The sequence below is a fragment of the Saccopteryx bilineata genome, chromosome 1, assembly GCF_036850765.1.
Source record: "Saccopteryx bilineata isolate mSacBil1 chromosome 1, mSacBil1_pri_phased_curated, whole genome shotgun sequence".
Lineage (NCBI taxonomy): Eukaryota > Metazoa > Chordata > Mammalia > Chiroptera > Emballonuridae > Saccopteryx > Saccopteryx bilineata.
The window spans coordinates 20,045,675-20,576,146 of NC_089490.1; the positions used below are offsets into that span (position 1 = coordinate 20,045,675).

At 45.8% G+C, this 530,472-nt stretch overlaps 13 protein-coding genes, 6 non-coding genes and 1 pseudogene across 37 annotated transcripts; 13 read left to right on the plus strand and 7 right to left on the minus strand.

Annotated features, from left to right (window-relative positions):
* The first annotated feature begins 105,741 nt into the window (after window positions 1–105,741).
* Window positions 105,742–213,489, plus strand: UBR2 (ubiquitin protein ligase E3 component n-recognin 2). 4 transcript variants are annotated; one of them, XM_066248704.1, is made up of 47 exons: window positions 105,742–106,181; window positions 114,212–114,471; window positions 123,229–123,307; window positions 130,167–130,277; window positions 137,930–138,060; window positions 140,478–140,616; window positions 141,917–141,979; window positions 145,673–145,793; window positions 147,427–147,534; window positions 148,232–148,320; window positions 149,225–149,323; window positions 158,249–158,412; window positions 158,501–158,600; window positions 160,483–160,611; window positions 161,692–161,875; window positions 165,352–165,413; window positions 166,021–166,131; window positions 167,833–167,898; window positions 169,745–169,867; window positions 170,006–170,069; window positions 171,376–171,500; window positions 173,445–173,497; window positions 174,536–174,638; window positions 175,354–175,402; window positions 175,811–175,965; window positions 176,927–177,029; window positions 182,928–183,037; window positions 183,147–183,227; window positions 184,126–184,304; window positions 184,781–184,980; window positions 187,910–188,003; window positions 188,793–188,954; window positions 191,442–191,545; window positions 192,219–192,297; window positions 193,635–193,783; window positions 194,639–194,694; window positions 196,159–196,255; window positions 197,299–197,366; window positions 198,692–198,827; window positions 199,706–199,796; window positions 200,001–200,131; window positions 201,143–201,251; window positions 204,092–204,148; window positions 206,204–206,281; window positions 207,839–208,009; window positions 210,065–210,166; window positions 211,361–213,489. In XM_066248704.1, the coding sequence occupies exons 1-47, from the start codon at window positions 106,104–106,106 to the stop codon at window positions 211,500–211,502; spliced, it is 5,265 nt and encodes a 1,754-aa protein (XP_066104801.1). In that variant the 5' UTR covers window positions 105,742–106,103; the 3' UTR covers window positions 211,503–213,489. The 4 variants fall into 4 exon arrangements, with proteins under 4 accessions (XP_066104801.1, XP_066104709.1, XP_066104882.1 ...); XM_066248612.1 differs by lacking the exon at window positions 149,225–149,323 and adding an exon at window positions 149,395–149,493; XM_066248785.1 differs by lacking the exon at window positions 149,225–149,323 and adding an exon at window positions 149,395–149,493 and having other exon boundaries at window positions 191,445–191,545.
* On the plus strand, window positions 156,691–371,847 carry BICRAL (BICRA like chromatin remodeling complex associated protein). Of its 7 annotated transcripts, none has more exons than XM_066249010.1 (13): window positions 265,042–265,060; window positions 299,718–299,984; window positions 336,189–336,234; window positions 336,654–336,702; window positions 336,791–336,859; window positions 339,529–341,205; window positions 358,396–358,501; window positions 359,304–359,404; window positions 361,631–361,692; window positions 363,275–363,420; window positions 364,699–364,793; window positions 367,354–367,456; window positions 370,251–371,847. In XM_066249010.1, exons 3-13 carry the CDS (start codon window positions 336,194–336,196, stop codon window positions 371,036–371,038), a joined length of 3,237 nt encoding a protein of 1,078 aa, XP_066105107.1. In that variant the 5' UTR covers window positions 265,042–265,060; window positions 299,718–299,984; window positions 336,189–336,193; the 3' UTR covers window positions 371,039–371,847. The 7 variants fall into 7 exon arrangements, with proteins under 7 accessions (XP_066105527.1, XP_066105107.1, XP_066105611.1 ...); XM_066249105.1 differs by lacking the exon at window positions 265,042–265,060 and adding an exon at window positions 282,865–282,883; XM_066249430.1 differs by lacking the exons at window positions 265,042–265,060; window positions 299,718–299,984 and adding an exon at window positions 156,691–156,708.
* LOC136321322 (small nucleolar RNA SNORA79) lies at window positions 167,922–168,064 on the plus strand. Its single transcript, XR_010728585.1, has one exon. It is a non-coding gene; the product is annotated as a small nucleolar RNA SNORA79 (small nucleolar RNA).
* LOC136321415 (U1 spliceosomal RNA) lies at window positions 172,576–172,732 on the plus strand. The gene has a single exon (XR_010728667.1). It is a non-coding gene; the product is annotated as a U1 spliceosomal RNA (small nuclear RNA).
* Window positions 216,802–233,556, minus strand: PRPH2 (peripherin 2). The gene is made up of 3 exons (XM_066248592.1): window positions 232,719–233,556; window positions 221,814–222,060; window positions 216,802–218,481 (listed from the first exon to the last, which is right to left on the minus strand). Exons 1-3 carry the CDS (start codon window positions 233,297–233,299, stop codon window positions 218,269–218,271), a joined length of 1,041 nt encoding a protein of 346 aa, XP_066104689.1. The 5' UTR covers window positions 233,300–233,556; the 3' UTR covers window positions 216,802–218,268.
* On the plus strand, window positions 225,039–225,141 carry LOC136321720 (U6 spliceosomal RNA). Its single transcript, XR_010728842.1, has one exon. It is a non-coding gene; the product is annotated as a U6 spliceosomal RNA (small nuclear RNA).
* Window positions 245,668–245,743, plus strand: TRNAA-CGC (transfer RNA alanine (anticodon CGC)). The gene has a single exon. It is a non-coding gene; the product is annotated as a tRNA-Ala (tRNA).
* Window positions 252,318–253,039, minus strand: LOC136319814 (BOS complex subunit TMEM147 pseudogene; annotated as a pseudogene).
* On the minus strand, window positions 263,427–264,822 carry TBCC (tubulin folding cofactor C). The gene has a single exon (XM_066252948.1). It carries the CDS (start codon window positions 264,775–264,777, stop codon window positions 263,758–263,760), a length of 1,020 nt encoding a protein of 339 aa, XP_066109045.1. The 5' UTR covers window positions 264,778–264,822; the 3' UTR covers window positions 263,427–263,757.
* A 14,655-nt stretch (window positions 371,848–386,502) lies between the features above and the next one.
* Window positions 386,503–392,434, plus strand: RPL7L1 (ribosomal protein L7 like 1). The gene is made up of 7 exons (XM_066249636.1): window positions 386,503–386,789; window positions 387,402–387,510; window positions 388,402–388,565; window positions 389,569–389,706; window positions 390,372–390,481; window positions 390,668–390,882; window positions 392,034–392,434. Exons 1-6 carry the CDS (start codon window positions 386,776–386,778, stop codon window positions 390,874–390,876), a joined length of 744 nt encoding a protein of 247 aa, XP_066105733.1. The 5' UTR covers window positions 386,503–386,775; the 3' UTR covers window positions 390,877–390,882; window positions 392,034–392,434.
* A 27,167-nt stretch (window positions 392,435–419,601) lies between these two features.
* On the plus strand, window positions 419,602–425,557 carry PTCRA (pre T cell antigen receptor alpha). 2 transcript variants are annotated; one of them, XM_066252949.1, is made up of 5 exons: window positions 419,602–419,736; window positions 422,263–422,322; window positions 422,768–423,088; window positions 424,289–424,333; window positions 424,969–425,557. In XM_066252949.1, exons 1-5 carry the CDS (start codon window positions 419,679–419,681, stop codon window positions 425,382–425,384), a joined length of 900 nt encoding a protein of 299 aa, XP_066109046.1. In that variant the 5' UTR covers window positions 419,602–419,678; the 3' UTR covers window positions 425,385–425,557. The 2 variants fall into 2 exon arrangements, with proteins under 2 accessions (XP_066109046.1, XP_066109047.1); XM_066252950.1 differs by lacking the exon at window positions 422,263–422,322.
* A 3,032-nt stretch (window positions 425,558–428,589) lies between these two features.
* On the plus strand, window positions 428,590–440,278 carry CNPY3 (canopy FGF signaling regulator 3). Of its 2 annotated transcripts, none has more exons than XM_066250702.1 (6): window positions 428,590–428,932; window positions 433,715–433,838; window positions 434,881–434,938; window positions 438,754–438,876; window positions 439,115–439,232; window positions 439,574–440,278. In XM_066250702.1, exons 1-6 carry the CDS (start codon window positions 428,593–428,595, stop codon window positions 439,789–439,791), a joined length of 981 nt encoding a protein of 326 aa, XP_066106799.1. In that variant the 5' UTR covers window positions 428,590–428,592; the 3' UTR covers window positions 439,792–440,278. The 2 variants fall into 2 exon arrangements, with proteins under 2 accessions (XP_066106799.1, XP_066106777.1); XM_066250680.1 differs by lacking the exon at window positions 434,881–434,938 and adding an exon at window positions 435,042–435,138.
* Window positions 433,230–433,305, minus strand: TRNAA-GGC (transfer RNA alanine (anticodon GGC)). The gene has a single exon. It is a non-coding gene; the product is annotated as a tRNA-Ala (tRNA).
* LOC136321645 (U6 spliceosomal RNA) lies at window positions 434,125–434,231 on the plus strand. Its single transcript, XR_010728790.1, has one exon. It is a non-coding gene; the product is annotated as a U6 spliceosomal RNA (small nuclear RNA).
* Window positions 440,279–450,131: 9,853 nt separating the features above from the next.
* Window positions 450,132–452,338, minus strand: YJU2 (YJU2 splicing factor homolog). The gene is made up of 2 exons (XM_066249753.1): window positions 452,110–452,338; window positions 450,132–451,969 (listed from the first exon to the last, which is right to left on the minus strand). Exon 2 carries the CDS (start codon window positions 451,732–451,734, stop codon window positions 450,763–450,765), a length of 972 nt encoding a protein of 323 aa, XP_066105850.1. The 5' UTR covers window positions 451,735–451,969; window positions 452,110–452,338; the 3' UTR covers window positions 450,132–450,762.
* A 10,107-nt stretch (window positions 452,339–462,445) lies between these two features.
* Window positions 462,446–465,537, plus strand: GNMT (glycine N-methyltransferase). 2 transcript variants are annotated; one of them, XM_066250755.1, is made up of 6 exons: window positions 462,446–462,693; window positions 463,503–463,630; window positions 464,395–464,511; window positions 464,724–464,866; window positions 464,965–465,086; window positions 465,170–465,357. In XM_066250755.1, the coding sequence occupies exons 1-6, from the start codon at window positions 462,449–462,451 to the stop codon at window positions 465,216–465,218; spliced, it is 804 nt and encodes a 267-aa protein (XP_066106852.1). In that variant the 5' UTR covers window positions 462,446–462,448; the 3' UTR covers window positions 465,219–465,357. The 2 variants fall into 2 exon arrangements, with proteins under 2 accessions (XP_066106852.1, XP_066106841.1); XM_066250744.1 differs by having other exon boundaries at window positions 462,447–462,693; window positions 465,184–465,537.
* A 162-nt stretch (window positions 465,538–465,699) lies between these two features.
* On the minus strand, window positions 465,700–479,698 carry PEX6 (peroxisomal biogenesis factor 6). 2 transcript variants are annotated; one of them, XM_066249927.1, is made up of 17 exons: window positions 478,769–479,698; window positions 476,704–476,867; window positions 475,865–475,948; window positions 470,708–470,810; window positions 470,491–470,624; window positions 469,765–469,876; window positions 469,187–469,395; window positions 468,625–468,820; window positions 468,361–468,437; window positions 468,084–468,216; window positions 467,802–468,007; window positions 467,608–467,669; window positions 467,271–467,379; window positions 466,881–466,997; window positions 466,673–466,750; window positions 466,390–466,529; window positions 465,700–466,186 (listed from the first exon to the last, which is right to left on the minus strand). In XM_066249927.1, the coding sequence occupies exons 1-17, from the start codon at window positions 479,648–479,650 to the stop codon at window positions 466,050–466,052; spliced, it is 2,943 nt and encodes a 980-aa protein (XP_066106024.1). In that variant the 5' UTR covers window positions 479,651–479,698; the 3' UTR covers window positions 465,700–466,049. The 2 variants fall into 2 exon arrangements, with proteins under 2 accessions (XP_066106024.1, XP_066105971.1); XM_066249874.1 differs by having other exon boundaries at window positions 468,625–468,874.
* A 4,364-nt stretch (window positions 479,699–484,062) lies between these two features.
* On the plus strand, window positions 484,063–510,874 carry PPP2R5D (protein phosphatase 2 regulatory subunit B'delta). Its single transcript, XM_066250012.1, has 16 exons — window positions 484,063–484,226; window positions 489,594–489,674; window positions 505,368–505,584; window positions 505,814–506,013; window positions 506,097–506,207; window positions 506,307–506,399; window positions 506,803–506,933; window positions 507,068–507,127; window positions 507,450–507,558; window positions 507,706–507,759; window positions 508,016–508,186; window positions 508,268–508,395; window positions 509,037–509,138; window positions 509,236–509,308; window positions 509,451–509,567; window positions 509,684–510,874. The coding sequence occupies exons 1-16, from the start codon at window positions 484,200–484,202 to the stop codon at window positions 509,819–509,821; spliced, it is 1,812 nt and encodes a 603-aa protein (XP_066106109.1). The 5' UTR covers window positions 484,063–484,199; the 3' UTR covers window positions 509,822–510,874.
* Window positions 510,768–512,569, minus strand: MEA1 (male-enhanced antigen 1). 5 transcript variants are annotated; one of them, XM_066250509.1, is made up of 5 exons: window positions 512,431–512,569; window positions 511,651–511,931; window positions 511,462–511,564; window positions 511,118–511,152; window positions 510,768–511,021 (listed from the first exon to the last, which is right to left on the minus strand). In XM_066250509.1, exons 2-5 carry the CDS (start codon window positions 511,918–511,920, stop codon window positions 511,001–511,003), a joined length of 429 nt encoding a protein of 142 aa, XP_066106606.1. In that variant the 5' UTR covers window positions 511,921–511,931; window positions 512,431–512,569; the 3' UTR covers window positions 510,768–511,000. The 5 variants fall into 5 exon arrangements, with proteins under 5 accessions (XP_066106606.1, XP_066106404.1, XP_066106578.1 ...); XM_066250307.1 differs by having other exon boundaries at window positions 510,768–511,152; XM_066250481.1 differs by lacking the exon at window positions 512,431–512,569 and adding an exon at window positions 512,387–512,412 and having other exon boundaries at window positions 510,768–511,152.
* A 217-nt stretch (window positions 512,570–512,786) lies between these two features.
* On the plus strand, window positions 512,787–524,049 carry LOC136317412 (kelch domain-containing protein 3). 2 transcript variants are annotated; one of them, XM_066250209.1, is made up of 15 exons: window positions 512,787–512,922; window positions 515,034–515,246; window positions 515,424–515,600; window positions 515,738–515,853; window positions 516,041–516,112; window positions 516,236–516,449; window positions 516,530–516,616; window positions 516,768–516,876; window positions 517,002–517,075; window positions 521,081–521,228; window positions 521,561–521,627; window positions 522,021–522,125; window positions 522,466–522,540; window positions 522,639–522,756; window positions 523,533–524,049. In XM_066250209.1, exons 2-15 carry the CDS (start codon window positions 515,093–515,095, stop codon window positions 523,667–523,669), a joined length of 1,653 nt encoding a protein of 550 aa, XP_066106306.1. In that variant the 5' UTR covers window positions 512,787–512,922; window positions 515,034–515,092; the 3' UTR covers window positions 523,670–524,049. The 2 variants fall into 2 exon arrangements, with proteins under 2 accessions (XP_066106306.1, XP_066106227.1); XM_066250130.1 differs by lacking the exons at window positions 521,081–521,228; window positions 521,561–521,627; window positions 522,021–522,125; ... (1 more) ...; window positions 522,639–522,756; window positions 523,533–524,049 and adding exons at window positions 517,198–517,276; window positions 518,409–519,035.
* Window positions 524,050–530,472: the final 6,423 nt, after the last annotated feature.

The window sequence follows — 530,472 nt, forward strand, 5'->3', positions numbered from 1 at the left end:
GGTGGGACGAATAAATGTATCACATGACCAAGACAAGCGTCAAGAGTGAGTCTTATAGCGTGTGGAGGACCCGGGTTCGATTCCCAGCCAGGGCACACAGGAGAAGCGCCCATTTCCTTCTCCACCCCTCCGCCGCGCTTTCCCTCTCTGTCTCTCTCTTCCCTTCCCGCAGCCAAGGCTCCATTGGAGCAAAGATGGCCCGGGCGCTGGGGATGGCTCTGTGGCCTCTGCCCCAGGCGCTAGAGTGGCTCTGGTCGCAACATGGCGACGCCCAGGATGGGCAGAGCATCGCCCCCTGGTGGGCAGAGCGTCGCCCCTGGTGGGTGTGCCGGGTGGATCCTGGTCGGGCGCATGCGGGAGTCTGTCTGACTGTCTCTCCCTGTTTCCAGCTTCAGAAAAAAAAAAAAAAAAAAAAAGAGTGAGTCTTAGACGAATGTAACAAAGGGAATCTGGTCATTTTTTAAAAATAAAATATCGTTCAGACTTAAATATAAATAAACAGAAATAATGTAAGTTTTTGTTTTTTGTATTTTTCTGAAGCTGGAAACGGGGAGAGACAGTTAGACAGACTCCCGCATGCGCCCGAACGGGATCCACCCGGCACGCCCACCAGGGAGCGACGCTCTGCCCACCAGGGGGCGATGCTCTGCCCCTCCAGGGTGTCGCTTTGTTGCGACCAGAGCCACTCTAGCGCCTGGGGCAGAGGCCAAGGAGCCATCCCCAGCGCCTGGGCCATCTTTGCTCCACTGGAGCCTTGGCTGCGGGAGGGGAAGAGAGAGACAGAGAGGAAGGAGAGGGGGAGGGGTGGAGAAGCAGATGGGCGCTTCTCCTGTGTGCCCTGGCCGGGAATCGAACCCAGGACTTCTGCATGCCAGGCCGACGCTCTACCACTGAGCCAAACGGCCAGGGCCAATGTAAGTTATTTATTCTTTCTCTGCGGAACAGTACCAAATGGCCAACGGACCAGTACCGGTCCGCGGCCCGGGGGTTGGGGACCACTGCTCTAACCAACTGAGCTATCTGGCCAGGGTAGTGTAAGCTTTCTTTTAGTTCTTTTTAAAAGAGTTGGATAGGAGTGATGTCAGAGAAATGACACTGTAGGGAGTGATATCGATAAATTTCTCCAAAAATTCAACAAGATCTTCAACCAGAAACAGAAAAATCTATCCTTGGAGCCTCCAGAAGTTCCACACTAAACACGAAGGCAGAGGCAGCAGCAACCCCATAGCTGGATCATCAGGCTACTAATTCAGGAAGGAAAGACTAGGAGAGAGGTTCCGGGAACATGGACTCTCTCATTGGCGGAGCCTGCAAATGCTAATGAGCCTCGACTGCCAACAAGACTGAAGCCCAATATATGATATCGCCATAGAGACTTATCAACTGCAAACCTCTACATAAGTGTGCCACAGGGGCAGAACCTGGGGTACAGAGTCACCGACCAGGAAGAGGGGGAGAAAAGAAAAAGCAAGAAGGTAACCTCTCAAAATCAGGAATAATCCACAGACTTTATAACCTATCCCATTTTATTATATTTGTTTGTTTGTTTCTCTTATCTTCTTGTCTTGATTATTTTCTTCCTCTTCCAATTTGGTCGTTTAATTCTCTGCTGGTCTTACTCTCTCCTCTCCTTGAACTACACTACCCATAAGTGTTACATCTCCCATTATCTTTTCTTTCTTCTTCCTTTCTCTCTATGATGGTTGCACTATAAAACACTTAGCTCTCTCTCTCTCTCTCTCTCTCTCCTTTTATTCTTTTTTCTTCTCTTTGTGTTTTCCTCTTTCTTTTTTTTTTCTCCCTCTATATTAGTTTCTTCTTTTCTCCTTTAATTTTCCTCTCATTCAATCCTCAATCATGAACAAATTATTTTATCTGGGATTCAAATTTTTCTTTGTGGCGCTTTTGGGGTTTTTTACTTCGCTTTTTTAACTCACTAGCAGTGCTCCCAACCCTGGGTCTCCATTTTATCTAGTTCTTACTCCACTAAATACAATAATAATTTTTAAATTTTTTCCCCTTTTTCCTATTTCCCTCTTATTCCTCTCATCACATCTCTTAGTCAACCATCACCTAAAAGCAAATCATTTTATTCTTGACCCAAATTTTTTTCTTTTTTGCATTTTGTGGGTCCATACCCCCTTTTTCCCCCTTTATCACTTCTCCCCAACTCAGGCCCTCCATTATAGGTAGTTTTTGTTCTATTTAGCACAATATAATTCAGAGTTCACCACAAGATTTTCTCAAGAAGGAGGGGGGAGGAGAGGAGAGGAAAAAAACAAGGGAGGGTAATAATAATTTTTTTATTATTTTTTATTTTTATTTTTTTAACTTTTTATTCTTTATTAATTCTCATTAATACTATCAACAAAACCACCCTCAGATGCCATTAAGGAAAAGGAAGTCGAATATCATGGATACAAAAGACAGAGAGGTAGCACAGATAGATGAGGAAAAAATCTATGGAGAAAAAATTTAATATATTGGAAACCTTGGAGCTAAATGACAGAGAATTTAAAATAGAAATCCTAAAAATACTCAGAGATATATAAGAAAACACAGAAAGGCAATTTAGGGAGCTCAGAAAACAACTCAATGAACACAAAGAATATATTACCAAGGAAATTGAAACTATAAAAACAAATCAAACAGAGATGAAAAACTCAATTCACGAGCTGAAAAACGAGGTAAAAAGCTTAGCTAATAGAACAGGCCAGATAGAAGGTAGGATTAGTGAAATAGAAGACAAGGAACTTGAGGCACAACAAAGAGATGAAGAAAGAGATTCAAAATTTTAAAAAAATGAGAAAGCCCTACAGGAATTGTCTGACTCCATCAAAAAGAATAACATAAGAATAATAGGTATATCAGAGGGAGAAGAGAGAGAAAATGGAATGGAGAACATATTCAAACAAATAATAGATGAGAACTTCCCAAGCCTGTGGAAAGAACTAAAGCCTCAAATTCAAGAAGCAAACAGAACTCCGAGTTTTCTTAACTCCAACAAACCTACTCCAAGGCACATCATAATGAAATAGGCACAAACCAACGACAAAGAAAAAATTCTCAAGGCAATCAGGGAAAAGAAGAATACAACATATAAAGGAAGGCCCATTAGATTATCATCAGATTTCTCAACAGAAACTCTACAAGCTAGAAGAGAGTGGACCCCAATATTTAAAGTCCTGAAAGAGAGGAATTTTCAGCCACGAATACTATACCCATCAAAGCTATCCTTAAAAGGCCCTGGCCGGTTGGCTCAGTGGTAGAGCGTCGGCCTGGCATGCGGAGTCCCGGGTTCAATTCCCGGCCAGGGCACACAGGAGAGGCACCCATCTGCTTCTCCACCCCTCCCCCTCTCCTTCCTCTCTGTCTCTCTCTTCCCCTCCAGCAGAAAAGGCTCCATTGGAGCAAAAGATGGCCCAGGTGCTGGGGATGACTCCTTGGCCTCTGCCCCAGGCGCTAGAGTGGCTCTGGTCGTGGCAGAGCGACACCCGGGATGGGCAGAGTATCACCCCCTGGTGGGCGTGATACTCAGAAAAATACAAAAAAAAATAAAATAAAATAAAAAAAGAAAGCTATTCTTCAAATATGAAGGAGAAATAAAAACATTCACAGATATAGAAAAGATGAGGGAATTTACCATCAGAAAACCCCCACTCCAGGAATTACTAAAGGGGGTTTTCCAACCAGATAAAAAGAACAAAACAAAAGAAAACACAAGCAAAAGCTCCACCAAGAACACAATAAAACCAAATTTAAACTGGGACAACAAAAAAAAAAAAGGGAGGAGAGGATAGAGATTAACAGTAGCAAAGGACGATGGAGTGCAAAAGTACTCACAACATAGTGCACTACAATGAACAGGGTAGGAACCCTTTTTATTACTTAATGGTAACCACCATTGAAAAAACCACCACAGAAGCACATGATTTAAAAAAGATAGCAACAGAGGAAAGATGTATGGAATACAACCAAACAAAAACAAAAGATAGAAAAACGAAAGAGAAGAATCAAACAAGACACAAAACTAACAGAAAGCAATGTATAAAATGGCAATAGGGAACTCACAAGTGTCAATAATTACACTAAATGTAAATGGATTAAACTCACCAATAAAAAGGCACAGAGTAGCAGAATGGATTAAAAAAGAAAATCCAACTGTATGCTGCCTACAAGAAACTCATCTAAGCAACAAGGATAAAAACAAATTCAAAGTGAAAGGCTGGAAAACAATACTCCAAGCAAATAACATCCAAAAAAAGCAGGCGTAGCAATACTCATATCTGATAATGCTGACTACAAGACAGCAAAAGTAGTCAAAGACAAAAATGATCATTTCATAATGATTAAGGGGATGCTGAATCAAGAAGACATAACAATTCTTAATATATATGCACCAAACCGAGGAGCACCAAAATATACAAGACAGCTACTTATTGACCTAAAAACAAAAACTGACAAAAATACAATCATACTTGGAGACTTCAATACACCGCTGATGACTCTAGATTGTTCATCCAAACAGAGAATCAATAAAGATATATTGGCCCTAAACAAAACACTAAAGCACCTGGATATGATAGACATCTACAGGACATTTCATCCCATAGTGACAGAGTATACATTTTTCTCCAGTGTACATGGGTCATTCTCAAGAATTGACCATATGTTAGGCCACAAAAACAACATCAGCAAATTCAGAAAAATGGAAGTTGTACCAAGCATATTTTTTTATCATAAAGCCTTGAAACTAGAATTCAACTGCAAAAAAGAGGAAAAAACCCCACAAAAATGTGGAAACTAAACAACATACTTTTAAAAATGAATGGGTCAAAGAAGAAATAAGTGCAGAGATCAAAAGATATATACAGACAAATGAAAATGACAATACGACATATCAGAATCTATGGGATGCAGCAAAAGCAGTGATAAGAGGGAAGTTCATATTACTTCAGGCCTATATGAACTAACAAGAGAGAGCCCTTAAGGTGAGAAGTTCTTCACACCTTAAGGAACTGGAAAAAGAAGAACAAAGACAACCCAAAACCAGCTGAAGAAAGGAGATAATAAAAATCAGAGCAGAAATAAATGAAATAGAGAACAGAAAAACTATAAAAAAAATTAATAGAACAAGGAGCTGATTCTTTGAAAAGATCAACAAAATTGACAAACCCTTGGCAAGACTTACCAAGGAAAAAAGAGAAAGAACTCATATAAACAAAATCCAAAATGAAAGAGGAGAAATCACCACAGACATCATAGATATACAAAGAATTATTGTAGAATACTATGGAAAACTTTATGTCACTAAATTCAACAATCTAGAAGAAATGGATAAATTCCTAAAACAATACAACCTTCCTAGACTGAGTCAAGAAGAAGCAGAAAGCCTAAACAGACCAATTAGTAGGGAGGAAATAGAAAAAACTATTAAAAACCTCCCCAAAAATAAAAGTCCAGGCCCAGATGGTTATACTAGTGAATTCTATCAAACATTCAAAGAAGACTTGGTTCCTATTCTACTCAAAGTCTTCCAAAAAATTGAAGAAGAAGCAATACTTCCAAACACATTTTATGAGGCCAACATAACCCTCATACCGAAACCGGACAAGGACAGCACAAAAAAAGAAAACTACAGACCAATATCTCTAATGAATACAGATGCTAAAATACTAAACAAAATACTAGCAAATCGAATACAACAACATATTAAAAAAATAATACATCATGATCAAGTGGGATTCATCCCAGAATCTCAAGGATGGTTCAACATACGTAAAACAGTTAACGTAATACACCATATCAACAAAACAAAGAACAAAAACCACATGATCTTATCAATAGATGCAGAAAAAACTTTCGATAAAATACAACACAATTTTATGTTTAAGACTCTCAACAAAATGGGTATAGAAGGAAAATATCTCAACATGATAAAGGCCATATATGATAAACCATCAGCTAACATCATATTAAATGGCACAAAACTGAAGGCTTTCCCCCTTAAATCAGGAACAAGACAGGGTTGTCCACTCTCTCCACTCTTATTTAATGTGGTGCTAGAGGTTCTAGCCAGAGCAATCAGACAAGACAAAGAAATAAAAGACATCCATATCGGAAAAGAAGAAGTAAAGATATCACTTTTTGCAGATGATATGATCCTATACATCGAAAATCCCAAAGAATCTGCAAAAAGACTACTAGAAACAATAAGCCAATACAGTAAGGTCGCAGGATACAAAATTAACATACAAAAGTCCATAGCCTTTCTATATGCCAACAATGAAACATTTGAGAACGAACTCAAAAAAATAATCCCCTTCACGATTGCAACAAAGAAAATAAAATACCTAGGAATAAACATAACAAAGAACGTAAAGGATTTATATAATGAAAACTACAAACCATTGTTAAGGGAAAACGAAAAAGATACAATGAGATGGAAGAATATTCCTTGCTCTTGGATAGGAAGAATAAATATAATCAAGATGGCCATATTACCCAAAGCAATATACAAATTTTTTTTAATTAATTAATTTATTTTTTACAGAGACAGAGAGTGAGTCAGAGAGAGGGATAGACAGGGACAGACAGACAGGAACGGAGAGAGACGAGACGCATCAATAATCAGTTTTTCATTGCAACACCTTAGTTGTTCATTGATTGCTTTCTCATATGTGCCTTGACCTCAGGCCTTCAGCAGACCGAGTAACCCCTTGCTGGAGCCAGCGACCTTGGGTTCAAGCTGGTGGGCTTTTCTTCAAACCAGATGAGCCCGCACTCAAGCTGGCGACCATGGGGTCTCGAACCTGGGGTCCTCTGCATCCCAATCCGATGCTCCATCCACTGTGCCACTGCCTGGTCAGGCAGTAATATACAAATTTAATGCAATTCCCATAAAAATTCCAATGACATTTTTTAAAGAAATGGAACAAAAAATCATCAGATTTATATGGAAGTATAAAAAAACCCCGAATAGCCAAAGCAATCCTAAAGAAAAAGAACAAAGCTGGGGGCATTACAATACCTGACTTCAAACTATATTATAGAGCCACGACAATCAAAACAGCATGGTATTGGCAGAAAAATAGACATTTAGACCAATGGAACAGAATAGAAAGTCCAGAAAGAAAACCACATATATATGGTCAAATAATTTTTGATAAAGGGGCCAACAACACACAATGGAGAAAAGAAAGCCTCTTCAACAAATGGGCTGGGAAAAATGGAAAGCCACATGCAAAAGAATGAAATTCGACTACAGTTTGTCCCCTTGTACTAAAATTAATTCAAAATGGATCAAAGACCTAAATATAAGACCTGAAACAATAAAGTACACAGAAGAAGACATAGGTTCTAAACTCATGGACCTTGGTTTTAAAGAGCATTTTATGAATTTCACTCCAAAGGCAAGGGAAGTGAAGGCAAAAATAAATGAATGGGACTACATCAGACTAAGAAGTTTTTGCTCAGCAAGAGAAACTGACAACAAAATAAACAGACAGCCAACTAAATGGGAAATGATATTTTCAAACAACAGCTCAGATAAGGGCCTAATATCCAAAATATACAAAGAACTCATAAAACTCAACAACAAAAAAATAAACAATCCAATAAAAAAATGGGAAGAGGACATGAACAGACACTTCTCTCAGGAAGAAATACAAATGGCCAACAGATATATGAAAAGATGCTCATCTTCATTAGTTATTAGAGAAATGCAAATCAAAACTGCAATGAGCCCTGGCCGGATGGCTCAGTGGTAGAGCGTCGGCCTGGCGTGCGGGGGACCCGGGTTCGATTCCCAGCCAGGGCACATAGGAGAAGCGCCCATTTGCTTCTCCACCCCCCCTTCCTCTCTGTCTCTCTCTTCCCCTCCTGCAGCTGAGGCTCCATTGGAGCAAAGATGGCCCGGGCGCTGGGGATGGCTCCTTGGCCTCTGCCCCAGGCACTAGAGTGGCTCTGGTCACGGCAGAGCGAGGCCCCGGAGGGGCAGAGCATTGCCCCCTGGTGGGCAGAGCGTCGCCCCTGCTGGGCGTGCAGGGTGGATCCCGGTCGGGCGCATGCGGGAGTCTATCTGTCTCTCCCCGTTTCCAGCTTCAGAAATTAAAAAAAAAAAGAACTGCAATGAGATACCACCTCACACCTGTTAGATTAGCTATTATTAACAAGACAGGTCATAGCAAATGTTGGAGAGGCTGTGGAGAAAAAGGAACCCTCATTCACTGTTAGTAGGAATGTAAAGTAGTACAACCATTATGGAAGAAAGTATGGTGGTTCCTCAAAAAACTGAAAATAGAACTACCTTATGACCCAGCAATCCTTCTACTGGGTATATACCCCCAAAACTCAGAAATATTGATACATAAAGACACATGCAGCCCCATGTTCATTGCAGCATTGTTCACAGTGGCCAAGACATGGAAACAACCAAAAAGCCCTTCATTAGAAGACTGGATAAAGAAGATATGGCACATATACACTATGGAATACTACTCAGCCATAAGAAATGATGACATCGGATCATTTACAACAAAATGGTGGGATCTTGATAACATTATACAAAGTGAAATAAGTAAATCAGAAAAATCCAAGAACTGCATTATTCCATACGTAGATGGGACATAAAAACGAGACTAAGAGTCATTGATAAGAGTGTGGTGGTTACGGTGGGGCGGGAGGAAAAGGGGGATGGGGAGGGGCACAAAGAAAACTAGATAGAAGGTGACAGAGGACAATCTGACTTTGGGTGATGGGTATGCAACATAATTGATTGACAAGATAACCTGGACAAATTTTCTTTGAACATATGTACCCTGATTTATTGATGTCACCCTAGTAAAATAAAAAAATAAAAAAATAATAAAAGAGTTGGATAAAGAAGAAGTGGTACATCTATACAATGGAATACTACTCAGCAATTAGAAATGATGATATATTGCCATTTACGACAACATGGATGGACCTTGAGGACATTACACTATGTGAAATAAGTAAATCAGAAAAAGCTAAGAATTGTATGATTTCAAACATAGGTGGGATATAAAACTGAGACTCAAGGGCATAGATAAAATTGAAGTGGTTACCAGGGGGAGGTAGGAGGGGAAGCAAAGGGACTTATGTGGGATATAAAACTGAGACTCAGCCTGACCTGTGGTGACACAGTGGATAGAGTGTCAACCTGGGATGCTGAGGTCCCGGGTTCGAAACCCCAAAGTTGCCACCTTGAGCACAGGCTCGTCAACATGATCTCATGGTCTCTGGCTTGGGCCCAAAATCTCTGGCTTGAGCAAGAGGTCACTGGCTCCACTGGAGTCCCCCCCCATCAAGGCACATATGAGAAGCAATCAATGAACAACTAAAGTGCCACAACTATGAGCTGATGATTTTCAGCTCTTTCCCTTCCTGTTTCTCTCTCTCTCTCTCTCTAGCTAAAAAAATTAAAAAATTAAGAAAAATTAAAATAAATAACAAAAAAGGCTCTGGCTGGTAGGCTTAGTTCATAGAGCGTCAGCCTAATGTATGGACATCTCAGGTTCAATCTCCAGTCAGGGCACATATGAAGCAACCATCTGCTTCTCTCCCTCTTCCTCTCACCCTACTCTCCCTTTTCCCCTCCCACAGTCAGTGGCTCCATTGGTTTGAGCATCAGCCCGGGCACTGAAGATAGCTTGCGGGTCTGAGTGTCAGCCTCAGGTGCTAAAAATAGCTTGGTTGATTGGAGCATTGCCCCAGATGGCGATTGCCAGATGGATTCCAGTCGGGGCACATGCAGGAGTCTGGGTTTGGTTTTTTTTCATGATATATAATTCCATATACATAGAGTTTAATTATTGCTCTTGATTCTTTTTAAAAATTAATTTTAATGGGGTGACATTGATAAATTAGGGTATATATATTCAGAGAAAACATCTCTAGGTTATTTTGACATTTGATTATGCTGCATTCCCATCACCCAAAGTCCAATTGTCTTATGTCACCTTCTATCTGGTTTTCTTTGTGCCCCTCCCCTCAGGAGTCTGTTTTATGATCTTTCCTCCTCTCATTGAAAATAAATAAATAAATAAATAAATAAATAAATAAATAAAACTGAGACTCATGGCCATAGATAAAAGTGAAGTGATCACCAGGGGAAGGCGGGAGGGGGAAGAGAAGTAAGAGGAACAAATAAATATACAGTGATGGAAAATGATTTGACTTTGGTTGATAGGCACACAATACAATCAACAGTTCAAATGCTATAAAAATGTTCATCTGAAACCTATGTACTATTACTGATCAATGTCACCCCATTAAATTTAATTTCTAAATGAAAAATTAATATTTAAAAAGATAAATAAAAATTACAAAAAATTAGAAGTAGGAACAAAAAAGAAAAAATTAACATATAATATAATTGACAGGTGTGTATGTGTGTACAGTTCTATGTATAAACATCATCCAATCAAGATACAGTTCTTTTACCCACTCCCAAATCCCTTGTGCTGTCCCTTTAAAGTCACATTCTTCTCCCATCTCTGACTCCTAGCAACCGTTGGTCTGTTCTCCATCACTCCTTTCATTTGCCTTTTTTCTGAATGTCATCTAAATAGAACCGTACAGTATATAATCTTTTGAGATGCTTCTTCCACTTCACTCAAAGCCTTTGAGATGAACTCATGTTGCTGCATGTAATAATACTTCATCCCTTTTTATTGCTAAAGAATATTCATATTATACTAGTATATATTGTAAATAGTATTTTGCCTTGGCCCGATAACTCGGTTGGTTAGAGCATCGTCCTGAAGCACAGTGACTGCTGGTTCGATTCCCGGTCAGGGCACATACAGGAGCAGATCAATGTTCCTGTTTCTCACATGTGCGCCCTTCCTCTCTCTCTCAAATCAATAAAATAAACATTTAAAAAAATGAAGAGTATTTTAATACTAAATTGTAAGAATGTACCCACTTTATCTATTCACTCACCAAAGAACATTCGGGTTGTCTCCAGTGTTTGGCTATGATTACAAATAAAGCTGACATAAACATTCATGTGTAGATTTGGGGGAGAACAGAAGATTCATTCTCTAAAATAAACACTTAGGAAGAGGATTGCTGGGGGATATGGTAAGTATGTGTTTAGCTTTAAAAGAAACAGGCAAATTCTTTTTCTTAGTACTATTTTATATTGCCATCAGCAATGACCAAGAGTTCCAGTTGTGCCATCGGTAGGTACTGTCATGACTTTGTTGTTGTTTTTTATTTTAGTTGATGTGTAGTAGTATCTCTTCATGGTTTAAATTTGCGTTTACCTAATGGCCACTGAGGCCTCTTATTATGTGCTTGTTTTTCACATACATATCCACTTTGGTGAAGTGCCCAGTTCTTTGCCCCTCATCTTTTTTTTTTAACGACCTACATATTTCACCTATTTATTTTACTTATTGTCTGTCTCCCCTATGAAATGTAAGTTCCATGAAGACAGAGATTTTGGTCTGTCATTCATCAGCTATAACCTAAAAGCGTGTAACTTACAATATCCTACCACCTATAATAGTGCTTCACATCGTAGTTATTTGTTTGTTGAATGAATGAGCTTACATTTATTGAGTACTTAATATGCGTCAGGCATCATTCGAAAAGCACCAGATTTATTGTTTTTTTGTTGTCATGTAATTATTTTATCAAGAATTTTAATTTATTCTTTACAAGTCTTTAACTGTAAAACAAACACACTGAATGATTACTATGTGACAGTAACTATGCAATGGTTTCAAAATAAAGCAAAAGCTACCCCTAAGAGACATGCAGATTAATATTTAAGATAAAGAAGGTGCTGTGACAAGGTTATTATGCACAGAAATCCAGCAATGCACAGTGGAGGCACGCTGGAATCAGACTTAAGGGTCAAGTAAAGCTTTCTGGAAGAGCTGATCACTTGAATTAGGCTAAACTGAACAAAATGCTTAGCTTATACTTTTCCCATAATATGAAACAGAATTGACTTGTAGAGCTCAATAACCTCTGGTCTCATTTACAGTAATGTAAATTATCCAGGAAGCTCTTTATTTTTAAAAAGCATCGGAAATAGGCCTGACCTGTGGTGGCGCAGTGGATCAAGCATCGACCTGGAACACTGAGGTCGCTGGTTCAAAACCCTGGGCTTGCCTGGTCAAGGCACATATGGGAGTTGATGCTTCCTGCTCCTCCCCCCCCTTCTCTCTCTCTCTCTCATCTCTAAAATGAATAAATAAAAATAATTTAAAAAAAAAAAGCATCGGAAATAAACAAACAAAAATCATTGGTCATTGTTTCCTATCATGATAAGTATCTTTGTTTTAACAAAATGTTTTCCTCATTTTTATTGGGTTGTCTGTTTTCCTACTATGGAGTCTCAAGAGTTTTCCTCATACGAGTCTTTTATTGGATAGGTAATTTGGAAATATTTTCCTCTATTCTATAACTTTTCATTCTCATGGTGTCTTAGAAAAAGCAAGAAGTTTTCATTTCAATAAAATCCAATTAGTCATTTGTTTTCTTCTATGGGTTGTACTTTCAGCATCAAGTCTAAGAAAATTTTCCCTAATTCCAAGTCATAAATATCCTACTATCTTTTCTTACAGAAATTTTGTAGTTTTACCTTTTATTTTTACATCTATGATCCATTCTGAGTTACTTTTTAATAAAATGTAAGACTGAGGCCTTTTTTTTTTTTCACAGAAACAGAGAGAGAGTCAGAGAGAGGGACAGATAGAGACAGACAGACAGGAAGGGAGAGAGATGAGAAGCACCTTAGCTGTTCAGTGATTGCTTTCTCATATGTGCCTTAACTGGGGGGCTCCAGCAGAGCGAGTGACCCCCTGCTCACACCAGTGACCTTGGGCTTCAAGCCAGTGACTTTTGTGCTCAAACCAGCGACCATGGGGTCATGTCTATGACCCCACACTCAAGCCAGCAACCCCGCACCCAAGCTGGTGACCTAGAGCTCAAGCTGAATGAGCCCACGCTGAAGCCAACAACTGAAGCCATACTTTTTTTTTTTTTAATTATTTATTTATTCATTCATTTTTAGAGAGAACACAGAGAGAGAGAGAGCGAGAGACAGAGAGAGAGAGAGAAGGGGGGAGGAGCTGGAAGCATCAACTCCCATATGTGCCTTGACCAGTCAAGCCCAGGGTTTCGAACCAGCGACCTCAGCATTTCCAGGTCGACGTTTTATCCACTGTGCCACCACAGGTCAGGCCTGAAGCCATACTTTTTATTTTTACTTTTTTTGTGGGAAATTCTTGCATGTAGATAGTCAGTTGTTGCATATGGGTAGTCAGTTGTTGCAAAACCATATGTTGAAAAGATTATCCTTTCTCCATAAGTTGGCTTTGTACCTTTGTCAGCAATCCACATTTTGTAAATCAGTTTATGGACAATCCACTCTGCTCCATTGGTTGGTCTGTACCTGTATCCTCTATCAATACTATACTGTCCAGGTTATTGCTGCTTTATATTAAGTCTTGAAGTTAGGCAGACCCATTCCTTGTGGGGATTTTTTTGTTTTTTGGGGGGAGGGGTTGTTTGTTTGTTTTTTTGTTTTTGAGAAAGAGAGGAGCAGGGAGAGAGAGAGAGGAACATAGAGCTGCTCCTGTATGTGCCCTGACCAGGGAATCTAACCAGCAACCTCCAGCTCTGGGAGGACGCTCCAACCCACCAAGCTATCCAGCCAGATTTTCGTTTTGTTTTGTTTTTTTAAGAGCAACAGAGAGAGGAAGGGAGAGAGAGGGAAGGGGGAAGGGAAGCATTCATTTGTTGTGCCCCTCAGTCCTGCACTCACTGGCTGCTTCCCGTGTGTGCCCTGACTGGGGATCAAACCCACAACCTTGTTTCAGGAGGGTGCTCTTAACCGACTGAACTAACCAGCCAGGGTATCCTTCTTTTTCAAAAAAGTTCCCTTTGCCTATTGTTTCCTCTGCCTTTTCAAATAAATTTTAGAATCAGCTTATTTATATCAATAAAAATCCTAGTGGAATTTTTATTGCATTAAATCTGTAGATTTATTTGGAGAAAAACAACATGTCTAACTAAATTGAGTCTTATGACCCATGAATACGGTATGTCTCTCCATTTATTTATGTCCTTTGATTTTCTTATGGTTGTCGGCATATAGATCCTGTACAAGTTTGGTTAGATTTATACCTAAGTATTTCTATTTAAAAAATTTTAAATGACATTTAAAAACATTTCTGGTTTGCAAATTATTTACTGTAAGTATATAAAAAATATGATGCTTTTTTTAGTGTGAGTTGACCTTATTTATATTCTGTGGTTGTGCTAAACTCATTAATTTAGGGCATGCTTTTGTAGATGACAGGATTTTCTACATAGGAAACCATGTCATGGGCAAATAGGCACAGTATTCTTTCTTTCTCATCCGTATGCCTTTTACTTTCATTCTCTGCCTTATTGCTTTGACTAGGACTTCCTGTGCTAAACTGAGTAGGAATGATGAGGGAGGACCTCCTGGCTTTGTTCCCCATCTTACGGGAAAGCGTCAGTCCTTCACTATTAAACATGAGGTCAGGTATAGGTATTTGCAGATGCCCTTTATCAAGTCAAGGAAATTTGGTCTATTTCTAGATTGCTGAAAGTTTTTTATCATGAATGGATGCTAGATGTTTTCAAATGCTTTTCCTGTGTTATTTGCACTCATTATTTTTCCTCTTTAGTTTTTTTAATAGGGTGAATTAAATTGATTGAGTTTTTGAATTTGGAACCAGCGTTGCATTCCTAGGATAAATCCTACTTGGTCATGGACTATTATTCTTTTTTATATTGCTGGATTTGATTTCCTAATATTTTGATGAGGATTTTTGTATACTAGTTATGAGGGATATTGGTTGGTAGTTTTATTTCTTGCACTATTTTGGCCTTGTTTTGGTATCCACAGCCTTATAAAATAATTGGCAAGTATTCCCTTTTCTTCTATTTTCTGGAAGATATTGTGTAGAATTGGTGCTATTTGTTCTTTAAAAGTTTGATAGAATTCAGCAGTGAAAACATCTGGGCCTAGAATGATCTTATAATTGTTTTTAAAGGTTTTAACCTGTGGATTTAATTTATTTAATATATAGGTTGCTTATTTCTTTTTGGGTGAGTTTTAGAAGCTTGTGACTTTTAAGCTTGTGACTTTTAAGGAATTGATTCATTTCACCTGAGTTATTGAATTTATGTGTGTAGAGTTGCTACAAACATAACAACTTTTTAATATCTGTGGGGTTGGTAGGAATATTCCCTTCTCCATTACTGATATTAGCAATTTGCATCTCTTTTCTTATTTGTTAGTGTGACTAGAGTTTATTAATTTCATTGGTCTATTCATAGGATCAGCTATTGATTTCATTGATTTTTTTCTATTCTTTTGTTGTCAATGTCATTGAATTCCCCGAGGCTGTCTTCATTTTTTTTCTATCTTTTTTTCTCTCTATTGTTAAGATTGCATTATTTCTATTGATCGGTCTTTAACTTCATGGAGTTTTTTCTCTGTCATTGCCATTCTGCTACTCAGCTCACTCAGTGTGAATTTTTAAATTTTAGTTATTATATATGTATATATATAAAATATTTTTAAATTTTTTCCATTCAATTCGTTATAGCCTCTCATCTTCACTGAGACTTTTTATATTCTCATTTGTTTCAAAGGTGTTCATCCGTACTTCTTTGAGCATGGTTCTAATTTAGCTGTTCAAAGGTCTTTGTCTCCATTACATTTGTGTCTTCTTGAGATTGGTGTCTGTTGATTATCTTTTCCCTTATTAATTGAGATTTTCCAGATTTTCTTGTCTGGCAATTAATTTGGGATTATATCTTGGGCATTTCTAAGAGTAAAGAAAAAGGGGGCCTCAAAAATTAGAATTTGTAAGTAAGCTTTTCAAGTTTAGGTGAGTGCTGTAATATCATTACAAACCAGTGCAATATAAAAGGGGATTGGGCATCCTTTTTGAAAAAAAACATACACTGAATATGTACATAAAGGTTCTTGTTCAACTCTAGTGCTTTTTAGCAGATGAATAACTTGCACTGATCTGCAAGTTAAAATACTTGTTAAAATACTAAAATATTTTTGATAGCTGAGTCTCTAGTCCCTCAATCTCTTTCCACTAGGCCCCCATTACCTCAGCTTCTTCATCAGGAAACCCCAAACCTTCCTTTAATCTAGCAACTAAAGAGTTAATGTCTGGCCCAGCAGGGAATCCGCTGGAGCCCATTCAAGAACTGTGGTTGAATACTATTCTGATTGGTCAACACCAGTGCCTGCCCAGTCATTAAGATTTGGAATATAACGTCTGCCTGTACCTTTTATTTGTACCGTATTTTATAGTTTACAAAAAATATTTACATATACTGTCTTAGTTCAGCTTCATGCCAACTCTGTGACATCAGTAGGAACTATTATTGCCACCAGAAGACATTTTAATTGTAAAATTAACATATATAATGTGGAAAATGAATTATTATTGGGGAACTCCAGGCTTAGAAAGGTTATCACTTACTCAAGATCACATGGTTATAGGAATTTTTTTTAATGTTTATTTTATTGATTTTAGAGAGAGAGAGGAAGGAGCAAGAGAGACAAGAACATCAGTCTGTTCAATGTGCCCTGTCCCAGGAATGGAACCGGCAACCTCTGTGCTTCAGGACAATGCTCTAACCAACCAACCCATCCAGCCAGGGCTGGTTATAAGAATTTGAGTCTAAACTCCGAATAGGTTCAAGAATGAGACATATTTTATGAGCTAGGCTTGGGGAAGGAAGGTTTCACTCTGGACTGGATAGATCTGGGAAGGCACTGAGCCTGCACTGAGGGACTGATGGGGTCTGGAAGGCAGAGAGGAAGAGCAGGGATATTTTATTCAAAAGAGTGTGAAAGGTGGCTCAAATGTAGTAAAATACCCTATTTCCATGGCCATTTCAAAACCCCTTCTCTGAAGGTGTTGGAACTGAAAGCCCCAAGGCTTGGTCGCGGAGAGCACCTGGGGCACAGCTCTGGGGCACAGCTCTGGGGCACAGCTCTGGGGCACAGCTCTGGGGCAGAGCTCTGCTGCACTGTGTTGTTTGCTCATTTCTGGACTGCTCTTGAAGGAGCAGGAAATGAACACTCACGACCTGCTGAGAATGAATTGTACTTATTGGGCCATTTTTCTCCTTCACATCTTGGTAATCAATGAGCAACTAAGGTGCCGCAACTACGAGTTGTTGCTTCTCATCTCTCTCTCTCTCTCTTCCTGCCTGTCTGTCCCTGTCTGTCTGTCTCTCTCTCTCTAAAAAAAAATAGTTTAAAAAATATATATATATACTGTGAGACTATTTTTTAATGGTCCTTGTGCTTTCAGGCTGCCTTTTTTCCCTCCCCAGTACTTTTAAAACAGAGGAAAATATTAACAACCCAAACATAAAGAAGTAAAGAGATGCTCTCTCAGGGTAAGTATGGTTTTGAACAGAGAAACCAGAAGACCAATAATCCACAGGGAACTCCCCAATCTTAAGGGCAGGAGTGGAGAACTCACTTAAGAAGGGCATGCAGTGCAGAGGGGTCCTTTTTTATACACTCCTGGCGCATTTGGGGGGTGAGGTCATCAGTGCAGAAATCATGTGAAAGAAGAAGATGACAGACTTGTCTCCCATACTTGACTTGTCATAAACCCACCACGAAATTAATTTTGGTTTCTATTTTTGTGCCTTGTGTCTGCAGTCTGAGAAGGGTATGAGCCACTACTATGCTAAATGTGGACTTGGGCCCAAGTAAAGTTTCTCTATGAATTCAATAATTGTTCAATGCTTGACTTCATCAGTGGTGTTCCCTGAACACCTGCTGCGCTGTCACAGAAGCACAGAGGGTTTGCAGATGCTTGCACGTGCCCTCTGCTTGGGCACTGGCAGGTGCCAAGCTAGTTTTTGTTGTTGTTGTTTTTTTTTGTATTTTTCTGAAGCTGGAAACGAGGAGAGACAGTCAGACAGACTCCCACATCCGCCCGACCGGGATCCACCCGGCACGCCCACCAGGGGGCGATGCTCTGCCCACCAGGGGGCGATGTTCTGCCCACCAGGGGGCGATGCTCTGCCCACCAGGGGGCGATGTTCTGCCCCTCTGGGGCGTCGCTCTGCCATGACCAGAGCCACTCTAGCGCCTGGGGCAGAGACCAAGGAGCCATCCCCAGCGCCTGGGCCATCTTTGCTCCAATGGAGCCTTGGCTGCGGGAGGGGAAGAGAGAGACAGAGAGGAAGGAGGGGGGGGTGGAGAAGCAAATGGGCGCTTCTCCTATGTGTCCTGGCTGGGAATCGAACCCGGGTCCCCCGCACGCCAGGCCGACGCTCTACCGCTGAGCCAACCGGCCAGGGCCTACTATAATATTCTTACTGTATAATTAATACTTGTCCATTATGGAAATGTCTGTTATGGAAATGCTACATAATGCAGATTAGCAAAATGATTTTTAAATTACTCCTAATTTTACTAACCAGGAATAGCTACTGTTGATGTTATGTATAGGGTATACACCAAACAAGATGTGTGTTCGCCCCAAGGGAGCTAAAATTTTAATGGAATGAATTGAAATATACACAACCACAAATAGAAAGGGGCAAAAGGATGAAGTTAAATTTCTTGTGAAGTCAGGAGATTGTGTTTCTTGTGGCACAGGGTGGGCAGCATAAGAGTGCTTGCAGAGACTCGGCCAAGCGTGCCCTCCAGGAAAGAGTTCGCCCATCACTTCTCAGAATCCTTATAGCAGGAATGAACAGTGTCCTTTCACAGTAGTATTAATAGACCTCAGGAGAGGCCCTATCCCGGTAGCTCCTTCGCTTAGAGCGTTGTTGGATATGCCAAGGTTGTGGCTTCAACCCTCCGTCGGGGCACATACAAGAATCAGCCAATGAATACATATATAAGTAGAACAAAATGATGCTTCCCTCTCTCTCTTTCCCTTCTCTCTCTAAAATCAATAAAAATTAAAATTAAAAAACACAACAACACTTAAGAAGTGTAGTCCCGAACCGGCAACATCAGCATCATCTGGGAAATGCAAATTCTCCTGCCCTATCCTAGACCTCCACAATCAGAAACTCCGTGATGAGCCCAGCAGTTCGTGTTTTAAGAAGCCTTCCAGGTGATTTCATTGCACAACACAGTTTGAGAATCACTGTCTAAAGTTGGAATTGTATCTTGTTCATTGTTGAGTTCTCTGTCTCAACATCTTGGTGATGGGAGGTTGAAAAGAATTTGTTAAATTAAGAATACAAATACCCCTTAGAGATGCATCAATTTTAAAAAGTTTTTTGATTATGCTACATTTCTCATAGAAATACCTAAAAGACATGCTTGACTTGTGGTGGTGCAGTGGACAGTGTCAACCTGACATGCTGAGGTCCAGGTTCAAAACCCGGAGGTCAACAACTTGAGCGTGGGCTCCTCTGGCTTGAGTGTGGGTTCACCACCTTGAGTGTGAGGTCACCGTGGAATCAGCAACATGACCGCATGGTCACTGACTTGAGCCCAAAGGTCACTGGCTTGAAGCTCAAGGTCACTGGCTTGAGCCCAAGGTTGCTGGCTTGAGCAAGGGGTCACTGGCTTAGCTAGAGCTCCAGTTCCTGGGTCAAGGCACAGATGAGAAGCAATCAGTGAACAACTAAAGAACCATCAACTATAAGTTGATGCTTCTCATCTGTCTCCCTTCCTGTCTGTCTTTTCCTTTCTCGGGGAAAAAAATAATGTTGTGATACAACTGAAGGCTTTCTATGTATTCTTTTCTCAATCTCATTCTTCTTATTTTTTCTCCAGAAATAACCACAGTCATGAAGTTGGCATTAATCATTCTTGTATATGTTTTATGCCTATACTACATATTCATGTATCTATAAACAATGTTTGGTGCAGTTTTGCAGGTTCTTAAATGATTTAAATGGTGGTACACTCTATATACCCTACAATTAGCTTTTCTATATTGTTTCTAAGATTTATCATTATGCAGACACAGAGCTGTAATTCATCATTGTAATTGCTGCATAATATTCCCTTGTATGAATACATGATGATATATGAATCTGATCTTCTATTAATGATATTTAAATGGTTCCACTTGATTTCATTTTTCACTATTAAAAGTAAAATTTTTGCCCTGGCTGATTGGCTCAGCGGTAGAGTGTTGTCCCGGTGTGTGGGAGTCCTAGGTTCTATTCCCGGCCAGGGCACACAGGAGAAGTGCTCATCTGCTTCTCCACCCTTCCACCTCTCCTTTCTCTCTATCTCTCTCTTCCCCTTCCACAGCCAAAGTTCCATTAGAGCAAAGTTGGCCTGGGCGCTGAGGCTGGCTCCATGGTCCCCACCTCAGGCGCTAGAATGGCTCCAGTTGCAATGGAGCAATGCCCCAGATGGGCAGAGCATCGCCCCCTGGTGGGCATTCCAGGGTAGGTCCCGGTTGGTCTCATGTGGGAGTCTGTCTCTCTGCCTCCCTGCTTCTCACTTCGGAAAAATACAAAAAAAAAAAAAAAAAGTAAAATTTTCTAGGGGAACCAAATAAAGTTTGTCTAGGACAGTGGTAGTCAACCTAGTCCCTACTGCCCACTAGTAGGTGTTTCAGCTTTCATGGTGGGCGGTAGCGGAGCAACCAAAGTATAAATAAAATGATAGATTTAACTATAGTAAATTGTTTTATAAAGATTTATTCTGCCAAACTTAGCAAAAATCTGACATAAAGTACTTGGTAAGCAATTATTATTATATGCTTTAACTTGCTGTAACTCTGCTTTATAAATTTTATAAAGTAAAGTTACTTCCCTACTTTATAAATCACCATTACTGTGGAACCGGTGGGCAGTTAGAAAATTTTACTACTAATAGAGATACAAAAGTGGGTGGTAGGTATAAAAAGGTTAACTACCCCCTGATCTAGGGTATAGGACTAAGAGCAGATTTCCTGAAACGTAGGAATATAAACATTTCAAATCATCATATATAAAGTCAAATTACTCCCCAAAGTGGTTGTATCAATTTCTCTACCTTTTTCACAACATTTGGTATTGGTGAACTTTTAGATTTGTGCCAGTTTGATAAGTATGAAATAGTAATTCGTTGTCATAAATGTTTTACTACCTCAATTTCTAGCAAGGTGAGCCTTTTTTTTACATGCTCATAGGCCATTTAGATTTGAGAGATATAAAATTAACTAAGGTGACCAACTGTTTTACAATGTAAAGGAGGACAAAAATAAATTGAAGAAAACAATATCATAAATAAAAGAAACATTTTATTCATTGCAACAATAATACACTATAAAATGATAAATGCATAATAAAAACATTTGTAGTATTTTATATTGTAATTATGTTTACATGCCTATAATTTTTATTAATAATTGTAAGAAAAAGGTACAAATTTAGTAAAACTAAATATCAAACAAAACCACTAATTTGGAGTGATATTTGGGTGTATTTATCATTTTCTAATTTAAAAAAGTCTGTTTTATGCAACTGTTTAATCAAAATGCGGTATTAATAGATATGGTTTGAGGTTAGATTTCCACTTTAAAACTCGAATTTCAGGAAAATACTTGTAAATAAAATTATACGTATTTGGAAATTATTAAATAGATAATGAATTAATAAAACGTAAATTGTGCCTACCTGTCTATGATTGAATATTGACTGAGAAAGAAATAATTGTGAGTCTACAATGTTGTATGTGCCCTGTCGTGTTTCAGTATGAAGTACACAAAGCCATTTGTGCGCTGGTATATTGAGCACTCTCTCAAGGTCTCCCCTGTGGAGCACATGCATTTCATAGTCCCGTCTGGCTGCACTGTCCTGATCCTTGACGAATCGTCATGTCAAATACAAATATGTCACATCACACGCAATGGATCGACTCTACATCGATCACATACTGACATTTACAGATTAATCTTCCAATATCAAAAAGGAGGACAGGCCTGACCTGTGGTGGCACAGTGGATAAAGCGTCGACCTGGAATGCTGAGGTTGCTGGTTCAAAACCCTGGGCCTGCCCGGTCAAGGCACATATGGGAGTTAATGCTTCTTGCTCCTCCCCCCTTCTCTCTCTCTCTCTCTCTTCTCTAAAAAATTGAATAAATAAAAATTATTAAAAAAAAAAAAAGGAGGACATATAGGAGGATACTTTTCGAGGGAAGACAGAACTTACAAAAGGACTATCCTCCCTAAAGGAGGACGATTGGTCACCTTAAATTAACATATATTTACAACAAGATATAGATGCCTGAGATCAGCTCCACTTCTAAAAGAGTTTTCATAGGGAGAAAGCTCGAGAGGGAGGATGTAAGAAAGTGGCTGAGATTAAACTGCAGCCTTGAGACAAGCCTTTGGTGTGGACTTCGGAACACCCAGTCCTGCGGGGGCAGAACGCTGCCCTGGCAAGCACTGCTGTGATTGTTTCTAGGAAGCAGCTGGTCCCCATAGCCATTTTCCTGCATGCCTGGGCGGCATCGGTTGGTCATCTTTCTCTGCACCTGAATCCATCGTAGACTAATTTGGCCCAGGCTCTCCGCTAGTTTGCTTGATGAGCAAAGAGACCAATAAATACAATGAGACTGCAGAGATCTGGGCTCTCAGGCCTAGGGGCTGGGAGTTCCCTGTAACCGTCTTTTCTGTATGTTGTATCTCATGTGTGTTTTTTCTTAAGTCCTGCAGCGCCTTCCTCTCGTGCCCGCCCACTGCTGAGCTGGTCTCGGCAGGAGGAGAATGTGGACCAAGTCCTGTGGAGAAGGGAGGAGATGAAGTGAGAAGCTTGAGGGGCCATTTAACTTCTTCAAGTTCCTTTCCAGGGATGGCCCCGGACAATCGTCATGGAGCTCTGTTCCCTTCCCCCAGAGCTGGAGTTTTGAGCCCTAGGAGAGGCTGAGGTAAAAAGGAGGTTGTAGTAAAATCTTCACTGAGAAAGGGCTTTTCTGGTTTTGAGTTTTTCAGGCTTTTTTTGATTGAAGACTAGTTAACCCAGTAATGGTCAATGAGAGATGTATGTCTGCATTAGGGTGTGCTTTGGAAATCTGGGGGGATTTTTTGATTATCACAATGATTAGAGGATTGGTATTACTGGCATGCGTGGGGCAGTTCTACTAACAAAGAATTTTCATGACTGCCCCACACAACAGTCAAAAAGTCCTGCTGTGACTTCTGGTCAAGAAGCTAGTGTAGGTAAATGTAGTACTTGAATCCTCCCACAGCCACATCAAAATCACAACTGAACTACACAGAACAACCATCATTCAGAACTGCCTGAAATCTGGCTGAGTGGAAGTCCTACAAATAGGGAATTAAAGAAGCCACATCGAGACTGGTAGGAGGGGCAGAGACCAGGAATAGGCTGGTCTCACACCCACCTGTGACAGTTTAAAATCGGGAGTGATGTCTCAGCTGCAGAGGTCCGCACTGAGGGGGCAGTGATTCCAGCCCCACGTCAGGCCCCCAGCCCAAGGTTCCAGTGTCAGGAAAAGAAGTCCCCATAACTTTTTTCTTTTCTTTTTGTTTCTTTTCTCTTCTCTTTCCTTTTCTTCTTTCTTTTTTTCTCTCTTTCTCTCTTTTTTTAGAGAAAGGACAGGAAGTGAGAGAGAGAAAGGAGAAAGATAAGAGGCATCCACTCATAGTTACAGTACTTCTGTGCCTTGAGCAGGGGGCTCAAGCTGAGCCAGTATCCCCTCGTTCATGCCAGTGACCTTGGGGTCATGTCAGTGATCCCACACTCAAGCCAACAAGCCGGCATTCAAGCCGGCGACCTCCAAGTTCCAAACGGGGTCCTCAACATCTAGGTTGACGCTTTACCCGCTGCACCACCACTGGTCAGGCCCATGGCTTCTGGCTGTAAAACCCAGTGGAGATTGTGTCTGAGTGAGACAGAGAGCTGCAGGAGTCCCAGGCCAGTGCTTCTTATAGGGCCTGCACATGGATTCAACTGGGCTCACTCCCTCTGAGCTCGAGCACTGAGGCAGCAGCTTGAATGGAACAAGGGACATATGGGGAGGAACTGGTTTGTCAGGCATCAGGGAAAGATCTGGGGGGGGGGGGTAGCTTCCTGCCAGTTAAAAGTGCTGACAGAGGCCATTGTTCCTTTTCTGAGATGCCTTCCCCCTCTCCACACACACAGAGCCAGCAGGTGGGCGCCTCCTCTGAGTCTCCACTGACCTGGCTCACACTGTGTACCCCTCCTTCATGATTCCCTGAGGCCCCACCCCACTCAATTTTCAAGCCTAAGCTCTTTCCAATTGCTTTTCCATACAAATGGCCACACTTGCCTCATCTTTTGGAATTTCTTAAAATCTTTCAAACAAGCAGCATCTGGCCTCTGCATGCTCTGTATCTCTTGCTAGGTGGCCCCAGACTTGGCACTAGTGGCAGCCTGCTGTGGTGCACAGCTTGGCCTCTCCTGGGCAGCTCCAAGCCCAAGTATAAGTAGCAGTTATCTTACATTGCTCGGTGGCTCATGTGGGATGGCCCCAGTAGGGTACACTCAGTGGGCACCAAAGTCCCACTGAAGCAAGTCCTACTCCATGAGGTTGACTCCTGCACAGCAGCTCTTCCACTGCAGTCAGAGCCGGTCCTCACGGCGGGGGGCAGTACCTCCCAGTGACACCAACAGCCATCAAGGCTCAACGACAACAGGACAGTGCACACAGCCCACACAGGGACACACCTGGAGCACCCAGCTTAGGAAACTGGGAGGCTGCACCACTGGGCCGTAAGGACACTGACTACACAAGGCCACTCTCCCAAGTCTGGGGGATGTAGCAGCTCTACCTAATAAACACATAGAAACAAACATAGGGAAACAGCCAAAATGTGGAGACAAACATGTCCCAAATGAAAGAACAGGAAAAATCTCCAGAAAAAGAACTAAACAAAATGAAGGCAGTCAAATTATCAGATACAGAATTCAAAACAATGGTTATAAGGATGCTGAAGGAACTCAATGAGGATATAGAAACCATAAATAAGAAACAATAAAAAATGAAGGATATACTAACTGAAATGAAGAATAATTTACAGGGAATCAACAGTAGAGTAGATGAAGCCAAGAATCAAATCAGCAATTTGGACTATAAGGAAGCAAAAAACATCTAATTGGAACAGAAAAAAAAAATCAGCCTGGCCAGTGGTGGTGCAATGGATAGAGCATCAACCCTCATCACTGAGGTCACTAGTTCAAAACCCTGAGGTTGCTTGCTTGAGCACGAACTCATTGACTAAAGCACGGGGTCACTGGCTTGAGCATGGAATTATTGACCAATCCCAAAGGTCACTGGCTAGAGCCCAGAGGTCACTGGTTTGAGCAACAAGATTGCTGATTTAGCTTGAGCCTGAGGTCTGATCTCCAATCAAGGCATGTATGAGAAGCAATCAATGCACAACTAAAGTGAAGGAACTATGAGTTGATGCTTCTCACTCTCTCTCCCTCTTCTTTTTCTCTCCCTATCTGTCTATTTCTCTTAATTTCTCTCTACGTATATGATAAAAACAAATTCAAAAAGTGAGAATAGCGTAAGGAGCCTCCAGGACAACTTCAAGTGTACCAACATTCACATAATGGGGATGCCAGAAGGAGAAAAGAGAAAGCAAGAAATTGAAAACCTATTTGAAAAAATAATGACAGAAAACTTTCCTAACCTGAAGAAGGAAATAGACACACAAGTTCAGGAAGTTCAGAAAGTGCCAAACAAGATGAACCCAAAGAGGCCTACATCAAGACACATCATAATTAAAATGCCAAAAGTTAGACAAAGAGACAATCTTAAAAGCACCAAGAGAAAAACAGTTATACTTACCTAAAAGGGAGCTCCCATAAGGCTGTCAGCTGATTTCTCAACAGAAACTTTGCAGGCCAGAGGGATTGGCATGAAATATTCAAAGTGATGAAAAGCAAGGACCTACAACCAAGATTATTCTACCCAGCAAAGCTATCATTTAGAATCAAAGGTCATATAAAGAACTCCCCAGACAAGGAAAAGCTAAAGGTGTTCATCATCACCAAAGCAGTATTACATGAAATGTTAATAGGTCTTCTTGAAGAAGAAGGGAGGAGGAGGAAGAGAAAGAGAAGAGTTGGGAGGAGAAGAAGAAGAAAAAGAAGAAAGAGAGAAGAAGAAGAAGAAGATAAAAAATATGAACAATAAAATGGCAATAAATACATATCTATCAAATGAACTGAATAAAAAAAAATAAACAGAAAAGAAACAGACTCATAAATACAATAGAACATTTTGAGGGTTGCCAGATGGGAAGGGTTTAGGGGGCTTGGTGAAAAAGGTGAAGGGATTAGGTAGTATAAATTGGTTGTTACGGAATAGTCACGGGGTATAAAGTATGGCATAGGAAATGTATTGTAGTTAATAAGATTCCAATAACTATATATGGTGTCAGATGGGTAGGAGACTTTATCAGTATGATCACTTAGTACCGTATTTCCCCATGTATAAGATGATCCCATGTATAAGATGCACCTTAATTTGGGGGCCTGAAATTCGAACAAAAATGTATTATATAATGTTATTGAACTCAAGTTTTATTCATCATAAAATTCATACAACTCCTCATCACTGTCAAAACCCCCGTCCATTAGCTTGTCCTCATCTGTGTCTGATGACGGATCACTGACTTCAACAATGAGCGCAAAAACAAGTGCGAAAAAGCGGGAAATGCAAGTAAAAAAAATATCTACAATCACTGCATATGACAAACCCAGTTTTTAGACTCCAAATTTTTCAGAAAAAGTGCATCATATACATGAGGAAATAAGGTAAGTTATATAATGTTTAATCACTGGGTGGTACACCTGAAACTAATATAATATTGTATACTGACTGTAACTGAAAAACAAAAAAGGATTTAAAAATTACAATAAAGTATAAAAATGTGTTTAAAGTCCTGCTGGACACTTATATGGGAAAAAGCCTGTTCATAACTATCATCAAGCCTAACACACAACTCTGTTTTCCATGTAATCACAAAGAGTTTTAACATGGGTTTACACTAATTATTCCAGAAATGTAAACACTGCTTAAACAGAGAGAAGATTCTAACTTCATTTTGTTCAGATTTAAGAAGAAAAAAATCTTACACCTGACAATACTGATCATGGTATTTAAGTGACCAATACAAGCCACACAGTGGTCTGCAGTTCAAGTTCTCACCTTCACAGTGATTCTACAGATAGGCGGAGCATCTGACAACTACATTATGTTTTCAATTTTTTAAATTTATTTATTTTAGAGAGAGGAGAGAGAGAAAGCGAGAAAGTGAGGGAAGGAGAACAGGAAACATCAATTCGTAGTTGCTTCCTGTGTGTGCCTTGACCAGGCAAGCCCAGGGTTTCAAACCAGCGACCTCAGCGTTCCAGGCCAGCGCTTTACCCACTGCACCACCACAGGCCAGACCAGCATTATGTTTTCTGTTACAGTTAGGTCTCTGCATTTTATATAGTTTTATGATAAACTGCTCTCCTTTTATTTCTCCTTTATATTTGAGTATTATAATTATTTTTTAATTTCCTGTGTAGGGATGATCATATCACCTATGAATTTCATTCTGATACAGACAAAAAAGACATTACAAAATACTTACTGAGAACCAGTGAATTAGCCTGGCCTGTGGTGGCGCACTGGATAAAGCGTCGACCTGGAAATGCTGAGGTCGCTGGTTCAAAACCCTGTGCTTGCCTGGTCAAGGCACATATGGGAGTTGATGCTTCCAGCTCCTCCCTCCCTTCTCTCTCTCTGTCTCTCCTCTCTCTCTCTGTCTCTCCCTCTCCTCTCTAAAATGAATAAATAAAAAAAGAACTAGTGAATTAATAATTTCTTGCTAAGAAAATTTACACTAAGAGCACAAAAAAACAAAAAAACAAACCTCACTTACCCCAAAATGACACTGTTGGTAATTGAGAGAGGAAAGGTTTGTACTCATCACTGACTGATATAAAATCTAGATTCTTTCCATTAAGTCACTCTGCTTTCCAAAGCAATGGCCACCATCGAATAACAACGATAATAATATCTATAGTTTACACTAACCTGGCACATGCTACGCACCAGACACTGTCCCTAAGTGTTTTACATTCATTGACTCTCTGACCTCCACAATAACCCTCTAAGGTAGGTACCATTATGACCCTCATTGTACAGATGGGGAAGCCAGTGCACAGAGGGGTTAGGAGATCTGTCCAAAGGCACACAGCTAATGCTTAGCACAGCAAAGATAACAGCCGGCTCGCTGGTCCTTTACTACTTCCCTGTACAATGTCAAAGACAGGGTCAGGAAGCCAGGCATACCCGATGGAGGCATTGGCCTGCAGAAATGGCGGGCAATGGACACACCCAAGCAATATCATCGCTCAATTATTAGAATGTGCCAGGATGAGTTTCAGGGGTTATGTGGATCCCCTGAAATGATATGCAAATTATATATATCAGTGTGTGTATTTGCACATTTTTCTATGGAGCAAGTCCATGGTTCTCATTTCATTCTCAAAGGGCCCTGACCGCAGAAGAGTTGGAACTACTCATATGAAGGAATGTCAGCAGGACTTGATGAGCAGGAGGATGCAGGCACAGTGCTCCCCAATCCAACACTGGTGTGCGGGGACAGGCAAAGGCACGGGGGTAGAAAGTACCTTTGCCCTCTAGGTTACCGAACCTCTTTATTCTTCTTGGCATCCCTATTTAGGAGCATCCCCTTAATTTCTGCTCCCCTAAAAGTAAACCTTGAGGAAATCAATACACTGTACCAATAGGATCCTTTCTACGTGTTCAATTACATGCCAAAGATCAGAAGGCTCTGGCTGCGCACTTCAAGGTGGAGAAAGGACCGTGCTCTAGGAGCCTGAATGGGGTCTAACGGGCCACTCAGTATACAGATGAGTCTCAAGCTTTTTCTGCCCCAACATACCTAAGAAAGGCAGCGGCCATAGCGGGATATGGTGTGTGAGTTAGAGCTCCTGAGGGGGATGTGGCAGTGCCCCTGGGTGCTCCATCACCCCTCAGCCCACCCGGGAGGCCACCTGCAGCTTCGGTGGAAGTTTCCGTGCGCACCTGCAGCCTTTTATCCCGAGCACTGAGCCTTCCCTGGCCCCAACACCATGTCAGTCCACACTCCCAAGAACAATCCTTAGTCAGGGTGGGAGTTAGGAAACAAATACCTCAGGGCCCTCGCATTCGGTGGGACAAGCGTAAGGTGTGTTTTGTAGTCTTACAGAGATTCCCCGGGGAATCTGAGCCCCAGCCACCCGGAGCAGTGACCTCCTGCCCGTTGATGAATTCCTTACTGACATTTCCCCTTTCCTGGTCTCCATTTGCCCATCCCTTCACTGCACTTCTTGGGACCACCTCCAAAACAAACTATTTATATCCAAATTCTTGTCTAAACATCTGCTTTTAGGGGAACCCAAGCTATGACAGTATTCTTGGAGATCAATGTCAGTTGAGAACCCTGGTTGAACAGGCAAGGCCTCTGGCAGGCCTCGGTCCCTATTTTGTCTGATGCACCATGATCATGGCACTGTTTTTGGGGGGGGTGTTGGGTGGGAGGGGGCAGCTCATAGACCCTTGTAGGATGAATCTAAAGTGCTTCCAAAACTGGGGCAAAAAAACATGTGTCCAAATCCCTACATGGGAATTTCTATCACAGTGGATCTTCTCACTAAGAAGGCCACTTAGCATATCGTCAGGCCTGTCCTGGGATAGACTCAAGGAGAAACACTTCCGAGAATCAACTTATCAATAGGCCTTAAAAGAACAATCTTGTGCAACCGGGGCCTCTGCAGAAGGCTGTACAGTTGTGCCCTGGCTGAGGGGGCAAGGGAGCCGAGTTCCAGTCTGCATTCGCCTCACCAAGCTGCGTGCCCACCGGAAGGGTCTACCTTTTAAAATGTGCACCAAGGGATGGTCCTCACATATGGTCCCGTGTGGGTGCCACCATGGCTGTCCCTGCTGGCTCACTCTGAAAGACCCGCGAGGCTTCGTCTTCAAATTCAAACTACCATTGCTAGAAATATATTCTTTGTAACAATATTCCAGTGATCCAGAACAAAAGCAATTTGAGAGCCCCGGGCTGTTTGTTGTAATGGAATTTTCCTCGTATGAAACACTAAGTATTGCTTGTTGTATTATTAACGGAGTTTTATCCTCTTTTTTTCCCACTGACTTGACAGTTTTAGTATCATGTTGGTACGATTTATTCCACTACATGATTAGAATACTTCTCTGTCACATTTCTATCTTCCTTCGCTAAATTGGAAATGTTTGTATTCTCACTGCAAAGTCCGACATCTAATGAGATTTGAACTTGTTTGCTCTGTGTGGAATGGGATTAACCCCCCTGCCAGTGCCCACTCTCAAGTCTTTGTGTTGGGGAGGCCCCGGTTATGCGGGCAAATGGATGGTTATTCTCAGCAATAAAAAAGAGCAAATAACGTGAAAGCACCCATACTTCAAAAAGCAGAAGAGTGACCTCTGTTTGACCTTGAAGTCTGTGCACTGAAGAGAAAAGTTCCCTAACAGACAAAACAAGCTTCCAGCCAGAGAGAAAGAAGATTGCTTACTTTCTGATTACTTTGTTTAAACCAACCTCCTCTCTGGTTTATAATCCTTTATAGGAGCGCATCAGGAAGGCGCAGTTTAAGGTCTGTTTAGAGCAGAGAAGAATCATGAAATAAACGATTAATATTTAGGAAAGGGGCCCAGAACCATCTATTTGTAAGCCTTTTCTCCCCGATTTAATGAATAATAGCCTTGGGCTGTGGTCTTAGGCATCCCGTGTGTTTATTTTGCTTACCATTGTCATATGTTCACTTATCACACTCTTTCTGCTATTTGGGACAGTCCAAAATTAGGAGAACTCGTTGGAATAAATAATGTGATCATTTCTGCTGGCACGAGTCATGTATACAATATGTATAGGGGTATCAATTCAGTGACGGGAAAGCAAATTTGGTATTCACATTGTATCCTGGCAAAGTGGTCTGGAACCCTGTTGTCTTGGGTCATTTTTTAAAATCAGTCAGTATTCCTTCCCTTCCAGCCAAACACCCTATTACATCCCAGTTAACATCTGGTCCTTGTTGCTCCTGCCTAAGGCCGATCCGATCCACACTGTCCAGCTTCTAGGCTTCCACTGAGGTCGGCACCTCCCGCTGGGATGCCCTCCTCAGTCTTTGGTGCCTGTGGAATCCTTCCGTCCTCAAAGGGCAAGTCAAATCCCAGTTCTTCCAAAAAGCTTCCCTAGACTGCCTGACACCTTCCTTTCTCCTCCAAATTACAGCAACCCATGGCTCGGCCCTTCCCAATATACTATTAACTGTCTTTTCAAGCCTACCCTTTCCTATTTCCCCAGGAAAATTTTAACTTCCGTAGGCAGAAACTGTCAGTTGCCACCAATACCCATTCTCCCCCACCTTTTAGTATGAGAGGCCCTATTATTCAGGGTGGCAATCAACCCACATAGACATTACCCACTCCGGCCTCCCTTGCCAAATATGGTCATGCACCTACATTCTGATCAGTGAGCTCTAAGGAGACATGTTTTCCGGAACATGCAGGAAGACTTCTTTAGGAGAACAGATCTCGGTGGAAGGTTGGACCTTTTGTCCTTTCCTTCTTCTGCCTTCCTGCTGCCTGAGGTGAAGAGGGGATGGCTAGAGCTAAGAAAGCCACCTTGAATCTTGATGTGGCCTTCAGAATGGAAGCACTGCCTGAGGATAACGGACTAGAAAGAGAGACGTAGCCTGGTTTCCAGCGACGTTGAGAAACCGCTATTCCGTACCGGGATTATCTCCTCTAGACTTCTTTCCTGGAGAAGAATACACCTTTTTATGTTTAAGACGTTGCAGTTTCGTATAGTCAAGTCCACTTCCTGTCTAGTCCAGCGTCTTCACCGGCAGGTCAGCTTCTCAGCCATGGTATTGCCCGCAGGGCCTGGCACAGCACACGATAAATTCTGAAGACCTATTTGTTAAAGCTTGAAAGTATTTCCCTCCTGACCCATAGCAGTTCTCATTCTCATTAATATTAGAATCATTCCCTTTAAAATCATACCCACTGAGCCCTGGCCGGTTGGCACAGTGAATAGAGAGTCGGCCTGGCCTACAGTTGCCCGGGGTTCAATCCCCAGTCAGGGCATGCATGAGAAGTGACCATCTGCATATCTTCCCCTCCTTTTCCCCCTTCTCGCCCTCTTCTTCTCTTGCAGCCAGTGGCTCGAGTGGTTCAAGCATCAGCCTCAGGAGCTGAGGATAGCTTGGTTGATTTAAGCATCAGCCCCAGGTGGGAGTTGCCAGGTGGGTCCTTGTCTGGGCGCATGCAGGAGTGTGTCTCACTGTCTCCCTTCCTCTCACTTTAAAATAAAATAAATAAAATAAAATCATACCTATTCATCTTTTGCTCCAATTTCAAAAGTGAATATTGTTTTCATTGCGTAGTTTTTATCCTTACAGATGAAGCCATTATTTGAGAAATACTTTCCTGAGTCAGTGTGCAGGTTGCAGGCAACCTGAGCCATGGTCCCTGGATCTAGATGCTTCAAAGCCTTATCTAAATGTTTGGATCCCATGAAGTCCTACACACCCAGGTTCACCAGGAGATCTGGGTAGGAGTGGGGTTGATAGATTTCATCTTTTAGAAAATCAGGAGTGCTGATAAAGGAAGGAAAGCTTTGAACACTTCAAGTCCTGCACCTGCTTGTGGTCATCACTAAACAGCTGCACTGGGAATGCTGTCAGTTTGGATGTCAGTCTGGCTGAAATTTCAACAAGCTCTGTTACATGGGAACATGGAACATTGCTGGTTACTGTCAATGCGCCATTGTCTTCTTGGCATGAATAAATGTACCTGTAAGATGCAAAGAAAGGAAAAGAAGAGATAACAGGGAAAGAAGAGGAAGAAGGCCATTATTAGGTCACAGGTAGAATAAAGAGAGAAACTACCCTATGACTCAGAGATGCCCACCTGAGTCAGTATCTATGACCTATAATACCGAGCCCAGTCATCTAGCTACAGTCATCTAGCATGAAGAAGTCAGATTTGAACCGTGTGATCCAACATATCAGTCAGAGCTGGATCAAGAAACCAGAAAACACTCCAGATATTTTAAGAAATAAAGGATACTCTTTTTGAGAGTGTGGGGTTATGGTGACTTTTCTATCTTCCTACTGTCTTATATTTTCTACAACGATCATGTACTACTTTCATAATATGAGAAAGTAAAATTAATTATATATTGAAGAAAACACTTATTCCTAAAACTTAAGATGTTTCCATTCTCTTTGAGAGGAACGTATTAATCAGTGATTAAAATAAGAAAATGATCATCAAACTGTTTCTCGGGATCTGTAAGTTGACCTTTATTTAACAAATGATTTGACTTTGCTTTGCAGCCTTTTGTCTGTAACATCGTCACACGCGTGTGCCTGTTCTCTCACACAGACGTGGCTGGGATTAATGAGGTCACCATTTCTAACTACTCTTCAAGATTCTTCCACGGAGAAGTACTTTGCACAAAGAACACATGATTATTCCCTATTACTATTTCCTACAACAGCTATTGCTGCCAACCTTGAAAAGAGCCTTATTTAGAAAGAAACACTCTTCTCTATGCCTTTCTCTTGCATATAATAATTCTGAGAAATCAATGGGGGAAGAATTCTGTTCCAAAGATGTATAGAATCTGTGGAAAATCATAAGCTTTGTCATTTTTATGGAAAACAAGCTTAAATTAAAATTTATATTTTTCTATCCACTCACCATTTTCTTGCCATAAGTCAAACTTATGTACCTTGGGGGGGGGGGGGATGAAACTGGAAGCTTAAATTCTATTTGTCCCATTAAATTTTAAATATATAAACACCCACAACTAGAAAAGGACCTTGAAAGAATACTTGAGTGTGCCCTCTTCCTTCGGAGAGATGAACAGCTGAACCTCCAAGAATGAGTTTCAGCCTGTTCCATTCATAAAGGTCTCTAGGAACCAGGAAACCCATTGCTTTCCCAGAGAGTCTTGCCCAGCATTCTAAAATATTCTGTGTTTGACCAGCATATCTACATCTCAGCTCACAACTGCCCTAGTAAGCTAGTCCAGAAGAACATCACCAATACATGGAATCTTTTATCAGAAGCCCAGTTACATGTAGTGAAATGGCAGCCGTTGTGGGAGGAGAATTCCACAGGTCCAGTCTCTGATTTGTTATAATTTTTGATTGAACATAAATAGCCACATCTACACACAGGAGATGCAAATGGTAGTTTTAAAAAATCAAACCAATAGCTAGGCGGACAAGGAGTTATGCATGTCTTAAATAGAAAGCCTTCCCTCCATTGGCCAGGTCTTGAATTCAGTCCTGAAAACTCCTTTACAGAGGGTAGTGATGTTTCTGTTGAACAAAGAAATATTTTTTGGGAAAAATATATCTTAAAAAGAAATAAAGGTTGATGAAAAATTGGATTGAGAGCCAAGCTATATGAAACCCACATATAAAACTAGGTCATTAATCTTCTTTATGCCCAAATAATTATACCCTAATAATTATGACTCAACCCCTTAGCAGACTACTTGCAATTTACCACACACCTCCCCCAACGTGTCTGAGAAGCTCCTGCTTAGTCCACACCTGGTAACTCGACATTCTCCCAGACACAGCTCTCTTCGGCTGACTCATATTGTACATCTCTGCTCAGGGTCCAGGGGTTCTACTTTTCCTTCTCTTTGCCTCAAGCCTGAGCACCAGCTCTTTCCTAATTTCCCCAGCAGCACTGGGACTGAGCTATATGTTAATTAACATTAATTACACCTTCAGGAAGTTGAAAGTAATCAACAGGGTGTACTACTCAAGAACAACTTAAAATTACTTCCTAAGCTCAGATGAGCCCCTGGCCTTCTCCTGGCCTGCCTCCAAGCAGCTCACTCTCTACCATGGAAGTGGTCAAGTCATTCCTTTCTATGAAGAATGGATATTTCCACCATCAATCATTCTGTAAATAGGTTTCTTTTCAGTCACATAACATATAAGTGTAAGCAGACCCTTCAATGAGAGAGAAAAAAGGGAAATTTTATTTTTCTTCTGGAGATTAGAGATCAGGTCTTCCAAGACTCAGAAATGTGAAAAGAACTGGAATGACAGCCATCTTGATACCAAGTGAGGATGAAGCCAACCAATCATTGAGTTCAGGACCAAGAGAAGCGCAGGGAAACAGAGCTAGGGATCCTGGATTCGGTCAACCTTCACCTTGGCCTGCCTCTGCACGGTTACTGAGGACAGCCAATACACTTCCTCACAGCCCAAGTCAGATTTAAATAATGTTATTTTTGTTATTGGAGGAAAGCACCCCAACTAAGATATACTTTCATATTCTTAAACATGATTCTACTGCCATTTCTTGGTTTATCAGTATAAGACATTATTTATTTAATCTGTCATATGATAGATGAAAAAATCAGCTCATTTTTAACACTTCTTCTACTTCTAGTTCTTCTTTTAGTTAATCTATTGATTAACTTTATAATAATAAATAACATCTTAATTTTTGATCCATCAAGAATTTCTTTTCTTTTTATTTTTAAGTGAAAGAAGGGGAGATAGAGAGACGGACTCCCACATGTGCGCTGACAGAGATCCCTCTGGCAACCCCCATCTGGGGCCAACGCTCAGATCATCTGAGCTATCCTCAGTGTCTGAGGCCGATGCTTAGACCAATCGAGTCACTGGCAAGAAGGGAAAAGAGAGAGAAGGGGGAGAGGGAGGGGAAGAGAAGCAGATGGCTGTTTCTCATGTGTGCCCTGGCAGGGGACCAAACCCGGGACAACAGCACACCTGGCTGATGCTCTATTCACTGAGCAAACTGGCCAGGGCTCCATCAAGGATTTTTTAATGCTCTTCATAAAATTAAGATATTAGCTCCCAAATCATTCATCAACTCTACACTTCACTTTGTCCCTTCTGTCATCTATACTTGACTTTGCATTATCAAGGTTGATAACATTTGCATTATAACTAAGTCTTCTAAGTTTTATCTATAAGTCAGTTGTGAACACTTAAAACTCAATTAAAATTCTTTGCTACTGACAATGAATGTATCATGATTGCACAGCTAGACACTGTTCAATAGTAGCATCCATCTCTTCTTGTTTTAACTTTATGGAAGCCCTTGAAAATTTGACTTGCTATGTAGCTGAGATGTATATAGGTGATAGAGATATCAATAGACATAGATATAGATACAGAGAGAGAGAGAGAGAGAGAGAGAGAATCAGAGACAGGCAGACAACAGAGATAATATGACCATAAGAAACAAGGATATGACCTGACCAGGCGGTGGTGCAGTGGATAGAGAGTCGGACTGGGATGTGGAGGACCCAGGTTCGAAACCCCAAGGTCACCAGCTTGAGCGCAGGCTCATCTGGTTTGAGCAAAGCTCACCAGCTTGGACCCAAGGTCGCTGGCTCGAGCAAGGGGTTACTCGGTCTGCTGTAGCCCCATGGTCAAGGCACATGAGAAAGCAATCAATGAACAACTAAGGTGTTGCAATGAAAAACTGATGATTGATGCTTCTCATCTCTCTGTTCCTGTCTGTCTGTCCCTGTCTATCCCTCTCTCTCTGACTCTCTCTCTCTGTCTCTGTAAAAAAAAGAAAAAAAAAAGAAACAAGGATATGGTTTGCTTGGGAGTTATATTTCACACTGTAAATGGACAAAATTTTAGTATGGCAGGAATATTTGCAGGCATAAAATACTTGTGGAAATTAACAGACATACATATTCCAAAGTATTTATATACTTACACACATTCATGTACACTTGTGTAGAGGGACAGAGAAACAAAGCAAACACTTCACATTATTGTGGCTGTGAAATATTTCTCATGAGAGAATCAGTGATTATCAGAGCTACATTTCCTTTCTTACCCGGGATTCCTATCTGCCCTTACTTTCCTTCTGGACTAGTTATAAATTTTTATAAATAGTGTAAGAAGTTTTCCCCTATCACTATTTATATTTTTCTATAGTTATCTTTTATTCATTTGTATATTTGTGTGTGTGCATGTGTGTGTGTGTGTGTAAAGAGTTTTATTCTATGGTTTTGTTTTACATAAATGTTATAACATTGCACATAGTTCCGTTGACTTGCTTTTCTCACGTAACAATATATACTGGAGATTTTTTCATGTCAAATTTTAATTCTTCCCTAAGTACCAGTATGGTTGGATCACAGTTTTATTCATGTGTTCTTTTTTTTCTTTCTTTCTTTGTAGTAATCTTATGTTTTTATTCACACAAACACAATGTGCTCACAAGCTGTTTATTCGTTTTGATTACTGCGTAGCCTGGCGTTGGGTCGGTGACTCTGACGGCCGGCGGGGCTGCTCTTTGCCCAGTGGCTTTGTGCTTCTCTGAGGACACGTGTGAGCAGCGTCAGCACAGTGAGATCTGCTGCTCATCAGCAGCACCTCAAGCTCCTTGACGTTGTGAACCAGGAACTTCCGGAAGCCACTGGGCAGCTTGTGCTTTTCTTGTTGCTCCCATAACCAATGTTGGACGTCAAGATCTGGCCCTTGAATCTTCTGTGAACCCTATTCTCAAGGCCTCTGGGTTTCCACCGGCTGCGGTTAGTTTTGACATATCCGTCTGACTGCTGCCAGGTGAACTTCTTCGTCCTCTTGTTTACGAGCCTGGGTTTCACGAGTGGTCTGAGGGCGGAGTAGGAGACGGAAGCCCCCTCCACAGGCAGCGCCGAGGATGCTCTTGATAGTTGCTCTAATTGTGTTAGACCCCAGTTGTACAAATGGATTGACATGAGTTGATTATTCATACTCCTCATTTATAGCCAGTTTTCAATTTTATTCCTTTAACCCCATTCGTTTCCCTTCACCATAGGCATCTTTGTTTGCTATTGAATGTGTATCTTTCCAGCCCACTTGCCATATTTTTCTTTAAAAACATGCAGCATTATGGTATGTTGTGAATTAAAAAGTTTTACAGCAATGGTATCATGCTGTGTGTCTAATTCGCTTTTATAATGGAAATTATAAATATGATAAATATGTTTGTATTCATTTTAACTGTTACCTAATAATCTATCTTAGGATCAGACCACATTTTATCTCTTCCCCATCGTCCCTTAGCTTGTTTTGACTATTTGCTATTTTGAAGAGTGATGCAAAGAGCATTGTTGTACATGTATCCTTATTTACATGTACAATCTACAGATTATTTAACCATTTTACCATTGACACCTGGTTGGTTTTAAATAGTTATTATTATAGATCTTTTTGTCATATAAGCATATGTATTTCAAGTGTGTGTTGTGTAAGTAATATCCTTCCATAAAAGGATATGCATTTTTAGAATTTTGATATCACTAATTTATCTCCCAAAAAGATTATATCAACTTAAAATCTCAACAACTGAACATAAGTTATGAATTTTCTATATATTTGACTGCACTTGATATAATCAATATAAAATTCTTTTCTATATCACAGTTATGAATAGTTTCTTATTATTGTTAAGATTTACATGTCCCTGATTAATAAAAGATATCTTTTAATATTTTTATTAGCTTTTTGTTTTGCTTCTTTATAGCCTTTGATAATTTATTATTATTATTATTATTATTATTATTATTGTGTGACACAGAGAGACAGAGGGACAAATTGGGACAGACAGACAGGAAGGGAGAGAGATGAGAAGCATCAATTCTCTGTGCGACACTTAAGTTGTTCATTGATTGCTTTCTCATATGTTCCTTGACCAGGGGGCTACAGCAGACCGAGTGACCCCTTGCTCAAGCCAGCGACCTTGGGCTCAAGCTGGTGAGCCTTGCTCAAACCAGATGAGCCCATGTTCAAACTGGCGATCTCGGGGTTTCAAAACTGAGTTCTCCACGTCCCAGTCTAACACTCTATCCACTGTGCCACCACCTGGTCAGGCGCCTTTGATAATTTTTATTGAGGTGCTTTTTTTTACCTGCTGTCTAATATATGGAGATACTAATTTTTTATTACTGTATATATGATGCAAATCTTTTCTTCTAGCCTCTTGCTTTTTCTTTCAATTTGGTTTTGGTACATTTTATAAAAATAAAGTTTTATTTTGAGGATCAAATTAATCCATCTTTTCTGCAAAGCTTTTTGTATGCCTTGTTTTAGAGAATTTTTCCTATCCCATTGCTTATAAATATTTACCTATATTTTCCTGCATGACCGTGTGTGTGTGTGTCTGTGTGTGTGTGTATGTGTATTTGTGTTTAATTTAGGGGATCTCTTTAATATTGTCCTAAAGGTATTAACAAGTGCAGGTGCCCTCTCCCTCTTGGGAGCAGGCTTGTGCCTTCAGGGGCATCACCTCTGCCTTTCTCTCTCCTAGGCTCCAGGAGCCCTTTCTCTGCTTCTGTAACTTGTTTCCTGAGCCTACACAGCCCTGCTGGTTTACTTCTACTACTTCTATAATTTCCTAAGTAAACTTTCTCTTATAATTTTTTTTTTTTTTTCATTTTTTCTGAAGCTGGAAATGGGGAGAGACAGTCAGACAGACTCCCGCATGCGCCCGACCGGGATCCACCCGGCACGCCCACCAGGGGCGACGCTCTGCCCACCAGGGGGCGATAATCTGCCCATCCTGGGCGTCGCCATGTTGCGACCAGAGCCACTCTAGCGCCTGGGGCAGAGGCCACAGAGCCATCCCCAGCGCCCGGGCCATCTTTGCTCCAATGGAGCCTTGGCTGCGGGAGGGGAAGAGAGAGACAGAGAGGAAAGCGCGGCGGAGGGGTGGAGAAGCAAATGGGCGCTTCTCCTGTGTGCCCTGGCCGGGAATCGAACCCGGGTCCCCCGCACGCCAGGCCGACGCTCTACCGCTGAGCCAACCGGCCAGGGCCTCTCTTATAATTTGATTTTAAAAAAGATATTAAGCCTGACCAGGTGGTGGCACAGTGGATAAAGCGTCGGACTGGGATGCGGAAGGACCCAGGTTCGAGACCCCGAGGTCGCCAGCTTGAGCACGGGCTCATCTGGCTTGAGCAAAGAGCTCACCAGCTTAGATCCAAGGTCGCTGGCTCCAGCAGGGGGTTACTCGGTCTGCTGAAGGCCCGCAGTCAAGGCACATGTGAGAAAGCAATCAATGAACAACTAAGAAGTCGCAACGCGCAATGAGAAACTGATGATTGATGCTTCTCATCTCTCTCTCTCCGTTCCTGTCTGTCTGTCCCTGTCTATCTCTGCCTCTGTAAAAAAAAAAAAAAAAAAAAAAAAGATATTAACAAATAAATATAAATATAAAACAATACCAGTTAGAAAATACAGTGGGAAAAGAAGACCACATCTGAAATAGCAAAAACAACAACAAACAGATAAACTACTACAGAATAAATTTAACAAGAAATACACCATCTTTATGAGGAAAATTTAAAAACACTACTACTGTGTGACACAAAAGTCGAACTGAACAATGGAAATATATGCCTTGTTCTTTGGAAAGAAAATTCAACACGACAGAAAAGTGCAGTATCTATGAATCAATTTATACATATAATTGGATCTTAAAATTACCAATAGAGTTTTTCAGGAAATAGATAAGTTGTTTTTAAACTCATTCAAAATAAATAAATAAACAGGCCCTGGCCGGTTGGCTCAGTGGTAGAGTGTCGGCCTGGCGTGCAGGAGTCCCGGATTCGATTCCCAACCAGGGCACACAGGAGAAGCGCCCATCTGCTTCTCCACCCCTCCCCCTCTCCTTCCTCTCTGTCTCTCTCTTCCCCTCCCGCAGCCAAGGCTCCATTGGAGCAAAGTTGGCCCGGGCGCTGAGGATGGCTCTATGGCCTCTGCCTCAGGCACTAGAATGGCTCTGGTTGCAGCAGAGCAACACCCCAGATGGGCAGAACATCGCCCCCTGGTGGGAGTGCTGGGTGGATCCTGGTCGGGTGCATGCGGGAGTCTGTCTGACTGCCTTCCCGTTTCCGAATTCAGAAAAATACACACACACACAAAAAATAATAAAATAAATAAATAAATAAACAAACAATAAAGAGTAACCATAAAAACTCTGAAAAGGAAGAACGATGTGGTGGAACTATCTCAAGCATATATTAAAATATACTCATAGGTCCCAATAATTAATACAGTATAATAATGGCACATGACTAGACAAACTAAAGGGGGAGAATATAAAGTTCAGAAATAGAACCAAATACATCCAAAAATTTAGTATATGAAAAAGTGGCAACCCAAAATCAGAGAGGCAAGAAAGAATTTTAAATAAACAACTGGTAACCACTTGGAAAAAAAATTAAAGGTGAATTGATTCCTTTCATCATGTACTAGGAAAAAGGCAAATATCTTGAAAATCTTAAGTGTAAAAAATAAGACCATAAAACTATCAGAAGAAAACATAAGGGAATTTCTTTATGAGCTAACTATGACTCAAAATACAAAAGACACACAAAAAGATTAGTAATTTTGACTATGTTCAAAAATTTTTTTAAGTGCACAGAAAAAAATATGCCATAGCAATGTTGAGAGACAAATAAGAAACTGGGGAAATATATTTGCATCTTACCTCATAGATGAAGCACTGATTCTCCAAACATATAAAGAATTATAATAATCATACAAAAAGATCAATAAGCATCAATACTTTTTAAAAAATGAGCAAAGAGCAAGAAGAGAAAGTTCACAGAAAATGGTATATAAATGGCCCTTATGCATATAAAAAGAAAGTAAACTTCCTTTAACTCATAATTTTTTTAAAAAAAATGAAAAATGAAACTAAATTGAGATAACCATTAAATTAGGAAAAACCCAAAATTTGAACAGCAGTTTGTTAGCAAAGTTGTAGGGAATTAGGCCTTTTCATACCTGCCAGCGAAGGTGGAAAAAGACACAACCATAATAGGAGACAATTGGCAATAGTTCCCAAATTTACAATACATTTACCCTTTGACCTGACATTTTCACTTATGGAAATTTTATATGTTCCCCTTCACTTTGACAAAATGAAATATGTACAGTATAGAGCAATTCATCATTGCATCACTACTTACAATAGAAAAAAATCTGAAACAATTACGCGCCCATCAATAAGGAACTGGTTAAATAAACTTGTCTAGTCACACAGTGGAACACAATACAGCTGGAAAAGAAAAGAAAAGAAAAGAAAGAAAGAAAGAAAGAAAGAAAGAAAGAAAGAAAGAAAGAAAGAAAGGGAGAGAGAGAGAGAGAAAGAAAGAAAGAAAGAAAGAAAGAAAGAAAGAAAGAAAGAAAGAAAGGGAGAGAGAGAGAGAGAAAGAAAGAAAGAAAGAAAGAAAGAAAGAAAGAAAGAAAGAAAGAAAGAAAGAAAGAAAGAAAGAAAGAAAGAAAGGAGGGAGGGAGGGATGGGAGCAGGAAGGAAAGAAGGAAGGTTTTTTATGTACCGATATGAAATGTCTTCAGGGTCTATTTTAAGAAATAAAAGAAAGGTGCAAAATAGTCATATTTTGCCTTTTATGCAAGAAAAAGGATAAAATAATATATATTCTTATTTGCTTATATCTGCATAAAGAAATATTGGAAGTAGTCAAAGGAAACTAATGAAAGCATTTAACTCCAGAGGGAAGGAAGGAGTGTGGTAGCACATCAGTAGGAAAGGGAGAGACTGGGTTTATTGTTCAGGAGGTGGGTAAAGATGTTAACTTCAGGTTTTGTTAACTGGGTTCTGATAGGTTTGGCTATGTTGCAGCAACGAGCACAACATCTCAGTAATCTAACCACCAAGATTTCCTTTCTTTCTCCCAGGAAATGTCCATCATGAGCAGACCGGGAGCTCTATTTCATAAATCTGAGATGGGCAAATGACCTAGTTCTGGCCAATAAAAGGTGATGAAATATCCTGCACCACTTCTGGGAACTATTTCCTCACTTTTGAAAGGAATAAATCTCCCTTCTGCGTCACAGGTTTACATAGGATGCTTGGTAGTATGGGAGTCACCTTGTTGCCCTGGGAGGGGCAAGCTTGAGAGACAGGCAAATCTGACCTCCTGGGTATGTTAGAATTAAAACTAAAAAGAACCTGGGTCCTTAATGATGTCAGTGAACAACTGAATTAACCAATTCTGGAGACGTCCGACCTCAGGATTTCTTATTATATGAGATAATAAAATTTATTTATTGTATAAGTTATTTCAAATTAGATTTTTCTGATTGGGGATGAAAACATCCTTATTTATAGGTTTCTTTCTCATTTTTCTTGTTTTATTGCTTCGACTAGATCTCCCAGTTTAATGTTGTATGAAAGCAGACATCCTTGTCTTTTTCCTGGTTTAATAAGATTACCTCTAAAATCACCTCTAAGTATTATGATAGTTGAAGGTTTTGGGTACATCCTTTTATTAAGATAAAAAATTTCCCTTCTACAGGTAGCTGCTTAGAGGGTTTTGTTTGTTTTGTTTTTTATTGATTTTAGAGAGAGGAAGAGAAAGAAAGAGAGAGACAGAAACATCAATATTTTTCTGTATGTGCCCTGACCAGGGATCAAACTGGCAACCTTTGCCTATCGGGACAATGCTCCAACCAGCAGAACCATCTGGCTAGGCAGCCACTTTTAGAGTTTTTAAAAAACCATTTATAGCTGCTAAAATTTATCAATTTGTTTCAGCATTTATTGAAATAACCAAATGCTTTAACCTGTAAATGTAGGGAATTATATAAACTTTTCTAAGTTAAAATTAGATGGTTGAACTTCTGTAATTAACCTTCTTTTGTCATGATCTATTCCCTTGATATACTGTTGTATTTGATTTGCTGAAATTTAGACAGGATTTTTGTATTTATGTTCCATTGAGGCTGACATTTAGTTTAGGCATCACTGCCTTGTTGGCCTCACAGAATGAGCTGGTTACTTTACCAACACTAGAATAACGTATACAACTTAGAACTTCTCTCTTTGGAAAGTTTAGTAATACCCACCACAAAACTTCTTAACTTTAGTATCTTTTTAAAACTTAAAAAAAAAATTTTAGAAAATAATATGATAAACCCCCAGTCCTAACTCAGAATCAAAAATGACCCACTCGTAGCAATTATCATTTTGAAGCAACTACCTGACTTTACATTTCATTTGTATTTCAGCATGTATCTCTAAAATATAAGAACTCTTTTTTAAAACATTACCATAGTATTATTAAATATCCAGTCAGTGCTCAAAGTTTCTTGCACATCTCATAAACATTTTAACAGTGTATTTGTTTGTATTGAGATTCAATTAAGGTCCACATCTGCACTTGAGAGGTCTGCCTGCTGATCTCCTCCTACCCCAACTCCCACACCTTTCTTTTTTCCTTGGGATGTATTCGTTAAGAAACTGGATCATTTATTTGTTCCGTAGAATTTCCTACAGTTGGGATTTTGCTCATTATATCACTGCGGTATGGTTTAAAGTGTTTTTCTGTTACCTGTTTCTTGCAGAAAGTGACCAACAAAGATTGTGTGTGTCTGTGTGTCTGTGTGTGTGTGTGTGTGTGTGTGTGTGTGTGTGTGTGTGAGAGAGAGAGACAGACAGACAGACAGACAGGAAGGGAGAGACATGAGAAGCATCAACTCATAGTTGCGGCACCTTAGTTGTTCATTGATTGCTTTCTCATACTTGCCTTTATTGGGGTGTGAGGGAAGCTCCAGCTGAGCCAATGACCCCTTGCTCAAGCCAGTGACCTTAGTCTCAAGCCAGAGATCAGGGGTCATTATGATCCCATGCTCAAGCTGGTGAGCCCGCGCTCAAGCCGCCGACCTTAGGGTTTCGAACCTGGGTCCTCAGTGTCCCATACCGACACCCTATCCACTGCCACTGCCTGGTCAGGCAGTGTTCCTGGATATCACCAGCCTCCCCAAATGTTGCCTTGCCTGTTGTGCCCAAGGGTCTCTCCTCCGGTTCAGGGGACGATACCTCTACTAACCACTGCATGGCAAAGTGTGTAAAGTGACGAGGGACAGAACGATCTGTCTCCTCCTACTGGGTTGAGTAGTGTCCATATCAAATTCAGGTTTACTCAGAACCTTTAAATATGACATATTTGGAAATGGGTCTTTGCAGATGTAGTAAAGATAAAAGAAGGCCATACTGGATTGAGGTGAGCCCCAAATTTAATATGACTGATGTTCTTATAAGAAAAGGAAAATTTGGGCTCTGGCCAGTTGACTCAGTAGATAAAGCATCAGCCTGGCATGCGGACGTCTTGGGTTCAATCCCCAGTCAGGACACACACGAGAAGCGACTATTTGCTTCTCTTCCCCCGCCACCCCCTTCTCTCTTTTTTTCCCTCTCTCAGCCAGTAGCTCAGCTGATTCAAGTATCAGCCCCAGAAAAGGGGTTGCTGTATGGATCCCAGTCAGGGAGCACGCAGAAGTCTGTCTCACTATCTCCCCTCCTTTCACTTTAAAAAAAAAAAAAGAAAGATTGAAAAGGGGAATTTAGCCCCAAAGACCCAAACACATGGAGTAGGCCTATGAAGACAGAGGCCAAGGTCAGAGTGCCAAGGAGTAAGCCAAGGTGTATTAAAGATGGCCAGCATCCACCAGAAACTAGAAGAGGTAAGGGAGGATCCCTCTTTTATTTTATTTTATTTTTTTAATTCACTTTTGGCCTTTATTTATTTATTTATTTATTTTACAGAGACAGAGAAAGAGTCAGAGAGAGGGATAGATAGGGATAGACAGACAGGAACGAAGAGAGATGAGAAGCATCAATTACCAGTTTTTCGTTGTGACACCTTAGTTGTTCATTGATTGCTTTCTCATATGTGCCTTGACCGCAGGCCTTCAGCAGACTGAGTAACCCCTTACTCGAGCCAGCGACCTTGGGTCCAAGCTGGTGAGCTTTGCTCAAACCAGATGAGCCTGCGCTCAAGCTGGCGACCTCGTGGTCTCGAACCTGGTTCCTCTACATCCCAGTCCAACACTCTATCCACCGCGCCACCGCCTGGTCAGACAAGATCCCTCTTTTAGAACCTTCAGAGGGAGCGAGGCCCTGCTGACACCTTGATTTCAGGTTTTTAGCCTCCAAAACTGTGAGAGAATAAATGTCTGTTGTCTTGTTCCACCTGGCCTGTGGTGATCTGTTACGAGGCCCTAGGAAACTCACACACAACACAACCTCACCCTACTCTCCGACTTTCCAGCCTTTACCTGGAAGATTGTTGGTTCCATGACATACATCCTCTCCATCTCCCTTGTAGATGAAAACAACAGATTGACAGCACCCCAGCCCCATTCCTTCAGCCAAGAGAAAGAAATTTATCACACAAGATAGTCTTTCCTGCTTGGTGTCCCTGCAACTGAAAATCAATATGCCCTCCTAGATATCAGGTATAATGAATCACTTCTTCAAGTCTCGGTTTACTTATCTAGAAAATAGGAATAAAACACCTCCTACCCATTAGAGTTAGTATAAAGAGCAAAAAAGATAAGATTGATACAGAGGTTTTATGACCTGGGACATGATATTTTTCCCTATGCTTAGACAAGCAGATAAAATTAGCGATGAAGACACATATTTAAAGTAACACATGTTAGCCTGACCAGGCGGTGGCCCAGGGGATAGAGCGTCGGACTGGGACACAGAGGACCCAGGTTTGAAACCCCAAGGTTGCCAGCTTGAGCGCAGGCTCATCTGGTTTGAGTAAGTTTCACCAGCTTGAGCCCAAGGTTGCTGGCTTAAGCAAGAGATCACTCGGTGTGCTGTAGCCTCCCAGTCAAGGCGCATATGAGAAAGCAATCAATGAACAACTAAGGTGCCACAACAAATTGATGCTTCTCATCTCTCTCCCTTCCTGTCTGTCTGTCCCTATCTGTCCCTCTCTCTGTCTCTCTCTGTCTCTGTCGCACACACATAAAAAAAGTAACACATGTTATCCTAATAGTTAGACCCATAACCTTAATTCTGTGAATTTACCCCTCCAAAATAACAAACCACAGAACCATCTTTATGTTTGAAAACGTTCATCATAGTAATTCTTGTAAAAGCAAGACACTGGCAGACACCCAAATAGACAAAACAATGGGGGAATCATTACATAAATTTGCCTTTCCCTGTATATGCAGATATAGATATAAAGAATTTTTACTATATGAGTCTCTTTTGTCAACTCATATATAACCTAATAAAATTCATAGTATTTTTAAAAACCATTTTATAATTTTTACATTATTTTTATTTAACAAACATATAGAATGCTTAATATGTGCCTGGCATTGTTTTAAGCACTTCAGAAATATTTAAAACACTGTATTTATAAATACTAAATCATTGATATATGTTTTTAAATCTTTTATAAATTATTTACTTTTTAACAAAATAGTATTAAATTTGTATGATAGATTACTTTAATATAAGCTTCATTAATATCCATGTTAAGACAAAATTTAGCTTCCTATTAACATGTGACACATACTTTAAAATAATTACATAAGATAAAGTGTAATTTGTGATACACATTTGGAAATGAAATCATTTATTGTGTTTCATTTAGGGACAAAATCTATACCTAATATAGCTTGAAAAAACTACATTATGGCGCTAAAATTGGCAAAAATTATTTTCATTGCCTAATATTTAGAATTCTTGCATTTTAACTTAAAATATCAGCTGTTTTATTTTTATAAGTTTCATGTTTTACTTACCAAGGAAGAGACAAGAGAGCTTTCAGACTGTTTTTTGCAAATACTTCTCTACGAATACATTTGGGAATGGGAATTGGGTGTGGCTAATCATTATTCCCAGTAAATGAATTGCTCCCTCCCACTTTCAAAACCGATTTTAAGTATCAAAGAAGTTTTGAAGTTTGACTTCATGGTTTTAGAATTATAAAATAGATACATCTTACATATCTGGTAAGGACTAGTTGGAGGAAAAACCTTGGAATTTTAATTTTTTTATTGGGGTAAAATACACGTAATGTAAAACTTACCATTAACGACACTTAGTACGTTCACGATGTTGTGCAACCATCCCCACTTTCCAGCTCCAGAACGCTTTCATCACCCAAAGAGGAAACCTCATCACCATTAAGTAGTCACTCCCCATTCTCATCCCACCCCGCCCTGCCCCTGGCAACCACTAAGCTGCTTTCTGTCTCCATGGATTTGCCTGTTCTGGAAACCTCACACAAATGGAATCATACGGTATGTGCCCTTTGACGCCTGGCCTCTTTCATTTTGTCGTCAGGGTTTCTCCATGTTGGTGCGTCTCTGTACAGAATTGTAATTTGAATTCTTCTCATTAGCTTATTATATTTTAATGACAGTATTCCTTATTCTGTCTGTTGTTAGACTGTAATCCATGATGAGTGAAGATTTAATAAATGCAATGAAGAATAAAGACAACGTGCAGCGGCCTCAGGGCTGGTTCTGTGTGCCCACTGCGCTGTGTCAAGAGGGGGAAGGCCTGAGGGACTGGTTCAGGATCTCCACCAATCCCGGTTGCCCTGTTCCCTGGACACACACCCAGAGGTTCCCTCACTGCTCTGGCTTTCAAGGGGAAATACTTTAAATAACTAATTGAGCTACCCTTTCCTTTTTGAAATTCAAATGAATGCCATTGCTATTTTTGAATGTGGGATAATGTTCTGCATTCCTTGGGATTTTCTGGAATAATGTTTACAAATCTTGCAGAGGGTCACAGACCCTTTCTGGAACCCTCATGAGGTGGAATGTTTTGCAGCCATTCAACTTGGTGCTCACGAAGACGATATATTACATGAAAACTATTTCTGATATAAGGCCACAGGGGAAAAAAGCAGGACACAAGGTTGTAAGTATGCCATGGAAATGAGAGGAAGACCACTTAAAGCTCTGTAAAAAACACTTCTAGAAACAAGACAGAAAGGGAAGATACAAAATAATAACAGTAACATGCTGGATAGTAGACTTATTTCTTTCTTTCTTAAATTTTCTTATGACCTGTAATGTGTTTATATTACTCCCACAATTTGAACAATTATACATGAAGAAAGTAATAGCTCATGATCATTGACCTTAACAGCTCTCTGCTCCAGTCAACCTTGATTCAGGCCCTCATAAAAGGAAATGCTCACCCACATGTACGCTACAGATATCTTAGAGTCAAATGATTGGAAAATTACAGAGGAACTGCTTTCTAATGTTCGCTTTGGGAAGGTAACTGCCATTGTCTTGCCTTTCTTTTAGGGGACAGCTCCTTTATGAGGTGCTTTTTGTACCTCATTAATCCCCCCTGGATGGCCTTTAATGAGAACAAATTCTGCTTACTATCTACTTCTTAAAACAAAAACACAGCGCATTCATGTAATGTACCAAGCCACCTACTGTAATGTGCTGGGCAAGATACTGGCTTGGGTGTCAGGAGGACCGAGTTTGAGCCTCTTGGCTATAATAGCCTTGGGCAAGTCAAACTCTGTCTCTGAACTTCATCTTCCTCGTCTGCATCGGGGGCATGGGAGTCCTGACTTTTATGGAGCACTCAGTGACAAGGAAATTCTTCAATAATCTCTGACTTCTCATGAGTAAGGATACTCAAAAAAAGTGTCAATTCCTACCAAAGTCGAAACAGCTGTGTAGCAGGAAAGGCAAGAGTAATCAAAACAGGTACACTTGAAAATAACAAGGCAGGAGAGAGAGCACTGGAGGGTGAATCTCAGGAGACCTGAATTGTAGGCCCAGCTCTGCTACTGGCTGTGGTTGTGATCCTGAGTCAGTCATTTCCCTTCTGTAGGGCCCAGCTTCTTCCTCTGTGAACTGAGGTGACAGGTCTAAGGCCCCTTCCGGTTGCAACTTCTATTAATATGTAATTCTATGTCACAGGAGAGGGGTGCCTGTTTTAACTTCAGTTGGTTCTTACAGGGCCTCTTTATTATTCAAAGGGCTCATCACAACGTTGACTTTTTAATCTTTTAACTCATTCTCGTGTCAACTATGAAGTAAATCAGAAGAGAAAATCCAGATGGACATTCCCATGTAAGCCAGTTTCTTGGGGCTGATATTAACGAACAATAAACTGATGAATCATGAGTTGGCCTCGGAAAATATTAGACACTTAAATCTTCTCAACATTTTTCAGGAAATTGGCTGTAAATGGGGGAAGAAAAAAATGTAAATGTGTTCAAGAAGGGGAACTGTCTTTAAAAATAGCTACATTTTACTTTTAAATTTAAAATATTTTTCTCTTGAAAGAGTACTTGGGGTAGGAACAGGGCATCAGGGATTTTTCCTGATATTCCACCGCCAATTTTGGAAAATTTGCATCATGAATGCAGACCAGGCAAAGGGAATAGTTGAGATGGGTGACTCCTCCAGCCACTGTCTCAGTTACTTGGTTTTCCTGATGGTCAGTCATGTTCTGCCCCCAAACCAAGCTCATCATCATCAGGGGAAGGTGTGGGGTAAAAGTTTGAGGGTGGCAACATTTACCTCCTGACTCAGCATCTGGTCCTTCAGGTTAGTGGCAACTCTTCTCTAAAGGTGCCTTGTTACCTATAACCTTCCTTCCTTCCTTCCTTCCTTCCTTCCCTCCTTCCTTCCTTCCTTCCTTCCTTCCTTCCTTCCTTCCTTCCTTCCTTCCTTCCCTCCTTCCTTCCTTTCTTCCTTCCTTCCTTCCATCTTTCTTCCCTCCTTCTCCCTCCCTCCCTCTTTTTCTTTCTCCCTTCCTCTCTCCTTTCCTTCCTCCCTCCCTCCATTCCTTCCTTCCTTCCTTCCTTCCTTCCTTCCTTCCTTCCTTCCTTCCTTCCTTCCTTCCATCTTTCTTCCCTCCTTCTCCCTCCCTCCCTTTTTCTTTCTCCCTTCCTCTCTCCTTTCCTTCCTCCCTCCCTCCATTCCTTCCTTCCTTCCTTCCCTCCTTCCTTCCTTTCTTCCTTCCTTCCATCTTTCTTCCCTCCTTCTCCCTCCCTCCCTCTTTTTCTTTCTCCCTTCCTCTCTCCTTTCCTTCCTCCCTCCCTTCCTTCCTTCCTTCCTCCCTCCCTCCCTCCCTTCCTTCCTTCCTTCCTTCCTTCCTTCCTTCCTTCCTTCCTTCCTTCTTCCTTCCTCCCTCCCTCTCTCCCTCCCCTCCTTCCATTCCTTCCTTTCTTCCTCCTTTCTTCCTTCTTTCTTTCCTTCCTTTTCTCCACACATTCAAAATATTTTACCCAGAGAAATCTAAAATATTGTTCTGAGCTATAATTGTTGATAATATCCTACAGTGGGTTGTATATTCCTGGGTTGGTAAGCTTCTTTAAGATTCAAAGTCTCAAGCCAATGGAGAACATTTTGTAGCCAGCGGCCATAGTGGGAAGGTGGAGGTGTGAGAAGAAGGAGCGCTTGAATGTTCTATCACTCAGGGTCTGTCTGTAGATGTCCGAAACCACTTTGGCTAGTTTAAACAACCCTTTAATAAGGGAATTGGGTGCTTACAAAATTGACTGACGGGCTGTCAGAAGAGCTCTAGGGTAAGTTCCAAGAATGACTCCCCGGAACAAGATGGTAGAAGTGGCCCACAAAGGGAGCCAGGGCTCTGTCAACACTAGTAAATTGAGGAATCAGGAAGCTCCAGGATCACATTGCTCTTGATACCCACAAAGCTAAGAGCCAGACACTGGGACTCCTGCAACTGCTGTCACAGAAGAACCCAACCCATCTCTATCTGCCAGCCTACATGACAGAAAGCAGGAGTATGGCCTCCCCCTTGCTCCTGCTTTCCAAATCCCCAGGTGTGTTTCCTTGATGGACTCGGAACTCAAGCTGTCAAGGACTCTAGGGAACATATAGTCTTTCTCTTCTTTAGCTGAAGCATCTGGCAAGGCGTATTTCAAGGGAACTGGAATGGAGCTGAGCGAGCCCATTTGCGATATTTGGCATAGGAGGAAGGAAGGGGATCGACTCCATTTTCTGCAAGGCACTAGGAGGTTCGCTCTCATACATCAAGGCCAGCCGTGACCATATTGTGTATAGGAAGAAACCGTGCAAAGCATGGGGCCATCTGGTGGGGAAGACTCAGAGTGTGAGTGTAAATCACTCCTGGCTTTCTAGAGCTTACACTGTCTGTCTGAGAAATAGAAATACAGACTCAGATTGGCAGGCCAATTATATATAAAACAAACATTGAAAACAAAGGCCTTAGGGAATTATTATTTGCATTAAAAAAATCTACCTTAGGTGTCATCAGTATGTAGAGGTTAGAGATATGTCCATTCACAATATCTACTTGTTATGAGCCGATAGAATACCAAGGAATACTTTCATTATATGCTTCTCATTTAATCTTCATAACGTATGAATTCAGAACTCCTGAGGGATGTATATATACACATTTGTGTCACATATGTGTCATATGCACACATATATAGTGTCATATATACATATATAGCATCATATGTACATACACACATGTGTGTATGTATGTATATGTATATGGTATTTGCATGTGTGTTTTAAACTTCCCTGAGTGGACAAGGTGGGGAAGAAATTTGGTATCTTTATTTGAGAAAGTGAGAGTTGAAAGATTGGTGCAGCTATTTAGATGTCAGATTTCCAAAACCAGACAGTTTGAGGAAATTAAATATCTATCTAACCCTACGTGGCATTGGACTGCTGAAGGTACTTGTCACTTTATTTAATGGGTTACAAAAAAAAGTGTTACATGACCTTGGTGTTTCTTCCTAGTTGGGCACTGTGTGTGTGAGTGTGTGTGTGTGTGTGTGTGTGTGTGTGTGGAGTGGAGGGGTTCTGTTTCAGAAAACAGCAAAGAGAAAGCTTTTTTTCACTGAGGAGGGAACAGAAAATTACTAACCCATGGCCACAAGTCATTAAACACAGAACACAGAGCTAGCTGGTCAGAGGTTTCATATTATAAGGCAAATCTGCCACCACCTGCAGCCAGAGACTTAAGCCACAGCCTGGGTGGTGTAACTAGAGGAAGGTGTTTCAGAACCCTCTTGAGGAAATTAAAGACTTTTTGGCAATAAAGTGAGTAAGGGTCCTATAATCATAGGCAGAATATGTTTAATGTGAACAAAGGAGGACTTCTTGGTTTTAGGAGGTAGGTCTTGTCACCAAAAGGTACACACCATTTTCTTGCTTGTTCTTTTTAACTTCTTTAACTTTTTTTTTTTAATTTATTAATTTTAGAGAGAGCAGAAGAGAGAGAGAGCAAGCAAAAGATAGAAACACTGATCTATTTCTGTATGTGCCCTGACCGGGGATCGAACCGGCAACTTCTATGCTTTACAATGCTCTAACCAACCAAGCTATCCAGCCTGGGCACTTCTTTAACTTTCTACATTTACAGTAATACTAATAGTGGTATCTATTGCGTTCTTATCTATATATTTTGTGTCTCTTACCTCATTTAATAAAGTCTTATAATTCCCATTTTATAGATAGACAATGGAGGCGCAGAGATTTTACCAATGTCATACAAAAAAAGTAAGCATAGACTCTGGGATTTAAAACCAAGTCTGACCTCAGAGCCCAAGCCTTTGATAACCATTGAAGTCCCAGCATCAAGACTAAGTGAGCTGAGTTACTGTGGAGGTGGGCTCAGTTCTACCCCAGACACAGAGAAGATGCTGAATAAAATACAATCCAAACATATGTTTAAGTAAACAACTACCCTTGACAACAGTAAAGGGAAATCTCCAAAGGCTATGAAGGGAGAGAACCGTCAGAGGCAGAGCAACTAGGTGAGCTGGTGTCCCGGAAGCCCACAAGGATTTGGATCTGGAGTTAGGGTCAGGGGCTAATGCTCATGGCAGGTAGGGAGGCAGGCACTAAACTGTGACTGCATTATCTGCATATAATCCAAGACCTTGAAGAACGCTTCCCTCTGAACGGGGGCAGAAAAACTGCACGCAGGCCCTAGGAATTGGCCAGGAAGTCTACCATTTGTCTAGGTTCTTAGATATGGAGGGGAAATGTCACCCATGAGAAATTTAAACCCTAAGCCAATGCCATGTGCAGCAGTAAGGGATCTAAGTTAAGTTACCTGCCAAATTGGGCTGGGAGGACAGACACCGCTAAAGTCAGCTGCAAAGCCAGGTAGCAGCCATAAAATGTCACAATGACCCCTCCTTGCAGCGACAGCTGCTTCCCCTAACCAAATCGCCAGATTACTTTGCCATACCTTTCTGTTTCTGGGGCACCCAATCGCTAAATCACCTTTGGCTCGTGACCCGATCTCTAGCTAATCCCGCTTCTCTTAATCTCCCCTCAGTAACAACCCAGCATTGCTGTCCACTTCCCTTAGAACCCCCAGAATCCCTCGGCAGGGCCTGAGCCTACAGAAGGCGCTCTCCGCTTCCCCCTGTGGAGCCACATGCTGCCATTCTCCCCTCCCCCGGAGTCCTCCCATGCTGCAGGGACTCCCACAGGAAGACGCAACTTCTGCTGAGTCAGTTGAGTCAGTAGGCAACTGATTTTGGCCAGACTAGAAACTTGTTCTTACTGGCCTGTGGCTGATTAGGCTTTATCAGTAGAGGTTGTACATGCAAGAAATAGAAAAATTGGCACCTCCTCAAAAGTCAAAATGACATCAAATCTGAAAGATATTATAAATAATAAGTAGATACTAAGTATGATGAAAGTAATAGAGATAGCTAGCACATAACACTGCTCTAAGGGCTTTCACAGACTCTTAGGCCTCAGTGTTCACTGCATGCTTGTGAAGTAGCTACTACTACTTCCTCCAGTCTACAGATGAAATGTTAGGAGACTTGTCCATGGTCACACAGCTATTGAGCAGCAGAGCTGAGATTTGAACTTAAGCAGCCTAGTTCTGAGCACATGTTATCCATCACTATAAATGAAAAGCAATAAAATACTATGAAATAAATACAGACAGATCTGAAGAGAGAATGCAACCATAGTTCTAGAAATGAAAAATAGAGTCACCCGTTTATTCATTCACCATGTATTAAGAACACATTATGTGTCAAACACAGTTTAAGGCTCTGGAGATACAAAATAGACACACAAAAAAAAAGAAAAAAGAAAAAAAATCTTGTTCTAATCGAGTTCACATCCTGGCTGGATTGCTTGGTTGGTGAGAGCATCGTCCTGGAGTGCAGAGGCGGCTGGTTCGATCCTCAGTCAGGGCACACACAGGAGCAGATTGATGTTCCTCTCTCTCTCTCTCTCTCTCTCTCTCCCCCTTCCTCTCTCCCTAAAATCAGTTAAAAAATTAATAGCAGGCCCTGGCCGGTTGGCTCAGTGGTATAGCATCAGCCTGGCGTGCAGAGGTCCCGGGTTCGATTCCCGGCCAGGGCACACAGGAGAAGCGCCCATCTGCTTCTCCACCCCTCCCCCTCTCCTTCCTCTCTGTCTCTCTCTTCCCCTCCCGCAGCCAAGGCTCCATTGGAGCGAAGATGGCCCGGGCGCTGGGGATGGCTCCTTGGCCTCTGCCCCAGGCAGTAGAGTGGCTCTGGTCGCAAAATAGCGAAGCCCCAGAGGGGCAGAGCATCGCCCCCTGGTGGGCAGAGCATCGCCCCTGATGAGCGTGCCGGGTGGATCCCGGTCGGGCGCATGCAGGAGTCTGTCTGACTGTCTCTCCCCGTTTCCAGCTTCAGGGGAAAAAAAAAGAAAAAAAATTAAAATTAATAGCATTCACATTTTAATGATGAAGATGGATAATAAATATACTCTATAGCACATGAAGTGGTGTAAGTGCTAAGCAGAAAAAATAAAGTGGGGAAAAGGGATATGAAACAAGAGGAAGTAGTTGAAATTTTATTTTATTCTTTTAAGATTTTTAAAATTTATTTATTCATTTTAGAGAGAGGAGAGAGAGAGAGAAGAGGGGAAGGAGCAGGAAGCATCCACTCCCATATGTGCCTTGACCAGGCAAGCCCGGGGTTTTGAATCAGTGACCTCAACGTTCCAGGTTGACACTTTATCCACTGCGCCACCATAGGTCATGCCTGTAGTTGAAATTTTAGATAAGGTACCTGGAAAAACTCAACTGAGCGAATGACTTTTATTTAAGACCTGAAGAAGTGGGGGAACAAACCATATGGATGTGTAGGTTAGAATTTTCCAGGCGAAGGAAACAGCCAGAACAAAGGCCTCGAGTGGTGACATGCCTGGTATTTTTAACTAATAGCAAGGATCCTAGTGTGGGTGGGTGGGAATGGAGAGAGAGAGAGAGAGAGCACTAGAACGGGCAGTGGAAGATGAGCACAGCAGGTCACAGGGAGCTGACACACACAGGGACTTGTGAGCCACTATCATGACTTTGCTTTTACTCCAAGTGACAAAGGAAGTACTGGTGGGTTCTAGGCAGTGGGTAGTAAGGATTTCACCCCACATTTTAACAGGATCGCTCTGGCTATTATGTTGAGAATAAACTGCAGGCAGACTAGGAGGCTAGTGCAATAATCCAGGCAAGAAATCGTGGTGACTTGGACCAGGGGGCAGCAGTGAGGATTGTAAGAAGTGGTCAAATTCTGAATCCATTTTTAGGTAAAATCCATAGAATTTGTTGTATTTACTGTGTGACAAAGACAGGAGATAAAGATGACCCAAGGGTTTTAGCCTGAACATCTATATTAAGAGTTACCATTCCTGACCAGGCAGTGGCACAGTGGATAGAGTGTTGCACTGGGATTCAGAGGACCCAGGTTCGAAACCCCAAGGTCGCCAGCTTGAGCACGGGCTCATCCAGCTTGAGTGCAGGATCACTGGCTTGAGCGTGGGATCATAAACATGACCCCATGGTCTCTGGCTTGAGCCCAGAGGTCACTGACTTGAAGCCCAAGTTTGCTGGCTTGAGCAAGAGGTCACTCACTCTGCTGGAACCCTCCCTCCCCCTGGTCAATGCTCATATGAGAAGGCAATCAATGAACAACTAAGGTGCCGCAACAAAGAATTGATGCTTCTCGTCTCTCCTCCTTTCTGTCTGTCTCCCTGTATCTCCCTCTCTCTGTTACAGAAAAAGAAAAGTTACCATTAACTGAAATAGGAAAAACGGTAGGGTTTGGGAATGAGGGCCAGCAGCTTGATTCTGAAACTTCCAAGTGGAGATGTTGTTAGCCAGCTGGTCCAGAGTTTAAAGATGTATGAACTGGAGATAAAAATTTGGAAGATATCAGCATATTTTTGGTATCTGAAATACCAAGGTTGATGAGTTCATCTGGAAAGTGGTTTAGGTTGTGAAAAAGAGAAGAGGTCTGACAGCTGAGTCCTGGGGACTTCATCGCTGAGAAGTAGGGACAATGAAGAAGAACCAGCAAACAAAACTGAAGTAGAGCAACCAGAAATACAGGAAGAAAACCAGATGAAGATGTGTCTTCAAAGCCAAATGAAGGAAGTTATTAAAATGTAGAAGTCAATACATGGGTTATACAGCAAATTTGACCCATATGAAGATGAAATTAGCAAATTCAAAGAGAGAAAGATGGGCAGAGGGAAGAGTGATGAAGAGAGAATGGAGGATAGAATGAAGAAATTCAACATGCATTTAGTAAATATCCCTGAAGAAAAGAACAGAGAATGTGAAAGGCAATCTTTAAAAAAAAAAAAAATCTAAGAATTTTCTATACATAAATTTAGAAAGACGAGTGTTGAAGTGTGGGTTCCCCAGAGAATAGACTAGTGGGCAGGAGGCTTATTGTGGAGGCCTCTTTGGATCAATACCAGTAAAAGGATGGGAGCAGGACTGGGCAGAGCGAGGAGGTGAGCTGCAATGCAGTCTCTCTACAAAGACCTCAACCAGCTTCATGGGAAGGATGACCAATTGTTCCGGTTTGCCCAGGATTGAGGGGTTTCCCACAACACGAGACTGAGGGGTTTCAGAGATGCAAGACTCTGGCAATCCTGAATGAGCTAACCACCCCACCATGGGGAGCTAGGAAGCTAAGATGGCCCTTTAGAATTGTCCCACGTTGGAACAAGAAGGCTGGCTCTTGGAAACCTGGCATCGACCAATCATTGGATGCAAGCTGTCTTCAGGAAAGGGGTGTGACTTCGTGGCTAAAGCAACAGCACTACGCAGCTTCTGAGGGCAGTTCTTGCAGAGGGCTGACATCTGAGCATTGTCTGCTGGAAGCACCCCCAGCTGTCTACATCTGGGGGATTAGGTCCTTTAGTCCCTGAAGAAGGATCCAGGTAAGACAACACATTATCAGACAAAATGAGTCTTTTTAATTGAAGTAGCAAAGGGAGGCTTAGAATAAATAAAAACTCTTCCCAAGAAACATCATCACACCCGCAGAACAATACAGACAAAGATAAAGCTAACCAAATTGAAAAGACAGGTCATGTGCAAAAGAACAATCATTCCCAAGAACACACTCCTCATCAGAGATAACAAAGGCCAATAAAAGTGAAACAATACCCTCAATGTGCTGAGGAGAAGTAATTGTCAACCTGGAAATTTACATTCAGCTAAATCATGTTTCTAGACTGAGCACAGAATAAAAATGATGTTTTCAGACAAACAAAAGACTGAAAGGGTTCACTTCTCACTAACCCTCAGTGAAAGAACTCCTGAAGGATCTTCTTCAGTGAGATTGTTGAAGAAGTGGGATGCAAGATGCAACAGCAAACAAACAGGTAGGTTGAAAATCTAAACCCTGGCCCTGGCCACATAGCTCAGTAGGTTTAGGGCATCATCCCCATATGCAAAGGTTGCTGGTTCGATCCCCAGGCAGGGCACATACAGGAACAGACCGATGTTTCTGTCTCTCTTCCCCACTTCTCTCTCTCTTTCTCTCTCTAAAATCAATCAGTAAATATTTTTTAAAAGGCATTTAAAAAAAAAAAGAAAGAAAGAAAATCTAAACCCTAATGATCATTGACTATTAAAAGTTATTAATTTGTGTGGGAATATTTAAAAACAAGATGGAGCCCTGGCTGGGTAGCTCAGCTGGTTAGAAGTGTTGAGCCAATATGCCAAGGTTGCAGGCTTGATCCCTGGTCAGGGCACACACAGAATCAACCAATGATAGCATGAATAAGTGGAACAGCAAATAGAAGTTTCTCTCTCTCTGTGTTCCTCTGTCTAAAATAGAAATAATAAAAACACATTTTAGGTAACAGTAGCGTGGAATATGAGAGAGAGGAGAAAGGAATGAAATCCTTATAAGACCTTCTATTTTTTAACAGGATAGTGATACCAGTTAATTGTGTGCTTTCTTATGTCAAGAATGCATATTAAAATTCTAAGTGTAATTTCCCACCAAAATAAAATTAGAATACATAACTTTCAAACCTGTAGAAATAGAAGAGGGAGGGAATGAGCAAAACTTTACACTAGAAAGCAATAAAACAGAAAAAGTGTGATAGAGGAAAAGCACAAAAAAGAAAACAGAAATAAGTCCAAATAGATTACTGGTCCAAATAAAATTAAAAGATGAAATCCACCTGTCAAAGGACAAAGATTCTTATACTAGAAACTAAAACAAAACCCGACCATTATGTTCTGGAAAGAGAAACCTGAAATGTAAGGATAAAAGGGAGTTCAAAGTCAAAGGATGCCAGCACCAGGCAGATACTGATGGAAGAAAAGCTGGTACAACCGTATCACTATCAGACAAAAATAGGGGTTAAGGCAAAAAGCATTATTAGAAAGAAAGTAGACTTCGGCTTCCAGCCAAGATGGAATAACAGGGACCAATTTTACCCTCTTCCCTGCAACAACTAAAAAACTGAACAGAAAATCTGAAACAACGGTTTTTCACGCTTTGGACATCGGGCAGCACTCAGTGGTTCCTGAGAGAGGAAGTGAACGAGGTGAGGCCGGGGACTGTTCCAGTTTAGCACCTGCGGAGTCTCCAAGCCGTAGCATCCGGAGGGGGAAGCCAGGCCCACCTTTGTTCTCCTTGAGTCGTGGAAATAGAGCTGCGAGGCTGAGGGAGCCAGATTGCAGGCACAGTGCTGGGGAGGAGAGAGCTGCTCACAGAGAGAGATGACTCCAGACACGTGCGCAGGACCCCCCTTCTGTCTTGAGCTGAGCACTCCTCAGCGCAGGAGTGTGAGGCACCTACTCAAAGCCAGAGAAAGAAGGACCCAAGAGGAGCAGGGAGCCATCCAGGGAGATGACACAGACTAGGAACGGTTGGGCTCCCATCAGGCAGGCAGAGTGGAAAACATTGTAATTTAGCCATAGACTCTGAAGACGACTCGGGCCCCACCTCACAATGCTTAAAAATAGTGAAAGACTTAGAAGGCTCAAACTGTTTTCAAGTCATTTAACTGTGCCCCAGAACAAAGCTCCAGAATATTTACAGGAATCCAAAAACACTCAGCATTTAACAAGGTAAAATATACAATGTCCAGCAACCCATCAAAACTTACCAGGCCAAGAGGCAGGAAACTATGGCCCATAACAAAGAGAAAAAAACGAATCCATAGAAACACAGCCAGAAACAACACAGATGACAGAATTAGCAGACAAGAACATTAAAAGTTACTGTAAGTATAGTCCATAAATTCAAGAGGGTAGAGAGAAAAAATTAAGCATGTTAAGTAGAGACATGAAAAATAAAAAAGGCTTAAATTGTCTAGAGATAAAAACTACAATGTCGGCCCTGGCTGGTTGGCTCAGTGGTAGAGCGTCGTCCTGGCGTGTGGGAGTCCTGGGTTCGATTCCCAGCCAGGGCACACAGGAGAAGCACCCATCTGCTTCTCCACCCCTCCCCTTTCCCTTCCTCTCTGTCTCTCTCTTCCCCTCCCGCAGCCAAGGCTCCATTGGAGCAAAGTTGGCCCAGGCGCTGAGGATGGCTCCATGGCCTCTGCCTCAGGCGCTAGAATGGCTCTGATTGCGGCAGAGCGATGCCCCAGATGGGCAGAGCATCGCCCCCTGGTGGGCATGCTGGGTGGATCCCGGTTGGGCTCATGTGGGAGTCTGACTGCCTCCCCGTTTCCAACTTCAGAAAAATACAACAAACAAACAAACAAAACTATAATGTCTTGATGTCTGGGATAAAATTTCACTGGATGGTGTGAACAGCAGATTAGACACAGAAGGAGATAAAAGAAAATTATAAAAATCCTAACACTGTGCACCTAACAATGGAGTCTCAAAGTGTATTAAGCAAAACTTGGCAGGTTTTAAGATGAGATTTTAACATTCTTTTTTAAAAATAATGAAGTTTTAAATGAAATTATATATACTGTATATATAAATTGAAGATATAAATGTAAAGTAAATACAAACTGGCACTGAAGGTCTTATATCCTCATGCATTGAGACATTACTGAGACACTTTCATCTTCTGTGAGCTTCTCGAGAGCAGGAAGTGTGTCCTGATCAGGATTGCATCCTCAGAACCCTGACAAATTTTAGTTTATCAAAAAGCAATCGTGTGTGTTTTTACACTTGATCTTAACCCAAAGACTGAGGAGCAATGCATTTATTGTTTTAATTTTAAATGAAGTTGCTGAACATTTGTAAGACTACAGAGGACATAAATGCACAATTAACAAGCTTGAATTAAAGGATACTGATAGAACTAACTGTACCTAGCTACACATAGAGCAGATATTTAATTAAAAATAAAATAAAATAGCTATAAAAGTCAAGCATATAGCCCGACCTCTGGTGGCCAGTGGTTAGGGTGTCGACTTGGAATGCTGGCTGGGGTTGCCAGTTCGGGACCCCAGGCAAGCTTGCCGGGTCGAGGCACATATGACAGGCAACTACTACAAATTAGTGCTTCCAGCTCCTCCTCCCCATCTTTCTCTCTCTCTATCTTCTTTCTAGAATCAATAAATAAAATCTTTATTAAAAAAAATAAAGTTGCCCTGGCCGGTTGGCTCAGCAGTAGAGCGTCGGCCTAGCGTGCGGAGGACCCGGGTTCGATTCCCGGCCAGGGCACATAGGAGAAGCGCCCATTTGCTTCTCCACCCCTCCGCTGCGCCTTCCTCTCTGTCTCTCTCTTCCCCTCCCGCAGCCAAGGCTCCATTGGAGCAAAGATAGCCCAGGCGCTGGGGATGGCTCTGTGGCCTCTGCCCCAGGCGCTAGAGTGGCTCTGGTCGCAACATGGCGACACCCAGGAGGGTCGCAACATGGCGACGCCCAGGATGGGCAGAGCATCGCCCCTTGGTGGGCAGAGCGTCGCCCCCTGGTGGGCGTGCCGGGTGGATCCCGGTCGGGCACATGCGGGAGTCTGTCTGACTGTCTCTCCCTGTTTCCAGCTTCAGAAAAAAAAAATGCCAAAAAAAAAAATGCCAAAAAAAAAAAAGTCAACCATATAATTAGCATTAAACAATGACAAATGTGCTATCACACTGCAGTGGGGTAGTCAAACTGTAACTTATGTTTTCTTAGTGTGTAAGTATGAATTCAGATACCTTGGATGGTTCTTGCAAGTATTGTTGTGAACGTTGTTTTGTTTTCTGGGAAGTGGAGGAGGGGGCAATACTTCCTTCTTCCTCTTCCTCATGCTGACAAGCTAATATCACTTCATAATCAGAACACAGCAGGGCCCAAGAGGTGATTTAACAAACCTCACAGTCAGAAAATATAAGAATTCAGACTAAATCTCTGTACTGATCTTCGCCTTTCTGGTAGGACGAAGATAAGAGTATTAGCTATAATATTACACTATATTAACTGCATAATAAACGGACCATCAATTCTCATTTCATATGTTGTTTCCATAAACTCCCCCATCAAAAAGCCCATTCAAGAGTGGCTGTAGCTTTCTGGGTTGAGTTAGCCTTATCTCACTATAGATAGGAGTCTGGCACCCAAAATCGTCAAAACAAAATAGACATCTGTCTTATAGAATATTGCCTTTTAAAAAATACCTTTATTGGGATACAATTCACACACCACACCATTCACCTATGTAGAATATACAATTCAATGTTTTTACTATATTCACAGTTTGAAATCATCAACACAATCAATTCTAGAATTTATTTTATTTTTTATTTTTTATTTTTACAGAGGCAGAGATAGACAGGGACAGACAGACAGGAACGGGGAGAGATGAGAAGCATCAATCATCAGTTTCTCATTGTGCGTTGCGACTTCTTAGTTGTTCATTGATTGCTTTCTCACATGTGCCTTGACTGTGGGCCTTCAGCAGACCGAGTAACCCCCTGCTGGAGCCAGCGACCTTGGGTCCAAGCTGGTGAGCTCTTTGCTCAAGCAGATGAGCCTGCGCTCAAGCTGGCGACCTCAGGGTCTTGAACCTGGGTCCTTCCGCATCCCAGTCCGACGCTCTATCCACTGCGTCACCACTTGGTCAGGCAATTCTAGAATATTTTCATTACTCCCCCAAAAAAAATCCTGTACCTATTCGCAGTTACTCCCCATTGCTCTCCATCCTTAGACAAGCACTAATCTACTCTCAGTCTCTATAGATTTATTTATTCTAGACATTTCATATAAATAGAATCATGCACTATGTGGCTGTTTGTGGCTGGCTTCTTCATTTATAACATTTTCAATAGTCATTCATGTTGTAGCATATAGTACTTCATTCCCTTTTATTGCCAAATAATGTAGATAGTACCACGTTATTTATCTGTTCATCAGTTGATAGACATTTGTGTTGCTTCTGCTTTTCAGCTATTATGAATAATGTTGTTATAAACAATCTTGTACAAGTTTTTTGTGGGGACATATACTTGTATTGGGTGTACACTTAGTAGTAGAATTGCTGGGTTGAATGCTACCTCTCTGAGGAACTGCCAGACTGCTTTCTAAAACAGCTGCACCATGTTACGTTCCACCGGCAATGTATGAAGGTCCCAATTTCTCCACCTGCTTACCAATACTTGTTATTGCCTCTCTCTTTCTCTCTTTTATTATAACCATCCTAATGGGTGAGAAGCACTATCTCATTGTGGTCCTAATATTGCTTTACTAAGGTTTATTTCTGACTGGATGTTCTGCAAGATGAATGAATGTGTTTAATCACTTTGCTATCATATGCATTTTTTTAGAAGCTATAACTTTTAATGGTTAATTTTTGACATATCTTTTTCTAGACAATGGTACCAACTCATCATTTAAAAACACTGGAGCAATAAGAGAATAAAGAAAGTCTATTACATAGAATAGATGTTATTTTCACATTGGCCATTCATAAGAAGCATCCACTGTAGGCACCAATTCTTCTAGATGAAGAAAAATGGATGGTCACACGGGTACGCTTCCAGAAACAATAAAACCTATGAGGAAGAATTAATGAAACCAAAGAAACTTAAGAAGTTTGCGTTCTTCTTACTCCATCCCAATTTCTACCCAAACTGTCATGAATCCTTCAGAGAACTATAAGTCTAGTAAGTATATAAGTAATGAATAGAGGAGAGGTTATAGTGAATGTGGTCTGGATTTTGTTCAGGCTCTTTGTGTGGCTACCTTTGTCTTGAAAGTGGAGACTTTTGTTTGTAGCCATCGGTGCATTGATTCCACAGTGATAAAGTGATAGTTTCAGTTGAATGACTATAGCAATGGAGATGTACCAGTATTTAGGGGACAAGTAAGTGTGCCTAGAGGTATGCTCAACTCTGGTTTTAGAATCAAATTTAAGTCTAATCCAGGCTTTGTCCTATGTTCTTTTGACTAAGTTATTCACAAGATCTGAATTTTGACACTGTCTTCTCTTAAATAAAGTTAAGCAATTACATCTACCACAATGATTGAAGTAGTATACTGTTGTAGTTAAAAGCATCAGATCCAACCTCATAATAGTTTTATAACCTTGGTCAATCATATGCATTTTTATTAACTTAGTTTACTCATAAAAATAACAAGGTTTGATATATGAAAATGAAAATGTGTTTGGTTATTTATTACTATATAACAAACCATCTCACAACTTAGGGGCTTAAAATAACAACCATGTTATTATCTCTCACGAGTCCATAGGTTGACTAGGCTCAGTGGGATGGTTCTTCTGCTCTATGTGATATCAGCTGGGGCTGTGGTCACTGAGAGCTCTGCTGCAAAAGAACATCCAAGCTCGCTCATCTACATGTCTGGCACCTTCTCAGAGATGGCTGGAAGCCTGGGGTTCTTGGGCAATTGGGACCATCTTTCTCTCTCCACATAGTCCTAGGGTCTCCACCACATTCTTTTTTTTTTTTTTTTCTGAAGCTAGAAACGGGGAGAGACAGTCAGACAAACTCCCGCATGCACCCGACCGGGATCCACCCGGCACGCCCACCAGGGGGCGATGCTCTGCCCACCAGGGGGCGATGCTCTGCCCCTCAGGGGCGTCGCTCTGTTGCGACCAGAGCCACTCTAGCGCCTGGGGCAGAGGCCAAGGAGCCATCCCCAGCGCCCGGGCCATCCTTGCTCCAATGGAGCCTCGCTGCGGGAGGGGAAGAGAGAGACAGAGAGGAAGGAGAGGGGGAGGGGTGGAGAAGCAGATGGGCGCTTCTCCTGTGTGCCCTGGGCGGGAATCGAACCTGGGACTTCTGCACGCCAGGCCGACGCTCTACCACTGAGCCAACAGGCCAGGGCTCCACCACATTCTTTTGGTTTAAATCAATCTAGACCAGTCTAGATTCTGCATGAAGGAATCATACACAAGGACGTGAATCCTGGGAGGCATGGGCCCTTGGAGACCATCTTTGGAGACTAACTATACAAAAAGAATACTTTATTCAGGCAGTAATAATACGTTTTCTAATTTACTAACGTAAGTCTTAAATGCTTTCAATTTCTAAGGTCTCTATCATTCAGGACCTTTTGAAAAGCAGGAAAAAACTTGAGCTCACAAGAAAATATCCTCCCTACCTTCTGTATTTCTTGTTTGCCAAAGTGTAAAGAAGATACAAAAAAAAATCATTCTTACAAAAGAAGCTAAAGAAAAAAAGACCCTAATTGTCAGTTAATAAAGATTTGGTCATATACAGAAATTGTCAGGTTATTCTCATTTTTAAAACCCGTCTTATTTTTTTGAGAAAGAGAGAGAGATGAGAAGTATCAGCTTGTAGTTGCAGTACTTTAATTGTTCATTGATTGCTTGCCAGTGACCTTGGGCTTCAAGCCAGCAACCTTTGGGCTCAAGCCAGCGACCATGGGATCATTTCAATGATCCCATACTCAAGCTGGTGACCCAGCACTCATGCCGGTCAGACTGCGCTCAAGCCGGTGACCTCGGGGTTTCAAACCTAGGATCTCAACATTCCAGATTGACGCTCTATCTACTATACCACCACGGGCCAAAAAAAAACCCATCTCCTTCTAATACTTTTGGAAGATTGTCTTATCCACCATTCCACAGGTTAGATTATTCCTTGTTGTGCATGCTTTTATTTTCCAACACAGCCCACTCCCCCGTGTGCTCCACTTTGAAGAGGGAGCGCAGCAGAGGTTGCCATGAGGCAGAATTTCAGTCCTGAAGGTGTTCTGCATTTTACAACATTTAAAAGCATCTTGCCAACACCCAATCCTAAGATAAATTTGGTTTTATTATTTTAAAAGCACTCATTAAGTCCAACAATGGAACTAACCACTGGGGAGGTAGGAAGCTCCCGCCTTCAGAAGAGTTCAGACAGAACTGGGTCACCTGTCAAAGATGCTGCTATAAGGATTTGGGGAAGTTGGAAAAGCCCTAACACATTCTGGATCTTATTATTTTTAACCTTGTTAAATATAGACAAAGCACTGCCCACTAATGAGAGGCTCAGGTTCTGAAGTCACACAGATTCCGGTTTATAACCTGGCTTCCCCATTCACCGCCTGCATGACCTTGGACGGGTCATTTCAACTCTGCTGGCCTGTTTCCTCATCTGTACAGTGAGGATAATAAGATTACCTATATTTAAGGTAGGGCTTCTGCAGCTGAGCCAGAAAGTGTGCCGGTGTCCCATTCTCGGAACCAGGGTTTTTCATTTATGGGGTCACAGACTTCTCTGAGGATTTAATGAGAGCTTTGGGTTCTCCACGTTCTCAACCCAAGTAAGTGTAATGAAAATGTTGCTCAAGTTCATGGGGTTCACAGGCCCCCAGTTGTCTATCCGTGGTCATTCTAGGGTATTGCAAACCCTGGCTCTAGACTAAACACGACAGCAAGGAACTCACCAAGAAAAAGCAGCGATTTCCCGCTCGTGAAAACCATAGCAGCTCCGAGGGCAAACTCGCCCTTTGTCCCCTGACAGCCGCAGTCCATCTCTGCAGTCTGGAAGCATACTCTTCTGACAGTGAGCTGGATTGATAGAGACTTTCCTTACTCTGGATTTTAAGAAATATCTTGTGAAGAATGAAACTGAATAAACAACAAATGACCATGTTATCTTAAACATTTTAGTCACTTTCTATAATTTTCACTTTTTGAGGAGTTCACTGGGGAAACCTAATATTATTATTTTCAGAACCTCCTCCCCGCCACCACCAATTCTTCATTCTCATAGCCTTTGTTTTGTTTTTTTTTTTAAGATTTTATTGATTTTTATGGGAAGGGGCTGAAAAGCACCAACTCATGGTTGCTTCACTCTAGTTGTTCACTGATCGCTTGCTGTATGTGCCTTGACCGGGCAAGCCCAGGCCCTCGAACCGGTGACCTCAGTGTTCCAGGTCAACGCCCCATCCACTGCGCCCCCACAGGTCAGGCCCCCAGTCCTCACTTTCTGTTTTCCCACTTCAAGACCAGACGGCATGAATAGATGAACAAGCTGACTTTGGAAGCCAATTTTGTCATTGAAAAGGAGAAAGGGAACGTTGTTAATTGGGGATATCTTGATGAAGCTCTGCTCTGGCATATTACCTAGGGGCTTACAAACTCTGTGAGCATTTATTTGATGGTGTAGCAGTTGGAAACTCAGAGTGTCCACTGGGTAAGAAGATCTATCCTGTAGACGATGAGGAGAAATAGGTGAACCCATCTCAAAACAGCAGCTACTCTTCTAAGTCTATACCTTCCCACAGGTGGGCCAGAGGTCTCTTCATGGATGCAACATTATGATATCTTGTGAGCATATTTTTAATTCTTGATTTTTACCAAGAAACAAATGGATAACATCTCTTGTGCTTAAATAAGGAGTTTCTGTGTCCCTCACCTTGTACACTTCTCCTCTTGGGTTGTCTTAAGCCAGAGCTTTATTTTTAATAATTCAGTAATGAATCTTGTTCAATCTCTCTTAATCCTCTTGCTTAATTCTCTTCTACATTAAGGAATTAAACACAGAAAATAAGACGTGGCCAAATGATGACTCAGTCCTCTTTCGATGCTGATCCCCAAAGGCAGATAGACGGGAAGAAATGTCCCAGAAGTGAAAGAAACACACAAGTCTAAACTGAGAAATAAATCATCTGAGCCTCAGTCTCTCTAACTTCCCCTTTCATGGCACAGAAATTCATCTCAAAAGGTTTGCAAATGCTATTCACCATGGCACCTTCCACAAAACATTCTGCAATGAAGCCAACGTTACTAACTCACGGTCGCAGACTATTTGCTTTGAGCTCTTTCTCTAATAGTGGGGATGGGCCACACTGAGTCATGTACATTACACTCTTGCCAATCCCCTAAGGACCCAGGAGAGACATTTACTTGAAGATTACCGGAACTGGCAGTGCACGGACTATGGCTGTGCCGTGGGGGCCAGGGGCAGGTAGACTTTTGGGACCCATGGCAGTTATTAGGCGGAGGAAGCTGAAAGAAGAGACTGAGTGTCAGAGTGGTTGGAGAGAGCCTGATCAGGTCAACTTACTCTACAGAACCTAGAAATGATGCCTTCGTCACGTCCACAGGGCTCTGTGTCTCCCTCCCTTACTTCCTGTCTCTGCCCAAGCTGGTGAAGTGCATCGCGATGGGGTGGGTCTGGAAGGATCTCCGCTCTGGCTTGACCTGTGTTTTGCTCCTTCTGAATCAAACCTGGAAAACTCCCCTTTTCCCACCACATCCTTACAATCACCAGCTGCGGGGGTGGGTGGGTAGGGGGAATGAAGTAGGAGCTTCCTATGTGCCATGATTTGGGGGTGCCAGATTAAGCACCCCTTCCTGAGGAAACCTGCTACATGGCTTCACAGTCCTGCAGGACACTGTCCTTCGAGTCAAGGCCTCAAAAGTGGCTGTGACAGCACAAAGGAGGTTTGGGTGGTCTACGGATAAACCTCTGCTCTTCTATTAATACCTTATCAAATTAGTTTATCAGATTTGTCCACTGGGACATGGGAACTCTGAAAACAGCACCTTGGACTGGTTACTTTTACTGCAGCCTGGGGCCCAAATGGTCAAATTCAGATTCCTGCATAATTCTGTCCCTGATAATTCAAGCCACCACATTGAAACTTTGTCTCAAAATATGATGATGACAAACACAAAACAGTCCTCATTTTGCAGCCCTCCTCCTCCTCGGTTGGTTCAAAAGCTACATTCTTCATATTGTAAGAAAGCAAAAGCCAAATCAAGATCCCGGGAAATGTTTAAATACTGTGACCTCTCAATGATCCAAACCAGGAGGGGAAAGTGAGACGCACTGCAAAGAATTCCGAGTAGCAGATTATCCCGTTCAGAAGTTCGTGTCTTTGTTCATGCGCACTGCCCGCCCTGCCCCCACCCAGCAGGCCAGGCTTTCTGAACTCATTCTAGTTTGGGTCCGTGTTTGACAACCTGGTCTGGGGGTACAGGTATGTTCTGGTCTGTCCCGCCAGCCATGTTGAACAGGACAGCCCCTGTCCCTGCAGAGGTGCAGGATCGCACTTTGGAGGATAAATTCAGAACAGGAAAGTATTAGTAAGCCCATTGGACTTCACAACCACACCATGTCCTCTGATGTAGCTTTGTAATGAAGCCAACGTTTTAGTCTCCAAAAATATTTTTTTAATAAAATTAAAATAATAGCGAAGAAGAATCCAAATGGAAGAAGAGACCTACTCTTCCGTGTTGCCCCTCCCTGCGTCTAGAGTGACTTTCAGTTCCATTTACTAGCTTTTAGGAGGGCACCGCTGGGGGTTCGGGCGTTTGGGGAGAGTTTGTTTCTGACTCAGCCTTTACTAACAGCCTCACCTGTGCTTGGAGTGTGTGTGTGTGTGTGTGTGTGTGTGTGTGTGTGTGTGTGTGTGTGTGTATCCCTCCCCGGAACAGTTAATATACAAAGTCTTGACAACAATGAAACAAATGCTTCTGTGTTAGATACCAAGAAGGGTATTGAGTTACAAAAATGAAAGCAACCCATGAATTGTTTGGACGATCTCATAAACATCATGTCAATGACTATTACACCATATGCTAGAACATGGATACTTACAAGGGTTGTAGGCACACAGAGGAGGAAATGGGAAGGGAAGGCTTCAAAGACAATATATATAATTTGTAGCTGCAAATACTGGAATATGCAACTGCAGTGCCCTAAGAAGTACAGATATTTACTATCTCACATAACAAGAAGTAGGAAGGCAGGAAGTACAGGTTTGGTCTGGATGACAGTAAGAACTGGACTTCTAACCTGGCCAGGTAGCTCCATTGCTTAAAGCATGATCCCAAATTTCAATCCCCAGTCAGGGCACATACAAGAATCAACCAATGAATGCACAAATAAATGGAACAAATCGATGTTTCTTTCCCTTTCCCTTATTCTCTCTAAAATTAAAAAAAACAACAACAAAGAACCAGTTTCTTTCATCCCAGGCATGGGGAGAGAAGCCTTCATTTGACTTTAAATCTTCTCCACTATGGATTTAATATGAATATCTCATTTTTATATCCATAATTTCTGATCCATCAGTTCTGGATTTCTCCAGTGAATAAAATAAATTATAGTGTTTTATTTATATTATTTTTACTTTAATAACTCACTCAAGCCAAAAATGTTCCCTTTATTTATGCTACATGCATAAAGCAATGCCTTTCACTTCTGCAGGGGTGACTATATACCCTCTGGTTGCTCAAGGGTTGGGAATTGCGTCTTGAAAACAAGTGTTATAGGCCTGACCTGTGGTGGCACAGTGGATAAAGCATCGACCTGAAATGCTGAGGTCACCAGTTCAAAACTCCGGGCTTGCCTGGTCAAGGCACATACAGGAAGCAACTACTACAAGTTGATGCTTCCCATTTCTCCCCCCACCCCTTCTCTCTATCTAAAAATCAATAAATAAAATAAAACAATTGTTCTAGAGTACAGAGATAATTTTACTCTCATGCTAATAAAAACGCCAAAGTAGATCAACTTCAATTGTGCTTGAAAAGTTTTAGGAAGAAACAACAAGGTTGCAATTTTTTAAAACTGAATTTATTTGTTTGATTTCACCAGAGTAGCACACATGCATCTTAAAAGCTATGGGCATAAAGAAGTTTGTACAAGCTGGAGGTGTGAAGAGAGACAAAGGGGGCTCCCGGAGTTGTGCGGTGCACAATCTATGAGACCTTATGTGGCAACCTTACTCTGAACACAGAGCAAGAGGTGAAAAGACCCCCAGGGTTCGACCTCCCAGCAACAGCATTAACATTTTCCTAAGCTTCCTTCCAGTCTTTCTTCTAGGCATATTGTATTCTTAATGATATTATTATGTATACCAGGCATCCCCAAACTACGGCCCGCCCTCGCCCTCGGGGCCCCCGCAATGCGGCCCCCTGAGGCCATTTATCCAGCCCCTACTGCACTTCTGGAAGGGGCACCTCTTTCATTGGTGTTCAGTGAGAGGACCACTGTATTTGGCAGCCCTCCAATGGTCTGAGGGACAGAGAACTGGCCCCCTGTGTAAAAAGTTTGGAGACCCCTGATACCTGCTTTAAACCTCTTTTACTTAACAATTAATGATGAACATTTTAAATACATCATTAAACATCCTTGAAAACATCATTCTTGGTGACATTATATTTTATTTTTTCATTTGACAAACTCTTCTATAGTATTTTTTATGTGCCAGCCACTAGCCTAACGTTGTTAAAAATATTAACTCGCCTGACCTGTGGTGGCGCAGTGGATAAAGCGTCGACCTGGAAATGCTGAGGTCGCCGGTTCGAAACCCTGGGCTTGCCTGGTCAAGGCACATATGGGAGTTGATGCTTCCTGCTCCTCCCCCTCTTCTCTCTCTCTGTCTCTCCTCTCTCTCTCTCCCTCTGTCTCTTCCTCTCCTCTCTAAAATGAATAAATAAATAAATTTTTAAAAAATCCTTTAAAAAAAAAATATTAACTCATGGGCCCTGGCTGGTTGGCTCAGTGGTAGAGTGTCTGCCTAGTGTGCAGGAGTCCCGGGTTCGATTCCAGGCCAAGGCACACAGGAGAAGCACCCATCTGCTTCTCCACCCTTCCCCCTCTTCTTCCTCTCTGTCTCTCTCTTCCCCTTCCACAGCCAAGACTACATTGGAGCAAAGTTGGCCCGGGCACTGAGGATGGCTCCATGGCCTCTGCCTCAGGCGCTAGAATGGCTCTGGTTGCAACAGAGCAATGCCCCAGATGGGCAGAGCATTGCCCCCTGGTGGGCATGCCAGGTGGATCCCGGTCAGGCGTGCGCGGGAGTCTGTCTGACTGCCTTCCCGTTTCTAACTTCAGAAAAATACAAAAAAAAAAAAAAATTAACTCATGTAGTCCTGCACAGATATCCTGTTTGCCTCTCCAGACACCTGTCCCCTCTTCCAGCCTGCTCCGTGCCCCTGGACGCTGACCTGTGTGAGCTGCTCTAACAAGCGCCTGTGCCTTCCCTTCCCTTGGGCTTGGCCAATGACAAGTTGTGCTAGGTTGGACCATCATTCCCAACCGGACTCTCCCCACTCTCCCTGAGTTAGGATTTACCATGTGAGTTTGCCTTCTACCTCAGTATATGTAATAGAAATTTCTCTCTGTTATTTAGTTTAGGCTCAGTCACGTGACACACGTTGGCCAATGGAATGTTTGCAGACTTGGCATGAGTAGAGACCTGAAATGAACTTGCCTGTTTGATTTGGCCTCTTGGCTGGTGGTCCCAAAATAAGAGGCCCACAAAGCTGACCTAAAAGCCAACCAATTCAAAACCTAAAGCAGAACAGCCCAGTCAGCCTGGAAGTGAGAAAACCAAATGTTTGCAGGTGGTAGCCACTGAGATTTGGGGTGGTTTGTATGCACCATCATCACAACAGTAGGAGGCTAAGCACAGATGTTTCAGAAGGAGCCCGGAGAGTGAGGTCAAGGTATTTATGAAGGGTTGCTGGGTTTTCATCAAAGGGCATAGCTCCTCCTAGGAGCTCTGTCTCTGTCTCCAGGTTCCAATAACTGCCCCACTTCTCCCTATGACTTCCTGCCCCTACTCACTACCCTTGGTGGTCTCTCCCCACCCTGCTCACACCGCTGAATAAGTCCCGTTAGGGAGGGCTCGGGGGACTAGGTGAAAAGGTGAAGGGATTGAGAAGTACAGATTGGTAGTTACAGAATGAATAGTACAGTGTAGGAAATATAGTCAATAATACTATAATAACGGTGTACGTATAATGCCAGGTGGGTACTGGAAATATCTGATGATCTAACAACTATGCTGTACACCCGAAACTAATACAACATAATATTGAATGCAAACTGTCATTGAAAATAAATAAATAAATAAAAGAAATCTGCCTTTGCAAAACAAAAAAAAGTCCCTTTATTAAAGGCTTCTCAAAATACCCTATTTGAGTGTGTCACCTGTTTCCTGAATGGACTCTGACTTAAAAATTCTCAGAACCATTCTATGGTGTAGCTACTATTGTTATTCCCCATTTTACTAATGAGGGAATTGAAACTTAAAGAAGTAAAATAACTTGTGCAAGGTCACACAGCAGCGAGCAAGTGGCAGAGCTGCGATGCACCCGCGCAGGCTGGGCTCACGCTGACCTCACGAGGCTGCCGCCCGTCCACCCGACGGGCCTGCCATCATTTATCTAGCTCCCTGTAGTTGGACATTCAGATGGTCTCTCTACATCTGTTTGTTCTTCCATTATAAATAATGCTGTGATGAGCAATCTCTGTATAAATATTTGCTCATTTTCAGGGTGAAGAACATTTCTAAGAGTAAAATTGCTGGATTAAAGAGTATGAACTTCTCTGTCCCGCAACTTTTTCTTTTATTTTAAGAATTGTTTCCTTTGGATTATAAAAATGATCAGGTTCAATAAGTAAAATTTAAGCATTACATAGGTATATATCATAGGACATGAACACCCTTTAATTCCATACCTCAAAAAGCCATTGACTCAGGATCTAAGTGCTTTTTAATAACAATCAATAGTAATTATTAACTTTTCTTACTAGAAAATCAATGAGCATGTACCGTAGAAATGCAGAAAAGTAAAAAAGAAAAAGAAAAAAATCATCTGTAATGCACAACGCATGTTGCGTGTAAGATCATACTCTGAATACAGCCTGGTAGCATGCTTTCTTTTTTTAAAAAGAAACTCTTTTGGCCCTGGCTGGTTGGCTCAGCGGTAGAGCGTCGGCCTGGCGTGCAGGGGACCCGGGTTCGATTCCCAGCCAGGGCACATAGGGAAAGCGCCCATTTGCTTCTCCACCCCTCCTTCCTCTCTGTCTCTCTCTTCCCCTCCCGCAGCCAGGGCTCCATTGGAGCAAAGATGGCCCGGGAGCTGGGGATGGCTCCTTGGCCTCTGCCCCAGGCGCTAGGGTAGCTCTGGTCTTGGCAGAGCGACACCCCGGAGGGGCAGAGCATCGCCCCCTGGTGGGCGTGCCAGGTGGATCCCAATCGGGTGCATGCGGGAGTCTGTCTGACTGTCTCTCCCCGTTTCCAGCTTCGGAAAAAAAAAAAGCAAAGAAGAAAAAAAAGAAAAAATAAATAAAAAGAAACTCTTTTCATTGACTGATTTTAGAGAGACAAAGAACCAAGAAGAGAGGGAGAGAGAGAGGGAAGCATTCATTTGTTGTTCCAGTCGGTCATTCACTCATCAGTCGCTTCTTGTATGTGCCCTGACCGGGATCGAACCTGCAACCTTGGTGTTTCCAGATGACATTCTAACCAACTGAGCTGACTGGCCAGGGCTCATGCTTTCTTCACTTAGCAATATACATCATCATGAGGCCTGACCTGTGGTGGTGCAGTGGATAAAGCGTCGACCTGGAAATGCTGAGGTCGCTGGTTCGAAACCCTGGGCTTGCCTGGTCAAGGCACATATGGGAGTTGATGCTTCCAGCAACTCCCCCTCTTCTCTCTCTCTCTGTCTCTCTCTCTCCTCTCTAAAATAAATAAGTTAAAAAAATTAAAAATATATATATACATCGTCATGAATATATTTTTTTAAGCCATCTGCTGAATTTTCAGTATTTTACAGCAAAACTCCCACTAAACATAATTAAATGGCCTTTATATTCTTTTTTTTTTTTAACAGGGACAAAGAGAGTCAGAGAGAGGGACAGATAGGGACAGACAAACAGGAACAGAGAGAAATGAGAAGCATCAACTCTTCACTGCAACTCCTTAGTTGTTCACTGATTGCGCTCCCACACGTGCCCTGCCGGGGGGTGGGGGTGGGAACTACAGCAGGGCGAGTGACCCCTTGCTCAAGCCAGCGACCTTGGGTCCAAGCTGGTGAACCTTGCTCAAACCAGATGAGCCTGCGCTCAAGCCTGCGACCTCGGGATCTCGAACCTGGGTCCTCTGTGTCCCAGTCCGATGCTCCATGCACTGCGCCACCGCCTGGCCAGGCTGTCATGAATATTTTTCATGTTATTAAATATTCCTCCATAAGACTAACTGCATAGTATGTATATTTCTATAACTGCCTCATATTTTACTGAAGCAATATCCTATCAATTATGTAACCATCTACCAAGAACTAGACATTTGTTTCTTCCTTTTAACTATAATACATAAAATTCCCATGCATACAATCATCAGAGAATATTTGTGCATATTTCTGATTATTATTATTTTTTATTATTATTTTAAAATATATAATATAATAGAGATGTGGAATTGCTGGGTTAAAATGAACACACAGTGGGAAGGCCTTTTTTTTTTTTTTTTTTGACAGAGACGGGGAGTCAGAGAGAGGGACAGACAGGCTAGAAGGGAAAGAGGTGAGAAGCATCAATTCTTCCTTGTGGCACCTTAGTTGTTCATTGATTGCTTTCTCATATGCGGCTTGAGGTGAGGGGAGCTACAGCAGAGCGAGTGAACCCTTGCTCAAACCAGCAACTTTTGGTTCAAGCCAGTGACCTTGGACTTCAAGCCAGCAACCTTTGGGCTCAAGCCAGTGACCTCAGGGTTTCGAACCTGGGTCCTCTGTGTCGGAGTCCGACATTCTATCCACTGCTCCACTGCCTGGTCAGGCTGCTTGCTTGCTTGCTTGTTTGTTTGTTTGTTTGTTTGTTTGTTTGTTTGTTTAAGGCTTTTGATTTTTATTACCACTGCCTTACAGAAAGACTGCCAATTTATCCTCCCACCAGTAAATGTTATTATTGTTTAAATTTTTCCCCAATGTGCTCGCTTCGGCAGCACATATACTAAATTTTTCCCCAATGTAATTAAGTAAGAAAAAGGTGGAGGGAGGAAGATTTTTCGGTTTTGTATTTACTTTCATTTGCTTACTAAGTAGATAGAACTTTTAATAATTTTGTTGTCATTTTTACTTCTGTGGTAAACTGTGTACTTTGCTATTTCTGTATTTGTAGGATGTCTTTTTAAATGCTTTGTAAGACCTCTTTTAAATCGTTATATATGCAGAAAAGGTTTTTCCCACATTGTCATTTCTATTGTACTTTTTACAATGGATTTTCCCTGTAGTCAAATTTAACCTTTTTACCCTTTTGGTAACTGCATTTCGTTTTTATATTTGGAAAGGTTTTCTTCACTCAAAGATCACAGAAATTTTCACTAGTTCTTCTTCCGTTTCTTTGGTATCTTTATTTTTTCACCTTAAATGTTGTAAGCCCTCTGAATTTATTTTGGTATTTTGGGAGAGCTAGGGACCTAATTTTACTTGCATTCAAATAATCAGTCTATTTGCCCAACATCATTTCCTTTATAAACCATTACTCCCCAGCCGACCTGAACTGCCTTCATTCTATACCAAATTTCTTATGAGGTTGTCTTTCTGAACTTTTTAAACTTTTTGGATTGATTGATCAATTCAGTGCCAATGCCTCACTGTTTAAAGTATTGTGGTTTAATAACTTTTAATACCAATAGTACAATTCCCCCATCTTCATAATTATTCTTCTTCAAAAAATTTTTGGACTTCTTTTCAGTAGGTATTCAAGAAAGTGAAGAATTATTTTTGTCACCATCCAAGAAAAGTCTTATTAAGATTGTTGTCAAAACTGCATTCTGGCCCTGGCCAGTGGTTAGAGTCTTGACCTAGCATATGGACATCCAGGATTCGATTCCCCATCAGGGCACACAGGAGAAGCGACCATCTGCATCCCCCCCCCCCACATACCTTCTTCTCTCTCTCTTCCCTCCAGCAGCCAGTGGCTGGATTGGTTTGATTGTGGCCCTGGGCACTGAAGATAGCTCCATTGGAGCTCATCAGCCTCAGGCACTAAAAATAGCTTGGTACTGGAGCATTGGCCATAGATGGGGTTGCCAGGGCACATCCAGGAGCCTGCCTCACTATATCCTCTCCACTTATTTAAAAAAATAATAATACTGCATTCAATTTATTAACTAATTTAGGAGCCATAGTCTTTGCAATGTTGAATTGTTCCATTTAGAAATATGATATTCCATGTTCCATATATGCAAGCCTTTTGGATCTCAAAGTACAATTTATTTTTTCTTCACAAAACTTTAAATAATGGAAGGCATGACTTGAATTTCCATGGTGGATATATTCAAATTCCAGGGAGACCCAATTAGGAATTGAAAGACCTAACTCATAGTTTTGTTTAATTACTTAGTACCTGAAAAAAACTCACAAAACTCATCTCACCCTCAGTTTTCTTGACTGGACTAAAAAAACTCACAAAACTCATCTCACCCTCAGTTTTCTTGACTGGACTAATCTCTGCCTGTACCTTTTTTTCAGAGTTTGCTGAGGATTCTACAAGCACTGCATTAGAGAGAGCCATGTCAATACAAGGGGTTATTTGTGTCAATACATAGCTAAAAATGGGCATGTGCCCAGTAGGGAATTTACCATATAAAGCAATCCAACCAATTAAGGAATAATTAGTGAGAACCTATAAAGTCCCCAGCAATCTTGCCAGGACTCTGTGGCTTTTCCAGATGTGGGGCCTTCAGGACTAAAACCAAGGAAGTCCCCTACAAACTGAGATGCACTGGTTTTCCTAGCTGTCAGCCACTCCCTTCAAACTCGAAAACGCTGTAACTTCAGGGAGCCATACATAAGAGAGAACAGACCCATGTTCAAAGGCTGTTTCCAGTCTAGTAGTGCAGACATAGCGAATGCTTATGAAATGATGAGGGAATGTATATGTCCTGGTTGTTCCTTGAGGACCGGTGGCACAACAGGGCTTGCAAAAGGGGACGGTTGGTTTAACCAAAGACTCCTGCGGAGGTGCTTGAACTGGACTTAAGAACTAGAAGCACGTGAATAGGATAGGGTTCCAGATGTGGGGGCTGAGCAGAGGGTAAGAGTCAGAGTGCACCAGGGAGGTAATCAACACGAGTTCAGTCCAGTGCAATGCACTTGGTAACACAGAATTGGGTTATGCACAGAGCATCTCTTTGGGGTCGCACATGCTGAAGTTCACAAGTGTAAACAATTAGAAATGCAGACAATCACCTAAGAGGCTCTCTCCTAAAACGCCATATGAAATTTATACCACCGATATGTTTCTCTCTTCCCTTTAGCTGCCAGAGTCTTAGTGCTAAATTTGGTGCCCAGGACAACTTCAAGAACCAGTTCCCACTTACTTCTTCCACTTCCTTTAATCAGGCATTGTTCCTTCATATCCTGAAACATCTTAGTTTGCATTGCTTTATATATATAAAAAAAAATACTACTGAAAGATACATAATGGGCAAATTATAAAGAGAAATGTAAAGATGAAAGTGAAAATTCCTGCTATTCCCTCTAAATATAGCTACTGTGAATGTTTTAGAGTTCCCTCCCACACACATACACCCAAAGACTTTTCTTTCTGGGTATTGTACGTTTTTAACTAAATAATATTTCATGAAGTTTTCTCCCTTTCAATAAATTACTTTTACACCAGCATTCTTAGCTGTTAAATATTATTTCATTTTATGGTGATATACTAATTTATTTAACTAATCTCCTAAAAGAATAGGGGGCATTTAACCTATCCTGTGGTGGCGCAGTGGATAAAGCGTCGACCTAGAATGTTGAGGTTACTGGTTCAAAGCCCCATGCTTGCCTGGTCAAGGCACGGATGAGAAATAACTATGAGTTGGTGTTTCCTGCTCCTCCCCCTCTTTCTCTCTCTCTCTCGCCTCTCTCTAAAATCAATAGATAAAATCTTTAAAAATTATTTTATAAAAAGAATAAGGGGCATTGAGATTTTTCTAGGAATAGCTTTGCTCTTAATTATGCATTTGTCCAATTGCTTCCACGAGTAAAGTCCTGGAACTCAAAATCACTGAGCAAAGTCTCTTTTCTATGATACCATTTAAGGTTTAGAGGCAGGTTCTGGGGCCATAAAATATAAATCCTGTATTTTGCAGCCCTAAGGCCATGGATCTGTTCTTTAATCCCTCTGGCCCCTGTTGTTTTACTGAAATTAAGATAATAATAGTACCTGCTTCATAGATTGTTGTGAGGATTTAAATGAGATGATGCACGTGAAGCCCTTAGCACAGCGGCTGACAGAATGAGCACTCGACACATATTTTCTATAATTACATTGCTAAGTGATCTCCAAAAAGATCATGTCAATTGTCATTCATACAAAGGTCAAGTCCTTTGAAAGAGTTCATAGGACTTAAATCAAATAAGAGTTAAAAAAAAAAAGCAACGGGGCTGGTCCTTCACCCATCAGAATGACAGGGCCAATTTACCTCCACTTTGAGCTGTTTTCCCAATGACACAACCTTTCCATCCGCAAGTGTTTTCATCCGGTCCCCCTAGTGGCCAAGAGACTGAAATTTCAAGATAACTAACCCTGTGCTTTCCAGGTTAATTCATAAAAGGGAAATAAAACCACCCCAATTTAACAAAACAAATTATAATGACCCCGGTAGCACCCCTTAAGATAATCTTCAGCCTCTGATTTCTATAATAAAAGTTGCCCATTGGCAAATACAAATTCTCCAGATTCTGATTTAATGAGACAGTACTGTGTTTGAGCATCAGGATTTTAAAAAGCTCTCCAGGAAATTCTGACGTTCAGCTGAGGCTGAGAACCACTAGACTAAAGAAAGTTGGCAGGGATGCCTTCTAACTCATTTTAATGTCTTTCCAATCCAATTCTCTATCAGACAGGCTAGAGAGGAGCTGCTTCCTCTCTCACTGCTTCCTCTGTTCTTAGGAGGGTTCCAAAGAGAATAAACAACAAAGTTGAATAATTCCCCTGGATCTAACTCCTTGTTGCCTCTGTTCAGTTGGAAATAAAGTCGGAGCCACAAATTGCACCACATAAGTAATTTCTAGGAGCGCATTCAAAAAGGGAAAAAGAGGTGAATAATTTCAATGATATATTTTATTTAACCCAAATACATCCCAAACAATGTCATTTCGATGTGTAATTATTATGAAACATTATTAATGAACTAGTCTACATTTTTTTTCCACTAAGTCTTTGAAACCTGGTACATATTTTACACTCACGGCACATATCAATTCAGATCATTTTAAGCACTCAGTAACTATATGTGGCTAGTGGCTACCATATTGGAAGCCAAGGGTAGGGGTGAAGTGCAAATTAAGTAATTAGTTAATTAATTAAGGCCCAGTCTCCTCTCCCTTAAAATGGGGGTACAAGCCCTAGCCGATTGGCTCAGTGGTAGAGCGTCGGCCTGGTGTGCGGGGGACCTGGGTTCGATTCCCGGCCAGGGCACATAGGAGAAGCGCCCATTTGCTTCTCCACTCCCCCCCTCCTTCCTCTCTGTCTCTCTCTTCCCCTCCCGCAGCCAAGGCTCCATTGGAGCAAAGATGGCCCGGGCGCTGGGTATGGCTTCTTGGCCTCGGCCCCAGGCGCTAGAGTGGCTCTGGTCAAGGCTGAGCGACGCCCCGGAGGGGCAAAGTATCACCCCCTGGTGGGCAGAGCGTCGCCCCCTGGTGGGCGTGCCGGGTGGATCCCGGTCGGGCGCATGCGGGAGTCTGTCTGACTGTCTCTCCCCGTTTCCAGCTTCAGAAAAGTACAAAAAAAAAAAAAATGGGGGTACAGTAATGCTGTTCCTTGGCATTATTATAAGGGTCAATGAAATGCCTATTACAATTCTGAGTGGTTACTGAACTCTTAATAATATTCAGTTTCTTTTGTCTTTTTTTTTATTTTTTATTTTTTTATTTTTTTACAGAGACAGAGAGTGAGTCAGAGAGAGGGACAGACAGACAGGAATGGAGAGAGATGAGAAGCATCAATCATCAGTTTTTCATTGCGCGTTGCAACACCTCAGTTGTTCATTGATTGCTTTCTCATATGTGCCTTGACCGCAGGCCTTCAGCAGACCAAGTAACCCCTTACTCGAGCCAGCGACCTTGGGTCCAAGCTGGTGAGCTTCTGCTTAAACCAGATGAGTCCGTGCTCAAGCTGGCGAGCTCGGGGTCTCGAACCCGGGTCCTCCGCATCCCAAGCCGACGCTCTATCCACTGCACCACCGCCTGGTCAGGCTCTTTTGTCTTTTAAAAAAGATTTTATTATTGCCTGACCTGTGGTGGCGCAGTGGCTGAAGTGTTGACCTGGAACACTGAGATCGCCGGTTCAAAACCCCGGGCTTGCTGAGTCAAGGCACAGATAGGAAGCAACTACTATGAGCTGATGCTTCCCGTCCAGCTCTTTTTTTTTTCTCTCTCTCTCTCTCTCCTCTCTCTAAAAAAAAAAAAAAGATTTTATTGATTAATTTTAGAGCGAGAGAGAGAGAGAGGAAGGGAGAGAAAGAAACATCAACTTATTGTTCCGCTATTTATACATTCGTTGGTTGATTCTCATATGTGCCCTGATTGGGGATCGAACCCTCAACCTTGGCGTATCATGACAATGTTCTAGACAAGTGATCTACCTGAGCAGGGCTGGTTTCCTTTGTCTTAAGGGGAAGAGATGCACCAGGTCATATGGTAGACGGAATGACTCCTCCTTTCCCTCTGAAACAGGGGTTTTCAACACGTTTAATCCATGTTCCCTTTTGCGAAACATAAAAAACTCATGCTTTCTTTATGTATACTTTTTTTCTTTGTATTTTTCTGAATCTGGAAACGGGGAGAGACAGTCAGACAGACTCCCGCATGCGCCTGACAGGGATCCAACCGGCACGCCCACCAGGGGGCAAAGCTCTGCCCACCAGGGGGTGATGCTCTGCCCCTCCGGACGTCGCTCTGTTGCGACCAGAGCCACTCTAGCGCCTGGGGCAGAGGCCAAGGAGCCATCCCCAGCGCCCGGGCCATCTTTGCTCCAATGGAGCCTCGGCTGCGGGAGGGGAAGAGAGAGACAGAGAGGAAGGAGAGGGGGAGGGGTGGAGAAGCAGATGGGCGCTTCTCCTGTGTGCCCTGGGCGGGAATCGAACCCGGGACTTCTGCACTCCAGGCCGATCGATGCTCTACCACTGAGCCAACCGGCCAGGGCCTTTCTGTATACTTTTAACTCCAAACCACAATAAAAATTTTAATTTCATGACTGTAAATAAAATAAATAGCACAAAGATTATGTTGTTATTCCTCTCCCTCCCCCCACCTGGGGGCATGTGCCCCCCACTCCCCTTTCTATTGTGAGTCCCCCTCTAAAACATTTTCCTCACTTCAAGATTGCTCTCTAAACCTCAGATGAGCCTGGCATTCCTTTAAAGTCTGGGAGTGTAAAGCAACTTCTTTATCACTACAAAAACAACACATGCTTCCTCTAAAAATACCAGAAAATATAGTGAAGCAGAAAGAAAATCGGAACCACCAGATTCCCACAGTCCGCAGGTTGAACGGCAGCTGTTTCCAATGCTGGCTGCTCATTAGGGTCACCTGGGAGTTTAAAGCTAATGATGCCCAGCCTGCACCCCAGAGACGGTGATTAATAGGTCTGGGTGCCACCTGGTATCAAGATTTTTTTTTTAAATGCTCCCCAGGTGAATTCTAATGAACACCCAAGACAAGAACCGGTGTTTCAGAGCAGTGGGTCCCGGAGTGTAATGTGCACACCAGTCACGTGGCGACGCTGTCAAAGGGCAGACTCTAAGCCTGGAGCGAGGCCCCGGATTCCACGTCTCCATCACCCCGATGCTGACGCAGCAAGGCTGCCAGCCACGCTTGTAATATTCCAGATCCTCAGCTATTTATAGATATCTATAGGTACTTTTCTCTCAAAATATCCCTGCCATAGTCTTGTTTTCTAATCTTTTGTATTCAGTGCTCTATCATGACCTCCTTTGCATGTTAAAAAATATACCTCCACAAGGTCATTTTGATCGGCCACATGAGATTCCATTTTAAGGACGTACAACTGTAGGCCTCTTAGTGCAGTGCTTTTGGGGGCAGGGAGGCGCGGCTGGGGTGTCAATTTGTCTGGGAAATGCAACCTCTGCCTCCATCCTGGCGACACAGATCAAGGTTGGGGCTACCTAAGCAATTCATATATACGATCCCTCTCCCTTCTCACCGGACCTTGAGAGCCACTGTTTTAACAAGTTCCTATTTGGGGGGCATAAGATTTCCATCAAAAAATTTTGCAAAAAAAACCCAACCTGGGCCCTGGCCGGTTGGTTCAGCGGTAGAGCGTCGGCCTGGCGTGCGGGGGACCCGGGTTCGATTCCCGGCCAGGGCACATAGGAGAAGCGCCCATTTGCTTCTCCACCCCCCCCTTCCTCTCTGTCTCTCTCTTCCCCTCCCCCAGCCAAGGCTCCATTGGAGCAAAGATGGCCCGGGCGCTGGGGATGGCTCCTTGGCCTCTGGCCCAGGCACTAGAGTGGCTCTGGTCGCGGGCATCGCCCCTGGTGGGCAGAGCGTCGCCCCTGGTGGGCGTGCCGGGTGGATCCCGGTCGGGCGCATGCGGGAGTCTGTCTGACTGTCTCTCCCCGTTTCCAGCTTCAGAAAAATACAAAAAAAAAAAAAAAAAACAACCAACCTGGAAAGAAAAGAATAGGTCACATCAGTCTCATGAGGTGTTTTTACTGCCCCCATTTTATAGCTAAATGGCTCCTAGAAGTCCACATTTGTAAAAATTTGCCCACGAGATTCCACTAGTCACCTGGTTCAGAAATCATTGAAATTCCAATTTACCATATTTTTCACTCCATAAGATGCACTTTTTTCCCCCCAAAATGGAGGGGAAAATGCCCATGGCGTCTTACAGAGCGAATGTTCTTTTTTTTTTTTTTAGCTGCTGCGGTTTTCTGAACAACTAGAAGAGAATTTGAACATTAAAGTCTTTTCACACTTGTTAATAACAGTGCTAATGGTTGTTAATGCTGCTGTTGAGTTTACATTGTTGAAATCTTATTGTGGTGTATTTTGTTAAATATTTTAACACACCCACACCATTTGGTTCAGTTTTTTTTTTTTCTTATTTTCCTCCTTAAAACCCTAGGTGCATCTTATGGTCAGGTGTGTCTTATTGGAGCGAAAACTACGGTAAGCCTTTCATGCTTGCAGGAAGGATAACATGTTTCCTGGATAAAGCCAAGCTCAGAGCTCTGGGCACGCTCATGGCCCGCCATGGCCCTGGGATGAAGCACAAGCCCCAGACAAAGACACACATCTCCCATGGCCACGGATGAATGGACCAAGGGCGGGAAAACCACACAAGACTAGCCAGTGAATGGCCTAACCAGCTGTAAAAACTCTGGCTTCTCGGACAGGAGGCAGGAGGAGCCATAGAGGCCCAGGGTTCATGCTAAGCAGAGGTTTGGAGAGAGTGGGAGCCAGGAGGTGGAGGAAGAAAAGTGAGAGGTAGGTTGGCAGCAATAGAAGTGTGAGAAGCATAGGCAGGGGGGAGCTGTGTCACCGTCATGCTGAGGAGTGAGCAGTCTTCTGCCAAGCTCTGGGTCCCGGCCCCTCTCCTGGTTTCTGAGCTGTGTTCTAGTTCCAGTGACACCAGCTAGGAAGCCTCTTTAGGTGCTGATCTGGAGAACCCTGTTTATTACAAGAATAAAGCCCAACACACATACCAAGTAATCTGATTCATTCACTAAATCTTGTGAATAAAAGATATAAAATCTCGCCTGAGCAGGTGGTGGCACAGTGAATAGAGCATCGAACTGGGATGCAGAGGAGCCAGATTCAAAACCCCATGGTTGCTAGCTTGAGCCCAAAGGTCCTTGGCTTGAAGCCCAAAGTCGCTGGCTTGAGCAAGGGGTCACTCACTCTGCTGCAGCCCCCCAGTCAAGGCACATATGAGAAAGCAATCAATGAACAACTAAGACTAAGGAGCTGCAACAAAGAATTGATGCTTCTTACCTCTCTCCCTTCCTGTCTGTCTGTCCCTATCTGTCCCTCTCTCTGTCTCTATCACAAAAATAAACAAACAAATAAATAAGATATAAAATTTCATTTTAGTTGGAAGAAGAATAGAAACAGAGTGATTGGAGAAGATGGAGACTGGTTGGTCCCTGGGGAAGAGAAAGAGAAAACATTGCAGAGAGGATAAAGTTGGGGAGATAAGGGAACAGACGTCTCCATCGGTACCTGGTCTAAACTCTTTGTGGCGCCTGGACTGACTAGTCAGAAAGAGGACCCAGCTGGTGGCTGGAGTCAGAGGGAAGAAAGCCGAGCTGCACAGTGTTGTACAGAAGGCGCCGGAGGGGCGGTGTGATGCCCAGGGAAGGCGCAGATGGTGCCGAGAGAGGTGACTTCCCCAAGGTGCCCTTTGCTCTGTTGATGAGAGAGAGGGAGAGAAAGAGACAGAGAGAGAGAAAGGGGGAGGAGCTGGAAGCATCAACTCCCATATGTGCCTTGACCAGGCAAGCCCAGGGTTTCGAACCGGCGACCTCAGCATTTCCAGGTCGACGCGTTATCCACTGCGCCACCACAGGTCAGGCTATTCTTCTTATTATAGAATAATAATAATAAATATTATTCTCAGTATTATAAATATTATTCTTAGTATAGAATAATAATAAGATCAGTAACAATAGCTAATATGTGATATGTCCTTAATGTGGTCCAGACACCATGTCACAAGCCTTATACCAAATAGCCCATTTCCTTTTCACATCAGCCTTATGACATAGGTACTATGTCCCCACTTTTTAGATAAGCTGATGCTCAGAGAGGCCCAGTAATCTGACCAATGCCATAGAGCTAACTAGAGAAGAAACAGAATTTGTGTTATATCTGTCTGAATCCAGACTAGTCTATGCTCTTGGTCACTTGAGCTATACTGACTCTCATCAATTCTGACGGTTAAAAGTGATGGTAGAGCCTGACTAGGTGGTGGCGCAGTGGATAGAGCGTTGGACTGGGATGCCGAGGACCCAGGTTTGAGACCCCGAGGTCGCCAGCTTGAGTGCGGGCTCATCTGGCTTGAGCAAAAAAAAAAAAAAAAAAAAAAAAAAAAAGGCCCTGGCCGGTTGGCTCAGCGGTAGAGCGTCGGCCTGGGGTGCGGGGAACCCGGGTTCGATTCCCCGCCAGGGCACATAGGAGAAGCGCCCATTTGCTTCTCCACCCCCCCCCCTTCCTCTCTGTCTCTCTCTTCCCCTCCCCCAGCCAAGGCTCCATTGGAGCAAAAATGGCCCCAGGCGCTAGAGTGGCTCTGGTCACAACAGAGTGACGCCCCCGGAGGGGCAGAGCATCGCCCCCTGGAGGGCGTGCTGGGTGAATCCCGGTCGGGCGCATGCGGGAGTCTGTCTGACTGTCTCTCCCCATTTCCAGCTTCAGAAAAATACAAAAAAAAAAAAAAAATGCTCACCAGCTTAGACCCAAGGTCGCTTTCTCAAGCAAAGGGTTACTCGGTCTGCTGAAGGCCCGCGGTCAAGGCACATATGAGAAAGCAATCAATGAACAACTAAGGTGTCGTAAGGAAAAACTGATGATTGATGCTTCTCATCTCTCTTCATTCCTGTCTGTCTATCCCTCTCTCTGACTCTCTCTCTGTCCCTGTAAAATAAAATAAAATTTTTTTTTAAAAGTGACGGTAGAGATGATCTAGGTTCAAAGCCGCATCTAAAATATGAAGACATCTTCAAAATTTCCCTGCTTCATAGAGTAGTAGACTTGGAAAAGTAAGAGTCCCCCAGTCACCCTGCTCAGCCACCAAGGGTGAAGTCAAGCCCCTAGAGGCAGCAACTTCCACTTGCAACACAGCCAGAAGCTTATAACACGCTAAACTCTTTCTGGAACCTTCCACCTCTGTGCTTCTCCAAGTGGTAGATAAACTTTGAAAAGCCATCAGGTCTTGAATTAGACAGCCAAATCAAAGCTGGCACGATGAATCGAACACCATCTTTCACCAGAGAAAGCGATCAGCGAGTCACTGCGCCAACACAGGGCTTTGCTGTTTGCCAGCAAGGGACAACCCCAGGACTCGTTCCCATGGCACAGAGAGGGCCTCAGAGATTTCCTCTGGAGAAGTTTCTATGAGGCCACTTGTGCTACCACGGGAGGCTGGGGCCAAGTCTGAGGACTGTGGACACAGGAGTAACAGAACTTGCTTTTACTTTGCCCTGTTTTATCAAGCCTGCTAAGGAGGAACATGGTCTGTTGAACTAAATTCTTATCCAAACAATACAATCAACTTCCTCCTCCTCCTTTTCCTTTTCCTTCTCCTCCTTTTCCGGCTCCCTGAAGCTTCCAGAAAGTAAATTTTTCATCTTTCATTCAATATTACCTCTGTGCCTGCTGAGACTCCAGTGTATATCTGTGCTTAGAGGCGGGTATCAGCCTCCAAACTGTGATGTGATTTGAAGAATGGTGGAGGGCCAATTCTACCCAAGCACTGGACACTATAATTTTAAAAAATTACTCACCAGATAGTTCCAATGTTATTAAACTATATTAAAGTGTAAGAGAGAAAGACGGCCTTCAGACTCATTTTTACAAACCCAGTATTATATGGAGACCAAAGCCTGAAAAATATAGCAGCTGAAGAAACTACAGACAAATTTCACTCATGAATATGGATTTTAAAAATTAGAAAGACTCCGCATTCATTTCTGATAAAATCTCTTAATTAAAAAGAGAAATATTTCCTTAACATAATAAATATATGCGGTCAAACCAAAAGCAGTATCACATGTAATGGTGAAATACTAAAAAGACACCCAGTAAATCTAAGAGAAGGACAAAGATGGCCGCATCACCACTACTCTGTCCCATTCTACTGAAGGTATAAGCCAATGCAATAATAGAAGGGAAAGACATAGGAAGTAAAAAAAATATTAGTAAACAAGATTTTCATTAATTGTAGATATTATGATTACATACTTTGAAAACTTAAGAGTAAGACAATTGAGTCCTGGCCGGGTAGCACAGCGGGTTAGAGCATCGTCCCAATACACCAAGGTTGAAGGTTCAATCCTCGGTCAGAGCATGTACATGTGGAATAACAAATCGATGTTTTATCTCTCCCTCTCCCTTCCTCTCTCTAAAATCAACTTTTTAAATTTAAAATTATAAAGACGAGTAAGACAATTGCAAAATGAATATATGAAAGTGAACAGCTGTCCTATAAATGACTCAGATCTGAGAAAACAGAATTCTAAGATGGCAATGGGAAAGATAAGAATCAAACTCATTTCTACTGTAGAATCCAATGCTAAGAATTGGGGGAACCAATGACCTTTGAAAGTGAAGGAGGGATAAACAAAAAGAACTAAATGAAACACTGTTTAAAAAGGCAGTTGGAAGCCCTGGCCAGCTAGCTCAGCAGTAGAGCTTCACTATTTATTTATTTATTTATTTATTTATTTATTTATTTATTTAAGAGAAGAGAGAGAAAGGAAGGAGGAACAGGAAGCATCAACTCCCATATGTGCCTTGACCAGGCAAGCCCAGGGTTTCCGAACTGGCAACCTCAGTGTTCCAGGTTGATGCCTCATCCACTGCACCACCACAGGTCAGGCAGCAGTAGAGCTTCAGCCTGGCATGTAGAAGTCCCAGGTTCGATTCACAGCCAGGGCACACAGGAGAAGCACCCATCTGCTTCACCCTTCACCCTCTCCTTTCTCTCTATCTCTCTCTTCCCCTCCCACAGCCAAGGCTCCATTGGAGCAAAGTTGGGCCGGGCACTGAGGACAGCTCCATGGCCTCTGCCTCAGGCACTAGAATGGCTCCTGCCACAAAGGAACAACAGCCCAGATGGGCAGAGCATCACCCCCTGGTGGGCATGCTATGTGGATCCCAGTCGGGCACATGCAAGAGTCTATCTCTCTGCCTCCCTGCTTCTCACTTCAGGGAAAAAAAAAAAGGCAGTTGGAGCCCTAAATACCCTCCCTACTCCCTGTGCCACAACAGCAAAAGACTGAAGGTTTATTCTCTGGAAAGGGAAAACTTAGAGAGACTCTGGTCTGGAGGACACCGGGCACACTTGAGGGCAAAGGAACAGATGAAAACATCTGTGAGTATTAGACGCTGAAGCTTCTGCCCTCCTCTGCCTCTGCTTCTAAAAGATGGCAGCCTGGCTTTTACCCTTCCAGAAGGAGACTGGAAAAGATTTATCCGGGGAATCTGACCAGCTCACAAGGAAAGACATAAAGATAGAGACACCAAGGTTTCTCCCAATGATACCATCTAGGCAGAATGCCCCACAAACCCTTCCCTAGGCAGTCAAAGCTTCCAGTCAGCTTAAATGGGAGCAGATGACCCAAGATCACCAGGCATCTGAGGAAAACTTCTAACATGAAACACAGAAACTAAAATGTGCAAACAGAAAAAGGAACTCAGAGGAAGTGGATTAAGAAAGCAGAGAAGAAAGCAACAACAAAACCAAAAAAGCTATAACTGATATCCTTAGCAAAATGAAAAGATATTGTTGATATTGCCTCCGTAAAATAAGAATAGAATCCTATAAAGAAAAAATACTCAGAGAAAAAGAGTGGGAGAGATATGTTCAAATTTAAAGGAATGACATCAGAGATTTGTTTTTAACTTACAGAAGATTTGTAAGATGAAGTTGAGAAAATCTCCCAGAGTTAGAGCACAAGGAGATGGAAATTAGGAGAAAAAAAGTGAAGAAAATTAGCCCTGGCTGGGTAGGTCAATTGGTTAGAGCATTGTCCCGATATACCAAGGTCGCAGGTTCGATCCCTAGTAGGGCACATACAAGAATCAACCAATGACATAGACAACAGTGTGGTGATTGCTGGGAGCGCTAGGGTGGTGGAAGCAGCTATAGGGGAATAAATAAATAAATGATGATGGATGAAGACTTGACTTGGGGTGGGTGAACACACAATACGGTGTACCAAGCTGTGTTGTAGAACACACCTTGAAACCTGTATAATTATATTAACTAGTGTCACCCCAATAGAGTTCAACTAAAAAGTAATAAAACAAAACAAAAAAAGAATCAACCAATAAATGGAACAATAAATCAATGTTTCTCTCTCTGTATGTCTCTAAAAATTAAAAAACAAACAAACAAACAGATTTAATGAGGAAAGGAGCGGGCAGTCTACTGTATATGAGTGTGGGCCTGTGTTCCATGAATGGGAGCCCACGCCTCGAGGGGCTCCCTTCTCTTAGGGCAAGCACGAGGACCACTTTTTTCATTTTTTTTTATTCATTTTTTAGAGATGAGAGAGAGAGAGACAGAGAGAGAGAGAGGAGAGACAGAGAGAGAAGGGGGGAGGAGCTGGAAGCATCAACTCCCATATGTGCCTTGACCAGGCAAGCCCAGGTTTTCAAACCGGCAACCTCAGCATTTCCAGGTAGACACTTTATCCACTGCGCCACCACAGGTCAGGCCACGAAGACCACTTTTTCAGCGAAACACAGCTTGGACATTTGGGCCATCTGGACAAGGTGGCAGCCAGAGTTTAGACACAATGTGCAGCAAACAAGGCACTCATCTCTGTGCAAAACTTAAGAAAGCACCAAAACCTCGGTAATCAAGATAAATTACATTTTAATGTAATATTTTAAAATAAAAATTAATGTATAATTCAATATGATTTCTCATGGTGCAGTTACTGAGCCTATCTTAGTTTTAAATTTTGATTTTTTGTTCATCATAGATTTTTTTGCATTAATTTTGATTTTTTTAAAAATATGGTATGGTATTAAATTTTATTTTACTTGATTATTGAAATTTAAATGCCCTCTTTTTTTTTTCTTTAATTTAATTTTATTTATTTATTCTTTGTATTTTTCCAAAGTTAGAAGCAGGGAGGCAGTCAGACAGACACCTGCATGCGCCCAACCGGGATCCATCCAGCATGCCCACCAGGGGGCAGTGTTCTGCCTATCTGGGGCATTGCTCCACTGCAACCAGAGCCATTCTAGCACCTGAGTCGGAGGCCATGGAGCCATCCTCAGCATCCGGGGCCAACTTTTGCTCCTGTGGAGCCTTGGCTGCAGGAGACAAAGAGAGAGATAAAGAGAAGGGAGAGGGAGAAGGGTGGAGAAGCAGATAGGCGCTTCTCCAGCATGTCCTGGCTGGGAATCGAACCCGTAACTTCCACCCGCCGGGCCGAGGACCTATCGCTGAGCCAACCAGCCAGGGCCTTAAGTGCCCTCTTAACTCAGCCCTTTCACCTAATTTACTGTGTCATCTGGGAAAGCCAGATGCCAGTGCCTGAATGGGGGACCCCCTACCCCACCCCCACCTTGTTCTACCGACAACCAGTGCAGTTGCAGCCCTGCCCACTGGGAGAAGTAGACTAAACTAGCCAGAATGAGCACTTTTGGACAATTATACCACAAAGATGTTCACTGAAGCAGTCATCAGATAGAAAAGAGTTGAAATAACCTAAATGACCATCAGTATCAACTAGTAAAACTTTTAAAAAGAATTTCTATGAACCTGTAAAAAAGAATAAGCAAGACATAAAAGGTGGAGGGACAGGCAAGGTACCAAAGAAATCATATAGAATCTGTCCATTTCAATACTGAAGACATAGTATATAATATTAATAATATTAGTGCAGCGCCTTCTATGTGCCAGACTCATTTAACCCCCACCAGCACCCTGTGCGGCAGATACTATTGCTATCCCCATTTACAAACAGGAAACTTAGATCCAGAGAAATTAGGCAACCCTTCCCAGGTCACCCAGCTAGCAACCCGAAGAGCCAGGACTTGAACACACAGATAAATATTTGTGTATGTCTAAATGTAACCCAAACCCTTAATGGTGGTATCTCTTTACAGTGAGATTGAGAGCCTAGGGTCTTTTAGATAGTTTGAATTTTCTTTTTGACAGTTAGGGTTGCCAGATAAAATATGGGATACCTACCCACTTACATTTGAATTTCCAAGACAGAACAAATTAATTGTTAGTATAAGTACATTCCTTGTCATAGTTGGGGGAAAATTGCTGCTTCTCTGAGATTCAAATTTAATTGGGTGTCTCGCATTTGTATTTGCTAAACCTGGCAACCTACTTATTATAATGAGCTTTCATTTACAAAGCCGGCAACTCCCTTGGTCCTGCACAATGAAATGTCAATTCTCCAGGAATGTGCCCATAATCTGATAAGGGCACACTTCAACAGGTGACACTGCTGACATTGCTATATTCGATTTCCACATATTAATTAGAGGTGATTCAGGGCGCCTGAAGCTCTATCTTCCCTTGATTTTTCTGACTGAAAAGGAGTAAGTTATCAACAAGGAGAAAACTCAGGATCCTCCAATATACAGTTTGGCTCTGTCTCCGGCACCTGGAGGACTCACCCTGGACCAGACAGGGGCTTTTGTTCCTCAAGCGCCCTACCGCTAAAGAGTAGGCAAGTGGGCATAGGTATGGATGGCCATGTAGACCCCTGGAACAGGAACTCCACAGCTGGGTGCTGCATTAGAATTTGCACAGGGTCTGAACCACAGGCCTCGCAAGCCTTGCAGGCAGCTGTAGGTGCTGCCCTTGCTCTGAGTCCACATCACAGTAGAATAGGTGTCTCCTTGCGCCAGGGTGGCTAGAGTCTCTTTGGGATTCCTAAGGGAGGGGAAGAAATTGGCTTCAGACTTCCGGTTGTGAGGATGCCGAACACCATAGTTCATTTGGAATGTCAACTACTTACTGCTTACTGAATCCTCAACAGCAAAGGGACATCAAGCACTTCGGCGTCCCAGCGGGACTCAGTCGTGTCCAAACAAATACAAGCTCCATTGTTACAGAAGAGGAACCCCAGGGATAAGAGAAGCGGCTCTCCACCCCGCGCGACCGAGGCCAACCTTGGGCAAGCGCGCCCCCTGCAGGCACGCAGCATCATTGCCCAGGAGGCGCCCTCTTATTCAGAGCCATGTCGTTAAGGTGACCAACTCTTTTACAATAAAAAGGACAAAAAAAAATTGAAGAAAACAATATCGTAAATAAAAGAAACATTTTATTCATTGCAAAAATAATACATTATAATATGATAAATGCATAATAAAAACATTTGTAATATTTTATATTGTAATTATGCTTACATGCCTATTAATTTTTATCAATAATTGTAAGAAAAAAGTATTCATTTAGTAAAACTAAATATCAAACAAAACCACTAATTTGGAGTGATATTTGGGTGTATTTATCATTTTCTAATTAAAAAATGTCTGTTTTAATGCAACTGTTTAATCAAAATGCATTATTCATAGATATGGTTAGATTTCCACTTTAAAACTCGAATTTTTAGAAAATACTTGTAAATAAAATTATATGTATTTAAAAATTATTAAATAGATAATAAATTAATAAAATGTGAATTGTGCTTACTTGTTTATGATTGAATATTCACTAAGAAAGAAATAATCGTGAGTCTACAATGTCGTATATGCCCTGTCATGTTTCAGTAAGAAGTACACACCCCATTAAAATTAATTTAAAAAATATTATAATAAATATGTATGCTGCTAGGTGGGTACTAGACTTATTGGCAGATCACTTTGTAAGTTATTTAAATGTCTAACTACTATGCAGTACACCTGAAACTAATGTAATATTGAATGTTAACTGTATTTGAAAAATTTAAAAAAAATTTAAAAACCTAAAACAAATAAAATAAAATAAAAAGAAGTACACAAAGCCATTTGCACGCTCGGTATATCGCGCACTCTCTCAAGGTCTCCCATGCGGAGCGCGTGTGTCTCATAATCCCATCTCGCCGCACTGTTCTGATCCTTGACGAATCGTCATGTCAAATACAAATATGTCACATCACCCACAATGGATCAACTCTACATCAATTGCATATGGATTAGCCTTCCATTATTAAAAAGGAGGACACTTTTCAAGGGAGGATGGAACTTATAAAAGGACTGTCCTCCCTAAAGGAGGATGACTGGTCACCTTCTCACCCACCCTGATTTCTATCAATACAACCGCCCTGGGTGGCAGGCGGTATTCTTACACCTCGTCTGGTGGGGGCTCCTTTGAGAGGAGAATGAAGGGTCTTGTCCCAGGGGGCAGATTAAATGCAGCTCTTATGATATGAACCTGGACTCTAGAGAGAAAACAAGACATTCTCTCATGAAGTAAAATGTCTGGCCTGGGATTAATATGTAGGCCACTGGCTTGGCTGCTTGATTCAACTGTGGGGAAAATCTGACAAAATTAAGCTCCTGGTTCCTCATGTGGAGGCCACCACATCCCTTCTGAGGGGTCCCTTTGGAATGAAGCCTACCCCTTGATGTTCTGACAAGATAAGGGAGGAGAGCAAGGGGACACATGACACCCAGGTGGGGCCAGGGCTCCAAACATTTAACAGCCAATATGCTATCTTCAGCAGCCTGTGAGGTTGGCCTTTCCTCACCTGCCTGGAGGTAACACCACACCCATTGCTGAAAGCTGCATTATATCTCCCTGCCAGCCAGGCCATCACGGACAAAGGCATGTTCACAATGATTTATGCTTAATTAGGTAAAAACAGCCATTATGGAATCAACTCTTAGCTTCCTTAGAAAGCTGTGTAGAAATATGGCATTCTTGATTCCTCACCATCTAGTTTAGAAACACAATTTTAGGCCCTGCTGGTTGGCTCAGTGGTAGAGCATCGGCCTGGTGTGTGGAAGTCCTGGGTTCAATTCCCAGCCAGGGCACACAGGAGAAGCACCCATCTGCTTCTCCACCCTTCCCCCTCTCCTTTCTCTCTATCTCTCTCTTCCCCTCTCGCAGCCAAGGCTCCATTGGAACAAAGTTGGCCCAGGCCTGAGAATGGCTCCATGGCCTCCACCTCAGGCGCTAGAATGGCCCCAGCCTCAACAAAGTAATGCCCCAGATGGGCGGGGCATTGCCCCGTGATTAGCATGCCAAGTGGATCCCGGTCAGGGCACATGCAGGAGTCTCTCTCTACCTCTTTTCCCCTCTCTGAAATTAAAAAAAAAGAAAAGAAAAAGAAAAAGAAAAAACAACAGCCGCATACTCTAATTAACAACATTCAAATTATACAGTATTTGCAGATCAAAGCCCAGATAGGTATAAGCTCAACCACTGAAGGATTCAACTATTGACAAAAATAAGCATTGGGCGGAAGTAAATGCCAATAGTAATTGTCATGTGCAGATCTTAGATCACTGGAAATGATTTTTCAAAAAAAGTATAATAGTGTCCTCTTAGCAGTGAAAAATGAACACATTCATCCTTTCTAATCTACATTGAGTTTAAGTGCTTCACCTTCAACTATTCCTGCAGGTTCTGACTGTGGGTGCCATATTGAACTACTCCCCTGAAAATGGGAAAAGATAAAACTATTTACCATCCAGGCTAAAGACTAGAATCTCCTGTGAGAAATAGGACAAGACTAAGAGGAGAGACCTGTGGATTTTGCTCTCAGAGACTTCTCAACAAAACGTCCCAGACAGACCATCCTAAAGCAGATTTCACCACCAATATGCCCTACCCATGCTTTCAGAACATCTCATCTACCACTCCTGAAATATCTTCTACTCTTGAAAATGAGCCTACAACTACCCTCTAATATGAAAAACAAAGATCAAACTAACTGAAAAAAAGAAATCAGATAAAACTGAAAATATCCAAGAGGGAAGAAAACTTCAACAACAAAACAAAAACCCATACCTGCCTGACCAGGAGGTGGCACAGTGAATATAATGTCAGACTGGCATGCAGAGGACCCAGGTTTGAAACTCTGAGGTCGCCAGCTTGAGCACAGGGTTCCTGGCTTGAGCCCAAAAGTCACTGGCTTGAGCCCAAGGTTGCTGGCTTGAGCAAGGGGTCACTCGCTCTGCTGGAGCCCCCTGGTCAAGACACATACAAGAAAGCAATCAATGAAGAACTAAGGTGCTGCAACGAAGAATTGATGCTTCTTCTCTCTCTCCCTTCCTGTCTGTCTGTCCCTCTCTCTGTCTCTGTTACACACACACACACACACACCTATATTGAAATCCTTAGAGACAAGCTATTAAAACCATGAAATAAGAACAAGATATTATTTTTAAGAGTGGTCAATGAACAAAATTGAGTTCCTGTACATTAAAAATTCACTAAAAGGATTGAAGATAAAGTTCAGAAAATCTCCCAGAAAGAAAAACAAAGAGACAAATTAATGGAAGTGGGAGAGAAAAGATAAGAGAAATAGACTAGCCCAGCAGTTCCAGGAGAAAAAAAGAGAGAAAAATAAGAGAGAATATTATTTTTAAAAACTAATTCTTTAAAATCTCCAAGACCTTAAGGACATGAGTTTTCATATTGAAAAGACCAACTTAGTGCTCAGCACCAAGACTGACCCACATTAAATAACATCATTGTGAAATTTCAGAACAATAGGGATAAAAAAAAATAGATCCTTTAGGTTTCCAGAGATAGAAAAACATATCAGAAATAAAGAATCAGAAGTCAGAATGGCTTTAGATTTCTCAGTAGAAATATCGGAAGATAGAAGACAACTGGGAACTACCTTCAAAATTCTGGAGGGAAATTATTTCCAACATAGAATTGTATACTAAGACAATCTATTAATCAAGTGGAAAAGTAAAATAAAAATTATTTCATATGCAAATCAAAACTACAATGAGATACCACCTCACCCCTGTTAGATTAGCTATTATCAACAAGACGGGTAATAGCAAATGTTGGAGAGGCTGTGGAGAAAAAGGAACCCTCATTCACTGTTGGTGGGACTGTAAAGTAGTACAACCATTATGGAGGAAAGTATGGTGGTTCCTCAAAAAACTGCAAATAGAACTACCTTATGACCCAGCAATCCCTCTACTGGGTATATACCCCAAAACCTCAGAAACATTGATACGTGAAGACACATGTAGCCCCATGTTCATTGCAGCACTGTTCACAGTGGCCAAGACATGGAAACAACCAAAAAGCCCTTCAATAGAAGACTGGATAAAGAAGATGTGGCACATATACACTATGGAATACTACTCAGCCATAAGAAATGATGACATCAGATCATTTACAACAAAATGGTGGGATCTTGATAACATTATAATGAGTGAAATAAGTAAATCAGAAAAAAACAAGAACTACATGATTCCATACATTGGTGGAACATAAAAATGAGACTAAGAGACATGGACAAGAGTGTGGTGGTTACCAGGGGTGGGGGGAGGGAGGACATGGGAGGGAGGGAGGGAGAGAGTTAGGGGGAGGGGGAGGGGCACAGAGAATTAGATAGAGGGTGGCGGAGGACAATCTGACTTTGGGCGAGGGGTACGCAACATAATTTAATGACAAAATAACCTAGACATGTTTTCTTTGAATATATGTACCCTGATTTATTAATGTCATCCCATTACCATTAATAAAAATTTATTTTTTTAAAAAAATAAAAAAATAAAAAAATAATTATTTCATAATTTCAAGGCCTCAAAAATTAATTTTTCATGCGACCTTTCTTAGGTAGCTACTTGAATATATGCTTCACCATAATGAGGTAAAAATTTTAAGTGAAGGCTGTACACTTGTTTTGATCATTTCTTCATATGACAATAATTTTGTAATATTTTTCTACAGTTAGGAAGATAATTCAGTCTTTTCTTGAGCATAGTTAATAAAAATTTGTTTTTATTTTTGAAAGTAGAGATTTATAAAACAATTTCAAGCCTTGGCCGGTGGCTCAGTGGATAAAGCATCAGCCTGGTGTATGGATGTTCTGGGTTCGATTCCTCGTCAGGGCACATAGGAGAAGTGACCATCTGCTTCACCCCACTCCCTTTTCTCTTTCTCTTCCTCTTCGCCTCCCATAGCCAGTGGCTCCATTAGTTTGGATATGGCCCAAGGGAGTGAGGATAGCTCTGTTGGACAGCATCAGCCTCAGGCACTAAAAATAGCTCAGTACTTGAGCATCCACCCTAGATGGGGTTGCTAGGTAGATTCCAGTGGGGCACATGTGGGAGTCAGCTTCACTATCTCCTCTCCTCTCACCTGAAAAAAAAATTTTTTTTAAGTAAAAAATCCAACTTCACATATACATAGTACTGATGTAATAAACACAGGTTAAAACAGAATTCTGATAAATTCTATTTATGTGTTTCCCACTGAAAAATAAAAATTGTACAGTGCATTTATAATTGTATGTGTTGCATTATTCAGCATATTTCTGCTAATAGAAAACTGAATTGCTGAGACCAAATCCATCAGTTGTAATTTCTTACATCTGATGAATGGACAAAAAATTCTACTGACTAGCTTCTGGCTCCATTACATTCAGACTTTGTTTTTCCGTTCCTTCTCATCTACTTCTGCTGCCAGGGACCACAGGACATGTTCATATCCTCCGACCCTGCACCTTTAGGTTACAACACAGGGTGAATTAGCACAATTGAAGGGAGGAATATTCCTGGGGCAATTCCTACAGGGTTGACTGGCACTGATTTAACTTTATACAGATGTGATGCAAACTGCAAAAAATAAATCCAACTAAACCTAAACTAAATGGATCTCCAACTTACTTTCCCTTGGTTGTACCCCAGAACTTGAATGTGAAAGAATTGTGACAGACAGAAAATTGGATAGGAAAGAGTGAATTGAGTAAGTCACAATTCAAATACCCTACGTTGCCAATTTTACAAAACTCATGATCATGTGAATACATTGCTGAGGAAATGAGGCCTCCTGAAGCATAAGTTTCACTAGCTTCACAGGAAATCTACTGTTGGCTAACAGGGCAACCAGTGCATTCAAAGTAGGTCAGAAAACTCCAGGAGAAGTTTCTAAAAAATAAGATTTATAGGCCTGACCTGTGGTGGCGCAGTAGATAAAGCGTTGACCTGGAAGGCTGAGGTCACCGGTTCAAAACCCTGGGCTTGCCTGGTCAAGGCACATATGGGAGTGGATGCTTGCTGCTCCCCCTTCTCTCTCTCTCTCCTTTACAAAAAAATGAATAAATATAAAATATTTTTTTTAAATGTTAAAAAAAAAGAGATAAGATTTATAGACAACTGGATATGTCTCAGTATAATGAGAGATTTAGCAATTGGTGGAGAGGGCTTGAATATTCTGGTGTGTTCAAAGAAAACTATAAAAATGAAAACTAAGACAATTATTAACTCCATGAAAAACAGAAAGTTGATCTGTGGGGGAGTCGTTATAAATTACTGCATGACTCAGCTATAAATAACTTTTATCAGCGTGGTAATATAAATGGAAAATTCACCCATCTACATCACAATGTTACCAGACTGGGAGGAGGAGGAATGGGAAGAGTGGTGTATGGTGGGGACAAGGACTGAAAGAGAGTGATCTTTTGTAGCAGACAATGCATAAATAATGTCTAAAATGGAAAAAAATCAAGGAGCAATATAAGAAAGCTATTTTGAGAAAATGGAAGAACAATGTAACTCTTGAAATTTGCACTCATGTGAGTATATCTGTGGGACTGATAAAATCTTAGAGCTAGACCCCTGGATTACAGGACAGGATATGTGTTGTTGTTGTTTTTATGATGGAATTTGTTTATTTATTTATTTTTAATTGCTTTGAGAGCAGAAAAGAGAGAGCAAGACAGGAAGGGAGACAGAGAGTGAAGGAGGAGAGAGAATGAGAACCATCAACTCATAGTTGTTTCATTTTAGTTGTTTATTGATTTCTTCTCATACGTGCCTTGACCAGGGAGCTCAAGCTGAGCCAGTGACCTCTTGCCCAAGCCAGCGGCCTTTGGGCCCAAGACAGCGACCTTGGGCTTCAAGCCAGCAAACTTTGGGTTCAAGCCAACAACCTTGCGATCATGCTGATGATTCCATGCTCATGCCAGTGACCTCAGGGTTACAAACTGGGGTCCTCAGCATCCTGGGGTGATGTTCTACCCACTGCACCACCATGGTCAAGCTCGATTAACAAACTTTTTAAAAGGATAGCCAAAGGCTCAATTCTTATTAGGGAGTTTATTAGGTCAGAAGGAATAATATAAATGGTGAAAAGGCTAAAGGAGCAAAGTTAGGCTCAGAGTGGATAGGACTATGGAAAAGGCCCATTTGAGTGGCCACTTATCACACCCAGGCACGTAGGGCCAATCAATTACTTAGAACTTCTCAAGGAAATTATTCTATACATGAACTTGATTATTTTAATTACAAAAAGAATAAAAAATTAGTTTTCCTTGAAATTAGGACATAGCGGGAACAACATGACCTAGAAGGAATATGAGCCTTAGACTTAGAGAAAGCTTAGTCCAAATGCCAGCTCTGCTTCTAATCTAACCATGTTACTGAATTGACTAGCCATTTATGCATATGACACCACCTCTAAATTTACCTCTAAAACATTTAGTTCACAATCCTGCAGGTCAGCAATTCAGGCCAGTTCTTCTGGTCTCCCTGGATTCCCTTTGGTGCCTACAGCTACCCAGGGGTCAGCTCAGTGGCTCTGCTTCCAGGAATCAGCAAGCTGCTTGTTAACTTGTGTATCTCCGTTCTCCGTGTGGTTTCTCATTCTCCAGCAGGCTAGCCCGAACTTGTTCTCATGGAAAAAACAAGGTTCAAGAAAGAAGGTGGAAGTGTACAAGACCTAGGGACATAGGTGGTACACTGTCACGTCTGCCTGCATTCTGTTCTCTGAAGCAAGTCACAAAGACCAGAGTCAGAGGATGGGAGGAAAACAGAGTTCACTCAGACTGGCAGAGTGATACTGCAAAGACAGTGGCTACAGGGAGGCTGTTAATTAAGGCCATAAAACTGCAGTCAATTTACCACAGCGACTTTGGGCAAGTTATTTTCATAAGCCTCAGTTTCATCATGTCTTAACTGAAAGTAACACCTATCTGAAAGGGTTTTAATAAAGAATAGGAATAATATGCCTGTTCCTGTTACTAGTGAGCATCACATTTATTACTTTATCTGAAAACTTTCTGCCATAAAGCCATAGCTTTCTTCTTGTTCTTAATTCTTTGCAATCTGTTTCAGCCTCAGGGCCTTTGAAACTGTTTCCTTTGTCTAAAATGCTCTTGTCAGCCTGACCTGTGGTGGCGCAGTGGATAAAGCGTCACCCTGGAATGCTGAGGTCACCAGCCCAGAAACTCTGGGCTTACCTGGTCAAGACACATATGGGAGTTGATGCTTCCTGCTCCTTCCCCTGCTTCTCTCTCCCTCTCACCCTTCTCTAAAATGAATAAATAAAAATCTTTAGAACATTCTTGTCCCAGATATTCATGTGACTAACTCTTTGCACTCAGGGCTCAGTTCAATTCTCCCATCCTCAGCTCTGCCTCCCTGACCGAAATATCCAATGCTCCCACTCCCCATCACCACCTTCCATAAATTTTCTATTGATTTCCCTTTAACATCTGTCAATATCTAAAAATCATAATATATTCATTTGCTTATTTTTCACTGCCCATTTCTTCTACTAAAATACAAGCCTGCCTGACCCGTGGTGGCGCAGTGGATAAAGCAACAACCTGGAATGCTGAGGTTGCCAGTTTGAAACCCTGGGCTTGCCTGGTCGAGGCACATACAAGAAATAATCAACGAACAACTAAAGTGAAGCAATTATGAGTTGCTACTTCTCTTCCCCTCCTCTCCATCCACTCTCTGTAAAATCAATAAATAAAATCATTCTAGAAAAATACAAGTTCATTGAAAGCAGTAATCCTGCCTGTTTGTAATTTATTTCTCCAATTAGTAAGACTCAGCTGGCACTTGGAACTCAATAAAATATTTGTTTAATTAGTTACCTAACTAACTGTCCATTGAACAGATAAAAATGGCACTAGGTCAGGTTCTGAAGGAATGGCACTTACGTTGAGAACTTTTTCTGAGGTGCTAGGACTGACCTCCAGGGGATGAGGCCAAGAGACCCAAGAAAGAGGCTGACAACTCCAGAGTTTTAAAAAAAAGTTTATTAAGGAAACTTACCAACAGAATCAGAGCGTTGGGCAGCGGCAAGGCTATGGATCTCCGCACCCCAGAGGGAATGGGTGGCTTGATATATATTATACAGGCACTAGGAACACAGGTGGCTTATAACCAAATGGCATATGCTTTTTTTTTTTTTGCCATCTGTTTTCATGACTCAACAAGCTTAATTTTTGCAATTTAGCTTTCTGACTCAGTGCTTGTGCCTTCAATAACTTCGCAACTTTCTGCTCCTCAATGAGGAAAGCACGCCTGATCCTGTCACGGGCACATTTAGCACACATGGATCCACCTAGGCCCTGCTGACATGTGCCTTCATTTTGGACAACCTCATTAGGACTTCAGGTCCCACAGCACCGACACCACGAAGCCCCCCTGGGCACACGCCACCTGCAGAGTTTGGTGCTTAACCAACCTTCTTGGTATAAAGGTAAACAGTTCTATTACCAGGTTCCAGACAGCCTAGTTTTGTTAGAGGCTGTATTGTAGGTCAGCCTCTGATGGTATGTCACATGCTGCACCGTTGGGAATGCCTTACACCATCCCCAGAAGAGTGGCATTTGCTTTTTAAGAGATGCATTTTCCAAAGCAGTGAATAACTTAAAAAAAACAACAACTTCTTTTTCTTCTTTTCCAAGTGAGATGAGGGGTTATAGAGAGACAGACTCCTGTATGCACCCCCACCAGAAACCACCCCACAACCCCGTCTGAGGCTGATGCTCTGCCCATGTTGCAACTGAGCTATTTTTTAGCACCTGAGTCAGAGGCTCCACAGAGCCATCCTCAGCGCTGGGATCCTATGTGCTGGAACCAATCGAGCCATGGCTGTGGGAGAGGCAGAAAGAGGGAGAGCAAGAGAAAGAGAGGGAGAGGAGAAGGAGAGGTAGGAGTGGAGAAGCAGATGATCGCTTCTCCTGTGTGCCCTGACCAGGAATCAAACCTGGGACATCCACATGCCGGGCCAACACTCTACCACTGAGCTAACCAGCCAGGGCCAGTAAATAACTTAATGGACCTACTTCTCTATGTAAGAACATTCTTTTCAGCTGATATGGGCCCCACCCCCCCGGGGTGACCTAGTTATCTCTGAGAGCAACATGCTACTTCCTCTTCTTCTTCTTCTTTTTTTTTTTTTTTTTTAAGATTTTTATTTATCCATTCTAGAAAGAGGAGAGAAAAGAAACAGAAAAGCGAGGGAAAGAGCGAGAAGCATCAAATAGCAGTAGTTGCTTCTGATATGTCCCTTGACCGGACAAGCTCAGGGTTTCAAAACAGTGACCTTAGCGTTCCAGGTCGATGCTCCGCCCACTGCGCCACCACAGGCCAGGCACGACGTGCTTCTTAAGATGGTGTCATGGTTATGACAAGCACTAAAACCCATTTTGCCTAACAACATGGATTAGTTACTTTTGTAGAAGGAGAAATATGAAATTAAGTGAAGATTTAGGATCATGTCTGGGCCCAGTAAGAAGCCACAGTGAGAAGCCGGGAACAGAGAGAATACCCGGGGTATTTGGAAATGATAGGTGGCCACCCAAGGGGGCCTTTCTCACATCCCTGTCCATGCCAAGCCCCACTTTGCTCCTTTGGCCCTTTCACCGGTCACATTATTCTTTCTGACCTAGTAAACTTCCTTCTAGAAATTTATCCTCTGGCTATGCTCAAAAAGAGTTTGCCCATCTATATAAATAGGGAATTTCACTCAATATTACTTTAACACAAAACCCTGGAAAGAGCCAGTGAGTTCATCAATAAGGTTGAATACATTATGATGCATTTATAGCGTGGAATACTATGTAGCCGTGAAAATGATGAAGTATTATTAGGTTAAAAATTAATATGGACTCCTGGTTTATTCGTTAATTTAATAAATATGTAACCTGACCAGTGGTGGTACAGTGGACAGTGTGTGGACCCAGAATGCTGAGGTCACCAGTTGGAAACCCTGAGGTCTCTGCCTAAACATGGTCTTGTTGGCTTGAGTGCGGGCTCACCAGCTTGAGCGCAGGGTCGCTTGATTGAGCGTGGGATCATAGACATGACCCCATGGTCGCTGGCTTGAGCCCAAGGTCGCTGGCTTGAGCAAGGAATCTTTCACTCTGCTGTAGCCTGCAGGTCAAGGCACATATGAGAAAGCAATCAATGAACAACTGAGGAGCCGCAACGAAGAATTGATGCTTCTCATCTCTCTTCCTTCCAGTCTGTCTGTCCCTATCTGTCCCTCTCTCTGTCTCTCTCTCACACACACAAAAAAAAAGAAAGAAAGAAAGAAAGAAAGAAAAAAAAGCTTTGTTAATAATACTGTTAACAACAATAACATGTCCCAGCCTGACCAGGCGGTGGCGCAGTGGATAGAGCATCGGACTGGGATGCAGAAGATTCAGGTTTGAGACGCCAAAGCCGCCAGCTTGAGCGCGGGCTCATCTGATTTGAGCAAAAGCTCACCAGCTTGAGCCCAAGGCCGCTGGCTCGAGCAAGGGGTTATTCGGTCTGCTGAAGGCCCATGGTCGAGGCACATATGAGAAAGCAAACAATGAACAACTAAGGTGTTGCAATGCGCAACGAAAAACTGATTGATGCTTCTCATCTCTTCATTCCTGTCTGTCTGTCCCTATCTATCTCTCTCTCTGATTCTCTCTCTGTCTCTGAAAAAAAATGTCCCAAACCTGGACTGGGTCAGAATTTTTTTTATTTTTTAGCCAAATATAATTCACGATCTCCTTCTGAAAATAAATTAGCATGCCTGATGAACTGTGTAAGCAATTTCCTGATAAACTCTAAGAGAATTGAAGACTTGTTCTAGGAAACTCATTCATTCCAACTGTCAGTCAAGTGTCCAATTATCTCTAACCAAATATAATTTTATGTTGTGTCTAATCTAACAATTATCTATTTCTGTAAAACATCCCCATCAAGAGTAAACTTTGAATTGTCTTGGTAGACTTATTTTCTTTTGCAGTAAACTTGTAATAAATTTTTATAAGTAGTCATAACTAACTTGCTTGGAAATATTTTCTTCAATAGCAGTTAAACATGTAAAACCTTTAAAAACCTGGATGATGTTCACCTTCGTTACTAAAGGATGAGGGGATGATAAACGACCGGTTGTAGAACTACAGGAATAGAATGTAATTTGTTCATTTATAAGACAAGTATTTGAGCGCCTACCATATCCGAGGCTTTGAAAAATACTTGAGTATCTACAACGTTCCTGACACTGTTCTATAACCTGCGGATACAAAATTGAACAGATGGGATTGGGAGAGTAAAACTACAATTCCCACAATATCTTGCTCTTCCGCCTCTTCCCAGGTGGGCGCTTCTTTCCAGTTATTCTTTTCCCATGATTCTACTTGTGCAGAAAAGCCCCGCCTACTTAAATGCCTTATGCTCAGTCTCTCGTTAGGAGATGGACTACAACTCCCACAATGCCCATGGGCGTACCCTATAAGGGCTTGACTTCTTCCCGGCTGTGCCTAGCACGACTACGGTTCCCAGGATGCTTTGCTTCCTCTCTTGGGTGTTATTGCCCCTTTCCCGGTGCGGGACACGGTAGAAGCGAGGGAGAATGCCAGAAAAGGGGTGTCTTGTGTCCTTCCCCGGAGCAGGGACGAGGCAGTGACTTGACTCTTGGGCGCTGAGCCCGGGAGGGAACCCAGGAGGCCGCCGTCCCTTCTGACTTGCTCTACTTGCTCTCTCCACGCTACTTTTCGTCTTCTACACCCGCCGCCGGCTGGACGGCTCCGGACAGACTGTCTGGGGCAGAGGTGGCGATCTCGGCCACCGGGGCTGTGGCCAGGCCGCGGCCCTTGGGGCGGCGGTAGCGGCGTCAGCGCTGGGGAGGAGGACGAGAGAAGATGGCGTCGGAGCTGGAGCCGGAGGTGCCGGCCTTCGACCAGAGTCTGCCGGAATGTTCGGCTGAGAAGACCGCGGGGGTGAGTGCCGGGACCCGGGTGGGGACGTCCGGCCCTTGCAAGCCGAACCCCGTGGGAGGACTGACTCCTGGAAATGCCGGAGCGGCCGGGCCTTGACTTGGTGTAACCACCGCGTCCGGCTCTCCGGCCTCCCCTAGTGGGGAGCTGTCGGGGGAGGCCACCGATCCTGCCCCTTTCCTTCGCTCTTTATCCTCAAATAGCCCCCGGAGCTGCTCTGTGCACCAGCCGCCTTTCCAGTCCCTTTCTGCCCGGGAGAACAAGCAGCTTTTCATTATTCCTCTTTTCCCCACGCTCCCAATAAGTCCTCAGCACATTATGCCAGGTCCTGCAAGACGGGAGGAGAAGATTTCCTGGTGTTTTGGGTATAATCGCCCTACTTTCTCTGCCTGATTCCTTTTCCTGAGATCAAGAGGAGCGTTGGCTCCTCCACCGAAAAATGCCACCTTTCAACGAGTCCCTACTTTGTTTCTGGGACAGCCCTGAGCACCAAAGGATGCAAACGACGCTGTTCTTCCTCTTTCCCCTCTTCCGTGCGTTTTTACACGGGTTTGGTCAGTCAACAGCGTTGATGAGTGTGCGGAAAGCAGTGTTTCGCCACACTTGCGGAGTGTGAGAAAGACGTAGTGGGCGCTGGGAGATCAAAAAACTAATTTTTCTAGGAGTTTTGGGGGTAGTTGAGTGGAGAACAAACATTACATTAAACTTTGAAAGACCAGCCTTCGATAAACAGAAGTTGAATAATGTGAGGTTTGGTCACAGCATAGTGGGAACAAGTTATGCCCCAAACTAAAACCATTCAAACCCGGTGTTGCACTTGATGTAGTAAGAATATGCTCGTGTAAATAAGTAGCAGGGTTGTAAGATGATTACTTTAATAATCTCGATGGCATCTTTCTTCAAAGACAGGGAACACCCATTAGAACAGATTGTCCAAAATTATTATGAATGGACCAAAACAGCTCAGGCCTCATCGCTAAGGCCTTCTGTTTAAAAAGCTACTAGGAAGGGAGTGAACTTGGATCCACAATGTAATGAACAAAAATTTTGCGGGTCGCTGTAGGGATGCTGGTCAGTGAGGAGTTATTTTGGGTGAATTGATGAGGACACGAAAGTCAGAGAGGATGGAACAAATGACAGGAGTAGAGGTGAAAAGTTTAAAGAAATACATAGTTGAATGATAAGCACTTGCTTTTTTTTTTTAACCGACTTGTTTAATCTAGGTCAATTTTCATTTATAGTACTTTCTGCTTAATATTACAACCACCCAAGGATTTCCAGCCCCCAGGGGCCTTTCATTTAGCAAAGAGATTTAAAAAAGAAAAAGTGTTACAAGTAAACAGTAAAATGGCAATCATGGTTCTCTGTCTCCATGTCATCCCGTTAATATCCATATTGATAACTATTCTGGTATTTTCTTCAAAGTAATATTTTCTTTTACTCCCACCGAATTTCTCGTGTCTGTTGGCCCAGTGATACAGGCTATGTACTCTTGTTTTCAAAATCCTGCAAGTGCAACTACTAATTAGATCAGAACTTCAACTTGGTGAGGTTCCTGAGGAAACCAGTTGGAAAACCAGTGCCAGAGACCTGTGCACCTAGGTCTGGTTTAGTGCAATTCTGAAGCAGGTGCAACAGAGAAAATGGAGGGAAACGCAATCAGAATTTATTGATTTGGACTTAATTCTGCTTCTCTCCCCTTTTCTCCCTCTTCCCTTTCACTGGTTCCAGCTAGGGCCCAGGTGCTGAGGATAGCTCCGTTTGTCAGAGCTAGTCTACCTCAGGTGCTAAGAATAGCTCTATTCAAGCATGGCCCCAGACACGGTTTCCAGGTGGATCCCAATTGGGGCGCATGTGGGAGTCTGTCTCACGATCTCCCCTCCTCTCACCCAGCCAAGCTATCCTCAGTGCCTGGGGAGGATGTGCAAACCAATCAAGCCACCGGCTGCGGAAGTGGGAGAGAGGGGCAGAGAGAAGCAGATGGTCACTTCTCCTGTGTTCCCTGACCGGGAATCGAACCTGGGACATCCATACGCCAGGCTGGCGCGCTCTGTCCGCTGAGCCACTAGCCAGGGCCTGTGAAGGGTTTATTGTGTGTATTCAACTTAAGTTCCAGCATAGCTCTTTATCACATATTGAAATGAATCAAGTTTTCTCAGGTTAGAAGTCAGTTTGGGGAGGGTAAGCACTTAAAGGAAGTAGCTATTGCAGCCTTTGGACCTCTGATACTGTGGCTTGTTGGGATCACATCCATTTGAAATTACTTAGTAAGCACTAGTGTCCTGGGAACCATTTTATTTACACATGGCTTCTCTTCTATTATGAGGAGGAAGGACTCGCCTAACTAGTATGCCTCACAAATAAAAGCATGTAGCACTCTCAATACTTTTAAGTTTAGGATATTAAAGAGAACCTCCCTTCTCAGTCTTCTGTTTTTCTTGGTGGAACTGATTCCACAGGTACGACTTTTCTGACACTTTTTGAGTCTATGTTGGGTGCTCTACGGATTTGATTATAATATGTTCCAATGGATGAGTATGATTTAAGAAGTAATGTTATTTTCCCCCAAGTATAAAAGAAATACATATTATTATAGAAGTTTTATGCCTTGGTTATTTTTTTGCTTAAAATTTTTTAACAGTTTTATATAGTATTCAAATACACAGTTTAATTCTGTGGTTTTTACTATATTTACAGAGTTGTGCAAACATCACCACAGTCAATTTTAGAACATTTTTATCACCCCCAAACAATAATCCTATACCCATTAGCAGTCAATCCTCTCCTTTTTTTTTTTTAAGAGGGTCAGAGAGAGAGAGAGAGGGAGGAACATGGAGCTGCTCCTGTACGTGCCCTGACCGGGGAATCAAATCTGCAACCTCTACGCTCCAGGACAATGCTCCAGCCAACCATGCTCTGGCCAGGGCTTAACCTTTATTGATATATTTTTTAAAGGTTTTATTTATTCATTTTTTAGAAAGAGAGAGAGAGAGAGAGAGAGAAGGGAGGAGGAGCAGGAAGCATCAACTCCCATATGTGCCTTGACCAGGCAAGCCTGGGATTTCGAACCAGCGACCTCAGGGTTCCAGGTCAGCGTTTTATCCACTGCACTTCCACAGGCCAGGCACAACCTTTATCGATCTTGAGAGAGACAGAGAGAAGAAGAGAGAAGGGAAGCATTTTTTGTTCCACTCAGTCATGCATTTTTGTTGTTGCTTCCTGACCAGGGATCGAACCTGCAACCTTGTTGTTTCAGAATGACATTCTTAACCGACTGAGCTAACCAGCCAGGGCCAGCAGTCAATCCTCTTTATTACCTAAACTTCCAAACTTTAGGCTACTACTAATCTGTTTTTGGACTCCGTTGATTTTCCCATTCTAGAAATTTTATATAAATAGAATGGTACAGTATGCTGTCTTTTGTGTTTGGGTTTTTCATTTATACTCCATTCCTTTTTATTGCAAAGTAATATTCCATTGTTATGCATATCCCATACTTTATTTGTTCATCAGTTGGTGAATATTTGGGTTGTTTCCACTTTTCAGATATTGTGAATCATGCTGCTATGCATATTTGTATACAGTATTTTTGTGGGTACATATGTTTTTATTTCTTTGGGCTTATACTCAGGAGAGATATTGCTAGGTCAAATGGTAATTCTATTTTTAACGTCTTTGAGGAACCCCTAAATTGTTTCCCCTGAAGTGTCTATATCATTTTACATTCCCACCAACAGAGTATGAAGGATGTGGCTTTCTTCACATCCTTGTCAACACTTGTTACTGTTTTTTTTTATTATAGCCATTCTATTGGTTGTGAAGTAGTACATATATGCTTGTACAGCTATTGATCCACTTACGACCATTCGACTTTACGACCACAATCGCTAGCCATGACTGCTCCGCGTCTGGCAGCGCAAGCGTTGCCCAGCTGGGCGTACGGCAGTGCTGGCCAATAAAATATTTCCTACGTGTTTCTATATTTTGATATGTTTTGCAATTGGGAAAATGTTTCCTATGGTATTTTTTATTTTTTATGTTTTGCAAATATTAAACCAGTTGTACTGGTAATGCAGTGTTTTACTTAAACCTGACGAATGTAAAAATAAGAAACAAAATGGTATAGAGATGATACAAATGGCATAAAATGAACAAAAAAAATTATGATATATAACAATAATGAGAGAAAATTATGATAAAATATGACTTAAAGGTTTTTATAACATCATTTCACAGTACTGTACATATAACCTACTCAACTTATGACCAAATCGTACCTATGACCAGTCTGTCGGAACCAATATCGTGGTCTTAAGTTGAGCACTGGTTGTAATTTTGGTTTGTATTTCCCTATGACTTGTGACGTTGAACTTTTTTTTCCCCATTGATTTGAGAGAGAGAGAGAGAAAAGCATCAACTCATTCAGTTTAGTTTTGTGCTCATTCATTGCTTCTTGTACGTGCCTTGACCAGGAATGGAACCCACAACCTCTGTGCTGGCACAATGCTTATCCACTGAGCCACTCAGGGCGATGTTGAGTGAGCATCCTTTCATGAGTTTTTGGCTATTTATATATCTTCTTTTTGGAAGTTTCAATTCCTATCTTTGGCCTGTTTTTAAATAAGATTTTTTTTGTCTTTTATTATTGAGTTTGTATATTATTTTGACTTGTGAATGCTTTTATTCCTTTTTTAGAAATCATAATGTGATTTAAGTATTTCCTTATAATATATAGTCCTGAAAACTCCATTTCTGCAGTAGCAATTGTTGTTTTACAATTAACTTACATGTTGATTATCCTTGTTGGAAAGCAAATCAGACGTGGTAAAGAGGATATAATTTTAATTGGGTGTAGAATAATTCGGTAATGTAAAAAAGCTAACCTCTAGGGAATCTTCGTTTTTGTGTTTATTGTAGTTGCACCCCATCCCCAGGCTTCGATTTAGCATTCAAAAAAAGGAACGCTCCCAGAAACATTGTCATAACATGTTTACTTTAGTGAAATGAGTTGACAGTTTCTTCACTTCCCTGTCAAGGACTTCCAGTGCTGCAGTGTTTATTATTCTGCTGTGTACATTGGTGTGACAGCCACAGGTGTCTGAAATAAGGACAAATTAACCAAATTAGAAATCTCAATAGTTTTTCATGTTAAACACACTAGAAGCTTATGTTGGTGGGAACTAATGTGAAAAGCCGGAGATTTCACTCTTGAGAAATACATGAGGAGTTCTGAAAGGCAGCCAAAGACTTTATCTTCCTGCTCACTTTCTCTTCATAACTTTTCCCCTTTTAATTTATGCTGTTGCAAGTTAGTCATTCAGTATCTCTGGTATAGAATTTTCATATAAAGATACTTAATTTTATATATTATTTAAATTTAGTGACACTAAAATGCCTGTAAAAAATCCCAAATCTATCACATGTTTGAATTTGGAATATATGCCTGCCTTTCTTGAACCAGATTTTAATATCTTGTTAATAATTTATAATAACATGTGATAAGTAATATTTAGAATGAAATGCTTGTTTATTAATAATATATTTTATATAAGTTAGCTGATTTTTTTTCCCATAACCGAAAGCTGATAATAGTTTCTGAATTTTTTGTATAAGAAATGTTTGAACAGATTTGACTTGTCAGTGTTGTTGGAATTGCAAAACAACATGATTTCTTTTAGAAAGCATTAAAATTCTGCAAGTGAAGTTTTAAGAGAAATGGGAACGTAAAAATAAAAACAAAAGTTGCTTTTAAAAGTAAACTTTTAAAATTACCTGAAGCATAATTTTCCAGGATCATGGAGGTGAATTCTTTGAGTCTATTTTTCAGTTACAGTTGATATTCAATATTATTTGATAAATTTCAGTGTACAGTGTAATGGTTAGACAATATGATTTATGAAGTGATGCCCCAATAATTCTAGTACCCACCTGGGAATTCTTTGAATCTTTTTTTTTTTTTGAGAGAGAGAGAGAGAGAGAGAGACAGGAACATGGAGCTGCTCCCGTACGGGCCCTGACCGGGGAATCGATCTGGCATCCTCTGGGCTCTGAAACAATGTTCCAACCAACCGAGCTATCCAGCCAGGGCAGTTTTTTGAATCTTAATATTTAATTTTTCTTTCATAAACAGTAAATTGCTTAGGATAATTTGACTCTATTTTCATTCATATTTTAAATAGGGTTTGCTGAGAATGGGTGAAACACTGGACATTTACCCTTGAATGTAACCCAAAAGTGTTTTGTTTGTTGTTTTTTTAGTTCAAAGAATTAGATTCTAGTTTCCTTGTTGGTTGATGACTCTTTGACTTTTATTGTTGACTACTATATTTTTTCTCATTCTTTTATAATTACTGAACTCTGCGTGTGTGTGCCTGGGTGTACTTGTATGTGTGATTTAGATTTAGAGCCGCTGCTCTAAAGGGAGAAAAAAACAAAGTTGTGGGATTGTCTCCCAAAAAGAGCTGTCTTTTTAAGAGTAATTTAGCCTCTTTTCTTCTTACATAAAACTTCCATCAAGCCCTTTAACTTATGAACAAGTTTTTTTACATTTTAATAAAAGTTCTCTGAAATGTGCAATTGACTAGAAAGTTAATATATGCCACCTCATGAATATTTAAAGTCTCTTTATATGCTATTTTTATTTTTTTTAGATTTGTAACTTTTTTTTTTTAGATTTTATTATTCATTATGGGGGGGGGAGAGAGAGAGAGAGAGAAAGGGGGAGGAGCAGGAAGCATCAACTCCCATATGTGCCTCGACCATGCGAGTCCAGGGTTTTGAACCGGCAACCTCAGCGTTTCCAGGTTGACGCTTTATCCACTGTGCCACCACAGGTCAGTATATATGCTCTTTTTAGACGGAAGGAAGTGGTTGAAAGCTTGTACAAGTAAGAGTTAAAATGAAGCTCTTACTCTGTTGTCTTGTGCTGTTAGACATCATTTGAACATGAACTCTTTTGTTGAGGTTGTAATTTGGAATTTAAAAAGTCATAGGTAAACGCTGGATCTGTGTCACTAATTCAGTTAACTGCATTTTTGTAGAAGTGAGTTATTTTATATTTTTTATTTTTTTTTATTTTTCATTGATTTTAGACAGAAAGAGGAAGAGAAAGAAGCATATTTTTTAATTTTTATTTTTAGCACACGCAAGAGAGATAGATAGAGACTGAGAGACAGGAAGGGAGAGATGAGAAGCATCAAGTCGTAGTTGTGGCACCTTAGTTGTTCATTAATTGCTTTCTCATATGTGTCTTGACTGGGGGGGGTGCTCCAGCTGAGCCTGTGACCCCTTGTTCAAGCCAGCAACCATGGGGTCATGTCTATGATCCCACGCTCAAGCTGGCAACTTCGGGGTTTCGAATCTGGGTCTTCAGATCCCAGGTCAATGCTCTATCCACTACAGTCAGGCAAGAAACATTCTTCTGTTGTTCCACTAAATGTTCATTCCTTGATTGCTTCCCATATGTTTAGAAACTGCAGGCCTGGGATCTGCTTTATTTCTGCTTTCAATAAAACCACAGCCTGGCCTATGGTGGCGCAGTGGATAAAGCATTGACCTGAAATGCTGAGGTTGCCGGTTCAAAACCCTGGGCTTGCCTGGTCAAGGCACATATGAGAAGCAACTGCTATGAATTGATGCTTACCCCCCACTCCTTCTCCCTCCCTCTGTCTCTCTTTAAAAAAAAAAAAAAAAAAAGGTCAAACGGACTCGATGGCGAGTGAGTTATATAATGCCTTATTGTGGTCCTAGTCCTGTACTGCCTACAGAAGGTTGCTCCTCGAGTTGAGAGTTGAGAAGAGGGGCTCATTTCACTTTAATTTTACTTTCCCTTTAAGTAGGATTCTAAAATAATTTGTAATTTAATAGAGTTATAAATCTTGTCCTTTTTGGAAAGAAGACATACAGTGATGAATGTTGTCAATAAAATTATTTATAAGACTCTTATCATTATTAAACCTAAAGAAAATAGATTTGTTCAAATTAGTTTATTGACATTCTTTACAACTCTTTTTTCTTTTTATCTTTCTTTAAAGAAATGGCTGCAAGCAACTGATCTTACTAGAGAAGTGTACCAGCATTTAGCCCACTATGTCCCCAAAATCTACTGCAGGGGCCCCAACCCTGTTCCGCAGAAAGAAGACACACTGGCCCAGCATGTCCTGTTGGGGCCGATGGAGTGGTACCTTTGCGGGGAAGATCCTGCGTTTGGATTTTCAAAACTTGAACAAGCGAACAAACCTTCTCATCTTTGTGGTCGTGTTTTTAAAGTAGGAGAGCCTACATACTCTTGCAGGTAAAATATTGCAGTTCTCTTTCTAAAAAACACTTGTTTGTACTTGACTTTTTTTTCACCTGAAACTTTAAATCTTTGATTTCAAATTATGAAGGATAATATAAAGAGAAAAAAGAGTACATAGCAAGTATTTATATATGCAGTGTAATAAGTAATTATAAAACATTCATGTGATTATTTTCCAGATCAAGAAATAGGATATCACCAGCATTCCAGAAACGCACTCTGTGGTTTCTGCCTACCCCACAATTAATTGCTACCTTGACTCTTGTCATAATCGCTTCCTTGGTTTTCTTGATAGTTTTTAAGTTACAGTGATTGTTGATGTTCACATTATCCCATATTTGGCCTGTGGGAGCCGTGTCACACTAGCTGCTTTATCCTTTGCACAGGCCTTCAGTAGTGTTGGAGTGCTGCTTTGCTCTCTGGCTCAAGACGTCCACAGCTCATTTTTTACTTACTCTGACCCACCTAGGATCATGTTACCAGACCGAACCAGGTCCGAGTGCTCAGTAGTTGCCAGCTAAAAGATGATTTTCTGAGAAGAATTTTTATTGTGAGCCAGCAGGCCAGGACAAACACCCAATCCTTCTGTTTATGAGGGGAATCATGCACAAACATCAGGGTAGACTGTGCCATTGCATGTATGGGTGGGGACTTGCCAGCGCTCGCGCAGTCGGAAACATGCTTAGACATATATCATGTTCAAAACTATGATCTGGGTGGAGGTTTTAGTGTTCGAATGAGGGTATAGTGAGGAAAGTTCAGGAGGAGGTCACTGGAGGGTTCTTCAGCTGCTCCAGACTGTCTCAGGACCCCCACCCCCACCCCCGGTCCTGCAAAATACCCTGGGCTTGTTCCCGAAAAACAGTGTAGCAGTCATCAGCATCAGGGATGGTAGGGTAGTACACACACGAGTCTGACCAAGTCTTGGTCTTTCTGTGAAACTTGAAGCAAACTTTCAAGATAGCATTACACAAACCTTACAAATTGTAGACTTATCTGAGTGAGTTATAGATTCCTCGAGACAGAGTTATAAAGTCTAAAGGAAGGGTAGTTATGCTCGGTTACTTGCTAGGCTACATGTGTAGGTTAGGTTATAATCAGCCATTTCTGCAAGAAGTTTTCTTTTGGTTGGGAGTGACAGTTCGGAACTGTGATCTGAGTGTTGTAGAAGTACTGCTATTTTTATTTATTTATTTTAACGTCTTATGGAGAATTGAGTATACTAGAGTAGAAGATGGGAAAATACTCATCTCCTTTATGACTTTCTTTTCCTATTTCTCAGAACTAGTCGTTAACATTTTCTTACGTATCTTTTCAGAAGTTTTATATGCATATGCAGGCCTATATATAAAATTCTCTTAAACACACATGTGCAAACAGACATAAGAAAGAGAGTATGTTATCTATGTTCTCTATACTGGAATAAATTTTTCTTTCACTGTTTAACAAAATTTTGACATCTGGTCTTATCAGTTAATATAACTAGATAATCTGTTCTGTGGGTGTACTGTTTCTTTTATTTTTATTTTTTTAAGTGAGAGGATGAGAGACAGTGAGACAGACTCCCGTATGTGTTCTGGCCAGGACCTAACCAACAACCTCCTTCTGGGGCCATGCTCAAATCAACAGCTATTTTTAGCACCTGAGGCTGACATGCTCAGACCAACCAAGCTTACTTCAGGGTTGACACTCAAACCAATCCAGCCACTGACTGCAAGAAAGGAATAGGGAGAGAAACAAATGGTCTCTTCTCCTGTGTGCCCTGACCAGGAATTGAACCCTGAACATCCACACACTAGGCCAACACTCTATCCACTGAGCTAACTGGCCAGGGCCTGGATATACTATTAATTGAGGCATTGTATAACATATTTTTCCATAAGACTTTTTCTTGTAATTTTTGGGAAAACCTCTGAGTATCAATGGTCACCTTTATCAGCATGGTTACAATACTGATATATATACGTGTGTGTGTGTATTTTTTTTTTTTTTTTTTTTTTTTTTGAGAAAGATATAGGCAGGGAGACAGATGAGAATCATCAACTAATAGTTGTGTCACTTTAGTTGTTCATTGGTTGGTTCTCATATGTGCCTTGACTGGGGGGCTCAAGCCGAGCCAGTGCCCCCTTGCTCAAGCCAGTGGCCTTGGGCTCATGAGCCTTGTGCTTCATTCAAGCTGGTGAGCCTGTACTCAAGCTGTATGAGCCCACGCTCAATCTGGCAGCCTTGCGATTTTGACCCTGGGACCTCAGTGTCCCAGGTCAACGCTCTGTCCACTGCACTCCCACGGGTCAGGTCCAGTAGAATTTTTTTTTTCTTGTATTTTTCTGAAGAGAAGCAGGGAGGCAGTGAAACAGACTCCGTCATGTGCCTGACCGGGATCCACCCAGCATGCCCACCAGGAGGCGATGCTCTGCCCATCTGGGGCATTGCTCCGTTACAACCAGAGCCATTCTAGCACCTGAGGCAGAGGCCATGGAGCTGTCCTCAGTGCCCAGGGCCAATTTTGTTCCAATGGAGCCTTGGCTGCGGGAGGGGAAGAGAAAGAGAGAAAGGAAAGGGGGAGGGGTGGAGAAGCAGATGGGCGCTTCCTGTGTGCCCTGGCTGGAAATCGAACCCGAGACTTCCACACACCGGGCCAACGCTCTACCACTGAGCCAGCCAGCCAAGGCCCAATAGAATATTTTTATATACTTATTAAAAGACTATTAGATCTAGTTTTTTGTCGGTCTTTACAAGTACTTCTCTGAATCCTTAATTGATACAGTATTGGAGTTGTAGATCTAGCTTTCCCTCATGGTATATAGATGAGGAACTGGGGTTCAGTTGTTCCAGTAATGCCTTTTGTAGCCAAAGGAACCAGTTTCAAAGCATGCTTTTGTATGGCGTGGCTTTTAATTTTCAGTCTCTGGAGCATTTCCTCAGTTTTTCTTTTGACTTTCATGATCTTGACACTTGACGATTTCAGGCCAGTTATTTTTTATGTGTTTTTCAATTTGGCTTTGTCTGATACACTTCACGATTCGAGTTTATATCTTTCAGAGAAATATCACAGAAATCACCTATTCTCATTGTACCTTATCAAGTAGCATATGATTTTGATTTGTTTGATAACTGGTGATGTTAACTTAGATCACTTGATTAAGGGACTGAAAGACTTCACTGGAAGATTACTTTTTTCCCTCTGTAGTCAGTATTTTGTGATGAAGGATTTTGAGACCATTAAATAGCCTGTTTCTTATCAAATATTCAGTTTATTCATTTATATATATTAGTATGTATTCATCGAGTTCCATTATTCTTGCACTCGCATTGACCTGTGAGAGGCCCCTCAAAACTGTCTTTGCTCTTTTTCATGTCCCTGTCATTCTTTGAGCATTTTCTTTTTCTTTCTGACACAAGATATGTGAGGCACATCTTGGACTTTTCCCTTCCCCAGCCCTGTAGTCAACCATTTCTCCAAGGAGCCTGGGTCCTTTTTAGTGTTAGAAATAAGATACTAGGTGTGCTTGCTGCTGTGGGTACGTCACTAATCCTAGGCCCTCTCTGTGGGTCTTTATCTATAGCTCCATATTGAAAGAGTTACTGAGAACCAGGCATGTCTAGTGATCTCTGCAGTTCCAATCCGACACCACCGGCTTCTTGCACATTTTTCCCCTTTATGTATTTGAAACCCCCTTCTGACAACCCTGGTTTCCATCCTAAAAAGTATTTACTAATTTGATCATCACTGTTTGTAACTGCCCTCTTGGCCCCTGCCACCAGCTCTATATGGCTGCTCTCCGTTACCCCATTTGGGCTTCACACTCAGTGCCGGGCCTTCCTCCCAATCCTGAATAGGGCACATATGAAGTAAGTCTTACTTTAAAGTGCATGGTCCTTAACTGAAATCATGGCTTTTCTGGTATCTCAGCGGGAGTCTAGCTTGACTAGAATTCCAGAGTCCTCTTGCTAGACTTCGTGTATCTCATGGCACTCAGTTCCATAGCGGCCACTCTCCAGTAAACTAGTGTCGCCCAGGACGTGTGCAGCCCAACCCTCGGCCCAGAGCTCATTCACTGGTGACTCTCACGTGGACTTTTGCCCCTCCCTGGCTCCTCCCATCCTGTACACATTCCACCTTCTGGTGCCCTGACCCTGGGCTATTTCAGTTGTCCCAAACTCTGATCTAGTCTCAGCTCAACAGAACCTTCCTGCTCTGTTTAGACTCTAGTTCATTGTGCCGCAGGCGGGAATTTCACCCCTCCGTGAGAGGCGGGACCATCAGGGGGCTCAGCTCACGAATTTCCCTTCTCTTAGTCATTGCGTCCTAGTGCTGCCTGTTCAGTGCCTGGAAATGTGCTCATCTAGGGCTGTGGCTGTGGGCAGTGGGAGGGTTAGTTCAGTACCAATTAAACTCTGTCATAACCAGTCCCACACTGTATTTTTACAATGAAAGTTGCTTATGTTTGTGGAGTACCAACCAATTTAATGCTAAGCATTTTGTATATAATCACCTTTAAGCCGCCTGTAAACTTCTTAGGAAACAGGCTCAGAGTGGTTTAAGGGACTTACCTTCAGTCATAAAAATTGAAACCAGGCCCTGGCCGGTTGGCTCAGTGGATAGAACATCAGCCTGGCATACGGATGTCCCGGGTTTGATCTCCAGTCAGGGCACACATGAGAAGCGACCATATGTCTCTTTCCCTCTCACAGCTATGGCTCAGTTAGTTCAAGCGTCCGCCCCAGGTGCTGAGGATAGCTCAGTTGATTCAAGTAACAGCCCCAGATAGGGTGCCGGGTGGAATCCTGGTCAGGGCACATGCAAGAGTCTGTTTTTCTATCTCCCCTCTTCTCACTTAAAAAAAAAAAAAATTGAAACCAGGGCTCTTTGACTCTAAAGTCCTTTTATTTTTTTCATTTTACCTTTTTATTCTCATACATTGGTCTTATGAATTGTTCACTCATTCTCAGTAAAACGAGAAAAAAACTGGGGAAAATGTACTGTTTTTCTTGCAACTAAATTTGTTTAGTTCCTAAATTCTAAGATATATTCTTTATTGTTAAAACATTAGTATATAAGATGAAGGCAGCCTGACCAGGAGTTGGCGCAGGGGATAGAGTGTCAGACTGGGACTCAGAGGACTCAGGTTTGAAACCCCAAGGTTGCTGGCTTGAGCGTGGGTTCATCTGGTTTGAGCAAGGCTCACCAGCTTGAGCAAGGGGTTACTCAGTCTGCTATAGCCCCACGGTCAAGGCACATATGAGAAAGCAGTCAATGAACAAATGAGGCATCGCAATGAAGATCTTCTCATCTCTTTCCCTTCCTGTCTCTCTGTCCCTCTCTCTGTCTCTATCTCTGTCAGAAATAAAAAAATATGGAAGCAATGAATTAGGTAGTTTCGTTTTGTTTTGAAATGTTCTTACCAAAAAAAAGGTCTTTTTGGGGGTCATTCCGCTGGTGCCTGAAACTCTGAAATATGGGAACTACTCCACAGTCGCACTCTGACCCCTAACTGGAAAATAAAGGTGTATTGCAGTACTGTTTTCTGCACCACCAAGTCCATGTAAGGAATATTAAATAAAAATCATAATTAGGCTGGAGAAAGGGCTTCTGGTGACAGAATTGTGGACTTGGCCTGCACCTCTCTCTCCCTCATCTCCTGAGACCACTCTTTAAGCTGCTCTCTCCCATTTGCAGGTGTTTGGCATATATAATTGTGCCTTGTGTGCATTAGGTGCTCAGCACGTTTTTGTTGAGCAAACATCTGTTACATTGTTCAAAGCACAGAACAGTTTTAATGATGTTATTTCGTTGTTTCTACTTTAATTAACTTGTTGTCATGTTCCTATTTGTTGAACATTTCCATACTTGTTTAGTAGAAATATCATATTCATTGTAAACCAGTTATTTTCTAGGATTTACTCATGGTTATTTATATACAGGAAAATTTTCCATTCTGAATTTGTAAGACTATTTTAGACCAAATACTTAGTCTTCAGATAAGATTCTGAGACTTGAGTAATGTCAGAGGGGGTACGGATAGCTTCTCCGTCTGGAAATAAAAAGCTCTAATATGGAAGAACTACTTAGTTCCAGTAAGAAGAGTTGTTTATTCAGTTTGTTTCTTTAAAAAACCTAGAGACTTGATCTTTTTTTTTTTTAAGCAGAGTTTAATTTTAAGACTTTTTGAGTTTATTAGGGTGACAGTAGTTAACAAAATTATACAGGTTTCAGGTGCACAGTTCTACAACACATTTTCTGTACACCATATCATATGTTCACTGCCCACAATTCAGATATACACATACAAAATGAACGGCTCATGTTACAGAAATGAAAAAGTATAGAATGGGATATATAACAGGAAGATTTGGATGCGTTAAAAGTACATACACTTGCCTGTCCTTAAGCTCAGTCAGTTAAGAGGGTTGTCCTGAGCCTGACCATGCAGTGGCGCAGTAGATAGAGCATCAGCTGGGATGCGGAAGACCCAGATTTGAAACGCCAAGGTTGCCGCCTTGAGTACAGGCTCATCCAACTTGAGCACAGGCTCACCAGCTTGAGTGTGGGATCATAGTCATGACCCTGTGGTCGCTGACTTGAGCCCAAAGGTCGCTGGCTTGAGCAAGGGGTCACTTGCTCTACTGTAGCCCCTGGTCAAGGCACATATGAGAAAGCAATCAATGAACAACTAAAGTGCCACAACGAAGAATTGATGCTTCTCATCTCCCTGCCTGTCTGTCCCTGTCTGTCCCTCTCTCTGGCTCTCTCTCTGTCTCTGTCAAAAAAATAAATAAATAAAGAGGGTTGTCCCAAAACAACAAGGTTGCAGTTCAATCTCTGGTTAGGGTACACACTGAAAGTAATCAATGAATGTATGCCTGGGTGAAACAAATAAATGCTTCCTTTAGGACTGAGTAAAACAAATGAATGTCTCCCATACCTCTCCTCTCTCTCTCTGCCCCCCCTCCTTCTTTCTTCCTTCCTCTGTCTCTCAAAAAAAAAAAAAAAGCCCTAGCGGGATAGCTTGGTTGGTTGGATCATCATCCAGGAGCATGGAGGTTGCCAGTTCAATTCCCTGGTCAGGGCACCTACAGGAGCAGCTTGAAGTTTCTTTCTCTCTCTCTCTCTCTCTCTCTCTCTCTCCCCCCCCCCCCCATCTCCCCCTCTCCAAAAAAAAAAAATACATGCACTCAAAAACATTTTGCAAGAACATATATAAATAAAAAGACACATGATAAGCACATTAGAGTGGTTGCCTATGAGAATAGAGGAACCATAATAAGGAAAATTTAAAGATACACATAACTCTTCATCTCATTTTATGAAATTACAGAGATTCTCTTATTTAAAATTCTATCTGTAGCCTGGTGGTGCAGTGGATATAGCGTTGACCTGAGTCGCTGAGATTGCAGGTTCCAAACCCTGATCATCCAGCTTGAGCATGGGCTCACCGGCTTGAGTGTGGGATCATCGACATGACCCCATGGTCGCTGGCTTGAAGCCCAAGGTCGCTGCCTTCAGCAAGGGGTCACTGGCTCGGCTGGGGCCCCCTGGTCAAGGCACATATGAGGAGCAATCAATGAACAAATAAAGTGACACAATTTACAAGTTGATACTTCTCATCTCTCTCCCTTCCTCCCTTTCCCTCTCCTCCCTCCCATCCCCACGCACGCTTATAGAAAAAAGGTATGATCTGTAAATGTATCTAACTGGCAGTATGACAAAAGCAAATGAAATAACTGAGAACCCCACTGTCGACCCATCCACCTTGTGGAATTCTTCCTTTCCTGTCAAGATATCTTATGAACCATAAACCACATGTGTTGTATGATCAAGTGAGGAGACTCATGTCAGTCTGTATATTGATCACTTAGAATATTTCATTTTCCTTTTATTTATTTATTTTTTCTTTCCTTTTTTTTTTTTTTTTTTTTTGTATTTTTCTTAAGTTGGAAACGGGGATGCAGTCAGACAGACTCCCGCATGCACCCGACTGGGATCCACCCAGCACGCCACCAGGGGGCGATGCTCTGCCGCAATCAGAGCCATTCTAATGCCTGAGGCAGAGGCCACAGAGCCATCCTTAGCGCCTGGGCAAACTTTGCTCCAATGGAGCCTCGGCTGCGGGAGGGGAAGAGAGAGACGGAGAGGAAAGAGAGGGGGGAGGGGTGGAGAAGCAGATGGGTGCTTCTCCTGTGTGCCCTGGCCGGGAATTGAACCTGGGACTCCAACACGCCAGGCCGACGCTCTACCATTGAGCCAACCAGCCAGGGCCTCATTTTCCTTTTAAATTAAATTTAAATAGAAATATAAGTTGTAATATTTTCTTGCAGCCTAGTTAGACCTCTTGCCTTTTGGGGGGTGTATACATACCACCTTGGAGACCATTGGTCTGAAACACCTGTTTGGAGGAAGTTATTTTAAATCTCAAGATACTTCTTAAGAATTCATTAAACTTAAATTTTATTTCATAACATCTGTGTTTACGGTGAAATGTGATTTCCCCAACTCTTTGGGGGGGAACTTACCTTCCTAATAATATGTGCCTTCAGAGATTTGCTAGTACACATCCAGTAGGAGAAGCAGGTTCTTAGACTGACTTCATTAATCAAACATCTGAGAGGTCTTTGGAAGCAGTATTTTCTTTCTTTTAACACCAAGGCACTTCACTGTTACTGCTTTTCTCTGATGGATTCCAGTTGAAATAGAATGTTGCAAAATATAGTTATTTTATGACCCTAATTTTTTTTTCTTTAACTTTACAGAGACTGTGCAGTTGATCCAACTTGTGTTTTATGCATGGAGTGCTTTCTTGGAAGTATTCACAGAGACCATCGATACAGGGTTAGTAATGTCCAGATAATAACCACCCCCAGTATTGAATTTGATACTACACATCTTTTCTGCTTTTTTGAAATTCCAAGATTTAACACTAAACCGGAAGAGTGGTTTGAGAAATGTTTTAAACACCATTAAACAGATGACAGCAGTGTAGAAATGAATCCAGACTTCTTGGAACACATGGTCTAAGAAAGACAACATAGATATCAGGTCCTCCATATTGGTGTTTAGCTAGTTTATTTTGTTGTTTTTTTGTTTATTATCTTCAGAACTCTTAAGTTGATAAAGGGAGGTGGTATCCAAAATCAGGATACAGTGGTACCTTGAGATATGAGTTTAATTTGTTCTGTAACCGAGCTCGTAAGTCAGTCAACTCGTCTATCAAACAAATTTCTCCCATTTAAAATAACTGAAATAGATTTAATCCGTTCCAGCCCTGTGAAACATCCCCAAACCATCCTACATTATGAAAAAAGACATGTTTTAAAAAAAAAAAAAAAAAAAAAAAAGACATGTTTTTAATTAAGAAACACACATGTATACTTTTACCAATGATAACAAAATATATGAAATAAAAGAAAAAAGTGTTATTTAGTACTGTATTCTTACCTTGGAGACAGACGAGTGCAGCTAACGGAGGTGAATGTCGGAGGAGGAGGGAGGGAGGAAGGGATGCAGGCACTGTAGACACGGAAACTAAAACTGCACTTTCTTAACACTAAGTGTAAACTAAAACTGCATTTTCTTTACTTTAAAACTGCACTTCCTTTACTTAAAATGAAATCACAAAAACTTAATTGTAAAAAAATGCACTTCCTTAACTTTAAACTTAACCTAAGCTTAACATTACGTATTTTTCATTTAATCATCACCTGTTTTTGCCTTTTTGGCTGCACTTTCAGCACTTTCACTTGCAGGACTTTTGAACAAAAAGTCTATCCAAAGAGGTTTGCTTTTTTCTGCCTTTTAAAATGTTACGGAAATTTGACAAACAAATGTTATTAAAAAGTGCTGAAGCACTACCAGTTGAAACTTTTCTGGGTGTTTCTTTTCAATGAAACTTGAAAGCTTCTCCCACATTGCCAGCATGTCTTTAATTTCACTTGTAGAAATCACTTCCTCCGACTGTACCTCGTCCTCACTACTAATCTCTTGCAGAAGCTCCGTATGTTGCATCATCTGTAGCTCCTTCAACTCCTCAACTCCTCAGTTGAGAGTTCTTCCTCATGTTCCTCTACGAGCTCGTTTATGTCACCCTCATCTACCTCCAGACCCATCAACTTTCCGACAGACACAATCTCCTTCAAAGCTTCTACCTCGGTTTCAGTCTCTGGTTCAAATCCTTTGAAGTCCCTGTCTGCTACAACATCAGGCCATAACTTTTCCATGCCGAGTTCAAGGTTCTTGTAACCTCTTGCCGTGCCAACTCAATAATGCATAAACATATCACGATATTGTAGTGATCTTTCCAAAACTCTCGAAGGGTTAGAATTGTATTCTCAGTCACCTCAAAGCAGTAGCGGAACAAGTGCTTTGTGTAAAGCTTTTTAAAGTTGGAAATGACCTGCTGATCCATAGGTTGTAAGATTGAAGTCATGTTGGGTGGGAGGTAGAGGACTTACATGAATTTGAACTCATCAAGAATGTCATCTTCAAGACCAGGTGGGTGGGCTGGAGCATTTTCAAGGATTAGTAATGCTTTCATCAGGAGTTTCTTTTCTTGAAGATATTTCTTCACTGCAGGACCAAAGACGAGATTTACCCATTCAATAAAAAACTGCCTTGTAACCCATGCCCTAGCATTGGCACGCCACATCACCTGCAGTTTTTCTTTAAGAATCTTGTGAGTCTTAAAGGCTCAAGGGTTTTGGGAATGATACACTAGCAGTGGCTTTACTTTATAGTCACCGCTAGCATTTGCACACAATGCAAGGGTCAGAGGGTCCTTCACGGGTTTATGGCCTGGCAGCTTCTTCTCCTCTGCGGTGACGAAAGTCCTCCGGGGCATTTTTTTCCAAAACAATCCTGTTTTGTCACAGTTGAACACTTCTTGGGGGATGTAACCTTCCTTTGCAATAAGCACAGCAAAGCGTGCAATGTACTCTTCATCTGCCTTAACGTCAGCACTCGCAGCTTCACCATGCCTCACCACCCAGTGGATGCCAGATCTCTTGAAATTTTCAAACCAGCCGTGACTTGCTTTAAATGTATCTTCTGCTGCCTCTTTTGAGGTTGATGGTTCTTTCTTCTTCAAGTCGCCATAAATAATATGTGCCTTTTCGCATATTACAGTCTCTGTCACTGTATCTCCTGCCAGCTCTTTCTCTTTCACCCACACCAGCAGAAGCTTCTCCATTTCTTCATGGATATTTGTCCTTAATTGGGACAGAATTGTAGTTCTTTTCGCTGGATTTGCGCTTTTGATGGCATCCTTTTGTTTAAGGACGGTACAAATTTTAGATGTATTATGGTCATACAGCCTTGCCAGTTCAATCACTCGTACACCACGCTCATATTTTTCTATTATTTCTTGCTTTACTTCTATCGACATCATTCTCTTCTTCTCACCACTGTCCTTTACACTCACTTTCTTCAGCCCCATGATAGCACACAAAAAAAGTTGGTAAATGATGCGAGAACGAGTACAGCGCATGAGATTACACTTGATTCTGCGGGTAACACGTGAGAAAGAACGAGATGCTGGTGTTGTGCTGCCGATAAGGGACCGTGCGCCAAATAGCGGCAGCTTCCTGAATCACAAATCACGACTCGTATCTCGGAATTTCGCTCAGATCTTGAACAAAAATCGGATTGAGTCGCAGCTCATATCTTAAAAATTCATATGTTGGTCTGCTCATATCTCAAGGTGCCACTGTAAATGTGAGAATTAAAAATATGAAAGGGAGGTTCCTAGAGGGAGATTTATGCGACAAGGAGTGAGGAAAAGTGACAGGATTATACATTTAAGAAATATTCTTTTGATTGGTCATCTTCTACAGATTTGTCATTCTTAATAATAAAGAAGCATCTACTGCGCTGACCGGATAGTTCAGCATCGTTCTGATATGCAGAGGTTGAGGGTTTGATCCCTGGTCAGGGCACATACAGGATCAGATTGAAGTTCCTGCCTCTTGTTCTCTCTCTCCCTTCCTCTCTCTCAAATCAATCAAGAAATAAAAATTTTAAAGAAGCACCTACTACAGTGTAGAAGAAGGCCCAACTCCAGAACATAAGACCCACCAATTCTATTCTTTTTTCCCCCTCTATAATATAGCCATTACTTTTCCAAAAATCAGGCATGTCTGCCCTTAAGTCAGAGTACAAAGGCTGAATATTGCTCAGCCTGTCTTGGTTTCTCTACTAGAAGTTGAAAACAGCATGAACGTTGAAAAATTAGGAAACGTTCGTAGCTGGAACTTTTTTCATCCTATCTGAAATAAAATGGTAGAGAGGAATATAGCAACCTTACTTAGGAGCCCTGTTGGCTCAGGACTTATCCTCCTGTTTGTTTTATACGCAGGATTGATCATAGTGAACTATAAACTGCTCTAAAATTGAACTTGTATTATTGTGTTCTCTTTAATTTTATAAATCGGTAAGAGAATCCCAGTTTCCTTTAAGCTGCTCTGCCCATCTTCAGTAATGAAACTGTAGGGCGAGTTTATCCCTTTCCAAATATCTGCCTTCCTATGTTTCTTGAAATACATCTTTATAGCCCCTAAGAATAACTGTCTTTTGTGAGTTTACATTAATTATTTTTTAAATATTTATTTATTTATTTTAAAGACTTTATTCATTTGAGAGAGAGAGAGAAAGAGAAGGGGGGCAGATGCAGGAAGCATCAACTCCCATATATGCCAAAGCCTGGGTGTTTGAACCAGGGACCTCAGCGTTCCAGGTCGACACTCTATCCACTGCCCCACCACAGCTCTCACTAATTATTTATTATATAAACAGGTACTTTCTTTGGGCAGAATATATTAGGGCTCTTCTAAAACTTGCATTTAATAACCATTTCTAAACTCACAGGATCTTTTAAAAAGCAGACTTTTCAGTCTATCAATAATTAATAAGTTCTATAATGTCATATTCCTTGAGTCATTATATTTTTAGGAAATTTGAATAATTCTTGAACCCTGCAAGTGGTAATGAAAAATTTCCTTTTTTTTTTTTTTAGAGAGAGAGAGAGAGAGGGTGGGAGGAGAGAGATGAGAAGCACCCACTGATAGTTGTGTCACTTTAGTTCATTGATTGCTTCTCGTGTGCTTTGCCAGGAGGCAGGGGCAGGATAGTGCTCAAGCTGAGCCAGTGGCCCCTTGCTCAAGACAGCCACCTTGGGCTCCAGGCCAGCGACCTTGGGATCATGTTAATGATCCTCTGCTAAAGCCAGCAAACTTGCTTGCTCAAGCCAATGAGCTCACACTCAAGCTGGCAACCTTAGGGTTTCAAACCTGGAACTTCAGCGTTCCAGGTCGACACCAGCGTTCCAGCACCACCACAGGTCAGGTCAGGCAGTCTACTTTTTTTGTTGGTTTTTGTTTACTTGTTTGTTTTGTTTAAACAGAGGTAGGGAGAGAGAGAGACAGGAACATCTATCTGGGGATAGAACCGGCAACCTCTTTGCTTCCGGGTGACACTCCAACGAACTGAGCTTTCCAGCCAGGGCTTAATTTTTTATTGATTGATTTATTATTATTATTATCATTTATTATTATTATTTTTTTTTGTATTTTTCTGAAGCTGGAAACGGGGAGAGACAGTCAGACAGACTCCCGCATGCGCCCGACCGGGATCCACCCGGCACGCCCACCAGGGGCGAAGCTCTGCCCACCAGGGGGCGATGCTCTGCCCCTCTGGGGCATCGCTCTGTCGCGACCAGAGCCACTCTAGTGCCTGGGGCAGAGGCCGAGGAGCCATCCCCAGCGCCCGGGCCATCTTTGCTCCAATGGAGCCTTGGCTGCGGGAGGGGAAGAGAGAGACAGAGAGGAAGGGGGGTGGGGTAGAGAAGCAAATGGGCGCTTCTCCTGTATGCCCTGGCCGGGAATCGAACCCGGGACTTCTGCACGCCAGGCCGATGCTCTACCACTGAGCCAACCCGCCAGGGCCTATTACTATTTTTTTTTAGAGAGAGAGAGAGGGGAGAGATAAAGGAAGCATTTATTTGTTGCTCCACACAGTCATGCACTCTTTGGTTGCTTCCATTGTGTGCCCTGCTGGGGATTAAACCCAGAACAGTGTCGTTTGGGGACTACGCTCTAACACAGTGGTCTCAAACTTTCTGAAGTCGGGGCACATTTAAAATCCTACAAATAATTATAGGCGCACTATACTATATACAAATTTCTGAGAAATGTTATAATAATTAAGTCAAATATTAAAGAAAAAAAAGTCTAAGCGTGCTTTTATGGTAATTAAACAAAATAAATACGACAAAATTAAATTTATTCTGACATTAAAAAACATTTTTATGTTACATTTTTTGAGTTATACTTTTTAGAATTCGTAAAAAAGAGGGGTTAAAAAGTAAAAAAATGACAAAAAAAGTTATCTTTTTATATATATAGATACCGTCTTAGTAAGATTTAAAGTAAATTTGGCAGGTCCTGGCGCAAATGTGTTAAGTTTTTTCATTCTTGTGTTTATGAGAAACATGAGCCTGATGTGTCCTAGCAATTTCTTCAATGTTTGGGCATATATTTGAAAGGCAAACTCTCATTTCCTTGTCGATACATTGAAGAATTCCTCTCTTTTTAACTCTTGTGATTCCACTCTTTTTACTCTTGTGCTGAGGGTAGAAAATCCTAATTCACATAAATAGGATGTTGAAAAATGTAGTAAAATGTTCAAAGCTTTTTTAGATATTGCTACATATTCTTCTTTTATAGAAATCCAAAAGACTTCAAGAGACAATTCCTTATGCTTAATCATCAATCCAAAACCCCCACCACACATATCATCTTAACTTTACACCAAAAAAAGGATAGAAGAAACTTGCCTCCAGTCTTTCCGGGTAACATGGGGGGTAGTGTAAACGATCCAGCACCACAGCTTAACAGCCTTTTGCAACCTAATCAGGCAAGTGAGGTGGGGGGTTGCGCAGACTGTCAGCTTACAGCCAATTCACCACACCTCTGTCCCCCAAAAATCTAAACTCCAAAAACCCTGTTGGTTTTTTGGTCCCCAAAGGCACATATTTCTCTGGAATACCATAGGGCGCGCCTGGAAATCTTCTAGGGTGCACCAGTGCGCCCTGGCGCACACTTTGAGAACCACTGCTCTAATCAATGGAGCTAACTGGCCAGGGCCAACTTTTGTATTTCCTGAGTTTCCTTTCCTTTCAAAGAATGCTATTGTCTTTAGGAAATGTGAGAGAAGAAAATTAAACTGATTTTAGTTTTTGTTACTCACTTTCTCTGATGCAAATGCAGTCCTCCTGTTGGACTCTTGTAAGGGGACAGCAGCTGGAGGAATCTTTGTAACTTGAATCTGGTATATTACATCGTAGCACTAACCCTGCGGCCTAGAGGCCAGCATTGGACCAGTTTAGCTCAAATCCAGCCCTCAAAAGCAGCCTCGTTCTCCTAATTAAGGAAGTTATGTAGGTGGGCATATTTTACCTCTTTAAAGTATCCGTAGTTTACTAGTATACTAAAAAGTAGCTTATTTATTTTGAAATCTCTTAAATTAGCTTCTAGGCTTATTTAAAATAAGCTTTAAAACATTGAGCAGTGTGGCATTTTATTTAACTTGTATCGTTCAGAGTAATTTAAGCGCTTTAACAATGTTATTTCCTTAGTACTTATTTATAATCTGATAGCCCTCAGTAAGTATTTGACAAGATGCTTTACAATTTTTTCTCAAGATGACGACATCGGGAGGCGGAGGTTTCTGTGACTGTGGTGATACCGAGGCGTGGAAAGAGGGCCCTTACTGTGAAAAACATGAACTTAACACCTCTGAAATCGAGGAAGAGGTAAAAACATTTTCAGTTTTTAAGGAAATGTTGTTTTAACCATGAGTTATAATGAGAAATAGGTGAGCAAAATAGGCCTGTCACTATTAACAGTGACCAGGTATTCTTTAAAAGTTGCACTTTATGGATGCCATACCATTGTTAGTAGTACACATTTGAAATTCTAGAAATGTAGTTTAACTTGGACTTTTTATATGTTTGAGGTTTTGTTTCGTGTTAACCACTTATCAGGGTATTTTAAGTTCTTCTTTATTATTGAAGGGCTTAGTTTTCCGATGTGTGTAGACCACACACATTTGTGTATTTTTGTGTTATAACTAAGACGCGGTAGGCCAGGTACCTTTATTTTCTGTCACCATACTTGTCAGCCAGACCTGGTTGTAATCTGGTATATCAGTGACATTGGGTATGTTATGTACCAAGTATAGAGATGACAGCTCTAAATATATGCTTTTTTCATTGCTGTTGATCCTGCTTTATTTTTCTCTAAGTGATACTTATAATGATGTTTTCATAAGTAAATAAATATTTGAATCTGTGCTGTTACTTGTGACAATTTGATGTTTGATCCTTATTTCACTATGTTTTTTGTAGTTTTTATTTTTTTAGCAAAAGAGAGAGGGTGCGGGACACAGAAAGGGACAGACAGACGGGAAGGGAGAGAGATGAGAAACATCAACTCATAGTTGTGGCACCGTAGATGTTCATTGATTGCTTTTCATGGGTGCCTTGACTGGGGTGGGAGTAGCTCCAGCCAAGCCAGTGGCGTTGGGCACAAGCCAGCAACCATGGGGTCATGTCTGTGATCCCATGCTCAAGCCAGCGACCTCAGGGTTTCAAATCTGGGTCCTCAGTGTCCCATGCTGATGCTCTATCCACTGCACCATGCCTGGTCAGGCTCAGATTATGTTTTAAATGACAGACAGGTGGGTACCTTCGCAGTACTTCTGCATTATTAGTAGGTCTGACATAGATTGGGGTAAGTGGGCATTAATAATTCTTCCTACTGCTCATACCTTGCAGGACTCAAATATTTTAACAGAATGATCAAAACTTTATGGTGTAAGACAATGTCTTCTATTGTTCCACTATGTTTTGGACAAATAAATTTGCCCAGAATTGTTCAGTGCTATAGAAAATATGTATCTTGTGTCTTATTTTGTCCAGGTATTCTAGCATTTGCAACAGAAAGACAATATGTGATCAGGATTTCAGATTTCTTCACTCCTATTATAGCAGCCTCATTTTGCCTCATTTTATCAGATTGGAGTTCTATACATAAAAATACAAACAAAACAAAAGAAGATATATTTGAAAAAAACAGTTTTGCATTTAAAAAAATTGAAAACTAGTGTATGACATAAGGACTATGGTAGAAAATTTTTGCAAACTCATATCTGATAAGGATATAATATCCAGACTGTCTTACAACAACAAAAAGACAAAACAACTCAGTTAAAAATGGGCAATAGACATTACTCTGCAGGAGATACAATACAAATAATGAGCAGACACGTGAAAATATGCTCAGTATCATTAGACACTAAGGAAATGAAAATCAAAACCACAGTGAGTTACCCTAAGATGGATGTAATAAAAGAAAAATGGACAATAAGTGTTGGTAAAAAATTGGAACTTTTTGTACATTACTAATGGTAATGCAAAATTATTTCAGCCCTGTGAAAAATAGTTTGGCTCTATCTCAAAATGTTAAGCGTAGAACTGTCATATAAGCCTGGAATTTCATTTCACAACTAGCTATATATTCAAAAGAATTAAAAACAAATACTGAAATAAGTACATGTACACGCATGTTTGTAGCAGCATTCTTCACCATAGCCAAAAGGTAGAAACAGCTGAAAATCTGTCGATGAATGGATAAACAAATTGTATATACCTACAGTGTAATGTTACTTGGCCATAACAATGAAAAAATACCAGTACGTTCTAAAACATGAATGAAACTCCACAACATTATGCTAAGTAGAATACACCAGACACAGAGTCACATACTGTCTGGTTCTATTTCTGTGAAATATCCAGAATACATAATGCAGTATTGTAGAGACAGGACAAAGACTAGGGGCTGCCAGGGGCTGGGGAAAGGGAGAAAGGGGGGACACTGCTCAATGGGTAAAGGCTTTTACTTTGAAGAGATAATAAAAATGTTTTGGAATTAGATAGAGGTGGCAGTGGCACAAATTAGGAATATACTAAATACCACTAAGTGTTCACTTTAAAATGGTTTTATTTTATATCCTGTGAATTTCATCTCAATACATTATTTAAAAGTAGTAACTTTAGGATTTCTGTTGCCTTTTTATCTTTGTTTTTAAAAAGTAGACTTAAAGTAGTTTTCTAAGAAAAATTACGAATCTGCCTGCAGTAAATCTGGTTGCTTTCTCTTCATATGTTAATAAGGAGCTATCAAACAGTGCAGACTTTGGTTAATTTTCTGAATTTTAAGAACAGGCCAACAAGATCACTTGCCCGGCTGAGACTTCAAGGCCCTGCCTGGAGAATCTGTACTCCAGAGCTTGACAAATAAAACCTCTGGACCCGGTCATCTAATTCCTGTTTAAGAATTCAATTAAGAGAAATGAGGTCAGCCGAGATAAGACTGTAAAATAAGATAAAAAGATAGCATTGTGTTGAGACTACCTGGTTCCCACTTACTAAATTCATATACGTATATAACTAGGTTTTTTATTTTATGCTTGAAATAGAAGAAAGCTGTATATTTTTTTAAGTCTGTCATAGAGTTTTTATTGAACTTTTGTTATTGTTGTTATACCTTCAGCCTGCCTCTTAAGAAAAAGTTGAAAAAATCTCGGTAATAGACTTCCGTATGGATAATGCTCAACTCTTGGCAGTTGGGGCGGGGCACTTCTTCACTGTGTAGGCCAGGGAGCTGCAGAATAAGCTGCAGTCTTGTTTGCAGCCAGTTTCCGGCGCCACCCGAAGCTAATGGTGGTGTCTATAATTTAAATAGTTGGGAAAAAATCAATAAGATAGTATTTTGTGGCATGTGAAAATTATATAAAATTCGAATTTCAGTGTCCATAAGTGAAATTTTATTACCACATAGCCTCAATTATGGATGTATAGTCTACAGCTGCTTTTTTGCTACAAAAGTACTTAGTATCTGTCTCTTTACAGAAAAGGCTTTCTGATCCCAGGTATACACTATGAGAAGCATTTTTTTTTTTTATTCAGTGAGAGGAGGGGAGGCAGAGAGACAGACTCCCTCATGCTCCCGGACCAGGATCCACCCAGCAAGTTTCCTAGGGGGTAATACTAAGCCCATTTGGAGTGTTGTTCCGTTGCTCAGCAACTGAGCTCTTCTTAGCACCTGAGTTGGAGGCCATAGAGCCATTCTCAGCGCCTGAGGCCAACTCACTCCAATTGAGCCATTGCTGCAGGTGGGGAGAAGGAGAGAGAGAGAAGCAAGAATGGGAGGGGTGGAGAAGTAGATGGGTGCTCCTCCTGTGTGCCCTGACCGGAAATTGAACCTGGGACATCCATAGACATGGCTGATGCTCTACCACTGAGCCAACCTGCCAGGGCTGCATTTTGTTTATTGTACCTGATTCCCACTCATTAAATGACATCTCCTACCCCGTAACAACAATAAATAGAAACTAGGTTTCCAAATGGGCCCTTGGGTGTGGTGGTAAGTAGGGAGGTTAGTGGAATGGTGCCTCTTTCTAGTTGAGACCCATCACATAGTGTCTCTTTTGTTGATCATCATAAGAACCATAACAAATTTCTCTTAGTTCTCTGCAATTGGAAATGTTATTTTTCTCTTGGTATGAGCCTGGTAACTGATTGTTTTTACTTTGGTGGAGGCTTCTGGAAAACAGAGCCAAATGTTTGGAAATAAAACCTATCTATAGTAGCTGTATGGAAATTTATGATCTGAATTTATAAATAGATATTAACTTGACTTCAGTTTATTTTCCTGCTTTTATTTTCATTTTACCTGCTTTGTGTATCTATTTTTATTTAAAAAAATTTTTTTTTATTAATTTTGAGAGAGGAGAGAGAGTGAGTGAGAGAGAGAGAGAGAAGGGAGAGGGAGGAGCAGGAAGCATCAACTCCCTTATGTGCCTTGACCAGGCAAGCCCAGGGTTTTGAACCGGCGACCTCAGCGTTTCCAGGTCGACGCTTTATCCACTGCGCCACCACAGGTCAGGCCTGTGTATCTATTTTTAAATTCTATTTTATTATACTGTATATTCTTCAGTTGCGGTGAATCCTTTTTGGAACAAAATTTAATTCAGTAACAAATATTAACTGAAAAACCTCAGTGAATATTTTTTAACCTAAAATTTTTACTTATCAGCGCTGTTTTTATCTTGTTTGAATACAGATTAGCGTTATTAATAATTAAATATTATGTGAAGTACTATACTTAGTTTATCTCATTTAGTTCTTAGAACGTCCCTATAAGGTAAATATTACAGGTACCAATATTTTATAGCTGCAGAAGCTTGAGTTTTAGATAAAGAAACTTGCCCAAAGGATCCCATGCAGTAAGTGCGGATGCAGTGCTTTAAACCTAAGTAGTCTAGACTCGGTAATGGAATTCTTGGACAGTACCTTATACTGGTTGTAGCAGTGGAATTGTTATTTTAAATAGGAGTCTAATTTAAAAGTCCCAATAATAAAACACATAAAAATGATATTAGTAATGAACTCATTTTTTTATAAATTGAAATATATGTTATTTACTTGTTAGGAAAACAATTTATGAAATAAAGGAGGCTCTTTTGATGACTTCAGTTTCTAGTTTATTTCTGGTTTTAGTTGGGTAATATGGAGACAATCCTCATTCATGGTTTACTTGCATATGAAAACAGTTAAAATCTTTATTGTAATACATGTTACATTTAAAATATTCAAACATTATAGAAGTGTAACACATAAAAGATTAAAGTTCTCCATAATTTCCATTGCTCTCTGAGATAACCACGGATAATTTTTTTAACAATATGCCTTGCACTCTTGTAATTTGAAAGAAGAGTAAATCAAAGGCTTGTGTTCTCTAACATAATATAGTCAAAGAGCTATAATTATTAGTCATAACTGATAATACAACATAGGATAAAATGGCCATTTATTTACTCATTCCAGCTGACTCATGCTGTGGTAAGAGCACTTTGAGCAGAAGTCCTTCCTAGCCTTTAGTTTGCCATTATACTAATGAGTAGATTTGCATAGCCTAGCTTCTTTTGACTGCAGAAATAGTTCTTATTCAATGACCATTTTAAAAACAGTTAATGTGCATACAAAGATAGCACAGGAATCTATTCCTAGGCCGGCCCCAAACTAGGTTAAAGGTAGCAGCAAAATTACCAGTTGGTGATTCCTTAACACATTTGAGAGTGTATTTTTATATTACCATTTTAAAAGCATAATTATGTGTTTTTAAATTGATGTGTAATTCAAATAGGAAATAGCCCTCCCAGGCCCTGGGATTTTGCAGAACAGAGTTGGAACACTGCTGGGTTGGACACTAAAAAATTGGCAGATGTAGCCGGACCAGTCGGTGGCGGAGTGGATAGAGCATTGGACTAGGATGCTGAGGACCCAGGTTCGAGACCCTGAGTTCGCCAGTTTGAGCGCGGGCTCCTCTGGCTTGAGCAAAATGCTCACCAGCTTGGACCCAAGGTCGCTGGCTTGAGCAAGGGGTTACTCGGTCTGCTGAAGGCCCATGGTCAAGGCAAATATGAGAAAGCAATGAACAACTAAGATGTTGCAACGAAAAACTGATGATTGATAGATACTTCTCATCTCTGTCTGTCCCTGTCTATCCCTCTCTCTGACTCTCTCACTCTCCCTGTAAAAAAAAAAAGTAGATGTTTCTGTCCAGGACCATTTAATTCTTAAATCCTGTTTACTGTAATTCTTCAGTCTTCTGAATGTCTTGTATTATGGGACATAATTTTAAGAAATGGAGTGACTGTACAGAGAGATAATATTTTCAGGGTTCTACTTTCTATGTTGGTGTGGTGTGAGGTTCATGTTGTTATCTGCTCTTAGGAATCCCCAGGAGGTCCCAGTTCTTGTTCCTTCTCTGTACAGGTGGTTCACTGTTAACAGCTTCTGAAATTTATAAGTAGTAGGAAACCTTACTAAGTAGTAGGTTTTAATAAAAATTGTGTGTGTGTGAGACATATAAAGCAGCCTGTGAGCCCTGGCTGGGTAGCTCAGTTGGTTAGAGCATGGTCCCGATATGCCAAGGTTGCAGGTTTGATCCCTGGTCAGGGCACGTACAAGAAACAACCAATGAATGCATACGTAAGTGGTATAAATGGATGTTTCTTTCTATCCCCCTCCCTCCCTCTCTTTCTAAAATCAATAAATAAAAAAATTTTTAAACCCAACAAAATAAGACTGAATAAGTAAGACTTCAAAAAAATCTTTTTTCTTCTTAAACTTTTTCTTACATTTTCAATTCCTAGGTTCATCTCCTTTAGGAATCTTTTTCCTTTGTGCATTCTTTTTATTCCTTTTCTCCAATTGTTTTGTATCAGTGCCCCTAGGCATATCTTTGTGTAGCCATATGTATATTTGCCAGAATGTGCTCATTGTTATTCTGTGATGTTGGAACAAACTGATCTTCTCATTTGAGAAATGACAATAACACTGTTTAGCCATTAAGCTAAAGAAGGTGTGCAGATTTTTTTAAGAGGAGGGGAGATGGACTCCCACATGTTCCGTGACAGAGATCCACCCGGCAACCCCCATCTGGGACCAAATGCTCTGATCAACCGAGCTATTTTTAGCACCTAAGGCTGATGCACCGGGACCAGAGCTATCCTCAGTGCCCAGGGCCAATGCTGGAAAGTGGCTGCAGAAGGAGAAGAGAGAGAAGGGGGAAAGGGAGGGCAAGAGACGCAGATGGTTGCTTCTCCTGTGTGCCCTGACTAAGATTAAACCCAGGACATCCACATACCGGGCCAACACTGTCCACTGAACCAACCAGCCAGGGCCTCGATTTAGGATAAAACATTAAGATTAAAAGCATTTTGTCAACCTTAACTGAAAGATACCATAATAAACTTGGTGTATGTTTATAGTAATATTTTTTACATTATCCTAGAAATTTAGTAACTCACTGTTAAATCTAAAGTAGGAAGTTTCCTGATACATGCGTACATAACCTGTGATACTTGTAACATCAAGGAGCAGTTTTCTGACCTTATTGACATCTCCCCTTTATAATCCTGAACATCAGGCTCTCCTTTATACCTATAAAACGAAATATTGGTGGTCTGTCCTTAGATAACATTCCTTTGTTTATTCTGGAAATTGGGGATTTGTAGGATATGAAGCTATAAAGATGGTTTGATGGTAGGTTTTAAAGATCCGGGACTGTCATTCTAAAGTTTCTAGATTTATTCATTAGACATTGGAGTGCCATTGAATATTTTAGTTCAGTTGATTTCCGGAATTGGGATTGTAATGAACAGAACGTTGTAGGAAGCTTGACTTGGTTGGGTGGATGTATATGTAGGATCAAAGTGAAGAGAAGCTGAAGCAGAAACAGCCTTTTACTGTAGTAGTTTGAGGGATGGGGCAGAATGGGGAAGAGGAGAATTAATGTGCAGTTAATTGTTTTTTTGTTTTGTTTTGTTTTGTTTCAGGATCCTCTTGTTCATTTACCAGAAGATGTGATCGGAAGAACTTACAACATTTTTGCTATTATGTTTCATTATGCAGTAGAGATATTAACCTGGGAAAAAGAAAGCGAATTGCCAGCGGATTTAGAGATGGTGTAAGCACACCCATGTATTTTCTTGTATTTGTATGTGCTCACACTCAGCTTTAACCATTTTCATTCTAATTCCTTGTCTTAAATGCAGCTAGAATAGAACATAATTCTTAGCAGAATAATAACCTTGATTTCATACTTTTAAAATGTGTTCAATCCACTTAATTAGTAGTTTTCTCCCTATTGGATGGTTTAGTTAGGTTAGTTGGTTTATAGCCATATTTAAGCCACATCAAGGCTCTACCAGTGATTTCAGTCACAGGCAATTTTCTCTTTGTGTGATAAAACTGATCAGAAAGTTTTCTTGTTTGACTAAATGCTCAAACTCAGTTTTAACCATTTGATTCTAAAATTTTATAAAATAGCCTGGCCTGTGGTGGCACAGTGGATAAGGCGTCGACCTGGAATGCTGAGGTTGCTGGTTTGAAACTCTGGGCTTGTCTGGTCAAGGCACATATGGGAGTTGATGCTTCCTGCTCCTCCCCCCCTTCTCTCTCCCTTTTCTCTCTCTCCTCTCTAAACTGAATAAATAAAATCTTTTAAAAAAATTATTAAAAAAAGTAATAATAAAAGAAAAGCAAAATTTTATGAAATATATTCCACACTTGGAGCTTCCTTTAGTGTATCTCTGACATATTAACCGTGTGTACTGAGGTTATTGATGAGTCGCAGACTTGTCAGCAGAGACTGGACTCGGCCATAGCTCCGTTAAGATTAAGGGCTGACTTTCCCTTGTGACTGCTCACCTGAAGGAGTCCTCTCTTTTCATTCTCACCAGGCTTGTTGGAATTGTTTTCGTAGTTCAGGTTGAATACAAGTTGAAGTGAGAATCTGAAGGACATCGGTAGTGTTTCTTTTTTGCTTTCTCAACAGTGTTTCAGAAAATTAGTTGTGGGTTACGTGTTTTAATAAAATGAGGTATTACATACCTTTTTGGAAATGTTGAAAATGACTTAGTACCTCATGACTCTATGTACTTTAAGTTGGGAACCGTTGATCTGAGATCTCAATTTGGACTGCAGAGAATAGAAGCTATTTATTTATTTATTTATTTATTTTGCTTCATTTGTAGGGTCAGGGTACCGGTATAGAAAAGAGTTGAACTTGCTTCTCTTGTATTATTGTTTTCACATCTTAGTAAATGGCATTCTGGTACCCAGACACCTGACTCGGCCATATCCATTTAGATTTCAAGTCCAGCTGCTTCACTTCCTATCAAATTGTTCTACTTCTGTTCCTCTATCCTTGTCTAAATTACATTAATTTCGCTTTTGGGCAATATGGTCTTCCTGATTAGACTTCCATATCCACTCTTGTCCCTCATAATTAATTCTCCACACTGTAAGGCAAAGTGACCATGTCTCCTATTCAGATCCTTGATTGCCTTTAGGATGGCGTAGTCAGAATTCATTATAAGGTCTTTTGGATTTCTGCCTCTTCCCAGACAAATCTCCCCCTTTCTCCCTGAGCCCCAGTTCCTAACATTTACCTTTGCCACCTCAGGGCTTTGTTTTCACCTTCCCCTAGCCCACGGTTTCTCAGTCTTGGCGCTGCTGGCCTTTTTTGCCAGATAAATTATCATCAGACTGTCCAGTGGATTGTAGGGTAATTAGCATCCTTGCCCCTTACGCACTAGAAACCAGTGGCACTAGTCACGGCAACCAAAATTGTCTCCAGACCTTGTCAAATGGTCAGCTGTGGGATGCAGAGGAGAACCACTGACAGCCAGTTCTGGCTTTAGGCCTCAGAGTACTTATCTGGTGGTTCCTCTCTGAACTCCTAGACCGTCTCTGCCCTGCTCTAGCATCTACTCTTTTTTTTTTTTTTTTTTTGTATTTTTCTGAAGCTGGAAATGGGGAGAGACAGTCAGACAGACTCCCGCATGCGCCCGACTGGGATCCACCCAGCATGCCCACCAGGGGTGATGCTCTGCCCACCAGGGGGCGATGCTCTGCCCCTCCGGGTCGTCGCTCTGCCGCTACCAGAGCCACTCTAGCGCCTGGGGCAGAGGCCAAGGAGCCATCCCCAGCGCCCAGGCCATCTTTGCTCCAATGGAGCCCCGGCTGCGGGAGGGGAAGAGAGAGACAGAGAGGAAGGAGGGGGGGGTGGAGAAGCAAATGGGCGCTTCTCCTATATGCCCTGGCCGGGAATCGAACCCGGGTCCCCGGGACGCCAGGCCGACGCTCTACCGCTGAGCTAACCGGCCAGGGCCTCTAGCATCTACTCTTGATAAAAGCCAGTCACATAGAATTATATGTCCAGTGTCTTATCTTTTCCACCAGACAATAATGTCGTAGAGCATGGGGACCATGGATAACTTTGTTATACTTAGTACATCGCACATTCCCTATAACAAAGTAAATCAGCCTAGAGCAAGATAATATGCAAATAGATAATATATCCTTGATTTTACTCCACAGTGAGAAGAGTGACACCTACTATTGCATGCTGTTTAATGATGAGGTTCATACCTATGAACAAGTTATTTATACTCTTCAGAAAGCTGTTAACTGTACACAGAAAGAAGCCATTGGCTTTGCAACCACAGTAGATCGAGATGTAAGTAATTTTATTATATTGATGTCACATAATAAATTGAACTTTTATTACACATAAATGACTCTAGAATATAGAAGTAGAGTTACATATGTCTAGGCTATTTTTTCAATTTCATTTGAATATTAGCCCAAATATATATTGGGTATGATTGTAAGTTATTGTCAGCTAGAAAGTTTAGGAGAAAAGGTAGATACAGTTGCCCTCATCTTACCCAGTGATTAGAAGTATTCAGTTATGAAAATGGAAATCATAGCAGCCTCTGAATACTATGCTGTATCCCCAGAGAGAAACAGTCACAATATTTGCCCCCATGATTCTAAATAAACTTTTTTCAAATCTGGTTAAAAAGAAAGAAAGAAAGAAATTCTAGCAGCCTAAAAGAATAAATGTTATGTTATTCAAGAAAATACATTTATTGGGGAACCACAGGCTTTAGTGCAAATATGGCCACGTCCAAGAATCACACCACCTACAGCCAGTCCTGAAAATGGCACAGAAACAACAAGAAATCCCAGTCACAAAGAGAAGACTCTCCTAAGGGGATAGAGCCCAAGTTCCTAGGGAGCTCGCGCATTCTGAAGACCCACAACAAGGGTCTGAAGAAGAGGCAGGCTGGTAGCACTAAGGCCATGAGCACGCGTGCTGAGGCTCTCCAGGCCCCCCCTAGAGCCCAGGGAAGTCAAGCCCAAGATCTCAGGGCGACCACAGGCTCAGTCGACTTGCCTGCGTCCTCACCGCAAGGTTGGGGAACGTGCTCATGGCTGCATCACAGCCGTCTCAGGCTCTGCCAAGCAGAGGCCGAGGCTCAAACCAAGCCCCAGGCTGCAGCGGCAGCGCTGGCTCAGGTTCTCAAAGGTGCCCAGTGCCCATGACGGCTCCATAGTGGAGGCCTCTGTCTGCTAATATGAGGACAGAATGACTGGTGTGACCCTTTTCTGCATCGAGCTGGTGTCCTATGCTGTTTGTACAAATACACCTAAGGCACTAAGGCAGGATCTAGCGAAAGAAAAGGAGAAGAGAGGAGGGAGAGAAGGAAGAAAGGAAGGAATAAAGGAGGAGGGAGGGAGGGAAGGAAGGAAGGAAAATACATTTGAAAATGTTGGGGTAGCTTTGAAGAAAAAGACTTAAAAAAAAAAGGAAGGAAAATACTTTCATTTACTTTTCATAAATAAATAGAATGTTGCAAATATTAAAAACTGACTAGAGTTGTTTATGCTCAAATATGTTTATTTATATACTGGTTAAAAGTTATTGATACCGAATGTTTTTACAGGTTAATTTTAAATATCTTTGTTTACAGGGACGTAGGTCTGTTCGATATGGAGACTTCCAGTATTGTGAACAAGCAAAGTCAGTAATTGTGGTGAGTAATTTTAAAACATGTCCACACTATTATTTTCTTTATTAGTTTAAAACTAGTTCCATATTTTGGCATTTATGAAAACATTGTTCTGCCTTCATGAATGTAAAGCCAACATCAGCCAAAAATCATGTTTAACGATGTTTCTTGAGCATTGCATTTTAGCTTTATCTGGTTTCTTACGCTGTATGAGATTAATACAGAAAGTGAATGTTTAAATAACATACATATATTTTCTGCCTTTGTATTTCTCCATCAGAGACATCTTAGAAAGCTTTGCTTTTGTCTTGTTGTGTTTTTGATAGGGTTTCACGGTACTTTTTTGAGAGTTAAACTGGCCTTTAGCACCAAGAGTAGAATTGAGGGAAGTTGTTACTTGATACCTTATAGCAAGATGTGCTGTATCTTTTTGTGTGTGTGTGTGTGTGTGTGTGTGTGTGTGTGTGTGTGTGTGTGTATTTTTCTGAAGTTGGAAACGAGGGTGGCGGTCAGACAGACTCTTGCATGCGCCCAACCGGGATCCACCCCGCATGCCCACCAGGGGGCGATGATTTGCCCATCCAGGGCGTCACTCTGTTGCGACCAGAGCCATTCTAGTGCCTGAGGCAGAGGCTATGGAGCCATCCCCAGCGCCCGGGCCATCTTTGCTCCAATGGAGCCTCGGCTGCGGAAGGGGAAGAGAGAGACAGAGAGGAAGGAGAAGGGGAGGGGTAGAGAAGCAGATGGGCGCCTCTCCTGTGTGCCCTGGCCAGGAATCGAACCCAGGACTTCCGCACGCCAGGCCGATGCTCTACCACTGAGCAAACCGGCCAGGGCCTCTTTTTTCTTTTTTTTTACAGGGACAGAGAGAGAGTCAGAGAGAGGGATAGATAGGGACAGACAGACAGGAACAGAGAGAGATGAGAAGCATCAATCATCAGTTTTTCATTGTGACACCTTAGTTGTTCATTGATTGCTTTCTCATATGTGCCTTGACCGCAGGCCTTCAGCAGACCGAGTAACCCCTTGCTCAAGCCAGCGACCTTGGGTCCAAGCTGGTGAGCTTTTTTGCTCAAGCCAGATGAGCCCACGCTCAAGCTGGCGACCTTGGGGTCTCGAATCTGGGTCCTCCGCATCCCAGTGTGACGCTCTATCCACTGCGCCACCGCCTGGTCAGGCTGTGCTGTATATCTTAACAGCAGCTACTATACGTGTTATTTCTCTAGAAGGAAACTTCCTTACGCTTCAGTTTGTTTTTAAAAGTTAGCGTTTGTTATTTTTATTCCATGTAACTGCTTTTTTATTTAAAAGTCTTTTATTGAATGTATTGGGGTCACGTTGGTTAATAAAATTTTACAGGTTTCAGGTGTACAGTTCTATATAGTACATCATCTGTATGTTGTCTTGTGTGCTCACCACCCCAAGTCAAGTCTCCTCCATCACCATCTATCCCCTGTTTGCACTCTAATACCTCCTTCCACCCCCTTTTCCTCACCGTGCTGCTGTTTGTGTCTGTGAATGTTTTTGTTTGGTTGGTTGGTTGGTTTTTACTTAATCCCTTCACCTATATTCTTTTTAAAAAATAATTCTGTATATTGTGAAATGTTTTTAATATACTGTTAAAATTGAGATAACAATGAATACCTGTGTGCCCACATTATACATTTTTTTTCATATTTTTAAATAAATAAAATAGTATAGAGGCCCCTGTACTATCCCTTAATCCTATGTCACTTCCCCCTTCGCTAGAGATAACTACTTTCATTAATTCATTTTCTCATTCTCATGTATACGGTTATACTTCATCTATTAAATATCTGTAAACATTTTTTATATTGATTGGAAGCCTTTAAACATTATATAACAAGATTCATACGGAATGTATTGCAACTTGCCTTTCATTTCCGTGTTGTTTCTAGTTTCTAGATCTGTGTTGATACATGATGACTATACCGTGCTTTCTCCATTCTCTTGTTGATGGACAGTCAGGGTATTTCCAGTGTTTCGCTCTGACTCTGAGTCCTGCTGTGGACATTATTTTGTCCTCTTGTTCCAAAGATGCAAAGGTTTCTCTAGGCTTTATACCCCAAAACTGGAATTTCTGAGTATATGAGTATTTTCAGCTTTATTACATTTTGCCAGATTAGCCTCCCAAATAGTAATAACAATATATATCTCCATCAGTATATGAAAGTTCCCATTTCTGCACAGTTTTGTCAAGACTATATTGTTAAAATGTTAAAATTTTTGCCAACCTGATGATGTGTACGAATGGCAACTTGTGAGTGAAATTTGCACTGCCTTCATTATAAAGTATCTTATTTCGTATTTATTGTATTGATCATTTAAGTTCCCTATGAATTTCCTGTTCATACCCTTACTCATGTTTTTCTGCTGGGTTATTTATTTGTCATTTTAAAAACTTATTTATGAGATAATATAAATTTTGATTTTTTTTGTTGCCAATTTCTTTTCCCAATATATGACTTATTTTAAGTTTGTTTCTGGTGCTTCTCACTGAGCAAAAGCTTTAAATTTTAATGTAGCAAATTATATCTCTCTCTGAATTATACATTTTATGTATTATTTAAGAAATTCTTCCTTGTTATTGGGACATATTTAATTGAGTAATGCATCAGAAACTATACTGTGATTATGTTAAAGAACATTTCCGTCCTTAGGAACTGTTTCCTAAAGTATTTAGGGAGAAGGAGACTTGATGCATGATGCGTATATCTTAGCCTCAGTGGTTTGGCTTATTTTTAAAAAATGCATATGTCTGTGTGTGGAGAAAGATAATGTGCAAAGGACATGGCACTTGGAATAAAATGTTTCCAATACATGAATCTGGGTAAAGGGAAGGGTTTTTTCCCCCTTTTCATTGTTACCTCATAACTTATATGTTTAGTAGTATCATTAAAATTTTTCCTTTTTAAAAAAATTAGTGCTTGTAATCTTTGGTGGCGTTTGCATAGATGTGTTCATAATATATAATACAAAGACCAGAGGTCAGTACTAGTCTGAGGGAAATCTTGAAAACAATCTGTGCGTTTGAAGGGAGGAGGAGAACTTCTTAACCAAGATTAGGACCGAAGGAGTTAGAAAAGAAACATTTTTTGACTATGTAAAAAAATTGCATAGCAAAATACTCTGTAAACAAGGTCAATAAACAAAATAGATTTAGAAAAATTATTTCTAACATATAGGGTAGACAGTTAATGTTTATGATATTTATAGATTATGAAGTGGGGAACAGGTAACAAAATAGAAAAAGGGTCGTAAGATTAAAAAAAGAAATCACAGCAGAGAAAATGTAGGTGGTCGATATGAATGAAACGAGACTCAAACTTACCAGTAATCAGTGAAATGACAGAGATTTCATACCTGTCAAAATGGAGGTGAGATCAAATGGGAGCATAGAAAGATGATTAAAAAAACAATGGGGAGGACCTGTTAAATAAGAAGATTTGGTAGACTAAATAGATACTTCTTTAAAGAAGATATGCAAATTGCCAATAAACAATGCAAGTATTGCTAATCATTGCTAATGATCAATCATTGGGGAAACGCAAATAAAATCACAATGAGATACCATCTCATACCCATGAGGATGGTTATTATAAACAAAATAAAAATCATAACAGTTTGTAGATATATGAAATAAAAATACTTTTTTCCAAAAAAAATTTGTTTTTCATCCTGCCATTTCTTTTTAAGAGAAATACCAGTAGACAGACAAAGCCACTTAAAGTTCAAGTTATGCATTCATCTATTGTCGCACATCAGAATTTTGGTTTGAAACTTTTGTCTTGGCTGGGAAGCATTATTGGATATTCAGGTAGGTTAATAAAAGCTTGTGCTACTTGACTTACAGATACGCTTATATGTCCTTGCAAAACTGTTTTGGAAAAAATGTCAGTGGAACTAATTTTTGCTTTAATGTCACATTTTAAAATACCATCTCAGAAAAACTTGTGCACAGAAAACCTGTTTTCCAGTATTGATCCACAAGATTTTTTTTTATATGCATACAGAGGATTTTGTGTTCAAATAAATGCAGGATACACTGGGTTTTAACCATTGTGACTTTAATATATATGCCAGTGAAATCTAAATCTCACAAACTTGTATATAACATTTTTTTAAAAATAGAGCATCTGTGAAACTGTTTATTTAGCAAGCTGGAAAGTACTACTGTAAATAAAACCTAAATGGTTCATGGTTAAAGAATAAAACACTAATGTTGATATCTTTCTTTGTTTTGACTCCTGTAACTTTTGGTTACCAATAATTTGCAACTCTGAAAATTTGCAGATTTGAAGTACTGATTTAGTTTTTTGTTTTTCTACAATATACAAATTAGATAATTTTTAAAATATAAGGGTATCAGAATTAGAATCCTCATGTCCAAACAGAATTAGAATCCTCATGTCCAATGCCAAAATTACAAGTTTGGTGTATAACACCAAAGAGTAAAACAGGAATAGATTGAAACTGTCTGTCATATATTGTTCTTCGGGTAAGAGAGGCAGTGTGGATAAGTGACATTCTAACATTTAAGTAAAGGAAATTTCTAAAGTATGTGTTGAAAGGCTATTACAAAGAGCATTGTCACACTGAACCACCACATAAAAATAAGGTGTAGAGACTTAGGAGAACATATTTGCTTACCTTATAAATGTCTTTCCAATTATTTTTCTTATTCTTATTTTTTTAAGGTTTGATGTTTTTCTTTAGATAACCTATATGCCATGTATGTGCTATAGTAAAAATTACTGTTGTTTTTTCTGATTATTTTACATACTTGTAGAAGTCTAAACAGTGATTTTAAATATAAACTATGAGCAAAAAAGCATTAAAGTTTTGGTTATATTAATGCTTATATCAATATTTGAGCAACTTTAAAAAAATTTAATATTGAGAGAATGTAAGAATTTGTTTTCTGTGCCTCTCACATAGTAGGTTCACCTAGATAGATACACAGTAAAATTTTATTTAAAGATGAAGGAAATTTTGCGTGTCATTGATAAAAAGGACTGACTGGTACATATTACGGCACCGAGGTCATGCCTTTTTTGTTTTAAATATAGCACAATTTTATGTAATACCTATATAATTTTGCTATAATACGATTTAATTAGCATTGGTGTTTGAAAAATTATGTTTATTTCAGCGGTTTTTATCTGCTTTGCTCTTTAATTCTGTACAGCACCACAGGTAATGCCTTTCTGATAGACAAATATTTTGATGTTCTGGAATAAGAGTTGGTAAAGAATGCAAGATTTGGAATTGTTCTCCTTTTTATGAAAATATTAATAAAAGAGTTAATATGTTTACTTTTTTTTAATAAATTTGACTTTTAATAAAACAAGTAAAACTCCATAGATCCATTTGAACATTTCTACTAAAATGCCATTTTACTTTAATATTGGAAATTACTATTTCATGTCTACTTTCCCTCCTGTTTTAAGATGGTCTTCGTCGAATATTATGTCAAGTTGGTTTACAAGAAGGGCCAGATGGTGAAAACTCATCTCTCGTGGATAGATTGATGCTTAATGATTCCAAATTGTGGAAAGGTGAATCTTTTAACTACTTTCAAGCTATAAGGGAACCTACATAGGTAGTTTAGATAGGTAGCTAGGATAGATGTTAAAGTGTTCCTTCTTTTTTTTATTCTCCTCATTTGGGAAGGTATTTAATAAGTATGGTTTATAGAATTAGCACATGCAGTCTTATTCTTTGGGGAAGGGGAAAAGATTTTGGAATCCATGACCTAAATTAAATAACCTTTAAATTTTGTTAGAAACTGTATTTATAAAAACTGATTTTTTATTTTTTATTTTTTTTGAGAAAGAGGAGAAAGACACAAAGGGAGAGAGATGAGAAGCATCAACTCATAGTTACATCACTTGAGTTGTTCATTGCTTCTCATATGTGCCTTGATGGTGGGGGGGGGGGGCTCAAGCCACGCCAGTGACCTTGGGCTTCAAGCCGATGACCCCCACACAAACTGGCAAGTCTGTACTCAAGGCGGATGAGCCCCCGCTAAAGCCAGGGACCTCGAGGTTTTGAACCTGGGATTTCAGCGTTCCAAGTCGATGCTCTATCTACTGTGCCACCAACAGGCAAAAATGGATTTTTTTTTTTTAAGAAGTAGGTTATAAATATTTTATACATGTAGAGTTTTGCTTTTGAGATTTAAAATATAGTTGAGCATATAAAAACTTCAAGAATGTATATCCTTATCTTATATATCTGCTCTTTTTGTTAAAGGTGCTAGGAGTGTGTACCATCAGTTGTTCATGAGCAGTCTACTTATGGATTTGAAATACAAGAAACTGTTTGCAATTCGGTTTGCAAAGGTAAGTCATTTCTCAGATTTGAAGATTAACAAAATAGTTGCCCGTGGTTATAGCCAGGCTTTGTAAAATTAGCAGCTAATAGTAATACATCAGTGTGTTGATTTTAAATTCTAAGAAACTTCATAAATGATCTTTTTGTCTTTTGTCAATTGAATAAAATTCAGGGAGACTTTTCTTATTACTCATCTGCCATGATAATATGACTATTCATGTATATGATATGAAACAATAAATGAATTTAAACCTACCCATTATGAATTATGGTATTCTATTATGCAAGAGATCATCTTAGTTGAAACAGTAAGAATATATGGATATGATTCAAGAATCACGAAGTCTAGTTTGTTGATATTGTTGAATTATGTTCTCCCTTTTAGCAGCATGTGATTAAGCTAACTGAGGGGTTTCTTTTGTTTGTTTGTTTGTTTTTTAACTCACCTAAATTAGGAGTTCTTAACCAAGGAAGTATGTTAGAATCATCTGGGATTTCTTGCAAAATACATGTGTTTGTGTTCTATTTCCAAACCTACTGAAGCGGATTCATCAGCAGTGGGGCCCAAGCACGCGTATTTTGCAAGAGCCATCAGGTGACTGATGTGTATCCAGAAGTAGTGCAGTCTGGTTCTGTCAGTGACAGTGTAGAGTGCTGTGGTCCAGCCCAGCAGTACACAGGGGTGGCCAGGAGCCTCGTGGCTGTTACTCCTTTCAGCTTATAAACTGCCGTTTGTGTTTGCACAGATTATTTAGTGAATCAGTATTTATACTCAGTTTATTTGATAGAAATCATTCCAGTTATCATTCGTATAGTGTTATCTCGTTGACTCCTCCAGCACTGATTTGTCATTATAATCCTTAAGCCTTTGGTCAATGTGGATTAGAGGTGAATCTCCCCCTTGTTGTTTAGAATTACCAGCAGTTGCAGAGAGATTTTATGGAGGATGATCACGAGCGAGCAGTGTCCGTGACTGCTCTGTCTGTCCAGTTCTTCACCGCACCTACTCTGGTGAGTAGTGCTTGTCCTTTCTTAGTAACTGAGAGCTGGCACTCCTTGCCTTTTTTTTGCCTTCTTAATAGAACTATGAGCGTTTGCAGAGTGATTATGTGACAGATGACCACGACAGAGAGTTTTCGGTCGCAGACCTCTCGGTTCAGATATTCACAGTCCCTTCACTTGTAAGTACTGAAAGACTAAGAACTTTTTTGTTTTTCATTACCCAGAAGTAAAACGTTGAAATAAGATAACCAAGATCTGTGTATTCCCAAATAGAATATTTTCTTAATGGGCAATCAGACTTCAGACACTTGCAACTGTGCTAGAACATATCCTCTAACATGTAGTCTGGGCGGGCAAAGTGGTTTACCTTAATCTATCTGTGCTATCCCATAGTGCTTCCCCAAGGTTTTAAACTGACCAGTTAAACTGATTGGTTTAACAAATTTACCCATTAGAAACAATATATTGTATATAATGTTACAGTTTGAGAAGTCCCTTCCCCCTTAAGAGGGGAAGGGGTAGCGAAGACACTAGAATTGAGAGGATTAGTTGGTCTTGTTCTGAGTGTCACTAATTGCTCCGGAGGGCATCACTGCTTTAGTAATTAAAATTCATTTAGTTCAGTAATTAAAATTCATTTAACTTATTTAACAAGAATGTATTGAGTACCTATTATTTATTGGGTACAGTTCTAGGCTTTGGGAATGAACTGGTGAACAAAAGCAGATGTGGACCTTGCCCTTATGGAACTTAACAGTAGAGGGAAAGACTCACATGCATGGTTGATTAAAATGATATGGAAATTGAAGCTTTAGGCTCTTTTGCAAGATCTGACCTTTTCCCACAGTTCACAAGGGGACTCTGAGGGGCCTTTGTGCAGGTTCACAAAGGGAAGTCCATGAGAGGGACTAGCACTTAGGAAAGCCCTGAAGTAGAAAAGTTCCCAACAGGGAGCACAAAGCCAGTATGGTTCTGGATCCTTGAGCGTGGAATGAAACGAGACCAGAATCATAGGAAAGGTCCAAATTGTACAGATTTAAGAGGATTCTGTAGTGATTTTACCAACCAGGTATATTTTCTATTCATTTAATGACTTTTTCCCCCGAATAACTTCTGTGTTCAAGGGTATATTCTAGTGCATTTGAAGCTGTTGAAGTCTATTTCCCCATTAATAAAATATTATTATGGACTAATTAAGAATTTTGGTTTTTATCTAAGAGCACGGAAAGGCATTTTAAGAATTTTAATTGACACTTAACTATCACATGTGGTTTTTAAAAGATCACACTGTTTGGAGAACAAATTGGTGGGGCAAGAATGAGTGTGGGAACGTAATTGGAATCCAGTGCAGTGACCCAAACAGGAACTGATGGTAACTTGACCTGGGATTGTTGCGGAGGGTTTAAGAGTTCTGGGAGATACTTAGGTAGAACCTAGTATGTAGATAGAACCGGCCAGATGTTGGGTTTGAGGGACACTCGGATTGGTGAATGATTGGTTGTTGGTTGAAGGAGAAGTGCAAAGATGAACCCCAGGTTTCTGATTTGGCATCCAAGTGGGTGTTGTGCCGGCTGCCTGGGGCGTTTCGGAGGATGAAGGAGGAGGACTTGTGCAGATAAGGGAGGTGCTTTAGGTCTAGCCAGGGATAAGCCTGAGACGCCTCAGATAATCCCATGGGTACTTAAATCTGCGTCTCTCTTCACTTATCTTTTTGTCCATTTTCATGCCAGTACCCAGTTTTAATAATTTTAGTTTAATAAGCCATTTTTAGAACTTACAGCAGCGATTTTCAACAATTGTGCCACAAGGATTTTTAAAACATGCAATACCTATTTAGTCAGGGACATTGACTTCTTTTCCCATAGATTGTCAATTAAAAAGTGACAATAGCCTGATCAGGCAGTGGCGCAGTGGATAGAGTGTCGGACTGGGATGCCGAGGACCCAGGTTCAAGACCCCAGGGTCGCCAGCTTGAGCGCGAGCTCATCTGGTTTGAGCAAAGCTCACCAGCTTGGACCCAAGGTTGCTGGCTCGAGCAAGGGGTTACTTGGTCTGCTGAAGGCCCACGGTCAAGGCACATATGAGAAAGCAATCAATGAACAACTAAGGTGTCACAATGAAAAACTGATGATTGATGCTTCTCATCTCTCTCCGTTCCTGTCTGTCTGTCCCTATCTATCCCTCTCTCTGACTCTCTATCTGTAAAAAAAAACAAAAGGTGACAATAGGCAGCACAGGAATAATTATCTAGTATGAATGAATTTACCTATATTTTTGTCAGATTGGCAAAATTTTATTAAAATATTGCTGTAGAATTTTATTAATTAGTATATGTGTGCCATGACAGGAAAAAGGTTGAAAATCTCTGACTTAGATAGCTAAATTTCATTTTGTTACTCTTTCCCAAATTTTTCTTAATTATTCTTAGGCCTTTTTATCTTTAAAGATGAACTAAAATGAGTTTGTCCATTTCAAAAACACTAGAATTTTCACTGAAAAGTTACTGTACTTATAGATAATTTGGGAAGAACTGGTGTCTTTGCAATATTGAGTATTTCCATCTAGGAACATAAAATGTTTTCATTTATTCGTGTTGTTTTATGTTCAGTAAAAGCTTCGTAGCTCTGTTGTTTTGGGTCTTAGTTTAAAAATGAGTATATGTTTTATATTTTTGATGTACTAAATTATTTACATTTTAAATCTGGCTATGGCTAGGTAAGCAGGAATCTGATTTTAACATTTCTTCTAGTATTTTGTGTTGATTCCTTCTAAGTTCTAATTGCACATAATTTTAGTTTTCTTCTAATATTTCAGTGTTTTGTTTCTTGTCTGACTCCTTTAGTAGCACTAGAAAAATAATATATGTATTTATTCAAAACCTATTTAGCACTTTTATTAACTAGGCTCTATTTGGGGCTCTGGGGATAAATGCAGCAGCAAACAAAACAGACAAGAGGTCCTGTTCGTGTGGGATTTATAGTCTAATTGGGGAAAAGTACAAAAAATAGCATACTCTTTATTATAAGCCAAGTATTGATAAGTTCTATGAAGTAGGAAAGCAGAGCAGGTTAAGGGGAGTATCAGTGAAGGAGTTATATTTTATACAAGCCTGACCTGTGGTGGCGCAGTGGATAAAGCGTCAACCTGGAATGCTGAGGTCCCTGGTTCAAAACCCTGGGCTTGCCTGATCAAGGCACATATGGAAGTTGATGCTTCCTGCTCCTCCCCCCTTTTCTCTCTCTCTCTCCTGTCTCTATAAAAATTAATAAAAATATCTAAAAAATATATATATATATATATTTTATACAAGGTTAGCAGGAAGGCCCCTCAGAGAAGTGTTGGAACAGAGACCTGAAGGAATGAGACAGTGAGTGCTGTGACTAACTGGTAGAGCGACTCCTAAGTGGCAGGAACAGCAAGTACTCAAGTTCTGACATGAATATGCACGTGGTGTTTTGGAAGAAAGCACCAGAACAAGCTAGTGTTGCTAAAGTGAGGGGGGAATGGTCCGCGAGTTTGAGGACGGGTGCCGGTAGGAGACGGCAGTGCTAGACTTTGAAGGCCGTTGTAACAACGTACGACGTCTTTTGTCTAAAGAAAGTGAAAAGGGGAAATAATAAAGCGCAGGAAATACTAAGGAGCAGAAATTAAATAATAAAACAAAGTAAATGTACAGAAGAGAAAAATCAACAAAAAAACTTGGTACTTTGAAAAAGCCATAAGAAAAGCAGAAAAATTTAAATTGAAACAAAACTATAGATCTTGCAGATATTAAATAGAAAATAAAACATTACTAAGGCTCTGGCCAGATGGCTTAGTTGGCTACAGAATTGTCCCAACATGCCAAGGTGGCAGGTTCGATCCCAGTCAAGGCACATAATCAACCAATGACTGCATAAATAAGTAGAGCAACAAGTTAATGTTTCTCTCACTTCTTTCTCTCTCTCTCCCCCCTCTTTCTAAAATCAAATAAAAATTTTAAAAATGAATTTAAAAGGAAGAAATTTTTTAAAAAAGACAATGAGGACCAACTTTGTGAAATCTGAATGAAATGAAAAGAAATTCCTAAGAAAAAATAAAAATTATTAAAAGAGAAACAAGAAATAGAATATTTTTTAAGACAGAGCGAAGGTCAGCGGAGGAGTGGGAAGCATCAACTCAGGAATTGCTTCCCGGATGTGCCTTGACCAGGCAAGCCCAGGGTTTCGAACTGGTGACCTCAGCATTCCAGGTCAACACTTTTTTTTTTTTTTTTTTAATTTATTTATTTATTACAGAGACAGAGAGTGAGTCAGAGAGAGGGATAGACAGGGACGAAGAGAGATGAGAAGCATCAATCATTAGTTTTTCATTGTGCGTTGCAACACCTTAGTTGTTCATTGACTGCCCTCTCATATGTGCCTTGACCGTGGGCCTTCAGCAGACCGAGTAACCCTTTGCTGGAGCCAGCGACCTTGGGTTCAAGCTGGTGGGCTTTTTGCTCAAACCAGATGAGCCCACGCTCAAGCTGGCGACCTCGGGGTCTCGAACCTGGGTCCTTCCGCATCCCAGTCCGACGCTCTATCCACTGCGCCACCGCCTGGTCAGGCCAGGTCAACACTTTATCTATTGCGCCACCACAGGCCAGGGGAAAATTTTAATTAGTTTTAAAATCTTCTCATAAATCACCAGGCCCAAGTGGCTGCACTTGGGAATTCTTCTAAATATTTAAGAAAGAAATAACTTCTGTGTTATGTAAGATTTTCTGGAAGACAGAGACAGAGAATGTCCATGCCAATTTAATTGAGTTCTCTGTCATCTTGATACCAAAACCCAGCTAAGCAATTACAAGAAAAGAAAATTACCACAAATGAGGTTACACAATTCGAATCAAGTTATATAAAAAAAGAGAGAATATATCACAATTAAGTTCGGTTTATTTCCTTAATCCAAGAGCAGTATAACGTTTGGAGAAGCTCAACTGGCATAATTCACCTTAACAGGCAGAAGAATGGGAAAGTCATATCTAATGCTTTCTCTGAAGTAATTAAAATTAAAAACTTAACTCATGAATTAAGACAAAGTATATATACCTCATTGCCTGGCCTGTGGTGGCACAGTGAATAATAGTGTCAACCGGGAATGCTGAGGCCTTTGGTTCAAAACCTTGGGCTTGTCTGGTCAAGGCACATACGACAAGCAACCAATGAACAGCTAAAGTGAAGCAGTGATGAGTTGATACTTCTCGCTCCACCCCCCTTTACCTTCAGGTAAAATTAATAAAGAAAATCTTTAAAAAAAACAAAAACAAAAGCCTTATAGCAAACTAGGAATGAAAAAGAACTTTAATCTGATACAGCACCTAAAACCAAAACAAAAAACAAAAATGCAAAGCAAACATTATACATAATAGTGAAATAATAAGTTTTCCCCTGCAATCAAGAATGAGAAAATGTTTTTATTTTATTCACCTCATGATGACCGCCTTTCTTTCCTGGTGAGTGCGTTTAAGGCTTAATTCCCATCTAAACAATATTATAGCTGCAGCCTACTTTATGTCATGTTTTTATTATTCAGTTCATGAAACTAAGTTTCTTTGTGATTTCTTCTTTAACCCATTTTTTCTTTTTCCTTTTTTTTACTTCTTAGAGGTATGTTGCTAACTTACTAAGAATAACTTACATCAAAAAAGAGTAATCAAGCCCTGGCCAGTTGGCTCAGTGGTAGAGCGTCGGCCTGGCGTGCAGAAGTCCCGGGTTCGATTCCCGGCCAGGGCACACAGGAGAAGCGCCCATCTGCTTCTCCACCCCTCCCCCTCTCTTTCCTTTCTGTTTCTCTCTTCCCCTCCAGCAGCCAAGGCTCCATTGGAGCAAAGATGGCCCAGGCGCTGGGGATGGCTCTGTGGCCTCTGCCTCAGGCGCTAGAGTGGTTCTGGTCGCGACAGAGCGATGCCCCAGATGGGCAGAGCGTCGCCCCCTGGTGGGCAGAGCGTCGCCCCCTGGTGGGCGTGCCGGGTGGATCCCGGTCGGGCGCATGCGGGAGTCTGTCTGACTGTCTCTCCCCTTTCCAGCTTCAAAAAAATGCAAAAAAAAAAAAAGAGTGATCAGCCCTGGCCAAGTAGCTCATTTGGTTAAAGTAGGAATCCCCAAACTACGCATGTGGCCCCCTGAGGCCGTTTATCCTGCCCCCACTGCACTTCTGGAAGGGGCACCTCTTTCATTGATGGTCAGTGAGAGGAGCATAGTTCCCATTGAAATACTGGTCAGTTTGTTGATTTAAATTTACTTGTTGTTTATTTTAAATATTGTATTTGTTCCTGTTTTGTTTTTTTACTTTAAAATAAGATATGTGCAGTGTGCATAGGGGTTTGTTCATAGTTTTTTTTATAGTCCAGCCATCCAACGGTCTGAGGGACAGTGAACTGGCCCCTGTGTAAAAAGTTTGGGGACTCCTGGGTTAAAGCATCAGCCTGATATGCCAAGGTTGCAGGTTTGATCCCCAGTTAGGGCACGTACAAGAATCAACCAGTGACACAGACAAGTGGAGCAAGTCAGTGTTTCTCTCTCTCTCTCTTTCTATCCCGTTTCTCTCTCTCTAAAATCAATCAATAGAGAATGTGCTGTTAGATATGTAAGAGCCTTGAACCACAAAACTGAATATGAATTACATAAAATAAAAACTTAGAGGGTAAATAGTGGAAATATTTCTTTTAAAGTAAAGTGAATTGTAAGCATAAAAATCAAGTATAGTATTTTTTAGGGTAAGTGATAAGAAGTGCTAGAATTATATATATAATGTTGGATATTTAATGTTGAAAATTACCTGGAGCCCTGGCCAGATAGCTTGGTTGGTTAGAGCATCATCCTGAAATGCAAAGGTTGCAGGTCAGATTCATGTTTCTATCTGTCTCTCTCTCCCTTCCTCTCTCTCTAAAATAAAATTTTTTTAAAAAAAGGAAAAAACTACGTTGAAAGGTTAACAACAGTCTAGCCAAGTGGTAATAAAGCCAAGCACTTGGTTTTTCATTTTTCTTTTCTGATGTAACCTTGGAAAATATATGCCTCCTTTAGTTATCTTTTTAGACGTAGAAATGCCTGAATAATTTCCTACTTTAATGGGACAGTACTAATTAATAGTCCACCCTACAGATTTTTTTTATTTGGCACCCAGTAAAGACAGTTAGAATCTAATTCAAAACCACATAGTGGATGAACCCTCCCTTTTTTTTTTTTTTAAAGATTTTATTTATTTATTAAAGAGAGGGAAGACAGAGAGAGAGAGTGAGTGAGAGAGAGAGAGAAGAGGAGGAGCAGGAAGCATCAACTCTCGTATGTGCCTTGACCCAGGAAGCCAGGGTTTTGAACCAGCAACCTCAGCATTTCCAGGTTGATGCTTTATCCACTGCGCCACCACAGGTCAGGCTGAACCCTCCCTTTTAACATTCATCTAAAACTAAGATATTTCTGGTGAGTGCCTTGGTTGGCGAGATCTACAGTCCATCAACATTAAGTTGTCACTCCTCCAAACTTCCTTAACTACCGCCTGTTGGAAGGCTTGTAAGCAGGCTGTATGGAGCTTCTCCTTAGCTCAGTGCTATTGCATTATACTCACTTCTTCCTCAGAATCAACTAAGATAGCACACAGAAAACAAAAAGGATTAAAACCCTCAGAATGGTAGAGTGAAAACTTTGAAATTGCATTGCTTTACTGAGGGCATAAGGGGAAAAGACACACTCTGTACATGGATGTATAAATTGGTAAACTTCTTTGAGGGGAAGGTTTGATGATATCAGTCAAAATCTATAATGTACATGTACTTTAACCCAGTAATTCCACTCTGAGGAAGTTATAATTATGCTTCCAGATATATAGATACTTGTTGAAGCATCTTTTGTAATAAATAACATAAAACTGGGGGAAAAAACAAATGTTTCACCAGAAAGGGCCTAAGTAAGATAGAAACTAGCGATAGTTAAAAAGAAGGAGGTAATTTATATGAGTGGAAAACACGTGAAAAAATAAAATGCAGAACCGTGTTTAAAACATGCTGTTCTTTGGGTGGGAAAAGAGATATACGTACCCACATTTTTATCTACTTAATAAAACTTAATCCATGTATTATAAAAGTGTGTATGTATGTTTATCATTATATACACATACACCAACTCCGGAAGAATATGCAGGAAAATTGCCAACATGTGGCCTTTGCAAGGGTGACCTCAGGAACTAGGAGACTGATTTTTCTACCGTTTTTTGTATCATTTAAATGTATTTGCTTATTCAAAAATATACAGATATCTATATTTATACTTAGAAACAAAAAATAAATCTCCACTAAGGTGATTAAGAGGAAATACAGTTTTATATTGAGTTCTACAGAATCTGTGAGATAAACCTCTGGATCCTAGAGTAATTATACCATAACATAGGTGTCTAAATGTCTCGGTTAAGGAAAATTTGCAGCCTGGTTCAGACCTCCCTACCCTGAGTTGTCTTGAATAATGAGCCTTGGATCTGTCTCCTAACATTCTGGCATCTTTCTTCCTGATATAATTGTTGCTTCATACAAGTGGCAGTTGGAGTAAGTAATTGTTATTTAGAAATACACAGTAGCCTGACCTGTGGTGGCGCAGTGGATAAAGTGTCGACCTGGAAATGCTGAGGTCGCCGGTTCGAAACCCTGGGCTTGCCTGGTCAAGTTATATATGGGAGTTGATGCTTCCAGCTCTCCCCCCTTCTCTCTCTCCTCTCTCTCCCTCTCTGTCTCTCTCCTCTCTAAAAATGAATAAAGAAAGAAAGAAAGAAAAAGAAATACGCAGTAATGCATTTATGAGATTGCTCTATAGGTGTGTTGAAAAGGCTTAAACTGAAAGTTCTAAGCAATGTTGGTGACTTTGGTTAGCTTCCTAGCAAGTAGGTTTTGATTGCCATGTATTCTGATACACTTTGTTCTAGGCTCGGATGCTTATCACGGAGGAAAACCTGCTGACCATCATCATTAAGACTTTCATGGATCATTTGAGACACCGAGATGCTCAGGGCAGATTTCAGTTTGAACGATACACTGCTTTGCAAGCCTTCAAATTTAGGAGAGTTCAGAGTCTTATTTTGGACCTCAAGTAAGCTTTTGTTTAATTATCAAACCAGTGGCAACTTGTAAAATGTCAGCGTTTATCCATATATTCATTGCTATTTTGTCTTGTTAAGGTATATGTTGATTAGCAAACCAACTGAATGGTCAGATGATCTGAGGCAGAAGTTCCTAGAAGGATTTGATGCCTTTTTGGAATTACTCAAATGTATGCAGGTGTGTATAAACCAACACTTTCCCTTCCTCCCTCCCTTCCTCCCTTTCCTCCCTCCCTCCTCCCTTCCTCCCTCCCTCCCTCCCTTCCTCCCTCCCTCCCTCTCTCTCTCCCTCCCTCCCTCCCTTCCTCCCTTTCCTCCCTTCCTCCCTCCCCCCCTCCCTCCCTTCTTCCCTCCCTTCCTTCCTTCCTTCATTTATTTTTGTTCCTTGGACTGAACACCTTTCTGTCTATGTGTTTATTTCATTTTGGACACATTTCCAAAGGAATGATTTAGATGGCTACAGTTTGGACCAAGAAGCTGCTCTGGAACTAGAAACTCTTAGAAAGGTGTAAAGTGAAGGCATCCACACGAAGGTCCTGGCATCGACTGTCCCTTTGTATTAGGCTTTCTTGGTCACCATTAATATTGTCTTTGGGAATTGCAAGTTGACTTATATTTTTCATATGCTTACTAGAAGTACTGTCAGTTATTTAAGAAACTAGAATGTTTGGGTTTTTTCTTCTTTTTGCCATTTCCATATTTCTTTTTTCTTAATGTGATATTTATATAATATAGTATATACTATATGTTCACTATATAGTATTCACTATATAAAGGTCACAGGATAGACCTTTTCCCCTCTGTTTATTACCGTGATTCTCTCTCGGAAATACCCCATATACAAAATAGAAACTGGAAGCAGAAACCAACCAGCATATTTAACCAGCTTTAACTAAAAGCTGGTTAAGGCACATATGAGAAAGCAATCAATGAACAACTATGGTGTCACAATGAGAAACTGATGATTAGTGCTTCTCGTCTCTCACCGTTCCTGTCTGTCCCTATCTGTCCCTCTCTTTGACTCTCTGTCCCTGTAAAAAAACTAAAATGAAAACTAAAATAAGAATTTTAAAATATATTTATAAATTCAATTATATATAATTTTTTATTTTTAGCAAAGGAAAGGGTGGTACAGACAGGGACAGGCAGACAGAAAGGGAGAGAGATGAGAAGTATCAACTCGTAGTTGTGGGACTTGAGTTGTTCATTGATTGCTTTTTCACATGTGCCTTGACCATGGGGCTCAAGCAAAGCCAGTGACCCCTTGCTCAAGCCAGTGGCCTTGGGCTCAAGCCAGCGACCATGGGGTCATATCTATGATCCCACACTCAAGCCAGCGACCCTGCACGCAAGCTGGTGAGCCCGTGCTCAGCTGGCAACCTTGGGGTTTTGAACCTGGGACCTCAGGGTCTTAGGTTGACACTGTATCCACTGCACCACCACCTGGTCAGGCAAATAATATATATTTTTAATGATTTTATTAATTGATTTTACAGAGGAGGGGAATTAGAAGTGTGTCAACTCATAGTTGCTTCAGTATTTTAAAAGCCTGTCAGATATCTTTGAATAATTTTCCTATAGATGACAGATCTAAAATAGAAGTGGGATTTTAAATTACATTTTAGACAATGTTATATAAATATGTAATTTAAGAAGTTGGTCTGGCCTAGCCTATGGTGGCACAGTGGATAAAGCATTGACCTGGAATGCTGAGATCACCAGTTTGAAACCCTGGACTTGCCTGGTCAAGATACATACGACAGGTGATCAATGAACAACTGAAGTAAAGCAGTTATGAGTTGTACTTTTCTCTCCTTTTCCTGTAAAATCAATAAAAAAAGTCTTTAATAAAAGAAGAAGTTGGATCGAGGCTGATTAGCTCAGTTGGTAGAGCATCATCCCGACATGCCAAGGTTGCAGGTTTGATTCCGGGTCAGGGCACGTACAAGAAGCAGCCAGTGATGACATGAATAAGTGGAACAACAAACAGATGTTTAAGTTTCCATGTAGGAGAACAAGTATAATTTTAATTCGTTTAAAATCTCTTCACTTTCTTTAAGGGAATGGACCCAATTACGCGCCAAGTAGGACAGCATATTGAAATGGAGCCGGAGTGGGAAGCAGCCTTCACGCTGCAGATGAAACTGACACACGTCATCTCCATGATGCAGGACTGGTGTGCTTCAGACGTGAGTTTCTTCCGGGGCTCGGAGACGGGTGCAGCAGGGGGGAAACAGACTTTTAAGTCAATTTTGAGGGGTTTTGGAAAGGGTAGTGGTAATACCTAGCTCATAAAACAGCATATTTTCCTCTTTTACCTATAAATTTGGTAAAAGTGAAAATTCTAAAGGCTTAAAAAGAAAAACTTGGAAAATCTATGAAGGAGGAAATAAGCAATACTCTCTTTGTCTTATATTATTATCTTTGTTTTTCCATAATCCCATCTAGATTTTGAGCATTTAAAAAGAAAAGTTTCTAAATTTATTCAAAAATAAAGTTTAATTATTGGTACATTTGTCCTGTGCCTTAAAATTACTTTGTCCTTGTTTTGGCTGTACAGCCTAGATGGGAGCCTGTTTAACATGTGGGGAGGTCAGGGTTCTGTCAGATCCGAGTGGTGTTTCCCGGTTACCTGAGGAAAGGTCAAGAATATTCCTGGCGGGGGGACAGGTGAACCCTGCCCTGATGAGTGTGGTTGTCGGGGGACGTGAGAGGCTCTGGTTGGAACACAGAGGTTGAAGGGAGAGAGGTGCACATGGTCTGACTTCAGGACCGTGGAGGCCGTGGAAGGAAGTTCGGGTTTTACTCTTACTGAAAAGGGACTCCACTAGAGACTACAAAGCAGAAAGGTGATATCATCCAATTGACACATTTTCAAAAATTCCTCTGCATGAAGAATGGATGGTGAGGGAGCGAGAGCAGAAGCAGGGACTTTAGTAGAAGGTGGCCGGCTTCCCTTTGAGTTACTGGACTTCATCAGGTGCAGGATTGAGAGAAACTTAGAAAACGGGATTGATAGTCCGCCAGTAGACCGGACAGTAGGATGAGGGAGACGAGGATGTTGGAATAATGTCTAGATTTCCCCAGTGTACCGAGATGTCATTCACGGAGATGGGGCACTTGGAAGAAGGACCAGGTTGGGCAGGGAGATTGGGTTGATTTTGCCTGTCATTAGTATTTGAGGTACTTACTCATCGAATTTGATGTGCTTATTCATGTTGTAGAAACCCAACCTTTTGAGGAACTAACAGAAAACCCTCTTTTTGTAGGAAAAAGTGTTAATTGAAGCTTACAAGAAATGCCTTGCTGTACTGATGCGGTGTCATGGTGGTTTTACTGATGATGAACAGCCGATCACATTGAGCATTTGTGGACATTCAGTGGATACTATCAGATACTGTGTTTCTCAAGAAAAAGTTAGCATTCACCTCCCAGTTTCTCGGTTACTTGCAGGTAAAGCATTTATCCCCCCCCCCCCAAAACCCTGAAACTGTCTTTTAAATTGTTTATAATGAATACTTATTGAATACCTACTACACAGCAGTCTGAGAGTTTTATGTGCGTTAACCTGTTTATCTGTCGCATTGCTCTATGAGGGAGGTATCATAATTCACTTTGCTTCACATTAAGGAAGACTGGGGACAGAAGTGATTTACCTAGTTGTCGCACAGTAAGAAATAGAGTAGGAGGTTTACTCTGGAGACAGTGTGGCACCAGAGGCCATGTTTATAATGATTGTGCTTCTTCAAACTGTTTAAGTTCAGGTTTTATTGTTTAATTCAACCTAACTTTAAAGTCTGTTGTCACAGTTCAAATCAGTCTCTCACTTAAGAGGTGCTGACAGATTGAAACTATCCTAGATTTTTCTCTTATACAAGCTGTTTCTTAATCATTTATTGATAACCTTTTTAAGTAGCAGGTCAAGAGTGAGTCCCAAATTGGGGTGATAGTTTTCATCTAAGTATTGTAGTTGAATTCCAAGCCATTTATACTTGAAACTATCACCTTGCAACAGCCAGGAACTCTGAATATGCCCTGTCCATTCCTGCACTCATTTCAGTGCACTTCCTTGCATAGTTCTTTTTTTTTTCCAGATTGTATTTATTCATTTTAGAGGGGGCAGAGAGAGAGAGAGGAGGGGGGAGGAGCAGTAAGCTTGAACTCCCATATGTGCCTTGACCAGGCAAGCCCAGGGTTTCGAACCAGTGACCTCAGTGTTCCAGGTCGACCCGTATTTCTTGGTTGCAGGAATTCTTGTCCTACTTACATACTATTTATTAGTCCCTTTAGTTCCAGAGTATAAAGAAGTTCTAAAAATAGGTATTTTTCCCCAGTATGGAATTTGAGCTTTCTCTTAAGTAGCTCAGTAGCAATAAGACGTGAAACTGTGTGTGTATGTTTATGCATATGTGTGAGAGAGAGAGGTTGGTGGAGAATTGCTATTATTTCTTCCTTAAATGGTTTGGTAAAATTCACTAGTCTATATGGATGTGAAACTTTCCTTTTTGATAGGTTTTATACTATTGACTCAACTTCTTTAATAGGTATGGGCTGGTTCTGGTTATCCATGTCTCCTTTTGTGAGTTTGATAGTTTTTGTTTTTCAAGAAATTGGTCCATTTCATCTGAATTATCAAACTTGTGGGCATAGTGTTGTTCACAGTGTTCCTTTTTGCCCTTTTAATAGCCATGGGGTCAATAGTAATGATCCCTCTTTCATTTCTGAGGGCATTTTTCCCATTGTTCTGAGCATTATCACATTATCCTGATAGCATTGGATCAGTCTTCTGAATTGTCTTTGCAGTCGTGGTGATACAGATTAGACGTCTGAGTATCACTGATACAACAGATAAAACAACAAGTAAGTACTAGACTGAAGCTGTGACTGTAGGAAGAAATCCCTGAATTCCTACAACTTGGTTAGGGCCAGTTCTGTTTTCTGTCAATGCTTTGAGCACACTGAACCTGATCCTCAGCATAGGCCAATGGCATCATGGTGCTGGGGAAAGTATTGAGCTGGGATGCACGGAAGAGAGTCCTGTCTCCAGCTCAGCTGCTGGTTTGTTTCTGCCTTTAAAAATCTGGTTGTGCGGGTGGTAGCTGATGTCGCTGTGTGTCCACAGAGAAAACAATCAGTGCTCTGAAAATGTACCCATTTCCGGCGACCTCGTTAACCTCCCTCAGCTCTTCTCAGGGATCATTTGGGAGCGTTGTCTCACTGCTTGATGAGCCTTAGCCTGAATGCTTATAATCTATTTGGAGAACTAAGTAAAAATACTTAAAACAGTTCAAAAACAACTTAGAATGTGTGCTAATGGAGCTTGAGTGGCAAATGCTAGATATAAATTATTAGAATAGGATTACTAATGTAAGTCTTGGATGAGGAAAGCCTCAAACCAGGCTTGACCACGTGGCCACATTTATTAATAAGGTTGTAAAAAACATCCTCTGTTTAGACCAGTGGTAGTCAACCTGGTCCCTGCGCCCACTAGTGGGCATTCCAGCTTTCTGGTGGGTGGTAGCGAAGCAACCAAAGTATAAATAAAAAGATAGATTTACCTATAGTAAGTTGTTTTATAAAGATTTATTCTGCCAAACTTAGCGAAAATCTGACGTAAAGTACTTGGTAAGTATTATTATGCTTTAACTTTCTGTAACTGTGCTTTATAAATTTTATAAAGTAAACTTACTTCCCTACTTTTGTTTTTTATTTATTTTTTACAGAGACAGAGAGTGAGTCAGAGAGAGAGACAGACAGGGACAGACAGACAGGAATGGAGAGAGATGAGAAGCATCAATCATTAGTTTTTCATTGCGCATTGCAACACCTTAGTTGTTGATTGACTGCCCTCTCATACGTGCCTTGACCGCGGGCCTTCAGCAGACTGAGTAACCCCTTGCTGGAGCCAGCGACCCTGGGTTCAAGCTGGTGGGCTTTTGCTCAAACCAGATGAGCCCGCGCTCAAGCTGGCGATCTCGGAATCTCGAACCTGGGTTCTCCGCATCCCAGTCTGATGCTCCATCCACTGCACCACCGCCTGGTCAGGCATTACTTCCCTACTTTATAAATCACCATTACTGTGGAACCGGTGGGCGGTTAGAAAAGTTACTACTAACAGAGATACAAAAGTGGGCGGTAGGTATAAAAAGGTTGACTACTACCCCTGATTTAGACAATATAATTACAAGACACTTAATTCTTAGTTAACAGAATTGTCTGAAGTTGAGCTATGAAAGAGCTCTTTGCATTTAGGAACTAAAGAGGCTTTGATCCTAAACTAGAAGTTAAGGCTCATCCCTGGCCATTTGCTCAGTGATAGAGCATCGGCCCGGCATGTGAATGTCCTGGGTTTGATTCCTGGTCAGGGCACACAGAAGTACCCATCTGCTTCTCCACTACTCCCCCTCTTGTTTCTCTCTCTCTCTCTCTTTCTCTCTCTCTCCCTCTCTCCCTCTCCTTCCCCCTTTCCCTCTCTCTCTCTCTTCCCCTCCTGTAGCCATGGCTTGATTGGAGCAAGTTGGTTCCAGGTACTGAGGATGGCTCCATGGCCTCCACCTCAGGTGCTAAGAAGAACTCAGTTGCTGAGCAACAGAGCAACGCTTCAGATGGGCAGAGCATCGCTCCCTAGTGGGCTTACTGAGTGGATCCTCCTTAGGGCGTCTGTCTCTGCCTCCCTTCCTCTCTCTGAATAAAAATAAATAAATAAATAAATAAATAAAGTTAAGGCTCTAGTTCTAAGTGTGCCATTGAGACAGAGGTTCATGAGAATAAAGCTTTATTTATGGATGCAATTCATTTTATATTAATATTTGTAGTGTGATAGGTTTTTAAAGAGAAAAAGAAGTTAAAGTTGAGTAATATTTAGGGTTGTTTTTTTTTTCTAAATATTTTCACTTGTAAAATACATTTTTATTTGTTCTTCCATGCAGGTTTGCATGTATTGTTAAGCAAAAGTGAAGTGGCTTATAAATTTCCAGAGCTCCTACCTCTAGTAAGTAGTACTAACTTTAAAGGTAAATGCCTCTGTATTATGGATATTAGTCAGGGTTCTCCAGAGAAACAAAACCAGTAAAGAGAGAGAGTGAGTGTGTGTGTGTGAGCGTGTACACGCACAAATATGTTTGTGTGTGGTGAGAGGAAGAGACAGAGATTGATTTATTTTAGGAATTGTTCGCCCAGTTATGAGGCCTGGCAAGTCTGAAATATGCCCACAGGGCTGCCTGCCAGGCCAGCCGGAGAGTGAGGAAAGCTGGTATCACAGTCGGAGGCCCAGAGGCAGTCTGGAAGCAGAACTTCTTCATTGCTTGGGCGACCTCCCTCTTTTTTTTTAAGGCCTTCAGCTAATTGGATGAGGCCCAGCCCTATTATGGAGAATAAGCTGCTTTATTTGAAAACTACTGATTTAAATATTGATCACATCTACTAGACTGATCTTAATCAAAAACTGAGTACTGTGGCCTACCCAAGTTGACATAAAATTAACAATTATATAAACGTCCATTGAAATTATTTTACATGTGTTTTATTTGAAGCTTCCATCTCTATCAGATAATCTTCTGTATAGAGCTGAGAGTTGTGTGTTTGTTTTGTGCACACAGAGTGAACTCAGCCCCCCCGTGTTGATAGAGCACCCTCTGAGGTGTCTCGTTCTATGTGCCCAAGTACATGCAGGGATGTGGAGACGGAATGGCTTCTCTCTCGTAAACCAGGTAAGCGTCTTTTTCAGTTCTTTGGCTTCTGAGAAGGATGTAATTTTCACTGTACTTAGTCATTGAAAGTTGAGGACCTATGTTAAAATTGAGAAAATGTTAAACCAAAACTGTTTATCAGAAATTTTATCCATACTTTGTCGAGAAATAATACCAAGGCAGAAATGAACTTAATTTCCTCGATTCTTTACTTGCGGTCATTTTTAGAACCAAATTGGATATTTATTTATTTATTTATTTATTTATTTATTTATTTATTTTTAGCAAGAAAGAGAAGGACAGGACAGACAGACAAGAAGGGAGGGAGATGAGAAGCATCAGCTTATGGTTGTGGCACTTCAGTTGTTCATTGATTACTTCTCATTTGTGCCTTGATGGGGGGTTCCATCTGAGTCAGTGACCCCTTGCTCAAGACAGCAACCATGGAGTCATGTCTCTGATCCTACACTCAAGTCGGCAACCCCGCACTCAAGCTGGTGACCTTGGGGTTTCGAACCTGGGTCCTCGGCACCCCAGGTCGATGCTCTTTCCATTGTGATACTGCCTAGTCCGGCCCAAGTTGGATATTTTAAAAAAATAAAAAATTCAAATTTTATCTACTTAAATTGGGTTAAAAGATAAAAATTATGTTAATATATTAAGCTCTGAAATTGAGGTTTTAAGTTTTTTTATTAGTTAATTTATTTTATTGATTTTAGAGGAAGAGGAAGGAAGAGAGAGAGAGAGACAAAAACATTGATCAATTTCTGTATATGATCTGACCAGAGATCAAACGGGCAACCTTTGAGCTTCCAAATCATGCTCTAACCAGCTGAGCTATTCAGCCAGGGCAAGGTTTTAATTTTTAAACCTCACCAAGGCTTGGTATAGGCTTTTCCCCAATGGAAACAGCTTTTTTGAGCAACCTAGAAATTTGGATGCAAAATGTGAACCATAGAGTGACTGCTGAGATCTGAAAATTTCTGATTAATTAATCTTTATTAAGACTATTATTAATGCCTGCCCTGTAGTGGTGCAGTGGATGAAGCATCAGCCTGGAACACCGAGGTCGCCGGTTCAAAACTCTGGGCTAGCCTGGTCAGGGCCCATATGGGAGTTGATGCTTCCTATTCCTCCCCTCTTCTCTCTCTCTTGCTCTTTCTCCCTCTCTCACTCTCCTTCTCTCCCCTTTCTAAAATGAATAAATAAATAAATAAATATTAATTACTTGAAACCTGTGTACTCTTCCTGATCAATGTCACCTCATTAAATTTAATATCTAAATATATTTTTTTAAATGGCAGGAGAAAAGAGAATAGAAGGAAGGGAAGGAGGGAGAAAGGGAGGAAGGGGAGGAGGGAGGGAGGGGAGGGGAGAGTAGGGGAGGGGAGGGGAGGGATAGAGCGCCAAAAGCTAGCAAGCTAATTGGATAGGACAAAACCCTCCCTTCCCTATCCCTGTGAGAACCACGAGCTTAAACCAAAGGGGCTTTGAGATAGGAGTTCACAATTCTCCCGGGTTGCAGCACCTGAATGCACCTCTTTCCTTTTGCACCAAAAAAGAAAAAGGAGGGGAAAAAAAGATAGTATTAATTATGAGAAACCACATTGTTTGTGCACGTGCACTTGCCCAAAACCCACGTGCTCTTCTGGGATGTGAGGAGAGGAGGGAGCTCCACAAACAAAAACCTATTTACTCAATAGTATCTTTTTTTTTTTGCAGATTTATTACTACCATAATGTGAAATGTAGACGTGAAATGTTTGACAAAGATATAATAATGCTTCAGGTAATGAATTAACAGCATTGATTTGATGACTGTTCCTCCTGCTGCCTTCAGGCCTGGCACTGGGATTTTAAGTCATCATACATTAAAATTGATTTTCTTCACTCAGAGAATGTTAGGATAATGGGATTATCTGTTCATTCTCTGAAATTTGCGGAATCAAACACTAAGGGAAAAAAAGCATTAAACTTAAAGGTATGGGGAGTGTTTTTCTTCTTGTTAATTCCATAGAACCCAAATCTGTAACTGCAGCCTAGCCCTATCTACTGAGCACAGACTTACAGCTAACAGGCTATCGAACATTCCATCTAGATTTTCAGGACATATTTTAGGTGAATATTAACATATTCCAAATACAACTCCTCTTCCTTCCACTATACCTTCTTCCTATCTTGGGTTTCCCACCTTGGTGAATTGTTCATCAGTCTATACAGTTGTTAAAGCAAGGAACCTGAAAGCCATCCTTTCTCCATTGTCCTCTGGCTAACGACCCAACCCCTTACTGATTTCCAAGATCCCAGATACTTAACTCTGTTAAAATTCTCTTTGCCATGATATCTCTTAAGTCTTAAGCTCTGCACATTTATTTATTCTTCTGCTTCCTAGAGTGCCCACCTTACACCTTTCTTTTTCCATTTACCAGTAACTTATTTTCCTGCATGTTTTATTGCTATTTTATTGTCACTTTCTCAGGAAGCCCTCCTGCCACACACACACCATGGCTAGATTTCCCTTTCAGGAGGGCCTGTGGCGTGGTGCTCATCCCCACAGTAGCGTAACAACTCCACATTGTGCTTCCCTGTTTACTTGCCATCCCTTCCACTAACCCAGTGGTAGTCAACCTGGTCCCTACCACCCACTAGGGGGCGTTCCAGCTTTCATGGTGGGCGGTAGAGGAGCAACCAAAGTATAAATAAAAAGATGGATTTAACTATAGTAAGTTTTATAAAGATTTATTCTGCCAAACTTAGCGAAAATCTGACATAAAGTACTTGGTAAGTAATTATTATTATATGCTTTAACTTGCTGTAACTGCTTTATAAATTTTATAAAGTAAAGTGACTTCCCTACTTTATAAATCACCATTACTGTGGAGCCAGTGGGCGGTTAGAAAATGTTACTACTAACAGAGATACAAAAGTGGGCGGTAGGTATAAAAAGGTTGACTACCCCTGCACTAAACCGTGGTAACTGTATCTTGTTCCTTTTTTCTGTCCTTTTTTCATAGCTCAGTGCTTTTCACGTGGTCATTTTTCTGTATTATTGCTGAATGAATTTCAAAATTATTTTTAAAGTTACAAAATGGAAATTTCAAAAATGATTAGTTCAAAATAAATTAAAATCCAAATTGATTTAGAATTTATACATGTGGAATTAAAGGAGAATTAAAACCAATATTTAACAGCTGTTGCCTCAGTGTAGTATTTATTACCAAAAATTAGTTTGAGTTTTTGGTGAATTTAATATGATGTATATAAAAAATACTATACTAAAAGCTTAATTGGCATACCACATTTCTCTCCAAGTCTGTACACCAGAGTGATAAGAGAATCCTGAGGTAAAACTTTAGAATTGAATTCAGAGGGATACAATGAATTCAAAGCATTAAAAGAAAAAGTAACATAGATACTTTATTGTTCTGACTGTGGATTTATGGGTTTGCTTTGTTTTGTTTACCAGCTAGATTCCTGTCCACTCTTAGACTACCACAAGTAGGGGTTGGGACTCAATGGGTTTCCATGTTTATTGGGATTGCTTTATCCTGCGCAAACCAAAATATCTCTCATTAATTATTTAGTAGTTCTTTTGACCTTCCTCTTTTCCTTCATCTGAAAAAAAAAAAAAAAAGACAGGTGTCTCCATGATGGATCCAAATCATTTCCTGATGATAATGCTCAGCCGCTTTGAACTTGATCAGATTTTCAGTTCTCCGGACTGTGGGAAAAGACTCAGTTCTGAGCTTACCCATAAGGTAAGGGCGTGTCTCCTGCCACCTCAGCACGTCATTACAGAAGCAGCTTTCGTTTTGGGGGGGTTGTGTTAATCATCTGAAATAATACAGTGTCTGTACTCTTATCTCTGAACTTTATCCCCCCACCACTTGCTACAGGATGTAGTTCAGCAAAACAATACTCTCATAGAGGAAATGCTGTACCTCATTATTATGCTGGTTGGTAAGTTTGGATTCTCTGAGACACTTGTAAATTAGATGGGCTTTTGTGGAAACAGTTCAGAATTTCCGAACTATGTTTCTTTTGTTTGAGTGGCTGTCAGTTTCAGGAGAAGGAGAGTTTTTTCCCCTCTGGTTACTGTCATGTGGAGAAGAACAGCACTGTACTGCTTTTGGGAAAGGGAAGAGTATGGCTGCTGAAGCCAAAGAAACTGGAAGAATCTGTTTTGGGAGGAATCGGGGGAACAGGAGAATTTAGCTAGCAAGAATAGGATATCTAGGAGCTGTTTACTGTTACTTTATATCTTAGCTATATTTCCCTCCATGGTTTTGTGGTGCACAGTGTTACATTGACTTCAGACATAATAATTCCAAGTTAATGGAGACCTATGGCAATACTATGCAGATACTGTATTGCCTATATTTTCAGTCCTTTCGCCTCCATTTTTCCTATTCTTTTCTCCTTTACCTTCTCCCACCTTCCCTGCTGTTTCAGATTCTGTACAGTCCAGAGAGCAGAGACTCCTGGCAGCTGTCAAGGGGTGATACCAGTGAAGGAGGTCTCCGAAGGTGACCTCCTTTTAGCTCACTTGCCAGTAAAGAGAAGGACATAGGAAGGCTCTCCTCCCCTGTGGCAGATGGCATGAAAGCAGTTCCCTAGATGGCTGGTACAACTACTGCTGTACCACGTCTTTACGACAGCTAATCCCTTCTCATCTTCTGATCTCACCTTCTTTCAAAATTGCAACCAAAGTTCTCTGGCCACTCTCTAAAGCAGGGGTCCCCAAACTACGGCCCGCGGGCCACATGCGGCCCCCTGAGGCCATTTATCCGGCCCCCACCGCACTTCTGGAAGGGGCACCTGTTTCATTGGTGGTCAGTGAGAGGAGCATAGTTCCCATTGAAATACTGGTCAGTTTGTTGACTTAAATTTACTTGTTCTTTATTTTAAATATTGTATTTGTTCCCGTTTTTTTTACTTAAAAATAAGATATGTGCAGTGTGCATAGGGATTTGTTCATAGTTTTTTTTATACTCCGGCCCTCCAACGGTCTGAGGGACAGAGAACTGGCCCCCTATGTAAAAAGTTTGGGGACCCCTGCTCTAAAGCCTGCACTTGCCGATTATTCCTGAGACTCAAGAGTGTGCTTAGGAGCTCCTCACTTTCCCCTAGCGTGTCCGATCTGTCATGGCTTTTCCATTGTGCAGAAAGAAAAATCTATTGTGTTGTGTGAATTGTAGGTACATCGCACATAAGTATTGTGTTTATGTTAAATGTGTGTGTGAGTATACTTTCTCATTGTTGACAGGAGAGAGGTATAGTCCTGGAGTTGGACAGGTGAGCGCCACAGATGAAATTAAGCGCGAGATCATCCACCAGTTGAGCATCAAACCGATGGCTCATAGTGAATTGGTAAAATCTTTACCTGAAGATGTAAGTACCTATATTTCTTAAAAGAAAATTATAGCAATCTTTTCCTGTCAGTCATATTGTGTATAGATTTACTTCTGTGTACCTTTTTCGCAGTTGTAAAAACTACAGTTCGAGGACATGTATAACTAGTCACTCTTATTAGAAATAATTAGAAAAGGAGAATGCTGGGGACTGGGAGTGGAAAGCAGCATAGGAATAGACTCTTTCACAGTGAAGCTTTGAAAGAGGTAAGTCGCTGAATAAAAGTAAGCTTAGCCCTTGGAACTGAGTTCATGTATTACAGGGATTGTTAGAGTTGTTAGTACAAATTTGCCGTGGTTAGAATATTTTGAGGAAGGGAGTGAGAAACACCTACTCAGCTGTGTTGAGTAGTTTTCCAGAACCTTTTTCTCCTGAAGCTTCCAGACGGTCCTAATTGAGCCACCTCCTTCATTTTAGTGAATATAAAATAATATTCCCATGGGTTTTCTTGGGTTAATGGTGATGAGTTTTCCTACCAGGATCTTAACTACTCAGCTGCCTATTTTTTGGCCATGAATCTTTCTAGAAACCCAAAACTTCCAGTTGGGAAAGGACTTGATTTTCATTGAGTCTTCAAATGTTTTCCTGAATTTGAAACATAAATCAAAACTTTCAACCTTAGTATTCATTCTTCTAGGATTTGAACCTATATTGTTACATAGCAATACTTCTTTTAGACCTTGTATTATGTAAGTTGTAAACATCTGTAGAAATAGGAAACGTGCAGAACTCAGCACCAGCTCCAAAAGACGGCCGGCCCGTCTTGTTCCATCAATGGCCAGCCTCTCATCACTGCACCTGCACTGGCTTACTTGGTAGAGTTGCCATTTGATCTGTGAATAGAACTGGACAGACATACCTAAAACAGTGGTTCCTAACCAGGGACGATTTTGCCCCCCAGGGGACATTGGCTCTCAGGACAGGGTGTGTGGTGCTGCTACAGGCTTCTGTTGAGCAGAGGCCGGGCTACTGTTCCACATTGCACAATACACAGGACAGACCCCCACACCCTTAGAACAAGGATTTAGCTGGCCCAAAGGTCCAAGCACCAAGGTTAATACCTGGCAGGAGAGATGCTGTGATCACGAAGGTGGTTTTCCAGGCAAGGCTTATCCATTGCACTCCACTGTGCTGACCCCTGCGATTTCCCCAAATATGGGGAACTCGACTGCATAATTTGTAGGGGGAGACTGCGTTCACTCTCTCCCCTACAGAAAAGTACCGTGGTTAAGAAACTGTTCTAAAAGATAGGACTTTTAGGAAAACCTATATGCCATTACCACACCGAAGAAAAAATAATTAATGATTCCTTAATATCACTAAATATCAGGGTAAAAATTAGTTGTACTTTTTAATGCAGGAAATGAATCCTGAATTTGATGAGGAAGCAGTTACATTTTCACTTAGACTTTAGAATAAGGAAGAATAAAATTTAAAACCGCATTTTAAAAGTGGTATGCCTTGTGTAAATAGATAGCAACTATATTTACCAAACAATTTTTGATCAAAAAGTTCTTTATGCATAGAATTCCTATTAATATCTTATCACAAATGGGATATGATTTAGGAAATACTGTTTTACTGAAAGTAGATAAGAAATTAGTGTAAATATTTTACAAAATATCACAGTATCTTACATAAATTTTGTTTAAATGTGATGTGTACTTTGTTTTCATTTAATTGCTTTGGAAAGCTGTCACCTTAATTCCTTATGGTAATGACTTTTTAATTACATCACTCTGAAATAAGTTTCCCTAGCGGTATATTAATCATGTTTACTCTAGAGCCCTCATCTGTAGATGGGGGTAGTAGTAGATCTGCACCATAGGATTGCTGTGTGAGGCTAATGAGAGAAGCCAATGCTCAGGGCGCGGGCAGCTGTCACTGACATGAAGCGCGCTTCCTTATTTCCTGTACTGCTAGGAGAACAAGGAGACCGGCATGGAGACTGTCATCGAAGCAGTTGCCCATTTCAAGTGAGTTTACATTCTGTTTTCTCAAGTTTAATTTTTTTTATACACTCATTTTTCTTCAAGTGTTTCCTTTGTTGGAACTGAGAAGGAAATTGTTGCTTTCAAGGAGTAACATTTTCATTTTCACATCTATAATTCTGAACTATATTTCTCACTGACTTTCACTTTTAAAATCTAGCCCTGTGCTCAGCAACATAAAATAGCTTTATAGGGATTTTCATTGTATTTGGAATAGATGTTTATAGCTGATAGTTTCAAATAATTAAAATTAGCCTGAGGAGCTGATCTAAGGAAATGCATTAAGCTTTCTTAAAATTGTTTTCTTTTTACTATTCGAACGTGCCACCTAAGCTGTGGGTTGACCCCTGAATGCTGCCCTCTCTGGTGGCCAGTATGTCGCCCAGTCAGTGAGCTAGTCTGTCCCCTTAAGGTTGTTGAGACAGTGTCTTGATCCTGCTTTTTCTTTGCTCCCAACCTAATGGCAATGTCTTTATTCTTGTTCATTATAAAGACTGTATGTGCTTTTAAAGAAATGATAGAAAAAGTATATAGAAAATATTCTTTAGCCTGACCAGTGGTGGCACATGGATAGAGCATCGACCTGGGAAGCTGAGGTCCCTGTTCAAAACCCCAAGGTCGTTGTCTGAGTGCGGGCCCATCGGCTTGAATGCAGACTTGCCGGTTTGAGCACAGGGTCGCCGGCTTGAGCACCGGATCATCTACATGATCCCATGATCACTGACTTGATCCCAAAGGTTGCTGGCTTGAGCAAAGGGTCTCTGGCTCAGCTTGAGCCCCTCCCCCACTCCCAGTTAAGGCATGTGTGAGGAGCAATCAATAAAAAACAACTATGAGTTGATGCCTAACTCTCTCCTCCCTTCTGCTCTCTCTCTAAAAAAAAGAAAGAAAGAAACTAGAACCTGCTTACAGTCACCAGTAATACACGAGGGTTCTGTTTTTTATTCTCTTATCTAAGACTGTCTCTCATTAATTATGTATGACTTTAGTAATAATATTCTAAGGACCTTCTTTTTTCCACAGGAAACCTGGATTAACAGGAAGAGGCATGTATGAACTGAAACCAGAGTGTGCCAAAGAGTTCAATTTGTATTTCTATCACTTTTCAAGGGCAGAGCAGTCCAAGGTAACTGGGAAAATTAAAAATGTGTGGGGGTTGGGTTGGTATTTTTTATTGTTGCTGTAGTCTAAACAACATTTATTACTTCTCACAAATTGAAAAAGGATACATTCTTGTAGGAAAGTTGGAAGATATAAACAGATATAAAGAAGAAAATACAGGTTATCTATAATAATACCACCTAGGCTTTTAAGGACCCCCCATTTCTGTGCATAGATATATAAGATCTCCATGATTATATACATGCTCACATGCATAATTGTATTTTATGTGCTTTTTAAGACAAATTATTAACCTGTGTTGTAATCAGCTTATTTTACACTCATTTCAGAATTGTGCTTTTCCATAGGGATTTAGGAATTTTCCTGATCATTCTTAGCTAGCTAAATTTTGCATTTTAGCAATCTACTCAAAGTACTTTTTTTCAATAATTGACATTAAGCAAAAGTTTAACGTGAAGCTTTTTAGTTTTTGATGAGTCATAGAGCTCAAACCTAAATAAGTTTTTGGTTTGTACATGTTTTTGCTTCATTTTAAAGCAAAACACCCATTGACAGGAGGAGGGATCAACCTTGATATATTGATTTGGGGGAGGGCGGGTTACAAAACTAAGGATAAAAATATAAAATCAGAAGATAATATGACGAAACTGTCAGTAGTTTCAGATTGTGGGTTGTTTTGAATTACTAATTCCTGTCCAAATTACTTTCCTTTTCATTAGGCAGAGGAAGCTCAACGGAAATTGAAAAGACAAAATAAAGAAGATACAGGTATTTTTAATCTTTCCAAAAAATCTCATGTCAGTCTATTGTTACACATTGTTCCTGTTGACAGTGATGTTTATCCTTGTGAAGTGGAAGGTTTAAATGTAAGCTTTCTGTGTGAACATTCAAATGGCTAATAAATATGCTGATACAGAAATAGTCTGTACTGAGTCATCTCCGGGTTCATGGGGTTTTTATCTCAGATTTTAAGACACAGGGAAAAGAAAGGCTTTCCTTTGTACTGCTGCTATTTATGAAGCAATTTTTAATGCATTTGACTTTAAGAAGGTAAAATATAGTGTGATGTTAATAAATATTCTTTGGGTGAAGACTGTCAAAAGTATCTTAAAAAGAGCTCGTTTTTTCAGAATGTTCTACCAAAGAAACAAATACAGGTAATAACTTTCTTTTCAGCACTTCCACCTCCAGTCTCGCCTCCATTCTGCCCTCTGTTTGCAAGCCTGGTGAACATTTTGCAGTCAGAGGTCATGTTGTACATCATGAGAACAATACTGCAGTGGGCTGTGGAGCATAATGGACACGCCTGGTCAGAGTCCATGCTGCAGAGGGTAGGTTTAAGCCAGTTATATTTACATGTTTTGTAGTAAAAGCCAAAATCCTTTTGTCATGATCTGTACACAGAAAACTTAGGACAAATGCAATGTTACCTTAATTTGAATATAGTATATTTATTATTCCTACTTTTTGTGTGTCTGACAATAAAATACAAGCCTGACAGATTTATTTTATACCATATTGGTTGTGATTATCTGGATCCTGTTGGCCAACTGCCTCTCACTGTTTGGTCCTAATAAGACATTCACTGTGTGTCATTCAGGCTAACCTCGCTATTCCACGTCTGACAAGCACAGTAGCCCTATGTGTAGGAGAGATACAGAGACACCACACGCATATCTGTTACAAAAACTGGAAAGCAGGATAGAAGCAGTAAAAATGCAAATAGATTCAGTGTGGTTATATGTTCTGTTAGAGGTCTGGTAAGGAATTTTTTGAGATACGCTGAACTGTGAATATCCTTATAAATTATGTGACATTAGAGATAAAAGTATGTCTCTTTCTGAGATGATTGAGATTTTTAGTTCATAGAAACAAATTAAACTAGGTAGTATTGTAGACTAGATAATTACATGATAGATGTTTGCAGCTTTAATCACTTGGTCATTGATTCTTAGAAGATTTTTAAAGACTATACTGTAGAGAAAGAATAAAACTAAAAATTATGTATTACATGAATTGCTGGTCACATCTGGTAATAACTTTAACTTATCCTAAGAATTTGCAATTGAATTTTCTTCCTACCTGAAACAGGAATTGTTTCCTTGCTTTATTACAAAATGAACCATAAAGTTTGAATGTAATAAAAATTAATACTTTGAATTGTTTTTATTGCATTTAGTCTATAATAGTTCGATTTATCTTTTTTAATATTGAATTCATTTTTATTATTTCTGATAAAAATATGTACATGATTTTTATTTTACTAAAAGTTATAAAATGTGTTTATTTGAGGTGTTACATTTAATTGGAATGGCACTACAAGAAGAAAAACAGCATTTGGAGAATGTCATGGAAGAACATGTAGTAACATTTACCTTCACTCAGAAGATATCAAGTATGTATATATTTTTTTACTGAATTAACTCAAAATAGCAGTGTTTTTATTTTTTTATTTATTTTTTTTTTTCTTTGCATTTTTCTGAAGCTGGAAACAGGGAGAGACAGACAGACTCCCGCATGCGCCCGACCGGGATCCACCCGGCACGCCCACCATGGGGCGACGCTCTGCCCACCAGGGGGCGATGCTCTGCCCATCCTGGTCGTCGCCATGTTGCGACCAGAGCCACTCTAGCGCCTGGGGCAGAGGCCACAGAGCCATCCCCAGCGCCCGGGCCATCTTTGCTCCAATGGAGCCTCGGCTGCGGGAGGGGAAGAGAGAGACAGAGAGGAAGGTGCGGCGGAGGGGTGGAGAAGCAAATGGGCGCTTCTCCTGTGTGCCCTGGCCGGGAATCGAACCCGGGTCCTCCGCACGCTAGGCCGACGCTCTACCACTGAGCCAACCGGCCAGGGCAGCAGTGGTTTTAAATATATAATATAGCCTCTTTTATTTGATCACATAGGTTCTTTTTTTAATATTTTATTATTTTTTTAATTTTTATTGATTTTAGTTGAGAGGAAAGGAGACAGAAAACCTGAACATCAGCCTCTGTGCTTTGGGATGATGCTCTAACCAACTGAGCTATTTGGCCAGGAGTGATCACATAGGTTCTAAATAGGTCATATTGAATCCAAATCTCTGTGGCTGTATATAGTCATCTGTGTATTTTAAGTACTGTATCAGATCCTGGTATATTCTGATGAAAATACTTAGGACCTATACATACTTAAATTATGTAAGTTTTAATTCATAAACAGAAAAGTTAAGTCAATGTAGCATATACATTTAAGCTCAAGACTTTTTTCTTCAAGACTTTATTTATTGATTTGACAGAGGGGAGGAGGATGAGAAATACCAACTCATAGTTGCTTCTCTTTGATTGTTCATTGGTTGCCTGGAAACTATTATGTTAACTGAAATAAGCCAGGCAGAGAAAGAAAAATATCATATGACCTCACTTATTTGAGGAATCCAAGGAACAATGTGAACTGAGGAACGAAATTAAACCTGAAGGGAAGGGGGGGGAGTTTCGTGAGTGGGCAAGGGAGATGTTGAGGGGAATACGGGGGAGGGAGGGGGGATGCTATCGGGCGACACTAGAATCTATGTAAACACAATAAATTAAAATTTTTTTTTAATTTTATTTATTCATTTTAGAGAGGAGAGGGAGAGACAGAGAGAGAGAGAGAGGAGAGACAGAGAGAGAGAAGGGGGGAGGAGCTGGAAGCATCAACTCCCATATGTGCCTTGACCGGTCAAGCCCAGGGTTTTGAACCGGCAACCTCAGCATTTCCAGGTCGACGCTTTATCCACTGCGCCACCACAGGTCAGGCAATAAATTAAAATTTAAAAAAGATTTATTGATTTTACAGAGGGGAGCTGGATGAGAAATACCAACTCATAGTTGCTTCACTTTGATTGTTCATTGGTTGCTTGTTGAATGTGCCTTGACCAGAAAAGCCTATGTTATTGAACCGGTGACCTCAGCATTCCAGGTTGATGCTCTATCCACTGCACCATGACAGGCCAAGATACACTTTTAAAAACACAACATATGCTATCAGAATTTCACTCTAGCCTGACCAGGTGGTGGCGCAATGGATAGAGTGTCAGACTGGGATGCCAAGGACCCAGGTTCGCGACCCTGAGGTCGCCAGCTTGAGTGCGGGCTCATCTGGTTTGAGCAAAGATCACCAGCTTGGACCCAAGGCCGCTGGCTTGAGCAAGGTGTTACTCGGTCTGCTGTAGCCCCTCAGTCAAGGCACATGAGAAATCAATCAATGAACAACTAAGGTGTCGCAAAGAAAAACTGGTGATTGATGCTTCTTATCTCTCTCCGTTCCTGTGTGTCTGTCCCTATCTATCCCTCTCTCTGACTCTCTCTCTGTCTCTGTAAAAAAATAAAAAAATTTTAAAAAAGAATTTCACTCTAAATTGTTGATGTTACCTTATAAAAACATATTGAAAATAAGAAGAGTGCCCTGGCCGGTTGGCTCAGCGGTAGAGCGTCGGCCTAGTGTGCGGAGGACCCAGGTTCGATTCCCGGCCAGGGCACACAGGAGAAGCGCCCATTTGCTTCTCCACCCCTCCGCCGCGCTTTCCTCTCTCTCTCTTCCCCTCCCGCAGCCGAGGCTCCATTGGAGCAAAGATGGCCCGGGCGCTGGGGATGGCTCTGTGGCCTCTGCCTCAGGCGCTAGAGTGGCTCTGGTCGCAATATGGTGACGCCCAAGATGGGCAGAGCATCGCCCCCTGGTGGGCAGAGCGTCGCCCCATGGTGGGCGTGCCGGGTGGATCCCGGTTGGGTGCATGCGGGAGTCTGTCTGACTGTCTCTCCCCGTTTCCAGCTTCAGAAAAATGGAAAAAAAAAAAAAAAAAAAAGAAAATAAGAAGAGTAACTATAGGGGATTAATTACCATTTTATATAAAGTAATGTGACTTTTTTAAAAAGCCAGGGAGTTTTTTGTTTAGCTTTTTATTGAAAACATCAAACAGAAAGTTGAGTTGTACAGTAAATATTCATATACCTACCACCTAGACTCAGTATTTTGCTATATTTGCTTTTACATTTGCATACAGTTTTGAACCCTTTGTTTCAGACATCATAATATTTTGCCTCTAAAAAGAAACTTTCTCTTTATACTTTTCAGAATAAGCAGTTGATCTGGCAGTTACCTGCAGTGGTGGCAACTGTGATCTTTTTGCATAGGGTTGTCTTTATTTTAATATTACTCATGGGTTGTTTTAGAATCTGTTGTAATCAGCATTCCTTTTGATGCTCAAACTGTACCAGTGTTGGTGAGGGGGAGTATGTTCAGCTGCTTTCTTTGTCCAGGTGACCCAGCCCGTTAGTGTTTCAGTACCACGTTGCTTTCAGGTACAGAGGTGACTGTCCTAGGCTCATTTTGTCCTCTCCTGCCCCAGACCAGCATCAGCCATTTGCTGAGGTATTTAAATGCTGACATTGTAAAGTAGGAGCTCATGCATTCTCTGATGGTGAAGGATTGTTTCTGTAACTTGGGTCAGTGTCAGGTTCTCTGCCGTTTCTTCCTAAGAGGTGACAGAATACTAGGTTCTGCTGCAGCGTGGGCAGGACAGTCCCCGTGTGCTGCTAGACTTTCCCTTGTCCTCAACCAGTTCAGTGGGAGGAAGAGGGGACATTGCCTCCTTCACTAAAAACTGTATTCTTAGGTGTCAGCCTTTCCCTACTCTTTTCTGCCAGTATTTCTTCCTGTAAAATAACACTGTCTTTTGCCTTCATTATCACTTTTACTTTAGGATAATAACACAGGAAACTCCCTAATTTTAAATTTATTGATTGATTTTAGAGAGTGGAAGAGAGACAGAAACATTGATTTCTTTCTTTATGTGCCCTCGCCGGGGATAGAACTCACATTTCAGGACTGTGCTGAACCAACCGAGCTGTCCAGCCAGGGCACACCTCCCAGATTTCATTTACTTAATACAAGACAATCTTGGGTTCTCTCGCTCTTCCTTCCTTTCTTTCAAAAATTATTATTTTTCTCTTGACATTCCTCAGTATTTCTCTTTAAACGTTTTAAATAATTACAACATGCTACTTAAAGTCAGACTCCTGCCCTGGCCAGTTGGCTCAGTAGATAGAGCATTGGCCCAGCTTGTGGACATCCTGGGTTCAATTTCTGGCCAGAGCATACAAAAGAAGTGACCATCTGCTTCTCCCCTTTCTTTTCCTCTTCCTCTCCCCTTTCTCTCCCTCTTCCCTTCCCACAGCCAGTGGCTTGATTGGTTAGAGTGTCAGCCTCAGGTGCTAAAAGTAGTTCAGTTGATTTGACATCAGCTGAAGATGGGAGTTGCTGGGTGGATCCCAGTCAGGGTACATCCAGGAGTCTGTCTCACTGTCTCCCCCTCCTCTCACTTTAAAAAAAAATTTTTTTTTAAGTAACAAAATAAAGTCAGATCTCTAATCCATAGCCACAGAATTTTAGATCTGGAAAAATATTAAAGATTACATAGTTTAATCTCCTTTTTTTAGGAAAGAGAAACATTTTGCTAGAATGGTAACACTTAAGCCTGACCAGGCAGTAACACAGTGGATAGAGAGTCAGACTGGGACACAAAGGACACAGGTTCGAAACCCCAAGGTCGCCAGTTTGAGCACGGGCTCATCTGGTTTGAGCAAGGCTCAGCTTAAACCCAAGGTCGCTGGCTAGAGCAAGGGGTTAGTACTCAGTCTGCTGTAGCCCCCCGGTCAAGGCACATATGAGAAAACAATCAATGAACAACTAAGGTGCTGCAATGAAGAATTGATGCTTCTCATCTCTCTCCCTTCCAGTCTGTCTGTTCCTCTCTCTGTCTCTGTCTCTGTCTCTCTCTCTCTCTCTGTCTGTCTCTGTCACACACACACACACACACACACAAAATAGAATGGTAACACCTAACACACACACACACACAAAATAGAATGGTAACACCTAAATCAAGAAAATCAGTAATTGTCCCTGGCCGGATAGTTCAGTGGGTAGAGCATGGTTCTGAAGCATAGAGGTTACTGGTTCTATCCTTGGTCAGGGCATATACAGGAATACATCAGTGTTCCTGTGTGTGTCTCGCTATACCTCAAATCAATAAATAAAATTTAAAAAAAAGTGGACATTTCTTATTATAAAACTAAATTAGCTAATGTACTCTTAAGAATATGGACTTGAGCCTGACCAGGCGGTGGAGCAGTGGATAGAGCGTCGGACTGGGACGCAGAGGACCCAGGTTCTAAACCCTGAGGTCGCCAACTTGAGCGCGGGGGCATCTGATTTGAGCAATGTTTACCAGCTTGAGCCCAGGGTCTCTGGCTTGAACAAGGGGTCACTCGGTCTACTATAGCCCCCCGGTCAAGGCACATATGAGAAAGCAATCAATGAACAACTAAGGTGCTGCAATGAAGAATTGATGCTTCTCATCTTTCTCCCTTCCTGTCTGTCCCTATCTGTCCCTCTCTCTGTCTTTCTCTCTGTCTCTGTCACACACACACACACAAAAAGAATATGGACTTGATTTTTTTGTCTTTTCCTCAAATAAGTAATTTCTAGAGGAAGATTTTTTTTTTAAATAATTTAGATCTTATTAAAGAAAAGGTCAAAGCAAGTAGGTATATTTAAGCACAAAGGATGATCCTAATTCAGTTTCTTAGACTTATAGAATCTCAGGTAGACTTTTTAGCTGGGCTTTTATTTAGTTTTGCTAGAGACTATATTAAAATAATCATTTGGTATAAGATGTCAGTTTTGAAAAATTAAAGCATTCTAGTTGTTATTGGTAAAGTACAAATATATCACCTCCTCAAGAAGTACTGAGGCCCTAGTTGGTTGGCTCAGCGGTAGAGCGTCGGCCTGGCGTGTGGAAGTCCTGGATTCAAATCCCGGCCAAGGCATACAGGAGAAGTGCCCATCTGCTTCTCCACCCTTCCCCCTCTCCTTCCTCTCTCTCTCTCTCTCTCTCTCTTCCCCTCCCACAGCCAAGGCTCCATTGGAGCAAAGTTGTCCCAGTGTTGAGGATGGCTCCATGGCCTCCGCCTCAGGTGCTAGAATGGCTCCTATTGCAGCAGAGCAAAGGCCCAGATGGGCAGAGCATCACCCCCTGGTGGGCATGCCGGGTGGATCCTGGTCAGGGGCATGTGGGAGTGTGTCTGTTTGCCCCCACCTCCCCCTCACCTTCTCACTTCAGAAAAATACAAAAAAAAAAAAGTACTAAAATTCCAATACATAGAGCAGTAATCAAGTGATTAAGTAAATATTATAAGCAATTTCATTTATCTTGTGCATAGTAATAAACTCTACAAAGTGTTAACTGTTGTTATCACACCTTTTATTTGTTCTACCCTAGAACCTGGTGAAGCCCCAAACAACTCTCCTAGCATACTAGCCATGCTGGAGACACTGCAGAACGCTCCCTACCTGGAAGTCCACAAGGATATGATTAGGTGGATATTAAAGGTAAAATTGCCTGCGTTGCTCTTGCTTTTTGCAGGAATCATTAAGTATTTAACTTTAAAATTTGAAAATGTTTCATAGCTTTGGAATAACTGATGCACTTTTTTTGTAGACTTTTAATGCTATTAAGAAAATGAGGGAGAGCTCATCCACCAGCCCTGTGGCGGAAACAGAAGGCACCGTAATGGAGGAGGTATTAGAAGTCGAGTGTGGTAACACTTAGCATGGTGACACTGATAAACTGTAGCAAGTTCACTGTATGAGTTTATCTGCAATAAGTTATTAGCAAATATTTTAATTCTCAGCAATGCTCTGCTACTTGTTTATCTGTATTAGTTACAGCAGTTCTTTTGGTCTGCCTTTTTTTTTTTTTAACAATTTAGTTTAAGAAATCTTTTGTTTAGAAAAGTAAGAATGTAGAACAGTTTCTAATTAGTATTTATAAGGTCTACCGGAAAGTTCTGTTCGTTTCTGTCACAATAAGTTTCAACATGTAAGCACGTTTATTTGGCGCATGTGTGCCTCTCTATTTTTATCACTTAATGTATACATACTGACGTAGCAAATTAACTAAAACAAAGTTGATTCACGTTAGTCTTAAGTGTGAAGCAATAGTGTACCCATGGCTACTGATAAAGTTCATTTACGCCACTGTAATTTTTACGAATTTCAACAAGGAAGAAATGCTACAGAAGCATGTCTGTTGCATCCACCATATTCCCCGGACTTAGCACCCTCCAACTATCACTTGTTTTTGTCCTTACAAAATTTTTTGAGGGGCAAAAAATTCAAAAATGAAGAAGATATCAAACAAGCACTGGTTCAATTTTTCACATCAAAAGATAAAACATTTTTCAAAAATGGGATATACAAATTGCCCTCACGCTGGCAAGAAATCATTAATAATAATGGCAATTATATTATTTAATAAAGTTTATTGGCGGTAAGAAAAATTTGTATTTTGTTTTATTCCAAAAACGGACAGAACTTTCCGGTAGACCTTATATAATGAAGATACCTGCTTTGGGGAGGAAACAGTGCATTTAGCATTTAATGGTCTAATGGTCTAATTGAATGAAGCATAATTTCAGAGTTCGCGAGACAAAGACAAAGCGGAGAGGAAGCGGAAAGCGGAGATCGCACGCCTGCGCAGAGAGAAGATCATGGCGCAGATGTCCGAGATGCAGCGGCACTTCATCGACGAGAACAAGGAGCTCTTCCAGCAGACGCTGGGGCTGGATGCCTCCAACGCTGCGGTCCTCGATCACAGGTGAGCATTCTGAAACTCAAACTTGCTCACCTCCTGACCATTGAGTCTCAGCTGGGGCAGAGTTTGATGTTTTTTCTTGTAAGTACACTTTTAATCCTAAAGTAACTAAGATTGAGAGGTCAATTTTGCAGCCTTCAGTTAGAGGAATTCATCTTAGAAAAATGAGTTTTTAGTATGTGTTTATGAGTGTGTCTCTGACTGTAGATAAGATAATTCATGTGTCTGTCTAAATGTTATACAGAAGACCCTTGGCATTCATAAAAGAACGAGGACACTGGGCTCAGGTAACTGAGCAGGTGGCTTCTGGCTGCACACCGTAGTGCTGTGAGGATTAAAGGGGGATGGTTTGATACATAGAGATTCTGGCAGTCGTTGAAACCACGCGTGTTTAACATGTGCATACCTGGCAATCACTGTTTTATGTTGTGTAGGAACTTCTTAGGCTCATTAATTATACTCATAACCTTTCATTGCAGCCCTATGGTTTCAGATACGACACTTACAGCATTGGGCCCGGCACAAACTCAGGTCCCTAAACAAAGACAGTTTGTTACCTGTATATTGTGTCAAGAGGAGCAAGAGGTGAAGGTGGAAAGCAAGGCCATGGTCCTAGCAGCTTTTGTTCAAAGATCAACTGTGTTATCAAAAAACAGAAGTAAAGTCATTCAGGATCCAGGTAAGTCATAGCATGGTCCTGTCCTCCTTTAGTAGTGCCTGCCACTTGGTGTGGGAGGTGACGTAGAGACATTTATTACTCTAATAGCTCCACGGACTTGACGGTGTCTTAGGTAACTTGGGCAGAAGTTTCTCCTTTGACAGATGTGGAGACATTGCAGAAGTCTAAGGATTGTTTCTCAATTACATATTTGGTGAATAGCAGGGGTTCAGAGAAAAGCTTTTCTTTGTGATATGACATTAACATGCTTTGCTACTGAACAGTCTCCCATTTCCAGCACATTTGTCAATCAGTTGACATACTGAAACAACAATCGTTGTCTCATGAGCAGATCCAAAGTGTGCTTTCCTGAGAACAATTGTGTGTTACCTAATCCCTGAGCCAAATTCTGACTTAGAGTAGTGAAAATATCTCAGAGCATTCCCCAGAAAGCAGCTTCTTGAGATAGAGATTCCTGTGTAGGACATATAGTAGGGAGAGCCATGGCATCGATATGTGTGGGATGGAGGAGAAGGAAGCAGGTTTAGGCAAGGGAAAGATTAAGAGGTCCCCAGTAGCTCTCAGCTAGCCCCATGGGAGTGCTTCAGAGTGTCCTGAGTTGGGGTTAGGGGGCTGGGTGTTTGTACCTGGAGACTGATCAGTGACTGGTTGTGGCAGACCTCTGAAAAGAGGTGTGACCTTGAGCAAAGCAGTCGTCCCTTAAAGAAGAATGACAGTTGAGTGTCTTCCAGGTTCTTGGTTTTGTTTGTTTTTTTGTCTTTTTCTGAAGTTAGAAGTGAGGAGGCAGTCAGACAGACTCCCACATGTGCCTGACCAGGATCCACCTGACATGCCCATAAGGGGACATTGCTCTGTTGCAGCCGGAGCCATTCTAGTGTCTTGTGGTGGAGGCCATGGAGCTGTCCTCAGCACCCAGGCCAGCGTTGCTCCACTGGAGCCTTGGCTGCGAGAGGGGAAGAGAGAGACAGAGAGGAAGGAGAGGGGGAGGGGTGGAGAAGCAGATGGGCACTTCTCCTGTGTGCCCTGACCAGGAATTGAACCCAGGACTTCCACATATCGGGCCAGCGCTCTACCACTGAACCAACCAGCCAGGGCCCATCTTCCAGTTATTGAGGGGTAAATAATTCATTCGTACAGGGGCATCTAGGCTGCACGTTCCCATGTCCACCACAGACAGACACCTTTATGTCTCTCCTCTTAGTTGTTTGTGCACACACCTCACAATACCAGTAAACTGCTTGGGAGTAGGAACTGTTCGTGGGATTTCCAGAGTACTTATTTAGTAGTGTCTTTCACATTGTAGGGTTCAAAGGAGGTTTGAAACCCCACTGGTAAGCTTGCCTTCTCTCCGTAAGGAACAGCGGCACAGTGTGGCCCTCAGGCACCTAGTTAGGAAAGATTGACCTGTTTTCGTCTTATAAAATGGTCATTTGAACTGGACGATTTATCATTTAATCCAGGTCAAAGATAAAGTCACTAAGTTCATTTAGTTGGTTATTTCATGAAGAAAAATTTTTGGCTGCCTGTAAGCATATTTTCTTTATGCTGTGATAGTTTCACTGTTATATAAAGCAAATTGAAACTTGAGTAATTCTTTCTAGAATGTTAAAAAATTTCTAAAATCATACTAATTTATACAAAGAACTCAAAAAACACCAAAATAAACCAGGTACCCATCTTATGAGCATCTTTATTTTCCATCTCCTGTGACTAGAAAAAAATAGTACCAGAGCCGCAACCGAGCCCCTTCCCCCTCTGGCCTGGGGTGCTGTCCTGGATACTTGGCTGCCTCTTTAACTCAGGACGTTGACTGGGGTTCTTCTCTGCGTGGTGATGTTAAGCAGAATCTCCTCTAGGGGGCGCCCCATTGCTGACAACACATCTGTTTGCCAGAGATCACTGAGATTCAGCTGCCCTGAAAGTATGAAAGGCAGCTGGGTGAAGAATATCCCTTTTACTGAGCTCAGGGCTTTTGGAGGGAGTGGGAGTCTCAGTGCTGAGATTTTGATATGTTCAAAAGATCAGATGTACTTAAATACAGAATTCCAATTTTGGTTAACAATTGAGGGGTATTTTATTTGCTTCAGGTGATGAAAGTTAGAGGGTCCTGCTTTTTTCTAAATAATCCAGGGTCTTGCACAAGTGACTGCTATCTCAGAGGAAAGGAATAAACTAGCATTTCATTTCAAGTTTACAAGCCCTTATCCAAGTAGCTCTCTTTTTTTCTTTTTCTTTTTTTTGAAGTGGCTGGCATATGGCAAACCCACAGTACCCATTAGTTCTTTTTTTAATTTAATTTTATTTTTAAAGATTTTTATTTATTGATTTTAGAGAAAGGAGAGAGAAAAGCAGGGAGTGGGAAGAGCAGGAAGCATCAATTCATAGTTGCTTCTCTGTGTGTGCCTTGACCGGGCAAGCTTGGGGTTTGGAGTCAGCAACCTCAGCATTCCAGGTCAACGCTTTATTCACTGCGCCACCACAGGTCAGGTGTCAAGGATTTCACAATTTAGCCTGACCCAGGTGCTGGCACAGTGGGTAGAGCAGTGACTTGAGATGTGGAGGACCCAGGTTCAAAACCACAAGGTCGCTGACTTGAGTGCAGGCTCATCCAGCCAGAGCACGGGTTCACCAGCTTGAGCATGGGGTCGCAGGCTTGAGCCCAAAGGTCTCTGGCCTGAGCCCAAGGTCACTGGTTTGAGCAAGGAGTCACTGGCTCAGCTGGTGTCCCCCAGTCATGGCACGTATGAGAAGGCAATCACTGACAACTAAAGTGGCTGCAACTACAAGTTGATGCTTCTCATCTCTCTTCCTCCATCCCTCTCTCTCTTCCTCTCTCTCTCGCTTAAAAAAATAAAAAGGATTTCACAATTTAAATTTTCACGTTTGTCATAGGAAAATTAAATGCTTTGTTTCTTGTTTTGTAACGTAGAAACATATGACCCACTATTCATGCGCCCTGATCTGTCTTGCGGAACACACACTGGTAGCTGTGGCCACATCATGCATGCCCATTGTTGGCAAAGGTAAGACCATCTTTACATTAGTCAAGAGAAGCTCATTCGAAGGCTCAAAATTGAATTCGTATATAAAGGACATTCCATTCTAGAAAAAGGGAGAAAAAACTTGTTAAAGATGTTAAAGAAAAACCCCATATCACTACCTAATAAATAACAATTAAAATTGATTTGCTTTGTTATATATGTAAAGGAATGACAGAAATTTCATAGCATATCAAATATATTTTTTAATGTGGCGATATGTATTGACTAACAAACTGGATAAAGATGATTTTTAGTGAGATAAACCCTGGAGGGTAATGTCTTTTGAGGGGGACAGCGCTGGGATTCTGGAGGTGTTAGTTCTTGCCTTTACTTCCTGAGATCGCCCTGGCTCCTGAGATAAGCTGGGATAACCTCAGACTTGCTCTGCCTTGGTCTTTCTTTGCTTCTGTAAAACCAGCAAACCAACCCCGCTGTCCTGGCACTGCGCTTACGGAGTTCCCATGACCTTGCTCTGGCGAGGAGCCACCGCCCGGCAGTGACCAGAGCACACTGGAACCAAGTTCACTGCTTTGTGGCTGCTTCTTTGAAAGACAGTATTGTTTTTACTGTGCTGTTGTAGAACTCTTAGAGCCCATTTTGATCATTAAAGCAACTCAAAAAATAAAGTAAAAGTGTTAAAGTAATTTTGTTCATTTTAATATTTTAATTTGTGGATTATTTGTGTGAACAGATTGCTTAGAATGTTGAAGCTTATGGCTCTCATTGAACAAACTTACCGTTTTTGATGCCTCGTGTTTTCTAATTGTGAAGGTATTTTGATTCCGTTCAAGCTAAAGAACAGCGGAGGCAGCAGCGACTGCGCTTACATACGAGCTACGACGTGGAGAACGGCGAGTTCCTGTGCCCCCTGTGTGAGTGCTTGAGCAACACCGTCATCCCTCTGCTGCCGCCGCCGCGGGGCGCCTGTAGCAGGTACGCCGTGCTCGTGAGCCCTTCTTCAGCAGCTGCCCTCGAAGATAATGAAATAATAAACAGGGTTGTGAGGAAGTCACTCTCTCTAATTGTATAATGTTTTCCAGATACATTCCAAACTTTTTAGTCATTTCTTACAGGCCTGTAAAATATTTTGGTTTTGCTTGGTTTTTTTTTAGATGTTTGTTTATTCATTTTTAGAGAGAGAGGAGAGAGAAAGAGAGAAGGGGGGAAGGAACAGGAAGCATCAACTCCTGTATGTGCCTTGACCAGGCAAGCCCAGGGTTTCGAACCTGCAGTCTCAGTGTTCCAGGTCGATGCTTTATCTACTGCGCCACCACAGGTCAGGCCAGGCCAGGCCAAAATTTAGTGGTTTCTTCTTTATCTATAAAATATACTATAGAAGATAGAAATTCCTCTGTATTCATGAAAACTGCCTTTATTTCTAGGATCTCTCCTAGAAGTATCTCCCTCATACTTTTCAAGAGATGCTCAGTAATTTGATAGGGGAGAGAGCAGCAGCTCTAACTGACTTTATTGACTATTCTAACAATTAAATGTCATTTTTTGCAAACTCCTGGCTAATAATAGCTTCAGGGATTACACCAAAACAATGAAAATCTGTTGGTGTATTTAAAATGGAAAGTTTTGTCATTTCATAATTTTGGGGAGTGCTTCTAGTTAATAGGTATAACTTATTTCAAAATGTGAATTTGATACTGTCTACTGTTTAAATCCGATTTGCATTTCTCAGTTTAGAATTGTGGTATCTAGGCACTGGCTAGGTATAATACAGTGGGTTAGAGCATTTAGTTCATAATATGACCGGGTTCAGTATCTGGTCAGGACATATACAAGAACCAACCAATGAGTGCATAATGAATGGAACAGTGCCTGACCAGTAGTGGCACAGTAGATGGAGCATTGACTCCAAATGTTGAGGTCCCCAGTTCAAGGCACCAAGGTCACTGGCTTAAGCACTGGCTCACCAACTTGCGCGCAGGGTTGCTGGCTTGAGCATGGGATCATCGACATGATCTCAGGGGTCACTGGCTTGTGCATGGGGTCACTGGCTCAGCTAGAGACCCCTAGTCAAGGCATGTATGAGAAGCAATCAATGAACAACTAAAGTGAAGCAACTGTGAGTTGATGTTTCTCAACTCTCCTCTTGCTCTCTAAAACTGAAATATAAAAAAAAAAAAAATGATGAGTCCCTGGTTGGTTGGCTCAGTGTTAAGCGTGTCGGCCCGGCATATGAATGTCCCACTTTCGATTTCCAGTTAGGGCACACAGGAGAAGCACCCATCTATTTCTCCTCCCCCTCTCGCTTCTCTCTCTCCTCCCCTTCTTCCTCCCCCCCTCCTGCAGCTATGGCTCGATTGGAACAGTTGGCCCCAGGTGCTGAGGATGCTTTTATGGCCTTAGCCTCAGGTACCGAGAAGAGCTCATTTGCTGAGCAATGGAGCAGCGCCCCAATTGGGCAGAGCATCGCCCCTAGTTGGCTTTCTGGGTGGATCCCGGTTGTGGCACATGTGGGAGTCAGTCTGCCTCCCCTCTTCTCACTGAATTAAAAAAAATAATTGAGTAGAACAAAACAGATTGATGTTTTTCTCTCTCCTCCACCTTAAAAAAAATCAATTAAGAAAAAGAATTATTTTATCTACTTTACATGCACAAATAGTAATTTAAGTTTTACGAATATGAATTAATTGTTAACTTCTGTGCTATTTGGATTCAATTCAAAACAAAGTAATTTTTTTTCTCATTAATTATAGAAGTTCAAATTTTGGTGTCTTAATTTATTCTACCACAAAATGTTCTTTAAATGTTGTTAGATTTGGTATAAGTTTATGCTTTTTAATCACAAAAGAATATCATGGTATTGACCTATCTGCATTTGAACTGATAAATTAATCATTTTTAGATTAAGAATTCACTGCATAGAAGGAAGAACACCCTTGTTGGATTTCACCTCACTTTTATAGTCTAGGTTTTATATTTTTTCCTTAAGAGCCAGTTATCACATAGTTATGAAGAAACCGGCTTTGAAATCTGATATAACTGTATGCGAATGCCAAATCAGTTCCTTGTATGGCCTAGTCAAGTTACATAGCTCTAATCCTCAGTTTCCTCATCTGTAAAATGGGGACAAAAATATAAACTGTTTCATATGAATATTTTGAGTATTAAATCTAATACTGTTAAATGCTTTACTAGGTGCTTGTCACACAATAAGCACTCAATAAATATATATTAGTGGTGGTGTGGTGACTGTCATATTTAAGAAATACTAGCAAATTTTAATACTGAAAAAGAGTAAAATTTTTGACAAATAATGTTATTAGCATCATAGTAACAAATGTATGTTCTTATTTCCATTGGCAAAAGTATGTTTAAAATATGCCCATGATCATTTAAGGAGTCTTTTTGTATTTTAAACTAAGCAACAACAACAGACTACTAAATACTCTCTATAATCTCTTCTAGCAGGTTAAGTTTTTCAGACCAACCAAATCTGACTCAGTGGATTAGAACCATATCTCAGCAAATAAAAACATTACAGATTCTTAGGAAAGAAGAAAGTATTTCTAGTAAGTTCTAATAATCTGCTTTCATTTTTCCCTAAAGTCTGAGATTGTTGGAAAATTTAGTTCCCAAAAGAATTGTTTATATTTTAAATGAAACCTCTCATTTTAAAATTTGACTTACTCTAATTTTCTTTGTCTTAATGAACTAAATTTGACTTGACTCTGTTACTTCTTATTCCTTGAAAACACACAGACTCATGTGACATTTGTAATAAAACTTCTCACTCCCCCATTTTATTGAAGAGCCTCTGGGGGTGGGGGATGTAACTGACTATCCCAGAGCTAGCTTCAGCTCTCGGAGGCCTAACTCATTGTGTCCTCGGCATTACCAAAGGCTTCCCAAGTTTCACAGTATGCACTGCAATGTTGACCGCAGGAAAAGCAATCCGAGCAGAATTTATATCACTGATTTTTATGAAAACAAAATAGCACACTCTTCCCTTCCTATCTTCTCTAGCTGTGTTCTGGTGGCTCTGCTCTTAGGAAAAGCACAGATGACTGAGAAGGTGTCTTGATCAGAGCTTTGAATGCATGTTATGCAAGTTTTTATAAATAGAAGTTTTTCCTGTTATTTTTAACTTCTTTGATCTATATTTAAAATGAAATTTATGGTGGAAATGCACAGAACTATTGTGGACTGATGAATAATAATAATATGAAATACTTGTTTCTGTAGATAGTGCCTCTTCCAAGAATTCAGAAAATATGGATGAATTGCAGCTCCCTGAAGGGTTTAGGCCTGATTTTCATCCTAAGTGAGTGTATTATTTTATTCCTTTCAAGTTGGGCCCACTTGCAATGAAAAACTAAGTTAACAGTCAGTGAGAATATGATTTATAAGCCAAGGAGCAAAATATAATAGGACATTGATCTTGACTACTGAGGTGGAAGCATTACACGGTGAAATTTATTATGGGTATATTAATCAAAACCTAAGAACCACGTGGCATGTTTCATTGTCACCAACCCCTCCTGGTCGGCATGCAGACTCCTCTACTACATCCCTTTATCTGGCCTTGGCAACACCTCATCAGTTCATCTAAATCCACACTGCTCAACTCCCCCGCCAAATCCTGTGCGTTCCTTCTGATCTCCGTATTTTTACTTCTGGCCCCACCAACCTCTTAGTAACCTGGGATCAAAACCAGGGTGTTTTTACCCTCTTCTGTGCCGTAGCCAGTTAGTATACAGTAGATCATGGAGTCTGGAGCTGGACTGCTTGGTTTGGTTCCCGGTAGCACTGCTTCCTGACTTGCAGCTGTGCAAGTCCCTTACCCTCTCTGTGCCTCAGGTTTGTCATCGGTAGAGTATCATGAGGATAAAGTGACATCATAAATGTAAAGCCACCTGGAAGTTATTCCTGGCGCGTACTGAGTAACTCAATAAAAATAGCACCGGAAGGCTTAAATAGAAAAACCATCGGTCCTGTGCCACCCACGTCCCCCTCCCTATTCCCAGTCCTCTCATTTTGTTTCTCCTGCTATTTATTTCCATCTGTCTAAATGGAAGCTAAACGCTTCATTAGCTCCTCTCGATTCGTCATTGTTGAGCAGCGGTTTCTGGGGACTGGCTAGCGGATTTGTATTCCGCTCTTATCTCTGCCCTGCCCACGGCCCTTAAACCATCTCCCTGTAGAGTTCTTTCAGTTTTTGATTAAATCAATTGGCAGTTTTTACTAAGGTATCTGTTAAGTGTCTTACCATTGACAATTTTGTCTTTCCTATGGTTAATAATTACCTTTTTCCCCCACACACTTGCTTTCTGTGTATGTTATGCCCCCCCCCCCGCTACTGCAATAGCTTTTTCAGATGCCCAGCATCTTTTCGAGGTGCTCAGACCCTTGCTCCCACAGCCCACAGCCTGTATACTCCTGCACCAATCAAGACAGGACCAGCTGCCACCCCGAGACTTCCCCTGGCTGTGTCCCTTTTATTTGGCTGCATCTTCTATTCTCCTTTTTCCTGATTCGCATGCAACTGTCCAGCTAGTTTAAGTAGTTCAGTTCCAACATAGCAGATAACTGCTAAGGTTCTGAAACATGTGATTGTTGTGAACACATTGTTTTGAGCTAATCTATGCATGTTCACCTCAGGAACCCTTATTCTGATAGCATAAAAGAAATGCTAACAACATTTGGAACCGCTACTTACAAGGTGGGACTAAAGGTTCACCCCAATGAAGAGGATCCCCGTGTGCCCATAATGTGCTGGGGCAGTTGTGCCTACACCATCCAGAGCATAGGTGAGAGACTCAGAGTCGTGTCTGTCTTTAGGTCACAAGCATATGTTGACATGTCTTCTGTGTAGGAGCCTGTACTTAAATGTTTAAAGTGGGCAACAATATGAAAAAATATACTGCTCACAAAAATTAGGGGATATTTTATTGCTTCACATTCCTTTTGAAATATCCCCTAACTTTTTTTTTTTTTTTTTTTGTATTTTTCTGAAGTTGGAAACACGGAGGCAGTCAGACAGACTCCCACATGTGCCCGACCGGGATCCACCCGGCACGCCCACCAGGGGGCGATGCTCTGCCCATCCGGGGCGTCGCTCTGTCGCGACCAGAGCCACTCTAGCACCTGGGACAGAGGCCACAGAGCCATCCTCAGCACCCGGGCAAACTTTGCTCCAATGGAGCCTTGGCTGCAGGAGGGGAAGAGAGAGACAGAGAGGAAGGAGAGGGGGAGGGGTGGAGAAGCAGATGGGCACTTCTCCTGTGTGCCCTGGCCAGGAATCAAACCCGGGACTCCTGCACACCAGGCCGACGCTCTACCACTGAGCCAACCAGCCAGGGCCTCCCCTAACTTTTGTGAGTAGTGTAATATAAAGGCTTTGAAGGAGGAAATGTAGCGTACTGACAAAATATTAAATTGACAGTTTATAAATTAACCATTTCGGTGGTAGTTTTAGCTTATCAGTTGAGGGAATATGTTTCCATTTTTACCTTTCATCCTAATTTAATTCTTCTGTAATGACTTGAAGATTTCCAAACCTGACAATATTGTGCTTTCTGCGAAAACCATTTTTTCTATTCTTTGAAATTGTGATGAAATGTACATAATGTAAAATTTACCACCTTAATCTTTTTCATCTGCAGAAAGAATTTTAAGCGATGAAGATAAGCCGTTGTTTGGCCCTTTGCCTTGCAGACTGGTGAGTTTCCATTGTGCTCAGTTCACAGAGTGATGAATAGCAATTCAGCAGTCCTGCTTTTTACTAAACCCTAAAAATGTGAATTGTGTCTTTAAGCACAGCTTAACTCGTTTCATAGTAAAACCCATTTTCGGTCATGATACCGAAGTAATGTTTATGGTTTAATTTCCCCTTCCAGACCGTCACAATGAAGCGAGCGTTGCGATAAAGCAAGTGACTCGAGCACTTTGGTTTCCCAGTGCACGTAAAGGTTGTGCTTACACTGTATTATAATCTATTAAGTGCGCAGTAAGTGGCAGTATGTCTTAAAAAAACAATTTACATACTTTAATTAAAAAGTACTTATTGCTGGGTGGTCTGTGATGGTGTGGTGGATAAAGCATGGACCTGGAATGCTGACTGAGGTCACCGGTTCAAAACCCCAGGTTTGCCCAGAAGCCTGATCAAGGCACAGAGAGAAGCAACTACTATGAGTTGATGCTTCCCGCTCCTCCCCTACTTTCTCTCTCTTTTCTCCCTAAAATCAATAAGTAAATTTTTTTTTTTTTTTACAGAGACAGAGAGAGAGTCAGAGAGAGGGATAGACAGGGATAGACAGACAGGAACGGAGAGATGAGAAGCATCAATCATTAGTTTTTTGTTGCGCATTGCGACACCTTAGTTGTTCTTTGATTGCTTTCTCATATGTGCCTTGACCACGGGCCTTCAGCAGACCGAGTAACCCCTTGCTTGAACAAGCGACCTTGGGTCCAAGCTGGTGAATTTTTGTTCAAACCAGATGAGCCCACGCTCAAGCTGGTGACCTCTGGGTCTCGAACCTGGGTCTTCCGCATCCCAGTCCGACGCTCTATCCACTGCGCCACCGCCTGGTCAGGCAAGTAGAATATTTTTTAAAATATATGTATCGCTAAAGCAGTAAACCACCTAAACCCTCAGCAAGTTGTAGTCTTTTCGCTGGCAGGCCGCCCTGACCCAGTGCTGTGGGTGGTGGTTGCTGGGCTCGGGTGGCTGTGGCAAGTTCTTAAAACAAGATAACAGTGAAACTTGCCACATTGATCAACTCTTCCTTTTCCTTGAATACTTAGAGGCATTGTAGGGTTATTAAGTGGTCTGATTTCAATATTGTTGTGTCTGAGAGAGTACGGAGGCCTAAAGAAAGGGAGAGAGAGGAGGGAATGTCTGGTCAGCGGAGCAGTCAGAACATCCACAGCATTGATCAGGCCAGCTGGCTGTCGTCTGTGGGCACGGTCTGTAGCCGCACCCCAAAACAATTACAGTGGCAACAACAGTCACTCGTCACAGGCCACCATAACAAATACTGTAATCATAAAAGTTTGAGATGCTGCAAGGATTACCAGAATGTGACCGAGACACAAAGTGAGCAAACGCTGTTGGAAGAAATGGTGCCATAAGTTACTGTACTTGTGCTGGCTTCCTGTTAATCTGCCGGTCTCTTGATTTCAGGATGACTGTCTTAGGTCACTAACAAGATTCGCTGCAGCACATTGGACAGTGGCGTTACTTTCAGTGGTACAAGAACACTTCTGTAAACTTTTTGCAGGTAAGTATTAATAATATATGTACCATATATATTATGGTAATTTTCCATATGTAATTTTGTTTTTAATCATGCAACCTCTCTCCATTATGAAAGAAATATGTTGGAACTACTGTTTGTTTTATGTACAAGTTCTAGCTTACAAATTCATATGAAATTTGCAGAAAGATAAATGTAAACTAGGTTATATACATTTTTTAAAAATCTTGTGTGGGGGACCTGGCCAGTTTGCTCAGTGGATAGAGCGTCAGCACGGCATGCAGATGTTCCGGGTTCGATACCCGGTCAGGGCACACATGAGAAGTGATAATGTGCTTTTCTTCTCCTCCCTCTCCCCCTTCTCTCTCTTCCCCTCTTGCGGCCAGTGGCTCAATTGATTTGAGCATCAGACCCAGTCAAGGCACATGTGGGAAGTCTGTCTCACTATCTCCTCTCACTTAAAAAAAATAAAATCTGTGCCTGACCAGGCGGTGGCACAGTGGATAGAGCGTTGGACTGGGATACAGAGGACCCAGGTTCGAGACCCCCGAGGTCACCAGCTTGAGTGCGGGCTCGTCTAGTTTGAGCAAAAAGCTCACCAGCTTGGACCCAAGGTCACTGGCTCGAGTAAGGGGTTACTCGGTCTGCTGAAAGCCCGCGGTCAAGGCATATATGAGAAAGCAATCAATGAACAACTAAGGTGTTGCAACGCGCAACGAAAAACTAATGATTGATGCTTCTCATCTATCTATCCCTGTCTATCCCTCTGTAAAAAAATAAAATAAAACTTGTTTCTTAAAAAAAAAAAAAAATCTGCCTGACCTGCGGTGGCTCAATGGATAAAGCATCGACCTGGAATGCTGAGGTTGCCAGTTTGAAACCTTGGGCTTGCCTGGTCAAAGCACATGTGGGAGTTGATGCTTCCTGCTCCTCCCCCTTCTCTCTCTCTCCTCTCTCACTCACTCTCCTGTCTCTCTAAAAATGAATAAATAAATAAAAAATCTAAAAGAAAAAATCTTATGTTGGTATATGAAATGTGCTAATGTATTTTTTCTTTAAATATTTAGCATTGGTGCCTGATGTCTATCATGGAGACCTTCCGTGCATATTAGATATTGACATGTTTCATTTATTGGTGAGTATCTTGTAATTTTATGTTTGACATTTTCTTTATTATACTGTAGACTTGGTCTTAGACTTGGTGAACAGTATAAAGGCAGACAGGAGGAGTTAATTAACTCTTACCAATTCTGAGTATGATTCTTTCTGAGGAGCCTCAAAAGGAAAGTGTTAAAGAATCTAGCTGAGCCCTGGCCAGATAGCTCAGTTGGTTAGAGCATTGTCCTGAAGCACAGAGGTTGTCAGTTCGATCCCCAGTCAGGACACATAGAGGTATAGGTTGATGTTCCTGTCTTTCTTTCTCCCTTTTCTCTCTCTAAAATCAATAAAATAATTTAAAATTGGGGGGGGGAATCTAGCTGAGAGGCTTGAGCTGGGTTGTCTAATCTTATTTTGCTTTGGAACTGAGGTCAGTAATTTTAATCTATGCTTTTTACTACAAAGAAGTAAACATAACATAAGTAATATAAGGGCTGCTGCTGACCCATGCAGTGCTTTTAGGCAGGTACAGTCCTGTGTGGTCACACTACTTAGTCATAGACATACCTTTGTGTGATTGAGGGAAAGGTATGTCTTCTGTGCCAGGACCCACCCCTGACTGAACTTGACCTGCCTCAGATGGTCCCCTCAGTCAGGAACCCCAGGTACTGTCCCTTTCATCTCTTAGGGCATCCGATTCTGTACTTTTAAGCTAGTTAGTGCCTATCTCATATGATTGTGTCCAGATGATAATGATCAGTGTAAAGAGCTTAGAGCACAGTGTCCTTAGTAAGTATTGCCCACTGCGATCATTCCCACGGCTCCTATACAAACCACCCTGGTACAGGCAGGAGGAGGCTAACGGGAGGGCAAACTCATATTGTCTACCTGCCTGCTTCCGCCAGCATTCTTGTCTAATCCTTACATCCTTCCTACTATGGTATTAAAAACACATATATCATCTCTAGTTTACCAACAGGGAACTGAGGCTCAGAGGTGTTATTATCTAAAAAGTTTGTAAGAGGAGCTAGGGTTCATTTCCAGATCTTTGTGTGTCCAAAGCCCATGCTTTTTCCACTGCTCACCCCTAGAAAGAGTTCACCTGTTCATTGTATTAAAATTAGCAATATGCTGTGTATAGGAGAATCACTGATTAAATGAAATGATAGTGCCTGTCAAACCATTAGCTCTTAAGTGACTTCACTTCGCCCAGTTCAGTGGCATGTCTAACGTGTGCACTGTAGAAGAGCAAACTACTGCAGGGGAAGGGCCGGCTCCAAGGAGCTCCTGTCAGGAAAGCGGGGATGTGTTTAGGCGTGAGAGGAACTGTGAGCCGTCTGACACACTGTACCTGCTGTCTAGGTGGGCTTGGTGCTCGCTTTCCCCACGTTGCACTGTCAGGATTTTTCCGGGATCAGCCTGGGCACTGGAGACCTCCACATCTTCCACCTGGTCACTATGGCACACATCATTCAGATCCTGCTGACCTCATGTACAGGTAACTCTTCCTGTCGGGTTCTTGAAGGAAGTACTTGAGTTTTCTCAGTTAAAAAAAAATAGTATTAGCCCTGGCCGGGTAGCTCAGTTGGTTAGAGGGTCATGCCAACCGGCCTAGGTTGTGGGTTCGATTCCTGGTGAAGGCACATACGAGAATCAACCAATGAGTGTAAGAGAAGGACAGCAAATTGATGTCTCTCTCTGTCTCCTTCCCTTCCTCTCTCAAATTAATAAAAAATAATGGTTTTTTTTAAGTATCAAAGGCAAAGGTGCTTGGATGAGGATAATATATAAATTATAATTAGGCTACTTGTTATTGTTTAATTTCTTGTGGCAAGTTTTGAAAAAAAGTCTCATTAAAATCTCTTAGCAATGTGAATCATTATTTTTATTTTATAAATTTAGTAATACATATTTGAGGACCATGGACCAGTGTTTTTCAACTGCCCATCTGCAGATTGGTCCACCAGAAATTTCAGGCCAGTCCACGGAAGAGTTAACTACCCTGATGTTGTATGAAGATTATAAACTCAGTGATCTTAGTCACATGCACTCACACTCAGGGTGATGTCTGCCTTGCTGGTCCCCAAGTGTAAAGTGGTTGAGAACTACTGCCATACTGTCTGTTTAGCTGATTTCGCTCCCAGCATGCTGCCTGGCACCCTGAATCAGCACATGGCTCTCTCAAAGCCTGCAGGCTCCTTAGTATGCTGGAGTCAATAGTGGGCTCACACCTAAGGAATTAAAGTTCTGTGTGTTTTGTGGGAGTATTTTTATACTATAGTGAGTATATGCATATATTTGAGTGCTTAAATGATATGGTCACCAATTCACACTCAATGGGCAAGTACAGAATGCTAGTATTTTTTTCTCTTTCAGAAGAGGATGGTATGGATCAAGAAACTCCTGCTGGCGAAGAGGAATTAGCAGTTCTTGCTTTGTATAAAACACTTCACCAGTGTACAGGAAGGTGAGATCATAACCGTCACACAACCAGCAGCTCCCGAGTATTAGTACCATTTGTACCTGACACCCTGTGATAGTTGGGGCTCCCGCCCCTTTTACGCCTGTATCCCATCGATTCCAAAGAGCAGTTGTCTCTGTTGTCACCTCCTGATGTAACTAAAATGACCTCTTCCTGTGAAATTGTTCTGTTTTCTTTTTCTCTGTGTAGGGCCTTGAAGGAGACGCCCTCCGGCTGGCACCTGTGGCGCAGTGTCAGAGCGGGAGTCCTGCCTTTCCTGAAGTGCTCTGCTCTGTTTTTCCATTACTTAAATGGAGTTCCCTCCCCGCCTGAAATGCAAGGTAGCCGGCACTCTTTCAGAATGTAGGAAACGTATGGGGTCTTTCCCTCCAGCAGCTTAGAGTTAAGGTATCTTGCAAAAATGAAAAAGGATTAAAAGTTTAGAGTATAGCTCATTGACTATGGTGATGTACACAATTATAGAATAAAAATGCTTATTTATCTGTCTGATTGTATTGGGTCTTAGTAAATATGCTTTTTGTATGTTTGCATGTTCAATAACTAAGTTTGCTTTCATCTGTTAAAATCTTCAGTTATATATTATTTATAAACTGGGTTCTTCAGCTTTAAGAAGTGAAAACTGACAATTTCAAATGTTTTTTTAAATTGAAGCATGGCAGTAAAATTCAGAATATCCATAACTGCACATAAATCTGATCTTAATGAAGGAATTCATTTGCTATTTCCCAGTTGTTTCCTATGTTCTGTTTTGATTCATTTCATAAAAGTGGTGTAAAGGTAGGCGTCTAATTTGCTGTATCCCTGTGGCTCATAGTTCCTGGCAGAGGGCATGGGGTGCTTGCCTGGAATGATGCTCTCTGCAAGTCTGCTGACTGGCATCTCTGTTCTGTTCAGTTACCCAGGCACAATATAGTATAATGTAGCCTTCCCGATCGTTTGCAGGGATGATTAGAATAAGCGGTTAAACCCTTCTCCCCTGATGAAATCATCATATATTTCTGTACTGCTTTGTGCTTTTCTGGAGCACTCGTATGTTGTTTTGTCATGTAATGCTCACCCATGAAGTAGATCATGCAGGCATACCATGTTGCAAGACACTAGGCATTCTAACCAGTTTGGTGTAGGAGTCGCCTGACTCCACTCTGAATTGTCATTGTCTGTGGATCCTGTCCACGTGCTATCTTGTTAACTTCCTGCAGGTCATGTTCCTAGCAAATTTCAACTCTTTCCTCATGCGTTTTTTTAAGCTCTGCTGTTGCCTTACTCTGATACAGATTACAGATTCTACCCTTAGTTGTTATATGCATTACTCTTTTCTTCTTCATTTGCAGTTTCTGGAACAAGCCATTTTGAATATTTATGTAACTATCTTTCCCTGCCAAACAACCTCATTAGGCTTTTTCAAGAAAACAGTGAGATAACGAAGTTACTGATTGAAAGGTAATGATTATACACTTTTCATCATTATATTTAATGAAGTTATATGGAAACGAACTGAAGTTTGTTACCTATATTGCTAAATTCTCAGTGAGCCTGGTAGAACACAGTCCATGTAGTGTAATCTATAATGATTAGGCCTTCTTAGTTAAGAACTCACTGTGTGTTAAGATTTTTGCCAAGCTAGTGAACAGCATAAGCATATTTGCTTAGAAGAAAGGTAGTTGTGGAAATGTTTGTTTCCTCTGTTCAACTTGCTTGTTACACGCTCAGTTCTGTAGATTTGGGGAACTGAAAGGAACCTTAAAGATTACCTATTCCAATACCCTTACTTTAAAATTTGGCTGTTTTATGCACAGAGAGGGAGAAGTTATCTATACAGCATATATCTGATATGGAATTAATATCCAGAATATATCGAGGATCTCTACATATATCTCAGCAACAAAGAAGCAGACAACTCATTTAAAAATGAGCAAAGAAAACAAATTTTAAGAATTTTTTTTCTTTTTTACCAAAAGAGAGACAGGAAGGGAGAGGGATAAGCATCAACTCGAAGTTGCATCACTTCAGTTGTTCATTGATTACTTCTCATACATGCCTTGACCAGGGGGCTCCAGCCAAGCCAGTGACCCCTTGCTCAAGCCAGTGACTTTGAGCTTCAAGCCAGCAGCCATGGGTCATGTCTGTGATCCCACACTCAAGCCAGTAACCTCATTCTCAAGCTGATGAGCCTGCACTCAAACTGTCAACCTCAAGGTTTCGAACCTGGGTTCTCAGCGTCTCAGATCAATGCTCTGTCCACTGCTCCACCATCGGTCAGTCAAGAAAGAGAGAAACAGGCCTGACCTGTGGTGGCGCAGTGGATAAAGTGTCGACCTGGAAATGCTGAGGTCGCCTGTTCAAAACCCTGGGCTTGCCTGGTCAAGGCACATATGAGAGTTGATGCTTCCAGCTCCTCCCCCCTGTCTCTCTCTCCTCTCTCTCTGTCTCTCTCTCTCCCTCTCTCCTCTCTAAAATGAATAAATAAAATAAAAATAAAGAGTATTTAAAAAAAAAAAAAAAGAGAGAGAAACAGGAAGGGAGAGAGATGAGAAGTGTCAACACTTAGTTGTAGCACTTTAATTGTTCTTTGCTTGCTTCTCAAACGTGCATTGACGGGGGGGGGGGGCTCCAGCCAAGCCAGTGACCCCTTGCTTAAGCCAGCGACCATGGGGTCATGTCTATGATCCCAAGCTCAAGCCGGCCATCCTGTGCTCAAGCTGATGAGCCCACACTGAAGCTGACGACCCCAGAGTTCCCAACCCGGGTCCTCAGCTTACCACATCAGCAGTCTATCCACTGTACCACTACCTGCTCAAGCATAAAAGGAGCAAAGGACTCCTCCAGAGAACATACAAATGGCCAATAAGCACATGAAAACATGCTCAAAGTCAGCCATTGGGGAAATGTAAATCAAAGCCACAATGAGCCCTGGCCGGTTTGCTCAGTGGTAGACCATCGGCCTGGCGTGCAGAAATCCCGGGTTGGATTCCCGGCCAGGGCACATAGGAGAAGCACCCATCTGCTTCTCCACCCCTTCCTCTCTGTTTCTCTCTTCCCCTCCCGCAGCCGAGGCTCCACTGGAGCAAAGATGGCCCCGGCACTGGGGATGGCTCCTTGGCCTCTGCAGAGCATCGCCCCCTGGTGGGCGTGCCAGGTGGATCCTGGTTGGGCGCATGCGGGAGTCTGTCTGACTGTCTCTCCCCGTTTCCAGCTTCAGAAAAATACAAAATAAAAAAAAACCACAATGAGATACCACTTCATACCCATCAGGATGGCTGTAATCAAAAAGGCAGACAGCCTGACCAGGTGGTGGCGCAGTGGATAGAGCGTCAGACTGGGATGCTGAGGACCCAGGTTCGAGACCCCGAGGTAGCCAGCTTGAGCACGGGCTCATCTGGTTTGAGCAAAAGCTCACCAGCTTGGACCCAAGGTCGCTGGCTCCAGCAAGGGGTTACTTGGTCTGCTGAAGGCCTGCGGTCAAGGCACACATATGAGAAAGCAATCAATGAACAACTAAGGTGTTGCAACAAAAAAACTAATGATTGATGCTTCTCATCTCTCCATTCCTGTCTGTCTGTCCCTGTCTATCCCTCTCTCTGACTCTCTCTCTGTCTCTGTTAAAAAAAAAAAAAAAAAGGCAGACAGTAATAAATTGTGTTGGTGAGGATGCTGAGAAATTGGAATCTGTGTGCATTGCTGGTAGGAATAGAAAAGAGTGCATTCGGTCTGGAAAACCAGTTCTTCCAAAAGGTAAACATAGAATGACCATATGATCCAGCCGTTCCACTTCTAGGTATATATTACCGTAGTTTTCACCCCATAAGACGCACCTAGGGTTTTAAGGAGGAAAATAAGAAAAAAAAAATTCTGAACCATATGGTGTATCAAAATATTTAATAAATACCGCATTTTTTGCTCCATAAGACGCATGGGCATTTTCCCCTCCACTTTTGGTGGAGGGAAGTGTATCTTATGGAGTGAAAAATACAGTAAGTGTTCTAGCTCTGGGTATTAAGAGCTTGTCATTAATTCAGACTAGATTTTCCAGAATGTCCAAATTAGTGGGGTAATAGTGTGGATAGCCACAAATTTTAATATATTTAACATTCTGTCTTTTAGAAAAATAACTACAGGTCATATTTTTGTGATTTTAAAAGTTGCAAACAAAATATGGTATTCCGTCAAGCTTCTTTTGATTAGATAAATACAGTAAGAGAAAAAAGGTTTTTAGAGAGGAAAAAATGCTAGTTCTAGCCATTCAAAAGTAAACGGTGTTTCTTTTCCCAATTTCATTAAAGTTGGTGTCAGAACCTTGAAGTTAAAAGATACCTAGAAGGTGGAAGAGATGCTGTCAGGTAAGTTAAAGATGGTCAGATCCGTGGTGGGGGCAGGAGGCCAGGGCTGTGTTCCTTCAACAGTGACTTCCGGGCCGTCGTGATTCCAAGAGGTTGGCCGCCGTGCCTTCATATTTTCTTCATAGTCCAATGAGTTTGTAGAAGGATCAGAACTGGGAACGTAAATATACTACTGCATTATTCTCGGCAGAGGGAGCAAAGAACAAAATTACTATATTTTTGAGTGTTTGCTTTTAGAAAAATATGGGTCATTTTTTTAGGTTTTCTTTTTTTTGTTTGTTTGTTAAGCAAAATTTCAAACTATCTGAAAGTTTAAAGAATAGCATAATAAGATCCCACATACCTGTCACTCAGCTTCAGTAATTATCAAATGATGACCAGTCATTTTTTTTTCTTTCCTTTGACATTAGCTTTATTCTATAGTATGCTATCCCAGATGATAACAGGTATATTTCATCTATTAATATTTCCTTGTCTCTGCTGACTACATTATCCATAAAAATTCAGAGGGATGGAGGAGGTTAGGTGTTCTAGTTTTTAGATTCTCTACACAGTCTGTCCTAAATCCAGAGGTAACAACACCCCAATTACATTAGGCTGACCCATATGAAGTTGCAGTTTTTATAAGTCAGAAATGGTTGAGAACCACCAATTTCATATGGTTCAACCATGCAGTCAGTAAACTCATTATGTGCAACAATAGTCCTCAACTTGAGGTATACATGAGAACAACTTCGGAAGCTTAAAAATACAGTGTGTCCGTAAAGTCACGGTACACTTTTGACCAGTCACAGGAAAGCAACAAAAGACGATAGAAATATTAAATCTGCACCAAATAAAAGGAAAACTCTCCCAGTTTCATACCTATTCAGTGCAGTTCGATGTGGGCTCACGCACAGATTTTTTAGGACTCCTTAGGTAGCTATCCCGTATAGCCTCTACAGACTCGTCACTGACTGATGGCCTACCAGAACGGGGTTTCTCCACCAAACTGCCAGGTTTCCTTCAACTGTTTATCCCACCGAGTAATGTTATTCCTATGTGGTAGCGCCTCGTTATAAACGTGATATTCACATTGCACTTTGGTCACGGATTCGAATTTAGGCCACAGATACACTGAACTATCCTCTGTACCGTCCACATCTCGACTGGCATGGCCGTGGGCTGCTCCGCTGTATACACGGTTTTCCGTCGTCATCTGCGCATGCGCACATGCTGCCCCATCATCCTACAGAAACTGGGAGGGTTTTCCTTTCATTTGGTGCAGATTTCACATTTCTGTCATCTTTTGTTGCTTTCCTGTGACTGGTCAAAAGTGCACCATGACTTTACGGACACACTGTATACTCAGGGCCCTACCTCCCAAATCTCATTTCTCTAAAGTTGGGCTCCTTGCATGTGTACCCCTCCCGGATCTTCCCACGTGATTCGGTATAAGAACTGCAGTCGAGGTAGCTCCCCCATGGTTTCGGTGCACTTTCATCTCTGCCATAGGCAAAGTAGGGAAGGGCCGAACCATGTGGTCCTTGAGCCCTCAACTACCAGTTGATGTTGGATCTAAATTTTATCTGAATTAACTTGTCATAGAATCAGCATGGCTTGGTATCTCTGTATTATCTGTTCTCTACTTCTCTCCTCCAACTCACTTGTGCCCAAAGGTCACCTTTAGTAAGCACGTCTTGTCCTCTCTCCTCGGTTCTGTGGCTGGGCTCTCCATGGCCGGTGGTTTCGGTGGAAGCCTGGGGGTGAAGATCCTTCTCTGCGCCTCCCCTGCTTCCCAGAGCTCCCATCCCACATTTTCACTTAAATGGGGCCAATTCTAAGTACTGTCTACTGTCCTGACCTTTGTTCTGAGATTTTCAATTAAAAATGTGAGCTCTAAGGCCCCGTGGAATTTTAAGTTTAGTCCTGTGGCTTCCGGAGCCGCTGTGGTAGCTCAGTCTCTCAGGTTCAGCCTGCCATTGTTTGTAGTGACCAAGCTAAGTTATCCTGTCATTGTTGCGATATGACCTTACATTAACTGGTTTTTTGTGTATGTATGTGTGTTTTTTAAAGCTATCCAAGAGAATCTAACAAATTAATAGACCTTCCAGAGGATTACAGCAGCCTCATTAATCAAGCATCAAATTTCTCGTAAGTTTTGATATTAGAATACTGAGTATTTCCTACCACTAGAAACACTCACTTCTCTATGCACAATTTAAGGGCTTTTGTTCATTGTTCAGTTTTGTTTGGCTAGGGAGATTTCACATCGCTAGTCTTGACCTAACTTGTAAAAGCACCATTCCACCGTGTTTCAGAATAAGGCATGGGGAAGGGGCGGGGCAGGGCGGGAGAACAGGTGTGGTTAATTCTAGGTTATCAAAGAATAACGTAGTTCCCCATGTATAAGATGCACCTTAATTTTGGGGCCTGGAATTTGAAAAAAATGTATTACATAAAGTTATTAAACTCAAGTTTTATTCATTATAAAATTCATACAACTCCTCATCACTGTCAAAACTCCCATCCATTAGCTTGTCCTCATCTGTGTCTGATGACGAATCACTGTCTTCATGTATTGCCTCATCCTCAGTTCCATCTATGGCAGGCATCCCTGAACTACGGCCCGCGGGCCGCATGTGGCCACCTGAAACCATTTATACAGCTCCCGCCGCACTTCCGGAAAGGGGCACCTCTTTCACTGGTGGTCAGTGAGAGGAGCACTGTATGTGGCAGCCCCCCAACGGTCTGAGGGACAGTGAACTGGCCCCCTGTGTAAAAAGTTTGGGGACCCCTGAATGGCATTTGAAATGCTACAACCACTGTATAAACGCACCCAGTTTTTAGACCTCAAATTTTTCGGGAAAGGGTGAATCTTATACATGGGAAATACAGTAATTTGCACTACATGTAAAATAATAAGAGCCCTTTATAGTTTTCAATACATCGTTAAATATTTAACATGTCAGTAGCATGAGGAATAAACAACAATGTAAAAACTAAAGGGTTGCCAAGATAGTTGAAGCGGTCTTTGTCTCTCTTCCCTGGTGGGTCCTCCTCCTTCCCCTCAGAGTCACTTTTCCAAAGGGAGTGTGAGCGCTCCTTTTTATTCGTGTTATATATTTCTAAGCAGAATTATTATTATTTATTTGGTATGTTTTAAGCTTTAAAAGTGGCATTATACTAGACATCTTTTTTTTTCTTTTTAATTTTTAAATTTTATTTAGAAAATTTAACAGGGTAACATTGAGCAATAAGAATACATGGTTTCAGGTGAACATCTCTATAGCCTTTGAACTGTGCATTGTGCTATGTGCCCATAGCCCAAAGTCAGATCATTTTCCGTCATCGTATATTTATCCCTCTTTACATCTTTTTCACTCAGCACTGTTTGTAAGATTTATTTCTACATTTGACATATATAATGTTTAATTCATCAGTTTTCCTGCATATTAGTATTTTATTATATTGTATGATAGTAGCGGAATTTACATTTTTCCTTCTGTTGATGAGTTAATTTTTTCCCTCTGGTTGTTAACTGTGCCCAGTGCACGGTGCTTGTGCCCGTGTGTGAGGTATTCCCGGGCCACAGGGTGTAGGCACCTCAGCTCCCCTGAGGTGGCAGGTGTTTCCCCCGGTGGTTTCAGCGCCCGCTCTGCAGCCGCTCATTGTTGAGCAATGCCATCTGCTTTGTTTCCTTCCGTGGAGGTGTCCCAAGTCCGGCGGTGATAAGAGCCGAGCGCCGACCCTGTGCCTGGTGTGCGGGACCCTGCTGTGCTCCCAGAGCTACTGCTGTCAGACCGAGCTGGACGGGGAGGACGTGGGCGCCTGCACGGCGCACACCTACTCCTGCGGCTCCGGGGTGGGCATCTTCCTGAGGTAAGGCCCTGAGGCTGGGGCTGCGCCTGCGCTGCAGAGCCCCCGAGACCGCTGGTCTCCTGTGGGGAGCGTGGCAGCGCTGGCCCTCACGTCACATTCGGCTCACGCTCACCCGTCCCTCCATTGCCACTGCTCCTGCCCCGTGACAGCTCTGTTCCGCTCTCCTCGTTCCTCACTCTAACAGAAACTCCAGTTGTCTGACGGGGTCTCCCACCCAAACCTGCCGCAGTCACTCCTTTTGCTGTAGCTTCGCAGTTTGGGATTCATAGACACCACAGGCCAGCAAATCTAGTTCAACATTCAACAACGTACAACAAATACTCTAGTGACTGCTGTGTCCTGGGCAGTGAGGGGCAGTTGCCACCAAAGCAGACCAAAATTCCTGCCTTCCTGGAACTCATTTTCTAGGAGGGAGACAGAAAACCTACAAGACTGCTAAGAATTTAGGGCCATGTGCAAAGGAAAAGAATAGGAAACGGCAGCTATGGGGTTGAATTTTATTTTATTTCTTTTGTTTATTGATTTAAAGAGAGGGAGGAAGGAAGAAAGAGAAACATTAATTTGTTGTTCACCTATTTATGCATTCATTGGTTGACTCCTGTATGTGCTGTGACGGGGGACTGAACCCACAACCTTGATATATCCATATAATGCTCCAACCAACTGAGCCACCCAGCAGGGCCTGGGGGGAAGGGTGAATTTTAGATAGGAAACCAGGAAAAATTCCCTGAAAAAGTGACTTTTGAAGAAAACCCTAAAGAAGTGAGGAGCGCATTTTCAAAAGGGAGCAGCAAGTACAAACTTGCAGGGGAGTGTGCCTGCGTTTGTTTAAGAAAGAGCAAGGAAGCTGGTGTCACTGGAGGATGGCACATCCTAGTGTCACCTCCGGGTGAAGTGGAAGTCATTTCAGGGTTTGAAGGAGAGGCGTGACATGAGGTTGGGCTCCTCTAGGCTAGGTTATCTCCATACCTTAGTCACCTTACTATCGCCCAGGGCCTGCCAATTTCTTGTATGTGACAGATTCTCAATATAAATGTTGAATTGAGCTCATTTTTTGAAAAGTCAGGCGGCCCCGGCCAGGTTGCTCAGTGGATTAAGCATCGTCCCAGCACACCAAGGTCACAGGCTCAGTCCCTTCCAGGCACATATGAGAAGCGGACAATGAGTACACAACTAAATGAAACAACTAAGTGGAGCAGTAAGCTGGTGCTTCTTCCCCCCCTCCTCTTTCTTTCTCTCCTTTCTTCTCCCCCCCCCCCCCCCAAATCAATGCAAAAATTTTTAAAGTTGGGCAAACCTCTCAGGGATTAGGAGACACTTTTTGTTATTATTACTGATTTTAGAGAGAGGAAGCAAGAGAGAAGGAGACAGAAATATCGATCTGTTCCTGTATGTGCCCTGAGGGGGATCAAACTCACATATCAGGATGGTACTCTAACCAACTGAGCCATCCAGTCAGGGCTAGGAGACATGTTTTTAAATAGCCTTAGAAAAGTGTGAAAATAGCATTTTTCCCTGTCTGGGTTATTTCAGAATTCTTTTGGTCATAAACAATATTGCTTAGTGTTTCAACTCAATCTAATTCACAATGTTTGTATGCTTTTATGTGTGTGTGAATAATTTCCTCATAATAATGGTTAAAATACCATTAACTTTATGTTTAGAAATTAACTTGTTCACACATAATAATTTTTTAAATGCTAATATTATGTAAATTGTCAATTCCTAATCCCCAATGTTCCTCTTCCTCACTATACTGATTTACAGTACAATCATTTTAGTAAATTTTTTTAATTTAGAAATTAAATTTAATGGAATGACATTGATCAGTAAGAGTACGTAGGTTTCAGGTGAACCTCTCCTTAGCATTTGAACTGTTTGCGTTGTATGCCCACCACCCATTCATTGTAGTAATTTTTAAAGCTTCAGCAGATGTGTTGATATTGTGTATCTCTGCTGTAAATGCCATTATTTATTTTAATGAGACTTCAGTCCATTTAGAACTGAATCCAGATGTTGGTTGTGATGTATAATGTATAAATCGTCTCTCTACAGAGTACGGGAATGTCAGGTGCTATTTTTAGCCGGCAAAACCAAAGGCTGTTTTTATTCTCCTCCGTACCTTGATGACTATGGGGAGACGGACCAGGGACTCAGGTAAGGGCCCCCATCGGGAGGCTGGGCTTGCAGACTCTGGGCCTCCAGAGCCTTCAGTACATGGTGAGCACGATGCACAGTGTAGTCCTGAGGCCTGCCTGCTCACAGCCCCGGCGCCTGTGGGCTTCCGTCCTGCTAGCGGGGATTGGTATCTGTGGACTCTGCCCAGGAGGACACCCTGGCGGCCTGGTTTGGCATTCCCTTTCCCAGCCCTTAGAGGGTCATGAGGGCCATCGGGAAAGAGCAGGACAGAGTGCAACTGTTTTTCCATTGCTCACTCCAAGGAAGCAGAACTGATTGAATTGCCATGTGGCGTCCACAGCATCAGCACTGCAGGCATAGCCCTTTGGAAGTTGTGTGGCTTTGTGTGGGGAGACCCAGTGTTCTTCAAGTGCTCAGAGCAGATCTTCACTGATAAGAAATGAGCTTGTTACTCAAGAAACTGGGAGACAAAGATTTAGGACATACAGAGTAATACAACAGTATTGGAGGCTTAATCACTTCTGTCGTAACTTTTATTATAAGAAAGATGCTAACAGCAGTTCCCTCAAGTTCTATTACAGAACTTGGTAGACCATCTCTTTTTGCCCAAAGAAGGTAAGGGTCTTTACCTACACATGAAACTATCCAGCCTCAAGGAGTGAGGTTCAGGGCCTGGAAACAGGCAGGATGAGCAGAGAGGCTGCCCCAGGAGCTTGGCTGCAGGGTTATAGGCAGTGCGCCTGGGATGGTGCTTCCTGTTCTCGAAGGAAAGTGTGCTCTTAGGGGCGGCCTGGGTAGGGAGGGAGAGGATTGTGAGCTGTGAACTGGGGCAGGGGCCCCAGGCATGACCTCAAATCCTGTGCTTCGGTTAAATTCAACCCAGGTGTTAACTCACATTTGCCAGCTTGGCTTAGACTTTTCTCCATTGACTGAAAGGCAGCGCACTGCAGAACAATGTTACCCCTGAAAATTCCCTCCGCCCTCCCTTCTTCACATTTAACCACCCAGATGGACTTTTCAGCACTGTTCCCCTCAGCTCCTGCTCGCAAACCTGCAAAGCTAACTGACGTCTTAGTAGCCTTAGTCGCCTGCCAGGCAGAAATTTTGCCCAGGATCTAAAACCGCTAACTTAGAACTTCCTAAACCAGGAAAGGCTGGGATGTAGTGATGAGTAAGCAAATGCATCCAGAGTGACATCTGTCTTCTTTCTAGACGGGGAAACCCTTTACATTTGTGCAAAGAGCGGTTTAAGAAGATCCAGAAGCTCTGGCACCAGCACAGTGTCACGGAGGAGATCGGACATGCTCAGGAAGCAAACCAGACCTTGGTCGGCATTGACTGGCAACACTTATAGTCACCGCGCTGCCAGAAGCAGAACCTTGGATTTTTGTAACCCCGCAGCTTTTCAAGAAAGAGAATAGGAAATAAGTTCTACTGGATTTGGAAATAAATTCTTTAGTTAGGCTTTTCTACCTGGTTTTATTTTTATAGCTTGTAGCTCCAGGGACTGAGGAAAGTCATCTTCCATCAGCATATTTTCCTGCACCGTTTGCTGTGTTCCTGAAACGTGACTTCCCACAAGGAGCTTCTCTTCCTGGACTGGACACAGCCCCTCTGTGGGCATCTGCCCACGCTGAGCGTCCCCAGTCGTCTGAACCATGTCCCATTACTGATCACAAGGCACTCCAGGCCTGAAGCGGACTCACCAGCAGGAGGACACAGTCCGTGGTCTGTTGGGGTGACACTCCCTAGTTCCTCTCGGTGACTCTCAGCACGGTCTGGGTCAGCCTCCCCTCTGCTGACGGGACCCCGCCTCTGAGAGCTGAGCAGTGGATTTGGGGAGAGCTCCCCCTGGTTCGCACCAGCTGTCAGAGGCGGGGGCACTTGTGCGCGAGGAACCCTGGGAGGACAGGTTCAAGTACCGGGTCGTTTTCAGAGCTGTGGAAGGTTGGACTTCTTCCCCTTTTTTGGCAAGACTTCTGGCTTTGAGAGAAAAAAAACCTCATTTTAAAGGGCTTTTTGAAAACTTTTAAAGTATCCTAATTTTTCAGACAATATATTCTCTCATTTCTGAGACTAAATGGAGAGTTGTATGCATCTAGAATCAGATACTAGCAAAAGGAAAAAGAATGAGAACTGTGTTTTGAGGTTCCTGCGCCCCCATCCCTACTCCGTTTTCTGGCACAGATGGACTGCTGCTTACCTGCGGCTCACCTAGGACGTTCCTGGACAGCCCGTGTGTCCAGGCTTTTTATTCTTCTTAACACATTATTGTTTTTACTAAGAGGTGCCTTCCTAGAGTGAGAACCACTTGGTAAAATAGATTATGACCGTTATATCCCACAAGGCCCCTCTGGCGTGCCATAGTGTGCTGGAGCCTGGATACGCGCAGAGCCGGGCCGAGGCTGCGGAGGAACCAGTGGGAGCCTCGCTAAGGTGGGGCTGAGGAACAAAGGAACCGCAGAGGCCCCTGGACTTTCTTCAGCCAGTGCAAGCAACGGGTTACTTGGTTTTCTTTGAACTGCACCTCCAAGTTCCGTGGCACTCAGTTTTACACACTCCGCAGTATGCCCAGGAGGAAGGTCAGACCTCCACACTTCAGGCTAAACCCGGGGGTGCGGAGGTGCCTTCCCTGTCTGCTCCCCGAGGCAGCCTTCTGGACGGATGACCTTGACCGTTCTTGCTTGGGACCGGCTCTGCTGGCTGAGGGGAGGTGTTTCCCACCCACCAGGAAGAAAATCCAAACTAGAACCCAGTGCTCTCTGGAGCCCCTTTTCTGGCCTTTTTCCATTGGTATGACCTGGAGTTTTGGGCTCTGTATGGGTGGCATAATGATTTTAATGTTTATTTTGGTCTTTGTCACATCCTCATTCCTTTAGCTTTTAAGCCCAGCTTCTTTTGGCTTTTCTCAATAATGTTCACCAAGATTAACTAAAGACCAGGTCTCCCTGGTAAATGGATTGTGCTCAGTTTCAGCAAGTCATGGCCGTGTCGCAGCTCTCAGGACTGAGTTCACGGAGGTCTGTTAGCAGAGGTGTCCCTGGACCCCACCCCTGAGGGTGGCAGTCAGAGAGGATACACTTAGAAGATGAGATAGTGTTTGCATCATGAAGCAAATGTCTTCCCTACCTAACGAACCATCTTAATTTTATGATTTATTTCGCATGTATCATGTTTATTATGGAAATGTTTATGTAACATGCTTTCCATATCAGGGAAACCATATCTGTTTAATAAGTTGGCTATAACTTTAATAACTGTGGAAAACTTGTAAAATTTGGAATGTATCATATGTAAAAAGTTTAAAGATATCCAAATAAATACTTTAGGTGTTGATCTTACTTTAGGTCTGTCCACACTTTCTTTGTTTTCTGTCACACACTTAAATACCATGGAGTGTTCCTGTGTCACCTTGCTATAGATAAAGTGGGACATGTGTATTAGCTTGAAATTTAAGATGCTTATATTATTAGTGTCAATTGTGGCCGTCAGCCAAATGATCTTGACCTTCCCATAGAAAGCTTGATCATCATTTCAGCTGATTAAGTTTCCTATTCATTGGCGATGACAGCTTATATGACCTTTCTGAACCATTATGGACCTCAGATCACTGGGAAAATGGGGCACATGGCATCTCTCTCAGCTCCAAACCCTGCCTCCAGCTTTAAACTCGTCTTGCTCATCCTTCCCTGACCCCAGTCCTTATCCTTACTCGGTAGACATTTTTCCGCTTATGAGAGAGACGAAGGGGCAGGGAGCTGTGTCCTGTGTTTGCCAGGGAGGCATTGCCTACAAGAGCCCTGCTGTACCTTTCAGAATCTTCAGAAGAAAGCATCACACCGAGAAAGCAGGCTCCATTGTCCTGTCCCCTGCCCGTTAATGCTTGCTTTTTTTCTTTTCAGAGTCAGAGAGAGGGATAGACAGGGACAGACAGGAATGGAGAGATGAGAAGCATCAATCATTAGTTTTTTATTGCTCATTGTGACACCTTAGTTGTTCATTGACTGCTTTCTCATATGTGCCTTGACCGTGGGCCTTCAGCAGACCAAGTAACCCCTTGCTGGAGCCAGCGACCTTGGGTCCAAGCTGGTGAGCTTTGCTCAAACCAGATGAGCCTGTGCTCAAGCTGGCGACCTCGGGGTCTCAAACCTGGGTCCTCGGCCTCCCAGTCTGACACTCTATCCACTGTGCCACCGCCTGGTCAGGCGATGCTGCTTTCTGCTTCCTCCCTTACTCTGTCTCTACTCTTGGTTTTCAAGTCAGGCTCTTTGAGGTTCATTTAACAACCACCACAGTCAAGAAATAGAGCAGTTTCATCACGCCAAGCTTTCTTATGCCCCTTTGTGGTCACCTCTCCCGTCCTGACCCCTGGCAACCACTGATTTTTTTCTGTCCCTTTGTCTTACCTCTTTCACAATGTTATGGAGCCTTCTGAGTGGCTTCTCTCACAAAGGAGACATGAATGTGAGAGTCATCCATGTTTCTTTTGTTTGCTGAGTTATATATACTGCATTGTGCATATACAGTAGGTGAATTTACGTGAAATAGCGACACATTCTTTATCTTCCGGTGTTTGCATCACCAGGTGATGCTTTACAGTTACAACGTGAATGACATTTGGGAAGTTTTTGGTGATTATAAAATAAATCACTATAAGCACTGACAGGTTTTTAGTTTTCCTTTCTATCTTGACCCACTCTACACAAACCTTGTACAACATTCTGTTTAACTTTGCTATCTTGACTCATCCTGTTGGGAAGACAAGACAATGTTCTCAGGAGTTAAAGACTGATGTCCTCCTTTTTTTTTTTTTTTTTCCTGTATTTTTCTGAAGCCGGAAACGGGGAGAGACAGTCAGACAGACTCCCACATGCGCCCGACCGGGATCCACCCGGCACGCCCACCAGGAGGTGACGCTCTGCCCACCAGGGAACGATGCTCTGTCCCTCCGGGGCATTGCTCTGTTGCGACCAGAGCCACTCTAGCGCCTGGGGCAGAGGCCAAGGAGCCATCCCCAGCGCCCGGGCCATCTTTGCTCCAGTGGAGCCTCGGCTGTGGGAGGGGAAGAGAGAGAGAGGAAGGAGAGGGGGAGGGGTGGAGAAGCAGATGGGCACCTCTCCTGTGTGCCCTGGCCGGGAATCGAACCCGGGACTTCTACACGCCAGGCCGACGCTCTACCACTGAGCAAACCGGCCAGGGCCTTATGTCCTTTCAAGCCAGTCTCAAGGCCACTGAGGACTGGGCAGGCAGCCCCTCTCCCTGGACTTCCATATCAGCCCCCACCTTCCTGTTCCAAACAGTGCTCGAGCTGCGGGTCAGAGGACCTCATTGCCCTGGCCCCCACCCCCACCCCAGGCTAAGCTGCAAACCTTCTGGCCTGGCATTACAGGTGCCCAGAGGAGGGGGGACAGGGCAGGGCAGCGTGCAGAGCAAGCAGCTAATCTTATTAGCCCCTATTGAGGCTACTCGGGGTTTATTTGCTGGTGACTCCATCCCAGGCTGGCAAGTGTTGCAAGAAGCTAGGGGTTCCTGAGCTGAGCCCACAAATTCGAGGACTCCTACCTTCCTAAATGTTCAGAATACGTAGTTATTTTCTACTTCTTCACTGTGGAGTGTTTTAAAAATAGAATTTCTAAGGTACTGTCTTTACCTCTCACCCTGTCCCAGGGCGAGGCTGGCAGGACTGCGAGCTGGCTCAGTCCCTTGGCTGAAGTGAATTTCCACTGGCCCCAGGAAAGACTGATGTTAGATACAAGGAAGAACCGGGCTCCTGAGTCTTGCTGGGCACCAGCAGATGAGCAGAAGAGATGGGCCAGCTTTCCTGGCAGCCGTAGCTCCCTGAGAAGGCCTGTTAAAAGCAGCTCACCCTAAGTCTGCTTTAAACCAACTGGTGGTATTTACTGGAGGGTCAGTTAGTCTTTCTGAAGCTGGAAACAGGGAGACAGTCAGACAGACTCCCGCATGCCCACCAGGGGGCGATGCTCTGCCCATCTGGGGCGTTGCTCTGTTGCAACCAGAGCCATTCTAGTGCCTGAGGCAGAGGCCACAGAGCCATTCTAGCGTCCGGGCCAACTTTGCTCCAATGGAGCCTCGGCTTCAGGAGGGGAAGAGAGAGACAGAGAGGAAGGAGAGGGGGAGGGGTGAAGCAGATGGGCGCTTCTCCTGTGTGCCCTGGTCGGGAATCGAACCCGGGACTCCTGCACGCCAGGCCAACGCTCTACCACTGAGCCAACCAGCCAGGGCCAGATACTGAAGTTTCTTACCTCTGCCCTATAACCTGGCCCCGTCGAGACTCATTTCCCTGTTTGAGGAAATAGGTATTGACCAGAGCACAAAAAAAGGTGCTTTGGAATTTTTACTTAAATCACTAAATTGAGATACCACATATTAAAATATTACATAAATTCAGCTGTGGTCCAGACTAGCAAAATGTTGTGATTATTTGGATAACCTGATAGTCACTGTTCTTGCAGGAAAGAGAGAGCAAGAGGGAGAGGTGACTCCCATGCTGTTGAAACAGCTGCCCTGGTCGTTAACAATGCTTCCTTTTAGTGTAGGCTTGCTTTTGTTAAAAAAAGACTAGGTAGAGTTGGAGGTCTGTGTACATTCTTTTGAACAGGCTAAGACAGGCATTTTCATATAATACACAAAAGTAGTTTTCATACAATATAGTTTTTAATGTCTACTGTACAGCTGTTAACAGCATCATTACACATCTGGCCTAGAGCAGCATTTTCAAGATGGTTCTCAACACTCCTGAGGGCAGAGGGTTCGGGTCCCTCCGGAGTGGCCGCCTCCCTCAGCATTTTCAGTGTGGATCACTCCTTGGTTTCAAGGAGACTCAGAAGTCAAATCAAACCTGGGGCCAGAGTCTGACAGGGTCCAAACACCTTTGCTCAGTCTTATGCCTGGGAGAATTGGAGCCCCGGAGCGAACCCCAGGTAGCACCGAAAGTCTTATTTTCTCCACGCTGAACACTCAGGACGGCAATGAGATCAGGCTCTCCTTCCAACTAGAAAAGCTTCCTTTCTCTCTTTTTCCCCGAAGGAACTGAAAACTTGTGTTGCAGTTGCTAGCTCAGGAAGATGGGCTGTCTCAAAGAATCTGCTTTAATGCAGAGGCATTGCAGTAGTAGTGCTTTGAAGGGTGGATTTCTGGGGATAGAAACGGGAGGCTCCCAGAGAAGTCTGTCCTCCACTGTAGACAAGTGGTATGGTCCATGGGCCGCCATGGCCACCTGTGCGGGCATCCCTGGGCCCACCAAGAGCTGAGGCCTGCTCTCCAGAGGGTGGACTCCTGTCTGATGTTGCTCCTCTGGCAGAGGGCAGCCATCTAACCCAGTGCTCCCACGGACAAGCCAGGGGAGGTCACCCATACCTTCCGGGGTGGAATATGCTGGAACATGCCAACAACTTGACTTCCTCAACCCGTGGCTCACTCCTGGCTAAGTGAGGACACGTGAATGAGCCACAAAAGCAGGCTTTGAATTGTGTTTTTGGAGGTGGGGAGATCCCGTCTTTAAGTTCTCCTGCCCCAAGATTGAAGAATTCCCCTTTTGAGCCCTCACTGCTTTAGAGAGTCCCTTACTCTTAGAAAAGTGGGACTGTCTCCCACTTCTGCCATTAAACAAATGAAAGGGCTGACCTGTCAATCTTGGCATTAAAAAAAAAAAATAGCAACATAGCCAGTACAGTTTTTTAGACTCCTGTGCTTCTGTACCTAGTGACACTTTGGATATAGAGAGAAGCAGCTTGGAGCTCATAACGAATGGCCAGCTCATCAAAGGGAAGCAGCCTCAGGTGTGGCCAGTAGCCTGGGGGTGGAGATGAATTTGGGGGTCTGAGGTCATGGGCATGCTCATCGCTGCGAGACTCTCTGAGGCCACCCTGAGGGCACATCCTAGAGCAGTGAGGGGGGGGGGCTCATTCACTCACACTTGGGTTCAGTCATTCAACAAATGTTTGCAAATGCTTTTAGGGACCCTGAACCTTCAAGTCCCACCATCAAGGAGAGTGTAAGAGGGCCGCCCTCCTTGGGGGACTCAGATTGGACAGGGGGGGTATCCGCATTTCTTGGAGTCCACTAGGCAGTGTTCAGGAGGGGAGGGGAGCCCGGGGCCATCAGCCAGCCTCTGGGGCCGGGCCCGCGTCCGCGCCCGCAGCCTCCACCTGACTGCCCTTGCCCAGCCGTTTGAAGCTCTCCAGGAAGGCCCGCCAGGTCTCTGCCACGCTCTGCTCCAGCAGCCAGCCCTCGCTCGCACCCTCGGGGTCTTCCGCGTTGGACAGGCTTTCCAGTGCCGTGTGGAGGTAGCGCAGCCCAACTGTGATGGCCGCCTGGTGCGGGGAGAGGAGACTTAGAAGAGATCTGGGAGAGGGAGCTGGGGGTTGGGGTCCCCAGGAAACCATGGGAGCCACTAGCCTGTTCATGGCTGGGGCCCTTCTAATGAGGCAGGCTCTGGTGAGTCTGGTCGGGGAGGGCCTGCCCACCCAGCCGGGCCGGGGCACTCAAGAGCTGCCCCCATCCAGCCTCATCTTACCCTCGTGCCCTTTCTGGCCACTTCTTGAGGTCCCAGCGCACCCCAGCCTTTCTCTTCCCCAGTCTGTACCGCTTGCTGTTGTCTGTGCCTACATCATTGTTCCTGTCCACACTGACCTGTTACTTCAGCCTCAGCCCTCAGTGCGTGCCCCTGCTCCTCATTGTCCCTCCTCCTCATCTGGAGTCTCTCCTGTCCTGGGGGCACTGGGCCGGGTTCCTTCTCCCTATGCTCCCCGCCCACCCACCCAGTTCCTAGCACGTTACTTGGCACAGATTGGATATTCAATAACTCTTTCCTGGAAGGAATTAAAAAGTGACATTTTTGCAAACAGCGTGCTATGTGCTTTCCCCTCTTGTCATTTCAGGAGTGTGGGGTGAGTGGGTGATTGGTTTGGATTTGTTCACTAGCAGTCACTGGGCCAGACTCTGGTGCCAGAATGCCAGCCTGGGTTCCGAGCCCGGCTCTGGCACTTGGCCAATCACATGATGAAGAAACCTCAGTTTACTCATCTGGTTTGCAGGTTTTCAGATGACGTGTCGCCTGCCTCACATGTGCGTGTGACACTTCAGTATTTGTGGCACGTGGCACAGTGAGGATGAATAGAAGTGTCAGCTTTAATCAGTTATTAATCTGCATGGTAAGTATTGTTTCAGTTGGCTAATAACGGATGTGTTGACCACTTGTCTCTACACAAAGTCCTGATTTAGTCTTTTATACCTCTTTTAGGGTATAGCAGACTGAGGAGTAGGACTGCTGATGGAAAAGTCCGCCCCCTGAGAGCAGGGGTCTGTTTTCCCCCCACTGTCCTGGCCCCTAAACCAGAACTGGCTGGTGGTAAGGCCTCAGTAAACATCTGAATGGACGCTCTGGGGCATTTTATAATTACAGTAGTAGATGATAATAACTAATAGAGTTTTAGGTTTTTGTTATTGTCAATTAAAAGTTTTATTTTTTTTAATTTTTTTTTTATTTATTCATTTTTAGAGAGGAGAGACAGAGAGAGAGAAGGGGGGAGGAGCTGGAAGCATCAACTCCCATATGTACCTTGACCAGGCAAGCCCAGGGCTTTGAACCGGCAACCTCAGCATTTCCAGGTTGACGCTTTACCCACTGCGCCACCACAGGTCAGGCAAGTTTTATATTTTTAACAGTGAAAAACTTCTGGAAGTCCTCCTGGTGTGCATGCACCCACGATGACCCCTCCCACTTTCCTGAAGGAGGCCCACTGCTGCACTATGAGCTTTGCCTTAGTAGTGGTTCTCTCTTAGGTTCATGAGTCAGGTGTTCTCTCCTAACGGGTCGTGAAGGCTGGGTGGGCAAGGCGCAGGAATGGGTCCTATCTTAACCCAGCCACCCTCATGCCCATCATGGCTCTGCCCACTAAAGGCCTCGAGGGAAAGTTCAGGGCATTCAGGCTCCCTGTTCACAGTGAGCTGGTTCTCATCGCACGCAGTACCCAGATTCCTGTGATGGTGGACACGCTATGAGGCAGGCAGTGGACCTCCACCTTCTAGCAGTAAGCTTCTGTCCTGAATCCACCCGCTCATTCCCAAGAGTCCCTCAAGGAGTCAGTGGCTAATAAATCTTGATGAATATGTTTGAATTCAACATTAAAAGAAGTCTTCCTTCCCCACCCCACCCCCAGGAGTACAGTCCCTCTAGTGTGATGTGGTGAGTTAGAAGTGGAGTGTCTTGCCTGGCCTGTGATAGCAGAGTAGATAAAGCATTGACCTGAAATGCTGAGGTCACCGGCTCCAAACCCTAGGCTTGCCTGGTCAAGGCACATACAACATACAATCACTGAACAACTAAAGAGAAGCAACTATGAGTTGATACTTCTCACTCCTACCCCCACTCTCTGTACGATCAATAAATAATATCTTTCTGTAAAGGAAAAGGGGTAACTCAGCCATGGGCACAGCTCCATGAGAATTTTCATAGCAGTAAGACATACTTAAAGGAACCTTTCAGTGAATCTTATTTGATGGGAAGTTTCCTATCTAATGTTTTTGATTTAGTACACTTGGAATTTGGAGTCTGGATTTTCTGCCTGTCACCCTCTGTGCCACCTTGATCTGCCACTCACGCGCTCTAGTTCAGCACCCTGGACAGCGCCCAGAGCAAGGTAGGTTGGCCACATCTCCGCAGTAAACAAATTCAGCCTTCAGTGAGGGCTTGCTGCATACCAAGCCCTGTAGCTGCAGAGAGGAATTCAGCTTTACAGCTGACATAAAATGAAGCCACAAATAATGAGAATAACAGGTAAATGGCAACCGACATCTCGAGAGAAGCACAAATTCAAATAGCTCCCATTTACTGAATGTCCACCCATACCTATTCCCTCCTGTCTCCTCCCGATGGTCCCAAGCTAAGTGCTGTCAGCCCCTGTGTAACAGGTTAACTTTCCAGGACCTCAGATCAAAAAGGGGTGGCATCCAAGGAACCTCCAAAACATTCAGGCTGAAAGCAGCCAGACACAGAAGGTCACCCCGTGTGTGACTCTGTTTATGTGCATTGCCCAGGACAGGTCCTCCACAGGGACAGACCAAGGCTTGGAGGCTGCGGGTGGGTGGGGGAATGAGAAGTGACTACTGCTGAGTGGGTGTGAGGTTTGCCTTGGGGGGTGATGGGAGTGTTTGGGGAGTGGACAGAGGTGGTGGTTGCACAACATTGCGAGTGTACTAAGATGCCACTGAATTGTTCACTTATAATGGTTAATTTTACATCCTATGAATTTCACCTCAGCACAGTGGATAAAGCATTGACCTGGAATGCAGAGATTGCCAGTTTGAGGCCCTGGGCTTGCTCGGTCAAGGCACATATGAGAAGCAACTGGTAGTTGTTCTTCCCCTTTCTCTCTCTCTCTCTCTCTCTCTCTCTTTCTCTCCCTCTCATCTCTCTAAAAACCAATAAATCTTAATAAATTTCACTTCAGTAACTTTTTTAGGTGATAGGACAGAAACAGAAAATGGAGGTACTGGGGTTCAAGCCTCGGTCTTCCTGACCCAGAGCCAGGCAGAGGGCTGGCTCCGAAGAGGGAGACATGAGCTGTGGGCCCAGCTGCACCCCTTCACACCCAAGTGGGGCGAATGCCCCTCCCCCGACCCCCACCCCGGGCCAGGAGGCTACCTCGAAGAGCCAGACGAGGAGCGTGACGGCGCCCATGGAGTTCATGAGGCTGCTGTAGTAGCTCAGCAGGGCAGCCCGGCAGCCCCGCGCCCACAGGTTCAGCTCCTCCGTCTGGTGGTCGTAGCTGTAGTGCGCCGAGTTGTTGGTGAGCTGGTACTGAATGCAGGGCCGCGGTGAGTTGGGGTTGCAGCAGCTGAAGGGGACGCCGTCCACCAGGTAGCGGCCGTCCACGTTGCTCTTGATGCGGCTGGAGGAGAGACGGACAGCTTGAGAGCAGCTTTCCGGGCGCTTCACCAGGCCCCAGTTCCGCCCGTCCCCCACCCACAACATTCATTCATTCATTCATTCATTCACTCTCAGTAATATTTGCTGGGCACCGACTCTGTGCCACCCACTGTTCTAGGTGCTGAAGATGGAGCAGTGGCTCTAGAGAGCCAGTGCCCCTGCCTTCCTGGAGCTTCCATTCTAGAGGGTTGAGATCGATAATAATCCAAGCAGCAAGTAACTAGGGAATATAGAGGTTATCCGTCTTCCCTGGCATGCAGCAGTTCCTTAGAACCATGCAGCCTGGTAAGCAACAAACGGGCAGTGACCATGGCACAGGCTCTGCCTGGTATTCCGACCGTCAGACTGTAGCCCCAGCCCCTCTCTGACTTCATCTCCCCCTCTCGGGTAACTGGGGGTTAGGAGCCCCTCTGGCCGGATCAGTTCTGCTCAGGAGATGTTTCTAGGGTCCGTGCAGGAGATGAAGTTCAAGACAGACACAGTCCTTGCTCTCCGTTTGCTCACCAACCACATGAGCTCTGTCCCACGGTGTGGACACAACTTACCCACTTGAAGGATGCAGCCCACGTTTCTTTATTTACTACATATATTTGGTTAGAGCACACTATATGTTCATGTGGGTTCAGAATTCAAAAGGAGGAGACATCTCTACAGTAAGGTCTCCCCTCCCCATTAGGTGGGCTGGGTATGTTCGATCTTACCTGAGCAACGCTACCTACTGTATTTCCCCATATATATGATGCACCTTTTTTCGAAAAATTTGGGGTCTATAAACTGGGTGCATTTTATACAGTGGTTGTCATTTTTTTACTTGCATTTCCTGCTTTTCTGTGCTTGTTTTTGCACCCATTGTTGAAGACAGCAATTCATCATCAGACACAGATGAGGACAAGCTCATGGATGGGAGTTTTGACAGTGATAAGGAGTTGTATGAATTTTATGATGAATAAAACTTGAGTTCAATAACTTTATGTAATACATTTCTTCCCAAATTTCCAGCCCCAAAATTAAGGTGCATCTTATACACGGGAACACCTTATACTTGGGGAAATATGGTAGGTCTTTGTGTCAAAATCTGTCAAGCTACACACTTAAGATTTGCATACTGTGTGCATGTTATCTTGAGTTAAATGATTTTTTTAAATTGCACATGAACAATGCATTCCATGTAACAACAGAGCTTTCTTTACAAGAAAGGAATGCCTGTAATTATTTTAAATAGAAGTCATTTTCAACAATGTTCATTGAAATAATTATACTCTTTAAAAAAGATATTTATGTTTAGCTTCTAAATAAAATCATTTTTAAAAATTTATTAGGCCCTGGCCAGTTGGTTCAGTGGTAGAGCGTTGGCCCAGCGTGTGGATATCCCTGTCAGGGTACACAGGAGAAGCAACTATCTGCTTCTCCTCCCCTCCCCATCCTCCTTCTTTCTCTCTCTTCTCCTCCCATAGCCATGGCTTAATTGGTTCAAGCAAGTTGGCCCCGGGCACTGAGGATGGCTCCATGGCCTCGCCTCAGGCACTAAAATAGCTCAGTTGCCAAGCAATGCAGCAGCGTCCCCAGATGGGCAGAGCATGGCTCGGTGGAGTGCTTGCTGTGTAGATCCTGGTTGGGGTACATGCAAGTGTCTGTCTCTCTGCCTCCCCACCTCTCAATAAAAAAATATATATATATTGATTTTAAATTTTTAAAATTTACTTTAGAGAGAGAAACGTCCATTTTTACTCCAATTACTTATGCATTCATTGGTTGATTCTTGTATATGCCCTGATCAGGGAATCAAACCCACAACCTTGATGTATTGGGATAATGCTCTAACCAATTGAGCTACCTGGCCAGGACTATTGATTGATTTTAGAAAGGAAGAGAGAGAGGGAGAGACAGAAATATCGATCTGTTTCTGTATGTGCCCTGACCGGGGATCAAACTGGAAACCTTTGCGTATTAGGACAACACTGACTAACAGAGCTCTCCAGCCATGGCTGAAATCTCCTTAATACAATAAAAGTCTCCCCCTTATACTTGTTCCTGGGCTCTGGTCCCCATACTATGGCCAGGTTGCCCTTCCAGAGAGCCTTCACAGAGACAGGCAAATGCTTTTACTCTTTCTGGTTTTCTTTTTTATTTTAACCCACGTAGCAGCATTATATACATACTGTCTTGAACTGTTCTTTTTTCCCGTAACAGTGTCTTAGAGATATATTATATCTATCTGTCAATGGGAGTCTTCTCAAGTTTTCAGTGAGCTGCATGCTGTCCCCACTGTGCAGACGGTTCATGGGGTACTGTGCAGTTCCCCGTGATGGGCATTTGTGGTTTCCAAGTCTTCTGTTAATACAAATGTGGACGTGGGTCATCTTGCATATTGTGACTATCTATAGGTAAATTCCTAGAGGAGGCATTCATGCCTCAGAGGGTGGGGTCCATCTGTAATCACACCAGACCCCTTCTGGATTTTTTTTTCTTTTAGAGGGGAAGCATCAACTCATTGCTCCACTTTAGTTGTGCATCTGTTGATTGCTTCTCATACATGCCTTGACTGGGGCTCAGGTCAGCAACCCTGGGCTTGAGCTGGCAACCCTGGGCTTGAGCTGGCAACCCCGGGCTTAAGCCAGTGACCTTGGGCTCAAACCACAGAATTGAACCACAACCTTGGGTTTCGAATCAGTGACCTTGGTGCTTCAGTTTGACGCTCTATGCACTGTGCCACCACGGGTCAGGCCCCCTTCTGGATTTCTCTTCAGGACTTTGCAATCACAACCCACCAGCCACGCATGAGAGAGCCTGTCCCCCACAGCCAAACCCACACAGGTTTGATAAATGATAGAGAAATGAAAGCTGACCCATGAAAAATAGTATCTCGGGATTGTTTTAATGTCCAGTTTCTTATTCTGGGTGAAGGTGAGTATCCTTCAATATGTTTAAGACCCATCTGCGGTGCTCACTTGGGAGCACATATACTAAAACTGGAATCATACAGAGATTAGCCTGGCCTGTGCACACAGGTATGAAACACATTCATGAAGCATTTCATATTTTTACTTGAAAAAACTCGAGACTATAAAAAAGATCCATTTGTGATTCCTTTTTGGTGAACTGCCCTTTGCTGTTCAATATGATTACGACTTTAGGAAAGCTGTATACAATGTGGCCCCTTGATTCCAGAACAGTCTTTGCCTGGGTAATGGCGACCATATTTCTACACTGACCTCTAATTCATGGACAGGAACCCCTGCCCAAGGAACAGGTGGCTTTGGTTGCACAGGTGGTTCAGGTGACAAGAGCAGGACAAGTTTCCTAACCTCTCCAGACCTTAGCTGTCTCATCTGTAAGATAGAGTTGACATCAGGATCACATGAAAGGACACACGTGAAAGGCTTCAGAGAGTGCCTGCTACATAGTAAATGAGCAGTGAGCGTCCACTCATGGGTGGGGTGGGTAGGGCTATCAGGCGTCCCCAAACTACGGCCCGCAGGCCGCATGTGGCCCCCTGAGGCCATTTATCCGGCCCCCCGCCGCACTCCCGGAAGGGGCACCTCTTTCATTGGTGGTCAGTGAGAGGAGCACTGTATGTGGCAGCCCTCCAACGGTCTGAGGGACAGTGAACTGGCCCCCTGTGTAAAAAGTTTGGGGACCTCTGCGAGTGAGCAGTGAACGTGGGCCCATGGGTGGGGCTTAGAGCAAGCCTGCTCCATAGTGAGCAGTCAGCTTGGGCTTGTGGGCGGGGCTTAGAGCAAGAGCCTTCACTCACTCTGTGCCCTCAGGGAGTGGCTGTGACAATGTCAAACACTGCATTGCTAGGGAAAGACACTTTTGAGTGGGTGGCAAGGGCTCTGCCAACCGAAGAAGCTGCGAGAGCCTCCTGAAACGAGGCTCACCACCAGCTGGGTGGGACTGTTAGCCATCTGTCAGCCGGCAAAAGCAGCTGCTGCTGCAGCGCTCAGTCCAGCCCCGCTGGCTGCAGGGAGGGCAGACACCGGTCCAGAGGCCAGCAGCCCCACACACTGCGCGGACAGGAGCCGCCCACCCCGGGACCAGCCCCCACAATGGGCGGGACCAGGGGGGTCGACACTGGAGTGCTGTTCACCCCTCTTCTCGGCCCGCGGGCTGTCCCTCGAGCCCGCTCCCACCAGCACCATATCCTACCTGGGCCATCCCCAATGTCCCCATGGAAAAAGACCGCCAGGTTTCTGGTCCCCAATCAGCCTTTGCGAGCAGATCTCCCACTTGTGATCTGCATTCGACTCATCTCTTGGGACCAGTGTGAGGTGGGAACCGCACCCCCCTCAGAGGCTGTGGGGAGGGTTAAGTGCACTTGACCCAGGCCTTCCAGAACGTTGGCTGCTCCCCATGGAGGCCACCTCCAGGCCATCTCCCCGGCCCTTGCCCTCACGTGGTTCTGCGAGGAGGCAGTGAGCCCAAAGCAAGGCCAGCAGGGCCTCCCTCAGAGCCACGCGGGAAGTAGAGGCCCAGCCCTCTGCGGCTGGCCTCCTCGCTTCAGTTTCCTCCGTGTCTCAGATCCTTCCTGCCTGCTGGCTTTTCTAGTTAAACTTTCTAGGACAGGTGAGTCCCTCCCCTGTTCCCTGTCCCCGCAGCCCTTTCCTGTCCACTGTCATCTCTCCTTACTCATCTCCAGGGGTCTCTGAGCTGGGTGAGCCCACACACCTGCCTCGTGTGAGTGAGGCGAGGGCCAGGCCTGCAGCTCTGTGGGCTGAGGCCTGTGGGGCCCTGAGCTGGGTGAGTCCACACACCTGCCTCGTGTGAGTGAGGCGAGGGCCAGGCCTGCAGCTCTGTGGGCTGAGGCCTGTGGGGCCCTGAGCTGCCTTGTCTGCAGACTGGCCTCTGCCCGCTGCCCTCCTCACCTTGCTGACCCCCAGTGGAGAAGCCACCCTACCAGTCTCTACAGGGAGGGCAGGGCCATGTCCCCCTCAGACTGGGGCTCCCCGAGGATAGGGCGTGTCCCCCTTAGACTGGGCTCCCCAAGGATGGGGCCGTGTCCTCCTCCTTCAGACCGGGAACTCCTTCAGGAAAGCCCAGGTCAGTATGGGAGAGGAAGGCCTGGCTTGGAGGCGGGGGCTTCCCTGGGCCTCCAGTCTGGGATCTATTGGGGTCACACATCTAGAACTAGCCCCCTCCCAGAAGCATTGTCTTGTTTACTCAGTGCCTGCCCTGGCTCCAAACCCAGATTAAGGTCCCACTCACCCTCTTAAGACAAAGCCAGGCAAAGATTGCTTCTTAGGTAGAGAGCTGGCTATTTATATCAGAGTGTTTCCCAGGCTGCAAATCCCTGCTCAGGGCTCACCCGGGCTGTACGAGTCTTGGTTAAGATACAGCCTGTGTCCTAGCCCACTCTCCCGTGGCCACTCCACACACGACTCGGGGAAAATCACATCCAAGTTTTCCTGGGAAAACCAACATAATTTAGTCAGTGAATCAATAAACCAATAGGAAGGCCATATGGAAATGAGCACGGCAGGGGAGAGGAGGGAGGCAGGGGTGTAACTGTTAATGAATTAGTCCCCAGCACAATGCTAGGTGTGCCCCACCTGTGGGATCTCAGCAACGCCGCCTCTGTGAGCTTCAGTTTTCTCATGGACCTGCCAGGGCTGTGGTGGAGATTAAGTGGGATAATACACGTAGAGCCCCTGGTACACAGCAAGTGCCGTATTAATAGTTTGTTGTTTTTTTAAGTGAGAAGAAGGGAATAGACAGACTTCCACATGCACCCCAACTGAGATCTACCTGGCAACCCTGTCTGGGGCCAATGCTCAAATAAACTGAGCTATCCAGCCAGGGTTTAGCTGCCCACTTTAAAGATTTTATTTTTATTCATTTCATAGGGAGGTAGAGAAAGAGAGAGAGAGAAAAGGGGGAGGAGCAGGAAGCTTCAACTCCCCTATGAGCCTTGACCAGACAAGCCCAGAGTTTGAACTGGCAACCTCAGTGTTCTAGGTCGACACTTTATCCACTGTTCCACCACAGGTCAGGCCAGTTGCCCACTTTAAATGGGTGAGTTATATGTTATGTGAATTATATCTTCATAAAGCTGTTTAAAAAAAAAAAAATTCTACCCACCCCTTCCTGCTGTGAGGTTCTAGGCATGTCACTTAACCTCTCTGAGGCTTAGATTTCTCATCTATAAGACAGATAACACCTTTAAAGATTACACACACACACACACACACACACACACACACACCAGGAGGGGTTTTGTACAGAATAAATGAGAACATTTTTCGCTCTCAAACTACCTGGCAACACAGGGATGGTCAGGCTGGAGGGAAATGCAGCACAAGGCTACTCGCCTGGGACAGGAGGCCCAAAGAGCTTGCAAAGTCTTGTAAAAATCTCTAATTGTTCCTACCTGGTCTCATTGGTTAGATCAGGAGCCTTTAGGAAACAGTCCTTGGTCTTAAAGATTCCCATGAGGAACCTCCCAACACCATCCAACCCCCGCCCCGCAGTGTGCTGAGGCCTGAGCTCCATGGGGCAGAGAGGGAGGAATAAGGGGGAACCCGGGGGAACCCCTCCTCGTGGGAACCCAGCCCCTCCTGGAAGCTGGACTGGACATGCTGGAGGGAGAGGCCCTCAGCTTTCTCTAGCCCAGTCCAGTGAGGTGGACACTGCTCTGAGCGGGGACAGGTGCTCGGGGCAGAGCCTGCAGAAACGACCAGGAATCCCGGGCGCCAGACACTGCCCATGCCTAGCACCGGTGTCGCGGGAGGGCCCCACGCACTTTTTTCCAGACTTCCCACCCCCTGAGCAGCTCACTGCTTCTGGGATCATCTCCCAGCGTCCTCAGGGTCAGGGCTTTTGCTCCGCCCCTTGCCCTCCTGCTCCACCACCCCAGCCCCCACTTCTCTTTGCCTCTGTTGTCTCCGAATTCTGGTCCACAGGATGATGCTGAGAAAAGCCAGATAACAGTAAATGCTCACCACTGCTTGGTGCTTTGGCATCCCCCCAAAATAAATGTACTTTCTACCTGGGGAGCCAGCTTTGTCAGGTAAACATAACAATCCTCCTAAATGAAGCAGTCAAGATGTGAACACAAAATAATGTTAAGAGTCCCCGGAGGAGAAGGGGAAGGGCCGTTCCAAGTTCTCTCATTCATTCCTTTGTTCATGTCACCAGCAGGTAAGCTAGTGCTGGTTCTCAGGCAAATCCTGTCCCATGAAGCTTTCTGGACTCAGCCTCAAGGAGCCTCATTTCATTCACAGATATTGTTCACTGGTCATTAATTTAAAAGTTTGTAAAATCTTTTAAAATTGAAGCCTGGCTGGTGGTGGTGCAGTGAATAGAACATCGACCTGGGACACTGAGGTCCCAGACTTGAGGCCCCAAGGTCGCTGGCTTGACCACAGGCTCCCAAGCTTGAGCCCAAAGGTGGCTGGCTTGAGCAAGGGGTCACTCGGTCTGTTGAGCAGACCATATGAGAGAGCAATCAGTGAATAAAGTGACACAGCTACAAGTTGATCCTTTGCATCTCTATCTATCTCTAACACACACACACAAAAAGTTTATGGAAATGATGTGATTCTCTCTCTGTCAAGGTGACCCTATCAGGCTCTGCCCTTGGCAGCACAGGGTGTGACATCATTGGAGGTTTTGGAAGGGAGAAAGGATGTTAGTTCTACAATTCCAGTTCTGGAAATTTAGCCTAAGGGAAGTGAGAGAGCCCCCTTCCCTTAGGAAAAGCCTCAAAGTCCGCCCGTTCAGTGTTGTTTATAGTAGAAATAAGTAAGGGTAACCTAAATGCCTGCCTAAGTGTGTTCCTTTGTTCTGTGGAATATTATGCAACCATTAAGCATAATCCTTTTAGACAAATACTGTTTGAAATCACTTATATGTGGAATTGAAAAAACACAAACATGTGTCCTGGCCGGAGGGCTCGGCTGGGTAGAGCATTGTCCCAAAGCCCAGAGGTTGCCGGTTTCATCCCCTGTTGGGACACACATAGGAGCAGCTCAATGTTTCTCTCTCTTTCTCTTTCTCCCTCTCTGTCTCTCTTTCTCTCTCTCTCTCTCTCTCTCTCTCTGTACCCCTTCTTCTCTCACTGAAATCAATAAATAAATTTTAAAAAATAAAAATAAAAAACACAAATGCAGGTTCCTCCGTGGATTAAGCATTGTCCTGTTGCCCTGGCACACCAAGGTTGCTGGTTTGATCCTGGTCAGGAAACATATGAGAAGGAACCAATGAGTGCACAGCTAAACGGAACAACTAGGTAAAAGAATGAGTTGATGCTTCTCTGTCTCTCTCTCTCTCAAATTAAGGCAAAGATTTTTTAAAACCCAAAGGCATAGAAACAGACTAGAATGGTGGTTACCAGGGCTGGGGGAAAGGGAAGCTGTTGGTCAAAGTGCACAAACATCCCGTTATAAAATGAACAAGTTCTGGGGACCTGAGGCACAGCATAGTGACTCTAGTTAACAATACTGTGTTATATACTTGAAAGTTGCAAAGAGAGTAGATCTTAAATGTCCTCGCTACAAAAAAGAAATGATAATTGTGTGACATAAAGGTGTCACTAAGGAAATGGTGGCTGTCAATTTGCAATATATAAATGTATCTAACCAACACTGTACACCTTAAACTTAGGCAATGTTATTTGTCAACCATATCTCAATAATGCTGGGGGAAAATTGTCATTTTGAACATTATGTAAATGTTACACTATCACATTACAAAATGGGGTACTCAATTGTATTTATAACCATGGTTACACTATGTTAATATGTGGACTTGAATGTTAACAAGACTAGAATGAAATGCAAAATAATTAGAGCTAGTCATGTTTAGTTGCGGAGGAGAATCTGACGGAATTTTTTTTCCTGTTTTTGTTTCTCTTAATGTCACCATATTTTGCATGACAGATACATTTTTTTTTTTATAAATCAATGGAGTTAGGATCATTTCACACCAACATTAAGCATTGAGCTTAATGTTTGCTTGAAAAATTGATTCTGCTGACCACTGGGAATGGAACAGCCTGGAGAATTTCTCCTCACTGGAACAAAAGGGATTTGGGAATTACAGAGAGATTTTAAAGGCTCCCCAAGGACTGACCCTGTGCAGAAGACAATCAAGGAAAACGGCAGGAAAAGATGAAAAGCCCCTCATCAGCTCCCAAAGGCTGGTTCTGCCATCAACAACCCCCCTCCCCTGTCCCCTTCCCTCAGAATTCTGCTTGTCCCTCTTCCTTCTCTCTCTCTCTCTCTCTCTCACACACACACACACACAGGAACTTATATAGATCATGCCTCCTTGTGCTGTCCCTGCGGACCTGTCACCTAGGGAGGGCAGAGCAGTTTACAGTCTCTCCTCCACGAGGGATTTGCAGCAGTAATCCCCACTCACAGAGAAAATAAAACCCCAGAAGTGACCTTCAGTCTGAGGTGCAGCCTCCCGGGATTCACTGGCCGTGGTGCCCGGGCTGCAGCCACAGCCTGCTGCTGGCGTGCCCAGCACCCTGCGTGCGAGTGCCCTTGGACTCGCCAGCCTTACCCACAGGAAAACTCACACTGAACCTCTCGCTCAGCCAGGGACCCAGTCGAGCTGGACCGGAGGAAGGGGCTCAGGGCCGGTGCCCTTTCTGGGAGAGCGGTGTGCTGGCAACTGACGCTCTAGCTCAGAGGGGGAGATTCGCTCTCTCACCATCACCTCCCGATCTCCCACCTAGGACATCATACTTACACATACCAAGAATACTTTAGAAACAATTATGTTGTGCTACTATGATTTAAGAAATAAACATTTACTGAGCGCCTGCTGTATGCCAGGCTCTGGACAGAACTAAGAGATGACCTCCAAGATTATTCCAGGGTCTTTATTTAAAGGATGGGCAGCCTGACCTGTGGTGGCACGGTGGATAAAGCATTGACTTGGAATGCTGAGGTTGCCGGTTCAAAACCCTGGGCTTGCCCGGTCTAGGCACATACAACAAGCAATCAATGAACAACTAAAGTGAAGCAACTATGACTTGATACTTCTTGTTCTCTCCTCTCCTCTCTGTAAAATCAATAAATAAAAATTTAAAAAAAAATAAAAAAATAAAAGATGGGCAAGTGAGGGTCCAGAGGGCAAGTGACCTGCCCACAGCTGCCCGCTAATTAACAACAGAGCCAAAGCCGCCGCCTAGACTTCCCACCACGCCCAAGGACAAGCACTTTGAGAGCAGATGGATGCTCGTGCCAAAGCCTGGGAAACAAAGGCACTGGCTGGGAAATGTAAGCTTCCAGGACTGAATCCGCGTACTTTGAGTGAATGAGACAAGCTAGCCAATTAACATCTCAGTATATGTGCTCTACCAGTGCCCCATTTCCACTGTGCGCAGCAAACACACATTCCTGGCTGGGTGTTCCTCCCTGGGGACTCCTAGCCCAGCAGCTTCGATAACTGGACACCTTCCTCCCACCACAGCCAAACAGTAGGTTGAACTATATGAAGTTGCCATCTTTATAGGTCAAACGTGCTAGAGCACCGGCAATTCCATATGGTCCGAATACAGCCTGCCATGCACAGGAATGCATGGTGCAGAGACCACCCAGAGGGGAGGACAAGGCGCTGGGTTTCCACGTCCCCCATAAAGCTCCGACCCCGGGGTTGGAGGCCACTCACTCTTTGACTTCTTTGGAGGAAAAGTCCAGGTAGCGGTTGCTGATCCACTGAATCTCAAACCAGTCCCGGAAGCCGTTGTTGCCACAGCACCGGAACTCGATCTGCAGCATGTCGATGGTCTTCTTCATGAAGCAGCGGCCCGGGGTGTCCGTGTCCCGGTAGTACTTCATGCCGCTCTTGAGCCCGTGGGCCAGGGTGCTCTCCAGGGGGCCCCGCACGAGGAAGCAGCAGAGGGCCACCAGGAAGAGGACGATGTTGAAGAGGACGCAGACGGTCAGGTACGGCTTCAGCCAGGGCTTCCACTTGGCGTACTTGGCAGGGTCCAGGGCGTCATAGCAGATCTTGCCAGCCAGAGAGTTGAAGACACAGGACAGCACCCCCATCCCTATCAGGGAGTTGGGCACAAAATGGCTCTCCGAGTTATTCATCACGTCGCTCCTCTTCCGGAGCTCGATCTTCAGGAACAGCCCAAGGCCGAAGATGACGATGCCAGCCAGCACGGACAGCCAGTTCATGAGCCAGAGCCCCTGGGCCAACTTGACCCGCTTCTTCTGGTCAAATGTGACTTTCAGCAGCGCCATGCCTGCAGGGCGCCTCCCTGGCGGCCTCCCGCAGCGCAGCTGCCCGTGGTGGCCTTGATGAGCCTGGGGCCTGTAGACTCAGGGCCTCGGGAAGGGCGCAGACAGTCCAGGCTGCCGGGAGCTGCTCCGGGGGCTGCCCATGTTGACCCCCTAGCCTGGGACCCCCGTTAACTCAGTAATCACAGCTCAAGAAGGGGCCAGTCCTCCGTGTCGTTTCCGCGGCTCCCTCGCCAGCCAAGAAGGCACAGCCTGAAGACGGCAGATTAAAAGTGGGATCCACACGGCATCTTGTTAATCGCTTTAGCCAGGTTCATCCCATTAGATAAAGCCATGCCCATTTCCAAACATGCCCAAAGGAAGGCTCTGTGGATGCCCTGGGGCAGAGAGCTCTGGGTTCAGCTTGGAGAATCAGGACAAGACGGACCAGAGCAGCGGGCTGGACCCAAGGTCTGTCTCAGCTCAGGTCTCTGCGGCAGCACCCTTCCAGGCCAAACTCCTTCCAGAGGTAAAACCATCTGTGGACAAAAGACATCATTATTCAAATTGAAAAATGATAGATTATGAGAAAACATTTGTAACACTTTAAAAAAAATGAATGAATAAGCAAAAATTTTTCTTAAACTCCTACAATTCCACAATCAAAAGATCAGCTATCAATTGGAAAAAAAGGCTATGGACCAGAACATGTAATTTATAATAAGGGAACTTGAAAAGTCAACAATCTGAAAAATATGTCCAATCTGAGCAGAACATAAGGAAATGCAAATTAAAACAATAATAAAATACCAAAATACTGGATCCATCACATTGAACATATGTCAAGATTCTGTCACAAAACACTGTAAACAATGATAGTATAAAGGAAGATATATAGATAGTATACAGACTCTTACTGCATCTGTAATTTTTTTTTCCTTTTTTTTTTTACAGAGACAGAGAGAGATCAGAGAGAGGGATAGACAGGGACAGACAGACAGGAATGGAGATATGAGAAGCATCAACATTAGTTTTTCATTGCTCATTGTGACACCTTAGTTGTTCATTGATTGCTTTCTTATATGTGCTTGACCGCGGGTCTTCAGCAGACCAAGTAACCCCTTGCTCAAGCCAGTGACCTTGGGTTCAAGCTGGTGAGCTTTTTTTTTTTTTGTATTTTTCTGAAGCTGGAAACAGGGAGAGACAGTCAGACAGACTCCCGCATGCGCCCGACCGGGATCCACCCGGCATGCCCACCAGGGGCGAGGCTCTGCCCACCAGGGGGCGATGCTCTGCCCCTCCGGGGCGTCGCTCTGCCGCGACCAGAGCCACTCTAGCGCCTGGGGCAGAGGCCAAGGAGCCATCCCCAGCGCCCGGGCCATCTTTGCTCCAATAGAGCCTTGGCTGCGGGAGGGGAAGAGAGAGACAGAGAGGAAGGAGGGGGGGTGATGGAGAAGCAAATGGGTGCTTCTCCTATGTGCCCTGGCCGGGAATCGAACCTGAGCCCCCCGCACGCCAGGCCGACACTCTACCGCTGAGCCAATCGGCCAGGGCCAAGCTGGTGAACTTTTGCTCAAACCAGATGAGCCTGCACTCAAGCTGGTGACCTCGGGGTCTTGAAACTGGGCCCTCAGCACCCCAGTCTGACGCTCTATCCACTGAGCCACCACCTGGTCAGGCTGCGTCTATAATTTTTTTTTCTTTTTTTTTTTTATTCATTTTTAGAGAGGAGAGAGAGAGAGGGAGAGAGAGAGACAGAGAGAGAGAAGGGGCGAGGAGCTGGAAGCATCAACTCCCATATGTGCCTTGACCAGGCAAGCCCAAGGTTTCGAACCGGCGACCTCAGTGTTCCAGGTCGACGCTTTATCCCACTGCGCCACCACAGGTCAGGCCGCGTCTGTAATTTTTAAAAGTTCTTTTCCTTTGATTTAAGAGGGAAGGAGAGAGGGAGAGAGGAGCATCAACTCGCCAGTCCCCTTAGTTGTCCCATCCAGCTGTGCACTCATTGATTGCTTCATGTACATGCCCTGACTAGGGATCGAACCCACAACCTCGGTGCACCAGAATGATGCTTTATCCACTGAGCCACCTGGCCAGGGTAATCTGTACATTTTTTATTATTATTTTAATTAATAAACTTTCCTTTTTATTGATTGATTTTAGAGAGACAGAGAGGAAGAGAGAGAGAGAGACAGAAGGATTCATTTGTTGTTCCACATAGCTGTGCATTCATTGGTTGCTTCTCGTGTGTGCCCTGACCAGGGATCGCACTCTAACCAACTGAACTATCCAACCAGGGCCTAAATTTTATTCTATAAAGCAGATCTAGATTTCCAAAAATAAACTGAACAGAAAGTACAGAGTTTCCATATACTCCTTTTCCCTATTTAGCGGTGGCATGGTACATTTGTTACAACTGATGAGCCAATATTTATATATTGTTATCACTATTAACTAAAGCACAAAGTTACATTAGGATTAACGCTTTGTGTTGTATGGTTCTATGGGTTTTTCCAAATGCATAATTTCATGTATCCGCCATTATCATATATACAGTGTCATACAGAATAGTTTCACTTATCTAATAATAATTCCTGCGTTCCACTTATTCCTCCTCTCCCTGCTCAGCCCTAGGCATCCACTATTTCCATAATTTTGCCTTTCCCAGAATGTCCTTTAGATAAAATCATAAAGTATTCTCAGACTTGTTTCTTTCCCTTGGCAACATGTACTTAATTGTTCTCCATGTCTTTTTGTGGCTTCCTAGCTCATTTCTACTTTTCCACTGAATGGTATTCCACTATATGGATGTTCCACTGTTCATTTACCCACTCACCTACTCAAGGGCATCTTGGTTTGATTCCAATTTTTGGCAATTATAAATGAAGCTGCTATAAACATTTGTGTGTGAGTTTTTGTGTGAATTACCTAAGAACATAATTGCTGGATTATATGGTAAGACTATGGTCAGCTTAGTAAGAAACTGGCAAACTCTGTTCCAAAGCGACATACTATGTAGCAGTCCCACAGGCTGTGAATGAGAGGTCCTGTTGCTCTACACTCTCGTCAGCACTTGGTGTTGTCAGTGTTCTGGGTTTTAGCCATTTTAATAGATGTGTAGTAGTATCTCACTTTAATTGAATTTCCCTAATGCTATATGATATGGAGCATCTTTTCATACACTTATCAGTCATGTATATATCTTCCTTGGTGAGGTGTCTGTCCAGCACTTTTGCCTGCTTTTTAATTGGGTTGTTTTCTTTAGATTGTAAACTTTTTATAGCCTTTTGGGAGAATGATTTATCTATCTCTGTTAAAATTTAAAATACACGTTCCCCAAAATATAAAATAAAATGCACATTCCCAATGATTCAGCAATTCCACTTCTCAGAACAGCTTGTGCATAAGCACAAGGAGTTTAATGACAAATCAATCTTGTCCTCAAATTCATGTCCACCTAATACCAAAGAATGCTTCATGATTAGAATCAGAGGCTCATGAGCTCAAGGCAGTAAATGGGTCAAGTCTCCTTTTTTCCTTTATGTGCATCGGTTCTTCTATATTCAGCACCAGCACACTCCTCTTTAAGATCTCCAAATCACTAAGTAAAATCAAAGGAGTATTTCTCTGCAGATAGAGATATGAGAATAAAGCAATAGAATCTGTGATTATTTTTTCTCCAATGTGCTACTGCACTAACAGTCTGTTTGCCTACACACATCAAAGTCCAATCAGAAGTGAACAGGAGTTTTCAGCCAAGAAAGTAAGAGTTTATTAGTTGAGGTAATGGTGCCAAGCCTGAGTCACAGGTAAGCTGGTGCTCAAAGACTGGGCCATCAGTGGCTTCCAATGGTTATATAGGGGGAAATTATTAATCATGGGTGGCTGAAGGAGTTGGGATTGTGGGCTCTACTGATTGGTTGTGACCAGGGTAAGAAATAGTTGATCATTGTATCAGGTCCTGATTTCAGCCATGGTATTGTTCTGTCTGTGTTCATGAGGGTGTGTTCTGTAGTATCATTCTGGTTTCATGGACTTGGGGTTCAAACATTACTGAAGTCAAGATGTTATCTTTAGTTTACCAAAACTCTGCTTCTTTGGTCAACAGACCTGAGTCTTTGTTCTTAAGACAGTTTGATGCTAACCAGAATCTGATATCTTAAGAACTTAATGATTAAGGAAGGGAGTGGACAGACAGAAAGGAAAAAGGATCGTGTTAAAGAAATTCTTACTCCATTGCCCAACCCCAGTTTGGACTCCAGTTTGAAAGTGATCTCTAAGGCCAGTTCTGAGCCATATGGGGAAATCAGTCTTGTTATTTTATTGTGTTCACTCTTCTCTCTTATAGCCAAGACTTGGTTTCCAGTAGCTTTAGACTTTCAAAGGATTTTAACTCTTCACCATCAAAGACATTGAAGAAAAATGTAGTATGGTTATGGAGTTTTTTTCCCCAAAAAAGATGTTTAGAAGTATGACCAGATTCAGAATCGAGAGCCCAGAAATAAACCACATGTATATGGACAAATAATCTTCAACAAAGGAGCCAAAAACACACAATGGAGAAAAGAAAGCCTCATCAATAAATGGTGCTGGGAAAATTGGAAAGCCACATGCAAAAGAATGAAACTTAACTACACCTTGTCCCCATGCGCAAAAGTTAATTCAAAATGGATTAAAGACCTAAATATAAGATCTGAAACAGTAGCAACATCTGTGGTGGTGCAGTAGGTAAATGAAATGCTGAGGTCGCCAGCTGGAAACCCAGGGCTTGCCCGGTCAGGGCACGTAGAGGATGTAACTAATACAAGTTGATGCTTCCCACTCCTCTCACACCCCCTTCTCTCTCTCTAAAAATTAATAAAAATCTTCAAAAAAAAAAAAAGATCTGAAACAATAAATTACATAGAAGAAAACATAGGACTAAACTTATGGACCTTGGCCATAGAGAACATTTTATGAATATGATCCCACAAGCAAGGGAAGTAAAGGCAAATGTAAATGAATGGGACTATATCAAACTAAAAAGCTTCTGCACAGCAGAAGAAACCAACAACAAAACGAAAAGGCAGCCAACCAAATGGGAGAGGATATTTGTACACAACAACCGCGGTAAGGTGTTCATATCCAAACTATATAAAGAACTGACAAAGCTCAGCAACAAACAAGTGAACACCCAATTAATAAATGCAGAGAGGACCTGAATAGACACTTCTCTTATGAAGACATACAAACAACAAATAAATACATGAAAAGATGCTTATCTTCACTAGCTATTAGAGAAATGCAAATCAAAACTCACAATGAGATACTACTTCACACCTGTGAGATTGGCTGTTATCAACAAGACAGGTAATAACAAGTGTTAGAGAGTCTGTGAAGAAAAAGGAACCCTCATTCACTGCTGGTGGGAATGTAGACTGGTACAACCATTATATAAGAAAGTATGGTGGTTCCTCAAAACATGAAGACTAGCCTGACCTGTGGTGGCGCAGTGGATAAAGTGTCGACCTGGAAATGCTGAGGTCGCGGGTTCGAAACCTGGGCTTGCCTGGTCAAGGCACATATGGGAGTTGATGCTTCCAGCTCCTCCCCCCTTCTCTCTCTCTGTTTCTCTCTCTCTCCCTCTCTCTCTCCTCTCTAAAAATGAATAAATAAAAAAATTTAAAAAAATTATTGTAAAAAAAACAAAACAAAACAAAACATGAAGACTAGAACTACCATATGACCCAGCAATCCCTCTACTGGATATCTACCCAAAAAGCTTAAAAACATTGGTACTCAAAGACATGTGCACTCCTATGTTCATTGCAGCATTATTCGCAGTGGCCAAGACAACAACCAAAGTGTCCCTCGATAGAGGATTGGATAAAGAAGAAGTGATACATCTATACAATGGAATACTACTCAGCCATAAGAAATGATGACATATTACCATTTAGAACAAACATGGGTGGACCTTGAGAATATTATATATACTAAGTAAAATAAGTAAATCAGAGAAAGCTAAGAACTATATGATTTCACACATAGGTGGGATATGAAAATGAGACTCATGGACACAGATAAAAGTGAAGTGGTTACCAAAGGGAGGAGGAAGTGGGGGAGGGGATGGGGAAAGGTAGTAAAGAGGGACAAATATATGGTGACAGAAAATTATTGGATTTTGGGTGATAGGCACACAACACAATCAACAAATAAAATGCTATAGAGATGTTCACCTGAAAGCTATGTACTCTGGTTGATCAATGTCTCCCTGTTAAATTTAATTTTCTAAAAAAAAAAAAAAGACATACCACCCGACTCCTACCTCATATACACAAAATCTGAAGCCAACTTAGAGAAAAGGCATATAACAACTGAGAATCTATCCCAGAGAACCTCTTAGGAGATAAATGTGGACAACAGAAAATGAGAGAGGAGAAAAGAAAGAAAGATTTTATGTAAAAACTGAAAACAAAAATTGAAAAATAGTTCTATGAGGATAAACCGGATTAATCAAGGACTTCATTCTCCCTAAATGACCTGGAGGGGGCAGAGTTGCGCTGTGGTAAATCGGTGGGTTCCCCCTGGCGGCCAGAAATAGAATGGCCTCAGTGAAGGCAAAAGGGGAAGTTCGCCGGTCAAGATCGAACCCTTGAAGATGTTACCTTATCTAAAAAGGTAGAAGAGAACAAACAGACACATCAGAAATGTCTCTGGCCAAACCTTTCGAGTATGAAGCAAGGCAGAATGTGGTGAGCAACAAGCAGAGAAAAGTGGACCGTCGAGGAAGGACTAAGGAACCTCTGGTGGAGGCTGCGGACAGCGGGTTCCCTCCCTCACTGGACCCGTGGAGGATAGTCTAGTAAATCAGCTACAGATTTAATAGAATAAGTTAATGGAATTAGGGATAATTTGCTTTCCTTTATAAATTTATTTAATGTTAATATAATAATGAAATAAAAATAATGAGCCTGACCAGGCGGTGGTGCAGTGGATAGAGCATCAGACTGGGATGCAGAGGACCCAGGTTTGAGACCCCAAGCTTGCCAGCTTAAGCGCGGGCTCATCTGGTTTGAGCAAAATCCCACCAGCTTGAACCCGAGGTCGCTGGCTCCAGCAAGGGGTTACTCGGTCTGTGTAGCCCCACAGTCAAGGCACATAAGAGAAAGCAATCAATGAACAACTAGGGTGGTGCGACGCACAATGAAAAACTAATGATTGATGCTTCTCATCTCTCTTCATTCCTGTCTGTCTGTCCCTGTCTATCCCTCTCTCTGACTCACTCTCTGTTTCTGTAAAAAATAAATTAATTTAAAAAAAATACTGAAACATTAAAATGCTTTTAAAAATAATGAAATGGGCCCTGGCCGGTTGGCTCAGCGGTAGAGCGTCGGCCTAGCGTGCGGAGGACCCGGGTTCGATTCCCGGCCAGGGCACACAGGAGAAGCGCCCATTTGCTTCTCCACCCCTCCGCCGCGCTTTCCTCTCTGTCTCTCTCTTCCCCTCCCGCAGCCAAGGCTCCATTGGAGCAAAGATGGCCCGGGTGCTGGGGATGGCTCTGTGGCCTCTGCCTCAGGCGCTAGAGTGGCTCTGGTCGCAACATGGTGACGCCCAGGATGGGCAGAGCATCGCCCCCTGGTGGGCAGAGCGTCGCCCCTGGTGGGCGTGCCGGGTGGATCCCGGTCGGGCGCATGCGGGAGTCTGTCTGACTGTCTCTCCCTGTTTCCAGCTTCAGAAAAATGAAAAAAAAAAAAAAATGAAAAAAAAAAAAATGAAATGATACACTTTTTTGAAAAATGGAGAGGCCCGCCTGACCTAGGGTGGCGCAGTGGCTAGAGCGTCTATCTGGATTGCTGAGGTCGCTGGTTCAAAATCCCCAGCTTGTCAGGGCAAGGCACACGCAAGAAGCAACTACAAGTTGATGCTTCCTGCTCCTCCCCACCCCCCACCCCACCCCCCCGTTCCCATTGCCTTTCTCTCTCTTTCTCTCCTTTCTCTAAAATCCATAAACAAAATATTTTAAAAATTAAAATGAAGCCCTGACCCGATAGCTCCATTGGTTGGAGCATTGTCCCAAGGCTTGGAGGTTGCCAGTCCGATCCCTGGTTAGGGCACATGCACAAACAGATCAATGTTTCTGTCTCTCTTTCCCTTACTTTCTTGCTAAAATCAATAAATAAACATTAAAAACATACTGACAAAAATAATAAAATAAAATGAAATAAAGAGGCCCTGAACAGGTGGCTCGGTGGATAAAGTGTCATCCCAGAGTACCGAGGTTACAGGTTCAATCTCTCGTCGGGGCACCTACAAGAAGCAAGCAATGAATGCGCGACTAAACCGAACAACTAACTGGAATAATGAGTTGATGCTTTCTCTTTGTCTCCCTTCTTCTCTCCCTCCCTCGTTCTCTCTCTCTCTTTTTCTCTCTCTCTCTCACACACACACAATCAATGGAAAATTTTTAAAAATAAAATAAGATAGGCCTGACCGGGTAGTGGCACAGTGGATAGAGTGTCAGACTGGGACGCGGAGAATCCAGGTTCAAAACTCCAAGGTCACCAGCTTGAGCTCAAGGTCACTGGCTTGAGCAAAGGGTCACTCGGTCTGCTGTAGCCCCCCAGTCAAGGCACATATGAGAAAGCAATCAATGAACAACTAAGGTGCCATAATGAGGAATTGTTGCTTCTCATCTCTCTCCTTTCCTGTCTATCTGTCCCTATCTGTCCCTCTCTCTGTCTCTTCCTGTCTCTGTCACAAAAAAAATAAATATAAATAAATAAATAAATAATAAAATAAGATAAAGAAACACAAGAGATCTTGTCTCTGGACCTCTCACCCGAGGAAGAATGAGGCATAGGCTGGCTCTTTAAATAATTAAATGACTTTTGTTTCCTTAACCTCTCCCCCTTGATTGTTATACTAGCTTCCCTTTACCCTCTACTGTTTTTCCTCCTTCCTTTGTTCTTTTTCCCCATTTTTTTTGATAAATATGTCATACATAAAGAATATAACGAATAATGCTCAGACGGACAGCATACGAAGTAGACCACCACCAGTACCAGGGGAACAGCCTGGGTGCCCGCCTCTTTCTCCCAGAGGTAACCTAAACTTGGTATTTATCCTTCTCTTGATTTTCTTGAGGGTTACCACCTATGAAGATATGCTTAAACAATATATTGCTTAGTTTTGCATAGTTGTGAACTTGACATAAATAGAATCATATGGTTAGTATTCATGTTGCTCCTGCTTTCCTCCCCAAACATTACTTTTAAAACTTTTTTTTTTAATTTTTTATTTTTATTTATTTATTTATTTTTTTTTTTACAGAGGCAGAGATAGACAGGGACAGACAGACAGGAACGGAGAGAGATGAGAAGCATCAATCATCAGTTTCTCGTTGTGCGTTGCGACTTCTTAGTTGTTCATTGATTGCTTTCTCACATGTGCCTTGACCGTGGGCCTTCAGCAGACCGAGTAACCCCCTGCTGGAGCCAGCGACCTTGGATCCAAGCTGGTGAGCTCTTTGCTCAAGCCAGATGAGCCTGCGCTCAAGCTGGCGACCTTGGGGTCTCGAACCTGGGTCCTTCCGCATCCCAGTCCGACTGCGCCACCACCTGGTCAGGCCTTAAAACTTTTTTACTTACAGAAAAGCCCACAAATCATAAATGTGTAGTTTGATCATCAACAAATACACACAGCTCTTCATTCATTTTTTTATTTTTAAATATAAGTTTTGAGTGACCCTGGCCAGTTGGCTCAGCAGTAGAGCGTCGGCCTGGCGTGTAGGAGTCCCGGGTTCGATTCCCAGCCAGAGCACACAGGAGAAGCGCCCATCTACTTCTCCACCCCTCCCCCTCTTCTTCCTCTCTGTCTCTCTCTTCCTATCCCACAGCCAGGGCTCCATTGGAGCAAAGTTGGCCCGGGTGCTGAGGATGGCTCCATGGCCTCTGCCTCAGGTGCTAGAATGGCTCTGGTTGCAACAGAGCAATGCCCCAGATGGGCAGAGCATCGCCCCCTGATGGACATATTGGGTGGATCCCAGTCAGAAGCATGCAGGAGTCTGTCTGTCTGCCTCCCCCGGACCCTTCTCACTTCAGAAAAAAAAATGTTAAAAAAAAAATATATATATATATATATAGGCCTGACCTGTGGTGGCGCAGTGGATAAAGCATCAACCTGGAAATGCTGAGGTCGCCGGTTCGAAACCCTGGGCTTGCCTGGTCAAGTTACATATGGGAGTTGATGCTTCCAGCTCCTCCCCCCTTCTCACTCTCTGTCTCCTCTCTCTCTCTCTCTCTCTCTGTCCCTCTCCTCTCTAAAATGAATAAATAAAAAATTTAAAAAAATATATATACACAGTATAAGTTTTGATACAAAGAATATACATAATATGTTATAAATCATTGTAATAAATTATTCACTCAACACCCAACTTGCACCTACACATATAATTTTTCCTATCACATTCCTCTCTACTATAGACTATGTTCCCCCAAATTCATAAGTGAAGCCCTAACCCTCAAAGTGACTGTATTTATTAACTATAGGAAGGTAATTAAGGTTAAAGTCCTAAGTGTGGGCTCTAATCTGATTCAAAGAGGAAGAGACAACAGAGGTTTCTGGGAGCAGACTCTAAGCCAGGATTCCCCAAACTTTTTACACAGGGGGCTAGTTCACTGTCCCTCAGACCGTTGGAGGGCCAGACTATAAAAAAAAACTATGAATAAATCCCTATGCACACTGCACATATCTTATTTTAAAGTAAAAAAACAAAAACAAAACGGGAACAAATACAATGTTTAAAATAAAGACCAGCCCTGGCCGGTTGGCTCAGCGGTAGAGCGTCGGCCTAGCGTGCGGAGGACCCGGGTTCGATTCCCGGCCAGGGCACATAGGAGAAGCGCCCATTTGCTTCTCCAACCCTCCGCCGCGCCTTCCTCTCTGTCTCTCTCTTCCCCTCCCGCAGCCAAGGCTCCATTGGAGCAAAGATGGCCCGGGCGCTGGGGATGGCTCTGTGGCCTCTGCCCCAGGCGCTAGAGTGGCTCTGGTCGCAACATGGCGACGCCCAGGAGGGTCGCAACATGGCGACGCCCAGGATGGGCAGAGCATCGCCCCCTGGTGGGCAGAGCGTCGCCCCTGGTGGGCGTGCCGGGTGGATCCCGGTCGGGCGCATGCGGGAGTCTGTCTGACTGTCTCTCCCTGTTTCCAGCTTCAGAAAAATGCAAAAAAAATAAAAAATAAAAAAAATAAAAAAATAAAATAAAATAAAATAAAATAAAATAAAATAAAGACCAAGTAAATTTAAATCAACAAACTGACCAGTATTTCAATAGGAACTATGCCCCTCTCACTGACAACCCATGAAAGAGGTGCCCCTTCCGGATGTGCGGTGGGGGCCGGATAAATGGCCTCAGGGGGCTGCATGTGGCCCGCGGGCCGTAGTTTGGGGACCCCTGCCTAAGGAAAGGCCATGTGAGGTCATAGCAGGAAGAGCTTTTACCAGAAACCAAGTCAGCGGACACCTTGTTCTTGGACTTTCAGCCTCTAGAACTGTGAGAAAATAAATTTCTGAAGTTAAGCCACCCAACGTGTGGTATTTTGTTATGGTAGCCTAATGTAGCCATTACTCTGAATACCTTAGCCTTTTTTCTTTTAAGATTTATTTCTTGATTTGACAGAGGGCAGAGGGAGCGAGATGTATCAACTCATAGTTGCTTCACTTTAGTTTCCTTATCCTTCGTGCCTTGACCAGGCAAGCCCAGGGCCAGCATTCCAGGTCGATGCCCCCTCCACTGCATCACCACAGGTCAGGCCCTTAGCTTTTCTTTTCACATAGAAATCATGTAGGCCTGTGCAGTGGTGGCGCAGTGGTACAGCATCGACCTGGGACGCTGAGGACCCAGGTTCAAAACCCCGAGGTTGCCAGCTTGAGCGTGGGATCATAGACATGACCCCGTGGTCGCTGGCTTGAGCGCAAGGTTGCTGGATTGAGCAAGGGGTCACAGCTGGAGCCCCCTGGTCAAGGAACATACAAGAAGCAATCGATGAACAACTAAAATACTGCAACTATGAGTTGGTACTTCTCATCTCTATCCTTTTTTATCTGTCTGTTTCTCTGTTTCTATCCTCTTGCAAAAACAAAAAACAAAAAATAACCCCACAACAAAAAAATCATGTAGTGTTTTCTCACACATATATTTTTGCTTGTTTTTTGAGATTCAGGATTCACAGAATTGAATCACACGCATAGTCTTCAGGACCTTCTCCTTTTCACTCAACATTGTGTGTTAAGATTTAGAAACGCTGCCTGTAGCTACAGCTCCCTTTCACCTATAGAGCATACTGCATGTGATCCATCTTCCTGTCATCCGGATCACTTCCAGTAGGTTTTAAAAAGTGATTTCTAGGCCCTGGCCGGTTGGCTCAGCGGTAGAGCATCGGCCTCGCGTGCGGGGGACCCTGGTTCGATTCCCGGCCAGGGCACATAGGAGAGGCGCCCATTTGCTTCTCCACCCCCACCCCTCCTTCTTCTCTGTCTCTCTCTTCCCCTCCCGCAGCCAAGGCTCCATTAGAGCAAAGATGGCCCGGGCGCTGGGGATGGCTCCTTGGCCTCTGCCCCAGGCGCTAGAGTGGCTCTGGTCTCGGCAGAGCGACGCCCCGGAGGGGCAGAGCATCGCCCCCTGGTGGGCAGAGCGTGGCCCCTGGTGGGCGTGCCGGGTGGATCCCGGTCGGGCGCATGCGGGAGTCTGTCTGTCTCTCCCCATTTCCAGCTTCAGAAAAATACAAAATAAAATAAAATAAAATAAAAATGTTAAAAATAATAAAAAATGATTTCTAATGTTGCTTTTATGAACAGAGCTACATGCACTATTTTATACATCTCGTGCTGGGCAGTCATTTCTCCGGGGTATAAGCCCAAGGGCGGAGCTGCTGAGAAACAGAGAATGTGAACCCTCATCTTCATGGGGTAATGCCGAAACATTTGCTAAGGTCATCAGCCCAGTTAGGACTCCCACTAGCAGTGAATATATGATCCACAGCCTCTCCAGCTCTTACTATTGAATCAGATTTTTTTTTAAAGATTTTATTTATTCATTTTAGAGAGGGAGGAAAGAGAGAAAAAGAGAGAGGAGGAGGAGCAGGAAGCATCAACTTCCATATGTGCCTTGACCAGGCAAGCCACGGTTTTGAACCGGCATCCTCAGCGTCCCAGGTCAACACTTGATCCACTGTGCCACCACAGGTCAGACTGAATCAGATTTCTTAATGTTTGTTTCCTTGGTTTTAATTGTGGCCTTAATTTGCATTTCCCTGGTCACTAATGAGTTTGTGTATCTTTTCATAAATTTATTTGCCATTTGTGCTTCCTCTGCAAAATGTATGTACTAGTCTTTGCCCATTTAAAAAAAACTGTGTTTTTGAGTGAGAAACTGGAAGAGAGAGATGAGAAGCATCAACTTATAGTTGCCTCACTTTAGTGGTTCATTGATTGCTTCTTTATATGTGTCTTGACCCAGGGGGCTCAAGCTTAGCCAGTGACCCCCTTGCTCAAGCCAGCGACCTTGGGATCATGTTGATGATGCTATGCTCAAGACAGTGAGCTCACGCTGGCGACCTCGGGGTTTCAAACCTGGGTCCTCAGGGTCCCAGGCCGATGCACTATCCACTGTGCCATCAGCTGGTCAGGCTTGACCTTAACTTCTAAATGATTCACCATTAAATATCATGGTTGCTATAGTTTTTTAGCAGATGCCCTACTAGATTAAAGAAGTTTCCTTCTGGCCCTGGCCGGTTGGCTCAGCGGTAGAGTGTCGGCCTGGCATGCGGGGGACCTGGGTTCGATTCCCGGCCAGGGCACACAGGAGAAGCACCCGTTTGCTTCTCCACCCCCCCCTTCCTTCCTCTCTGTCTCTCTCTTCCCCTCCCACAGCCAAGGCTCCATTGGAGCAAAGATGGCCCGGGCGCTGGGGATGGCTCCTTGGCCTCTGCCCAGGCACTGGAGTGGCTCTGGTCACGGCAGAGCAACGCCCTGGAGGGGCAGAGCATCGCCCCCTGGTGGGCAGAGCGTCGCCCCTGGTGGGCGTGCCGGGTGGATCCCGGTCGGGCGTATGCGGGAGTCTGTCTGTCTCTCCCCATTTCCAGCTTCAGAAAAATACAAAAAAAAAAAAAAAAAAAAAAAGAAGTTTCCTTCTACTCCTATTTTGCAAAAAGTATGTTCTCATAAATAGAATCTGAATTTTATAGAAGGCTTATTCAACCTCTATTAAGATAATCATATGGCCTGACCAGGTGGTGGCACAGTGGATAGAGCGTTGGCCTGAGATGCTGAGGACCCAGGTTCAAAACCCCAAGGTCACCAGCTTGAGTGCAGGCTCACCCACTTGAGTACAGGGTCACCAACTTGAGCATGGAATCATAGACATGACCCAATGGTCATTGGTTTGAACCCAACGGTCATTGGCTTGAAGTCCAAGGTCGCTGGCTGGAGCAAGGGGTCACTGGCTCGGCTGGAGCCCCCCAGTCAAGACACATATAAGAAAGCAATCAAGCCTGACCTGTGGTGGCGCAGTGGATAAAGCGTCGACCTGGAAATGCTGAGGTCGCCGGTTCAAAACCCTGGGCTTGCCTGGGCAAGGCACATATGGGAGTTGATGCTTCCAGCTCCTCCCCCCTTCTCTCTGTCTCTCTCTCTCCTCTCTCTCCCTGTCTCACTCTCTCCCTCTCTCTCTCTCCTCTCTAAAAATGAATAAATAAATAAAATAAATTTAAAAAAAAATAAAGAAAGCAATCAAGGCCCTGGCCGGTTGGCTCAGTGGTAGAGCGTCGGCCTGGTGTGCAGAAGTCCCGGGTTTGATTCCCGGCCAGGGCACAGAGGAGAAGCTCCCATCTGCTTCTCCACTCCCCCCCCCTCCTTCCTCTCTGTCTCTCTTTCCCCTCCCGCAGCCAAGGCTCCATTGGAGCAAAGTTTGCCCGGGCGCTGCGGATGGCTCTGTGGCCTCTGCCTCAGGTGCTAGAATGGCTCTGGATGCAACAGAGCGACACCCCAAATGGGCAGAGCATCGCCCCCTGGTGGGCATGCCGGGTGGATCCTGGTCAGGCACATGCGGGAGTCTGTCTGACTGCCTCCTCGTTTCCAACTTCAGAAAAATACAAAAAAGAAAAAAAAAAGAAAGCAATCAATGAACAACTAAGGGGCTGCAACTATGAGTTGATGCTTCTCATCTCTCTCCTTCCCTTCCTGTTTGTTTGTCCCTCTCGCAATCTCTCGGTTAAAAAGAAATAATCATATGGATTTTGCCCTTTTTCTCTTTTTTTGTGTGTGGCAGAGACAGAGAGAGTCAGAGAGAGGGACAGATAGAGACAGACAGACAGGAAGGGAGAGAGATGAGAAACATCAATTCTTCATTGCGGCTCCTTAGTTGTTCATTGATTGATTTCTCATATGTGCCTTGACCAGGGGCTACAACAGACTGAGTGACCCTTGCTCAAGCCAGCGAGCTTGGATCCAAGCTGGTGAGTCTTGCTCAAACCTAATGAGCCCGCGCTCAAGCTGGCGACCTCGGGGTCTCGAACCTGGGTCCACCACATCCCAGTCCGTTGCTCTATCCACTGCGGCACTGCCTGGTCAGGCTCCCCTTTATCTCTTAATGTGATAAATTGAATCAGTCATTTTTCCAAAGTCAGGCTATTCAGTTCTTCCTAGAATAAACTCTGGTATATTATTGTTTTACCCTCTTCCGGACTTGGTCTACTAGCATAACAGGTGTTGTACCATCTCATTGCTTTTTCTAAACCCTGCCCACAGCTTTGTAAATAACTCTTGTATTAAGCTCTTCTCAAATTATCCAGTTTGAGTGCACCATCTGTTTCCTGCCAAGTTCCTGACTGATACAGTGTGTTTGATTAATGGGTATTAGTTCACACTAGTTGGAGCATGAAGTGTGTGTGAGGAAACAGTGAAACATCATGTAGGAACAGGAGGCTGAGAGCAGATGGTGGTGGAGCTTGTCTTGCGGGCCAGGGAGTCCAGCAGACCGTGGGAACCTCAGAAGGCTTTAGACCAGGAGTGACATGCTTTATAAAAACTAATTCGGTAGCTGCATGCAAAATGCTTTAGAAATTAGAGATGGGGAGACAGGTTAGATGATTGCAATTACTATTACAGGAAGATAACATTTTATAACTATCAGATTGGCAAAGATCCAAAAACTTGATAGCATGATGTGTGGATAAGGATGTGGAGAAATAGCACTCTCAGACATTGCTTGCTAGTGTGTGTGTAAATTCTTTGGAAGCCACTTTGATAAGATCTATCAGTGTTGTAAATGTTCATTATCTATGGACTGAACAATTCCACTTCTAGAAACTTAGCCTATGATCATATGGCATTCATACTATATAATTTATGTATAAGGATGTTCATTGTAGTGTTTTTCTAATGGTTAAAGATTGGAAACAATTAAATGTTCAGCACAGACTGGTTGAATAAGTATGGCACATTTCTTGTAACAGAATACTATGCAGCAGTTAAAGAGAATGAGAGGACTCTGTGTTCTTATATGGGAAGATCTCCAATATACAGCAAGTCCTCAAATTAATGTCCTTTCATTCAAAGTCACAACATTTTGACCCTGGCCAGTTGGCTTAGTAGTAGAGCATCAGCGCAGCATGTGGATGTCCCAGATTCGATTCCCAGTCAGGGCACACAGGAGAAGCCACCATCTGCTTCTCCACCCCTCCCCCTCTCCTCTCTGTCTCTGTCTCTGTCTCTGTCTCTCTCTCTTCCCTTCATGCAGCCATGCTTGATTGGTCTGAGTGCATCAGCCCTGGGCACTGAGGATGGCTCCGTGGAGCCTCCACCCCAGATGCTAAAAATAGCTCAGTTGCAAGAATGGCCCCAGATGGGCAGAGCATCGGCCTCAGACGGGGGTTGCCGGGTGGATCCGGTTGGGGCACATGCAAGAGTCTGTCTCTCTATCTCCCCTCCTTTCGCTTGGAAAAGAAGAAGGAGAAGGAGAAGGAGAAGGAGGAGAAGAAGAAGGAGGAGGAGGAGGAGGAGGAGGAGGAGGAGGAGGAGAGGAGGAGGAGAGGAGGAGGAGGGGAGGAGGAGGAGGAAGGGAGGAGGAGGAGGAGGAGAGGAGGAGGAGGAGGAGGAGGAGGAGGAGGAGGAGGAGGAAGGAGGAGGAGGAGGAAATCATAACATTTTAGCATTGCTGGGATGCCATAGGAACTAAAGTCTTGTTTATATCAATTAGCCCATGGTAAAATTGGTTTCATTATCCATCGTTTTGCTTAAAGTTGTAGATCCTATTGATGTTAAGTGAGGACTTACTGTACTGTGAGTGAAAAAAACAAGGTGCCTAATTGTATATAAAGTAGGCTTCTTTTTGGCTGGAAGGGGAAAAGATATTTTGTACTTAAGTTTGTAAATGCATAGGCCAGAAGAATACAAAAGAAATACAGAAGAGACCTGAATGGCTGGGATCACAGGAAGGAGGGAGATTTACTTTTTATGCTAATCTCTTTGTACCTGTGCGTGAATTATCTGTTTAAAAGAATCCACTGCACTATCATCTTAGAATCAAACCTTTACCATGATATCAGTTGTAACAGTTTGATCATGGATAGCTTTTTTGGTGAAACAAACACAACCAAAAGGCATTCAAGTAAAAAAATAAAATCTTTATAATAAAGTACTTGAATTGCTGAACAGAATATTGAGCTTGGTTACCAGGTGAGTAAAAGGCCTTGAATTGTCTGTCTTGCTTGGTTTTGGTCAGTTCTTTTTTATTATTATTCCTTTTTTTTTTTTTTTTTTTTTTTTTTTTGGACAGAGGCAGACAGAGAGAGGGACAGATAGGGACAGACAGACCAGAAGGGAGAGAAGGGAGAGAGATGAGGAGCATCAGTTCTTCGTTGCAGCACTTTAGTTGTTCATTTCTCATATGTGCCTTGACTGGGGGGTTTCAACAGACCGAGTGACCCCTTGCTCAAGCTGGCGACCTTGGGCTCAAGCTGGTGAGCTTTGCTCAAACCAGATGAGCCCACTCCCAAGCTGGTGACCTCGGGGTTTCGAACCTGGGTCCTCCACATCCCAGTCCGACGCTCTATCCACAGCATGACCCCCTGGTCAGGCTTGGTCAGTTCTTAAAGTTCAGGGTAAGTACAGTATGTGAAAAGTTGGAAGGAAGGCCTTTGAATAACTCCTTCCTTCTGTGACGCTGCTGCTCTGAGTAGGTAGTAGGCAGGGGTGTCTCCCAGGGATTTCAAACCCTGGGTTGGTGGTCAGTGTAGATGTTTTACTTATGGCCCCTCTAACCTGGACAGGTTATAATAGGACACTTATCAGAGTTCTCAGAACTTCTCTATTAGGATTGTCTGTTCATTCATCTGATCTTCAACAAGACCGGAACTTCCCGAAAGGAGAAGCATGTGCTCACGTTGTTTACCGTTGTGTTCTTAGCATCCAGCTCTGAACAGGTGCATGGTAAATGCTAACATATTTGGTCAGTTGAATTGAGCTTGGCTTTCTGTGTCATCTTGTCCCTGCCCTTCTTGAAACTTAAAGCTGGGTCAATAATTGACCCGCATCGTAATTGGGTTTTTTTGTTTGTTTTTTTGTATTTTTTCTGAAGCTGGAAACGGGGAAGCAGTCAGACAGACTCCCACGTGCGCCCGACCGGGATCCACCCGGCATGCCCACCAGGGGGCGATGCTCTGCCTACCCGGGGTATCGCTCTGTTGTGACCAGAGCTAGTCTAGTGCCTGAGGCAGAGGCCATGGAGCCATCCCCAGCGCCCGGGACATCTTTTCTCCAATGGAGCCTTGTCTGTGGGAGAGTAAGAGAAAGAGAGGAAGGAGAGGGGGAGGGGTGGAGAAGCAGATGGGTGCTTCTCCTGTGTGCCCTGGCAGGGAATCGAACCCGGGACTTCCGCACGCCAGGCCAACGCTCTACCACTGAGCCAACCGGCCAGGGCCCCTCATCGTAATTGTAATGGCCACGCCAGTTTATTTTCTCTCTCTCTTTTTTTTTTTTCCCCAAATACCGTTTACTTCACTAAAATCTGGAGACAGGAAAAAGGTGTGTGAATGCCTGGGACAAGCCTAGGAGTGTACGTTGACAACGGCGACATACAAGGCCAGGTGCTGAGGGCCAGCAGCCCAGTCACTACTACTCGGGCCAGAAGTGCCATCCAGCTGCCCAGGGAACAAAGATGGACGATGGTCTCCATGATAAGGCCTTATAGACGCTGAGGAACATCAGCAGGAGGACAGCTGGCCGGAAAGTGTGGTAGAGGTCATAGCGTGTTATCATCCACACTTGGGCAGATGTGACGATGTAATGAACCAGACTGATGTTGGAGTCAATGCTCATCTGAATGTATTTCCAGTCAAATTCAATGCCCCGGGCTCCAACCCAGAGTGGGATGCAACGGGACATAATGAGCTCCGCGGTGGCCCAGCCCATGGCAGCAACCATGATCTTGTACTCCCCTTTGCCGGCATTTCGGGACATGACAAGGTTCAGGCCTACTAGGTCTGCCACATCCATGCTGGCCTTCATGAATTCCCCAATGAAGTCATAGATGCCGCCTTCCCAGGTGGGAAAGAAAGTGGCCAGGAACAACATCTTGCACAGCTGAACGAAGAGGTAGGTGACCCCAGCCTGGACACACTTCCAGAAGTTGTTGTACTCGGACAGGTCGCTGCACTTGTAGGTGATGAAGTAGGGGAAGTAGGCCAGGGTGAAGCAGTTCCCAAAGTGAAACAAGGTCATAGCGCTGGGCCCGCCGGAGCGCAAGTCCCTACCCGCCCTCCTGGCGCCTGAGCCCGGGCCTGGCGCCCCTGCCTCCCATTCTCTCTTTTTTTTTAATGATTTGAGAGAGAGACAGGAAGGGAGAGAAGGGGAGGAGAGAGATGGGAAGCATCAACTCGTAGTTGTTTCACTTTAGTTGTTTATCGATCGTTTCTCATACATGCCTTGACAGGGGTGGGGTGGGGGGATTCAAGCGGAGCCAGTGACCCCTTGCTCAAGCCAGTGACCTTGGGGTCACATCAATGATCCTGTGCTTAAGCCAGCAACTTTGGGGTTTTGAACCAGGTACCTCTACATCTGCAGTTGATGCTCTATCCACTGCACCACCACCCATCAGCCCAATTTATTTTCTTTATAAGAAATACTCAAGCCCTGGCTGGATAGCTTGGTTGGTTGGAACATCATCCCGAAGCACAGAGGTTGCCGGTTCGATCATCGGTCAGGGCACACACAGGAGCAGCTTGCTGGTCCTGTCTCTCCCTCTCTCCCTTCCACTCTCTCTAAAATCAATAAAATAAACAGAAAGATATACTCAAATAGTGTGACTAAGTTTTTGAGTTAGTGATGAGACTTTTGAATTAAATGCAATTTAATTGTCCAATTTCTGGGATATCAGTAATTGCAATGATGTTTATAAAACATTGTATTATTGTGTAACATTAGCTGTTTTGAATCTTTTTTTTTTGTATTTTTTCTAAAGTTGGAAACGGGGAGGCAGTCAGACAGACTCCCATATGCGCCCGACTGGGATCCACCCGGCATGCCCACCAGGGGGCGATGCTCTGCCCATCTGGGGCCTTGCTCTGTTGCGACCAGAGCCATTCTAGTGCCTGAGGCAGAGGTCATGGAGCCATCCTCAGTGCCCGGGCCAACTTTGCTCCAGTGAAGCCTTGGCTGTGGAAGGGGAAGAGAGAGACAGAGAGGAAGAAGAGGGGGAGGGGTGGAGAAGCAGATGGGCGCCTCTCCTGTGTGCCCTAGCCGGGAATCGAACCCGGAACTCCTGCACGCCAGGCTGATGCTCTACCACTGAGCCAACCGGCCAGGGCCAGCTGTGTTGAATCTTTACATCTGCTGTTTTCATTCATTTCTGACTGATTAAGAAAATTAAAACTTTTATTTATTTATATTTTTTTGTGACAGAGACAGAGAGAGGGACAGGGAGGAACAGACGCACCAGAAGGGAGATGAGAAGCATCAATTCTTTGTTGCGACACCTTAGCTGTTCATTGATTGCTTTCTCATATGTGCCTTGACCGGGGGCCTATGGCAAACCCAGTGACCCCTTACCCAAGCCAGCAATCCTGCACTCAAGCTGGTGCAGATGAGCCTGCACTCAAGCCGGCGGTCTCGGGGTCTCGAACCTGTGTCCTCCAATCTCAATCTGATGCTCTATCCACTGTGGCACCGCCTGCTTTTTATTTTTTTTTTAATAATGATTTTTACATTGTAATCAGAACTTCAACATTGGAACTTAAAAGGAAATTGGCTATTTCTCTGATTCATATGCGGTTGAGACTCTGGAGTGGTTCTTTGTAATTATATACTACCCATAATACTATACATCATACTATATTTAATACCTGTTAATAAATGAAATTTAATAATCTGATTACTTGACTAATGTGCTAGAGTTAATTTGAATAAAAACGTATGGTGCAATAGGCCTTCATTGTAATGAACATTATCATTAGATTTGCATAATAAAAACTTATTAAAATTCTTTTAATTAATACTTAAAGTCAGGGGTGTTGACTTTAACATATATTTTGCTTTTTCTGGGTTGTTTTTTGGTTAGAAAAAATCCATTGCAGCATGACCAGGCATTGGTGCAGTGGATAGAGCCTATCCACTGATGCTAAAGACCCAGGTTCAAAATCCTACGGTTGTCAGCTTGAGCACAGGCCCGTAGACATGACCCCATGGTCCTTGGCTTGAGCCAAGGTCACTGGCTCGAGCAAGGGTCACTGGCTTGGCTGGAGTCTCTCGTTAAGGCACACATGAGAAGCAATCAATGAACAACTAAAAGTACTACAACTATGAATTAATGCTTCTTATCTCTCTTCTTTCTTGTCTGTCTGTCTTTCTCTCTCTCAAAAAAAAAAAATCCATTACATCCTGGCCTGTGGTGGCTCAGTGGATGCAGCTTGACCTGGAATGCTGAGGTCACCAGGTAAAAATCCTGGGTTTGCCTGGTCAAGGCACATACGGCAAGCAACAAGCAAGCAATGAACAACTAAAGTGAAACAACTATACTTCTTGCTCCCCCACCCTCTCTCTCCTTTCACTGTAAAATCAATAAATAAAATCTTTTTAAAAGTCTGTTGTGCCTGACCAGGCGGTGGCACAGTGGATAGAGCATCGGACTGGGATGCCGAGGACCCAGGTTTGAGACCTCGAGATTGCCAGCTTGAGCGCAGGCTCATCTGGTTTGGGCAAAAGCTCACCAACTTAGAACCAAGGTCACTGGCTCGAGCAAGGGGTTACTCGGTCTACTGAAGGCCCGCAGTCAAGGCACATATGAGAAAGCAATCAATGTACAACTAAGGTGTCGCAATGCACAACGAAAAACTAAAGATTGATGCTTCTCATCTCTCTGTTCCTGTCTGTCTGTCCCTCTCTCTGACTCTCTCTCTTTGTCTCTGTAAAAAGAAGAAAAAAAAAGTCCATTGCAGCTTAAGTTTAGGGAAAACACAGTAAGGTCTAACTTTCTGGAATGGCAGAAAGACTGGAAAGGACAGGATGGAGTTGGTCAAGACCTGCTCAGGGTGAAACTGAGCTGATTTGGGAATCTAATGTTACCAATTAGACAGTTCAGGGACAGATGACCAGATACAGACTGTAGAAAGGGTTTTTCTTGCCTTGTACAATGCTTACTTATTTTTAAAAATTTATTGATTGATTTTAGAGAGAGAGGAAGGAAGAGCTAGACAGAAACATCAATCTGTTCCTGTATGTGCTCTGATCAGGGATCAAACCAGCAGCCTCTGAGTATTAAGGAAATGCTCCAAGCCATCATGTCAGGGCTTATTTATTATTATTTTATTTATTATTTATTTTTTTTTGCAAGAGAGAGAGAGAGAGAAATGATTTGTTCCAGTTAGTTGCGTGTTCATTGGTTGCTTCTTGTACGTTCCCTGACCAGGGATCAAACCTTCAAACTTGGCATATTGGGAGAATGTTCTAACCCAGTGGTCCCCAACCCCCGGGCTGCGGACCAGTACCGGTCCGTGGGCCATTTGGTACCGGTCCTCAGAGAAAGAAAAAATAACTTACATTATTTTCGTTTTATTTATATTTAAGTCTGAACGATGTTTTATTTTTAAAAAATGAACAGATTCCCTCTGTTACATCCGTTTAGGACTCACTCTTAACGCTTGTCTTGGTCACGTGATACATTTTTCCGTCCCACCCTAAAGGCCGGTCTGTGAAAATATTTTCTGACATTAAACCAGTCCGTGGCCCAAAAAAGGTTGGGGACCACTGCTCTAACCAACTGAGCTACCTGACTAGGGCCAGCTTATACAATGTTGTTGGTTTTTTGTTGTTGTTTAAAGATTTGTATTTACTGATTTGAGAGGGAGAATGAGAGAGAGAGAGAGAGAGAGAGAAAGGCAGTGGAGGAACAGGAAGCACTAACTAGTAGTAGTTTCTCATATGTGCCTTGACCGGGTAAGCCCAGGGTTTCGAACTGGCGAGCTCAGCATTCCAGGTTGACTCATTATCCACTGCGCCACCACAGGCCAGGCCAGTTTGTACAATGTTTTTAAAATGCTTGAATTTGTCTGCCAAGTCATCTGGTCCCCTACTCCCTAGTGACTCATTTCCGGCAGCCTTACTCACTGACTTTGCCTGCTTGGCCCTAGTAAGCACTGTGCCTAGGGAATAGTTGTATCATTAAATAATATACGGAACTTGGGTGGGAAAGAGATTTAAACGATATTTGGAATTTGAAAGGCAGGTGAGCCCAGTGAGGGTGGAGGCTGGGGATGCAGACATAGGACTGTGCACAGATTGGTAGTCGAGATTCAGCAGGAAACAAACGTAAGCAGCTAAAGACAGAACTTGGAGCATTGCTCGTATTTATGAGCTGTAAGTCACCAGAATCCCAATGAAGGGAAAGAAGCTGTCACAGGAGAAACAGGGTAGAGCAAGGCCTCAGAGGTCAAGGAAAGAGAGCACCTCAAGGGTCAGGTGGTAAATAAACTGCATCTAGAGTAAAAGACAAGGATGGAGGACAGGAGGGAGCTGTTAGACTTGCTGCTTAGGCACCGATACTGTCAAAGACCAGTTCAAGCCCTGGCAGGCTGGCTCAGTGGTAGAACGTCGGCCCAATGTGTGGAAGTCCCGGGTTTGATTCCTGGCCAGGGCACACAGGAGAAGTGCCCATCCGCTTCTCCACCCTTCCTCTTCTCCTTTCTCTCTATCTCCCCCTTCCCCTCCTGAAGCCAAAGCTCCATTAGAGCAAAGTTGGCCCGGGCTCTGAGGATGGCTCCATGACCTCCACCTCAGGCGCTAGAATGGCTCTGGTTGCAGCAGAGCATCGCCCCCTGGTGGGCATGCCAGGTGGATCCCGGTCGGGCACATGAGGGAGTCTGTCTCTCTGTTTCCCCGCTTCTCACTTCAGAAAAATACAAACAACAACAAAAACAGTTTAGCAGAGAAAAGGTAAAATTTCAGACATAGAGAGTAGATATAGGTGTAGGGGGACTCAGCTACTCTTTTAAGATGTCTGATAGCAGCAGGCAGGAGCTGGAACTTCAGTGATATATATGGTGGAGGATCTCAGGATCTGGGTTTTTTTTTGTTTTGTTTGTTTGTTTTGCATTTTTCTGAAGCTGGAAACAGGGAGAGACAGTCAGACAGACTCCCGCATGCGCCTGACCGGGATCCACCCGGCACGCTCTGCCCACCAGGGGGCGATGCTCTGCCCATCCTGGGCGTCGCCATGTTGCGACCAGAGCCACTCTAGCACCTGAGGCAGAGGCCACAGAGCCATCCCCAGCGCCCGGGCCATCTTTGCTCCAATGGAGCCTTGGCTGCGGGAGGGGAAGAGAGAGACAGAGAGGAAGGCGCGGCGGAGGGGTGGAGAAGCAAATGGGCGCTTCTCCTGTGTGCCTTGGCCGGGAATCGAACCCGGGTCCTCCGCACGCTAGGCCGACGCTCTACCACTGAGCCAACCGGCCAGGGCCAGGATCTGGTATTTTGAAAAAGAAAAAGCTCCAGGGAATGGGCACAAAGTCTACAAGAGGTTGGAGGGGATGGGATCAGGTGGAAGAGAGGTGCCTTTAGAGAAAACAGCGGAGAAGATGGAAGACTTTTCAAATCCTGAGGAATGTGGAGGGGGTGCCAGTTGAATGGCCTCTAACATGTCAGGTGAGGCATGCAATTTTGAGCTTTAGGAAAGTGAAAAATGTCTGGGGTAGTTGGCATAAATAATGTGATGGAGGCCATTCAGGAAGGCAGGACAGGCTGGCTAAGCAGCAGGAATGCTCAGTTGAGGTCAGCAAGCATTCACCACCAAGATTTTGTGATTTTATTATTATTTGTTTGTTTGTTTTTTGTTTTTTGTATTTTTCTGAAGCTGGAAATGGGGAGAGACAGTCAGACAGACTCCCGCATGCGCCCGACCGGGATCCACCCGGCACGCCCACCAGGGGGCAACGCTCTGCCCACCAGGGGGCGATGCTCTGCCCCTCCGGGGCGTCACACTGTCCCGACCAGAGCCACTCTAGCACCTGGGACAGAGGCCAAGGAGCCATCCCCAGCGCCCGGGCCATCTTTGCTCCAATGGAGCCTTGGCTGCGGGAGGGGAAGAGAGAGACAGAGAGGAAGGAGAGGGGGAGGGGTGGAGAAGCAGATGAGCGCTTCTCCTGTGTGCCCTGGCCGGGAATCGAACCCAGGACCTCTGCACGCCAGGCCGATGCTCTACCACTGAGCCAACCGGCCAGGGCTGATTTTGTGATTTTATTATCTATTACAAACTCCAGGTTAGCAAAAGGTTCAAGGGGGTCATTTTTTAGATGTAATTAGTTACCTTCCCCGTAAGAATGATCATTCCACACATACGAATTACATGCACATTAGGGCCACAAGCATGGCTTCTCCTGGAATGTACTTGGTGTTAATCTGTCAGTCTTCAAGTCTTCAAGAGCATAGTCCTAGGGTACCGGGCATAGTTTCTTTTTTATTTTATTTTTTTGTATTTTTCTGAAGTGAGAGGAGAGGAGGCAGAGAGACAGACTCCCGCATGTACCAGGCCAGGATCCACCCAGCATGCCCACTAGAGGGCGATGCTCTGCCCATCTGGGGCCCTTGCTCCATTGCAACCGGAGCCATTCCAACACCCCAGGTGGAGGCTATAGAGCTGTCCTCAGCCCCCTAGGCCAACTTTGCTCCAATGGAGCTTTGGCTGCGGGAGGCGAAGAGAGAGATAGAGAGGAGAGGGGGAAGGGTGGAGAAGCTTCTCCTGTGTGCCCTGACCGGGAATTGAACCTGGGACTTCCACACGCCAGGCCAATGCTCTACCACTGAGCCAACTGGCCAAGGCTTGATCATAGTTTCTAATGCAAAGATACGGTTGAGAATTCGTTACAAAATGTCTTTTTATTATCAGGATTATTTGTCCTAAATAATTGATTTTATTCCTTCTCTTTGTACAAACTGAAACTGATAAAGATCCTTTTCAAGTCAGCTAACAGTTGAGGGGGAAAATGTCTGGATTAATGTTGGACTAAGGAATAGAGCTCGGCTACACTTGCTTTTCAGTGAGTAAGACAGACAGAAAGGGAGGGAGATGAGAAACAGCAACTCATAGTTGAGTCACTTTAGTTGTTCATTGATTGCTTCTCATCCGTGCCTTGCCAGCGGTAGGGGGTTGGGGGAAGGGGTCCACGATCCCATACTCAAGCCAGAGACCCTGCGCTCAAGCCAGGTAAGCCCTTGGTAAAGCTGCAGGCTTTTGAACCTGGGAAGTCAGCATCCCAGGTCGGTGCTCTGTCCACTGCGCCACCACTGGTCAGGTTCAGCTACCCTCTTCACTGGCCTCATTTCTGCCTCCAATTTGTGACTTGATCCTGTTCCTCCTCATTTGTTTGTTATTTTGTTAGATTTCACATATTGTAGAAACCACTTTAAATCGTTTTTTTGGGCCCTGGCCAGTTGGCTTAGTGGTAAAGCGTCAGCCTGGAGTGCAGGAGTCCCAGGTTCGATTCCTGGCCGGAGCACACAGGAGAAGCACCCATCTGCTTCTCCACCCATCCCCCTCTCCTTTCTCTCTGTCTCTCTCTTCCCCTCCCACAGCCAAGGCTTCATTGGAGCACGGTTGGCCCAGGCGCTGAGGATGGCTCTGTGGCCTCTGCCTCAGGCTCTAGAATGGCTCTGCTTGCAATAGAGCAACACCCAGGATGGGCAGAGCATCACCCCTGGTGGGCGTGCCGGGTGGATCCCAGTCGGGCACATACGGGAGTCTGTCTGACTGCCTCCCCGTTTCAGGCTTAAGAAAAAAAAATCCTTTTTTTGGAACAAGATAGAACATATAAATATTAAACATATAAATACTTAAGGTCCTTCAAGCACATTAACATTGTGGTAATTATTAAACAAAAAGCAGTTAGTAACAGGCCACTAGACCCAAAAATGCTTTTTTAAAATCTTTCAACTCTCCACTTAAGAATAATGACCACTAGTGTATAGAGCAGAAAGCCAAATTTGTAACCATTGTCTAGAATATGGAATTATGGAACCAAACCTGTACAAAATGAGTGCAAAAATTAAGGCAGATGTATACCTCAATTTTTTTGTATCAGGACATGTAGTTTAATTATGCCTGAGAATTTTTAAAAAGCAATTTGCCTTTTATATTGGATGCTTTTCAACTTACTTAACACTATTCAAAATCACTAGCTTGCAGTGGGTTAAAAAGGTAGGCTATGGAGCCAAACAACTTTGTTTTAAATTCCAGTCCACCAGCAAGTGTGAACTTTAGCAACATACTTACATGTTTCCTCCCTTGAAAACCAGTGCTAACAGAACCTACAAGGTTTGGAAGACTTAATAAGTGTAAGGTACTTAGAACAGTGTCGACATTTTTTTCTCTTAGAATATTGGTACCTATAATTATTTTGGGGTGTTTTTTTGTTTTGTTTTGTTTTTTGTATTTTTCTGAAGCTGGAAACGGGGAGAGACAGTCAGACAGACTCCCGCATGCGCCCGACTGGATCCACCCGGCATGACGCTCTGCCCACCAGGGGGCGACACTCTGCCCCTCTGGGGCGTCGCTCTGCTGCGACCAGAGCCACTCTAGCGCCTGGGGCAGAGGCCAAGGAGCCATCCCCAGCGCCCGGGCCATCTTTGCTCCAATGGAGCCTTGGCTGTGGGAGGGGAAGAAAGAGACAGAGAGGAAGGAGAGGGGGGTGGAGAAGCAAATGGGCGCCTCTTCTATGTGCCCTGGCCGGGAATTGAACCCGGGTCCCCCGCACTCCAGGCCGACACTCTACCGCTGAGCCAACCAGCCAGGGCCAGCGGGCTTTTGTTTTTTGTTTTTTGTATTTTTCTGAAGTTGGAAACGGGGAGGCAGTCAGACAGACTCCCGCATGTGCCTGACTGGGATCCACCCGGCATGCCCACCAGGGGGCGATGCTCTGCCCATCTGGGACGTTGTTCTGTTGCAACCAGAGCCATTCTAGTGCTTGAGGCAGAGGCCATGGAGCCATCCTCAGTGCCGGGGCCAACTTTGCTCCAATGGAACCTTGGCTGGGGGGGGGGGAGGGGGGAGAGACAGAGAGGAAGGAGAGGGGTATGGGTGGAGAAGCAGATGTGCACTTCTCCTGTGTGCCCTGGCCGGGAATCGAACCTGGGACTTCTGCACGCCAGGCCAACGCTCTACCAACCGGCCAGGGCTATTTTTGGTTTTTTTTTGGTTTTTTTTTTTGTATTTTTCTGAAGCTGGAAACGGGGAGAGACAGTCAGACAGACTCCCGCATGCGCCCGACCGGGATCCACCCGGCACGCCCACCAGGGGAGACACTCTGCCCACCAGGGGGCGATGCTCTGCCCCTCCGGGGCATTGCCCTGCCAAGACCAGAGCCACTCTAGCGCCTGGGGCAGAGGCCAAGGAGCCATCCCCAGCGCCCGGGCCATCCTTGCTCCAATGGAGCCTTGGCTGCGGGAGGGGAAGAGAGAGACAGAGAGGAAGGAGGGGGTGGGGGTGGAGAAGCAAATGGGCACTTCTCCCATGTGCCCTGGCCGGGAATCGAACCCGGGTCCCCCGCATGCCAGGCCGATGCTCTACCGCTGAGCCAACTGGCCAGGGCCTATTTTGGGTTTTTTATGGAGGGTTTTTGTTTTTTGTGGGTTTTTTTTTTTTTGTATTTTTCTGAAGTTGGAAACGGGGAGGCAGTCAAACAGACTCCAGCATACGCCTGACCGGGATCCACCCGGCATGCCCACCAGGGGGCGATGCTCTTGGTGCGACCAGAGCCATTCTAGCACCTGAGGCAGAGGCCATGGAGCCATCCTCAGCGCCTGGGCCAACTTTGCTCCAATGGAGCCTTGGCTGCGGGAGGGGAAGAGACAGAGAGGAAGGAGAGGGGGAGGGGTGGAGAAGCAGATGGGCGCTTCTCCTGTGTGCCCTGGCTGGGAATCGAACCCAGGACTCCTGCACACCAGGCCAATACTCTACCACTGAGCCAACTGGCCAGGGCCTTTTTTGTATTTTTCTGAAGTGAGAAGCAGGGAGGCAGAGACTCCCTGCATGCACCTGACTGGGATCCACCAGGCATGCCCACTAGAGGGCGATGCTCTGTCCATCTGCAGCATTGCTCTGTTGCAGCTGGAGCCATTCTAGCACCTGAGGCAGAGGCCATGGAGCCATCCTCAGAGCCCGGGGCCAACTTTGCTCCAATGGAGCCTTGGCTGCTGGAGGGGAAGAGAGACATAGAGAGAAGGGAGGGGGGAAGGGTGGAGAAGCAGATGGGCACCTCTCCTGTGTGCCCTAGCCAGGAATCCAACCCGGGACTTCCACACGTGGAGCCAATGCTCTACCACTGAGCCAACCAGCCAGGGCAATTATTTTGGTTTTAAAGTTGGGAAGACTCATAAGTTTACTGGGGTCCAAGACAAAATTTTGGACCCAAACCAGTTGATGACCAGCAGGATTCCACAAGCCCAAACTTAGGACAAGTGGACCCTTTTCAAAGAATGTCCTATTGAGAAATACCTACCAGCAGTCAAACCTTCAAATCAGAAAGTTTTCATTAATGGTACTTTGCACAGGTTTGGTACCATAATTCCACATTGATTAGTTTCTACTAGGGCCCCCCGCCCCCTAGAATTCACTGATTAAACAAGTACTTATTGAAGGACTGCTTTATTATACAGTAGGTTTTAAATGCCACAAATCAAAAAAACCAACGGAGAACCACACTCTTTCCCCTTTATCGCTTCAAACTATCATAGTCAAATAATAGCACCTAGACAGTACTAAAATAGCAAAAATAATTTAGAGCCTTATACCTGTCGTGAATTTAATGGAAATCACAAACAGGAACCTATCACAATTTCAAGTCTTAAATACTGAAAACATACACTGTGTGACAGCAATAAGTAAACTTTGGTGTCCCATTAGTTGGCGTCAGTCCCACATGGGAAGAATTTGGTAGGAGTGAAGAATAGCAACAACTGCTTAGTCCCACGAGATCATTCGTTCTTCTTCAGGAAGAATACTCCAGTTCGGGGAGGCCTCATCCCGGGCCAGCCAGTTGAAATCGTCAACGTCGTCCCAGTTATTTTTGCTCCTATCTAAACCAGAGCTCTCAAAGTCTTTGTCGATCCCGGGGTAGCTCCAGGTGTAAGGGGCGAACCGGATCCCGTTGCAGTCCTCCACGATGGCCCGGCTAGTCACCTGAAGGAAGATGCGGGTGTTTCTCGTAGTGTGTACCCGGAGCTGTTGGCAGGCCACGGCCAGCACGCACTCACTGCAGTCATCCAGAAACACAGAGGCGGACACCGGGCCGCAGAGCACCGTGCAGCTGCGGGCCTTGGTCAGCCGCAGGGTGTTGGGATTGCCATACAGTTTGATCTTACAGTTGCTCAGTTGGGTCAAAAGGACGTCTCGCTGGTGCAATTCCTCCGCTCTCTTCTCCAGGACTTGGGACTGCAGGTTGGAGAAGCCGCAGAGCCATCCGGAGCCCAAGCCTCCCTCCTCCTTCAGGGGCGGCGAGGAGGCCGGGATGCTTTCCGCCGCCGGGGCGCCAGGAGCCGCCTCTACTTTGGCGGCCGAAGGGGCCTCTTTCCTCCGCGTCTTGAATGCGAAACGCTTCTTGGGCTGCACCTGCTGGCACCGGTCGGCCAGGGCCTCCTGCAACCGCGCTAGCGCCTCCTGTCCCTGCCGCACGTCGTAGGCGGGCAGGAACAAAACCGAATCGCTGAGAAGTTTCTGCAGCCCCTGAAGCCGAGCGGCCACCTCCTCCAGCCGTTCGACGGACTCCCCGCCCGCTAGAAGCTCTTCCACGGCTGCTCGCTCCCGAGCGAAGGCGGCGGCGATAAAGTCGCTCTTCTCCTCCTCCACCTCCTGGTTCTGTCGCTTTTGCTTCCGTCTTTCTACCTCCAGTTGCCTCTCCTGCTCTCGTCTCTGAAGCCGCTCAGGCACCAGGATCCGGTCCCCATTTCCTCCCACCGGAGCGGAGCAACTAGCAGTCTCCATCTTAACTGCAAGCTTCCTTTCTCCTGCCTTCCTTCCTCCTGGAGCGTCCTCCGTGAAGCCTCCCACCAACGCGCCCATTGATTGGCCGAACACGATGACATCAAAAGATCGGCCTTATTTTCTTTGCCCATTGGTTCCTCCATATATGGGGGCGAGGCTTGGGCGGGGCAAACTGACAAAGGGGGTGGAGAGACAAAGGTCCTTGTGGATGGGTGGGGTGGGAGGCAGGCGGGGGAAGGTTTTTTCCTCTTAAAGGGGCAGGACTTATTTCCGGGATTGTGGGGTGAGTTGCAGCAGCGGCAGCTGCACATGTGGGTTTGTTTATAAGAACAAGGTTAGAAACTCGCAGGCTTCCCCCTCCCCCCCAGCTTCTCCCTACTACCCCCTTACAGGCCAGAGATCTGTTACTGGTGGGGAGAATGTGTGCGTATGGTGGGTGGGGGGACAGGTAGTGGTGAGAAAGATGGAGGGGGGGGACATTGCACCGCCCGGCGCGCGCAGGAGGAAGAGGCATCTGGAACAGCTGGCTAGGGAGCCGCTTGCATGCCTCTTGGTTTTTCTTTTCTTTTCTACCACCCCTGCCCCCAACCCATTTCTGCCGCCCCGAAACCCTGATCCTACCCGCTTCCTCCCACCTAGCCGCTCCAGTTCGGCGTGGCCGGGGGCTCCGGGTCCCCGCAAGCAGTTACGGGGGCGGGAGAAGAGGGAGGGCACCCAGATGAGAGAGACTGGGTTCCTCATTGTAGCCGGGGTTACGGGGGTGTTGGGGGAGCCTAAAAACAGATTATTCTTTTTTTGGTCAACTGCGGCAGTCCGCGGGGTGGGGGCGGGGGGGATGAGATTCCACAACCCCTTCCTCTTCCTCCCACGCCGTCCCGCACCTTCGCTGTCACTCTTTCGGCAGCTGGGCGCCGCTGGGCGCGCTGGGGTGAGACCCCAGCCCTGGGCTCTGCAGTTCTCCCTGGGGTTGTCGATCTTTAGGAAAGCGACGGGGGAAATGTTAACATTATTTGTAGAGGTGGTGGGAGGGCTTTGTCGCCGGAAGTGAATGCGCCGAGCCCAAAGCCGAATCCAGCCCGAGGTGTGAGTGGGCAGCCCAGGCGGCGCAGTCCCTAGCGAAACCCAGGGCAGCGGCGGCAGGGCAGCGGGCCGCCGAGAACCTGGACGCGGCCAGCTGCCGGCGCGGGCGACCTCGCGAGCTCTCTGCAGCCGGGCCGAGCGTCGGGGCCTCTGCGGCCCGGCCCATCCTTCCAGTCTTGGGTTTCACCCTTATCTCCCCTCCCCCCACACACACTTCCCGGCCTTCGTCGGTTTTAATTGGGGTATTTAACTGCCAACTTGACAGTTCACCGACATGCCTGCATTTTCATGCAGAAAAAGATGGGAGGAAAGAAAAGAATTAGGACTCATCTCCGATTCTTCACGCCCCACTCTCATCCTTTCCTTTCCATTTAAAACAAAAACACGTAAATTCCCGTATTTCTCCACTGAAAGTCAGCACAGGTCACCCGTTCGGCAAATCCCGCGCGGGGGTGGGGGTGAGGTGTCCTTGTTGGTGTGTGTACGTGCACCTGATGGAAATGGGGTTCTGGAAATTTCCTGTGCTTACGCTTATATACGCTATTCTTCGTCTTCCTTTGCTTTGTTTCCTGGACAAGATAGATGAGGCTTTTTGGGTTTTGTGCGGTATGGTTCTGAGGCAGGTGAATGAAATATAGCTGGTTATCTTGTCTGAGTCATTCAGCTTTATGTCTTAAGTCATAGCTGCTGTAATTTATGAAGAGTTGATTTAACCAAGGAAGGTTTAGAGAAGATTTATTTTGCTAGGAGTGAAAGAAATCTGACCTGCCTCTCTTGAGTTTTTCAGCAATTGGCTTTGTCTCACAAAAATTAGGAAAGTTTGTAGTCAAACAAGGTTTATTGGACTTGGGAGTTACAGCTGGGGTCAGGGGACATTTCTGCATTAGTCATAGTGAATCTAGGAATGGTTGGTGTCGTCTGTATCAGAAGGCCACGAATGTCATTCCACTCTTTCAGGAGTTTCATTTCTACCCAATGACAGATTTGGACATAAGAGTCCAGTACTTCATGAGTTTCTGGATATTTTTAAGTTGGCTATTTCAAACTTTTATGGGAAAGAAGCAGTAAAGGATGAAAATGAACAGGTCATCCGGATGACCCAATGTTTAACGTTAAAGGCAGTTTGAAAGACTGATGTGAAGCCTGAGTGGGAATGGGCAGAGGTCAGTGGTGTGGTCATCATGAAGCATTGGCTTGATGGTTTTCTACAGCCCGCAGCACAACTGTGAGGTGGAGATGTGACTCTATAACCACCCTTCCGAGTTCCAAAGCCGTAGGAAGGCTGTGAAGCCTCTAGCATTGCCAGGATGTATTTGTATCCTCTTTCTAACATTTGAGGGCACCCCGTTCAGTGTGCGTCCTTGAAATAGATCCTGGCTCCTCAGATGTAAGTGCCTGTTGTGATGGAAGTAGTAAAGAGGAGGAGTGCAACAGTAGAAATGTGACAAAAGGCAAGCAGCCATGAGTTCTGAATCCTACTTTCAAAGATATCTTCTAAGGTATATGAACTTGTGAATCAAAGTATTGCGCTCTTTTAGACATCTTAAAAAGTGAAAGAATTCGAAGGCCTTAAAGTCTTTAAAAATTACTTAACAAAAATTTAGATGCCTGACCAGGCAGTGGCCAAATGGATAGAGCACAGGACTGGGACATGGAGGATCCAGGTTCGAAACCCCGAAGTCACCAGTTTGAGCGCGGGCTCATCTGGTTTGAGCAAGGCTCACCAGCTTGGACCCAAGGTCTCTGGCTAGAGCAAGGGGTCACTCGATCTGCTGTAGCCCCCCCCCACCCCCCACCCCCCGTCAAGGCACATATGAGAAAGCAATCACTGAGAAACTAAGGTGCCACAACAAAGAATTGATGCTTCTCATCTCTCTCCCTTTCAGTCTGTCTGTTTCTCTCTCTGTCTCTGTCACACACACAAAAAAAATTAACAAAAATTTAGATACTTTGGGATTCTTTTAGTTAGATTTGCTTTTTAATGTTTTGTTGTTTTGAGTGTTGAGAGAGAGGCAGAGAGAAGACACGGGAACATTGAGCTGCTCCTGTATGTGCCCTACCAAGGAATTGAACTGGCAACCTCTGCGCTTCCGGACGATGCTCCAACCAATGAGCTATCTGGCCAGGACTTAATTTTTATTGATTTTTAGAGAGACAGAGAGGAAGGGAGAGAGATAGGAGGGGGGAGGGAAGCATTCATTTATTTTTCCACTCAGTTGTGCATTCTTTGGTTGCTTTCCGTGAGTGCCCTGACTGGGGATTGAACCCACAACCTTGTCATTTACAGATGATGCTCTTAACTGACTGATCTAACTGAACTGAGCTAACCAGCCAGGGTTTAATGTTTTGAATTTTCAAACATAGCAAAATGGAGAGAAGCCTGTCAGGTGTCCATCACCCAGCTTTAACCATTAACAATTGACGGTCTTTTTTCTTCTAAAATCCTAGCCTATTTCCCATCCTACTTCATTCTGATTATTTTGTAGTAAATCCCAGACATTATATTAATTCATACTTTACAATCTATAAATATTTCAGTGTGTATCTCAAAAAGATGAGTGCCTTTTTAAGACTTTTTTTTGTGACAGAGAGAGGGACAGACGGACAGTAAGGGAGAGAGATGAGAAGCACCAGTTCTTTGTTGCGGCACCTTAGTTTTTCATTGATTGCTTTCTTATATGTGCCTTGACCGAGGGCTACAGCAGAGTGAGTGACCCCTTGCTCAAGCTAGCGACCTTGGGCTCAAGCTGGTGAGCCTTGCTCAAGCCAGATGAGCCCATAGCTCAAGCCAATGACCTCGGGTTTTGAGCCTGGGTCCTCCGCATCCCAGTCTGATGCTCAATCCACTGTGCCACCGCCTGGACAGGCAATGATGAATGCCCTTTTAAAACGTAACCACAATACTATCAACTATCACTAAACTCCAAAAAAGTGGTGATATATCCTTAATATCATTAGAGTTCCAGTCTGTATTCACATTTCTCTGATTATCCTATCATTTCCTTTTTATTTATTTATTTTTTTAATGTTTATTTTACTGATTTTAGAGAGGGATAAGGAGAGAGCAGGAGATAGACAGGAACATCTGTTCCTGTATGTGCCTCGACCAACTGAGCTCTCCAGCAAGGGCAATAATTTCCTTTTTACTTATTTATCTATTTACTTATTTTATTTTGAGAGTCCATTTATTAAAGCTGGGGGCAGTGAAACAAAAAAGAGTTTAGTGCAGAAGAAGCCACAAGACAGCGTAGGCAGGGCTGCTTCTGCTCCCTGAGAAGAGGCCCGGTGACAGAAGTCAGCACAGGCGGGGCTGCTGTCATCTGACTGGGGAGTCAGAGAGAAGGGGGCCTTGGAGACGGACTCAGGCAGTTAGCCCAGATGAGCTGCCGCTGCTCACTGCCCCCCTGGTTGCGAGTCTCATGGGGACCCTTAGAATTTAGGAGGTACACGCCTGAGACGGAAGAAGGGGGTGAAGGAAAGGCACGTGTGTGCTCCCGGGAGGCAGAGCATATTATCATTTCCTTTTTAAAGTTATTTTATTTGAATAAAGATCCAAACAAGTTCCATATAAATTATCTAGTTAATATGTCCCTTAAATCAGTGGTCCCCAACCTTTTTTGGGCCACAGACCGGTTTAATGTCAGAAAATATTTTCACGGACCGGCCTTTAGGGTGGGACGGATAAATGTATCACGTGACCGAGACAAGCGTCAAGAGTGAGTCTTAGACGGATGTAACAGAGGGAATCTGGTCATTTTTAAAAAATAAAACATCGGCCCTGGCCGGTTGGCTCAGCGGTAGAGCGTCGGCCTAGCGTGCGGAGGACCCGGGTTCGATTCCCGGCCAGGGCACATAGGAGAAGCGCCCATTTGCTTCTCCACCCCTCCGCCGCGCTTTCCTCTCTGTCTCTCTCTTCCCCTCCCGCAGCCAAGGCTCCAATGGAGCAAAGATGGCCCGGGCGCTGGGCATGGCTCTGTGGCCTCTGCCTCAGGCCCTAGAGTGGCTCTGGTCGCAATATGGCGACGCCCAGGATGGGCAGAGCATCGCCCCCTGGGGGGCAGAGCACCGCCCCTGGTGGGCGTGCCGGGTGGATCCCGGTCGGGCGCATGCGGGAGTCTGTCTGACTGTCTCTCCCTGTTTCCAGCTTCAGAAAAATGAAAGAAGAAAAAACAAACAAACAAAAAAAAAAACATCGTTCAGACTTAAATATAAATAAAACGGAAATAGTGTAAGTTATTTATTCTTTCTCTGTGGACCAGTACCAAATGGCCCATGGACCGGTACCGGTCCGCAGCCTGGGGGTTGGGGACCACTGCCTTAAATCACTTCTAAGTGCTTTCTCTCTCTCTCTCTCTGTTGTTTTGTTGGAAAAAACTGGTCATTTGTTCAGTAGAGTTTCCAAGAGTCTGGATTTTGCTGGTTACATCTCCATGTTATGTGTGCTAGGTTTTGAATATTTGTCCTATGTATTTGATCTTTTAATGTCATAAAGGGAATGTTTACATATTGATTATACCATGGAAGCCAATAACCAAGTAGGGAAAATATTTAAGCACAACAAAATGGTCTTCGAGTATAGCTATACAGCAAAGAATAAAGTCTTTTGCTGTTCTGCGGAGTTTGTCAGGGACCAGTGCTGCAGAAGATGCCAGCCACTCGTAGGCACATAAAGCAGATCCAGGCCCTGGGTTCTAGTAGCTCGATGTCAGAAGGAGGTGTCGTCTCTCCTGGATGTAACGCGTTCATTGAAGAGTGCTATATGTCGACTATCACATGGTGGACAAATATTCCTACCTTGGCGACTGACATTTCTGACACAAAGACAGTGAAGCTGGGGGGGTAAATGCTGTTCTCGAAAAGGCTCCAGCCTACAACTGAGGTGCTGCATCTCTCTCTCCCTTCCCGTCTATCCCTGGCTCCCTCACTCTCTCTGTGAAAAGAACAAAAGAGAAAAGAAAAGGCTCCAGCCTGACCAGGAAGTGGTTCAGTGGATAGAGTGTTGGCCTGGGATGCTGAAAACCCAGGCTTGAAATTCAGAGATTGCCGGCTTGAGTGCAGGGTCATCCGGCTTGAGCACGGGCTCACCAGCTTGAGTGCAGGGTCGCCAATTTGAGCGTGGGATCATAGACATGACCCCAAGGTCACCGGCTTGAGCCCAAGGTCGCTGGCTTGAGCAAGAGGTCACTGGCTCAGCTGGAGTCCCTGGTCAAGGCACATAAGAGAAAGCAGTTAAGGAACAACTAAGGAGCCACAACTATGTATTGATGCTTCTCATCTCTCTCCCTTCCTGTCTGTTTGTCTGTCTCTCTCTTTCTCTCTCTCTCTCTCTCACTCTCTCTCTCACTCTCTCTGTCTCTTACTGAATAAAAGAAGAAGAAAGGCTCCAGGCTGGTTTGGGAAGCAGGACCAGAGCAGCCCTCCTTTCCGCCTTGGCCCAGGCTCCGCTCCCCCCCAGCACTTTCTGGAACTTTTCCCATCATCGTACACCGGAAGCCGAGCACAGAGTTTATTAAGCACTTACGTGTTCAGCACTGAGCCAGGAGGCCTGCAGGCTGCCAAGGTGAATGAAGACAGACTCAGCCTCTACCCTTGAAGAGGCCCCGTCTAGGCAAATAGTCACACAAACATGAAAGCTGAACGGTGACAACTGCCAGCTGTTACAAAGGAAGGAGGAACAGAGAGTGTGGCACTAGTGGGCGGTTTGACCTTGGTGGGGAGGTCAGTGAAAGCTTCCCCACGGGGCCAGAAGGGTGAGAAGTAATTCAGGAGAGGTGACTGAACTCTGAGGTGTCTTTGAGGTGTCTGGGCTCCGGGGGTCCCTGGGACTCTCTGGAGAGCTGTCAGGGAGTGCGGTGGGCAGGAGGCAGACTGCAGGGTGAGCAGAGGGGTGGGAGTGGGCTAATGGAGGAGCACTCTTTGGAGAAGTTTAGGAAGAGGAAGGGAGAATAGTTGGGGGTGGGAGGAGGCCAGTGAGGTGTTTGTGATTTTTACAGAAAAAGAAGACTTTAATGTCCAGATTATAAGGGTCCTGAAAAGGTTGGTGGGGTAGGGTGTGGGGAAGGACCCAAAACAAGGATTAGTTGTAAGTGGGAGGAGGGACAGCTTCTCTATTGCAATGTTTTGGGGTTTTTTTCCTATTGGAGTGTTTAACTTTTTATTATGAATATTTTCCCATTGTAGCAAAACATTTTTATCTCGACCCATCGTAACAGATGTACCGTAATTGAGACAGAAGCTTTTTTTATATTTAAAATGTTTTATTGATTGGTTGATCTTAGAGTGGTAGGGAGAGAGAGAGAGATTTGTTGTTCCACTTATTTTTGCATTAATTGGTTGGTTCTTGTATGTGCCCTGTCTGGGGCTTGAACCCCCAACCTTGGTGTACTGGGATAATGCTCTAACCTAACTACCCAGCTAGTTCTAATCTCTCTCTCTTTTTTTTATTTTTTTTTTGGCATATTTTTTGGCATCTCCTCTTAGCAAGCAAGTTTCTTCAACTTAAAATAATTTTCCTTTTGGCCTGGCTGGTGGTGGTGCAGTAGATAGAGCATCAACCTGGAATGTTAAGGTCCCAGGTTCGAAACCTGAGGTTGCCGGCTTGAGGATAGTCTCATCTGGCTTGAGCGCAGGCTTGCCAGCTTGAGCGCCAGGTCACCAGCTTGAGCGTGGGAGCGTAGACATGATGCTGTGGTCACTGGCTTAAGCCCGAGGTTGCAGGCTTGAGCAAGGGGTCACTGGCTTAATTTGAGGCCTCCTCCATTAAGGCACATATGAAAAACAATCAATGAACAGCTAAAGTGTTGTAATTACAAGTTGATGCTACTCATCTCTCTTCCTGTCTCTCTCTCTCACTTAAAAAAAAAGTGTGGGATTATAGAAATGATCCCATGGTTGTTGGCTTGAGCCCAAGGTCACTGGCTTGAAGCCCAAGGTTGCTGGCTTAAGCAAGGGGTCACTGGCTCAGCTTGAGCCCTGGAGTCAAGGCACGTCATGAGAAGCGATCAATAAACAACTAAGGTGATGCAACTACAAATTGATCCTTCCAATCTCTGTCCTTCTCTTTTACCTGAACTGGTCCCCTGCCTGTCTCTCTCTAAAAATATAATAATAGTAACAACAATAATTTTCCTTTTGTCCTAACAAGTGAATTCTCTAAGTTTCTTTCTTTTTTTTTTTTTTTTCATTTTTCCGAAGTTGGAAACGGGGAGGCAGTCAGACAGACTCCCGCATGCGCCTGACCAGGATCCACCTGGCACGCCCACCAGGGAGCGATGCTCTGCCCCTCTGGGGCATCGCTCTGTTGCATCTAGAGCCATTCTAGCGCCTGAGGCAGAGGCCACAGAGCCATCCTCAGCACCCAGGCCACCTTTGCTCCAGTGGAGCCTTGGCTGCAGGAGGGGAAGAGAAAGAGAGGAAGGAGAGGGGGAGGGGTGGAGAAGCAGATGGGCGCCTCTCCTGTGTGCTCTGGCCAGGAATCGAACCCGGGAATCCTGCACACCAGGCCGACGCTCTACCACTGAGCCAACTGGCCAGGGTCTCTAAGTTTCTTAACACACATTTTATTTTATTTATTTATTTTTTATTTTGGGGGGAAGGTAATTAGATTTATTCCCCCAGCTTTATTGACGTATAACTAATATGATGTTGTGTGAGTTTAAGATATACAACATGATGATTTTGTATATGTATATATTGTGAAATGATTACCAAGATAAGGTTAGTCAGCATATTTATCACTTCACCCGGTTACCTTTTTTCATGTGGTTAGACCTTTAAGATCTATTCTCTTAGCAACTTTCAAGTGTGCAATACAGTATTATTAATTATAGTGTCATGCTGTAAATTATATCCCCAAAACTTATTCCTCTGATGATGGAGGTTTGTACCCTTGGCTGCTTTCACCATTTCCCACATCCCCCAGCGCCCACAACCCCGACAACCACTAATCTCTCTGTTTCTATGAGTTTCATTTTAGCAACAGACTTTTTGTGTGTGTGTGTGTGTGGCAGAGAGAGAGTCAGAGAGAGGGACAGACAGACAGGAAGGGAGAGGGATGAGAAACATCAATTCTTTGTTATGGTTCCTTAGCTGTTCATTGATTGATTTCTCATATGTGGGGGTGGGGGTGGGGGTGGGGCTACAGCAGACTTGCTCAAGAGACCCCTTGCTCGAGCCAGTGACCTTGGGCTCAAGCTGGTGAGCCTTGCTCAAACCCGATGAGCCTGTGCTCAAGCTGGCGACCTTGGGGTCTCGAACCCAGGTCCTCCATGTCCCAGTCTGACGCTCTATCCACTGCGCCACCGCCTGGTCAGGCACAACAGACTTTTAAAAACTAATCTACATGTGCTGTATCCAGTTTCTCAACTGTCATTCCCTCTTTAATGTCTTATCACCGGGCTTCCCCCCTCCACTTTATTTGAAACTGAAACTGCTCTGTGGTCACCAGTCCCTCCTAACTTTCAAGCCCATTGCTGTTTGTAGCAGTAAGCTCTCACTTCTCCCTTCTCAAAGCCCAGCGCCCTGGTTCTGTCTTCGTTCTCTGTCCGTCCTTGATCACTGCTTCTCGTGTCCTTTGCAGACTTCTCTCTGTCCACCGTGAACACCTGTGTGGCCAGCCTTCTATCCGGGATCTCTACGTGTTCCTCTCACCTCCTTTGACAAGCAGGCCATCTCCCTGGGACCCAGGTCCTGTCCATCTGCTGAGTGACTCTTGAATCTCTGTCTCCTCCTTCACCTCTCTCCTGAGCCCAAACCTGAACTTCCATAACCTTTCTAGATGGTTCCATGTAATTATCTAGATAATTCCACATAACTGTGTATTGCCCATGTAATTATCTGCTATGTAAAACACCTAATATTTAAGATGGCTTAAAACAGGGATCGGGAACCTTTTTGGCTGAGAGAGCCATGAACGCCACATATTTTAAAATAATTCCGTGAGAGCCATACAACGACCCGTGTACGTTATGCATTATTCAATAAAAATTTGGTGTTGTCCCGGAGGACAGCTGTAATTGGCTCCAGCCACCCGCAACCATGAACATGAGCGGTAGGAGATGAATGGATTGTAATACATGAGAATATTTTATATTTTTAACATTATATTTTTTATTAAAGATTTGTCTGCGAGCCAGATGCAGCCATCAAAAGAGCCACATCTGGCTCGCGAGCCATAGGTTCCCAACCTCTGGCTTAAAAGGAAGTCCTTATTGCTCCAGTGTGTCCATAAGTTTCAGTTATTTATTGCTGTATAACAAACCATCGCAAACTTACCAACTTAAAACAGCAATAATTTATCACTTCTCATAATTCTGTGGACACAGCTAAGGCTATAGGCTCCAGACACCCCTAGGCCTCTTAAAGCTTGGGCTGGAATTGGTACAGTGTCACATGTAGACAAAGCCAGCCCAGATTCAAGAAGGGGAGAAACAGGCTCCACCTCTTGATAGGTAGGGTGGCAGGCACTTAAAGGGATGGCAGCGATTGCTGGCCGCCACCTTTGCAGACAATCCACGATGCCACGTGGCCATGGCTTTGCTCTTTTGTGGCATCGGCTCTGTGCCAGGCAATGACTGAGCATTTAGATGTATTACCTCGTTGGCTTCGCAACATCCCTGCAATGTAGGTACTAGTATCCCCATTTAAGAAATGAACTAAAGAGGTGAAGGTGACCTCCTTAGGACTGAAAGCTAGGGAGTGATGGGGCTAAGATCTGAGCCCAAGCTTTTAACCCTACCTGTCCAGTCATGGGGCCACATCCGCTCCTGACACCGGACCCAGTCTTCCTGCAGGAAGCCAGGCATGCACAGCGCCTCTTTCTCCCTCACAGGTCCACGCGGGCCGCAAATGCTGTTGTCGCTCTGTCTCTCAGGTCCGGACCCTCTCTCACGCCTTGTCCCCCTCTTCATCTTCTCGACACACCCGTCTGGTCCCCCTACCCTGGGGTTTCCCTGAGTCCCCCCAGTCCTGCATGTTTCAGCAACTTCTTGCTTTAAAATTCAAGCCCACTGTGTACACTTTCCTTAAAACTTCTGCCGGCTCCTGACTGTCTAACACCGTGCGGACTCCTCCGTGTGGGCACCGGGCTCTTTACAACCCACGTATCCGCGTACCTCTCCATCCTCATTTCTGCCATTGCTTTTACACCAGCCACACTGTGCTCGCACACTTCTGTTTGTTCACGCTGTGCTTATCTAGCCAGTGCCCCCTGTATGCTGGGCACCTGCCCGGGTGATGGAGGTGTACTGATGACCACACAGACAGGTCTCCTTCAGAGCGAACAGGCTAACTGAGGGATACAGGGACTGGGAGGTGTGATGGAACTGAGGACGAGGCAATCTATGAAGACAGTGATGCGTCATCAGACACAGATGAGGACAAGCTAATGGAGGGGAGTTTTGACAGTGATGAGGAGTTGTATGAATTTTATGATGAATAAAACGAGTTCAATAACTTGATGTAATACATTTTTTTTTTCAAATTACAGGCCCCAAATTTAAGGTGTGTTTTATACATGGGAATGTCTTATACACGGGGAACTACGGTAGTATATTCCGTGCACTGTTCTAGGTGCTGGAAATACAGCAGTGAATGAGACAGACAAAAGGTCTCTAGCTTTATGACCAGGAAGCAACAGAGCAACATAAGCAGCAAACCCAGACGAGGGAACAAAAAGGTGTTAGATGAGAAATGTCCTCAAACCTGGCTGCACGTTAGTATCCCGTGGGGGCTTTATTTGCAGCGTCCTGAGGGCCAGGCCTTCCCTGGGCAGTTCAACCAGGGTCTCTGGGAGTGGGGCCTTGGCATTAGTATTTGTTAAAGCTCCCCAGGTGGCTCTAACAGGTTGGTAAGCTACCGTGTCAGAGGAACGGAAGCACACTGAAGCTGGAAGTGGAGATCAGAGAGGAGGTTGGAGAGATGGGCAGAGGCCAGACCACCCAGGGTTTCATAAATCCCTTTCGGAAGTTTTGGCTTCATCTTGAAGGCCGTGGGAGCTACTGAAGGATTAAGTAGGATAATGATGAGATCAGATGATTCTTTCCCCCCACCCTCATTCGTTTTTTTCCTTTAACAAAGGATCAGTCTGGGTGCTCTGTGTGGAATGGATTCAGATGGAGCAAAAGTAAACTGATGTCAGTTTGGAGGCGGTTACGGGAGCCAAGGAGAAATGGTGGTGTTGAGCGACAGTGATGGGTGTGAGGATAGAGCAGGAAGGGGAAATGGTCTGAGATCTAGAGGGAAACTAGACAGGACTCGATGATTAGTCGGAAGCAAAGGATACAGGAAGGCAGAAAAAGCTATGGAAGGTTCTGGCTTGAGGAGCTGATCTTGGTGCCTGGGTAAGCGGGGAGGAGCAGGTGTGGAGAGAGCCTGGTGGGACCATTTGGGACCTACTGCTCACTCCCTTTTCTCCTGCCTGTGATCCTGTGCTTTATCTTCTCTACATGACTGGCCTCTTCCAAGTCCTGTTTTATACACCCCCTCTTCCGGGAAGCCTATCTGGATTCTTCCTTCTGTTAGCTCTGGGTGAGTGTTTATCAGCTTGTAACGACACTCTGCATTTACAGATAGATACCCGCTCTGCAGTTTGGGCTCCTGCACGTGTTTTATTCCATGCTGTGTGCTGACACAGTGCATGGTACACGGGAGGTACATAATGAATGCATGTTCAGTAGATGTGTTAGTGGATGAAGATGGGGCAGAAGCAAGACCTCTCTCCTTGGACTGTGATTAGAAGAGAATTGGGGCTTGCTCTCATTTCTAGGGTAAGGGACAGAAGGAGTCCAGGGACAGAAAGGAGAGTATCTGCTGAGCTAAGCAGGAAAGGCGCCAAGTTAAAGAGGTGCCTGTGGCCCTGGCCGGTTGGCTCAGCAGTAGAGCGTCGGCCTAGCGTGCGGAGGACCCGGGTTCGATTCCCAGCCAGGGCACACAGGAGAAGCGCCCATTTGCTTCTCCACCCCTCCGCCGCGCTTTCCTCTCTGTCTCTCTCTTCCCCTCCCGCAGCTGAGGCTCCATTGGAGCAAAGATGGCCCGGGCGCTGGGGATGGCTCTGTGGCCTCTGCCTCAGGCGCTAGAGTGGCTCTGGTCGCAACATGGCGACGCCCAGGATGGGCAGAGCATCGCCCCCTGGTGGGCAGAGCGTCGCCCCTGGTGGGCGTGCCGGGTGGATCCCGGTCGGGCGCATGCGGGAGTCTGTCTGACTGTCTCTCCCTGTTTCCAGCTTCAGAAAAATGAAAAAAAAAAAAAGGTGCCTGTGCTGTTGACTCTGCGATAGAGTGAGTTGTAGTCAGCTCTCTAAACTGTCATTTGAATAGAGTTTCAAATTCCTTTCATGTCAAAGGCACATAAATCTCTCAAAACTGTTCTGCATTCGTTCTTTCTTCTGTGTGTCTTCCTGGCAGTGAGATGTGGTGGTGGTGCAGTGGATGGAGCGTCAGACTGGGATGCGGAAGACCCAGGTTCAAGACCCCAGGTCGCCATCTTTTTTTTTTTTTTTTTTTTTGTATTTTTCTGAAGCTGGAAACGGAGAGAGACAGTCAGACAGACTCCCACATGCGCCCGACCGGGATCCACCCGGCACGCCCACTAGGGGGCGACGCTCTGCCCACCAGGGGGCGATGCTCTGCCCATCCGGGGCGTCTCTATGTTGCGACCAGAGCCACTCTAGCGCCTGAGGTAGAGGCCACAGAGCCATCCCCAGCCCCCGGGCCATCTTTGCTCCAATGGAGCCTTGGCTGCAGGAGGGGAAGAGAGAGAGAGAGAGGAAAGAGAGGGGGAGGGGAGGAGAAGCAGATGGGCGCTTCTCCTGTGTGCCCTGGCCGGGAATCGAACCCAGGACTTCTGCACGCCAGGCCAACGCTCTACCACTGAGCCAACCAGCCAGGGCCCCCAGGTCGCCATCATGAGCGCAGGCTCATCTGGTTTGAGCAAAGCTCATCAGCTTGGACCCAAGGTCGCTGGCTCGAGCAAGGGGTTACTCACTCTGCTGAAGGCCCGCATTCAAGGCACATATGAGAAAGCAATCAATGAATAACTAAGGTGTTGCAATGCAAAACTAGTGATTGATGCTTCTCATCTCTCTCTGTCCCTGTATCCCTCTCTCTGAATCTCTGTCTGTCTCTGTAAAAAAAAAAAAAAAGTGGACAGAGCTGAGTTTAAATTCTGATTACTCTCTGTGTGACATTGGGCATGATACTTAACCTTTCTGAGCTCAGTTTCTACCAACAGTAAAGTGGGGATAAAGAAATATATATATATATATATATATATATATATATATATATATATATATATATATATATTTCTCCTGGGACTGTTGTGATGCTGAATAAGTAAGGTGCGGGAAAGTACCAAGTACTGAGCCAGACCTGCGGCAGCCCCTCAACAATTAGCAGGCTTCCTTCTGACTTCCAGCCAGGCTCTTCATCCCTTTGTACTCCCAGCCCTCAAAGCGAGTGGGGGAGCCGGAGTTTGCTGCGTGCATTCTGACCTTCTAAGAAAGGGCCCTTTAGTAATTCTTCCGTGAACAGGTTTCTGGCCTTTCCCCGCAGTTCTGGGGGATACTTGGGCAGAACTGGCATATAAATAGTGCTGAAAAAAACAAACAAACCAACAAAAACTCCACAAAGAGTCCTATTAAGCCTGACCAGGCGGTGGCACAGTGTATAGAGCGTCAGACTGGGTCGCGGAGGACCCAGGTTCGAAACCCTGAGGTTGCCGGCTTGAGTGCGGGCTCATCTGGTTTGAGCAAGGGTCACCAGCTTGAGCCCAAGGTTGCTGGCTTGAGCAAGGGGTCACTCGGTCTGCTGTAGCCCCCTGGTCAAGGCACACATATGAAAAAGCAATCAATGAACAACCAAGGTGCTGCAATGAAGAATTGATGCTTCCTCATCTCTCTCCCTGTCTGTCTGACCCTCTCTCTCTCTGCCTCTGACACACACACACACACATACACACACACACACACACACACACACAAGAATCCTATTAAGACTGAACTGATCAAGCCCCTGAGGGATCCTTTAATACCAGGACAAAAACCAGCTTATACTAAAAGGAAAAAAGAAGGATGTGTACTGATTTATTTTTTAATGACTCTTGATTCGTTCAGTTTAAATAACTATTGTGAGATCATATCCCTTTTCTTCTCACTCTCTAAAGTATTTCTTCTATGAAAGCCCTTTTGTGAAATTTTCAATTTTGGGAACCACTGACCTAATCCTGCCTGACTTTGCAGATAAGAAAGTATAAAACAGTCATATGTTATATAATATGAATGGAATGTGCATATTTTCACAAATGCTAAGCTCCTTTGACTGTAGGCTCCTTGAGGGCTTTGGTCTCTGGTTGTGTCTACTATTTTTTTTTTTTAAGAGAGAGACAGGAAGTGAGAGAGAGAAGAGAGAAGGGGAGGAGAGAGATGAGAAGCATCAACTCATAGTTGCTTCACTTCAGTGTTGATCGACTGCTTCTTATATGTGCCTTGACCCCGGGGGCAGGCTCAAGCCGAGCCAGTGACCCCTTGCTCAAACCAACAACCTTGGGCTCAAGCCAGCAACCTTGGGATCATGTTGATGGTCCCTCACCCAAGCTAGCAGCCCTGTGCTCAAGCCAGCAAGCCCACCTTCAAGCTCACAAGCCCACGCTCCAGCTGGTGACCTCGGGCCCCCAAACCGGGATCTCAGCGTTCTGGGTCGATGGTCTATCCACTGTGCCGCCACTGGTCAAGCTACTGTTTTTTATACCCCATAATCCCAGCAGAGAAGGCTCACAATAATTATCTGTTGGGTCAATGAGTGAAATACTCAGCCCAGGGACTCTAGAATCCTAGTTTGTAATGATATTTGGCCTGTAAACTCCTTGAGGGACCCTCTGTTCTCTGTTGCCCAGTAGGGCTGATGTTCAGTGAGTGATTGAGCCCACAGGACACACAGAGATCAGGAAGGTCCAGCAAAAGATAATCCAAGAACCTGATGATAGCAGGAGCCACCAGGTACCTCTCTTTAAATATATATATATTGAATATATATATATATTGATTTTAGAGAGAGTGGAGAGAGAGAGAAGGGGGAGAAGTAGGAAGCATCAACTCATTGTAGTTGCTTCTCGTATGTGCCTTGACTGAGCAAGCCCAGGGTTTCGAATCAGCGACCTCAGTTTTCCAGGTTGACACTTTATCCACTGCGCCACCGTAGGTCAGGCTTATATTATCTCATTTAATTTGCCCAGTAACCTTGCCAGGAGGGTGATCATTTGAAGCAACAGCAGTTTTGAGATATTTTTAGGCCCTGGCCAGTTGGCTCAGTAGATAGAGCCTCAGCCTGTCATATGGATGTCCCCGGTTTGATTCCCAGTCAGGGCACACAGGAAAAGTGATTATCTGCTTCTCTCCCCCTCTCTTTCCCCCTTCTCTCTCTCTTCGCCTCCTACAGCCCGTGGCTCTATTGGTTCAAGCGTGACCCCAGGTGCTGAGACTAGCTCGGTTGGTCCTAGCCATAGGCCTCAGGTGCTAAAAAAAACCCCAAAACCTTGCTTGATTCAAGCATTGGCCCTAGACAGGGGTGGTTGCCTGGTGGATCCTGGTCACAGCACATGCGGAAGTCTTTCTCACTATTTCCCTTACTCTCACTTAAAAAAAGAAAGAAAGAAAGAAAAAGCACACCTAAATTTAAATTCTCAAACAGTTGTGAGTTTTAATACAGATGAGGGTTATCTTTTCTGCCCTAGTTTTTTTCTTCTTCAGTATAAGGGTAATAACGATGCACAGATTTTGAGATAATTTAACGTCTCTTGTAGCAATGCTCATTCATTGAGATCAGTGCTTTTAAAGCATCCTGGCATTTTCAAGTTAAATAAAAAGGGGTAAATTATTTCTCTGAACTCTTCTGCATAGTTTTAAGGTTTCTTCTTTAGGTAGGATTTTATTACCTGCTATGAGGTGCCACTTTTCTGTGAAATAGTATAGTATAAGCTCCGGGTTCCAAACCAGTAAGGTCATGAAACCTGTGTAGTGGATGACAGTCTGCCTTTGAAAACAAATGACAAAAGAAATAAAATAGGATATAAGGTGTCAGAGTGCATAGTGTGTTATAAATAAGTTCACACTAAATGATATTTTTCAATGTACATGACTTATAGAAGAAATATTTGGTCAAATATGATGGTCAGAAAAGTTTGGGCCCTGGCCGGTTGGCTCAGCGGTAGAGCGTCGGCCTGGCGTGCGGGGGACCCGGGTTCGATTCCTGGCCAGGGCACACAGGAGAAGCGCCCATTTGCTTCTCCACCCCTCCGCCGCGCTTTCCTCTCTGTCTCTCTCTTCCCCTCCCGCAGCTGAGGCTCCATTGGAGCAAAGATGGCCCGGGCGCTGGGGATGGCTCCTTGGCCTCTGCCCCAGGCGCTAGAGTGGCTCTGGTCGCAACATGGCGACGCCCGGAGGGGCAGAGCATCGCCCCCTGGTGGGCAGAGCGTCGCCCCTGGTGGGCGTGCCGGGTGGATCCCGGTCGGGCGCATGCGGGAGTCTGTCTGACTGTCTCTCCCTGTTTCCAGCTTCAAAAAAATGCAAAAAAAAAAAAAAAAGTTTGGAAAAATGGTTTGTGAGGGATGCCTTGCACTTTATGGTTCTTAGAAGTATTCATTGACGTGGGTAAAGGGGATGTCTTTTCTGTCATTATGACATGATAGCAATAAGGAAATATGGACCGTGAGCCAATTCTTGCAGAGTGTCAAGTGGGAACGTATTCATGCTGCAGACGCTTTCTCCTCCTTTTGTAAGAGTAATGAAAGTTGGCTTATAAAGAGTGCAAGATAGCGCCTTGGAGAGGGAGCAACGGTGCACACAGCTGAGGAACGTGCTGAGTTACAGGGGCTACAGTGGAAGGTGTGGTGGCTCTAATGCCGTGAGTTCTATTCCCCAGGAGGGATCCAGGGGTCCATGGCATGTGGCAATTTGAAGTTTGCTGAGACACAAATCTGAGCACATCCCAGGAGGCCAGGCCTGTGGGCGGGGACATGGTCATTTAACACATGAGTAAGCCACATTCATTGCTTTCCATCTGCATTTCAACACTGCGTTCAGTTTTTCTATTGTTTGTCCTAAGAACGCAACTCCCTGATAGTCAGAAAGAGCTTGTTTCCGTCTGAAGAATGACCGTGAAGTGAAGGGTGAAGCTGAAGCAAAGCTTGCGATGTGAGGATATGCTGAGAAGGGTAGGCCCTTGACACAGGCGTGACCCCCTGAGGAGCCAAAGCTGCCACGGCCACCCTGCGTTCTTCAGGTTGGCCAGGGCTGGCAGGGGTCTGCTTTAAACAGGTGTAACTTGCTTTGCTGCCTCTGTTAGAACCTGGGGGTGAGTACTGATTTGAAGCAGTATTCCTTTATCATACAGGTGGGGCAAAAGCAGGTTTACAATTGTTTGTATGGAAAATAATACAATAATAAATAATAACACAAGAATAAACTCTGTGTTTCGTGCACTCATAACTGTAAACCTTCTTTTGCTTCACTCTGTATAAACTCTGGAAGATAAAAACTTAGTTTGTAGCCTGACCAGGTGGTGGCGCAATGGATAGAGCATCGGACTGGCATGTGGAGGACCCAGGTTCAAGACCCGGAGGTTGCCAGCTTGAGCACAAGCTCATCTGGTTTGAGCAAGGCTCACCAACTTGAGCCCAAGGTCACTGGCTCGAGCAAGGGGTCACTCGGTCTGCTGTAGCCCCCCCCCCTTAAGGCACATATGAGAAATCAATCAATGAATAACTAAGGAACTGCAACGAAGAATTGATGTTTCTCATCTCTCTCCCTTCCTGTCTGTCCCTCTCACAAGAAAAAAAAAACTTAGTGTGTAGAAACTTTCATGCATGTTTAAAAAGAGAACACATGTATGTGTATTGTGTGTGTGGTTTTTTGGTTTATTTCTTTGCTTTTTCCAATACTTCTTGATCAATGCTTTAGGAATTACTATGTAAAATTCTGATATTATCTGAGTGGTTACACTCTTTTTTTTTTTTTGTATTTTTCTGAAGTTAGTAGCGGGGAGGCAGTCAGACTCCCACATGTGCCCAACTGGGATCCACCCAGCATGCCCACCAGGGGGCAATGCTCTGCTCATCTAGGGCGTTGCTCCATTGTAGCAGGAGTCATTCTAGCGCCTGAGGTGGAGGCTATAGAGCCATCCTCAGCGTTCAGGCCAACTTTGCTCCAGTGGAGCCTTGACTGTGGGAGGGGAAGAGAGAGATAGAGAGGAAGGAGAGGGGGAAGGGGGAGAAGCAGATGGGCATTTCTCCTGTGTGCCCTGACTGGGAATTGAACCCGGGACTTCTACACGCCTGGCCAATGCTCTACCACTGAGCCTACCAGCCAGGGCCTGAGTGGTTACACTCTTTAGGATGCTGTGTTGTGTGTCTGAGGTTTGCCCGGAGCTGAGGCCTTCCCACAAGTCTGAAGGGAGAAGATTCGGGGACAGAACAGGGATTGTCAGTGGACAAATCAGGGCCAGACTCTGCTTCTACCTTTGCTTATAGATGAGGACTCTTTTGAAAAAATTATAATAAAGTCACTTGTGGGTTGACTCACATGCTCTTCTTCTGAAACACTTAAACCGGGTGACTGGGGAGGAAAGGGGGCTCACCCCATCCCCACTCTGCAGTGGTGGTTGAACTGAAGTTAGCATTCTGTTAAGAGTCTGAAGCCATGCCTGACCAGGCGGTGGCGCAGTGGATAGAGCGTCGGACTGGGATGCGGAGGACCCAGGTTCGAGACCCCGAGGTCACTAGCTTGAGCATGGGCTCCTCTGGTTTGAGCAAAAAGCTCACCAGCTTGGACCCAAGGTCACCGGCTCGAGCAAGGGGTTACTATGTCTGCTGAAGGCCCTCAGTCAAGGCACATATGAGAAGGCAATCAATGAACAACTAAGGTGTTGCAATGTGCAACGAAAAACGAATGATTGATGCTTCTCATCTCTCCATTCCTGTCTGTCTGTTCCTGTCTGTCCCTCTCTGACTCTCTCTCTGTCTTTGTAAAAAAAAAAAAATTAAAAAAAAAGAAAGAAAGAAGAGTCTGAAAGTCTGAAGCCATCACCACAACTGTGGAACCGGGAGAAGGAGCAGCAGAGGAGGAGGCATGGCAGGATCAGGACAGGAGAAACTGAGCCTCACTTTTCATTTAAAAAGAAAGTGAGGCTGAGGCTCACCCACTCACGGCTGCACCACACAGGCCGCCAGGAGTGTAACTCTGCTCGCTCGGCTCTGCACACGCGGAGGCCAGGTGGGCCTGTCATTTGAACCATTCTGTCCGCGTAACACGCATCGTAGCTACCCCAACTGTCTATTGTCTATGATAGATTCAGTGGCCTGGGACCTCCAACACCAACCAGGTGCCTTGATACAGTAAACCTCCAGGAATGTTAGCTTGCTGTGTTCATGCACCATGCTGCAGCCGGCCCTGGGGTGAGGGGCGGTACCAAAATGCACAAAACATGCTGCTGTTTCCTTGAGGCTCATGGTCCAGGATGGAGACACCTGTGAGTCAGCCGACTGCAGTGTGCGTTAGTTATAAAGGAGGAAGGTCTATGGAAGCACAAAGGACTGAGGGAAGAGTGAGCAGGCAGATGGGGTCCCAGGGGAAGGGGGTGTCAGGCAATGGGGTGCACGTGAGCAGAGCTCGGAAGGCACCAGTTGTATTTTTTTTTATTTATTCATTTTTAGAGAGGAGAGAGAGAGGGCGAGAGACAGAGAGGGAGAGAGAGGAGAGAGAGAGAGAGAGAGAAGGGGGAGGAGCTAGAAGCATCAACTCCCATATGTGCCTTGACCAGGCAAGCCCAGGGTTTCGAACTGGCGACCTCAGCATTTCCAGGTCGACGCTTTATCCACTGCGCCACCACAGGTCAGGCGGCACCAGTTGTATTTGAGGAGCAAGAGTGGAGAGCCCAGGCCGGTTGGCTCAGCGGTACTGTGGATGTCCTGGGTTCAATTCCCACCCAGAACACACAGGATAAGCGCCCATCTGCTTCTCAACCTTCCCTCTCTCCTTCCTCTCTGTCTCTCCCTTTCCCTCCCACAGCCAAGGTTCCATTGGAGCAAAGATGGCCTGGGCACTGAGGAGGGCCTCTGCACAGGCGCTAGAATGGCTCCGGTTGTAATGGAGCAATGCCCCAAGATGGGCAGAGCATTGCCCCCTGATGGGCATGCTGGGTGGATCTGATCGGGCACATGCGCGAGTCTGTCTGTCCCACTCCACCCCACTTCTCACTTCGGGGAAAAAGAAAAAAAAAGAGTGGAGAATAGTCAGAAGGAGCGGGGTGGGGGGGGAGGAAGTTGGGGCTGCAGCCCCCCCATCATTCTGAAAGCCCCTGGGAGCCATCAAAGGGTTTCGAGCAGGTGGTCGGGTATCGGACTGGAGTTTTAGGAAGTGAAGTTAAAGAGAATGGGCTGGAGCAGGGAAGTGCTGTCAGGAAGCGGCTGCAGCGGTCCAGTCCATTGGATAAATGACAAGGCTTGACCGAGGGCAGTGGAAATGAAATGGAGGTTACTCAAGAATGATTTGTACTCAAAAGCCAATCTGTTAATTTATAATGGCCATGAACCTGTCCAACCACCAGGGTGATTAGGTCAGCTGGCCAGCGCACAACTTTTTAAATTGAAGTTCATTAATAATCAAAGGTTTACTGGGTGAGCATGGAGTTAAGGCAAAAGGAGTTGGGTGGTCTGAAGATCTTTTACTCCATCTATAATGGTTTTTGCATCACAGTAACAATAAAGCGTCGTCTGTGGCGAGTTACAGTTCTGTTCTCCGGAGAAATACTTGGCCTGCCACCGCAGGAAGGATTGCTCCCCTGGCCAGCGCTGGAAGGAGCTAGCTGGCAGCATACTGGTGTATTCCAGGATCTTTTGGTTGTAAGAAAAAGGAACTCACTCAGAGATGAGCAAGGAAAATGGGGAATAAATTATAAGGAAGGGGAACCTTCCAACCCAAACAGTAGAAAAGCAGCCAGGCTTCATTCATGGGGCTTAGAATACCTTCAGGGGCCTGAAGGCAGCCAGGCTTCATGGGGCTTAGAATACCTTCAGGGGCCTGAATGAAGGCAGCCAGGCTTCATGGGGCTTAGAATACCTTCAGGGGCCTGAATGAAGGCAGCCAGGCTTCATGGGGCTTAGAATACCTTCAGGGGCCTGAAGGCAGCCAGGCTTCATGGGGCTTAGAATACCTTCAGGGGCCTGAATGAAGGCAGCCAGGCTTCATGGGGCTTAGAATACCTTCAGGGGCCTGAATGAAGGCAGCCAGGCTTCATGGGGCTTAGAATACCTTCAGGGGCCTGAAGGCAGCCAGGCTTCATGGGGCTTAGAATACCTTCAGGGGCCTGAATGAAGGCAGCCAGGCTTCATGGGGCTTAGAATACCTTCAGGGGCCTGAATGAAGGCAGCCAGGCTTCATGGGGCTTAGAATACCTTCAGGGGCCTGAAGGCAGCCAGGCTTCATGGGGCTTAGAATACCTTCAGGGGCCTGAAGGCAGCCAGGCTTCATGGGGCTTAGAATACCTTCAGGGGCCTGAATGAAGGCAGCCAGGCTTCATGGGGCTTAGAATACCTTCAAGGGCCTGAAGGCAGCCAGGCTTCATGGGGCTTAGAATACCTTCAGGGGCCTGCCAGAGAGACAAGAGGATGCCCCAGTGAATACTGGTTGAGCAGGAAAGGTCAAGTGGGAAGGGAGACATAAGTGGGGGAGGGGAGGCTGAGGGTAGTTCCCAGGGTGGGGGATGGGGTACTTGCCAAAATGCTGTTCTGACTAAGCATGCTCAGTACAGGGTCCGACTACAGGTGCACAATGTAGGTAGAAGGTAATCATGGAAAAGTACCAGGTGCTGAATTGTGTCTTGACAAGGAGGCTGGGGCTACTGGTCTGGAGCAAGCCCTGGACCTGGACCACCTGCCACTCCCCAACCCCTATTGGTTTAACTACAGGCTGCAAGCGAGGTCCCACCCCCCCACCCCGAGGCAAGTGTCTGACCTGTGTCTGCCTCTAGCTCAGAGGGTACCTTCAAAGGTGACCCTTTGCCTCTCTGGACCCCAGTTGACCCCTCTCTAAAATCAGGGGTGAAATTAAGGACTCTTCAGCTTTGTCTGTCTGAATGTTTGGAGTGGAAGACAGGGCCACCCTTCTCACCCAGGGGTCCATGTGCTTGGGCCCGTGGAGACAGGACACCCTAGAATGTCCACAATTCACAATTGGGAGCCTCAAGCTTCCTGAAACTCCCTGTCAGTAGACCCCGGTAGAGTGACTCGGGCTGTTTCCAGGGCCTGTGAAAATGTACGGGGCCTGAAAATCTCACAAAAGGAAAGTTGCCTTAAAGAAAACGAATGAAGCCCTGGCCAGTTGGCTCAGCGGTAGAGCGTCGGCCTAGCATGCGGAGGACCCGGGTTCGATTCCCGGCCAGGGCACATAGGAGAAGCGCCCATTTGCTTCTCCACCCCTCCGCCGCACTTTCCTCTCTGTTTCTCTCTTCCCCTCCCGCAGCCAAGGCTCCATTAGAGCAAAGATGGCCCGGGCGCTGGGCATGGCTCTGTGGCCTCTGCCTCAGGCGCTGGAGTGGCTCTGGTGGCAATATGGCGACGCCCAGGATGGGCAGAGCATCGCCCCCTGGGGGGCAGAGCGTCGCCCCTGGTGGGCGTGCCGGGTGGATCCCGGTCGGGCGCATGCGGGAGTCTGTCTGACTGTCTCTCCCTGTTTCCAGCTTCAGAAAAATGAAAAAAAAAAAAAGAAAGAAAACGAATGAAGGTTTAAGTAAATGCCTCTATACATGTCAAGTTTATGAAATGTTAGATTCGTTCTTTGTAAAAACGTCAATCTGAAAATAATTTATAAATTAGATTTTTCTCTTTGTGTGAGAGGACTACAGGGGAGTCAGCCAGTGGTGAAGCAGATGAGTTTCTAGGGGCCAGAGAATTTAAAAGAAAAAAAAAAAAAGTCGCTTGCCTTCCCAGGTGGTGGCACAGTGGATAGAGCGTTGGAATGCTGAGGACCCAGGTTTAAAACCCCAGGGTTGCCGGCTTGAGCGCAGGCTCACCAGCTTGAGTGTGAAATCATTGAAATGATCCCTTGGTCACTGGCTTGAGCCCAAAGGTCGCTGGCTTGAGCAAGAGGTCACTGGTTCAGCTGGACTCCTCGGTCAAGGCACGTATGAGAAACAGTCAGTGAACAGCTAAAGTGCTCCAACTGAGTTGATGTTTCTCATCTTTCTCCCTTTCTCTCTCTCTCTCTCCCTCTCCTCTCTCACTAAAAATAAAAAATTGTCTTGATCTGAGACACAGGGGCCTATTACCATTTACTTTGCCTCCTAAGAGGGCCTGAGCATGTGTATCCTTACAGCGGCATAACTACTCAGGACAGTGTCCTTGTTATCCCCAGACAAGAATTCAGGTCACTCACAGGGAAGCTGGATTACAGAATCCTAAAACTCTTCTGGACTCCAGAAGTCCCTAGAACCAGATTCCATCCTCCACATCTCTCCTCTGCATCCTCACCCCCTTCCTCCATCCTCTTGTAAATGTAATTCCATCATCTAGCCTCACCCTGTAACCCCCATGTATGACACGGCAGCCGTCTCCAAAAGAAATAATAATAATAACAATAATAATAATAATAATAATACGTATATATTTTTACAGGTACTTTGTCCTCCCCTCTTCCATCCTTCCACACGCAGTGAGAATCCCTTCTCCCTGACACTGGCCTTTCTGTTCCCATCTGCGTGCAGAGTCCCCTTATAAACGCTCCAGAATGATGGCTTTGACCCCTCTCCTTTCCAGCCTGACAGTCGGCTCCCCACTGCTGTCCCTGTTTCTCAAGTACCGAAGCCAGAAGAGAGAAACTGATTGGTCTAGGTTAGGTCAGGGGCCTTTCTTTTTTTTAGCAAGAGATTGAGAGACAGAAGAGAGGGAAAGACAGACAGGAAGGAAGAGAGAGGAGAAGCATTAACTCATACTTGCGGCACCTTAGTTGTTCATTGACTGCTTTCTCATATGTGCCTTGACTGAGGGGCTCCAGCAGAGCAAGTGACCCCTTGCTCAAGCCAGTGACCTTGGGCTCAAGCCAGTGACCATGGGGTCATGTCTCTGATCCCACACTCAAGCCAGTGACCCTGCGTTCAAGCTGGTGAGCCTGCGCTCAAGCAGGTGACCTCAGGGTTTTGAACCTGGGTCATCAGCGCCCCAGGTCAATGCTCTATCCACTGCACTTCCACCGATCAGGCAAACTGATATTTTCTATTCTAAGCTATTTCCTTTTTATGAAAGCTGATCACAGTCTCACAAATTTCATAACCTACTGCATTGTGACCTGTGGTGTGAAAAGCATCCTAAACAATCATCCAGACTCCCTGCCATGAGCTGCAACCCCTCTCACCATCTACCTGTATGCAGCTTATCTTTAACCCTCCCCACAACCTCCCCCATAAAGTTTCTCTCCCCGAAGCCATGTCCCTCTTTCTCCGCTGTATTTGGAGAACTCTTACTCATCCTTTAAAACCCAGCTGTAAAGTGTTCCTCTTCCCCTCTCTTCTTGGCCAACCCTGCCTGCTTCCTCCTGTGGCCCTCAAAACACTGCAGGGACACCCGGTGACTGCAGGCCTCCACTTCCAGCCTGCTCTAGGGCCAGCCCCCCTCCCCAGGCCCACAGTAGATAGTATTTTCATTGAACCACTCTTAGTACGTTTCTGATGACATTGAGCAAATTAGCATCACACAAATGACGGTGCTGCAAATGAGCGGTGTGCAGAGTTGGGGGTGTCGCTGGCAGGTTTCCTGTCAAGGGAGCCACGTGCTACAGAAAAAGGCTCCCTCCCCCCCGCGGGCAGCTGTCTCACCCGCGCGTCCATCACAGGTACAATTTGCACCGGAACTTGCCGCCCGGGCTCATTACCGTCGTTCATTTTAGCTGCTCTGGTTTCTTCTTTGGTTTTTCTACTCGTTTCATTTGTTTGTGTTGATGGAGACAACCTAGAGAGAAATGGAGCTTTAGGCAGTGCAGATAGGAAGGCCTTTATATCTGCACCCGCCCTGCCCCCGCGGGAGGGGGTTTCCTTTCTGAAGTGGTACGAAGGAGGGTTTTGAGGTTTCTGAATATTTGCTTCTAAGTATCTAAGTAAGAGATTTGTGTGCCCACATGTGTACTCTCTTGGCAAGGTAGCGATCTGACAAAATATTTTCTGGTTGATTTTGCCTGTTTAGTTTTGAGGAGGAGAAGAATCGACGCCTTGGTTAAATTGTACTGAAATACAATGGCTGTTTTTAAAATTTGCTGTTAACTTCAGAATTGAAGCTAGTGTGGTTCCCAGGCCCAGCCTCTTGGGAGTTGCTGGTAGATTGTGCTGTGAACTATAACCGGAAAAGAAAAAAAAATTAGACACGAGCAAAACCACTTAAATTATTCCTTCACCAATATTCTCACATCTGTGTTTGTTGACGGCTGTGTAGCTAAAGCAGGATGGGCTGACTTGGTTGTGGTGTGTGCATATTTGGGGGAGGAAAGTGGCAGGGAGCTGAAGACAGGCTGCAAACAGATAATTACTGCCGGGAGTGATAGATAGTATAATAGAGGTATGCAGCACATGGGTAGAGAGAAAGTCATTCATTCACTTTAAACAGTATTTTTCAAATGAGGGTCACCCCCATTAGCGGATCATGAAATCTATTTACAGGGTGGCTAATAGCATTTTTTAAAGTAAAATGCAATAGAACGAAGTGTATCAAATTGCATCCTCCATAGTAACTTTACATTTTTTTTTACATATTGATTTTTTTAGAAAGAGAGGAAGTGAGAGAAAGGGAGAGCTTTGTTGTTCCACTTTCGCACTCATTGGTTGATGTGTGTGTATGTGTGTGTGTGTGTGTGTGTGTGTGTGTATGTGAGACAGAGACAGAGAGAGGGATAGATAGGGACAGACAGACAGGAAGGGAGTAGGATGAGAAGCATCAATTCTTTGTTGCGGCACCTTAGTTTGTTCATTGACTGTTCCTTGATGGGGGGGGGGGCTACAGCAGACCGAGTGACCCCTTGCTCAAGCCAGCGACCTTGGGCTCAAGCTGGTGATCCTTGCTCAAACCAGATGAGCCCGTGCTCAAGCTAGTGACTTTGGGGTTTCAAACCTGGGTCCTCCACGTCCCAGTCTGACACTCTATCCCCAGCGCCACCTCCTGGTCAAGCTCATTGGTTGATTCTTGTATGTGCCCTGACTGGGGATGAAACCCACAACCTTGGCTTATGGGAATTACACTCCAACCAATTGTGCTACCCAGCCAGGTTTATGTGGGGTTTGTTTGTGTTTTTTGTTTGTTTGTTTGTTTTTACATAGTAGACTTACATAGTGTTTTCCTAAGCCATTGTTTCAGTTATATATTTATTGCATTGCAATATGAAATCTGTTTCTTGGAAGTGAGTCTCAGGCAAAGATGTTTGAAAGCCACTGTTGGAGGGGATGAAAGAATGCTTCCCAGAGGAGGTGGCATTTGAGCTGGGCCTTGGAGAATGGTGGACTTGCCCCAGAGGAAGAAGGGCATTCCAGGCAGAGGGCAAGGAATATGGCCAAATCAGAAGCAGTTTGTTTGGGGGCCAGATGTTCTCTGTAATTGAACCACAGGGCATTGGGAGGAAGGGCTGGAGATGCACTTGGGGAGGAAGGTGGAGCTCATTAATGAACCTTAAAAAGTACACATGTGGGTGCCTCAGCTCTCCCCAGAAATCCTACTTCTCTGGTGGTGGGTTTGGCCTTGGGAACCTGTATGTCTGATAAGCTTCCTCCAGCAGTGAGGTGCTGACAGGGATGTGACAGAACCAGCTGCAGGTTTTAAAAAGGTGATTTTGATAGACAGTTGGTTGAATGGAAATAAAAAAGATGAGGACCTGAATTTAGGGGGAGGCAGTTGGTGGAAAAAAGGGACTGGACTTGAAGGAGGTTTTGGAGGTGGGGTGCATGGTTTAAGGCAGATGAAAGAATGAGAAGGAAGTCCAGATAGCCCTAAAATATCTAGGGGGTTAGTCTGTGAATAGAGACGAGAGAGAAGATCAAATTCCAAAGCGGAGATAATTACTTGACTTTGGGTTTGTGCCCATGGTGGGGCAGGAATAATTCATCAAGTTTTCACCATGTCCCGTGTGAACATGCCCTTTGTTCCAATTGTCCCTTCCTGAACAACCTCCTGATTGTCTGAGACCTGACTCATGTTCATCTAACTCACCAAGGGGCTGGTAAATACACCCACTTGCTAGTTGATTGGTATGATTTATGGCACAAGAGATGTATAAACCTTTTTGGGTACAAGAGTACTTGTATCTTTGCTCAGGGTGTCACCTTTATAGTTTCAGAATACCTGGCAAGTGGAACTAGTTAATGAAAAGATTTAGGAAAGAGAGAATTGTATGGTCTGAGGAGTATTTCATGTGGACTCTTAAAATACCTGATCAATTTTCCTGTGCTCAAGTAAGAATGTTGCTCTTAAAAAAATTTTTTTTATTATTATTGAGAGTCAGGGAGACAGAGAGACAGAGTTCCGTATGCACCCTGGCCACCCAGCAGGCCCCCAACAGGGTGATGTGTATCTGCCCATCTGTGGCCACTATTTCGTTGCTCAGCAATCGAGCTATTTCAGCGCCTGAGGCAAGGCCATGGAGCCATCCTCAGCACCTGGGGCCAACTTGCTCTAACCATTCGAGCCATGGCTGTGGGAGAGGGAGGGAGGAAGGGAGAGAGAGAGATAGAGATAGATAGAGAGAGCAAGAAAGAGAAAGAATGGGGGGGGGATGGCATGGAGGAGCAGATGAGTGTTCTCCTATGTGCCCTGACCAGAAATTGAACACCGGACTTTCACACGCCAGGCTGACGCTCTACTGCTGAGCAAACCAGCCAGGGCCAGAATGTGGCTCTTTAGTGACCAAAATATATACTTAAGGAGGGCCTGCTTCCTTGTTTTGTCTTTCTGTTTTTGTTTCCCCTCAGTGTTGAAGCTGTATCTTGGTGCCTGCTTAGGACTTACTTATTTCTTTGCTTCACCTTGTATTTACAAGTCATCTTTTGGGGATGATTACTTTTTTTTTATTTTTAAAAAATATTTTATTTTTATTGATTTTACAGAGAGCGGAGGGGGAGAGAGAAATATCAACACATAGCTGCTTCATTTTAGTTGTTCACAGCTTGCTTGTCATATGTGCCTTGACCTGGCAAACTCAGGGTTTCCAGCCGGGGGCCTTAGTGTTCTAGGTCGATGCTCTATCTACTGCGCCACCACAGGCCAGGTGGATGGTTACTTTTTCAGGGTCTTCCCTCCTGGGAGGTTCATTTTCAGAAATGACACTGACATTTATTGAGCAAGCCCCTTTACATGGGTACCCTACCCTATCTTAGAGGCTGGCTTTCTCACCAAATCCTGAGGGTGCTTTATAGAAGCACCTTGCAGCCTGGGAGACCTCTCTTCTACTGCCTCTACAGCCCACCAGCCTTCATCCTCCAGGGTCGGGGTCATGGTGGAGTGGAAGGAATGCTCTGTTTTGGAGAGTTCTAGTTCTGGCAGAGCACCATGGGGGGCCTGGGAGCTGGTGAGAGCTGCCTCCCAGCTGTGCCTCCCTGCTGTGCCTCCCAGCCATGCCTCCCAGCCCACTGGTGCCCTCCTATCCTGATTACTGTCCTCCCCCTCACTCTGGGGAAACAGGCTAGATGTGTAAGACTGCAAGGCCAGTGGGAGTGCTGAATGCCTCTTTTTTAAAAAAGAAAAACAGTTCTGCTTATACTCCTTCTGCTTGTACTAGAAACTTGTAGGAGTTCAGATTTTTATTTTAAAGTCTGTCAAGGAAAATAAGCAGCTTGAATTATGTCACGACTAGAATAGCCTTAGTCTCTACAGAGATGATTTAAAGTGTTTATTTGTGTATCAAATAAAATAATATAGGCAGAGTACTGAAAACATTTGTGATCACTTCAAATAAATTGCTTGTTTACTACTGCTTTGAAAACAATTCCATATTCCTTCTATAATAATAGTAGTAACCACAACAATAATGGCAATTATTGCATATTTACTGAATACCAGGCACTAGAGCCAGGGTTTTGTATACCTATTATAATTCAGCTGTCCCCCTTCCAACCTGAGATATAAATATTGTGACTCTCATTTAACAGATGCGGAAACTGAGGTAGGCAAAGTTAAAAAAGTAGGCCAAGATTACATGGCTGTAAAGGGGCATTGCTAAAGCTCTAATGGATGGGGGAGGGGGGTCACTAAAGCCTAAGGCTGTGATTAGTTGGGTAATGGTTTTATGTGGTCCAGGGGACTTAATTGTGCTCTCTTAATACAGAGTGGGCAAAAGTAGGTTTACAAGTGTTCGTGTGGAAAAATAATACAATAATAAATAATAATACAAGAGTAAACTCAGTTTCACGTACTCACAACTGCCAACCTACTTTTGCCAACCCTGTATATAGGTCTAGATAGAGACACATGCACTTTTATTTATTTATTTTCTCCTTAAGTGAGAGAGAGAGACACACACACACACACACACACACACAGGAAGGGAGAGAGATGAGAAGCATCAACTCGTTGCATCACTTTAGTTGTTCATTGACTGCTTCTCATACGTGCCTTGACGGGGGCTGGGGGGGGCTCCAGCTGAGCCAGTGACCCCTTGGTCAAGCCAGCGACCATGGGATCATGTTGATGATCCCACACTCAAGCTGGCGAGCTTGTGCTCAAGCCAGTGCCCTCGGGGGTTCAAACCTGGGACTTCAGTGTCCCGGGTGGATGCTCTATCCACTGCGCCTCTGCCAGTCAGGCTCATTTCTTGTATTCTTATACATCCTGTGGACGGGGCTGCTTCTCTTTCCTCACACAAATATTGGTAGGGAGCTAACTAGATACAAAATACTCTGCGAGGCCCTTAGAGAGTGGGGAGCCCATCAGGAGTTTCCTATCCAGGGGAACACAGGAGGGAGATATGGGGTTGAATCACCTGAGGTTGCCACCAGGAGTTTCCTTGGGAAGATTTCACATGGTTCAACCTGACACACGGTAAAATAAGGCGCAATGATAAACATTTTACATGCTCTGGTTCCTGAATCCTTAAAGTAGCTTTTAGACATGGGTACTATAATTACCCCCATTTTATAGAGGAGGATGTTGAAGTGCTGAGGGGTGAAGTGACTGGCCTGTAACCACACACCTGGTGTGTGGCAAAGGTGGACTTTGAACCCAGGTCAGTCTGAGTCCAGAGCCAGTACGCTAAAGCCCCAGCATGTAAATAGTCCTCGAGCAGTACAAATAAAAGTATACACCTTATTTATGCACATTGAAAATTCTTACATTTTTATGTCACAACCACTACGTTGAGCACTTGCTAACTTACCTGGTATATTTTGGTTTTCCTGTGATTTGGACACATCTGGTCATGCATATCACCACCTCAGCTCTCACATTTGTATTCAGTCCTTCTGAGAATGGCCAACCAACAAGGGAAACATTTGGAGGAGAGCACAAAAAAACAAAATTCCACTTTTAATTGTTCTGTGGTGCTGGCTGGAGAGCTCGGTTTGTCAGAGCATCGTCAGGAAGTGCAGAGGTTGCCGGTTCGATCCCCGGTCAGGGCACATGCAGGAGCAGATTGATGTTCCTGTCTCTCTCTCTCTCTCTCTCTCTCTCTCCCCCCCCCCCATTTCTCTCTCTAAAATCAATAAAATATTTTAAAAAAAATGTTATGTGGACATTGGGCCTGTTTACTTGGAGGTCCAAACTCATGCTAGAACATTTCAACTATAATTACCTCTTTTTAGTTCTGTGTCCTGTCGCCCTTCTTTCTAGGTCACCTACACAGATAGGAACCATAGGAGTGACCATTTAATTGTACATAATTAAATTGTAGGCAATACAATTAAAGTTGTTTGTGTATATTAAGCTATTTTAAACACTTTCCTCTTAAAAAATTTCCTAATCTTACATGTAGATACAAAAATCCGGTCTATATAAACCATTAATTTAAATTTTACATACACAGTATATTCTTTATTTAAAATGTTAAGTTTTTGCCTAACCATGTGGTGGCACAGTGGATAGAGCGTTGGCCTCTGACACTGAGGACACAGAGGTCACTGGCTTGAGCATGGGTGCTGGCTTGAGCAAGGGGTCACTGGTTCAGCTGGACCCCCTGGTCAAGGCATGTATGAGAAAGCAATCAATGAACAACTAAAGTATCACAAGTATGAGTTGATGCTTCTCATCTCTCTCTCCCTTCCTGTCTCTCTCTCACAAAAATAAAAATAAATAATTAAATGTTAAGTTTTATAATCACAAGGGGAAAATTAAGAGGGTTTTTTTTGTTTTGTTTCATGATTTCAATTTTGGTGGTGCCTGGTGAAACAAAAATTCTCCTAACTGCTCCCCCAATATTTTTCAGCCTCCCAAAAATTTAAATTAGATATGACACCTGGCATTCTCAAATTAGGTCTTCAAGAAGTAGAGGGTTGTCCCCTCAGCCTATGCCACAACACTGAACCCTATTTATATTCAAACATCAAGGACTGCTTGATTTCCAAGATCCTTTTCAGGGCTTGAAGAGAGGTTGAGTTTTAGAATCAGCCTGACCTGGGTTTCCCCTGCCACTCCTTACTAGACTAATGACTCCGGGCAAATTATTAAAACCATTAGGAGGGTTATCTGCAAAATCAGTAGAACTAAGCCTTATTCTCCAGGTTTACTTGAAGGTTCAGTCGATAATGTATATAAGTATATGTATATAGGAGGTACTTAGTAGGGCCTTAATAAATGTCAGCGCTCTTATATTTGGGCATTCTTTAAAAAGCCTGCAATATGCATACTCTTTATGGGTATGTGAATTCAGTTTTGTTAGGTGATCTCTTCTAGTCAGATCTGTGTTTCTTTGGGCTTTTAAAGGCAGACTTGGGAGAATAGCTTTCTGAAACCATTAATATTTCATTGGAGCAGTGGAGCAACAGCTATAAAACTTGCCTGGTGGGTCCTAATTGCAATGAATAATCCATGGACTCTTGAAATTTAATTCTTCAAAATGGGTATTATAATTAAATTCCAACCAATCCAAGGGCATTTTAAAACGTGTTTAAAAATTTCCCAAGCCAATTAGAAAACTGGTTGGTCCAACTGTCAAGTGTAGAAAAATATGCTAATTTATGCAAAGACTACTGTTCCAGGAAGGCCTTGGCTGGCTGTGAAACACATGGGAAAAAAACACCTCGATGATACTATGTGATTCAAAATCACTGAATGTATTTTTAAGGAATGTTTAAATACATTCATTGTGAAGGACAGAGCGGCAGTTACTAGAACAGGATACGTTTGATTTTTCAAAAGATCTTCTACCTTAATTATGACAACATTGTATGCTAACCTTGACATTTATTTTTTGCAGTACAGTATAGTTACAGTATCCTTACCTAAGCAAGGTGCACTACCATTACCATTTTTTTCTTTTGAGATGAGAAGCATCAATCATTAGTTTTTCGTTGCGTTGCAACACCTTAGTTGTTCATTGATTGCTCTCTCATATGTGCCTTGACTGCAGGCCTTCAGCAGACCGAGTAACCCCTTGCTCGAGCCAGCGACCTTGGGTCCAAGCTGGTGAGCTTTGCTCACACCAGATGAGCCCGTGCTCAAGCTGGTGACTTTAGGGTCTCGAGCCTGGGTCGTCTGCATCCCAGTCTGACACTCATCCACTGTGCCACCGCCTGGTCAGGTCCATTACCATTTTTGATGCTAAGGGAATATAGAACCTAAACAATAGTTTTCTGTAAATAATTTAAATCTAGGGATAATTTTATTTAGAACTCATTAAATATCTAGGGAAGATGTTTTTGAGTATCCTGTTTATCACAGGACCCCATTGCTATATGCATTACAAACTAATTTATAATAATTTTGTAACATGTCTTGGGGCTTCCATATGTATTTTTAAAAATCTGCATCACACTCTTGTACAAGTCATCCTTTACCTATCTTTAATGTTTACTTAAACTAAAAGATAACAAAACTCCCACTATAATTTCATGGGCAATTACAGGGAAAAGAAATGTATGTAGTTAATCTCGACCACAAAGACATCTTTCTTCCAATCCACACTATCCTAGTTAACATTTACTTAAGCGCCCTCAGTATGCTAGGTGGTTTATGGAGACTCAACAATGAGATTCGAGATTTCAAATGGGTGGTAATTACATTTAAAAGGCTGGGTAGCTCCTTTTAAAGACGGAGGATTATGTAATGAAAGTTCCACGAATGTGGCGACAAAGGATATCTACATATAAAGAGAAGGCTGTAGGAATTGGATGTTTTGAAAGTGACTTGGTTCCTCACCTTCATTTTGGCCGCTAAAGTTGTTTTATTTTTTTCTGTTTAATGTTGATATTACAGGTTTCACAGCATCTCGGAATAGAAAGAGGGTCTAGTAAAGGAAAGCTTGGTACAATTAAAAGTTAGAATGAATTAGTTATTTGCCAAATAAGTTAAAAGTGACGTTTTAGTTTTTGTTTTTTTTTAAAGCATACGCAAAAAAAGTATTTACTGGGCTTGTTCTAATTAGAGTTCTAAACAAATTTTTAACCCCCCCAAGCTAAAACTGGGTGTGTGTGTGTGTGTGTGTGTGTGTGTGTGTGTGTGCAGGGCGCCTGCAGCGAATAGCACGTTATCTTGTAGATTTTAATTTTTAAAGAGCCAAATAAACCTGTTTCTTGAGTATACCAGTACATGTCTGAAGTTAACAAAAAAATCCCAAAGGACACAGGAATTAACATCTTTGGAGCTTGATTAAAAAAATTATTTTTAATTAAAAAAATCTTAATCTTCACATTTTTTGCTAGGCGAGAACCGAAGTTTGGAGGTAGACGAGCAGGCGAGCGGTTTGCCCGGGCGCAGAGCATGAAGGCCGGGCGGGCGCGGGGAGCGGGCGCCCGCCGCCCGGCGCGGGGGTGAGCGAGAGAGAGAGAGCGGAGCGCGTGTGGCCGGCGCCGCTCGGCCGGGAGCTCCCGCGCCCGCGCCCCGCGCCCCGCGCCCGCCGCCGCCGCCGCCGCCGCCCCTGGTGCGATGGCGCAGAAACCCCGTTGACAAGGCACTGCTTTTTCATGACGGTGAGTTTCCCTTTGAGTGTATTATAATTTTGTGATAAAAATTTCAAGGAGAAAAAAAAAAACACACAACCTCCTTCCTCTGCCTCTTTCCTTCGGGGAGGGGACAAGCGAGGGAGGGGGAACTGGAGATCTATCTCCAGACAGACAGAAAAGAAAGAGGAGCAAATTAAACACCGACTTGCCAAAACCAGGATATTAGGTTTCAGCCCAGAGAGCTATTGGCTAAGGCTGTGTTTTTTTTTTGGGGGGGGGTGGGTTTGTGGGTGGGTGATGGTGGTGGTGGGTGGATGTTTAATGGACACGGAGAAAAGGGGAATCGAGTGTTTATGCCTTTCCCAGCGCCGCCCGGGCCCGGGAAGACCAAGTTCAGTGTCGCGGGCGGGGGCGCGGGCGGGCAGGGGTGGCGGGGCCGGGCCGGGGGCGCCGCGGCGGGGTGGGGGCCCCGGCGCCTTTTTTTTTTTTCCTTTTCCGCGGATGCAAATTTCTGGAGCGGGGAGAGGGAGAGCCTGGGAAGGGGGGTGGCGTGGCCGTTGGTGGTAGGGAGGAGAGGGGAGGGAAGCCTTTTAATGACTCATTGATTGAGCCGGTTTAAAATTAGTTGTGTGCGCGAGTGTGAGTGTTTTCCGCCCCCCGGAGCCGCCGGGAGCCTGGAAGGAGGGAGCGGGGCTCGGCGAGGGGAGGACGGCGCGGCGGGGCCGCGAGCAGGGGGCAGGGAGGGCCAAGAGTGACGGCGGGCGAGGAAGAAAAATCAGCTTTTCCAATCTCCTCCCCTCTGCTTTCCCCCCCTCGTTTCTTTTCTCTCTCGGAAGCTCTTGGGTGTGAATCGCATTTTCTTTCTTCTCGGCAAAATGGACCCCGCGTCTCGGGAGGGGGAGGGGAGAGGGTGGGGAGAGGCGGCGGCGGGGACCGGGTTTAATTTTCAGCCTGGTTTCCTCCTCGCCGCTTTCGCGGGCGGCCGCGGCCGGGAGAGCTCGGGGCCGGCCGGTCGGCCGGCCGCCCTCCGCGGCCAGCGCCCCGGCCGGCCTCTCGGCGCGCGGTTCCCGGCGCCCCGTGCCTGCCCCGCCGCCGACCCGGAGCAGCGCCGAGGACCCGCAGCCGGGCCCGGACGAGCCCTCGGCGCGCGAAGCACCCGCGGCCGGGCCGAAGAGAACAGAGACCTCGGCGGCACCGTTTTGGCCGCGAGCGCGCCCCCCGAGTCGCCCTGAGTGCGGGGTCTTGCGGAGGGGGGTGGCGGCGGCGGTTGGAAAGTGCTAAGATGGCGCTGGGCCTGGCCGGTCGCCAGGGCTGGTGGCGCAGTTGCTCTGCGGGCGCCATCTTCCCTGGCGGCGCGGGCGGCGCCCTTCATGGGCGGCTCGCCGGTCCCGGCGCCGTGCGGTTCGGGGCGCAGGGCAGCCTCGCTCCGGGGGCTGCAAGCTGCCAGCGGGGCCGGGGCCCGCGGAGCCTTGTTCCTAGAGGCCGGCGAGACGGGGCCGCCGGCCCGCAGGGGAAGGGGGGCTCGGCGGCAGCTTGGTCCTTACGACCGTGGGGTGGGCTGCGGGGCTGGCCCGGCGGCTGGTGGCTTCCCTCCCTGAGCCCGCGTCCCCGTGCCAACACGGGTGAGGGGCTCCCGTCTTCTCTCCCCGGCCGGAGAGTGGACGGCTCTGTCTCCCCAGGCCTAGCCGGGGCCAGGGCACTAAGCTTTTCCTTTATCCTCTACCAGTTAATTTTGAGAGGGCAGCCAAACCAGGTTACAAAAATGCAAAAGTGAATTGGCAGTATCGTAGCTCTACTACGTTAGTTTTATTTTTTTAGTTGGTTGTGTTTTAAAATAACTCTGGAGATCTAGTTGTCAAATTGTGGGAAGATAATAGGCTCCAGTAATTTGAAACTTCTTGTTGGCCTTCATATTACCCCCCCCCCCCGTAGTCAATTAAAAAGTGTCTGAACTCTGATCTGAAAAATTAAAATTGCTTTGAAACACTTCGAGACTTTCTTGTTTACTTTCCCTTTCTTAAAAAAGAAAAAACACACAAACTGCCCTGTGTTTTGGGTCGTCTAGTTCTCATCAATGTAAGTAAAGCTTCTTCCTGACTCAGAAAAGTAATAAAGTGTTTCCTTTCCTTTGCATTATAAGTATCTGCCCCGTAGTGGCTGCATACTAAAAGATGTGTAGGTTTTAACTTCGTTTTGTTACTGAAAAAAATTACTGGGAGGAGGAGGAAAGCCTGTAAAGCTCTGGTGTCTTTAGGAGTCTGCAGAGATGGAAAGGAAATAGTTAATTCCCAGGCCATAAAAGTAACAGTGGCACCAGTAAGTGTCCCTCCCTGTGTTTAAAAAAAAAATCCACTGTATAGTATGCCAAGAACTGCTCCATGCTTTATTGAACTCCTGTTTGTTGTTATCAGCCCTGCAGTATTGATTTTATTATTTCTAGCAGGGAAGGAACTAATGTTAATCAAGATCAACGAAATGTTCAAGATCGTGCGTTTTTAAGTGGCAGAATTGACATTGGATCCCCCAAAAGCCATGCTCTTGGCTCTGCACCTCTGGTTTCCAAATTTGAGCACTTGGGGAGATGTTTATAGATTTGCAACATCACCTCTTCATTTTTTGTTAGGGCCAGTTGGGTTTTTTTCTAGAAGGTCCAATGTGTTAGGACAGTCTCAATTTTATAAACTCTTCAACTTCTTGATGCCCCTAACTCCAATTTTGAAATTCTGACCCACCCACAATCTCCTATATCTGAATATGTAATGTAGCAAGAGGCCAAAGCTCTCCAGGTGATGCCTGTGTGTCGCAGGTATGCAATCAGGGTTGCTCCGTACTTGCACTACGCTGCACTGTGCCGCTGGCTCTTTTTGATAGAAACAGGAGACTTGGTCCATATCATTCTGAGTTTTCAGCAGTTTATTACTTGCATCATTCTCATTTTTATTTTTCTCCAGTAACTGCCATTTATCAGATAGTTGGAACTGCCTTGTTAAGAAGGAAGGCTTAGGTAGGCATCCTAAAACTTTAAAATCTCTGCATTTTTTAAAAGCCTTTCATCTCATTCTGCTGAGAAGTTAGATGACACATAGACTTCTAGGTCCAGGTGGGGCACCTAGTTTAGCTAAGACAGTCACAAAACAAAAACGGAATTGAAGGCCTGGCCAGGTACCTTGTTTGGAGTGTCCTGGTGTGCCAAGGTTGCAGGTTCGATCCGCAGTTACAGCACCCACAGAAATTGACCAGTGAATGCATGTATAGGTAGAAAAACAAATTGATCTTTTTCTCTCTCTAAAGTCAAATTAAAGAAAAATAGAATTGAATCTGGGATTGATAAAGAGATTAGGAATAGGGTAGAAAAAATCCTGAAATAAAAGCCTAGAGATAAATCCTTGGAAGAAAGGTTTTTCTGAATTTTGAATTTTATCTTTTGGGTTTGGGGAAGTAGAATGGGGAAATTGTTCTCGACATGACACCTGATAAGAATGGAGTATGTAAAGACAGAGAGCCGGGAAGAAACATCAGACCCAGTGATGACTAGCCACCCTGACCAAAGTGAGAACCAAGTCAGTGATGAGATCATTAACTTCTCTGGGGCAAGGACCACATACTTATTTTGTGCTTTTCTCTATTTATTCTCAAATCATGTTGTGTTTAGTAATTGCTAGGGGAAATGGTTGAAAACTTTGATTTTTTTTATGTCAAGATTTTATGTCCACATTAAAAAAATTTTGTGAGGAGCAACTGTTGAATATCTGTGTGCGGTCTATGTCCAGTCTAGACCAGTGAGTGGTTGGAGCTCTAGTCTTTGACTGCCTCTGTGGATTTTCTCTCCTAGTTTTTCATGGCAAGTGCCAAAGTAATTATATTCTTTGACTGAAATCCAATAAATCTTGAAAGGAAGGGAAATCTAAAATAAACCTGCTTAGAGGGGAAAGAGTAGCTTCTTTATTTTAAAGTAGCCTTTAGTGGAATTCAAGACAGACCAGATCTCTGTGCTCATGGAATTTACAGTCTAGTGGGGGAAACAGGAAATAAGTAAACAAAGATTCAAGATAAGTACAGGTTAAAAATTATTAGAAGTTAATAAGCTGGTGGATCTAAAAGAGTGTGCTGTGGGGAATGACTGGTTAGAATCAAGGAGCGTCCCTTTGAAGAGGTGACATTTGAGTTAGGACTTGAAACGTGAGCTTGTGCTAGCCACGTGAAAAGGTGGGGAAACATTCCTGGCCTGGGAACAAATGCAAAACCAGAAAGGCCCAGGTCACTGGTGTTAGAGAAGCCTGAGGAGAATGGACTGAAATGGAGTTGAACATATCCTGCGGGACCTCTTGGGGGTTTGGGGGGATTTTATTGTAATGCGAATGAGAAGCTTTGAAGGGCTTAAATTAGGGCAGTGATATGTTTTTGTTTTTAAAGATCACTGGCTGCTATGTGAAGCAAGAGAGGAAGTGGAGAGGGCAGTTAGGCTACTGCAATAGCTCAGGATTGATGCTATCTTACGCAAGTACAGTGGCAATGGAGATGGAGCGGAGGCCATGGTGAGTTTCAGGTCATTTGGGAGGTGAAATCAGGTATCTGCGTAATGCGTTAGCTGTGGAGGGAGAGAGGCATCAAGGATGCCTTCAGGATCTGGCCTAAGCCTTGGGTGCCATTTGCTGGTTGTAGAAACTGGAAGAGGAAAGGATGGATAACAAGAGTTCTCTGTAGAACCTGTTATGTTTTTGAAATACTGGTGAGCTCTCCAAGTAGGAAGTCTAGTAGGCAGTGAATGTTCAAGTCAAGCTGAGACAAGTGGACATCTATTTTGGGACTCAGTTGCATACAGGTGGTACGTCGTGGAACTGGTTAAGATCATAGAGGCCTTGAGATCAAGCCCTAAAACACTCCAGCGGCTAAAAGAGACTGAGAAGTTTGGGCTATTCAAGTTATCTTTCTCAAGAAAGGGGCTGGTTCCCCTGCCAAATGATGCTGAGAAGTTAAGCGGTGAGGACAGAGAAATGTCCTTTTGGATTTGGCTACATGGAGGTGGTCATTGTGACAAGTAGTTTCAGTGGCATATAAGGATGGAAGCCAGATTGGAGCACATTGAGGGACTGGGGCATTAAGTGAACAAAGACCGCCTGTTGGGGAAGTTTTGTTGAAAAATGAAGACAGAAATAGGCCAGCAGTCATTACGGAGAGAAGTGGTGTCAAAGAAGATCTTGGTTATTTATTGATTTGAGAAAGAGAGAGAAACATTGATCTATCGATTCCACTCATTCATGCACTCATTGATTGACTCCCATATGTGCCCTGATGGGGGATCGAACCTGTAACCCTGGTGCAAGACAATGCTCTATCCAACTGAGCCACCTGGCTGGGGCAAAGATGGATCTTCCTTCCTTCCTTCCTTCCTTCCTTCCTTCCTTCCTTCCTTCCTTCCTTCCTTCCTTCCTCCCTCCCTCCCTCCCTCCCTCCCTCCCTCCCTCCCCCCTTTCCTCCCTCCCTTCTTTCCCTTCTTTTTTAGAAGAAATGATGGGAAATAGAAGAGCATTTCCACATAGGCCAATGAGACTAGCTAATAGAGAAGGAGAGACTAAGGCAGAGGAGATAACTACCAAAAGAGAATTCTTGAGAAGGTGAGAAGGAATTCAGAACACAAGAAGAGTGCCTCAGGTGGGGGCAAGGAGCCGTGCCTCGCAGGAGAGCAGTCAGAGAATATGGGTGCAAGTGCAAGGGTATGAATTGGGGGCAGAATATATGGTTTATGTCTTCTCAGTCAAGTCTGAGGCAAGGCTGGCACTTAAAGTAAAGGCAGAGGGGGTGCGGATGGGTTGGGGTGAGAATACCCCACTTTGGATAGCAGGACAGGGAACTCACTGGAAACCGAGGTAGGATTGCTGGCATTATCGAATGCCTGGCTGTGGCTTGGGACTGAATTGAAGGTGAAACCAATCAGCCAGGTTGGTTGTATGGCTTTCTGCCAGCAACATTCAGCTGTGGCAAAGGGAACGAAGAATGGCAGGTGATCAGTTCCGCCAGGACTGGAGTTTGCCTCCCACGTGTGGCAGGAGGAGAGGAGCTGGGGAACGGAGGGTGGTGCAGTGGGGAACCGTGGAATGTTAGCTAGGTGGGGAAGCAGGAGCAGCGAATGAGTGCAGTGCAGAAGAGCCCAGAGGCTGTTAACATATGTTAGGGGCCATGAATTTAACCATGAAAATCTTTTTTTTTTTTTCTTGGTTTAAACTGAGTTAATGGGTACAGAATTTCAATTTGGGATGATGAGAAAGTTCTGGGGCTGGACAGTGGTAGCAGATGACTAACAATGTAAATGTACTCTAGTGCCACTGAACGATACACTTTAAACTATCCAGCCAGAGCCAGGGCTCTTTCTGCCTTTTTATTATTATTATTATTATTTATTTATTTTTGAGACAGAATCAGAGAGAGGGATAGACAGGAACGCAGAGAGATGAGAAGCATCAATCATTAGTTTTTCATTGTGTGTTGCGACTTCTTAGTTGTTGATTGATTGCTTTCTCATATGTGCCTTGACTGTGGGCCTTCAGCAGACTGAGTAACCCCTTGCTGGAGCCAGGGGCCCTGGGTCCAAGCTGGTGAGCTTTTTTTTTTTTTGCTCAAGCCAGATGAGCCCGCGCTCAGGCTGGCGACCTCAGGGTCTCGAACCTGGGTCCTTCCACATCCCAGTCCAACGCTCCATCCACTGCGCCACCGCCTGGTCAGGCTGAACGATACACTTTAAAATGTTAACTCTTGTCTGAGCAGGCAGTGGTGCAGTGGATAGAGCGTAGTCAGACTGGGACGCAGAAGACCCAGGTTCAAAACCCCAAGGTCGCCGGCTTGAGCGCAGGCTCACCAGCTTGAGCGGGAGGTCGCTGGCTTGAGTGAGGGGTCACTCAGTCTGTTGTAGCTCCCAGTCAAGGCACAGATGAGAATGCAATCAATGAACAACTAAGGTGCCACAATGAAGAATTGATGCTTCTCATCTCTCTCCCTTCCTGTCTATCTGTTCCTCTCTCTGACTCTGTCTCTGCTAAAAAAACAACAACAAAAAAACCCTCTTTGCCTGACCAGACGGTGGCGCAGTGGATAGAGCGTCGGACTGGGATGGCGAGGATCCAGGTTTGAGACCCCGAGGTCGCCAGCTTGAGCTTGGGCTCATCTGGTTTGAGCAAAAAGCTCACCAGCTTGGACCCAAGGTCCCTGGCTCAAGCGAGAAGGTCCCTGGCTCAAGCGAGGAGTTACTCGGTCTGCTGAAGGCCCGCGGTCAAGGCACATATGAGAAAGCAATCAATGAACAACTAAGGTGTCGCAATGCGCAAAGAAAAACTAATGATTGATGCTTCTCATCTCTCCATTCCTGTCTGTCTGTCCCTGTCTATCCCTCTCTCTGACTCTCTCTGTCTCTGTAAAAAAACAAACAAACAAAAAAACCCCCTCTTTTTTTGTCCCATTGATTTGAGAGAGAGAAAGAGAGGAAAGCAGGGGAGGGAGAGAGAGAAACATCAACCCGTTCCACATGCACCCCAACTGAGATCCATTCAGCAAGCCCCCTACAAGGTGATGCTCTGCCCATCTAGGCCACTGCTCTGTTGCCCAGAAACCCAGCTATTCTGTGAAACCATCCTCAGTGCCCAGGGCCGACTTGCTCGAACCATTTGAGCCATGGCTGCGGAAGAAGAAGAGAGAGAGAGAGAGAGAGACAAGAGGGATGGGGAGGGGTAATGGTTGCTTCTCCTCTGTGCCCTGACCAGGAATTGAACCTGAGACTTCTACATACCAGACTGATGCTCAACCACTGAGCCAATGAGCCAGGGCTGTACTATATTTTCTGAGGAAGAAAGTAGCTTTAGAAGTCAACTCTCAAATTACTGAGACTAAAGAGAGAGTATTTTCTTTTATCATGGTTAATTTTGTGGGTTTCAGGGGTATAATTGAAATAAATATTAGGAATTCTTTTTTTTAAGATTTTATTTATTCATTTTAGAGAGAGAGAGAGAAGGGGGGGGAGGAGCAGGAAGCATCAACTCCCATATGTGCCTTGACCGGGCAAGCCCAGGATTTTGAACCAGCGACCTCAATGTTCCAGGTCGGTGCTTTATCCACTGTGCCACCACAGGTCAGGCCCAGATGTAATTTTTTAAAAAAATATATTTGTATTTAGACAATTACATTTAACAGGGTGACATTGGTCAACTAGAGTACATAGATTTAGAGAACATATCTCCACATAATTTGGACAATTATGTTGTATACCTATCACCTAAAGTCAAGTCATCCTCCATCACCTTACATGTGTTTCTCTTAATGCCCCTTCCCCTCCCTCTCTTCCCTTCCCCTCTCCCAGGAAGTCATTGTTTAAACATTCAAACAGTATCCAGAAGAAATATGTAGCACTTCTTACACTCCCTTTCTCCTTATTTCAATCTGCTGTCATTCACATTTCATGAGGTTCCTCTGTTCCTTAACTACAGAATAAGTAATAGTAATGTGACATTAGGGAACAGGAGAATATGGTGGATGGTAGAATTCAAAATAGGTGTCTACAGTCTTCACTGAGAAGAGAGCAAGGTCATATGTCAGGGGCAGAGACAAAAGGTTTTGAGTTTAAGGAGGAGTATGCCTTAGAATGTATCAAATGTGGGAGCAAATGGATAAAAGAAATGGTACTCCGCTGTGATGAGGCAATGTGAATTAGTAACACGGATCAGTCTATCTGCATGATATGGTTCTCATGTGATAACATTTTATAACAGGAGCTGAAAGTGCAGTGGGTGAGGGGGCTGGCAGAAAGGGGGGGTAGTTACATGAGTGTGGAGAAGTGAGAGAGCTCATGGAGAAGGAAAGGAGTGTAGACTTGAACAGGAAGCCCTAATATGGAAACCTTGAAGTGGTACCTGGTGGAATGGAGATGGGGCCCCGGACGTGGCTCGGCTGGGGGTGGCTGGCCCGTCTGCCCGTTTGGAGTGCAGTTCAAGAAAGCTCAGAGGCTGTTAACATATGTTGTAAGAAAAGTTGAAAGAGGCCTTGGCAGCTGGGGGCTTTGACCAGTTTTTTCCTTACCTCATATGTGCTTCCATACCAGGTCTTAAACCTAGGTTCCCCTTAATCCTAATCAACTTAATTTACATAGTTGTGATGTTTAAATTATACATTTGAAATAAAGTTGTAAAGCTAAACATTTTCTGTTTTTGTGGGTTCTTTGGCTACCTTGAAAACACATTAAACACATATTACCTGAAATAAAAACCCTAAATGTGCAGGAATAAGATATGAACATATTGCCTTTCTAGAAAGGGCTTATTTCAGTTCAGCCAAAATCCAGGATGCTTTATTGTATCAAGGCAATTACACTTTGTATCCTAACATGTAACTGAAATATTTTCACAAGGGGGGGAGGAAAGAGAAATATTTGTTAAACCTAAATATTACTTCAAACCCTGATGGGTTTAATATAATTAAATTCTCACAACCCTGTAGATCGGTTTTGTCTCCAATTTCTAAATAATAGGTTTAGAAAGGATAAATTACTCACCCAAAGTTACATTACTATGGGGCAGAGCTGGGATTTGAATATATACTGCAGACCTGTGCATCATACATTTTGCCTGTTAGGTAAACATTTTGAGGTCTTAAAATTGGATGACATTTGTTTCAATAGAGGAACAGGGAAAAGTAGTGATTTAATGGCTAAATAAATTGTGACCAAAAGAACAGAATCTCGCCTGACCAGGCGGTGGCACAGTGGATAGAGCGTCGGACTGGGATGTGGAGGACCCAGGTTTGAGACCCCCAAGTCACCAGCTTGAGCGCAGGCTCATCTGGTTTGAGCAAAGCTCACCAACTTGGACCCAAGGTCGCTGGCTTAAGCAAGGGGTTACTCGGTCTGCTGTAGCCCCACGGTCAAGGCACAAATGAGAAAGCAAATCAATGAACAACTAAGGTGTTGCAACGAAAAACTGATGATTGATGCTTCTCATCTCTCTCTGTTCCTGTCTGTCTGTTCCTCTCTATCCCTCTCTCTGACTCTCTTTAAAAAACAACAACAACAACAACAACAAAAAACAAGAACAGAATCTCTTAGGTTGATAGTCAAAGTTTAAGCTCAAAGCAGTTATTCTGCCTCTTTGGCAGATAATCCAGTTTCTATTTACGTAGTGTGGTGAGTCAAACATGGGGCTCATTTTAGCTGTAGCAATGAGGATTGTGCATCATATCTTTCACTTAAAAAAACAAGCGACCTAATTGGGCCTGACCAGGTGGTGGCACACTGGATAGAGAGTGTCAACATGGGATGCCAACCTCAAGGTGACCACTTGAATGCGGGGTCATCCAGCATGAGCGCTTGAGTGCAGGGTCGTTGGCGTGAGCGTGGGATCATAAACATGAGCCCAAGGTCGCTGGCTTGACCAAGGGGTCACTGACTCTGCTGTAGCCCCCGGTCAAGGCACATATAAGAAAGCAATCACTGAACAACTAAGGTGCTGCAACCACGAGTTGATGCTTCTCATCTCTCTCCCTTCCTTCTCTCTCTCTCTTGCTAAAAAAGCAAACAAATAAACAAAATAAAACCCTAATTGGAGAAGAGAACCTTCTCCCATCCAAGTACTAACCAGGCCCGACCCTGCTTAGCTTCCAAATCAGACAAGATCAGGTGCGTTCAGGGTGGTGTGGCCATAGATTAGAACCTTTGCAAGTAAGACCTTATTTAAAATTGATATTGTGTAGCTTACGTTGTTCTCTTGCTTGAAATATTGTCAATGTAGGCATAGTAATTATAGTACAGGTTTTGGAGGAAAGTATTTAAAATATACCAGATGTGATTTACTGTAGAGAAACATCGTTTTAAAAAGGCCGTGCTGTAGGTTGACTCTAAGACATATTTACTCAGTTGTAGCCAGTGAGATAATATGTCAAAATTCATTATTTATTTTCTTTTTACTCTACAAGAAAGCTTAGCCCTGATTGGGAACAGCAGTAAAAGATCCTGAACCCTTCTCACTGGGGTTTGGAGTTCGCCTGGGCTGACTTAGAGCTCTGGAGCGTTGTGCCGCCCAGTGAGCAGTCTGAGGTCGTTGGTCATGCAAGGCTGTAAGGACGAACTTGACGTTTCTCCTCACCCAGTGTGAACCCATCCTCTCACTACTCATTAGTGGTAAGCCTAATTTAAGGGGATGAAGAATTTCCAAATCTTGTGGTAAGTGTATAGTGGGAGAGAATTTCAAAATTTGTCATGAAGACTAAATATTTCAAACACGACTAAGGAGTATCGAGACTGCTGCTTATTTTAAGTACTGAAATCAACAGTCTTTAACAGCTGCTGGTGGTGTATTTCAGATAGGACTCCTTTTGTAATTTTTTAAAAAAGATAAATCATTTTGTCTGATTTCTTGATTAAGTTTTTATTTTAGAATTGGTATTCAGTGCACCTTAGGAAATATTTTAAATTACTTTTCCTTTTATTTTTGTTTTTTAGAAAATATTTTACATGATTTAGGCCATCCCATCAGTGGCTTTGTAGTAATAATTTTTAAAACCCTAAGCATTGGCCTTACCTGTGATGGCACAGTGGATAAAGCATTGACCTGGAACGCTGAGGTCGCCTGTTCCAAACCCTGGGCTTGCCTGGTCAAGGCACATATGGGAGTTGATGCTTCCTGCTCCTTCCCCTCTCCCCCCTTCTCTAAAATGAATAAATAAAACCTTTAAAAAATTTTAAAATACCTGGCCAGTTGGCTCAGCGGTAGAGCGTCGGCCTGGCGTGCGGGGGACCCGGGTTCGATTCCAGGCCAGGGCACATAGGAGAAGCGCCCATTTGCTTCTCCACCCTCCCCCTCCTTCCTCTCTGTCTCTCTCTTCCCCTCCCGCAGCCAAGGCTCCATTGGAGCAAAGATGGCCCGGGCGCTGGGGATGGCTCCTTGGCCTCTGCCCCAGGCGCTAAAGTGGCTCACCCCTGGTGGGCGTGCCGGGTGGATCCGGGTCGGGCGCATGCGGGAATCTGTCTGACTGTCTCTCCCCGTTTCCAGCTTCAGAAAAATACAAAAAAAAATAAATAAATAATAAAAATAAATAAATAAATAAATAAAACCCTAAGCATTTCCTCTGAATTAAAAAGAAAAGCTATAGTTTAGACTAAACTTAGTTTTTTGTTTTTGTTTTTTTTTAGAGAGGAGAGAGAGAGAGAGAGAGAGACAGAGACAGAGAGAGAGAAGGGGGGAGGAGCTGGAAGCATCAACTCCCATATGTGCCTTGACCAGGCAAGCCCAGGGTTTCGAACCGGCGACCTCAGCATTTCCAGGTCGACGCTTTATCCACTGCGCCACCACAGGCCAGGCAGACTAAACTTAGTTTTAATGCAGTATACATGGAAGTTTTATTTTTTATTCATTTTTAGAGAGACAGGAGAGAGAGAGAGAGAAAGAGAGAGAGAGAGAGAGAGAAAGGGGGGAGGAGCAGGAAGCATCAACTCCCATATATGCCTTGACCAGGCAAGCCCAGGGTTTTGAACCGGCGACCTCAGTGTTCCAGGTCGATGCTTTATCCACTGCACCATCACAGTTCGGGTGGAAGTTTTACAAATATAAAATAACTTAGCGTAGTTTGTAATTTATTTTTCTCAGAAATCATTTCTCAACAAGTAGTAGAACCAGAGAAAACTGGGTGCCATTTTGAGAGATTAAACTTAAAATCTTTTATATTTGTGTTTGGCAAACAAAGGTATTACATACAAAGTTAGAATTAATATCAAAAGAAATTTTCTAAAGCAACTTTTAGTTTTTTACATTGGACTTAACTTGGGAGGTAGAATAGTAGATTTTTTTTTTTTTTAAGGCAAGACGAGGGGAGATAGTGAGGCAGACTCCCCACATGCTCCCTTACTGTGATCCACCTGGCAACCCCCTCTGGGGCCAGTGCTTGAATAGGGAGCTACTTTTAGCACCTGAGGCTCATGCACTCGGACCAGCTGAGCTATATTCAGTGCCTGGGGCCCACATTCAAACCAATCAAGCCATTGGCTGAAAAAGGAGAAGAGGGAGAGAAGAGAGCGAGGGAGGAGAAGAGAAACAGACAGTCTGTTCTCCTGTGTACCCTGACCGGGAATCGAACCCATATGTCAGGCTGACACTCTAACCACTGAGCCACTGGCCAGGGCTGTAGATTTTTTCCTAATGCAGAGAAATGTCTTCAAATTTAAAGTGACTTTTCCCATGTATAGAGACTGTTAGATTATTTTCTCTTAATTAGAGTAAGTTATTTTTTATTGTGTGGTTTTTTGTGTTTTTTTTTTAATTAAAAAAAATTTTTTTTTCAGAGACAGAGAGGGAGTCAGAGAGAGGGATAGACAGGGACAGACAGACAGGAACAGAGAGATGAGAAGCATCAATCATTAGTTTTTTGTTGCGCGTTGTGACACCTTAGTTGTTCTTTGATTGCTTTCTCATATGTGCCTTGACTGCAGGCCTTCAAACCGAGTAACCCCTTGCTCGAGCCAGCAACCTTGGGTCCAAGCTGGTGAGCTTTGCTCAAACCAGATGAGCCTGTGCTCAAGCTGGCGACCTCGGGGTCTCGAACCTGGGTCCTCCACATCCCAGTCTGACGCTCTATCCACTGCGCCACCGCCTGGTCAGGCTATTGTGTGGTTTTGATTTGGAAGTATGTCTTCTAGGATTTAGAATAAGTGAGTGCTTCTATATTTAGATGTCTTTTAAGTCTGATATTTCCTGAGTGCAGAGAAATATATTGAGAAATAGGTTGGTCTACTCTCATTTCCCATTGGCACTCATTCTCCAGCTCCGGGAGGATCTCAGGCTCGGAGACATCCAGGAAGCCCAGCCCCTTTTCTCCAGCATGAGCGCACTTAGAGGAAGGTTTACAGCTGATGTGTTTGGAGCTGTTTCTATCCATAGACATCAAATATTTTTTTTATTTTCAAATTTTAAAGCTATTTTACTTGTTTCTCTTTATTAGTCTGACTTTATGCAATATGATATATACTTAGAATTATTTTTTGTTATGCTATATATATATTATATAGTTAAAACAACCTCAAAAGTAAATGTCCAGAGAATTACACAAGGAAAAATTAAATTTAGGTAATCATGAGAAAGAGGCATGGGGAGGACATTAACTCACAGAAATGAAAAATGGACATTGGGTCCCACACAGTATCTAATGCATACCAGAGAAAATTTGTTTAGTTTTTTTATATGACATTTTATGAGTACTAATACATTAGTATATGTTTTTTTACATTTGCACTGTTTTGTTTAAGTTTTAAGGTTAGACTAGACATATATCAATTAAGAAGTTGGGCTGGGGGTCTGTTTGCACAACAGTCAGGTGACAGAAAAGATCTCCCTAATGTTAGAAAGTCATCAACCCGTTTTTCTTTCTTTCTTTCTTTCTTTCTTTTTTTTTTTTTTTTTGTATTTTTCCAAAGTTAGAAGCAGGGAGGCAGTCAGACAGACTCCCACACGCGCCTGACCAGGATCCACCTGGCATGCCTACCAGGGGGCAATGTTCTGCCCATCTGGGGCGTAGCTCTGTTGCAACCAGAGCCATTCTAGCACCTGAGGCAGAGGCCACAGAGCCATCCTTAGCACCCAGGCCAACTTTGCTCCAATGGAGCCTTGGCTGCGGGAGGGGAAGAGAGAGACAGAGAGGAAGGAGAGGGGGAGGGTGGAGAAGAAGATGGGTACTTCTCCTGTGAGCCCATCAGTTTGCTGTTCCACTTATTTATGCATTCATTGGTTGATTCTTGTACATGCCCTGACCAGGGATCGAACCTGCAATCTTAGTGTATTGGGTGATGTGCTGCTAACCAACCAAGCTACCTGGCCAGCGCAGAACTCAAATCTTTAGAGAGGGAAGTAAGGTGTTCTTACGGGAAAGATTATGAAGATATAATGAATCAAGAAAATATTATTCTAAAAACCAACAATGGAAAGAAAAAAGAAAAACAAAAAAAAGAAAAAAACAAAACAAAATAATGAAAATATTATTCTAATTTGTCCAAAAGGATGATACTGAATAATGGCAATAATAGAACTATGGGTCTGTCCAATTTTAAATGACCCAGAAGTGATATACATAAGATTGGGTCAGCCTGTTCAGCCAAATTAAAAGTGTCTCTTTCCCAAGAAAAAGGGCTGTGTGGGTGCAGAGCTCTCGGAAGAGGGGGCAGTGTTCTAGCCCAGTGTACAGTTTACCCTAACACCATTCAATTCTGGCACATGGGACTGCCACCTTCTGAATGGAGGGTTTTAAGTGGAAAAAAAAAAGATTTTAAAAAAATCACATTGAGTTGGCTTTAAAAAGGAAATCTAGTATTTTCTTTTGAGACCACTAGAAGCTGTTTTTAAGTTGCTTGGGGGTTCAATAATCTATAGCAGGAGAGCCCAGAAATGAATATAGAACAAAGTGTTTATTTAGATGCCTATTCATTTCCCAGCATTAATGTAAAAACCGGAAAAGTACTTGATTTGTAGGACTGTTTTTCCACATTGGATGTTTGGGAGAAAGAAGATGTAAATTTTGACTAAGTTTTCCAGAAAAGACTATTGAATGTTTATCAGATGAAATTTGCCTTCGTAGCTCACTCTGGTCCAAGGTTGAGAGGGTTTTTTTGGTTTTGTTTTTCAGATTTTATTTATTGATTTTACAGAGGCGGGTGGGGGAATGACGAGAAATAATTGCTTCACTCTAGCTGTTCATTGGTTGTTTGTCATATATGCCTTGATTGGGCAAGCCCGGCGTTTTGAACCAGTGAACTCGGGACTCTGTTCACTGCGCCACCACAGGCCAGGCAGGCTGAGAGTTTGTTTTTCTTTCTTTTGTAAGACTTTATTCATTTTTTAGAGAAGAGAAGAGAGAGAGAAGGGGGGAGGAGCAGGAAGCATCAAACTCCCCTATGTGCCTTGACTGGGCGAGCCCAGGGTTTTGAACTAGCGACCTCAGCATTTCAGGTCGATGCTTTATCCACTGCGCCACCACAGGTCAGGCCAAGTTGAGAGTTTTGATGGGCTTTTCCACTGCAATCTCAGGCTTTTCAAATTATAAAATGTATTTCTTTTGTTCTCTACTAAGCTTAGAGAAAATTAGCGTACTTGACCTTCCTTACTAGGAAATTCTTTGATAACTGGTGATACTGAAGAGTCCTCTCTGCACCGTTGAAATCGACAGCTACCGCCACCAACCTGTGTGTGTGGCAGCCCCTTCCATTTCTTTGCACTGCAAAAAAGCGCATCAGAGCAGTCTGGAGAAGTGAGCGTGTGTGCTGTGCTTAACTACTACAAAAGTATCTTGTGGATTGTGTTCAGATATTTAGAATTTGTCATTTGTTACTGGACTGAGTGTACTCATTCCACATGTTGAACAGCTGCCCTGGACGCTAACAGTGCAGGGACTCCATGGACAGACCCCTAAAAGATCTGTGGGTAGAATTAGGGGAGGGGTGCCCATGAACCAGGATACGAAAATGCATGTAACTAGACTGCAATTGAAATTTATCATTTCTGCCTGACCTGTGGTGACGTAGTGAATAAAGCATCGACCTGGAATGCTGAGGTTGCTGGTTCAAAGCTTAGGGCTTGCCTGGTCAAGGCACATAGGGGAAGCAACAATGAATTGATGCTTCCTGCTCCCCCCCTTCTCTCTCTCTCGCTCCTCTCTCTAAAAATCAATAAATAAAATCTTAAAAAAAGAAGAAATTTACCATTTCTTAAATCTATAAACAAAGGCCACAAACCACAGCAGTATTAATGGTGTCTGGGAATGTATTACCTGTGGAAATATTTTTTCTCACATTACATTTGCAGGATTCTTTTTTTATTTTTAATTTATTTATTTATTTTTATTTTTTATTTATTCATTTTAGAGAGGAGAGGGGGAGACAGAGAGAGAGAGAGAAGAGACAGAGAGAGAGAAGGGGGAAGGAGCTGGAAGCATCAACTCCCATATGTGCCTTGACCAGGCAAGCCCAGGGTTTTGAACCAGCGACCTCAGCATTTCCAGGTCGACGCGTTATCCACTGCGCCACCACAGGTCAGGCTCATCTGCAGGATTCTTAAAAGATTACTCTCTTTCAAATGACAGTAGTTACTCGACTCAGCACTAAACTTTGCATATCAGCTGCTGAAGAATCATGTATATAACGATATTACAATTTATAAATACTTTATAATTATACTTCAGAAAAATCCTGCATATATTATACATCTTAAAATATTACTCCACAACAGGCTCCATTGACTTCACCAGACAGCCCATAGGCATACAAAGGGTTAAAAACTCTTGTCCTCCCTTTGGGGTATTTCTTTCCACAGCCTCCTCAGATGCCTGTCACTGGTTGTGGGATGATCTGCCTCAACTTCTTTCATCCTTTTTTTTCCCCAAAAAAACATGTGTACTGTTTTTCTTCTAAGATCGGGAGTCTGCCGATGCAGAGGGCCGACTGTATGCATTGTTCTGTGCCACGTTATACAAAGACTTGAGCATCCAGGAATGTTAGTTTCTGTGGTGGGGTCCTGGAACGATACCCTGTGAATACCACGGGGCAAGTTGAGTTTTGGGAAGTCAAAAGGTATGTGTGGGCCCTGGCCGGTTGGCTCAGTGGTAGAGCGTCGGCCTGGCATGTGGATGTTCCATTCCCAGTCAGGGCACACAGGAGGAGAATCCATCTGCTACTCCACCCCTCCTCCTCTCACTTCTCCCTCTCTTATTCTTCTCCTCCCCTCCTGCAGCCAGGGCTCCATTGGAATGAGTTGGCCCTGGGCACTGAGGATGGCTCCATGGCCTCTGCCTCAGGTGCTAAAAAAATGACTCCAGTTGCAATGGAGCAAGGGCCCCAGATGGACAGAGCATAACCCCCTAGTGGGCTTGCCAGGTGGATCCCGGTCAGGACGCATACGGGAGTCTCTTTCTGCCTCCCTTCCTCTCAGGTAGTCAGCGCCCCATACCCCTGCATTGTTTAAGAGTCAACTATAGGCCCTGGCCAGTTGGCTCAGCGGTAGAGCGTCGGCCTGGCGTGTGGGGGACCCGGGTTCGATTCCCGGCCAGGGCAATAGGAGAAGCGCCCATTTGCTTCTCCACCCCCCACCCCCCCTCCTTCCTCTCTGTCTCTCTCTTCCCCTCTCGCAGCCAAGGCTCCATTGGAGCAAAGATGGCCCGGGCGCTGGGGATGGCTCCTTGGCCTCTGCCCCAGGCGCTAGAGTGGCTCTGGTTGCAGCAGGGCGACGCCCCGGAGGGGCAGAGCACCGCCCCCTGGTGGGCAGAGCGTTGTCCCTAGTGGGCGTGCTGGGTGGATCCCTGTCGGGCGCATTCGGGAGTCTGTCTGACTGTCTCTCCCCGTTTCCAGCTTCAGAAAAAATACAAAAAAAAAAAAAGTCAACTATAGTTATATTCAAACAAGCTCTTATGGTCTTATATTTTTGGTAAGAATATTCATGGATGCTCTATTCTTTTTTTTATTGTGGTAAAACATAAAATTTACTATTCTAGCCATTTTAAGTGTAGTTTGTGGCATGAAGTACATTCACATTGTTATGCGACCGTCACCACCATTCTTCCCCAAAACTTTTGATCTTTCCCTACTGATGGTCAGTGTGTTAGTGGTCTCTGATAGAAATAACTATAAATATAAATTTCCGTTCATGTAATATTTCTTAGGATTTGTAAAAGATTTCACACTAGATAGAAGTCTGTGTCTTTTAAATGGAGTTTAGAAAGGTGAGATGAAGTCATCTTTAAAGTTTTTGTAGAAACTGAAATCTTGCTTGGAGTACTACTATGCTACATATATATTTGTCCATATTCTTTTTGAAATAATTTTTAAGCTTAAAAAAGTTCCTTTTGGCCCTGGCTGGTTGGCTCAGTGGGTAGAGAGTCGGCACGGCCTGGGGATGTCCCAGGTGCGACCCCCAGTCAGGGCACACACGAGAAGTGACCATCTGCTTCTCTCATCCTCCTTCCCCTCCCACAGCCAGTGGCTCGATTGGGATTGATTTGAGCATCAGCCCCAGATGGGGGTTGTGAGGTGGATCCCAGTCAGGGCATATACGGGAGTCTATCTCCTCTCCTTTCAAAAAGAAATTCTTTAAAAAAAAATTTCCTCTCCTTTTCTCCTCCTCAAAAAGTTCATTTCATCCACATATCTTCCTTTTGCATTTGCTTTTATAAAAGGGAATCCTCAGCATCTCTTCCTGGTGACATAATTAACTTTGTAAAATGGAATTTTGTTTGTTAATATTATTAGTTGTTTTTATAGGGCTTGTTTTTCTTGGAACAGACTGTAAAACCAGCATATTTTGAATGTTACTCATTGACAGAGAGCAGTGAGAGTCAAGAGTTTGCATAATAATTTTAACCAGATAGCTAATACAAATGCTTAATAATAGAAAGTTTTATTTATCATATTGCCATTTCATATATAGGGACAATACATGCAAACTACACTAACACCGAGCTGCCGTGTCCTATTATATTTGAGGAAATACAGAAAAATTGTAGGCAGTTTTTACTTTAATAGCTTAATTATTACCAGACTGTATTTTAGTGAATTTCGTGACTGTGGGAATGGGAATGCAAACAGTGCTTCTTTTTACTCTTTATCACTGATGTTGTGCAATAATAGCCATTCTTTTTATTAAAGTAGGAAAAGTCACATTGGTATATCTTTGTCTACTTCATTTAAGTTTTTTTTCATTTTTATTTTTTAAGACTTCATTCACTTTAGAGAGGGGGGAGAAAGAGAGACAAAGAAGGGAGAAGGAGCAGGAAGCATCAACTCCCATATGTGCCTTGACCAGGCAAGCCTGGGGTTTTGAACTAGCAACTTCAGTGTTTCCAGGCCGACGCTTTATCCACTGTGCCACCACAGGTCAGGCTTTTTTTTTGGTAAAATGTTTTCTAAAAGTAATCCCCTTCCTATTAGGAAAAACACAAATGATTTAAATAAATCTCCTTTCCATTTAATTTTTTTTTTTCTGAATGAAACTATAAAGCAAAACAGTGTTAGAGCAGTTTCTATTTAATATTCAGATAGTTTGTTTTTATGGAGAGGATGCAAGTGAGACTTACTTCAGGCTCTTCTGGTTTTTAATTCTGGCTCCTGAAATTTTTGCTGTGTTTTTGGTTGATACATGAGCAGGTTTGTCTTTGTGGGTGGTTAGTCTCAATGTTGGTGTTGCTTCCTTTTGCTTAGTGAGCTTGCCATGGGAGCTGATTCTCTCAATGACTGATTATTTTTCATGGAAGAAAGTAATAAATGTGGCAATCATGATGAGAACAGAAAGTAATCTTTTATTTTGAAATATAATACAAGAATTATTTAATTGAAGCCCTACCTGGATAGCTCAGTTGATTAGAGCATTATCCATCCTAAAGCTCAGAGGTTGCCAGTTCGATCCCCAGTCAGGGGAAATACAGGAACAGAGGGATGTTCCTCTCTCCCTCTCTCCCTTCCTCTCTCACTAAATCATTAAAAAATCTCACTAAAATCATTTTAAAAAGAAAAAGAAAGCCCTGGCCGGTTGACTCAGCAATAGAGCGTTGGCCCAGCCTGTGGAAGTCCCGGGTTCGATTCCCAGTCAGGGCACACTGGAGAAGCGCCCATCTGCTTCTCCACCCCTCCCCCTCTCCCTCCTCTCTGTTTTTCTCTTCCCCTCCCGCAGCCAAGGCTCCATTGGAGCAAAGTTGGCCCTGGGCGCTGAGAATGGTTCTATGACCTCCACCTCAGGCGCTAGAATGGCTCCAGCAGAAACGGAGCAGAGCATCGTCCCCTGGTGGGCTTGCTGGATGGATCCTGGTCGGGTGCATGCAGGAGTCTGACTGCCTCTCTGCTTCTAACTTTGGAAAAATACAAAAAGAAAAAATTATTTAATTGAAATTGAGTAGTGTAACTGCCAAGAACTGACTCATCTTTTAAATACATATTCTATGAAATGAGGTATTATGAATTATTACAATTATAGTTTAGTTTAATTTTACTTAATATTTAATAGCAATCAGGATAGCAGTACTTTGTATCTTTCTCAGTCACAGCTTGTGTATTGTTTTGCAGTCATAAAATGTTCAGTCTCTTACAAAATACAATAAAGAAGTTGTAAAACAACTTGACAGGACGCCTGTTCCTCCTGTCCTGTAGAGTTGTTTCTCCTTTCTGGCCGGTCTGGTGTTGGGGCCCTCAGAGTGCCACCCATGGCCAGCTTTGGTTTTTACTTCTGAGTCTTTTATGAACACAACTGTTATTAATATAATAAATCACTGCACTAAAGATTTGGGGACTCCAAGAAATTATATATATATTTAGTACATAAAATCCCTGTTTTAAGGAAATTTGTTAGCTATTAAATGGATTGTCATGGAGGGATAGACAATCTTTTTCCTTAGGTCTCAAAGAGCTGAGTTACCTGCAGCAGAGACAGGCACTCAGCTGACTTCGCATAGCTTTTCCACACTGCGGGAATGTGTGACAGCTACTACATAGGGCCCAGCACGAGCCCGCGGGTCCCGGACAGTGGGCCACCACCCTGAATCCCAAGTCCTGTGCCTTATGGTTGTGCAGAAGTGCTCGAGGGTAGCCTAGCTGCATATTCTTGAAACTAAATGATAAGGAACTAATATCACCCCTGGAAAAGTTAGTATTTTAGACTGAAATCTTACAAAAGTAATTCAGTTGAGTAAAACACATTTAGTGGGTATGTTTGTATCAGGCATTGCACTATAAATGGTGATAACAGCAAGATGGAAAGAAACTGACTTAGCTTTCATGAAATTTGTAAACTAACTAGGGAGTCATAAAAACAAAATTTTGTCATACACCTGTATCCTAGTAACATGTCAGACATGTTGTACAGATACAAGTAAGTGAATGATTAACTTTGCTTGGGGGTTTAAAAGAAATAAAGAAAGGCAATATCAGGCCTGACCAGGTGGTGGCGCAGTGGATAGAGCATCAGTCTGGGATACTGAGGACCAGGTTCAGAAGCCCAAGGTTGAGGTTGCTGGCTTGAGTACGGGCTCATCGTCTTGAGCATGGGGTCACTGACTTGAGCACAGGGTCGCTGGCTTGAATGTGGGATCACAGACATGACCTCGTGGTCTCTGGCTTGAGCCCAAGGTTGCTGGCTTGAGCAAGGGGTCACTGGCTCAGCTGGATCCCCAGCCCAGGAAGGCACATATGAGAAGCAATCAATGAACAACTAAAGTGCTGCAATTACAAGTTGATGCTCTCATCTCTCTTCTAGTCTGTCTGTCCCTGTCTCTCTCTCTCAAAAAGAAAAGAAAAGAGAAAAGAAAAGAAAGAGTATGAAAGGCAGTATCAGTTTACTCAAAGCCCTAAAAGATAATTTAGGCACTGTCTGTTGAGCACTTAGAGATGGGTGGAAGGTCTTTTGTCTTCTAAGTAGAAGGGAAAATGCAAAGCCAAATAATTGAATAAGTAGTTGATAAGTTTTGGGGACATCTAATGGTCGGGACGGCAAAGAGCCAACGGTTTCTTACAGGGCAGAGTGGGGCAGGTAGAGGTATAAAATGAGACTAGAACCTATTATAATGGGCCAGTATTTTCAGTTCACTGATGTCAGAAAAGTCTAAGAGGTGCTTGGATGGAGGAATGAATTGCTCTCTCATCAGTACTCATCGCACGCTGTACTGCTGCCCTTTACATCCGAGCTCTGCTCTAGTTGGAAACAAGATAGGTGTAATGAGGATAATTGCACAGAGCAGTGTCTGACCTGTGGCCAAAGACATGGTTTTGCTTTCAGCATTCTGGGTGAGAGCATCCTAAAGACCACACATGGTTGTCAGTGAAAGATTCACATAGGTAGATTCAGGCTAAGTTTTGAACAACAGATGGAATTTCAGCAGATATAGAAGAAGAGCATTTCAGGTAAGGACGTTGCACCTGGACAAGGCAGATGCTGGGCGAGTGTGCATTGTGCTTGGGGGCTAGAGGAGTGGCAGTCTGGCTAGAGAAAGTGTCTGATGAGAAATAAGTGGCCCACTCTCCATCCTAATTTTAAATACTCTTTTTTTTGTATTTTTCCGAAGTGAGAAGTGGGGAGGCAGGCAGACAGACTCCTGCATGCTCCTGACCGGGATCCACCCGGCATGCCCACTAGGGGGCGATGCTCTGCCCATCTGGGGCATCACTCCGTTGCGACCGGAGCCATTCTAGCGCCTGAGGTGGAGGCCATGGAGCCATCCTCAGCATCCGGGCCAACTTTGCTCCAATGGAGCCCTGGCTGTGAGAGAAGAGAGAGAGAGAGAGAGGAGGGGGAAGAGTGGAGAAGCAGATGGACACTTCTCCTGTGTGCCCTGGCTGGGAATTAAACCCGGGACTTCCACACACTAGGCCAACGCTCTACCACTGAGCCAACAGGCCAGAGCCTAAATATTCTTTATTCTTTATTTTCCACTTTAGATTGTTCTCCCATAGGAGTGACCTGGTCTCCACAGGAAGCATGCTTCTGTGGAAAACTGAAGTCGGTTTTAAGGAGAAAGGGATAAGCCCCCTTTCCGTGGTGTGCCTGATCCTATTGCAGGTTTTGCCATCTTGTGGCCAACAAACTGGAAAGGATGATAGGTTTTTTGGGTTTTTTAAAATTTATTTATTTTTATAAATAAATTTTTATTTTAATGGGGTGACATCAATAAATCAGGGTACATATATTCAAAGAAAACATTTCCAGGTTATCTTGTCATTTAGTTCTGTTGCATACCCATCACCCAAAGAGGGATCGTCCTCCGTCACCCTCTATCCAGTCTTCTTTGCACCCCTCCCCCTCTCCCTCCTCCCCTCCCCCCACCCCCCGTAACCACCCCACGCCTGTCCATGTCTCTTAGTCTCGTTTTTATGTCCCACCAGTGTATGGAATCCTGCAGTTCTTGTTTTTTTCTGATTCACTTATTTCACTCCGCATAATGTTATCAAGATTCCACCATTCTGCTGTAAGTGATCCAATGTCATCATTTCTTCTAGCTGAATAGTATACCATGGTGTATATGTGCCCCATCTTCTTTATCCAGTCTTCTATTTTTTTTTTACAGTGATTAAAAGCCTTTAAGAAAACTCTTGGCCAATACAGCAAGAATCCATAAAAGAGTAGTGTCCTTAACATGTTCACCAAGTCCAAGTTGGCCCCATCACCATGCCAAATTCCTGAAAAATGCAACCCAACCAAGTTCAGTCTGTTAGGAGCTGTCACAGGGAGCAGGAGTCCAGGAAAAGTCCACATCCAGGAAAAGTCCGCATGGCACTGGAATTGTTGTCACCATTCTATACTTTGCAGCTCATGTCCAAGTCCCAATGACCGCTGCTTCTAGCTGGTAATGATTCAGGATAGGTTTGTTTTTATAATGTTCCTTGACCACAATGCTATCGCCTCATACCTGTTAAAATGACTATCAAAATGATAAAAGATGACGAGTGAAAATGAAGACAAAATAGAACCCTTGTGCACTGTTGGAAGGGATATCAATTGGTACAGCCACTATGTAAAACAGTCTGGAGTTTCCTCAGAAAGTTAAGAATAAAGCTACTATATGATCCAGCAATCCCACTTCTAGATATATAACTGATAAAAATAAAATTATCTCATATTGCTATCTGCAGCCCCATGTTCATTGCAGCATTATTCACAGTAACCAAGCTATACTAACAGATGTAATAGACAAACTTACTAACAAACTTAATAGACAAGATATACTTAATAAACAACTAAGTGTCTGTCAGTGGATGAATGGATAAAGGAATTGTGATATACACAGGAATATTGTTCATCCATAAAGAAGGAAAGTTGCCATTTGTGACAACATGGATGAACCTTGAAGGCATAAACATAAGCTAAGTGGAAGAAGGCAAATGTAGACAAATACTGTATGATCTCACTTATATGTGGAATCTACAAAGGTTGAACTTGTAGAAACAGAGTAGATTGGTGATTTCCACCTGGAAACCACCTGTACAGTGGGTGGGAGAAGTGGGGAGAAGTTGGTCAGAGGGTACAAACGGTCAATTGAAAGATGAATCAAGTTCTCCCTGACCAGTGGTGGCTCAGTGGATAGAGTGTCAACCTAGAACACTGAAGTCCTGGTTCAAAACCCTGAGGTCATCGGCTTGAGCACGGGATTGCTGGCTTGAGTGTGGGATCATCAACATGATCCCAAGGTTGCTGGCTTGTACAAGGTGTCACTGGCTGTGCTTGAACCCCACCTCCCCATCAAGACACATAGGAGAAGCTATCAATGAACAACTAAGTGAAGCAACTAAGAGTTGATGCTTCTTGTCTCTCTCCTTCCTCTCTCTCTCTCTCTCTCTCTAAATTAAAAAAAAAGATGAATAAGTTTGGGGATCTAATATATAACATGGTGACTACAGTTAACAGTAAAATACTAGATACTTGAAATTTATTAAGAGAGTAGATTTTAAGTGTTCTTACCACACACGCAAAAAGGTAACTAGGTGAGGTGGTAGATGTGTTAACTAACTGTATTGTGATAATCGTTTCACAATATATACCTGTATCAACTCATCCCACTGACACTATTTTATTTGTGTATGTCAATAAAGTTGAGGGGGGCGAGAAAAAAATGTTCACTGAGCTCCTGCGTGTGCTGGGTGCTGTCGTGGATGCTGGGTTCATCAGTGCACAGACAGGAACCTCTGCCCTGGCAGAGTCGACCCTCTAAAGTAAATATGAGTCACTGTAGTGCAGAAGAAATAAAGGGGGTATTTGATGGGTAGGAGTGGAGAGAGACTGATACTGAAGGTGGTCTAATGATGCATCCCTATAGCCCTGTCCAGGTGGCTCATGGATAGAGTGTCATCTCAGCACTCCACGGTCTCAGATTCGATCCCCAGTCAGGGCACATAGGAGATGTCACCAATGAGGGCAAAACTAAATGGAACAACTAAGTGGAACAATGAATTGATGCTTCCCTCTCTCTCTCTTTCTCTCTCTTTCTCTCTCTCTCTCTCTTTCTCCCACTACCCCCCCAAATCAATGGAAAAATTAAAAAATAAATTAATTTCACCAACATTTTCCTTTAGTCAGATTACCAAGAAACTGAACCCTTCCCCTGAGTTTTGAGAGTCGACTGCCTCAGTTTGTGTTTCTGAGCTGACCAGAGGCCCTTTGCAGGTCCTACCTGACTTCAGTTGGGGACAGGTTTGCCTTGAAATGTGCCCAAGCATGCGCTATAACATGAGGGAAAAGAGTGACCAGCTCAGAGGGTCAGGGAGAAAACCCCATAGTAGTTCTGGTCAATCAGAATCTCTGGAGGGCGTGGGGGAGACAGGAGTCCGTGTTTTCAACCCCCGGCTTCAGTCTGTATTATTTTGATGTAACTCCCTGATGTGAGGTTAGTTCACTTATACCTATTTAGTAGGGATCTCTGAGGGATAAAGCCCTTTTTAAAAATACAGTCCAAATTTTATTATTACATCTAAAAAATTTTTAACAATGCAATATATAAGTCATCAGGAATTGCAAAATCTCAATGATGATGAAGTCTAGAAAATTATAACTTTCTTTGTCAGGGTTAATCTAGAATTGTGTGTTTTTAATTATGCAAGGGCTTTAGGAACGCAATCTTTGCATACAATACAGCTGCTCTGTATTTAAGCCCTGAATTTTTATTCAGTATTTATAATTCCTGTTTATGTGCTATTCCTGGAGGTAAGAAGATGAATATGTAATATTGTCTTATACTGTTTATTTCTAGTTGACAGTCTGTAAGGAACATTTATATTTGCAGTCAGTCCTTTCCCACTGTAATGGCGCTGTAATTGATACCCACAGCTCTTTCCCATTACTGACTGGGCTCTGTGAGTGAATGGGCACAGTCCAGGGCACCTGCCGATGCCCGCAGGCCTTTGTAGATTTCAGAGTTTGGTATCTCTTGAACCACCACAGGTCTGAATCTAGATTCAGCAAAGACTTTGGGAACTCAACCAACAGTCTCTTTTGATGCCCTCCTTGGTTTAGACCTGGGGCCCACCCCTCCACCCAATCTGGCACAAAATTGGCAGTTGAGATTGAAGGAAGGTGAAGAAGAGAGGCCTGAAAATATTTCCCCCGGAACCAGCTTTGTGTCAGTCAGACTACATGTACACAAGATATTCCTTGTAACACGCCTTGGAGAATCTTAGGTCCCCAGGCAACATCACTTAAAAATAGTCACTGATGGCCCTGGCCGGTTGGCTCAGTAGTAGAGCGTCGGCCTGGCGTGCAGAGGTCCCGGGTTCGATTCCCGGCCAGGGCACACAGGAGAAGCGCCCATCTGCTTCTCCACCCCTCCCCCCCTCCTTCCTCTCTGTCTCTCTCTTCCCCTTTCGCAGCCAAGGCTCCATTGGAGCAAAGATGGCCCGGGCACTGGGGATGGCTCCTTGGCCTCTGCCCCAGGCGCTAGAGTGGCTCTGGTCGCAACAGAGCGACCCCCTGGAGGGGCAGAGCATCGCCCCCTGGTGGGCAGAGCATTGCCCCTGGTGGGCGTGCCAGGTGGATCCCGGTCAGGCGCATGCGGGAGTCTGTCTGACTGTCTCTCCCCGTTTCCAGCTTCGGAAAAATACAAACAAACAAACAAACAAAAAAACAACTGAGGAACTCAGAGCCCATCATGTTGAGTTTGACAGCCTTCTTTTTATTACATATGGGTACAACAGTGAAAATATAGTCATGTTTTCTTCTAATAAAATGTCATTATTTCACAAAAATGACCAGCAACTTCACCTGAAGAAGCTTGGGGACCCTGCCAGAAACTAGCACTTCTCACACTGCATTGTAATGAACTTTGCGTGTCTTTTCCAAAAGAAAGTGAGTGCCCTAAAATCAGGAACCATGCCTGAAGATTTCACATAGTCTTACAATTACAAAATTTGCAAGCTCCTAACAATTACAGTAAATAAATGAGAAGATTGTATGTCCTAACTGGCATAAACAGTTTCTTGCCCTGGGTAAGTGGCATTTTATAGCATAACTTTTTGATCATGATACTCATTGGAAAATTGTCTGCTTAAACCAATTATTCACTTTTTAGCTTTGCTTTTATTTTATGTATTTGTTTGTTTGTTTGTTTAGTGAGAGAGACAGACAGGAAGGGAGAGGGATGAGAAGTATCATCTCATAGTTGCATCACTTTAGTTGTTCATTGATTGCTTTCTCATATGTGCATTGACCAGAGGGCTCTAGCCGAGCAAGTGACCTCTTGCTCAAGCCAGTGACCTTGGGCCCAAATCAGTAACTTTAGGCTTCAAGCCAGCGACCTTGGGCTCAAGCCAGCAACCTCAGTTTTCAAATCTGGGTCCTCAGCATCCCAGGTTGATACTCTTATCCACTGTGCCACCACCTGGTCAGGCTCAGCCTTACTTTTAGAGTTCTACAAAAATGTTAAGGGAATTCACATTTATTATATTTTATGTCATACTCTTTTGATATTCCCAGCCCTTAACACAGTACCTGGTACATAGTAGGTGCTAAATATTTATTTTTATTGATTGATTTGGGAGAGAGAGAAATATAGATTTGCTGTCCCATTTATTTGTACACTCATTGCTTGATTCTTGCATGTGCTCTGTGGGGATCAAACCCGCAATCTTTTTTTTTTTTTTTTTTTTTTTTGGTGGAAGGGCAAGAGATCAGGGAAGCCCCTGCAATCGTGATAGCAGGAACTGTGTGTGCAAACCCACAATCTTGGTGTATCCCAATGACGCTCTAACCGGCTGAGCCACCCAGCCAGGGCTAAATGTTTGTTAAATGGATAATGAATTCTTTTCCACCCACTGGAGAGAGGAGAGAGCTATACCGAAAGAAAACCCTGGAGATTTGCATTGTCTCCCTCGAGTCTTCAGCTGATAACTGATTAGTGCCAGTGTGTGGGCAAACTACCCAAGTCATGGGAAAGAATCCAAGGATTCGAGAAAACAAAAGTTGGAGCTCACACAGGGCAGAGAAGTGTTTGTTCCCACCTGCAAGAGTGTAAAAATCCTTCTAGTTCATGGAACTTCATGTGCAATACTCAGAAGGATATTGCCTCAATATAGGGCAAAATTGGCCATAGATCCATGATTGACAGTTTAAAAGCAAACCTCAAGAGAAGCAAACTGCTTACAGGTAACTTAATTGTATCTTAGACAAAATTCAAAAATATCTAGGGGGATACAAAAATATCCAAAACTCAGTCATATAAAATCAACAATGTCTGTCATCCAATCTAAAATGACTAGGCATGCCTGACCTGTGGTGGCGCAGTAGATAAAGCCTCGACCTGGAATGCTGAGGTCGCCAGTTCAAAACCCGGGGCTTGCCCCATCAAGGCACAGATGAGAAGCAGCTACTATAAGTTGATGCTTCCTGCTCCTACCCCCCCCTTCTTTCTCTCTCTCTCTCTCTCTCTCCTCTCTCCTTGCTCTCCTCTGTCTAAAATCAATAAATCTCTTTTAAATTACTAGGCATGCAGAAAAGCAGAAAAATACCACCCATAATGAAAAGGGAAAAAAATTCAATCAATAGAAACAGACCCAGAAATGATACAAATGATTGAATTAGCAGAGAAGAACATTAAAATGTTATTACTATTTTACATAAGTTCACAAAGATAAAGGAAATATTTAATATATTAAATAAAATTATGGAAGATGTGTGTGTGTGTGTGTGTGTGTGTGTGTGTGTGTGTATACACACACAAAGACCCAACTTCTAGAGGGGAAAACTACAATGTTTTAAAATAAAAGTACATTGGGTGGGATTAACAGCAAGTTAGACACTATAGAAAAAAGGATTAGTACACTTGAAGAAAGTGATGGAAACTGTTCTAAATGAAAGCCAGAGAGATAAAAGGACTGAGGGGTGGGGGGAATGCATCAGTGAACCATAAAGCAGATTCAAGCAGCCGAACTCTATACGTGTAATTGGGGTCCCTAAAGAAGGGATGAGGACACAAAATAGATTAAATCAGTGGTCCCCAACCCCCGGGCTGCGGACCGGTACCGGTCCGTGGGCCATTTGGTACCTGTCCGCAGAGAAAGAATAAATAACTTACATTATTTCCGTTTTATTTATATTTAAGTCTGAATGATGTTTTATTTTTTAAAAATGACCAGATTCCCTCTGTTACATCCGTCTAAGACTCACTGTTGATGCTTGTCTTGGTCACGTGATACATTTATCTGTCCCACCCTAAAGGCCGGTCCATGAAAATATTTTCTGACATTAAACCAGTCTGTGGCCAAAAAAAGGTTGGGGACCACTGTATTAAATAATAGCTGAATTTGTTATAAATTGAAGGAAAGCTACAAGCCTACAGATCCTAGAAGTTTCATGAACTCCAAGCACAAGAAGCATGAAGAGCCTTGGCCAGGTAACTCCGTCGGTTAGAATATCACTCTGATACACCAAGGTTGCAGGTTCGATTTCTGGTCAGGGCACATACAAGAATCAACCAATGACTGCTTCTCTCTCTTTCCCCCCTTTCAATAAATAAGTTTAAAAGAATTTTTTAAGAGAGAATGGAGAAGGACAAACAGGGACAGACAGACAGGAAGGGAGAGAGATGAGAAGCATCACCTTGTGGTTGTGGCACCTTAGTTGTTCACTGATTGTTTTGTCATATGTGCCTTGACCAGGTGGGCCATGGGTTATTGACTGAGAAACCATGGGGTCATATCTATGATCCCATGCTCAAGCCGGCAACCCACACTCAAGCCTGATGAGACTTGCACTCAAGCCAGCAACCTCGACCTCGGGCTTTCACACCTGGGTCCTCAGTATGCCAGGTCGACGTTCTACCCACTGTGCCATCACAGGCCAGGCTCTTAGTAGTCTTTTAGCTTTAGCTTATTAATCATTTTCACTAGGTTTTGTTTTGGAAAAGAGCATATAAGAAAGGAACCACCTGACTGGTGCTGATGCAGTGGATAGAGTGTTGACCTGAGATGCTGAGATCCCTGGTTTGAAACCCTAAGGTCACTGGCTTGAAGCCCAAAGTCTCTGACTGGAGTCCAAGGTCACTGACTTGAGCAAGGGATCACTGGCTTGGCTTAATCCTCCCCTCCCCATTAAGGCACCAACGAGAAGCAATCAGTGAACAACTAAAGTACTGGAACAAAACATGTTATAGCAATCATATACCAAAGTTCATTTCATAAAGTATTTGAAATCCTGTTACAACTTTTTAAGTGCTCTTGTGCTGCTCTGGTTTATAACATAGGTAGAATTAGTTTGTTTAGCTAGCTTAACTGAAATATCTGTTCTTGAAACCAGTACACTACTTGACATAAGAGCTCAGATTATTTACCCCATATGAAAAAAAGATTCTTAATAGCCTCTCGTCTTCCTTTATCTCTCTGCCTTGGCGGTCTCTGAAATCTGTGATCTTAATGAAAATCAAACTGTCTTTAAGACACTTCTTTCAAGATAGCTGGTGTGGCTTATTCTCGAGACCACTAGAGTGCTTTAAATGTTCTGAGTTCAGCTGCCCCTGGAACAGCATGTGTTGATATGCACAGGTCCACTTATACATGGATTTTTTCTATAAGTATACAGTTGGCCTTCTGTATCCCTAGCCTAGTTCTGCATCCAGGAGTCAACCAACCATGGGTCAAAACAGTCTTCATTTCCAGTTAGGAATCCGTGGATGCCTTATTCTATGCCATTTTATACAAGGAACTTGGGCATTTTGGATTTTGGTATTACTGGGGATTCTACAACCCCATGGATACTGAGGGACAACTCTAGTTACGTTTGTTTTATATTTTTTATTAAAAGATTTTATTTATTGATTTTAGAGATAGGAGAAAGAGATAAAGGGTGGTTGGGAGGAGCGGAAAGGATCAACTTGTAGTAGTTGCTTCTCATATGTGTCTTCACCAAGAAAGCCAGGGGTTTCAAACCAGCGACCTGACCTCAGCATTCTAGGTCAATGCTTTATCCACTGCGCCACCACAGGTCAGGCTGTAGTTAAGTTTTTGGTGAATCAAAAGTTACATGCAGCCCTGGGCAGATGGCTCAGTTGTTTGGAGCATTATCCCAATATGCCAAGGTTGTGGGTTCGATCTCTGGTTGGGGCACATATAAAGAATCAACCAAGAAGTTAAAAAAAAATTATATGTAGATTTTCTACCACTGGGGGGAAGGTTGGCACCTTAATCTTCACATCATTAAAGAGTTCGCTGTTGCCTGACCAGGTGGTGGCGCAGTGGATAGAGCATTGAACTGGAACATTAAGGACCCAGGTTCAGAAGCCCAAGGTCGCTGGTTTGAGTGCAGGGTCACTGGCTTAAGCATGGGATCATAGACATGACCCCATGGTCACTAGCTTGAGCCCAAAGTTGCTGGCTTGAGCACGGTCTGGAGCCCCTGGTCAAGGCACATATGAGAAAGCAATCAATGAACAACTAAGGTGCTGCAATGAAGAATTGATGCTTCTTATCTCTCTCCCTTTCACTCTCTCTCTCTCTCTATTTAAAAAAATAAATAAATAAAATAAAAGAATGCTCCCGCCTGACCTGTGGTGGCGCAGTGGATAATGCATCAACCTGGAAATGCTGAGGTTGCCGGTTCGAAACCCTGGGCTTGCCTGGTCAAGGCACATATGGGAGTTGATGCTTCCAGCTCCTCCCCCCTTCTCTCTCTCTGTCTCTCTCTCTCTCCCTCCCTTTCTCCTCTCTAAAAATGAATAAAGAAAAAAAGAAAAAGAAAAAAAAAAAAGAATGCTCCCATGTGTTAGTCTAGTTCTTAAAGGTTCTCCTCCCCTACTCCTACCCTGTTTAACTCATAGAGATTCACCTGGAATTGATTTTTGTGTAAGAAAAATTATCATACATTTATCTATATGACTAACATTTTTTCTCTGATTTGAAATGTCACTTTTACACTGTGTTCTCTCTCTTTTTTGTGGGAAAGGCCAAGTGGATACACCATGTTCTCTTGATTAAAGGTATTCTTCAAAGTGTTTGTTGACTTAGGAACCATTTTAAATATTAGCTTTAATTTTTTAAGAGTGCTAGTCTGTTACCTGGGGCAGTGATTTCTGAACTCTTGGGGTGCCTGCCCGTCAGGGAGCTACCACCCCTTCCCTCCATGACAGACTCTACTGTTGTCAGCCTCTGTTACTGAGAGGACCGTGTCTTGCTCAAGTGCATCGGGCCACAACGTGGTTTTTAACCACTGATCTAGGGGTTTTCCTTTAGAGGGGGACTTATATTTCACACAGCCTTATAAAATTCACCTGTTACCGGAGGCCCACCTAGTGATTTCAAGGTTGTTATTTTACTGGAAAAAGAACCTTAATTAATAAGAGTCCCGAAGTAAAGGGGGAATCTTTTCGAATAAAACTGAACTCTTCACTTTTGAGTCAGCTTCTGGCCCTCAGATTGTCTTCCCACTATAGAATCATAGTCAAACCGTACTTGGTACAAACTTGACTTTGGTAAATTTACTCCAGTAGACCTTTCCTGGGGATTAAGCTGTATTATAACTGTATTTTTGTCACTATGTAGAGCCTGGTGATAGAGGGATAAGGGTCACCTCTTGTAATTTGAAACTGTTTAAAGTCAGACATGATGGTGGCCCTTTAAAAAAGTAGAATTGTCCGGGTACCCTGACTATAACGGCTCATAGAGTTCTACCCGGGGTGGGGGAAGGAGTAGGCCTATCTGCTGGGACTGAGGCCACTGACCAGGGCGGATGTCCCCTGGAAGCATTCTGTGAAGTCAAATGCTTGAGCAGCCTGTGTGGTTTGATTGTGGCTTTTAACTGCATCCACTATTGGAAAGTTGTTCTTTTATTTGGACTATCAAGGAGTAGCTTATCACTTTGGTTGTGCACTCATTGAGTGCTTCTTGTACATGCCCAGACTGGGGATCGAACCTACGACCCTGGTTCACTGGGTCATCGCCTTATCCACTGAACCATTGGCCAGGGCACGTCGCTTTGAACTGCAGGGTAGCCAGTGCCCTCTGTGTTTGCAAGTCCCAGCGGCAGTGATTCCTGGGTACAGTGACTGACTGGTGCTGACTCTTTCTCAGTCTGTTTGTTAATCCTCGGGCATCTTGGCCTAGGAACTAGGAGGTGTGAAGTAATGAGGCAGCTGGGATAGTCATGAAGGTGTTGTGGGCTTTGGGGCTTTGTTTTCTCTTCAAGGTGTTATGTATTGATTTTTTGGGAGAGAAGAGAAAAAGAGAACAGGGAGAGGGGAGCAGGAAGCACCAACTGGTAGCAGTTGCTTCTCGTTTGTGCCTTGACCAAGCAGGTTATTTTTTTTTTAAGTTATATTTTACTTACATTTTTATCAATTAATCTGTTCCAGAGACTGTTTAGCATTTAAAAAAATGAATGTATCAAGAATAGAGTGAAATTCTAAATTAATAGTCATGTTGAAGTGAAGAAACAGGCCTGACCTGGGATGGCCTGTGGATAAAGCCTCACCTGGAATGCTGAGGTCACCAGTTCAAAACCCCAGGTTTGCCTGGTCAAGGCACATATGGGAGTAGATGCTTCCTGCTCCTCCCCTTTCTTCTCTCTCTCTCATTCTCTCTCTCCCCTCTCTAAAAAATGAATCAATAAAATCTTTAAAAGAAATAATTTCCACTTTGTAGGTTTAATTATACATCATAGTTGTGTAATTCAGTCCCCGTGATGTGGTGTCTGGGAGACGAGCACGTGGCACATACAGAGCTTAGCTGTGGCTAGTGCCGTTCTACCACATTAAATATCAGATTTCTTTATACCTGTTTAATGACAATTTTCTGGGTTTTTATTCCTGGGCGATTTTCACTCGTCGAAAGTCCCCTTCTGTTAGTAAGGTCAGCTAGCCTGCCCTGGAGTAGCTCCGCATCGCAGTCCTACGAGCCGACGTCACTTAACCGGCTGCCCCTCACAGTTTTAGCCACGAGATCACCTTCTGATAAACTTTCCCACTCTTTCTTCCTCCTGTCTCACACATCCCCCCTCCCCTCCCCTGAAGGGTCGGTCAGATGGACTGTAAACACCCAGAGCATCCAGCTACTGAGCAAGTTCACCCACCAGCGGGAAGGTCCCACAACAGGGGTACTTACCCCTCCAGACCCTTCCTGAGGAAAGCAAGTTTCCCTCCATGTGGCAGGAGTCAGCTTTGTATCTGTTTGGCCTTGTGACTGATAGGATGGGCATTTGAGGGGAACCGGAGAGGAGAAGGCGGTTTTAATGGAGGAAAAACATTTAGTCGAAATGATCCCTTCTGTCTCCTCCGGGCGTGTCCCTCTTCTGGGCATCTCTTCAGGATTTCATTCCTCTGTCCAACTGCTGTTCACACGCTGGCCTTCCCAACTGCTCCGGAACCCTTGGCCCGGCACTCCGTGATGTAAATTATTCCACGCAGGGCTCGGAATGGGCGGGAAGCAGTGCTGCCAGGTGTCAGATCAGTAGTGTAAGTCTACCCGATCTTGCGATTTCGGGGGAGGGAGGAGAAAGGGAGGAGAAAGGGGGGAGCTGCTCTTGGACTTCGCGGGTTGTTATTGTTTGAGCCAGAGCACAGTGATTGTGCTGGGAGCAGATGCTGCTGGTGGCTGGGGAGGCAGGCACGGAGCTCCGGTTGAGCCCGGTGAATTTGGGTCGAGATTTTCTACTTGAAACCCTCTAGTGTTGGGATCTAGATTGTTGGGAATCGAACAGCTGGTGGTGTTGCTGCCCAAGGAGGAACCTGGGACCTCTGGGGCCGAGCCCGTAGCAGCGGCTGCCTGGGACTTCAGTGCCCCTCTGTCTCTAAAAGGAGGAAGAGCCAGTTTTCCTGTTTTCTTGAAGGTAGCTGAGAGATGACAAGAAACCCAGAGGGCTCACCGTGTTTGGAAACATGCAGTCACAAAATGCAAAGACTTCTGTATCCATGGGATTTTCTCTAAAACAACAATATTCTTTCTCTCCTTGCTCATGATTCATTCTGAGGAAATTACTGCCCATGGTTTGCAGTCCCTTCAGGGACTCTGCGTGTGAGGGGCTGCTGCCAGCTTGCTTTGATTTGTCCAGATTCCCTTTTGCCTTTAAGTTAAGGATTTGTGTTCAATAAAAGCTGTTTAAACTGAACACTCAATCTCTTGATCACAAATTAAAATCCCACTAATAATAAGCAGTTAGAGGAAACACTCACACGAAGTACAGTTATTTGTCTAGGAAAGTATATAGTGCTTTTTATGTCGCCTGGATGCCACCAGCTTGAACCAATCACTTTGCTGAACCAGTGTTTTTGTTCCTTTTCTCTTAGTTGTCATGGATGATGATGACGACTCGTGTCTCCTTGATCTCATTGGGTAAGACACTTGTTTCAAAATCAGGGGAAACCAAATGTGTGATGTTTGCTCTACTAAGACGACCTAATAAACATATTAAAACCGGTTGGGTGTTCTTAAATAAAAATCATTAAAGCGTGAATTAACAAACAAGAAACTTGGATATGATAGGGGACATAATTAGGTAATGCTTTATTTATCCTTCATTAAACTTATTTTCTAACAAGTCCCAGAAGGCAGAAATGAGTGACAGTAGGAACTAGAACAACTTCCAAAAAATAAATAAAAGTAAAACAAAAAACTACTAATAAAATTATTTTAAAATAGGGAGATAATTTTACTTAAGCTAATATTGTCATTTTCTTTGTACCCTAGAAAAAGGAATCTTAAATATAGGTAATATATTTATTGTTGCTTTCCCCTTTTTTATTGTTTTCTAGAGACCCACAAGCATTGAACTATTTTCTACATGGACCTAGTAATAAATCTGTAAGTAATACTTAGAACCTCACAGATGCAAATTTTGTCTCTTCTTCACAGTGAAAGTAATCACTCTGTTGAATTTGTACCTTTGCAGAGCAATGATGACTTGACTAATGCAGGATATTCTGCAGCCAATTCAAATTCAATTTTCGCCAACTCTAGTGTGAGTATTAGACACGGAATGCAGTGGTCGGTGTCTCTGTCTCATTGATGCCTTGCGAATTGAGGCTTTACTTGCCGTTGTATCATAATGAGAATTATTACCTTGTCTTTTGTAATTGACCTAGAAGGAAAATCTATTGAGTTATGCTGCATTTTCTATTTTGAACTCAGTTACAAGACCAGCTACATGAGGTTTACTTTTGCCATTTTTCCTAAACTTTCAACTTTCCTTTTAAACTGACTCAGAAATGATATCATCTAAGAAAGTAGTATTACAGTTTTTCTGAACCTTGTTACATAACTTCAAATAAATTATTCTTAATGGTAGTCACTTGCTAAACTTTTTTATCTTAAACAAGAAAAAAATAATCGCTGAAACTTACCGAGCATTTAGCAAGTTCGTGGCACTGACGGTTTAACATAATTAACTTCATTAATCCTCACAATAACTCTGTGGACTAGGTTCTGTTATTATCTGTATTTTACAGGTGAGGAAACTAAAGCACTGAGAGTTTAGTACTCCCCACACTGAGAGATTAGAGCTAAGGTTCTAATCTAGGCCACTGGCTTCTGGAGCCCAATTCTCAAGTTCCAGGAGCATCTAAAACCTGCCCTAGAGGATGGGGGGTCCTGCCTGGAGATTGTTGTCCAAGTTCCTGTGTCTAAGCCTGTGATTCTTCAGGTCCTCAGATGGCGTCCAGCTAACTGAGACCACATTAGTTCCATTTCAGCTGTTGATTGATGGGGGGGGGGGGGTGTCAAATGAACCAGTCTTGGCTTTTCTACGAAGTTCTTCCCATCATCTAGCCCCCAGCGTCTGATTAGCCTAGGGCCGAGAATCTCTACAGTTTTGCATGTTGGACCACTCATTCTTAATTGATCTACTTTTTTTCCTTCACCTTTTTATCTATTTATTTATTTTGGTGTGTGTTAAATACATATATCATTAAGTTTTCCATTTTAATCATTTTAAGTGTACAGTTCAGTAGAGTTAAGTGCATTCACATTGCCTTCGCTTTATTTTAAACAGCTGTTGATTCTGTATCCTTTTTCTTAAGAAAATAAATCTAGTTTTGTTTATTTGCTTTCAATATATTTAAACCCTTGAGGGGTACAGCATCACATGGATCTGTGTCCAGTGGCCTTTGTAGCAAGGTTGCTTCAGAATTTAATTTAGCACGAACCATCCACTGTTTCCATGAGCAGGAGTACCCTGATTTTGTTGGGTTTATCACCAGGAGTCACTGTGCTGTTCTTTTTTTTTTTTTTTTTTATAGAGACAGAGAGAGAGTCAGAGAGAGGGATAGACAGACAGGAATGGAGAGAGATGAGAAGCATCAATCATTATTAGTTTTTCATTGCGACACCTTAGTTGTTCATTGATTTCTTTCTCATATGTGCCTTGACCATGGGGCTATAGCAGACCAAGTAACCCCTTGCTCGAGCCAGCGACCTTGGGTCCAAGCTGGTGAGCTTTGCTCAAACCAGATGAGCCCGTGCTCAAGCTGGCAACCTCGGGGTTTTGAACCTGGGCCCTCCGAATCCCAGTCCAACACTCTATCCACTGCGCCACCACCTGGTCAGGCACTGTGCTGTTCTTTATTTATACACACAAGCACACCTCTCGCCTAGACAGAACTCAGGTTCAGCTCCAGCATAAACACCTTCAGATTTACGAAGAGCTGTCTGCTCCCTCTGGTTCCGGAGACCCCGCTTATAGCCAGCAAAAATGGCCCCGGGCCACAGGCTGTTTGTCATTACAGATGTCCTGTTCCAGCAGGCCTCCAGAGGCTCCAAGATGATCCATAGAGTCCATATCTTTGCTTTTATAATTTTGACATGTCCCGGGGGAAACTGCTGGCTAGTGGAGTGTATCTTATTTATGAGGGACTGTTCAGTTCTCTTCCCAGGCCCGTATGGTCTCTAGTTGGAGTGCCTCTTCCTAAGCACACCTTCGGAACAGAAGCTAACACACCAGTGGGTGCTTGATAAATAAATGCCGCTAGACTTACTTTTGACTAGGACACTGAAATAGTTTTTAAAGCATTTTATTAAGCTAATTACTTCTAAGACATCAAATGACCATTTACTCATTTTTTGTGGGAAACTTGTGTTTTTCCCGGACTGATCTTTCCTGGGGTGGTAGGGGTTAGAACTGCGCGAGTTTGAGAAAACTTGAAACACAGGGCTGAATCTGGGATACCTTCCAGATTTCTATTAGAATGACACCCTCAGTTCCCAACTTCACTTCAACCCCTGTTGTACAAAGGCCTAGATATGGCCGTTTCCTCGATACACAACCCCCAGGCCTGAGTCCTGCCTAAGCCTTGGACTGAGAGCAATCCTGAAAATTAAAACCCCTGCGAGTATCTCAAAAAATGAAGCTAAACTCCAGGTAGTCACCAGTATGTTCCTGTCATTTATTTATTTTCTATAAAATAATTTACCGGAGCAAGGAATGCAAATAATTACAAAAATAATGTTGAGTGTCATTACTAAGGAAATACAGTATCAGAATAAGGTGAGCAGTTTGGAGAGCCATGCTTGAAAAACAGGCTCATGCTTTATTCATATGCTAAACTGAGATGAATTTTTTTGTAAGACTCTCTCTCAAAGGTTGAGTATGTCATGTAACATATTGCTCTTTTTTTTGTTTGTTTGTTTGTTTAGAATGCTGATCCGAAGTCATCCCTCAAAGCTGTGAGCAACCAGCTTGGAGAAGGGCCCAGTGATGGACTGCCACTTTCAAGTAGCCTTCAGTTTCTTGAAGATGAACTTGAGTCTTCTCCTCTTCCTGATCTCAGTGAGGACCAACCTTTCGACATTCTTCAGAAATCCTTGCAGGAGGCCAATATCACTGAACAGACGCTGGCGGAAGAGGCATATCTGGATGCCAGTATAGGTTCCAGCCAACAGTTTGCACAAGCTCAGCTTCATTCTTCTTCATCAGCATCTTTTTCTCAGGCTTCTAATGTTTCTAATTACTCAGGTCAGACGCTGCAGCCTATAGGGGTGACTCACGTGCCTGTTGGAGCATCGTTTGCAAGCAATACAGTGGGTGTGCAACATGGCTTTATGCAACACGTGGGGATCAGCGTTCCCAGCCAGCATTTGTCTAATAGCAGTCAGCTTAGTGGTTCTGGTCAAATACAATTAATTGGGTCATTTGGTAATCAACCTTCCATGATGACTATTAATAACCTAGATGGATCTCAAATCATACTAAAGGGCAGCGGGCAGCAAGCCCCATCAAACGTGAGCGGAGGGCTTCTGGTTCATAGACAGACTCCTAATGGCAACTCCTTGTTTGGGAACTCGAGTTCCAGTCCAGTAGCACAGCCTGTCACCGTTCCATTTAACAGCACAAATTTTCAGACATCTCTACCTGTACATAACATCATCATACAAAGGGGTCTTGCACCAAATTCAAATAAAATTCCAATTAATATCCAGCCAAAGCCTATCCAGATGGGTCAGCAGAATACATACAATGTGAACAACCTGGGAATACAGCAGCATCACGTGCAGCAAGGGATCTCCTTCGCCTCTGCAAACTCACCCCAGGGCTCGGTCGTTGGTCCGCACATGTCTGTGAACATCGTAAACCAACAGAACGCGAGGAAACCAGTCACCTCACAGCCAGTGAGCAGCACTGCAGGCAGTATCGTCATTCACTCTCCCATGGGCCAGCCTCACACCCCCCAAAGTCAGTTCCTCGTACCTACCAGCCTTTCTGTCAGTTCCAACTCGGTACACCACGTCCAGACCATAAATGGGCAACTTCTCCAGACTCAGCCTTCTCAGCTCATTTCTGGCCAAGTGGCCTCAGAGCATGTCATGTTGAACAGAAATTCTTCCAACATGCTCAGGACCAACCCACCATATTCCGGACAGATGCTTAACAACCAGAACGCCGCCGTCCAGCTGGTGTCCGGGCAGACGTTTGCTGCCTCTGGAAGCCCCGTGATAGTCAATCACGCCTCTCCTCAGATTGTCGGTGGACAGATGCCCTTGCAGCAGGCATCGCCAACGGTACTACACCTGTCACCTGGGCAGAGCAGCGTCTCCCAGGGGAGGCCTGGCTTCACGCCCATGCCCTCAGTGACGAGCATGTCAGGACCTAGTCGGTTTCCTGTGAGCTCCTCCAGCACCGTGCACCCGAGCCTGGGGTCTGCGGTTCAGTCGGGTGCATCAGGATCGAACTTTACCGGAGATCCGCTGACCCAGACCAACAGGACTCCAGCGCCGGTCAGTGCGTCTCATCGTCTTCCAGCTGCTGCTTCCAAACCGGCCAGCACCTTCAGTCCCACGCCCGGAGCAGGGACCCCGCAGCCGTTCTTCTGTCAGGTACGTTCTCTTTACCAGATCAGTGCTGGGTGATTACAGAATGGGAAAATGGAGTTTGTAGTTAATAAACTATAACGTTCATCCTAGGCTCCCAGTTTATGACTGATTGCCTTTTTTCTTCTTAATTAAGTTTTTTTATCCAGCATAGCATTGTGGTTTACAGTGAAGACTCTAGAGTCAGACTCATGGATTTGAATCTAAGCTTTATGACTCCGAGAAAGTCTTACCGTAACTTACTTCTCTAGACTTACTTTTCCTCATCAGTGAAACGGACATAAAATTACTACCACCCCATAGAGCTATTTGGAGAATTAAGTGAGAGCCCTAGCCGGATAGCTTGGTTGGTTAGAGTGCCGTCCCAATATTCAAAGGTTGTGGGTTCGATCCCCAGCCAGGGCACATACAGGAACAGATTGGTTTTTCTGTTTCTTTCTCCCTTCCTGTCTCTCTAAAAATCAATCAATAAAAAAAATTTTTTTAAATGAATCCACATAAAACACATAGCATAGTCCCTGGCAAATAGCAAATATTCAGTAGGAACCCACCCCCCACAGACACACACAGAAAGCCCTGGCCAGTTGTTCAGTGGATAGAGCATCATCCCCACATGCTGAGGTCACTAGTTTGATCCCCGGTCAGGGCACATACGAGAAGCAACCAATGAGTGCACAACTAAATGGGACAACTAAGTAGAACAATGAGTTGATGCTTCTCTCTCTCTCATCAATGGAAAAAAATTTTTTTAATTTATATACAGTAGATCCTTGAATAACATCATTTTGTTCAACGTTGTTTTGTTACAACGATAAGATGCAATAAGAACTTTTTAAATTTTCATTTATTTATTTTAGAGAGAGAGCAAGGGAGAGAGAGAAACAAAAATCAACTTGTTGTTTCACTTATTTATGAATTCATTGGTTGATTTTTATTTGTGCCCTGATGGGGATTGAACCCACAGCCTTGGTGTATCAGGATGATGCTCTAACTAGCTGCACTACCCAGCCAGGGCCCACACACAAATTATTTTTTTTTTAGTGAGAGAGACAGGAAAGTAAAGAGATGAGAAGCATCAACTCATAGTTGTGTCACTTCAGTTGTTCATCAGTTGCTTCTCATATGTGCCTGTAGGAGTGTGGGGGTTCCAGCTGAGCCAGTGACCTCTGGGCTCAAGTCAGTGACCATGGGATGGGATCATGTCAATGATCCCATGGCCAAGCTGGTGACCCCTCACATAAGCCAGATGAGCCCACGCTCAAGCCAGCGACCTTGGGTTTCAAACCTAGGACCTCAGGCCTGACCTGTGGTGGCACAGTGGATAAAACGTCGACCTGGAAATGCTGAGGTTGCCGGTTTGAAACCCTGGGCTTGCCTGGTCAAGGCACATATGGGAGTTGATGCTTCCAGCTCCTCCCCCTTCTCACTCTCTGTCTCTCTCCTCTCTCTCCCTCTCTCCCTCTCTCCCTCTCTCTCTCCTCTCTAAAAAACGAATAAATAAAATTAAATTTAAAAAACAAAAAAAAACCTAGGACCTCAGTGTCCCAGGTCGATGTTCTGTCCACTGCACCACCACCGGCCAGGTCACACACAAAAATTTTTTTGAGTAAATTGCAGGCATGATCCCTCTTAATCCCTAAATACTGTTTTCTAAAAACAGGAATATTTCCCCACATAAGCATAGTATAGTTATCAAAACTAAGAAATATTATTGTCTAATCTATAGACCTTATTCAAATTTAGTCAATTTTCACAGTAATGTCCCTTGTAGCAAAAAGGAAAAAAATATTTTGTGTTGTTTTTATGGTTCAGGATCCAGTCCAGGATTACTGTCTACTTTTCTTGTCACATCTTTAAATCTGGAACAGGTTTGCTTCCTTTGTCTTTCATACCCTTTATATTTTTAAAGAGTGCAAACTAATTATTTTGTGGATTATTTTGGGTTTCTCTGATATTTCCTCATGATTACATTTAGGTCATGCATTTTTGGTAGGATTGCCACAAGTCACCATGTGGACTTGTTCCATTCCTGGTGATGTGAACTCGCCACACTTGCTTAAGATGGGATCTGATGCATTTAACCCTCTTCTGGGAAATGCTCTGGGACTGTGTGGACATCCAGTTGCTCATCAGATCTGCATGCACTAAACTGAAGCTTCCATTGATAATTTCCGACTGAGTTGGCTATTACTGAATCAGCTACTATTACGACGGTCACCAAACACAGATTTTCTAATTCCATCATTTGTTCTGCGTTAATTTTTGGCATTGTAATCTAAGGAAAAGCTTTTCCTTCTCCCCCATTTACTTATATGTTTACTTATATTAATATGTACTCATAGATTCTTATTTTATCAGTGGGTTATGAATTTTTACAGTCATTTATTTTGATACTCAGTTTAATTTAATGGCCAGTGGGCACCCCTCCAAGTTGGCTGCTGGTCCTGACATGTTTCCTTCTTGCTTTGAGCATGTTCTTTAATTTCTGGCAGAACAAGATGTTCCACGTTCACCTTTTATTTTCCCTGCCCCTGCCCTGGGATCAACCATTTCTTAAAGGAGCCGATTTCTTCTAGTGGAGAACAGCATTTAGAAACCAAGCTCTCAGCACTGCACAGTCACTGCTGCTGAGGTTGTCTCAGCTGGGACTTACACGTTGCACGTACCTAGTATCTGTAGCTATTTATCTATCAACCTATATTACCTAGTTCATATCGATACTTCCAATTCTAATCCAGGGTCACCAGGGTACACTATTCAAGTCTCCCTCTTTTCCATATTTGTAACTCCCTTTTCTAACAGTGAGAAAGCCAGCTCCACAATCTATTTACTTACTTGCCTAACACTAGAGAAAACAATTGCTAATCCATAGCACCATGGAAAACAAGCCTACTAATTAGACGCCAGTATTGGTTTACAGTTCTATCTTGAGCCTAAATGTATATAGTCAAAATACTGCGTTTAAAACTTACTTGGGCCCTAGCCGGTTGGCTCAGTGGTAGAGCGTCAGCCTGGCGTGCGGAAGTCCCGGGTTCGATTCCCGGCCAGGGCACACAGGAGAGGCGCCCATCTCCTTCTCCACCCCTCCCCCTCTCCTTCCTCTCTGTCTCTCTCTTCCCCTCCCGCAGCCAAGGCTCCATTGCAGCAAAAGATGGCCCAGGCACTGGGGAGGCTCCTTGGCCTCTGCCCCAGGCGCTAGAGTGGCTCTGGATGCAACAGAGCAATGCCCCGGATGGGCATAGCATCGCCCCCTGGTGGGTGTGCCGGGTGGATCCCGGTCGGGCGCATGCGGGAGTCTGTCTGACTGCCTCCCCGTTTCCAGCTTCAGAAAAATACAAAAAAAAAAACTTACTTGGGATTACTTCTTTTCTTTTTCTCTCTTGGTATGCTAGTCATTTGAAGTATAGTTCTGTTCATATTTCATTTTAGGATTCCTACCCCACTATTCTTAGTGATTTTATCTATTTAATTTGTTTGAACACACGAATCATTAGCATGGTCCCAGAAGTCAGGGCTATGCAGAGGGCATGCCGGGAACAGTCTTACTCCCGACCCGCCTCCCTGCCCTCGCCCCCATCCTTTCCTGCCAGTTCTCACCATCCCTTATATTTACCAACCTCATTAGTTCCTAGTTTATTTATTCTATATTATTTTTGTACAACTAAGCAGATACATGTATATTTCGTTATTGCCTCTCCTTTCTTGCTCCAAATAGATACTCTTTGCACTCAAAGTGTTGCAAAAAAAATTCTAAAAACTCAAATGTCAAATCATAGAATGATTGGGCATGATGATAGTCATTTAAATATAATTAAAGATTAGGGGAAAGGCTTACAAAATAATTTTAAGTGCACACTTAAATGTAAAATAATTAAAATGCATGTTAAAATATAAAATATTTAGTGAACAATTTGTTTTAACTTTTAGAATAATGATGGGGAGAGACAAAATGGCAAATTAGAAAACAGAACACCTTCTTGCTTACAACACCCAGAAACTCAATTAGAAATGCACTATAACATTAACTACAATTCACCTGACCAGGCGGTGGCGCAGTGGATAGAGCGTAGGACTGGGATGTGGAGGACCCAGGTTCGAGACCCCAAGGTCGCTAGCTTGAATACGGGCTCATCTGGTTTAAGCAACGCTAACCAGCTTCAGCCCAAGGTCACTGGCTCGAGCAAGGGGTCACTTGGTCTCCTGTAGTCCCCTGGTCAAGGCACATATGAGAAATCAATGAACAACTAAGGAGCCGCAACAAGAATTGATGTTTCTTATCTCTGTCCCTTCCTGTCTGCTGTCCCTATCTGTCTGACTCTCTCTGTCTCTGCCATAAAAAACAAACAAACCAAAAACAAACAAAAAAAAAGAAAAACATTAACAACAATTCTCTGGGTGTAGAATTATAGATTTATTCACATTTTCTCTAGTTTTAAAGACTTACCCTTCATAAGGAAGATGATGTCTAGGCAGCATTTATCAAACGATTTTTGTGGATTTAAAAAAATAAATAAATAAAACACGCCTGACCTGTGGTGGTGCAGTAGATAAGATAAAGCATCAACCTGGAACACTGAGGTCACTGGTTTGAAACCCCGGGCTTGCCCAGTCAAGGTACATATGAGAAGCAATAACTAGGATGCTTCCTGCTCCCCCCACACCTTTTTCTCAATAAAGAAAATCTTTAAAAAAAAAAAAAGTAAAACATCATTGGTAAAAAATTAAAAACAGCCCTAACCAGATAACTCAGTTGGTTAGAGCATTGTCCTAATACACAAGGTTGTGGGTTTGACCACGGTCAGGGCACATACAGGAATCAATCAATGAATGCATATATGGAACAACAAATCGATGTCTCTCTCTCTCTCTCTCTCTCCCTTGCTCTCTAAAATCAGTAAATAAAAAATTAATTTTTTAAAATTAAAAATTAAAAACAGCCCTGGCCAGTTACCTTAAGTTAGTTAAGGGCATCCTCCCAAAACAGCAAGGTCAGGGCACACACGGGCAGCACCCAAACAGTGCACAGCTGCGTGGACAACATGACTGCTTCCCTCCCCCTCCCTCCCTCGCCCTGCCTCTCCGTCTCTCTAACAGTCAGTGAACATCAAGCCTTGGCCGATGGCTCGTTGGTTGGGGCATCACCCCAGAGCACAGGGGTTGCCGGTTCGATCCTCAGTCAGGGCACCTACGGGAGCAGCTCTGCCTCTCCCTCCCTGCCTCTCTTAAAAAAATAAATTAAATTAAATTAAATTAAAAATTAAAAACAGTTCCAAAATAGTTTAGAGTGAAATGTTAGTTGTCCTTCCCCAAGTTTTCCTCCCCGAGGCCAACACTGTTTCTAGGTCCTGTGTTTTTTCCAGAGAATACAAGCAAGTGCAAGTACTACTTGCGGATAATTTTATATCACTATGTATTGATTTGTTTTAAATGCTTCTTATAATTAATTATACCTAATCAGCCACAGCATGGTCATTTCGTTTTCTTTCCTTTTTTCAAAAAATAAAGCTTCAAAAAATATAAATTAATGAATTTAATAAATAAAATAACACTTCAGTGTGTGGGGGGGATCTCTGTGACTCCCAAATGTTTCAGTTATTCAAAGATAACAAGAAGCCTACATTGGCAGCTCCAGAGTTATTTTTTCGTGATTTTTAATGCCAAAAAAGTATTGGGAAGTAGGCCATTTGCATGCTGAACACCCTGTCGAGGGTGTTCCTGTTGTAGGTTTTCTGGACAGCTGAGCTGTCACACGTGTTGGAGCGGGGACTCAGCCTCGCATGCAGCACGAATGAGAAAGCAGTGCGAGGCGCCCTCTAGTGTTTAAACTTGGGGACACCGATAGCAACTCTTCTAGAAACTATAATTTCTCTATAAAATTTCTATAATTTATTACTTTATAGAACATTTAATGAACAAAAATACCATAATCAGGGGACTTTAGTGTTTGTCTGGGGAAATTTAATTCAGCAAGCTTTTTTTTTTTAAACATTTTTTTAAATTTATTTATTTATTTTTTTACAGAGACAGAGAGTGAGTCAGAGAGAGGGATAGACAGGGACAGACAGACAGGAATGGAGAGAGATGAGAAGCATCAATCATTAGTTTTTCATTGCACGTTGTAACACCTTAGTTGTTCATTGATTGCTTTCTCATATGTGCCTTCACTGCGGGCCTTCAGCAAACTGAATAACCCCTTGCTGGAGCCAGCGACCTTAGGTTCAAGCTGGTGGGCTTTTCCTCAAACCAGATGAGCCCGCGCTCAAGCTGGCGACTTCGGGGTCTCGAACCTGGGTCCTCTGCATCCCAGTCCGACGCTCTATTCACTGCGCCACCGCCTGGTCAGGCTCAGCAAGCTTTGATACTATAAAGAGTTAATATTACAGAAGCATAAGTTTTTATTTTTTATTTATTTATTTTGAAAGATTTCATTTATTGATTTTAGAGAGCGGGGGTGGACAAGAAGCATCAACTCATAATACTTGCTTCTCGTATGTGCCTCGACTGGGCAAGCCTGGGGTTTCAAAACTGTGAACTCAGCACTCCTGGTCAACACTCTATCCACTGCGCCACCACAGGGCAGGCCAGAGGCATAAGTTTTTAAATATAAACTTTATTTTGGTATAGATAATACCTTTGTTTGGTTCAAAATTCAAAAGGTCCAGAAAGGTGCACACTACAGTGAAAGTCTGCCTCCCCCTGCCCTCCTGTCCTGCAGGCAATATAACCAGCTCTGGTAGAGTGAAGGGAGTCCCCACCCCGCCTTTTCCATTATGGAGACTTTCAGAGCCACAGAAAAGCTGGAAGGGTATAGTAAACCATTCACCTGGATTCACCTGGATTCACCAGGTGTTTGTTTTGCAGTGTTTGGTTTATCTGTGTGTCTGTGTGTACAGTGTCTGTATGGTACACACAGACACACATGTACATATACTTTTTTCTCTGACTTGTTTGAAAGTAAATTACAGTCTACGGCCATACCACCCTGAATGCGCCCAATCTCGTCTGAAAGTAAATTGCAAATGTCATGATCTGTTATCCCTAAATACTTCAGCAGGTAGCTCCTACGAACAAGGACTTTCTTCAGCACAACCACAACACCACCATTACACCCAAGAAATTTAATATTACTACAATAAAATTATACCCGATTCCTTCCATGTAACCCATTAATGCCTTTTACTATAATGCTTCCCTCTAGAAACCAGTCCGGGAGCACTCATTTCACTTACTGTCTGTCTCTTTAGTCTACAGCAGCCCACATCAATTATCTTGTAGAGGGGCTCTCAGTGGAGAGCTGTCTGTCACCTTGTGATTAGATTTAGGCTAGATGGTTTTTGGCATGACACATAATGTTGGCTTGTCCCATTATTGGTGATTCGGAGTGTGATCACATGGTCAAGGTGGCCTCCACCAGGTTTCTCCTTACGGTACTCAAAGGCACCCTGTCCCCTTTGTAAGGAAATGATCTCTAGGATGGTGTTTTAGGACCGCGTGACTATCCTGTTCCCCAGCCTCTCACCCACTGATTGAGACTCCATTGATAATTCTCACCCAAACATTATATCAATGGTTGCAAAATGGTTTTCTAATTGTGTTATCCTATCTACAGTTACTAGCTAGGATTTTTTCCATTCCCTCCTGTGTTTTTTTCTTTTCTTCTTTTTTTGAGTAATACACGAAGTTTTTATTTTTTATTTATTTTTTTAAAATATTTTATTGATTGATTAGGGAGAGGAGAAGGGTGGGAAGCATCAATTCATAGTACATAGTCGCTTCTCAGTATGTGCTTTTACCGGGCAAGCCCAGGGTTTCAAACTGGCAACCTCAGCATTCCAGGTCGACACTTGATCCACTGCGCCTCTACAGGTGAGGCTTATTTTTCATTTTTTTGCATCTTTTAAAAAAAATTTTTTTTAAGACTATTCATTTTAGAGAGGAGAGAGAGATAGAGATAGAGACAGAGAGAAGTGGGGAGGAGCAGGAAGCATCAACTCCCATGTGTGCCTTGCCCAGGCAAGCCCAGGGTTTCGAACCGGCGACCTCAGCATTCCAGGTCAACGCTTTATCCACTGCGCCACCACAGGTCAGGCTTTTTTTGCATCATCTTAAAACTTTTATTGCCTGACCAGTGGTGGTGCAGTGGGTAGAATGTTGACCTGAAATTCTGAGAAGCCAGGTTTAAAACCCTGAGGTTACCAGCTTGAGTGCAGGGTCACCAGCTTGAGCATGGGATCTTTTTTTTTTTTTTTTTTTTAAGTGAGAGAAGGATAGATAGCGTCCTGTGTGAGACCCGACCAGGACCCACCTGGCAGCCCCCGTGTGGGGCCAATGCTGAAATCAACCGAGCTATCCTCAGTGCCCAGGCTGACTCCTGAACCAATTGAGCCACTGGCTGTGAGAGGGGAAGAGAGAGAGAAGGGGGAGAGAAGCAGATGGTCACTTCTCATGTGTGCCCGAGCAGAGATTTTACCCAGGACATCCACACACCAGGCTAACGCTCTAACCAGTGAGAAAACCAGCCAGGGCCTGAGCATGGGATTATTGACATGATCCCTAGGTTGCTGGCTTGAGCCCAAAGGTCTCTGGCTTGAGCACGGGGTCACTGGTCAAAGCACATACAAGAAGCAGTCAATGAACAGCTAAAAAAGTACAACTATGAGTGTAAGCTCTATCTCTCTCTCTCTCTCTTCCTCCCTACCTCTTTCTCTCTCTAAAAACAAAAACAAAAAACACTTTTTATTATGGGGAATTTTAAACATGAATCGAAGTCGATGTATCAATAATAATGGAATTAGCCCCAGGCTGAATCAGGGCAGTGCACGCCAGCCATTCTTGTCTCGTCCGTACCCCGCTCTCTCTCCTCCTGTCCAATATGATTTTGAATCTAATCCAGATCTAAGTTTACCTGTAATATTTTAGTGTATATCTAAAAGATCATGTGTTCTTTTTGTATTGAATGTGTTGCAGTCTAATGCTTTCATTATTCTTTTTGGTGTTTAAATTGTTCCAAATTTGATCGGTGGAGGCCTGCTTAAGCCGGCTTCTTTACTTTCGACACATTCCCATCTCTGAGCGCTTTGTGGAACAAGATGTTGTAGGCTTGTCTTGTGATTACCTTGCCTAGACTTAGAATCAGCCATTTCTCCAGGGAGCCCTGGGAACTTAAATCTCTTAATGCAGAGAGTAATTTACGGGATTTAAACTTTCCTGTAAATGGATTAATATTCAAAAGTCAGTGATTAAAGGAGGAGATTTGTAAGAGTTTAGCCTACCAAACAAAAGTAAATAAATTAAAATCCAAATCTCCTTAGATCACAAAAAGATTTAGTAGATTTTAAATTCCTTGAGAGGAGTGCCTACCAAGCTTTAGTCTCCAGCCACCTGCCCTCCCTCATTCCCTGTCCTGCTCTACCTCAGCCTGTTTACCACTGTCTAGAATCTAGCATTCTGGTTTTCCCTCCCCTTCTAAACCTTTACTGAATTACCAGTTCCTGAAATTTCATGTGTGTGTGTGTGTGTGTGTGTGTGTGTGTGTGTGTGTGTGTGAGAGAGAGAGAGAGAGAGAGAGAGAGAGAGAGAGAGAGAAAGAGAGATAGGGACAGACAGGAAGGGAGAGAGATGAGAAGCATCAATTCTTCATTACAGCTTCTTAGTTGTTCATTGATTGTTTTCTCATCTGTGCCTTGACCGTGGGCCTTCAGTGACCCCTTGCTTGAGCCAGCGACCTTGAACTCAAGCTGGTGAACCTTGTTCAAACCAGTGAGCCTGTGCTCAAGTTGGCGACCTTCGGGTCTCGAACCTGGGTCCAACGCGTCCCAGTCCGATACTCTATCCACTGCGCCACTGCCTGGTCAGGCCAAATCCCGAAAGTTCTTTGGGTGTCTCATATCCATCCATTCCAATAATAATGAAAAAATAAAAACCATGTTCATATTATAGTATTAAAAACAGGTACGAGGCCAGGGGCTACACGTATTATTTCTAGTTCTTACCATGGGGCTACAAGTAGCAATATTGTTCCCATTTCGCAGTCAAGAAGGGGGAGGTTCAGAGCATGGGCAGATTGCTCTTGAAACCAGAAATATATCAGAGTTCATGCTGCCTGTCACCGAGTAAGCCAAAAAGCAAAGACAGGGATTGAATCTTTATGGGCACTTCATTCAGATGGCCGGCACTCTGGGGAGACAGGGGCTTGTTCCCAAATCATCTTAACCCTCTGGTCCCCAGCGAACCCTTTTTATAAGGGGGAAAAAAGGGTAAGTAGTCAGTCAGATAATTGGATCATAGTCAGAGGTTGCTCCCTGGAGCACAGAAGCCCTGCTGCAGTCCCCTGGGTACAAAGGTGGATCACTGGCAGGTCTCAGATCTCGTTAAGTCCTGTGGGCCTGGTCAGGTATCCCTGCATCTGGACCAAAGATTTGACTTGCATTAACCATCATGCCCACTGACCATAACTAAAGCCACCATTACTCAAGCTAAAATTTTAACTCTTGAGTTCCCTGGCTCACTCTAAAGGCAGACTTTACCTGCTAGCTGTCTACACCACACTGCTTCCATCTCTCTGCTCTTCGGCATCCACACCCTGGGCTAGACGAAGGAGGGACTGTGATATATTGGGGCAAACGAATTGGATTAGGAGTGAGCTCTCACTTGTAGGTCCTGCTTTGCCACTGACAGGTTTTGTCTAACTTTGTATCTTAGTTCTCTGAGCCCTAGATTTCTGTCCTCGAAAATGAGGAACCCTAGCTGTGCAATAGAATCACACAGGGAGCTTTTATTTATTTCCCAGGGAGTTTTGTAAAAATATGGGTGCCTGGAGCCCTGGCCAGATAACTGGGTTGGTTGGAGCATTGTCTCGGAGTGCGGAGGTGGCCGGTGCGATTCCCGGTCAGGGCGCATTCAGGAGCAGCTCAATGTTCCTGTCTCTTTCTCTCTCTGCCTCTCAGAAAGAATAGTGCCTGGGCCTCACCTCCATAAATTCTAATTTAAACAGTCTGGAGAAAGGGCTCTAGGCATCAGAACTCCCCAAGTGAGTCTAGAGTCCAACCAGGAGAGAGAACCACTGGCCTGGATGATTTCCAAGGCCCATTCTTTTTTTTTTTTTTTTTCATTTTTCTGAAGCTGGAAACAGGGAGAGACAGTCAGACAGACTCCCGCATGCGCCCGACCGGGATCCACCCGGCACGCCCACCATGGGGCGACGCCCTGCCCACCAGGGGGCGATGCTCTGCCCATCCTGGGCGTCGCCATGTTGCGACCAGAGCCACACTAGCACCTGGGGCAGCGGCCAAGGAGCCATCCCCAGCGCCCGGGCCATCTTTGCTCCAATGGAGCCTTGGCTGCGGGAGGGGAAGAGAGAGACAGAGAGGAAAGCGCGGCGGAGGGGTGGAGAAGCAAATGGGCGCTTCTCCTGTGTGCCCTGGCCGGAAATCGAACCCGGGTCCTCCGCACGCTAGGCCCCAAGGCCCATTCTTATCCTAATTAGACAACTGGAACAAATAACAATCGTCTGGGTGGTTAACCTGCCCTAACTCTCTTCCGAAAGCCTGATTTCCACCCCATTAATCTTCCTAAAACATTTGTTTGGTGACCTGAACTAAATCACTTGGGAGCTTCCTGTTGCCAGAGAGAAAGCACGAACCTCTGCCCGTTCGGCAGGTAAGCCTCTCCAGTCCGAAACCCTCCGGTTGAACAGGCTGACCCCGTTGTTGGGACTCTAGTGAGCCTTGGCCTTTGCTGATGGGTATTCATTGAATGTCCTTTCCTGTCAGGACTAACAACTTCCCCTCTTTCAGTGCCCCACCCAAAGCCCCTAAGAATAAAGCCTCTTTCAGTCCCTCCAGGATTTCTTCTCTGCACTTTTTTTGTCTTGACCACTGGATGGCTATTTACCGTATTACCCCATGTATAAAATGCACCGTTTTTCAAAAAATTTGGGATTTAAAAACTGGGTGCATCTTATAGTTGTAGATGTTTTACTTGCATTTCCCATTTTTTCATGTGGGTGAGCAGTTGTATGAATTTTATGATGAATGAAACTTGAGTTCAATAACTTTATGTAGTACTTTTTTTTTTCAAATTTCGGGCCCCAAAATTAAGGTGCGTCTTATACATGGGAGCACCTTATACATGGGAAATACAGTATGATCCAGTCATTCAACAGTATTTCAGTATATCGATTCTTTGCCTTTTGGGTATGATCAAGTGTAGTAACAGTACTTCAGCACCCGCCGTGGCCAGCCCTGGGCTCTTCCCAGGGACACAATAATCTATTGCAGGGCAGGAGGCAGATAAGCCAGGGCCCACTCCGATATGTAAGTGCTTTGGTGGAAGTAGTCAGAGCGCCATGTTCTGAAAAGGAGTCTGTAACCCAAATCAGATGGTTGGGAAAGGGTTCCCTGACATTGGCTTTTGACCAAGACCTTCGAAGGGAGAAGGAAGAGCTATCCAGCAAGAGAGGTCCTGCGTGGAGAATGTGCAGCTGGTGGAAACAGCACGTGCAAAGCCTGGAGGAAGAGGAGACCGTGGCGCTGCAGGGGAGGAAACCATGTTCAAGGGGTGTGGAAGGTTTCGGTGGGAGAGGTGAGCAGGGACTGCATCGTCCAGGACCTGGTCTGTCCCATAAAGTAGCCAGTGTCCTTATCTAAGCATGAAATAGTGAAGACCTAGACTAGTCTGGTGGCAGTAGAGATGATGAGAAATTAATGGATTTGGGACAATTAGGAGAGACAGAACTTTCAGTTAATTGGTGGTAGTAGAAGAATAAGATGTCAGGAACACACAGGTTTCTGACAGGGATACCCAGGGTCACTGAGATAGAGCATATGGTTTGAAGGGAAGTTATGAGTTTATTTAGGATAAATACGTCAAGTCTAAGGTGCCTGTAAGACAATCAATTGTATAATAAACAGCTATACATACCAAAGCATATGGGCAGAATGGGATTGGTCAGTGTTACAGTAATATAAGGTTATAGTAATTAAATATATAGAAATATAGAAAAATATGGAAGGTATATAAAAACAATTAGGATATGATATTAAAAGCAGTTAAGGAAATTAAATAAAGTTATGCCGTCTGGATAGGAATTAATCTAGAGTGTACAGATATGATAAACAGACTCTGCCTTTCGCGCTGGGCTCAGTCAGTGTGTGTGTGAAGTTACATATAGATAAGACGTGGCTTAATGTCATAACTATGGGTTGACGTAGACAACCCTAGGAGCCTTCCCTAGGAACATCTTAAAATTGGCTTGATGTAACATTTCAGTAAATTATCATAAAAAGGGCTCCCTTCGAGGAACTCCCAAAAAGGTCGTTTGAGGTGATAATCCTGTAGATTGACACCTGTTAGAAGGCGTTGGCCAGAAAAGGTTCTAAAGCTAAGGGGCCCCTGCTGCAGTAGTCACCCACACTTCAGTGTGTACGTGGACTGACCAAAGACAGCCGAGAGGAGCACACTGACAGGCCCCCTTAAGCTGTACCCAGGCACGCCGAAAGGATTTATGAGCAATAAACTGCCTGTGTGATTCTTGCAACTAACTTGTGTGTCAGTCGTCTTTCCTCCGGTGGCAATTGGTGTCAGCCCTAATAAGTAGAACCCTCACAGCCACCTCAAGAGTAGTCTCGAAGAGGCCGCCAGCCTGCTGATGAGCAGGAGTGTCCCACTGCACAGGGAAGTCGAATCAGAGACACTTGATCTACGTAGACCTCGGGCTCTACTGGGACAATCAGAATATAAGTTGTCATCGAAGCCGTGGAAGAGAGTGAAATGGATCAGAGAGAGTATGTAAATAGAGGAGAAAAAGTGGCTGGAAAAGAACCCCAAAGCACCTCAACATTTAGGGGACACACAGAAAGAGGTGTCAGGTGAGACTCAGAGGGTCCAGAAAGGAGGAGGAAGAAGATGAGTCGGGTTCAGCATTTTGGAAGCTAAGGAAAGAGAATGTTGCAGATAGGAGGGAAGAGGTCCACAGGGAAGTGTCCCTGAGCAGTCCATGGAGATAAGGACTGCAATGTTGCTGACATTCCAGATTTAGCAATAAGGAGGCAGCAGTTGACCTTGGTAAGGTTTGTTTTTGTGGAATGATAGGTGCAAAAGCCCATTGCAATAGACAAGGGAGCGGGAGGTGCGGTGTGTACAGACAGCTTTCAGAAAAAATGAAAGTAACAGAGACAGCAGTAACTAAAGGATGTGTGGGATCAAGGGAATTATTTTTTCATCCTGGTACACCAAGGTTGCAAGTTCGATCCCAGGTCAGGGCATGTACACAAAGCAATCATAAGTGTACAACTAAATGGAACAGCTGGGTGGAACAATGAGTTAATGCTTCTTTCTTTCTCTCTCGTGGAAAAATCAGAGTAGTGGTAGGATGCTTTGTAGAAAAAAGGAGGAATGCCTCTTTCATTGTAACTAAAGAAGAGAAGGGAAGAAGGGAAAGGACGGACCTGGCTTACAGGTTTGAAAATAATGAAATAGGATTCAGTGGAAAATGAGCAATGGAGCTGGCGAGGGGAAAGAAAGGGTTGCTAGACAGGCAAGAGGGCCCAGTTGAGGTTGGACGCTATAATTATAGGGCACCGATTGAATGTTTGTGTGGGCCTGGGTGTTTTCTGGATGGGAAACTTTCAGAGGGCAAAGACTGTGTTTGTTTGTGTTTTTTATTTTATTTTATTTTTTAAGCGAGAGGAGGGGAGATAGACTTCCACATGCGCCCCGACCGGGATCCACCCAGCATCCCCCACCTGGGGTTGATATTTGGACCAATCAAGCCACGGACTGTGGGAGGAGAAGAGAGAGATAAAGGGGAGAGGGAGAGGAAGAGAAGCAGGTTGTCGCCTCTCATGTGTGCCCTGACCAGGGATCGAACCCAGGACTTCCGCACCTTGGGCCAAAGCTCTATGCACTGAGAAAGTTGATAGCTCCTGGGAGGAGGGAGGACAACTGGACTGGGAGAAGGGAAATCTTTGTGAGGAAGGCCTATATTCACTGTTTGTCTGGGGCCTCTCCACAACCAGGTGTCCTCCAGGTGAAGAGAGTCCCCACAGTGGGAGGGTGTGACATCACACTCTAGGGGAAATGCTGTGAAAACTGGCACTTCTCCCCTCGGGCTTTTCTTACTGAGAACTCACTGCCTGTCTGCCCAGAGTGCTGAGGCCTGGCCTTTCCTGACAATGAAAGAGTGAACTAGGGGCTGTGTCTGACTCTAATGGGTAGGGAGAGCTCACGAGTTAAAAGTTTAGCTGAAGTAATGGTGGCTTTGGTTATGGTCAGTGGGCACGATAGTTAGTGCAAGTCTGAGCTTGGTTCCGGGAACTGGGACGCCTGACCAGGCCCACAGGACTTAACACACACTTTTGTGCCCCAAAGGACTGCAGGCAAAGCCTTTGTGCTCCGAGGATGGACGCCCTCTGACTACGATCCAGTTAATTTTGACTATGATCTAATTAACTCTCCCTTGAAATTCCAAAAACCTTACCTGCCCTCTTCTTCCCCTTATAAAACGTTTGGCTCAGGGGAGGGGTTAAGACGGGTTTGGGTACATGAACCCCATCTCCTCAGATCTCTGGCCATCTGAATAAAGCGCCCATAAAAGACTCAACCCATCTCTACTTATTTGGCTGAAATGGTGACAGACACCACGACCTCCATATTTCTAGTTTAAGTCCCCCATGGAGATGGTCAGACGACACTGAATCTACTGATGATTTACAAAGTATAAAACCAAAGGAAAAACATTAGATTAGGCAAGGCAATATGAAGTAGTAATAACATAGAGGATTAAAAATTGAAAGTAATTTAAAAGCCCTTTATTGTCTTCCCTTAAATGTATTATAGAGATAACAGTTTTTAGAATGACAGGGGACTTTATTTTGTTTCTTTTTTTGTTGTCATTTTTTGGGTTTTTTTTTACCTGTTTTGAAGGGAGTGAAAAGGAACTTGATAGTCCTTAAACATCATCCAATTTACCTTCCTCATTATAGAAAAGAAGCACATAACAACTTAAATACCAAATTGATTTTCCTAATAATATTTGCCTAGGCTAATATTCAGTCTACTTTATATTACATGGTCATATGCCACCTGATGTTGACATGATGCAGACTAGAGACAGACCAGACAGCAGGGGTGAAATGTAGCCCGGTCGTTTTCAACCTTTTGACACTTAGGGACTGGTGAAAATAGGAGAATTATTTTGGGGACGTCTAAGGAAGAAATCAGCCTGAACATAAGTGAATTCGGCTATCACTGGGTCTAAAACCTTCATACAACGTCAGGGTGGTTAACTCTTTCATGGACCAGCATCAAATTTCTGGTGGACCGATCTGTGGACCAGCAGTAGAAAACCACTGCTTTAGATCATCTGCACAGACAACCAGTGAGCATTGATGGTAGACTTAGGGGTGCTTGGGCCCTGACCAGGTGCTCGGAGTGCAGACACCTGGAAGAGACTGACAGTCAGGGTCCTAATCCTTGCAGGTGTGGTGTGAGATGACCGGGGATGGAACGGTTCCCAGCTCAGCCTCTGTGTCTGAGCGCCAGGAGCGGTTCTGTGCGCAGAATGCAGTGTGCCTGCAGATTTTATTTGTTTATTTTGTGTCATTATGCTTGCAGATTTTTTTTTTTCCTGAAGCTGGAAACGGGGAGAAACAGTCAGACTCCCGCATGCGTCCAACCGGGATCCACCCGGCACGCCCACCAGGGGGCGACGCTCTGCCCACCAGGGGGCCATGCTCTGCCCCTCCGGGGCATCGCTCTTTCGGGACCAGAGCCACTCTAGCGCCTGGGGCAGAGGCCAAGTAGCCATCCCCAGCGCCTGGGCCATCTTTGCTCCAATGGAGCCTAGCTGCGGGAGGGGAAGAGAGAGACAGAGAGGAAGGAGAGGGGGAGGGGTGGAGAAGCAGATGGGCGCTTCTCCTGTGTGCCCTGGCCGGGAATCGAACCCGGGACCCCTGTACGCCAGGCCAACGCTCTACCACTGAGCCAACCGGCCAGGGCCATGCCTGCAGATTTTAAGAGGTAGGTACTCTTGCAATTTTCCCCATGTGACGGGCGAGTGTTTTAAAACTTTTGGTTGTAATCTCACCTGAAGGTGAGCCAGGTAGGCAGTAATGGCTTATGTGGCATTTTAAGAACTCTTATTAAAGCTTTTAGTCATGAAATTAATATTTCCATCTTGGTACTGTTTTTTCACAGGCTCAGAAAAAATGTTTGAATCAGACTTCCCCCATCTCTGCTTCCAAGACCCCAGATGGCCTGAGGCAAGCCCAGATTCCTGGGCTCTTGAGCAGCGCACTGCCAGGTCAGGAGCCTTAGCGGCGAGCCCTGCCCCGCATGCACCGCCCCGTCCTCCCGACATCCGGGACATGCCTCGCAACCCTCACTGTGAGCGGTCGTTCTGACTCGCTCTCACTTCTATTCTGATCATTCCTTGTTTTCTGCATCCTCTCCACATTGCACCTGTAGCATCATATTATATATGACTAAGCAAGAAAAAAAATACTTCTAACTAAATTATGACAATTAAGTTATGTGAAAAATGTTCTGCATAGAAATAAGATCTAGTCTTACACAGCACCGGTGACTTCATAACTATCCTCTGTTCCTTCCATATGTATAGTTATTGTAGAATCTCCCTGAGACTAAAAATACTATGGGCTGTGTCTTCCATTTTTGCTAAAGCTTTGAACACCTGTATTGCTCAATAAGTACTAGAAAAACATGCACACCCCTGGTCAGTCCCTACTGGGGCCTCCCTTTCCTTAAGTTGTGAGAATTTGGGGGTGTGGTAATACTGACGGATTACTGGTCTGAGGCCTATTCCTCAGACCTTAGGTAATTTGAAACTATAGCATTCACAGCTTTTATTTACTTATTTATGAATTTCTACGAATTGCCTGACCAGGCTTCAGTAATCCTTACTCTGCCTCCAGAGCTTTTGAACATACATGTGCTTCCTGCTCTCCTCGCTCACATCAAGCATCCATGACAAGCAAATCCCTTTCAGAGTCTCGCATCATCTGTATACACTGGACTCGAGGGTTATACAATGGGCCTGAGTTACTTTCTCTGTTGAACATTGTCTTATGTGTACCTTCTAACAGGGCAGGATTCTGGAAGCAAAGTTATACCAGCGTCCTTAGGCACCGCACAACCACAGCAGGAAAAAGTGGTTGGGTCCTCTCCCAGCCAGCCAACCGTGCAGGTAGGACAGTCTTCTTCTCCATGTTCAGCTTCATTGAACGAGGATGTATTGTCATTTTCTGCTCAGTCGTTGCTGCCTGCACTGTCCACACAATCAGCCAGGTGCTCGTGTATAAAAAAAAGCATGCTCACTGCAGGCCTTCCCAGCGGTCCGACCTTGTCATGTTCACATTTATAGGATGAATGTGGTGATTCTATTTCTCACATGTTTACATGCTATTATTTTTTCATTCATTAATAATATACCAGTAGCTAACATATAGTAGGCATTGAAAAAATCTAGTTTACTTTTGAATGCTGTTGCTTATTATAACATCAAAAGTGGATCTGTTCCTCTCGGTTCTACTGAGAGATTTTTTTTTTTTTCTTGCCATAACGACCAGGAATGTATGAAGTAGTCTCTGTAGTCTTTTTTTTTAAGTGAAAGGAGGGGAGATAGTGAGACAGACTCCTGTATGCACCCTGACCAAGATCCACCCAGCAACCCCTGCCTTGGGCCGATGCTGGAATCAACCAAGCTATTTTTAGCACCTGAGGTTGATGTTCTGGGACCAACAAAGCTATCCTTGGTGCTGGGGGGAGGGTGGTGACACTCAAACCAATCGAGCCACTGATTGAGAGAGGGGAAGATAAGAAAAGGGGAGAAAAACAGATGGTCGCTTCTCTTGTGTGCCCTGACTGGGAATCAAACCCAGGACATTCATATGCTGGGCCAAGCACTCTATTCACTGAGCCAACTGGACAGGGGCTCTATGATCTTTTAACACAAACACTGACCTAAAAAGGAAGGGGAAAAGTTGTTTTTGTTTTTGTTTTTTTTTGTATTTTTCTGAAGTTGGAAACAGGGAGGCAGTCAGACAGACTCCCGCATGCGCCCAACCGGGATCCACCCAGCATGCCCACCAGGGGGCGATACTCTGCCCATCTTGGGGCATCGCTCTGCCGCAATCAGAGCCATTCCAGCGCCTGAGAAGAGGCCACAGAGCCATCCTCAGCGCCCCGGCCATCTTTGCTCCAATGGAGCCTTGGCTGCGGGAGGGGAAGAGAGAGACAGAGAGGAAGGAGAGGCAGAGGGGTGGAGAAGCAGATGGACGCTTCTCCTGTGTGCCCTGGCTGGGAATCGAACCCGGGACTCCTGCACGCCAGGCCGACGCTCTACCACTGAGCCAACCTGTTGTTGTTTTTTACAGAGTCAGAGAGAGGGATAGCTAGGGACAGACAGACAGGAAGGGAGAGAGATGAGAAGCATCAATTCTTCACTGTGGTTCCTTAGTTGTTCATTGATTGCTTTCTTATATATGCCTTGACTCGGGGGCTACAGCAGAGCAAGTGACCCCTTGCTCAAGCAAGCGACCTTGGGCTTTAAGCCAGTGACCTTTGGGCCCAAGCCAGCGACCATGGGGTCATGTCTATGAGCTTGCACTCAAGCCAGCGACCTCGGAGTTTCAGTCCTCCGCGTCCCAGTCCGACGCTCTATCCACTGCACTACCACTTGTTCAGGCTTTTTTTTGTTTGTTTTTTTAATTGACTTTATTATAGTGACACTGGGTAACATAATTATACAGGTTTCAGGTGTCCAGTTCTACAACACATCTCTATACACCATACTGTGGAAGAGAAAAGTTTTGTTTTCAGCTGGCTAAGGCCTTTGTTTCTTCTCCATCAAACTTAGTAATTAATAGTTTAATGAAGCTTGTTATAGTCCGGCTGCCTGGACCACTGAGTGAAAGGTGTGGTTTAGTTCTCAGGTTCTGACGTAGATGTATTTGTTTCCTTAATGTGACACAGAAATGCAGCTAGAGTACATACCTATCTGTGCAAAACAGGAGCTCCAAAGTGTTCGCTCCCTCACTTCCCACTGAGAAGATGAACCAAGCATTGTCTTCTGAATGTGCAGATGTGCATGGAGTTGGTACCCACAAATACACTTCTTCACAAATATAGCACTGCGTTTGTAGAGGGAGCTGGGACTCAGGCTTTCAAGTCCGGGCCGAGTCCTCCCAGGTAACTGACAATACAGCTTCCGGTCATATTGACACAGTGTGACTTCGCTGCGTGGGCCTGTGGACTGGCTTGCTTTATTTTTTAGCAGGTCAATGTCTACATTCTTAGCATATACTCTTGATAGGGAATTGAAAGTATTAAAAATATAGTAACCTGTATGTGTAACTGTATTCTGCTTATTTTTCCCAACAAAAGGGACTAATAAGGGGTGTTTTGTCTTCAGGTGGATGGTCATTCGGGAGGACAAAAGAGGCCCGCGGCAAAACAGCTGACTAAAGGAGCTTTGTGAGTGACCTCGAAAATGCCTCGTTGTGGACATGTTTCTAGTTCTTAACCTTTCATACATATACAACAAAAGTCAGGTTACAATAATAAAGATAATATTTTTTGAGAGAGAGACAGGAAGGGAGAAAGAATGTGAGAAGCATCAACTCATAGTTGCTTTCACTTTAGTTGTGCTTTGAGCTTCTCGTACATTTTGCTTTGACCAGGGTTGTTCCAGTGTCCCCATGCTCAAGCCAGCAACCTTTGGGCTTGAGCTGGTGAGAGTTGGGATCATGTGGACAATCCCCTGCTCAACCCAACAACCCCACGCTGGTGAGCTGGCACTTGGAGCCAGCGACCTCACCCTTCTGAGTCAACGCTCTGTCTACTTGCTACCTGGTCAGGCAATAATATATATAATGTTCCTTCTAAAAGAAACTGAAAATCTTTTCCTATAGTTTGTTTCCATTAGGACGTATAACATTTCAAATGTGGTTTGAGCCTACTCTTTGTTCTTCTGTTCACAAGGAGAATAGTTTTTGCCTTTTTAGCAAACCATGTACCCTTTGGTCGGCCTTAGTGTCTTTGAGGAGAAGCGTGGTTTGGTCAGGCATTGTCAGGGTCTGTGTGAGCCCCCGCACATGCAAACACTGTGCTTTTGTGGCCAGGGCCATAGTTTGAGTCCCCTGTGGAGATGGTGAGGCCGAACTCTAAACTCACACTGGTATACAAAATACAAAACTGAAGGAAAAACAGAATGGCTATACTATGAACATTAACACTCCTGTATGTCTACTCACATACAGGAGTAGCATGCAAAAGATTCAGTTTCTCTCTTTTTTTTTAAGATTTTATTTAATGATTTTATAGAGAGAGGAGTGGGGCGGTGGAAGGGGAGTGAGAACTATAGTTGCCTCACTTTAGAATAAAGCCTGTTACTCTGGTCTTTCGGACTCCCATGGATTCCAACATTTGGTGCCGAAACCCGGGACAGGGTTGATTGGCCGGCAGTCTAACCCTGTCCCGAACCCCTGCTGGACCAGAAAGTTTCTTACAGAACCACATTTAGACCTTTGCCAATCAGAAAATTGGAAAAATCTACCTAACTTACACACGAACCCTGAAACCTACCCTTGCAGAAAAATCTGAAACCCTATATCAGCAAACCTCCTAAATCCTATCTTTCAACTCCTACAGGTCCCCTAACCCTAAAGCTTTCCCATATCCCTGAAGAATTAGGAGAATGAATAGCATTCACCTCTTAACACTTCTCAGTCTTTTTACCCTTCACATAGTAAGGGGACAAGATCGCTGGGTCTTCTTGGCTGAAGAAGAGCCTACAAACGGACATGAAACATTTCTTTTAGCTCAAGCTAACTGCTCTCTCCAGGGCTGCCAGGAAAGAATATCTATAGTTGCTTCACTTTAGTTGTTCATTGCTTGCTTGTTGCTTGCCGTATGTGCCTTGAATAGGCAAGCCCAGGGTTTCAAATGGCGACCTCAGCATTCCAGGTCGATGCTCTATCCACTGCGCCACCACAGGCTAGGCTAGATTCAGTTTCTTAACATGACTCTCTATTGACATGCAATTTCTCTTTTAAAGCATTCTCCAGCACTTACAGAGGGACCAAGCCCACGCTGTGACACCCGACAAAAGTCAGTTCCGGTCACTAAATGATGCAGTACAGAGGCTGCTCTCCTACCACGTGTGCCAGGGCTCCATGCCCACCGAGGAGGACTTGAAGAAAGGTAAACAGGCTGTAAGCCCCAAGAGCCACTTTGGCACCAAGTGCCCTCAATGGATGCTCCACAAACAGCAAGAGCCCATAGCCCCCAGATGGTAGCCAGTTTATTGTTTTTAATCAAAGACCTAACTTATTCCCATTTTATTCTGTTTCCCAGTCCATGTTTAGGGTTGTGACTTACTCTTTTCAATATTCTGTGAAGGGATACTCAAATGTCAGTCTTTCACGGATAAATTTTGGGGCAGTTAGTGCAAAGCCTTGTCTGGACTGCGGGCTGCAGGCGGAGGCCCGGGCTAGGTGCCCTACGCAGTGTGCAGGCATAGTCCTGTGTTTAGGCAGAATGCATGGCCCGAGCTCTTATTACCAGTTTTATGAATTAGATTGATTCTTCAGCCCCCAAAAGCATTCTTTGAGCTTCCGAAGTGAGTCCAGGGCATTGCTGCATGTCAAGAAACTGGCACACACACAGAAAAAATGTTAAGGATAAGGACTCCTGATCCCAACCTAGAACTCAGCCCCTTCTGGTGCCTGGCCCTGCTGCCGTCCCCACTGTGCCGCTGAGCCCTCCCTCCTTCCACCGCAGCCCCCAGCCCTGACTCAATTCTTCCCCTGCACTGCTGTAATCTCCCGCTCAGCAGTCAGCAGCCTTGCCCCCTGGCTGGGCTCTCCGATCGGAGTGCGGTGGTCACAGTCAGTCCACTGTGAGCTTCCCTGGGAGGCCCGGGGAATCCGGTCCAGATCCAACAGTAAACAGGGCTGTGAAGACTCTGAGAAGAGTGAAGTAGAAAATCTGAGACCTTTGGAGACCAACAGACAAGGACAGGCACAGCACCGCGCCCTGCAGGATACCATGTGCTGATTTGTGTCTTTAGACGGAACTGGTCGGCCCAGCCCAGACAGCAGGACGTCACTGGTCCAGCTGTGTTGGTTTCTTACATTATTGGAAGGGAGTGGAGGCTTGATATTTGTGGCTGCTCTGTATAATACAGGTTTCTTTTATACGCGATGTTAAAAATAGTATGTTTTTTTGGCTTCTTACTTAAAGTTAATATAAGCTAGTATTGAAATGAGATTCCATGATCATGCACCAGTGGACAGAGGGAGAGCAGTGCAGAGCGTGCTGTTTAATCTCGGAAAAGCTTATCTAAGAAGAGAAAATTGCCACAGACGAGACATGTCTGAACAGTGGAAGAATAATAGCATTTCAGCCCCGAGAAATGAAAGGCCTAGTGGGTGATTTGCAATCTCTTACTATTTTCTCTCTCTCTTTTTGTTTTTAAAGTCGACAATGAATTTGAAACAGTTGCCACTCAGCTTCTAAAAAGGACCCAAGCTATGCTTAACAAGTACAGATGTCTGCTCCTAGACGACGCCATGGTAAACCTCCCCAGCGCGCTTGTTTCTAAACCTCACAGGTCCCAGCTGCCGAGTCAGAGAGGAAGACTTCAGGGAGCTCCATTTTCCCAGCACAGTTTAAAAGGCATAGATATTTAAGTTTGTAGAAAACCTCACGCTTGACTGTTACTACTGCTCACAGCAGCTAATACCTACTGCGCTTTTTGTGGCCGGTCACCATCAGTGTGATTCGATTGTTCCAAGTGAGGAACCCACGGCTTTGGTTAAGTAATTCGCTCAAGATCACATCGCTAGGAAGCTTGTAGGGTAATTAGCAGAACTGGGGTACAGAGGAGGACTGTGGGGCCCCCTGGTCCACACACGGATGGTCAAGAGGACTGGGGGTGCTGCCAGGGAAGGTCATTCACAGTCACATCCGAAAAGACTAGGTGATGACAAAGGTTAAAATTAGTTTTGTCTTGTTTTTACACTTGATCTTAGCCAAAAGGCAGAGAAGTGGTGTTTTGTCTTATTTTTAATTGATTGTTAACATGCCATAATTCACTTACTTTTAAAATGTACAACTGGATAATTTTTAGTGTATTCACAAGATTGTGTAGCCATCACCACTAATTCCAGAACATTTTCATCAAATAGGAACTAAAATTGGTTTTAAAGCACTAGTTTATTAGAGAAAGCAGGAAGATATCTCAGGAAATGAAACTCCAAACCTAGTCTGAGATTTTAGAAGCAGTTCTCAAATTATATGGGCTTTAACCTATAAATTGGTCTCTTACAGTGATTTTCAATTTGAGATCAGCTTTGGAAATGTATCTTGGGGGGTTGGTTGAACCACATTATACACATATATGATATAATGTAAATATGTGTATATGTGTGTTTGTGCTTATTTAAATAGATATATTTACTAATATATTTTTACTTAAAATTATGCCTCCAAAGTCTGAAATAATTGTTCTCTTTTCTTAAATTTTAATTTGCTTTTAGCAAGAGAGGAAGGGAGGGACAGAGATAGAGAGAGGAGCTGTTCCTGTCTGTGCCCTGACTGGGGATCAAACCAGCAACCTCTGGGCTTTGGGGCAGTGCTCTAACCAACGGAGCTGTCTGGCCAGGGCTGAAATGGTCGTTCTTACAGTAACCATTTCTTTTTCTTTTTGTGTATGTGACACAGACAGACAGAGACAGACAGAGAGAAAGACAGAAAGGGGCAGGCAGACTAGAAGGGAAAGAGATGAGAAGCATCAATTCTTTGTTGTGGCACCTTGGTTGTTCACTGATTGCATTCTCTTATGTGCCTTGACTGGGGGCCCACAGCAGAGCAAGTGACCCTTGCTCAAGCCAGTGACCTTGGGATTCAAGCCAGCAACCTTTGGGCTCAAGCCAGCAGCCATGAGGTCATGTCTGTGATCCCATGCTCAAGCCAGCGACCCCACGCTCAAGCTGGTGAGCCCTTGCTCAAGTCAGATGAGCCTGCACTCAAGCCAGTGATCTCAGGGTTTCAAACCTGGGCCTTCTGCATCCCAGTCGGACTCTCTATCCACTGTGCCACTGCCTGGTCAGGCTATAGTAACCATTTCTAAAACATAACTCAGACATCAAAAAGACTATCATCTTTGAGGAAAAGGACCAGTTATTTGATCAAATTGTATCTACCATGAGTTTTCATATTAAATAAAACCCAGAAATATAATTTTGAGATTTGACTCTGTATAGCAAAAAATAATTTTAAAGAAAGCCCTAATTAAAACATATGCACACACATAGCAGAGTATAAAGTAAGAGGTCATTCTAATGAAAAGATTTTCAACATGTTAGCAGAAGGGGAAATAAGAAAGTTACTGAACAGTGTGTATTGTTGCTACCATTTACGTGCAAAAGATACAAAAAATAAGAACACAAATGTGTGTATGTGCATAATATATCTCTGGAAGAGAGCATTAAACTTCCCGGCATGGGTCACCTCGAGGGAGAGACACGTGGGTGGGGGCGTGCACAGGGGAGGCGAAGAGGAAAGGCTTTTCACATCCCCTTCAGTACCTTTGGAATTTTGTACCAATGTGTACAGCACCTTTTCTCAAAAAATACAGTTTTTTAGAAATGCATCCTACATGGCAAGGAAAAATGTACTCGATGGGACATGACTAGAACCTAGACCAGGGGTCGGGAACCTTTGGCTCACGAGCCAGATGTGGCTCGTTTGATGGCTGCATCTGGCTCGCAGACAAGTCTTTAATAAAAAAATAATGTTAAAAATATAAAACATTCTCATGTATTACAATCCATTCATTTCCTACCATTCATGTTCATGGTTGCGGGTGGCTGGAGCCAATCACAGCTGTCCTCCGGGACAACACCAAATTTTTATTGGATAATGCATAACGTACCCGGGTCGTTGTATGGCTGTCACGGAATTACATTTTAAAATATGTAGCATTCATGGCTCTCTCAGCCAAAAAATTTCCTGACCCCTGACCTAGACATTAAAGTCTCATCTCTAATTGCTTCAGTTGTTACAAAGCTGCAGTGAGATGTTTGCACTTGTTAAAAGGCACCTGAAATGACTGGGCCCTCTCATTTCCAGCGGATTAATCCCTCTGCTGAGATGGTGATGATCGACAGAATGTTCAACCAGGAGGAGAGAGCATCCCTGTCCCGGGATAAGCGGCTGGCACTTGTGGACCCCGGTAAGACACCCGGGCAAAGGCAGTGGACCTGCGGGTGGTCTGTCTGAGCCCACCTTTGCTACAAAACCTGAAGGCAGAACATGAATTCTGGGGAGAAAAAACCCAGAGTTGAGAGCAGGATATGAGTACTCTGACAAGCCCCATATTCTACAACATCCACATTGGAATTTTATATTGTGAAGTGATTATTTTTCCCCATTGTAAACTTAAACTTCTCAGTAATTCTCTAACTTTTGAGAACTAAATTAAGTCCAAAGCCTGCCCAGAAGCAATTAAGTTTCAGCAAATTATTGAGTTATCTTATTATGTACATGACATTGTTAGGGGGAAAAATCAGTAAAACCCGGCCCTGTCCACCAGCTGGGAAATCGGAGTGCTCCATGTAAGCCTTTCACCCCATTAACCTCCTGCTGAGTGTACTCAGCTTAGATCTGACCCACATTCTTCCTTTAAAAATGAACTCTCTTTACTTTTTTCTGGCCTCTAAAATTGTTTAAATCAAACAACATTATGACAATTCATGGAATATAGGTGTGGTTTTTTTTTCTGAAGTGAAAAGCAAGGAGGCAGAGACACAGACTCCCGCATGTGCTGACCGGGATCTACCCGGCATGCCCACCAGGGGCGATGCTCTGCCCCTCTGGGGCATTGCTCTGTTGTAACCAGAACCATTCTGGCGCCTGAGGTGGAGGCCATGAAGCCATCCTCAGCATCCAGGCCAACTTTGCTCCAGTGGAGCCTTGACTGCGGGAGGGGAAGAGACAGACAGAAAGAATGGAGAGGGGGAGGGGTGGAAAAGCAGGTGGGCATTTCTCCTGTGTGTCCTGGCCGGGAATCAAACTCATAGCCTCAGTGTACCTGGATGACATTTTGTTCACTGAGCCACCCGGCCAGGGCACAATGTCTTTTCTATTGAATAAAGATTAAGGTTCTGTCTTGTGTTTGATGTGGCTCAAGAAATTTCCAAAGAGTCCTTCCTGGTGACGCAGTGGATAGAGTGTTGACCCAGAGTGCCACGGTCACTGGTTCAATCCCAGGTTTGCCAGCTCGAGCCTGGGGTTGCTGGCTCAATCTTGAGGTCATCATCTCAATCCCAAGGGCACTGAATTTACCCCCAAGGCCACTGGTTCAAACCCCAATCAGGGCACATACAAGAAGAAATGGCACAACTAAGTGGAACAAGTTGATGCTTTTCTCTCTCTCTTTTTCTCTCCCCCTCTCCTATTCTCCCTCTCTTACTCTCCCCCTCTCTCCCTCTCCCTTCCTGTCCCTCTCAAAAAAAAAAAACTTCCAAAGAGAATATATATATAATATTTACACTCATAAGAATTGCTGTGTACCTGGGAGAATCCTCAAATCTTTCCAGAAAGGAGAATAATGTAGGATAGATTTCTGACCTTTTTTCTTAGAACCTGCAAATTACTGCTTTCTGGTGAGTTGGATCTGTGGATAAACCCTCCCATTTTGTCACAGCCACCTTGGACATGAGTGTGACCTGGGTAGGGACGGGCTTCCTTCTCTGTATCGTGCCTGCTCAGCCAGTTGTGTGTTGGATGAAATCAGCTGTTTAGATCACAAGGCTGTAGGCCCTGGATGTCACATTTTGGGATTTGGTGAAGGAGCTCATGTTTGTGATTTTATAGATTTATCAAAGCCCTCTTTCACTTACATTGTTTCCAGAGGTAACACCCTCTCTGCCCTTGCACAGCAACAGCCTGTCTCACTCCCTCTGTCCCCTCCACCCTGTGAGTCCTCACTAACTTGGTCTTGCCCTCACTGTCCCTGGCTCTGCAGGCCTGGCGCCAGTCAGCGCTCGCTCCCAGCTGCGTCTCCTCCGTTCCCTGCCGAGCAGATACCATTTCTCAATGCACGTTGACCTATGTTTTGCGCTCCTGACAAAATGCCACTAGTTATGCCAGGTCCCCTCACATGTGTCTAAGGGACCACAGTGCCATCACCCAGAAACAAATAGTTGTGTTCATCACATGCCACCCCCGGCCAAAGCCATGTGCTAAGCTCTTCAGTCCAAGGAAGAAACCAGGCTGATACTAGCATCTCATTTCTGTTTCAGACTATTTCGAAACAATCCTTAATAAAAAAATTTAAAAAAACTATTTAAAAATAACAGAGCCTGAGCCTGACCAGTGGATAGATCGTCGGACTGGGATGCAGAAGGACCCAGGTTCGAGACCCTGAGGTCACCAGCTTGTGCGCAGGCTCATCTGGTTTGAGCAAAGCTCACCAGCTTGGACCCAAGGTCGCTGGCTCAAGCAAGGGGTCACTCGGTCTGCTGAAGGCCCGCGGTCAAGGCACATATGAGAAAGCAATCAATGAACAACTAAGGTGTCACAGCGAAAAACTGATGATTGATGCTTCTCATCTCTCTCCGTTCCTGTCTGTCTGTCCCTATCTATCCCTCTCTCTGACTCTCTGTCTCTGTAAAAAAATTAAATTAAAATTAAAAAATATAAGTAAAAATAACAAAGCCCAAGAAAATGAGCTTTTGCCCCTCTGGTCTTCCCACCTGTCACCGAGCAGCTGCCCTCCCACAGTGGTCTCAGCTTCTGACCCGGAAGCTGCGGTTACCTTAATGGGAGGACGACTCCCCCCCACCCACCCCCACCCCCACCCCCACCCCCACCCCGTGCTCTGCCTTTGCATCCTGGGCGCGGAAGCCTGTGTCCCGGCCGGCGGAGCTGGAGCAGGGGGCTCCGCACCTGACCCACCGAGGGCCTGCGGTATTACCCTTATTCTCCCATTGATTCATTAATGTTCTTTTTGTTCCCTTTTCCAGAGGGTTTTCAGGCGGATTTCTGTTGTTCCTTCAAACTTGACAAAGCGGCCCCCGAGACGCAGTTTGGCAGGAGTGACCAGCACAGCAGTAAGACTGCCGGCTCCCTCCACCTGACAGCCAAGGCCCCGAGCCGAGACCGAGCCAAACCAGGCGCGGCAGAACCCGTGAATCATGACCAGTTTCATCTAGTGCCTAATCACATAGTGGTCTCCGCGGAAGGAAACATTTCTAAAAAAACCGAATGCCTCGGCACAGCACTGAAATTTGACAAAGTGGGCTTAGGTCAGTACCGGAGTGCGCCGGAGGAGAAAAGCGCCCGGAGAGACTGCGTGAAGGGCGGCGAGTGCGCTCCCGGCCCCGACGGGCCCCGGAAAACCGCGGCCAGACCGGATCACGGTACTGAGAGCAAACTGTCGAGCATCCTAGTGGATTCTCGCTTGGAGATGACGTGTAACAATTCCTTCCAGGACAAAACTCTGAGGAGTTCTCCAAAGAATGAAGTTTTACACACAGATATCATGAAAGGGTCAGGCGAGACCCAGCCAGATCTCCAGCTCACCAAGAGTCTGGAAACAACATTTAAGAGCATCTTGGAACTCAAAAAGGCCGGGCGGCAGACCCAGAGTGACCCCGCCATTAGTGGCTCTGTTGAGTTAGATTTCCCCAACTTTTCTCCAATGGCTTCACAGGAAAACTGCCTGGAAAAGTTCATCCCGGACCACAGTGAAGGCGTTGTAGAATCTGACTCCATTTTAGAAGCAGCTGTAAATAGTATCCTAGAGTGTTAATAGCAGCGTCCTGCCCTAGCCCCGTCCCAGACCCTGCCCGGACAAGTTACAGTCTTTCCCCGCAAAAGCGAATGGAACGGTCTCCTGTCTCCAGCCTGCTTGGTCTCTCATCACAGGTTATTCTTTCTAATCTCAATCCTCTTCTTTGTTTAAGAGCAATACTCGTGGTTACAGGGAAACCCTTTAGTACAATTAATCCTTGTTAGAAAGCAGTGTGGTAGGCCCTACACATTTCAAGTGTTCTGAAAGCGCTTTTAGTCACCTTTTTGTTTACTGGTTTTATTTTTTTTTTAAAAACAAGACACTGTAACTCAATGAGATCACAGTATACTTGGCCCTGGGTAAAACTCTGACAATCATAAGTCATTTGAAAAGAACAGACTTATTAAAGAAAATCAAACAGGACTGATAGAAACTACTTTTTAAAGAATATCCCACTGTGTCTCCAAACCTTGGCTTTTGGGTTTTTGTTGTTGTTGTTGGAGGGGAGACCGCACGGCTCCGCCTCAGCGTCTCTGAGCAGCGCACTGCTGCTGCCGCGGGCCCCTCACAGCCTGGAGCCAGCAGCAGGCCCGTGCGAGCAGGCGTTTGCGGGGCTTCCTCGTTCACGGTTCAAGTGCTTTTCCGATGCTCCTGGAGCAAAACTTCATGCTTTTTCAGCATACCCACGTTGGATTTCATCTAGGCAGTGCTCTGCTCTTAGTAGCAACAGCATGCATGACTTGAGATCCTTCCACCAGGCTACGTAAAGGAAGCCAGCTCAGTGGCACAGTGTACAGGGAGGCGGGATAGAGCCATGAGGAGTATAATATGTATATATGTAAAAGCATATATATGTTACTATTGAGAAAAAAACAAGCGTTTGCATTTTATAATTGGATATAGTCAACATACGATGTATGTTTTTGTTTGTTGCTGGGTTTTGTCTCATTTAACCTCTCTCCGCACCCTCTCCCACAACGAACAGCCAAGAGTCAAAAGCACTTTCATTTGAAAACTGTGTTGTAATTTTTTTCAGTTTAAACCTTAAGGGGACTTTGGCCTTTTTATGCTTCTTGTTGTCTGAGAACAGTAGTCACCCCTGGCAGCAATCATTACCAAAACACAGATAAACCAAAGGTAACCAGCCAGCCCACCCTGGAAAGGAGAGATCTGAGATGTGGGACTCCCACTTGGGAGCCACAGGACACGCCCTGTCGTGGTTGGCGTTTGGCCTATGTTCATATTAGTGAACGTGACTTACTGCTTTATTTATTTATATTTCTTTTCAGGGAGCTTTCCCCATTTTCCTTTCTTCTGTACATGCCCCATGTCACCCCATTTCTATTGTTCCTGTCATTCTGAATGTCACTATAACCATCCGTGATGTCCTGTCCTTAGGAAAGCTACATAATGGTATTTGATATGTACTGTCACACCTGTGTGTGTGAGTGTGTCTGAGCTGTTGAGACCCAGAGGGCATAGTGGTCACAGCGTATCCGCACGCTCCTCGCACACGTGTGCACACTGTAGTCTGTTCTGTTTGCACCTGCTGGTCTCTGCTCTGACACACTGCCAGGATCTCCTTCTGGCTGTCCCCAGAATGGGGATGACTCCCATTGTCATCATGTTAGACATTTCTTCTCCAGATTGGCCTGTGATGGAAAGGAAGGCTTCTGATTACTAGAAAACACGGCAACAGAAGACTGTACTCTGCTGCCCCTCTGCCCCCCGCACAGAGCCCTGTGAGATGGCCAGTTCACACAAGCAAACTACCTTCTCCCACTCCCACTCCCTGGCCAATAGAAGCTGGAAAATCTGGGCCATCTTTGGGTGACCATTTTTTCCTTATTTGTGCCAATGTCCACTGCAGATTTCCCCCTTTCCTTTATTGTAACATATTAGAAAGATATGTTGGTTGCCAGTTGGAACTTCCTGTTTGGGCAGCCCTGGGGTAACACCCTGTCCTGATTGATCCTCATGACTTCATAGGCTCTTCTTCCCTTGGGGCTCATTCATGCTCCCCACATTCCTAGCAAGACTTAAAGATGAAATTCTTCTCATTGTGGAGCTTCATACCTGGAAGCCTGGGAAGGCTACCAGTGAGTTGCATTAATTACTGCAAATCAGTGGATCTTTCGAGACAAGATAAGCTTGGTGCACACTGTGACACCTCTCCCCTATCCTGCCCTGCTACCCAACCCTAGCTTTTCCGTGTACCATCTCAGAGTTTCTAAGCCCTGACACTTGTCTAGCGAACGGAGAGCTTAATTTACCAAAATGAAACTTGTAAATTTTTGTGTCCTTGTATGTAAGTTTACTTTTTATGGAGGAAAGATTCTAGATAATGACAAATGAAGATTACGAAATGTATTTTACTCCTGTGATTAGGTTATGCGCACATAGGTCATAACCCGCATGTCGAGCCCCCTGTGGTGAAGGGTGCGAGAGCTCAGCCTCGGATGGCCAACATTCAGTTGTTCAGGTTCATAGTCAAAGTTCAGTTTTAGACCTACTCGTACTCAGTAACAAAAATCATTTTATTTTATTTTACTTCTGTTGTTGTTGTTGTGGAAAAGTGTGAATTTGTTATTAAGCATTTGATTTTCTGTGTCCTTAAGTACTGCCTAAAGATAAAGCAAATTTTAAACTGGCAATTACGAAAAAAGAACTATTTTAGCTCTGAAGAATTTAGTAGACTTTGTTAGATTAGGGAGGCCTTACAGACTGACTTGACTTAAAAGAGGACGCGTCACTCACTGTCAGTGTGGTGTGGGCTTTATTTGCTTAAATACCTTCATTTGTATAGTATGTCTCACTTGAAATTGCTTTGTATACATTTTGTAAAAATATTTATAAAATGTTTTGTAAAAAAAGTATAACAAATTGCAGTTTATTTTGTTATGTTGGATAAATACTGTTAAAAGAAACCAGTCCGTAACTATGTTGTTAATCCATGGTAGGAAATGTTTAGTTGGAGATTACAAATTGAAACAACCATTGCAATACAGCCAAAGATTTGGGAAAATGTGCAACTGTGGTTGTCTTGATTTTGCAAGTAGGAATGGCTGCTTTTCCCAGAAGAAAAGGGTAAGTGTTCAGAGGAAGTTCTGTCTAAATATATTTACCCTTGCCAAGAAGTAACCTGATCAGCCCTGGCTGGATAACTCCGTTGGTTACAGTGTCATCCTAAGACATGGAGGTTGTGGGTTTGATCCCCTGTCAGGGCACATACAGGAACAGGTCAATGTTTCTGTCTCTCTCTTTCTCTCTCTCTCTCTCCAACATCAACAAATAACTAAAAATATTTTTAAGCCTGGCCTGTGGTGGCGCAGTGGATAGAGTGTTAACCTGGAATGCTGAGGTTGCCGGTTCAAAACCCTGGGCTTGCCTGGTCAAGGCAGGTACAAGAAGCAACTATGAGATAATGTTTCCCACTCTTCCCCCCCTTCTCCCTCTCTCCTCTCTCTAAAAATCAATAAATAATATCTTTTTAAAAATTATTTTTTAAGCAGCCTAACCAGTGGTGGCATAGTGGATAGAGTGTTGCATTGACCTGGAACACCAAGGTTCCAGGTTCAAAACCCTGAGGTCACCAGCTTGAGCATGGGATCATTGACATGGTCTTGTGGTTCCTGACTTGAGCTTGAGCCCAAGGTCGCTGGCTAGAGCCCAAGGTTGCTGGCTTGAGCAAGGGGCCACTGGCTTATTGTATCCTCCCTGATCAAGGCACATAGGAGAAGCAATCAATGAACAACTAAAGTGCTGAAACTACGAATTGATGTTTCCTCTCTCTCTCACTAAAAAATAAAATAAAATAAATAGAATAAAAATTTAAAGTAGCCTAACAAGTGAGGGCATAGGATTCTAACTGATCAGCTTTTCCAAATAGTTACAAATTAAAGTTGGTCAGTGAAAAAGTTTAGTCATGTACATCTCTGGCCTCCATTCCTACTCCTGTCACATGGGTCCTTCCCTTAACTAAGGAAGGAAAATGAGGTCCTTAAAAAGTTACATAAGTGAGAAAAAAAAAGTTACATAAGTGAGCCTCAATATATGGGAAAAAATAGCAAGTTTCTTCTTCCATATGTCCTTTTATTTTAAATGATTTTATTTATTGATTTTTTTTTTATAGAACGGAGAGTGAAAGGGAGGTGGGGAGGAGCGGGAAGCATCAACTCAAAGCTGTTGCATCCTGTATGTGCCTTGACCCAGCAAGCCCAGGATTTCAAAGCAGCGACCTCAGCATTCCAGGTTGAATGCTTTACCCACTTCGCCACCACAGGTCAGGCCATATATTTTTATATTTATTTTGTTTCTACAAGTACAAGAAGGCTAAGGCAAAAAAGAAGAAAGGGAGACTAAGGGGTAAATAAAGAAAACTGTTTTACATAAAGACTTGGTCCAGAATTAACATTTCTTTTTGGAGTCATGTTTCTTTTCGACCACATTGTATTGAGAAACACCTCTGTAACCTGATCTGCACACTCGGCCCCCTGAGGCCCTTCTGGGTCCTTGTCCTCACGAGGGAGTCTCAACCCAGATTGCTATGGAAATGACCAGAGATGAAATGTATTTCTAGGGGTGAGGGTAGAAGACTCCTTAAATTTTTCTTTGGAGGTCTAGAGTTTATATGTACACCCCTTACTTTCTGGTGTCATTGCTCCCCCCTGCCCTCAAAGCAGTAGCTGTCAGGAACAGAAGATTTAGCAGTAATCAATAGTAAACAGGAAACTGTCCTCCCATAAGGAACAGAATTTAGAGTAATGGTGCTCGAATCGTTACCCCAGTGGATGGATCCCTTCATGTCTTTTACAGAGTTGCCCGATGTCAAGCTTCTCTTTGCTGAGGATACATGTGTAAGTGTGTGGAGCTTTTGTTTGTTTGTTGTTTGTTTGTTTGCTTTTTGTTTTTAGCAAGAGTAAGAGGGACAGACAGACAGGAAGGGAGAGAGATGAGAGGCATCATCTCATAGCTGCAGCACCTTAGTTGTTCATTGATTGCTTTCTCATACGTGCCTTGACTGAGGGGCTCCAGCCAAGCCAGTGACCCCTTGCTCAAGCCAGCAGCCTTGGGGTCATGTCTTGGATCCCTCACTCAAGCCAGCGACCCCACACTCAAGCTGGCGACCTCAGGTCCTCAACATCCCCCCACTGCCTGGTCTGGCAGGATAAATGTGTTCCCATGATGGCATTCTTGTCCCTCTTTGGGCCCTTTACAATGGGGGTGCCCCATGTAGGAAGCATTAGAGGGATCATCTGGCTGCTTAGTTAGGATCAGAGTCTCCGTTGCCCAGGAGCAGGCCAGAAGAAAGACCGAGCATCTTCTCCGAGGACGGTGGAAGCCATCAGCCCTGTGTGTAGGAGAGCTTGTTTCAGGAGAAGGACCCTAGTACTCCTTGATGCGGAGAAAGGAGCCAGTGGATTCTCGGGGGGGGGGGGATAGGAAACCAAGAAACCGTACCATTGGGGGATTGCTGAAGTAGCATCGCCCAAGCAGGACCAGCGGTGCTGTCCTCGAGAGACTCAGCCCAGGCCCAGGCGCTGGCTCTGCCCCAGCCTGTGTGTGCTCTCGGGACAGTCAGGGTTCCTGGGGACCCAGCTGAGGGTGGAGAGCACGAAGCACCAGACCCTCGAGCAGTTTACAGGTGCTGTCCTGGACCCGGGAGATGTGTGTAGGTCAGGAAGGAGTTCTCTTTTCAAGGTGCCCTCCATCTACAGAGAAAACAAGCCAGCTACATTCCAGTCCATTTGGGAACTGACCGGAGTTCCGGAGAAAAACTGGAGTGAAAATTCTTGAGGACTACCACTTGGTAGAGAGCTACAAACTGTCTCCATACCAGTTCTTAGAACCGTTTCCAGAGTTATGCTTGGCAAAATAATACACTTTCTGCCAGAATGAAGGCAAAGGACTTTTGTAATCACAGTGTTCGCTATGTGGAGAAATCTGGTTCACTACACACACACATCGTAGAGGCACATTTGTAGTATAATGTAGATTCTGTTATACGAACTGCCTGTGTCTACATTGCTGCAGGTGAAAGGCCTTTGTAAGAAACTTTAATCTGTATTCATCACAGGCATGTGTTGTAGCCTGGTCTTTGACAGCCCTTGCAAAGGCGAGGTGCTCCCGGAAAAGTCATTTCTGTGAAGGGCAAGGAAAACAGTGCAAGGGGTGGGTAGAAAGTGCCTTTGGGCCTGACCGGAGGTGGCACAGTAGATAGAGCATCGACCTGGGATGCTGCGGACCCAGGTTCAAAACCCCAAGGTCGCTGTCTTGAGTGTGGGATCATAGACATGACCCCATGGGCACTGGCTTGAGCACAAAGGTCGCTGGCTTGAACCCAAGGTCACTGGCTTAAGTAAGAGCTCACTGGCTCAGCTGGAGCGCCCCACCCCCACCCCAGTCAAGGCATGTATGAGAAAGCAATCAATGAACAACTAAAGTGCCACAGCTAAGAGTTGATGCTTCTTGCCTGGCCTGTGGTGGTGCAGAGGATAAAGCAACAACCTGGAACGCTGAGGTCGCTTGTTCGAAACCCCGGGCTTGCCTGGTGAAGGCACATATGGGAGTTGATGCTTCCTGCGCCTCCCCCTTTCTCTCTCTCTCTATCCCACCCTCTCTAAAAGGAATAAAATATTTTTTAAAAAGTTTATACGGGCCCTGGCCAGTTGGCTCAGTGGTAGAGTGTCGGCCTGGCGTGCAGGAGTCCCGGGTTCGATTCCCGGCCAGGGCACACAGGAGAAGCGCCCATCTGCTTCTCCACCCCTCCCCCACTTCTTCCTCTCTGTCTCTTCCCCTCCCTTAGCGAAGGCTCCATTGGAGCAAAGTTGGCTCAGGTGCTAGAATGGCTCTATGGCCTCTGCCTCAGGCGTTAGAATGGCTCTGGTCGCAGCAGAGCGACGCCCCGGTTGGGCAGAGCATTGCCCCCTAGTGGGCGTGCTGGGTGGATCCGGGTGGGGCGCATGCGGGAGTCTGTCTGACTGCCTCCGCATTTCCAACCTCAGAGAAATACAAAAAATAAATAAAAGTTGATACGCCTGACCTGTGGTGGCGCAGTGGATAAAGCGTCGATCTAGAACACTGAGGTCGCCGGTTTGAAACCCTGGGCTTGCCTGGTCAAGGCATATATGGGAAGTTAATGCTTCCTGTTCCTCCTCCTTCTCTCTTTCCCTCTCTCTCTCTTTCTCTCTCTCTCTCCCCTCTCTGAAAATTGAATAAATAAAGTCTTTTTAAAAAATCTTTAAAAAAAAAAGTTGATACTTCTCATCTCTCCATCTCTCTGTCTCTGCCTCTCAATTAAAAAAAAAAGTGCCTTCTGCGGCAGGATCTAGAAACAGGGGCCAGTACTTCGTCTACTACGTAATCAGATACCTTTATGCAAGTTCCTCCCGGCCTCAGCTTCCTCCCCCATAAACTAGGAAGACTTGTCCTGACTCTCCATTTCTTAGGGTGTAAGATGAGGTGCTGTTGAAGGGGTATGGAAGGCAGGAAAAGCGCATGTCCCATTAACCCTGAGATAATTCAGAAGAGGTTTGGGTTTTCCAGGTGTTTCTGGTCTCACACACTGCAGAGCTTTCCCGTGCCTGTCCTTGACCCGCAGAGAGCTGCTGCCCTTCACCTGTTCATTTTTCCTTCCAACTTTTGCTCCCTTGTGCTTTTTTAACAAAAAATAATACACACAAACTTTTAAAATTTTATTGGTTTCAGGGAAAGGGGGAGGGAGAAGGAGAGAGAGAGAGAAAGAGAGAGAGACAGACAGACAGAAGAAACATTGATTTGGTGATCCACTTATTTATGAATTCACTGGTTGGTTCTTGTAGGTGCCCTGACTGGGGATCAAACCTGCAGCCTTAGTGCATCTGGGTGATGCTCTAACCAGCTGAGCTACCCAGCCAGGGCATTTATGCTTATTTTTCAAAATCAAGATCCGCTCTCCATGTTATCTTCCCAACTTAAGGCTCTTCCGGCTGCCCTCACACTACTGTAAGTCCTCACTTAAAATCATTGATAGGCCCTGGCCGATTGGCTCAGTGGTAGAGCGTCGGCCTGGCGTGCAGAGGTCCCGGGTTCGATTCCCGGCCAGGGCACACAGGAGAAGCGCCCATCTGCTTCTCTACCCCTCCCCCTCTCCTTCTCTGTCTCTCCCCCTCCCGCAGCTGAGGCTCCATTGGAGCAAAGATGGCCCGGGCGCTGGGGATGGCTCCTTGGCCACTGCCCCAGGCGCTAGAGTGGCTCTGGTCGCAACAGAGCAACCCCCCGGAGGGGCAGAGCATCGCCCCCTGGTGGGTATGCCTGGTGGATCCCGGTGGGGTGCATGCGGGAGTCTGTCTGACTGTCTCTCCCCGTTTCCAGCTTCAGAAAAATACAAAAAAAAAAAAATCATTGATAGGTTCTCAACCTGGAATGCTGAGGTTGCCGGTTCAAAACCCTGGGCCTGCCTGGTCAAGGCATATATGGGAGTTGATGCTTCCTGCTCCTCCCCCCCCCCTTCTCTCTCTCTTCTCTAAAATGAATTAAAAAAAAATCATTGATAGGTTCTTAGAATGTGGCCAAACGACATGTAATGTAATCTCTTTTCCACGTGCTTCCTGGTAACACGTGTCACTCCCTAAGGAAGCAACAAGGAAAGCTGGAAACAGAACGAAATAGCCTGCACAGAGCACCACAATGCAAGAATGAGGTGCACAGGGTGCAGGGAGCCACAGATGGGCCCTTTCAGGTGTACTGGGTGGGGTGGTTTTGCCTTCCTGAGAAGGCATTCCTCAATTATCTCTCAAGTGAAAGTGAGTAGGGTTCCAAATAATCCCAAAATGTGAAGAATACTGATATAACTTCTTCTGGGATGTGTTAGCAAAGGAATCCTGGGGTCACTTCAGAGAACCACAAAATGTTGGTCCTGAGAGTCTTAAGAACCTAATTACCTAGAGAGCTGTGTCTTAAACTAATCAGTATGTGATAAAGGGCATTCCACAAAATGTAAGTCTTGCTCCCAGTTTCCAAAAATAACACCCATCAACACTTTCCTGTATATCTTTCCAAAATTGTTACATACAAATAACATCTGTAGCCAAAAAAACAAAAAACAACTAGGACCACTCTTACACTGTATTCTGTATCATGCTTTTTCATACCTAATACAATGCATTTTCCAAATGTCTGGGAATATTACAGTCAGGATCCTTTGGTTGCAAGCAACAGAAACAAATCTGTTTAATTAGCATAAAGAAGTTTTATAGAAAGTGTTGAGGGGAAGATTGAAAAAAAAGACCAGGCTTGAAAAGACAGGAACAAGGAAACTACAGGTCTCAGTAGGTGGAAATCCTTAAAAGTCTTGCCCCAAACCCACATTTCTGACATCATCACTGCTCAAGATTTAAAACCAAAGGCAAGAAGTTTAGGGTCTCACTCCCCTCCCACTGGGAAGGTGAGAGGACAGGAAGAGATCTCAGAGACCCTTTCCACTTGAGTATGGAGGGCAAGCATGTGCCTTTGGTACGCCACAAGAATGCACATGATGAGGCAGGCAGTCCACAGAGAAATGAGATACTGTTAGTAACAGGAATGGATGTCACAGGCCAAAAAATGAAAAAAAACACCTACCATTGAGATTTCAGGACTTGAAGACCTACCTCACTGCATATAATTGCAGTCTTCCATAATTTATTTAATCATTCCCTAATAATGGTCAACTGAAGTGATCAAGAAAAAGAACAGAGGCCTCTGAAGACAAGATTAAAAAAATAAGATTTTTTTTTATATGTTTCTGAAGTGAGAAGGGGTGAGGGGGCAGACAGACTCCTGCATGTGCCCAACTGGGATCCACCCGGCATGCCCACCAGGGGGCGATGCTCTGTCCATCTGGGGCGTTGCTCTGCTGCAATTGGAGACATTCTAGCACCTGAGGCAGAGGCCATAGAGCCATCCTCAGCGCTCGGGCCAACTTTGCTCCAATGGAGCTTTGGCTGTGGGAGGGGAAGAGAGAGACAGAGAGGAAGGAGAGGGGGAGGGGTAGAGAAGCAGATGGGCGCCTCTCCTGTGTGCCCTGGCCGGGAATCAAACCCGGGACTCCTGCACGCCAGGCCAATGCTCTACCACTGAGCCAACCGGCCAGGGCCAAGATTCTTTTTTTTAATTAAAGTAATTTTTATTGACTTGGGGAAGAGAAATAGAAATTTGTTGCTCTACTTATTTATGCATTCATTGGTTGATTCTTATATGTGCCCTGACCAGGGATCAAAACCACAACCTTGGTGTATGTACCAGAATGATGCTGTAACCAACTGAGCTACCTGGCCAGAGCAAAAAGAATACTTTTCTGTGAAGGAGAAACACAGAGAGAGAAGGAGAGACAGGAAGGGAGAGAGATGAGAAGCATCAACTCATAGTTGCAGAACTTTAGTTGTTCATTGATTGCTTCTCATATGTGCCTTGACCAGGGCACTCAAGCTGACCCAGTGACCCCTTGCTCAAGTCAGTGACCTTGGGCTTCTCATTTCTTTGATTATTTTATTTATTGATATTTAAAGAGAAGAGGGAGAGGTGAGAGAGAGAGATGAGGGAACGGGAAGCATAACTTTTTTTTAAAAAATTTCAGTTTGTTTGTTTATTTATTTACTTTTTTTTTTTTTTCATTTTTCTGAAGCTGGAAACAGGGAAAGACAGTCAGACAGACTCCCACATGCGCCCAACCGGGATCCACCCGGCACGCCCACCAGGGACGACGCTCTGCCCACCAGGGGGCGATGCTCTGCCCATCCTGGGCGTCGCCATGTTGCAACCAGAGCCACTCTAGCGCCTGAGGCAGAGGCCACAGAGCCATCCCCAGCGCCTGGGCCATCTTTGCTCCAATGGAGCCTTGGCTGCGGGAGGGGAAGAGAGAGACAGAGAGGAAAGCGTGGCGGAGGGGTGGAGAAGCAAATGAGCGCTTCTCCTGTGTGCCCTGGCCGGGAATCGAACCTGGGTCCCCCCGCACGCTAGGCCGACGCTCTACCGCTGAGCCAACCGGCCAGGGCTATTTACTTATTTTAGAAGGGAAGTATCAACTTGTAGTTGATTCTCATATGTACCTTGACCAGGCAAGCCCAAGGTTTCAAACTGGCAACCTCACCATTCCAGATCAACACTTTATCCACTGTGCCACCACAGGCCAGGCACCTTTCGGCTTCAAGCCAGGGACCTTTGTTTTGTTTTTTTTGTTTTTTGTATTTTTCTGAAGCTGAAAACGGGGAGAGACAGTCAGACAGACTCCCACATGCGCCCAACCGGGATCCACCCGGCACGCCCACCAGGGGCGAAGCTCTGCCCACCAGGGGGTGATGCTCTGCCCCTCCGGGGCATCGCTCTGCCATGACCAGAGCCACTCCAGCGCCTGGGGCAGAGGCCAAGGAGCCATCCCCAGCGCCCGGGCCATCTTTGCTCCAATGGAGCCCCGGCTGCGGGAGGGGAAGAGAGAGACAGAGAGGAAGGAGGGGGGTGGGGGTGGAGAAGCAAATGGGCGCTTCTCCTATGTGCCCTGGCCGGGAATCGAACCCGGGTCCCCCGCACGCCAGGCCGACGCTCTACCGCTGAGCCAACCGGCCAGGGCCCAAGCCAGGGACCTTTGGGCTCAAGCAGGTGACCATGGGATCATGTTGATGATTCCACACTGAAGCAGGTGACCCCACGCTTAAGCCGGTGACCCTGGGGTTTCAAACCGGGGACCTCAGCACTGTGCAACCACTGTTCAGTCAAGAATGATTCTTGAGACTGTGAGTCATGCCACTCATTCAGTAACTTCACTTTGAAAAAAGAAACAACAGCCCTGGCCGGTTGGCTCAGCGATAGAGCGTCGGCCTAGCGTGCGGAGGACCCCGGTTCGATTCCCGGCCAGGGCACACAGGAGAAGCACCCATTTGCTTCTCCACCCCTCCGCCGCGCTTTCCCTCTCTGTCTCTCTCTTCCCCTCCCGCAGCCAAAGCTCCATTGGAGCAAAGATGGCCCGGGCGCTGGGGATGGCTCTGTGGCCTCTGCCCCAGGCGCTAGAGTGGCTCTGGTCGCAACATGGCGACGCCCAGGATGGGCAGAGCATCGCCCCTTGGTGGGCAGAGCATCGCCCCTGGTGGGCGTGCCGGGTGGATCCCGGTCGGGTGCATGCGGGAGTCTGTCTGACTATCTTTCCCTGTTTCCAGCTTCAGAAAAATGAAAGAAAAAAAAAAGAAAAAAGAAACAACATGTATCTTACCTTGTGTTAAAGCACATGGTGGGGCTCAGTAAACATGTTCAGTTAGTTAACAGTTTGTGGTTGAAGAGGACGCCACACACTTTTCTCTCATCGGTCTGGTGGAACAATGGCTTTGGCACTGAGAATAAGTCCTGTTCTAGCACCACCTGCTGGCGCTGGAAACCGGCCCTGAATCCTGGCCTCCCACTTTTCAGCCAGGATATTTATTGTCGATGCCCTGAAATTCCTCATCTCCCGAGTATGTCAGTACCACAGAAGCTATCTCTTATCTGTAGACAGGAGAAGTTACAAAATATTGACTTGTTTTTGTTCCTTGTTCACGATCTAATGGATGTCTTACGATTTGGTGACCCTTTCATTTTTGGCTCTTTACAAAGTAAGACACATGGTGAGCTGCTATATGAGAATGAACACCACATCACAGTCTGTGACCCTGAAGACTGACTGCACTGTGTCCTTTAATAGTTATTCATCAGGTAGTGAGCTCTGTGCATGCCATGCTTTCTGGTTGGACTAGTTATATAACACATACCAATATGATGCCTTGACCTTAGTTAACAAGCCCCTCAGGTGTCCCTGTCGTCATAGGTGCTGTAGAAGATTCTGAGGAGTGTGAGACAAAGTCCCTGCCTTCAGAGCACCCAATATAATTAGGAAAACAATAAGCCAAACAGTACAGGGTCAAGTCTGAAGTGATCCCTGTAAGTGCTGACTGTCAAAGACGTTGCCGTAAACCCTTAGAATAAATAAATACACTGTGCCAGATACTTGTCAATGCCTGGAGTGTGTGTGTGTGTGTGTGTGTGTGAGAGAGAGAGAGAGAGAGAGAGAGAGAGAGGCAGAGAGACAGGAAAGGAGAGGATGGAGCTAGAAGAAGCATCAAATCATAGTTGTGGTAATTTAGTTGTTCACTGACTGCTTCCCATATGTGCCTTGACCATAGAGCTAAAGCCAATGCAGTGGCCTCTTGCTCAAGCCAGTGACCCCGGGATCATGTTGATGACCCCGCACTCAAGCCTGTGACCTTGGGGTTTACACCCTGAGACCTCAGCATCCCAGGTCAATGCTCTAGCCACTGTGCCATCACGGGTCAGGCTGGAGACATTTTTGTCACAACTGGTATGGGGTTGCTGGCTTATAGTGGGTGGAAGTTTGGGATGCTGGTAAATATCCTACAATGCAGAAGAAACTCATCAGTGAGGCCCACCGATGGAGCTGGGCAGACGGGATCAGAGCTGCATTTCAAAGTACCATACCCAAAACAGGCATTTAAAGAGACATCAGCTTCCCTAGATGGCTCACAAAACCTAGTTTATGAGAACTTCTTAGGACTCAGCTTAATGACAGCTTAAAGGAAATTCACCAAAAGGAATTAAGAATTCAGCTACTAAAAAGAAAGTTTTCTCAAGTACTCGAAGAGAAAAATGCCCTTTCAGTTCAGCTATGTGATACCAATCAAAATCTTTGCAAGAACCAGCAGCACTATAGTAACCTTTGTAATCACTGTGCAGTCTTACAGAAGCAAATTCAAGAGCTACAGGCAGGGGCATCAAATATGGATATTGTTCTAGGAGCTCCCCAGGAAATGAATGGATCTCACAGGAAGAGTGAGACTGAAGAAATGAAGGATCCACAACTAAGTTTAACAGAAGCCCAAAAGGAACTGAGCCACACTAAACAGGAGGTGAATGATTTCAAGAAACTTCTGGATGAAGAACGAGACCAAAGAGTGGCTGCTGAGGGCGCCCTCTCCGTGGCTAAGGAGCAGGTCAGACAGTTGGAGCACAGTGAGTGGGACTCTGCTGGGGCTCCTCTCATTGGCTCCTGTGACACTCAGAAGCAGGAGGTGTTAATAAACATGCCAGGCAACAGTTGTCCAAGGTCATGGAGTGGTGCCCGATGGAAGCGAGTCCTTCTTTCAGTGTGTTATTCCCGGACCTGCATGCGTCTACTGGCAGCCATCTACATTTTAAATGAGCCATCTGTAAACTTAATTTTTGTCTTTAGAACACTCCTCTGGGAACTTGGAATTTCCTGATCCCCTTTGGTCCTGTGAAGAGAAGCTGAGGAGTGTTATTTAGCCAGAAGGGTGGCTCCAATAAACCTAATAATCTAAGTTCAGTTAAAAAAAAAAAAAAAAAAAGCCAACTATCGATCCAGATCTCCTCCTGAATAAAAATCTGCATTTTAACAAGATTCTCAGGTGGCTCCTAGACATAACATATTAATGGTTGAGACGCAATGCTCTGGAGCATGCGACCTCCTGAGGCCATTCATCCGGCCTCCGCTGCACTTACCGAAGGGGCACCTCTTTCATTGGTAGTCAGTGAGAGAAGCATAGTTCCCATTGAAATACTGGTCAGTTTGTTGATTTAAATTTACTTGTTCTTTATTTTAAATATTATATTTGTTCTCGTTTTGTTTTGTTTTTTACTTTAAGATATGTGCAGTGTGCATAGGGATTTGTTCATAGTTTTTTTATAGTCCAGCCCTCCAACGGTCTGAGGGACAGTGAACTGGCCCCCTGTGTAAAAAGTTTGGGGACCCCTACCTTGGAGGTTTTCAGAAAAGACAGGACCTGAGTTATTTTTCATCGTCTTGTGAAGAGGAGAGAGGAAGCTGTACCAGCCGCAAGCGGGAATGTTCTGGGATGAGGAGGAGGAGTTTATGGCTTTTGGTCCAGCACTAATAACTAACACAGTGTTGACTGCCTACTGTCAGGCTATGCTAAATGCTTTATAGGAAGTAGCTCATTTAACTTTTTTTTTTTTAAGATTTTATTTATTCATTTTAGGGGGGAGGGGAAGAGAAGAGGGGAAGAGCTGGAAGTATCAACTCTCATATGTGCCTTGACCAGGCAAGCCCAGGGTTTTGAACCGGCAACCTCAGCATTTCCAGGTTGACGCTTTATCCACTTCGCCACCACAGGTCAGGCTCATTTAACTCTCTTAAGGTTATTAGGTAAGGTCCATTATTATACTCATTTTCTAGATAAAGGAAACTGAGATCAAGGGTCCGGGGCCCACTGATGGAGCCGGGCAGACGGGATCAGAGCTGCAATTCTACCATCGGAAGTCACCTACAACACCTCTGCCTACCCCTGAGTGGCAAAGCCGCAGTCCCTGACTCCCCCCGGTGAGCGAAAACGCTCTACAGAAATTGCCAGTGTCCCTGCCGGCGCAGCGGAGCCCTACGGCCGCCAGAGGGGCGGTGCCCACCCTCCACCGGAAGTCGTAGGTGCATTGTGGGAAGCGTCAGGTTGTTTAGAGCCAAGCCGGAACCGTATTGTGAAGATATCTTAAATGAAGAGGACTTGGTTTTTACTTTTACAGGGCTCTAAAATACTTGGGAGCCATGTGAAGAAAGCTTTGTGCAACTTTTGGCTGGAATCTCAGCGGTTCGTGGCTAAGAGGGCGCGGGCTAACCGGGGTCCGGAGCTAGAAGAGACGTCTCTATGGTCAAGTAAACATAGAGCGGTTCCTCTCTTTCCCACGTGGTAGGACTGCGCAGGAGCAGTAGCCGCCGCATTGGAAAGATGGCGGAGGAAGAGTGAGTATTTGGGGGTTTGAATGTCTGGGTCGGGTCCTTGCGCATCTGGTGCCATCCACTGTGTTTATCTTTCGGTGGAGGAAAATCAGGATACTGTGGATGGGAAGGAGAGACTAGAAAAGGTTCCAGATTACAGATGGTGGGGTGAAAAGTGGGAGGGGCGGGCGGAGGGGCCTGTCAAGTTCGGGCTAGATGGAGAGGCGAGCATTGATTTCCAGGCTGCTGGCTGGAGTGTCGGAGTTGGGTTCACCCTGCCTGTTTTAGATATTCCCGCTGCAGATGGGTCTGCACCCGCCCCCACCCCACAGGGTTTTCCTAGGATAGGATGTCATCGCTGCTAGTGTCTAGAAAAGGCATATCGGTAAAAGCTCCATTGACATTACGAGGAACGGGCTAAAAGGTTCATGATATTTGGGGCGGGGGGTGTCACGATTTTTTAAGGCCTTAGGCCCGAGGGCGTCCACTTTGAGGACTGCAGTCCGAAACAACAGGTTTCAGGGGAGTCTCACTTCCTTAGGAATTGGAAGACAGTAGTGTTTCCCAGATAGGCTATTATGGTTTGGAAATCCATTGAAGATTCCTTTTTCTAAACGTTGCCTATTTCTGTATCAGGCCAAGAAAAAAGATCCCTTTGGTTCCAGAAAATCTCCTGAAAAGGAGGAAGGCTTATCAGGCCCTCAAAGCCACCCAAGCAAAGCAGGCACTTTTGGACAAGAAGGAGGTAACGGTGGCGAACTGGGAGGATGGAAATATAATTTGTGTTTGGTGATTTTTTTCCCCACGGGTTGAACTACATTTGGTTCCTCCCACCCCCAATCAGTTCGATTGTACCAGGTGTATGGTTCATGTCTTCGTTTAGCAAATATTTATCGAGCATTTTCTGCAGGCAAAATACTGGAGTAGTTTGTTAAGGAAAACATAGGATGGAGTTTGTACCGTCTGGGTTCAGAAGATGTCCATGTGTCCCAGGAAGAATACATGTTTTTTTAAATGTGACAATTTTGCTATTTGCTAAATGTTTCTGGATAAATATACACATGTTTTGGAGGTAGGGGCAAAAACAAACTCGTGCTTGTTTTATACTTTATGATGCTTGAGTGTTAGGTTCCATAAACGCTTGTTGGTAGTAAACATTATTAACATGTGAACGAATTTGTTTATTTATCAGGGACTTTTCCCATTAGTTCCCATGTTTTCTCAACTACACCTTTACTGGGTTATCTCTTTTTTTTTTTTTAATTTAAGAATGAAGGGATTAAGCAAAGAATAAACTGATAGACACAGACAGCAGTGTGGGATTGCAGAAGGGAAAGGGTGTGGGGGGTGTAAGGGTGGGTAGAGGGGTTAGATGGTGATGGAGGGAGACTTGACTTGGGGTGATGAATACAGTGCAGTATATGGATGATGTAGAGTTCTTAAACCTGTATAATTTTATTAACCAATATCGCCCCAATAAATTTACTTTAAAAATTTTAGAGGGGGGAGAATAAGGGAGTTTGCTCCCCTTGCAGAACATGGGCGGGGGGAGATAAGCTCTTCATTAGTAGTGGCTTGGGAATTACTGTTGAAGATGACTGAGACACTAAGTGATGATGGTCTGCCCTCTCCGTAGCGGAGGAAAGGAAAGGATCTTAGGTTCAAGCGGCTGGAGTGGTTCCTACACGATGCGTGGCGGCAACAGCGTGATAAGGTGCGCCTCAGAAGACTAGAAGTGAAACCTCATGGTTTGGAAGTGCCAGATAAACATTCCTTGGCCTTTGTTGTACGCATCCAAAGGTAGGTAACTGGCCAAATATATGAGGCTGGGGCAAACGCCCGATTCAGCTTTAGACCCCTCTCTAGGTAGATGGGGTGATAGGCCTTCTTCACTGAGCCAAGTTGCGTTAGCAATTCAGGGTTGAGTGCGGGCATAGGTTTTGTCTTCAAGGTTAAGGAGACTGATCTTAGGCCGATAAACATGAAAATATACTAAGTGCTGTCAGGGTCAAGTGCTGGATTGGTGGGGTGGGTGGGGCAGTGTGTGTGCTGATTAAGGACACTGTTCTGAAGCAGGAACTTGAAGCTGGGCTGTCAGACATGTAAGAAGTTCACCCGTGTGTAGGGAAGGTCTTTCCAGCATAGATGCCAAAAGTCCTGAAGTGGGAGGATCAGGCTTCTTTCTAGGAACCGAACCAGGGTCTAGTCTAGTGAATGGAGCGTCTTCAGTGCTGAGAAGAGTGAAATGAAAAGCCTTTTACACATGTAGTGGTTTTTCCTTACCCGTTCTACCTGCGCATGCGCTCTGACTCTTCCTGTTTCTACTACCCAGTCATCCAAACCAGAAACTGGTGGGGTTTAAGAGTATCTTTGAGCCCTCCTTATTAGCCCTCCTACCACCGTCGAGAGTCTCTTCCCTGGCCCATTACTTTAGCTTTCTGGCTTGGTTTCCACACTGCTCGTTTCACACTCTCAGCTCTGTCCTCTGTGCCAAAAAAAAATCTGATCTTGTCTTCTTTACTTAAAATTTTCCATAGCTTTTATTGCCCACAGAAGCAAGTTCAGCTTCTTTGGCTTGACATACATAGCCCCACACCCCCCACACAGACGCACCACAAATTCAGGGACCACCTCGGGCATTGCTCCACATCTGCTTACGTGGCCGCCTCCCACTCAGCTGAACTCTGTAAGGCACAGTCTGTGTCTTACTCTCCGGATGTCCAGTAGCAGCACCCGTTTCATAGGTGCTTTCTGGGCTGACGTCCACGGAATCGAGCCTCCCGTTCTCTGTTGTGTATTTCAGGATTAACGGAGTGAGTTCAATGGTACGGAGGACCATTGCAGGGCTTCGCCTGAAGAAGATTTTCAGCGGTGTCTTTTTCAGAGTCACCCCCCAAACCATAAAAACACTGCGTGTAGTGGAACCTTATGTGACCTGGGGGTGAGTAAGGCTTTTGTGTGTGGATTCACGTTGGATTGTATTTGAGCACGTTGAAGTCATTAGGATGCACAGGGTACTGTTCTCCACGGCTCTTGTTGCTATATGGAAAATACATTTTGCTGTGACCACAGTCACCAGAAACCAGTGGCCAGCCTTAAGAACCTTGGAATATGGGGCAGGTGGAGCAAGAGATGCCAGCGCTGCTGGTAACATGCCATGAGCAGTGCCGTGGCGAGTTCGTTACCTTGTAGGCTGAGGCTGAGTGAGGTGCATAGAGCAGAGACTAATTCTTGGAGTCAGAGCAGAACTAGAAGGCTTGTTTGTGAAAGAATAGTGTCCCTTGAGACATTAAAACCCAGCAAAGGCTTGGATTTCATTTCAGATTCTTGTACCATCGTGAGTGGAGTGTCACTTGAGAGCGAAGTTCTAGACTATAAACCAGGACGTGCTTTAATTTCTAATGACATAGTCAGTGCCACTCTGGGTTTCGACCCCCTTCTTCACGGTGCACTCCCTGCACCCAGCTGTGCTGTGGCTGTAGGAAGACACTTTGTGCTGAGGGGCAGGTGGTTGGGAGCATGTCCACAGCCAGGCAGCAGATTGCGTGGCAGTGTCGTGCAGTGTGCCAGGGGTAGCTAAGGCTGGACTGCATTCTGCCCACATAGATTTCCGAATCTGAAGTCTGTCCGGGAGCTCATCTTGAAACGTGGACAGGCCAAGGTCAAGAGGAAAGTCATCCCTTTGACTGATAACACAGTGATTGAGGAGCACCTGGGTGAGTGTTGCATCTTAGGGGCTTTGGCAGAAAGCAAGGATCTTGGGTGGTCCTGTAGTGGGAGCCAGGTTGTATTTTTCTTGAGGTCCCAAGAACCTGCCAGAGTGCCCCGCTCTGGCACACATAAGCCTCTCGGTATATGCTGGGGAAATGTTGAAGCAAGCAAACTGTCCTGGTGTTTCCTAGGGAAGTTTGGTGTCATTTGCTTGGAAGACCTCATTCATGAAATTGCCTTCCCGGGGAAGAATTTCCAGGCGATCTCGGAGTTCCTGTGCCCTTTCCATCTCTCAGTGGCCCGGCACGCTACCAAGAACAGAGTAGGCTTCCTCAAGGAGGTGGGCTCACCTGGCTACCGGGGTGAGCGCATCAATCAGCTCATCCGGCAGCTGAACTAGACCCAGGTGAGCCGAGCTGCAGACTGCCCTTGGACTGACTTTATGGGCTGTGCCTTGTAACTTAAAAATTCTTTTTGCATTTACCAGTGCAAGGAACTTTGGCATTGAGGGGAGGAGAGGAGGCTGGTATTTACAAGTCCAATGAATGGGTTAAGACATTGGGCTGTGTGTATCCCAAGAGTTAACAGGCTAGAAAATGTTGAACAACAACAAAATCTGTATTCATATGGTGAGGGAATAATATTAAAAACTAATTTTAAGCCTTGGCCGGTTAGCTCAGTGGTAGAGCGTCGGCCTGGCATGCAGGAGTCCCGGGTTCAATTCCCAGCCAGGGCACACAAGAGAAGTGCCCATCTGCTTCTCCACCCCTCCCCCTCTCCTTTCTCCCTCTCTCTCTCTCTCTCTCTCTCTCTTTCCCTCCCGCAGCCAAGGCTCCATTGGAGCAAATATGGCCCGGGCGCTGAGGATGGCTCTATGGCCTCCACCTCAGGCGTTAGAATGGCTCTGGTTGCAACAGAGCAGTGCCCCAGATGGGCAGAGTATCGCCCCCTGGTGGGCATGCCAGGTGGATCCCAGTCGGGCGCATGCGGGAGTCTGTCTGACCGCCTCCCTGTTTCCAACTTCAGAAAAATACAAACAAACAAACAAACAAACAAAAACTAATTTAAAAAAGAATTTGAAGATTTAAAGCAGTGGTAGTCAATCTGGTTGCTACCGCCCACTAGTGGGCGTTCCAGCTTTCAAGGTAGGCGGTAGCGGAGCAACCAAAGTATAAATAAAAAGATAGATTTAACTATAGTACATTCTTTATATAGATTTATTAAAACAGTGAAAATTCGACATAAAGTACTTGGTAAGTAATTATTATTATATGCTTTAACTTGCTGTAACTCTGCTTTATACATTTTATAAAGTAAAGTTACTTCCCTACTTTATAAATCACCATTACTGTGGAACCGGTAGGCGGTTAGAAAATGTTACTACTAACAGAGATACAAAAGTGGGCGGTAGGTATAAAAAGGTTGACTACCCCTGATTTAAACAAACTATTTTGTTGAAGAAATTTAACTCTCTGAAATTGCTCTTATTGTTAATACTCCTAAGTGCCAAGTCACAGTTAATTTGTACTAATGAAATTGTGTTTTTCTTCCTCCCAGAGTACCTGAAAGTACAATGTATTGGAAGCTTGAGTTTCTGGTTTTTTAAATTCGTATCTTCAAAGAAGATTCTATTCTGCTGTACCTTCAGAAACTGGAGGGGAGGGTCGGGGAGAAGATGGTGTTCCTGGCAGTCACCTCTCACAGCCCAGCTCCAGAGGAAAAGTCGAGTGTGTTCCCACTTTGGCCACTGCTGCCACCTCTGAAATTGGCAGGGACTCATGCCACGGAGAAGGGTCCTGCTTCGTCACAGCTTCTATCCAGAGTTGAATGTTGAATAGATACCCAAGAATGAACGCAGGATGGCAGTGAACCAAGCCCAGAGGCATACTTGATTTTGGGGGCTCCTCGGGCCTTGTTTTGGAAAGATCTTGAAATACACTTAGAAGAGCACAAAAGCAGTGCTCAGTTGTCTCTGTTGTGAGTCCACGTTCTCGGTGACAGCTTTACAAGCTGTCAGGCTTGGCTGGCCCTAGATACCTGGTGGCTTCCTCACCCTAGCTCAGGATTTTAACCTGTTCTTGGATCTGTGAGAAGAGAACCATTTCCCAGGAAAGCATGTGTACACTCCAGTGTTTGCTTGGAAGTTTAGGGTGTTCGTAGACTCTGAACTTAGAGACACATACTTCACGTAAGAAAGAGTTGCACTCTCAGGATTGGTTACCTTGCTAATCTGCTTCCATGTCCTGTGGAAGACCCAAGCGTACCCAGATAGCGTTTTCCCTTCAAGCTAATGGGTGTTTCCTAGCCAGAACACAGTGGATAGAATGTCCACCTGGGACTCTGAGGACCCAGGTTTGAAACCCTGAGGTAGCCAGCTTGAGTGTGGGATCATAGATATGACTCCATGGTCACTGGCTTGAGCCCAAAGCTCAGCTGGAGTACCCTGGTCACAGCATGTGTGAGAAAGCTCAACAACTAAGGTCCTGCAACTACGGAGTTGAAGCTTCTCATCTCTCTCCCTTTCTGATTCTCTCTGCTAAATAAACAAAACCCAGTGGAGGAGTGAGCCCTTGTACCATCTTTAACCCGGGGAAGTGCTTGCCATTTATTTCCACTGGTCTTCAGGATGAAATTTTCTGTTTCCCTGATGATCAGTCCTCTGCTTAAAAAGACCAGAATAGAAAGAATGGACCATTTCTTGGTTTGGCATGGACAAAATTGGTACTGTTTGTACTTTCAGGCCCAAGCAAGCTTAGTTTGTTAGACCTTTCCTTGCATGTTCAAGACTCCAGGCTCCTCCGGTATTGCTCTCTATCCTGCAGGTAATGATGTAGTAGTCTGGCCCTGAGACTCCTGGGACAGTACACTCAAAAGGGGGTCTAGTCCTGCTTCTGTTAGCATCAGTGTCCACCCCTAAGTGAGTCTTCTCTGTTCCTGTCACTTGCCTCAACCTGCTAAACTGTTGGTGAGGGTGTGCCAGGCCCAGGTTAAGACTTGAAGACATGCTTGGTCAGCCACTGTGTTGCCTGGTTTCCTAAGACGGCTCTGCTGCAGTTTTGGCTCGTGGGGCCCTCAAACACTGCTGTGAGACTGAGTTGGTAGTATAGCAGTGCCTTAAAATGTGCCAGGTTTTGAGGTAATTAATTAGGTTGATTGGCTCAGGAGTTAACATGCCAGGAGTAGGTGTACTCTTACATTCTAAAGCGTTGTGAAATGAGATTACTTTAAAGTGATGTATCCAAAAGTCATGAGAAGAGCGATTGTTTAGGAATCCAGGGTTTTTATGCTAGGTGTGATATAAATGCAGGAATAATGATTACACTCTTGCCTGTAAAATGGAATAATTTAGAGCAGCGGTTCTCAACCTGTGGGTCGTGACCTCGGCGGGGGTCGAACGACCCACAGGTTGAGAACCACTGATTTAGAGAGAAACATCAGTTTGTTACTCTACTTGCTTATGTGTTCCTTAGTTGATTCTTACATGTGCCCTGCCCAAGGATTGAATCAGCAACCTTGGACTGACCACACCATGCTCCAGCCGAGCTACAGGCCCAAGGCTTATTATTAGACCTTCTACTAAATGGAGAACGGCTGTCTAAAATCAGAATGCCACTTGAATCCCACATTCACTTCCACAACTACCAGAATAACTGAAGCAGGAGATGAACACATTCTCAACATTTCTAAGTCATTCCTACCCAAGCCTGGTAGCTCAGTTACTTAAAGCAGTGGGCCCCAACTCCCAGGCCAGGGACCGGCACCAGTCTGCAGAGAAAGAATAAATAACTTACATTATTTACATTTTATTTATATTTAAGTCTGAACGATGTTTCATTTTTTAAAAATGACCAGATTCCCTCTGTTACATCCGTTTAAGACTCACTGTTGATGCTTGTCTGGTAAGTTCGACAATTATATTTTAAAATACCACAGTTTTTATGATGGTTGCATAATTTTATTTTGTGCATTTATCCATCCTACCCTAAAGGCCGGTCTGTGAAAATACTTTCTGACATTAAACCGGTCCGTGGCCCAAAAAAGGTTGGGGATCACTGACTTAAAGCATTCTCTCTGTGCACCAAGGTTGTGGGTTTGATCCCAACTCAGGGCACATAGGGGAGTCAGGGAATGCATAAGCAAGTGGAACAACAAATCAGTCTCCAAAATCAATTTTAAAAGTTCTTCCCAGGCCTCGGCCAGTTTGCTTAGTGGTAGAGCATCAGTCTGCTGTGTGTGGATGTCCCAAGTTCAACTTCTGGTCAGGGCACACAGGAGAAGTGACCCTCCCCCAGCTCTCCCAGTTCTCTCTCCTACAGCCATGGCTCAGTTCGAGTGCAGTGCCTGGGCACTGAGGATGGCTCCGTGGCCCCTGCCTCAGGCACTAAAAGTAGCTCAGTTGCTAGCTTGGCCCCAGACAGGGATTGTCAGGTGGATGTCTCAAGTTGCATTTTTTTTTTCATTTATCATTAGAAAAAGTAATGTGACAACCAACAAGTACATAGGTTTCAGGTACACTTTTTTTTTTTTTTAACCGAGACGCAGAGAGGGATATATCGATAGGGACAGACAGGAATGGAGAGAGATGAGAAGCGTTAATCATCAGTTTTCCATTGCAACACCTTAGTTGTTCATTGATTGCTTTCTCATATGTGCTTTGACGGGGGGGGGGGGACTACAGCAGACCGAGAAACCCCGAGCCAGTGACCTTGGATCCAAGCTGGTGAGCTTTGCTCAAACCAGATGAGTCCCCACTCAATCTGGCCACCTTAGGGTCCCCCGCATCCCAGGCCGATGCTCTGTCCACTGCGCCACCCCCTAGTTCAGGCTCAGGTACACATTTCTATAGCATTTGAACTGTTGACTGTTGTATGCCCATCACCCAAAGTCAAATTGTTTTCCATGACCGTGTATGTTTCTCTTTAGTCCCCTCCTCCACAAGGTGCACTTTTATTTATTATTATTATTATTATTATTATTATTTTTTGTATTTTACCGAAGTTGGAAATGGGGAGGCAGTCAGACTCCCACGTGCGCCCAACCAGGATCCAGCGGCATGCCCACCAGGGGGCGATGCTCTGCCACAATCAGAGCCATTCTAGCGCCTGAGGCAGAGGCCACAGAGCCATCCTCAGCGCCCAGGCAAACTTTGCTCCAATGGAGCCTTGGCTGTGGGAGGGGAAGAGAGAGACAGAGAGGAAGGAGAGGGGGAGGGGTGGAGAAGCAGATGGGCGACTCTCCTGTGTGCCCTGGCCAGGAATTGAACCCTGGACTCCCGCACGCCAGGCCGAAGCTCTACCGCTGAGCCAACGGGCCCACAAGTTGTACTTTAAAATGAAAACACATCTATGCATCCTAGATAGTATGAGATTTGTTTCAATTACATTTAAAGACTAACAGGATTTTAGAAGTTTTTAATGAGTATAACGGTATTTCACGGACCAAAACAACCCGGTGCTGCTCCCAGGAGGCTTAAATCCAATTGAGACAGGTCAAAAGGTCAGTGCCCAGTTTTCAGTCCCAGTTCATGCGGGGCACTCACGCCCTCCAAATCTCAGCTGTAGGGATCTCGAGCCTCAGGAGCCCACCACGTGCCACTCAGGACGGCGCAGTCATTGCGTCCGCGGAGCCGGACTCCTCCAGGGGCTTCCTCTCTCCATACCCGACCGGCGGCGGCGCAGGGGCCTGGGACGAGCCCCGGGCCTCCCAGGGCTTGGGCTTCCGCGGGAGCTGGGACGCCGTGGGTTCGCCATGCGTGGCCGCGATATGGCGCCTTTCCAGGCCCGGGAGCTCCCGGCCCTGCTGGACCAGCTGCAGGAGCTGCGCCAGGGTCACCGTGGTTGAGGCCGACTCCACGGGCGGGGGCGCTCCGCCGGACCAGCTGGGACCACCCGACTGGGCCATGTCCGAAAGCGCAGCTGACTGACGTTTGGGAGGCAAGCGTTTCCGGGAAGTGTGGGTGCAACTACCATCCGAGGGGCCGCAGACCGTACCTCGCCGGCCCAGAAGGGGGAGCAAACGAGAACCATGACCAGCTCTAAGCAGAAACGCTTGACACACACATACACAAAAGAATCCACTCTAGAGCCCCCAGTGTGGGAGGCTTCAGGGGTAGTCAACCTTTTTATATCTACCGCCCACTTTTGTATCTCTGTTAGTAGTAACATTTTCTAACCGCCCACTGGTTCCACAGTAATGCTGATTTATAAAGTAGGGAAAGTAACTTTACTTTATAAAATTTATAAAGCAGTTACAGTAAGTTAAAGATATAATAAAATTGGCCCTGGCCGGTTGGCTCAGCGGTAGAGCGTCGGCCTGGCGTGCGGGGGACCCGGGTTGGATTCCCGGCCAGGGCACATAGGAGAAGCGCTCAGTTGCTTCTCCACCCCCCCCCCCCTCCTTCCTCTCTGTCTCTCTCTTCCCCTCCCGCAGCCAAGGCTCCATTGGAGCAAAGATGACCCGGGCGCTGGGGATGGCTCCTTGGCCTCTACCCCAGGCGCTAGAGTGGCTCTGGTCGCGGCAGAGCGGCCCCCCTGGTGGGCGTGCCGGGTGGATCCCGGTCGGGCACATGCGGGAGTCTGTCTGACTGTCTCTCCCCGTTTCCAGCTTCAGAAAAATACAAAAAAAAAAAAAAAGATATAATAAAATTACTTACCAAGTACTTTATGTCGGATTTTCACTAAGTTTGGCAGAATAAATCTTTATAAAGCAACTTACTATCTTTTTATTTATACTTTGGTTGCTCCGCTACCGCCCACCATGAAAGCTGGAACGCCCACTAGTGGGTGGTAGGGTCCAGGTTGACTACCACTGGTAGAGGAAACCGGAAGGCTTGCACAGAACTGAACGTGCTGCGGACACTATGATGCAGGCAGAAAGACCCACGTACCTACTTTAGGAGACACAGAAGTGTGCACGTGCAGGGACACATGCCTAGACACATGGCAGGGGATTATCTCCGTTCTGTGCTCCACAGCACCCCACAGGAAGTAACAGTGGAGCTGTCTCCAGGGGCCTCAGGAGAACTGGGAGTAAGTGACATCACTGCAGAGCCTGGGCACTCCTTTTCCATTTCCTGCCATCAAGGCTCCCCGGATTTCCAGGCCAGGTATGCTACAGTCCCTCTGGCTGCTTGGAAAGTCAGTGCAATAATTATTAAATTTCTTTTTTTTCTTCTTTTTCTTTTTAATTATAGAGAGGGAGAGGGAAAGGGAGAAAGAATGGAAACTATCATGCCTGACAGGTGGTGGCACAGTAGATAGAGCATAGACCTGAGACAAGAGGTCCCAGGTTCGAAAGCTGTCACCAGCTTGAATGTAGGGGTCACCAGCTTGAGTGTGGGATCATCAACATGATCACAAGGTTTATGGCTTGAGCCTACCCCCACACCTTCCCTTTTTTTTGCGCTAGAGAAAGAGACAGACAGGAAGGGAGAGAGATGAGAAAGAAGCATCAACTCATAGTTGTGGCACCTTAGTTGTTCATTAATTGCTTTCTCATGTGCCTTGACTGGGGTACTCCAGCTGAGCCAGTTGACCCCTTGCTCAAGCCAGCGCCTTGGGCTCAAGCTAGCGACCATGGGGTCATGTCTATGATCCCATGTGTAAGGTATTTTTCCCCGCCGAGGAAGAAGGAAGGGGCATAGCCACAAAGTGTAGATAAGCAAAAGCTTTATTTAGTACAGAGTGCTTCCCGGACAATGTTCTCTGGTCCCGGGGACAGAGACCAGAGAAGTCGCATGGGATGATCTGTGTGGGGGATATTTAGAGGGTCTCGTCTAGGGTGGTCGAGTTGACATGACATGGCATAATCTCATTGGCTGACAGATGGTTGCTCTTTTCCCAAGGACTCCTGGGCAGTTTCTTTTGGCAAGCATGGTTGTGGGAGGTTCTAGCCAAAGTTCCCGGGTCTGGTTTCTCATGTGACCTTCCCCATTGTCCACCGACCTTACATTCTGACCTTTTGTGTTAAATAGAGGCGCCGCTATTCGTCTGGCTACTTCCTGCTGGTTAGGGGCGTCGTGGGGAGGGGAGACTGGAAGGTGGTGGCTTTGAGCGGAGCTGGGAGGAACATCTGTTTGACCATGATTTGAGAAACTTTGCGGATGTGATTCTGTAAGAATTTAAAAACAGAGGAGAAAATATGACTTATACGCTGATAATTAGAAGAAGATAATTAGGGGCAGCCCACGTGAGGATGGGTGGCTGCCATCAGGAGTTCAGCGGGTTGTAGGAGGAGAGAGTCTTGCTCAGTTTCTCTCACAGACGGTTGAGGAGATTGAAGATTCTTCCATCAGGCCAGTCTTACTGAACAGCATTGCTTCCTGCTTCAGCTCACTGTGGCGGCAGGTTCCTGGTGGGAAGGACAGGAGCAACAGGAGGGTCTGCAGGGCCCAACCTTTTGGTGAGCCGGAGATGGGTAGGGCTCAGTGGTTTTGACTGCCAGCAGTCCTGCATGGGGCAAGCTTGAGGTAAAACTGCATCTCAGAAGTGGCGTACGGAGGGGAAAGGAAGGGGCCCCACCCACTCCCATAACCGAGACCTGTGAGGGAACTAGAGGTCCAGAGTGTGATGGCAAAACAGAGAAAGTAGTCCCCGTGTCCACAAGAAATGAGATGGACTTACCCATTCCTACAACATTACCCTGGGGTTTGGTGAGGATGATGTGGGTCTCCGAGTCCAGGCCACATCAGTCGTCCATGAGGTCTAGGAGTTCGAGTGGTGGGCCGCCTGGCTGGCTTGGCCTCCCATTTGGGTGGCTTGTCCTCCACGTAGAGGCGCTGAGGAAAAGACTGCTGCCCAAAAGGGGCAATCGCTCTACCAGTGATCCGGCTGCTTGCAGTCAAGGCAGGAGCACTGTTGGGACCAGTGACCTTCCTTGTCACATTTAAAGCAAGCTCCTGGTGGGGATCCTCTTTGCAGCCCGGACTTCGGTTGGGCGCCTCCTGAGCCTTGCCCCTGTTGCTCTGCCGGCCTCAGGGCTGCCACAAGAGCCTGGGTTTGGAGAGTTACCTTCTGCTGCAAGTGGGCCTGGCGAACAGCCTCGGCCTTTTTCTACTAGTCGTAACTATTAAAAACTTTAAATGCTGTGTTCACCAGGCTTTGGATAGGGGTTTAGGGGTTGAGAATAAGAGGAGGGGGGCTTCTGGGGAGCCCAGCACCCAGATCCGGCCAGAAACGCTGGAGCCAGAGGCAGACAGGGCAGGCCTTCCTGCAAGAAGATCGGGTTGGACAGTGGGGTCAGGAGAACTGCAAACTGGTGTAAGGGCCAATGGCTGGTGGAGGGTGACCTGATGAAAGAGGGGTTTAAGAACACAGTGGAGAAGGGAGGGGCCCCTGGCCAGCAGGGGAGGAGAAATAGATACCGGTATTTGCAGGTGAATGAGAAACAGGATCCAGTGAAGGGAGGGGAGGAGTCTCTTGGAGGGAAGAGACCTGAGCAGGAGAGGTCCGCAGAGGGACCAGAGAGGGATCCCGAGAGAGGGTCATCCCCAGGGGTCAGGCAAGAGGGGGAGAGAGGTGGGGGTCGGGCAAAGGAGGAAGGATCAGGAGTGGATGGTTCAGGTGAGGTTTCTCTGGGCAAAAGAAAGGGCCTGCATGTAGAACAGGCAGCACAGACATTAGAACAGGAGCTTGAATAACTAGAAGCCCAGAATGTAAGGGATCTCCAACCAGTTTCCCAGTTATTTTGGCAATAGTTAAATTGGTGAGGGTATTAAAACCGAAAGTCCCTTCAAAAGGCCACCTGGTTCGATTATCCAGTGGGTTCTGTGGCCTGGCCACAGCAGAGCAGAACAGTTTCCTCTTCTTTAGAGAGGGAGAGATTCTGAATAAGGCAACTCCAGGAGTGTTTTTGGATCAGGTTTAGATTCCTGTGCCCCCACGGCGGCCCTCAGTCCTCGGAGGGGTCAGAGATGAGCGTTGGTGTCCTGCAACTCAAGCTCTGGCCACCAGATGGTTAAGTAAAGTGGATGTGCCTGGGACGTCTCCACGGGCACACACACACTCGGAACGGAAAAGAGGTCCCTGACGCAGCTGTGGTTTTGGACAGGGAGTCTTGGCATAAGGAACTGAGGGGAGGCTGGAGGCAGGGAACTTACCGCACCGTGTCCTGAAGTGGGTGGAAAGTCGGAAGTCCTGGTTCTTCCTCGGAAGGGAAGGGGAGCAGAGCGGTCCTTGTGGACTTCTGACTCCTCCCGGAGTCAGAATCGTAATCTGATTCGTAATCTCTTCTTTTTAAAGATTTTATTTATTGCTTTTAGAAGAGAGAAAGAGAGAAAAGGAGAGGAGCAGGAAGTATCAATTCATAGTTGCTTTTTGTATGTGCCTTGCCCGGGCAAGCCTGGGATTTCAAACCGGCGACCTCAGCATTCCAGGTTGACACCCTATCCACAGGACCGCCACAGGTCAGGCAGTGGTCTTATCAGATGAGTGGTGATGCTGGTTCTGTCCTGTTGGTCCCTCCAGGTCATCTCTCTACCCTTGTCCACCAGCCTCCTGGACAGTGACACCTATAGATGCCTTCGAAAGGCTCCCGTACCCTCTGACTTCTGGGTTGGGATTATGGGGCGGGGGGTGGGCACAGCAGAAGAAAGGAGGAGGAGGAGGAGCTCGTGGTGTGTATTCCTCAGTTCCCTCCCTACAGAATCCCTGCTGGCCGCAGGGTCCCTCCACGCAGGGTCTCTGCCAAGGCACCCCCCCAGGCCTGTTACAGGCCTGTTAATCACCCCTGGGTGTTTCCCTCATGCCACACCTCTGGAAATAGTCCTTTTATGAAACTCTCCCCCAGTTACCCAACATTAGTGTCATCTATAGCCTGCCATACTCACCTGTACAGGAATGGTTTCCAGGAGCAGACTCAAACAGGACACCGGGATTGGAATGATCATAAACTCAGGGAGTACAGGAAGCCTCCTGCAGAGGGGGAAATGCACCCAGGTAACCCCTGCATACAGAGGCATCACCATTACCCAACTTATCACTGAGGGTGGGGGGATGAGGGGTAGAGTCCTGCATCGTTGGGGTGTGGAGATGGGAGGTAGAGTGGCTGGGGACCTCTTCACTACAGCATGCAGTCATTTGGCTTTTGATGGCCACTGGTAACATGCCCAGGGGAAAGGGGAGTGGGAGCAATCAGGACACCTCAATGGTGCCCGGAAGGAGTCCGTCATCTCCAATAGACAGGCAGGGCTCAGACGGCTGAGGACTGCCCCCAGGATGTTGTTGTAAGGGTTGCCAAATCGCAGTGCTAATTAAGTGCTCAGCCCTCTAGGTCTCTATATTAAGGTAAGGGTATTGACGGGGAATGCGCAGGTCACTGTGATGCGGTGGGGACATTGGGGCAGACACCGATGAGGCTCAGAACTTGGAATCCCCAAAGTCTTTTTGTGTGTGTGTGTGGCAGAGTCAGAGTCAGAGAGAGGGACAGATAGGGACAGACAGATAGGAAGGGAGAGAGATGAGAAACATCAATTCTTCATTGTCGTTCCTTACTTGTTCATTGATTGATTTCTCATATGTGCCTTGACCAGGGGCTACAGCAGACTGAGTGACCCCTTGCTTGAGCCAGCGACCTTGGGCTCAAGCTGGTGAGCCTTGCTCAAACCTGATGAGCCCGCGCTCAAGCTGGCGACCTCGGGGTCTCAAACCTGGGTCCTCCACATCCCAATCCAACGCTCTATCCACTGCACCACCGCCTGGTCAGGCCCCAAAGTCTTTTGAAATGGTCTTGTCTGTGGAGACAACAACCTTTGTAGTGCTCCTGGCTCCCAGGACATCAGCCTTAGAATCCTTCCCATCTCCATCCCTCCTTGACCCCAGCCCTTTGTGAGTTAGACCCCAGCACAGCCTGGGTGGGGAAGCACAGGGCACATGCTAATAAGAGAATACCCAGATGGAAATATTGATAGTTACAGGCCTTGCCAGACTGCCTTGGCAGAAGCCGCAGAAACATGTATGGGGAAAAGACCCAGAAGGGTGGAATGTGAGGCTCAGCTTGGCCAAACTCATGGCCCTGGGTGCTCATCCAGGATCTGGGATTTAGTGTATTGGCTCAAGCACCTGGGAGAGGAATTAATAGTGTGCTGGGTTGTTAATTAAAGCCTACTTTAATAGTAGCCTAGAGTTAATAAATTTGAAATGCCAGAATTTCCCTGGCATCCTATAGAGCAGTGGTAGTCAACCCGGTCCCTACTGTCCACTAGTGGGCGTTCCAGCTTCCATGGTGGGTGGTAGCGGAGCAACCAAAGTATAAATAAAAAGATAGATTTAACTATAGTAAGTTGTTTTATAAAGATTTATTCTGCCCTGGCTGGTTGGCTCAGTGGTAGAGTGTCAGCCTGGCGTGCAGAAGTCCCGGGTCCGATTCCCGGCCAGGGCACACAGGAGAAGCGCCCATCTGCTTCTCCACCCCTCACCCTCTCCTTCCTCTCTGTCTCTCTCTCTTCCCCATCTGCAGCCAAGGCTTCATTGGAGCAAAGTTGGCCCGGGCGCTGAGGATGGCTCTATGGCCTCTGCCTCAGGCACTAGAATGGCTCTGGTCGCAACAGAGCGACACCCCAGATGGGCAGAGAATCGCCCCCTGGTGGGCATGCCGGTGGATCCCGGTCGGGCGCATGCGAGAGTCTGTCTGACTGCCTCCCCCTTTCCAACTTCAGAAAAATACAAAAAAAAAATGTTTTATTCTGCCAAATTTAGTGAAAATCCGACATAAAGTACTTGGTAAGTAATTATTATTATATGCTTTAACTTGCTGTAACTCTGCTTTATAAATTTTATAAAGTAAAGTTACTTCCCTACTTTATAAATCACCATTACTGTGGAACTGGTGGGCCGTTAGAAAATGTTACTTCTGGCCCTGGCCGGTTGGCTCAGTGGTAGAGCGTCGGCCTGGTGTGCAGAAGTCCCAGGTTCGATTCCCGGCCAGGGCACACAGGAGAAGCGCCCATCTGCTTCTCCACCCCTCCCCCTCTCCTTCCTCTCTGTCTCTCTCTTCCCCTCCCGCAGCCGAGGCTCCATTGGAGCAAAGATGGCCCGGGCGCTGGGATGGCTCCTTGGCCTCTATCCCAGGCGCTAGAGCGGCTCTGGTCACAACAGAGCGATGCCCCAGAGGGGCAGAGCATCGCCCCCTGGTGGGCAGAGCGTCGCCCCTGGTGGGCGTGCCGGGTGGATCCCGGTCGGGCTCATGCGGGAGTCTGACTGTCTCTCCCCGTTTCTAGCTTCAGAAAAATACAAAAAAAAAAAAAAAAGAAAGAAAGAAAATGTTACTTCTAACAGAGATACAAAAGTGGGCGGTAGGTATAAAAAGGTTGACTACCCCTCCTATAGAGGAAGGAATCTGAAATCTTGAAGAGATGGGAATGCTGGATTAGATTTGTTAGGTGCAATCTGCTCAGCCACCTCTAGCCACACAGTTTAAGGGGGTCAGGAAAACACTCTTTTAGGAAATGCATTGGCGAGGGGACACCCGCATCCTTGACTTGTTCTGGCGGCTGTCTTCTGTAGGGGGAAACACTAGTGGGGGACGCTGGAAGGATCACTGGAACTGGAGTCTCTGATCTCAGGAAGAATAGTGGTTTCCTGGTGATGAACAGGCCAGGTGGTAATGTTTAACAGCCAAAGGCAAGGTAACTACAATGACCCACAGTAAAGCATGGGAAAGAATGGTCACCAGGTGGACAGGATGACAGTTCTGTTGACCTTGATCACTCTCTTTCCACAGGCACTCCAGAGCTTGTTCTGCCAATCCATAGTAGTAGGGATGGAAGCTATGGCTTGTCTTAATAACATAGTCTTCCCCTCTCTGAGGCTAATCTGGCTGTGGTCTGTGCTGAGAGTCCTTATTTACAGCCCATGGGGCAGCTGTGTTAGGCTTGCTCACGGGGTTACCAGCTGCAAGCGCTTTGCCTGATTGGTGCATGGGAGTGTAGCAGCGCCACGTGTGTATGGTCTATATACGGCTATGGGTGCTTGCGCTCAAGAGAGATGGGGAATTGCAGATGCCTGGATTGCCTGCCTGCCACTGTGAGGGACCATTTTGCTATTTGTTTGCCTGAGAGATGGTTTCCCCTGCCTGTGTGCTTGTCCACCATTGTGAGACTTTATTGAACAGAATGGCCCAACCCGTTCCTGCTCCGCATTTTCTTTACCTGAATCCAGTGTGAACCTCATCTGCCTGAATCCAATGTGAACCTGCCAGACCTCGGCCACCAGCGTGACACAGCCCTGGGCTGAGTCCTGATCGGGCGCCATTCTTACCTGGTTGTAGGTTGCTTTGACTGGGCCCGGCTAGCATGGAAGGACTGTGCTTTATCCTTGCAAAAACAGACACATTCCAGGTAGGAATTCACGTCTGCCTACTCGGCTTTTGTCAGCACCACCACTGATAGACTTCCAGAATACCTCATCCATCACCACGGCATGCCACGTAACACTCCTCCAACGGGGCATACATTTTATACCCAATAAAATGTACAAATGAGCTCATGCCCCAAGAATTTACTGGTCTCATCATGTGCCCCATGACCCAGAAGCAGCTGGCTTGATGGAATCGTGGACCAGCTGGCTGAAGGCTCAGGACGAGCAGAGTCAAGAAACTGCACCCTGCACGGTGAAGGGCCAACCTGCAGGATGCAGGGTACTCTTTGTGTGTGTGTGTGTGTGTGTGTGTGTGACAGAGAGAGGGACAGATAAGGACAGATAGACAGGAAGGGAGAGAGATGAGAGCATCAGTTCTTCATTGCAGCACCTTAGTTGTTCATTGATTGCTTTCTCATATGTGCCTTGACCAGGGGCTACAGCAGAACGAGTGACTCCTTGCTCAAGCCAGTGACCTCAAGGCTTTGAACATGGGTCCTCTGCATCCCAGTCCAATGCTCTATCCACTGCACCACCACCTGGTTAGGTGATGCAGGTTATTCTTTTTTTTTTTTTTTTTTTTTGTATTTTTCTGAAGCTGGAAACGGGGAGAGACAGTCAGACAGACTCCCGCATTCGCCCGACCGGGATCCACCCGGCACGCCCACCAGGGGAGATGCTCTGCCCCTCCGGGGCGTCGCTCTGCCGCAACCAGAGCCACTCTAGTGCCTGGGGCAGAGGCCAAGGAGCCATTCCCAGCGCCCAGGCCATCTTTGCTGCAATGGAGCCTTGGCTGCAGGAGGGGAAGAGAGAGACAGAGAGGAAGGGGGGGGTGAAGAAGCAAATGGGCGCTTCTCCTATGTGCCCTGGCGGGGAATTGAACCCGGGTCCCCCGCATGCCAGGCCGATGCTCTACCGCTGATCCAACCGGCCAGGACCATGCAGGTTATTCTTTAAAAAAAATTTTTAATTGATTTGAGACAGAGACAAGAAGGGGGGGAGAGATGAGAAACATGAACTCATAGTTGCTTCACTTTAGTTGTTTATTGATTGTTTCTCACACGTGCCTTGACCAGGGGCTCAAGCCGAGCTAGTGACCCCTTGCTCAAGCCAGCAACACTCAAGATGGCAACCTCATGCTCAAGCTGGCAAGCCTGCCCTTAAGTGGATAAGCCCATGCTCTAGCTGGTGACCTCAGGATTTTGAACCGGGAACCTCAGCTCTATCCACTGTGTCACCAGCAGTCAGGCAGGATGCAGGGTCTTCTTTAAACCAAAACCAGAATCAAAATCACATACAACCCTCCAAAGAGTATATACAACCAAGAGGTAGGAGAAGCAGCAGTCTCCTCACTGTTATATCAAAAGTCTATAATTTTTGCTATCCATTTCCATAACCTTGGATTCAGAAAGTTTGGGAGAAACATTTATACTATAGAACTATCATAGAACTAATGACTGAGAAGCTGAGATGGCCCTGGCCTCTTCCTTCCTTCCTTCCTTCCTCCCCTCCCCTCCCCTCCCTCCCTCCCTCCCTCCCTCTTTCTTTCTTTCTTTCTTTCTTTCTTTCTTTCTTTCTTTCTTTCTTTCTTTCTTTCTTTCTCTTTCTTTCTTTCTTTCTTTCTTTCTTTCTTTCTTTCTTTCTTTCTCTCTCTCTCTCTCTCTTTCTTTCCTTCCTCCCTCCCTCCCTCCCTCCCTTCCTTCTTTCCTTTTCTTCTTTCTTTCTTTTTTTAAAGATTTTATTGCCTGATCAGGCAATTGTGCAGTGGATAGAGCGCCGGACTGGGATGCAGAAGGACCCAGGTTCAAGACCCCGAGGTCGCCAGCTTGAGCGCGGGCTCATCTGGCTTGAGCAAAAAGCTCACCAGCTTGAACCCAAGGTCGCTGGCATGAGCAAGGGGTTACTCTGTCTGCTGTAGCCCCACGGTCAAGGCACATATGAGAAAGCAATCAATGAACAACTAAGGTGTCACAACAAAAATCTGATGATTGATGCTTCTCATCTCTCTCCGTTCCTGTCTCTCTATCCCTCTCGCTGTACCTGTAAAATAAATAAATAAATAAATAAATAAATAAATAAATAAAATTTTTAAAAAAGATTTTATTTACTGACTTTAGAAAGAGAGAGAAAGGGGGTGGGAGGAGCTGGAAGCATCAACCTGTAGTAAAGTGCCTTGACTGGGCAAGCCCGGGGATTTCAAACCAGCAAGCTCAGCCCTCCAGATTGATACTTTATCCACCACAGGTCAGCCGGCGCTGGCCATTTTAATTTTCATACTACTGAACCAACAGTCCGAGAAAGGGGTCGTCATAATGTCTGGACTGATTAATCCCAAGGATCAGAGAAATTAGGTTGCTACTGTACAATAGAGGCTGGCACTAGATCTAGAGCCCAGGGGATTTGAAGGGTCTCTTAATAACACTCTGCCCAGTAGTCCTGGGTAACAGCAAACTTCAGCAACCCAACAGTCAAGACCACCAAGCACTCAGACCCTATAGGAATAAAGGTTCGAGTCACCCTCCCCCCAAGTAAAAAAGCCCTGTCCAGCCAAAGTACTGGCAAAGGATTAAGAGACCGTGTCCTTAAGCAGGTAGCAATGATTTAAAAAGGCCTCATAGGCCTGACCTGTGGTGGCGCAGTGGATAAAGCGTCGACCTGGAAATGCTGAGGTCGCCGGTTCAAAACCCTGGGCTTGCCTGGTCAAGGCACATATGGGAGTTGATGCTTCTAGCTCCTTCTCTCTCCTCTCTCTCCCTCTCTGTCTCTCTCTCTCCTCTCTAAAAATGAATAAATAAAAAAATAAACTTTAAAAAGGCCTCATAGATCTCATTTCCCCCTGCTAACTTCTGTGGAGAACACTGGTGGTACCTAACATTTTAGGTTTCAGTAGTAGTAGTGCCAAATTGACATCCTCTCCCAATGATAGAGTAGCTGATGGGACATTGTGTCCTCTGTACCGGGGACAGGGATTTTTAAATTTTTTTAACTTTTAAAAATATTTTATTCATTCATTTTAGAGAGGAGAAGGGGCGGGAGGAGCAGGAAGCATCAACTCCCATATGTGCCTTCACCAGACAAGCCCAGGGTTTTGAAGCGGTGACCTCAGCGTTTCAGGTTGTTGCTTTATCCACTGCGCCACCAGAGGTCAGGCAGGATTTTTAAAATCTCCACCAGGGATAAGAGGAACTTCTCTGTGACCGCCCAGATTCACCCTCCTCCATCCCCACCCACCAGCCCTGGGTCCTAGACGCTGAGCTGCATCAAAGGACTCCCACCCTCCACTCAGATTCAGCCAGTGCGGGCTCCAGCCGGGAATCCAAAGATGGGAGGATGGTGAAGTCAGGAAATCCATTCTCCTTTTTCCCTCCCCGCAGAGTCAGCACTGACTATGCCTGCTGGCTGCAGGTCAGAGCTACTGTCAGGCACCCTGTCCACGCAGCCCTCTCTGGCTCGGAGTCACGGTAACTGCTCCTTCCTCTCCCCTCTCGGACCTCTGGCGCTGACACCCCACTATTACCAGCCTTGGGTGCTATAGCTGCCCCAGTGGTTTCTCTGTACCTTTCCCACACCTTTATAAACAGTTCTGTTATTAAATTCTCTTCAAATCAACCACCTATGTTCCAGCTAGGACTCTGGGACAAGCCGTATGTGCTTTAGTTAAGTTTCATTTTGGAAAGAAGAATAGAAAACTCAAAGAACAGTAGTGGCCCTGGCCAGTTGGCCCAGTGGTAGAGCGTTGGCCCGGCGTGTAGAAGTCCTGGGTTCGATTCCTTGTCAGGGCACACAGGAGAAGTGCCCATCTGCTTCTCCACTCTTACCCCTCTCATTTCTCTCTGTCTCTCTCTTCTCCTCCCGCAGCCAAGGATTCATTGGAGCAAAAGTTGGCCCAGGCACTAAGGACAGCTCCATGGCCTCCGCCTCAGGCACTAGAATGGCTCTGGTCACAGGGGAGCAACGCCCCAGATGGGCAGAGCATCGCCCCCTGGTGGGCATGCTGGGTAGATCCCAGTCAGGTGCATGCTGAAGTCTGTCTGACTGCCTCCTGGCGTCTAACTTCGGAAAAAATACAACAAACAAACAAACAAACAAACCCAGAACAGTAGTATACACAAAATAAAAGTTTGTCTTTTTTGTGTGTGTGTGACAGAGAGAGAGAGACAGAAAGGGACAGATAGCAACAGACAGAAACAGACAGGAAGGAAGAGATGAGAAGCATCAATTCTTACTTGCGGCACCTTAGTTGTTCATTGATTGCTTTCTCATATGTGCCTTTACCGGAGGCTACAGCAGACTGAGTGACCCCTGCTCAAGCCAGCGACCTTGGGATTTCGAACCTAGGTCTTCTGCATCCTAGTTCGATGCTCAATCCACTGCGCCACCACCTGGTCAGGCTAAAAAGTTTTTCTTATATAAATTAAATTTGGTGTTAAGATACCCAAAGCTCCCTGGCTGGTTGGCTCAGCGGTAGAGCATCGGCCTGGCATGCCAGGGGACCCGGGTTCGTTTCCCGGCCAGGGCACATAGGAGAAGCACCCATTTGCTTCTCCACCACCCCCTCCTTCCTCTCTGTCTCTCTCTTCCCCTCCCGCAGCCGAGGCTCCATTGGAGCAAAGATGGCCCGGGCGCTGGGGATGGCTCCTTGGCCTCTGCCCCAGGCGCTAGAGTGGCTCTGGTCACGGCAGAGCGACGCCCCGGATGGGCAGAGCATCGCCCCCCTGGTGGGCAGAGCATCGCCCCTGGTGGGCGTGCCGGGTGGATCCCGGTCCGGCGCATGCGGGAGTCTGTCTGACTGTCCCTCCCCGTTTCCAGCTTCAGAAAAAATACAAAAAAAAAAAAAAAAGATACCCAAAGCTGGTGTGGTGGCTCCATAAACATACTACATATACTTTTTCATCCTTTTTGAATTAATGTCATATGTGTTTTCCCACATTATTATAAATTCTTCAAAAAGAATCAAGACTTAGCTCAAGTTTCAACTTCTAGAGCACTTTTTCTGCTGCTCACTCTTACTCTAGAACAGGGGTCAGGAACCATTTTGGCTGAGAGAGCCATGAACGCCACATATTTTAAAATGTAATTCCATGAGAGCCATACAACGACCCGTGTATGTTACACATTATCCAATAAAAATTTGGTGTTGCGTGCGGAGGACCCAGGTTCGATTCCCAGCCAGGGCACACAGGAGAAGCGCCCATTTGCTTCTCCACCCCTCTGCCGCGCTTTCCTCTCTGTCTCTCTCTTCCCCTCCCGCAGCCGAGGCTCCATTGGAGCAAAGATGACCCGGGCGCTGGGGATGGCTCCTTGGCCTCTGCCCCAGGCGCTAGAGTGGCTCTGGTCGCAACATGGCGACGCCCAGGATGGGCAGAGCATCGCCCCTGGTGGGCGTGCCAGGTGGATCCCGGTCGGGCGCATGCGGGAGTCTGTCTGACTGTCTCTCCCTGTTTCCAGCTTCAGAAAAATGGAAAAAAAAAAAAAAATTTGGTGTTGTCCCGGAGGACAGCTGTGATTGGCTCCAGCCATCCGCAACCATGAACATGAGCGGTAGGAAATGAATGGATTGTAATACATGAAAATGTTTTATATTTTTAACGTTATTATTTTTTTTTATTAAAGATTTGTCCTGCCTGACTAGGTGGTGGCACAGTGGATAGAGCACTGGACTGGGATGAAGAGGACCCAGGTTCGAGACCCTGAGGTCGCCAGCTTGAGTGCAGGCTCATCTGGTTTGAGCAAAAAGCCCACCAGCTTGAACCCAAGGTCCCTGGCTCCAGCAAGGGGTTACTCGGTCTGCTGAAGGCCTGCGGTCAAGGCACATATGAGAAAGCAATCAATGAACAACTAAAGTGTTGCAACGCGCAATGAAAAACTAATGATTGATGCTTCTCATCTCTCTCTGTTCCTGTCTGTCCCTGTCTATCCCTCTCTCTCTCTCTGGGAAAAAAAAAAAAAAGATTTGTTTGTGAGTCAGATGCAGCTATCAAAAGAGCCACATGTGGCTCGCGAGCCATAGGTTCCCAACCCCTGCACTAGAAGAAGAATCTTCTTCTTCCAGGACCCCAGTCTCTACCCCTACACACACGTGTGTGTATCAGCCCTGGCATCTCTTACAGTCCAAGTTCCTTATCCACTTACTAGAAAGCCCGGCGGTCATACGAAATGACCGCTGTTCTAGATATTATAAATTGTAATTAAAATGATTTGTGCAAAGGTATCTGCTAATTCAAACTGAATTTACCCAGGGCAGGCGGCGAGGACGCCCCTTTGCTTACTGCCCCACGGGGCTTCCCCCTTCTACTTGCTTAATTGCTTAAAGTAGAGTGCAATGAAGGAAACCACTGGCGGTACATTTCTTAAGAGCCACCGCTAGCTCAATAAATAAAGGTGATTTAAATAATAAAATGTCAGCCTGACCTGTGGTGGCACAGTGGATAAAGCGTCGACCTGGGAATGCTGAGGTCGCCGGTTCGAAACCCTGGGCTTGCCTGGTCAAGACACATATGGGAGTTGATGCTTCCAGCCCCTCTCCCCCCTTCTCTCTCTGTCTCTCCTCTCTCTCTCTCTGTCTCTCCCTCTCCTCTCTAAAATGAATAAATAAATAATAAAAAAAATTAAAAAAAAATAATAAAATGTCAATTCACATGTCAAAGATCTCTTTGTATACAACATTTCTTGTGTAGATCTTTCCATCATTTTTAAGCTCTCCTTGCAGAGGACCATCAATTATTTTTAATTTTACGTCTGTTCTTTCACGAACTCTTGAACAGGCAACATAAAGTTGACCGTGTCCAAATGCAGGCTCAGGTAAAAAAAATGCCAACACGCTTAAGCGTTTGGCCCTGAAGCCGTTTTTGTGCAGCTTTAGCTCTTTTTCTCTCCTCTTCAGTGCTGTATTTTCTAGGAGGCATTCTTAAAAAAAATTACGTTAAGACGTAGTTTTTATGTAAAACAGATGATTGCCAATGCAAACAAATGTTCACCTTCCCCCTGACCCGCTCAATTTGCGTTCAGCCGTGGCAACTTCACCCCATTGGCTAGTACAGTTACGCAAGCAACCAATAAGCTATTGGCGACAAACAGACACTTAAGCCGCATATAATAAAGATGAGCCTGTCTCCTTCCTTGACTGCCAGAAGCATCTCCTTTTGCCTCATCTCCAGCTCCAATTCCCGGCATAGAACAGAAACCAATGAATGTGTTTGAATGAAAGCACGTTTTAAGGCCCACATATTTCATTGTATAGATGCACCTTAGTTTATTTAGCTCTTTTCTTATTGAACATTTAGGTTATTTTTATTTTTTATTATAAATATTATTGTTGGGTTTTCATTTGATCAATGAACAGATGCCCCTGTCGGTATTATTGGAAGTGACTTCATGATAATTTAGCACACACACATGCTGACCCCTGTCTGCCCCTCTGGTTATAGTCTTCTAATTGGATATGTCGGATGTACTCTCAGTAATTATTTGGTAATAGCCACAATCTTCGCTAATAAGCACTGCTACTTTATCGTAATTTTCTTTTTCACATCCTAGGTGATTCATCTCAGTTTAATAAGGGCCCTCGGTTTTCCACCCATGCAGATGAAAAGGGCAGGCAGCCATAACCTGCTGTGTGCCAGGCCCTCTGATGAGTATTCATATTTAATTTAATTCTCCCCAAAACCACATGTAAAGAGCTTTGGAGAAAGACAGGCCTGTGAACACATCCCAGCTCCACCACTGGTCTGCCAGAGAACCTTCAGCGATGTAAGCTAGTTTTTCTAAGCCCCGGTTTCCTCAACTGCAAATCAGGGGCGAGAGCAGCCTGATGCTGGGCTGGCTGTGAACACCGCCTGGTCTCAGTAGTGGGTCCAAATGTCAGCTTCAGTCTCAAAACCAGCTCAGTGGTCTCAGGCCAGCGCATCAGGACAAGCTCGCTGCCCTGGAAAAGGCCCTTTCTTTCCTTTTCCCTTTTCTTCTTTCCTTCCTTCCTTCCTTCCCTCCCTTTTCTCTCTCTCTCTCTTTCTCTTTCTTAGAGAGAGGAAGAAGGAAAGAGAGAGAGAGATTTGTTCTTCCATTTATTTATACATTCATTGGTTGAGTCTTGTATGCGCTCTAACTGGGGATCTAACCTCAACCTCTGCATGTGTGGACGCTCCAATCAACTGACCTACCTGGCCAGGTCTGGGCAAGGGCATCTTTAGGACCAGCTGGGGCTCCTGGAAGGAGGGAGACCATGTGAGAGCAGACAAGTCTTCCAGGCAGCCCTGTGGCCAGGGAGCTGCTGGGGGCCAGTGGAAGGGTAGATGCAGCAGCGCCAGGGGCCCCCAGCAGCAGTGGGGTCTCCACCTTCCTCTCCCTGCGAAGGTCTTGAAGCCCATCTGTACTGCGGTAACGGAGCCCGGCCCAGCACCTCCCCAGGCTGGAGAGCGGGAGAGTCGTTAGGGACACCTGCCTCCCCCCCTCCCCCTCCCGGCGGGAACCCACGGGGCCTGAGCGCACCTGGGCTCCCGCAGCGCCTGGGAACACGTGGCGCCGGAGGCTTCCAGGCTCCCTTGCGGGGAAGGGGCGGGAGTGAAGCTCTGGCTGGAGGGGGTTCCCCCGCCCAGGACATCCGAGAGTGTAATGGACAGGATTATTAAAGATAGTCGTGGGGGATCATTAAAATAATCAAAGGGAAATGGGGCGAAGCTGGCACCAGAATAAAGAAATTGGAGCCAGAAAGATATAAACCTGCCAATGTAACAGACATTAACATGTAATAAAAAAAAACGTTTCCCAAATAATGAGGACAGGAAGGATTAGTCAATTAATAATCCTGTAATAATTTATTAGCTCTTTGGGGGGGGGAAATTAGATGCTCATCTATCATACCCCCAAACTAATTCCTAATGGAGTTAAATTTTTGAGGGGGGGAGTCGAGATTTAAATTACATACGCAAAAAAAGACAGTAGAAGTGAGATTATATTGTTTCTCTAGAGGGAAGAGGACTTTCTAAGCTTAAAAGGCTGGAGATACAGGCCCTGGCCGGGTAGTCAGCTGGTTAAAGCACTGCCCTAAATTGCCAAGGTTCCGGGTTGGTTCCCCGGTGTGTTCCCGGACTCCATCCCCAGTCAGGGCACAGGCATGTGAAACAACAAATCGATGCTTCCCTCTCTCTTCCTCCCTCTCTCTCTCTCTAAATTAAAAAAAAAAAAAAAGTTTTATTTTTTAAAGGATGAGATATGCCTGACCTGTGATGGTGCTGTGACGGTGTCTACCTGGAATGCCGAGGTTGCGGGTTCTGGAAACCCCTGGTCAAAGCACACACCAGAAGCAACTACTACATTTTGATGCTTCCTGCTTGCCCCCTTCCTCAATCCCCTCCTTTAAAAATCAATCAATAAAATATTTTTTAAATTGTTGTTCTATTAAGTGAGGGGCGGGGAGGTGGAGAGACAGGTTCCCACATGGGCCCTAGCCGGGATCCATTGGGCAAGCTGCTTACAGGGCGATGCTCTGCCCATCTGGGGCAGCTCCTCCATTGCTTGACAAACGGAGCTATTTAAGTGCCTGAAGCAGGCCATGGAGCCATCCTCAGCCTCTGGGGCCAACTTGCGTGAACCATTAGAGCCATGGCTGCAGGAGGAGGAGAAAGAGAGAGAAAGAAGAGGAGGGAGAGGGGTGGAGAAGCAGAGGGTCCCTTCTCCTGTGTGCCCTGACTGGGAATTGAACCCAGAACTTCCACACACCGGCCAATGCTCTACTGCTGAGCCAACCAGCCAGGGCAATAAATAAAATCTTAAAAAAAAAAAAAAGAGAAGTCTGACCAGGCTGTGGCGCAGTGGATAGAGTGTCAGACTGGGATGTGGGGGACTCAGGTTCAAAACCCCAAGGTTGCCAGCTTGAGTGCGGGCTCACCAATTGGAGCCCAGCGTTGCCAGCTTGAGCGTGGGATCATATACATGACCCCATGGTATGCTCTATCCACTGCACCACCACTTGGTCAGGCAATAAATACATTTTAAAAAATAAAATAAAATTACCAAATGATCCAGCAATTCCTCTTCTGGGTACAGAAGAACGGAAAACAGGGTCTTGAGATATTTGTGCACCCATGTTTATAATGGTACTGCTCATGACAGCTAAAACATGGAAACAGCCATTGAGAAAAGCCCGTTGAGAGACGAATGGATAATAAACAAAATGTTGCCTGACCGGGTGGCGGTGCAGCAGACAGAGCATTAACCTGGGATGCTGAGCACCCAGGTTAGAAACCCTAAGCTTGCTGGCTTGAATGTGGGCTCACCAGCTTGAGCACAGGGTCACTGGCTTGAGCATGAAATCATTAATATGACCCTATGGTCACTGGCTTGAGCCCAAGATCACTGTCTTGAGCAAGGGGTCATTGACTCACCTGGAGCCCTCTGGTCAAGGCACATATGGGAAGTAATCAATGAACAACTAAAGTGCCGTGACTATGAGTTGATGCTTCCTATCTCCCTTCCTGTATCCTTCTCCCTTGCCCTCTCCTTCTCTCTCTACCTTACTCCCTCTCTAAAAAAAGAAAGAGAAAACTGTAGTATATACACACAATAGAATACTATTCAGCAGTAAAAAAGGAACGAGGCCTGGCTGGATATCTCCATTGGTTACAGCATCTTCGGGTGCACAGAAGTTGCAGGTTCAATCCCCAGTGGGGACACAGGAACAGATCAATGTTTTTGTCACTCTCTCTCTCCTTTTCTCTCTCTAAAGTCAATTAAAAAAAGAAGAAGGAAATCCTGACCCATGCTAAAACATGGATAATGAATCTTAAGGACGTTATGCTAAGTGAAATAAGCCAGGAACAAAAAGACAAACTCCATATGATTTCACTTTGCTGAGATAGTCAAATATACAGAGACATAAAGTAGAATATTGGTGGGGGGGGGGCGGGGGGAGGAGAGTGGGAAGGAGAGAGGAATGGAGAGTTAGATTGTTTAATGGGTACAGAATTTCAGTTTAGTAAAGTGAAAGGAATTCTGGTGATGGTTGCACCATAAGGTGATAAATTGAATGTACTTAATAGCATAGAACTGCGCACTTTAAAATGGTTAAGATGGTAAATAAATAAGTAAATGGTTAAGATGGTGACTTTTATGTTATGTGTACTTTACTACAGCTTAAATATTTTTAATTAATCATAAAGGATTTTAAGCCAATAATTTTAAGGTAATGAATATGAAAATTCTTTAGGAACAAACTGGAAAACCCAAGTGTCTAACAATAAAGGAATGACTAAATAAATGATAGTGCATCTGTAGTTTTATTTTTAATAATGTTTTATTCCCTGATTTTAAAAATAATACAAATTTATTGTAGAAAATTTGAGAAATAAACAATTATAAAGATGAAGATAAAAAACTATCCAAAATCCTAACATGCAGAGGTAACATTGTTAACACTTGGTCTGCTTCCTTCTAGGAATAGTTACATATTTCTTAAACAAAATTGGATATCTAGTTTCTACTTAGATTTATATTGTGTTAGTTTAAACATTCTGTGTACTTAACTATGTACACATGCATATAAAAAAAGAGAACATTTATGACTTCTAACTATGCACAGATTCTTGGAAGCTGAGACTTGAAGCAAAATGATGTATAAGGAAACTAATTTTTACCATAGGTTAATTGATATAAACAAGAGTTTTATTCCTACATATATTTCTGATCACAAAAACATCACATAACTTCTAAGACCCAAAACACTTATTAATATTCAATATTAAACACTGAGACAAATGTGAACTATACCTACATTTTAAAAGATTAGAAGACGCAAATAATTATTTTCCCACCCAGTAGCCCAGGGCACCAGGAGGACGCCCACAGGACGTCCTTTCATCACAGCGCAAATCTCACACACCCAGTCCTCACTCAGACGGGACAATGTAGGGATGTGGGAGGGAAGCAGAGTCCTTGTAGAATACCCAGGCAGACGTAGGGAGAACATGCAAACTCCACACAGACAGTGGCCCCCCAGGAGTGGATTTTATTTCCTCATCAATGTTATATGGCAACAACATTGAATGAAACTATGTTGCTCAAGAACTTGCTGTATAAAGAATGGTGCTACACCCTCTTCATAGTTTATCTTGTTTAAATATCAGAGGAGCCCTTTGAGGTGTTATCATCCCCATTGTACATGAGGAAATTGACAATTAAGGAAGCACATGATTTGGTGAAAGACACACACCTGAATGACCTAATTAGGGTTGAAAGCCAGGCTTTCTGCCTTCACAGTCCACACTCTGAACCAAACTCCAGTCTATAACCCAGGTTATTAACCATTCTTAGAGGAGTGTGCAGAAGGATAAAGAGGGTAGAAGGGAGATAGATGGTGACGGAAGGAGACTTGACATGGAGTTGTGAACACACAATACAACATACAGATGATATATTATAGAATTGTACACCCGAAACCTATATAATTTTATTAACCAATGTCACCCCAATAAATTCAATTAAAAAGTAAAAAAATTCTTTGAAAACATGATTTGAAAAGCTGTTGTATGATATTCACTAATATAAATATACCAAAAATAGATTCATTTAACCCTTCCCCTAGCATTGAACAATTAGGTTGTTTCTAACTGCTCTTGCTTTTTAAATGTCATACTTCAAATAATATTTTTGTGCATAAATCTGCCTTACAATAACTGAATCTCATTTCATTCATGTATATAGCTAGGTGGAAGTTTTAGTGTCAAAATGACACCTAGCGAAAATTTAGTGGAGTCACTGAAAATGGCATTTATAAAAAGTTTATTTGCCTAACCAGGCAGTGGCGCAGTGGATAGATAGAGCATCAGACTGGGATGCGGAGGACCCAGGTTCAAGACCTCTGAGGTCTTCAGCTTGAGCGTGGGCTCATCTGGCTTGAGCAAGGCTCACCAGCTTGGACCCAAGGTAGCTGGCTCAAGCAAGGGGTCACTCGGTCTGCTGAAGGCCCGCGGTCAAGGCACATATGAGAAAGCAATCAATGAACAGCTAAGGTGTTGTGACGAAAAACTAATGATTGATGCTTCTCATCTCTCCCTATCCCTCTCTCTGACTCTCTCTCTGTAAAAAAAAAAAAAAAAAAAAAAAGTTGTTTGTTTGTTTCAAAAATGGAGGTTGCCTGGCCTGACTGGGTGATGGCGCAGTGGATAGAGCATTGGACTGGGACACGGAGGAACCAGGTTTGAAACCCCGAGGTCGCCGGCTTGAGTGAGGGATCATAGACGTGACCCCACAGTCGCTGGCTTGAGCCCAAAGGTCGCTGGCTCGAGCAAGGGGTCAATCGGTCTGCTCTAGCCCCCTGGTCAAGGCACATATGAGAAAGCAATCAGTGAACAACTAAGGAGCCGCAGTGAAGAATTGATGCTTCTCATCTCTCTCCCTTTCTGTCTGTCTGTCTGTCCTTCTCTCTCTCTCTGTAAAAAAAAAAAGGGGGGGTTGCCTGACCTGTGGTGGTGCAGTGGATAAAGATCGACCTGGAATGCTGAGGTTGCCGGTTCAAATCCCTGGGCTTGCCTGGTCAAAGCATATAAATGAAGCAACTATAAGTTGATACTTCTCATTACTCACCCCACTTCCGTAAAATAAATAAAATTTAAAAAGGGGGGCCTGACCTGTGGTGGCGCAGTGGATAAAGTCGACCTGGAAATGCTGAGGTCGCTGGTTCAAAACCCTGGGCTTGCCTGGTCAAGGCACATATGGGAGTTGATGCTTCCAGCTCCTCCCCCCTTCTCTCTCTCTGTCTCTCCTCTCTCTCTCTCTCTCTCTCTCTCTCTCTCTCTCTCTCTCTCTGTCTCTCCCTCTCTTCTCTAAAATGAATAAAAATAAAACATAAAAATAAAAAAAGTTGTAAAAAAATTTTTTTTTAAAAAAAGGTGGTTATGTGACAATGCAGAGAATATATGGGAAATCTTTGAACCTTCTCAATTTTGCAGTGAACTTGAAACTGCTCTAAAAAATAAATTATATTTAAAAGGGGCAGACCTGACCAGGCAGTGGTGTAGTGGATAGAGTGTCAGCCTGGGATGCTGAGGACCCAGGTTTGATATCCTGAGGTCACCTGGCTTGCATGTGGGATCATAGACATGACTCCATGGTAGCTAACTTGAGCCCAAAGTTACTGGCTTGAGCCCAAGGTCACTGGCTTGAGCCCAAGGTCATTGGCTCAGCTGAAGCCTCTACTCCCCGCCTCAAGGCACATATGAGAAAGCAATCAATGAACAACTAAGGTGCTGCAGCTATGAGTTGATGCTTCTCATTTCTCTCCCTTCCTGTCACTGTCCCTTTCTCTCTCTCTCTCTCTCTCTCTCTCTCTCTCTCTCTCTCTGTCTCAAAAAGGAGCGGGTTGTGTAATGACAAGGAAATAAGTTTATTGGGTTTTTTGGCGATAGTAAGGGCAGCCATCGGGAAACAGTTCAAGCCCTGGGTCTGCTACCTGCCATCTGTGTGGCCTCAGGCAGGTCACTCAATCTCTCTGAGACTCAGTGGTCTTACCTGTGAAATGGACTTACAGTCATTGGGTGGATGGAATAAAGTGCTGAGTATTAAGCCTTTGACATATTACCTCGTGCTCTGTATTCTGTAGATGACAGGGCCAGTGACTGGAGAGCGTGGGCATCCAGCACCTTCTGTGAGAGCGGCACCCTGAGTTCCTTGGCCCTGTGAGAGAAGATTGGTTTGGGGACCAGGGTGGAGTGGGAGGGGCCCCTCACGAGGGAAACGGCTCCGTGGTAGAGCCGCTGAGGTGCAGCTGGGCCTGTGGCCTGGGAGGCAGTCTTGTGGGCGCCTCCTCCCCCAGCCCAGACCTCAGGTCTGCAGCTGTGTCCTGCCTCCTCTCAGGTGGGCCATGGCCGGGACTTGGCTGCTGCTCCTTCTGGCCCTCGGGTGTCCAGCCCTGCCCACAGGTGAGTGCCCTCCCTGCATCCCTCTCTGTGCCCCATTCGTCTGCCCAAACTGCTATCTCCCTCTGGGCCTCCAGGTGTGGGTGAGATGCAGGGAAGCAGAACAGAGGCATTCGGGTCCCCTGGGGAGGGTCTCACCGGAAGGCCATCTTCCCCTTCTCCCTTGTACTCCACCTCCCAGCTCTCTTGCTCTGGGGCCCCAAGTCCTGCTCCCCTGGAGCCCACAGTGTTGGTAGGGAGAGCAGTCACCTCTTGAACATATAGAGAAGCAAGAGCAAGCTGGATGGGTGTCCAAGGGGGTCAGGGTGGGGTAGCCAGGGCTGCGTATGTGATATGGGGGGTTCAGACATGGGACATGGGCAACATTGTGAGGTCCTCTCCTGTCCTTTCTGTCAGGTCTCCTGCCTTCAGGGTGGCCTATTCCAACAGGGATCAGAGTGTCTCATGCTCACTCCCAGCTCCCCTATCAGTGGGCTCCCAGGAGAAGTCCCAAGGCCTCAGTGACTTCCCAGGTGTTTAACCCCAGTCCTCCAAAGATCAAGGCTGGAGCCAAAGGACTTGAACTCTGATGCTTCCAGCTTTCTCTAGAAATGTGTATATCTGCATGTGCGTGATGGGGTGAAGTCCTTTTTTTTATTTTAATGGGGTGACATTGATAAATCAGGGTACATATGTTCAGAGAAAACATCTCTAGGTTATTTTGACATTTGATTATGCTGCATTCCCATCACCCAAAGTCCAATTAGTCCTTGACCGTTGAATCTGGTCATCTCCTTGAGCTAAAGCTGGCCCCCAGAGTGTCACCAGATCTCCCTCTTAAGAGGTGAGTATTCCAGACCACACCCATGCGGAGTAGGGCATGCCTGTGGCAGGAGGCCTGAGCCCTGGGAAGGAAGCTGCCAGGGTAAGGAGGTGCAGTCCTGGGAGGCTTTGCGGAGGAGATAGATGCTTACCTTAACTCGGGAAGCGTCTCTATCTATGCGACCGAAAAGGCTCAGGGGGCTCAGGTCCGGCCTTCTCTACTCCCTGGTTTGCAATATCTTATTCATATAAGTATTGATAATAATACTCATCTGCCATGGTGTTTTACATTCATGAACTTTATTCTTCACAACAATTTTGTGAAGCTGGTGTTATTAACCCCAGGATATTGATGGGACAATTGAGATTCATTATATTAAGTGAATGAGACAAACCAACTCTGTCTGAGGCCATATCCCAGGCTTGGTCTATTGTGTGACATAGCAAAACCTTAGTCATCCTTCCAAGTGGGATGATACGTGGGGTTTGGAGTCACAGTGATCTGAGTTCAAATCCTGAGTGAGCTGCTTACCATTCACATGCTACTAGGTCAGTTATCTGATCTTCAGGAAATCTCACATGAGCAACCCCCACCCCTTCCTCCCCACGAGATACCGTGGCACCTGTCCCTGCACCATGCGGATTTCTTTGGCCTGGCTGCGCTTAGCCCACAGTTTTAATTTGTTAGGAGGTTTTAACCTCTGAGATTTCACTTATATGAACTTATATGTAGATATTCAACTACATATTCAAAAATAACATTTTGCTATGTATTAAATGAATCATCTTAAGTGAAAAGAATAAGCTTGTGGAGAACTAGGACTATTCTGAAAGGCACAGGACATGTTTGCAGTGTCCATATGACTTGTTTTTTAAAATTATGAAATAATACATACACTGTAAAGGATTTACTGATTTTATGGGAGGCGGGGAGTGAGAAGTATCAACTCATAGCTACTTCACTTTAGTTGTTCATTGGTTGCTTCTTGACCACGCAAGCCCAGGGTTTTAAACCAGTGACCTCAGCATTCCAGATTGACACTATCCACTGCGCCACCACAGACCAGGCCATACATACACTTTAAATAGGTGACTTGTATGGTTCGTTAATTATATCTAAACAAAACTGTTAAAAAAGACACTACTGACTTACAGGAAAGAATCTAGAATAATACAACAAACACCGGTACATACTCCACTCAGATTAACAAATGGTTAAAATCTTGCCATATTTGAAACAGATTATATTTATTTATCTATCTATCTATCTATCTATCTATTTATTTACTATTTTTTGGTGAGAGACCAAGGGACAGACAGGAACGGAGAGAGATGAGAAGCATCACGAATAGTTGTGTCACTTTAGTTGTTCATTAATTGCTTCTCATACATGCCTTAATTAGGGGCTCCAGCTGAGCCAGTGACTCCTTGCTCAAGCCAGCAATCTTGGGCTCAAGCCAACAACCTTGGGTTTCAAGCCAGTGAACTTGGGGCTCGAACCATTGACTATGGGATCATAGATATGACCCCATGCCCAAGCCGGCGACCCCACCCTCAAGTTGATGAGCCCGCGTTCAAGCCAGTGACCTCGGGGTTTTGAATCTGGGTCCTCAGCATCCCAGGTGGATCTTCTATCCAATGTGCCACCACCAGTAAGACTGAAACAGATTGTTTTGAAAGAAACACAAAGTTACAGATACATTTGGAGCCCCTTTGATGTCATTCCAGATCATGTTTCCTTCCCTTCCTCCCCGGAGGCAGCCACTCTCCTGAGGCTGGCACAACAAGGTATTATTATAAGTGTTTGTTTATGTACCTGCTGTCTTTCCTGTGAGACTCAGTTCTTTGAAAGCAGAAACAATATCTGAATTAATGTTGTATTCCCAGTGCCTTGCACAGAAAGGTTCAGATATAATAGATAGGTGATGGAAAGATGAATGGATAGGTGGATGGATGGATGGATGGATGGATGGACGGAGGGATAGATGGATGAATGAATGGAACATATAGACAGATGGAAAGTAGAGAGAATAGATGTAGAAAACATGGATGATGGAAGCAAGGATGGATGAATAGATGGGTGAATAAAATGATGAAGGGTGTTTAGATGGGTAAATGGAAGAAGAAAGGGATGATTAGAAAAGACAGATGGAAGCAGAGAAGCCCCCAGTGAGATGCTGGCCTGGGGGGACAGGAAAGAGCTGGTCCCCCACAGGTGCATGCTCTCTTACAGGTGTGGGCGGTACACCCTTCCCCTCTCTGGCCCCACCAATCACGCTGCTGGTGGATGGGAAGCAGCAGTTGCTGGTGGTCTGCCTGGTCCTCGATGTGGCACCCCCTGGCCTGGAGAGCCCCATCTGGTTCTCGGCTGGCAATGGCAGTGCACTGGACGCCTTCACCTATGGCCCATCCCCAGCTGCAGATGGCACCTGGACTAGCTTGGCCCAACTCTCCCTGCCCTCCGAGGAGCTGGCATCCTGGGAAACCTTGGTCTGCCACACTGGACCTGGGGCTGGGGACCGTGGCCAGCGCACACAGCCCCTACGACTGTCAGGTGCGGACAGAGCCTGGGGCCCTGTGGATGCCCCCGGCCCCTTTCATAAACCCTGGAGCCAGGATATGGTGGGAGGGAAGGCAGACCCAGACCATGGGGCATGAAGGGTGTCCAGGTGCTGACCATGTAGGGGAGGTGATGCTTGGGCTCAGAGTAGGGTCACCTCAGGGACCTGAGTCCTGGGATTTACAATTGTGATATCTCATTCAAATTCAGGCTCTGACTCATGACTTTCAAGAGGTAATAATGCCTCCTAAGATTGCTTCCTAGGTCTAATATCTTTCCATATATACACCTAGGATTAATATCTATATATCATGCTATATATCACTATATATGGCACCCTCCCTATTAGAACCAAAAAATAATTAAATAATAAGTTGTAATCACTTATTCAGTGTTTACTCTGTACCAGGCACTAATGTAAACACTTTACATTTATGAAATAGGTCATATACCCTGGCCGGTTGGCTCAGTGGTAGAGCGTCGGCCTGGCGTGCAGGAGTCCCGGGTTCGATTCCCAGCCAGGGCACACAGGAAAAGCGCCTGTCTGCTTCTCCACCCCTTCCCCTCTCCTTTCTCTCTGTCTCTCTCTTCCCCTCCCGCAGCCAAGGCTCCATTGGAGCAAAGTTGGCCCGGGCACTGAGGATGGCTCCATGGCCTCCGCCTTAGGCACTAGAATGGCTCTGGTCGCAACAGAGCGATGCCCCAGATGGGCAGAGCATTGCCCCCTGGTGGGCATGCCGGGTGGATCCCGGTCGGGCGCATGCAGGAGTCTGACTGCCTTCCCGTTTCCAACTTCAGAAAAAAAAAAAAAAAAAAGAATAGGTCATATAATCTTTCTCACTTTATAAACACAAAGAAGTTAGATAATATCTCCCAACGCCAGCTATTATTACTTTATTAATAGTCAGATGACTTATATTTTGGATTATGTTAATGCTGAGAAAATTGATTCTTTGTCTAAAAGTCCTGAGGCACTTCAGCCTCTCAGGGACAGAGAACAGGGGACAGTGGAGATAAGGGAGATCTGGGCCCCTCAGAGGACGCGCAGCAAATGGGCTCAGGGTTCCCACTGTGGGTTCATTTGTCTGTTTATCCAACATGCCGTGAGCACCTGCTCTGCGTCAGGCTGGGCCATAGCCCTGGGTGGAGGACATGGGCTATCTCAAAGCTCACTCCCTTCTCCTTGTCCGGCAGGAGTGACTTCCGCAGCTAGGACCTGCCTCTGGGAATCTCTTAAGGGTGAGTACTGGGGACCAGGACCTCAGGCTCTGTTGGGCTCTGGCCTGATGGATCCTACTTCGGGTTGGTACTTGTTCACTGAGGGGGTTGCCTTGCTGGGTTGGTGCACTGGCCAGCCTGGCTCTGTCTGACCGTGCACGGGCTCTGTCTGACCGTGGGTAAGATCCTCTGACCCCAGCCCAATCCCTGGACACAGTTGAGAACTAACTGAAGGGTCCTTGAATATCCCCTCAGGCAACCCAGATGGCTGGTCTCAGCTTCAGAGCCTGGGGCGACTCTGGGGACTCTTGGGAGACTGTCTGGGTACTGTAAAGTCCACCCCCCCCCTGGACAGAGTCACCAGTCGTAGAGGAGGGTTCTCTCCCTGATCAAACAGAGACTTTTAAATTGGTTCCTCTCTGCGTCAGATACTGATTTCCGCCTGGCCTACACCCCCCTGGTTTGTCATTATTACCAATAAAAGTTGAGGTTAGACACCAGGAAAGACTTTTCCTGAATGTGGGAGACGACATGGAGGAGGAATGCCAAGCGCCGGGGTCAGGGCTCCTCCTCTCGGGCGAACACCCTGGGCCGGGGTCGGGGCCGGTGCTTGAACAGCCTCCGGGTTCCTAGCCTGCTCCTTCTACCGCCCGCAGGGACGCCGGGCCAGGCGCTGCGGCTGGGGGCGCTGCGGCTGCTGCTCTTCAAGCTGCTGCTGTTTGACGTGCTCCTGACCTGCAGCCGCCTCCGCGCCCCGCCCGCCGCGCGGGGGGACCCGGAGGGGCAGACTCGCCCCCCGGACTCCGGGCTCCCGGCGCCGGCCGCGGGCCCGCAGCCTCCGCGGGCAGGAGAGCCTCCCGCCCCTACCGACTGGAGTCACCACAGGGAGAAGGGCACCACAGGCCGAGGGCTCAAGCGGTCCGCCCCGCCGGCACTGCGCCCCCAGGGTCCGGATCCAAGCAGGAGCCCAGTCTGGGAGGAGGGGATGCTCCCTTCCCCGCCCCCCGTGAGTCTGCTGCTCAGGACCCGCCCTCAGCATCCCGACCTCCAGCCTCGGAGGATTTGTCTGTGACGCGGTTCCTCCTGCAGACCCGAGCTTCCTGGGGGTTGGGCTGCCTCCCCTTCCAACGGAGGCCTTTCTAAGGGAAAAGGCTGCGTCCTTCCCATCAGACTTGGGAGCCCCTTGAGGGTTGTGACTGACCCAGGCCCTGGGACATTTGAGGTGCAGATAACTGAGGACAATTAAAGGAGAGCTTCAATGACTAGCAAATGAAATATATTTTAATTCATGTCTTCTCTGAGAGGGGGGAATTTGGCTGATTTAAAGGAGGCAGAAATCTGGAAGACTGCCCTGAGGAAGAGGGCTTCCTGAGGGTGAGACCCTGGGAACTACAGAGTGGAGCTGGGGGTGGAACTAGGGACGACACTGTTCCACCTCTGTCTCCTTACCCCACAGCCAGGCAGGGGCAAGGCCCATTCTCTGTCTCCTCACCCTGGCCCCAGTTCTCTGGGAGGTCAAGGCAGGGGCAGGGAGCCCAGGACAGGGGGTGCTGGGCCTGGTGGCAAGTCTTGTACAGACTTGACAGAAGTAAACAGGGCCAGGATCCCAGAGTAACAAGAGTATGTCCAATGCCAAGAGCACTGATGGTAATTCCAAACTTACACGTTATTAATCAATTCAGGGTCATTGTTCATTTCACAAACATTCACTGAGCATCAGTTCTGAGCCAGGCACTAAAAAGGTTTTTGTTCTGTTTTGTTTCCCAAAGAGGTTTGTTGCACTGATAGAATATGAGGTTCTCATGATGGAGGGTAACCTGTGTGTCCCGTTTCTCCAGTACTGCCAGGAAATCCAGCCTTTCCCAGGGGTTCCTCTGGGTAATCAGCCCAAGAACCTCTGAGTGCTTTCCTGTGACTCTAGATGTCCCCTGGGCAGCACAGGAGTCTATCGGATCAATGGTGCTGCCTGGTCTTCCCCAGGGTATAGAGCAGGGGTTTCAAACTCAACTCAGCTCGTGGGCCGCAGAGCAAGATCACAGCCATTTGGTGGGCCGCACTAGGTCTACAAAAGGCAACTGTTACGCAACACTTTTTTTTTTTTTAATTTTTATTTATTTTTTATTTATTCATTTTAGAGTGGAGAGGGAGAGAGAGAGAGAGAGAGAGAGAGAGGGGAGAGACAGAGAGAGAGAAGTGGGGGAGGAGCAGGAAGCATCAACTCCCATATGTGCCTTGACCAGGCAAGCCCAGGGTTTCGAACCGGCAACCTCAGCATTTCCAGGTCGACGCTTTATCCACTGCGCCACCACAGGTCAGGCCGCAACACTTTTCTCACTGCAGTTGAAAACAAAAAAAAAAATCAGTACAACAAGCACAATTGTACATGCAGTTTACTCAGTGTCACAAAACGACCAGAAACTGTAGTTTGCATCACAACTGCTGTTAACTAAGCTAATATCTAGCTAGGATGCTAGAGAAATGAAAAATACAAGTAGGCCCCTAGGCTTACTTAATTTTATCCAAAATATTTTGAACTTCGTGGATTAGTCTGCGGGCTGCACAAAATTGTTCGGCGGGCTGCATGCGGCCCGCGGGCTGCGAGTTTGAGACCCCTGGTATAGAGGGTATAAGTGGGGAACTATTCTCTAACACTGCCCCCCCCACCCCATGGTGTCAGTGACATCTCCAACTTCTCTGCTTTTTCAACTGCTGGGTCATGAAAACCCTCACTGTCTCTGCCACTGCCCACCTCTCACCAGTAAGAAGATGCTCCCATCTCTTTTTGGATTATTCAGGTTTGAGGGGGGGGGTCCACAACCTCTAGGGATGAATCTGTCCACCATCCCTACAGGGCCTACTCCTTCCCCAACACACAGACTGAAAGGGGGTAGGCTGGGTCGCGGCAGGGACATGTCTAATCATAGCCTCAGACTTGATCCAATCGTCATCCCTTCCTAGCTTTCAGCCCAGATACTGAGCTCAGGGCTCCTGCCACACTAATTCTTTCTGTTTTTAATTGAATTTATCAGAGTGACACTGGTTAAAACTAATTTTTGCCTTAATGTTTTCTCATTCTGGAAACAGGGCTTCCCTTAGCATCAACACCCCTCACCCTTTTGGCCCAATTCCCCCAATTCTGCCCTGCCCCAGCCTCTAAATCCCCACTGAAACGGGTTTTATGTTACTTTCAGGAGGGCTCCTGGACCTAGGTAAATTAAGCCCCAGCCTTCTGGGAGCTCAGTATCCAAAGAACTACATAATAGGGCATTAAAGGTCTGAGGTTACACCCTACAAAGAAAATTAATGTGTGAACTTTTTTCTTTCTTTCTTTTTTTTTGTATTTTTCTGAAGTTGGAAACAGGGAGGCAGTCAGACAGACACCCGCATGGGCCCGACCGGGATCCACCCAGCATGCCCACCAGGGGGCGATGCTCTGCCCATCTGGGGCGTTGCTCTGTTGCAACCAGAGCCATTCTAGCCCCTGAGGCAGAGGCCACAGAGCCATCCTCAGTGCCCGGGCCAACTTTGCCCCAATGGAGCCTTGGCTGTGGGAAGGGAAGAAAGAGACAGAGAGGAAGGAGAGGGGAAGGGGTGGAGAAGCAGATGGGAGCTTCTCCTGTGTGCCCTGGCTGGGAATGGAACCCGGGACTCCCGCACGCCAGGCCGACGCTCTACCACTGAGCCAACAGGCCAGGGCTAATGTGTGAACTTTTTACAACGTGTTCGATAAGCTTTTCCACCTAGCTATTTGAACTTCCCAGCAACAAGCAAGCCTCGAATAGCTGCTACAAGGATCACCGAATCATCATTCAGCTAGAAACAGGCTCAGATAGGAAGTGATGTGTTCTAGTTCTCCCTGGGACAAATCCAGGGTTACTGGGCACGAAGAAAGCTGTTTAAAGGCTGGGGACTGTTTGAGTCGTCCCGGTCTCACCCACAGGGCCAACTAGAGGGGCTGGCAACAACAACAACAACAATAATACAGTTTAAAAGTAGATACCCAGTAAGAGCTCACTGCCTTCTGACCCCAGGAGGGAAGTGACGTGACGGAGGCGGAGAAGGCATTGAAAACGGCCTTTCGCACAGCTTTTATGACCTGCTGGCCGCACCCCCTCGGATTCGGGCCCAGCCCGCCGCTTTCCCTCCTGCTGTCCTGGTCCTCCAGCCCCTCCCAGAGCCTCCGTTTGGGGGTGGGAAAAGATGTTGCCATTGGTCACTGAGGACACCATCCGCTCTCTCATTGGCCCAAACCGAAAAAAGATCCTCCTTACATTTTTTAGATGGCGAACCCCGAAAAGCCCATTGGCTGCGCAGCCCGCGGGCCTCCGTGGGCTCCGGGGGTGGGCGGAGGACTCGCTGTTGCCCAGGTTAAGCCGAGGCACGTGTGCAGTCCCGGAAGCATCCGGGAGAAGCAGCCCAGCGCGCGCCGCCGTGGGAAGCGCAGCCCTCCGGGTCCGGACGGTTGGGCCATGGAGCCGTGGCCCGCGCCCCAGCCTGGGACCCGCTGGCCTTTGCTTCTGCTGGTCCCCGTGCTGCTGCTCCTGCGCACCCCGGAGCTGGGCCGGGGCCAAGCCCAAGCCGAGGAGAGCGACTGGGTTCGCCTGCCCAGCAAATGCGAAGGTGAGGGGGCGGGGCCCGCGAGATTGTCCATCTGGAGGGGTCGGGCTTGCTGAGAATACTCAGGGGGTGGACGGTCGTGGCTCCTAAACCGGAGTCTTTCCATTCATTGAACCTACTGTGTGCCTGGCTCTGTGCGGGACTCTGGGGATACCTGGGCGGGCGAGAGATCAGGTATCGGTGCACCTGGAGCTCACAATCGGTAAAAACAAGTCGCGATCATCCAGGGTAATAGACGCCGTGATAGACGAGGTGCCAGGCGTTGGGGGCCGGGTGAGGAGCATCTAGTCCAGCCTCTCACAGAGGTGGTCAGGTAGGGGGGCTGGTGAAAGGCTGGGTGCAGAGGGAAGTCAGGAAAGGCTTCGTATAGGAAACACAAGAGTAATTAGGAGTTAGCCAGTGAAGAGAGGTAAAAAAGAGAAGGTCTCGCCGGGAAACCGCAAATGCAGAGACCGAGTTTGAGGAACTGAAAAGATTCGTATGACTGGTGTGAGGGCAAGAAGAACCTGGGACTCTCCCTGTTGTGCCCTCACCGCAGCCTAATTTGTGTAGCTGGCTGTCTGGGTCAGTAGCTGTAAGCTCCTTGAGGGCAGGAACTTTCTCCCGGGTATTTTTGGAATAAACAGATGGGTTGGGTAGGGGTGTGGAGGTAGGAGTAGGGTCTGAGGCCTAAAGGGACACTTTGGGAACTTGGGGAGGAAGGAAGATTTTATGAATACGGAAAGAGAGAGCATCCCAACGACAGGGGTGGCCGTGTGGAACTTGAAAGGAGGGGAAGAGAGAGAAGAGAAGAGAGAGAAGAGAAGAGAGCTAGCACACAAAGCCGTGATCCAGGACTTTGAAGGGTCTGCCTTTTCTTCCTCCCCTCCATTTCTCCTCAGGCCTTTACAGTCACTCCTTCCATCCCACTTCCCTAATCCCAGGCCAACCAGAAAGTTGGCTATTAATCTGTTTCATCCCAATTGAAAGCCTACAGCAAGCCAAATGTTCCCTAAACCCTGGGAAAGGGGTGGTTTAGGACACATAATCCTTCCATTTGAGAGATTAAAGGTGAGATGCTTCAGAGATGGGCTGACTTCACTGGTCGGTCTCCCAGTATGTGGTCCAGCCTGTACCTTCTTTCTCTCTCCCCTGAATAGACAGAGGGTTGTGATGCTTCTCTTTAATTCTTCCTCTAGTCCTAACTGACTGGGATTTCACTTCCTCTTCTTTGTTTTCTACTTTATTCTGGTACCAAAGCACCTGCTGTTTCTCTTATTATTCTCATAGCCTAAGAAGCTCACAGTTCTTTTTCTTAGAGACATTCACAGACTCATAGAAGCATAGAGCTGGCAAGGATCTTTGAGATCATTCTAGCCCAACCTTACTTTGTAGGTAACTGATAAAGATTACTTTACAAGGGATTTTCAGTCACAGGACTGCTTAGCAAACTCTAGCCCTTCGGCTCCTCTTTTTTTTTTTTCTGAAGCTGGAAACAGGGAGAGACAGTCAGACAGACTCCCGCATGCGCCCGACCGGGATCCACCCGGCACGCCCACCAGGGGCGAAGCTCTGCCCACCAGGGGGCGATGCTCTGCCCATCCTGGGCTTCGCCATGTCGCGACCAGAGCCACTCTAGCGCCTGGGGCAGAGGCCACAGAGCCATCCCCAGCGCCCGGGCCATCTTTGCTCCAATGGAGCCTTGGCTGCGGGAGGGGAAGAGAGAGACAGTGAGGAAAGCGCGGCGGAGGGGTGGAGAAGCAAATGGGCGCTTCTCCTGTGTGCCCTGGCCGGGAATCGAACCCGGGTCCTCCGTACGCTAGGCCGACGCTCTACCGTTGAGCCAACCGGCCAGGGCCCTTTCGGCTCCTCTTAATAGTGTATTTACTTGTGTTTATCATTGTTATACCTTTGTTATTAAGTGTGGACTGTGTCTGGCCCACCACGCCTGCCTCCTGGCTCAGGAGCCTGAATGGAACAGGCCTTGGCACAGAGGAAGGAGAACTTGCCTAGAAAAAGAGTAGGTAGATGTCTTTGAGGGTCAGGGGGCCTATGCCATCAGACTCCTCCAAGTCTGGTTCTGGGTGGGATTCTCAGAGGGGGTCATAAGAAGGTAAGGTAAGGAGGTAAGAGAGGTTGTAGTTGATTAGTGTAAAAGAGATGAGTGGGCTCTAGCTGGTTGGCTCAGCAGTAGAGTGTTGGCCCAGTTTGTGGATGTCCTGGGTTTGAGTCCTGGTCAGGGCACACAGGAGAAGCAATCATCTACTTCTCCATCCCTCCCCCTCTCCCTTATTCCCCCCCTTCCCCTCTCTCTCCCCCTCTCTCCCCCCTCCCCCTCCCTCCCCTCTCCCCTCCCTTATCTCCCCCCTCCCCCTCTCCCTCCCCCTCCCCGTCTCCCTCTCCCCCTCCCTCAGCCGTGGCTCAACTGATTTGAGCATATTGACCCCTGGGACCTGAGAATGGCTCTGTGGAGCCTCTGCCTCAGGTGCTAAAAGTAGCTCAGTTGCAAGCATCATCCCCAGATAGGGGTTGCTGGGTTGATCCAGGTTGGGGCACATGTGGGATTCTATCTCCCCTCCTATCACTTGGAAAAGAAGAAAAAAATTAAGGAAATTTAAAAATAGATAGGTGATAGGCTCCAACATCTGAGCCTGGAATACTACATGTTTAGGGTGTGAGAGAAGAGGGCAGAGGAGCCAGAAAAATGATGACCTAGCACAGAGTACAGGACAGAAGAGGGGAGGGAGGCCAGATGGTCCCGGATGGAGAGTCAGGGAAATGAGATGCCCTCGGGTCATTGCACTCTGAGATCACCAGCTTATATTTTGGAGTTGTTTTGTGTTCCAACTTCTCCAAGCCATCTAGGAATGTGTTATAAAATTTCACCAAGCAAGCCTCCAGGGGATGTATTTATTTGGGTGGTAAATTGGTTTTCTACCAAAGTCTGTTCTGTGTTAGAACAATGCTGATGGCACTTAGCCCTCAGACCATATTCTATTCAGAAGCGTCAGAAGCTGCCCAGCCACAGACACAGCCTCTCTCAGCGGTGTTGATCACGAATCCAGCACAGAGTCCCCGAGAAGAGGAGTAAGAAAAAATCCCAGGCGTGACCCTCACTCTGGTTACTCTTGTAGTCTAATTGGAGAGCCACGTGAAATGACCTAAGGCCCTTAGTGAGAGCACAGATCCTGGATCCTGCACAGTCCCAGAATGAAATCAAGAGCAGGTGAGACAAGTCCGGAAAGGTCACTGGGGGAAGAGGCTTTCATGGTGAGGTTGGGAGAATGGGCAGAAAAGCCCCAAAGCCTCTAGAGGGCAATAAGCCCTTTGCTGAGGCCTGAGGCACTTTGCACCTCAGTGGCGGCATCCCTTGTGCAATGAGAGTTATTGTTTGTACCTCTTTCTGCTCCATTAGGCTGAGGAGCTGCCAGAGAGAGGAACCTTGTTTTTATTTCTGTATCCCCAGGCAGTGTCTGACACATAGGAGTTACTTAACTGTCTAAGGAAGAGGAAGAGGAAATGAGGAAATGAGTGTACAGAAAATCCCAGTATAGAAACAAGGCCCCAGGAGGGAATCCAGCAAATGAACGTTGCAGGAATAGAGAGCTGGTGTTGGCACAACTGAAATCCAGCGATAAAATAATCATAAAAGGCATTTGGAGGACCTATTGGGGAAATTTGAATAGCGACTAAGTATTAGATGATCTTGGAATTATTATTAATTTTCTGAGTATCAGGATTGTTTTACAGTTAGGTAGGAAAGGTCCTTGTTCTCAGGAGATGTGTGATAAAATATATATTTAGGGGGAAGATCATGATGTCTGCAACTTACTTTCAAAATGGTTGAGCAAAAACAATGTATCCTGATGTGGGCAAAAGTAGGTTTACAGTTATGAGTACACAAAACGGTTTATTATTATTTTATTATTTATTTGTCAAAACTGTAAACCTACTTTTGCCCACCCGTATACTGTTGAACTATATGTTATGACGTTGTTGTTGTTGTTGTTGTTGTTTGTATTTTTCTGAAGCTGGAAACTGGGAGAGACAGACAGACTCCCACATGCGCCTGACCAGGATCCACCTGGCACGCCCACCAGGGGGCGACGCTCTGCCCACCAGGGGGCGATGCTCTGCCCCTCCGGGGCGTCACTCTGTTGCGTCCAGAGCCACTCTAGCGCCTGGGGCAGAGGCCAAGGAGCCATTCCCAGCGCCCAAGCCATCTTTGCTCCAATGGAGCCTCGGCTGCGGGAGGGGAAGAGAGAGACAGAGAGGAAGGAGAGGGGGAGGGGTGGAGAAGCAGATGGGCGCCTCTCCTGTGTGCCCTGGCCGGGAATCGAACCCGGGACTTCCGCACGCCAGGCCGACGCTCTACCACTGAGCCAACCAGCCAGGGCCATGTTATGACATTGTTTTATGTCACATATTGGAGAGAGCCATTGGTACATCATTGTTGAATATGATGGTGTGTGTGTGTTTGTGTATATATATATATTCCCCCCCACACACTATACTCTTTCAGTATTTCTATATGTTTGAACATTTCAAAAGTAAAATGATTACTGGGGGCAGAAGGGGCAGGAAGGCGCTGGGAGAAATGCAGTGGCATTAAAGGACACGGGGCAGTGGATCTTGTAGCCACTGTTCGCCCGCTGAACTCCATTCGGTGGTCTGGTGCTAAGTCCTCCTCCGCCCCGGGCCTTGACTCAGCCTAGTCTGGGAGAGGCGTCCACTTGAGTCTGTTTCGCCGGGAGCTGGCTCCCGGCAGACACGTGCACTCAGTGGGCTCCACTGTGTCTCCCGCAGTGTGTAAATATGTCGCTGTGGAGCTGAAATCAGCCTTCGAGGAAACTGGCAAGACCAAGGAGGTCATTGACACAGGCTATGGCATCCTGGACCGCAAGGCCTCCGGAGTCAAATACACCAAGTCGTAAGTGAATGGGGACCCGCTGGCCTGGCCCGCTTTGTCCCTCAAGGCTTCAGCAGCTTGGAGGTCCCCTCTGCCTTCTAGCCAGGCAACCCACCAAAAGGAGGCAGCTCGAACTGAGACCTGAATTTGCCCACTGAGTCGACCCCCAACTAACTGGGTGGCCTTCTTAAATCTTTTAACTTCTCTGGGCTTCAGATTTCTCATCTGTAAGAGCAAGACTGTTGGACCTAATCGGTAATTCCCAGACACTGGGATTTCATGAACCAGTGCAGTTTTAAAAATATTGGTGCTCGCTTCGGCAGCACATGTGCTAAAACTGAAACAATACAGAGTAGATTGGCATGGCCTTTGTGCAAGGCTGACACGCAAATTCGTGAGGCATCTTATATTTTACAAATATGTATATATATAATGGTAATTTAGGATTACCAATTTTTAATTTTGCCAGGTATATTTTTTAAAAAACACACTTCCATCAGCCCTGATCTTCCTTTCTGAGTGAAATAATATTCTAACATCAAAATTTTATACATTTTGCTTTATAAAAATATCTGAACCTGGCTGGGTGGCGCAGTGGATAAAGCGTCGACCTGGAACGGTGAGGTCGCTGGTTTTTTAAACCCTGGGCTTGCCCGGTCAAGGCACATACGAGAAGCAACTACGACGAGTTGATGCTTCCTGCTCCTCGCCCCCCCCACACACCTTTCTCTCCTCTCTCTAAAAATTAATAATAAAATAAAATCTTTAAAAAAAAAAGAACTCAGCCTGACCTGTGGTGGCGCAGTGGATAAAGCGTTGACCTGGAAATGATGAGGTCACCGGTTTGAAACCCTGGGCTTGCCTGGTCAAGGCACATATGGGAGTTGATGTTTTAGAAAAAAAAGAAAAAGAAAAAAACAAAAAAACAAACAAACAAAAAATAACAAAAAAAAAAGAACTCACCCCTCCACCCCTTAAAACACTCTACTGGATCACTGAACTTAATAAAAAAAATCCTTGCCATCGAGCTGTTAAAATTTTGTCTCTCTGGTCTGTGTTCCAGCATTTCAGAGCACCCAGACCAGATGACCTATCTTCCTCCCAGCTCTGACTTCCCGTTGGTGAGATGCGCAGCTGTTGGGGTAGCAGGGCTGGAGGGGCGGACCACGGATCCCCTGGGGCTGGGTGGGGGACTCAGCCCCTCTCGTGCTGCTGTCTTGGCAGGGACTTACGGTTAATCGAAGTCACTGAGACCATTTGCAAGCGGCTCCTGGACTATAGCCTGCACAAGGAGAGGACCGGCAGCAACCGGTTTGCCAAAGTGGGACCGCACCTGTCCTTTCTCCCTGCTGGGGCCAGGCCTGCATGCGGCTAAGTGTGTCTGCTGGTGTGCATGCGATGTGAAGGTCCTGCCCTGGGAGCTGCCCTCCTTGGCCTTGGCCCACTCTCCGTGGATGTTTGCACCGCTCCTGTCCTGGGCGGCCTGACTTTTCCATGTCAGGAAAATCCATCATGGCAGCAGGGTCCAGCCTCAGTCTCAGGCAGCGATGCTCCAGGGTGCCGCCTCCAGAGCCCTAACGCTCTTGTGCAGGGAGAGGTCAGGATGTGGGGTTTAGAGGAGATGTCAGAAGACTCTGATGGGGTGGTGATGACCCTGTCCCTCTGGGCCCACAGGGCACCTACCTCGACCTCCATCAGGGAGCCTCTGTGACATTTTAGGCGCTTACTATGTACACGAGTGCTTCTCTCCCTGGAGAAAGAGCTTTTAACAACAAGGCCCACGTGTCTTTGTTTGTACACCTTCAGTGCCTAGCACATTTCTCCACGGAAGCACCCTCCTCGCAAAGATCAGTCAGACACCCTGGGGAACCTAGAGGGACAGTTTCAAGCAGCAGAAATCTTAGGTTTTATCTTTAAAATCTGTATGAATTTTGTATCCTCGTTGGCAATAAGTTTTTGTTTGCTTTAACATAAAAATGCTAAATGTTACTTTTTTTTTTTTTTTTGTATTTTTCTGAGGTTGGAAACGGGGAGGCAGGCAGACTCCCGCATGCGCCCGACCAGGATCCACCCGGCATGCCCACCAGGGGGTGATGCTTTGCCCATTTGGGGAGCTGCTCTGTTGCAACCAGAGCCATTCTAGTGCCTGAGGCAGAGGCCATGGAGCCATCCTCAGCACCCGGGCCAACTTTGCTCCAATGGAGCCTCGGATGCGGGAGGGGAAGAGAGACACAGAGAGGAAGGAGAGGGGGAGGGGTGGAGAAGCAGATGGGCGCTTCTCCTGTGTATCCGGCTGGGAATCGAACCCGGGACTCCTGCACGCCAGGCCGACACTCTACCACTGGGCCAACCGGCCAGGGCCTAAATGTTACCTTTTATAACAACAAAATTAGAAACCATTTAACCATCCACCAGTAGGGGAGTGGCTAAATAAACTGATGTGGCCCTTCCGTGACTCTTACACAACCAAGACACACAGAATGAGGTAGCTGCTCGAGAACTGAACTGACAAGATCTCCGAGGTTTTACTAAATAACAAAGGCCGGGCATGGGCCAGTGTGTGTGGTGTATATTACTGCTTGTGTGAAAAGTGGGGGTGGAGGGGGCTGGACCTGTATGTGCTGGCCTGTATTTGTAGGCATTGTCTCTGGGAAGATAGTATGTTGCCCCTGGCGAGGAACCTGGGTAGCTGGCAGGAATATTTCTTATAGGACAGTCCTTCCTGCCTTGCCTCTGCCCTCAGAAGAACCCCTGGCAGGGAGTGGGCCGGATATGGGGGGGGTGAGATGCCCAGCCACAGTGAAGTGGGAGAGCCAGGACAAACTTACTTCCTGGAGAAGGAGTATAAATGAAAGTACCTGAGGGCAGGAGCAGAGCTTTTGGAAAAGCCTGAGGTGTGGGGAGCCAGGACAGAGTGTGTGTGCAGGCACATGCAGAGGTTAGAGGGGTGTGGGCACGTGTATGCACGTGTGTGAGTGTAGGGGCTAGGGAGGTATATGTGTGTGCCTGTAGGGGTTAGGGAGGTGTATGTGTGTGTGCCTGTAGGGGCTAGGGAGGTATATGTGTGTGCCTGTAGGGGTTAGGGGAGGTGTGTGTGTGTGCCTATAGGGGCTAGGGGAGGTGTATGTGTGTGCCTGTAGGGGTTAGGGGAGGTGTGTGTGTGTGCCTGTAGGGGTTAGGGAGGTGTGTGTGTGTGTGTGCCTGTAGGGGCTAGGGGAGGTGTGTGTGTGTGCCTATAGGGGTTAGGAGAGGTATGTGTGTGTGTGTACCCATAGGGGTTAGGGGAGGTGTGTGTGCCTGTAGGGGTTAGGGGAGGTGTGTGTGTGTGCCTATAGGGGTTAGGGGAGGTGTGTCTGTGTGCCTGTAGGGGTTAGGGGAGGTGTGTCTGTGTGCCTGTAGGGGTTAGGGGAGGTGTATGTGTGTGCCTGTAGGGGTTAGGGGAGGTGTGTGTGTGTGCCTATAGGGGCTAGGGGAGGTGTATGTGTGTGCCTGTAGGGGTTAGGGGAGGTGTGTGTGTGTGCCTGTAGGGGTTAGGGAGGTGTGTGTGTGTGTGTGCCTGTAGGGGCTAGGGGAGGTGTGTGTGTGTGCCTATAGGGGTTAGGAGAGGTATGTGTGTGTGTGTACCCGTAGGGGTTAGGGGAGGTGTGTGTGCCTGTAGGGGTTAGGGGAGGTGTGTGTGTGTGCCTATAGGGGTTAGGGGAGGTGTGTGTGTGTGCCTGTAGGGGCTAGGGGAGGTGTATGTGTGTGCCTGTAGGGGTTAGGGGAGGTGTGTGTGTGTGTGTGTAGGGGTTAGGGGAGGTGTGTGTGCCTGTAGGTGTTAGGGGAGGTGTGTGTGTGTGCCTGTAGGGGTTAGGGGAGGTGTATGTCTGTGTGCCTGTAGTGGTTAGGGGAGGTGTGTGTGTGTGCCTGTAGGGGTTAGGGGAGGTGTGTGTGTGTGTGTACCCATAGGGGTTAGGGGAGGTGTGTGTGCCTATAGGGGTTAGGGGAGGTATGTGTGTGTGTGTACCCATAGGGGTTAGGGGAGGTGTGTGTGCCTGTAGGGGTTAGGGGAGGTGTGTCTGTGTGCCTGTAGGGGTTAGGGGAGGTGTGTCTATGTGCCTGTAGGGGTTAGGGGAGGTGTATGTCTGTGTGTCTGTAGGGGTTAGGGAGGTGTATGTGTGTGCCTGTAGGGGTTAGGGAGGTGTGTGTGTGCCTGTAGGGGTTAGGGGAGGTGTGTCTGTGTGCCTGTAGGGGTTAGGGGAGGTGTGTCTGTGTGCCTGTAGGGGTTAGGGGAGGTGTGTGTGTGTGCCTGTAGGGGTTAGGGAGGTGTATGGCTGTGTGCCTGTAGGGGTTAGGGGAGGTGTATGTCTGTGTGTGTAGGGGTTAGAGGAGGTGTATGTCTGTGTGTGTAGGGGTTAGGGGAGGTGTTGTGTGTGTGTGGTGGTTAGGGGAGGTGTGTGTATGTGCCTGTAGGGGTTAGGGGAAGTGTATGTGTGTGCCTGTAGGGGTTAGGGAGGTGTATGTGTGTGCCTGTAGGGGTTAGGGGAGGTGTGTGTGTGTGCCTGTAGGGGCTAGGGAGGTGTGTGTGTGTGCCTGTAGGGGTGAGGGGAGGTGTGTGTGTGTGCCTGTAGGGGTTAGGGGAGGTGTGTGTGTGCCTGTAGGGGCTAGGGAGTTGTGTGTGTGTGCCTGTAGGGGTTAGGGGAGGTGTGTGTGTGTGCCTGTAGGGGTTAGGGGAGGTGTATATCTGTGTGTAAGGTTAGTGGAGGTATGTGTCTGTGTGTGTAAGTAAGGGTTAGGGGAGCTAGCTGTAAAAGGGAGTGGAAGGTGAGGTCAAGTGGAAGAAGCCTTAGGATCTTGACTTCTCAGAGCTAGGTCCCTGGGCCCCCACCACCACCTGGAGAGGAAGTCAGGAGGTAGAGAAGGGACTGTGCCTCTCATGTCTGGCCGCCTCTTCCAGGGCATGTCAGAGACTTTTGAGACGCTGCACAACCTGGTACACAAAGGTGTCAAGGTGGTGATGGACATCCCCTACGAGCTGTGGAACGAGACTTCTGCAGAGGTGGCTGACCTCAAGAAGCAGGTACCGGCCTCAGCCTGCACAGGCTGCTGTGCCCCACAGGGCTGGGGGGGGGGGGGCGGCTCTGCTGCTGAGGAAGGCCACCAGGAGGTGAGGGCTTGGGCCCTGTCACCTGTCCGGCTTCAGTGTCCTAAGGAGAAGCGCAGCCAGCCGCCTGCCTTGCGGCAGTTGTGGGGCTCAGCTGAACTCTGGAGGTGAGTCGGCCGGGGGCTTTGCCAATGCGGGCTGTTGTGATTCACAGTGCGACGTGCTGGTGGAAGAGTTTGAGGAGGTGATCGAGGACTGGTACAGAAACCACCAGGAGGAGGACCTGACTCAGTTCCTCTGCGCCAACCACGTGTTAAAGGGCAAGGACACCAGTGAGTCTGAGGGAGGGAGGAGCCATGGAGGGTTGGCCTTCCATTTTATTGTTTGCTCCCCTCAGGGGAGGGAGGGAGGGAGAGGACGGGAAATAAATAAGAAATAGAGGGTGTCATAGGATCTCTGCCCTCAAAGAGCTTGATGCAGCAGGGCAGGGTAAGAGGCACTAAAACCAGGTGCAGAATCACACTCAGAGAATGGAGACGCAGGCACAGGGGCTCGAGGCCACGGTCAGGTGGGAGACAGGATGAGTCAGGCCCCAAGGCCTGGTGCTGGGCTCCCCAAGCGGAGCTCCGCCCCCAGCAGACCGGTCTGTTGAGGGTGTCTGTCCTCACTCCAGGTTGCCTGGCAGAGCGGTGGTCCGGCAAGAAGGGGGACACGGCTGCCCTGGGAGGGAAGAAGTCCAGGAAGAAGAGCAGCAGGGCCAAGGCGCCCAGTGGCAGCGGCAGCAAACAGAGGAAGGAGCTGGGGGGCCCCGAGGGAGACCCTAGCCCCGAGGAGGAGGAGGGCATCCAGAAGGCGTCGCCCCTCACGCACAGTCCCCCCGATGAGCTTTGAGCCTCACCCAGCACCCCCTGAAGCGGGAGCCCTGATGTGGGACAGGGAGTCTGGCATGGCTCCTGCTGGCCAGCATGGCTGTCCCGGCCGCAGGTCCTCCCGGCCGCAGGTCCTCCTCGCCTAGGCTGCGAGGCCAGGCCCTTTCCGGTGGAGACACAGCTCTGGGAAGAAGGCGGGTCAGGGCCAGCCGCCAGCGCCGAGGCCGCCCCCTCTGCCAAGCTCTTCTCTCCACATGGCCTCGGGTGGGCCCTACGGTGGTTTTCAGGACTGCCAAGGACTGCAGTGTGAACTCGGGAGGGGCAGGTGTCTCTGGGCCCCAGCCTGGAGCTCTCTGGAGCCTGCGGGGAGGGCACACCTGGCCTTCACCTCCCCTCACTCCCGCCCCCACACGCCCCAGCTGCCCCTCTTCACTCCCCCTCCTGTGGACACATTGTGCTCTGCCCGGCCCTCCCCAAGAGTCACAGAGTAAAAACCTTTTGGCCTTTTTTGTTCTGCTTTCTGAGTCACATTCAACTCCTGGGGCGCCTGGGGCCACTTGTCGCTCTTTCTGCCCCTCACTTTCCAGCCGTGCAGGCTGAGGGTGGGGAGGGCCCAGGCTGTTTGGGGGTGAAGGGCGCGTGTGGGCATGGGGCGAGGCCCAGCACAGTGCTGCGGCCCTGCCCCTCCACTGCCCTCAGTCTCCCTGAGCTTCCCAGGCAGGGAAGGGCCTCATGTGTGCCCTGGGCACCTGGCTGCCCTGGCCCTTCCTCCCGCCTCCCCTTTCTCCCCCCAGACCCCGTGTGTCGTTTCCTGGTGACTCCACCAGCCCCTGTCCCTCCTCCCCACCTCCATATGGCCCTGCCTGTTGGTCTTGAACCTTGTTCCCTGATTGATCACTCTGCTGTAGCTGTTGTCACTAGAGCCTGAAGGGAAAGGTGCCCCAGCCCCCCAACACCAGCTGGTTACATCATGTTCTCTGGGGGCAGGGGAAGAACAGGAAGGCTGGCCTGTGGGGACAAGGGGTGGTGTCCAGGCATCTGCCCAGCCTGTCCTGAGGGCAGGGGTCAGAGCAGTGATGACAAAGGTTTTTACCTGTGCAGTGCACTTGGGGGCTGGATTAGTTATTATTTATTTATTTAGAGGGAGACACGAAGGGAGAGAGATGAGAAGCATCAACTTGTAGTTTCAGGCCTGACCTGTGGTGGCGCAGTGGATAAAGCGTCGACCTGGAATGCTGAGGTCGCCGGTTCGAAACCCTGGGCTTGCCTGGTCAAGGCACATGTGGGAGTTGATGCTTCCAGCTCTTCCCCCCTTCTCTCTCTCTCCTCTAAAATGAATAAAAAAAAACAAAAAAACAAAACTTGTAGTTTCAGCACTTTAGTTGTCCATTGATTGTTTCTCATATGTGTGTTGGCCAGGGGGCTCCAGCCAAGCCAGTCACCATGACAGCATGTCTGGAACCCATGCTTGAGCTGGGTTGAGTCCACACTCAAGCTGGTGACCTCACCATTGCAAGTCAACGTTCTATCCACTGTGCCACCACCAGTCAGGCTAGGGTATTTTTAAAATTTATTTTAGAGAGAGAATCATCGATTTGTTGCTCCTCTTATTTATGCATTCATTGGTTGATTCTCGTATGCACCCTGACCAGGGATTGAACCTGCAACCTTGGTGTATTGGGTCGATGCTCTAACCAACTAAACTACCCAGCCAGGGCTGGACCAGGTGCTGTTATTAACCCCATTTTGTAGGAAAGGAAACTAACCCTGGCTGGTTAGCTCAGTCGGTTAAGAGCGTTGGCCTGAAATAGCAAGGTTGTGGGTTCAAATGCTGATCAGGGCACACACAGGAAGCAACCAGTGAACTCATGACTGAGTGGAACAAGAAATGAATGCTTCTCTTCCCCCTCTCCCTTCCTCTCTCTGTCTCCCTAAAAAAAAAAAATCAATCATTGAAAATAAAAAATATTAAGTCCTGGCCAGATGGGTTGGTTCAAGTTTCTGGCAGCACAGAAGTTGCCAGTTCGATCCCCGGTCAGGGCACATACAGGAACAGCACGATGTTCCTGTCTCTGTCTCACTCTCCCTGCCTTTCTCTTTAAAAAAAAAAGAAAAGGAACTGATGCTCAAGTAACATGCCCAGTGTCCTAAGTGTACAGCTGGCACTCCGACTTGGCTTTTCGAACTGCAAGCCCAGCCAGTTGTATTTCCACTGCCCATAGCTGCCAGGGCACCAGCTCAACACCTGGCACTGGCATTATGATTCATATTGAACTGGTTTGGTTTGGTTTGATTTGATTTCTTGGCCTAACTCACCTCCTCCAATAAGCTTTTTTTTTTTTTCTTTTTATTGATTAATTTTAGAAGAGGGAGAGAGAAACATCAATTTGTTCCACTTTTTTTAAAAATATTGATTTTAGAGAAAGGAGAGAAAGAAAGGTGGTGGGAGAGGAGTAGGAAGCATCAACTGGTTGGTGCTTTTTTAAAATTAATTTTAATGAGGTGACATTGATAAATCAGGGTACATATGTTCAGAGAAAACATCTCTAGGTTATTTTGACATTTGATTATGCTGGTTGTTGCTTTTTATATGTGCCTTGACAGGGCCAGCCCAGGGCATCGAACCAGCGACCTCAGCATTCCAGGTCAACGCTTTATCCACTGCACCGCCACAGGTCAGGTTGGTCCACTTACTGATGCACTCATTGGTTACTTCTTGTATGTGCCCTGACTGACAGGATCCAACCCACCACACACAACCTTGGCATATGGGAGCGACACTCGAACCACCTGAGTTACCCAGTCAGGACCAATAAGCCTCTTTTATTTTATTTATTTATTTATTTTGTATTTTTCTGAAGCTGGAAACGGGGAGAGACAGACAGACTCCCACACACGCCCGACCGGGATCAACCCGGCACGCCCACCAGGGATGATGCTCTGACCACCAGGGGGCGATGCTCTGCCCCTCTGGGGCATCGCTCTGCCGTGACCAGAGCCACTCTAGCGCCTGGGGCAGAGGCCAAGGAGCCATCCCCAGCGCCCGGGCCATCTTTGCTCCAATGGAGCCTCGGCTGCGGGAGGGGTAGAGAGAGACAGAGAGGAAGGAGGGAGGGGGGTGGAGAAGCAAACGGGCGCCTCTCCTATGTGCCCTGGCCGGGAATCGAACCCGGGTCCCCCGCACGCCAGGCCGACGCTCCACCGCTGAGCCAACCGGCCAGGGCCAGTATAAGCCTCTTTTAAAAGGAAAGTAGGAAGCAGCTGTTGCTTCTTAGCAGAGACTGGTAGGAGGTCCTGCCAGTGCTTGCCCGCACGCGCCCCCCCCCCCCCCCCCCGTGAGCACCCGCCCTGAGTCTCCCTCACGCTTTCTGGGCCGGGCCCGGGGGAGGGGGCGGAGGGGGTGCACTGCTGCAGGGCCCCAGACTCTTCAGTCTCTGGTGAAGAGGCTGTGGGTCTGAACTCCTGGGGATGAGGAGCCCCCTCAGCCTGGATTCAGCCCCTCTTCCCCTTCCCCAAGTTGGGGCAGCCACAGCCATAGAGGGAGGAACAAACGAAGTTTTTTCCCTCTGGCCAGTGAGGTTTAGAACAGGTCCTTGAAGGGTGATATTTTGTGGTCTAGCCCCCCACGACCCCACCTCCAGGACTGCTACTGCCCCGTTAAAAGTGCTGTGGGGCCTGACCTGTGGTGGCGCAGTGGGATAAAGCGTCAACCTGGAACACTGAGGTCGCCGGTTCGAAACCTTGGGCTTGCCTGGTCAAGGCACATATGGGAGTTGATGCTTCCTGCTCCTCCCCCTTCTCTCTCTGTCTCTCTCTGTCTCTCTCTCTCACTCCTCTCTCTCTAAAAAAATCAATAAATAAAATATTTTAAAAAAAAGTGCTGTGGGATTCCAGCCTAGACTCAGTTCCATCAACTTTGTTCTGAGCGTAGGAAATAACCAGGGTGGGCAGAGACTGGCCACCACGTCCTGGGCTATCTAGGATTTGGCAGCCAACCTCTGATGCCCCCATCCTGTCACATACCCGACCCACACTTCAGTGCCTGGCTTGTGTCTGTCCCCAAAGCTCTTTCAATCGTTAGAGGAGGATGAGACAAAAATCTTCCCTTGCCGGGGTGTTGGCCCAGTGGCCCAATCCCAGGCCAGAGGGCAGCCAGCACTGTGTTGTGACTGCCTTGCTCTTTGCCCCGTGGCTGCCCCGTGCTGACAGCCCTCTCCCGCCCCTCAGCCCCGCAGGAGCCAGGCATGCTGCCCGCTCACCAGCACTCCAGCAGGGGGTTTCTCCCTGGGCCCAGGCAGAGGGCAGGCTCCATCTTCCCAGGGTTTGTTTTCCTCTCCCCATCACACATGTGAGTCTTTCTGAACTTAGCTGTTGCCTCTCGCTTTCCCACACCCCTCCCCTCTGTGAGGTGAAGGGGCTGCCTGGGTTCAGCCTACTCTGATTTCAGCCCCCTTATCAGAAACCTGATTAAAATAGGGATTGCTACACTCACCTGGACATGAGAGTCACCTGGATTGCTTGTTAAACATTCAGGTGTCTGGGCCCACTTTAGATTTGCTGGGTTGGGTACCGAGGAGCCTGCGTGCCTGGCGAACATCACTCGTGGTTCTTGAGGTCAGCTAGACCCCGCTACACCAGGAGAAACTCGGGGTGTTGTGCTAAGAGAGAGCAGGGTTCCATGAAGTCACACTGTCAGGGTCTTACCCGCAGAAATGTGACTTGTCAGAATCCAGGAGAGGATCCATTTCTGTTGAAGACTTCCATCATCCAGAATCACAGAGGCTGATGGACAAAGCATAAGGCCAGTTTGTTCCAATTCAACGATTGGAAGAACCATAGGCTCAAATAGTCAAGTGTCAGGGGTTGGGCCTCTGGATTTATTTTAAAGGGCAGCTCCTAAAAGGCAGACTTCTCTTTTTATTTCTAAGTCCCTGAGTAGTATTTCTATGCAGCAATTTTTTTTTTTTTTGCAAGTTAAAAAATGGTGCTTGTGGCCCTGGCCGGTTGGCTCAGTGGTAGAGCATTGGCCTGGTGTGCAGGAGTCCCGGGTTCGATTCCCGGCCAGGGCACACAGGAGAAGCGCCCATCTGCTTCTCCACCCCTCCCCCTCTCCTTCCTCTCTGTTTCTCTCTTCCCCTCCCGCAGCCGAGGCTCCATTGGAGCAAAGTTGGCCCCGGCGCTGAGGATGGCTCCATGGCCTCTGCCTCTGGCGCTAGAATGGCCCTGGTTGCAACAGAGGAACAGGGCCAGATGGGCAGAGCATCGCCCCCTGGTGGGCGTGCCAGGTGGATCCCGGTCGGGCGCATGCGGGAGTCTGTCTGACTGCCTCCCCGTTTCCAACTTCAGAAAAATACAAAAAAAAAAAATGGTGCTTGTCATACCTTTTAGACTTCTGTCAGAAATTTTGTTAGAATTAGAAACTTGATCACCAGAATTCCTGCCAGAAAATTGTAATAAATATACAAACGCATGAGGTCTGTGATATGAATGGCATCCCCTCAAATATGGAGCCCTTGTGTGGTGCACAACCCACCCAGATATTCACAGCAGTCCTCTATCACTCAGTTCACAAGTACTAACAAAATTCCTCCGAGTTTTTTAATTGAAAAAAAGCACCTTCCACAACAGAGGCATGACCCATGCCTAAGTGGTTTATGGAAGGGCTGTGTACTAATCCTAATGGAAGAGCCAGCTGATCCCCTCTTGATCATCCCCCAATGGCCTAGTTTGCTTTATTATTTTTTTTTCTCTACAGGGACAGAGAGAGTCAGAGAGAGGGACAGACAGGAACGGAGAGAGATGAGAAGCATCAATCATCAATTTTTCATTGCGACACCCTAATTGTTCATTGATTGCCTTCTCATATGTGCCTTGACTGCGAGCCTTCAGCAGACTGAGTAACCCCTCGCTCGAGCCAGCGACCCTCGGTCCAAGCTGGCGAGCCTTTTCTTTTTCTGCTCAAGCCAGATGAGCCGGGCGCTCAAGCTGGCGACCTCAAGGTCTCAAGAGTTGGGCTGGGTCCTATGCATTCCAGTCCAACGCTCTATCCACTGCACCACCGCCTGGTCAGGCTAGTTTGCTCTATTAAGGAGTTTCACTGGATTAATAATAGTAGCCAAGGCCCTGGCCGGTTGGCTCAGTGGTAGAGCGTCGGCCTGGCGTGCGGAAGTCCTAGGTTCGATTCCTGGCCAGGGCACACAGGAGAGGCGCCCATCTGCTTCTCCACCCCTCCCCCCCTCCTTCCTCTCTGTCTCTCTCTTCCCCTTCCACAGCCAAGGCTCCATTGGAGCAAAAGATGGCCCGGGCTTTGGGGATGGCTCCTTGGCCTCCGCCCCAGGCGCTGGAGTGGCTCTGGTCGCAACAGAGTGACGCCCTGCAGGGGCAGAGCATCGCCCCCTGGTGGGCTTGCCAGATGGATCCCGGTTGGGCGCATGCGGGAGTCTGACTGCCTCCCGTTTCCAGCTTCAGAGAAATGCAAATAATAATAATAATAATAATAGCCACTTCCAGTACTATGTGGCAAGCACACAGCTCTGCATCCTTTACTTAACTCATTTAAGATAGCTGTGATTGCCACATAGCCATAGATTTAAAAAAGTACTGAAGGCCCTGGCTGGTTGGCTCAGTGGTAGAGCGTCGGCCTGGCGTGCAGGAGTCCCAGGTTCGATTCCCGGCCAGGGCACACAGGAGAAGCGCCTATCTGCTTCTCCACCCCTCCCCCTCTCCTTCCTCTCTGTCTCTCTCTTCCCCTCCTGCAGCCAAGGCTCCACTGGAGCAAAATTGGCCCGGGCCCTGAGGATGGCTCTGTGGCCTCTGCCTCAGGCGCTAGAATGGCTCTGGTTGCAATAGAGCAACGCCCCAGATGGGCAGAGCATCGCCCCCTGGTGGGCGTGCCGGTGGATCCCGGTCGGGTGCATGCGGGAGACTGTCTGACTGCCTCCCCGTTTCCAACTTCAGAAAAATACAACAAAAAAAAAAGTATTGAAGTAGCCCTGGCCGGTTGGCTCAGTAGTAGAGCGTCAGCCCTGGTGTGTGGAAGTCCAAGGTTCCCTGGTTCAATTCCAGGCCAGGACACACAGGAGAAGCGCCCCTCTGCTTCTCCACCCTTCCCCCTCTCCTTCCTCTCTACCTCTCTCTTCCCCTTCCACAGCCAAAGCTCCATTGGAGCAAAGTTGGCCCGGGTGCTGAGGATGGCTCCATGGCCTCTGCCTTAGGCGCTAGAATGGCTCTGGCCACAACGGAGCAATACCCCAGATGGGCAGAGCATTGCCCCTGGTGGGCATTCTGGGTGGATCCCAGTCAGGCACATTGGGGAGTCTGTCTGACTGCCTCCTCCCTTCTCACTTCAGAAAAATACAAAAGTAAAATACATATACAGAAAAGTGCAGGTAAGTGTATACAGCTCGATGAATTTTTACAAACACCACCCATCACTAGCATCCAGGTCATGAAACATTGTTACCATCACCCCCACACACACACACACACACACACCCCACAAAAAGAACAAGGATTTTTGTGTTTTGTTTTCTGTTGTATCCTCAGCACTGAGTACAGTGCCTGGCATGGAGCAGCTGCTTAATAAAGCCCAGGTGGAATGGCTTCAGTGTTGTGGCTGGGGCACAGCCACCACACCATAGTACCCTGTGGCTACAGCTCTGTTGGACACCATCCTCCCCTTAATTTGCTCTCTTCTAGAAGGCAGATCAGCTACTTTCTACTAGTCTATTTATGTCTTTAGAGTTTAATGTTGAGAGTGCAATAATGAGTTGAATTTCAAGTCTCTCTCTTTTTTTTTTTTTTCCTCTGTATTTTTCTGAAGCCGGAAACTGGGAGAGACAGACAGACCCCCGCATGCGTCCGACCGGGATCCACCCGGCACGCCCACCAGAGGGCGATGCTCTGCCCCTCCAGGGCGTCGCTCTGTTGCGACCAGAGCCACTCCAGCGCCCGGGGCAGAGGCCGAGGAGCCATCCCTAGCGCCTGGGCCATCTTTGCTCCAGTGGAGCCTCGGCTGCGGGAGGGGAAGAGAGAGACAGAGAGGAAGGAGGACAGAGGGGGAGGGGTAGAGAAGCAGATGGGCACTTCTCCTGTGTGCCCTAGGTGGGAATCGAACCCAGGACTTCTGCATGCCAGGCCGACGCTCTACCACTGAGCCAACTGGCCAGGGCCTCAAGTCTCTCTCTTATCAAAGTTTACATTTGTTATAGCTTAAAGCCACCTTGATCCTTAAGCTACCCTCAAGGGCTGGCTTTCCTTTCAATTTAAAAGGAACCCAATTTTATTCCTTCTTTCTCTAAAACGGCACCCCTCATTTCTTTTCTTTTTTTTTGTAAATTTATTTTTTATTTATTCATTTTAGAGAGGAGAGGAAGAGACAGACAGAGAGAGAGAGAGAGAGAGAGAGAAGGGGGGAGGAGCTGGAAGCATCAACTCCCATATGTGCCTGCCTTGACCAGGCAAGCCCAGGGTTTTGAACCGGTGACCTCAGCATTTCCAGGTCGATGCTCTATCCACTGCGCCACCACAGGTCAGGCTGCACCCCTCATTTCTTAAGGTATAGATCAACAGAACTCAACATTCCATAATATGATTGTGATTATATACAGGGAGGTGTTGCTGCACACTGGGAGGGGAGAGACGCAGTTTCAGGGGTGGCGATATCTATCAATACCCTCCCCGCCAACATAAAAGCTTCTCTGTAGCCTGACCTGCGGTGGTGAGTGGATAAATCGTCATCCTGAAATGCTGAGGTTGCTGGTTCAAAACCCTGGGTTTGCCTGGTCAAGGCACATATGAGATGCAACTATGAGTTGATGCTTCCTGCTTATTCCTGTCCTTCCCCTGCCCCGCCTTTCTCTAAATCTCTAAAATTAATTTTTATTTTGTTTTTTTTTTAGCGAGAGACAGGGACAAAGGGAGAGATGAGAAGCGTCAACTCTTAGTTGCGGTGCTTGAGTTATTCATTGATTGCTTCTCACATGTGCCTTGACTGAGGGGTTCCAGCCAAGTCAGTGACCCCTTACTCAAGACAGTGACCTTTGGGCTCAAGCTAGCAACCATGGGGTCATGTCTATGATCCTATGCTCAAGCCAGTGACCCCTGCTCTCAAGCCCGGTGAGCCTGCGCTCAAGCAGGTGACCTTGGGGTTTCAAATCTCGGTCCTTAGTGTCCCAGGTCGATACTCTGCCTGCCACCACCTGGCCAGGCTATAAATAAAATAAAATAAAATCTTAAAAAAAAAAAGTTGCCCTGGCCGGTTGGCTCAATGGTAGAGCATTGGCCTGGCGTGTAGAAGTCCCGGGTTCGATTCCCGGCCAGGGAACACAAGAGAAGCGCCCATCTGCTTCTCCACCCCTCCCCCTCTCCTTCCTCTCTGTCTCTCTCTTCCCCTCCAGCAGCCGAGGTTTCATTGGAGCAAAGATGGCCCGGGCGCTGGGGATGGCTCCTTGGCCTCTGCCCCAGGCGCTAGAGTGGCTCTGGTCGCAACAGAGCAACCCCCCGGAGGGGTAGAGCATCGCCCCCTGGTGGGCAGAGCGTCGCCCCTGGTGGGCATGCCGGGTGGATCCCAGTCGGGCGCATGCGGGAGTCTGTCTGTCTCTCCCCGTTTCCAGCTTCAGAAAAAAAAAAAAAAGTTTTTCTGTACAAAAACCAAAATAAGATACCTTCAAATAAAGACATTTTGTTAGGAATTACTTTTCTTTTCTTTTTACAGAGACAAAGATAGATAGGGACAGACAGACAGGAACGGAGAGAGATAAGAAGCATCAATCATCAGTTTTTCGTTGCGACACCTTAGTTGTTCATTGATTGCTCTCTCATATGTGCCTTGACCATGGGCCTTCAGCAGACTGAGTAACCCCTTGCTCAAGCCATGACCTTGGGTCCAAGCTGCTGAGCTTTGCTCAAACCAGTTGAGCCCGTGCTCAAGCTGGCAACCTCGGGGTCTCGAACCTGGATCCTTCCACATCCCAGTCTGACGCTCTATCCACTGCATCACCGCCTGGTCAGGCTTGTTAGGAATTACTTACCAAAGTGGCCTTGGTATTTTATTCTCCAACTCAGCTAGATGTGATGGCATGTGCTAAGTCACCTGTTTCAAGGGCAATGCTTAACCTGTTTCCAGGGTTAAAACAGTGGGTCATTGATTTGTGGAAAAATAGCTCAGGGCAGGTTGGCATATACCAGATACATTACTGGTGCTTTAACAAAGTGTGAAATGGTCAAAGAGCACCTCTCCATATAAACTGGTAAAATTCCCACAAATGCACAAAGCTAAATAGTAATGTAGACACCATTAATTAGTGTTACAACAATGATATACGGACCAACTTTACACTCAATTAATGAGACTTTATTAAAGCAAACTAAGTCTTATTTGGTATATTAAAAAAAAAAAGATCCATTGTGACAAATCTAGCAAGAGTCCATGGGGATGGATGGCTCCCCCTCCCACAGCATCCCAGTGTTCAAGCTGAGCAGAAAACAGTCGCCTGGGCTGGAGTCCATCATTTGAAAAATGAATTTCTACCTGTTGTGAATTAAAAACAGCCAGGGTATCTCCCACTTGTAGTTACTGTATATACATTCTAGGACTTTAATGTATCCCAATAGGATTGGTTCCAGATGATTTTGTGGTGGGAAGAGATGGAGCCAACAATGGTGGATGGGCTCACCCACATACCCAAAACATGGCTAATATCTCAAGGACTGTCCAAGACAGGATCATCCTTCTAGGGACGTCCTAGTCCTAAACTTGGTGCCAGGTGGAGCACAGCATGAGCTTTGGATCTAAAGGTCTAGAAGGGCTGGACCTCGGTGGCTGGGGGCACAGGAGAGAAACCGAGACCCTCACTTGAAGCCATGGCTGAGCCTGCCAACCTCTAAGGACATTCATTTTTGTCCGGTTGTGTTCTGGTTGGTGCCAAGGCCTCCTGCCCTAGCCACCCACGGCTGGAGTTGGGACATATGACCTTTGACCTGGATAAGGGCCTCAGTTGCTGCTGCTGCTGCTGTCCTCACTATCCGAATACACACCCAGCTGGCTCAGGGAGGAGGCGCCCAGCGTCCTGGGTGCAGGGTCTGCCACCTTCCCGTTTTTCACAGTGCCCAGAGTGGGTGCCGGCTGGCCCTGTGGGGTGTTGCCATCCAGGTCTGTCTTCTTCACCACGATGAGGCCCGAAAGCTGGGGCCTGCTGCCAAGGGTGCCCACGCTCCGCTCCCAGCTCTCTACCTTCCTCTTGGCCTTCGGGGCCTCATCCAGGATGGCGGTGGGGTTGGGTAGCAGGGCCGGCTGGGGCGGGGCAGGAGCAGCAGCATCCTCTTCCGAATCGGAGTCCTCCAGCAGTCTTCGTTTCCTAGCTTCTTCCACCAAGGCTGCCGTCTCCCGCTCATCCTCCTCCAGCTCCTGCTTCTGCCGCGCCTCCTCGGACAGGCGGTGCTGCCGCAGCATGGCCTCAAAGTCCACGTGGGCCTGCCGCTGGTTCAGGTCCTTGAGCTCCTGCAGGTTCTCCAGGACCTCCATCTCCAGCTTGGAGTCCTTGGTTCGGTTCTCCAGCACCTTCATGGGGTTGTTCAGCTCCTCATCCTCCCGCTCCTTCTGCACTCTCTTCTCCTCCTCCTCCAGGAGCTTCTCGGCCTGGAAGTTCCGCGTGGCTCCGTGTTCCATGGTGTAGTCTGTGTTTTCGGGGTCTGTCTTGAAGGTGATCTCTGCCAGGCAGCGCGTGCACTTGATGTAGAAACGGAAAATGGGCAGGCCCAGGTAGACCTCGTTCTGCACCGTCTCTTTGCGCGCGTTGAACTTCTTACCCTTGTAGATGTACTCTCCGCACGTTTTACACCGCATATTGAAGGGAGCCATCAACCGCACCACGTACTGCCGGTCTTTGGGGAGCTTGAGCTTGGGGATCTTTGACGGGTCAAAGTCCGGGGGATAGTATTTGTTTAAAACTTTACGCTCCGACATCCTTGCCTTCTATCCTCACTAGCAAAGGCGAACTGTTTAGGATCCGTGTTTATCGAACTTCCGCGACCGTCCCGCATACTTCCGTTGACGTCATTCTTCCTGCCTCTATTATTGGCTGCAACGTTCGCATTTTTCTTTTTCATTAGTTCTGATCCCCGCCTGTCAGAGTCCGAATCCTTGTGTCTTTCCTCCCGAGTTGCAACGTCGGTAGCGCAACAAAAGTTCCGGAGGCAGTCTGGATTTGGGGAAGTTATTGAGATCAGGTTAAAATTTTGTCGTGATATTGACATGGCTGCGGTCGCAACACTCCTTGTTGTTTATTTGTTTAATTCAGGAAATAAAAAATTAAAAAAAAAAAGGAAATAGAGCACTTACCCTGTACATTGGTCTCTGGGAACCCAGGCGTTTATATGTCCCAGCGCTCACGTGGTGACTGGGGGCAAATCCCACGGGCTACACAGGTCGCTACAAGCGACAAGGGAGCACCCTGGAAACCTCGTCCCAAGTTTACTTAAATCACAAGCAAACTCAAAGACGTGGCCCCCATACACACGTAATAGCTGCCAAATGCCCCCCACTGCCACCTGCGTTTTCCCTTTAATTTCTTCCTACCGATTTGAGAGAGAGCGAGAATGAAGTATCATCAACTCGTTGCTTCATTTAATTGTGAAATCTTTTTGGGTTTTTTTTTTTTTAAGATTTTATTTATTGATTTTACGGAGTGTGGGGTGGGGTGTGGGGGTGGAGCGAGAAGTATTAAGTCCCGTTTGCTTCACTTTTAGTTGTTGACTGTTTGTCGTATGTGTCTTGACGGGGCAAGCCCAGGGTTTCTAACAAGCAACCTCAGCATTCCGGATCTATGCTTTACCCACTGCGCCACCGCAGGCCAGGCTTCTTCTTCTGCTTTTTTTTATTTGATGTAACATTGGTTTTTAACATTGGGTATGTTTCACATGTACAATTTAATAATGCAACATCTGTAGATACTACAACATGATCATCACCACCAAAAGTCTAGTTTCCATCCATCATCATATAATTGACCCCTTTTACCCATTTCGCCCAACCCCCAACAACCCATTTTTTCTCTGGTAAAATACCAATCTGTTCTCTGTATCTATGAGTTGTTTTCACTTTGTTCTTTTTTTATTATTTATTATTTTTTATTTTTTTGTGGCAGAGACAGAGAGAGTTAGAGAGAGGGACAGATAGGGACAGGCAGGCAGGAAGGGAGAGAGATGAGATACATCAATTCTTCGTTGCGGCTCCTTAGTTATTCATTGATTGATTTCTCATATGTGCCTTGACCAGTGGGTTACAGCAGACCGAGTGACCCCTTGCTCGAGCCAGCAACCTTGGGCTCAAGCTGGCGAGCCTTGCTCAAACCTGATGAGCCCGCACTCAAGTTGGCAACCTCGGAGTCTCGAACCTGCGTCCTCCACATCCCAGTCCGACGCTCTATCCACTGCACCACCACCTGGTCAGGCTGTTTGTTATTTTTTTATATTTCACATATAAGTTAAGTCATATTTCTTTTTTTTTCTGACTTATTCTACTTAACATAATACCCTTAAGGCCCATTCTTGTAGTTCCCAAATGGTAAGATTTTATTTCTTTTTTTATGGCTAATAGTCTACTATGTGTATATATCACATCTTTTTTTCTCTCTTTCTTTCCACTGTGCAGCCTATGGGAAGAGGCCAGGCAATGGTTCAGGGTCAGGGTTTGCTCTGGCATGGGGCATGTCACATCATCTTCTTTATCAATTCATCTGATAGTAGACACTAGGTTGTTTCCATATCTTGGATATTGTAAATAGTGCTGCCATGAACATAGGGGTCCATATATCTTTCTGAATTAGTGTTTTTGTTTTCTTTGGATAAATACCCAGAAGTGGAATAACTGGATCATATAGTAGTTCAAACTAAAGGGTTTCTTTTATTTTGTTTTGTCTTTTTTTGGTAAACATTTGGAGATGAATTTAGTCTTCTCAGCCAATTCCCAATAATAAGCATTGCATATGTAAAATACTACCGAGTACTTTCTGTTAAGTCAAACTATAAACTGATTTATATTCTATAATATTTTGTTCCATGGCCCAGGTCCTCAGATTGGGATTACCTAAAATCACAAAAATTAACCAAGTAAAACAAAAAAGACAGCTTCAATATACAGTTTGCCAGTGGGTGGACAATTTAAAGACAAAGACAGCGGCCCTGGCCGGTTGGCTCAGCGGTAGAGCGTCGGCCTGGTGTGCGGGGGACCCGGGTTCGAATCCCGGCCAGGGCGCATAGGAGAAGCGCCCATTTGCTTCTCCACCCCCCACCCCACCCCTTCCTCTCTGTCTCTCTCTTCCCCTCCCGCAGCCAAGGCTCCATTGGAGCAAAGATGGCCTGGGCGCTGGGGATGGCTCCTTGGCCTCTGCCCCAGGCGATAGAGTGGCTCTGGTCGCGGCAGAGTGAAGCCCTGGAGGGGCAGAGCATCGCCCCTGGTGGGCGTGCCGGGTGGATCCCGGTCGGGCGCATGTGGAAGTCTGTCTGACTCTCTCCCCGTTTCCAGCTTCAGAAAAATACAAAAAAAAAAAAAAGTAGCCTGACCTGTGGTGGCGCAGTGGGTAAAGCGTCAACCTGGAAACGCTGAGGTTGCTGGTTCAAAGCCCTGGGCTTGCCTGGTCAAGGCACATATGGGAGTTGATGCTTCCAGCTCCTCCCCCTTCTCTCTGTCTCTCTATCCTCTCTAAAAATAAATAAATAAAAAAAAATTAAAAAAAAAAAAGTAAAGACAAAGACAGCAATTGCCTGGCCTGTGGTGGTGCAGTGGATAGAGCATGGACCTGGGATGCTGAGATGGCCAGTACAAAACCCTGGGCTTGCCCGGTCAAAACACATTCAACAAGCAAACAATGAACAACTAAAAGTGAAGCAAATATGGAGAGATAGTGAGACAGACTCCCACATGCACCTCCAAGCAGGATCAGACCTTGCTCGAATGAACTTAGTTTTAGATCCTGAGGCCAATGCTCAGACAAGTGAACTATCCTCAGTGCCTGGGACCAATGCTAGAATCAGTCAAGTTACTGGCTGCAGGAGGGGAAGAAGGAGAGAAGGGGAAGAGAGAGGGGGAGATAAGCAGATGGTCGCTTCTCCTGTGTTCCCTGACCAGGAATCTAACCCAGGATGTCCATACATCAGGTGGATGCTCTATCCACAGAGCCAACCGGCCAGGGCCTAAATAATAATTTTTTTTTCTGAAGTGAGAAGTGGGGAGACAGAGAGACAGAGTCTCGCATGCACCCACTGGGCTCCACCTGGCATGCCCACTAGGGGGCAATAATATGCCCCTCTGGGGTGTTGCTTCTCTGCAATCCGAGACATTCTAGCACCTGAGGCAGAGGCCATGGAGCCATCCTTAGCGCCCAGGCCAACTTCGCTCCAATGGAGACTTGCTTGTGGGAGGGAAAGAGACAGATAGAGAGAAAGAAGAGGGGGAAGGGTGGAGAAGCAGATGGGTGCTTCTCCTGCGTGCCCTGGCTGGGAATTGAACCCAGGACTTCCACATGCTGGGCCGATGCTCTATCATTAAGTCAACTGACCAATGCCTAAATAAAATCTTTTTTTTTTTAACCTTTTTTAAAAAATCAACCAATGCGCCAGACCAGGCGGTGGCGCAGTGGATAGAGCATCAGACTGGGATGCAGAGGACCCAGGTTCAAGACCCTCAGGTAGCCAGTTTGAGCGCAGGCTCATCTGGTTTGAGCAAAAGCCCACCAACTTGGACCCAAGGTCGCTGGCTCCAGCAGGGGGTTACTCGGTCTGCTGAAGGCCCACGGTCAAGGCACATATGAGAAAGCAATCAATGAACAACTAGGGTGTTGCAACGCGCAATGGAATACTAATGATTGATGCTTCTCATCTCTCTCCGTTCCTGTCTGTCTGTCCCTGTCTATCCCTCTCTCTGACTCACTCCCTGTCTCTGTAAAAAAATAAAAATTAAATTAAATTAAAAATCAGCCAATGCGCCTGACCAGGTGGTGGCGCAGTGGATGGAGTGTCGGACTGGGATGCGGAAGGGCCCAGGTTCAAGACCCCAAGGTCGCCAGCTTGAGCGCGGGCTCATCTGGCTTGAGCAAAGAGCTCACCAGCTTGGACCCAGGGTTGCTGACTCCAGCGGAGGGTTGCTCGGTCTGCTGAAGGCCTGCGGTCAGGGCACGTGTGAGAAAGCAATCAATGAACAACTAAGAAGTCGCAACACGCAACGAGAAACTGATGATTGATGCTTCTCATCTCTCTCCGTTCCTGTCTGTCTGTCCCTGTCTATCTCTGCCTCTGTAAAAAAAAAAAAAAAAAAAAAAAAATCAGCCAATGCAAAAAGTTAAAAATGGAACTGCCTTTTGACCCAGCTATCCTACTTTAGGAATATACTCTAAGAACACCAAATCAGTCACTCAAAAGAAGATATGCACCCCCATGTTTATGGCAGCATTGTTCACAATAGCCAAGATCTGGAAACAGCCCAAGCATCCATCAGTGGATGAATGGATTAAAAAGCCATGGTACATATACACAATGGAAAACTATGTGGCCATGAAAAAGAAGGAAATCTTATCTTTTGCAACAGCATGGATGGAACTGGAGATTATTATGCTAAATGAAATAAGCCAGGCAGAGAAAGAAAAATATATGATCTCACTTATATGTGGAATCTAATGAACAAAGTGAACTGAGGAACAGAATGGAGGCAGAGGTGGGGTCACAGGGACCAGAGGGACAGCAGTCAGAGGGAAGGGGGATGAAGGGATGGGATCAGAGAAGGTAAAGGGATTAGTGAAATTATATATACATAACACAGAGATATAGATAACAGGACAGAAAATCCTAGAGGGAGGGAGTTAGAGGGAGGGGGGCAAAGGAAGTATATAAAGGGACACAGGGGTGGGGATGAGGGAGTTATATTCAGTAGGACACTTAAATCCATCTAAACACAATAAATTAAAATTAATAAAGTTTAAAAAATAGCCTGACCAGGCAGTGGCACAGTGGATGGAGTGTCAGACTGGGATATGGAGGACCCAGGTTCAAAACCCGGAGGTCGCCAGCTTGAACACAGGCTCATCTGGTTTGAGCAAAGCTCACCAGCTTGGACCCAATGTTGCTGACTTGAGCAAGGGGTTACTCGATCTGCTGTAGCCCCACGGTCAAGGCACATATGAGAAAGCAATCAATGAACAACTAAGGTGTCGCAACGAAAAACTGATGATTGATGCTCCTCATCTCTCTCTGTTCCTGTCTGTCTGTCCCTGTCTATCCCTCTCTCTGACTCTCTCTCTGTCTCTGTAAAAAAAAAAAAAAAAAAAAGTTAAAAAAAATCAACCAATTAACACATAAATAAGTGAAACAACAAATTAGTGTTTCTCGCTCTCTTCCTCTCTCTCCTCTCTTTAGAATAAATAAATAGGCCCTGGCCGGTTGGCTCAGTGGTAGAGTGTCGGCCAGGCGTGCAGGAGTCCCGGGTTCGATTCCTGGCCAGGGCACACAGGAGAAGTGCCCATCTGCTTCTCCATCCCTCCCCCTCTCCTTCCTCTCTCTCTCTCTCTTCCCCTCCCGCAGCAGAGGCTCCATTGGAGCAAAAGATGGCCCGGGCGCTGGGGATGGCTCCTTGGCCTCTGCCCCAGGCGCTAGAGTGGCTCTGGTCGCGACAGAGCGCTGCCCTGGAGGGGCAGAGCATCGCTCCCTGGTGGGCAGAGTGTCGCCCCCTGGTGGGCGTGCCAGGTGGATTCCGGTCGGGTGCATGCGTGAGTCTGTCTGATTGTCTCTCCCCATTTCCAGCTTCAGAAAAATACAAAAAATACAAATAAATAAATAAATAAAAAATTTTAAAGAAGGCCATAAAATGTTATACATATTATATATTGACATTTAAAGAATGTCACCTGACCTATGGTGACACAGTGGATAGAGCATCGACCTGGGACACTGAGGTCCTAGGTTTGAAATCCCAAGGTTACTGGCTTGAGCACAGGGTCATCAGCTTGAGCATGGGATCATAGACATGACCCCACGGTCACTAGCTTCAGCCCAAAGGTCACTGGCGTTAATCCCAAGGTCGCTGGCTTGAGCAAGGGGTCAGTAGCTTGGCTCCAAAGGTACGTATGAGAAGTAATGAATGAACTAAAGTGCTCCGACTACGAGTTGCTGCTTCTCATATCTCTTCCTTCCAGTCTGTGTCTGTTTCTCTCTTTTGCTAAAAAATAAACTAAATAATTTTATATTTCTCAAAAAAATCTTAAGCATCAATTATTATTATTTTATTTTTTATCACGTTAATATTAGGCTAAACAAAATATTGAAAAGCATCAATTATTAAGTTAAAAAACAAATATTTAAATAAAGTTCCTTATCAGTATGGAAAGTGTAGCCTTTAGCCTTTTTTTTTTTTTTTCATTTTTTCGAAGCTGGAAACCGGGAGGCAGTCAGACAGACCCCCGCATGTGCCCAACCGGGATCCACCCAGCATGCCCACCAGGGGGCAATGCTCTGCCCATCTGGGGCGTCGCTCTGTTGCATCCAGAGCCATTCTAGCACCTGAGGCAGAGGCCACAGAGCCATCCTCAGTGCCCATGCCATCTTTGCTCCAATGGAGCCTCGCTGTGGGAGGGGAAGAGAGAGGCAGAGAGGAAGGAGAGGGGGAGGGGTGGAGAAGCAGATGGGCGCTTCTCCTGTGTGCCCTGGCCGGGAATCGAACCCGGGACTCCCGCACGCCAGGCCGGCGCTCTACCACTGAGCCAACTGGCCAGGGCTGCCTTTAGCCTTTAAAGACTGCAAACCAATCACAAAAATGCTATTCAAACATTCAAAGGTATGCATTACAGCAAAAATTCAAACAAACCTTTGGCCCTTGCCGGTTGGCTCAGTGGTGGAGCGTTGGCCTGGCGTGCGGGAGTCCCGGGTTCGATTCCCAGCCAGGGCACACAGGAGAGGTGCCCATCTTCTTCTCCACCCCTCCCCCTCTCCTTCCTCTCTGTCTCTCTCTTCCCCTCTGGCAGCCGGGGCTCCATTGGAGCAGGGTTGGCCTGGGCACTGAGGATGGCTCTGTGGCCTCTGCCTCAGGTGCTAAAATGGCTCTGGTTGCAACAGAGCGACGACCCAGGTGGGCGGAGCATCACCCCCTGGTGGGCTTGCTGGGTGGATCCCGGTCGGGTGCATGCGGGGGTCTGACTGCCTCTCCGTTTCCAACTTCAGTATTAAAAAAAAAAAAAAATTCAAACAACCTTGTTTTAAAACAGGAACTGGAAAAAAAGTGCTGACATAGTTTCTGGACAAAAAAAAACTTTTTCTGAAAGGGTGTGGGTGATCATGCTAGGCCAAATCAAAAGCAAGATACTTAAATAGTTGTTTTAGGTAATCTTCACTGCTTTTCTTTTCTTTTTTTTTTTCTTTTTTTTTTGTATTTTTCTGAAGTTGGAAATGGGGAGGCAGTCAGACAGAATCCTGCATGCGCCCGACCGGGATCCACCCGGCATGCCCACCAGGGGGTGATGCTCTGCCCATTTGAGGTGTCGCTCTGTTGCGACCAGAGCCATTCTAGCGCCTGAGGCAGAGGCCACAGAGCCATCCTCAGTGCCCGGGCCATCTTTGCTCCAGTGGAGCCTTGGCTGCGGGAGGGGAAGAGAGAGACAGAGAGGAAGGAGAGGGGGAGGGGTGGAGAAGCAGATGGGTGCTTCTCCTGTGTGCTCTGGCAGGGAATCGAACCCGGGACTCCTGCACGCCAGGCCGATGCTCTACCACTAAGCCACCAGCCAGGGCAGGAATGATGCTCTTAATCAACTAACAGGCCAGGGCCTCAAGCTTACTTATTTATTTATTTAAAAGACTTTATTTATTCATTTTGGAGAGAAGGGAGAGAGACAGATAAGAGGGGAGGAGCAGGAAGCATCAACTCCCGAATGTGGCTTGACCAGGCGAACCCAGGGTTTTGAGCTGGCAAACTCAGTGTTCCGAGTCAACGCTTTATTTACTGTGCCACCACACAGGTCAGGCTCAAGTTTATTTTTTTTAAGAACTTACTTATTGATTTTAGAGAGAAGGGAAGTAGGTGAGAGAGAGAGAGAGAGAGAGATAGAGAGAGAGAGAAACGATCTGTTCCTTTATGTGCTCTGACCTAGGATGGAACCCACAACCTTGGTGTATGTGGAGGATGCTATCACCAACCAAGCTATTCAGCCAGGGCTGTATCAAGTTTATTTTAAGTAAAAAAGGCATTTTCCCTTTTCTTTTCTTTCAGAACAGCCTGACTGGAGGTGGCACAGAGGACAGAGCCTTGAACTGGGACTCTGAAGTTCCAGGTTTGAAAGTGGAGGTTGTTGGCTTGAGCGCGGGTTCCCAGCCTGGTGCAGGGTCCCGGCTTGAGCGCGGGCTCCCAGCCTGGTGCAGGGTCCCGGCTTGAGCGCGGGCTTGGGCACTGGATCACAGCTTGAGCGTGGGATCATCCACATGATCCCAAGTTTGCTGGCTTGAGAGGGAAGGAGGGCTGTGAGTCACTGGCTTGGCCTAAGCCCTCCTTTCTTCCCCTCAGGGAAACCAACTGGAGTGATACAGCAACTGCCAGTTGGTGCTTCTTGTGTGTGTGTCAAAAAAAAAAGAAAAGAAAAAGAACAATTAAAAAAACAGAACAGAGGCCTGACCCGTGGTGGCGCAGTAGATAAAGCATCGACCTGGAATTCTGAGGTTGCTAGTTTGAAACCCTGGGCTTGTCTGGTCAAGGTACATACAACAATCAATCAATGAACAACTAAAGAGAATGCATTTTCCTACCCAAGGAAGGAACTAATTTTCTTGGAAAGGCTTCATATTAAAAAAATAAAAGCCTGTCCTGTGATGGCGCAGTGGATAAAGCGTCAACCTGGAAACAATGAGGTTGCCGGTTCAAAACCCTGGCTTGCCTGGTCAAGGCACATATGGGAGTTGATGCTTCCTGCTCCTCCCCCTTCTCTCTCTCTCTCTCTATCTCTCCCCTCCTCTCTAAAATGAATAAATTAGCCTGACCTGTGGTGGCGCAGTGGATAAAGCGTCGACCTGGAAATGCTGAGGTCGCCAGTTCGAAACCCTGGGCTTGCCTGGTCAAGGCACATATGGGAGTTGATGCTTCCTGCTCCTCCCCCCTTCTCTCTCTCTCTCTCCTTTCTAAAAAATGAATAAAAAAAAATAAAAAAAATAAAAATGAATAAATTAAAAAAAAACAAACAAAAAGGCCCTGGCCGGTTGGCTCAGCGGTAGAGCATCGGCCTGGCGTGCGGGGGACCCGGGTTCGATTCCCGGCCAGGGCACATAGGAGAAGCGCCCATTTGCTTCTCCACCTCCCCCCCTTCCTTCCTCTCTGTCTCTCTCTTCCCCTTCCGCAGCCAAGGCTCCATTGGAGCAAAGATGGCCCGGGCTCTGGGGATGGCTCCTTGGCCTCTGCCCCAGGCGCTAGAGTGGCTCTGGTTGCGGCAGAGCGACACCCCGGAGGGGCAGAGCATCGCCCCCTGGTGGGCGTGCCGGGTGGATCCCGGTGGGGCGCATGCGGGAGTCTGTCTGACTGTCTCTCCCCGTTTCCAGCTTCAGAAAAATACAAAAATAAAAATAAAAATAAATAAAAATAAAAGCCCTGGCTGGTTAAAGCATCTTCCTGATACAACAGGGTTGCTAGTTCAATCCCTGATCAGGGCACATGTGAGAATAAACCAAGAAATGCATAAATAAGTGAAACAACAAATCGATGTTTCCCTCTCTCCTTTCCCCTCTCTCTAAATCAATAAAAATATTTTAAAAGCCTCCTCACAGAGAGAGGTGGTTATATGTTATGCCTTGGTACAAGGATGTAGCACACAGATTACTGTCCACAACTGACAGGATAATTGTTTTAACCTGAGATTTTTTCTCAAAGTCTAGCAGTGTTGGAGTGGATTCCCCCAAGAATATTGTGACAAAAGAAAGCTCTGAAATCAGTGTCACCCCAAAAAAATTAAATGGAAAGAGAAAACATTATGTTTACTTGCAACTCCCCAGAACAGTCTTTGTAAGCCTGTTGCCAAGGCCTGTCTGTTGGATCAGCGTGAACACAAAGCCCCGTTACTCGGGCACAGACCGGCCCACTTGAGGCAGTCTGCATACTAAAGTTCAGAATTATTCCACCGTCTTTGGGGTTCTCCCAGCTTCCAGAATCTATAGAGGATAAAAGAATGAGGGGAGGAGAGGCTCTTTTGTTCTAAAGTCTATACCTCACTCTCTGTGCAGCCAGAATGAACAAGGACAGGCGGGGAAGGCCATTCTTGTTGTCTTGGGCTTTGCGGGTGGAATCTATCCAAATCTACTCTAGTCCAGAGTCTTGTCCTAGGTTAAGACCTTCTGCTTTGGGAGGAAGGGAGGATGTATACATTAACCTAAACAAATGACCAATTCATGAAGTGACAATGAATAATGTAATAGCAAGAGGGCCAAGCACACTCACTCCCGACTGTGGGCACCTCTGTGGAAAGCCTAGGGTCTCGAACCTGGGTCCTCCACATCACAGTCCGACGCTCTATCCACTGCGCCACCGCCTGGTCAGGCCACTGAGGATTTTGAGGCAGCGCGTGCCCTGTGGGTCCCGGGCGGGGACCCAGCAGGGGCGTGTCCCCAGGCTCACCTGCCATTGGGCAGGTGGGGCCGCCGGACCTCCCGTGGGTGCCAGCTTATAAATGCGGGGTCGGTGGCCACAAAGCCAGGTGCGTCGCAGGATGGTGGACAGTGTGTACCGAACCCGCTCCCTCGGGGTGGCGGCAGAAGGACTCCCGGACCAGTACGCAGATGGAGAGGCGGCGCGCGTGTGGCAGCTCTACATCGGGGACACCAGCAGCCGCACCGCCGAGTACAAGGCCTGGCTGCTGGGGCTGCTGCGTCAGCACGGCTGCCAGCGGGTGCTCGACGTGGCATGCGGCACCGGGTGAGCTGGGCGGGGGACGGAGAGCGGAGGAGCGGGGCCGCGGGGCTGCAGGACCAGGGCCGGGCACGTCGGGGCAGCCTCCGCCGCTGGGGCCAGGAACCGCGTCTGCCGGGGCGGAACGGGCAGGGCGAGCGCAGGGTGGAAGCCAACGAGAGGAGGGCGCCGAGACCCGGCTGCGAGCGAGGGTGGCGGCACAGCGGGTGGGGACCGTGGTTCGATCGGGTAGCGACAGAGCTGGGCTTTGGGCCAGAGCCACATGAGATAGGATCCTGGCTCTAGCACTGTTCCTCGGGTGATGGCATTTGTTAACAATTAACATTTGCTCAGCAGTTCTCCGTGCCAAGCGCGGTGCCAGAAGCTTTTGAAACATGTTTTTTAAATCCCCACAAAACCCGAGGAGGTAAGTAGTAGTGATATCCCGTTTACAGCTGTGGAACGTTGGCCTCAGGGAAGTCAAAAATCCCCCATCTGGTAGAGAGAAGCGGAACAGGCTGGTTGGGGTCTGGCCTGTGCTCTCGAAGCCACCCACCTCCATCTGCTGTGCACAAGGCACTGGGCTTCAGGAGCCTCAGTGTGCCTCCGCTCTCCAATGGGGATTGCCCCACAGGATAGCCATAAGGGTTAATGCGCATTAGGAGGATGTCCGACTGAATAGGTGCTAAAAACCAAAACGCAAAGTTGCTTCCTAGTGGTAGGAAACAGGTTTGCCAGGTCATTGGAGGTTGGCAGAGCGAGCCTCAGGAGAGGAAGCAGAGGGACGGAGTGTGAAGGCCCCCTGACTGCTCCTCTGCCTCCCATGCCCTGCCTAGGGTGGATTCCATCATGCTGGTGGAAGAGGGCTTCAGCGTGACAAGCGTGGACGCCAGTGACAAGATGCTGAAGTATGCTCTGAAAGAGCGCTGGAACCGGCGGCGGGAGCCCGCCTTCGACAAGTGGGGTATGCTGGTCTGGCCCGGGCTCCAAGGCTGTGGCTCTCTCTGTCCTGTGATCCTGGGGTGGGCTGGTTTGTATTCTTCAAGGGCATAGCAAAATGACTGTCACTTCCCTGGAAAGGGAGGGTTAGGTACCAGAATGAGATCAAGTAGGAGGGGCTAGTTTTAACTCGCTTTATAATGTCTTGCCCCTCCCCCAAATGAAAACCGATAGGCAGAGAGTCCTCCTTCTGAACCATGGCTTCCTTCTCTCTTGACCCCTCTGCCCCTTCACCCTCCACGTCCATAATGATCCTCTACCTCTAACTGGATGTAGAGTCCCTGTGTATCTCTTTTTTTTTTTTTTTTAACAGACGGAGAGTCAGAGAGAGGGATAGACAGGGACAGACAGACAGGAACGGAGAGATGAGAAGCATCAATCATTAGTTTCCTGTTGCGTGTTGCGACACCTTAGTTGCTCATTGATTGCTTTCTCATATGTGCCTTGACCGTGGGGCTACAGCAGACCCAGTAACCCCTTGCTTGAGCCAGCAACCTTGGGTCCAAGCTGGTGAGCTTTGCTCAAACCAGATGAGCCTGCGCTCACGCTGGCGACCTCGGGGTCTTGAACCTGGGTCCTTTGCATCCCAGTCCGACGCTCTATCCACTGCGCCACAGCCTGGTCAGGCCCTGTGTATCTCTTGAAGGGGAAACTGAGGCAGAACTGTACTTGGTGGAGATGGGTACTGCTGGTACGATGCCAGCCTGATCTCCCCCTTTTGGCCCCCAGTCATTGAGGAAGCCAACTGGATGACTCTGGACAAAGATGTGCCCCAGCCACCAGAGGGTGGCTTCGATGCTGTCATCTGCCTTGGAAATAGTTTTGCCCACTTGCCAGATTGCAAAGGTGAGAGGGAGTGGGTGGTCTGGAACATGGCCCTTGCTTTGCGTTACACACCCCTCCCACAGCCGCCCCGGTGCCTGTGCTGCCAGACCAGACTATGCTTTCTGCCCTTCTCTGCCTCGGCACTGGCAGCCCCGGGAGTAGGAAGGTGGGAGGGAGCCCAATGCTGGGGGCCCTGAGCAGACATAGCGCCTCTGCCCATGCCTGGAGTTCAGGAGACCAGAGTGAGCACCGGCTGGCACTGAAGAACATCGCGAACATGGTGCGGTCAGGGGGCCTGCTGGTCATCGATCATCGGAACTACGACCACATCCTCAGCACAGGCTGTGCGCCCCCCGGGAAGAACATCTACTATAAGGTGGGCCCCTGAGGGCGGGCCCAGCGTGGGCAGTGAGAGCCTGGGGTCCAGGCCCCAGAGGTTGCAGAGACTAATGCAGCCTGCACCACCACCTACAGAGTGACTTGACCAAGGACATCACGACATCAGTGCTGACAGTGAACAACAAGGCCCACATGGTGACCCTGGACTACACGGTGCAGGTTCCAGGCGCTGGCCAGGACGGTTCTTCGGGCTTGAGGTACCCACTTGGCTAGCTGGGGAGGAGGGGTATGCGGCGGAGGGCTGGGGTTGCCCAGGCCACCAGCCCTCATGGTTGGTCAGGGTTTCTGTTGCAGTAAGTTCCGGCTCTCCTACTACCCTCACCATCTAACATCCTTCACGGAGTTGCTCCGAGCAGCCTTCGGGGGCAAGTGCCAGCACAGCATCCTAGGGGACTTCAAGCCTTACAAGCCAGGCCAGGACTACATACCCTGCTATTTCATCCATGTGCTCAAGAGGACGAGCTGAGCACGGCCGCAGCTCACACAACCCTGCCCAGGCGCTGCGAGGCTCTGCGGGGGAGCTCCGCACCAGCGGCTCCTCGTGCAGATCCTGGGGTGTGGGGAAGGCCAACTGCAGCTGTGGTGCTGCAGGGATCTGGGTTCAGGCTCATGGAATGGTGGACAATACAGCCTGTGCCTTTTTCGGTTCCTGCATGCTTTGTGTTTGTGTCAGGATCGGCTCCTGTGGAGCCCCCTCCCCTCCTTTCCCCCTCTCCTTCCTTCCCTTCCTGGTGCTCACTTTTCTCACAGCCTTGCCTTTCTCCTTCCACACTAGTCTTCCAGACCACACCACCACGCCAGTCTTCCAGACCACACTACCAGCAGAGGGCAGCATACACTTTATTTTTAAGCCACAAACCAAAGAAAGCTCCCTCAGGGCCCAATTCCCAGAGCTCCAGGCCCCCACCCCACTTCCTGAACAGACGGGCCTTAGTCTTGGTGCTGGCCTGGAAAAATGGACGGGGGATGCCTCTTGAACTCTCTAGGGGCTCCCCCACTTGGCACCCAGGGGACGTCCTGGAGGTGAGGTAGGCAGCCTTCAGGTGGGTCCGCAGCAGCCTGCGAGACCTTTGCGCTCTCAGGTCTCTGGGGGGGGGGGGGGGATAACTAGGTACCGTTAGCCACTGTGGGTGGGGACGATCCCCAACTGCAGGAGGCTCCTAGCAGGCTGCGAACTTGCGCTGGATGCGCTTGTAGCGGAGCAGCTCCTGCTCGCTGACTGAGGGCTGCAGCCGGCCGGCAGCGTGCAGCAGGTCCTCCATGGTGAGCAGCAGTGCTGAGCTCGCGGGCTCCAGCCCTACGGGCGACAACAGGGAGGGGAGGCCAGGGTTCCCACCCCAGCAGGGGGACTCTGGCCATGCCAAAGCAGGGACAGTCCTGGGGGAGCACTTTCTTGCCCAGAGTCCCCCAAACGTTGAGAGTCCCTCCCCTAAAACCCAGACCGGGCCTGTTTTTCCCACTAGCTTTTGGGTTGGCCTCCAGGACTGGCCAGCGGCTCACCTTCCTCCAGGTCCCGAACCCTGCGTTTGAGGGCAGCGGTCATGGCGTCAGAGCAGAGGGAGTAGAGGTCCGCACCTGTCAGCTGGGGCGGGCAGCGGTCCAGCACATTCGCCAGGCTCACAGAGGGCTCCAGCTTGAATCTGTGGTGGGGACATAGGGGAGAAACTTTTACCCGGCACACCCGACTCCTTCCTAAGGCACCCCGACCAGCGTGTTCTGCACATTGCACTTATCCCGTGACCTCCCAATGCCCAAACCCCCGGGGGTCTCCAACAGGGCATACTTGCGTGTGATGGCACTCAGAACACGGAGCTGGGAGGCACGGTCCTCGCTCACCCCCACAAACACCAACTTGTCAAATCTTTAGGGAGAGAGGTGGGCACATGTCAGGGAGCCCAGCATAAGCGTGAGTGAAGAGGGCACAGAATGGGGTCAGAGGTCAAGGGCCAGACCGAGACCGGCCCCGCAGAGGAAAGGTACAGGGTGTGCACCTGCCAGGCCGCAGCAGGGCGGGGTCCAGGAGGTCTGGCCTGTTGGTGGCTCCGATCACAAACACATCCTGCGTGCTATGAAGCCCATCCAGCTCGGCCAGGAGCTGAGACACCACCCTGCGGAGGAGGAGTGCAGGTGGGGTCCTTGGCCCATCCTCAGCTTCCGCCCTGCCTGGGGTCTCTCCCCTGCAGGCCTTCTCCCCGGGGCCCTCTGCTTAGTCGTGCCCCAGGTACCCTTCTATTGGCCTGCTCTCCTCAGCGTCCCACACCCAAAGCCACAGCCCCTGTTAGCTTGCATTAGCCTATCAGAACTGGAATGGCAGGAACTCTGCGTTCTGAAGATTGCTGCAACCTAACTCACAGCCCTCTGTTCTGGACCCCAGACTCTACCTGTCCATCACTCCTCCAGAGTCCCCACTTCGGCCCCGGCTCGGGGCCAAGGAGTCCAGTTCATCAAAGAAGATGATACACGGGGCCGCGGCCCTGGCCCTGGCGAACACTGTGGAGAGAGAGCCCACAGGAGGGGGACACTCAGGGGGCTCTGGAGCCAGGCTGGGGGGGAGAAAACCCGGGTGTGACAATTCACTGCTAGCACTCCAGGTAACAAGCCCCACTGGCAGGAAGCTGATGTGGAAAGGAAGACTAGGGGTGACCACAGGCAGCCTGAGGGTCGGGGGCCATCGGCGCTGGGGAAGGCCTGGAAGCCCTGGCTCCGGCCCTCACTCACCTTCCCGTACATTCTCCTCACTCTGGCCCACGTACATGTTGATGAGCTCTGGCCCCTTCACGCTGAGGGAGAGGGTGTGGGGGGTAACTCCTGTTAGATGTCCCGGCACACCAGTGACCTCCAGGCCGGCCCCTCCGCTCCCCAGCCTGCTGCACACTCAGCCCGCCCGCCACCCCTCCGGGCCCCCTCGCCACCTGAGGAAGGTAAGGCTGCACTCCGTGGCCACCGCTTTGGCCAGGAGGGTCTTGCCAGTGCCCGGGGGCCCGTGCAGCAGGAGGCCCGAGCGCCGCAGGCCCAGGCTCAGCAGCTCGGGGTGCTCGAGCGGGAGCTGGATGGTCTCCAGGATCTCCTTCTTCACCTCCTGCAGCCCGCCCACGTCGTGCCAGGACACCGAGGGGATCTAGGGGACGGAAGGTGCACGCTGGGGCCGTGGGAGGAGGGAGCTCCACCCCGCCTCCGGGGGCCTGGCACCCTACCTTGGGGGCTCCGACGGCCTGGGAGTGGGCTGCCTGCAGCTGCTCCAGGGCCTGCCCGAAGTCCTCAGCCAGGAGAGGGAAGCCAGCAGCACACAACTCTGCCTCGTCCTCCTCACTCAAGCCACCCGCCAGGCTGCAGAGAGAAACCCAGGCATCTGGGGGACCTGACCCGAGGCCCCTCCCCGTCGGGGTCCTGTTCCCTCCCCCCTTCCTCATCAGCCCCAACACACCATATCTCCTCTTGTCTCCTTTGCCCTTCTGTGCCCAACTTTCTTACCCAGAGTTCCTGATCCTGGTGCAGGCCGCCCGGCTGCTGTGGGTCAAAAGGGCATAGAGATCTCCTATCACAAAGCCCTGGGGGACAACGGGGAAGGACACATGAGCGGGACACAGTAGGCAGCAGCCCTTGGGTGGCAGGCCCCCCAGCCGGAGCAAAGGCCCACTGTTGACACCCTGGGCTTCTCCACCCTCACTGGCAGGGCAGCCGGCCCGAGTTCCTGCAGGAAGAATATGGGGGGCCAGAGCCCGTCTCGGTACTCACTGCGCACCGCCGAGCCAGCTGCGCCAGGTTCACCTCGTGGCCCAGGGGCAGGCGGGCAGTGAGGGCCCGCAGGACACTGAGCCGCTGCCCCTCGGACAGCACGGGCACCTCCAGCTCGTGAGGGAATGCGGTCTGCACGTTCGCAGGCAGGTCCTGGGCCCGGCTTGTGGTGGCCACAACCAGCAGTGGAGGGGAGCTGCAGACAGGGCGTGGGCACTGAGGGCCTGAACGCTGGCAGCTCATCCTGAGGCTGGTGCAGCAGGGTGGGAGGAGCAGCACTGAGATGGGGTAGGGAGAGGAGCGTCCAAGGCTCTGGGTGGGGGGGCCCTGTGTTCCCCCTACACAGGGAGCCCACTGGGAGCAGAGGTTGCGCTTTTTCTCCAACCTGGTGCTCCCCAAGAAAAACCAGGGACCACCTCCTTCTCCCTCTGGGCACCGCTGAGCTCCACAGAGCCCTGGGGGGAGGGGTCAGCCTGTTGGCAGCAGACAGTGGAGCAGCCATGGAGGGGGTGAGGGCTGGAGGCTGAAGGGAGGGAAAGGGGCGCCCCACTCTGCGTAATACCTGGTGAGGGGGTCCTCCTCGAGGAGGAGGCGACACAGTGTGGCCACCACACGGGCGTCCTCACCGATCCCGTCACGGTCGCGGCCCAGAAGGTCCAAGGCTTTCAGCAACAGAACCACAGGCCGGCAGCGCCGGGCCCTGGAGAAGGTGGCCTGCAGTTTTGTCTCAATAGCCCCACTGCTGTCTGCACAGAGGCTGGAGCAGGGCACCTGGGGAGGGGGTCCCAGTGGGCCTGTGAGCAAGGGGCAGGTGGGACAGGCAGGAGAGTGGGGGCGGGGACTCAGAAGAAGGCACAGGCCACCTCTTTTTGAAGGTCAGGGACGGGGGGGTGGGGGTGGGTAGAGTAGGCCAATTTCTACTTGTTCTTTACCCTAAACTCATTCCATGGACTGTACATCAAAATCTTGAAACCCCCTCCTTGAAGGCATCTCTCGGGAGCTGAGCATATAGGAACATGGCTGACCCACTGGGCTGAGGGGTTGAGGCCAGGCCAGTAGCCAGACAGAAGAGGGGAGAGGGGGAGGGAGAATCTGGGCTGGGGGGAAGCAGTCAGGGTGCTACCTTCCAGGTACCCTCACCTTCAGTAAGTGGAGCCCGAGGCGGCGGCAGGCAGCAGCAACCGCGGTGGTCTTCCCACTGCCTGGGGGCCCCCGGAGAAGGACACTGCTAGTCCCTGTCAGCAGGGCACCCCTGCAACCGGAGAGCAGACTCTTGTCTCCTTCATTCGCCCCCCCCCAGTAACAGATAAACCCGTGGATGTAGAGAGCAGACACCCTGATTTTCCTGGAGGCGCCCCCCTCCCCGGCTGTCTGCACGTGGTGAGGCCATCTTTCCCACACCACCTGTGGTGCTCCGGCAGGGGCCAGGAAAACACCCAGCAGCCAAAACTAATTCCCTTCTGTCACCACTGTGTCTTCAGTAAAGCCCTGACTGCTGTGTCCGGTTTAGACTGTGCCAGAATAGAGAGGGGCCTGTCTGCACTTGGGCCAGGGGCACGGGGCGCTGTGTCTCTCAGGGTCAAGGTGTGAGGACCGATGCCTAGGGGCTTCCCAAGGGGAAGGGCAGTCTCAGGGACAGCGGTCCCTGCGGAGATTTCTTCTGCACAGCCAACCCTGGAGGGTGGATGTTATCCCAGGACAGGGGTCTGAGAATCTGCTTACAGAAAGGGTATGGGCTAGTGGCCTTGGCACACTGGTTTGAGCAGGGTCCACCTTACAGCCCTTCCCTCAGGGAATTAGCACCTACTTGTCTGGCCTGCTGCCCCTCTGGGGATGCTGCCAGCAGGCTTTCCCCACCCCTCTCACCCTGGCTGGAGGCGAGGTTTCAGGGCGGCACACAGCTCGGCCACCAGGGCCTCCAGGCCAGGAGGAGATAAGCTGCTCCAGAGACTGGATTCTCCTGAAGGGACCCTTGGAACAGGGCTCAGGGTGGAACCCACCTGGGAAAGATGGGAGGAACCTTTAGTTTCTAAAAGTTGTTCCTGTTCCTTTCCTCGGGTCGTCTCCCACCATAGGGCCTCACCAAGTACAAGGAGGTGTGGGTGGTGTCGGCTAAATAGGCACGGGTGGGCCCATCCGGAGCTTCCCCAGCTGTTTTCTTCACTTTAAAGAACATCTCCTGCCACCTGCAGGGAAGAGGCCCAATGAATCCGGGATCCAGACCCACAGATCCCCTCCCCAAGGGCAGGTGGCTGCCTCAATCACAGAGGTCCAAGGCCCTGGCCGGTTGGCTCAGTGGTAGAGTGTCGGCCTGGTGTACAGAAGTCCCGGGTTCGATTCCCGGCCAGGGCACACAGGAGAAGCGCCCATCTGCTTCTCTACCCCTCCCTCTCTCCTTCCTCTCTGTCTCTCTCTTCCCCTCCCGCAGCCAAGGCTCCATTGGAGCAAAGTTGGCCAGGGCGCTGAGGACGGCTCTGTGGCTTCTGCCTCAGGCGCTAGAATGGCTCTGGTCACAACAGAGTGATGCCCCAGATAAGCAGAGCATCGCCCCCTGGTGGGCGTGCCGGGTGGATCCCGGTTGGGCGCATGCGGGAGTCTGTCTGACTGCCTTCCTGTTTTCTTTATCTTTAAAAAAAAAAAAAAATCACAGAGGTCCACTGCAGGAACAAATGCAAGAGCAGCACAAATAAAGGCCTCAGACATGCAGGGATTGGAGTGGGGGAGGGGGCGGGAAGGAAAGCAGACGGTCCTTTTTATCTCCCTGACTGGACCACACACATCTGGAGGGCAGGAGCTATGCCTGTCCTCCATATCCCTCACGACCACTGACCACCACCACCCTTAGAGAGTCGTGGGGGCAGGGGGGTCCAGGTAAATGACCTGGCCATTTGCAGTGGCTTCACAATACAGTCTCTCTCAGCCTTGGCCGGTTGGCTCAGTGGTAGAGCGTCGGCCTGGCATGCAGGAGTCCCAGGTTCGATTCCCGGCCAGGGCACACAGGAGAAGCGCCCATCTGCCTCTCCACCTCTCCCCCTCTCCTTCCTCTCTGTCTCTCTCTTCCCCTCCCGCAGCCAAGGCTCCATTGGAGCAAAGTTGGCCCGGGCGCTGAGGATGGCTCTGTGGCCTCTGCCTCAGGCGCTAGAATGGCTCTGGTTGCAACAGAGCAACGCGCCAGATGAGCAGAGCATCGCCCCCTGGTGGGTGTGCTGGTGGATCCCGGTTGGGCACATGCGGGAGTCTGTCTGCCTCCCCGTTTCCAACTTCAGAAAAAAAAAGAAAAAAAACCCAATACAGTCTCTCTCTCAAATATGTACCCACAGAGGCCCCCCAAAACCTCAGAGGGAAGGGTCTCTTGGTTCTTACTTGATAATGACACCTGATGACTAATGATTCTGTTTGGGCTGCACATTAGGATTCTCTGTGAAACTTTTAAAAATCAACATCTCTCACATATTGTATGATTTTTATTCAACTGATTAGTGGTTGCCAGGGACTAGAAAAAGGCGAAAATAGGGAGTGACTGCTAATGGGTAGGGGATCTCTATTAGGAGTCATGAAAATATTCTGGAATTAGGTTACACAACCTTGTGAATATACCAAAAACCATGGAACTGTACCCTCTAAAAGCATGATTTTTTTTTTTTTTTTTTTGTATTTTTCTGAAGCTGGAAATGGGGAGAGACAGTCAGACAGACTCCCGCATGCGCCCCACCGGGATCCACTCAGCACGCCCACCAGGGGCGAGCTCTGCCCACCAGGGGGCGATGCTTTGCCCCTCGGGGGGTCGCTCTGCCGCGACCAGAGCCACTCTAGCGCCTGGGGCAGAGGCCAAGGAGCCATCCCCAGCGCCCGGGCCATCTTTGCTCCAATGGAGCCTTGGCTGCAGGAGGGGAAGAGACAGAGAGGAAGGAGGGGGGGGAGTGGAGAAGCAAATGGGCGCTTCTCCTATGTGCCCTGGCCGGGAATCGAACCTGGGTCCCCCGCACGCCAGGCCGACGCTCTACCGCTGAGCCAACCGGCCAGGGCTTAAAAGCATGAATTTTATGGTATATAAATTATATCTCAATGAAAAAAATTAACATTTTCCCTTCTGTTGGAAAAAAAAAAAAAAAAAGACTGCACAGGCCCCAGCTTCCCCCATTCTGTCCCAATAGGTCTGGGGGGGGGGGGAGCTCAGGCATCTGCAGCTTTCAAAAGCCCCCCAGTCACAAACAGGGCTTTGCAGTCACTGGCTAGTGTCACAGTGAATTAGTGTTACTCCATCCACTGCAGATAGTAGTTTCTAGCCCAACTTCCTAGATAAAGATGTGATCAACTATTCATCTCTGTAGAGTCCTATAGCCACCAAGGTGCTCCCTCTGGGAGCAAAAGGGGAGTGGTGGGCATGCCTCAAGGTGGCAGGGGGAAGCACATCACATTAGTATAAGGAAATTCTTGTAACTATTGTGGTAGGCAGTGATTATGTTAAAACCTAGAACATAAGGAAAAGTGTGTCTTATTGGTAATCATTATAAATAAATAATGGGTCTATAAGCTAAGATCTCAGTCAAGCCCAAGATCCCGGGTCAGAGTGCAAATGGCCAGAACTGAGGTCCAAGGAGGCACAGCACTCTGGTGGAGGGTCAGAGAGAGACTCCTCCCGTCCTCAGAGGGTGGCTGAACCACTTCACTGAGTCCAAGGGCCAGAACTTGAAAACATTTCTGGATTCTGATGGGGAACATTGAATTGTGTTCACAAGAGCCAGGGGGGAGCCGGCGGAGCGGGCTCTCATTGGCCTGGTTAGGGAAGCGGAACACAGGGTAGAACCTGAAGAGGCAACACCCCTGCAGGAAGCTCCCTGCAGGGCTTCCCTTACCAAGTCCAGCGCCGAGGGCTAAAGCACTCATCCTATCTGCCCTTGGGCCCAACTGCCCATCCCAGCCCTGCTTTCCAGGACCTGCTCAGGGGGAAGTTTGTGCTCAGCACCCAGAGGAGGGAAATAAGTCTCTAAGGGGTTAGAATGACAGACATCCAGGAATAGGAAGGGCTTGCTGGTCTGTCTCAGGAGGGCTGAGTGGCCATTCTCCTTTGAAAGTACAAACAGTAGATATTCTGCAGTTTTTCTACAGAAAGCTAGCTCATAGACATTTACTACATTTAAGATGTGAGACAGAGGTGGGAGTGACTGATACATGCCAGCCTGGCATTTCCCATCAAGCCCCAGTTGTAGATTTAATCAGGGGAAGCTCAAAGAGCTGCCATGGGCACGGAGACGGCCACAGCCCTGAGACTGAGCAGTGGCCAGAACCAGACTCTGAATGTTGATTAGGAATAAATCAGGCACTCCAGACAAGGCGTCTCTCACGGGGCAAAGGACCCAGGCTGGCTAGACCTGACACCTTGGTCCTGATAGCTCTGATACTCAAGTTCTCACAAGCTGGTCCCATCCCCTTATTGAGATTTCCCCCAAAGTTGGGTTTGTGTGTCTATCAGTTGTGTTCTACTAGTACAGGGGTCGGGCACCTTTTTGGCTGAGAGAGCCATGAATGCCACATATTTTAAAATGTAATTCTGTGAGAGCCATACAATGACCCGTGTACCTTACGCATTATCCAATAAAAATTTGGTGTTGTCCCGGAAGACAGCTGTGATTGGCTCTAGCCATCCGCAACCATGAACATGAGCAGTAGAAAATGGACTGTAATACATGAGAATGTTTTATATTTTTAATGTTATTATTATTTTTTTATTAATGATTTGTCTGCGAGCCAGATGCAGCCATCAAAAGAGCCACATCTGGCTCGCGAGCCATAGGTTCCCGACCCCTGTCCTAGTAAATCTCTATAATCAGTGCTGAATAGAGGGCCTGGCTGGGGTAGACGGACTACACATTCTCTTCTTTTCACATAAAGCCAAAACAGTCTCTGAGTTCCCTGCCTCACTATTTGATAATGAACCTCTGTGGTCAAGAATCAACAGAAGGAGAAAGGGTGGCCTCTCTGTTTTAAGGTTCATGGTTCAGTTATGCTCTATTTTTCATTCTGTTGAGGATAAGGTATGAGAGAAGGCCTTTCGAGGATAGCAGCAATGCCTCTCTCCTCCTTTTGGGACATAAGACCGAAAAGCAACCCGTGCCTACTCTGTCAAAGTAGAGGCAGAGCAGAAATCGGAGTCTGAGTCTCCTTATGTTGAGTATGTGGGGGGTATGGCCCAAGCCCTGGCTCAAACAGCATTACGGTTGAAAATGAAAAATACCTGGCCAGCCTGACCAGGTGGTGGCACAGTGGATAGAGCGTCAGACTGGGATGCGGAAGGACCCAGGTTCAAGACCCCAAGGTAGCCAGCTTGAGCGCAGGCTCATCTGGCTTGAGCAAAGAGCTCACCAGCTTAGACCCAAGGTCGCTGGCTCCAGCAGGGGGTTACTCGGTCTGCTGAAGGCCCGCGGTCAAGGCACGTGTGAGAAAGCAATCAATGAACAACTAAGAAGTCGCAACGCGCAATGAGAAACTGATGATTGATGCTTCTCATCTCTCTCTCCGTTCCTATCTGTCTGTCCCTGTCTATCTCTGCCTCTGTAAAAAAAAAGAAAAGAAAAAAGAAAAATACCTGGCCAGTTGGCTCAGTGGTAGAGCGTCGGTCTGGCGTGCAGAGGTCCCGGGTTCGATTCCCGGCCAGGGCACACAGGAGAAGCGCCCATCTGCTTCTCCACCCCTCCCCCTCTCCTTCCTCTCTGTCTCTCTCTTCCCCTCCTGCAGTGAGGCTCCATTGGAGCAAAGATGGCCTGGGCGCTGGGGATGGCTCCTTGGCCTCTGCCCCAGGCACTAGAGTGGCTCTGGTCGCAACAGAGCGACGCCCCGGAGCGGCAGAGCATCGCCCCCTGGTGGGCGTGCCGGGTGGATCCCGGTAGGGCGCATGCGGGAGTCTGTCTGACTGTCTCTCCCCGTTTCCAGCTTCGGAAAAAATACAAAAAAAAATAAAAAATAAAAAATAAGGGATTCCACCTTGGTCTATGCTTTACTTCACAAGGGACCACCATTCAATTTGAGGATAAACCCCTCCCAATGCTAGCAGGCAGTGGTCCTTAATCTTTTGTCAATCACGTGCCTATTTGAGAACATGAAGATGTGTACTTTCTCTCCAGAAAATGTGTAACAAAATATTCTTATGTACAAAGTGATTCCACACCACTTGTGAGTAGGGGGTTGTAGAACTACACCCAGATTAAGAATCCCAGCTGTAAGACAGGAGGCAGCTGCATACCTGGGCAGTTTCTCTGGGCTTCCTTCCAGGGCCTCTACTTGCCCAACTGTCGGCACACATAGAACATCCCCTTCCTGGACTGCCCTGTAACACAGCAGTGGCCCTGGTCAGCTCACAGGGGGAGTCAAGAACATGTTCCTGACACGTCCCCCTGATTTCCATCCCCAACACGAAGACTACTCCTTAGGGACCTACTGCCCACCCAGAGGTCACAAACAGTGGCACAGAGAACAAGTCTGACCTAGGATGAGCTGGAAGAAATGGCAGGGAGGCTAGAAAAGGGAGTCAGACACCAGGGAGGTGTGAGGCGGGATCCTAGCTCTCTTGGAGCTCTCTGGAATCAAAGCAGTTTTCCAGTTTGGAATGTCAGGATTCACCTCAAAGTCCAGATTTCTGCTCTGTTGTTTGCCTGAGACACCAAGAGGCTTCTAGCCACAATACTGCTTAAAATGTGGCTTTTTAAAATCAGAGGCTCTGCCCTGGCCGGTTGGTTCAGTGGATAGAGCATTGGCCCCACATGGATATCCTAGGTTCAATTCTTGGTCAGGGCATACAAGAGAAGCAACTATCTGCTTCTCTCTCTCTCTCTCTTCCCCACTGAGGTGGGACTCAGGTGCTGAAAATAGTTTGGTTGATTGAGCAACTGCCCTAGATAGGGGTTGCCAGGTGGATTCTGGTGGGGGCGCATGCAATAGTCTTTCTCACTACCTCCCCTCCTCTCACATAAAAAAATAAATAAAATAAAATCAGAGGCTCCATGGTTTCTGAATCTAGGTATGATGGACTAGGAGAGCAAAGAGGGTGAGATGTTGTCCTCCTATAAGGGGTAACCAGCTAACCTGGGTGTCTGAAAGTGCCGGTAAAGAACATGGTCATAATTTCCGTTAGTGTTGTAGTGGGGAGAGGACACAATTTCGATGTGTAACTCTTTGGCAAACGGAGGCCCAGGCAGCACTGAGCAGCTTCTTTTGTCTTCAGGGGCGCTGTAGCCTTCCAAGTATCTCTAAGAGAGAAATAACCACCACCTTATAATCTCCCAAAGTCAGGCTCTGCCCTATCTTTTAGCAGCCAATATTTCTACGTTTATCCTCTTTCATTCCCATAACCAAAGGGCTTGTGGGGGGGAAGGCCTAGGATAGCAGAGTTGAATACCTGTATCTTCCCTAGAACAGAAACCTCTCTTTCTAATGACTACCAGGAAGGTTTCTGACTTTTCTGACGTTAGTGCCTAAAAGTTCCCTAGCAAAGAAAACCCTTCTGTGATACCTTTGAGTTGGACCACAACCACTAAAATGGCAGACATTTAATTCCCACAGTCCTTTGAAAGGCACCAGGGAGCCACTGAGATTGCTATTAAGTGGACATTAGTGGGGATACTCTGAATTCCGGCTGTGGGAAAAGGATATGATCTCAGTGAAATTAAAAGGGTTGGTTTAGCTGAATGAGCTCTAGTCTGAGTACTCCAGTAGTTTTTCCACCCTTCAGATGGAAACCCACTCCTGGCTCCCATTCATGCATATCTTACCTCTGTTCTTGACATCCCATGGCCCTGACTGGTTATGCCATCTAAAGGAACTTTCTTCAGTGATAGAAATATTCTATATCTTACATGTGTCTACTGAGCACTTGACATGTGACTAAAACAACCAAAGAACTGAATTTTTAACTTTATTTAGTTTTAATTAAAGAGTCACAAAGTGGCTAGTGGCTTCCATATTGGACAGTGCAGGCCTAACCATACATCTAGGTGCTTAGTTAAACATTAGACTATATTTGTTGCCCCACATACAATTATCCTTTTGAAGCAAGCTCTGTAAAGACAAAAACCAAAAACTTCACTTGGATATGATATATTAAATAAAATATTAAAATTAAACATCAGGCACTAAAGACAGTAAAGAGCCTCCCTTCAAGGAATTTATACTAGAATATAATTGGGGATTAGACAGATTACATGAACATAACAAGGCAGAATAAAATAAATTCCGTAAAAAAGGCACAAAATGCTATAGGAGAACGTCATGTTAAATTTTTGATGGTGAGATTATTAAAAGCTTTGTGAGGATGGTGGCATCTTTAGGTGGGTCCTGAAGGAAAGGATGAAAAAAGCATTTTAACAGATAAAGGCAAGAAGGCTAGGAAGGAATTTGAAGCCAAAGATAAGCACGAGCAAAAGCACTGAAGTATCATCCTCCATGCTACCCTGCACAATACTGGATGCACTGTAGCATTTCAACAAACACTTGATTAGACTGAGCAGATTAATGTATACCCCTGGTAATTTGTGCATCTCACATTTCACCTGAATAGAAGAAAAGCCTTTCCCATGCACAACTACACTAGGGAGGATAATGATACTTTGATTGTAGAGGAATGAATAAGGCTGACATTAAGCAAAAAGTCCAGATCTAAGAAGTAAGGGACCTAAATTCTACAGCTCCGGTTTTCCAATTCGGTTAAAACAAAGGGGGAAACCCTGGCCAGTTGGCTCAGTGGTAGAGCGTCGGCCTGGCATGCAGGAGTCCTGGGTCCGATTCCCGGCCAGGGCACACAGGAGAAGCGCCCATCTGCTTCTCCACCCCTCCCCCTCTCCTTCCTCTCTGTCTCTCTCTTCCCCTCCCGCAGCCGAGGCTCCAATGGAGCAAAGTTGGCCCCGGCGCTGAGGATGGCTCCATGGCCTCTGCCTCAGGCGCTAGAATGGCCCTGGTTGCAATAGAGCAACGCCCCAGATGGGTAGAGCATCGCCCCCTGGTGGGCATGCCGGGTAGACCCCGGTCAGGCGCATGAGAGAGTCTGTCTGACTGCCTCCCCGTTTCCAACTTCAGAAAAATACAAACAAACAAAAAACAAAACAAAGGGGGAACAAGGAACATAAGCATTCCTGACCTCAGTGCTATATCGTACCTGAATTCTGAGTTCTCCCACTTCTAGGAGATCACAGCCGAGATTAAAAGCCAGAGTGGCAGGCACGAGGGCCAGTCCATCAGCGAGGGGCTCTCCCACCTGCCCAGAGGCGGGTCCCAGCCTTTCAGAGAGGTCCCAGCGAGGCTCTAGAACCTGCACCGTGGCCAAGTGTGGCTGGGAAGTGTCCGATGACTCTCCGGCCCGGGTCACCCATACCCATTCGCCCTGGAAGAGACCGAGGCTACGGAGACAACTCCGGCTCACGCCCAGTGAATCTCCAGTCCCTCCTAGAACTCCCCGGAGTCGCCGGACTGTACCAGAAACCGCGAAGAAGGACACCAAGGGCGCGGGTGGAGGCCGGCTGCTGTCCCCAGTCTCCCAGCCCAGTTTGGCCCGCCCACGGAGCTCTGTCACAGCGAGCCGCGTCCCTGGGCCCAGCAGCCCTTGCAGCGCCGGCCGCGTCTCCAGCACCCGCGGGCCGGGCACTGGTAGGGCTTCTCCGCGCCTCACCAGCAGCGGCCCGAGTCGCGGTCCGAGCCCGGGCCCCGGCGAGGTGCCCAGCAAAGCCCAGCTCAGCGCCGGAGGCCGCCGCACGGGCCGCGCCCGCACCCACGAACCGGAGCCCAGGGCCAGGAGCCGCAACAGCGCGCGGCTAACCAGCAGCTGTGGAGGCCCGGGCCCCTGCTCTTCGGTCCCTGTGCCCATTCCCTCCAAGGCCGCCACTAGCAGCGCCGGGCCCGCCGGACTCTCCCCTGCGGGCCGCAAGGCCAGCACCAGGCCGTGCCCCGCCGCAGGCCATGGGCCCCCAGGCGGCAGCAACACCGCCAACGGGGCTGTCTCGCTCGGGAAGGGCTCCAGGACCCGTAGGACCGCCAGCACCATGGTGACAGGAGACCCAGGAGGAAGGCGCGCGCGCCTTCCGGAGCCAGAGAGCCGCTTCCGCTTCCGCTTCCGCCCTGGGAGGTGCTGCGAGGCCCGTGGGTGGGGCCTCGGTGCAGCGCCCCTGCTCTGAGCGGGTGAGTTGCGCCTTGGCTGGGGAGAATGGTGTCTTGACGGCATTAACACAATTATTGTGGTTGCAGTCTTTACCCACGCATCGTTTGAAACTCTTTCCAAGGATCTGCCTTCCACGCCTGCCAGGGGAGTGGCGTCCTCTCAACTACCTTGCCCCATAGCATTTACTTAACAGTTTGTTGAATGATAATGAACAGTCAGCGTGCCTGGGACCCCCGCTCCCGGGAATGGAAGCTGCGGGTGGAGAGTTTAGGAAGGATTTCTTTCCTCTGGAAATCCTACCGTTCCCACTGTGGAAATGTAGGCACTGAGGTTTGGGGGTTGTGGGAAGGTTGCAGGAGGGAGTGGCAGGATTATAAAACTGTCTCAGACATGCTTATGGATACGTAGTGCCTGCTGGCTGATTTACTGCATGTGATTCATGTAGCCCTGGAGTGCTGGGTGCTGCCACACCTGTTCCAACACATCCTACACAAAACCCACGTTCCAGTGTTTCTTGTCCTGTGCCTTCTACTCCCACCAAACTTGAAGTAAAGACAAAGCAGCTACGCTTTCTTATCCTTCCAAAACCAGTTGTTCTCCCCAAGCCAATTCCTGCAAACTGGGATTCTCTTGTTTCTACCCTGGGGGGAGGGCAGCAGAGCGGGCAGAAGAGAATGGGTCAAGGCTTCAGTCATGGGCACCAATCCAGCAGCTTGCTCCCCACCTATGCAGTTACTTAGATTCCCTACTGTTGCCATCACCCTGCTCTGTACAAGACACGGGTACACTTCCAGTTATTAACAATATATTTATACTTAGAATCAATGGATTGCTTGGTGGCGATCCACTCTTTCTGTACCTTGCATTCTCTTCCAGCTATTGCCCAAGTTTGTCCTTTCCTTCACAGCGAGCATCTTGAGACTGTCTTCTACCTTGTACATTATGCATTCCTAAACTCTGAGAATTGAATATTAGATTTATATGTTAGGAGGTATTTCCATCCCTAAAGTGATAAGAAGATATTTTTAAAATTAATTTTTACCTGGCCGGTTGGCTCAGCAGTAGAGCGTCGGCCTGGCGTGCGGGGGGACCCGGGTTCGATTCCCGGCCAGGGCACATAGGAGAAGCGCCCATTTGCTTCTCCACCCCCCCCCTCCTTCCTCTCTGTCTCTTCCCCTCCTGCAGCCAAGGCTCCATTGGAGCAAAGATGGCCCGGGCGCTGGGGATGGCTCCTTGGCCTCTGCCCCAGGCGCTAGAGTGGCTCTGGTCGCGGCAGAGCGACGCCCTGGAGGGGCAGAGTATCGCCCCCTGGTGGGCAGAGCGTCGCCCCTGGTGGGTGTGCAGGGTGGATCCCGGTCGGGCGCATGCGGGAGTCTGTCTGACTGTCTCTCCCCGTTTCCAGCTTCAGAAAAATGCAAAAAAATAAAAAATAAAAAAAATTAATTTTTAGAGAGAGAGTGGAAGGAAGAAAGAGAGAGAGACATCAATTTGTTGTTTTATTTATTTATGCATTCATTGTTTGATTATTGTGCATGCCCTGACCGGGGATCACACCGACAACCTTTGGATGCCTGACCTGTGGTGGTGCAGCGGATAGAAGTCAATGTGGAACGCTGAGGTTGCTGGTTAGAAGCACTGGGCTTGCCCAGTCAAGGCACATATAACAACAACAAGCAAGCAATGAACCACTAAACTGAAGCAACTATACTACTTTTTTTTTTTTTTTTTTTGTATTTTTCTGAAGCTGGAAACGGGGAGAGACAGTCAGACAGACTCCTGTATGCGCCCGACCGGGATCCACCCGGCACGCCCACCAGGGGGGATGCTCTGCCCACCAGGGGGCGATGCTCTGCCCCTGGGGGGGGGGGTTTGCTCTGCCGCGACCAGAGCCACTCTAGCGCCTGGGGCAGAGGCCAAGGAGCCATCCCCAGCGCCCGGGCCATCTTTGCTCCAATGGAGCCTTGGCTGCAGGAGGGGAAGAGACAGAGAGGAAGGAGGGGGGGGGGTTGAGAAGCAAATGGGCGCTTCTCCTATGTGCCCTGGCCGGGAATCGAACCCGGGTCCCCCGCACGCCAGGCCGGCGCTCTACCGCTGAGCCAACCGGCCAGGGCCGCAACTATACTTTTTGTTACCCCCTCCTCCTCTTTCTGTAAAATCAATAAATTAAATCTTTACAAAACAAAAACAAAACCCACAACCTTGACATGTTGGGACAATGCTCTAACGAATTGAGCTAAAGTAAAGACAAAACTGGGCCAAGAACATATTTTTTAAATGTCTGATTATAGTTCCTGGAGGTACCTCTAATCCTAAACCTGAAATTGCCTGGGTCTAGATCTTTACAACAGCATGCCAGAATATTCTAGGTAGCTGACCTGACCCATGGTAGTGCAGTGGATTGAGCATCCGCTGGGGACACTGAGGGCCCCAGTTGCAAACCTGGAACTCATGGACTAGAGCGCGGGCTCACAGGCTTGAGCATGGGCTTTCTAGCTTGAGTGCGAGGTTGCCTGCATGAGTGTGAGATCATCAACATGATCCCAAGGTCTCTGGCTAAAGCCCAAAGGTCACATTGGCTAGAATCCCAAGGTCGCTGGCTTGAGCAAGGGATCTCTGGCTCGGCTTGAGCCCCCTGGTCAAGGCATTCATGAGGAGCAATCAATAAACAACTAAAAAGTGAAGCAACTACAAGTTGAATTACTATTTGGTAGTTCTAAACTATTATGTGCCTCTGTCCTCTGCCTCCCAGAGGGACCAAAGACTTGGGGGATGGTGGGATAGCAGGCAAGCTCTAGGCCTTAGGACTATGATGCTCCTTGAAGCCTTAGGAATGGGTAAATATATCTGGTATCCTGTCTCAGTTGGCATACATACAGACACAAATATCTGTCTACAAATAAATGTCCTTTCCTTCCAAGATTTTCCTCCAGCAACTAATGGCTGGCATGCAGTCCACTGTGCATTACCTTGAAATCGCCATTAGTCATTGGGAGCCAAATACTTCTTCTGAAAGATAGCAGAAGCCTACATTTATTGCTTTTACTTCTATACTTCTTGGGGCTCTTCAACCCACTATAAGCTTCCTTCCACTCCTCTGAAACTTTCTTGCAAAGATCACTCATAACTTCTCAACTACAGAATCAAGGTGATGCTGTTTGATCTTTATCTTACCCAATCGTTTCTGGAATCTGGCACAATTGACACATTATTTTATTTCCTTTGCTATTATGACACTAGTTTTCCTTCTACCTCTCAGATAGCTTCCTGAAGTCATTCTCAACCCCTCTTTTCCCCTCACCATCCTCCCCACAATCCAAGGAATCACCAAATCCTATTGACTGTAGAATTACCAATTCCATTCTTTCTTCTTCATGCCATGGTCTTATAACATTGCTTTCCTGGGCAAGGACCACAGGCTTATTCTTGAGCCTTCTCCAGTTTCATATAGTCAATCTGCTACTGGAGTCAACTTTCTGAAAGTCTTCCAGCCACCTCTAAGTTTGTGTAATTTATTACACTGTATCTTAATTATCTATTTATACATGTCTGTGAACTTCATCAGATTGGAACTCCCGAGGGCAGTAACTGATCTTATCCATCGGCTTGGGCAGGGTCGGGAGTAAGGGATGTATTTCCCAAGACACTAAACAATGAAGTAGCTTTTCCACTGCGTTCCCAAGTGTGCAAATCTAGCTGGTTCCTCAATCTCAGGGCACTTGCAGTAGTAACAGAAACCCTCTTCCCAAAGTTGCAACAAACCTGGGATTTTCATCTCACCCACGCTCTGGGCTGCTAGGCTTCCCCTTTGGCTCTCTGCAAGCCCCGTCTAGACGACGGATGCCCTCGAGTACTTAGAAGATCTCTCCACCAATTTTGTGTATGCAATTAGTGCTACGTTACCCCGATAAAAAAAAAAAAAAAAAAAAAAAAAAAAAGGTACTCTTCATTTTAGGGCTTCTTTCCTTCAATCCGGACTGGGCGGGGTATTAGAGTGGGGAATGAGTGAGAGCCACTTTAGAAGGGAACCGGCCGCAAAGAAAAGCCGAGGCCGACGTACCGCAGACACCAGAGTGCGGCACTCGGTGCTAGGCTTGGGCTTCTCCTTGCCCCCGCCTCCTTCACTAAGCTCGACCCACTTTAGGGCGGAACTTCCCACTTGAGCCAATTCTGGGAGCCGAACCCTGGCGGTTTGTACTCTTCCTTTCCAATGAGAAAAAAAGGAAGCAGCTTGGCTCCCTTGACCAATCCGAAGAGGCGGCGCCTGGTTGTCAGGCAGGTTTGTAAGAGTTCGGGCCAATTGGAGGCGCAGACGCCGATCGACCCGGGCGCAGCGCGCAGGCGGTGGCGAAGAGACGCCGAACGGGCCGAGTGCGGCCGAGCAAAACCGGAGCCGGAGCGGGGCCGCAGGAGCCGGGCCGGGTCCGAACGGGCCGAGATGCCCTATAAACTGAAGAAGGAGAAGGTAAGCGTGGCCCTTTTCTTTGCGCCTTCGTCTTGGGGTCTGCGCGGAGCTCTGGGAGGGGCCCAAGGCAGGCCCGGGACAGCCCCAGACTGACCCTCCCGTCCGGCCCCCGCAGGACTCCCTGGGCCAGCCCTCGCCCCCGCTGATGGTTGCACCCTCAGCCCGTGCCGCAGCTAAGAAAGCACCCTCACCTTGCACCGGATAGAGTCCTCCCACTTCCACCTCCCGGTCTACCCCGGCTCAGGGTAACACCCTCCCTCCAGATCTGCCCCTCTCCCAGGTCACTCCCCTGCTTTCTCTCCCTCCACCACCTATTCCCCCAGCCCCTTCTCGTTTGCCCGTTTGGGACAGCCCGTCATCTGAGGTAGTCCCTCCAGAACTCCCTCCTCTCCCAGCCCCTTCCCTCCTCTTCTGACCCGCTTGGGCCTGGGCTGGCTTTCTCTACCGTCCCCTACAGCCCCTTCAGTTCTGCCAAGCTTCCTGACCTAGAACAGCTCTGCTTTCTCTTCTCCACGAAATGTGGCCTAGGCCCCTCCCTCTACTTCTTTCTTCACACACAAACTTGTGAGTCTGAACTGAGCCTTTCCTTCTGTCCATGGAACCTCAGAACGTCTGTGCTGGACAGGACCTCTGAGTGCATTCAATGCAACCCGGAGTGGTACAGAAGAGGAGACTGAGGCCTGGACAGGGGAAGGGACTGGGCCAAGGTCACATAGCCTGCTGGAGGTCCAACTGCAGTTATCAAGGCTCCTGACTTAAAGGCGTCTTCTGTACCAAAGTCCCCGCTAACAGGCATCAATCAAATCCCAGGTTCATTCTAAACCAGTCATCTTTCCTAATCTGAGTAGACTCCTTCCCTTAATCCTAGGATAACCTTTGCATTTTTCCCTTTTTGCACCAAGTGCTGGACTTCAGTCTTTCCTGGGCCATACTGTCTGCAAATCCGGAATCTGCCCTCCCTATCAGATTAGTTTTCCTTCTTACTCCACGGCCTAGCCATCCCTGAACACCCTTGCCCTCGTCTTGGTGTCCTGATACAGGCTGTTACTTGATATTGCCTTCTTTCACCTTGTCTACCTCTATTACCGCCTTCCTCTGTTCTTCATCCCTGTCTTTTTCTATCTCTGATTTCCTGAGGTCTGACTTAGAGGTGTGTTTCCTTTGAGGTACAGACTTACACAGAGGATGCTAGAATACCAGTTCCAGCTTCCGCCAGTTTCTCCCCTCCTATGCTGGCCCCTCGTGGTGGGGGACAGCGCTGGCCTGGTGTCCTGCACCAACATAAAGCAGCCCACTTTATGACCCCAGAGATGTCATGCCTTCATTTGCCCTCTGGCTGGGTTGCTGGGCGGCCATCTCTGACTTTATCTCTTAAACTCTTTATCCCGGTGCTGTTGGAGAGCTACCATAGTTGCCCCCATAACCTCTCGGGACCTGATGTTCTGAATGTAGGGTTGGTGATTGGGTCTTAGGCACTGTACATCCTGCAGTGCTGAGCTGGTCAGGGCCTTCTCCTTGGGGAGTGGGCATGCTGTCATGGTTTGGGCAGCTTAGCATGAGATGATACACACACAAGTCAGTCATACCAGGGGCTAACAGGCTCCTTCAAAGAGTGTGGAGGGGCATGGATTGCAAAGAAAGCTGGTGAGGTCTCTACCAACCTGTAGTTTTTAGTCTGATGAAACAGATACTGTCCCATCCACAGAAAGCCTTTCTCTAGTAGATGACTAAAAGGAAGAACTTTTAGTTAGACTTGCTAAGACCATGGGTATAAGTATTTGGTTGGAAAAGAGTATTGAAAGGGTCAAGGTACATGGGGCCAGGCACCTCTGATCCCCTTCAAGGTTTAATATTCTGTTTTTGATTTCCAGTTGCATTTGGCCTCTTTCTTTTTATTTTTTATTTTTTATTTTTTTATTTACTTTAGAGAGAGGAAGGGAGAGAGAGAGAGACAGAAACATGTATCTGTTTCTGTATGTGCCCTGACCAGGGATGGAATCGGTAACCTCTGCCTATTGGGACGTTGCTCTAACCAACTGAGCTATCCAGCCAGAGCATCTCTTGGCCTCTTTTAATGGTTGGCAAGTCCTGAGGAAGAGGGAGGTGACGTGTGACTGAAGTTTGCCTGGATGGGGTAGGGACAGAGAGAAGGGGTTCCTAGAGGATCTTTATTGCTCGTCTATCACTTCTTCCCTTTCTTCTTCATCTCTGTTGGCCCCAATCCTGGCCAGCCTTCAAGGCTGCTGCCTGGAATCCTTTCCTGAACCTTTAGTTGGTGAGCTTTCCCTCCTCTCCTGGGTTTATAGAGCACTTGGTAGATCACTGGTGCCCCTTCTGTGTTCTTTTGAACTGGAATTATCAGCAAGTCTTTTCTTCCAATTTGAGTGATAAGAGCTGAGTTCCATTTTGGTTTGACATCCCCCTTGCATACAATAGGCGCTCAGTGGATGGGTGCTTAGTCAATCCTCCTTCCTCATGTTCTGATCTGGGACTTACATCTTTTAGGTTTCTGAGTCAGGTTCCCCTGCTCCCTCCCCCTTTCTGCTTGTTCATAATGATAGTGATAGCATTGACTACTGTTCAGCTTTTCATATAGCAGACACGTTGCTAAGAGAACTAGGTACCATGAAAGTTGTCACTTAGTATATGAGGAAACTGAGGTTCAGAGTGGCTGGTTAACTTGCGCATGATTATGTAAATGCTAAGAGCTGGCTGGGCTCAGAACTCAGGGCTGGCTTCACCGTGCTGTGTAGCCCTGGACTGCTAGGTTGGGCCGAAGTGTGTGCACTTCACCCGCTCTACAGAAGCCCGGGAGTGGTAAGTAGGTAGGCCTGGCTTCCCACGCCCACACACACCCAGGCAGCTGGGATCTGTCTTAGGCACATGCCCTGAGTGATATCAGTGAGTGCTTTAGGGTAGGTGGAGGGCCACACAAAAGAACCAGGAGCTTATGATCAAGCAGAGCGAGGAGACGTGTATGAAGAGGGGTCAGCTTTGTCCAAAGGGCCCACATCTGGGGTCTATACAGACAACGACCTCAGTGTTGTGTCCTGCTCACACCCCTTCCTCTTTTTTCTCCCCACCTCATGATCTGAGCCATGAGCCACTCCCTGGACCTTTGATGAGAGGTTCAGTGTGCCCAGCCTGCTCAGTGGGCAGTGGGACAGTGCTCAGCCCAAAGAAGGAGCTCCTGCCCGCCTCCTGACTGCTTGGAGCTGCTCCATACCTGGGAACGGCTTTCTCCCTCCCCGCCCCCGTGAAGTGTACCCCTCCTCTCGCCCACACAGAGCATTCTTCTCCCTGAAATCCTTTTGCCCCCATAGTCACAATCACTTGATTTAACACTTCGCACTGAAGGAGCTTGGATGTCATTAGAATCGCAGAATCTCAGAGGCGGAAGCGATTTCCAAGGTTCTCCAATCCAGTCTTCATTTAAGGCTTGGGTCCCTTCTGCAACATGCCTTGGAGGGGCATGAGTGCACCCATGATTGAATGCTCTTGGGCTTGGGGAGCTGCAGCCTCCCGAGGCCTCCGGTTTGTGTGCAGCTGTTCCGGGAGGAAAATTCTTTCTTGTTTGGAGCTTCATCCTGTCTTCCTGATGCTTCAGCCCCTGGCTCTTGAGCCTCTGAATCCACATAGAACAAGTTGCATCTTTTGTCCACAGGGCAGCCCTTTAGTTATTTGTAAAGATCCCTCTTGCTCCCCCTCCTGCCAGGACTCCTCCTTTCCATTGTTACCTCTCCCAGTTCCTGCAGCTGTTGCTCTCAGGACTAGCTTTTGAATCCAGTCCCAGTATGAGTTGTATTTCCCCCGAAGAAAACCTAGAATTTGACTTTGTCCCTCCCCAAAGCTGTTGCTCTTTGGAGCGACCCATCAGTGCCAAGGACGGGGCTTCCAGGTCCCCCAGTGCCAAGCACTCCACATTGGTCTGTTAATGGGATGGAAGGTCAAGCGAGCTGCCAGGGCATCCATGGCCCACAGAAGATTTGTTTGGAGCCTCTGGTCAGACCTAAGTCTCTGTCTTTTTCACATTTCCCCCCATCTTGTCCCTGTGCAGTTGCTTTTTCTGGCCTGAAGCTTAGGAAGAGATGCTGGGCAGACCACGGCTCTGAGCCAGTGGCCAGGTTCCCAAGGAGACTTGGGACTAGTGCTAACTCTCTCTCTCTCTCTTTTTTTAATGTTTATTTTATTGATTTGAGAGAGAGAAGAAGGGAGAAAAGCAGACAGGAACATCCATTTGTTCCTATATGTGCCCGGACCGGAGATCGAACCTACAACCTCTGTGCTTCGGGATGGTGCTCTAACTAACTGAGCTATCCGTCCAGGGCCAGGGCTCACTCTTTTTTTTATATATATATATATATAAATAAATTTTTATTTTAATGGGGTGACATCAACAAATCAGGGTACATATATTCAAAGAAAACCTTTCCAGGTTATCTTGTCGTTTAGTTCTGTTGCATACCCATCACCCAAAGAGAGATCGTCCTCCGTCACCCTCTATCCAGTTTTCTTTGTACCCCTCCCCCTTCCCCTTCCCCTCTCCCTCATTCCCTCCCCCCATCCCCCATAACCACCACACTCCTGTCCATGTCTCTTGGTCTCGCTTTTGTGTCCCACCAATGTATGGAATCCTGCAGTTCTTGTTTTTTTTCTGATTCACTTATTTCACTCCGCATAATGTTAACAAGATTCCACCATTCTTCTGTAAGTGATCCGATGTCATCGTTTCTTCTAGGGGGCTCACTCTTTATAGCAATTCAGGGCCTTACCCCCATCCCTGTCCCTGTGCTTTTCCCCTGAGGCCTTCTTGGGGCAGTCTATAGGATGTCCTGTACCTGTTAGCATTCCTGGGCCAGTAGCATCCTCTCTTCTGGGTGCTGTCAATGCTATATAAATAAATGTCCCTGGCTCTTTCCAGATGGCCTTGGGGGCAGAGTGGTGACCCCTTGCCCTCTAGCATGAGAGCGTCTGGCACTCTCTGCCCACTTTGGCCAGAGCAAGTATGAGCAGCTTTTCCCATCAGGCTTTCCCTTAAGACTTTTCACCCGGGTGGTTGACAGAGGCCCTCGTAGGCCGTAGCTCCTACACCAGTGTTGAGGGTACAGAGCATTACCATGCTTAATTACTGTGTGTTGGAGATGTCTTCCCAACCAGTTTCTGAACTCTTTGGAGGGACTGAATTTTGCTTTGTGTACCCCAACTCGTCCTCCACTGGGATAGGTGTAAGGTAGGTGCTCAGTGGTTCTGAGTGACTGATTGATTCAACCGGACAGAGGATAATTACAGCAAAGACCTAAGGGGTCCAGACAAGGCCTCTCCCTTCCCCTGGGATGTACTAACCCTACTTCCCTCTTCTTCCCTCAGGAGCCCCCTAAGCTTGCCAAAGGCACGGCCAAGCCCAGCAGCTCAGGCAAGGATGGTGGCGGCGGCGAGAGCGCTGAGGAGGTAATGAACATGGACGCAGCCCGAGTTACGTTGCAGGCTCCAGCTCCAGCTGCTATTCGAGCAGAAGGGAAGGAGGCTTCATAGCCTGAGAGGGGCCTGGACAGCCCATCCAGACTGCCCTCCGGCGGGTCTTCCCTTTGACTGGTTCAGACCAAATCAGCTCCCCCAGACCTCACACTCCCCAGAGTCTCCTGCAAGTCGTTCCTGTCTTCCAGCTTTGAGTATAGAGAATTCCTTCCTCCTTGGGGTACCCAGTCCTGGGGAGAAAGGAAGAAGTACATGGTGCTCAATGGGGTGGCGAGTGGCTTCAGCATGGCTCTGGGTGGGGTAGGGGGTGGGGAGTGGCTGGTATTCCCGAGTCAGGCCGAGCTGGGCCCACTGCCCTTGGTTTCAATCAAATGGGAGCTACTGAAGGATAGTCATGAGCAGAGGTCAGTGCCCTAGCAATCTAGGGCTATAAAGCAATAAATGGCAAGAGGAGAGCGCACTGGAGGGGGCAGGCCTTAAGGAAGTCCAGAGTGTGTCCATGAGGGTTGGGAGTGTGCTCAGTGGGATGCTCAGGATGGTGAATGATCCTATGAATACGTTGAGCAAATGCCCATATTACCCAGGGGCCGGTGGTCCTTGATTTCTCTGCTTCCTGCCTCCTATTCTAAACTATTCAGAGGTCTGGAGGAGAACAGGAAATGGGGCAGGTCTTGTGTGTCTCTGGGAGAAGAGATTGATCGATTAACAAGTGTTTGAGGTTAACTTTGGATTTAGATTTTTCTGGGTACATCTGGTCCTTATCCCCTTTAAAGAGATCCAAGCACTTTTCATACCTGTGGCCATTTTAGGCCTCATTTTAGTAATCGGAAGAAGCACGGTGGGTTTTCCTTGTTTCACAGACTGAGAGTTGAGGCACACAGAAGATAAATTCCTCCGTCCTCTACACTGACCCGGTAATCTGATCAGCTCTTTAGAATAGTCCTTATCACTGGGTGTTGTAACTAGTTGTTCTCACATGTGTTTTTCCCCATGAACTGTGAGCTCCGCGGGAAGGAGCTGGCTTCCTCCCCATACCTGTGTGCTCCTGCACGGGGTCACAGCGGATCAGTACCTTCTTCCGGGGAGCACTCCCTCTAGGCTCAGTCGCCCCTTTAGGAATGATGACATCTGTGGAACTAGCAACTGATACCCAGATTAGCAAGAGAGACTTATAACAGCATTTTAAAGGACAGGGCCCTGGCCAGTTGGCTCAGCAGTAGAGCGTCGGCCTGGCGTGCGGGGGACCCGGGTTCGATTCCCAGCCAGGGCACATAGGAGAGGCGCCCATTTGCTTCTCCACCCCCCCCCTCCTTCCTCTCTGTCTCTCTCTTCCCCTCCCGCAGCGGAGGCTCCATTGGAGCAAAGATGGCCCGGGCACTGGGGATGGCTCCTTGGCCTCTGCCCCAGGCGCTAGAGTGGCTCTGGTCGCAGCAGAGCGACGCCCCCTCGGGGGCAGAGCGTTGCCCCTGGTGGGCGTGCCAGGTGGGTCGGGCGCATGCGGGAGTCTGTCTGACTGTCTCTCCCCATTTCCAGCTTCAGAAAAAATACAAAAAGAAAGGACAGAAAGGAATAATTAGGAGCTGCTCCCACTTCTTGCCTAACTAACTCCCTACTTGTTCAGTTATTAGATTGATGTCATTTCCTGAAAGTGGCTCTCCTTGACCCCCCCCCACTTCCCCCCCAGGACAAGGTAGGGCTCCTGCTCTTTGCTTTTCTGGCCCCCAGTACAGGCCCACGAGAGCCCTTAACCACGGCTGTCATGAAACAATTCCATGAGAATTCAGTGTTTATCAGTCAGCTTCTTTGCTAGTGGGTAAGCTCCGTGAGGCTCTTGTTCAATGCCACCAGGCCTGGCACACCAGAGGTGCCAGCATTTGAGTGCATTGGTGAGTGGAGAGTGAATGAGCTGAAAGGAACCTTAGAGTATAACCCTCTCCTTTCATAGGTGGGAAAATGAGGGTCTCAAACTGGTACAGGACCAGTTGCCAGGATTTCCCCACTGCCTTTCTGGACGAATCTGATAAAGGCAGTAGGTCAATATCAAGCACTCTGGGAAAGGAGTATGGAGTTCACCTTTTGCTCTGTTTTGTGAAACGCTGCTCAGGGTTTACCTGTAAGGCAGTTGCAGGAATTCTGCTCCATGCTTTTGTAGAAATGTACCCATGTGGCCCTAGGCAGAGGGACAGTACAAAAGTTGGCAGTCAGGCTTGGAGGCCCAGGTCATCAAAAGCTGTTTGGCACAATTTTTCCTTTGCCCTCCATGTAGTCCAGAATTGGGGGCACTTACAGTCAAATTTACCCTGTGTTAAGCATTTGCCAGTCTTTCCAGTTGATCCTAATAATTATAGCAGCCAACATTGATTATTTTTTTAATTTTTTTATAGAGACAGAGAGAGAGTCAGATAGAGGGATAGACAGGGACAGACAGACAGGAATGGAGAGAGATGAGAAGCATCAATCATCAGTTTTTCGTTGCAACACCATAGTTGTTCATTGATTGCTTTCTCACATGTGCCTTGACCGTGGGCCTTCAGCAGACTGAGTAACCCCCCGCTCGAGCCAGTGACCTTGGGTCCAAGCTGGTGAGCTTTTTGCTCAAATCAGATGAGCCCGTGCTCAAGCTGGCAACCTTGGGGTCTCGAACCTGGGTCCTACACATCCCAGTCCGACACTCTATCCACTGTGCCACTGCCTGGTCAGGCCCAACATTGATTTTATTGAACAGTGACTTGCTTATTAGTTTCCTAGGTGACTTCCGTGGCAAGTCACCACAAACTGGGTGGATTAAAATAACAGACGTTTATTTTTTCACAGCTCTGGAGGCCGGAAGTCAGAAATCAAGGTGTCAGTGGGCCATGTCCCTCTGAGGTTCTGGGGAAGAGCCTGTGCCATGCTTCTCTCCCAGCTTCTGGTGGCTTTTCAGCAGTGCTTGATGTTCTTTGCCTTGTAGATGCATCACTCTAATCTCTTCCTCCGTCTTCATGTGGCCTTCTCCCTGTGTGTGTCTGTCTCTGTCCAAATTTCCCTCTTTTTTATTTTTTAATTCTTCCATTGATTTGAGAGAGAGAGAGAAAGTATCAACTCGTTTCACTTAGTTGTTCCATTTAGTTGTGCACTCATTAGTTGCTTCTCGTATGTGCCCTGACTGGGGATTGAACCCATGACCTTGGCGGGCAAGGGTGACAGTTTATTTACTGAGCCACCCGGCCAGGGCCCAAATTTTCCTCTTCTTATAAGAACACCAGTCCTGCCTGACCAGGTGGTGGCGCAGTGGATAGAGCGTCAGACTGGGATGCGGAAGGACCCAGGTTCGAGACCCCCAAGGTTGCCAGCTTGAGCGCGGGCTCATCTGGTTTGAGCAAAGCTCACCAGCTTGGACCCAAGGTCACCTGCTTGAGCAAGGGATTACTCGGTCTGCTGAAGGCCCAGTGAAAAACTGATGATTGATGCTTCTCATCTCTCCATTCCTGTCTGTCTGTTCCTATCTTATCTATCCCTCTGACTCTCTCTCTGTCTCTGTAAAAAAAAAAAAAGAACACCAATCCTATTGGATTTAGGACCCACCCCAATCCAGTAGGGCTTCTTCTTAACTTGATTACATTTGCAAAGACCCTATTTACCTTTTTTTGTGTGACAGAGCTAGAGAGAGGGACAGATAAGGACAGACAGACAGGAAGGGAGAGAGATGAGAAGCATCAATTCTTTGTTGCGACACCTTAGTTGTTCACTGATTGTTTTCTCATATGTGCCTTGGCGGGGGGGGGGGGGGCTACAGCAGACTGAGTGAGCCCTTGCTCAAGCCAGCAACCTTGGGCTCAAGCTGGTGATCCCTTGCTCAAGCCAAATGAGCCCATGCTCAAGCTGGCGATGTCAGGGTTTTGAACCTGGGTCCTCCATGTCCTCCATGCCCCAATCTGACACTATTCACTGCACCACTGCCTGGTCAGGCACTTTTTTTTTTTTTTAAAGATTTTGTTTATTGATTTTACAGAGAGAAGAGGGGCAGGGAGTGAGAAGTATCAACTCATCATTGCCTCACTTTAAGGTGTTGCTTACTTGTTGCTTGTCATATGTGCCTTGACCGGGAAGCCCAGTGTTTTGAACCAGCAACTTCAGCATTGCAGGTTGATGCTCTATCCACTGCGCCACCACAGGCCAGGCTCAAAGAGCCTATTTCCAAATAAGGTCACATTCACAGATGTTGGGTTGATGTGAATTTGGGAGTACATTTTATTAGGCACTGTTCTGAATACTTTACATGTATTTAATCTTATAACCTTCTCATTTAATCTTCACTTCCATGAGGTCATTCTGTTATCATTATCCCCATTTTACAGATGAAACTGAGCCTTAACAGTGTTAAATAGCTTTTACTTGGTAGTAAAACAGTAGAGGTGGAATTCAGCCTGGTCTGTGGCTTGGGAGCCAGTTTTCCTGTGTTCTTGATGACATGAGACACTGGCTCTAAGATTCTAGAAGACAGTCTCAGAATGGAAGGGCCTTGAGAGATTAGGTCAGACTTACTCTGACCTGCCGCTGTGGGCAGGTAGCCTTCTTGGTCTGTCCTTGGAGAAGGCAGGTTAGTGCTGTGGATTTTCTATGTGCTGTGTGCTCTGTCTTGAGTTCTGGGAATGGAGACAGAGGGAAGAAAAAATTACCCTATTCTCTTCCACTTCAGCGTGATCTCCCTGTAGCCAGAGTTGTTACCCTAAAAACATTTTTGGTCTTATTAGTCCTCTACTTAAAAACCTCTGTTGGTGCTCTGGCCAGGTTGTTCAGTTGGTTTGTGCATCGTCCCAATACACCAAGGTGGGAGTTTGATTCCCCATCAGAGCACATAAAAGAATCAACCGATAAGTGCATAAATAAGTGGAACAGGCCCTGGCCGGTTGGCTCAGCGGTAGAGCGTCGGCCTGGCGTGCGGGGGACCCGGGTTCGATTCCCGGCCAGGGCACATAGGAGAAGCACCCATTTGCTTCTCCACCCCCGCCCCCTCCTTCCTCTCTGTCTCTCTCTTCTCCTCCTGCAGCCAAGGCTCCATTGGAGCAAAGATGGCCCGGGCGCTGGGGATGGCTCCTTGGCCTCTGCCCCAGGCGCTAGAGTGGCTCTGGTCGAGGCAGAGCGAAGCCACGGAGGGGCAGAGCATCGCCCCTGGTGGGCGTGCCGGGTGGATCCCGGTCGGGCGCATGTGGGAGTCTGTCTGACTGTCTCTCCCCGTTTCCAGCTTCAGAAAAATACAAAAATAATAATAATAAAAAAAAAATAAGTGGAACAACAAATCAGTGTTTCTCTTTCTCTCTCAAAGCAATTAAAAAAGAAAGAGAAAACCTCTGTTGGCATCTCATTGATCACAAATTCAAATTTATGCCCTCAGCCCTGCTGAGCTGGCCTCACACATTCTTTTACCTCGCATCCTGGTTTCTTGTCACGATGAACGCTTTTATGACTCAGCCCTTACTGATGCGAGTCCATTGATCTGGACTGCTTTATTGCTCTCCTTCCTTTGCCTAAACTCATGTTTATCCTTTAAGAACCAAATTAAAATTCTTGTCTTCAGGGATGTCTCCCTTTACCTCAGGCAGAGTTTGTAGCTCAGCCCTCTGGGTTCCAAAATCCTTGTTGCTTGTCTCTACTTTTACATTTCCCTTGTACTAAGAGCTTCTTTTCTTTTCTTTCTCTCTCTCTCTCTCTCTCTCTCTCTCTCTTGGTGAAAGGAGGGGTGATAGTGAGGCAGACTCCCGCCTGCACCCCGACTGGGATCCACCCAGCAACCCCATCTACAGCCAATGCTCAAGTACTGAGCTAATTTTAGTGCCTGAGGCTGACACACTAGGACTAACCAAGCTATCCTCAGTGCCCGGGAACAAGTTGAACCACCAACTATGGGAGGGAAAGAGGTAGAGAAGGGGGAGAGGGAAGGGTAGAGAAGCAGATGGTCTCTTCTCCTGTGTGCCCTGGCAGGGAATTGAACCCAGGATGTCCATATGCTGGGCCGACGCTCTATCCACTGAGCAAACTGCCAGGGCCCTAATAGCTGCTTTCATGTCTGTCTCACTGACTAGACTGTGAGCTCTCTGAAGGCAAGGGTCATGTCTTTCTCTAGTGCTTAGCATGGTGTTTATTGAATAAATGAAGGAAGAAAAGAAGCACAGCTAGATAGAGCTCCAGATGTCAGTATGGGAAAGAATGCCTCTGATTTTCAGGGTTTTAAACTGGCATGATCTTTATTTGGCTAGTTAATTGCATGTCCACTGTTGTAATATTTTGAGTAGTGCTTAAATAATTTTTCTATCTTCTACTTTATTTATGTGGATTGAATTATTAAAGGTGGCTATGTTAGGATCCGGTTGGACTAGCATTGGTTCAGAATGAGCTACTAGTAGAGTTACAACCTCCTGAGTGTGAGAGTGGTGTGTGCATTCAAAGTGCTGCTTTGACTGCTGGAGGCCGGAATCTAGGAAGACTTCTTAGAGTTTGGGTCCTGTTCAGAGTTTAGAAGTGGGAGGAAGGAGACGGTACTTCAGGCAGAAGAGATGGCCACTGCAGAGTGTCGCAAGTGGGACCAGGCAGGACATGGAAGGGGTTAAAGAGAAGCTTGGCATGTTGCCTTTAGTCAGTGTCCAGTTATGCTCTGGTGGTTGCAGAAGGTTTCCAGGAGACTCGGCTGCCTCCCACTTCCGACCCAGGTCAGTGGAGGAGAAGTCAGAAGCTGGAGCTTTTAGGAGAAAGTGTTGAGCATGAAGTGAGTCACTGGTGTATCCCCAGCCCTCCCTCCTGGCAAACATGCTTCTTAGCAAAGGGTGAACAGACCAGGGGACGCCTCATTGAGGCTTAGCAGCCCAGGGCTTTACTGGCTGGCCCACCTGTCCTCAGATGCTTCCTATGTCTGGGGCCTGGGAGCCAGTGGTCCTGATAAAACCGGGTGGTTTTTAAACTTTGATTTTTAGTCATACAACCCTCTCTTCTCTTGAAACCTACGTGGAGAATGGTTGGGAGGCCCTGGCCGGTTAGCTCAATGGTAGAGCGTCGGCCTGGCATGTGGATGTCCGGAGTTTGATTCCCCGCCAGAGTACACAGGAGAAGCAACCATCTGCTTCTCCACTCTTTTTTCCCTTCTCTCTATCTCTCTCTTCCCCTCCAGCAGCCATGGCCACAAGCTGAGAATGGCTCCATGGCCTCTGCCTCAGGTGCTAGAATGGTTCTGGTTGCAGGGGAGCAATGGCCCAGATGGGCAGAGCATCGCCCCCTGGTGGGCATGCCGGGTGGGTCCTGGTTGGGTGCATGTGGGAGTCTGTCTCTGCCTCCCCACTTCTTACTTCAGAAAAATACAAAAAAAGAGAGAGAGAAAGAGAGAGAGAGAGAGAGAGAGAGAGAGAGAGAGAGCATGGTTGGGAAACCACTGATCTAGTCAAACCCCTTCCTCATTAGTAGAGAAAATTGAGGCCTTGCTTTCCCCTTTCTGGGAGGAATGCCTCTTTTCTCTGGATGTCTCCTTGGTATAAGGTTTGTGGAGGTACAGGGAGGTTGCATCTTACCTGGGAGGTTGGAGAGAGACTTGTTTTTCCCGAGTTTCGTTCCTCCTCTGCCACGGAGCCCCTTACCCTAGCATCACTGTTTCTCCCCACCCCCGCCTTTGCTGCTGTCCACGGCTCTGTTCTGAGGGTCCCCAAGTCAGGACAAGAGTGCCTATGGGGAGAGGTCTGGGCTTGGCCCCCAGTCAACCAGCCAACCAAACGTTCTCTATTAGTTGCTAGTGCTCAGGGGACCCAGAGTGGTACAAATTGGGGTCCAGGCTTTTGAGGGACTTGGTGTCTAGTAGGGGAATGACACTTGAACAGACCAAGTAAGAGGTGTCACTGGAGATGATCAAAGACAAGTAGTGTCAGGAGGTTGGGGACAGGGGCGATACCCAAGGCCTGGGGTCACCTGAGAAGGCTTTTAGGTCACCGCATGCACGCTGACCGGGATCTACCCGGCAACCCCTGTCTGGGACCGATAGTCTGCTCATTTGGGGCCATGCTTGTAACCAAAAGGGTGGGACTTAAGCAGGGGCTCGAAAGATGCAACGCCTGTCCCGTAGGATAGCTTGGTTGGTTAGAGTGTCATCTCGACACACAAAGGTTTCAGGTTTGATCCCTGGTCTGGGCACATACGGGAATAGATTGACATTTCTGTCTGTCTGTCTGTCTGTCTCTCTCTCTCAAATCAATCAATTTTTTTTTTTTAAAAAAAGAAAGATGCCATGCCTTCTTTTGTCCCCGTTTTATAACAAGGAGGATAGGCCCTGGCGAGGTGGCACAGTGGATAAAGCATGATCCTGCCATGTCAAGGGTGCAGGTTGATTCCCAGTCAGGCTACATATGAGAAGTAACCAATGATTGTACAACTAAATGGAACAACTAAGTAGAATAATGAGTTGATGCTTCTCTCTCTCTCTCTTGTTCTCTCTCTCTCTACCCTCCTCACTTCCTCTCTCTCTCAAATCAATGGAAAAATAAAAACAAGAAAGGTTTTTATTGGACTCTAAGGAATACATATTTTTTCTTCTTTTCTAAGCCAGAGGAGGGGAGATAGAGAGACTCCCTCATGCATGCTGACCGGGATCCCTGTCTGGGGCCAATACTCTGCTCATTTGAAGCCATGCTTGTAACCAAACTATTTTTAGAACCTGAGTTAGAGGATCCATGGAGCCATCTTCAGCACCCAGGGCCAATGTGCCCAAGCCAATCGAGCCATGGTTGTGGGAGTGGAGGAGGGGGAAAGAGAGAGAGAGAGAATGAAGGGGAGGGGGGAGAAGCAGATGGTCGCTTCTCCTGTGTTCCTGACGGGGAATCCAACCCAGGACATCCACACACCAGACTGACATTCTACTGAGCTAATTGGCCAGGGCCTGTAAGGAACATCTGAGGTGTGTTAATTTCAGGGATTTCCAGCCACATTCCTAAAATCCTTGGGATGGGAAATAATAACTAACTCATAAAACTTGTATTGGGATTTAAATGAACAGTGTATGGGCCCTGGCCGGTTGGCTCAGCGGTAGAGCGTCGGCCTAGCGTGCGGAGGACCCGGGTTCGATTCCCGGCCAGGGCACATAGGAGAAGCGCCCATTTGCTTCTCCACCCCTCCGCCGCGCCTTCCTCTGTCTCTCTCTTCCCCTCCCGCAGCCAAGGCTCCATTGGAGCAAAGATGGCCCGGGCACTGGGGATGGCTCTGTGGCCTCTGCCCCAGGCGCTAGAGTGGCTCTGGTCACAACATGGCGACGCCCAGGAGGGTCGCAACATGGCGACGCCCAGGATGGGCAGAGCATCGCCCCCTGGTGGGCAGAGCATCACCCCCTGGTGGGCGTGCCGGGTGGATCCCGGTCGGGCGCATGCGGGAGTCTGTCTGACTGTCTCTCCCTGTTTCCAGCTTCAGAAAAATGCAAAAAAAACAAAACAAAACAAAATAAATGAACAGTGTATGGCACACAGAAGTGTTTTATAAACATGTATACTGTTCATTTAAATCCCATTACAATTCTATGAGGTTGGTCCTTTTTGTTATCCCCCCCCGCCCTTTTTTTTTTTTTTTTTCTTCATTTTTCCGAAGCTGGAAACGGAGGCAGACAGACTCCCGCATGCGCCCGACCAGGATCCACCCGGCATGCCCACCAGGGGGCGATGCTTTGCCCATCCGGGGCATCGCTCTGTTGCATCCAGAGCCACTCTAGCGCCTGGGGCAGAGGCCACAGAGCCATCCCCAGTGCCCGGGCCAACTTTGCTCCAATGGAGCCTCGCTGTGGGAGGGGAAGAGAGAGACAGAGAGGAAGGAGAGGGGGAGGGGTGGAGAAGCAAATGGGCGCCTCTCCTGTGTGCCCTGGCCAGGAATCGAACCTGGGACTCCTGCACGCCAGGCCGATGCTCTACCGCTGAGCCAACCGGCCAGGGCCCTGCCCTTTATTTTTTTACAGAGACAGAGTCAGAGAGAGGGATAGATAGGGACAGACAGACAGGAACGCAGAGAGATGAGAAGCATCAATCATCAGTTTTTCGTTGTGCCACCTTAGTTGTTCATTGATTGCTTTCTCATATGTGCCTTGACTATGGGGCTACAGCAGACCGAGTGACCCCTTGCTCGAGCCAGCGACCTTGGGTCCAAGGTGGTGAGCTTTTGCTCAAACCAGTTGAGCCCGCGCTCATGCTGGCAACCTCGGGGTCTCGAACCTGGGTCCTCCGTATCCCAGTCTAATGCTCTGTCCACTGCTCCACCTCCTGGTCAGGTTTGTTATCCCCATTTTAATGATGAGGAAACTGAGGCACCAAGAGACTATGTGACTCTCAGCTAATTAATGGTAGAGTCAGGCGTGAGCCCGCTGTTCACGGCAGGAGAGGTGTGTGATGGCTGCTTTTGCCTCGCTTGCTTGCTTTCCCTCATCTAATTGGTGTTTGGGGCTGTCATTTCTGGTAGGGAGGGCCAGAAAGCCAAAGCTACACTGGACCCAAGGGCTGCTCTGGGCTGGACCCCTGCTCCCCTCCTGTTCTCTGATCCCCAGATAGATCACAAGCTCGACATAATTGTTTCTATAAAAAATTGGGAGCTTACAAAACATAGCATTTCTGTCTTCCTCTCTTCCCCCTATCCCAGAGGGTTTCAAATTTTCCCATACTTATTGTATGAAGTGAGAGTTTGTGGGGGGCTGGGGGGAGGGGGCTGTATGGCAGGTGTGGGGACAGGAGGACAACTTTCCTGTGGCCTGGGTAGCCTGCTGGATGTGGCTTCACCCTCCGGTCTCCTGCAGTCTCTGGTTGGGGGGAAGGGCTGTCCTGTGGCTCAGCCTCTCTCCTCTCCCAACAGGGGTACCTGGACAGGACCTGTGGGTGCACAGCCCTGCAAATGTCACTGTGTAATGGGCTTCATGGGGCTCTTACACCCGTGTCCAGGAGGAAGTCAAGAGATAGCTTTTAAAAATTAGCTGTATTGGCCTGACCTGTGGTGGCGCAGTGGATAAAGCGTCGACCTGGAAATACTGAGGTCGCCGGTTCGAAACCCTGGGTTTGCCTGGTCAAGGCACATATGGGAGTTGATGCTTCCAGCTCCTCCCCCCTGTCTCTCTCTTCTCTCTCTGTCTCTCTCTCTCCCTCTCTCTCCCTCTCTCTCCCTCTCTCTCCTCTCTAAAATGAATAAATAAAAATAAATAAAAATTAGCTGTATTCATACTCACTATTAAAATTAGAATATGCTAAAACAAAACAAAACCGTATTTACAAAAGACAAAAATGTAGAAAACAATCATGTCATTCTGCTGCCACAGGGGACGGAGAGAGAGAGTGGACTTGCTCTTATTCTTTTCTTCTGACCTGCTTTTAGCTTCCACATGTTGGGACTCAGGGGAGCTCATGTATGTAGTTTTGTGTTACCCTTATTTCACGTAGCACAACAAGCAGTTTTCTGTCATTACAAAGTTTTAGGCTTTTTGTTTCATGTTAAATTGTGTGTGTGTGTGTGTGTGTGTGTATGTGTGTGTGTGTGTGTGTGTGACAGACAGAGAGAGGGACAGATAGGGACAGACAGGAAGGGAGAGAGATGAGAAGCATCAAGTCTTCGTTGTGGCACCTTAGTTTTTGGGGTTTTTGGGGTTTTTTTTTACAGAGACAGAAAGAGAGTCAGAGAGAGGGATAGACAGGGACAGACAGACAGGAACAGAGAGATGAGAAGCATCAATCATTAGTTTTTCGTTGCGCATTGCAACAACACCTTAGTTGTTCATTGATTGCTTTCTCATATGTGCCTTGACCGCGGGCCTTCAGCAGACTGAGTAACCCCTTGCTCTTGCCAGTGACCTTGAGTCCAAGCTGGTGAGCTTTTGCTCAAACCAGATGAGCCCACGCTCAAGCTGGAGACCTCGGGGTCTCCAACCTGGGTCCTCAGCATCCCAGTCCAACACTCTATCCATTGCGCCACCGCCTGGTCAGGCTTAGTTGTTCTTTGATTGCTTTCTCATATGTGCCTTGACTGGGGGGCTCCAACTGAACCTGCGACCTTGGGCTCAAGCCAGTGATCTTTGGGCTCAAGTCAGAGACCCTGGGGTCATGTCTATGATCCCACAGTGATCCCATGCTCAAGCTGGTGAGCCCACACTCAAGCGGATGAGCCTGTGTTCAAGCCGGCGACCTTGGGGTTTCGAACCTGGGTCCTCTACATCCTAGTCCGATGCTCCATCCACTCAGTCACTGCCTGGTCAGGCTAATTTTAAGTTTTTATCAACGTGATAAATATGAACATGGTTCCGAAGTTGGGTAGTGTTCGGTCTGTAACGGAGAGGCGGCCCTGCCCAGGCCCTTTTTTCTGTTGCTCTGTGGAGCACGTGCAACTCCCAGCTCTTCCCATGGAGTCATTCTGTATCCCAAACAAGAGTCTCTTTCTCTTTTTTTCCTTAAATTTTATTGATTTTAGAGAGAGAGCAAGAGACAGGAACACAGATCTCTTCCTGTGTGTGCCCTGACTGGGGATCAAACGAGCAACCTCTGTGCTTCTGAATGACGCTCTAACCAACTGAGTATCCAGCCAGGGCCCAAATGAGATTCTTTTACTGCTTTTTTTTTTTTTAATTTTTGAAATTTTGATATTATTTATGACTACCGTGGGAAATTAAAGCCTCAGTGTCTTATACCTTCGCACGGACATTTCCCCTCCTCTCAAAATACTTTTCACCAATTTTGGGAAAATAACTATGACTGAGTAAATATTTTTCACAGCTGAGCTATGTATGAGTACATCTAGTACATCATTTTTATAAACATGATTTTAACTCTATAATATCCAATTTATTTATTTATTTGCTGTTATAAATAAGGCTATAAAAAATATAAAAATGTCTTGCTCTGGCCAGATGGCTCGGTTGGTTGGAGCCTTGTTCCGAAGCACAGAGGTTGCCAGTTTGATGCCTGGTGAGGGCACATATAGGAACAGGTGTTCCTGTCTCTTGCCTGCTTTCTCTCTTCCTCTCTCTAAGATCAATAAAATAAACATTTTTACAAAGGTGTAAAAAAGCCAAAGCCTTTTTTTTATATTTAGAATTTTTCTTAAGCTCTATTTCTAGTAAACTTCTGAGATGAAAATAACTTTCTTTTAACTTTTTATTTTTATTTACTGATTTTGAGAGAGAAAAGAAAGCGAGAGAAAGAAACATTGATTCGCTGTTCCACCCATTCATGCTATCACTGGTTTGTTCTTGTATGTGCCCTGGGGGCAGGGCGGGGATTGAACCCACAACCTTGGCATGTTGGGGTGATGCTCCAGCTGAGCTACCCAGCCAGGGCCTCAACTTTTTCAAGCAAGAGGAGGGGAAGTAGTGAGACAGACTCCCACATGTCCCCTGATGGGTATTCAACTGACAACTCCCATTTGGGGCCCATGCTCAAATTAACAGGGCTCCTCAGTGTCTAGGGCAGCGCTTTAGCCTGTGGAGCCACTGCCTGCGGGAGGGGAAGAGGGAGAGAAGGGAGAGAGGGAGGGGGGAGAAGCAGATGGTTGCTTCTCCTGTGTGCTCTGACTGGGAATCGAACCTAAGATGTCCATACGCTGGACTGACGCTCTATCCTCTGAACCACCTGGCCCACGCCACATTCAGTAGTTGATTCTTTTTTTTTTAACTTTTTAATTTTTTTGTTTTGTTTTAAATATTTATTTTTTAAAGATTTTATTTATTCATTTTAATTTTTTAAAATTTATTTATTTTTTACAGAGACAGAGTGTGAGTCAGAGAGAGGGATAGACAGGGACAGAGAGAGATGAGAAGCATCAATCACTAGTTTTTCATTGTGCGTTGCAACACCTTAGTTCATTGATTGCTTTCTCATATGTGCCTTGACCGTGGGCCTTCAGCAGACCGAGTAACCCCTTGCTGGAGCCAGCGACCTTGGGTTCAAGCTGGTGGGCTTTTCCTCAAACCAGATGAGCCCACACTCAAGTCGGCGACCTCTGGGTCTCGAACCTGGGTCCTCTGCATCCCAGTCCGACGCTCTATCCACTGCGCCACCGTCTGGTCAGGCTATTTATTCATTTTAGAGAGAGGGGACAGAGAGAGAGAGAAGGGAGGGAGGAGCAGAAAGCATCAACTCCCATATGTGCCGTGACCAGGGAAGCCTGGGGTTTCGAACCAGCGACCTCAGTGTTCCAGGTTGATGCTTTTACCCACTGTGCCACCGCAGGTCAGGCAATTTTTTTTACTTATTTATTTTTTACAGAGACAGAGAGAGTCAGAGAGAGGGACAGACAGACAGGAACGGAGAGATGAGAAGCATCAATCATTAGTTTTTTGTTGCGTGTTGCAACACCTTAATTGTTCATTGATTGCTTTCTCATACATGCCTTGACTGTGGGCCTTCAGTAGACTGAGTAACCTGTTGCTCGAGCCAGCGACCTTGGGCTCATGCTGGTGAGCTTTTGCTCAAACCAGATGAGCCCTCACTCAAGCTGGTGAGCTCAGGGTCTTGAACCTGGGTCTTCCACATCCCAGTCCAACACTCTATCCACTGCTCCACTGCCCAGTCAGGTTCAGTGGTTGATTCTTGTATGTTCCCTGACTGGGGATTGAACCCACAACAATGACATATCAGGATGATGCTCTAACCCAGGGGTAGTCAACCTTTTTATACCTACCGCCCACTTTTGTATCTCTGTTAGTAGTAACATTTTCTAACTGCCCACCGGTTCCACAGTAATGGTGATTTATAAAGTAGGAAGTAACTTTACTTTATAAAATTTATAAAGCAGAGTTATAGCAAGTTAAAGCATATAATAATAATTACTTACCAAGTACTTTATGTCGGATTTTCGCTATGTTTGGCAGAATAAGTCTTTATAAAACAACTTACTATAGTTAAATCTATCTTTTTATTTATACTTTGGTTGCTCTGCTACCGCCCACCATGAAAGCTGGAACGCCCCCTAGTGGGTGGTAAGGACCAGGTTGACTACCACTGGGCTAACCAATTAAGCCTCCTAGCAAGGGCTTCTTTTGACTTTTTCTTTTTTCTTTTTAATTGAATTCATTGGGGTGACACTGGTTAACATAATTATACAGATTTTGGGTGCCCAATTTTACAGCACATCTCTGTACACTGTATTGTGTGTTCACCCCCTCCAGTGAAGTCTGCATCCATCACCATTTATCCTCCCATACTCTTGCTTTTAACTTTTAATGGATGAATGTCACACATTCACTAAAGTGTTACCATATAGTAATCTTAGGTGTCTGGATTCAATGAATTGTTACATATGTATACGCTGTGAACTATCTCCCAGACCCAGTCAAGGTATAAAATGTCTCCAGGCTCCTCAGGCCCTTTCTCAGGCAGCACTCACAGGCCAGGCCTCCAGCCCAGCCCCGCCCTAGAAAGGTAGCACTTTTCTGACTTCTGTCAGTATCTGTCCGTCCATTAGTTCAGCCTGTTCGTGAACTGGAGTGAGCGTTGTGAAGGTTCTGATGCACCGGCAGTGGGCATTACTTTGTGGACGTGACTTTGTGACCACTCCCTTCCAGGGATGACCCATAGTTATCTCTGACCCTGGCCTAGCGCCTTCAGGTCGGGGACATGAACGGACTGAGGGGTGGCAGGTGGCCTGGGCCTGGGGTGGCAGGTGTGGCTTGGGGAGCGGACTTTAACCACTCACTTGTTGGACCAGCCGCAGCCGCAACCACCGCCCCAGCCCCAGCCCCAGTCCCAGTCTCAGCCACCGCCATCCAACAAGCGTCCCAGCAACAGCACGCCGCCCCCCACGCAGCTCAGCAAAATCAAGTACTCAGGAGGTCCCCAGATTGTTAAGAAGGAGCGACGGCAAAGCTCCTCCCGCTTCAACCTCAGCAAGAACCGGGAGCTGCAGAAGCTTCCTGCCCTGAAAGGTACTCGGACAAGGGGGCTGGGCACCAGGCCTCGGGGGCACTGGGTGTTGACAAATGGAGGTTTGGGGTGTTTTGGGGGGATGGGAGTCCTAGCAAGTGTGAGAGGGGTTCACCCGGGGCTGAGGGTGCCAGGGATGACCAGTGGGACGGGGTAGAGAAAGCCCTGTGAGACAAGGGGCATGCCAGGGAGGGACCCCGGAGGGGAACCTGAGTGTTGGGCCACCTCTAGATTCGCCAACCCAGGAGCGGGAGGAGCTGTTCATCCAGAAGCTACGCCAGTGCTGCGTCCTCTTTGACTTCGTGTCAGACCCACTCAGCGACCTCAAATTCAAGGAGGTGAAGCGGGCAGGGCTCAACGAGATGGTGGAGTACATCACCCACAGCCGCGATGTCGTCACTGAGGCCATTTACCCTGAGGCTGTCACCATGGTGGGCACGGGCAGAGGGGGCCGTGGGCACGGTGGGGCCCTGGAGCAGCCCGACAGAGCTCTCACCGGGGCCCTGTCCCTCAGTTTTCAGTGAACCTCTTCCGGACACTGCCACCTTCATCAAATCCCACTGGGGCCGAGTTTGACCCGGAGGAAGATGAACCCACCCTGGAAGCCGCCTGGCCACATCTGCAGGTACCAGGACAAGGGGCAGGTGGCCCTGGCTCCAGAGACTAGGGTACCTCCCAGTCCTGGGGGAATACCCGCTGAGTGGCTGCTCTTTTCCCCCCACAGCTCGTCTATGAGTTTTTCTTACGTTTCCTTGAGTCTCCTGACTTCCAGCCAAACATAGCCAAGAAGTACATTGACCAGAAGTTCGTCCTTGCTGTGAGTCCCTGAGGTTCCTGGCCTTCCCTCCTTCCAGTGCCTGACCTGCAGCCCCACGCCCCTCACGCCAGGCCAGGCGGCTCTCTCCTGCAAATGTGTGGTGTTCCAGCTGTGTTTGTACAGGAGATACGGGAGTTAAACAAACCTACGCTGCCCTTTGCAGCTTCCAGCATAATGGAAGGAACCAGAAAAGCCACAGTGGCCCTTCTCCCCCCTGGGGATATGCAAACATGCATGCTCAGATGTCACCTTGGGTAGAGCAGTTTAATACATAGAATCACTTTCCAGAGACTTGCCTGCTTGTCCTCCCCAGAACTTCTGGGTTCTCTTGGCCAGGACCCTGTGTCGCCCAGCCCCCTTTCCTCGGCTGCTGCTCACTGGCCGCCTTTCCCCGCCCTCCCAGCTCCTGGACCTGTTTGACAGCGAGGATCCTCGAGAGCGGGACCTCCTCAAGACCATCCTGCACCGGATCTATGGCAAGTTCCTGGGGCTCCGGGCTTATATCCGCAGGCAGATCAACCACATCTTCTACAGGTGAGGCCAGGAGCAAGCAGCCACCTCTGAGGAGGGGGGAGGAGGGGGGGGAGGTAGGGAAGGAGGGGGGAAGGGAGATGGGAGGCACTCAGAAGGGGCGTCGTTTGTCAGGAGACCCTTTTCTTTTCGCTCAGGTTCATCTATGAGACGGAGCATCACAATGGGATCGCCGAGCTCCTGGAGATCCTGGGCAGGTGAGAGGTGGGATGGGCACACGTGCCTGAGGAAGGCTGGGAGGCTGACCGGTGGTGGCACAGTGGATAAGGCAGCCTGGGACACTGAGGTCCCCAGTTCAAAGCCCCAGGCTCGCCTGGTCAAGGCACATATGAGAAACAACTGCAAGTTGATGCTTCTCGCTCCTCCTCTCACCTCTTGCCCCTCTTCTCTCTCTCTCTCTCTGCTCTTTCTCTAAAATCAGTAAATAGATAAAATCTTTTAAAAAGACAAGTTTGGGAGAGTTGGTGTCCTGAGCTCGGACCGAGCCCGTGGGTCCTAACAAACCCCCTTAACCCCTAGCATCATCAACGGCTTTGCCTTGCCCCTCAAGGAAGAGCACAAGATGTTCCTTATCCGCGTCCTGCTTCCCCTTCACAAGGTCAAGTCCTTGAGTGTCTACCATCCTCAGGTAAGCTGCCTGCGTCCTGATGATGCCCAACCCTGGCGGCCGAGGACAGACAGAAGGGAGGCATTGCAGCTGGGATGGGACGGCCGAGGGAGCAGGGGGGACAGGCTGGCTGGGCCCCGCAGCTCACCTCTCCCCTGCCCCTTGCAGCTGGCGTACTGTGTGGTGCAGTTCCTGGAGAAGGAGAGCAGCCTCACGGAGCCGGTAACTCCCCCCTCGCCCTAGCACCCCCTGCCTGTGCTGTCAGCAGGTGCTCAGGAGGGAAGTAGCCCACCAGGGGACATGGCCTCCTTGAAGAAAAGCCCATGTACACCTAGTGACAGATCCAAGCCAGAGAACCATGAGCAGTCAGCTGCAGCCACCCAGCTGTGCCCACCGTGAGGGGCTGGGTGGCGGGAAGACTTCCTGGAGAAGCAGGCAGGGCCTGAGTGGCCGTTTTATCCCCACATCCTCATCTCAGGTGATCGTGGGACTTCTCAAGTTCTGGCCGAAGACGCACAGCCCCAAGGAGGTGATGTTCCTGAATGAGCTCGAGGAGATTCTGGATGTCATCGAACCTTCCGAGTTCAGCAAAGTGATGGAGCCGCTCTTCCGCCAGCTTGCCAAGTGTGTCTCCAGCCCCCATTTCCAGGTGAGGCCCCTACCTCCCAGAAACTGAGGGGTCTTAGGAAAGCAAGCCGGGTCCCCGCTGAGTCCCGCTTGTCCCCACCAGGTGGCAGAGCGTGCTCTCTATTACTGGAACAATGAGTACATCATGAGCCTGATAAGTGACAATGCTGCCCGCGTCCTCCCCATCATGTTCCCCGCACTCTACAGAAACTCCAAGAGCCACTGGAACAAGTAGGGGCTTCAGTGGGGCTTGGGTTTGGGGGGTTGTGAGTGTGCGGAAGACCTAAAGAGCCAGGGGGCTCATCTGGCCACGCCCAGTGGGGCAGTGCCGACCTATGTTGATAGGACTTTGAAGGACTTGAGGGGAGAAAAGGTACTTATGTGAGAGATCTCTGTGATACCAAACAACAGAGCAGTGGCCTGTCTTACACCTCTTGCGGTCAGATATTCTATGGCTGTGTGGAGTTCATTCCATGCTGGGAGAAGCTGATGTCATCTTAGTATATCGTTGAATCTCAGTGCTGTAAAGTCTTTCCTGCTGAAAACAGGCGCAGCGTGGTGCAGACGCACCTCCTGCGGCTGGGAGGCCGTATATGTGTGCGAGTGCCTAGGAAGTAGTGGGAAGTCGATAGGTCTTGGAGCAAGGGGGAGGGGAAGGATGGACAGGCAGACCAATATTTGTAAAGAGCCTCATATGCCAGTCTCAGGTCATGTGATTTGACCGGAGAAATGCACTTACACTGTATAGGGGTTTGTGAAATGGGAGTAGTCAATGAGAAAGTTCTTAGCAGAGATGCCTTCTATGAGAGCAGATTGGGGGTGGGCACGAAGGGCAGGCTCTGGCCGCGTCCACATCTTTCTTCCGGTGGCAGGACAATCCATGGACTGATCTACAATGCCCTGAAGCTGTTTATGGAGATGAATCAGAAGCTATTTGATGACTGCACACAGCAGTACAAGGCCGAGAAGCAGAAGTGAGTGTCTCTCTCCGTGGGGGGCTTTGCTCTTCTACCACCAGCCCCCTTTGCTTTGCTTTCCAACTCAACCCCTGTCCTGTCTCTGCGCCCTCAGGGGCCGGTTCCGAATGAAGGAAAGAGAAGAGATGTGGCAAAAGATCGAGGAGCTGGCCCGACTTAATCCCCAGGTGAGGTTTGTCGGCCACCGCCCTGAATTTAGGGGCCCAGCTCAGGCCAGGGAAGGGTTTGTTTGGGGGGGGGAGAGGCAAACAGGCTCCCATACTTATGAAGTGGCTCTCCCCACTTGTCCACGCCTCCTTTCCTTCCCAGTATCCCATGTTCCGAGCTCCACCGCCCCTGCCTCCTGTGTACTCGATGGAGACAGAGACCCCCACAGCAGAGGACATCCAGCTTCTGAAGAGGACCGTGGAGACAGAGGCCGTGCAGGTGGCAGGGCACAGAGGGAAGGGGGAGGAGACAGAGCAGAGCCCAGGAACGAGGGGAGGAAACAGATATACTGGGAATCGGTCGTCATTCCTCGCCTTCTCCGTATCCACACACAGATGCTAAAGGACATCAAGAAGGAGAAAGTGCTGCTTCGGAGGAAGTCAGAGCTGCCCCAGGACGTGTACACCATTAAGGCGCTAGAGGCTCACAAGCGGGCAGAAGAGTTTTTAACTGCCAGCCAGGAGGCTCTTTGACGCCCTCACCTTCCCTCCATAGGGCCACAGCCCACTCAGCCGTGGGTCGCTGCCCTAGCCCTGCACCCTCTGCTCCCCACTGGCTGACTTGGGGCAAGGCAGTGCCTCTCTAGCTACTCTAGGGAGGGTGATGGAGCACTTGAAGCAGGGACAGCCAGAGTGGTTCCTCTTCTCCCCAAAATGTGTCGGTGCCTCCTTGTGGCTAGTACAGACAGGCTGAGCCCTGGGATGCTCAGTGCTCAGACAGCTGGGGATGCCTGTCCCCCTCCTGCTCCCGATCCCACAGCTACCTGAGGCTGCTCTGAGAAACACACAGGAACACACATGCTCCTCTCCTCTCCCCTCCATCCTCATTTGAACTCCAGGGTTGAACTCCAGGGGTCTCTTCTTCCCTCCGCCCCCTGCAGAGGCACACAGGGAGCAGCAGGAGATTGCTCTCACCAAAGTTATCTCAAGTCCCATTGGCCCCGGAAGTCAGTAGCTGGCGGGTGCCAACCCCCAACAGCACAAAGCGGCCCCCAGCCCCAGCAGCGAGCAGGCTGAGGGGGCTGTACTGTTTCCTCTTACACCCTGCCTGACCAAGACCGTGAGGGAGGTCAAAGAGAACTGCAAAGGCTGTGGGCAATGTGATGAAAAAGGGCCCAGATGGATCAAGAAAAGGGGATGAACAAACACCCTGCCTTGTGCTCCGTAGGTGAGCAGCAGCCCCGGGATCACAGACAAGGAAGGGACCACCTGGGGCTGCCTGCTTTCCCGTGCTGCTGGTTCCCAAAGCTAGGAGGAAGGAAGCGGGGAGCAGTGCCCTAAGCATGGCTCCCCAACACCTATTTATTTCCTCATTTGTGCTAATGCTGGGCAGGCTCGCCCTTGTCCTTTCAGTGGAGGGACAAGGGGCTCGTGAGAGCCAGACCCAGGTTCCAGGGGCACAGGCAGTGCAGCTTTTGGCTGTGTACATAGGGTGCTTTATTCTCCTGAGTGATACATGCTGCGGTGGGTTGGGCTTGGGCTGATGTCCCCGTATGTACAGAACTGAATAAAGTGGGTCTCTGAGAAGTCTGATTTGCCTTGATGTGGAAAGGAAGATGGGGAGGATGGAGAAGAGCATTACAACCAGGGATGTGTTCAGTCCTGTGCTGGTTCCAGTGTGGAATGCAGGGAGATAGGCAGCTCTCCAGGTGGTCACTTCCAAGCAGGGGATGCCTGCCGGGATTGGAGAGCCTTCTGTACCACATCTTCCCACTGGGCATCTGATATCTCCCGAGCCCAGGCAGGAACTCCTGGTGCGGGCAGACTTACACCAGCCATCGTCCTTTTCACCAGCTCGACGTGTTCTGAAATCATAGGCAGAGACCAGTTATGGGATAGACACAATGTAACCAGCTCCCCCTTCCCATTCCTTGAATTAACTCAGAGCCCCATGGTTAGGCAAGTCACCAAATCCATCTGTTATTTCTAGGCAAGCCTGCCCATTCCCCAAGTCTAGCAGAATGGCATTTCAACTGGATTTTTAGGTCTGCATAATCTTAGATTATAAACTGTCATTTTAGGAACAGGGTGTTGCTCTGTGACTTCTCTCTATGGGCTCTGGTCAATCCCTTTCCTCCATAATTACCCCAGAATGAAAAAATGATCTCTTTTACCTGGGTCCATGGGAATAGAGCTGTGGTTGCTCAATGCTGTAGCTCCCTCCTCATCTTCATCCTCACTCTCTAATGGTGGGTCTGGCAAATGAAGCCCCAGGGCCTGAAGAGCCAGAGAGAAGAGAGTTCAGGGGCAGCCTTAAAGGATCCCAGCTTCACCTGTTCAGGAAAAATGCTTCTCCACCATACCTGGATCCGATCCTGGATATCGGCAACTACATCTTCTCCGTCCCCCACTGGTGCCAGCTCCACTTCCTCTACTTCGGGATCTTGATTCAGGGGCTGGTAAGAGTAGCCAGCTGGGCCTGCCCCGGTTTCCTCCTGCTCTTCCTCAGGCTCCTCACTGCTCCAATCCCCAGTGCCTTCTGCCGGGCCCTGGTGCGGCCCTAGTTCCTCAGTCTGATTGGGGAAGATACGCTCGGGGCCCATAGTGTCTCCCCCAAGAACTACTGCTGCCATCCGGGCAGGGGCTGCAAGAACAGGGAGGAAGGATAGGAATCTGATGAAAGTAGGTCTACATTCAGCCTCCCAGCCAGATCTTTACGGTCTCCTTCTGTGTCCACAAAACACTTAAACGCCCCGTACCTTCCTGCACCCTAAGCCATCCAGCATCTCCTGGGCCCTCCTCCTTTAACGTCGCCTCTTGGCTCTTACCTCGAACCGAGGCCTACCCGCCTCGCTAGGCCATTTCTTAAATAACAGCCCAACCGGAGGCCAAGCCATCTCTCAGAACAAACCCCTTCCAGGACCCCGCCTTCTCGTCCCCACTCCTGACGTTGGAACTCCGGGTCGCCTTAAGCTCCCCAGGCAGGGCGTACCCGTTCTCTCCTCCCCTCTTCCTGGGTTCCCCCTCTGCACCACCTGACAGATGCCCTACAGGCCCCAGGGGCTCCCCTCAAATGGTCCCGGGTGCGGCGTCCCCCACCCGCCTCCACCGATTGTCAGCGCCGGTGCCTCCTCGCGCCTCACCCGCTCAGAGCCCGCGGCCGAACCCGCACCCTCACTTCCGGCGGGGCGGGACGTGCTGGGTACCTAGCCCTCCAGCCCCGCCCCGCGCTCATGATTGACGCGAGCGAAGACAACATCTCCGCCCCTTGCTCGCTGCTGTCATCCCAGGCTCAGACAACAGAGAACTCCGTTCCCAGGCTCAGACAACAGAGAACTGCGTTACCCAGTAACTTGCCACGGTGGATTTTTGTGGGGGTTTTTTGGATACATTGCACATGCGTAGAATCTCCTACGGCTCCTGTCCACTCCTCAGCACCTGGCGTCCCTCTGAAAACCGGTGGACTACAAGTCCCGGTAGTCTTCCCGCACTTAGCTCTGACTGCACGTGCGCACACAGCTGCCCGCCGGAAGAATCGAGCCTGGCTGTGTTTATCTCGTTGGAGACCAAGTCGTCGGTTGGCGCGCAACGGGCTACAGGCTGCCCGGGGCCCCGCCCCGGCCCGGCCTGGCAAGGTAGCCCGGGATGGGTTGATGTTACACGGAAAATTGGGAGGTGCTGGGGACGTCCTTGCCTGGAGCTGGAGACGTGCGGGGGGAACCTGACAGTGATGTGGTGGGGGTGGGGAAGGAACTAAGGGGATGATGGGAAAGGAGAGCGTTAATGGAAAAGGAAGGGTCGGGGGAGGATGGTGAGGTGATGGGTGAGAGCGATCTGGTGGATGGAGGAAGCACTGAGGGAATTGGAAGGAAGGCTGGGTTATGAAGAGAACCGGGAAGCTGAGGGTGATGGAAGGGGGGCGAGATGCCTGGCGCTGTGGGGGAGGGGAGGTTGGGATGACTTGGAAGAATCTAGAGATAGCGTCATTTACGGGGAGGAACATCTCTGGCCGAAAGGGGTCAATGACTATTAACCTTTCTTCCCGTAGTGGAAGAGGGAAAATGGAGAGCTGTCGGGTGGAGCTTGGAGTGATGGGAAGAGGAATAAGGAGAAAACTGCAAAGCTCCCAGATCGAAAAGCGCTAGTAATGGGGAGGGGAAATTGCAAGAGACCAGGGAGAGGGACAGGCACGTGAAGGGAACTGAAGAAGTTGAGAATGCAGTAATGATGGAGTATGCAGAAACCCCAAGATAACAGAGCCCCTGAGAGTCTGGGGCCTTGTTTTCCATGAGCTTGAGTTGTCTTTAAGGAAGAGAAGCTAAGATTCTCTCCCCACCTTTGCATGGAATTGCTTCTCTCTGCCCGTATACATTCTTTACCTTGACATAGCTGAAGGGGAATAGGAGCTATGAGGGAAGACAAAGGACTCCCCTCTTAAGCCCGTCAACCTCCCTATCTATGCCCACAAACCCACATCCAAGATCTTTCGGATTGAGGACAGGAGTAATGAAGTGAGACTGGTTTCCTCCTGAAGCTCTTTCAGGTTTGGCAGGGTGGGTATTTAAAGCCTAGGGTGGGGGCTGAGGGAGGTTGGATGGGTGGGGAGGGGACTGCAAGAAAGCGAAAAGCCATCTCTTTTTTGTGAGGGGCCTCCTTTACTTGAGCTTTCTCTGCCTGAAGTTCTACCTTGAACAGGGAGCAGATGATCCACCCAAACCCAACAGGTGCCTACCACGGAAGGCAGTGCTAGTTACAAGAGGCTGTGCTTGACAGCCTTCAGATGCACCCATTATCACTCAGATGGCAGGTTGTCTTAAAGGGATCTCGTACCTAAGGGCGATTTGCTTTCCTTCTCTTTTCTAGTGCACACCCCCACTGCCACCGCCTTCTCAGGGACTCAAGTGGGAGAACAGCTGCTAGAAACAGCTTGTCTCTACCACAATAGCAGGGTTGGGGAAGTGGCAGGGGAGAAAGCCCTTCCTCCACCCCACTCCATCCCTTCAATCTACAGTGGACCACATACCTTTCTGGTTTAAGTTCCGAGTTTTGGCAACATACCAGGCCCAGCTGTCAAAGGAACTCCTCATGCCTGTGAGGGGCCCTGGGTAACCCTGATGACAACAGCTTAGTTTGACAAGAGCTTCCTATGAGGGGCTAACTATCCATAGTGATATGGCGGTCCCTGTCCTTGATCCCACCCTGTCTTGGATAGGGGGACTATTCTACTTTAAAAGCCTAAAAGCTTTTCTGCTTGGAAGCACCCATGCCAGTTTTCAATGGACTCCCTGGGGCTGGCTGGGCTATAAATAGCTCTGAGTATTTTGAGATCCCTCTCCCCACCTTAAAGAGCACTGAGATTCTTAGAGAGGTGGCAGTAAGCAGAGCAAGCCAAAAATACAACAGAACCCACCGGCCTGGGAAGGGGGCTGGAGCTTGTGCCAGGCCATGGCCAGGGTGGAACCTCTATGAGTAGGGGGTGATCATGCTGTGCTCTTGATCCGCAGATTCTGAGCTGGCAATCAGGTCGGAGTGGCCCCACCCTTTGCCTTTGGGGAACGCAAGGCCAGGGCTAGCTCCTTGACCTCGGGAACTCCTCTGGGGCAGGGCTAGCCACCTGAGCTGTGGAGGGGTGGTGTGGGAGGGACACCAGAGTGACACATAGAGACAAGGGCTGGTCCTGGGCAGAGTCCTGGTGAGCCAGACAAAGGTCTTGCCTGAGTAGCCTGTGGCCCTAATTTGTATGCAGGTAGCAGAGGCAGCAGGCCTTGCCGGGGAGGCATGTTGCTGTAACCAGCGGCCCAGGGGATGTTACGGTGGACAGTGCACCTGGAGGGCGGGCCCCGCAGGGTGAACCATGCTGCAGTGGCTGTTGGGCACCGGGTATACTCCTTCGGGGGTTACTGCTCTGGTGAAGACTATGAAACACTACGTCAGATTGATGTACACATTTTCAATGCAGGTAAGTAATGCGGGGAATGTCCCTGGGTGCACACAACGGAGGGGAACAGGTGGTCGAATGGGTTATGGTGGTGGCCCCGTGGCCAGAGGAGATGAGGGAATGACTGTCTGTCTGGTTTGGGAAAGGATGTGCAGCCTGGGAGGAGGGTTCCAAGGCTAAGCTGAGCTGTGCCCACAGTGTCGTTGCGCTGGACAAAGCTTCCCCCTGTAAGACCCACCATCCGTGGGCAGCCTCCTGTGGTACCATACATGCGGTATGGACACTCAACTGTCCTCATTGATGACACGGTCCTCCTTTGGGGCGGACGGAATGACACAGAAGGGGCCTGCAATGTGCTCTATGCCTTTGACGTCAGTGAGTATGGGGCTATGTTCTTCCAAATGGTGCCTCATAGGGCTAGGAGGGTGTCGGCTGGGCTGGGAATAGAGCACCCCAGAGTCTAGGAGGAGTGTCAGAGGTGCTTACCTGGCCCACCTTTTCATTTCTTTCAGATACTCACAAGTGGTCCACACCCCGAGTGTCAGGAACAGTCCCTGGGGCTCGGGACGGACATTCGGCGTGTGTCTTGGGCAAGATCATGTACATTTTCGGGGGCTATGAGCAGCTGGTAGGTGTGGAAAAAAAGTAGAGAATTAGGGTGGGAATGTGAAAGAAGAAGGGAATGGAATGGAGGAGGGTGGAATGGGAGGCTTTGGCCTGTTTTGCAGGTTCTGAAGGGATGAATGGAGGGTCAGAGAGTCACTTCTGACCCCCTCTTATATTTCTTCCCTCCCTTCCTTCCTCTACCCACTCAGGCGGACTGCTTTTCCAATGACATTCACAAGCTGGATACAACCACCATGACATGGACCCTTGTCTGTACAAAGGTCTGCCTTTTCTTCTTTCTCAGATCCCCACACGCAATTGCAGAAAGCATAGGAAGCCCAAATAGTGAGAGCAGATCCTGTCCCAGCCTTCTTGCTCACCCTCATCTCTCTGCTCTTGCCCAGGGCAATCCTGCCCGCTGGAGGGACTTCCACTCAGCCACAATGCTCGGCAATCACATGTATGTCTTTGGGGGTCGAGCTGACCGCTTTGGGCCATTCCATTCCAACAATGAGATTTACTGCAACCGCATCCGAGTCTTTGACACCAGGACTGAGGCCTGGCTGGACTGTCCACCCACTCCTGTGCTGCCTGAGGGGCGCCGGAGCCACTCAGCCTGTAAGTGTCTGTTAGGTCCCTGTGGAGTCCCCCTTCCCACCCATTGTCCTCACACTCTTGACATTCCTCTCTCCTTCCAGTTGGCTACAATGGGGAGCTGTACATCTTTGGTGGCTATAATGCAAGGCTGAACCGGCACTTCCATGACCTGTGGAAGTTTAACCCTGGTAAGGAACACTGTCTTTAAGGGAGGAACAAGAAGCAATTTAGGAGGGAGGGAAAGAAAGAAAAAAACAACCTTGAGTAGTTAAGAGGTTGAGGTTGGAAACACTATTTGGACTAGGCAGGTATTGAATCTCTATATACACTTCTCTTTAGTGTCCTTCAGTTGGAAAAAGATTGAACCTAAGGGGAAGGGGCCATGTCCCCGCCGGCGCCAATGCTGCTGTATTGTTGGTGACAAGATTGTCCTCTTTGGGGGTACCAGGTTAGTAGGAGAGAGGGGAAGGCTCAGGGAAGGGCCTAAGTCTGTGACTATCATGGAAGGCATTTGAGCAAGAAGGTTTCATGGATATGCCTTTCTCCTTCCTTCATCTCTCTTTATCCCTACAGCCCGTCTCCTGAGGAAGGCCTAGGAGATGAGTTTGACCTCATAGATCATTCTGACTTACACATTTTGGACTTCAGTAAGTATACTTATTCCCAAAGTTCTTCTGCCATCAGAGTCCCTGTCTGTGGGTGGTGACATCCAGGACTGAATCCTTTCCTTGGCTTTGACCATCTCCCTCTCTCCCACGCCTCCTCTAAGGCCCTAGCCTGAAGACTCTGTGCAAACTGGCTGTGATTCAGCATAACCTGGACCAGTCATGTTTGCCCCATGACATCAGGTACAGTGAGTGGTTGGAAAGGAGGGATTGGTTGAGGGTGAGTGGCAGCACAAGCATGACCTGGTTAGCTTGGTTTCAGTATGGAGCAGATAGTTTTGTTTTTTTTCCTGCTGGAGATGTAGCATACTTGTGGAGAATAAGGTAGAAGGAGATATAAACTGCCTGCTGGGTAAATTACATGGAAAAAAAAAATTATGTTTCAAACCAAGCTCAGAAGCATCACTTCCTGAGATCTGAGCCTATACAGTAGTTTTTGTTAACATGCTGAGAAAGTTTGATTAAATCTTAGAACCTAGCTGCAAAGTCAGGATAAGTTTAGGAGCCTCTGGATCACCTTAGTTCCAGAATTCAAGGAGGTTCTTCCTAGCTGCTTCCCTTTGAATACATTCTTAGGTCCAAATCAAGCACCGAAAGTACTTTTGTATAATTGTGCCCTTTTGGGTCCCTCTGAGACACATCCCTGTCGTTGTGTCAGTTCAGTGTAACTCCTTATTTGTTGACGGTCTGTGTGTTCAGTATTTGATGACACAGTGTATATAAGGCTGAACTGGTGGATCAGAAGCAGGCCCAGGATTGACATATATCAACTACCTAATACAAAGTAGCCTGTAGTGAGGGTCCTGGCATAAGGAGGTTCTTGGTAAATCTTTGTAGGTGACAGAATTGTCAAAAAGAGAGAGATTTAATTAGAATATGATGAGGTGGGTGGAGAAAGCCTGGGGGGGGGGGGATAGGAGAGCCGAATCAGGCTCTCTGGAAAGGATGGTGGTTGAAAGCAAAAATGGGCATTTCTGATGTGGGGAGTAGGAGGAGCTGCCTGGTTGGATCTGAGAAGAGGAAAGGTAGGTTGAGAAATTTGTTAAGATGTGTACACCCATGCTTTTCTCCAGGTGTTGTACACAAGAATATACATATAAACATAAACAGGAAGTCCACACAGCTTGCAGGTGGAGTTGTGGGTGGGACCTGATTGTTAAACTTAGTAGGGCTGTAAGGAAGAGGTGGCTTTGGGTAGTCAGGCTTTAAGGAAGTTGAAGGCACTGGTGTGTTCATAGCTTTGTTAGCAGTTCTGGGTTTCGGGGGTGGAGGCTCCTTCTTCTGTCCTTTATGCCTATCATTGTTGGCCTTCCAGGTGGGAGCTGAATGCCATGACCACCAACAGCAATATTAGTCGCCCCATCCTGTCCTCCCATGGGTAGGAGGAAGTTTCTGCCGCCGCCCCTCCTGAGCCTGCTGTTGTCTTCACTGCCCCTGCCCACCTCTCCCCTGCCTGCCCCTTTGAACCCTGTTATACTTCCACATGGAGTTGTTGGAGTAGAGGTGTTTTTCTGTGCTGTGAACTCAGTGGGGAGCTGTGGAGGGAGGGCTAGGTTCTCTCCCTCCTTGGGCCGAGGGCCCCTTCCCTTGGTGCTCTGTCCCGTCCACCTCCTTCCAACCGCTTCCGGGCCTCTGCTCTGCCCCGGGCCAGCCAGGCTCTGTGAGGAGTGAAGGGAATGGGGAGAGAGGAGAAGCAAGCAGTGTCTGGGCCACGGAGCTTCCCCCCCAGCTCTCTTTTCATCCCCTGCCCCTGCCTGAGCCATGAGCTTTGATTGGGAGCTGAGAAAAGTTGCAGCTGTTGTCATGAAATCTCCTTCTCCCCGACCTGGGGAAGGCGGGGACCAGCAAATATCCCACCCCCCTTCCTTGAGCTGTTGCTGTAACCCTGATGCTCTCAGCCAGCTCAGATTTTATAAAAATGAATTAAAAACTTACAAATGAATTATCTGTATGTGTGAAATAAGGTGGGGATGACATGCGTTTGCCCAGGGGGCAGGGTGCTGAGGTTCTGGCTTCTCGGCCAGGAGCATTCCCAAGGCAAATTCCACCGCGGCCTGGCCCTAGTTTCTCATCGGCGCGGAATCCAAGGCCATGCGACAAAAGGCGGTGACGTTAGCGCCAGTGGGCGTTCCTTTCGGCCTAGGGCCGCCTGCGCCGCAGTCCGGCGGTCGGCACGCGTGCGCGGCTCTTACGTCACCAGTGGTGCGGCCACCCGGGAGCTGCCGGAAGAGGCGGGGCGGGATGCCGGAAGAGGCGGGCACGGACCGTCGGAGCGGAAGTGTCGCCGTCTGTCCTCGCTCCGCGCGCAGTGCGAGCCAATGCCGAGAGCGAACTCCCGCGCCGGGACGGCTCGCGGGGTCTCCCGCGGGGCTCGAGACTGCGGGGCGGACAGTGGGGCCCCGGGGCCCGAGGACCTGAGGAAGGGTGAGGATGCGGGGCGGCCAGCTCGGGGCTCCCCGTCGGCTGCGGTGCCCGCACCAGCAACGCAATTACCGCGAGCCCGCACGGGGAGCGTCCCCAATGCAACGGGAAGTGAGAAGTGAGAGGGGATACTTCCCGGCTTAGGACATGCTGAGCAGTTTTTAAAAGGGAGGATGGGGGGTTTCCGCCGGGAGAAGACGCCTGTGCAGAAGCACAAAGTTAGGAAGGGGTATGGGTTGCTGGGGAAAGGTTAGTAGGTCCAGATTCAAGAAATGTAGCAAATATTTATTGAGCATCTGAATGTGCACACAGTTCTAGATGCTGGAAATACAGTAAATAAAGCAGTCAAAATCTCCTATCCTAGTGGAACTTACCTTTTAGGAATGGCAGTTAAAAAAAACATGTGGATTAATATATTAAAAGGCAACAAAGCACAGAATTGTATGTTGTAAAAGGATGAATTTTATCGAGTGCAGAGGAACTGAGGTGGGAACACACCTTCCTACTCAGGAACTGCTAGGAGACCAGTTGATGAGGGGAGATTAGATACAAAGTGGGGGCTAGGCCTCCTGGGGGCTTTCGGGTCATTATAAGGCCTATCTATAGCTGTTACTCTGAGCAAGATGGAAGGCATTAGGGAGTTGTGAGTTCTGGAGTGACATGATCTGAAGTATATTTATGTGGTAGTGAGTGATGAGGTGAAGTGATCATATTTGTGTTTTAGATGTCTCCAGGCTGAAGTGGGGAGCGTAGCTTTGAGAGGAGTGAGGCTGGAGGTTGGGAGACCAGTTAGGAGGCAGGAACACTGATGTGAAGTGCTCAGAGTATGAACCAAACATTGGCAGGGGTAACTGGGGGCAAGGGAGACAAGCTCTTCTGGGGAAACCTGTGAAGGAATAATTTAAAAGAGAGGGTGAGAAACCTGGCAGGTTGGCTCAGTGGTAGAGTGTCGGCTGGGCATGTGGATGTTCCAGGTTCAATTCCTGGTGAGGGCACACAGAAGTGACCATCTGCTTTTACACCTCTCTCCCTCCCTCTTCTATCTTTCTCTCTTCTCCTCCCACAGCCATGGCTTGATTAGTTGGAGTGCATCTGCCTCAGGCGCTGAGAATGGCTCTCTGAAGCCTCCACCTCAGGCACTGAAAGTAGCTCAGTTGTGAGCATGGCCCCAGATGGGCAGAGCATTGGCCACAGATGGGTTGCTGGGTGGATCCTGGTTGGGGTACATGCAGGATTCTGTCTATCTCCCCTCCTCTCATTTGGAAAAGAAGGATAAAACATTTAAAAGAGAGGGTGAAAAAGAAGGGACTGTGGCTTGGTCCACCACTAGCCTTACTTTTATATACTTTCCTTAGCAAGGTGAGGTCCCAAGGTAGCTGGAACAATTGTGAAGTAAGGTGTCTGTGCAGCACCAGTACAACCTGTCCTGCCCAGGATTGGTTTGATGGGGATATTGGGGAGGATCAGTTACCTGAGCAATGAGGATGGGATACTGTCTTTCCAGCAGCAGGAGATGCTGAGCTGAGTTGTGTCCCCCCTCTCCCCCACCTTCACTCCCTTCCACAGACACATCTAACATGTCCTTTGAGGAGCTGTTGGAATTGCAGAGCCGAGTGGGGACTAAGACAGACAAACAATTGGTAGCTGGAAACAGCACTAAGAAGCAAGGTTCTAGACCACCTGTTCAGAATGCATGTGTTGCAGATAAGCACAGGTGAGGAGCAAGGCCTGCCCCAGGTGTTGGAGGATACCTGTGACCTTAAGTGGGTGTCTGTTTTCTTAGGTGGCAGGTGGGAGGCCCTTCACCAAGACTGGAATCCCCCGCCTGACCTGTGGTGGCGCAGTGGATAAAGCGTCAACCTGGAAACGCTGAGGTTGCCGGTTCAAAACCCTGGGCTTTCCTGGTCAAGGCACATATGGGAGTTGATGCTTCCTGCTCCTCCCCCCTTCTCTCTCTCTCTCTCTCCTCTCTATAATGAATAAATAAAATCTTAAAAAAAAAAAAAAGACTGGAATCCCCTGACCTGTCCTTTAATTTCTCTTTAGGCCTCTAGAAATGTCGGCCAAGGTCCGGGTGCCATTTTTGCGTCAAGTTGTCCCTGTCAGTAAGAAGGTAAGCAAGAAGCAGAAAGTACTTTTTTTTTGGTGATAGAGACAGAGAGGGACAGATAGGGACAGACAGACAGAAAGGGAGAGAGATGAGAAGCATCAGTTTTTCATTGAGGCACCTTAGTTGTTCATTGATTGCTTTCTCATGTGCCTTGACTGGGGGGCTACAACAGAGCGAGTTACCCCTTGCTCAAGCCAGTGACCTTGGGGTCATGTCCGTGATCCCACATTCAAGCAAGCAACCCTGTGCTCAAGCTGATAGCCTTGGGGTTTCAAACCTGGGTCCTCTGCATCCCAGTCTGACGCTATATCCACTGCACTACCGCCTGGTCAGGAAGGAAGTACTCTCTTGTGAAAGGAGACCGAACCATTTTTTCATATTCTCTTCTCTACCAAGGTAACCCGGGATCCCCGCTTCGACGATTTGTCTGGGGAATATAATCCTGAAGTATTCGGCAAAACGTATCAATTCCTCAGTGACATCCGAGCCAAAGAGAAAGAGGTGTTCTGCATGAGACTGGTTCACGGGATTCTGAAGGGTGGGAAACCAGGGCACCAGTTAGAGAGGCAGGCCAAGGGAACTGGGAGCATAGTGGTAGGTAGATTTAATTCTCCCTGATTTGGTTTTTATATTCAAATCCTGGCTCATCAGTTGACTAGCTGACCATTGACAAGTCACTTAAGCTGGTTTTGTTTCAGTTTTCTGATCATTAAAAGAGACTGTCATTTCTGTCTCACATTACTGAGTTAACATATGTGAATTCCTTAGTGTAATGCTTGGCGCAGAATTTCAGCTTACATTTACAGACTAGTAACCATCATGTTCATTTCCCACCATGGAGCTTGTGAAAAAGCAATTGAAGAAACACCGTTCTGGGGAGGAACATGACAAACTGCAGCAGCTGCTTCAGCGAATGGTGAGTGAGTCAGAACTATTCATGGGTAGCGAGAGCAGCTCCAGGCAGGAGGTGGTTCACAGTCCTTGCTATTCACCCATCTCATCTTCGCTCCTTAGGAGCAGCAAGAACTGTTACAGCAGGAACAAAAGCGGCAGCAGGAGCTGCGCCTGGCTCTGAAGCAGGAGCAGCGGGCTCAGGCCCAGGAGGGCCATCGTCCATACTTCCAGAAGAAATGTGAGTGAGACACAATGTTACAGGCTAGTTACAGAGACAGAGATATAATGTTACAGGCTAGTTACAGAGACAGAGGTACAATGTTACAGGCTAGTTACAGAGGCAGATACAATAATACAGGCTAGTTACAGAGAGAGATACAATGTTACAGGCTAGTTACAGAGGCAGATACAATGTTACAGGCTAGTTACAGAGGCAGATACAATGTTACAGGCTAGTTACACAGAGATACAACATTTTAGGCTAGTTAAAGGGATGGGGCCAGAGGCCATAGCAGGGTATTGTGTTGGGGTCCATAAGCTCCCTAGGGAGGCATGAAGGCAGGATCCCATGGTAAATTGGAAGAACGTAGAAATATAGCAGGGAGAAGTTAATTTGTAACCATTGTTGTTTTCTACCCCCCACACATGCTGAGCTGGGCACATAGGAACTCATAGCTGGTTGAATCGAAAAAGGATGGAATTGGCCCTGCCTCAGGCCCTGAAATAGCTCAGTTGCTGAACAACGGATGCATCGCCCTGTAGGGGACTTACTGGGTGGATCCCAGTTGAGGTGCATGTGGGAGTCTGTCTCTCTGCCTCCCTGCCTCTAAGTAAAAGAAAAAAGAGAGGAGATAAAGGATGAAATCATAGAAAAAATCGGCTTGCTTACACATACTGGTAAACTCTGAACAAATCATGTATCCCAGCATAGTTACTGAGAATTGTTGACTGGGGAAAGGGGATGTGGGATGCTTCCTCCTCTGCTTACCAGCTTGCTTTCTCCCTGTCCTCTAGCTGAGCAGCGACAGTTGGCCCTAGCTGAGAAGTTCAAGGAGCTGAAACGCAGCAAGAAACTAGACAGCTTCTTGAGTCGAAAAAGGCGTCGAAATGCAGGCAAGGACAGAAGACATCTCCCTTTGAACATAGACTAATGAGCTGTCCTCAGCTCTGCCACTGCCCCAGTGAGAAATGCATCTGTGGGGACAGACTTGGGCTTGGCCTGTTCTGGTTCTTTCCCATTCAAGAACAAGGATCACAGCTGGCCTGAACTAGATTTGCTCAGAGATGACTTGAGTGAGAGTGCCCCAGGGCCGGAGAAGATGAACAGCTCAGCCTTCGGCCATGGCACACTTGTGCTTGGATCTGGTTCATGTTCCCGTGTCCTCCCACCCTTACCTTACACTGGTGATTCTGAGGCAGAAGAAGAAGGATAAGTGACCTTAAAGCTGGTGAAGGCCACAGAGTTTGCTGATGGCTCCCAGGATTGGGACTTTATGTAGGAGCCAGTTCATAAACATTCTTGTCACTCGTCTTTTTGTTTTGCTTTTTGTGTGGAGTTAACAGGTGGCCTAGAACTACTGTCTTAGTGCACTACGTGTGGGGGTAGCAAAAACCTAAGGTGGCTACAAAGTAGGAAGTCAGATCAGAGAACCCTACTATTTAAACCCAAAAGGTGACACTACCATTTAAAGAATGAACCAGTTCCACTACACTCCTACTTAACTTTCATTCTGGATGCAAGGGGTTAGGAGGTGGGGACAGAAAACTTCTCCAATAATGTAAGCACGGCTGGCTCTCAATGCTGTTTGGGTCTAGAATTCCTACTACCCGTGTGGACTGGAAAATCCTCAAGCTGACAGTTCAGTTTAAAGTGGTCTCAGGTTGGTAGTGCCTCCAGGTACCCGGCAGAGTAAATGCAGTTCTCTCTTGAGGACTGCATTAAACCCAGCCCTCAAGGAATTCCTTCAGATAAAATTTCAAGGAGTGTGAGTTTACAGTGAAACAAAGCACACAAAGAGAAACCACTATGAACAAGTCATTAGGAACAATAATCAGACCAGCAAAGATAGCTGTTGAAAGTAAAAAATACAAAATAGGAAATGTCTGAAGTTTTAAGAGAAAGTGTGACTAATGGAAAGACTATCAAGAAGGACCAGATTGGGCGCAGCCAGGTAGCTCAGTTGGAGCATTGCCCCAATACACCAAGGTCATCTCAATACAAGGTTCCATCTCCTGTGAGGGCACATACAGGAATCACCCAGTTTGTGCGTTCATGAGTGGAGTAACAAGTCAATATCTCTCAATAAAATTTAAAAAAAATTTTTTTCTGAAATGAGCAGGGGGTGGCAGACAGACTCCTGTATGCGCCCAACCAGGATCCACCTGCATGCCCACCAGGGGGCGATGCCCTGCCCAGCTGGGGTGTTGCCCCATTACAACTGGAGCCATTCTAGCACCTGAGGTGAGATCATGGAGCCATCCTCAGTGCCTGGGCCAACTTTGCTCCCATGGAGCCTTGGCTGGGAGAGGAAGAAAGAAACAGAGAGGAAGGAGAGGGGGAAGGGTAGAGAAACAGATGGGTGCTTCTGTGTGCCCTGGCTGGGAATCGAACCCGGGACTTCCACACAGGGCTGATACTCTACCGCTGAGCCAACCGGCCAGGGCCTCAAGATTTTTAAAGGACCAGATTGGATTAAAACTTAAAAACGAAAAAATACGCTCTATGCAGCAGGTTAGACACACCTACAGAGAGAAGGAACTGGAAGTAGAGCTGAAGGAGTTACACAGAGTATGGATACAAAGAAATGGAAACTAAAGAAAAGATGTTCAAAACACAAGATAGAGTAAGAAGGTATGTCATAGTAAGGGTTCCAGAAGGAGTGGATGTTTATTAAATTATTTTTAGGTGAGGGGGAGATAGGATCCATCAGGCAACCCCATCTGGAGCTGATGCTCAAGCACAGCTATTTTTGCGCTCAGACCAACTGAGCTATTCTCAGCGCCTGGGCTCATGCTTGAATCAATTGAGCCACTGGCTGCAGGAAGGGAAGATGGGGGGGGGGGGGGGGAGAGCAAATGGTTGCTTCTCCTGTGTGCCCTGATCGGGAATCAAACCCAGAATATTCATATGCTGGGCCGATGCTCTATCTACTGAGCTACTGGCCAGGGCAAAATAAAATTTTTCTTTTAGAGAGAGGAAAGGGCAGAGAGTGACATAATGTTCCTGTGTGTGCCCTGATCAGGGATTGAACCTGCAACTTTTCCATGTCAGGACGATGCTCTAACCAACTGAGCTGTTGGGCCAGGGCAAGGAGTGAGTATTTTAAAGAGGATAAGAATTTTCTAGGATTGAAATTTATAAACCCTAAAAATGAGGAAGCTCAGGAAATTCCAAGCAGGATTGGGAAGAAAAATAGGTAAATTATAAGAAATTAACAGGACATTAGGAAGACTAACATCTAAAAAACAGAAAAGGAAGAGAAGCAGAATTAGCAACTAGGACAGCAGTCCCCAAATTTTTTACACAGGGGGCCAGTTCACTGTCCCTCAGACCATTGTAGGGCCGGACTATAAAAAAAACTATGAACAAATCCCTATGCACACTGCACATATCTTATTTTAAAGTAAAAAAAACAAAACGGGGCCTGACCAGGTGGTGGCACAGTGGATAGAGCATCAGACTGGGATGAGGAGGACCAAGGTTTGAGACCCTGAGATCGCCAGCTTGAGCGCGGGTTCATCTGGTTTGAGCAAAGCTCACCAGCTTGGACCCAAGGTCGTTGGCTCGAGCAAGGAGTTACTCGGTCTGCTGAAGGCCCACGGTCAGGGCCCATATGAGAAAGCAATCAATGAACAACTAGGGTATCACAACGAAAAACTGATGATTGATGCTTCTCATCTCTCTTCTTTCCTGTCTGTCCCTATCTCTGATTCTCTCTCTGTCTCTGTAAAAACAAAACAAAAAAACAACGAAAAACCAAAACGGGAACAAATACAATATTTAAAATAAAGAATAAGTGACCTGACCTGTGGTGGCGCAGTGGGTAAAGGCATCGACCTGGAACACTGAGGTCACTGGTTCGAAACCCTGGGCTTTCTTGGTCAAGGCACATATGGGAGTTGATGCTTTATGCTCCTCCCTGCCTTCTCTTTCTGTCTCCTCTCTCTAAAATGAATAAATTTTTAAAAAATCTAAAAAAATAAAATAAAATAACAAGTAAATTTAAATCAACAAACTGACCAGTATTTCAATGGGAACTATGTTCCTCTCACTGACCACCAATGAAAGAGGTGCCCCTTCCAGAAGTGCGGCGGGGGCTGGATAAACGGCCTCAGGGGGCCGCATGCGGCCCGCGGGCCATAGTTTGGGGACCTCTGAACTAGGACATCTATTGCTGGATGCTTCTGGGAAGGGGTGAAATGTGTTCTGATGACAGATACAATGCTCTTCTCCCTTTGGTGGAGCTATCAGCATTGTTTGCCTTGCCCAGAGGTAGTAAGGGATCAAGTGGTCAATGTTCCCCAATGTTTCAATACTACTTTAAAGCCAAAGGACAGGTTCTGGCTGATAAAAGCAGAAAAAGACTACTGAACTCATGGAAATACTAAGAAAGTTGGAGAGGAGCTCAAAAGAATGGGGGGAAGGGTGAAAGGATGCGGTCTTAGAGTTAAAAGCACTCTAGCCTGACCAGGTTGTGGCGCAGTGGGTAGAGCGTCAGAGTGGGACAAAGACCCAGGTTCAAAATCCTGAGGTCACCAGCTTGAGCGCGGACTCATCTGGTTTGAGCAAGGCTCATCAGCTTGAGCCCAAGGTCACTGGCTCGAGCAAGGGGTCACTCACTCTGTTGTAGCCACCCCACCCCCTGTCAAGGCACATATGAGAAAGCAATCAATGAACAACCAAGGTGCTGCAATGAAGAATTGATGCTTCTCATCTCCCTTCATATCTGTCTGTCCCTCTCTCTGTCACCAAAAAAACAAAAACAAAAAAGCACTCGAAATCCTTCCTTGGAACCAGTGTTAATGTGAGGATGTCACTGCTGCCACCAAAGGCACTCTCCACAATCCCTTGTTTTGCTCGAGAAATTCCGGGCACAGGCATCTGATGAGCCAAGCCTTGGTCACATGGCCGAAAGGGGTTGCTGGGGAAGCAAGTATCTGGTCTTTTTTAAAAAATATTTTCTGGCCCTGGCCGGTTGGCTCAGCGGTAGAGCGTCGGCCTAGCATGCGGAGGACCTGGGTTCGATTCCTGGCCAGGGCACACAGGAGAAGCGCCCATTTGCTTCTCCACCCCTCCGCCGCGCTTTCCTCTCTGTCTCTCTCGTCCCCTCCCGCAGCCAAGGCTCCATAGGAGCAAAGATGGCCCGGGCGCTGGGGATGGCTCTGTGGCCTCTGCCCCAGGCGCTAGAGTGGCTCTGGTCGCAACATGGCGACGCCCAGGATGGGCAGAGCATCGCCCCCTGGTGGGCAGAGCTTCGCCCCTGGTGGGCGTGCCGGGTGGATCCCGGTCGGGCGCATGCGGGAGTCTGTCTGACTGTCTCTCCCTATTTCCAGCTTCAGAAAAATGAAAAGAAAAAAAAAAAAAAAATTAAAAAATATTTTCTGTGTTGATTTTTCGAGAGGGAGGGAGGAGAAAGGGGGAAGAGAAGGCAAGAAGCATCAACTCACAGTAGTTGCTTCTCATTGGTGCAACTTTAGCATTCTAGGTCAGTGCTTTATCCACTGTATCACCACAAGTCAAGCAGTATCTGGTCTTTTATATGGAGGGAATGGGCTCTGTCTTATATCTAGATTTATGGTGGGGCATCCCTAAGCATGAGAAGGGGGTTCAGACGAAGGCTGGTCAAGAAAACATGTATGTCCACTACAAACGAGGCTGTACTGGCCCCACCAAGCCTCAAAACTTCTACCTTTTCTTTGAGGATCAGAACAGACATTTGGCAAGTTCTGAGCTTCACTTGTGGTTTGTTTGGGTGGTTTTTTAAATTTTTATTTATTTTTTTACAGAGACAGAGAGAGAGAGTGAGGGATAGACAGGGACAGACAGACAGGAACGAAGAGATGAGAAGCATTAATCATTAGTTTTTCATTGTGCATTGCAACACCTTAGTTGTTCATTGATTGCTTTTTCATATGTGCCTTGACTGTGGGCCTTCAGCAGACTGAGTAACCCCTTGCTTGAGCCAGCGACCTTGGGTCCAAGCTGGTGAGCTTTTGCTCAAACCAGATGAGCCCGCGCTCAAACTGGTGACCTCGGGGTCTCAAACGTGGGTCCTCAGCATCCCAGTCTGACGCTCTATCCACTGCGCCACCGCCTGGTCAGGCTTTTTTTTTTTTTTTTTTTTGGTTTTTATTGGTAACAGATTTATTGAGAGATAATTCACATATACCATACAATTTACCCATTTAAAATGGTTTTTTTTACTATATTCGGAATCATGCAACCATCTCCACAATCAATTCTGTAACATTTTGACCCCTCCAAAAGAAACCCATACCCTTTAACAGTCACTCCCATTTCTTCCCAGTGCCGTCAGCTCTAGGCAACCATTTAACCACTTTGTCTCTATTTTGGGACATTTCACATAAATGGCATCAATAATATGGTCCTTAGTGTGCAAACCAGCTGTAGGGATATAAGGAGTTGATGCCATGTGGATGGTCTCACAGGGGGTCAGGATAGCAGACTTCTGTCCCGAGCCATCCAGAGTTTGCCCTTTAGGGATGGAGGGGCAGACAGAGGCTCAAGTCTTTACTGGTGCTGGTGAGAGAAGGACCAAGTCAGGACTGCTCAGGGGATGGCTGAGTTTGGGCAGAGCAACCAGACCAGAATCTATCTGGTGCTCGGGTTAGATTGTGTGCTAAGGACAGTGAGCAGCAACACAGGAGCTGGACTGCAGACAGGAATGTGCAAAGTTAAGTTTTGGGCCCACAGCTGGTGTGTTCTTCCCTTAGTAATTGCTGGATACTCGTCTACTGCAGATGAGGAGGCAGGTACCCTGTCGCAGACTAAGGATGAGCAAGCGGTTGAGCGAGTGCAGGGAGGAAGGGGGGGTGCGGAGCTCAGCCCACACAGGAGACCGGGTGGCAGCAGCACAGGGCAGGAGTGGGAGAAAAACCCATCTTGTTCCCTACAGGCAGTGCATGCTGGCCTGGATACTACAGCTCAGGGGGGCTCTCTGGGTCCTACAGACTACCTCAAGGACAGGCATGTCCGGACCAATAGAAGAGAGTAATCCATTCTGTCTGGCAAAGGTAGACACCCAAGTGAGTAACTGCAGCAGCCCTAGTGCCCTGAGGCCCCTGCAGCCCAAGCCCTTTGCTGCCTGCCTGTCTTCTGCCTTGTGGAATAGCGCGAACCATCAGGATGGTTCTGCTGTGAGAACTACTGACAGCACTGTGGGGCCGCCATACTGCAGAGCAAAGCAAACACAGGCCCTCTGTGTCCACCCTGTTGGCCCTCTGGTTTGTCTTGACTTGGACACACTGATGCTTCAAATCCCTGACCTTCTTCCCTTACAGATTCTATTCCAAAGCTCAGTCCTGGGTGGCACCCAGTTCTCGCTGTCTGGCCTCCGTGCCCTCTCTCACCACCTGACTCAACACTTCAGCTACCTCCTTTCTTGGGTCGCTTTCTCCTAGTCACTTCTTGGCTGCAAGAACCATGGACTCAGGATGCCTGGGTCACTCCTTCCCTCCTCCCCAACTGGCCCTTGCCAAGAGGCAGAGCTCTACCCCTGGCACAGGACCCTTAGATTGCCCTGCCCTGCTCCTGTGGGTGGTGACAGGGGAGTCGATCATAGCAGCACAGACTTGCCTACGGGGCTAGCTGGGGTCTGGCTTTGCTGACAGTGGGCAGCTCTGCATGGCCAGAAGAGGGGCAATGAGGAGGAGCCTGTGCAGCTGCAGTTCCATCCGGGTCTGCTTCCAACCCGGATCCTAAAGGGTCCAGGCA

Bases quoted from the DNA above. Each gene is read 5' to 3' on its own strand.
- BICRAL (XM_066249430.1), top strand. From the start codon at position 336,194: ATGGATGATGATGACGACTCGTGTCTCCTTGATCTCATTGG. The intron at 336,235-336,653 runs GTAAGACACTTG...ATTGTTTTCTAG, and splicing joins TGTCTCCTTGATCTCATTGG to AGACCCACAAGCATTGAACT. The intron at 358,502-359,303 runs GTCAGGAGCCTT...ACCTTCTAACAG, and splicing joins CTTGAGCAGCGCACTGCCAG to GGCAGGATTCTGGAAGCAAA.
- MEA1 (XM_066250307.1), bottom strand. From the start codon at position 511,920: ATGGCAGCAGTAGTTCTTGGGGGAGACACTATGGGCCCCGAGCGTATC. The intron at 511,565-511,650 runs GTATGGTGGAGA...CTGGCTCTTCAG, and splicing joins ATATCCAGGATCGGATCCAG to GCCCTGGGGCTTCATTTGCC. The intron at 511,153-511,461 runs GTAAAAGAGATC...CTATGATTTCAG, and splicing joins CTCTATTCCCATGGACCCAG to AACACGTCGAGCTGGTGAAA.
- PRPH2 (XM_066248592.1), bottom strand. From the start codon at position 233,299: ATGGCGCTGCTGAAAGTCACATTTGACCAGAAGAAGCGGGTCAAGTTG. The intron at 222,061-232,718 runs GTGAGTGGCCTC...TCTCTCCTCCAG, and splicing joins TCCTCCAAAGAAGTCAAAGA to CCGCATCAAGAGCAACGTGG. The intron at 218,482-221,813 runs GTAGCCTCCTGG...TCCCCGCACCAG, and splicing joins TCCTCGTCTGGCTCTTCGAG to GCGGCCATCACAGTTGGGCT.
- TBCC (XM_066252948.1), bottom strand. From the start codon at position 264,777: ATGGAGACTGCTAGTTGCTCCGCTCCGGTGGGAGGAAATGGGGACCGG.
- GNMT (XM_066250744.1), top strand. From the start codon at position 462,449: ATGCGGGGTCGGTGGCCACAAAGCCAGGTGCGTCGCAGGATGGTGGAC. The intron at 463,631-464,394 runs GTATGCTGGTCT...TTTGGCCCCCAG, and splicing joins GCCCGCCTTCGACAAGTGGG to TCATTGAGGAAGCCAACTGG. The intron at 464,512-464,723 runs GTGAGAGGGAGT...CCTGGAGTTCAG, and splicing joins CCACTTGCCAGATTGCAAAG to GAGACCAGAGTGAGCACCGG.
- PPP2R5D (XM_066250012.1), top strand. From the start codon at position 484,200: ATGCCCTATAAACTGAAGAAGGAGAAG. The intron at 484,227-489,593 runs GTAAGCGTGGCC...TTCTTCCCTCAG, and splicing joins ATAAACTGAAGAAGGAGAAG to GAGCCCCCTAAGCTTGCCAA. The intron at 508,187-508,267 runs GTGAGGCCCCTA...TGTCCCCACCAG, and splicing joins TCTCCAGCCCCCATTTCCAG to GTGGCAGAGCGTGCTCTCTA.
- PEX6 (XM_066249874.1), bottom strand. From the start codon at position 479,650: ATGGTGCTGGCGGTCCTACGGGTCCTGGAGCCCTTCCCGAGCGAGACA. The intron at 469,877-470,490 runs GTGAGAGGGGTG...CTCCGGTTGCAG, and splicing joins AAACCTCGCCTCCAGCCAGG to GGGTGCCCTGCTGACAGGGA. The intron at 467,380-467,607 runs GTGAGTGAGGGC...CTCTCTCCACAG, and splicing joins TGAGGAGAATGTACGGGAAG to TGTTCGCCAGGGCCAGGGCC.
- RPL7L1 (XM_066249636.1), top strand. The intron at 387,511-388,401 runs GTAACGGTGGCG...CCCTCTCCGTAG, and splicing joins CACTTTTGGACAAGAAGGAG to CGGAGGAAAGGAAAGGATCT. The intron at 389,707-390,371 runs GTGAGTAAGGCT...CTGCCCACATAG, and splicing joins GAACCTTATGTGACCTGGGG to ATTTCCGAATCTGAAGTCTG.
- CNPY3 (XM_066250680.1), top strand. From the start codon at position 428,593: ATGGCGAACCCCGAAAAGCCCATTGGCTGCGCAGCCCGCGGGCCTCCG. The intron at 428,933-433,714 runs GTGAGGGGGCGG...TGTCTCCCGCAG, and splicing joins CCTGCCCAGCAAATGCGAAG to TGTGTAAATATGTCGCTGTG. The intron at 435,139-438,753 runs GTGGGACCGCAC...CGCCTCTTCCAG, and splicing joins GCAGCAACCGGTTTGCCAAA to GGCATGTCAGAGACTTTTGA.
- YJU2 (XM_066249753.1), bottom strand. From the start codon at position 451,734: ATGTCGGAGCGTAAAGTTTTAAACAAATACTATCCCCCGGACTTTGAC.
- UBR2 (XM_066248704.1), top strand. From the start codon at position 106,104: ATGGCGTCGGAGCTGGAGCCGGAGGTGCCGGCCTTCGACCAGAGTCTG. The intron at 196,256-197,298 runs GTAAGTATTAAT...TTAAATATTTAG, and splicing joins CTTCTGTAAACTTTTTGCAG to CATTGGTGCCTGATGTCTAT. The intron at 197,367-198,691 runs GTGAGTATCTTG...CCTGCTGTCTAG, and splicing joins TTGACATGTTTCATTTATTG to GTGGGCTTGGTGCTCGCTTT.
- PTCRA (XM_066252949.1), top strand. From the start codon at position 419,679: ATGGCCGGGACTTGGCTGCTGCTCCTTCTGGCCCTCGGGTGTCCAGCC. The intron at 419,737-422,262 runs GTGAGTGCCCTC...ATGTCATTCCAG, and splicing joins GTGTCCAGCCCTGCCCACAG to ATCATGTTTCCTTCCCTTCC. The intron at 422,323-422,767 runs GTATTATTATAA...GCTCTCTTACAG, and splicing joins CCTGAGGCTGGCACAACAAG to GTGTGGGCGGTACACCCTTC.
- LOC136317412 (XM_066250209.1), top strand. From the start codon at position 515,093: ATGTTACGGTGGACAGTGCACCTGGAGGGCGGGCCCCGCAGGGTGAAC. The intron at 516,877-517,001 runs GTTAGTAGGAGA...TTATCCCTACAG, and splicing joins GTCCTCTTTGGGGGTACCAG to CCCGTCTCCTGAGGAAGGCC. The intron at 522,541-522,638 runs GTGAGTGAGTCA...TTCGCTCCTTAG, and splicing joins AGCAGCTGCTTCAGCGAATG to GAGCAGCAAGAACTGTTACA.